The following is a 482276-nucleotide window of genomic DNA, read 5'->3' as shown; positions in this document are numbered from 1 at the left end:
CTCACCACCCAGCCTGTATTTGTGCTTGGGATTGCACCAACCCAGGTGCAGGACCTTACACTTGGCCTTGCTGAATTTCATGAAGTTTGCCTGGACCCACTTCTCCAGCCTCTCCAAGTCCCTCTGGATGGAAACCTGCCCTCTAGCAAGTCAACTGTGCCACACAGCTTGGTGTCATCTGCAAACTTGCTGAGGGTGCACTCGATTCCTCTGTCCATATCTCTGACAAAGATGTTAAACAGCACTGGCTCCAGCACTGACCCCTGAGGGATGCCACTTGTCACTGGTCTCCAGGTGGACATTGTGCCCTTTATCACCACTCTTTGTGTGCAACCATGCAGCCAGCTCCTTATCCAGCAGTGCTCCACCCATCCAGACTGTGTTTTTCCAGTTTGGTGACAGGATGTCATGTGAGAGAGAGTCAAATGCCTTACTCAGATCCAGGTAGATGACATCAGTTACCCTTCCCTTGTCCATTTAATCATAAAAAGCCACTAAATTTGTCAGGCATGATTTGCCCTTGGTGAAGACATTGCTTGTTACCACCAATCACCTCTGCTTTGTTTTCCATTTGCCTTAGCAGAGCCTGCAGGAGGATCTGCTCCATGGTCTTGCCAGGCACAGAGGTGAGGCTGACTGGTCTGTAGTTCCTCAAGTCATCCTTTTTTCCCTTCTTGAAGATAGGCACTATGTTTCTCCTTTCCAGTCACAGTATCACCAGTCAGGAGGAACTTCACCAGTCTGCTATGACCCTATGAATATGGTGGACAGTGCTCTAGCAACTTCATCAAATCACAGAATCAACCAGGTTGGAAGAGACCTCCAAGATCATCCAGTCCAACCTAGCACCCTAGCCAATCAACTAGACCATGGCACTAAGTGCCTCATCCAGTCTTTTCTTGAACACCTCCAGGGATGGTGACTCCACCACTTCCCTGGGCAGCCCATTCCAATGGCAAGCCGTACCAGTTCCCTCAGGACTCATGGGTAGACCTCATCAGGCCCCATGGACTTGTGCATGTTCAGATTCCTTAGGTGCTCATGAATGTGGTCTTCAATTATAGTGGGCAGATCTTCCTTTTCCCAGTCTCTACTTTTGCCCTCTGGGACTTGGTCATTGTGGTTGCCATCGAAGACTGAGGCAAAAAGTTATTGAGCACCTCAGCCTTATCTGTATCCTTTGCCATCATCTCTCCATTTCCCTTCTGGCAGGGTCCCACATTCCCCCTACTCCTGCTTTTCTCACTAATGTACCTGAAGGAGTTCTTCTTTTTCACTGTAATGTCCCTACTAAGATTAAATTCTAGCTGCCCTTTAGCTATCCTAATCTGAGCTCTGGTTGCATGAACATTTCTTTGTACTGGTCCCAGGTGACCTGTCCTTGCTTCCACTCTCTGTAGGCTTTCTTCTTGCATCTAAGTGTGTCCAGGAGCTCTCTATTCATCCATGTAGGCCTCCTGAGGTTCCTACCTGCCTTCCTCTTTTTTGGGATGCATTGCTTCTGGGCCTGAAGGAGGTGATCCTTGAACATTGACCAGCTTTCCTGGGCCCCCCTTCCTTCCAGAGGTTTTTTCCCCATGGCACCCTGCCAAGGAGGCCCCTGAAGAGGTTGAAGTCCAGAGCAGCGAGTTTTCTATGCACCCTCCTTGATGCCTTGAAGATCTTAAACTCTGATATTTCATGATCACTACAGCCAAGGCTACCCTTCAGCTTCACTTCACTCACCAGCCCCTCCTTGTTTGTGAGGACTAGCTCCAGCATAGCACCTTTTCTTGTGGGTTCCTCTACCATTTGGAGGAGGAAGTTATGATCAATGCATTCCAGGAACCTCTCAGATTGCTGTTGCTCTGCTGTGTTGTCCTTCCAACAGATGTCAGGGTGGTTGAAGTACACCCTGTGTAGTCTGCTGAGGGCTGACAGGAACAGACTTATCCCTCTGGAGTGATTTAACACCAAGATTAATTGCACAGAGGATGTTAGACACATGAAAGATGTAACCAAGAGCAGAAAGAACTTTTACATAGCTGAATAGAATCATAGAATCAACTAGGTTGGAAGAGACCTCCAAGATCATCCAGTCCAACCTATCATCCAAGCTTATCCAATCAACTAGACCATGGCACTAAGTGTCTCATCCAGTCTTTTCTTGAACACCTCCAGGGATGGTGACTCCACCACCTCCCTGGGCAGCCCATTCCAAAGGCAAATCACTCTCTCTGTCAAGAACTTCCTCCTTACATCCAGCCTATACTTCCCCCGGCACAACCTGAAACTGTGTCCTCTTGTTCTGTTTCTGGTTGTCTGGGAGAAGAGACCAACCCCCACCTGGCTACAACCTCCTTTCAGGTAGTTGTAGACAGCAATGAGGTCACCCCTGAGCCTCCTCTTCTCCAGGCTGCACACCCCCAGCTCCCTCAGCCTCTCCTCATAGCGTTTGTGTTCCAGGCCCCTCACCAGCTTCATCACCCTTCTCTGGACATGTTCCAGTATCTCAACATCTCTCTTGAATTGAGGGGCCCAGAACTGGACACAGCACTCAAGGTGTGGCCTGACCAGTGCTGAGTACAGGGGAAGAATAACCTCCCTCGTCCTACTGGCCACACTGTTCCTGATGCAGGCCAGGATGCCATTGGCTCTCTTGGCCACCTGAGCACACTGTTGGCTCATGTTCAGCTACTATCTACCAGTACCCCCAGGTCCCTTTCTTCCTGGCTGCTCTCCAGCCACTCTGTCCCCAGCCTGTAGCACAGCTTGGGTTGTTGAGGCCAAAGTGTAGAACCCTGCACTTAACCTTGTTAAATCTCTTCTCATTGGCTTCTGCCCACCCATCCAGCCTGTCAAGGTCCTTCTGCAGGGCTCTTCTACCTTCCAACAGATCCACACCTGCTCCTAGCTCGGTGTCATCTGCAAACTTACTGCTGCTGGACTCAATCCCCTTGTCCAGATCATCAGTAAAGATATTGAACAGGACCATGCCCAGCAGTGATCCCTGGGGGACACCACTAGTGACAGCTGCCAACTGGATGTGGCACCATTCACCACCATTCTCTGGGTTTGGCTCTCCAGAAGGTTCTTGACCCTCCAGCCAGTTCTTGACCCATATCAGAGTGAATCTGTTCAAGCCTCAGGCTGCCAGCTTTGCCAGGAGCTGCTTGAGGCAGACAATGTCAAAAGCTTTGCTGAAGTCCAGGTAGACTGTATTCACCAAGCAGGTAACCTGATCATAAAAGGAGATCAGGTTGGTCAGGTGGGACCTGCCCTTCCTAAACTCATGCTGACTGGTCCTGATCCCTTTGCCATCCTGTAAGTGCTTTGTGATGGCACTCAAAATGACCAGTTCCATGACCTTGCCTGGCACAGAGGTCAGGCCAGTTTGTCTTCTCTTAGATCTGCCCCTCCTGGGGAAAAATCCTTTCCTTCCTGAAAAATCATGAGTCTTCCTGCCCTGAAGACACAGCTGACACCCAGGAAAGTTGCTTTTTGGTTTGCTTTAGTCTTCAAGCAGTTTCCCGTAACTTTCTAGGAATTTAAAGCTGGGCTTGTCTAAGTCTTCTATTTTTCCTTTCACTTCCAGTATTTCACAGGAACCTTTCCCCTCCCCTGTTTTCTGCTAAAGAACAAACCACTTCCCCCTAAATCATCCAAGTTGCTTTCTGTTGAGCTGTCTTTGAGAAGCTATCAGAGACTGGAGGATTGGATGAAATCTTTTGAAGACTTTCCCCCCATATGTTGTTTTCAAGGCTTCCAGATTCACCTGCTTTTTAGCAAGCTAGAGCTGACACCAGTTTGCTTCTACGTTAATGGATGCTTTTCCCCTACAACTTGCTCTGTGAATGAACTGTTGGAACATGCTCTTGGCTGCAGCTGCTTAAGGCCCCAGTCTTTCTCTCTGGAGATGCATGAGTTCTGTTCAGTAAGTCCCTGAAGTCTATTATTGCTGTGAAAAAAGCTTAGTTCATTGCAGTAATGAATCAGATTTGGCTTCATTAGGACCCACAAGGAATCAATACCTGCACCATCTTGCCATGTAATGTGTGGGCTGGAGCTGCAAGTCTAGTGTCCCAGTTAGCTCCAGTACTGCATGAGTGTGGTGGTACTATTATTTAGGATAAATCCACCCTGCATCTTGAAAAGCCTAGTAACACACTCTCAGATGAGGAAAACATGCACTCTAAGCTGAGGTCATTTTCATACTCCTGTTACCCTTCTGACTGCAGGTTCTTGGAACTGATTTGGACTGCAGCATAGGAAGGGCCACAGAGGTGAAGGAGAGGCCCTCTCCCTCCCAGCACGGTCTGGCCATGAATGGAATTAACCTCTTTGCTCAGTGCAGAGGAAAAAAAATCAAAGCAAGTGAGGCTTGACCTATATTTGATCCCTGCAACATGCAAGTTCTGCTTCCTGTGCTTTTTCTTGCCGTGACTTTTTGTTCTAACTTTGAGGCATCACTGTATGTTTTGTACAGCAAAGCATTTCTTCCAAAAGGAAAGGATAATTTGAAGGTGGTTACTTCAGTTACAGGAAATCTCAAAGTCAAATTTAAAAAAGGAAACTTATTCTTAGGAATTCTTTAAATATCACACAACTGCATCTCTCTTTAGGTTCTGACATTATGGATGGGAAGATTGCCATTGATATCTTGTATGTGCTGCATATGAGAATCTCCCTTGCCACCAATCAAACCTCAGTGAGTGGAAAAGAAACATGGCTTGCTTCAAAACTGGCAGGGTGAGGGATGGGCCAGATTGTTGAGTTTTCAAGTATCACATGTTATGGCTGCAAAGAGTATGGATATCATCCTCTCCTAATTCAATCACTACATGTGAGAAAGCAGAGAACAGACATTTGCTGTTCAGAGGACAACAGAGGAGATTAAGTAGCATATGGCAGTCCAGGACAGAGATGTGCCAATGAATTATTTTTTCTGATCTCCTTTTCTTCTGTTTTTTTGGATGGATGAAGGCATGGAGGAGGGAGGGCTTGAGGAAAGATGTTTGGGATTGACCTGAAACAAACTATCTCCATTTATCAAACGAGGAACTGAGGCTTAAAGAAATTGGGAAAGCCACTCACAAGCCCTGAATAATAACCAGCTCCCCTGCACCTTCCCCACAATTTCCTTAGCTGCTACTTACCCCCAAGCTGCTTTGAGTCTTGAGTTGATGGATTTAAGGATCTGAAAAGACTTTTATTTAAAGAGAGCATAGACAGCTGCCTGAGGCCATGGGCCTCTTCCAACATCATTGTGGTGCTCTATTAGATCTACTCCAGCAGTTAGACAGCTAAGCTCTTGCTTAGCTCATACAAGAGGAGTCACTGGTACCACTTACAGGCAGTGCTAGGGCTTCTCAAGGGTGTGATCCACCAAACAATTATTAGGTCTCTTGGTGTTCATCTTCTGTGAGTCAGTGTGAGAGGGAGGTGTATTTCCATGTTGCTGTGTGATTACATGACAAAGGATATGATTTGGTTTACTTTCTTGGTGAAGAAGGAGACGGAGCAGGTGCAGGTGAAGATGGGCAGAAATAGCTATTCCTAGCAGCTTGTCTACTGCAAAGTCAGCTACCTCTGTGGTGGCACAGTGTATGTGCACTAGCTGACATGCCATGGTGTTTGCAAATGTTGTTTGTCACAGCTGAAGCACTGTAGAGGGAAGCAAAAATATCATGTGTAAAAACCAAGATGTCTGCAGGCAGCTACACTTTCAGTAGGTTCCATCTGTAGCAGGACCATAAAGCTGAGCTGACCTATTTTATCTTGCAAATTGATAGCCAGTCACAAATTATTTTCGCAAGGACACTCAGTGTCTTTCATCTGGGTTTTGTCAGCCAGCCCTTTTTCCCTCCTGCTGCACAGATTACCCAAGTGAACCTATCTGAGCAGCAGTAAATACCTCAGGGGCAGAGAGCAGGGTGACCTTATCAGAGGATCTGCCTCTTTTATCTAATGGATGCTAAGGTTACCAAGTCCAAGGTAGGAGACAGCAAGTGGCGTTTGCTGGAGTGAAGCATCTGCTCACTCCATATAGCTCCACCTGCACCACTAGATGGAATAGACAACCACACCCAAGACAAAGGTGCAGCTGTGCAACTCAAGGTTTTGTTATAATGTTTGAAGTGCTGAGTTAAGGTTACCTTGCTTCTGGCACATCCCAGCTGCTGAGATTTCCACCTCTTCAATGTGTGCAAGTAGAAATCAGTAAGCTTCATTGTCTGACATTGTATTTAACACCTCTGGGTGGCCGAGACCTTTTGATTACCTTTGATTGCTTTTGTGGACTAGCAGAAAAGTAAATTGTTGAATATCTTGGCCAGGGCAGAGTCTACCAATCAGTATTGTGGCCACAAGGTGATTTTAGCAAGCCTCTATTTCCACCCCAGGACCTAAGATGATCATACAATTAATTTCTCATATCTAATCCCTTGAATTAGCTGCATCACTGTTTGTTACAGGACTACTTCCTAGGCTTTCAGTCCTGCTGGTCCTATGAAGGTGGCCCTGAAAAGGCTCCTTTCATCTGCACTCTGGCCCTGTTTAGTTTTCTCCTCATAATTTCCCATATAACTTCACAGTTTCTCCTCATGCTTTTGAGCATCTATCTATGGATCTTGCACAGTACTCTTCCTGAGTCCACCTCGTGCCAGATCATGAACAGTCAGCACAATTTATTTTTTGTGGGATATAACTCATCAGCAGATATTTCTCCTTTAACATAAAAAGGCTGAATGTAATGCAGACACTGCCACTCAATTTTGTGCTATAGAGTCTCTCAAACAGTGATTTGTGCTTGTCAAGTATCTTGCATTGTCCCTCTCTAGTGGCCAGTACATGAGCAGAGTTTTACGAGCTATCACAGAAACAGTTTGCAGAGTAGTTGGCCTTGCTATCACATGTTGTGATTGTCCCTTGATGATGATAAACCCACGTGGAATATGAAGTTATGGCTGCAAAGAAACAGCAAGCCAGAGCCTCTGCTGATACCAGGCTCTGCAGTACCACTGAAGGTAACGCAGCTACACCACTTCAGACCACACGTGGTGTGCGCCAGTTTTTATCTGGCATCTCTGGCTCTAATAGGAACATACACTTTGCTAAATTAAGGAGGAATATTTTTGTGCTTTAGTATAAGCATGCTAACAATCCTGGCTTATTTTAAGGATTAATCTTAAAAGCATTAGAAGCAGCATAAAATAATAATGTATGTAATTTACCACTGTGGAGACCGTCAAGTGTTGTCATGCTACTGGCATTGTACTTAATACACAGGCTGCCAAGAGGCATCACGAATAGAATTTGCATTAATATACACAGCTTCTTTAAAAATTAATTAGCCAAAGTAGAGCATTGTGTGCTGAGACTCTCAAACAGGAGAGAAATGTTGAAGCAATAGTGAAATAAGATGTCTCAATGCTGCTTGGGAAGCCAAGGGCAGCTGGAAATGGTGCCCCAGCCATCTCTCCTGCCCACTTCACCATGGTGAGGATGTAAACATAAACTGACAGCACGAAGCACTGCCATAGAAAACTTTGAAGGAAATCATAGATTTAGACTGAGCCTGGGGGCTGTTGTGCTGCTGCTGAAGGCTGTTGTGTTGCAGTTGTAAGTTGGAAAAGCTGCAAAGAAATACAAGGAACCTGTTAAGTCACTACCAGAAAATGATCTTTTCTAACGTTTCCCTGGAGGCTGGAGGCATCAGCACTCTACAGCTTATGCAACACATGTAAGAGCAGGTCATGCATTTTTTTCCAAGCATGCACCAAAGACAAATATATTGCAGAAGATCTGCATTGGTCAAAGGGTCCAACGGCAGCAGTGAGGTATTGTGGAGCTTACCAAGGAAATGTGTGATAACCTCCACATCAAAGTCCATCTCCTCAATTTTGTATTCTTTAATCAGCCTCCACATACGATGACAGATCAACTTGATACGCTGTTTGCTTGGCTGATACATCGGCAGCAGATGTGCATCTTCAGTTTCTTCATGTGTTGGAAATGGCTGGAGGTACACGACACTCTATATTGACGAGAAGTCAACTGTTACTGGTCACTTGTATTGGATATCTTTTAATAGAATCTGAACAAAGTTAATGGTGTTAGTGCCAAAACTGACAGATTGTGACCTGCTCTTCCTTTGTACTGTACTGTCTTCCTTTGCCCTCTTGGGTTGTGAGTTGTGGTGTAGCCATGAGGGATCCAATCTCATTGTGCAAGGACTATCAGCTGAGTGAGAGGAAACAGGCCCAGTGGTGCATTGCTGTACCTGGGCTGGGCAGTGCACTGCCAGCAATGAGTTTCCCTCATTGCTGAACTCTTTCCAGCTTTACTCTTTTCTTGTCAAGGACTTCTCCCAGATATAGATAACTTCCTCCTTTACTACCTGTGAGTAAACTCTTTCTCTTCAACTGTCTGTTAAAATTATGGATAGTTACCAATCTTCTGATATACTGTCACCTTAAAGATATTTATAAGCTGTGATCCTGTCCCTTTTGAGTCAAGGCAGCGCCCGAATTTCTACTGCAGTCACATATACCTCATCATTCAATTTCAGTGTTTGTAACTCAGAAGTGAGGTTGGAATTTGGAAAGTGCAGTTTCAGAATTGGAGCAGTTAAAAAGCAACTAACTGTAATATTTTTGGAAAAAAAACAAGGGAGAAGAATTTTTTTTAGCAGCAGTCTGCCTGGGTTTGGTGAGTTAGTTTTTGCAAGTCAAATGAGTTTCAAGCAGTGCAACCTTTCTCTGTGTGCTTATCCCCTAAGCATCTCCATCTGCACAATGCACAAGTGCAGTCTGGGAAAGGGAGCTCACATTCAGACATTGCAGTATGCTTGGTGGGCTGTTAGCTCTGGGCCAGAATACTGAAGACCACATAAACTGCCCCTTTAAGGACAAATGTTACAGTTCTTCTCAAGCCAGCCCAAGGTAGTGCTTGTAGGCTCTTCTGCTCTCTATGATGAAGAGGAATGCTGGGCATGGATTCCAAGAGTGGTTGGTTGGTTTGTTCTGTTCTAACAAGATTGCTACTGGTGTATTTAATGAACATATGACTTTCTGATTCTTCATTTCAGATCTCTGTGCATTCATATAGTGGTCTCCTTTTTCCACTTCCCTGGAAATTGCATCAGTGATAGATGCTCAGCTTATCAGTAGTGGCTGAGGATTCACTGGGCAAAGTGAGCTCAGGGGACGCAAGCATCCCTTCAGGGGGGCTGAGGAGGTGGCTGGCGAAGAGAAAACACATACACTAAGTTCTGAAGCAAAATCAAATGCTTTCTCACTAAGTGGGGAAACTCAGAGCGTTCCTTTGCCAAACATGTGCTGAGTAGCAGAAGGGGAAGGCAGAATAAGTGGAGTATATTGTAAAAAAAAAAACATTAATTTCCCTCCAGTGAACTTGTAGCCTGGACATAATAAGAACAGCAGAAAATGAGGGATGTTGAAGGTGGGTTGAACTGGGCTCCATCTCTCAAAGACTGGCTGAAAGTGCTGGAGTGGGTCTGAGGAGTGTAATAAGTCAACAAGCTCAAACTGTAGGAAAGTTTTATTTTTACACTATAATAAAAATGGGTAATTTTTCTTTTCTCACTTTGCCTTACTGGTGGGAATGCCACTGTGGTAGCTGCCCTGAGGACCTCCCCTCACTGTGCTACTTCATCATGACCTTGCAGCCCTACTCACCTGGTAAAAGGGAATGGAGGGAAGAAGACTGGCCCTCTTAAGGTCTCAGCTCCACAGGTGGGAAATAGGGTTATAGCTAGTGTTCTGGGTTTGCTACTGTTTCGAGTTCTTAGTGAGGGACTCCCTGGGGTAGCCACTGAGAGTTCTCTGTGGGTCTTCTAAGACCAAGATTCAGAAAATGAAGACATAGTTCTGGCAACAATGGACAGCTTCTACCTAGAGGGCTGATGGACTTGTTGCAGAAAGAAGGATTTGGATGACTGCAGTGAAACAGGCAACTGGAAACAGCCACACATGTTGTAAGAGGGTGAAAGAGAGGGATGAGTCTGAGACACTGGGGAGGGCAGGATGTTTTCTTTGTAATAGAGAGATTAGACTCTTGGGACAGGATTGCACATCCTCAGTTGCTCAGTGCAGCTCACTGAGGATAAAAGGCGTTACGGAAAAGATGCTACACGCTAGGCAGCTGCTCTGTGATAGCACCAAGGATATGTATCTTGTTTGTCCCTCGCCATCTTTGATTTCCCTGGAAACAAAATGACTCCCAGAAGACATTTGTTTTTCTTGCCTTTCTCCTGTAATATGATTACTTGAAGGAGTTCAGGACTCACATAGTTAAAGAAAATCTTCCTAGGGAAAGCAGCTTGCATGGCTAGGTATGCCAGCTTCTGTCTGCTGTATCCTGCATCTTGAGACTGAGTCAGGAGCGCACTGGGAAATACTGATCTGATGTTGGGAGTTCCTGCAGCTCCATGCTAATCCACCAGGATTTAAGCCATCAGTGAGTCTGAAGCAACAGCAAAACATGGAGTCACAGAGGACTGAGGATGTAGATAGTAAGAGGTCAATCCTTGCCTTTCCTTCTGTTACCAGCAGTATCAATTTATCATCCTCATATTTTTTCCTGCTGACGCATTCTGTACTCAGGCAAGCTGTGGGACAGACCTGGGTTTTAGGCAGCAGGATGTATTGGAGGGCCCGTAGGCCTGAAAATAGGCTTACATATGTCTTGTCCTGCCTGGATATGTTTTTCTGCCTGCACCAGAGGTAAACATGAAAGCAAACACAAAGGGGCATAACAAACCTGGTGCCATAAAGTCTGGCCTGCCCAGGGCCCCTGATTGTGTAAACATGTTTGTGTAAGCCCATGCAACCAGCTCATGCTTACCGGGTGCTAGGCCCATGCTATCTCCATATGTGGGAGGTCCAAGCCTGTGGCTTTTGCTTATTATGGTATGTTTGGCTGACTGCCAAAGCCTGATTCTACTGTTCAAAGGGCCATTAATCCCAGCCCACATTTGATAAATAGAGGCACACCCACCTGAACATGAGCCAGCAGTGTGCCCAGGTGGCCAAGAGGGCCAATGGCATCCTGGCCTGCATAAAGAAAGGCATGGCCAGCAGGAGCAGGGAGGTCATTCTGCCCCTGTACTCTGCACTGGTTAGACCACACCTTGAGTACTGTGTTCAGTTCTGGGCCCCCCAGTTTAGGAGGGACATTGAGATGCTTGAGCATGTCCAGAGAAGGGCAACGAGGCTCGTGAGAAGCCTTGAGCACAGCCCTACGAGGAGAGGCTGAGGGAGCTGAGATTGTTGAGCCTGGAGAAGAGGAGGCTCAGGGGAGATCTTATTGCTGTCTACAACTACCTGAGGGGAGGTTGTGGCCAGGAGGAGGTTGTTCTCTTCTCTCAGGTGGCCAGCACCTGAATGAGAGGACACAGCCTCAAGCTACGCCAGGGGAAATTTAGGCTCGAGGTGAGGAGAAAGTTCTTCACTAACAGAGTCATTGGCTACTGGGATGAGCTGCCCAGGGAGGTGGTGGAGTCGCCGTCCCTGGGGCTGTTCAAGGCAGGATTGGTTGTGGCACTTGGTGCCATGGTGTAGCCTTGAGCTCTGTGGTAAAGGGTTGGACTTGATGATCTATGAGGTCTCTTCCAACCTTGGTGATATTGTGATACTGTGATACTGTAAACAAAGTACTCCCTCGCTTGCTCGCTTAGACTCACCCACACTGCTGTTTGTTTATGCCTGCCTGCATGCCCACCTGCAGTGCATCTACTCCACAGAGACAGAATCTCGCATGGGCTCCCAGTCGGCGGTGCACACTTGCACACCACTGTGGTGAGTTACCAGGACCAGATCCTGTATTGCCTGCCTTTATCTACGGAGCTCAGACTCCTGAGCAGCTGTGCACCCTATTGCCTTATCATTGCCTGGTGCGCAGCACTGCTGCTGAGTTACCAGGAGCAGACCCACTTGTCTGCACGCAACCAGCCTCTGTGGCCAGTGTGACACCATGCTGACACTGCACAGCATCATACTCCTCCTGCAGCTGAGGTCCTGCCTGGACAGAGCATCCAGGAAGAAGCCAGGAGACAAGGGCAGAGATTGCATCCTTCGCCAGGAGAACAAGGTTAGAGACTGTCATTTCCCCAGAGGCTGGGAAGACTGCATCCTTTCCCCTGAAACCAGGAGAATTCCAGCCTCAAAGTCCACAGGCAGGCTCCCCTGAAGTTTGGACACTTGTATAGGCTGTGATGTATCACTGGAGGGTGATTAATAATTAATAAGAATTTGTGAGTAAATGCTTTAATGCCTCTGTAATTCCCTATAGCCTTCTGCCGTAGAGCAGAAAAAGCATGGGCCCACCTGCTGGGCAAATAGCATATTGACCCCAAGCGGTATTGCGGTACATGCCGCAGGGAAAATCCTCTCTCTGTTCATTGTTTGAATGTATGCTAGTTATTGTAATAGTTACTGTTTGATATATTCCTAGAATGTCTTCCCTAACCGTGTAGATCCATATTAACATTAAACTACAGTGGTTGGGGGTGGTGAGAGTTCAGAATATTGAAGTTCATAAAGTATGTATTTTTAGAGAATATCATCTCACACCAGTTAATTTCTCCCCTCCACCACAATTGGTGTAGGTGGCAGAATACCCCTCCATGGCACAGGGGAAGAGTGAATTAGGATTGGACCTCACAGTGTGCCCAGAGTAAAGCTGCTGATGATCCATAGGAAATCCCTGTGCTGAGGTGGCCAGGCCTCGTACCTCAGGGCTGCTGTGGTGTGAAGGGGTTTGGTAGCATGACGAGTGGGAGAGAGATGGGGTTGATGTAGCAGCTATGTACCCCTGAGGTAAACCTACTCCTAAATTATATTAAGAAGGAAATGGGAATTGAGTATTTTTATCTTTTATTCCTTTCCCCAGATCTTAGTAATGTTCTGTTGCTTCTCATCTAGGTGGCCAGGGGCTGCAGAACGCTGTCTATGCCAGTCCCTCCTCTCCTCAGAAGATAGCAGGAGCCTTGGCAGCTGGGATTTAAATCCATGTGCTAGCTGAAGGCCCAATATCCCTTCCCTTTAGTCAGCATCTCTGTAGGAGCATTCTCCAATATAACTTGGGTACTGCAAATACTAAAGATATTTACCTTTCTGTTTCAGGGTTTCAGAGGAGTGAGGGCTTTGGTATTCCAGCATGATATTAATTTCACTAGCTTGCCTCAGCCGTTATTGGCACTGTGCTTTTGGACAGGAGGAGGGAGTGGTACTGGAGTTCTGCTCTTTTTCTCTGAGGTACATAAGGTATCTCCTGCACAGGTAGATGGATTTGGAGGAGACTGTCTCCGAGGAGCACTGCTGACATTGGATATGGCAGAAGTCACAGTGCAGCAATTTCTGAAGTCACTATCAATCTCCTCCCTCCAGAAAGGCCTCTCTGATTAATGCTTGTAGCATAACACAGACAGACTATAAGACACGGATCTCATAATCATAGAATTTGACAAATCCAAATACTGCCATTGATGCACACGCTACCCAGAGGCTTTGACAGCTGTTTGCAGAGTGGTGGTCCATGGGTCTCATGGGACAACCCAAAGTTGGAGGTGGTAAAGACAGCCAGGAGATTGTCCTCTGGAAGGGAGTAAGTGCCTCTCTAGATTTCTTGTGGCATTTTAAATCGATTTTTACAAGATACAGTCATCAATTTCCCACCATTTTTCTATAGCAACACATTTTCTGAGTTCACCAAACAGTATTTGGATCTCTGAAATTCACATACCTGAGTTTTGATAAAAACTTGTACCTCTGTCGTCTCCCCCCTTCCTAGTTTCCCATTATAAACCTGGAATAGAATCATAGAATCAACCAGGTTGGAAGAGACCTCCAAGATCATCCAGTCCAACCTAGCACCCAGCCCTATCCAGTCAACTAGACCATGGCACTAAGTGCCTCATCCAGTCTTTTCTTGAACACTTCCAGGGACAGTGACTCCACCACCTCCCTGGGCAGCCCATTCCAATGGCAAGAGAGACTGAAAATGCCAGTAGCTTTAATGTTTTGGTTGATAAGGCCATTTGTCTGTGTTGAAGAGTTGGTTTTAATTATTATTTAGAAATTGTTGCACAAAGCAAAGCACAAAGGTTAGGCTTTGTCTGCCCACACAACATTACCGTGTTGATCTTCTGTTGACTCTGCCCATCCCTTGCTTGTCACATGGCCACAGAGGGCGAGTGCAGGCACAGTGCCACACTGCAGCAAATATACACTGATTTTCTGATCCTGACCCACACTCTGAAAATTTCTCTTGAAACACGTGGTTGAAGCAAGAAGGGCTCATGGATTAGGCTGAGATGCTGTATGGACACTGGGTGCTTTACCCACTCATGCAGGGAGCCAGTGGTAGTGCCAGAAAGTGAGTCAGGTCTCCTCTGCTCCTTAAATTTAGAGTTGTCAGCCCTGATCTCTCTCTGCAGCTCTGTGAATCATAACAGGATCCAAGGTAGTTACAAAACAATGTCAAAGGTGTTAGAATGATTACCATAAAAATACATCTGTTTTCTGCAGTAATGCCTTGAAATGTTCCTGAGCTCTTGGAAACCAGAAGAGTGGCAACAGGATGCCAGAGCATGTCTTGTGTGGTCTTGGAGAAAAGAAGTCTGCCAAAATGGTAGGATTTACTTGTCTTTAAAAATCATTATTGGAGGCAACTAGAAAAAAGCAGTTCTATTTCCCATGTGATGCAGATCTCAATCTAGCTTCTAAATCCCTCTAACCTGATTAAGGCCTTAAGAATTTGAAAAATATTTGTTTTTTCCTATAAATATTTCAGATTAAGGTCCCCAGTGCAGTGAGCAAAATTAGATGCTTAAATGTTATATTGAGAAATTCAAATAGCTCAGCCTGTAGGGATCTAAGGATTGTCCAACCCTACCAAAGGCTTTAATATATACATGTCAATACAGGCTCCCTATATATAAAACCTACAAACATCTATGTAAATATAGTTAATCTATATGGCAGTTTACAGTGTCGAGAAGGGATTTTCCTTATACCTTTTTGTGACATGTAGTTGGGGAAACAGAGCCTGACCTGGGCCCCAGGTAGTTTTGAGAAGTCAGTTACCTTCATCAGCCTTTGGATCATGCTTTCGCTGAAGGGAGGTGAAGGTCGGGCATATGGATGGTGATTACAGAGCTGCATCTCCATCTGTGGTCACATTTCCTTTTGAACAAGTACTGGGAAAAATGTTAGCACAGAACAGTGCAGACATGCAGGACTCATGAGTGCATGTGGTGTATATTTTCCCTTGGAAGTGAATGTTGCACTTTTCAGCTGAAGTAACTGTGCCTTTGTGGCTTGCCAAGTCCTTGTGTGCAGTTTGCCATACTCAGCTTTCTTGGGCCATACCACAAAGGAATTTCTCTACCCCAGCTTCTCCCCTGCACCATGGCAGGCAAGGGGATCACAGAAGCTCACAGAACTGTGTGTCACTTCAGGGTGGGGACAGAGTGGAGACAGACCTTGGCAGTGCCACAAGGGGCCAAATATGGCCAGCTTTGATCCCTGTGATCATAGAATCAACCAGATTGAAAGAGACCTCCAAGATCATCCAGTCCAACCTATCCCCCAGCCCCATCCAATCAACTAGACCATGGCACTAAGTGCCTCATCCAGGCTTTTCTTGAACACCTCCAGGGACAGCCACTCCACCACCTCCTTGGGCAGCCCATTCCAATGCTAATCACTCCCTCTGTCAAGAACTTCCTCCTAACATCCAGCCTATACCTCCCCCAGCACAACTTGAGACTGTGGCCCCTTGTTCTGTTGCTGGTTGCCTGGGAGAAGAGACAAGCCCCACCTGGCTACAATCTCTCTTCAGGTGGCTTGGCTCTGGGAACCATGTCCCTTGGGGAGCTATGACTCCCATCATGGAGGAAAAACTGAACTTCCTTGCAAGTAGGAGTCCATGATCATTTAACTTCTCCTTTGCTGATTCCTTCATTACCCTGTGGGGTACAGCCCCAGGGTTCTGACCTTGCCACATGGTGCATCCAGCATGTCTGCAGAGCACAGTCAAACCCAGTTCAGAAGAAAGACGCTGCCCAAGGTAAAATGGATGTAGCACCAGCAGAAGCAGTTATGGGTGGTTTTGCTGCTTTCCCTTCCCTGCCTTCCAATGCTTTGTGGAGCTGTAAAGGTCAGAGCACTGAAGCTCACCAAAGGAAATGTGGTATGTAGTATTTGACTTTTCAGAAGTACAATGTGGTGGCAGTTGTTAAACCTGCTTCCTTTCATGCACCAACAGCCCCTGCAAAATAATGCGGTAACATAATAAATTTAGAAGCAGATGGTGAAGCAGAAAGTGAGCACTAGAAAGGGGCTGGATGCTGCAACCAGAATGATGTGGGCACTTCTCTGCAAAGCTGGAGAAGAGCAACCAGGGCTCTCCTACAACACTGGAGCAGGGTGTGTGGACAGGGCACAATGGAAGGGAAGAAGGGTGAGAAGAGGATGACAGCTGTGGTAGGGATATGTCTGCAGGGGTTCTTGCGCTTCTTGTCCTTACAGTACCTGTCCTTACATCCCCAGCAGAGCACGGCCTACCCAGGCAGTGCTCCCTGAAACCAGTCCAGTGAAATTAGGTTGTTTTGGGTTGGTTGGTGTTGACAGAACCTGCAGATACATCCTGCTGGTCTGATCTGAAGACGCAAGCCCCACAGACAATGGGTACAAAGTGGGCAACACTAGTCAATCACACATCTGGATTATCTAACAACTTGGAGTTACTGCTATGTTTTCAGCTGGTCCACTACGCCGTTCTGGCAGCACAAATGCAAACTGGAATCCTGCCAACAAGACTGATCTTTGTGCATGTCCTGGTACATTCAAAAGTATGCTTCCTCGAGACATTCCAGGTTGTCACTGTGAGGTAATCAATGATCATTTTTTGAAAGTCACAAGATTTTAGCTGATCTGTCTTTTCCCATGGAAAAATACTAGGATATATGATCTCGGTATGTGGTGGTAGCAGTGCAGGAACTATCAACAGAAATAGAGAATACTCCTGAGGATGCTTGCTAGCTGGCAGCTGAAAACTTGTCTGCTGACCTCCCTTTGGGTAACTGAAGGAGACTGGCTGTTAGCAATGGGAATTTGAAACCATACCCAAGAAGCGCACTGAGCACTCTTCCTCCAGTATGGGAGTTCTAAATGGATGCATGTTTTAGTTTAGTGAAAGGAGGGCTAAAAACCAGGAAACAGCCACGGGGGGAAGAGGCAGATGTAAGAGGCATGCTGGAAACATAGGGTGCAACCCAGGAGAGGAAGAGGGATGGATGCAGCACAGAAGTAAAAGAAGGCAGGCCCAAAGGGTTTCAGATGTTGTGATGAGGCAGGAGGGCATAAGGGACAGAGCAATGCCAAAAGGAGGATAACAGCAGGTATTGGAAATTGAGAAGGTCTGCTCATTGTCAGAAATTACAGCAAAAGTAGGCTGCTGTGCTTCTGCCATCCAGCTACACTAGAAAATTCAGAAAGAAATCCTCGTGGATGTAATTTAACAAGTTTCTGGTTGATCTGAAATCTCTGGATTATTCACAAGCATCTTGAAAAGCTGGGGCTGAGTGTGTGGGCTTGTTTTTGTTAACTCACCTTTTTTTTTTTCACTGTATTCACATCTGTGATATTTATGGGTAAAAATAATTCAGTACAAATACAGTTGTGTCTGTCTTTAAGAAGTCCAAGTCGTTGTAATGCCTGGGGCTGTGACAGAGTCTGTGTTAGGGAAATGCAGGCTGAGAGCTACTGCTGTAGGGAGGGAATGAAATCTGGAGTTAAATACAGAAACCAGCTTCAGCGTCACACTCCCATCCAGCCCCTTGTTGCTGGGCTCACAGTAAATCAGAGCGTGCTCCCAGCAGTTCCTTCTGACACATTAATTAGCAGGGCACCTTAACAAGGCGTGTAGACAACCATGTTTTGGTGATGATAAGCCGAGCCTTTCTGCTCGTTTCAAGGCAGACTGCCTCGTACTGAGCTTTCAGCCACTGTCACGATAAAGGATGTAAGTGTATGATGGAAAACCGGAGAAGCTCTGATCTCTCTGTGGAGAGATGGGAGGTTGTAAAGGTGCTCTCTGTGTGCTGGCAGAGCAGAGAGAGCCAAAATGTTGAGACATCCCCTAGCAGAGCAGCAACAGCTGCAGTGAGCTCTCTGGAGAATTCCTGCAGCAGGCTCCTGCTTCTTAAATCTGGTCAATAAACATTAGATGAAATGGATGTTTCTTTGTCAATACATATCTGAACTCCAGCTACGCTGGGCACTAGCTGGCAGTCATAAAATGTTTTGTGCCAGTTTATTAAGAGGACCTTCAATTATCTTATTAAGAATTGACCATTCTCTCCCAGTACATTAAAAGCAAAAGCTGTCAGTGTGGTTCAATGATGATTTCTTGCATCCTGAAGGTTAAAGAGCCCAGCAGTGCTGCTGAGATGTTCCAGTGTACATAAACTTCCATCATGGTGAGGACGTTTTCATGCCTTCTGCCATAATGTCTCCTGGCTGCAGACAGCATCTGTCTGGTCTCATTTTATGAATGGGATTAGGAGTAAAACTAATGTACTTGAAAGAAAAGCCAGGTTTTGCATGCAGTGGAGCACTGAGCTCCAGTTTGGAATCGGGTTTGAGTTTAAAAACTAGTGTAGAGTAGGATGATGTCTTTGGGAGCAGCTTGCCAGCTCTGATGGGGTTCAGACATGGAGAATCCTGCAGCATTGCCTCCCAGCCAAACCACCTTAATTCAGCCATGGAAGATCAGGGAGGCAAAGCACAGGCAGCGCTGTCCCTGAACTTAGGCTGTTTCATACCAGACCACGAACTGGCAGCTCAGCTGCTCGACGGGAGCCTCGGCTTTTATGACCGTGGCCAAATGACAGCTGCATAAACAAGGCAGAAATGCTGCTGAGTGGTTTGATGTTTAATCTAGGCTTCCTGATACCTTTCTCTTCAGTGACTTGGGCTCTCGTCCTTCTTTCACACACACAAAGGATGTTCAGCCAATCTGCTTATGGCAAATTTGCTTTTGATTTTTTATTGTTTGTTATTAATTCTCCTGAGCCAAATTGTATAGATTTTACTGAAGGGTAAAAATTGCTTGTTGCTATCCAAGTAACACAGCCAAATAAACTCAGAGTCAGGAGATGTGTTTACCAGGTATTAACCCACCTCCTCATCTGAAACTGAACACCATAACCTGAACAAGACCTCTCTTTACTCTGCAGCCCAGATGGTTAAAATGATTCCTTAAGTATCAAAATGTGCACCATCTTAGAGAAACCCTTCACTGTACAATCCATAATCCTTCCATGAGGACCACAGAGGGGAGAAGCACAGAACAGGAGTGCTTGGCAAGGGATTGAACTGGCTTCAGACAACAGGACTGATAAAGAATGGCCCTCTTTAGGGGCTACCATCACCTGTTCCTTTTCACAGAGCTCATTACCAGAGAATATTTCATCCTCTTAAGTACAGCATGAGTTAGATATGGCATTGATGGTTGTGTTTTTCCCTTGCTGCAAGCAGCATCCCAAGGGGATAGTACAAAGTGAAAGAAACAATCTTGTATTCAAGATCTGTGTGTGATCTAATTTAGAGTGCAAATCCTCTGGTCATCATGGCAGATGCTCCTCTCAGAGCACGTCTGAGTGCCAAGGTCCTTCTCCAGAAACATTATATCTAGAACCTGCTGAAGGGCTGGTGTCAGTTAATTGGTAATAGCAGAAGGACCCACAGAGTCTATAAAGCAAAATGAATGGAGCAGAATCTAAAAGCTGTACTAAATTTCTCAATAACCATAAATCTTGTTACCAACAGCTCTCAAGCTGCTTTACAGTGGAAATGATGCTTTCACTTTGTGAAGGCGGAGATTCAAGCATCAAGGAATGAAGCAATCATTCCTAGAGATGCAGGTGAGTAAGAAGGGTCTGGATTTCTGGGTTGGTGTGTTGTCCACAAGGCTACACTGCCTCCCTCAAATGACCAAGTGAGTCAGCACCGGAATAGCCTGCTGGCAATTTTCAGCTCTCTGAATTTAGGGAAGCATCTCCCTCTGGGCCCTGCTGAGCAGCACTGGGCTGTGGAGGCTGGTCAGGGTGATGCTGAGCAGCACCAAAGGAGCAGGCTTGACACAGGGCTCGTGATCTGCCTCTTCAGCCAAGAGCCTGCCTAATAGGTTTTGTCTCCTCTGTACTGGTCTCTCTGCATGCAGCAGTGGCAACACAGTCTACGTGTGGCTTAAAGATCTGTTTTGCAGCAGGTGACAGAAATGGCAGAACTTGGGAGAAAAGGATGCATTATACACATGCAGCAGTCAGACTCCATCCCTGGTCACTTGCCATGGTGTTTATCCCAACAAAATGGGCAGCTTTTGTCTTGATTTATTTTAAAAGCATATCGGGCAGGGATTAGGGAATATTCCCCTGCTTCAGTCTTCCCCTACAACCCTGCACAGCGTCTGGATTGACTTTGCAGGAGTCGGCCTTTTCCCTGGGTTGCTGGTGGTGAATAAGTGCCTGATATAAGCATGTGGTTCTACACAGCAGTGGATGGGTCAGGGTTGTTTCCCAGAATGACCTCTGCTCCAGGAAGAAATTAAAATGGAAAATCCTAAATGCCAAGAAGGGTCTTAGTTTCAAGCTGTTGACTGTCATATTGGTCATATTAGTTTTTCTCTCTCTCTCTGTTTTTTGTGGTTTTGGTTTTTTTTGGTGTTGAGGTGGGGGAGATGTGCTGTTGGTTTAAGGGGTTGGGGTGTTGGGTTTTGTTGTTGTTTTTTTTTTTAATTTTGAGGGGTTTGTTTGTTTGGATTTTGAGGTTCTTTGGTTGCTTGTTTGGGGTTTTTGGCTAATACTGACATCTGTAAATTGATTCAACCTGTATTTACCTGCTGTGAGATAATGAGGATGAATTAACCCCTTGAGATCATTGTGGTGTGATTAAGCAAGAAATCCTTTCCCGAGTGACACATCTTATGGCTTCAGAGTTTGTACTGGGGACAAAGAGGAGGAAACCGCAGGCTGAGACTACGCTGGTGTTTAAATGATGGTGAGGGGGAGCTTCTGCAGCAAAACATAAACCGAAGCTTCGGCTCCTTTAGCAAGGTTTTCTTCTGCCTCTCCTTTTCACCAGCAGAGGGCAGCAGAGATTGAGAGAAAAGGTTGCTATGAAAGCTGCTGCAGCAGTGGCCGATGTATTTCCATGGGCAACCTGCGTGCGCTACAGGGGGGCAGAGTTGGGTGTTCGTCCCTTCTGGCCTCCCGCCTCCACGGCTGATGCACTCTGAAGGAATGCAAGTCTATTTCTATCCCTCTGGCCTATGCATTGGACCAGGATCTCACTCCTGTCAGATGGGTGGCAGAAGGAAAATACAGTGGTTAAATATTTGCAAGGAAGTCGAAAGGCCATTCAGAATGTCATCTGAGCCCCAGATCTTGCTCTGGGCTGCAAAGAAAATAGAGCATGCAAAATGCTTAGTTCCTCTTGCCCAGCTAAGGTAAAAGTCTCGTGGGTGGACCTTTTCCCTGACAGTAACTTTTATTCACAGTCCATTGACAAGCTGCCCCTTTCCCTCCTTTGGTCACAGATGCTGGCAACCCCCTCAGCCTCCAGGAGCATCCCTTACACCAGCAGGCTTGTCTTTCTGCCTCTGACGTTACCGGTGGCTTTCTCTCCACACTTTTTGCTCTCTTCATGCCTTCTCTTACATGATTAAACCTGGTTATAAAACCAGCAAAGCAACAGTGTGAGCCCATTTAGACACCAGAATCCTACCACAACATGACCCTGTGCTCTCCTGCCCACCCAGAGAGTGAGATCAGCAGCAAAAGCCTGACTAACATGGTGCCAGGAAATCTTTACACTGCCTTCTTAGATCGATCTTGTGCAAATTTGCAATTGAGGGCCACATTTTCACAGCAGGGTTAAACATGTAGCACTAGTGAATGCCATGGCACATCACCATCATCCCATTTCTTGGGATGCCATAGAGAATTAGACTGCGCACTGTTTTCTGGGGCCCTGACCCAGCAAAACTACCCCATTTTATGAGAACCCGAAATGAAGGGGCTGGGCAGAGATCAGTCCCAGATTCATTTGCTTAGCTGTCTGCTGCTACCAACACAGGACATTTCTTCACACAGTAATTCAGCTTTAGGGATGGAGAAAGGTACTTGCTACACCATGGCTCCCCAAAAGAGGACTATTAGAGATATAACTATTTATGCTGTACTGCAATCACTACTGTTATAATGCATAAGTGTATACATTTACAACTATAAATAATTAGAACTTAGAAGCTTCAGCAGAAAGAAGGCAACAGCATTTGGTTTTCTTTGGAGCAAACCTTACTGAAGCAAAGCTGTCTGCTGAGGACTTGCAGGTAAACATTTGGCATGTATTTGAAGGATTAGAGTCTCAGATATCCAGTGAGCTGCTGACTGCTCTGGCACGTTATCATGCCTGCTCAGATGTGACTTTGAATTGTGCCTTTCACTTGTGCTGTATTTTCTTGACTTAGTTTATGGCTTCCAGGCAAACCTCTGATTGTTGACAGTACCCCAGGAAGAAAACCCAAGAGAAAATCACTGATGTCTCAGCTGCTGTAGCACAAGCCTTTTCAAACTATAAGGCATTTTTCACTACAGAAGGAAGAAGCAGGGTATTTCTTGCCTTCTTGTAGTGTGGTGGGGTGTACCAGAGTATCATAATTCCTCCTCGCTCAGCCATGCTTGCCAAGAGGTCTTTGAATTGGTCCAGCTGGCACTGGACAAGAAGATATTCTATGTGGGGAGACAAAGAGCAGTCCCTCGAAATGTGAAGGGAAGCTGGGTGATTAGAAGCGGAGTTAACACATGATGGCATAGTCCAAATCCTTACCTGCACGAATTTTATTTTCCACTAGTGCTTCTTCAATGCAAGAGTCACAAACAGTTCCCAGATACAGACTTCCACACAAGAAGTGGGCTCAGCACCACCCTTAACACAGCTTCTTGCTGTAGTTCTATTTCAGACTGAAACTGTAGGCAGCTGAAGGCATACTGAACACAGGGGTGCTGGATTGATTCTCAGGCATGTTCTGTACATTGTTTATCTTCCCTGACTAGATAAACATGCAAATAGAGTCAAGTGAACAGAACTGCCCGAAGCCCACGGGCTGTTTGTCATTTACTTTTGTGAAGGCGATTAATGGCAATTCTGAAAAGTCTGTTGGAACAGAAACATTACGGATCCAGTTGTTTGGGTTGCCTTTTCTTTGGCTTCTGCTTTTTTTTTTTTTTTTTTTTTTCCTCTTTTAAACTCTATCCCCCAGCAGCTCTTACTGCGAATGCCCAAGGCTCATTGAAAATGTGGTTTCTGTAAGCAGAGCAATATGCACCTCTGAAATTCACTTGTGTTGAGTGTTTTAGATAATCGGGACAAGTTCCCTCCCACAGTTGTTCACCAAAAGCACACTGCACAAGGGCAGGACCCCAGCCTCAACAAACTCAAAAGAATGCAAATCAGTGTTTCAAATGCAGAGGGTGCATCTCAGCACACGGACTCTCAGAAGGTGGATATTTCTTGTTAATTGAGAAATTCAAACCCGTTCCTCCAGGTAGGCTTTAAGAGTCACACAGTGATGAGGAGAAACCATTGAACTATCAGGCCGGTAAAAGAAAACCTTTGTGGTTGACAGCAGCCAATTCAATCAGCTGGGAGTGGGAGAACCTTGTACCTTTATAAATGTGATCCCATCAACTGAGACAGGTGGAAGTAGAAGGATAAGCAGTTCTAGCAAGCTGAATAGTGGAGTGCTCCTAGGAGGAACTGTAAAGAGAGGCTAAAATGCTCAAAGGGATGAAAGTCCTGGTGAAATGATTCTTTGGCTATTTCTCGTAATATTTTATTTCTTTTCTTTGTCTTTAGTAGATGCTAGGTCACTCTAGCCCATCAGATGATAACCACTGCCAGACATTTAGAATTAGCAGGCAATTTGAAGGTAGTTTTGGCTGGTATTAATGATTCTGCTTGTCTTCCCTCTGATGTTCAGGGCTTTGTCTTCTTCAGCCACTAGGTAGGAGTTGGATTGCACAAAATTAGTGGTTCCCATATTACATCCAGCTGGATGAAGACATCTTTGTCTTTCTACAGCTCTTCCATCCCTTTTGGAGTATTTGCCCTCTGTTTTTCCTGAAAGCAGTACATTATAGACTCTAATATTAAATTGGATAGCTGCAGCAGCTCTACAGTGTTTGATTTCCCTGCAAGCCCTGAGAAGAGCTGTTGAGTTATACACGCACTGCTGGTAGCAGGACAGGACTTACCTCCTCCTTTCAACAGAATCACGCTTAGTAGTTCTCCATTATTTTATTCCTTTCCAGAGGTTCTCTAAGGCCTATAATGGCAACATACCATGACTTAATCTTGACCCAGACAAGACCATTTTAGAGAGAGGAAGTCAGCCCTTAGTTGGGGATTAAGGAACAACTCCTTTCTCCAGTCATTTAAAGCAATCCATTTCTTCTCACTGGACTCTCCCGATTTGTTATTACAAGCAGGATGCTCCTTGGAACTATGGTAACACGTTTGTGCAGTATTAAACAATTGATGAGATGGGCTATTCAGGAGCCATTTGAAGGTCCTAAACTGTAACCAGATTTATTACCTCCACTGCACCCAACAGCAGCTCAAGAACTTCACTTCATATTTTCTACTTGGCATTAGCAAAAGAGCACAGATGCTGTGACTGAAATAATACTTGTGTTGCAATTTGCCTTCCAAAAAGCTGAGTTGTGAGTGGCAAAAGTATTAAAAATAAAGAATAAGTATGTTCTTATATTTCAATGATCAATATGTAATTCATTAAATATATGGTAAATCAGCAAAAAAAAATACATGCACTGGATATAAGAAGCCTGAAAGATAATCTGAGGATGGAGATGAGAGGACTTATTGTCTAATGCATATTATTTTGTGGCTTTTACTAAGGCAGTCATCGTATCAAAGTGACTATTTGCTTAGCATCATGTCTTCATCCTTGATTAGCAGTGACAGCAGAGGCAAGCTGGTGAAATGTGGTGGTTTAGAGAAGCCTCAGAGATAGAACTGCACAAATGGACACCTTGTGGATGCTTGCATTTTGGGTAGAAATGTGGGGGTTCCTGGGACAGGTGTGTGGATGAAATGCGGAATTATGTGTGCATGACTTCAGCTGTCTTCATACGAGAGAAGAAAGGAGCACAAATGTGAGGTGGTTTTTGCTTTGTTTTGTTTTTAAAATGAAAACAAAATCAGGCCTGGACCACTGGACCATAAGGCCTTGTCCATCAAATACCTCTTGGTGCACAGTTACTGTCATGTCCTGTAGCATCTGATGAATTTAGAGTCTACTATTCCACACTGGGCTTTCTACATAATGAGGAGCCTCTAAGAACACTCTGGAGTTAAAGAAATGCGATTTGAGCACATAAATGTGTGCCAGTGATATTACAACAGCAATACTCAACCCTGAGCAATTTCATGTCTTTTGCAATTGAACTAAAAATAGCATCTGCTAGAAACCAGGGGGTGGGGAAGGTAATGGCCTGTGCTCTGCAGTATGGAGTGCTACTGAGGCACTTCTGGGTGTCAAGAGCAGCTTAGTTTGAAAGAACACTAGAAGACTTCACAAGTGTCTTGAACTTTAAAGGCAAATCACAAAGGGTGGTTAAGATTAGACTACAGCCTGACTGTCAACCAAAGCTAGTGTACAACTTATCTAGTCTTGGAGTGTGTAGATGTGCAGAGTTCATTTTCCTTGTGCTTTCAGTGTTGTTCTGCTTAACTTTTCTGGACTGGTTTTGTGCTTTATTTTTCAATCGCCATAGAATTACAGAATCATAGAATGCTAGGGGTTGGAAGGGACCTCCAAGTCAAACCCCCCTGCAAAGTGGGACCACATAGAGCAGGTCACACAGGAATGTGTTCAGGTGGGTTTTGAAGATCTCTAGAAAAGGAAACTCCATAGTCTCTCTGGGCAGCCTGATCCAGTGTTCTGTCACCTTCACAGTGAAGTTTTTCTCGTGTTGAGATGGATTTTCCTGTGATTGAGGTTACATCCATTGCCCCTGTGCTAGTTTGAGGGAACCTGGAATATTTTAGTGAGAAAATTAGATTATAGGCTGTGAAAAGGAAACAGTGGTGATGTCTACTTCATTCATAGGCTTGCTGAAATGTATAAAAACAAGAACAAAAACATAGATAAGACAGAGTGTGTGCATCTCTGTTGCAGTTGGTGCCCTGGGCTGCTGCTGTGTAACTAATTCCTCTGCTTTCTAACTCCCCTTGCTAATCCTTCAAACTCACCTTGCACATAAGGCGTACTCTAGGATAAGGTAGAGAGGTGGAAATAAGATGGAAGGGTGGTTGGGAGCCCCTCCTGGGGACTCTGAATTATGGGAGGAATGTTGTGTTTCTGTCTTACTTTTAACTTGTATATTTCTGTATATAGCTGTAAATATTGTAAATACCCTTGCAGAGGTAATCATGCATAATGACGTCCTTCATGTACAAAATGAGCTGTCTTCACAACTGCTTATGACTGAGTGGCTAACCTTACATCAGGCATGACAACTGCTTGTCTGACCGCTTCTGTCAAATTGCACTGTGCTCCTGCAGGACAGTCCCAGGCTGAGAGCTGGATGAGAGACAGGGTGGTAACTCATGAGATAAGTCTGCCAACTCTTCGGGCAGCTGGCTACAGAGAAGACCAGGGAGCTATGGAGAAGGCAGCAGGCCAAAGGAGCACAAATATTTCTTTCTAGTCTGAGTACAGCTGAGGCACAACTCTTCCCTCTCTCTTTTTGGGACAATGTGTGAAGACTGTGAGAGTCTGCAGCCTGTTCTAACTAGGATGAAAGCACATAGATGATGCTCATAAGGATTTCCTATGGGAATGGAAAATAGTGCCCTTTAAGAACATTCTTTTCCAAGAAAAACAAAACAAACAAAACAAACCAAACAACAAAACACAGAACAGCAAAATCACCACAAAAAAAACCAAACCTCACAAAAAAATACCACCAAACCTGTTTCAAAGGTTACTCAGCAACTTTAACACTATTACTTTGTTATTTACAATCATCTGCAGCCAGCAAAAGTTTTTTGCTGTCAGCAGGCAAAGATGATGTGCTCATATTAAGAATTCCAAGACACCTGAAATTTGAAATGGTATCTTACTTGCCTCTGAAGTCTTCTTTATCCTGAACCATTAAAATGCTAAAAATACCAGGACATTTTCTCAGTGTAAGCAACTTGTCATAAAGTACTCATGCACAACCACAATCACACAAAAAATATGATCACAGAATCACAGTACTGGTATTTGCAAACAGTATCTCACTAGATATATCTGCTTGCTTTGCATTTCTCTTGGCTATCTACTAAGTATCACACTTCCATTTGGATGTGTATCTTGAGTTAAATAGGGATTGCTGCACGCAGCATCATGCAGGCAGAGACAGTGTCTTCAAGAACGTGAGCGCGCAGGTTTTCTCCAACAGCCGCTCTGCCTGTTCATACCCAGGCAAATCCAGGCATGGCAATGCTCTATCGCGCACATCAGCAAGGACAAAAGCTGGTTCTTATTACAAGAAATGATGAACCAGGAGGAAAGAACCCATTCTGGAGTTCAAGACTTACAGTTAGAAAGAGAAGAGTATGTTTGAAAAAAACCCCAAAGCTAGCAGTAGCTGTGCTCTTGAGCCAGACAGCTCTTAAATCTCACACAACATTAAAATGAATTTGAAGAATGGGTACTAGCAAACCAGAAGTTGATTCAATCAACAGTGTCTGTCTAAGTCAGTGTGTTCTCTTCTAAGGGACACACACATCACCACACCAGAGAATCAGGCTGTCCCAGGTTAGGGTGGATCCCTCCCCTGGGGAGAAATAAACTCACCACAGCACAGATTTTTTTTTTTAAACTCAGGGAAAGATGAAATTGTATTTCTTATCGTGTAAGTATAACAGTATAAAGAGAAATAAACTACTAGATTAAAAAATATAATAACTTTAAGGGAGATGGGGAAGGGGTCAAGTGGTGGTGAAGCAGCAAAAGCAGCAGCAGCCAAAACAGCAGCTGGGGAAGATAGCAGGCAGGCGCAGCTCAAGCAGCAGAAGCCAGCAAGGGGAAAGAACAAGCTGTGCTTCCAGACATAAAGCTCTTGACGCTTCAGTGAAATTGTATTAACTTATCTATTGTTGCCACTATATGGCCTACCCATGGAATGTTCACCTCTGCCCTATGTCTGAGCCAGAAAATCAGCTCAAACAGCCACACAGGCAGAGAACAGCATTGCTAGGAATCTCTATCCTATGCCAACAGTGATTAGCTGAGGTCCTGAAACACAAGGGATTTTAATCCCTTCTGCATTAGCTAACTAGACACTTCTCATAATCTATGTAAATATTTTTAAGTGTCCAAGGATAATGGGGCTGAGGGTTCCACAGGCTATTTACACCTTGTGCAGTACTTATGTGTCCTGTTTTCTCCTTTTTTCTGTAGTCTGTATGTTGTTGTATCCTGTGAAAGACAGCAAGTTTCAGCACACTTCCCTCTGCGTTTTGCTTCTTCAGATATATTTTATGGCATTCCCTCTCACTTCATGCCTCTCTCAGCTAAGTGTTGTTAGTATTTCCAGCCTCTGCTTACCCAAAAGTTATCACCTGTTACTGCCTTCTGGAAGCTCCAAATTAGACTCACCTTTGTGCTGCCAAGCAGAACCCATCTTAGGACCCACCCTGGTCCTAACACACAAATCTTCATATCTTTATACTTAATACCCTTTTAGTAGAAAGGGTAACACTTAGACCTCCCAGGAAGGAGCTCTATCTTGGGGTACAGAATAGCCTCAAAAGCTTTACCTTTACAATGCCAAAGGACATGTGTGTGTCACAACAGTGGCCATTCCCTGAAGTACACTTGAGCCCATTCCAAGACTTAGAATCACACAAGGAGGAACATTTCCCCATACTAAGCCCTTCACAAAAGACTCTGTGGAAGCAGCATAATCTAGAGGAAACACTTGATACAAATTTTTATCATCACAGAGATATATTGTTCCTGACAGAGAATCTGCCCTTTAAATCTGTGTCCCTTCAACGTATGTGCTCAATAGCTTCTGCCAGCTGGTGTGCTTATTCTGTACTTTTTCTATCAAAAGGCTTCACGGAGATTCCTGCATGGCCACCAAGAGTTAGGCGTTCATGCAGCAGCTCCTGCTTCCTTACGATCTCCTCTGTTGCGGCTTCAGGGCCCCAAACCTAGAAAATAAAGGTATCTGTAGTTAATTTGGATGCAAATTCTGCAACTGAAGGATTAAGGAGATATTATTAGCCAAACAGGTCTCTGTTCTAGCATCCCTTTATATACTGAGACACAGAATAAAACTAATAGGGCCTCCCAGCAATCTGTGTGTGTACAAACAGAGTATCTTCTTGTTGTCAGTTCAAATCTATAACATGCTGTGGGGTCAAATTAGGGATAATGTGGGAAAGAAGATCCTAAGATAATTATTTAGAATGACTGACTCGGGTTCAAGACCCTCAGAGTGTAAAACAGTAATTGGCTGTGGAGTCACAGGCAATGTAACCTTATTCTCCGAGATCATTGCAGAAACTAGTTTGGGGTTAGGGAAATGGTAAACAAACTCCAAACAAAACATATCAGTTAGCAATTGGATTCTTTTCCTTTGTAAGGAGGAAAAAAAAATTACTTCTCTGTGCTCATCTTTTTCTGTTTCTCTGTTATTTATGAATCAGTCTTAACAAGTCTCTAATAATAAAAAAAAGAAATCATCTATTTTCAATACTCTAACTCTAGGACATAAATATTTTGTGTACTTTGATCTATTTAGTTCAGTAACTCTGAGACGAATAATCATGTGACAACTAACTGAAAAGTCAAATTAGAAGTTGGTATTGGTCCCACACACAAGGGCTTCTATCCTTTGAGTGTAGGAATGTAAAAATCCACAGCATAAAACCAAGCCATGTTTGTTTTACTGCAGGTCAACTTTTAAAGCCTGTTAATAATTTGATTTTCATGATAATTTGTTTTGTATAAGTGTAAATATATAGATGAACTGTATACAAACTCACTAGTTTACCGTGGCTCTGTGGCAGTATCTCTAGCCTGTGTCACATTGTCTATAAGCTAGTTAGGTTGTGAGGTCATCCCATCAAATTATTCTGGTTTGTGATCTACAGCAAGGTCTACTTTTAAATCACCATGAAAACATGATTATGTTTTGCTGCCATACGTACTTTTCTGGGTTTGAATGTGATGTCATCCCTCTTGGTAGCACCACTGGTTATCAGAGAGTGCAGATAAATAACACTGTCCTTAAGAGAAGCTGTGGTCTTTTCAAGAATGAACTTCTCTACATCTGTCAGAAGAATCTTTGAAGGCTGAAAGAGAAGAAGTTACCAGTTACACAGAGGCATCTTCTGACACTTCTCTTGCTGTCTGTTTACTATGGGTGTATCTTTCTTAATCTTTTAGATTCTGTTTTTCTTAAAACTGATGTATTTTAATAACCAGAAACTTTTTAAAAAGTGGAGGATCAGTGACCTTCTTGGACACTAAAACATTAGCTGCAGTACAATCACTTAGTACCACTGGTGACCCCATTCTGAGCCAGGTGGTGAATAAATAAACGCTTAAAATTGTTGTCCTCCTGTATGCTAAAGTCCTAAACTATCCCTGACAATCAAAACACTTTTGAAAGGGGGAAAACAACATTTGACTACTGGGAAATATTTACTGTGCTGCCCAGGGCAAGGCTGCCAAAGGACACTTCCAGCCATGCACGTACAACTGCATTTTCTCTGTAAATAGTATCCTGGGTCTGAATAACAGGTACCACTGGTACACCAGCCCAAATAAGTAAAGCAGGATGTGGTCCCACAGGCTGAAGTTAGCTTGGGACCTGGGGCAATGAAGGTAGTCAAGGCTCCTGCGGGGTTCAGGAAAGGCATTCAGAAACACAATAGCCAAACACCAGTGTGGGATTTGAGAAACAGAGCTTGGGTCAACAGCAGAAGAGGAAGGATATGTTAAGAGGTGGGAAATGAGAAGTCAGCAAGCCTGCTGTCACCTCAATGAGTTCCTTTAGCAGAATAAAAAGACCTTTCTACTAATTCAAAAGGCCTTGGGTTTATCCTGTGAAGAACAGGTGCTCCCTTTAAGAAATTACAGTTAGCAGTCCTTCACTTGAGCTGCGTGGTCATAAATTTCAGGAGGATCAGGGAAAAGAAAAGGAAATATTTTTGTGTCCTGTAAATAATATAGGATATAATTCTTAAGTAGAACTGGGGAAGACATGAAGCTCATACAATTGGTAAGTCAAAATTTCAGCCGACAAACAAGGAGTCGCCATCCTGGAGGTGTTTAAGAAAAGACTGGATGAGGCACTTAGTGCCATAGTCTAGCTGATTGGATAGGGCTGGGTGCTAGGTTGGACTGGATGATCTTGGAGGTCTCTTCCAACCCGGTTGATTCTGTACTTCTATGATCTTGGAGGGTCTCTTCCAACCTGGTTGATTCTATGAGTCTATTCTATGATTCTAAGTATGAGTACTGGCAAGAACAAGTCCTAGGTTCTGAAAATACATGCAAAACTGTCTAATTTATCGCTTTAGAGAGACATGAATGGCAAGTAAAGAAGCACTCTACTAAATATTAACAACTCAATCCTGTGTTACCATCTCTCATACCTCTTTTACTTTCTCAGCATCTTTTTTCTCTGGTAATTGTGGCAAATTTTCCAGTTCATTTTGTAGCAGCTCAATTATTCTAGAATCTGCAAAGGCTTGAGCAATATCCAGGGCATTCTGTCCTGTATGTAAGAAAAAAAAAAGAAAAGGAAACAACAAACCCCATAACCTGTGTGAGCCATGAAAATGATCCTTGATAGTTGTTACTGCAACTGGATAATGACACAACACTCAACTGAATTTCATTTGGCCTCTGTTTCGTTAACCATTTGGTGTGCCAGCAGCATGCCTGACACCAGCATAAGGGCTGGCAGTTATCAGCACTACTTGCAGAAATAAGGGCTTGGAGAAACAAACACTGAAACCAAATGTTGCAGGAGTGCACGGAGTGGTTGCTTTGCTCTTAATGTCCTGACATTTGCAGCTTAATATACTGGTCCCGCTGGGTGTAATTCTGATTTTTAAGAGCTGACAGCATATAGCACTAGGAGATGGCTGGCACAGTACAAGGTTAGGAATGCAGACCGAGTTATTGTAAGTAGCTGCCTCTTACAGTGCTTGCTCTGTGCCTTGCAGGAAAGCCCAGTGGCTTAACCAATGCTGAACACCTTCAGTGCCTAAAAAGGAAAAATTCCCCTGGATCTTGAGATGAGACACTATAGCTGTAAACTAGTTGTGAGATAAAACTGCCATGTGAATTGGAACACCACATGATAACAGAAAAGCAAAACACATCACTCCTACAAGCAGGACTTCACCTACTAGGCATTTTGGGAAGGAAAGTCTTACTGCATAGCAATAATGTTTTCTATGTTTGAGCAAGGGCTTCAAATGTAATGTTACTGTTTACTCCAAATATAGAGGAAACAGAATTGAATGAGGGATCAGCTGTGAGGAGGTAACACCTCAGCATCAGTTTCTTTTCCTGTTAAGTTTTTTTCCTGTGTGCCAAGCAGCAAATTTTTTAACCAGTGCCTCCTGTGCACAAAACCAAGTGATTTAAGTGGATGGCAGTGTACACATCGGCCACAACTAAAATCTAATTTTTCATCAAATAATATTAATAACAAGATTTATATATATTTTTTAAGCCACTCACAATTCTGTATATATCTTGTGAGGAATGAGTCTCCTTAATCTTGTAATTAATCATGTTAGTTTCTTTTCTAGATGCATAAAACCCAAGAAAGCTGAATATTTACAATAGTTAACTCCATACGGTGTAAAACTAATTGCACCTAACTCACACTTTCATCCTGATTCTGATAGCAATCATAAGTTCAGAACAGTTTTTGAAGTATTCCAGCAACCTGGAGGGTTTTAATAAAACCAGTAGGAAAAAGGCCTTTTGGTAGACGTTGATACTTACCATTGCTGTTGACCACTTGGATGTCAGCACCTGCACTGATTAGAAAATAGACTATATCCAATCTGCAGATTTCGATGGCTCTCATTAGTGGGGTTGCATTGCCTGCTGCAGGTGCATCCACAGCTGCTCCAGCCTTTACTAACAGTTCAGCAATATCTAAGTGTCCATTGTAGCAAGCATGGTGGAGGGGAGTCCACATGAAATTGTCTGTTGCATTTACTTCAGCCCTACAAAAGAATAAGAGAAGTTATGCCAGATGCTAATAGATACTCTGCCATCCACATCTCTAAGTGCAACCAATGTTAGCTGCCCGCTGCAATGGCATATTCAGCGTGTTTTCATATGGCTACTGCTACTCTGAAACCATGATACATAGCTCATTGCAAATATTAGCTGTAAGAATGCGTCTCAGTGGTTATCATATCCCTCATGATGGCCTCACCTACAAGGTGTCTTCTATGTGGAGTGTGGGTCAGGTGAGAAGAACCCACCTCAAGTTGCACCAGGGAAGGTTTAGGTTGAATATTCCTGGAGGGATTTAAAAGATGTGCTGCTAAGAGACATTGTTTAATGGTGGTCTTGGCAGTGGTAGGTTAAGAGTTGGACTCGCTCTTAAAAGTCTTTTCCAACCTCTTAGAAGTCTTTTCCAACCTAAATGGTTCTGTGAAAAGTTTTCAAAGATATAGGGGGAAATGGACAATCAAACAGCTTATTCTTCCAGCAGGAACAGGGAGGTACTCAGCAGTGGTGAGGCCACACCTTTAGTATTGTGTTCAGTTCTGGGCCACTCACTCTAGGAAGGATATCAAGTTGGTGGAGCATCTCCAGAGAAGGTTAACAAGGCTCATGAAGGGCCTGGAGCACATGGCCTCTGAGGAGCATCTGAAAGAGCTGGAGTTGTTTAGTCTGGAGAAGGAGATGCTGAAAGGAGACTTTATCTCTCACATACAACTACCAGAATGGGGGTTGGAGTGAGGAGAGGGCCAGTCTCTTCCTCACGGCAAGCAACAGGACTAGAGGAAATGGTTACAAGCTGCATGTGGGGAGGTTTAGGCTGGATGTTAGGAAGTATTTCTTCACAGAAAGGGTTATCAAATATTGGAATGGTCTGCCCAGGGCAGTGGTGCAGGAGTTCAAGCAGTGTGCAGACCTGATGCTTAGGGACATGGTTTTGTGCTGGGAAAGGTTGGACTTGATGATCTTTGAGGTCTCTTCCAATCAGATATAGTCTGTGATTCTGTGGTGTTTGCACTCCAGCTTGACTAAGATGACAAAATGCAGACTTGGGAACAGAAAACAGAATGCTTCTGGGAAAAGAACAGATGCTCTGAAACACTTGGCAAAATTGCCTATTGTCCAATTTGCAAATGCATTAGAGAAGGTCTGCCTTAGAAACATCTAAGCAGCCACTGTGCCACTGAGGTAGACCTGTTTCTTCTCCCAGGTTAAAACTGGCATGTACTGGGGATGCAAGCCTCTGTTGGCAGGAGATATTTGCAATGTGCTGCCTCTGGATGAAACTTACAGAGAAAAGCATGATCAGCCCTTTAGCAGCTGGCTACCTTGTGAGCTTTTGGGCTGGGGTCATGCAAAAGCAAGGCTTGGGGAATGAAAGCCACTGACACACATTAATGGTGTTAAAGGGAAGAAATCAGGTACAAAGAAAGCACAGTCCATGAGCATGCCCAGATCTGCAACCTCCCACCAGTGCCATAAGTGGGTTCAGAAGGGATCAAAACCTTATGAGGAGAATCTTGAGTACCCAGAGTCAATTATCTGCATGCTATTTATGACAGCCTAAAGATCCTGCAATGTCTTGAAATTAGGGTTATTGTCCTATTTAATCTAGGGACAAAGGGCTGATGTTTTCCCAAAAAGACACGGAAAAGGAATTAAAATTATGAAGGAAGCTGCTTCCAGGGACAGTGTTTTTGCTCTTCAGGTCAGATGGCTAAAATTTAACTTGAGATCAAGAGAGAAGATTTATCTGTTCTTCTTGTTTAAATATTTGTGTTTGTTTGGTTTTTTTTTAAGAATTATACCTTTGGTTAAGATTTTATAACTGTAAATTCTCCTGACCTACCAGTTTTACCTTTGTTATCTTTCAGTTACTTAGCCATTATGGTTTATTCATACAGATTTAATTTTCTTTATATTTCTCATTAAAATAAGCTATTCCAGTTATTCCACTTTTGCTGTGAACCAAGCCTTCATGCCTGTCTGCCTCTGAATCCTTCTTGCTAATTACATTCTATCAGTAACAAATCAATCAAAGGGAACAGAGGGCACATTTAAAAAAACATTCATCATTTTCTCTTGAACAAGTATTGAATTTGCCTTTAGCCCCAAATTAATGTACTTCCGAGTCTTTCAAGAACAAGATTGAAAGTAGCTACCATCAAGTTATGTTTAAACTTCAGCATTTGCTATAGCTCTAGATAAATGCTTTGTTTTCTATTAAAAATGAATTTGTGTTACCACACTGAAAAGGTTATACTGTAACAGGTATTTGAACTCACAAGCCAAACTGAAAGCATTTCAAAGTTCACTCTGTTGAAAGATGCAAAGCCAAACACTGTACTAATAACTCCTCTCTACTTCCTGATTTCTGTCAATTTAAACATCTCAAAATTGGTACTATTTGTTAAAACTATACTTCTAGGTCCTAAATATAGTACATGACTCAAGTGCTGCCTAGTGAGACTTGATGAAAGCAGCAGAGATTAACTTGCTTTGCCAACTCTTGCATCCTTATCTCTGGACGACCTGAATATACACATTTACACAACTTCCCCTGTGCTCCAGGAACGTCAGTGTAATTACCAGGGTGTGTAAAGATTCATGTGTTGTTAAGTCTTTGCAGGAAGTGAAGCAATGGCTACAGCCAGTTATCCTGAGAAAGGGATGTTAAAACGAATTTTAGCTATAGGTAGAACAAAGCTAATCCAAAGGCTTTAGAAAAATCTTCATTTAAGTGCTTATGTTAATGAGTGGAGGACTACAGCAGTCAAAGAGAAAAGAAAAGACTGCTGTTACGTAAGTACGACTGAACCTTACATTGGTTTCATTTTTAAGCTGTCACTGAGATTTTCCACAAGTGTCTGCAAGCTATAAAATTGCTGAAGCAGTTCTAAAATGAGGAACAGACTACACAGTAGCACGTGCTTCTGTTGTAAATCCTGCTGCCTCAGCCAGCTGAGGCTGAGGAGGAAAGTCATTATAAGGCTTATCCCCCTAAATCATTTGAATGCAAAGGCCCTGGCATGTGGAACAGGGAAGTAAAGGATTGCCTTGATGATTTCATGCAAATCACTTGAGCCAGATTTCCCCAAAATCATTTATCTTGTTTTAAGAGTTATTTTTTTGAGACATTGGCACGAACTAACTGCAGGTCCAATAGACTAGTTTTGTAGGCACTCTGCTTCTGACCAGAATATTAATAGCCTAGGTACTAAAAATGTCAGGCCTAGAAAATTTACCTCCTGGATGTTTCCATTTTCCTGCTACTAAAACGTGAAAATAATAAACTAACCTTCTAATTCAGGAACTTATGGAACTAACTTTAATACCAAATATTATGCACATCATGGTCTGCTGCTTCCAAGTATTTAATGGGAATGTATGTTTTTGAAAGCCCTTCCAAAGCATCAATTAAAAAAATTCTCTAATTCTCTGAAAAGATCTTACCCCTTTTCCAGAAGATACTGCACAATTTCTCTGTTCCCACTTGCACATGCAGCCATCAAAGGTGTTTTGTAATATTTATCTTTTATGTCTACTGGCACACCCTCCTCAAATGCTTTCTGTAGAGACAGGATGTCTCCTGCTCTAACGAGGTAGTTAATATTCATGTACATTTTCCTTGGCTCATCTATGTACCACGCACGGTCATCATGCACAGGATGTACAGATGGGTGGTCTTGGTTAAAATGGTAGCTATCAGCAGTGTCCTGAACAGCCTCAATCATGTACACTGGGAAGCCATCTTCCCTACGTGGACATGTGCTTTCTGGAACAACACAAATGGGCAAGGCAGTGCCTTTTTTGCCTCTTTGTTTCTTCCCTTTCTTCTTCTTCTTCCCTTTGGGAGCAAAGGCCGTTATAAGACAGCTTTTCTGCAGGTAGACAGACCCTTTGAAGAATTTGTCAACTTCAATTCCCTCAGGGTGAGAACTTTCATGCATTTCAGCAACGGTTTCTATTTGTTCAACGTCCACAAAGGCACAATTCTTCTGGATAACTGCTATAAAATCCTCTTTAGTTACTGTCCCATCTCCCTGGTCGACAGCCTCAAATGCCTTGCGGAGGGCAGCCTGGTGCTCTAAGGACCAGTCATAGAGCCTCATTGCCCAGCGTGGGTTGTCCTCTTTAGCTTCAGGCTTGGACTGCTTTTTAAAGGCATTTTCAATTTTACGCAATTCTGCTGCTGCTGCTTTAAAACCACCTTCCTTGGCAACAGCTCTTGGCGTCTTTGTTAACAAGTTCTTCCATGTAGGATCACAGCCTAAAAATAGAAACACAATTATCATCAGCAGCATCATCAGCATCAAATCATCATAGTATTGTACACTGATAATGCAGTGGAACTCCCAGTTACATAACCTAAGACACTTGCAATATACATGCCAGTAATTGTCACAAGTTGACAGCTTTACACTGCCTTATCTATAAGCAGCAATAGGAAATGGAACTGAACCTTTGATCCTAGACTGGAAGGTTAGCCACATTGTCTATATTTGACTCTCAGAGGAAGGTTCATTGGGCAATCTATGCTCCTCTTATCTGTCCATTCATTAATATGTACAGACATGCAGAAGTTCAGTGAAAAGTTTTCATTTTTACTTAAAGCAGTGGGCAAAGTTAAGGAGAAACAGAGTAAGATTAAAATATCACTCCATTTTCTATACCCTAACTTTGCAATCTGGCAATGCACCACTAGCTACATGCTTGAATCATAAGCACAGAACACAGGATTTTGCATGGTCCTTTTGAATCAGAGGTTCAAGTGCCATAATCACTTGATTAAGGTAGTGATCATAGCTGCTTTGGAATAGGCTTCAGTGCCCAGGGGCTCCAAGTTTTCTTTACAGCTACACTGAGATAATCTGATCAAATCATAGAATGGTTTGTGCTGGAAGGAATCTTTTAAAATTCCAACCCCCCTGTAGCACGCAGGGACATCTTCACCTGGATCAGGTCACTCAGAGCCCCATCTAACCTGACCTTGAATGTTTCTAGGGATGGAGTTTCTACCTCTCTGGCCAATTTGTGCAAGTGTCTCACCAGCCTCATTGTAAAAAAAATGTCTTCCTTGTATCTACTGTGAATCTCCCTTCTTAGTTTAAATTCTTTAAAAATCATTAGCAAACAAATAAGTCACATATCAGTGCAACCTTCTACAAACAACTAACAACACAATCCCTTAATACAGCCAGATTGTAACTTACACAAACTCAACGATATTTCTGCTTCTCTCTTAGAAAAAAGTTTTATCTCATCTTAGCCAGTTCAGTAGAACTAAATCTTAATAGCTTCTGTTAGGCACTTCTTAATGAGCACTACATTTGTCATATGATATGTCATAGAGTCAAATCCTCTATAAATGCCAAGTGAAATCTTTCCTTCAGCAGAAGAAGGGCAAAGTAACTTATTTGTAACGTACCTCTTTGTCCTATAAACTTGCAGCAGTTTGCAAATCCTCCCTCTGCAGCATAATGAAGTGGCGTGTTACCATTCATAGCAATCAGTCCCAAGTCTCCATTATAAGCTGAAATTATCTGCAGAATCTAGAAAAACAAAGGCAGTACCACCCCAAATCTTCTCTTTCCTCAGATGGGGAAGTGTGAGAATGATTTACAAATAAACATCAATATCATATATTCTCAGTTTATATAGTGAATTTCTCCCCCATATTCAACTCACTGATGCATGCATAACATTCACATTTTCTGTAGTACCGTGCTTACTGAAGTCAGGAAAAAGAAACCTTGTTCAGTTGTAGACACCAAAGAAAGTCTTCATTCCTGTCAGCCTGCTGCATGCCACCAACTTGAAGTAGCTCTGACATTGTATGCACAATGAAAGCTGCATAATCTTATATGTATGTAGAAGATGGAAGATAAGGAAGCTGTTTGCATCTGCCCTTATTAGGGCAGTGTTCCATCCAAGTTACGCCACTGTGACATGCTGCACATTGACAAGTTCTCCAACAGAGCTGTTCACACCAGCCAGCCACACCAGCACATATGCTCAGAGGTACCTTGGCAAAAAAGGCTTTGCAATTGTGAGAGAATCTAGCACTGATAGATTCCCTTTGATATACCTAGAAAGCTGTTCTTGACTGCTATCATTATGCTTTGATGAGCTGAGGTAATGGACTCAAAAACTCAACCCAAACCACCCAACTCCAAACAAACAAAGAAAAAACACTCCAGGTTTGGCTGCAAACACCAATGCTTTAACCTCAACACTGAGATGATACCTCAAAAAAGCCTCCTTTGGCAGCAAAATGTGCAGCACTGTGTCTTTCAAGATCAAACAGATTAACATCAACTCCTCTCTCAAGCAGCCCACGCACCAGCTCAAGAACACCTTCTCTTGCAGCTTCCATTAGGGCTGTGCGGCCTGTAGCCTGCAAGGCAGCAAAAAAACTATTCAGAGTTTGATTTGAATGCTAATTCATCTTCAAACAGTATTATCTGAGTGTTGCCAGGTGGCATAAAACTGAAGGTCTTCTTTTTAGGTATTACCAAGAAAAAGGAGACAAGTTTAATGTTTCAAAGGCACTTGAAGATAAGCTTTAAGAATCTAGTCACAATGCTGCTAAAAGATGAGTAGCCAAATCCTCTCCACCCAAATACATTAGTAACTTGAGTCCCCTCAAACCAATTCCTTAGCTAAGGAATTATTTATTTGTGTGCATGCTGCCACGCACATTTACAAAATGTAACACAAAATGCCAATTCTTTCATGCAGGAGCATAAGGAGGAGTGCTAGGAGAAGGCAGAGCAACTGGGGAATTTCACTACCATTCTGTGAGGAAAATTCAGTCTAGTACATTAATGTTATGTCTTTTTCTGGGTAATAGTGTATCTTTGTGATTAGCAGTGCCTATTTTCTTTATAAAGGCTGACTTTGGTAGACCTATTCCCAAGAATAGAGCACATCTTGGGCTTGTTGGCCCACAGTATCACTTAAAGTACCCTTTTTCCTACTCCCCAAGAGGGCAGAGAGAACAATAAGCTGTGGATGTTGTTCTGCTGAACCATACTTTCTTGCTTGATACCTTTCTCTAGACCTAGCAAAAGATTTCCATTATGTGACCAGGTATGTACCCATTATAGTACCTCAAAAATGCAGTTTTCTCATATTGCAGGTGCAATGAGTGCATGAACAGACACACACACAAGAGGATGGGATTAGGATGTCCAAACGTGGAGTTTGCTATAGCTGCAAACTAGGAAGAATGCAGCAAAACTAGGACAAAAGCTGCAGGTAGCTTTAAGGGCAAAACATGAAGTCCTTGACTTGATTAACAGCACAGAGCTTCCATTCCTCAGGTCTTTGTTAAAGAAGTAAATAAATTATAAAGGCATTCAAAGAGAAAAATAATTTCTTATGCCTCACCCTTGCCTTGATTTTCCTTGCTGGACTCACCTTTTAGTGAATAGTATTTCAACCCTGAAAAAACTAGGATGCACCTAGGAAAAGTACAAATAAGCATTGCTCCACTGAACTGCACTCAACTGCAACTTCAAAGAGCTGGCCCAGTTACACCTGGCTTGTAAAATATGTGCACTTTAATCTACAAAAACCTGAATCATGATACCTGGTTCAAGCAGAAGGCTTTGCTCCTGCAAAAAAACCAGGTGGTACAGAAGAGGGGGAAAGGCATGGCCACAGAGTTAAGTACTTGTTCATGTGAAACATGTCATATACTCTAGTTGCCTAGTAACTATTCTATAGTCTCGTTTCTTAGTTACAGAAATATTCATACTGGGTTTCTCGCATTGGGATTTGCTCCTCTTTCCAAGAAATTCAGACATATTTCTTTAATTTCGTGAGCTTCTTCACAAGCTTGTAGAAACACAGGCTTCCCATCAGCAGCACAGTTGTTAGCATCTGCACCATTATCCAAAGCAATCTGTGTGCAGTGGTAGTGCCGCCTTGTAGGTAAAAGGCAGTAAAACAAAATACCTGCAAAGAAAACCAGCAGGAGTTATGGGCCAACACTCAATTATTAAAAAGATTACTTGTTAAGTTGCTTATGTGGAAAATAAGTTCACCATGAGCCAGCAGTGTGACCTTGCAGCCAAGAAGGCTAGTGGTGTATTGCGGGTGCATTAAGAAGAGTGTGGCCAGCAGGTTGAGGGAGGTTCTCCTCTTCCCCCTTTACTCTGCCCTAGTGAGGCCACATCTGGAGTACTGGGCTCAGTTCTGGGCTTCCCAGTTCAAGAGAAACAAGGAAATACTGGAGAGAGTCCACTGAAGTGCTACAAAGATGATGAGGAGACTAGAAAACCTCTCTTAAGAGGAAAGGCTGAAAGACTTGGGGCTAGCCTGGATAAGAGAAGACTGAGAATCTTATCAATACTTATAAATATATAAAAGGCAGGGATTCAGAGGATGGGGCCAGATTCTTTACTGTGGTGCCCACTGATGGGACTGGGACAATGGGCACAAACTGGAACACAGCATGTTCTGTCTGAACATCAGGGAAAACGTATTTCCTGCAAGGGTGAAAGCAGTGGAACAGGCTGCCCAGAGAAGTTGTAGGCTCTCCTTACCCAGAAAGATTCAAAACCTGCCTAGACACGATACAGGGCAAAATGCTCTGGGTAACCCTGCTTTAACAGTGGGAGTTGGACTATATGTTCTCCAGTAATACCTTCTAATCCTTTCCATTCTGTGATTAGGCTGTAAGCTTCACAGCTGAATGGGTAGAGACCAGTTAACTTCTCCTGGGGTATATACATGCAAAACAACTTCTAAGTTAGAGCTTTTGAACTCTGGGACCAAACCAGCATTTGATACGTGACAGGTCATGGGAGGAACATGGTTCTCAATTGCAATTTACCTTTCAGCTGTCTACTGGATGGACCTATGATTTAAAAGTTTAGACATTTCAGGGAGAGTCTTTTTCATCCAAACTCTTATGGCAAATAGCTTCTGTTGAGATATAAGGATCACACTCAAAAACTGTTGTTCTCTACAAATTGGACATAACTTAGGCAATAAGTGTGTAATACAATAAACAGGTCATTCTATAGCATTTCTGGTTTGATACAGTTCTTTTACTTACCTTTCCCTTCATTATCCACAGCAGTCATATCTGCTTTAGCTTCTGCTAGTATATCCAAAACCAACTCATGGCCTAGCTCAGCTGCCTTCATTGCTGGAGTACATCCCATTTTGTCCTGGACATTTGGATGAGCTCCCTGTTCCAGCAAGAACCTGCACATATCAGTGTCATTTTCAATGCAAGCCAAATGAAGGGCACTACATCCTTCCATGGGATCTGTGGCATTAATGAGATTGGGCAATCCATTCTGGACCAGCTTTTGTATTTGCTTCTTGTCTTTCTGATGAACGCACTGAAGAAGTTTGTAGATCTGTAAGTTTAGAAGTCTGTTATCTACCGGTAACATCCTGGAATGAGAAAAGAAGGCTTTTTTCAGGAAAGCAATTTCTGCATGCAGAGAAAAGAAAACACACAAGCTGAGAGATGAGATTGTAATTGCATGCCAGCAAGAACAGGAATCAAATTCTGGTCAAGGCATGAAAATATCCACTTCAACTTGTCAGCACACTAAACTTCGAATGAATGTGTCTAATTTGGTATGTACAACTCTACAGGCACTATACAAACACATCATATCACCCTGCAAAATTGTTCTTTCTAGTCTTCAAACTGTTCTGAAGGAGTCTCATTCAAGACAAAAATTCAGAAACTGTAAGGTAACTGCTATCTGTTCACAGAACTGTTGTAATCTACCTTTACTTGGAAGCCTAAGGGGAGGTGATCATCTGCCATTTTACTAACTCAAAGAGAAAAAAAAAATAATCACAAGTCACAGTGTCCCTGCACTTGCTGAAACATGAAATAAATAGTGCCATCAACTCGTCACTACCCAAGCACCTTCTGCATTTTGGTAGCAAATACATGAACTTCTCTCTGGGCTATGGACATAAAGGAATAAATCTCATTCCTCTGCAGCAAAACCCTTGGGGGAAAAAAGGTGCAGACAGCAGGGCACTGGCCTGGAAAAGCTTCCCTAGGTGATGTAATGTATGCTTCTGGAGAAAAGTTCAGTGCAGAAAACCAGCTTTGCCTCAAGCCCAAATTTTGTTTTTTTGTTTTTTTTTTTTGTTTTTTTTTTTAGCATTTGCAGCCTCTTTTAGTCTCAGCATTTCTGGATGGAGGGCCAAGCACAGGTCAGATGTTAATTAAGACTATTTCTGAAGCTTGCTTAAGTGGATGGGAAGCCTTCTATCAGCTTTAGCAAGCCTTGGGTCAGCCTGTCCTTCAACAGTAGTGTGCACATAGGACACAGCAGAAAATTGTGGAGGAACAGCATCCTGCTAGGGAATACTTGGGGTTTATGGGGTGCTTCTTTACTAGCAATATAGCCTGTAAATGGGACCACTCAGCAATCTGCCAGGCTTCTGCTGTGTGCTTTGTGGATGTCCAGGAAAAAGTGAGTTTTAAGAGAGAGATGTGGAAGGATGTACAATCCCAACAGACTTTTTAAGGCAACATCTCCCATTCTGGAAAAGGAATCTGAGATAAGACTGCAGGAAAAGTAGAGGAAAAAAAGGCATGAAGACTAATCCTGTTGGGAATTGATAGAGTGGTAATTCTTGTACCACAGGTACAACATTCCAGTTATTGTTTCTTCAACTACCATCTTTCATTTCTTTTGAAGTTCTGTGGCCTGCTCATTCCAGTGCCTGACCACTCTGTCCATGAAAAACTCTTTCCTAATGTCCAATTTAAACCTACCCAGCCTCAGCTTGAAGCCATTCCCTGTTGTTCTGTCTCCAATTGCCTGTGAGAAGAGACCAGCAGCAGCCCCTCCACACTGTCCCTTCAGGTAGTTGTAGCCAGCAATGAGGTCTCCTCTCAGCCTCCTCTTACTCAAACTAACCATCCCCAGCTCCCTCAGTCGATCCTCATAAGACTTATTCTCTAGGCCCTTCACCAGCTTTGTTGCCCTCCTCTGGACCTGCTCCAGCACCTCCACATCTCTCTTGTACTGCAGTGCCCAAAACTGAACACAATATTCGAGGTGTGGCCTCATCAAAGCCAAGTACAAGGGGACAATCACCTCCCTGCTCTTGCTGTCCATGGCATTTTTAATACAAGCCAGGATGCCATTGGCCTTCTTGGACACCTGGGCACACTACTGGCTCATATTCAGCTGCCTGTCTATTACAACCCCCAGATCCCTTTCTGCCAGGCAGCTCTCCAGCCACACTGCCCCAAGCCTGTGCCATTCCTTGGGGTTGTTGTGACCCAAGTGCGGGACCTGGCATTTGGCCTTGCTGAAACTCATCCCACCAATGTTGGCCCATTGATCTGGCCTAAGTCCCTCTGAAGAGCCTCTCTACCCTCATTCAAATCAACACTGCCACCTAACTTGGTATCATCTGCAAGCTTACTGATGACACTCTCTCTGTCTGAATCAGGGTCATCAATCAAGATGTTAAAAAGAAGTGGTCCCATCACAGATCCCACTAGTGGGGACTGTTCCTCCCATTAGGAGGAACACCACTAGTGACCAGCTGCCAACTGGATTTAACTCCATTGACTACTACTCCCTGGGTCCTCCTGTCCAGCCAGTGCTTTATCCAGGAGATATGTTGCAAAATGTTCATGCTTTACTAGTAAAGTTGTTACTGTAACAGTTTTTGCCAGCTCTAGATAATGTTTTATTGGAATAGTGTTGATACTAGAAGTTGCTCAGTTGCAGAAGTGTTTCAGAGAGCCTTTCTCTTTGCAGTGAAACCTGGTCAGAATAGTTCAGCTGCTCCCACAGTTTGAGGGTTTTCTCTCATTTCAACATGACATTCCTTAAATGCTAAATTCTTTTCTGTGCAGATCTTTCACAACCTTCATTCTGTTCATAAGCAAAGTATACTCTTATATTGAACAATTATTAAGTAGCAACAACTTAAATCTGTTGCCAGTGGTTTATTTTCAACCCTATTATGTTGTGCTTCTTGTGATATGTTGTCCTGTGAAAGGGCATAAATACAGGGATTTTTTCTCTACTGACAGGGATTACTACTATCGCAGCACTCTAGTTATAAAGTTTAGTGTTGAGAAATCAGGCTCCTTCTGGGTAATGCCATGGTAGAAGTGAAAACTAGAGTTCCCTGTGGAGTCCAGCTTTCAGAGTCTGAAACATTAGGAAGTAATTTCTGGGCAAATCCTCTGTAGAAGCAGTTTCTCCCACCTTTTGAATGCAGGGAAGAAATGGTGTAAGCTTCTCAGCAATTGTGATGAGGACCAGCAAGAAGCCACTCCAGGAAAGGCTCTTAGAGTACTTATATCACTAAAACTCAGCAAAAGAAATGTTTTTGAAGATATTTAGATGGATCTGACAAACTTAAATATTCTGTCATAGTCTTGTTCCATTTCTCATTACCTTGCAGCAGCAAGGAACTTGTGTTTGCTTCCAAAAACTGGATCCTTTCTTCCCATTGTTATTCATTACTTGCACCTGGATTTTGCACAGTGTTTTCTTGGGAACTCATGCAGGATCAAAACTTGCCTTCCCTTCTCCTCCCTGAAGCTGCGAACACTGAAGAAACTACATTCCTCATGGAAATAGATTAATGATGCTACAGAACATGAGCTGCATTGCAGTTAGTAAAAATCTGTTAGTAACGTTCAATGGAAGCAAAAAATGACTTAATATTCAATGCATATGGATTTGGACTTATTTTATGGATTATCTTTGAGATTCAAAACAGTGCTTGCGCTTCAGAACAGTCTGTGTGCTTCAGCAACAATGTCTGCACAAGAGCTTGAGCTCTCCCACGAACATTGTTGCTGAAGCACACGCATTTCAAGAATAAGTGCATCCCAGAATGCCATGTTTTTCAGTGGTTAAGACAACACACTTGCAAAACAAGTCTGAAATCGAAGTGAAGTAAGTATATGATCAGATATTATTTGCTCTCTACAACCTTTCTCCCGTTCAGGACCTGAGACTGACAGGACATCCTACTGTACGCTTACCTGTTTGCTCGCAGCATAAAGTATTACACTCCATTACAATTTCATCCCCAGTTCAGCCTGCTCATTTGTGATGCTTTTGAGGTGCTTATCATGGCATTCTTTTAATACTTCACATGCAGTAACAAAATTATTTCCATAAACAGTGAGTGAAATTATTTTCCTCACAATGTTGGTGCTGCTATCTCAATTCAACCACCAGTGAGGTCCTACCAAGTTTAAAGTCTTTGCTTCAAAGCACTAAGAACCAACAATTCATGGGAAAACAACCACATCTTATCTGCCACAGTTAGTATTTCTTTGCAGTATTCCTTGAAAGTGATTGGATCAAGTTTTATTAGAAGCTCCTACAGTAACAGAGTCAATGTAAAACAGAAAACTCTACCCAGATTTGGGTAAAGTTACAAACAACTGAAACAGGTTTCTATAATGAAAATGTAACGGCAGCATCCTGCAATTTTTCATTAAATAAATGCTATCAACTATACTTCACAGAGGATTTAACCTGCAAGGGATTTTTTAATGGAAAATAAGTTAATGTGGCTGTGAGGTAGCCATACCCTGGGGAGGTCTTCATGAAGCTATAGTCATAAATCCCAAGCTTGTAATATCTGCTTAGTACCATTTTTTTGTTGACAAACATCAACAGAATTGCTACCTTCATCCTGCCAGCTTGCACCATCATTTTGGTTGAGAGTATGAATTCATTTCAAATTCAGATCAATCCTTTCCCTGGTACACTTGGTATTAAGACAATTGTTTTAACCAGATTCTTGTTTTCTCACAAAGCTTTCCAAGGTGTGATTGAGGCACACTGGTAGAGAGAAAAGGTCTGGTGGCCAGCAGTCTCACTTGCTGACTCTTGGTTGAAGCCTGGCACCCACTGTTGCTAGAAGCACTTATTACTTCTTTCTGAAAGTTTTCAGCATGTCTCAGTTTCAGTATTTCAAGTTAAAAACATCCCTTTAATTATCACTATTCATGAAGCAGTAAACAAAATTTTCATGTGTTTTATCTTTAATGAGAGAAAATAGCTTAGCACCTTCTAAATTTAATCTGCTTGCATGCTGGCCATAGAGATAAGCATGATCCCTGTGTGCTGGTATAAAAGAAACCAATATGGCAACAGTGCCGCACTGTATTTACAGCCTTATAAAAATAATAGCACTGGATTTCAGGCTGTGACTGTTTCATACCCTCCCAAAGCTGAATCCCAGTATACTGAGTAGCCTATAATGCTGGATCATCTCTTTTTGAAGTTAATTCTCAAGAAATGTTTTGCCTTGGGCTGAGGCATAGCTCAGCACTGAACAATGGTTGTGTATCTGTACTCTGTGTCAGAATTGAGCAGGTTTCCATCTCATGTTGAGACAGCCCAAAGAAAATGGGTCCAGTCCTGAACATTGCAAAGAAAATTCTTTTGTCTTTAGCTTGCCTTGCAATTTCTAGTCACTTTAGTGTTCGTGCAAACTGGAATGGAATCCAAGTGGCCAGCAGCAGATAGCCCTAGGGACAGCCAGCACCTGGCCATCAGGTGTATGAGCAATAGCTGGTGGGGACAGGGGCTGGGAGGAGGCTGCTCCTCAGCTGGGAGGAGAGCTTGGGTTCCCTGCAAGCCCCTAGACTGTTGGGGAGTTGATGAAAGGTGAGCTACTGCATCCAGGAGCAAGGAACCATTTCCATTGCCTCTGAAGTGCTGAGAAGGCAGGTAAGGAATAAATCTGGTGTTCATAGAATGGTTTGGGTGGGAAGGGGCCTTTAAAGGTCACTTAGTCCAACCTGTCCTGCAGTGAGCAGGGACATCTTCAGCTGCATCGGGCTGCTCAGAGCCCCATCCACCCTGACCCGGGATGTTTCCAGAGATGGGGCTGCTACCAGTTCTCTGGGCAGCCTGGGCCAGTGCTTCTCCACTATCGCTATAAAAAATTTCTTCCTTGTATCTAATCCAAATCTTCCCTCTTTTATTTTAAATTCATCCTCTCTTGTCCCGTCGCTGTGTCAGTTGATTTTTCTTGGGCTGCACCTCAGAGGAACGGGTGGCCTGTACAGGAGACCAGTTTCAGTCGGAGCAAAACTGCTGGGAAAGGCACACGTTGAAGAACTGGTGCTGACCCGCCCTGCATTTACGTGGTAAGGACTTGCTCGTCCGACCGTGCAGAAAGGGAGGGTGGGGGGAGGGGGTGCTGATGTCTACCGTGCAGTATTTACGTTCGGAATCAGAAGCACAGCAGCTCTGCGGCGCCGCTCCTGCTGTGCCCCCTCCCCTCACCAACCGCCATCTCTACCCCGAAACCTCCGCAGCAGCTGGCGAGGGCCGCCTCTCCCGGCCTCCCTGGCACCGGCCGGCCCGGCGGGCTGCGGCTGCCCACCACGGCCACTAGGCACTCACCTGGCGAAGCACGGCCCCGGGAGAGCCCCGCTGCCGCAGCGCCGCCCGCAGCCGCGCCCGCCATTGTCGCCGCCGTCTCCTCGGCAACGGCGTCGCGCGGCCGGCGGTTGGGCCGCAGGCGGCAGCCAGGCGGAAGCAGCTCCCCTCAGCCGCTCCCCTCAGCCGCTCCCCTCAGCCGCTCCCCTCAGCCGCTCCCCTCAGCCGCTCCCCTCAGCCAGCCCCTTCGGCCGCCCCTACCCTCAGCACCGTGGGGGTTGCGACGTACGGGAGGGCCCCTTGCCGCCCTCGGAATGAGGGGTGAGGCAGGACACGCAGGCGGGATGCTGTTTTAGGGGTGGAGGGTGGTGATGAGTGTCGGGCGGGGAGGGAGACAGCGGCCGCAGGGCTCGGTACAGTGACCCCTAAGTAGATGCGAGGGTCCGGCCCGAACTGAGGGTCAGTGGGCTGTGGTGAAGCAGTTTGTGGCCAGCTGGTCGAGGGGATGATAATGCCGTTCTACTACGCTCTGGTGAGACCTCATCTGGAGTACTTTGTCTGGCTCTGGAGTCTTCAGCAGGAGAAGGACGTGGACCTGTTGGAGTGTGTCCAGAGGAGAGCACAGTAATGGTCTGGAGGCTGGAACTCCTCTGGTGTGAAGAAGGGCCGAGAGAATCGGGGTTGTTTGGCCCGCAGAAGAGAGAGCTGTGGGGAAACCTTACTGCAGCCTTTCAGTACTTAAAGAAAATCTATAAGAAAGATGTGAACATTCTTTTTAACAGGGCCTGTTGTGACAGGTCAAAGACTAATGGCTTTAAACTAAAAGAGAGTCAGATAGACATAAGAAAGACCTTTTTTTTCTGATGAAGATGGTGAAATACTGGCGCAGGTTGCCCAGAGAGGTGGTAGAAACCCCATCCCTAGAAACATTCAAGGTCAGGTTGAATGGGGCTCTGGGCAATCTCATCTAGCTGAAGATGTCCCCTGCTCACTACTGAGGGGTTGGACAAGGTGACCTTTAAAGGTTTCTACCAATTCAAAGTATTCTATGATTTCCCTGTGTCATCTCTATCCTTCATGGGGGAAAAAGTGTTTGGTGTCCTCATCTTATGTTGTGCTGCATGGAAGTGGTTAGTCATCACCTCTGACATTTTCTTACTGCAGGTTCTTTCCAGACCTCCTTTCCCTCTGCCAAAAAGCAGTGCAGTATAGTTGTTTCACCTTTAAATTTTACTAGAATCGCTGGCCACAAAAATTCAGATTAAAAGATTTGTATATAACCCAACTTCATAGCTATCTGCAGAGGGTTTGTGTAGCACTATAACACAAATTACGTGTGTTAGACTTTAATTGAAATGTAATTGTTCATAGACCTGACTGGAAGAATAAAACTATTTATTAATAGCAGGGAAAGTGTTGGCGCAAACAAATGGAGAAAACCACTCAAAACTGTTTAAGCAAGTTGAAGCTTAAGGAGTTCTAGAAGGCAAACACCACTAACACCGGACTTCCCAACTCTGTCCATTTCTGTCTATTTCCTTTAGCGCCTAAATTCAGCCTTCAAGTGCTACAAACCAGCTGGCCCTTGGTGTCTCTGCTTAGGTCAGTAATGGTGTATGAGATGATGGCTGGCTGCTGCAGTGAGACTGTTTGTCTTGTACGTGGCCAAAAACGGCTGCTGAATTACATGCAAAACATGTCTAGCATGAGGAAGTTCAAAGGCAAAGTTGTTTTTTGACATAAAGTATCTTTTGCCAGGGAAGCAGTGACACTCAGCTGGATGCATGTCCAACCGGATGGAAAGACAGGTGTTGCAAGGCATGGGACTGTGTGGTGAGTCACAGCAACACATAACATCATTTTAGCATAAAGCTTTTCATTATTTTCCTTATGAGGAATGTCATCTGCACAGTAGCTATTTTGTGGTAGCACTGTCTAGTGTGAGTTGGCTGGATTATTTGTCTTGTACTGTTATGCTTTGGTTGGTGGCTTTGCTTTTTGAAAAGTATGTTGTGCGTGCCCTTCTCTTTCTCCCTGGCTACACTTAATAGATGCTGCAGAGATGGCACAGCAGAAGATGCTTTGTGTAATGTTTTAAGATTTTTGGCTGTTGCTACATAGGAGGCATATGCGACTTACACTAAGGCCCAGGTGAATTCTCCCTTTTTCACTTTGTAGAGTAGCATACTTGCACATTAGAAAAGCTAACACATGTATTTTGAAATGTAGTGCAAAGCAGAAGTAATTGAAGATCCTGTCTGAAGCACTTGTGTGACTTCTGTAAGTTGTGGAAACTCTGGAACTAGGCCATAACAAGTGTAGGTACTTGGTATTTCCTTCTCAAGATGGGACATCTGTTTAATTGTGCATGTGTGTGGAGAGAATATTTAGATATTTATGCCTGACTTGTTTTCACATGGTGATTATCTTTCTGTGAGCTTTTTGAGAGTGGACTCATGCCAACAGCTAAACATTACACTGAGTGTTTCAAAGCACTGTGTCTTCGAGAGCACAGCATCTCTGCCTTGCTGGCAGCTGCTCTGCTATTAGGATCCTGAAGCAACTACAAAATAGAATCAATACCCTATTAGAGAAACTTAGAGGATTCCCTGTGTTTGGAAAAAAAATGAGGTCTGAAGCCTCAAGCTGTTGGAGGCTGTGTTTGGCTCACAGCTCAGTTTTGGAGGAGGACCAGGCTAATGCAGGAATACAAGTTGGGTGGTGATATTAAAAATGTAATTGCTTTAAGGAATGTGTGAACTGCCCAGAGCTTTGGATACACCCTAGAGCCTTCTATGTGGAGATTACAGCTCCCAGAGCTGAACCTGGGAAACACGTACAGCACAGAGACACAGTTTTCATGCAGTTTGGTATAGACAGGGTGATTGCACACCACCCGAGTCTTCATTTGAAGGCAGTGCTGTCCACAGTTTTGGCATGATGTGAATTAGGGTGACCTTGAGGCTGCTTTGTCTTGGATCTCCACAAACACACATGGCATCCATACAGGGGCATCTGTAGCAGCTGACAGGAAAGAGCAATGTCCACTCTTGGGACAATCCTAGAGGTGCTCTGCTGGCTGGCTTCATGAGAAGCCCATTTCAGGTAAGTCTTGCCTACTGTGTCAGCATCTGATAATGAGATAACCAGTAGTAAATAATTTCCTGATCAGGACTACTCAAAGAACATTTATTACCGAGGAAAATATATGGTTTTCCCTTGTTTTACACACTATTAAACATTAATCTCAACTGCTCCTACAACATAGGTTCTTCACCATGATAGGTAAAGCCCCCATTACTGTTATGCTCATTTTACAGCTGCAAAATGGTCTAATTGCACATGAAAAGATTCAGCTGCTGAACAGCTGCTTCAAAGTATTTGAAATACAGAGGTTGTGAAGTTTTCTTTGGTGTTAGCAGAAGGTACCAGACTGACTGCATTGCACAGTCCCTGTATAGAACAAGTGGAATAATGCAGCTGTCATCCTCAGTATCAATGCTCTTTTTGTATTGTGGTGGTTTTTATCTATTGATGTAAACACACAAGGATGCTACAAATGTCCCACAGCTGACTGCTGAAAGGAGGCTGTGCACTGATGTCAGTGAGAGCTGGGCTAGATGATAGCCTTGCTTCAGCTGGAAGGTGTGCTTGGAAATTGCATGGATTTTACTTACACTTGTTATTGCACAGTAATGTTTACTGTTAGTCATCTGTCTGTATTCTGCAAAAGTCTGCTTCATGGTACATTACACCCCAAATCCCTTTGTTCAGATTTGCCAGCTTTGGAAAATGACACAAACTTAGACATTGGGCTGTTTCAGCTGTCTGTGAGTTACACTTCAGAGAGCATGAGATAAACTAGGGTTTTAATATTGGTAAGCATTGTAAAAATCTCTGCCTAGCCTATCAAGTTCCATCTGCAGTGGGACCAAAGCACTGCAGCTGCTCAGGTTGCGTGTTACTTACGGTGACACTCACAGCAACACTGACAGTGAGAGTAGAGGTTCGGATTTTTCACATGCCGCAATAACCTCTGGCTTGGGCTGGGGAGTTCTTCGGGGAGGTGTTTCTCAAACTGTGCCCTCTCAAGTATCCTGAGAGGAACAGAGGATTTTTTTGAGACTATTTTTGTTTTGGGTAGCAGCACAACCACTTCAAAACTGTACTGGTGGTAACACTCTGCTACTCCTTGTGTGGTGTGTGTATTTCCTGGGAGCCGGTCTGTTCCTTTTTTGCTGAAGCTGTTAGAATCACTCAAATTAACGCACAACTTACTTAACTGACTTAGCTTAAGTTTTTGCTCTTCTTTATACTCTATGCCCTTGCATAGAAGAGAAAATGCATGAAATAATTGATGTAACTGCTGAGTAAAAGAGGCCCACAGTGTTAGGAAGTTACCTCCTGACCAAACCTCTGTAAAATCCATGAACATGTTTGCCCACCTGGGAGACTGCTCCATAACCCATGGTGGTCTGCTTATACTTTGGTCCCTGATAGCATGTCCCTGGAGAAGGGACTTGAGAAGAAGGCTGTGTCTCTTCTGTGGTAGTTGATTTTATAGGAACATTTGTGGTTTGATTTTTTTCCCCAAATTGCCAGCAGGGATTATAGAAGACAAGTAGTACCAAGAAGTTCTCTGCTGAATGCTGAGATGAAGGCTGTACAGAAAAAGTCCACGGAAAGCCTCTGCAGCAGGCTAGCTGGGTATCGACAGAGGAGCATTTCAGATTTAAAAGTAGTGCAAATAGAGTGTTTTTTTTCTTTCTGTCACTTATTTTTTTCCTAAAATAGTTAGTTATTAAGTACAGGCTTATGTATGCGTCTGCTCTTCAACTGCTCTTGAGGTAAAGATGATGTCCTGTTCTAGTCTGTGGCGGGGGGTTGGAACATGATGTTTGAGGTCCCTTCCAACCTAAACCATTCTACGATTCTGTGATGTCAGGGTTACAAAATAAGAGAGAGTCACTCCTCACCTAATAGTGTGACAGAGTAACAGAAGGGATGGTGGGGTAAGCCAGCAATTGTGTGCTCCCCAGGTACCACATGGGCCAGGATTTGAGCTGGAATCTCTAGAATCAAGTGAACTTTCCAGTGACACACAGGTGGACAGAAATTCAGCTGAAGAGCCAACAGCTCTGGGGACTCCTCAGAGTTTGTCACTGACTCAGCAATGTTTGTTCACTGAAAGATTCTGTTACTAATCTCACAAATTCTATAACCTATGAGACCTGTGGGAGAGGGAGTTTCAGTGCCATTTCTTATGAGGATCTCTTTTTGTTGAGCCCAGGGATTCTGAAATTGTTCTTGCTACATTTTGTAGGTTTTCTTGCCAAATACTGTGCCTTGGAGCCCATATAATTCAGTGGGAGGATACCAGATGACTTCCAGTGGGAGTGCATTAGGCCTCCTAGTAATTGGAGCTCTGACTCTCCCTTGATTAGTTCTTTATATGCAGATCATAATATTAAAAAGCCAGAGGGGAAGACAAAATATAATAATTTTGTAGCCACTTTTCAGTTAGCCTCCATGCAAACAGGTTAGACACCAATGAAAATATAAACTGTCTTCACTTGTCCCATCTGTTCTCATCCAGCTTGGCACTATATCCCATGTGAGATGCTACATACTGTGTGGTCTTAGTTTTCAAGACCAAGGAATACATGTTCTGGAGTGTTTCTCATGTGTTGTTACATGAAGCCATTAAAATATTGCTCACATGCCTCACCACATACATGGCAAATAAAGGAGGAATTTTCAGCTGAAAATATTTAATGTTGTCAATATCTGGGTAGCAGCTCTTTTGGTGGTCCTGGATCTCAGCAACAACTTAGTGTTGTAGCCTTCAGAAATGGAAATACAAGGAAGACCACATCGTGGGGAAAGCAGTATGGTCTGTGAGGCAGAGCAAATCATATCTCCTGGGCCTGATGAAAAAAAAATTTGAATTTCAAAGCTGCTTCTTGAGTTCAGTGCTTACTTAGTTGTAAGGAAGGGTAATCTGCACAAAGAATGGCTAAGGGCACAGAAGCAACTCTTCCAAAGCAGTGTAAGGCTGATGAAATCCCTGAGGTCAAGCAAGGGGAATTCCCATACAAGAAATCAATTGGTTCAGTTGGAATAAGCCTTGCTGCTATTCTCTTGCTTGGCCTTGCTTAGTTGTGGTTAAATGAGGAGAGTGGATGATAATCATCTGATAATCTTGCCGTTGATGGGCAGGGGAGCAGGTGGGAGGTCTGGCTTGTGCTCTAAACAACACCATCTCACTGAGTTTCTGATTCAGACTGCCCAGTTACCCACCACAAGAGAAAGTAACCTCTCCCACTAATTACTTATATATATTAGGAAAGACTTCCCGGGTACAGGATGCAATTCCTGGCTCAAGTTAGGTCGGTCATCTTGGAGCAGAGCCTTCAGTTTGATGTGGGAGATCTGGTATAGAGTAGCCTAATGCTCCATGCTGCTGCCCTGTATCTACCAACATTACTACAGCTGATCTCAGATATTCTGAGACCTTTTGGTTCCACAGTTCTTAGATTTCCTTCTATGCCACAAGCAAGCCAAATTTAAAACCATGGATGTGTAAATCAGCAATCTTTTCCACAACAGTTATTAGGAGACTGTGCTCAATTACTCTCATAGATACATTAGTAAAATTTTCTTGCTTATGTTAAGAGGTTTTTTTTTTCATCAGACCTTATCCCCTGTAACAGTAGCAAGAACAAGTTCCAGGCTGAGTGTGCTTTCTAACCTACAGGTTGCTACTGCATATGAATATCAGTCACTGTGGTGTTCAGCTGACTACACTTCAGGTTAACACACTGATTTGATAAAAGATAGAGTTTATTTAGGATTGAGATATTAATTTGTAAATGAAATATACTGCTAATTTTCCATGATATAGTGGCTTTGTAACAGCTGTTTCCATATTACAAATTTATTATTTGACTCTCCCTAATTTTTTACAGCCACCTAACTCCACTCAAAGTATATCAAGATCTATTGCTGATTCCTAACTTTGCCATTAACTCTTCCCATCATGCCTAATAAATGACTTCTCAGGGTCCTACAGATAAGGTATTTCCATCTCAGCTGTGATGATTTCAAATGTCCAGCTGCCTTTTGGGATAGGCTCCATTATGTCTCTATCATGCCTCTGACTCAGTAACCTGGTGTTCTGGAGGCATTAAACTCAGCCCTGGTTTTCACAGTTTAACAAACTCCCTAGCTTGAGTCACTGAACAGTACCAAGTTTTACATTACTCAGTGCATAAGACAGAACAGAATCCATCACAATAGTGGGGAACAAAGTACACACAAACACCAGTGCTTTCTCCTTCAGCTTTGCTACCATGTAACGTGCTTTGGGAGCAGGAGACATTAAAGCATCTACCATAGCATCTACAACCTCACTGCCGTTAGGGCTTCCTTCACTGAGTATGCTGTTGAAAAAGTTTGCCCGCTCTTGAACATACTCCTTATTATAAACTGCCTTTTCCTCTTCATTGAGTTCATTCCAAATCTCTTCGGCATTGACTGGTGGCTGAATCTGGGTAGAGCGTGCATAATTTCCTGGCTGAATAATACAGACCTAAAAGCAAGATGTAAAAATTAGCAAGAAGCAATCACTCTGAATTCAATTAAGCACTAGTCAGTAAAACAGATCAAAAGCTTACTGCAGATGGACCTTTTCCCAGAAAATGCTTTCTTGAATTTTTAACCTTGAAAACTTGACTGAAATCAAGTACATTCCTGTGAAACATGTAAGACTGCAGAGGTGCTTTATTCTGACTTTCTCATTTGGCTCTGATGTTAATGCTCTTGTTTTGACTACTCAGCATAGCTTCACAGAATGCAATGGTGCATCTTTGATTTTTGTAGAATGTTTAATGGCATAAATGTTTTGACAATACCGAGATAAAGCATTGCAGTATGACTTTGGTGTCTCCAAAGTGGAATACTTTGGATTTTTCACTTAGTGGCAAATCTTGCAATTGGTAGTTTTTTGTCTCAGTTTGGGACAAAGGGACATGTCAGAGAAAACTGGAAGGTCTTGGAGGAAGAGGTGCTGTTTTCCCCAAGCAGGTGTAATCAAAAGGTAAACGGTTGTTGTGAGCCAAGTACAGAGGGAAAGTGGTCAAATGTCTGTAGATTTCTGTGCACATAGATTTAAACTGAAAGCACACAGATCTTCTGCTGCTCTGTCTGGCTTTTTTTGCACCTGTTGTTGCTAAGTTCTGAGGCTCTGGGGGACTTTCAGAGCAGGCTGAGCGCTCACAGTATACATGCTTCTCCTCAGTTAGCAGCGGGCTCATTAAAACTATTTGTAGACATGCAACATTAAAAACTCCATGGCATTTAACTGACCTGATTTCTAAAGACAACACAAGGTGAGTAAAATGGTGATGAGCTCTGTAAGGGACCTGGGGATCTGACAAGATATTCTCTGAAAATGCTGTAGTAATATAAAATGTTAATGTCTCCAATCTGTCACCCAGCCCACCTATCTGAAGCAGAGGAATAGTGTGCATAGCTGGGGGCTTCTTATGCTTCCTCAGGTAGGTTTACAATAGGGCATCTTCAGGTGTTCTTCTCATAAGTGTTTAGTATTAGCCAAACTAATGTAGATAGTAAAATTCCTTTTTTTTTTTTTTTTGTTGTGGAGCTGTCTGGAGTTGTTTAGGAGGGAAGGGCAGATGACCTTTTTTCCCCTTCCTTTATTTTCCGTAGCATTTTTAATGGAAGACACATTCTTTGTTTCCTGTATGCAGCCAGCTTGCCTGGCTGTTCCGTGAGACAGAGCCATAGATCCATTTGTCTCCTGCCACCTCTGGGTGACTCTCTCCTGAAAGGACAAAGGGAACAACAGGGGAGCACAGGGAGAGAGGACTACGTATAATGTAGGCTCTCTTCAGGGTAGGTTCTGAGACAAATGCCAGACAGTGTCTTGCATGCAGTGAGAAACAGAAAAATAACTCTCTTGGATATTCTGAAATGTTTGTCAAGCTGGTTCACTGTACCATGGGCTGGGGCTGTGCCAGGGGTGGGGGAACAGTAAAAATCCTAAAGCAACCAGAGTAGCTAACCTGTTAAACTAAGCTCTTCCATGCATATGAGATTATCCTCAGCTAATAAGTTCAAATCCTCCTCATGCTGTGTGGTATTAGAATGTGTAGAATCACTTGCATTTTATATTTATCTGAGAGGAGTTAATAGATGCATAGCTGTAATTTCTCCCAACACACAGCTTAGGAACAAAGCTGTAACCACGTAGGCAAAGAATACACCATTGTAAATTCCCTAGAGAAGACTTCCAGTGTTTGAGAAGACTGTTAGGGCAGTGGAGTGACTGAGGGAAAAAGCCTAATGAAGCTACTTAGTGATCTAAGCTTCAGGTTCGACTATCAGTGTTGCTTAGTCAGGGCACTAAGAGTGCTCTTAAGAGCCTCTTAAGTGAATAAAAACATAATTATTTTGCACAATACTGCCTCTTGCAGCATAGCTTTGCCTATAAAAAAAGGAAGGAGTTTTTAATCACTCTTGTTGTGAGAGAAGCAAGAACCCCTCAGGTAGGTGATAATCCTTCTTTTTGGCTGCCAACACTCAACACCTAGGCTTTTTTGCTCCTGCAACCACTCCCGAGAAAGTTTTGGTTGCCTGGTACTCCTAAGAGCTCTTCACAGAGCTCAGGCAGGCCTGTCTCAGAAGGTTTCTCCACTGTAGAAGATGTGGAAAAGGGTGGAAATTGTAGTGTTTGCACAAAGAGAAGATGTCTTATCCCACAGCTTCTCTCAAGTGCAAACGTCATCCAGGTCCACTGTTCTCAGTGACTTCCAGCTGACTGATTCACCACTAAGAAACCACCTCTTTCCAAGGGGAAGCTTCACCCATGGATTCAGCTCTGATCTCTTTGTCATATGGGTGCATGGAGGTTACTTTGCAAAGATTAGGTATTATTTTGCATATGCTTGTTCTTGTCCTGTGGCCCCAAACTTCATCCCAACACCACTGTCTGGTATCTTTGTGCAAGGTGGTTGCTTCTTTACCCACAAAAAGATGAATTTCACTTCTTAAGTAACCTTCAAGAGTGAAACTTCTCTTTCACATGAAAATCAATGTTAGAGATAGCAGGCAGCTTCACACAACAGCTACTCATTACATCACTTACCTGGACACCAAACTTCTTCATTTCCAGTCTTAGAGCATCACAAAATTTTTCAATAGCTGCCTTAGTCATAGAATAAATGCCATTTCCCAGAGCAAAGTAGGCAATAACGCTGGACATGAAAACAATGCGTCCTGGGGGAATAAAAGTGTAAATAAAGTAACTTCACTCTCAGTCTTTAACAAAGATTTGGTTTACCTGGATCTTCTGAGTTGCCATTAAGGGGATGTTTAACAAGATGCTGTTTAGCTCCATAGTATGCCAAAGCTGGGCTGTGTAAGCGTGCAGTCCCAGCACAGGAAGGCACTCAGCTTTGTTAGGCAGAGAACGTCACACAAAAATTTTCCTTCCATCTAGTGACTGATGCTAGACTAAACAAAGTGTAACACATTCCAAATGTGCTAGAAGCAAAGCAGTCCCTTAAAAACTTCAAAGTAGTAATAAAAGACTATGCCAGTAATACGAGAAGGACTGCAGAGCAGAGGAGCAGATGATTTTCTGTGTGGTGGATAAATGATTACTAATTCCATTTTTTTCTGTGCTAATGATATCTCTGAACTGAGACCTGGCTTACAGCTGTGCATATAAGGTCAAAATGAGACTGTGGAGTGATAAGCATCATGAGGGAAATGTGACTTGACAAAATGTATGCAGTCTTACACTGCCTTGCTGTGACTTCTCTGATCCGTGCCCTGCTGCATTTCACCTTTGTAACTCTCACCAAGCACAGTATGCCTTAAACAGCAGAGATTTCCGACCTGAGGCACTGGGCTGTGGTTCATTTCCATTGCTTACTTGTAAACTTCTATCACACGGTCATACTACAGAGTAAGAAATATGTGAATGTGGATAAATACCAGAGGTGAAAGAGAAGGTGGCCTTGTTGCTAACAATACTGAGAACATGATTGGACTCCTATTGCTGCCACAGTTGCAGATAACATCTAGGGCCCAGATCTGACCAAATGGTATATGTGGGATATATGTGGGATATTGAAAGGGTATCATGAGACTGCAGTGAAATCTGTCATTCTGAATTAGGTTCTCTGCCTTCCTACACAGCGTCTGGAATAAGTCTTATATACAGGAGAACAACTGCCAGCTTGCTGATCAAGATGCTACATCAGCTGGCCTGGCCATCTGGAAACGTGACAGGGAAATGTTGCTCCTTTCAGAGTAGGATGCTTCAATTCTAGGCTGGAGGGCAATGCCTCCCTTTACAAGTATTAATAATCACAAGGTTTCTCTTGGAACAGGTGCTTATCCTAAAATGGCAGTAAGCCCCTTCCTTTGGAACACAGCTACTGGGTAAGTGATGGTAGATGATCTCTGTCTTCTTTATCCAGTAGCTAAGTGATTTGGGGCCCACAGCCAGGATGGGAGAGCTTGTTGCCTAAGGTAATTGGAACCCAGCTTTCCTATAAGAATGCTCTAGCACTCATGAATCAAGCTTTTAACTTGCAAAAGCCACTTGCTGCCCCTAAAAACAGAAGCTTTAGCCATCCTGACTCTTCCTGCAACGAAGGAGACTGGAAACCTAGGATTCATCATAGAAGTGCCTTCTACATAAACTGGACTTGAAAATGGAGTGTGGGCAGTAAATAAAGGCAGCATTGATAGCCAGGAGTGAGATGCAGAATGCTCTTTTGAGCTAAGGTACTATGTATGTGCAGCCATCCAGACCCAAATCCTCTAAAAGGTTACTCATATGTGTAACATCCCCCACACAGTTAGTCCATTCCACTTCAGAGCAAGCCCTTGCAATTTGCAAAGCCAGAAAAATGCCTCTAGCAGGTCAATATCACAGAGTTTTAGCAGCATGTCGGACAATACAGAGAAAAGTTGTCTCCCCATAGAGTGGCCACGTAACACATTCACTAGGTATATCCAATAGCACGTTCTTTTACAAAAATATCCATCTGGCACTATTTAAAGGCTTCTTTTTTCCTTGCATCAGAGTACCATCAACCAAAGGGAACCAAATAGAAAGCAGCAGAATAGCCAAAAAGGGGACACTTTTATCTTACCAACGTTTCATATCACAGTGACACCTGTGGCCTCCAGATGAAACCTTATTGTGTTTGATGCTGTGCGCACACAGAACAAACCCTCACCTTAACAAGCTTACAACTTAAATAGACAACCTAAGCAAATGGGGAGTATCTTTGCTTCTGAAATATAGATGGAGACAGGTAGGGAACAAACTGCAGAGCAATTGAGACATGCTGCCATGCTCTAAGAGGGCTATTTGAGCCACTTCTCAAAAGATAAGGCCCATATATAGAGGTCCATGCAAATGGGTACCCATTCATCTCCACAGGGCACTGCTTCACATACTTGATGTGTCCTGCCCAAGGTCACAGAGAGGATCTTGCTAGGCCTGGAACTGCAAGCTGGATATCTCTAGTTCACCTCTGTAGGGTCATCCTTTCTCTTCTAATTGCCAAGCAGTGGGATAGCATAGCCTAAATAAAGAAGTTAAGCAGGAGTTTATTGGATCTTCGAGTTTTCTGATTGTCAGTGCTTACAAACTCTTACTTGGGCTTAATGATCTACAGTAAGCATTTTTTTCTTTCTTTTTTGAATCAAACACTTGAGAAAATTCATTATTTGTAAATATGTTTTTCTGTGAATTGTAAAGATGGAGTCTTTAAGGGTATTTATTTCACTTACAGATTTACCCTCTTTCCAGGATCAAGTTGCATTTTCAGGCCACACTGAGGGAGCCTGTCATTTCAGTTCAATGAGAGACAATTAAGGCTTCTTTTATAGATGCTACATTACCCTGATTATAGTAAGCTAATTATTCTACAACTCTAAATAACAGTGGATTAGCATTACCCTTGTATTTCCTTAGAAGGGGAAGAAATGCCAGGGTTGTCCTGATGCTCCCAAGGAGATTCACATCTGCAAATTTTTCATACTTCTCCATAGACAGCCACCCTGTCTCACCAAATGTTGATATTCCTGCGTTGTTGACAAGTCCCCAGAAACCTAGAGAAGAGAAATGTCTCAACAAGTACCTTTCACTGCAAAACAAACACCATCGGACGGCAAAGGAACATTGGCGATTTGGGCCCTTGGAAACATTTTAGTTGTGTTTTCTTTTAGTCTTTCTATTTCTATGTGCAGGTGTGTTTGTTTAATGAAGGAATGTAATTGTGGCCATTAGCTGGACTATTGTATGGTTTAAGCCCCGCCAGCAGCTAAGTGCCAAGAAGCCACACACTCCTCCCCTCTCTTAGCGGACTGGAGAGGAGAATCACAAAAAAAATTAACACTCATGAGATAAGGACAGTTTAAGCACTAAAATAATAATAATAAAACATAATAATGATTGTAATAAAAAAGTATGTAACAAAAAAAGACAATAATACAATCCAACTAAAGGCAAATGATGCACAATGCAGTTGTTTACCACCTACACACCAATGCTTAAGCTGCCCCTATTGGCCAACCCCCCCAAGCCCTTCAGTTTATATGCTAAGTATGACATGCCATGGTATGGAATATCCTTTTGGCTTTGTACCTCCTTGCTGGCAGAGTAAGGGAAACTGAAAAAACTTTGACTTAGGATAAGCACTACTTAGCAACAGCTACAGTATCAGTGTGCTATCAACATTATTCTCCCACTGACCCCAAAACACGCCACTGTACAAGCTGCTAGGAAGAAAATTAACTCATTCCCAGCTGAAACCAGGAGAACCATGTAAGTCTCACTGCTATGTAATAATCACTCACTTTATAGTTGTCTTAAGATATTTATGAAAAACATGATCTGGGAGACTACATATAACTGCCACTGCAGTGTACTATGATATGCTATGTTAATTACTTAAATACCACTGTGAGAAGCTTTGTGAAAATTATATTAAGCAGTGTAATGGCTAAGGGGTAATCTTAGTGCTTGACTAATTTAGGAGCCCAAGTTCTGGCTCCTTTTCCCAGTATTTGTCCTTGAATTCCTTCTTGAAATCAGCCAGAATCAGGTACATGGGTGCAGCACTGGGTAAAATAACCACACAAGGTCACTGGCTACAGATGTTGTTGTCGCTTTTGATTTTGTACTCTTGGACAATTCCATTCCCACATAACTGGTTTTGGTGCTAAGCAGCCCACCTCCCTAAAATGCAGTAAGATTCCAGCTTTTACAATAGGAAATTTATCAGCATTAAAGCTTGTTGTGACACAGATTCCTGCCAGAAACTGCACACCCTTTAGCCCAGAATCACAGAATGTTTCATGTGAGCACTGCGCAATGCTAACAAACTCAACTGTTAGAAATGATTTTTGTTGAAGTATAGATGCTGGCAGTTTGGAGCTGATGTGGTGACTAAACACTGATGAAGCAATGCTGATGTGTTCTTGCCTTCAGAGCACAGATCTGTAAAGTATGGCAAAGCAGTGAGTGACACAGTGCTATCCTCAAATACTAAGAGCATTTCCAGGATGACCAGCAGTGTAACTAAGAAGTACACAGAGTAGCCTGACTTGTGCTGAAACAGCTCAAGATTCAGACAGGGTCTGCAACCTCGATAATTTTGCTTATATAATGTGTTTTTTTAAGAATTCTTGTATGAGCCTGAGGCAAGTGATTTTTGTTGTGCCTCCTGCAGTATCTCCAAGCCTAGGTTTCTGATGAGTCAGAGTGGGTAACAGTGCCTATCTTCCTTCTTCTGGACACAGTCTGTTGCATGGCTATGATACTGATGTGGCTGTAGCCTCCTGTACCTGTGATGGCAAAGATATTCTTAGGTGAAGGTGCTGCAGAAACACTTGGGCTTAACTGTTATTTTTTTCTGATCTTCTCTCACAAAGCCACTGTGATGATTTCATAGTCTGTTTAGCCTGGAGAAGACTGGGAGGGGATCTTATATCAATACCTAAAGGGTGAGTGTCAAGAGGATGGGGACAGGCTCTCTTCAGTGGTACCCAGTGACAGGTCAAGGGACAATGGGCACAAACTGGAACACAGGAGGGTGCCATCTGAACATAAGGAAAAACTCTTTTCCTGTGAGTGTGACAAAACACTGGAGTAGACTGCTCAGAAATGTTGTAGATTCTCCTTTTCTGGAGAGATTCGAAACCCACCTGGGCATCTTGCTGTGCAATCTGCTCTAGGTGACCCTGCTGTAGCCATGAGGGTTGGACTAGAAGATCTCCAGAAGTTCCTTCTAACCTCTGCCATTCCATGATTCTCTGAATCTGTATTTTGGTCATCCCAGAGCCCTGCTAAGAACTGCTCATAAAGGACTGCATTCACAACAACAGTTAAAGTTGAAGCAGACAATCGTTTGAATTAGTTTGTAAACCAGACCTCTTTTCTAAAATATATACACTACTTGTATTACATAATGCAACTGTGTTTATACAGAGGAAGAAACAAAGTTCTTCCAGAGATTGTCTCATGTGCAGAACAAAACACTCAATCAGGAATTTACCACACAAAACCTGGGTAACTGTCCTCCAAAGCAAATAAAGGCAGCAGTCTGTCACTCAGCAATCTTTGACACTAGGACCTCTCTGAATTGGAAACAGACTGACAGTAATACAGCAGTTGCCTATAATCTCACTCCTTTTCCCCAATGTTGGGAGACAGGGGAGAAGAAATAGACCATAAACCTGGACACTGGAATCAGGCATCCTAGACTTCCTTCTTCCTCCTGTTGTTCCAGGCCTTTCCATCATTCTGTAGGTCTGTTTCTACTTAAAACAGAAATAACCCTATGGGAGTGACCTCCCAGAAAAATGCTTCAAAATCAGTGGATTAGAGAGTCCTCTCTAAGAGCTAATTATCAATAGTTTTGTAATTGCATGTGATCTGATCTGGAGATGGACTGAGTAGCTGCACACTCCATCTGTTTCTACTTAAGACTGGTGGTCTCTGTACTCAGGCTTTCTTTTACATAATCTAACTCTAACGCAACATGAACTAAGCCTGGCATCACTGAAAAAGCTGTTTCCTGATCTTCTTGGCTTCACTTTTTCTAATTAAATAGTTTTGCTTCTGCTACTGCATCCTGCCCCACATATAGCAAGAACATTTGCTCCACATATCCCTGAATTCATTAGGACTTAATAATAAATTAATAATTATTAATAAATAAATAAAGCACCAGACAATTGATTTTCTTCCTCTTAACTGTGAAATAAAATTTAGCCTGCAAGGCTGAAGTTTTCTGTCCAGCCTCATGCACTTCAGACACCCTAGGTTGTTAATGGTGATGCTAGCCTGTGTGTGTAAACAGACTGAGTTCACAGAAAAATGGCTCACTCTTTATGTGCAGCGGCCAAGTCAAATATCAAGAGGAGAAAAACTGTCTTGAGTTAAACCGAAAGAGACTTTTATGAAGAGAAAACTAAGTAAAGCACAAAAAGAGATTTTGCTCAGGAGGATCAACTCAAAATATTTTATTTGCCCTCAAGCCAAACATATTGTTTCTCAGAACATTTTGCCATTCCTGGATGGGAAATGTTCTGTTATTTCCCACATATTTTCTTGCCACTTTGTTGCACGGAAATAATTCACAAAGTTCTAACCCAATAATGAACAGTTCATTATTCCCTTATCCTACTTATTCCAAAGACTTTCTACCTCCTGAGAAATAAGCTGCACAGTGATGTACTTGGGCTACTTGAATCTGCTGCTCTGGTTTTCCTTTCCTGAAAAGTCTGTGATAAAGATTAATTGCAATAAACCTGCATACGAAATATTTTGTATATTTGCTAAGACAAACGAAGCTCAGGTATGCTGAGAAAGACAGTCCTCAGATGGAAATCTAGAAGGACAAAGGCACAAGTAAGAATTGAATAGCTGAAAGGGAGAGACATTCATGTCCTCAGAGTGTCCCTGCACAGACATACCAGGAAAAAACACCTGAAGTCTGATCTGGGAGCAAAAAATTACTCACACTGTCCAAACAGAACTCAGTCCCAGCACAGTTTAAGAAGAGGGATGTTAAGACTACGCTACATCCAACATGGAATAAATAAACTGGAAAGCCAAACTAGGTGTCAAAGAGATTTTCACTGATCTGTGTCGGGAAAATGGATCTTGAGGACAAAGATTAAAAGATATAGCTGGGGATCTAAAGAATCACTTTAGGAACTCTAACCTAAGATTAGTGAGGCTCTCACATAATCTCCAGATAACTTCAAGACATGTTGCCCAAAAGGCACACATCCAAAGTCTTTACTTAGGCCCAAAAGATGCCTGATGTTTTTTTCCAGAAACTCTTAAAAATCCTCTTGCTATTCAAGTCCATCAAGCTGTGTGCTTGCACAGGCTCTTCCTTTGTAAGTGCCTACACCCAGATAAAGTCTGAATTTGGACAGCTTTTCTAAACTCAAGCTTGTATTCTTGGTATCACTAATCTTTGAAGTATCTCATCAAAGCCTGATTCCAGGCAAAACTGACAGGCTCTTTCCTGAAAGACTCCAATCCAATGTTAAAGGAACAAAGAAAGGAAACAAATCGAAATCTGAAAAATTATGACATTTGCTGTACAGCCTGAGAGCTGCAAATCAACATGCTCCAAAGTCCTGCTGTCCTTCATATTGTCTCTAATGTGCAAGAAGTTTCTTCTAAGTAACAAAGGACTCTGAAGTATTTCAGCAAGTCACCTTAATGGGCACACAAGCCATAAAAACAGATAATGCAAAGCATCAGAGCTAGCAGATTTTCATGGAGGGACAGTTAGTTAGCTCTAGAGAGTGAGCTACATTCCTGGAAGTGTTTTTAAAAAGAGACTGGATGTGGCACTTGGTGCCACAGTTTAGTTGATTAGGTGTTGGGTAATAGGTTGGACCTGAGGATCTCAAAGGTCTTTTCCAAGCTGATTAATTCTGTGATTCTGTGAAGTTGATTTGACATCCTTTTCAGATTTCAAAATCTAGAACAAATATTTACAGTGAAACAATCTATGAAGTGGCAGATCCAGCTAGGTGTGTTACCAGTTTAGATTTTTACTCTTGCATAAGAGCACACTATGCTCTCATAACTTCACTTGCCACCAGCAACTGCTGAGTGAGGTTTCCTGGATACATTCTCTACAAAACAGTGACATATCACGCCTTTCCATGCTTGCAGTGAGTTGAGTCAGTGTGAGAATGTGACCCTCATGTCCAGTGAAACCCACAATTATGTGGTTAGGTTTTTCACTGAGACTCTAGGGAAAAAAAATAAATAAAACCCCTCCAGGCTTTATAGTGTAGAACTGCAGCCACTTCAACTTGGACTGAGGTTTGAAACAACTAACATTTGGTAAAGAAAAAGATTCAGAAGGGACTTGAACTCAGCCCCTGTTCATTGCTGCTTTCTGGTTTCCAGAACTCTTCATTGCAAACTGTATATTCTTCAGGAGAAAAGCTCTCTTACTCTGCCTGTGTGTCAGGTCTAGCACAAGAATATGTGATGCTGATTAGGATCAACTGCCTTTATGGAAATGCAAGCAGAAACAACAGCATTTTGCAAGTCTGAAAAAAAAAACAGCCTACAGACATCATAAATGCAAGGAAACATAGATTCTCATCAACTACAAGAAAAGAATTAAGATAAAGGACAAAATCTTGGTTTATCACTCAGATTAAGATGACTTGGAAGACAGAGTATCTGTGCAAAAGCCATCCCTGAGATGCACAGTCCATGGAAAGGGTGATACTGTAATTTTAAAGAATACATGTTTAATTTTCACCAGGATTTATCTGAGCTGTTTAAACACAGCATCACAAAAGCAATCTGTTTTCTGTCTCTTGTGGTACATCTCCTCAGGATTCATTTGGAATCTAAAGCCTTTGCACACTTCCTGTTAAACCTGAAGTGGTCTCCTTGTGACCATTTTTTGAATGATAAAGGAGTGTTTCAATGATCGAAATTCCAGAGTCCAGTACTTACTTAGTCTTTGGTACCTAAGTTGAAAGTGATTAAAAACAACATAAAGTGCAGAGAGGGGACAATCCCAAAGCAAAGTCCCAGTGATTCTCTGGGAGATGCCTCTTCTCAGTTTCTACAGAGAGCTGCTGAATAGAACTGTCCCGTTCCAAGGCAGGGAGAGGCAGAACTGTCCAGCAGTATTCACAAGCTAAAAACCTCATGCAGAGTACTGCCAGCAGCTATTGTAAAGGTGAATGTTTTCAAGCTTTTAAGATGATCTATGAGCTACTTCAAATTTTCAACACCATCCACTGGATTCCTACATCAGGAAATCCTATTATTACCAAATTAATTAGTTAATATGAGAGCTAACCTTCAATTGAAGCATTAAAATAGCAAAGAAACCTACACACCTATTTTCAGGAGTGCCAAGAGGGTGCAATACCACTAATTTTTTTTGCTTAAAGACTCCATATCATGTAGAGTATCCTCACAGTTTCTCTACATTTGAGATAAAAAGATTTATGGCTCTGTAAGTTAGGAACTTGTGGCATTTATTTCATTAACATCAGACATTATAGTGACTCCTATGTTCTTTTTTACTTTATAAATTTAGGAATAAGATTACTTGATAATTGGAAGGTTTCCCAAATGGCATAGGTGCTATCTGTATCTGAAAAATTAGTTCTTTTCTTTTCTGTCTTTGCCCATGTGCTTCACAGTAGTCTATTTTCTTCATAGTAGCTAGTATGGGGCTGTGTTTGAGATTTGTGTTGGGAACAGTGCTGGTAATTCAGAGGTGTTTCTGTTAAACTCCTAAGCACTGCTTACAAAGTCGAGCCCTTTACTACTTCTCCACAGGAAAAAAAAAAGGAGGGAGGGGGAGGCACAAGAAGCTGGGAAGGGACACAGCTGGCACAGCTGGCCCCAGATGACTAAAGGGGTATTCTGTACCATATGCTCAGCATATAAAGGCAGGGGTAAAAGAAGGAAGTGGGGGACATTCAGAATGATGCCACTTGTCTCCCCAGGTACCCATTACGCATGAAGAAGTCCTGCTTCCCTGGGGATGGCTGAACACTTGCCTGCTGATAGGAGCAGGGAATTAATTCTTTGCTTTGCTTTGCTTGCACATGCAGCTTTTGCATTACCTATTAAATAATCTATATCTCAACCCATAACTTTCTCACTTTTGCACTCTCAATCCTCTCCTCAATCTCACTGAGGGAGGAGTGAGCAAACAGCTGCATGGGGCTTGATATGAAGGCATGTCCACATGCCTGTAATCAGCAAGCACAACCACCACTGAGTGCTCAACTGTGGACTCAAAGATTCCACATGACAGCATGAACATAACCATTCCTTAAGCTGCCAGAATTGCTGGACAAATTATCTGTAACCCTGAGTTCCACTTGACCTGGTCCTCAGAGTCTCTGAAGGATTTTTGTGAGTCATGTGCATTGTCTCTGCAGCTTGGGTAAGTGCATGAGAGAAGAGGCTCTGCCTCTTAATCAGATGAGGTCAAGATCAACCATAAATACATGTACTTTATGATCAGCATCTAGGCTTTTCTTACTTCTTGTTTCATCCTCTTCTCAACATGCTCATGAACCAGGCTGTCAGGGCCTTTGCATTTTGTTAGCATTCTACATGCTTTATTCTCTGCTTATATTCCCTATGTGAGCAGGAACTGGTTGTCAGTAACTCTGAGGAAATCTTGTGAGTCCAAGTAAGCCTAAGTGTATCTCTCAGTATTACACTGCGCGACTCACTCTACAGCCCAAGTGACAAAGGAGGTAACTGTCCTCATTGCCCGTGCCTGTCGTATGTTCTGAGGGGATAACCCAGGATTCAGGTTGTCTGCATTTACTCTGCAAGATAAAATCTGTGCATTCCCCTGGGTATATTCTCCCTACAAGATAATTGGTAGGTTTCCTTTTAGGCAATACTTCCAAGGACTGACAAGCCCCAAGTTGCACCAAGAAGCAGCTAGTTCGGTAGAGCACAGCAGCTGCCTTGGCTTTCATAACTCATGCCCAGAAACACATCAGCTTCCCACTGTGCATAGTTGTTCTTCCCTTTCCGTGCTGTTTCCTCCTTTGGGACACCTGAGAAAGGATCCCCGGGACACACACACCACGGATTTCCTCTTCTAGTAGAAGGTGACACTCTGAAAAGCACACCCACTCTCCGCCGTCAGCACCTTTCTATGTGCCCCAGTTTGTGTCTTGCTTGGCCGAGCCCTAAGGTGTTTTTTCGGATAAAATGTTACTCCCGATCGCAGCAACTGCAATTCGCAGCTAGCTCCCTTAGTGGCAGAGCTCGCCCGCCACGAGGCCCGAATGCCTAGACGACCCTCTCGGGTGGCTCCCTGCCTACAACCCCTCCAAGCCCCGGGCTCACAGAGGGGCCGTTTGCGGCGCTCCATGTCCGCCGGTTCTGCCAGCCGCGCTCGTCCCTCGCCCTGCCCGGAAGCTTATCTGTCTCAAAGTCTGCGGCCGGGGGGAAGGCGCTCTGCGGCGGGCGGGTCCGCTGGCGGCCGGTAGTCCAGAGTCGGGGCTCGCCCCGAGCCGCTCCGCCAGCCCCGGCGGCCGTGCCGCCCCGCCTCACCTCGCTCGGGCAGATGGCTGAGCACCAGCTCCTTGGCAGCTAGCACGTCGCAGTCGCGGGTGACATCGAGCCGCAGGACTTGCAGGTGGCCGGGGCCGACTGCCGCCTCCCGCTGCAGCCGCCGCGCACCCTCGCCGCTGGGGCAGAGGCAGCCTGCGAAGACAGTGAAGCCGAGGCGGTAGAGGCGCAGCGCCAGCAGGTGCCCGAAGCCGCTGTCGCAGCCGGTGATGAGCACAGCTCGGCCGACCGGTTCCAGGGGCAGCGCTGTGCGCTGCCGCAGCCGCACCAACAGCGGCAGCAACAGCAGCAGCAGGAGAGCAGCCGCCGCCCACATGGTGGCCGCCCGCCGCCGCACCGTCTGGCCGGGACGGAGTGAGTGGGGAGCGCCCAGCCCGCCCCCGGGCAGCGGCCGTCCGCAGGCACCGCCCTCGCTCCGACAGGTTGCGGAGCGGAGAGGGACGGGTTCTTGGCCCCGGCCCCTCCGAGCGACGGTGAGGAAAGGCATCCTGCTGAAGCCCGCGGCTTAGTAGGGCGCCTCTTGCTACCGGAGAGGGACATCCTCGTCCCCGCCACGTTTCCTGTGGCTTGTTTGGAAAAGAACAGCACAGACTGTAAGCATTCTGCGATCGCCTGTCAGACAGATCTGTGCGGGAGAAAGGGCCCAGATCCAGTACTGAAGTTACCATGGGCAGGTCAAACTGCTCGTTTGAGTTTTGCACAGTCCGGTCACTACGGACTAGCTATAGGGCATTAAAATGAAAACATCACGAGTGTTTCTAGATCGGTGAAATGGGTATCTCAAAGACACCTGCATTATTATCTTACAATTGTATGTAATGTTATAGTATTAAATTGATGTGGATTCCTTGTGACTCAGATCTGTATCAACTATGTTGTGTGGAAGGTGCCTATACATAACCTTGGAAGCAGAAAATGTCTACTTCTTGTATGCTAAAATGCCAGTTACACATTGCTGAACAAAGATCCCCGAGAGCTAAGATTACAGGGGAAATTTGATTAGGCAGTGTTTTCTCTGCCCATCCTTTCACCTAAGAAACTCTTCATGCAGCTATTGGAAGGGATAGTATGTCATATCTGCCTCCTCTGAGTAAAATGAAATGATATCTGGTTGGAACCAGATACCTTTATTAATTGCAATTTTAATTCATCTTGTGAAAAATACAAAGGAGCCAGAGGTCTTTCCAACATAAATGATTCTATGATTCATTGACATATACACTGCAGCAGAGGAAGCAGCAGGACTTAATGCACACAATCGCCAGAAAAGGCACCAGTCCCCGTAGTCAGCTGCATTTCATGTTTGCATAGGGATACCTTTCCACCAACATGAAGTGTTTGGAATTACACTCTGAGGAGAAAGGCAATAATTATTGTTTAAACCTCTTTACCACCGGCTGAGGCATTAATGTGTCTTTACTCTTGTTGGCTGCCCATATGCTTAGCTTTACACTGGTTAGTGTTCTCTCTTCTGCTCTCCTGTAGGTATTGTGTAATAGCCTTAAAGCCTGAAGTGGCTTGGAAAAGGTTAGGCTTTGCTGCCGGGAGACAAAGTAAGAAGGGAATGGTTAAACCCAAAATACCCAGATACCTCTCCTCAGTATGACTTATTTGCTCATGCTCCATCACACTGGAAAAGGCTGCCCTTTTTTAGCCTTCAAAAGATCATTCAGTCTTCTGCAACTACAAGAGTCACAAAGCTTTGTCTTTACATTTAAAAAATATTACGCAACCCTCAAAATCATGAGAGTTGATAACAGCCTGTCCTCTAGGCAGCTTCCCTGTCTGGTTCCCTCTGGCATAAAAAGATGGGAAATGCTTCCAGATTCACCTCCTCCATGCCTCCTACTCACCTCTCCCCTGCATCTGCCAGTCTCTACTCTCTCAGCTTTTGGATTCTGCTAATAATATGAAGATCACAGGCAGTGACAAAACCATTCTTCCAAAGAATAAAAGGTGACCAAGCTAACCTCTGAATCTTATGCTGTCTGTATTCCAAATAAGCTTCAAAAGATTTTAAAGATGAGGCACACAAATGTGGCACACTCCCATGTGAGAACAGGAGCAGCATGTTGTCAGAGCAACAGAATAATTTAGCCTGAAAGTTATGGATTAAAACAGCATCTTTCACAATTAGAAACAACTTTGTGGCCTAGTCTGTAAAATAAAGCTATTTGGGTCTACAGTGCAGACAATGTGCAGTAGAATTTCTCTAATTTTTTGAATTATTTTCCTTTGGATCTATATTAATCTGTTCCTGACTCACCTATATGTGCACACACACACACATTAATATTTGTATTGAATTTATCATAAACTCTGCATTTTAGCTAGTTCCTGAAATCTTTTAAATAAGAACTCTAAAAGTTTTTATCTCTGTCTTAATTTGTTCTACCTCATAAGTGATTCAAGTCAGTTGTGGCTTGCCTGCAACAAATTTAAGCAAAGGCCTGGATTTTGAGGAATTAGATGAGGAAATGAAAGATGCTTAGAGGCTGGTACTGATGAGGATCTGATCTACTCTGTACCTAGAACATGCTCAGGCATCTTCCACTCTTCCTGAGCCCCTTTTTGGGAATGGTAACCTGTGAATGAAGCTTGTGCTTAATTTTCTTCTAGGTCACTCAGGAAGTTTCACAGTATGAAATAACAAATTGCTACAGTTAAAATGAAAAAAAAAAACAAAGTTCCCATAAGCATCCCAGTGTCTTCTGAGGTGATTAGATAAGCAGTTCCTCAAAGGTGATGCATTCCTGAGGAGAATAGTAATTACAGTTCTTCCACACCTTGGAAAATCAGATGAACTATGGCTATAATTATTTAAGATAATGTTACTCTTGGAAAGTACTGCTTAGATCTTATTGACTCTTACTTTTTGCTCTGAAGCAAATTAGGTGGAAAAAAGTAATGCTATAATCTTTCATTGTGCAGGGAAACACTGCCATGTTGTCCCTACCTCAAAACAGAGTGTATTTCTAAAGGAATGCCAGATTGTTTTCAGGCAATGGCTGGAAAGGACCACGATAAGGAGAAGCTGGGCTGGACTTTGCTGAGATCTCTGGTGCATTCCAGGACTTTCCTATTGACTTCAGGGGAGAAAGATCTTCTTTTTGCTTAGTTGGTGAGCAGAGGGTCAGTGGCTTTGAGAAACAGAGCTTGCTATGGGACATTTAAATCACATGCAGAGGCAGCATAGTTTTCCTCTGATCTTAATCCTTCTTATCTTTTTGCCTCTTGTCATGTCTTCTCACTTCTGTTTTTTCACTCATTCTCTTGTTCCTATTTCCTCACTCCTCTACCCTTCTATCGCTCCTGCAAGTCTTACCACAAGTTGGAGCTGTCTTGAAATTTGTTCAGTAGTACCCACTGTACCCACTGTCAGTAACAGGTAGGAGGAATAATGATATTAGAGGTCTTTCTTACAGACTCAACTCTTCAGCATTGCACGGAAGTCATTATAATTTTTATTTTCTGAAGCTAAAATGAAAGTGGTATCTTTTCAGGTAACTGCAGAACCATCTTTAGCTTTACTGGAGTTACTTTTGGCACAAAGCTTCAGAAAATGCTAAGCATATGGAAGAGTGCTTTCTGAAAGCTCCATGTGACCAAACCTAGGAAATGACAAACACAGACCTCTCTTTCATTTAACATTCTTATACTTTTGAAACCAATCCTGATCCTGGAGTGCAGGATCACCATTGCTGAGCTTAGCAGGGACTTCTTGTTACTGGTACAGTGAAATTTATGCTTATCTTACAGAGAGAAACATGGAACTCATCTTAAACAGCCCATCTGGATACAAGTTTGGCAAAGTACCCTCCTGGCTTCTAACACAGAATCACAGAGGGGGAAACCCAGGAAGTGACCTCTGGAGATTGAGTCCAAAGCCACTACTAAATCAGGATCACCTAGAGTGGGTTGTGCAGGGACACATCCAGGTGGGTTTGAATCTTTCCAGAGGAGACACTACATCCTCCCTGGGCAGCCTGTTCCAGTGCTCTGTCATCACCACAGGAAAAAAAATTCTTCCTGATGTTTGGACAGAACCTCCTGTGTTCCAGTTCCTGAATGTCACTGGGCAATGCCAGTCCTGTCACTAGGCACTGCTGAAAATAATCTGGACCCAACCTCTGAACCCCTGCCCTTTAGATATTGATAAGCATTCTTCTCCAGGCTAAACAGCCCCAGGTCTCTCAGCCTTTCCTTATAAGAGAGATGTTCCAGTCTCATCATCATCTCTGTAGCCCTCCACTGAACTCTCTCTAGTAGTTCTTTGTCTCTCATCTCCAGAAGTATCCTCACTAGAGCAGAGCAGAGCAGGAAGAGGAGAACCTCCCTTGTCTTGCTGGTCACACCCTTCTTAATGCAGCCAGTGCCTTAATGCTAACGTACAAATGATGCTGCTTACTGCAACTGTCCAAAAAGCCAAAACCAACTCTGCTTTTTCAGGCAAGCATTTCAGGACTGGGAAAATGAGGCTTCCAGGAAGAAAATGAAAACTCTCTATTGTTGGTGCAGTTAGAGGGCCAAAGACATTCTGAACAGAAACTCAGGCACTTTTTAGAGCTGGCAAGCTGTGTCCCCCAGTGCAGGATCCAGACAGTGGGTGCAGTGCTGTGGTGTCAGAGGAAAGGAGACAGCTGAAGGCTGCCACTGCATGTAATTAGACAGGAGTAGTTGCATGTGGGCTGTGCACAGGGAGTAATGGATTTTACAGAATCATAGAATCAACCAGGTTGGAAGCAACCTCCAAGATCATCCAGTCCAACCTAGCACCCAGCCCTATCCAATCAACTAGACTGTAGCACTAAGTGTCTCATCCAGTCTTCTCTTGAACACCTCCAGGGATGTCGACTCCACCATCTCCCTGGGCAGCCCATTCCAATGGCAAATCACTCTCACTGGAAAGAACTTCCTCCTAACATCCAGCCTATACTTCCCCCGGCACAACTTAAGACTGTGTCCCCTTCTTCTATTGCTGGTTGCCTGGGAGAAGAGCCCAACCCCTACCTGGCTACAAACTCCCTTCTTTGAACACTAAGCAGGATATCTGGTTCTGTATAATGTGATGAGCTCTATTAAAACCGTACTGCACATTTTTAAGAACACTGGCTCAGTTGACAAAACAGATTTAGGATGCCACGTGTATTGCTCAGTGTGTCATAAAATGGAGATGGTTTCTTTTAAAGGGCAAGGTGGGAATACCTCTACCCATGAAATACTTTCAAGTACCTGTCAGTGTGAACAATGTCTAGCCTCTTCTAGACGTGAAGTCTTCCATTTCTGAGATTTTTTTTTCAATTAAGCCCTTATGATTAAGTCCTTCCTGGCAATATTGGAGTAGCAGCAAACATAGAAAGGAAGAGGAAAATTCACTTAGAGGCAGGAAAATCTGCCTTCTCCTCTAACCTGAAGTGACTGATCTTCTTTAAGCTGGAACACCCCTGGATCAGGGACAGATGTATCATAATTCAGCTGGTGTTTCCTTGTGTATGGATTGTGTGGAAAGTAAAAAGTCACCCTCAACCTTCCTATTTTTACATTCCATAAGCAAACAAACAAGCAAACAAAACAATCAAATGCTGCTTTGTCTTGTTTCTAACTTTCTGATTTGAAAATGCCAGTACCCAAAGGCAGTAAAATGCTAAGAACGCTTCTCCACACAGACAAATACCCATTTCTATTACGGGAAGATAGCACAGCTAACTGAGATCTTCAAGTAGAGGTGGAGGGTAAGGATGAGGGGAGATCAAGTTTCCTTCTCCTCCTCGGAACAGAGCTAGAAAGTGCTGAAATCAAAGTGGTTTCCACCAATACATATTTTCACCTTAGCCATGCTGTGTGGACGTAAACTCATCAGGTAAACTTCTTTGAACCTGGGGGTTACTGAAAAAGAGTCACAACGCACTGAGGTTAGCATTAATCTCTGGTTACAAGTTAATTCAGTTTGGGGAAGAACATATGTCTGAACACGATGGCTCTTCCTGAGCATCTCCATATGATGAAAAACCCTTACACTAACTCTTGGGAAATTCCAATGCTGTCAAGAGTAGATACAAAATCCTTTTGACAGCATAAGCATTAGCAAATTCTAGAAAAAAGTTACCCAAGCCCCAAAAGTCTACCCAGAATTACTGCTGTGTGCCTGAAAAAGCAGATGACACATTAATTTCACTACAGATTCTTATAATGCAAGCAGTAGAAATGTGCAGTCTGACGAAGGTTGCTGGATCACAGGATCACAGGATGTTAGGAGTTGGAAGGCACCGCTAGAGATCTTCAAGTCCAAACCTCCTGCCACAGCAAGACCCTATAATCTAGTCCAGGTTACCTGGAAACGCATCCAGACATGTCTTGAGAGTCTCCAGAGAAGAAGACTCCACAACCTCTCTGGAGAGCCTTTTCCATTGCTCTGTGACCCTTAAAGAAGTTCGTCCTCATGTTGAGGTGGGACTTCCTGTGCTGTAGTACTTCCATTGCCCCTTGTCACAGGGCCAAGTGACAAGAGACTGTGCCCTCCTTGACACCCAGCCCTCATATATTTATATACATTTATTAGATCCCCTCTCAGTCTTCTCCTCTCCAGACTAAACAGCCCCAGGTTTCTCAGCCTTTCCTCACAAGTCAGTGCTCCAGTCCCTTAATCATTCTTGTAGCTCTCTGTTGGACTCTCTCAGGTAGATCCCTGTCCCTCTTGAACTGGGGAGCCCAGAACTGGATGCAGTATTCCAGGTGAGGACTCACCTGGGCAGAGTTAGAGGGGCTGGAGAACCTCCCTAAAAGAACTTATTCTAAAAGAAAATACCAGAACCTTCTTTTTTTCCAAGAGCATATCTTACCTCTGTAAGGACAGGGTGCTCATGAAAGCACCAGAGACCATGAGCAATTTTAATCTCATTCTAATTAACTTTCTTCACTTCTGATTTCCCATCTGAAGTGAAGCCAAAACTTTCTGAGGTCAATACAAAGTTTTCCATTAGTTTTGGATGCCTGATTGTATTGATGCAGCGACGGAACAGCAGTAGCGTGGAGCTCATACGGTTACAGAGGCAGTGGAGTTTTAGCTTCTGTATAAGAAAAAATGCTGAGCTTGCTGTTTCCACCTTAGTATTCCACAGCAGCACCGCTAGATTTGCCAGTTGGATGTGTTCTTCTAATCGAAAATCTATCCCACCAATCATGATACAAGCTGAAAAACTCCATCATATCTACTCTTCTGCAGTCCTCCAAAGCCGGGGACACGAAGCTTTGCGTTTTGCTTGGATGAGCAGAGTATTGACAGCGCCGCGGTATAGGCACTGGACAGTTCGTACTTCCAGGGAGAGGTATGTGGCAGGCGATGGCCACCAGGTGGCAGGCTGTGCAGCAGAAAAACGGACCCTTTTGATACCTGCTGGAAAAGAGAATCGCGCTGTAAATGTGCCACCTTCTCTGCAGGCAAAAGTGTCCTTTGCTCTGCAGCCTTGGCCAGCATACCCTGCACAGGGTTTACGTCTTCAGATGATGCTGTGCAGATGTGCCAGCGCTCGCAGGAGAGCTGCATGGGAAACAAGTGACACGCTGACAAGCATGGAAATGCAACAGAGAAACCAGGCAAGGTAGGATGATGTTTTAGAGGAATAGCAGGAAGTTGCATCCCTGATAAACACAGCTTAGAGGAGGAGTGCAGGGAAAGAAACCTAGAAGACAGCAGAAAAATGCTTTGTGCTGATTAGAGGCCAAAAATGCTCCGAGCTTGCAGTGCAATAAATATACATGAGCACAGGAGGGTGCTGCTCTTTCTCTGACTTAGCATAAAACTGTATCTCTGTTCTCTGCTCCTTGGTGTCAGCAGTTTACAGACCTCAGAACAGCATGTATTCTGGACAAAGACCTAGTGAAGCTAGGAACTGAATAACCCTGCATCTGTGTATTTCTCGAGTAAAGTAACATTCACAGCAAGGGTAAGTTGTGCATCGATGTGATCACTTGCCATAGCCATCGGTCTGCTGGATAAGGACCCAAGTCTGTCAGCCTGCAAAAGGGTGTCCTAAGGACTTAATGCTGATGCAGGTGAAGATGTGGCTAATTTTACTTTCATCCCTCAGTAGCTAAGGACATAAATCAGAGGGCTGGTTGTTTAAGTTTTAAGATCTTATTTCCTTTGTGCTTTTTTGTTCAAGGACAAGCTATAATGTGGTACATAATTTGCAAGTTGATCTGAACAGGAGGAGTCTAGGTGCTGATTCCTACTAGAAATAGCTGTATGTGTTGAGTGTCACTTGCCTCTCCTTAGCACTGTGCCAGCTAGGGTGGCCTAAGGGAACAGAGAAAAGCAGAGATCAAATGTGACAGAGAAGCCTGGCTTCCTTACTTATAAGTCTGAGTTGCCACTTGTACAGGACAAGGTAAATACTTTCCCCTTAAAAACCTGTCACGGAGGAGGATTCCCAGTACCTATGCCTATTTGGTGGAGGGGAGAAATTAATTCATGCAAGAGGATATTTATTGAAATATATATATTTATTAAATTCCAATATTTTCAACTCTCACCACCTCCAACCACTGAACTTTAATATTAAACTGTTCTTTACATGATTATGAAGACATTATGGGAATATATATCTACAGAAACTTATTAATAACTAGCAAACATTCAAACTATTAACAGAGAGAGATTTTTTCCCACGCCTTAATGCCGCCTGGGGTCTTACACTATTTGCCCAGCAAAGCTGAGCTGAAAGCTGCTCTCTGCTTTATGGTAGAGGTAATAGAAATTACAGAGGCATCTACTCACACTTTTTATCAATCACCCTCTGGGGCTGTGTCCAATTCTTCAGAGTCTCTGCCTGTGGACTTTGAGGCTGGAATCCTCCGGCATCAGGGAAAATGGCAGACTCTGCTCCTTACTGCTGCTGGATTCTGTTGGCTGCTCTCTCCAGGGGTACACAGGCAGGATCTCCAGGTGCAGAGGCAGGATTCCGTGCAGTCTGAGCATGGGTCCAATGCTTGCTCCTCAGGCTGATTGAATGCAGACAAGTGGGTCTGCTCCCGGCTCCCCACGGCAGTGGTGCACAGCAGGCAATCATATAGAGGCAGACATAAAGCTGCAAGGAAGTATGCAGGCAGACAAGCAAGCATGTGGCAGAGCCACAAGTAATGTGGGCAAGGCCTAGCATGTGAACCTGTGCACTCCTATTTATTGAATGTGGGCCGAGAGTTAATGGTCTTATTGGCCACTCGAATGACCAGTCAGGTTGGCAGTGAGTCAAACCTTGCCATACTAGGTAAAACCCACAGGCCTGGACGCCACATATGGGAATCACATGGGCCCAGCACCAGGCAGGCACGAGCTGGGTGTGTGGGGACTTACACAATCAGGTGTCCTGGGCAACTGACTTTATGGCCCCAGTCTGTTGTGCCCCTTTGTGCTCGTTTACCCCTGGTGCAGGCAGAGAGACATGTCCAGGCAGAGCAGGCATAAATAAGCCTGATTTCAGGCCTACAGGCCCTCCACAACAAAACCCCAGACAAAAAGCACAGGATGATAGAAACACAGGAGAGTTCGTATTTTTTAAAATAGGAATCAAAAGTCAACTCCGTGGTAGAGCTGGAGAGGTGTGAGAGAAAAGGTATTGTAGTCATTGAAGACGCTTTTAATAGAAGAAACAGAGACACTGATACTTGCTGCTAAGCCCATGGATGAAATCTGTGCCTCACAGAGAATGATTCAGAACCTGGTCCAAAACCTGACTTACATTTTGCAGAAAGAATTAATCAATAGGTCTAGCTTTCTTCTGGAGTGTAAAATCTCACCAAAAAACCCCAATCAAACAAACAACCAAAACCTCACAGGCTTGGTTTCAATCTCCAGATGCAAGAAGCACTGTCAACCATGCTATCTCTGCACAGTTCACTTCTTGGCTCTTCAGTGGGACAGCACATGGGGCCAGTTTCTGAGCTCAGAGAGGAAGTACATGGTTGACAGGACCATGTCTTTGTAGATAACAGGATGTAAATGGTACTCTTTGGGACAGTTTCTAAGCCCTGTTTTTCAGAAGCTGTGTGTTTACCCATAGCCATTAGCTGAGCAGTTTCTCTGACTCAGGATCTTTGCAGTCTCTAACAGTTGCATCACTGGTAAGAAATTTTAACTGCCTTATTACAGAAATATGTGGGCTCATTTTTCCAGCTTAGGCCGTGTGTGAGAAATCATTTGGACTGGCACCCTCCCAAGCATAATGTACTGAAATGTCATTCTGCTCCTGGGTGAAGCTTGGATTCTTCCCAACTTATCTACTCCTTTGGCTTGCAGCATCTGTGTGTCTTGCCCTCATCTCTTGGCATGCAGATGCCCAAAGGCATAGAAGAACATGCACTTGTTAATGCTGGGAAAGTGAAAATAGCTATATTTTAAGTCCTAAAGTCTGACTCTTGTTTAGGTTAATCTACTTTGCTCTTGCCGTCATGTAAATGCCCAGTTATTGAATGGGCTTCCAAATGAAAGGAAGATGCTTTGGAGCCACAGACTGAATATTCATGGCCTACTAACGGGACTTTGGCTGCTCAGATTCACTCAAAATGGGGTCATTTTTAATGCTTCTCACAGTGGACTCAGAGCATAACTTTAAGCATTTGGATTTGGAAATTTGGATTTAAGATTTCATTGATAAACTTTGCATGTGGATTTTGGACAGTCCCTTCCTCTGGCATTTTGGTTTTGTGAGTTGCTTTTGTTGTTGTTGGTTTGTTTCTTTGTTTGTTTGTTTGTTTAATTATTGGTTTTGGTAGATTTCCAAGGGTGCCAGACAAACAGGAAACATAAATTTGACTCAACATGCCATAGGGCAGCTAAGTTCTGTGATGATGTTCCTACCTCTGAAGACAGCTTCCTTTGTGCCCACCAGTATTGGTCTGACAGTGCACAGGGGTGGATGTCCACAAAGTCATGTTTCTGATCAGTGAGAATCAAAGTCATTGCTCAGTTAGCAATGGGAACATTTTGAAGCTGTGTTCTTATCTGGATTGCTAAAGAATATCATGTTCTGAAAGCTGTATGTCACGTGGAGGCTGGTAAATAATGAGTGCCAGGATGCATAGCTAAGTGTTGACATACAAAAGAAGCTGTCTTCTGAGCACCAGCTTTTCTGCCTGGCACCAGCAGCAGAATACAGTTTACCTAAATCTGCTCAGCTACCTTTTTCCTTTATTAAATAGCTTCCTATATTAAATTATTTTCCTAAAGGAAATGGGAAGGACTTACATACTTATGAAGGAGAATAAAAATCCCTACTATGAAATCTAGTTGTGTGTCCTACTTTCCAGAGTATTGCATTTCCCCTTCTGAACTGTCATTTGACATCTAAAGGAAAGAGAGTAGCAAAACCTGATTAAACCAGGCTCAGGTTTGGGCAGTACAGCATCAGAACCAACATTTGTACCTAGTCCTGCAGGATTTTAATCCTAGGTGTGTCAAACAATAGGTCTTTATCCTGTTGTGCCCATACTACAAGGGAATTGCAGAGACTTGGCAGAGGTCAGCAGAGACCCAGATGGAGATTATTGAACCAGCTTTGTGCAGCCCTGTCCTGATTAAAGCCACTCAGGGAGCAGCTTTAAGTTACACCAGAGTTTTGTTAGTGTGGACGTAGGCAAAGCTGTACTGTTCTATGCCCAACCTACTCCCCCTATTCTCTCCTAATGTGCTAGTTTGAAGCTAGCTAGAATGTTTTGGTGACAATTAGATCACAGCTGTGAAAGAGAAACAATGGTGATGTCTACTTCACTCCTAGGCTTGCTGAGAGGTATAAGAACAAGACTGTAAATATAGATAAGACATTCAGTCACTGCCTGGGCTTTAAGCTGCGTTTCTCTCTCTCTAACCTAACCTGATTAATCCACCTGCTTCCTAACCCCCTGGCCAAACCTCCATTCTTCCTTGGGCGCCCCTCCTGAGGACTCAGGTTTCTGGGGGGGGTGCTGTGTTTCTGTATTTCCTTTTACCTTGTATATTTCTGTATATAAAAGTATATACTGTAAATATCTGCTTGTATATTGTGTTAAGCTGTAAATATAAAAGTTTCATTCAATTTCCAGAGCCGTCTGAGTCTAGTCTGGGTGATTTCTAAAGTGGGGGGGGGAGGCAGGTATCATCCAAGCCATCACACCTAACAGGCCCTTATCTCCCTTGCTGCACTGTTTGATTATAGGAAAAGTGATTCTGGCCCCTCTAGGGCCTGCCTGTCCCTCACCAGGAAAAATCAGTAGGCAGAATCAAAGAACTATTCAATGGTGTCCTTAGGCAAACACAGAGGAATTAAATACCAGCATGGAAGTCAGCATCTGCTTAAATACTCAGAGTTCAGAATGTAAGTAAATTCAAAAGTGCTAAATTTTGAAATCAGAAAGCATTCCTAATGTTCATGAAGGTAATCATGCATCTAGTGCTGTGTTGTGCAGGGAGCCAAATTAAAAAAAAAAACAACTTAATATTGCACAATAGGGTTTTTAGATTTGCTGGTCTTGATTCCCATCTTATTTTGTTGTTCCATGAAATCATGTGTTAGCAATAAGATTTATACTAGGAATTCCTTGGTATCTCTTACTGCCAGCTCATTTTCTCTCTCTTTAGTTTTTGTATTTTTTCTTAGGAAGTGAATCTATATACAAATGTAGCCATTTGTAAGCAACCTATCTGTTCAATAACATTTCCCTTTGTGGTACCTTTATGCTAGAAATCCAGAAATGAGACACTCTGAAATACCAGAGTCTGTAGAATACTCTTTCCAGTTGATTTCCTGCTAGCCTGAATTTTCACAACAGTTACATGTGGGTTTCAGTGACACAGCACGCTGGCTGATGAATATTAAACAAGGCCTACATACATTTCCTGGCTTTGCTTTTACAAGCTCTGTTTGTACTATGATTTTTTAGTTCTTTTTGACAGTGCCCTTCTTGGTGCCCTCTATTCCTTTCTTTTATTGTTCTCAGGTTGTTCTGAGAGACAAGTGATAGTGCAAGACAGGAAAAGAATGATTACATTTTGCAGGGAAATTATACAGAGGAGAAAATCAATAGTTCGATGCTCCCTAGGTCTGCCTCAAACTTCTTTGAAGAACAGTTAGCTTGTAAGAGAGCTCTGGTCGCTGGAATTCCTCCCCAGTTCTGCATGCAGAAGATAAATTTAGTCTAGGATAAGCAGTGTGCTTTGAGGTCTTTCTGCTGGTCTGGGGAGATGGTTTCTGTGGAGACAATGAATGAATTAGCTAGAAGAAGTATGGAAGAAAGCCTAGCTGGCCATGTCCATCCTGGGCTCAGAAGCAAACAAGAAATAGAGGAAACTGAGGAGAGTGAAGCATAGAGGGGAGTTAGGAGCTGGGCTTCAGCACCTGATTCTTCAGGTGACTCTGTTCAGATTGCAGTTAGCCACTGGACTAGCAGTCCCATGGAGCAGAGCTGAGTGACCCTCAGCATGAAGAATCAAATCTACAGGCAGTTCAACAGGTGTAAATGAGTCTTTTGATATAGCAGAGGGAGTCAGATCCAGGGCTGTGTCCAAGCTTAAATGCCTAACATGGAGATCAGCTCCCTGAAGATGGAGGATGAAGAAGCAAAGGACTCACATTGAGCCCTACCATTGTGTGCTGACCTAGTCTTACATTAGATGTTTTTAAATGTACTGCTTCTTCTGGAATGTTGCTACAGGTAGTGCTGAAGTTGGGAGATGAATTATAAGGTTTAATAGCTTTGTTGGCTTGAATTCATCTAGACATAGCTGACTTAGGAGTGAGATTAGTCTTGTGTGGATGGTTTTCTTGCTAACTGGACATAAGCTGATAAGCAATGAGCAACCTCGTGCTGCAAAGTGTCCTTGAATCCATCTCGGAGGCAGGAAACCAGGCGGTGGATAACACCTCTGTGATGGTTTGGGTGTTCCCTGCCCCCCCACACTTTAGAAATCACCCAGACTAGACTCAGATGGCTCTGGGAATATAAATGAAGCTATTTATTTACAGCAGCACAATATACAAGCAGATATTTACAATATATGCAGTTATATACAGAAATATACAAGGTAAAAGGTAATACAGAAACACAACTCCCCTGAGTCCCCAGGAGGGGCTCTCAACCACCCCTGCACCTTCCCCCTGCCCCTCTCAACCTTACCCCAGTCCTGAAGAAGAATAGAGGTTCGGCCAAGAGGTTAAGAAGCAAAGGTGCGTTAGGCCAAATGGAAGGTGAGGTGAGGGAGATGCAGCTCAGTCAGAGGCCCAAGGCAGAGTGCGAGACAAAATGGCGAGAGTGTTATCTAATGTTTTCCTTTCTTCTTCAGCAAGACTCTGAGGGAAGTAGACATCACCATTGTTTTCCTTTCACAGCCTATGATCTAGTTCTTCTCACCAAAACATTCTACCCTGCTTCAAACTAGCACAGCCTCCCACATGCAGCTGCATGTGGGCAGTCAGCCAGCCGCAGGGGGCTGACCCTACAGGTTGTTTAGATAAGTTAACCTGTCTGTACTTCACACATAACCTTAAGCCAGTCTGTACTTTCCACATGTACCAATCTTGAACTAAGTTAGCTGTGCACACCTCTTCCAAGTAAGCATATAACTCACTGTAACACGGAAATAAATGGAGAACGATTATCTAACCATATAGGTGGCCCAAAAGTCGTTACTCTAGGGTGCTACACCGGCAGTCTTGCTTTGTAAAGCTATTGGTGTTCTATTTTTCAGAAGCAGAAAAATGCATTTGGAATGTGCAGAAAGCTGCTACAAGTGGCATCAATAGCAGTTTGTGACAGTGATACCAAATCAGTTCATTAACTCTCTACAAGAAAGGACTAATGAGCCTGAAAAACTTGCTGGAGGCAAAATGTTCCAGGTATTAAGATAAGAGAGATTTTTAAAAGAATGAACAAAACTAGATAACAAAGCAACACAATCACAAAAGAAGTCACCATAGACAGAGATGATCCCAAATCAGTTCATTAACTCTCTACAAGAAAGGACTAATGAGCCTGAAAAACTTGCTGGAGGCAAAATGTTCCAGGTATTAAGATAAGAGAGATTTTTAAAAGAATGAACAAAACTAGATAACAAAGCAACACAATCACAAAAGAAGTCACCATAGACAGAGATGATCCCAGGGCAACAGAGAATGATTCCTAATTTCCATTCATCCATGGGGACTGATGTTTCATATTTGTTGGCATTTGCATCCTTAACATCTCAAGCACTATATAAAAACACATCTTTGTTTTGCTTAGGTTTGCAGTGTTGGGTTTTGGTTTGGCTTTTTTGCTATTTGGGTTTTTTTGTGGTTGGTTGGATTGGATTTTAATGTATCTGTTCTTAGGAACTAGTAAAAACATTGGAGCGCATGTGTACCATTAAGCATCTGATTCATCCCCTCTACAGCCACAGATGTCTCTCACTCTTGTAATTAAATATGTGCCAAAGTAGTCTGTTGGAGCAGAGCCCAGAAGTATTGTGTGCAGGCTTGAACTCAAGAGTACAAATGTGGTGCTAACAAGCAGGTTATAGACCTGTCAGCTCAGCTTCAGTGCCTGGGAAAACGCTGGAACAAACAACCAAACAATCTGTGAGCACCTAGAAGAAAATTAGGAGATGAGTGGCAACAGTAATTTTTTTTTTAGATGCAAAAGATTCAAACTAATCTAAGTTCCTACTAAAACAAGGCAAAACCCTGGCATAACTTTTGAAGCTATTTGACATGTACTTTTATAAGGATGGCATGGATGAAAATACTTCAGTCAAAACTGGTTAGAAAACCGAAAGAAGTGTGGGTTTGAGGAGGGTTCTGAGGGGCCTGGACTGTGTTTACATCTTGTCTTTCCATGTGCTATCTGGCTAATGGAAGAGAGGATATGCAATTTAAATTCACTTCTGACACCATGTTGGAAGAGGCTGTGAGCATGCTGAGCAGGATTAGGGTTCAGTGTGATCACTGCAAGCTAAAGGTGGTAAAAACACAAAACAAGCTTGTGATTTATCTGGGACAGTGCATTGTGCCTCTGCTGAACATAGGTTTATGTATTGCTATAAGTTCCTGTGATGGTTTGAGTGTTACTGACCCCCCCACACACTTTAGAAATCACCCAGACTAGACTCAGACGGCTCTGGAAATTGAATGAAGCTTTTGTATTTACAGCTTAACACAATATACAAGCAGATATATACAGTATATACTTTTATATACAGAAATATACAAGTTAAAAGGTAATATGGAAACACAGCACCCCTCCCAGAAACCTGAGTCCCCAGGAGGGGCTCCCAACCACCCTTCCACCTTCTCTCACCCCTCTCTACCTTACCCCAGACATTGCCTTGTGCCCAAGGAAGAATGGAGGTTTGGCCAGGGGGTTAGGAAGCAGGTGGATTAATCAGGTTAGATTAGAGAGAGAAGAATGCAGCCCACAGCCAGGACAGGACAATCTATGTTTGGATTCTTGCTCTTATACCTCTCAGCAAGCCTATGAGTGAAGTAGACATCACCATTGTTTCTCTTTCACAGCCTGTAATCTTGTCGCGGAGGGGTATTCTGCCACCTATGCTGATTGTGGAGGAGGGGAGAAATTAATTGGTGCGAGATAATATTCTATAAAAATATATATTGATTAACTTCAATATTCTGAACTCTTGCCACCCTCAACCACTGTATGTTAATATTAAAAGGATCTACATGGTCATGAAAGACATTCTAGGATTAATATCCAACCATAACTTATTAATATCTAGCAAACATTCAAACTATAAACAGAGAGAGGATTTTCCCTGCCACTTAATGCTGCTTGGGGTCTATATACTATTTGCCCAGCAGATGAGCTGAAAGCTCTTTCTGCTCTATGGCAGGAGGCAATAGAAATTACAGAGGCATTAAAGCATTTACTTACAAATTCTTATTAATTATCAATCACCCTCTGGGGCCATGTCACAGCCTATGCAAGTGTCCAAACTTCAGGGGAGTCTTTGCCTGTGGACTTCGAGGCTGGAATCTTCCCGGCTTCAAGGGAAAGGATGCAGTCTTCCCGGTTTCTGGGGAAATGACAGTCTCTGACCTTGTTCTCCTGGTGAAGGATGCAATCTCTGCCCTTGTCTCTGGCTTCTCCTGGATGCTCTGTCCAGGGACTGTTGGCAGGACCTCAGGAGCAGGAGTAGGATGCCGTGCTGTCTCAGCACGATGTAACACTGGCCAGACAGACCGATTGCGTGCAGACAATTCAGAGTCTGCTCCTGGCTAACTCAGCGGCAGTGGCGCTTACCAGGCAACGATAAGGCAGCGAGCGTGCAATAGTATACGTGGCTGCACGGGAGTCTGAGCTCCATAGGTAAAGGCAGGCAATACAGGATCTGGTCCTGATAACTCACCGCAGTGGCATGCAGGAGTGCACAGCTGGCTGGGAGAGTATGGGAGATTCTGTCTCCATAATAACAGCAAAGCAATTAGGCATGCAGGCATAAGCAAGAAGCAGTGCTGGCAAGTCTAATAATGAGCGAGAGAGCCTGAATGTGAGCAAGTGAGCGTGAGCAATGCAGGGGAGTCTGATCACGTTGTTTACCTGTGTGCCTCTACTTATCAAATGTGGGCTGAGATTAATGGCCCTTTGGCCACTAGAATGACCAATCAGGTTTCAGCAGTCAGCCAAACAATACCATAATAAGCAAAAGCCACAGGCCTGGACCTTCTAAATATGGCAATCATGGGCCTTACACTGGGCAGGCACGAGCTGGGTGTGTGGGCTTACACAAACACATTTACAACCACATTATACAATCAGGGGTCCTGGGCAGGCCAGACTTCCTGGCACCAGGCCTATTGTGTCCCTTTTATCCATTTAATGTGTTTACCTCTGGTTTGGGCAGAAAAACATGTCCAGGCAAGGCATAAATAAGCCTATTTTCGGGCCTACAGGCCCTCCACAACAAATCCATCTCTTCTCACCAAAACATTCTAGCTAGCTTCAAACTAGTACAGTTCCTAGTATAGGTTGTTATATAGGATAAAAGATTTTGATGACTCACAAATCGATTGTGAATAAACAATGCCATGCTGTTGCAGAAAAGGCACATCTAATTCTGAGCAGGACTATTGCCAGTACGCAAGTGTTGTAATCCTTGCAGCCAGCTCTGAGCCAGCAAGAAGGAGCCTAGCATCTGTTTTTCAATAGTGTTCTTCAAGACTGAGCTGGACAATGGTTGAGTATGAAAGGTAAACAGTAAAACTGATGACAGGTCTAGAAGACTTGATCTACTGGGAAAGATTGAGCTGAAGAGAGGGAGGCTAAATCTCCTCCAAAACATTTTCAGCACCTGCAAGAGAAAAGAGAATTGTTTGATCTTCCTCATCCCAGCAATTAACACAAGAAGCTGTGGACTAAACTGCTTCAAGGGGAAATCAAGATGCTTTATTTTTAGTAAATAATCTGATACTAAAGGAGTATGAAGGACTGGAGCAGATTCCCTGAGAGAGGTGAATCTCCGACACTTAGAAATTAAGCTAGACCTCTGTCTTGTAGGAAAGACTTATGCAAGTCTTTAGCTGCAGAGATGGGCGGACTAAACAACCTCTGGAAAACCCTTCTAGATTTCTGGTTCTGGATCATAAAGCTCCCCTTTAATATTTACTCAAAGACAACTTCTTCCTTACAGCTGTCTGCATATAATGGCTCCACTAAATGTGCAAGTAGGAAACCAGAACATGATGTTTCACTTCACACATGATACTGTTAATGATGGTGATTGTGTACTCTCTGAAATCTTCGGTCCTCTTACCTTCAGGAACCAAGAATTTTCTCCATCTAGTTACTTGCTCATTTCTAAGAAAAGAGGTACTGAAATCTACCAGGACATTTTAAGTCAGTTACTTTTTGCTTCATTCCTTTATTTATCACAGAACATTTACCAGTCTTTTCACTGAGAAAATGTAATTTTTGCATTCAAAAAAAAAGAGTACAAATTATGAAAGAACAAGGGTAACTGACTGCTCACTTTGCTTCTGCATTTGCTTTACTGACAAATTCCTGAGAGAGCACTTCTCTTGAATTCTCCTCATTAGGAGAACTAATTGATGGATTAACCCACATCTGATGGGCTCAGCCTCAGTTTCCTAAATCTAAACTGAGCCAAACTCTTGAAAAGGGTAAAATCTATATGTAAGCCTTGATAGAGATGTTAAATATTGGGAGATGATAAGTAGGCAGTTATCCAAAGCTTGCCTGGCACATATATGGCTCCCAGGATGCTGGAGATTTCCCTGGTACACTCTTGTGCTAGTTTGAAGCAGGGTAGAATGTTTTGGTGAGAAGAACTAGATTATACACTGTGAAAGGAAAACAATGGTGATGTCTACTTCCCTCAGAAATCTTGCTAAGGAGTTTGGGAAGAAGAAATGAAAACATTAGATAACACTCTCGCCATTTTGTCTCACTCTCGCTTGGGCTGCTGACTGAGCTGCATCTCCCTAACCTCACCTTCCATTTGGCCTGACCCACTTTGCTTCTTAACCTCTTGGCTGAACCTTTATTCTTCTTTAGGACTGGGGTAAGGTTAAGAGGGGCAGGGGGAAGGTGCAGGGGTGGTTGAGAGCCCCTCCTGGGGACTCAGGTTTCTGGGAGGGGAGTTGTGTTTCTGTATTACCTTTTACCTTGCATATTTCTGTAAATAACTGTATATATTGTAAATATCTACTTGTATGTTGTACTAGCTGTAAATAAATAGCTTCATTCATATTCCCAGAGCCATCTGAGTCTAGTCTGGGTAACTTCTAAAGTGTGGGGGGACGGGGGACACCCAAACCATCACAACTCTCTAAGTCTCCTACCAGTTTAACTGTGTGATCTATACAGGAGGAACAGGTTCTTGCATTGGCTGGAAAAGAAACCAAAGCAGTCAGAGACCTCTGCTCCTAATGCAACGATTCAGCCATGGCAGTGGGTAGTTAAGGTTTTAATCAGTGGTTAAAGTTTATTGCTCTAGTGTTGCCTTGGGCAGGATAGGATTGGTCTTACTACATTCCAGTTACAGGCATGTAACTTTTTTCTATGTTGCTCAGTTATCACTACTTGCATCTGTCCAAACATGTTTGTGTGGTGACAATCTTGAAGTTCCAAGGAGAAACAGCATTTCAGGCTTTGCCTTGGGTAGGAGTTGGCCTGTGATACTATGCAGTGCAAAGTGTATCCAAGTGGTGCGGTGGAAAGTTGGAGGTTGTTTCTAATTATTAAAAAAAAAAAAAAAGAAAAAAAAAAAGAAAAGAAAAGAAAAGAAAAGAAAAGAAAAGAAAAGAAAAGAAAAGAAAAGAAAAGAAAAGAAAAGAAAAGAAAAGAAAAGAAAAGAAAAGAAAAGAAAAGAAAAGAAAAGAAAAGAAAAGAAAAGAAAAGAAAAGAAAAGAAAAGAAAAAGAAAAAGAAAAAAAGGCCAAAAGTGTCCCCCACCCAAAGGACATGCTTCTTGTAGCTGTACTTTTCAGTGCTTCCCTGAGCTGATACAACAGCATTCATTGCCTGTAGCTGTTTTTTGTGGTTTGGGCTTTTTTGTCCTTAGGAAATGCCAAAATAAATTAGACACATTACAGCAAACTAATGTTGTGACTATGTGCTTCAGAGTTCCTGCACTCTGGAGCAGAGTATCTGGGCTCCTTGGGCAGATGCTGCCTGTGGCACTGGCTGTTACAGAGATGCAGACTCATAGGCTAGCATCTATAAATGGCATAACTTGTCCTGTTCTGAGATTGTGAGGACAGGCTTTTGGTGGCGGGGGAATGTTAGCCCACTCCTCTCAGGCTCTGCAATGGAGAAAGCTGTTCTGCAGGGAAATCTGCCTTTAGTAGGTTTTTACTCCACCTAAAGAATCTCAGTTTGGGCATTCAGTTTATTTCAAAGCCAGTTATAAGACTTTTCAGTTAGGCTTACATGGATAGAGCAGTAGGATGTTTTTATATGCTTTTAGGACTGTTTAGAGTGATGAAAGGAAAACAAGGCCTTCTTTCTCTCCCTCTAAGGTCAAGCTAAAGAACAAGGATTGTAACAAAAATCAGTGGTTCATTAGAACACATGCTACGTCCTGTAGTGTGACATCAATAATGTATTCACAAATGTCACAATATGAAATAGCAAATTCAACTGCTCTATGGCAAAACCCAGCAAAGCCACTGTGGCACCATGAACCTCACCATGGTGACTTCTGAGAGACTGATGCTGTCCTACCCTGCCACCACTTATGCCTTGTCTCTCTCTCTATATATATACATATATATCACTTTGTATCTTTTATGTATCTTTGCTATCTAATTTATGAACTCTCAGGGGCTGCAAATAAGTGATTCCTTCAAGGGAAGACTGTGTGAGAAGTGGAGGGTTGACCTGGGTATGATCTGCAGAGCTTTAGAAGCATTAGGCCATCTCTAGTGCTGGTGAGAAGCACATACGACTTCATTTGTGAGTCTGATGCAAGTGGTGCCTTGGAACACAGCACCTATGCAATAAAATTGCTCATATAGAGCAAGTGCACTGTATCCTGAGACTCATCATGTCCACATCACGTGTGGTGGAAACACACCACAGCATAGGGTTGAGGAGGTCACTTGTGCGTGGCTGGATTTTCAGGCATGTGAAATCTCAGCCCTGCTGTCTGTGTTGCAGAAGTAAGTGGCTAGTAGAGATGCAAACAATGCTAACTTTGGTTTATGAGTGTTAAGCTAAATATAAAGTCAAACACGTAAGAGGGTTCAGTAAATGTTTTTATTGATTAAGCTATTAACAATAGCAAATCCCATTGCATTAACCATTATATTACTTTCCTCCCCTCTGCTCCTTCTTGCCACTCATATGGATGTTTTTCCTAGAGTATAATAAAAAAATAACAGGGAAATTTCTCACCTCAGGAGCCCTGGCTGTCTGAAACCATTCTCAGTGTACAAGTGGAGGTGAAGTGGGTAGATGCTTTGCCAGTTTGAGAACTGAGTGGATGGCTGGGCCCAAAGAATGTTGCCGAATGGAGTTAAATCCATTTGGTAGCTGGTCACAAGTGTTCCCCAGGCCACAGTATTTAGGACAGTTCTCATTAATATTGGTTAGTGATCTGGATGAGGGAATTGACAGCACTCTCAGTAAGTTTGCAGATAATGTGAAGTTGTGAGGGAGGCTCTACAGAGTGACCTGGAGAGGGCAGTGTGCCTAGGTGGCCAAAAAGGCCAACATCATCCTGGCCTGGGTCATTGGCTGAGTTGAATCTGTTGCTGTTATTCATACCATGCTGCAGTCATGCCAGCTTCAAAAATGAAAGTGCTAACTGGAGCAAAGTATCACAGGGCTTGACGTTCAGATTGCAGCATGGGAGGCCTCCTGTTCTAGTTGCTGCTTCTGGGTTCCAGATTCTTGCATGTTAGTTCTTTCTGCAGGCGTAGCAGTGAGGCATGTGGGAATGGGGCCACACTGGCTTTGTTTTTCTGCTTTATGCTGGCTTTTTTCCTGTATTTCATTGTGCTGCTTCTGCAAATAGGCCAAGCTATGGTAATTACATATTGTATTATCACATTAATTAGATTATTAGCTAAGGTAATTATGCATTGTGGTTATGATACCTTCTGTTATATTAAACTTGTATGTTATCTCTTTATCACTGTTATAAATGGGACTAGTTGAAATCTGAGTTTGGGGTAAAATGCAGTGAGGCCAATTTAAAAGTTATTAAATGATTTATTAATATACACAAAATAATTCCCCCAAACTTATTTACTACTCTCCACACAAGTTCTTGGATGCAGTTAGCAGAACTATTTCACAGGATGTCTTTGCACAATGGAATTTTGAAAGGTTTCAGACAATGTCTTTAATAGAGAGTCTGGCAGCTTAATTCACTGCTTGTGAGGTTGATTAAAATCCTTTAGCAACTTGAGTAAAGAGTTCAGAATACTCACTAGTCCTAATGTCCGTGGCCCAAAAACATAGGCAGGAAAATATTCAACAGAAGTCCTGTGGCAAACTCCACGTGGGCTGCAACATGGAGTCAGCTGCTGGCTGAGGTGGCTTGAGGCAGCTGAGGCGGCTGAGGCGACTGGCGGGCGAGTGGCAGGTCAGTGAGGAATGAACGAGCACGCAAGCACCTTATTCCCCTGTTCACCCCCATTTATAGGGCAATGGCTGAGGCTAATGGTCTCATTGGCCACACAATCACCCAGTCACCTCTGGCAATCACCCAAGTAGACACAAAAATGGAAGAACCCACAGGCTGTTGTCTTCCATAAAAATGGGGGGCGCACACACCTTGCACGCGACAGGGACATGGGCCTTATGAAACCCCTCTCAGGCGACCAGACTAAACTGCCTAGGTTTCTTTTGTCCTGTTTTCCTGCCTCTGGCTGCAATGCAGACAGGCAGGTAAATAAGACAGGACGTGCTTAAGCCCATTTTATGTCCTTTAGGACTATTCACCACAATCACAACACTGAGTTTTGTGTCTTGCTTTTCCTTCGCTTTTGTGTTGAGGGAGCAGGCAGGTTAGCCCTTGCACTAAACCATTACAGCCTATATCAGGAATAGTGCAACCAGCAAAACTAGGGAAATGATTGTCCCTCTGCACTCAGCACTGGTGAGGCCACACCTTCAGTTTTGAGGCTCTCAGTACAAGAAAGACATTGAGATGCTAGAGTGGGCTCAGAGAAGGGCAATGAAGCTGATGAAGGGTCTGGAGAACAGGCTTTGGGCCTTGTGAAGAGCAGTTGAGGGAACTGGGGTTGTTCAGCCTTGAGAAAAGGAGGCTGAGGGGAGACCATCTGACTTTCTACAACTCTCTGAGAGGAGGTTGAAGCAAGGTGGGTGTTGGTTACTTCTCCCTAGTAACAAGTAATAGGATGCAAAGGAACAGCCTCCAGTAGTGCCAGGAGAGGTTTAGGTTGGATATTAGAAGAAAGTTTTTCACTGAAAGGGTTCTCAAACACTGGAAGAGGCTCTCTAGGGAAGGAGTTGAATCTACATCCCTGGAAGTGTTAAAAGAAGTAGAGATGTGGTTCTAAGGGACATGGTTTAGCACCAGACTTGGTTGAGTTAGATAATGTTTGGACTCAATGATCCTAAAGGCCTTTTCCAAGTGAAACAATTCCATGATTTTATTAATGGTACCTGCGTGCTGGGCTCTGGCTTCAGTGGAGCTGTGTGTGTGACTAACCTTTGCTCATGAGAGGAAAGCCTGGAGAAAAGTGCCCCCCAAAATGGAGTGTCTGCTAGTAAGAAACTGACAGTGCTGAAGAGTGTTTAACCTGGGGTGATGCTGTCTTACTACCTTTTGATAGGCATGCAAGCATCCAGGAAGGAACAGTACTGGCTTGTACATTCGTTTTAAACACATTTTCAAACAGTGAAAGGATGTGTTCATGTAAACCTCCTGTCTCTTCATCACCACTAACATTTTGGTTCTGTCAGGAAATTATTTCACGATATTGCCCAGGCAAAACTGGTGTCTGAAGTCCAATTTTGTGCTTTTTTTTAAAAGTTTTTAAAATTAAAGTATTGCAATTGGGAAGAAAGAACAGGTCTTGGGTGATAAATTGTTTCTATTCTGAGTTGTAAAATAGAGGCTCTGGTGCTAAAGTTTGTTTTCGTTAAATAGAATTACAGTGTTAAATAGAATTATTAAGTGCATCAAAATTATCTGTTGAAAAACATTTGGAATTGTTTTTACCTGAAGATTTTCATTACAACTTGGAATATTTTCAGGGATTTCTGCAAATAACCTAATTTTAATGGTAGTGTGGTTAGGAGCACATGTCTCAAAAGATGATGGCAAAATCTTTTGGCCTGGTTTTTAGGTTTTAAGAGCAAGTTACTTTAATTCTTTAAATATTTTATTAAATTATACATTAATGTTGAAACAGTCATGATTACTTAAAGAATTCAAATCCCTCGTTCCCACTTAAAAGCAACCAGGTCTTCAGATCCTTTAGTCAGCTTCAGCAGTCTGTAATTTCAGTGTTAGTTTGATATAGCTAATTTGCGTTAAACACACTTTTAAATGCAGTTATATTATAATCTATCTCATGGTGATACTGCCTTGCAGTCATAATTTTATGCTGGTACCAGTAGTTCTCTGTATCCCGGTGGGCCAAAAAGCTTTATAAACAAATGTAGGCCATCCCCAAGTCCTCAGGCAAGCAAAACTTCCACTAAAGTCTGCACAAACTTTGCTTATAATATGTCTCTAATTTCAGACCACGAGTACTGCTGTGTACACAAGTAAGTGTCATCTTCTGAGCAAAGGTCACTTTGTGGGAAAAGCAATAATCACATAGCAGCCCAGATGCATCCCTTGCAATAATCTGAAGAAAATAATGGGCATTAGCTGAAATTGGACAAGATTGTGTGCACAGAATGGGGTTACACAAAGAGAGAGTTTACAACTCTGAGTCAAACTAGGCTTCTGTCTAAAGGAAGCCTTTTCTAGGACATGCTGAAAAATATATGAGTTTGGCAATATTCATGTGACTCGTAACTTGCCAAATATAAAGACTAAAACTCAGAGCTTTTAATTCAGGAATTTTCTACTTCAGCATGTTCTCTCCCAGTGCTTTGATGTTCTGGAATTAAAATGTTTGATTTCAGTCTGACTTGATTTTAAGCAGGTTTAATATCTTACAGAAGCTGTTTTGTAAGCTTTCCTTTATCTCTCTGGATCCAGTTCTTTGGGTGGGTGACACCTCTTATCATCAGTCAGACAGTTCTGAGTTGTTGTTTTAGATAGTGAAAAGCAAGCCCTAGCATTCTTCTTCCCAGCGGAGTTCTTCCTTTGTTTCCCTTTTCTTCACTGGTTTTTTTTTCTGTGCATTTCACAGCTTTGTACTGTACAACTCAACACTTCGGTTGTTCTCTCAGTGTTCTCTCCCTCTCAGATTTGGAGACCTGTCTCATGGTTCAGGAGAACCTTTCTGTCCTTATCTGCTGTTTTCCATTGTCTTGTGATTGAAGTCATCACTCCTAATCCTCCCCTGACAAGAGTCTGTCACTTCTGAGCTCAGATATGCTGCTTTCCCTAGCACTTTTTCAATGTGGCATGACAGGATTAACATGTAGCACACTCTAAAGTTTCCTTCCCAGATGAAAGACATGGGAGAGTTTTAGCTCTCTAGTGCTGGTCAATCATTTCAGCTGACTCCATTCATACTGCCATTGTTTTCACAAGCAAAAAGGTTAAATGGTAGGAGTTTGTATTTGCCACAGATAAAATAGTGGCAACACCTGGAGATCCATCTCATTTACTGTTTTAATTGTTTTGGGGAGGAGGAGATGTGTGGATTTTTTCCATCTCCACTTTGTGCTAAAGCCTGGATCAATGAATTGCAGCAGGTTCTGAGTGCTTTGTCTCAAGCATGCTGGGGAATATGTTATTGCAATTGTCCTCCTAGCCATATGCTGGAGTAAATGTTAATTGGAGTGCCATCGTAGCCTGCAGCAGTGAGAATAAAGGAACTGGGGAGAAATAATCCATCAGTGAACAACCTACTGGATATCTCTGGATTTGCCCTTTAAAAGCAACTTCTGTACCTCTTAAATTCCAGCAAAATGCTGTAGAGCAGCTAAAGCTCTGCCTTGGTGAGCTGGCTGGTCCTGCTTTTGCTACTGATCTAAATCTACTGGCTGAAGAGATCAGATTTGCTTGCCTAGCAGCAGGTTCTAATGCATTGTCTGTGCCCTCTTGCTGGGAGATTCCATCTCTTTGCTCTCAGTGATTGTGGTGGCAGTGAGAACTGAGCTCTGGATAAACACTCACCATTGAAACCAGTGGCAGACCCCACTAAAGATTTTGTGTCAGTATTTGTTAGTCATTTAATGCACATTTCTATATACATAAACATGTACTAGGGTTAACAGTTTGTGGTTCTACAGTTCTTTAGGACAGTATAGGACAGCACTGACCAGTAAAGGGAACATAAGCCAGATATGTTTGGCTAGGTTGGTGCACAAAAGCAATGTCCTTCAGATGTGGAGAGTGCTGAACCTCTTCCTATTGTCTGGGTCATCCTTAATTATCACAATAGAGGTAAGAGCTGCCATTGTAGGAGATGCTGGTTAGCTCTGTCAGGTGTGTGTAGCTAAGCTGTGAGCGCACTGTCTCACCTCAGTTTCTGGACTTCAGCAGAGGCACACATTGAAGCAGGCTTCTCCTCTTCAGGGAAGTCAAGGCACAGTTCACTGGGCAAAAGAGAACTGCAACACAGAGACCTGGAAAAAAAAAAAAAAAAAAAAAAAAAAAAAAAAAAAAAAAAAAAAAAAAAAAAAGTAATGTTATGTTATTACAATCAGTAATTCAGTAACAAAAGAGAACAAACTGTCGAAAACCAAAACTTGCAAATCCAAGCAATGCAGAGGCACAGCTGCCTCATCCCACTCCTACACCAAGCACCCTTCTCTGGGACAGCCAGAGGACGACTTGAATGGGGCAAGAGACCACTTACATGCTGAGCAGAGTTCCTTCCACACTGTGCAAAGGAGGACTCTGCCCCTCAGATGAGAACCAAGAAAGAGTAGCCAGCAGCAGGTGGTTAGCAGGGTGACCAGGAGTGCTGAGTCACCCAAATGCTGGAAGGCTGTACGTTGGAGCAGGGGCTTGCAGAGAGCTTGTGATTCAGGGAGTTAGGTGACAGATTTCTTGGTTATATACCCATCTGCTATTGTAATATACTCCACATTTACTACATATCACCTGGAAGAGGAGAAGATACACACTCTTCCTGCTCTTTCATGAAGGAGAGCTTAGCTGACTGTTTTTATAGCTGGTTTTGTCATTCTTCTCTCTGCTAAGAAAGTGCCCTGGGACTCTGCAGCCAGAGTCATCGCTTTCCTGAGGCCAGAGTCTGCTTTCTGCATCAAGGCTCTCAACAAGCCTGAAGAGCACTGTCAAACAGTGAGAAGTGTTGCAGAGGAGACTTAGTGTGCAAGTAAATAATATCGTTTGTAATGCAAGCAAATGCAAATAAGTAACTGTAAATGAACATGACAACAAACCTCTCTCAGTGAATACTAAGGCAGCCAGAGCTTCTGTCTGAAGAGCTAACCAGAAGCAGAATTGCTTCTGTCTGATAAAGGCTCCGTGCTGCCAGCTACTGAACTGTATTTTACTGTTGGGAACTGTGCAGTTTTACTTTTTCCGTGCCAGCAGAGGGGGACCTAAGGTAGTCGCTGGGACAGTGGGGGCTTTCTAGAGCTGATTTTGCACATGTTGGTTCAGTACTACCCAGCTAGTCTAAATGACAAGCCCAGCCTGCGAGAGCAAGAGCTTTCCAGAATATTAGCCAACACCTCTGAACACGTTTTAAGCTGTCAGCCAGCCATGAGCAATGACTTTGGTTTAGAATTTTTGAAAAACATGTTAAAGAAAAAAACTACTTGAACATTTTAAAGGCATTTTCATCCCTGTCTAAACACTGTCCAATAAATTATTTCTATTCAGTTGTACTTGACTGCTGTGAGGAATTCCTACCTGGAGTGTTGAAAACCTTCCATTTATAAGAGGTTTTTCTCTCAGGTAACCTATATGTGTCTGATCCCTCTTCTTCCCATATCAAGACTGATGGCTTCCTCATTAATCCATACATGCCTGGAAAATTAACAGAGTGTGAACCATGTTAACTTGTAAAGCTCATTCTTACATTACATCATGATGCTTCTCTGAAGACATAACAAGCACAGATGAAATATTGCCATTAGAACTAATTCCAATTAAAAACCTGAAGGCACTGAGCTGGGGAGGAGGCAGGACCTAGTTTGCAAGACTGACAGCATTAGATATAGAACTGATCAAAAGACTGTTTTTCCTCCCTGCACCCATTGACATTTGCCATTACCTATTCCACTGGAATTTCAAACCATTTTTTTTAAAATCAATTGCTCAAAGTTATTTTTATGAAACCCTTGGAAACCTTTCAGTCAAAGAGGCCATACAGAATAATTAGGAGACAGCCCTGCTGTATGAACAACCTGATGCAGTTCAAAAGGCTCAGCAACACACCGTGATGTCGGATTATTTGCAGAAGATCAAATCAATTTTATGATCTGACAAACATTAGTAACTTACTTTTCTTAGAGGAAAAGCCTGCAAAGTATTTTCCAAGAAATACTCTTAAGGAAAAAAATAAATGGCATGTATTAGAAACCATCACTGGCTGGGACTTGTTCTGTTCAAGGCACTTACTCTTTTCATAATGGCAATCCACTGCAGCCAAATGTCGTACAGGAGCTAATTCAGGTTTAAAAGCTTTCTACTTAGTAGAGCAAATGGATCAGAACTGAGGCCTCTTTGTTGTGCAGTGAATATCTTAGACAGAGGAGTTTTATGTGTTTGCTTACTTAGCTTTGAAACAGGATGTCAAAGGGCTCTCACCCATAAAAATGTACCGTCTGCTTAAGGAGATGAATTTCCTTAAAACCTGGTGGCTGCTCCAGGTTTTCTCCAGACAGCACATGTGAGGGAGAGGGGAAATGATGGCTGACGGTTGAGGAGATGGTGGAAAGGATGATGGTAAGAGATGGCTATGAGGATGATTAAGGGAGTGGCACATCTGTCTTATAAGGAAAGGATGAATCCTGGGGCTGTTTAGTCTGGAGAAGAGAAGACTAAAAGGGGATCTTATTGTTTACAAATATCTGAAGGGCAGGTTGAAAGAATAAGGGGCCAGTCTCTTTTCAGTGGTGCTCTATGACAGGACAAGGGACAATGGACAGAAACTGGAACACGGGAAGTTCCACCTCAACATGTGAAAAACTTATTTACTGTGATGGTGACAGAGCACTGGATCAGGCTGCCCAGAGAGATTGTTGAGTCTCCTCTTCTGGAAACTTTCAAAACCCACCTGGATGTGTTCCTGTGTGACCTGCCCTAGGTGATCCTGCTTTGGCAGGAGGATTGAACTTGATGGTTTTCAGAAGTCCCTTCCAACCAAAACCATTCTGTGATTCTATGAAAGAAGTGATTTGCCTTGCTTTAGAGAAAGACCTGGAATAGGATGTTAAGGACAATATGCCCTTAGTGTCTAAATAGAGCCCCCCCAAAAAAAGATCTGGATTATTCTTTTCTGGCTGAAAATCATCCTTCTCTGTGCCATGTTGGCAAAGAGCTGTAAAGATGTTTGAAAGGCGTAACAAAAGGCACTATGGGTAGTCCTTGGCTCCTGTTATCTGTCTGTTCACATCTGTAATGCTGGCCTACAGAAAAGTGACTTGAACTGCACCTTTGATTCCTATTGATCCTAGATGTGAACAGACCAAACTGTCTGTTCCATGGATTAACTCATGTCATTCCCGTATATCAGATTTTTATCATATATATCATTTGTCATGTGTGATAAATCAAGTGCAGTGGCAGATGTATTGTAACTATGCTTGGGTAACCATGGCATGTGGCATGTCCCTCTAGGGGTGGGCAGAAAGGCTAGTCTTGTCCCCAGTCTTCCCTGCTTCAGCTCTTTGCCTCTCCATTTCTCAGGAAACAGTGATAAGTCCTAAATTCTCCTTTCACACGTTCCCGTGTTCTAATTGAAGACTTGATGCTTTGACCTGTTTTGCATTAGACAGCATGAATCCACACAATTGGCACAGACAGACATGACCTGTGCCTTGGAGGTAGTAGTATGAATTAAAAAATCTACGACAGACAAATGCACAACAGTAGCATTGCCCTTGTCACCTCTCTTTTTGGCATCCAAACATTTGAGGACTTTGCTTTTGTTGCGTCTTGCCTTCTTTTAAGGCTGTGATTTAGTCTCTTATTTCTGCCTATATTTCTGTTTTCTAGACTTTATATAAACATAACTGAAGTCTGCTTTTCTTGAATGGATGGATAAGCGGGGCACAGGTCCTTCCTTTATAGTTTGCTGCCTGTTAAATTAGTCAGCAGTCTGTGTATGGTTATTGAAACTGCTCTGGACCTTTTCATCAGTGTATTTAGTTTGGTCTCCACAAAACTGAAAACAAAATGGAAATCTGAATCTCTAATGAGGACTAAAACTTTCCACATTCTGCATGAGTTTTGAGCAAGGAAAGAGAGAAAATGCAGTTTTAATATATGTAAATATGAAACCACAAAGATAGCCAGAGGGAGGGAGTGGAAAGAAAGTAATCTGAAAGGAATTTTAGCCTTATACTGGTGACATCTCAATTAATTTAATTATTACCACTTAAAATGGGAGTGGAAAAAAGAAGACTCTAATGGAGGACAGGCACTTGGGCTTTTACAGTAAAAGGGCAGTTAAAATGCAGAATGGATTTGGAGAGGTTAGAGAAATCAAAACTTTCTGGGATTTCATATTTTGGAACAGCTCTACGGGTTGAATGACTTGTTTCCCCTTTTAGGACAAGGCAGAATGGAACTTAACAGCTCTTAGACTATTTGACCAAACCAGAGGAAACGAATACTTAAGAATAATAAGTGTACTCTCAGACAGTAGGGAAAACCACCCAAGAACAGAAGGAAGGCTCTGTTTTCTGGACAATATCCTCATAACAGATTGTTTGACTAGCTGCAACAAAGCATTAGGTGTAAGAGTTTTTTGCACCACGTGCATTTGTAATTCAATAGACCTGAAAAACTGGTTGACTTTTAAACCTCTGGCAGACTGTTGCCTGGTCTGAAATGGTACAATTTTTCTGAAGAAAATAGTAAGCCAGCCTACCATGGGGTGAAATGCATCTCTGTGCTGGAACTTTTTGAGTGCTTTGGTACCATAGGTTGTACATGTCAGACATTTCCTCCCAGAGCCTCCCTGGGGAACCAGAGGAACAATTTATTGCCCAATTGAAGCTCCTGGGCCTGAGCTGAACATGGGCCAGCCAAATCCTTTGTCCTGCAGCAAGAAGAACTCTTTGGAATAGAGTTTGTTCCTGCCCACCTTTCCCTACTGGAAATGCCACAGCAGTTGTTCATTGATACCTTGGAGTTCATATAATGGGTGTTGGGAAAACAGTTTGTCAGTTGGACAAAGAATTTCAAGATAATAGATTTTAAATAAATAAATAATCTACTCAGAAGTTCTGTAATAAAACAGATAACTTACTTATATCTGCAAAGGAAGTGTTTAATTATCATACATAGAAATATCCAACTTTTATGCATGTTCTGTCTTACTACCTAATTTAAATTAGGTTTCAAAGCATATTTCTTAGAACTGCTCAGAAGGTTTCTCTCTCCAAACACTGTAACAGAAACCTTTTCTTTCACTTGGTTCCCTTTCCCTGTCAAAACTGCCCTCTGAAAAACTTTCCTGAAGCTTTGAGGTGAGGCACAAAGTATAAAAAATACAAGTGCAGATGTGCTCCAGATACCCTGACAAAGTGCATTATTTTGAAAGGATAAATAAATCTGCAGAACTCTTCAAGCTGTAATCCTGTTTTTTTTTTTGTTTTTTTTTTTTTTTATTCTGTCCAACTCTGATTAGTGAAAGGGAATGTTTTTAAACTGGTACAAAGCTAAGCTCTAGTTTGGTACACTCTGAAACTGGTGTAAAGGTTGTGTGTATCTGTGGGTGTTTCACTGACTCACAGAACCAGAGGTTGTCTGAACATCACGCATGAGTGATAAATGGTTTCCCAGATACTTTGGGGTATATTCTGCCTTAATCCTTATTGCTTGAAAATGTGTTGATTGTTTATTTCAAGAATGACATGTCATAAATATAGATATCTTCCTGACGACCTCTACAAATACTCACCAGTCTTGTGTGGTTTAATGACTGATGAAGTTTGGAAATTAAACTTATGTGTGGGATTTGTAGTAAGATAACCTTACACCACAGGAGTAAAATTCGTATGAGCTAAGTGGGGACATGTGCTAGTTTGAAGCAAGCTGGAATGTTTTGGTAGAAGAACTAGATAACGGGCAGTGAAATGAAAAACAATTGTGTCTACTTCTCTCACAGTCACGCTGAGAACTCTGGGAAGAAGAAGAAAACATTCTCCATTTTGTCTCTCACTCTTGCTTTGGCCTTAGACCTGGTCACATCTCATTAACCCTGCTCCTACTAACCTTGCTCCCTAACCTCTTGGCTGCACCTCTTTTCTTCCTGAGAACTGGGGTAAGGTTGAGAGGGCCGGGGGGAGGTGTTGGGGTGGTTTGAGAGCCCCTCCTGGGGACTCAGGTTTCTGGGAGGGGAGTTGTGCTTTTGTATTGTTTGTCCTTTGTATATTTCTGTATATATTTGTATATAACTGTATATATTGTAAATAGCTGCTTGTAAATTCTGCTAGCTGTAAATAAATTGCTTCATCTATATTCCCAGGGTCCGTCTGAGTTAGCTGGGGCAAATTCAAAAGTGTGGGGGGGAGGGGTAACCCCCAAACCATCACATTTTTTAAATTGGCTTTCCCAACGTGGGGCTAGATATTTCAGTGAGTGGAAATTAGCTCTGGGAATTAAGATGAAGCTAATCAAGCAGCTATTGTACTTGGTGGGGATTGCTGTGTGGCCTGTTTTCTGGTTTTTTGTGTACAACTGGATCAAAGATCAAATTGGTTATTTCTTGCTTCATGTAGTTTTTAAGAAGGCTAAAGTTAAGCTTTCAAACATGTTCTGGAGCTGGGGTGATTTCATTCTTGGTTATACTGGTTTTAGTGTCACTGAGAATATTACTAGTGATATTACAAGAGTTTTTGTCAATAATGTGACGATCAGTCAAAATGCTGCTTTATCTACTGCTCTCATGAGGGTCATCCAGCCCCAAACTGAAATGCCAAGTCCATGCAAGGATTTTTACAGAAAAGAGATTGTGACGGGTTTGGTCTGCAGTAATCTGGCTCTTATGATTTTAATATTCATATTAATTTTGGCATTATTGGTGAAAAATTCAAAACCAGTTTCTGTAAGAGCTAGGAAGAATTCTGTGTCTCAGAAGCAGTCTCTTTCACAGCAAAACAAGGGAACACAGTTATCGGCTTCCCCCTTGCCAGCCTCTCCACCCTCCTCTATAGGTTCTGGGAACACAGCCAGTGTTCCCACCACTAACATAAACACTGATAACAAAAACAACAACAATCCACAGAGTTCAGCAGGAGCCTCAGGAGCACAGACAGGTACCCAAAATCAGAATGTTCCTAGCAACAATCAAAACACCTCAGGGTTGGCAGGCATCCCAGGAGGACAGGCAAACAATCCCACTAATAATAATACTACTAGTGCTAGTAATGCTAGCCCAGTCAGTCCAAATCCTAATGACACCAGCTCAGCCAATTCGAACCCCCAGCCAGCAGACCAGAACCAAAATCCTCCTGTTAAAAGCAAGGCAGATTTGAACTCACAAGCTCCAGGTCAGACCCCTAAGGATTCAAACCCACCAAGTCAGACTCCTAAAGATTCAAATCCTCCAGCAGACACATCCAAGTCTGTTGCTGCTCAGGCCCTTCTGGCACCTGCTAAGGCAAAAGCTAAGACAAAGAGTGGTTCACAGGAGGATGTAAGACAGGGGACATCTGGTGATCAGCAGCAAGAGGAGGAAGAGGAGGCAGTTAGTCTGCGAGACCTTGTAGATGTGCTGAGACAACAATACTCAAGTGAGAGGAGCGCTGTGAGGTTAGCTGCCAGGAGAGAGGATGGTTCCAATGAGTTTAGGAATGCTATGAGGAAGATTGTGTTAGGCCAGGCACCACCAGATCAACAGGAAGAGGAGGAGGAAGATGACATCCAAGGCTCCAAGGATCCACTCAGAGAGGTCAGGGAAGTTAGGAAGGAATACACAAGGGAATCAGGTGAGCCAATCCTAAGCTGGCTAGTGAGATGCCGTGGCATTGGTGCTAATGCTCTGCAGGTAGGAGACAAGTCTGCCAAGCAGCTGGGACCACTCACTAAGGAGAGTGGAGTGGACAAACACCTGGCAAGTCCTCTTGGTAGGGTTAGCTTGTGGACACGCCTTCTGTTGGCTGTGGCTATGAGATATCCTTCCCGAGATGATTTGCCATGGGCTGCCAAGAAGTGGAACACCGTTGAGCAGGGAATTAAGCTTCTGAAGGAGTTTGCTGTGAAGGAAGTGCTTTATGGAGATCATGGCACTCATGAGCCTGACGATATTCCTTTGGGAACAGGTCTCATGAAGAAGCTGATTAAGCTTGCTCCTTCATCCTATGCTAACATCTTGGCCAGTAAATTTCTAGCAAGGAGTGATAATGGAAGGTCTTTCACTGTTGGTGAATTCACTGATCAGCTCAGGCAGATTGAGGACAGCTTGTCACATTCTGGCCTAGTCTCTGCCATACAAACTATGACCACAGAGATTAAAGATACCATGAAAGAACTGAAGGAGGATCTCAAAAACATTACCAATCTGGTAAAGGATACCATTCCTGCATCGTCTGAATGGGTGCATGTTTCTGCAGTCAGGAACAGACGCCCACCTCCTGCAAGGCAATTCCAGCCTAGGAGGAGACAAATTCCACCCAGACAGCAGCAATCACGTGCGTCACTGTGGATACTTCTGCGTGACACATACGGTGAGAACATGAACAAATGGGATGGTAAACCCACTTCAGCTCTTTCAAAGAGGGTCAGGGATCTGCAGAGTGGCAGAAACAGAGGCAGTAATGCCAGGAAAGTAGCTGTCACTTCTTCAGCTCCCGAGAGCAACTGCAATTGTTCCAACAGTTGCAATTCCTCTCACAACAACACCAATCACTGTGTACACCCTACATGCCATGTTCAGCATTAGGGGTGCCCTGCCTCCAGCCAGGAGGAGGAAAGGGATAGTGGAGAGAACCGAATCTATTGGAATGTATTCATTAGGTGGCCTGGCAGTTCAAGAGTTCGGAAATACAGGGCTTTAGTTGACACAGGTGCTCAATGTACTTTATTGCCATCTAATTGCAAAGGGACAGAGTCCATTTCTATCTTTGGAATCACTGGTGGATCTCAAGAGTTAACTAAGATACAGGCTGAGATCAGTTTAACTGGTAAAGAGTGGAAGACACATACTATTGTAACTGGTCCTGATGCGCCTTGCATTTTGGGAATTGACTTTTTGAGACAAGGTTGTTTCAAAGATCCTAAGGGTCATAAATGGGCTTTTGGAATAGCATCTGTAGAGATTGAGGATGATAAATTGAAGTTGTCTGTTAGACCTGAACTTTCTGATGAATCTGCAGTTGTGGGACATCATGACATAGAGGACCTGGAAGTGCCAATTGCAACTCAAACTGTTCATCATAGGCAGTACAGAACTAACCGTGACTCTTTGTTGCCCATTCATCAGCTGATTCGTCAATTGGAGAGTCAGGCTGTCATCGAGAAAGCTCATTCACCTTTCAACAGTCCCATCTGGCCTGTGCGCAAACCTACGGGCGACTGGAGACTGACAGTTGACTTTCGTGCCCTCAATGAGGTGACGCCACCCATGAGTGCAGCTGTGCCGGACATGCTGGAACTCCAGTATGCGCTGGAATCGAAGGAGGCTAAATGGTATGCAACCATAGACATTGCTAATGCTTTCTTCTCTATTCCCATAGCAAAGGAGTGCAGGCCTCAGTTTGCATTCACCTGGAGAGGAATCCAGTACCAGTTCAATCGTTTGCCTCAGGGGTGGAAACACAGCTCAACCATCTGTCACTCAGTCATCCACAATGCACTGGAGAAAGGTAAAGCTCCAGAGCACATCCAGTACATCGACGACATCATTGTGTGGGGCCAAACTGCTGAGGAAGTCTTCGAGAAAGGTAACAAAATCATTGACATTCTGTTGCAAGCAGGTTTTGCCATTAAGAGAGACAAGGTCAAAGGACCTGCCAAAGAAATTCAGTTTCTGGGAGTGCGGTGGCAGGATGGTCGCCGTTACATTCCTCAGGATGTGATTGACAAAGTCTCTACCATGGCAGTTCCCACCAGTAAGAAGGACACACTTTCTTTTCTTGGTGTGGTGGGATTTTGGAGACTACACATTCCTGGTTTCAGTCAGATTGTCAAACCTCTGCATGATGTGACTCGTAAGAGAAACAATTTCGAGTGGGGACCTGAACAACAAGCAGCCTTTGATCAGATCAAGCGAGAAGTAGTCCATGCAGTGGGCTTAGGACCTGTGAGATCTGGTCCGGACATTAAGAACATTCTGTACACGGCTGCCAGTGACAATGGTCCAACTTGGAGTCTTTGGCAGAGAGCTCCAAATGAGACACGTGGTCGTCCACTTGGTTTCTGGGGACGTTGTTACAGAGGTTCAGAGACAAATTATACTGCAACTGAGAAAGAGATTCTAGCAGCCTATGAGGGAGTGAAAGCAGCTTCTGAAGTGATTGGAACTGAGTCACAATTGCTTTTAGCTCCTAGACTGCCAGTTCTAAACTGGATGTTCAAAGGCAAAGGTTCATCACCACATCATGCCACAGATGCAACCTGGTCTAAATGGATGGCTTTGATAACCCAACGAGCACGAATGGGTCATCTTGACCGACCTGGTCTGGTGGAGGTGATCACCAACTGGCCGGAAGGCACAGACTGTTCCAAACCTCCGGAGGAGAAAATAACTCGTGCTGAGGAAGCTCCTCCCTATGGTGATCTCTCTGATGAGGAAAAGAACTATGCTTTGTTCACAGACGGTTCCTGTCGTCTTGTTGGGAACAAGCGAAGATGGAAGTCAGCAGTTTGGAGTCCAACCAGGAGAGTTACCGAAACGAAAGATGGCGAAGGAGAATCCAGTCAGTTCGCTGAGGTAAAAGCTGTTCAACTTGCTCTTGATGTGGCTGAACGTGAGAATTGGCCTATCCTTTACCTCTACACCGACTCGTGGATGGTAGCCAATGCTCTATGGGGTTGGCTGAAGGACTGGAAGAAGAATGGTTGGCAGAGGAAAGGAAAGCCTATTTGGTGTGCTGATCTATGGCAGGACATTGATGCACGGCTGGAGAGAACTCCAGTGAAGGTGCGGCACGTAGATGCACACATGCCTAAGAGCAGAGCCACTGAGGAACATCAACATAACCAGAAGGCAGACCAAGCTGCTAAGATTGCTCAAGTTGATACCAACTCTGCACTTGACATTGACCTTGATTGGAAACACCGAGGTGAGCTGTTCTTAGCTCGGTGGGCCCATGACTCATCTGGACATCAAGGCAGAGATGGAACATACCGATGGGCTCGCGATAGGTCAATTGACTTGTCCATGGACGCTATCACCCAAGTCATCTATGACTGTGACATTTGTGCTGCTATTAAGCAGGCTAAGCGAATCAAGCCCTTATGGTATGGTGATAGATGGTCAAAGTACAAGTATGGTGAAGCCTGGCAGATTGACTACATCACTTTACCTCGATCTCGTTCTGGCAAGCAGTATGTGCTAACGATGGTAGAAGCCAGCACTGGATGGTTGGAAACCTATCCAGTTCCACATGCTACTGCACGTAACACCATTGTTGGTTTGGAGAGACAGATCTTGTGGAGACATGGAACTCCAGAGAGAATTGAGTCAGACAGTGGTACTCATTTCAAGAACAATCTTGTGAAAAACTGGGCCAAAGAGCATGGTATTGAATGGATCTATCACATACCCTACTATGCACCAGCTTCAGGGAAGATTGAACGCTACAATGGTTTGCTGAAAACCACCCTAAAAGCCATGGGGGGTGGAACTCTGAAAAACTGGGACAAACATTTAGCACAAGCTACCTGGTTGGTAAATAGTAGAGGTTCAGTAAATAGAGCAGGACCTGCACAATCAGATTTGGTCCAAACAGTAGACGGTGATAAAGTTCCTGTTGTACATGAAAAGAATCTGTTAGGGAAAACTGTTTGGGTATTTTCTCCTTCAGGCGAAGGGAAACCTGTCCGAGGGGTGGTTTCTGCTGAGGGTCCTGGTCATACCTACTGGGTAATGCAGGAGAATGGTGAAATCCAGTGTATTCCACAGAGAAATCTAACATTAGCTGAGAGAGTTTAAATTCAAGCTGTTAAGAGTTTTCTGTTCTAGGTAACATCGGCGCCCAACACTGAGAGAATCTACAATAGAATCTACAATACGTGAGCACGAACCCAACATCATCTGGGAGTCCCTGTTCTGAGCTTTTGAATCACCTACATCTGATTGAAGTGTGAACTGAACTTGTATATATTGGTTTATTGTAAATATTGGTTTAGATTAGATTGGATAATTCTCAGCGATACTCTGAGCGAAGTAGACAAGGGGTGGATTGTGCTAGTTTGAAGCAAGCTGGAATGTTTTGGTAGAAGAACTAGATAACGGGCAGTGAAATGAAAAACAATTGTGTCTACTTCTCTCACAGTCACGCTGAGAACTCTGGGAAGAAGAAGAAAACATTCTCCATTTTGTCTCTCACTCTTGCTTTGGCCTTAGACCTGGTCACATCTCATTAACCCTGCTCCTACTAACCTTGCTCCCTAACCTCTTGGCTGCACCTCTTTTCTTCCTGAGAACTGGGGTAAGGTTGAGAGGGCCGGGGGGAGGTGTTGGGGTGGTTTGAGAGCCCCTCCTGGGGACTCAGGTTTCTGGGAGGGGAGTTGTGCTTTTGTATTGTTTGTCCTTTGTATATTTCTGTATATATTTGTATATAACTGTATATATTGTAAATAGCTGCTTGTAAATTCTGCTAGCTGTAAATAAATTGCTTCATCTATATTCCCAGGGTCCGTCTGAGTTAGCTGGGGCAAATTCAAAAGTGTGGGGGGGAGGGGTAACCCCCAAACCATCACAGGACAGTTTGCTTTAGGATGCTAAAAAGGGCTTCCAGCAGAATTTAGGAGTCAGCATAAGTATCCAAATTCCTAGGCTTTGTTTGGTTTCTTTTTGAGAAACAATACATTTCTGTTTGTGCTGTCTGCAAACATAAGATTTGGAAGAAAGCTATAAGAAGTGATGGCAGCCTGTGACTCTTTCATCTGCCCCTCTTTCTGTAATATTCTATGTGTGGCTGGTATTAGTGGTGAGCATGGCAAAATCTCTTGGATGAATGCTAACAAAATAACCCACTTTTCAACATACAGCAGACCAATCTGTGGTTTTAATTATTGCTTAAAGAGATTGGTTTGCAAACAGAAACCCTCCAGCCAACACCAAGCTGATAAAGTAGTGAATGCACAGTGGAGCCCAGAGGTACCTGCCACATTTTACAACCAAGAGAATTTGCTGTTCACAGCTCAGCTCCTGCTTTCTCTGTCTGATGTGTTTCTGCACAGCTGGTTGCCTGCTTTGTTCTTTTGAAACCTTAATAAAGTTCTCTGTCATATAATGCACAGGTCAGGCTAGCTGACCGAACCGATCCCTATCAGGATTAAAACCACAGTCACACAGAGTCCTGAGGACTCTGCACAGGATCTGAAATGCCAGCCACTTCCAGCATGCAGCCTTCCCCTCAGTCTGTCAACAGCAGGCAAGAGTGTTAGCAGCAATGGTGTTATGTGAAGAATGGAAGTTTTGAATCCAAGCAGGCTTTGCCCGCTGGTGATGAGCAAATACAAGAATGGAGGGGGAGAAGTGTTGCTGTAGCTTTTCTGAGTCGTGTAATAACTCTTTAATCATGTGGGGTTATGTGTACATCCAGGCTCTTGGCAGAGAGGTTGTCTGTTGAAACGAGAATTACAAAAATGCTTCAGAGAAGTGAAAAGTGGCCTCCCATTAAATGCCCAGAGGTGCTAATGCATAGCTGGTTTTGGAAGAGGAAAAGAGCACATCGACTAGAGATGGTGCATAGATTCTTATTTGGAAAAAAAACTTTGAATGGGAAGCTTCTCTTCATCCTGGAATAACTTCTCCCAATCTATGGTTTCAGAATGAGATTCGTTTTGTCTCTGTGTATTGTTTCACAGCCCTGATGGCTACCGTATCAAAGTGCTTATCTAGTTTTGATAAATCCCCAGGAGATAGGAAGGCAACATAATTGCAAGTCCAAGCATGGCTATTTGCAGTCCGCAAAATGGCCTGATTTATCCAAGGTGGCTGGCAGTTTTTGGGCTGAGTGAAGTTAAATAATGCAGTACTCTTTAAAACTGCATGAGTGTATGATTTCATTTGCTTTATAGATTCATAATTCCTACTCCCTTGTAGTTTATTGCAGCCAGTGATTATTGCATCTGTCCAATCCCCCTCTGAAGTGAGTGTAAATGGCAGGTAGTTGTTACTCTTATTTGCTCTTACCATGCACAAAGCTATACTATTGCCAGAGAAGGCTAAACTTCCCATCTGTGGTGAGTTTAACAATGACTGCATGACCTGGGCTTTTATCTTAAGGTAAACATAGCATGGAAAAGTGAGTGAAGAAGGATTCTAATAAAATAACTTGACTGACCACACTGACATCCTTGGGAAGCAGAAGAATGTGTACAGTATGTCCACTGTGCAACAGTATGGTTCAAATGCCTTTTTCCTGTTCAAGCCCACCATAGGGTCTTGCTTTCTAGATCTTTGTCACAAGAGTGCCATGGACTAAAACTTTATGACTAAGCAAAGTGGATGGATGCTGAAAGAGATGTGCAAGGCAAGTGAAAGTACCTAGACTGTGTTACCAGTGCCACCTACTGCAAAATAGAACTGCAAAACCAGCCTGACCTTTAGAAGATGTGGAGTTTGTCCAAGAAGCCATGGGGCTGCTAGAAGCCTTGTGATACTTCAGCTCTCTGTATAGTGCCAGCATCTCACTACACAGCCTTGAGCAAGAAGCTGTAGCTGTGGACACCCTTCCTTGTCCAGGTTTAACACTACTTGTCACTGCTGGTGTGACTGCCCTCACAACTCTACTCAAAGAAGAGATTGTGTGAGCATCTCAGGATGTGCAGAAGAAAGCAATCATATGGATTAACTAAACCTACCCATTTAAATTGTTCAAATGATCCAGATGAACTTGCCTGAATTTAGGAAGAGGCTATGAAAGCCACCTCACCAGCAGCATCACCAAGATGAGAACAGATGGCCAAAGATGACAGTCCGTTGTTTCCCACTGTTCTAGCTGTTGGCATGGGAGCTTTCTCTAGGCACTTTGGAGGTCTGAGAACAAGGTTTGAGAATAAGTTCTTCCCACTGGTTTGAAATACCATAATGACGTGTATGATGAGAAAGTCTTTCAGACATGAGACCTAAGATTGTTTGGGAATTAATATTATTAATTTGCATCAGTTATTTCTCTACTTGTGAAAAAGGTATTGTCCTTCCTGTTTAACAGATAAGGACAGAGGGAAGCTGATAAAGTACCAGAGAATCCAGCAGTAGTCATGTCTTAGCTGAGATTTGGGTATAAGGAATTGAATCTGGACCCTACAAAACTCAGCAGGACTCTTGCAAGCAACTTCAACATGGCAGAGATCTGAATGAGCTGAGGGAAGCTGTGCTGTATAGCCAGAGGTGTTGCTCACTCTGATTATCTTCCCTGCAGAAACCTGAGGCAGCACAGATGGATAGAAGGAAAACAAGGAAAGACAGTGCAGGTAGAAACAACTGGAATGAATGATGACTAGTAGCACAGTACAAAATACTGCACAAGTCAGAGAGAAAGAATGTAGAAAAGCATGGCAGAGTAGTGGGAAACCAATTTTGGTCCCTGGAGTAAGCATAGGATGGAAGGGTGGTAGGTCTTCTGAAAGTACTCTGCTGCCATGGCTGCTCTATGCATTTCAGTGCTGTTCTATGGACCCACAGATGTGCTAAAACTTGGCCAAGCTCAGTTTGGAACACAGAAAGATCTGAGGGACACTAGAGACATCAAAAGGAGAAGACAGAATATCTCAAGACACTCAAAGTGTTTTGGGTGCAGCTAAAGAAAACAACCACACAGTTTGAATACTCTAACCCATAAAAAAGACTGAAAGTACATGTGAAACAGTGTTTTCTATGTTCTGTCTTGTCCTGGCAGTTTAATTGAGGGAGCTGACCTCTGTGCAGTCTGGCAGGGCAAGTTCACCTGTCAGCCTTGTGGGGCTTGCTCTTACTGTCAAAGCCGGAGGCAGCCTGTCTTTGGGCTTGATGCAGAAAATACTCTTTTCACTTCTCCTCATGGCTGTTGTCTTGCGTATGTGATTAGGTGAACTTCAAGGTACTACATCAGTGGAGGCTACAGCAGTTAATCAGAGTGCTCTGGTTGTCTGAACTCTTCTTGAGTCAGGTCACATTGCTGTCTGCTGGGTCTCACCTATCTTCGCTTTTTTCCCTCCTTACACTGCCCTACCCTCCCTGCAGTCAATCCTGAAAATCATGGAGCAGTTGCCACCATTTCCAGGCAGTGTGCCCAAAGAGCAACACAGCACAGCAGCTCAATCCCAGAACACTTGGACACAATGCCAACAGCTCTTGCAATATTTGATACTACAAGCTCAGCCACTGTGGGTAAGCAAGTATCATATCATAGCATATCATAGAATCAACCAGGTTGGAAGAAACCTCCAAGATCATCCAGTCCAACCTATCTCCCAGCCCTAGCCAGTCAACTAGACCATGGCACTAAGTGCCTCATCCAGTCTTTTCTTGAACACCTCCAGGGACGGTGCCTTCACCACCTCCCTGGGCAGCTCATTCCAATGCCAATCACCCTCTCTGTGAAGAACTTCCTCGTAACATCCAGCCTGTACTTCCCCTGGCAAAACCTGAGCCTGTGTCCTCTTGTTCTATCGGTGGTTGCCTGGGAGAAGAGGCCACCCCCCACCTGACTACAATGTCCCTTCAGGTAGTTGTAGACAGCAATGAGGTCACCCCTGAGCCTCCTCTTCTCCAGGCTAAACAACCCCAGCCCCCTCAGCCTCTCCTCATAGGGTTTGTGTTCCAGGCCTTTTACCAGCTTTGTCGCCCTGGACTCCTTCTCTCTCCTTTCCCCCTCCTCCATCTCTTTGACCTCCTGATCACATAGAAAATTCAAACATCTGACCTAAAGGCACCAGAAGCTAAAAGCCCAGATCTCACTGGCCAAGCTGTGTGTTGAATGTGGGGACTTACCAATGTAGTCTTTTGATTTGGTTTAAATTGTTTTGCTATCAGTCAGATGATGGCATATGTTCACCCCACCCATGCCAGAAATATTGCAATAAATCTCACAGAATAAATAACAGCACTTGATTGAAACTGTTAACAAGGAAATCCAAGAAACCATGAGGTTTATTTTATTCTCTTTCTTCCCCTCTCCTGACACAGTTCTTTGATCTACTATGCAACTGGGTCAGTGCTTGGGAAACACATTTTACCATCTGCATCTGTGATATGAATATTATGCAGGAGATCCTCGATGTAAAACTTCATGGATTCTGCAGTAGAGTAGCTCATCATAAGAGACCATCTTAGGGATACCTCAAAGGGAGCCTCAGAGAAACCAGAGAAAAGAGTAAGGAGAAGATGGAGAAGCTGGAGAAAGGAGACAGTGCAGAGGAGCAGTGAAAAAGCTTTGCTGCTCAGATGTGCCTTAGGTAGATTCCCAATGGAGGAAAGGCTTGGACTCTTTTCTCATAACCTTCTAGCCTGGTAGGTATTGAGAATGAGGCAGAATCTTCTGTCACTTGCAAGAGGTGTAAATGTGAGGACAGAGACTCCTGGATAGCAGAGCTAATTCAGCCAGGATGTAAGCCAGCCTGCCCAATGGCGCTTGCACCTAGAAAGAAGTGGGAAGTCTCCTCAGCAGAAGTGATTACAGCCATCCTCTCAGGAGGAACTTGCCTTATGCTGTCTCAGGTGTGTTCTGCAGGTTGCTTTCAGTTCCATATGCCCACAGAGGTGACAGCAGTGTGGTTTAGCGAGACAGTCCCAACCTGCCAGTCAAAGCTCTGACCTGAGTGTCCCTTATGAATCTCAAAGTGGTCAAGAAGCCAGGAAGGGCCTCAACTTTTTTAATCTAGAAGAGGTTAAAAATCAGACACATTCATTCATCTCAGGTTACTGCCCAAGTCTCTGCTCCCACTTGTTCATCCTTGTGCTTTTTCCCCCAGGGTAAGCCCAACCATCTGTGTCGTGATGGGACCTTCTTCCCCTCATTCCTTGGCCTATCTTGCCTTTCTGCAGAGACTGGGTTCTGCTGGGGCCTTTCACAGCCACCACAGCAGGCTCTTTCCCCTGGAAAAAGCAAAATGTTTGTTTTGCACAACAAAATGAACCCATCTCCCACAGCATTCTTGCTTCCCTCCTTTGCTGATGAACCACAACAATCTCACAATCCTGTGCATTTTGAGTTTTGCTGTATGCACCATGCGCAAGTTTGCCCTAAAAATTACCTTTCAGGGATAAATGGTTTTCTATGAAGGTTTTCATTGTCTTCTGACAATACTCATCTTCAGTCATGTGGAGCTGGACTACCTCCATACTTGAAGAGCACTCTTCTTCTGTAGCTGTCCCCTCCTCTTGAGGAGTCCAGTGTGCAGCAGACACCCTGAAACCGGCTTTGTCCAGGTTCCTCGCGAGCATCCTCCCAATGGAGCTGTTGGACACGAGAATTACAGTCGCTCTCCCTTTGACATCGATATTCCTCTCCACAGTGCTGAAGGAGAAGATGATAATGAAGCAGATCAAAAATGCAATGGAAACACATACAAAGGCATAAAAGAGGCAGGAAAGGGTCATCGCAAGGAATAAGTCTATGGCTGGCAAGAAGTGCTGCAAGAGGAAAGTCATCATTAGATGGATTAGCTGGTGCCTTCTCACTCGGAAGGAGGCTGAGAACTCTGCTAGTTATCCCCGTGTGTGACTGCAATGTTATAAAGCCAGGCAGTGTTGCAAAACATGTGGAGGCAAGTCAGAGCCCTGCAGAGAGGATGAGTCACTTCTGGGACTGAGCAACAATGGAGATTTTCAAACCACATAGGAGAGAGTAGTGCTGTGCTTGTCTTGGCTTTGCTGTGCACTTGGATGCTCCGCTAAGGCTGAAAAAGATTGATTTGTTTTGTCATGTGCCACCTCCAGGGCTACTGATGCATATAGGTTACTTTGAAGCAGACAGTTTATGGGATTTCTTGAAGTGGCGTGTGAATGGCTTTAGGAAGCCGCAGTAGAAATAATCCCCATATCTGCTGGGCCTGCTGTGCTTCTTAAATTCATCACTGCCGCCACTGCTGTAAAGGAGGTAGATTCAGTAAGTTTGGGAAAGGACCCAAATGACCACAGGACTGGGAACTCTGCCCTATGCAACCAGCTTTTGTTCTGCCCTAAAATGTGCCACCCAGAGTGCATTTTGCTGCGTGGCTGTAGGGACTGTGTCAATCCAGGAGGAGTTTTTTCACATCAGATATGAGAGAAACAGTGTGCTGGAGTGAGGGCAGTTTTGGGTGAGATTTTAGGGAGACTCCCACTGTTTCTTAGGCCAGCAGAGTGGCAGGTAGTGCAGTGCCAGGGGAATGAGTGTATAGATCCCTGACTGGAGCAATCCTCTTTGCACATGGAGCTCAGCAGGGCTCCACATTACAGCTGTAGCCTCTGCAGAGCTGGGAAGAGCTCAGCAGACTTGGGAAGAAGACTGGCAAGAGTAAGCACTGCAGCTTCAAAACTTAGCTAACCTCCAGTGGTGGGTCAGGAGGGAAACTCCCATATAAGCCCACAGCTGCCAATTATCTTACTGCTTTCTTTGCAGCAGCCATTGAGACTGAAGGAAGATCTTACCCTTTTTGGTCAGGATGGAGGTACTGCTGATCATCACCAAAACCTCCATGTTGGAATCTGCTGGTTAAACAGCATCTTCCTCTTTTTTTTTACCCCTTTGTAGTGCAGATCAATGGGTCTCCCTCCCCTCCCAAGAGGGCATATACTACAAGGTGTGTTATGTTGCAGGTGGGTGTTGTGTTTATTCCCCATTCTAACTGGAAAGGTACTGGGAGTATGGGACAGGCTGTCAGCACAATCCACACATGGTTTTTACTGGTCCTTCTTGTTCATCCTCCGTGTTAACCTGCAGGTCACATCTCACAGATTAGTAGCTATCACAACAATCCAGCTCTGGGTGCTTTTGGGCTGGAGTTGTGTTGGGGAGGGGGTTCTCTATGCCTACACTTATTTGGTGGAGGTGAGAAATTAATTTGAGGTGATATAAATTTTATATAAAAATATAATTTTAAAAAAATTAATATTTATGAACTCATGCCACCCCCAACCACTGTGTATTAAAACTTAGTCCTGTGCAAAGTTATGAAAACAATTTAGGATATAATATATACAGGGATTTGGTCAATAACTAGCAAAACATTCAAACTATAAACAAAGAGAGGAGTTTCCCTTCTGGCTTAGTGCCGCTTGGGAACTTATGCTATTAGCCCAGCAGAGGGGCTGAAACTCTTTCTGCTCTAAGGCAGAGCTAACTTATATTACAGAGGAATCTAAGCTTTACTCATAAGTGTAATTATTAATTATTAATCACCCTCTGGACTTGTGTCACAGCCTGTGCCCAGTGTCCAGACTGCAGGGGCTCTGCCTGTGGACTCTTGGATGCTGGAATCTTCCCGGCTTGAGGGGAAATGATAAATCTTCCCAGTCTCTGGGATAAACAGGTTTCTCTAACCTTTGTTCTCCTGGCATGAGATGATCTCTGCTTTGATGCTGCTGTCTTCGTCTGGATGCTGTGTCCAGGGATTATCAGCTGGCAGGATTCCAGGAACAGGAGAAGAATGTCCGTGCTGGCTCTTGACACGGTTCTCTTCACAGGTTCATGCCGTGGGAGTGTGTGTTAGCAGACAGTCCAGAAGTCTGCTTCCTGGTTCTCTTACCAGGCTTGGGAGTCTGAGCTCTGTAGATAAAGCAAGGTCAGGATCAGGTCCTGAGAGCAACAGAGCTTGCAGATATGCACAGCTGGTTTAGGAGGCTATCGGCTCCTTATATATATATGTGCATGCAGGCTTGAATGAGCTCTGCATCTAAGGTACGCAGTCAGGTTAGCTGCGATTAAGATCAATGCATGAGGTCTGAGCCTCAGAGAGCATCGGAGCTATGCAATGGCTTCCGAGCGTGTAAGTATGAGTGGCTGAGTGCTTCAGGTGAAGGTCAGAGCTGTGTCTGATCCTTGCAGGTGGGTCAGAGAGCTGAGCTGCGCTGAGCTGAGCTGAGGTGAACAGAACAGAACTGAACTGAACTGAACACGTGGTTATCTTGTGCACCCCTCTTTATGGACTGTGGGCCAAGATTAATGTGCCCTTTGGCCACCAGAGTGACCAATCAGGTTGGCAGTAAGCCAAACCATACTATAATAGGCAGAGGCTGTTTGCCTGGACTCTCCCAAATATGGGGATCACCTGGCTTTGCCCCAGGGGGACATGAGCTGGGTGTGTTTGTGTTACACAACCTGTTTACTACCAGGGGTCCTGGCAGAAAAACATGTCCAGGCATGTAGAGGCATAAAGAAGCCTCTCTTGGGGCCTACAGGCCCTCCACGACAAGTTGCTGTTAGCTGCACTGAAAATCATTCTGCACGTGACATCCCAGTGTCCGTACAAACATGAACTGAACAAAGGGATGCAAGCATCCAATTTGCCTTTAAGTGACTCATAAGCAATGAGAGGCAACAGGGCTCTGTCTGTAGGGGGACTCATCTGATTTGCACAGTGCTTTTGTAAATCAAGCCCCTCATGACAGAAGACCTGGTCAAGACATGGCCTGCAAACAGCGATTGGACAACCTGCCCAGTTTATTTAGCAGAAAGTGGTTGCCATCACTGTTCCTGGTACAGGACCTGTGCATATCTCACCAACTTGTGGCACAAATAGAACAAGCTCCTGTCTACAACTTAGTGGGGCAGTACCTGCCAGGCCTCAAGCTGGCAGTCTGAGCCTCCTGTATGCTTAAGGTCTCAACCAGAAAAAGTTTATTATCCTTTCTGCTGCCAAAAAAAAGAGGAAAACCCCAAAACATTACCTCTGCAAGAGATGAACTTTCTCTTCCCCTTGCCCCCTTGCTTAGGTGTGCTGATCACAAAAAGCCTCCATGCTCCTAAATATTGGAGCCTTAAGGTCAGCTTGAAAGGCAGGACAAAAGAGTGCTGTGCTGCTGGGGAGACGGGCTTCAATCATCCCTTGCTAGCCCTTGGGTACTTTGACATTCACCAGTTGGTGATGCCTGCTTGGGGATTTCCTTACTGTGCTTCAGGAGTGATTAATTTGGGGAAGGTCAGTGCTGTGCACGGGTGCAAGGAAGACTGACAGTCTCAAAGCAGAACTTTCCCAGACAGGGAAGGCAGGTTTTAGAGACAGACAAAATGTGCTGCATTTCATCTCCACTCTGGGGTACATTCCTTGTTGTTAAGAATACAATTACAGAATCATAAAATGGTTTGGCTTGGAAGGGACCTTTAAAGGTTATCAGCAGGGACATCTTCAACTACAACAGACTGCTCAGAGCTCTGTCCAACCTGACCTCATCTGACCTTGGGTCTTTCCAGGGATGGGGTTTGTCACCTCTCCAGACAGCCTGTACCAGTGTCTCACCATCTTCACTACAAACATTTTTTTTCCTGGCATCTAGTCTTAATCTCCCCTCTTGCAGTTTGAAACCGTCACCCCTTGTCCTGTCACAACAGCCCCTGCTTAAAAAGTGTCCCTGTCCTTCATACAGGCCCTTCAACTACTGAAAGGCCACAAGGGCTTCCTGGATCCTTCTCCTCTCCAGGCTGAACAACCCCAGCTCTCGGTGTGTCCTCCCAGCAAAGGTGTTTCAGCCCTTGGCTCATTCCTGTGGCCATTTGCATGTCTGGTATTTTGTTCCAAAGCAGGACATGGTTTTTAAGAGGCTTGGTTTGGTTCGGTTTTTTTCCTGATAACATTTTTAAGGGCTTCTCAAAGGACTGAAGGGGAAAACTCAAGTCTACTTCTTGGGGATGCGAGGAAGAGGAGACCATGCCTCCTCCGGAAGACGCAGAGTCAGACGGTGCCGGTGCCGCTGCCGCTGCCGCTGCCGCTGCCGCTGCCGCTGCCGCTGCCGCTGCCGCTGCCGCTGCCGCTGCCGCTGCCGCTGCCGCTGCCGCTGCCGCTGCCGCTGCCGCTGCCGACGCCTGTGCCCGTCGCCGCCCGCCTCGGCTTCGCTCGGCTGCGTCGGGAGAAGGCAGTGACGCCTCGGGCCGAGCCCGGGCCGCGGCGCAATGGCGCCACCTGTCGCCTGTTGAGCCGTGGCGCCTGTCGGGAAGGCCGGAGGGGAACACAGGATCATCACAGGATGTTAGGGGTTGGAAGGGACCCGAGGAGATCATCGAGTCCAACCCCTCCGCCAGAGCAGGACAATACTATCTAACACAGATCACGGAGGAGCACATCTGGACAGGCCTTGAAAGTCTCCATAGAAGGAGACCCCACAGCCTCTCTGGGGAGCCTGTTCCAGTGCTCTGTGACCCTTACAGTAAAGTTCCCCCTTGTGTTGAGGTGGAACCTCTTTTGCTGCAACTTACACCCATTGCTCCTTGTCCTATCACAGGGAGCAAGTGAGCAGAGCCTGTCCCCCCACTCCTGGCCAGCCCTCAGATACTTACAAACATTTATCAAATCCCCTTTAAGTCTTCTCTTTTCCAGACTAAAAAGTCTCAAGTCCCTCAGCCTCTCCTCATAAGCCTACCCTCCAGTCCCCTAATCATCCTCATAGCCCTCCACTGGACTCTCTCCAGCAGATCCCTGTCCCTCTTAAACTGGGGAGCCCAAAACGGAACACAGTATTCAAGATGAGATCTCACCAGGGCAGAGTAGAAGGGGAGGAGAACCTCCCTTGATCTGCTGGACGCAATCTTCCTAATACACCTGTGCTGTGGGAAACGGTGGTGGGCTGCAGGGTGCCAATGAAAGGAATATGCCCCTCTTGGCTGCACCCTCTGCTCGTTTGGGGTGACATGCAACCCTGGGTGGCCCTGCTGGGGCCAGTTGTGGCCACAGCAGAGCAAGAAGTCACTAGCTGCGTCCACCGCCAGACAGCAGCTCTTGAGATGGAATGTGACAGTGTTTCTGTCCCTCTTCTAGTTAACTCTTCTGATTTTAACTAGATCTTCAGTCATCAAGTTTTAAATGAGAATCCACTATGGTTTAAAATAAAAAAGGAAGCCATCAGCTACCGGGAACCACTACAAAGGAATTATTTCTCTTTCATCAGTGGTTAAACATTAAAATGAGAGGCTCTAGTGTGAGTCAAGAAAACACTCCAAAAGCAGTGATTTTTTTCTGCCTACAACTGTGATGTTTGGGAACAGCTAAGACCTCAGGTCTGCCCTGGACTTTATCTTATCATATTCATAAGCATAAAGATATTTTGCCAGTAGGTGATCCACAAGGCAGCAGTGACATGTCAGCTAGCTCCACTGCTGGCTGTCTCCCAGCTTGAGTTTTGCACTACATATACTAAGCTAACTCCTCCAAAGGTTTCTGCTGCATCTTTTCCTAAATAGCATTAACCACTGGGAAGCTAAATGTTTTGCTCATCAGATTGGTGTTTCCAGGTCTGCTAAGAAATCACTGATTGATGCTCTGCTTCTGCAGCGAGTTTCTTGTGTTAAGCAAGAGGACTAAAAGAATTTGTCTGCAGTGTGAGCTAAGCTACTGAGTCATTCCCTCAGGTTTGTTGTGCCTTTCAGAGAAGGCATCTGGTTGTTTTCAGCAGCATGATGTGGGATTTTCACTGGAGCAGAGGAAGTTGTGTGCTGGAGATCCCAGGGCAGGCTTGAGTCCTGATTACAACTTCCTTCACAAACTGGTGCATTAGAAGATACAAAAGGAAAGTCAACTAAAAGGTCTGTGTTTGGGCCATGTGAATTCAATAGCAGCTGCTTGAAAGACTCATGCAGAGAAGCAGTGATTTTGGGTCACTCCTCCCTGCTGCAAGTTTGACTTTTCTGATGGTGCTGGACAAGAGATTCCTGCCCGTGTCATGGCAGACAGAGCACCAGGAGAGCTGCAGAGAGAGACCAATTCTAATCCAAAATGGGCTCTTCAATTTGCAAAGATCTGAAGAAGAAAATAAAAATCTCACTCTTTTTGCATGGACATTGATGTTGTTTGTCAACAGACATCTGCTTTTGCCACTGGGCTTGATGCCTCTTTAAGATCTTTCACAACGGTTACATTAGCCTAAAGCTCTGCTTATTTTCTGATCAATATCACCATTGTGTTCCTGGTGCTACTAACCAAGCAATAATCATAGAATGTGTAAATAAAATTGGTGGCTTTCCTTAAAATATATTCTAAAGTCGTCTCTCCAGAAGGCTTGGTAACTTTGCAGAGTCACCATGGGGCTTTGAGGCAGTTGATGAGGACCAAGGTTTAAGGTCAATGAGGTCTCCTTTTGCGCTTCCTTTTTCTGCCCATATTACTGTTGGTAGAACGATGAACATCTCAAGGCAATACAGAATGGAGCTGAGAAACATGAGTCAGGTGTGAATCACACTGATAACTCAGTGTATGTGTTATTTAAATTACAGTCTCATAACTGTAGATTTATTCTGCTGCTGGCTGTGGGTGTTGGTTGAGCTGTGTTCCATGCTGGAATTGGCCTTTTTTTCTCTCTTTGAAAAGGGGACAATACCCAAGTAGGAAGAATACATTTCAATTTTACTAATCAAATTATTTCACTATAACTAAATTTTATGTTAGCTTTACAGTTGTTTCTGTACCTTTTAGGTTTATTCTGATGAGGAAATGGAGGAACAAATTTAGGTTTGTGGTTTGGACTGCACTCAGCAGAGTTTCAGAGACAGAAGAACTAAAATGCAACTTCAGTGAAAGCTGTCAGGGTCCTTTTGGTGGTCAGCAGCTTTTTGCAGGCAGCCCCTGGGAGCTGTCAGGAAACAACTCATTTTGAAACTGCTTGCTTCTTTTCCCTGCTCTTTGACTGAAATCCTTATTGCAAGGGATTATACCTGCATGAAAGATAAGCAGGAAATTATGTTTTCAGCAGGTTAAAATTTAATTCAGTTCTTCACTGAAGGAAAATTGTTGTTTAAAGCCACAAAGCACTGCTTTGTTCCCGAGAGCAAGAATAGAATTTAATGTTTGCGTTATTCCTTTCATGTTTGTTTGTCTGTCTTCCTTTCTTTTCTGGTATCAATGTGAGAAGAGGAAAAAATAGAATTGAAAAGAGAAAAAAATATGGAAATACTAAGATGAGGAGAGAATAAAAGTTGCAATTTCTTGAAATTCCTTTCTTGGAAGTTTTTTTTTCTAGAAAAGTTGAGATGCTGTTTTGATCTCAGTCCAGTTAGTCTGGAGAAACTGTACACTGAGTGTATCTCTTGCAGTGCTCTGATGTGATTTTTACCCCTTCTTTCAGACTTCCTGAAGTGAAAACAGTGACTAGCTAATGTATTTTCTTTTCACTTTGATACCAGAGGCAATTACTGGTAATAAGCCTTTTCCTTTTATCTGGCAGTTTGGTCTTACCTGATTCTTAAAGGTCCCAGTTGCTTATTAGTGGAGGCATCCAAATGCCTTGTGCTGTTTGATGCCACTTTATTATTCTGGTGGTGAATTTAAGAAAGAAAACTCTCAGCTTGAGCAGGTACTAATGCCCTAGATGTTCCATTGTGATTTTGAATACTGGCCTATTTATTTATATATCTCATTAGATTCTGTGGTGCTCTTCTCGTTTTTCTTCTCTAAAGGCAAATTTCTTGTTTTTTACTTGAAGCTTCTTGCTCGCTGTAAAATACTGTTCAGTCATAGCCTGTTAATTGAATAAGCAGGAGCAGAGAGAAGGAAATGAAAAAAAAAACCAACTAATACTGAGTGCTGCAGTATCAAGCTGTAATATATGTGAAGAATGTGTCTGTGTCACACAGCTGCACTAAGAGATCTGTAAGGCCACATAGACCTCAATGTCTGAAAAACATCACATGAGCACATAGTTATAGGGCACATGTAGCAAAAACCTTACAGACAACATTAAAATAGTAATTTCTTGACTTGCAAACTTTGACCTTTTCGGTTAAAGTATCTTAAATGTCAATCATGTCTTGTTTTAGACAAAATCTATAGAAATGTTGGGAATTGTCACAAACATTTGAATGAGCTGGGGCAGTTGAGTCAGGAATTATAAAAATATAGTTATTCTGTATTTTCTAAAAAGCCCCACGCTCAGACTATACACACACACTAGTTAAATTTTAGTTACAGGTTCTAATTCAGTCAGGAAATCTTCACAAGGATGCTTATGGGCAATTTTAGTAATTTAGGAATATGAGAAAATTGGAAAGGATTAAGCCACAAAATAGCTTTACCCCACTTATAGATAAGAGGCAGCACAGAGCCCTAGGGAAAGTCTGATCTACTCACAGTGGTGGAGTAGGAATTTAAAGATAATCCTTTGGCTCCTTTGTGGCAGTGTCTGGAACTGCAAATTATCCAGTCATAGATCCACGTGGTAAAGCCCAATGCAAATAAAAACCTGCCAAAGTCATAGAATCATAGAATCAACCAGGTTGGAAGAGACCTCCAAGATCATCTAGTCCGACCTAGCACCCAGCCCTATCCAGTCAACTAGACTGTAGCACTAAGTGCCTCATCCAGTCTTTTCTTGAACACCTCCAGGGACGGTGCCTCCACCACCTCCCTGGGCAGCCCATTCCAATGTCAATCACTCTCTCTGTGAAGAGCTTCCTCCTAACATCCAGCCTATACCTACCCCGGCACAACTTGAGACTGTGTCCCCTTGTTCTATTGCTGGTTGCCCGGGAGAAGAGGCCACCCCCCACCTGGCTACAATGTCCCTTCAGGTAGTCTCAGACGCTGCTTCCACAAGGCCAATCTCGTGAAGCCTCATGGAAGCCTTAGCAGCACAGGGAAAAACCAAACTGCTTGGTGTGCTCCTATGAACAGGAGCAATTTACAGCAGAGGCAAGTCCTTCCAGCAGGATGCCAGGATGCAGTGGTCTGAAAGCCGGAACTGCACACTTTCTTGTCACCCTGCTTCGAGATCTGCCTAGCCAATGTGTCGAGTAGCCAGATGTATATATGCTGGGTGTGATTTTCTCTTCCTCATTCAAGCCCACAGGGGTGGAAGAAGCAGATTCTCACCTCCTTCTTTCCCTATTCAAACCTCCGGAGACAGAGTGGGAAGGTAGTTTGGAGTGCCCTGCCACGACCAGTTTGGGATCCTTAAGTTAAAACAAAGCCCTGTATTAACTAACTTAACTAATAAATTGCCAGCAAAAGGAGATTTTTGTCTTGTCCCAGATTTTGGCAGCGGATTCCTAGCCACTGAAAAGTTGTAGTAATGCTTTAGTGGAAGAACTTGCACACCACTGCATTTCTTTAAATGTGTGTCTGAGCTGCATCTCAAACCCTTTAAAAGGTCAGCTACGCCAGGAAGTCCTGACAGAAGTGGTCTCTGTTGATTCCCAGCATTCTCACAACCTAACTGTAGCTCTGGTCTTTCTTACTGTCTCAACCATGAGCCATACCGTGACATGAATGCCCAGACAAGGTTTATGTTGGCCTCCAAGGCCCTCTCTAGACGGAGAACTCCTCAGGACACAGACACAGGCTGATCCATACTCTGGAGCACTCCCTCCACCTAGAGAATCAATATACCTCAGATGTTGTGGCATCCACTCCTGGCTTCCTCTAAAGCGCCCTGTACAGCCTCTTAATGATCGGCATTTTTCCCTTTCTTTGGACTCTGGCCCTAGGTTAATCTGTGGGCCCAGGGGCCAGTGTTCTAAGCATTCCCTTAGAGCCATGAGAACTCTTCTAAAACAGGAGACATTTTCACACTTTTAGTTACCCCTATCAGCTGTGTCCTGTTTTCAGAGTGGACAAAATGACCATCTTTATAAGGAAGAAAGGCACAAACTTAATCATATGAATGATTTATTTAACAGAATTATAAAATCGTTAATGGGCTTTAGGTTGGATGAATGGAAAAATAAAATGTATAGATAAAGTATAAATGAAAGAATAATTAATTAGCATAACTATTCACTGTTTAGAAACACAAGTGCTTCTTTCTGTCAGTAGCTCAGCCCCAGCTGACTGAACAGCAAGCTCCAAATGCTGCTGCCATGCATGCTGGGCCTTTAACTACAACTAGCATCTCTAAGTCATGTTTTATAAGATGGAATAAATCCTTTTCCCATCATAAATCCTATATTCCACTTCTGCAGCTGAGAAAAATTAGGTCAGACAGGAGAAATGACTTGATGGAGGCCACTAGGAAACTGTGTCAGAGTGACAGCCTGGGTGGAGGAACCCCAGGATAAACAATTGGGTCCTGATGTTTGCTACATCCTTCCCAAACTGGAAAAAGCTAGTAGCATTGCTTCTTTCTGTCCTTTGAAACTGGCAGGTACTTACAGTAACAGATTATCTCTTGGGTTAAGCACACCTTTATATACACTTCTTAAAACTGCCAAATAGTCAAACTCCCACATTCCTTTCTTGTTTGACATGAATATTAATGCAGATTTTCTGGCTTAAACACATACATTTTTTCTTGAGTGTACAGACCCCAAATTGACATAGCAGGAGAAGAAATCATACTTGGGATCCTGAAAACCTTCTTTAGTTAGGAGCCTATTAAAAGCAGAGCAGAAAGTACAAACAGCCAATTTTCAAAATGGACATGCTGTAGTTTTTTACTTTTTTTTGCCTCCCAGCACGATGACAGATGTGCTATCTGCACTCACTATACCCAAGCTTTTCTCAAAGGTCAGGGGCTGAGGAGCTAGAAAAGAAACTTGTCTGAAATTAAATTGCTTCTGCTCATCAATATATTCTCTAGTTATATATACCAGCATATATCAGAAATATGTAGTGGTCTCTGTTACATAAGTTTGTCTGTGCAGGAAAGCAGAGGAAGTACCCTGTGTAGTGAATCGAGCAAAGTAAAATAAGTGTTCTGCTTTGGATAAGCTGTTGCAGGGGGTCCTGCCATACAAAATCCCTTTCTAATAATAATAGAAAAGAAAAGAAAAGAAAAGAAAAGAAAAGAAAAGAAAAGAAAAGAAAAGAAAAGAAAAGAAAAGAAAAGAAAAGAAAAGAAAAGAAAAGAAAAGAAAAGAAAAGAAAAGAAAAGAAAAGAAAAGAAAAGAAAAGAAAAGAAAAGAAAAGAAAAGAAAAGAAAAGAAAAGAAAAGAAAAGAATCAACCAGGTTGGAAGATACCTCCAAGATCATCCAGTCCAACCTAGCACCCAGCCCTAACCAGTCAACTAGACCATGGCACTAAGTGCCTTATTCAGTCTTTTCTTGAACACCTCCAGGGATGTTGACTCCACCACCTCCCTGGGCAGCCCATTCCAATGCCAATCACTCTCTCTGGGAAGAACTTCCTCCTAACATCCAGCCTATACTTCCCCTGGCACAACCTGAGACTGTGTCTCCTTGTTCTGTTGCTGGTTGCCTGGGAGAAGAGACCAACCCCCACCTGGCTACAGCCTCCCTTCAGGTAGTTGTAGACAGCAATGAGGTCACCCCTGAGCCTCCTCTTCTCCAGGCTAAACAACCCCAGCTCCTCAGCCTCTCCTCATAGGGTTTGTGTTCCAGGCCTTTCACCAGCTTTGTCACCCTTCTCTGGACACATTCCAGCATCTCAACATCTCTCTTGAATTGAGGGGCCCAGAACTGGACACAGTACTCAAGGTGTGGCCTGACCAGTGCTGAGTACAGGGGAAGAATAACCTCCCTCGTCCTACTGGCCACACTGTTCCTGATACAGGCCAGGATGCCATTGGCTCTCTTGGCCACCTGGACACACTGCTGGCTCATCTTCAGCCTACTATCTACCAGTAGCCTCAGATCCCTCTCTGCCTGGCTGCTTTCCAGCCACTCTGTCCCCAGCCTGTAGCACTGCTTGGGGTTGTTGTGGCCAAAGTGCAGAACCCTGCACTTGACCTTGTTAAATCTCATCCCGTTGGCCTCTGCCCACCCATCCAGCCTGTCCAGGTCCCTCTGCAGGGCTCTCCTACCTTCCAACAGATCCACATCTGCTCCTAGCTTGGTGTCATATGCAAACTTACTGATGCTGGACTCAATCCCCTCGTCCAGATCAATAAAGATATTGAACAGGACTGGGCCCAGCACTGATCCTTGAGGAACACCACTAGTGCCAACAGCCTGCTGGATGTGGCACCATTCACCACCACTCTCTGGGCATGGCCCTCCAGCCAGTTCTTGACCCAGCACAGAGTAAATCTGTCCAAGCCATGAGCTGCCAGCTTGGATAGGAGCTTGTTGTGGCAGACAGTGTTAAAGGCTTTGCTGAAGTCTAGGTAGACTACATCTGCAGCTTTCCCCACATTCACCAGGTGGGTAACCTGATCATAAAAGGAGATCAGGTTGGTGAGGCAGGACCTGCCCTTCCTAAACCCATGCTGCCTGGGCCTGATCCATTGGCCATCCTGTAGGTGCTTTGTGATGGCACTCAAGATGACCTGTTCCATCACCTTGCCTGGCACTGAGGTCAGGCTGACAGGTCTGTAGTTTTCTGGCTCCTCCTTACAACCCTTCTTGTGGATGGGCATCACATTGGCCAGCTTCCAGTCTTCAGGAACCTCTCCAGTGAGCCAGGACTGATGATAAATGATGGAGTCTGGCTTGGCCAGCTCAGCTGCCAGCTCTCTCAGCACCCTAGGATGGATCCCATCCGGTCCCATGGACTTGTGAGGATCCAAGTGGCTCAGCAAGTCCCTTACTTCTTCCTCCTGGATTAGAGGGGGACTATACTGGACCTTGACTCCACCTGCCACTTCAGGAGTCCAGTTGTCCTGGAGACAACCTGTTCCACTATTGAAGACTGAGGCAAAGAAGGTGTTGAGCACCTCTGCCTTTTCCTCATCCTTTGTCACTATATTCCCCTCTCTATCTAACAAGGACTGGAGGTTGTCCTTGGCCCTTCTCTTGCCATTCATATATTTATAGAAACATTTTTTACTTTCCTTGACAGCCGTGGCCAGTCTAAATTCTAAGTGGGCTTTTGCCTCTCTATTTTTTTTTCTACAAGACCTAGCATGTATGTGTTAGGTGTCCTTTTCATTTGTGATGATCCAATATTTTACCAAAATTAATTTCATTCCTTGTCTCTCATACCAAAACATTCTGGGCAAGTTATTGAATAGCACCAAAGGTGTCATTGATGCTGTCAACTGTCAACATTGTTACAGGTTACATCTATAGTTGCTATATTTGTATAAGCTAAAACAACCTACACAGGGATAAATTTTGCTGATATGGTATTTGCCCAATAGCAAGGGGTGGATTTGTGGTGAAAGGTCCAAATTATACCTAGAATACATATCCAAGACATGTCTTAAACACCTACCTGAATACCCATCTTGTATGTCGTGGTCCCTTGACGCCTCTCACTCTACCACAGAGACAGCATATTTGGCCTTGTTTTGCAGCCCGCTTTGTCCTTGGTAAACACACAGGTCACAGGTGCTAGGCATGTGCACCTCCCTTTTTTGCTGAAATAACTTAGGATTGGTTCTAGGGGTGTTTTTATCTGTTGCTGTTGGTCAAAGAGACTTGTCAAAACGCTTAAAACCTAGCCAACTTGTTTGTGGGCTGCTGCTGCCTTTGTTTTGTCTGCTGCCCATTTGCCTTGTGTGCCTGTGCACTGCGTAGCTGGGGACTTACCTCCTCCACGAAGGGAAGACTTGACCCTGCCTGTCTTCCGCACTGAGCCAAGGGACTGAAACGGCTTGCCCCATGCTGGGATATAGTTGTCCACTTGAGCTCAGCCGAACCCAAGTCTGTTTAACTCTGGCCAAGTTTAGGTGATGACCTAGCAACAAGTTGCAACACCAGGACATGCCAGCCCACTGCTCCAGCCCGAGGGCTGACTCCTTTGCTATACACATCACCCGATTGGTCTGCTCCAACCCGTAAACCTGGATCCTGCTTTTGCCCAGGTGGCTGGCCACAGAGGATTTGCCTCACATCTGTGTATCTTCTCAGACAGCGTGCTCAATGTGAGCTACACAAGCAGCACAGCCCTGCCATATCATCACCACGTGGAAGGCCACCACATGGCTGGGACTATATTTTTTCTCATTTATACTTTTACATATACTTTCTGTATACAAATACTGAGATTGTGACCAGTGAGTAAACTAACTCTCTTTTATGAAGTTTGTGAAAAGTTTATGTTTAACCTTTAAGCAGCAATTTGTGCTGCAAGACTGTCCAATTGTTTAAATTTTCTAAAGTCTTCCTAAACCATTTAAATTTCATCTGACTGTATATATACATTCTGCAAAAATAGTTTTACCAACCACATAATAGAATCTGTGTCTGCTAATTGGAAATGAGTTTGGGGAAATTTTCTCTATAAATATTTAATAAATTATTTGATAACTTTTATATTGGCCTCAGTACAATTCACTTCTAACCCAGATTCAAACCCCTCCTTAACACCTAGTGTATCAGGTTGGTGCCCCAAACCATCCTGGTGGCCCTCCAATGGCCTTGCTCCAGCCTGTCTATGTCTTCCTTCTCCAGATGGCATCAGAGCACCCTATGCTTTCTATATGTATTTGGCTGAATTTAATTAAGCTGGCCAATGTGATTCCCATACACAAGAAGGGTCGTAAGGAGGAGCCAGAAAACTACAGACCTGTGAGCCTGACCTCAGTGCCAGGCAAGGTCATGGAACAGGTCATCTTGGGTGCCATCACAAAGCACCTACAGGATAGCCAAGGGATCAGGCCCAGCCAGCATGGGTTTAGGAAGGGCAGGTCCTGCCTCACCAACCTGATCTCCTTTTATGATCAGGTTACCCGCCTGGTGAATGTGGGGAAGGCTGTGGATGTAGTCTACTTGGACTTCAGCAAAGCCTTTGACACTGTCTGCCACAAGAAGCTCCTAGCCAAGCTGGCAGCTCATGGTTTGGACAGATTCACTCTGTGCTGGATCAAGAACTGGCTGGATGGCAGAGCTCAGAGAGTGGTGGTGAATGGTGCCACGTCCAGTTGGCAGCCAGTCACAAGTGGTGTTCCCCAAGGATCAGTGCTGGGCCCAGTCCTGTTCAATATCTTTATTGATGATCTGGACGAGGGCATTGAGTCCAGCATCAGTAAGTTTGCAGATGACACCAAGCTAGGAGCAGGTGTTGATCTGTTGGAAGGTAGGAGAGCCCTGCAGAGGGACCTGGACAGGCTGGATGGGTGGGCAGAGGCCAATGAGATGAGATTTAACAAGGCCAAGTGCAGGGTTCTGCACTTTGGCCACAATAACCCCAAGCAGCGCTATAGGCTGGGGACTGAGTGGCTGGAGAGCAGCCAGGAGGAAAGGGACCTGGGGGTACTGATAGATAGTAAGCTGAAGATGAGCCAGCAGTGTGCCCAGGTGGCCAAGAGAGCCAATGGCATCCTGGCCTGCATCAGGAACAGTGTGGCCAGTAGGACAAGGGAGGTTATTCTTCCCCTGTACTCAGCACTGGTCAGGCCACACCTTGAGTACTGTGTCCAGTTCTGGGCCCCTCAATTCAAGAAAGATGTTGAGGTACTGGAACATGTCCAGAGAAGGGCAACGAAGCTGGTGAGGGGCCTGGAACACAAATCCTATGAGGAGAGGTTGAGAGAACTGGGCCTGTTTAGCCTGGAGAAGAGGAGGCTCAGGGGTGATCTTATTACTGTCTACAACTACCTGAAGGGACATTGTAGCCAGGTGGGGGTTGGCCTCTTCTCCCAGGTAACCAGCAATAGAACAAGGGGACACAGTCTCAAGTTGTGCCAGGGTAGGTATAGGCTGGATGTTAGGAAGAAGTTTTTCACAGAGAGAGTGATTTCCCATTGGAATGGGCTGCCCAGGGAGGTGGTGGAGGCACCGTCCCTGGGGGTCTTCAAGAAAAGACTGGATGAGGCACTCAGTGCCATGGTCTGGTTGACTGGCTAGGGCTGGGTGATAGGTTGGACTGGATGATCTTGGAGGTATCTTCCAACCTGGTTGATTCTATGATTCTATGATTCTATGATTCTATGATTCTAATTATTTCACTTGGAAAATCCTAATTGTGCCTGTACGGATGAATAATGATCTTCCAGCAGTGTTTTCACAAGTGATGTTTTCTGGCCCAGCTCCCAGTCAAGGCTTTGTTCCTCCAGAGGGACTTAGCCAAGCTGCCTTCCTGAATCTACAAGATACAGCTCATAGCCTCAGATACAAATGCTTCTGTATTTTCATTTTGTTTTTATAATTTCTGTCTAAAAACATTGCTCCATTGCCCCTTCTTGCAGGAAGCATGAATCCCACTCCTGCCTGGCACATACTTCCTGAGCTGCTGCAAAGCCAGACTTTCGGGAGCCATTGTCAGAAATAAGGCCTCTTTATCTGCTTTTCTCTGTTGCTGGTATCTTTCAAGAGAAAGGATGAAGTGAAAAGCAGAACACACCAAGAAGCCTCTAATCGCACTGATGCTACCATCCCTTGCTCTTCTTTGGGTCTGCTGCCAAGCAAAGTGCTGCTGAAGACATCTCTAGCTGTCATCCACATTTTTATAAGGGCTCAAACCTCATCAGCCTTATATCTGCTCCATTCCCCCTCTTGACATGCTTTCAGAGTTCACATTGCTTCCTGGGAAGGTACAGTACACTCCCAGAGATGAATCTGCTTCCCACGGCGAATGGCTGACAGGCTGTGCTCAGCCAGCATCTCTGCCTAATGCTGTGTCAGGCTCCAGGCTGCGGATCTGTTCCTGCAACACCCCAAGCAAATGCATCTAGCTATCCTGCCTGGTTGTCCACCATGCTGCCTCACCTTATTAACCTCTCTATTGTGGCCTTTCAATACTCAAAGGGGACCTAGAAGAAGGATGGGACCAGTCTTCTTAGCAGTGCACATTGTGACAAGGCTAGAAGCGATGGTTTTCAACTAAAAGAAGGGCAATTCACACTAGATATAAGGAAGACATTTTTTACACTGAGGGTAGTGAAACACTGGAACACTGGCTCAGGTTGCCCAGAGAGGTAGTGGATGCCCTATCCAACCTGATCTAGTTGAAGATGTCCCTGCTTACTGCAGCAGGGTTGGACGAGATGACCTTTATAGGTCTTTTCCAGCCAAAAATACCCTATGAAGGTATGTGAAGCACATTCAAGAATGTTCAAGCATGTTCAAGAAATAAAAGTCTTGGTATCAGTAAGAGTGGAAAACACTCTCTTATCTTCAAAGAGGAGATAGGGACAGAAGGGCCTGAAACACAAACCCTATGAGGAGAGGCTGAGGGAGCGGGGGTTGTTAAGCCTAGAGAAGAGGAGGCTCAGGAGTCACCTCATTGCTGTCTACAACTATCTGAAGGAAGGTTGGTCTCTTCTCCCAGGCAAGCAGCAGCAGAACAAGGGGACACAGTCTCAAGTTGTGCTGGGGGAGGTATAGGCTGGATGTCAGGAGGAAGTCCTTGACAGAGAGAGTGATTTACCATTGGAATGGGCTGTCCAGGGGGGTGGTGGAGTCACCATCCCTGCAGGTGTTCAAGAAAAGACTGGATGAGGCACTTAGTGCCATGGTCTAGTTGACTGGCTAGGGCTGGGGGATAGGTTGGACTGGGTGATCTTGGAGGTCTCTTCCAACCTGGTTGATTCTATGATTCTATGACTCATTCCATCTGGGCTGTGAGGCTCTGCAGCACTTTGAGTTGTTGTGCATCAGGCTGGGACTTTCACACCATATGCCCAAGTGAGACTGACCTGGGTAGCTTCCAAAGTGTCTCTCATTGCACTGCAGCCAAAATGAGTGACTCAACTTCTCTCTGTTACCTGTCTTCCCTTCAGAGCAAACCTTCCCTGCCTGTTCAAATAGTTCCTGGTGTTATGCCCCAATACAATGCCTGTAACTGTAAACCACAGTAGCTGTCTCTGTGTTCTGCGGTTCAGCCCTTACCTGCTGCAAACACGCAGCTGTGGTACAATGGGTGTGGGCATTTTGAGTGCCCCCAGGATCAATCACAAACTGCTTTTCATGTGAACATGTGCATGGGCTGCCTGGGGAGGTGGTGGAGTCGCCGTCCCTGGGGCTGTTCAAGGCAAGATTGGACGTGGCACTTGGTGCCATGGTCTAGCCTTGAGCTCTGTGGTAAAGGGTTGGATTTGATGATCTGTGAGGTCTCTTCCAATCCTAATAATACTGTGATACTGTAATTCACAGGAGAATGATCCTAAAATATGTCCCCATGACCCTTTTCTTCACGGATAACTAAAGCTAACCCAGGATTGCCTTTAGATAGGAGAGCTTGGACATTGGTGTTTTACTTGCCTGGCAGCCCAAACTGGAGGGCATCTTGTGGAACACCACATATGATAGTAGACAGGACTGTGGCACATGTATCCCTCTGTTTCTGGATTCCTTTAACACAGCATATTTAAGCTAGGTCAGTTACAATACAGCTTGAAACAGAAAGATGAAAGAGCTGCAATTAACATGATCAAGACCATATTTTCTTACGAACAGCGAATGCAAATTTTAATGTAGACAAGCAGACAAAGACCTCTCCTAACCTTTCTATGTGCTGAAAATTTAGCAAGCACATCAATAAACTGTTCATGGAGATGCTCTTGAATATTTTTGTATTTTAGCCTTGTCATCAACAACTTTTCAAGATAATCATGTTGTGTGAAATTATTACTAGAGAATGAAAGAGCAAGCTCCAGGGTAGTTTGTTTCTGTGCCATTCATTTTTCAGTGATATGAATGATAGTTTTAATCAACAGGTCTATGTGATGGAATAAATTCCACTGTCTCACCATTGCTTTGAGGTGTGGGCTGTTTTCACCAACAACTGTTTTTTATGATGGGAAATGGCTTCTGCTACATCTGAGCAAAGAAATGGACACATACGTTGTATGTGAGTTTACATTGTGCTTTCTGGCTGACATTTCCAAAGCTACCCAAACAGTCCATATGCCCAAATCCCATCAGTGTTAATGAACGCAGAACACCCAAGACTTTAATTGCCCTGATTTAGAATTCTGTTTATGCAGTGGTTAATTCAAAGTATGTAGAATTCGGTGGGTGGATTCCTGATGATATCAAAAGTTATTAGATCAGGCCCAAATCAAGGATTTCAGAGAAAGCACCAGCCACCTCACATCCCCAGCAAAGAGAGGTTGAGGTAACATAGCTGACTTGGTACTATGGAACTTTTAAGAGAGGACCAACAGAGCCACGTTGGAAGCAAACAACTTCTAGTGCAGAGGGTCCCAAAGTGCTGCAGCCCATACAGGCTCCACTGGCTGCTCCAATATGACGCTTTAATGATAGCAATTTTGGGAGGAATATTTGCATTGTGGTAGCACAAGTTGTATCAAAACAGGGATAGGCATCAAGGCATTGAGAGAGATGGGGCTGTTGGCATGACAAAAATAGGAAAATATCAATCATTTCCCTACCCTCCTATTTAGCCCATTTGGCAACAAGGCTCTGTTTTAGCAAGGTGGTATGGTGCAGACCAGGTTGTGTCTGTGCTTTGTAACACTACAGAGGTGACAGCAAGGTAAGCTTCTCCACTAGTCAGTCTATCAGTCTGTGCTAGTTTGAAGCTAGCTAGAATGTTTTGGTGAGAAGAATTATATTACAGGCTGTGAAAAGAAAACAGTGGTGATGCTACTTCACTCATAGGCTTGCTGAGATGTATAAGAATGAGAATGTAAATATAGATAAGGCAGTCGCTCTCTGTCTGGGCTTTGGGCTGTATGTCTCTCTAACCTAACCTGCTGTCTGTGTGACTAAATCCACCTGCTTCCTAACCTCCCTGGCCAACCCTCCAATCTTCCTTGGACACAACCACACCTTGAGTACTGTGTTTAGTTCTGGGCCCCCCAGTTTAGAAAGGACATTGAGATGCTTAAGCGTGTCCAGAGAAGGGTGACGAGGCTGGGGAGAGGCCTTGAGCACAGCCCTATGAGGAGAGGCTGAGGGAGCTGGGATTGTTTAGCCTGGAGAAGAGGAGGCTCAGGGGTGACCTTATTGCTGTCTACAACCACCTGAGGGGTGGTTGTGGCCAGGGAGAGGTTGCTCTCTTCTCTCAGATGGCCAGCGCCAGAACAAGAGGACACAGCCTCAAGCTACGCCAGGGGAAATTAAGGCTCGAGGTGAGGAGAAAGTTCTTCACTGAGAGAGTCATTGGCTACTGGAATGGGCTGCCCGGGGAGGTGGTGGAGTCACCGTCCCTGAGGCTGTTCAAGGCAGGATTGGACGTGGCACTTGGTGCCATGGTCTAGCCTTGAGCTCTGTGGTAAAGGGTTGGACTTGATGATCTATGAGGTCTCTTCCAACCTTGATGATACTGTGATACTGTCTGGGGTAAGGTAGAGAGGGGTGGGGGAAGGTGGAAAGGTGATTGAGAGCCCTCCTGGGGACTCAGGTTTCTGGGAGGGGCGTTGTGTTTCTGTATTACTTTTTTTAGCTTGTATATTTCTGTATATAACTGTATATATATTGTAAATATCAGCTTGTATATTGTGCTAAGCTATAAATATAAAGCTTCATTCAATTTCCAAAGCCACTGAAGTCTACTCTGGATGATTTTCCCAAGTGTGGGGGAGGGGGATAACACCCAAACCATCACACAGTCCTTGTTGGCCTTGGTGAGCTTCTGCCGTCCAAAATCAATGCACCACCTATGCCAAATGAGGCATTCATCCAGAATTTGTCATCTTGGCTCTTACCTGCTGGCTGCTGGCTGGACTTGAGCAACACTGTGAATGGGAGATCTTGCTCCAGCTTAAAGCTGGTGTCCAGGATATATTGACTATCATTGCCAAGAAGAATAAATAGGGGAAGAAGATGCTTCTTGTTTAATGCTTTTCATACAGTTTATATAGAACTGGCCATGACAGACTATAAGTTGTAACTGATCCCATTTATTTTTTTGTATTGTTATGGTATTAGAGCATTGTCCAGTTTTAATAGTGTTTTACAGGCAGATCACCACTGTAGTATTTGCTCTAACTGCCTTCCTGATGAAAATTACCCAAAATTTGAGCTAGAAGCTCCCAAGAGCAAGGATTGCAGTCTGTGCATTCTTTATGTGCTGGCCTTCCTATGCATGAGCTTCTCAAGCACACCTACATGCAAAATCAGCAAAACTGTATCCATGTTACCCTGTGCTCTGGAGGGACAAGTCCTCCAGGTACTCTAGCCCTAATAAGTAATACCACGGGCATGCTTTTAAAGATGCATTTCAGGGTTGTCTTGAGCACTCTTTGGGGGCAGTGGGTGGCATTCGTGGTGGGAGCCTCAGTACTCAAACTTCTATGTAGTGCTTTTCACACTCCACCCCAGAACTATTGAGCTCCAGGTTGCTCTGCTAAATGCATGTGGCAGAGAAGTCCTTGCTGTAGAAGATGATAAGGTGTTTTCTGGCTTATTGTCATCACAGCAAGGAGGGGGAAGGGAAATTCTAACAGACAGTCATAGAATCATAGAATTCTTTTAGTCTTAATAGTTAGACAGTCTTTTAGTCTTAATAGTTAGAAATGTTTGAGCTCTCTGAAATTTAACCTTTTTAAGTCTGCAAACCCTACAAGGCTCCAGAAACTTTCTGTGCAAGCTGAGTAATGAGATCTGTCCTGCCTTGGCTCTTCACTGCTGACCAGAAGAGAAAATGTGTTAATTTTATGGTGCTGTTAAGACCTCCTAACCTAGGGTCCTGTGTCAGGGTGTGCAAATGATGCAGAATCACTGTGCCTGGGCAGCATCAGCTAGACAAAAATGTAATTCAGAGAAAAAAAAATCAACCCAAATGACCCAGCAGGTGTTAATTAGAATTATCCATAAGTGCAACATCACTCACCCTTTGCCTTGCCTTATGTCAGAACTAGCAAGCTACGGCTGTCCCCGTCTTTGCTTTGAGTGTGTGGTACATTGGAGATGCTCTATCCTAGAGATGCTCCTTGGGGAATGTGCCTCTCCTGTCATCTGCCTGCTTTTGTAGGCTGTTGGGATACAGCTATCTGCCCTCAGTGGGGCTAAATCACCCAAGACAAGCCACATTCTGCATCACTTTTCCAGCAGCAGTACCCTTATGAGGGGGGGATCTCTTGTTGCCATGACAATGAGTCTGTAAGGATGAAAAATTCTGTCTGTGGACAGCAATTCAAAGCTTAGAGCAATGCTGCTGCCTCCCAATGCTTATTTGTGCCATGTGCAAACAGATCTGGGCAAAGCCTTGGGAAAATAGAGGGACAGAGGGGGAAGCTGGCTGCTGCAGTGGTCTCTTCGCCGCTCAGGCTTCAAGCAGTGGAGGGAGTGACTGCTTTCTACCTCTTTGTTCCCAGCTCTGGCAGAAATCAAATCCTTCCCCCAGCAAGGCTTGCATTAAGGTGGAGAACAGCAGAGCAAAAATGGATTAAAAAGAAAAATCATGCACGTGGCAGCAGATGAAGAGGGTATAAATCAATGGCATGGAGAGTGCACTGCCTTGAGTGTCCTGCTTGCTGCTGCTAACGGCAGGCTTAAATGGGTTAGAGGGACCTGGGATATAGGCCAAGCCCTCCTCTGTCTTGACCCATCACACCAATGGGCCAAGAAGGCAGCGGCCAAATCTGCCGCGTCTGAGTCCCGGCGTGCAGGACAAGCGGCAGGTGCCTCTCACCACGCTGGAGGGAGCTCCTGAGACAGCAAAGTGCCCTGTCATGGTCCAGCCCTCCCAAGTCAGACCCCTCAATGACGAAATCAGGTTATATTTCAGGAAGGTTTTAACACATAAGTTGGAAGACAAATTGTTTCTTTTTAGGTTTTAGATCTATGAAAAGTTACGGATTTTCTCCCCTGTGTAAATAAGCCTCATGTAGATTCTAAACAGATCTCAAACTTTTAATTTTTTACCATTTTAGGTACAGAATCTGACCTTCTTGGAGATAGGTGAACCTTCGAGATGGGGCAGTGAAATCTAAGGTTGAGAGTGACACAGCTTTACACTGTTGATTGTCCCTTCCTTTATCAGCTGTCCCATAAACTATGGCTGGTACAGGGACAGCAAGGGGAAAGACTCTGTCAGCCAACCCAAAAATAGAGTGAAAAGTTGAGATGAGTGAGTGAGGGCCTGAGGATGAGCCAATTGTGGGGGACTGAGGACTGGGATGTGCTCAGAGTGTGGCTGGTGTCAGCACCTGCAGGTCATCTGGCTAAAGCACCCACAGAAAAAAGGGTGTTCTTGCAAGCGGGGGTGGAAAACACAAGGCACTGGAAAAGTGGAGGAGATTACAAACGCAGAAACATTCTTGCTTTCTGCTTTCTGTAGGGCTTGGTTTTCACTGAAACATGGGTTAAAACTGGTGAAAACCAGATTGCCATTCACCCAGAGGTGAATGCAGAATAAGAACAAGTAAGACCATATCTTTCATGTGCTGATTAAAGATTAACTGTTTTGGCACTTTTCCTCAGCTTTGGTTTCTATTTGCTTCAGCTATTGGGTGCTGAGCAGTGACAATAAGCGCAAAAGTTTCCATCCTTTGTGGATGGGTGTCCCCAGAGCTGAGAAGGGTTTATAGTGCTTGTACCCCGAGTGAGAGACCCAAGATAATGCCACAAGAGTGTTGAGTGGAGGATTGAGAGGAGCATTGGCTTAAGTTTTGATCTGTAACCAGTCTCTTAAACTGCAGACAGTTGGACATGGTGTTCCCAAAAGTCCTTGAATTACAAAGAGCCAGGACCACGTTCCTCAGAAAATGCTGTTTTGTCCCTGGCACCATTGCGCCAGCAGGAGTGGATTAAGGGAGGATTCCCTCATTTGGGACAGGGAGACTCCTTAATCTCCAAAGCCTGGATTTAAAAATCCTGGAGAGAGTAATCACAGACAGACGGATCAGCATCTGCTGAGGAGTCTAGCAGGAGAGGACAGCATGACACTGCCAGCCCTAAAGTTGGTCCTCACCCTTGTTTGCAGCTCTTTTTCCCAGGCCTGTGTTTTAAATGTGCTTGATCACTTAAAACCACAAAATCCACAGAAAACAGGACATTAAAAAGAACATTTCCTTTCTCAGGTCATGGGTGGTTTCCCACAAGTGAGAACTGTGTGAAAAACACCACTGGGGCAGGTGGCAACTGATGAGGGGGAGTTTTTGTTTGGGTTGTCTGTTTGTTTGTTTGTTTTTATGAGTGTCTTTAATATTGTTCTTGCAAGGCTCCTGCCATAACAAACTGAGTCATCCTTTAGCCAGGAGAAAAAAAGATGCTCATCATTTGACAAAAACTAGCTGGTATAAGGCCATTTCCATCCTGCCTGGAGGCATATTGGTCTTCATCCATGTGAGGAAACCTGTAGTTATGACTTCAGTTGTGCAGCAACCAGCGTTTGTGGCAGTGTTCCTTTATTTTTCACTTGCTTCATGCTGTCGGGAAGCAGGACAATGCTCTGCTTCCCAGAGTATGCCAGATTCAGCAAGGTACAAATTCTTTCTTATTTATTTGAAGCCACATCTCTGAACCATAGGGTCTCTGCACAAATAGAATACAGATAAGGCATATTCCTGCTGGAAGATCCCGCAGGAGAAACAGATCATAGAATCATGGAATCATACAATGGTCTAGGTAGGAAGGGACCTCAAGGATCATCCAGCTCCAACCCCCTGCCGTAGGCAGGGACACCTCCCACTAGGGCAGGTTGCTCAAGGCCTCATCCAACCTGGCCTTAAACACCTTCAGGGAGGAAGCACCCACAACCTCCCTGGGCAACTCATTCCAGTGTCTCACCACCCTCACTGTAAAGAACTTCCTCCTAACATCTAGTCTAAATCTCCCCTCTTTCAGTTTAAAGCCATTACCCCTCATCCTGTCATTACAAGACCTTGTAAATAGTCCCTCCCCAGCCTTCCTGTAGGCTCCTTTCAGACACTGGAACGCCACTATAAGGTCTCCTCGAATCCTTCTCTTCTCCAGACTGAAGTTCAGATTGGCTTTTCCAGATGGCCTAAGGTATTGCTGCAGCAGCACATGAACTCAGTGGTGTGTGTTTATCTGGCAGAAAGCAGTTCCCTTGAACCAGGTGAGGATCAGCTTGCTGTCTCATTCACCAATTCAAATTTAAAACTGCATTGTATATGCAGATAGGTTTTTCAGGCAGCAAACCTTGCATCCTTTTTTGCGTCCTCCATAGGTCAAAAAGAAGGATGGTGACATGTTCACTGCTCCTTAGAATGTGTCCTGTGCCCCGTGGTGATGGCCAGGCTCAGTCAAGCTGGATGTTGAGGTCAGCAGAGACAGACAAGTGCCAGCTGAACCACTTTGGGCTCAGGAACTGGAGCTTTGGCCCTGCTGCGCATTGTCTTCTTGGTTGCAATCTACAAAATTTCCCTTTGGGTTATAACAAATCTCCTCTCTGCATGCTGCCCTGTGACAGGGCTGGTACTGCTCTACCCCAGCCTTGCAAGTGCAGCTTGTCATCCACCTAGTTACCTTGGCTTTCCAGTCTAATACAATCATCTCCTATAGTCAATTCAGTCCCTGTTGTATAAACCTTTGCTTTCAGTTTTAAAACCCTCTGGATCCTCCTCTTGCTGGTCCTTGTCATCCCCGTGATGTTGTCCTTTCTGGGGATGGTTCAGTTTAAAGCCCTTTCTTACTTTTGCATAAATCCATCTTCTGAGAGAAGTACATATAAACAGTGTGGTGGGAAGGAAAGCTGTGTAATACCAGAGCTACCAACAGCCTGACGATCTTCTGAGTGACTGGCCAAAGCAGACTGCAGAAGGGTAGGGAGTTATCCTGATTTTATAATAATTCCTGGACAAACTGTTTTAGCCCAGATCCTCTTTAAGGCATTCCTTGCCTGATTTCAAAAGAAACTAAATAAATAGCTCTAAAGACATAATCCTTGACCTCTGCCTGTGCTCTTCTTTGTTGTGTATTCTCTTCTCCCTCCATAGCACCTGTTCATCCACAATGATGCAGAGAATGATTTCTTCTAGCCTGCCATGAATGATCAGTGTCAGGGAACTCTGCTGTGAAACAGTGTGGGCATGTCTACACACAGAGCACAGCAGAGGACACCCCAGGTACCATCTGCCAGAGGATGCTCTGTCAGCAGCTCCCATGCTCAAATGCTGCTGGGCTGGGAGCCCTCTGCATGGGCAGACCTGCATGACAGCAAGGCTGGCAGCCTATTTTCCCTCTGTCCTGGATTATGTTGAATTGAATTTGGATAGTGCCTTTTTTTGCTAGAAACCATGCCTGCTCCTACCACTTATCCTTTCAATTTAAAGGTTGCCAAGTCAACCCTAGCTTCTTCCTGTAGTTGCAGTCAACTGTGTGCACGGTCTGATGACCTGCACCACTTTGTGCCAGGAGCAGTGATCTCAGTCTGATTTCTAAATCGAGTCAGCTGATGTTACCAAGGCAAAACCAGCAAACATCTCCATCAGTGCTCAGGGGACACCTAGAATGGTTTCCAGACAAGGATAGGTGTCTTGGCAAACCTATACAGGTGTACACAACATCCAGGGGGACATCTCTGTTTGCAGCAGGTCGTTTTCCATCTCTTATGTGTAGCTGTCAGTGTGACTGTAGCATACAGGGATCTCAGAGGAGAGATAATGCCTGAGAATAAGAGCTAATGAGGAAGAGTGGGAGAGAGAAGATGAACAGTATTTTATTTTTAAAATTATTTGATCTCTCTATCCACAGTTATAGTGAGGAAATTTTTTACACTGGGAATTTTAGTGTTGCTTTGAAAGACTTGAATTAGCAATGCCAAGGAAGTAACTGCCTGCCCATCCCTTCAATATCTTCCTGCTTCTGCCTGCTCTCAAGATCCCATCAGTGCACATTGCTGACCTGTTTTTTTCCATCTTGATCAAATCAGTTTCTCTTCTCAGAGAGTGGACAATCCTTTGCTTCGAAAACAGACTGCCAAGGGGTGTTCATCAGGTCCCAGTCAATGCCTGATCTGCTGCAGAGCATGCCAGTGGGAGGGAGGGGGTGGGTCAAAACCCACGTTGGCAGATACCTCTGAACTTGCTCACTGGTTTAAGCATCCTGTAGTCCACCCACCCTGGTCAACACTGGCTGAAGCTGATTTTTAAGTCAGTGTGCTGTTGGGGGACGAAGCCATGATCCTGTTTGCTCTGATTGCTAAAGGTCAAAGGGCAGCTCTGACTGTCAGAGGAAGGAAATGAACACTGATATCTTCAGCAAACTAATTTCAAGCTTGTACAAATTCCCCTTTTAGTTTAATTTAATCATCTTTGGTGTCTGATTCTACAAACACGGATTTATACTGCTAAATCTTTGCTGCATATTAGTGGAGAGGCAGCTGGAATTTGAATTTGATTTTGACTACAGTGAGAAACCTTATATTTAGCACTTGGCAAATCTCCTGAATGCAGGAGCACATCAGTATATAAATGCAGGTTGCTTTGATCAGTATAATTTTGGAGGCTTAAGTATGAGAGAGAGAATATAGGCCGGGTACTGATACTCATAAAGGAAAAATATTCTACCAAGGTGACTGCAATTATATTACAATATTGGCCTACTTAGAATATGCTGGGAAGAATTGTTTGTAATTTAAAAATGCTTTGTGGAAGTACCTTCAATGCAGTCTTTTATAGCCTGACATATAAGGGTCAGGTACAGAATATGTTCTCTTAGATGAAGGGACAGTAAAGGCTAAATTAATCCAGAGAGATGACTGTGGCCAGAAAATGCAGGACACACCAAAATGGCAGTGGGATAAACTGCCTGCTTTCACCCCTGTTCTCCATTGGGCAAAACTCCTGATGGCTTCTTTACTGCATAGTGTGCCAAACTAATAGTCACTCTTGGCAATAAAGCACATGTAGGACTCAGGATTTGGCCATATGCTCTAATAAAATGAAGTACGTCAGTTTTCAGCCTGGGGCTGGAGCTGGAGGTGTTCCCAGCTATTGCCTCTTCTGACAGCTCATGTACCTTTGAAACCTGTCCAGCTTCAAAAAGAGCCACCTTGCTGAGTTCATGGCAGTTCCCCCCGGATGTACAAACCTGACTGGGTCATACAAGACTCTGGGTAACTTCCTGAACATCTCTGGGGGCTGGTTTTCCTTTGGAGTTGCTGTTGAGGGAGGAGTACTTTGTACCTGCTGAGTAGGGAGCAAGGGCTTCTGGCAGCTGAGAGGCTCACCTACAGGCTCATTGCTCCATCAGAAAGACCAATTTTTAGAGAGATAGTTCTCTTTACATTGCAAAAGTGATCAGTGTCAGGAGTATGTGGTTTTGACAACAAGCATCAGGTTCTGCTTTCAGTAGAAAGATAAAAAGTAGGGCAGTCATGGTGAATTTGCCCTTTGAATTTGCATGGGTAGAACAGAAATTGGAGCTTGGGTGAAAATCATAGAACCATAGAATGTCAAGGTGACAAAGGAGGGAGGGGCACAAGGTGACAAAGTGGGGAGGTGGCCACAAGGTGACAAGAGGCAGGGGCACAAAATGGTATCATCAATGTTGTGGGCATGATAAGCAAGCATTTGCTGCCTCTGGAAAAGCAGTAAGAGGCAATTCTTCCTTCCTGTCGCCTCTGCTGGCTTCTGACTTCCAAGAAATACACGAAGCACTTTGCGTTATTGACATGCTGGGGAAAGGCAGTTAAGTTTTACAGTCAACCAACCCTGTGAGTCCAGATCTTTTGAAGCAGAAGTGAAAAGGGAGCCTCCTTATCTCATGTGTGAGGAAGAACTGGTATTTTCAGTGTGCTGTTGTGTGATGGTGCTCTAGGACTTCAGGTCATTGCTCATCCTCCCCTCAGGGATTGTGGCTTCCTCTACCCAAAGGGCTGAAGCAGATGCAGCTCCTCAGAGGGCTTCACCAGGAGATTTCCACAATCTCAGGGTCTGGTCTGTGTTAGTCTCCAAATCCACCATTCCTGGACATAGCCGAGAAGACTCAATGTGGGAAGGCTTGAGCATGCAGCCCTCTTTTACAGGCATTGTGTCAAGAGGTTGCTTGTATCAGGGGCTGTAGCGCCTTCCACTCTGCAATGCCTTCTGCTCTCTAACCCACCACCCTCGGCAGGTGACTTAGTGAGCATTAGCAGTGCTGCTGAGACTGCTTTTGCGCTGCGGCTGCAGAGCGAGGACGCCTGAGGCTCGGCGCCTCGCAGCTCTCCGCTGGCGCGGCCGTGGCTCAGTGCGGCGGGAGCTGGCTTGTCTCAGGGTGAGGAGCTGAGCGTGGGCCAGCTGGCAGCCCCTGCGCAGGGAGGCTGTGCGCGCAGCAGAACTGGGGCTGCTGCACGGCCTCGCTGGAACGGATTGACAGATTCGCGGAGAGCAACTTTGATGCATCCCGTATGTTGCTTGGCTTCCTCTGGGTGACTTAAAAAGAGGTGAAAAAATATTTTGCTTGAAGAGAGAAGAGTGTTTGTATACTCGGCTATTTTTAAGCATCTCTTTTTGCCTCTCTAGCTTGGCCTGGTGTAGTCAGGAAAGAAAAAGGTTATCGATTAATCATTTCAGAAGCATGCACAGATGTATTAATAGTTTCTTGTAGCTCTAATGACAGGCACAGGAAAGTGCCCATAAAAATGGAGGTTCTGCTCTCTAAGAATCACAGCTGTGGATTGGATTGTCAAAGACAGAATGCTGCTAGCTCGCATGGTAACTGTCGGGGCACTCTGACTGACAGCTGAAAGATTTCGCTCATTGTCTGTACCAGAACTTTCCACGAAGGGTAAAATGTAACCTTGAAGTCAAACAAGAACTTTTTGGGAGCAATGGTATTTCTACGTCTCTCTGTTTCACTTAGGCGAACATGTGCAGTACAGACCTCCAGTCCTGATGAAGTGCCATTGTTTAATCCTGGAAAAATGCACATTTGAGCTAGTTTGCATTTCCCAAAATCTGTGTTATTGATTTGACAATATATTTTCAGTCAGAATAAGAAAATCTGCAGTTATTTATTCATTCTTGCCCCTTGGAGAGCTCGCTACCATCTGTTTTTCTTGGCTTCACATCACCTTTTTTTTTTCCACTTGTTCTTCTCCCACTGTGCACCAGTGAAGAACTATACTATACATTATCTCATAGCCAAATTATGCAGGGTATTGTAAACATGTTGTAAACTTTGCCAGCTGCAAAGTTAAAGGCTCTGAGAGACCTTGCTAAGTCCTGGAAATGCTTTTTGAAGAAATAAGGCAGCCTTTTGGAAGCATATTTGTAGGGCAGTGTGACACAAAGGTATAATTCTGATTTGCAAAATGCTGGGAGAAGAAAAGGAGCAAATGAATGTGTACTTAGATCTCTGTAGCTTCATCATAGATGCCACAAAGTCCCTGGAACAGTATCTGCCCAGAACTCACCAATAAGACACATCATATCTCCTCTGTGCAGATGCTGTGGGCTTTTTAACCCAGCGGCTGGTAACAGTGACTGGGGCCTTACATAGACCCAGCACTGCCATTATTTTGGGCAGGACAGCACTGAGCTCAGGACATGTTGCAGGGACTTTGGCCCTGCATCTCAGGGTTATCCCTGGAGTTGGAGCAGCAATGTCCTGCAACCAGCATCATGGGAGGATGAAATCTGCAGGGTGTCTTGTTCTGTGTGCTGTAATGTTAGGACCTATTTTTGCCCTTAGAAATATGCTCTGAAGAGTCAGAGGTGTGTGAGAATAAATCTGTGTAAATCTACAAGAAATATTCCTAGTTATAGATCTTCGTGTATCTTTGGCTGGTTGAACAATAAGGATATTTGCCGTAGCAAAACCAGGCATTCTAGATGCCATATGCCTTAGAAATATACAAGAACTTTAAATCTACCATTATGAGGTTTAATATCAGCTCTCTTCCTGTCTTCTCATGTGTGTTCTCAGTGTGGTTAAAGTCATGCCTTCAAGACTTCATCCTATGCTATACTTCCAGAAAGTGCAGAAATCTTCCTCTGGCAGAAACACACAGAGCTTGAGCCCAGAAGCTAGAAATGCAGGAAGAACATTGGACAGCATGGAGATGGAGGCTACTGCTACCTTCACAAACAGAGGGAGGCATTGGAGTTGCAGAGAGCAACTCCAAATTGCCTATAGTGAAAAGGAGTAGGAAGCACTGTGGATTATAAGTGCACTGGGAGTGTGGATGGTGGACATGTAAATGCCTGTACAGGCTGATGGTTCACATCTACCTCTCAGTGGGGTGCAGTTTTCTACATCTGCTGTGAATTCAATATGAATGCTTTTGTCCTTGTATTTTTACTGATAAGGAAAACAAAGATATCTTTGGTTTAGAGGAGATTTGAGGTGGAGCTATGATCTTAACTGCTCTGGTGCCAGAGACATGGCTCTTAAACAGCATTTAGGAAAGAGTCCAGGGGCTGGAGGGGAGCACGGTGGTACTTGGGGTGGCACAGGCCTAGTCCACCAAACATCCTTTGGGCATCCTGCTGCCGGCCACTGAGATGAATAGCTGGACAAGATACTTGTCTGCAGTGTTTAGGGAATTCAGAGACATCTTTTAAATTATTCCAGCAACACTTCCTTCTTCTTCTCTAACAATGAAAAAGATCACAGATCACAAATTCAGTTTTACTGACATAATGTGGCTGCATCCTGGGACTTACTGCCCTGCTCCTGCTGTTCTTACAGGGTTAAGAGCTTAGTGCAAAAGAATTGCATCTCTTTTTGCAAAAGAGGGATCATGTTCTTCCAGCCCTGGATGTATTGTTGTGAAAGCTATTTCTTCTCTGAAGAGCCTTTTATACTACTTTGGGTTTATGTTCATAGGCTTAACTCTCCTTAAGGGGTACTGATTTAAATGAGGGACTTTGACCAAAAAATGTCATCACGATTTACATCAGCTAGCAGAAGTCACAAAACTGATTATTTAAATTATTCTTGTTCTTCATTTGTACTCTTAAATTAATTTTCCTAAGGAACTACTGAAACTTACTGAAAGTTACTTAGCACTTTTCATTTTATGTGCTGAACTGATGGTTTATGCCTCTATGACATGGCTAATTTTAAGGTTAATTTGTGTTAGGGTCCACTGCAGAGCAGAACAAGAAACATACATTAGTTACTGTGCTCTGATTTAATTCACACGAGAATCTTAAATATGATGGACAGGTGGGGTCAGAGGAAAGGTACAATCAGCAAAACTTGGTCTGCATTTGGAGTGGACGTTTTGAACATGGAGAACACTTTCTCTTAACAGCTGTCTGGGCTATTTCTGATCACTGAATGCTTATGAAGACTCATGCAGGGGAAAGTGCAGTCCCTGTTATCTCCTCGGTTTCAATCTCCAACGTTTTGGAGTGAATGGAAGGGAAGGCCTTTCTGTGCATGCCAAGGAGAAGTAGATGAAACAGTCTCAGGAACCTCCTGATCCAGGTGGTTCAGCAGATACTTCAGTCACTTCATCAACATGACTTAATCTAAAATAGGGTGTCCCTGCCCATGGCAGAGGGGTTGGAACTAGATGGTCCTTGTGGTCCCTTCCAACCCTGACTGATTCTATGATTCTACAAAAATTTCTAGGGGTTTATTTCTACAGAGAAACATAGGCCATGATGTACAGTGCCATCAATTCCATTTTAATTTAAAATCATTGAACATTTAACAAATCATGTAGACAAAATTACAAAAATAATCATCCCAGACTCTGATTCTGATGGGGAAAGAACATTTTGCATTTTTTCTCTTGTTTTCATTTGCACCATTTCTCACTGACCACAGCTGCAGTGAGTCAAGGGGCCAGATTTCTGATTCAGACCATCATGTGGAAGAATAAGCCAAAAGCAAAATGAACCTCCTCTGAAAAGCTTTGGGGTGCGCATATGCAGATATACATCTATTTTTCAGTAAAGTTCATCCTTCAGGTAGTTCATTTGACTTTGTTGGAGAAACTAATGTCCAAATTAGATACCTATTTTCTTATCGGCTTTTACCATCATAACAGAGTCCAGAGCTCTCTCTAGATACACAGGATAGGATTTCCCAGTGCCAACAGATGTGTCCACCTCCCTCCAGTGGGAGTCCTAGCGGATTCACATGACAGAATCTCTGCCACCCCTTCTCACAGCACCATGTGGGATGCAGGGGGACTTGCTCCCTCCCTCCCTTGATGCTTTTACAATGATGCAGTGCCTCTCTCCCAGTGCTGCAGTTTGGCAGACGTCAGCCCATTTTGCCAATTCACTGGGACAATTTCCTCCAAATCACACTTGAGACAAAGCAGTAAACGTGTGATTTCTTTTCTTTCCCCTGCCAGAAGCCATCTGTGCCATGCCAAGATGTGACACACAACACCTTGCATTACAGACACACATCATTCATGCTGACTCAGAACAGGGACACCTTCACTGCCTCATCCCATTTTTTTTCTAGTCTGATGCACTAGGGAAGGGCTTCAGTTCTGTGCTGAGGTCTAATCCACCTGCATGGATGGTTTTGGGGGGAATTATCCTGTGCCAGTGTTTAATCATCCTCATTATACAAAAATATTTCCTTCTATCTAGTCTTAAGTGTCCCCTCTTTTAGTTTAAAACCTTCACCCCTTGCTGTCACAACAGCCCCTGCCAAAAAATCTGTTCCTATCTTTCTTATAGGTCCCCTTTCATAACTGATAGGCTGCAATAAGGTCTCCCCGAAGCCTTCTCCAAACTGAACAACCCCAACTCTCAGCTTGCTCTTGCCCTCTGGTCATTTTTCTGGCCCTTCTTTGGACTAGTTACAAGAGGTCCTTGTCTTTTTTGTGTTGAGGACTCCAGAGCTGGACACAGTAGTCCAGGCGAGGTCCCATCAGAGTGGAAAAGAGGCAGAATCACCTCACTTGACCTGCTGGCTACACTGCCTTTGATGCAGTTCAGGACATGGTTGGCCTTTTGAGCTGTGAGTGCACATTGTTGGCTCATTGTACTAGTATCCTCAAGCTCTTCTTTGCAGGGCTGCTTTCAATCCTATCACCTCCCAGCCTGCGTTGGTACCAGGGGATGCCCAGTATATGGAAATCTTTAGACCTCAGGTGAGTGGCCGAGTACCTTGAAAGCCTCATCCTTCACACCTTCTCCTACCCATCCCAGCATGGCAGCCAGTGAAAAAGAAACTAGAAATGAAGTTTAACTCAATGTCATTAAGTATGAGATCACTCCTCTCCCAAGCAGGGGTGTATCACTCATGCTGGCTTCAGATCTTTTCTTCTGGAGGATATGCTACAGGTGCCTTCAAAAAGCACTTTGCGGTCATCTGTGAGCATGTACCACCATATCCCTCCTGATTTAGTAAGTGGAAGGACAGAGTTAGAGCAGCTTTCCGAGGCAGGCACAACCTGCTGGTGTAAGACACCAAAATTACACAGGATGTAGGTTGCCTTAACGAGATTGGTCCCCAGCACCTGGTCATGGGTGGATGGTCTAGCCTTGAGCTCTGTGGTAAAGGGTTGGACTTGATGATCTGTGAGGTCTCTTCCAACCCTGATGATACTGTGATACTGTGTGTGCCTGGGTGGTGCATTCATGGGTGGGGGATATGTGGGTGTCTGAATGCACTGGGGAGTGCACAAACTGGTGCATGCATGGTTGGTGCATTCAGGGGTGGGGGATATGTGGGTGTTCGAGTGCATGGGTGGGTGGAGGCATTGGTTGGTGCAGGCAAGGGTGGGTGTGTGCCTTTCTTGGCGCAGGCACGGGTGGGAGCGCGGTTTGAAGGACGTGCTAGCGGATGGGCGACAAGCAGACAAAGCAGCAGGACAGAGGCGGAGGACAGGTGCTAGCCTTCTCTGCCCCTGACTGCCGGCTCCGTGCCCAGAGCCAGGCGCGGGGCGGGGCGGTGCTGCGGGGCGGAGCCGGGCCCCGCCTGGGTTCGGAGCGCTGGGGGCGGGCGGCGGCACCTGCGGGCCGGAGCGGAGCCGAGCGGTGCGGAGCGGCGGCCGGGTCCGGGCTCGGGCCCGGATGTAGCCGGCGCGGGAACATGGCGCTGAGGGCGGTGTGACGGCGGCGGCGGCCGAGGTAGGGGCGGCGGCACAGGAGCGCGGGGACTTGTGCAGGGCGCGGGGCGATGGCTGCCATCGGGCAGAGCGGTACAGGAGGTGCGACCTTGCCGGGTTGCGGGCACGGCGCGCCCCGGTGCTGCCCCTCTGGCAGCCAGTGCCCGGCTCGGCGAGGCCAGAGCGGACCGGCAGCGGCCGAGAGACAAAGGCACGGGGCGAGCATCGCCGTCCCCAGCGGTGCGGAGCGGGCAGAGCCGCGGGGGCTGCTGAGAGCGGCTGGCTCAGGGAGAGCCGAGGGCTCCCGGGCTCCGCTCCGAGAGATCGTCTCGGGGATCGGCATAAGTGATTTTGCTGTAAATACCTTGCCGGGGTTGCCACAAAGATAGGGCTTTTGTGTTTGTTTTAAAAGGCATTCTGATTTTTGTCAGGGGTGTTTTCAGAAGTTGCTTCCAACTTTGGGTGACTACCACCTTCCTTTGGGTTTCACCCAGACAGCAGGTGCCCAGAGCAGTCCAGCCGCTCCTGGCGATGCTCATGCGCCTGTCTACCTCTGCTCACCCGTTATTTTGCACGTAAAAATGCCTGCAGTCGACTCCGATCCCCTTTCTAGCTTCATTAGCCTCAGATTAGCGTAGCTGAAGAAAACGAGCCGCATAGTGACTGCCGTGCTCGAATAACGCTCCCGCTTCAGACCGGAGGAGAGCTGCTTTATTCTTGTTATCGATCAGACCTTGAGAATTGTTTCCCAAGCCGCCAGCAGCACGCAGGCTGCCGATCATCCTCTTTGTTACACACCAAACCTCTGTTAACAGAAAGAAACAATAGATATTTTTTCCCCTCCCAAATATTCAGTGTTAGAACAAATGGGCTGTCATTACCATTGAGGATCAAATTCCCACTGACTTGAGAGGGGCTGACAGTGAGACCACTCTGCTGGGAGCCTTTCCCTTCATTGTAGAATCAGTTTTTATATGCTTTAGCATTTCAAAATGAAGTGAGTTGGTACCTGTTTTGAGATGCATCTGTGTGGCTCTTGCTGCACTTAGGGAGTCATCGCTCCTAATTTCTTGCTTTCATTTGTACCATGAAACTTTAAATGACACTGCTTAGGACTGATACAGAAAGCCATGCTCCTCTGCCTTGCATGAAAGCTGGTGTGGATAGCTGTGAGCATTGCTGCTGCTGTTAGGGACAGACCTCATGTTGTATGGAGGATGAATCTGGAGGTATTGAGGAATCCCTGAGACTGTCCTCTGAGGATGATGCTTCCGATGTGGGGAGCAGATTTAGTGTGACTTATGGGGCTCCCTGGCCATCTGCGCTTCCGACAGCAACGCTGAGCAGAAGCTATGGAAGCTTCTCAATTTCAGTTTCAGGTTCACAAAATGGCCCTTCACATTGCTCATTTCTTCTAGCTCAAGTGTTGCTGTTTGTGCTGCATGGTAGTTAGGAATGTGATGATTGCTTCATTGCGAGCAGCTGCTCTCCCAGGTTGCAGGTGGGGATGGAGGGAGCTAGGCAGTTTGGGACTGGGCACTGTTTTTGAAGCTGCTGTGCTGGGTAAAGCTTTAGGAGTTACCCATTGTAGTTTGCCTTGCTAGCTGTTTCTGTGGTATAGTCATGGGATTTTTTGGATGTTACTCAAATAAGGTTGCTGAAAGGTCTTTGTTCATCAGGAAATTAATATTTTTATGCTATCAAACGTTTTAACTGAGTGAAAACATAGTTTGAATTGAGGGAAAAGGCTCAGGCTCATGTGGAGAGTGCTGAAGCTAAACTTTCTTTCTCCTGGTGCAAACATTTTTACAAATGGTTTTGATCCAGGTGAAATGCTGCTTTCTAGCAGAGGATCATTTCCATCAGAAGATTTTAGAACACTTTCATGCAGCAGCTCTAAGTGCTGTTACTCACTTGAGTAGTTTTTAACTTTTTTCTAATGAAATGAGAGCTACATGAGTTGTGTGTGTGTGCTATTCAGCTGTAGCAACTGTTGAACTGAACTTAACAGAAGGGTTCAGAGGAGTCATTTCTGTGGAGAAAAGTGGTGGCATGGGGAGGAGACCATGGCAGTTCGGTTGTGGAGAATCCCTTATAAAAGTCATTGGTGAATCACTTTTGCAACCCCCTGCAGGGCCAGACCTAGTAGATCCCGTTGCACATTCAGTTCCCTTATTGCTTTGATAGATAGCTCTATTTGCTTCCCAGTGGCACTTTGTTTTTCTGGACATCTTCATCCATTGTCAATACTCAGTGGGTGAATATTTGGCTTCAGTGAAATTTCAGCATCACGATGCCTGATTCTAGCATGGAAATGTGTAGCAAGCAAGTTTATAGCAAAGACAGCTTGCTTGCTACTGTCAATTCTTGCTGTCAGTCAGCTAGCCAAGAAGAAGCTTTTCTTGTTAACAGGAGCGGTGAATTTTGCCTTATCAGCATCACCCCTGAGTCCAGATTTGGTCCTGAAATGGGGGAGGCAGAGTGTTCTGGTTGACATCAGTTGGGCCATGTAAATTGGGTTTGAAGCAGAGTTCAAGGAGGATTCTGGCTTGTGGCCAAAGCCTAAGAAGTGACACTGGCACAGCTCTGTCACTGATACTGTGCTGTTTTGGGGAGGTATGGAAAACATAAAGAGAAAAACCGGAAGAGCACCTGCATCTCTGCTTCTCTGACCGTCCTCACATTTGACACTTCAATTCAGTTACTGCTTTGAAGCTGCTGCAGTTAAGAATGTGAAGTGTTTGGCATCTGCTTGTTCAAATACGTAAATTCACTCTGGTTTTACCGGTTTACTTTGTAAAAGCTGCAAACAGAAGCCTGGCTGATGGTATGTGTTGAAACTGCTAACAGGTGTTTGTGGGTACCAGCAGCTGAAGAGTTTCTGGCATATGCATAAGCCTCAAACAAAATAAGTCTTGTTAAATACCTCCTTGGGATATTCTGCTCCTGACGTTAGCGTCTCTGACTTGTGATGTGCTGTGTAGCCATTGAGGCATTTCTGGAGCCAGCTCTGCTTTGCTTCTAACTGAAATCAGTGCATTTGGTCTGTTGGGGGCTTTGGCCAGGTTTCAGTGAAAGTCAGGTGAATCCTCTGCCATTCACACTTGGTGTGGTTAGTGACTGCAGACAGGCAAAATCAGAAGTGCTGTCGTGGAAACTTTACGTGGCTGATATCCTCCACACCTGGAGGTCGTATGCTTTTTACCATCCTATAGTTCTATACTCTGTTTTTTGACCCATCAATTCTAACTATCAAACATTTATATACAGTCTTGTTGCTCTCAATAGCAATTTGAAGCATGAAAGTTGGTTTATACATCTGTTTGCTCAGAAGATGGATGTCTCAACCAACTGAGCTTCAGTTGCTATAGAGAATGGAATAGAATCAGCCAGGTTGGAAGAGTCCTCCAAGATCATCCAGTCCAACCTAGTACCCAGCCCTATTCACTCAACTAGACCATGGCACTAAGTGCCCCATCCAGTCTTTTCTTGAACACCTCCAGGGATGGTGACTCTACCACCTCCCTGGGCAGCCCATTCCAGTGGCAATCACTCTCTCTGTCAAGGACTTCCTCCTAACATCCAGCCTATACCTCCCTTGGCATAACTTGAGTCTGTGTCCTCTTGTTCTGTTGCTGGTTGCCTGGGAGAAGACACCAACCCCCACCTGGCTACAGCCTCCCTTTTAGGGAGTTGCAGACAGCAGTGAGGTCACCCCTGAGCCTCCTCTTTTCCAGGATAATCAACCCCAGCTTCCTCAGCCTCTCCTCATAGGGCTTGTGTTCTAGGGTTTTCACCAGCTTTGTTACCCTTCTCTGGACACGTTCCAGTACCTCAACATCTCTTTTGAATTGAGGGGCTCAGAACTAGACAGTACTTAAGGTGTGGCCTCACCAGTGCTGAGTACAGGGGCAGAATAAACTTCTTGGTCCTGCTGGCCACAGTGTTCTTGATACAGGCCAGGATGCCATTGACTCTCCTGGCCACCTGGGCACTCTGCTGGCTCATGTTCAGCCTATTTACCAGTATCTCCATGTCCCTTTCCTCCTGGCTGCTCTCCAGTGTCCTGTTTTGTAGCTTCTCAAGAGTCTCCTATAGGTTATTCGTTTGTTTTGTTGGTACTTCATATGGTAGCTCCCTTCAGATACAAAGCTTGATATTTTTTAGACAGCTTCTTCCATTAATTTCAGCTTCAGGTGATGATGAAGTGTGTTCGAGCATAACTGCAAGAGCTTTGTTCTCAAGAGAAGACAACTGAAAACTGCACAGCTTCAGAAACTTTATCAGCTCTGCACCAAAACCCAGTTAATTGTGAGGCCGTTTAAAGGAGAAATCCCAAACGTTTAGAGCATATTTCATGATATTCTAATGATAGTTAATGTTCAGGTAACTAGTTAAAGCACTTAATCCATTAGGCCACACAGATTCTTAAGGGACTTTCTGTTAGTGCTGGTGTTTCAGCCTGCCTTTCATCAAGTCCAGCAGGGCTCAGCATTGCATTTGGAGGGCTGTCTCCACAACCAACATAATAAATCTTTTTTTTTTTTTTCTTATCAAATTGAATGTTTAGCTTTTTTCTTTTTCTCTCTGGGTGTTTTGGTTTTGTTTTTTTCCCTCTGCTGGACAGAAACAACTCTGAGGGCAGGGCTGAGGCTTTTGGGTTTTGCATGGTTCAGCCATGCCTGTTGGAAGTACAGCTGTCTTGCAACCCTGCCACAAAACTTTGGCTATGAGTCAAGCCTTGTGCCTTAAAGGTTTAAGAATTATCCCTGTCCAAGTAGTGTGTCTTGGGTTCAAATGCAGGTTCCCAGAGACTAATAAATTTAATAGACCCAATGACAATTTAGAGAATTTATAGAGTGCCCTCCCCTCCTCCCCCTCCTTTTCCCAAAAATAGGGAGAGAGAAAGAGGTAAGCACACCCAAATAAATCAATCTCACTCGATTTGGAAGTTAAAAGTTTAACAATAACTTAGAAAAGGTATTGCAGGTAGGGGAGTTTACAAAGGATAAGGAAGGGAAAACAGCAAAATACAAAAAAGAGATGGATACAACCCGAGCAATGTGATGTGGATACAACCCGAGCAATGTGATGGTGTCTCTGCCTCGTGGCTGCCAGGTGGTGTGCTGGTATGCAGTATGAGTGTGTGTGTGTCCAGAGGGAGCGAAGGAAAAGAGCACAAGGAGCAGGAAGCTCCTCTGTTTTATAGGCCAGGAAGTGGGGGGAGGGGGCTAACCATCACCTGGAGTGTGGCCCACCCCTGGGGAGGGGCCAAGACCCCTAGGGTCAGGTTCAGGGTTACTCCCCCTGGAGTGTTAACTCTATACATAGTGCTTATGAAGTGACATGAGAAGTGCACGTTCCTGCTGTGTTGTGCAAAGCCAGCCATGACCTACAAAGTCAGATATTTTGTAAGTCTTCCAACTATTCTAGGAAGTATAAGAAAACTATGGGGTTTAAAATATGCATCTAGTGGTAGTACAAAGATAATGACATCTCAGAGCAGACAGAGGTTGAATATCTTTTAAATTCAAACCAACAAACTAAAACCATCTGAATTAAGCTTAGCTCTTCTCCTTTTATAGGCTCAGCTGTTGTTTACTATTTCTTACCTTTCTTGTCCCCTAAGCAGTTTTTGGTAAAACATTAGCTGTACACGCCAATTAATATCGATACATCGCAAGCCACCAAAATTGGGGTCCTGGTAGGACTGGAGGGTGTACAGAAGTGTAGTAAGATGTGTTTTCACCCTGGAGAGCTTACAGCATATGTTGTAGCCATCCTGTTTGTGTGTATGCCTTGTGCTGGGGTGAGGATAGCAAAAGTGCACAAATGAGGAGCAGTGTTACTTTCTCAGGGGCACAGAGTGATGGAGAGCAAAAGTGAAATCTCAGCTTCTATCGTTTTCCTTCTGGACCATCCTGGCTTTGCTCTGCAAACCAGCTCTGCTGTTAGAGTTTGCTGCTAGCAAATGTCTCCACCTGCAGCACGATACACTGCTTTTGTGTCACAGGGGTGGGAGCTTTGATTTTGCTGAACAAAGATACTCTTCCAAAAATAGGTTAAGCCAAAGAACTTGAATGCCAGAAATAGCACTAGAGATTTTGCTTTTTCCAACTTTGTTTTAGATTCATTGTTCCCTGCTGCAGGCAGCTGGCAGAGTAAAAGAGATTTTGTAGTTATAGGGAAGGGAATAGATGCAGACCTGTAGGTCACCTCCAATGGAGGAGAATCACATGTCAGGTATCACAGTAATGCAAAATAACAAGGTAAATAAAAATATGCAATGACACTCATCTCTTTTCTTTACAAAAGTTTTGTTGTTTTGCTGCTGACCTGTTAAGGTACCATAGAATGGGAATCATGGAGTGATCTGTGGTGATAAAGGAGATGACAAATGCCAACAAACAAAATCTGCAACAAATAAATGTCACAAGAATGATTCTGGTGATAGCCCCTATAAACCTTTAATTGCAACATGCTCTGATGCATGTGAATAATTTGCTCTTCCCAGACTGGCAGCAGTAACATCTGCAGCAGCTTTCCTCTCTGCCTTTGTACAGGTTGCTTGAGTGATAGTTGTTAAAACTTAAGATTTCTTTCCTGGGATTCTCCATAGAATTCTTCATACCATTAAGTTAAACTCCAGCTTTCCCATTTCCTGAGTCAGATGCATGTGCAGGGGACAGAGCTTATTACTTGCAATGCAGCTATTTAAGATGCAGGGCTGAACTACAAGTCAGGAGGCACTGTGGCTCTAATCTGGGCTGCGCTGCTCTCTGAGCCACCTCTGAGTAGTGATTTAACCTCCGTGTGCCACTGCTTCCCTCTGGGTAACAGGAGGGATTATGGTAATTGCTTTTGAAAAGCACTTTCAGGTGTTTAGATTTTTTTTTTTCCACTCTGAAGGCACGAAACTATCTGGTCCTGAGCTGAAGAGTCTCTGTTCCAGGAGGCTTTTTGGTAGGATTATGAGGACAATGCGTGTTGCCTCCTTGGGCTATTCAGGCCACAAACACATTTAAAAGATTTTCGATTAATCTTCTACATGCTACTCACAGAAGGGCTCTCAGATACAACTGACTGACAGAAAAGAGTTATGCTTCAAAAAGTGATTGAACTTTTCATGAAATGTAAGTAAAATATTAGAATGCTTAAATGGTTTATTGTTTCAACCAAAAATTGTCTTGACCACAGAAATCTGGACTTGCAACTATTAATCCTACCTCTACCTTAAGCGTAAAGATCTTGAAGACAACAAATTTGCTGCATTTGTCATAGACTTTGTAGGATATTTGTGGTTTATAATAGGGTAATTTTCTAGGCTGAAGAAGTAGGTAGGGTTTTCTGAGAGCAAAGTGAGCACAAAGCAGACATGTCCTGAGCTGTGTACCTCTTATCCCAGAATTTGGACCATGCAGGAAGGACTAATGGAACATGAGTTTATCTCTGTTGTGCGCACTGAACTCCTTTTCTCCAAATAGTAAAGCTTCCTATTTGTGCTTGGTGTCACAGGGGAAAACCAGTACAAGGGCAGACATCTCTGTGGCTGAACTGCAGCTGAGACGAAAGCATTAATGCAGAAGTTGTTTATGGATCACAGTGCTGTTAGTGGGGTGGCTGGTGGGGAGGCACCATCTGCACCATGAGATGTGCTGGCAAGGTGAGAGGAAGCAGCACTACTGAGGATTTCATGTTGGAAACATTTAGTGTGTTACTGGAAAACACTCTAGTGCCAAGGTTGCAGTCTAAGCCAGTGGCTGCTCTAGGAGTCTCTGGGTCCTCCTGTGTTTAATGCAGGGGCTTGAAATGATGCAGCCTAAAGACAGGAAATCCTCCCAGCACTAGGGATGTAGACCAGTATGCATGTGTTGAGAGAGGCCTGGCTGCCATAGCAGTTTCATGTTGCTGTGATGGTTGCAGGTGGTGTTTGCTTTTTAAGTTCTTCTCTGTTCTGACATTTTTAGGACAGTAAATGAAGGATGAGAAGTAGAGAAGCAGACAAATGACAAAACCCCTGTCTGTGTATGTCTGTAATTGCATTTGTGTGGCTTGATGGAAAGAGCTCTGTCCTACTAGAAGTCAGGGGGGTATTGGCAATGCATGAAAGTAGTTATTGCCAGTAGCTCTCATGCCAAGACTGGGTATTGATGATAGGGCTCAGCTTAAAGCAGATGGTGTAATGCATACTCTAAGGACTGCTCAGGGGAAACATGTGCAAAACTGCCTGCCTTGTATGCCACAAAGGATTTATTCCTAGGAGCGAGACGGAAGGAGCCTTCACTTGGGTGGAAGTCAAAGCCGAGTCCTGATTCTGGGAAGCAAGAAAAATGCTTTACTGAGAGGAAGACACAAGGGTGTCCCTCATTTTTCATTGTATTGGAGATAAAATACCAAAATTACTGAAAAGGCAACATCCATCCCATGTCTGTGCTTTCATTACCTAGTGTCTTTGAGCACCAGCTCCTAAGAGGACTTGGGGTATTGCCTGGGAAAATAAGTGAGGCTTTTCCAAGTACTTAGGAAGTACAAGGCACGAGGTAAATAATTCAAACATTGATGCACAGTGTTGGCAGCTGAAAAGTGACTTCCAATCTCTTAGCAGGCTAACAATAAGTGTATTTTTTTCTCTTTTGGATGAGAAGAATGTGGAGTGTAACACCAGGTGACAGGGTTGCTCCTTCCAAGGGACAGGTTTGCTGTAATGTACTCAAGGTAAAGCCAGAGCTTCTTTCTTCTTGGGCAATACAGTTGAAATTGGGACATCAGTAGTGCCACAGACATCTGGGATAGTTAACAGGGGAAGCCTATACCTCTGCAGCTCCCATTTATTATAAACTGCTTGAAAAGGTATTTTGACTTTTTTCTCAGCATCTGGTGAGACTTGATCCACGATATTTTGTTAAGCAATAACCTGATGCTGCTACTTGTGAGACCTTTGACTGCATATTAAAGTGTTTCTGGTTGGTTTTTTTCCCATTACTTTTGTCATTTTTACTCTAATGTAATTTCTCTTCCTGTTTTGTTGGTATCTTACCGATGTAACAGCATCTTGCTATTTCTCTTCAATTTCTAATTCTCTGTAAGAAAGGAATAGCCAACTGTCCTGATTTAGCTAGAAAAGAAACTGCAGGTATTTTTTGGATGGACTTCATGGGAAAATTTATAATAGTTGCTAACTAATGTATTTTAAAGGCCTTTTTTTAAAAGATATGTAAAAGATTGTCCAGCTGTCAATGAAGACAAAGATTGGGTAATGCAAAATTTCCCCAACAAATTTCTTTTATTATGGTAGGCATCTACTTACCTCTGTAAATTTGAGCTACTGAAAATCTGTGCTTTATTGTTTACTTTTCCCATCCTTTCTCAGTATTACTTTAATAGTATCAGTATACCTGTACAGCATAGCCAAAGAGATAATTTCTTCAAAGATTATTGTAAGGTGTGATTAGGTCTATGATACTACAGTGTGCTTTAACCTTTCTCCAATCTCTTGTCCTGTCACTCCATGATGCACCCACCTGCCCTTCCTGAAGCCAGTAACTAGCCTTGGGGTTGACTCCAAGTCTGACTTTGAGGAGTGTGCCAAAGCCAAGCAAGTGTGAAACTCTGGGTTGCCTGAACATTTGTGATCCTTATGGACTGTTTCTCAAGACTTTTGTCTGTAACACAGGGCGTTTAACTTAAGTCTTATTTTCTTTTAAAATTAATTTGAAGAGCAGATTGGGGATTTTTTTCCCCCAATTCCCTTTTTCCAGAGTCATGGAGTTTTCAGAGAAACCGTTAAAACAGTGAGATTTGTAATAAAAGCAGATACTGAGCCATGCTGAGAAGTGTCTCTCGGTGCTTTTTTCATGGTTCTGGATTTAAAGCACCATGAAACAGAATTCTATTTCAGTGTGTGACATGCTGTCACACAAAAAGAAACTCTACAAGGAGTGGAAGAAAGGACAGCTGGAATGGGGGGGATATAAAACGGCCTTCCTTCCCAGACCATTCCCCCACCTTCCAACCATATTTGCATCTTGAAAAGCATTGCCTTCTATGCCACCAAGAAAAGAGACCTGGGGCAGTTTAGAATTGTTTTGTTTGTAAAAGCGACCTCTAAGATCATGGAGTCCAACTGTTAACCTAGGATCAGCATGGCCATTACACCATGTCCCAGAGTGCCACATCTATGCATTTCTTGAACATCTCCAGGGAGGAGAGAAGACTGAGAAGGAATCTTAACAGTATCTAAAGGTCATGTGTCAAAGAGGATGGGAGCAGTCTCTTTTTCAGTGGTTCCAGGTGATGGTATGAGGGGCAGCAGGCAGAAACTGAAACACAGGAAGTTCCACCTAAACATAAGGAAAAAACTAATCTAAGGGTGATAAAGCACTGGCACAGGCTGCCCAGAGAGATTGTGGAGTCTCCTCTGGAAACTTCCCAAACCTGCATGGACATGTTTCTGTGCAACCTGCTCTAGGTGCACCTGCATTGACAGGGGAGTTGAACTAAATGATACCCAGGAGTGCCTTCCAATCCCTTCCATTCTTTGAGTTTGTGAGATGGAGTTAGTGTGTCTGTAGAAGGATTCACTGCTCAGGCTGGGCAGAGAATGGAAAACCACTCTGGCAGTGTTCCTGTCCTACTGTCAGAGGAAGTACCAGTGCCAGCACTGTGAAAGGACCAAGTGTGGTATTGATGTTGATGTAAATAATGCAAAAAGGTTGCCATGATGTCATAGCAAAGCATTGCAATCGTCCTGGCAAATGATGAGGGAAAATTACAATATAGAGACAACAATCTCCCTTGCCCCTCAGATGAATCAAAGCTTAGCTCTTGATCGTGCATTGCTCTCTAGCCCAGAACATAAATCCAAGGGTTTATCATTAAGCTTAACAGGTCATAAAATCTGGGCTATTTTTGAGGTAGTTGCAGAGATTTGCAGCCCAGGCAGGGAGCGGGCTGTAAGCTGCTGGCTCTTGTGTAACTAGTTAAATAGCAAGCTTCAAATAATGCTGTAAAGCTATCAAATGTAATAACTAATGGAGACAGGCCAGTGGTCAGGGGAGCCTCGCTGCTGACAAGCTTGCCGATAATGACCACAGGTGACCCCAGTTTAGAAAGGCCTTTTACTAACAAGTTGCAGTCCGTTTTGCTCCGGTGGACATCAGGTATGTGTGTCTGGGCTGGTGTGCCCAGAGCCCTTTCGTTTCTGCACAGCAGTGTTTCCTGCACCACGTGCCTGAGAGAGCAAGCGGCACAAACCAGAAAGGCAGCAGCGACCGACAGCTTGCTTACTTTGTCATTGCAGTTTAAATATTTATGACAGGGCTTCACAGCATGCTAGTAAATGCATGATAGCATATTATGTAAGAGTAATAAAATTGTAGGAGACTTCACTACTGCCCTTTGCTAGTAAATCTTTGCGGCAATCCATAGCAAGGCCATGGAAAGGCCATGCCTCAGTTACTCTGTGTGAAATAAGAATAAGCTGTGCACCAGCATGGGTAACTGCTTGGGGTTTAAAAGTGCCCTCTGTCTCTAGTTCAGGCAACGCTTTGTTTTGGGTCAGATTCATGTAAAAGTTCGTGGCTCTACATTTGCAAGTAGCAGGTTTTTGGTGGGTGTAAAAGGAATGGATGAGGAGCAACTCCCTCGGTGAGGGAGGAAACAGGAGGGGTTATGAACCGTGAATCTCTTGGGTTAGTTTACAGTTCAAAGGTTTTTTCTGTTTGTGTTGTTTTTTTAAGAGTTGTAGAGTATTGATTACCATTTGTACTGTACTGCTGCAGAGAGAGGGGAATCCTCAGGAGGTTGTGTAAAGTCAGTTGTGCCCGGACTGAGAATATCTGCATTGAACCATGGTTTGGGATGGATGGCATAGCTTCTGGGGGAATTTGTTGCAAACTGGTGACAAGGGAAGCAGAAACCTAATTTAGAGTTGACTTTGGGACAGGGAAAGTAGTTAATTTTAGGATAAATAAGAAAGTAGCCTGTCAGAGGAGGAACCTGTCTAGGAGATGTTATCTCCATTTGGTCATCAGGGGAATATGCTGCTTTTCCAGTTGTGTGGTCCTACGTTTCAGTCCAAGGCCTGACCAGGTCATCAGTTCCTAGGGCTACTTTAGCATAAGTAGTCAAATTGAATTAAACTGAGCTCCTTCACTTAAGTATCTTAGTGCCTTAATAAATATTTCCCTTACTCTGCCACCTCTTAAAGATAGACATTGGGAACCTGTAGTTTTACTTATTTCAAAACTGAAGAAAAACCCCTTAGTGATAAAGAAAACGATGATATGTACTTGGTATAAGAGTACTCTTACCTGTTGGGATGGCTTCCCTAGGAGTACTGTGTATGCTCGGGTAGGCACTTTGGAGATCTGTGCCAATAAAACCCAGCCATGGAAGCACATTGTGTGAATGGATGAGAAAAACCACTAGCACAAATGATGAGCCAATGTACAGCAGGCTGTAAGGGCAGGTGAAATGCAGATCAAAGTGCAGAGGCTGAGTGCTGTGCAGGACTTAGGGTAAATTCTTCACACAGTCATAGGGTGCACAGCAGGTACCAAATTAGTTATCTGAGGTACATGTGTGTTTACAAAAAAAAAGTTGCTCAGTGATGAAGCCTGCTGTCCCAGTGTTTACCAAAGACCTTGTATGAATGCCAGGTGGGAAAGTGAGACCTGCCAAAATTAAGAAGTAACAGTAGAAGTTGCTGACTTTTAATTTTAAACCTTTGCATATGCAGGGAGCTCTAATTGTGTATGCTGTTTCATACACAAGATTGAGTGTGGTGCAGCAGTTGTTTCCTCTTTTCCTGTGTTTCAGTACCCACTGGTGGAAAATTCCACCAGGAGTGAGGCAAGTGTCCCCAGACCTACAGGGCAGCACAGGTTCTTATAGGGTGATGGACACAGCTAGATGTGCTTTCAGGTCCATCAGCTCTCACAGTTCAGCCTTTCCATAACTTAACATTTCTGGAGGCTCAGCTGGAAGATCTGGAGATGTTTTAGTTCGTTTGATGTGGCTTGAGCAGAAGCTGTGGTGGGGGTTTTTTGCTTTGCTAGTGATGCCTGGTGTGTTACCTTCTTTTATTGACCCCAGTGCCTCTGCCCAGTAAAGCCTTGCTCTCAATGCAATAATTCTGCAAACATTTTCCTGGGATTTCTGAGCTCAAGAGGCTACCAGGCCTTATGGGCAGTCTGGGATCAGGCTCCGAAGGTATCCTTGTACATTTGAGGAAGATACCTGGATGGACATACCTTGGGTTTGAGTTTGTTCTGCAGGGTGAGTGTTACTGTAAGATGTGGCTGGGTCTCAGCTCACTTTTGTAACTTACCAAATAGTTCCAAACCTCCCTAAACTTTGCTTTGTCCCTGTTACGTTTCCCTTTTCTAAGGCATTGACTGTTTCAGAATCTTACTGCTTTATATAGGCTCCTTTTCCTTCTACTCCTCCGCCCCAGTTACTAAAATCTCTCCCCAATGCGTCATCTTTGTCAGCAGTGTTCTCTGTGGGCTGAAAGCAGAGCAGAGCACACTTGGGGAAGAAGGAACGACCTCAAGCCCTCCTTAAGACTTCAAGTGGCTGGAAGTTGTTTGCCGATCAAAGGCAGCTCGCCAGAGTCTCTTCTGCTCTTTGCTTCCTCCATCCTTTATCTGGCAGTGCTTTCTCCCTGCTCCCGGCTGGTGAGCTCACTCACGGGCTCTCTGCTGAAATGAGAGCGGCTTTGCGTTTCCAGATAAAAGGCACCATCAAGTACCCTGATGTATAAATACCAGCTGCAGAATTCCTGCAGTCAGGGTGCTAGGTGTCTTCAGGAATATGGCAAGCACTGAGGCACTTTGGTAGGGAGGAAGGAGAGGGGAGAGTAAGGAATTTTGGATTGATAGGTAAGACAGAAGAAAAATGAGTGATTACAAAGCTCAGTTGAATCACCTGGTAAGAAGTCATTTTGATTGCTCCAGTAACTGAGTAATGATTTTCAGGTGAGTTATTCATAACTCTTACATGTAAAAAGTTTGGAGATTGGGGATCAACTGATCCCATTTCTCCCAAGTTTTCACAGTATCACAGTATCACAGTATCACCAAGGTTGGAAGAGACCTCACAGATCATCAAGTCCAACCCTTTACCACAGTGCCCAAGGCTAGACCATGGCACCAAGTGCCACATCCAACCTTGCCTTGAACTGCCCCAGGGACGACGACTCCACCACCTCCCCAGGCAGCCCATTCCAGTGTCCAATGACTCTCTCAGTGAAGAACTTTCTCCTCACCTCGAGCCGAAATTTCCCCTGGCGCAGCCTGAGGCTGTGTCCTCTTGTTCTGGAGCTGGCCACCTGAGAGAAGAGAGCAACCTCCTCCTGGCCACAACCACCCTTCAGGTAGTTGTAGACAGCAATAAGGTCACCCCTGAGCCTCCTCTTCTCCAGGCTAAACAACCCCAGCTCCCTAAGCCTCTCCTCGTAGGGCTTGTGCTCGAGGCCTCTCACCAGCCTCGTCGCCCTTCTCTGGACACGCTCAAGCATCTCAGTGTCCTTCCTAAACTGGGGGGCCCAGAACTGAACGCAGTACTCGAGGTGTGGTCTGACCAGTGCAGAGTACAGGGGCAGAATGACCTCCCTGCTCCTGCTGACCACACCACTCCTGATGCAGGCCAGGATGCCACTGGCTCTCTTGGCCACCTGGGCACACTGCTGGCTCATGTTCAGGTGGGTATCAATCAGTACCCCCAGATCCCTCTCTGTCTGGCTGCTCTCCAGCCACTCCGACCCCAGCCTGTATCTCTGCATGGGGTTGTTGTGGCCAAAGTGCAGCACCCTGCACTTTGAGCTATTGAACCCCATCCCATTGGCCTCTGCCCATCTGTACAGGCGGTCAAGGTCCCGCTGCAGAGCCCTTCTGCCCTCCAGCTCAGTCACATCTGCCCCCAGCTTAGTGTCATCTGCAAACTTGCTGATGACTGACTCGATGCCCTCATCCAGATCATCTATGAAGATGTTAAAGAGGATGGGGCCCAGCACTGATCCCTGAGGGACACCACTAGTGACTGGCCGCCAGCTGGATGTGGCACCATTCACCACCAGTTTTCAAGCTGGACAAGCCACAGGTGACCTGCCTTGGTTCTGCTGTGGATGGGGGTCACAGGGACTCCTTCAGCTGGGGAAAGTCTGTGACACCAGTTGGTATTTGGAGGGAGGATAAAACCAAACAGGAATATTTGGCTCAGTGCCAAATAGGTATTAGGAGTGACATGGCAAATTTGTTTTAATGAAATCTGGACTCAATCACTGGTCTTGACTGTACTGAAGGCTTCCAGGTCCAGTCAAGGGATTGATGTAAATAAATGTATTTATTTTCCTGCTTTTCATTTCCTGTGGGCATATATACTAGTGTAGCTTAAAAGTGTGTGGCAAGAAAGAAACAAAAGAAAGGGGAAAAATTAATTGACTGCTGCCAAATAAATTATTCCATCACATTTCAGCTTGTTTTTTTGAACCTACAACTTTGGGGATGTTCAAAGTTATCTTTATAGTGGTCATCTTTCCATCTAAAGTCATTCAACTTTACAAGAACTAATTATGCTGCACACTAACAAATGAAAAGATGTGGCCACACAAGAAAAACTGATTCAAGCAGTCTTTCTTACATAAAATACCTAACTAATCTCCCCCCTTCAGTCCTTGGGTGCTGTTGACAGTGTCCTCCTGAAAGATAACTTCATTCTTTTTACACTGTTGGACTGCTTCTTCTCAGTAATTGCTCTCTATATGGTCACAGTGATGGTTTGGGGTTTAAGAAATTGTTTTCTCTTTTGTCTCTGTAGCTCTTCTTACACTCACTGCTGGTGTTTATCCACTTCTGCAACAAGTGAATGTTTTACACAAGGAATGGCATTTGTGTCCTGCTTGGAAACGTTAAAAAATCTCCAGATATACTGCTCTGCTGCTTCTCTGGCCGTTATCCTTGAGGCCATCAAGTCTTGAGGTTCTGAAGGAATGTAGATGTCAGTGGGCTTTGTTGCCAGAAGGGGTGGTCCATTTGCAGTCGTCTTGATTTATTTGTGTGGAGGTGTTTGGTGTATTCTGGTCCAAAAACTATGGAGGGGAGGGAATCTGCCAATGGGATGGCGTTCAGTAGCTCCAAGTGCTGGGTGCTGCACTTTGGCCACAACAACCCCATGCAGAGATACAGGCCGGGGTCGGAGTGGCTGGAGAGCAGCCAGACAGAGAGGGATCTGGGGGTGCTGATTGATACCTGCCTGAACATGAGCCAGCAGTGTGCCCAGGTGGCCAAGAGAGCCAGTGGCATCCTGGCCTGCATCAGGAATGGTGTGGTCAGCAGGAGCAGGGAGGTCATTCTGCCCCTGTACTCTGCACTGGTTAGACCACACCTTGAGTGCTGTGTTCAGTTCTGGGCCCCCCAGTTTAGGAGGGACATTGAGATGCTTGAGCGTGTCCAGAGAAGGGCGATGAGGCTGGGGAGAGGCCTTGAGCACAGCCCTAGGAGGAGAGGCTGAGGGAGCTGGGATTGTTTAGCCTGGAGAGGAGGAGGCTCAGGGGAGACCTTATTGCTGTCTACAACTACCTGAGGGGAGGTTGTGGCCAGGAGGAGGTTGCTCTCTTCTCTCAGGTGGCCAGCACCAGAACGAGAGGACACAGCCTGAAGCTATGCCAGGGGAAATTTAGGCTCGAGGTGAGGAGAAAGTTCTTCACTGAGAGAGTCATTGGACACTGGAGAGTCGCTGTCCCTGGGGCTGTTCAAGGCAGGATTGGATGTGGCACTTGGTGCTATGGTCTAGCCTTGAGCTCTGTGGTAAAGGGTTGGACTTGATGATCTATGAGATCTCTTCTGACCTTGGTGATACTGTGATACTCTGAAAATATAGGAACTTCTCTTAAAACCCAAAATGCTCCAAACCCCACAACAGAACGACACAAACCCAATTCTTAAACTTTGTATTTCTTTTTCACATTTTGCAAGTCACTGTAACTAGTGTAGTGCTGGACTTCAAATCTTGTAACAAGCAAAAGGAATGCTAAGCAAATGTATTGCTGCTGTATTGAAATCTTCATTCTCTAACAAAATATTTTTTTTATTAGTCCAACTCCACTTATTGCAGAAAAAGGTTAAAAAAAACACTACAGAGGAAGTCTGAATAATAAGTTAAATATTGCCAAGCATGTATGTGCCCTTCTCTGCTCCCCGTTCCACTGCACCCTGGGAAAAAGTGAAGTGGCATGGGTGAATGAGGGGTTTTTTATTTCCTCATTTTTTTGGCAGATGCATCTGTCTTTCTGTACTGCACATCAAAGCCTGTCCCAAAATGAAGATGAAAGCAGCAGAGGCAGCAGTTTAATTCAGACTCGACCAGTTAGACTGAGTTTTGCAGGTGGAAATTGCTGTTTTGTGAGGCCTATTATCCCCTATTGGCCTTAACCACATTTCTGCAAATTCTCAGTACCTTTTCTCCAATGCATTCTCCTGCTCTTAATTAACAAAACATCAAAAAAAAAAAAAAGGGGGGGGGGCGGGGAGAGGGGGGAGCAGGACATTCATGCATCCACTTGGGATAATATGCAGGTTGATGTTTTCCAGAGTCTGCATTCCCTTGTTACATCCATGTTTACTGTATGTATAGCGTCTTAACCACATTGGATTCTTGTTCATCATTCTCTTTGCGAGCCCAAAACGTCTTTTTGCCAAGATCTACATTTCTTTTGACTGTTAGGGAGATGTGAGGCTTATGCTGTGTTGCCTGTGGGGTATCATCCTGTGCTCTCTCTTATCTTCCCATGCCTGCATCCCTCAGTGCAGCATCCTGTGCCCATACTTAGAAGTCCTTCTGATAGATAGTACTGTGCCATAATTCCTCTGCACTGCCATCACCAATATTTCATTCCCTATGGAATGCTTGCCTGTTACCACTTTCTGTACAAGCATTACTGGTGTGTATAAAAATAAGCCACCTGGTCAATAGGAAAAATTGCTGCTACAGATAAACTACAGAAAACTCCAGGCCAGCGGCAGCTGGAGCCTGGTCTTCAGCAGAATTGGTGCCTACCAACTTGTCAGCTTTCAAGGTTTTTCTTCCCTAAGCTTTAAGTTAGTTGAGAGACTGTTGCTGTGCCCTTAAAGTGAAGATTGCTGTCCCTGTCTGCGAGTTGGTTCTTGTTTTCCAGTATTGAATTTAAATTGGTATTTTAGAAGTATTTTTAAGAGTAAAGCAGTCACTTCTGATGTCAGGAGGTTCAGCCTCTACAGCTGCAGGCCATCAAGATCATTGCCCAGTCAACGTGGAAGTAATTAGGATTTTTCCATTCTTATTGTCTTTGAAGGAGGAGTGGAAGAGCCAGAGAATCTGACTGCAGGAGCTGCACAGGCAGCTGTGCTGACACATCTCTGCCCTGCTATCTGGAATTGGGCATGACATTGCAACTCACTAGGGTTATGCTAATACCATTGGCTCATTTACCTCTGTAGTTTTGAGCTTGCTTTGGCATCCAGCGCTGCCCCTGCTCTGTCATTCCTGTATAATCTGCACCATGTTGTTAATCTTCTCTCTAAAAACTTGTGCAGTACCTATTTGTCCATAGCCTGTTACAGCAATAAGCTGCTTCTCAGAATTCCTGATCATCATTTAGGGTTAGAGGCTCTACCATTAGTATAAAAATATGCATATATTCAACTTTGCTTTTCTGTTGATGCACTCCCCTTTAGTGGGATTTGCTAAGGACTTTTTCTGTCTTTGTTAATGTTACAATTTCTGACATTTTTGGAAGATGGAGAATTTTATGGCATTCACTCCTAGAAAAATAATTACCCTGAGATATGATTTTCAGTTTTCCCCCATACCTTTTCTTAGCACTTTTCCTGTAGTCTTTAGCGTTTTCCACATTAGAAGCTTGCCCATGATTTGCTTAGTGGAGACTGCCCATTCTCAGCAAGACTTACAGAATCATAGAATCAGCCAGGTTGGAAGAGACCTCCAGGGTCATCCAGTCCAACCTAGCACCCAGCCCTAGCCAGTCAACTAGACCATGGCACTAAGTGCCTCATCCAGTCTTTTCTTGAACACCTCCAGGGATGGCAACTCTACCACCTCCCCTGGGCAGCCCATTCCAATGCCAATCACTCTCTCTGGCAAGAACTTCCTCCTAACATCCAGCCTATACCTCCCTCGGCACAACTTGAGACTGTGTCCCCTTGTTCTGTTGCTGGTTGCCTGGGAGAAGAGACCAACCAACACCTGGCTACAGCCTCCCTTTTAGGTAGTTGTAGACAGCAATGAGGTCACTCCTGAGCCTCCTCTTTTCCAGGATAATCAACCCCAGCTCCCTCAGCCTCTCCTCATAGGGTTTGTGTTCCAGGCCCCTCACCAGCTTCGTTGCCCTTCTCTGGACATGTTCCAGTATCTCAACATCTGTCTTGAATTGAGGAGCCCAGAACTGGACACAGTACTCAAGGTGTGGCCTGACCAGTGCTGAGTACAGGGGAAGAATAACCTCCCTTGTCCTACTGGCCACACTGTTCCTGATGCAGGCCAGGATGCCATTGGCTCTCTTGGACACCCGGGCACACTGCTGGCTCATCTTCAGCCTGCTGTCTATCAGTACCCCGAGGTCCCTTTCTTCCTGACTGCTCTCCTGCCACCCTGTCCCCAACCTGTAGTGCTGCTTGGGGTTGTTGTGGCCAAAGTGTCGAATGCTTGGCATGCTCCAGGAGCCTGCTTGAGTCCCTGTTGTTCAAGCCTCATCCAAAACTGTTCTTTCATCCATGTTTTTAGTGCTTTGGAGAATTTTACTGTGGTATTTCAACTAGAAACAGAGAAAACAGGCCAAATCACACATCAGCCCAAAATTCTGCCTGCATGCTCCTCTCCCTTCTTGTACTGCTGGTGCCTGAGTGGACTGCTACTGAATCCTCCCATGGTATTTCCCAAATGTGATGGATCCTGAAGGATGCAGAAGATTGTCCCAGAGTAAGATCGTGGTTTTCTGAGTCTCATCTGTTCAGGATATGTTTAAGGAAGTGTGGTATTCATAATTCTAGGTAAAATTAAAGGAGGAGGACCAAGTGCTTTCATGTTTTGAATGCAGACATTTTAAACAGATGCAGCCTGCTGGAAAGCATCACATTAAATTGCATGACTCTTTAAAAGAAAAGAACATCCATTTTACTCAAGTTCGCAATATAAAAGATTATGAGTTAAGAGACATTTTTTTGCCCACTTTGAAAGTAAATGTATTTTAAATTTAATTCTTTGGTGCAGCTGCTCCTTTCAGTCTCTGGAAAGCCTTCCTCATGCTTTGAGCAATAGAAAGATGTGGGCTGGGTGCTAATCCAGTTTAAGATGCCAGATTTCCTTTCCACTCATGGAACGTTTTCCCACCTCTACCTTCTAGATAAATGTGGGACTTGGAGGAATTGCTGAGAGCTTGCCACATCAAGTATCAGCACTAGAAGAGTTTGGCTGGAATAGCCACAGAAGTTTGCTGTCTGGTCACCCCTGTTGCCCTGATCTGATCTGCCTGTGAGACTTCCCTCTTCCAGTTCTTGCTGCTTTGAGGAAAGCTTTGGGTAGAGCCTCTTCCTTCCTTGTTCCTCTTTTCTTCCTTCATGAGAGCATGAGATGGAGCTTTCTGAGCTTGAGCTCATTATTGCTATCATACCATTTTGAGTACATCAGCCATGTCCATAATATGCAATCTTAGCTGTTATTCTCTAGAAGTGATCTTACTTTATTCATTAATTTTTTTTATATACAGCCAGCACTGCAGTCTGAGCACTTTTCTAATAGAAACTCATTTAGTGACTTAGTTTTATCCAAGTCACAGATTCTCAGCAGGTGCTCTGGGTTTGTTTCTTATTTAAAAACATCATCTAAATTCAAATCAGGAATTAACACAGTTCTGCGAATGATATTCGCCCCTCTGCAGAGGGACTAGCATTAATCCTATGCACTGCAGCAACAGCATTTCAAGCCCTCTTTGAGGGCTTTAGAGAGGCTTAAATGAGCCCTAGGTGAATCAGAGATGTCTGAAATAGTTAAAACTAGGAGCTCACTTTGGGCACCAAGCTTAATCATGTCAGAGGGGGTGCCATATTAGGATCTGGGTTTCCCTTGTAGCTGAGAAGATAGGGTGCTTCATAAAACCTTCCTACATTGCTTGGCGCTGGAGTTAGTGGCTGCAGACAAAATCTTAACACTATCCTGTTCTAAACCTTTCCCCCAATGTTGGAAGGGGCAGGGGCCTTCGCTGGGAGAGGCATTGCATTGCCGTTTCACAACACTGAGGGAACTGATATGCTACTGGCAGAAACAGATGGAACTTTCAGCTCCTCGTAAATTCTGTTCAGGTTGATCTGATTCCTGTAGGGCTTTCTGGAAATCCCCAGCTTAATTTTTTTGCCTCCTTACTGATTGTCATCAGCAGTGCACGTTGTTTGCCTTGCTGCAATTCCCACAAAACCCATTGTGCTGAGCGCAGGGAGCAGATTGGAAAGCATCCATCCCTTCCTCCCACGCCTCTGTAGGGTAGAGTGTGGCCTTGGCATAGAAATTGTGAAGTGAAGCTTGGAGTAGAAGAGGAAGCTGATATATTTGCTTCTCCAGCATCCCGCTGCTCAGAAAAATGTAAACCCAAAGCAGATGTGTCATTAAATCATTTTGAATCATTGCAAATGTTGCAGGAGTTCAGTACAAGCATAAGTAGTTTTAAGCCACCTCTGCAGAGTGCTCTGTTACCTCTGTCATAAAATTTGGATAAATGCACTGGGTAAACTGTTGTACGCTACCTGATAGCCACCTGCCTTTTAAAGCTGAGATGTACTGGGGGAAAGATAGAAATGCATTTCAGTGCATTGTAAGAGCTCACCAGAAATCTGGTGTGATTTCTTGGTCCTTGTAAAGCTGCTACTCAACATGAGAAAATTTCTCCCTTTGAATTCAGAGACCAGGAAAAGGAAGCTGTCTAGTATCTGAGACTAAAGTATGTGATTATTTAATCATCATTTAGTTAGTGATAATGAGCAAGTGTTTTGCAAAGTGAGCTCTTAAAATGAATCTCTAAACAGAGATCTTGGTAGCTGCAATGCTGAAATGGAGTGCAAAATGTAATCTTGCTGTTCTCAGGAAAGGCTCCCTGGGTCTCTTTCTGAGGGTTTGACCTCAGAAGGGAGTTGGGGGCAAATCTGCTGACTAAATCATGGAGTAACCTCTGCTGATATCAGGGGGGGGGATGTAGCTCTGAGGGCTTAACTCGTAACTATTCCTTCTTACTCTTCACCAAGGTTTTTCCAGCATGGATGTGTTTTCTTTTAATTGTTGTGTCTCCTTTAAAACTTGTGAGAATGGCTTGACAGAAGAGCAGCCAAACGATCTTGTTTTCCTTTGTTAGCTATTTTTATTTTACCTGGTTCATTACTCATCAAAGAATACTGCTGTCGCTTGAAATAAACATGTTTAAACATTAATAAGTAGCATTAAAGATGCTTGGTTTGATGCTGTGTGGGAAAACATTGGCTGATTCATAGAGGAGAAGAAAGGTAGCACAAATGTTTTTTTATCTTCTGTGTTTTTATATCCCTTGATAATTACTTTGCAAGTGGGAAAGCACAGAAGGGAAACAGCTGCCATCAACTGCACATAACATTGCCTTGACAAAAAGCCCAACTAAGCCAACATAGCTCCAGCTAATTCCCAGCAGCAGCAAAAAGGGGTTTGTGAGGGTGCATTTGAGTCTGCATCAGGTCTGCCCAAAGGTGTGTTGAAGGTTGCCAAGTTGAATGGCACTGGATGCAATGCCCTTGTCAGTGGTTAGTGCTATGTTAAGACAATTAAGAGCATATATTTCTTTAATAACTATTTATAATTTCAACTGCATTGAAATCCTCAAATAAAAGTGGAGTGTAAAAATGCTACTCATATTTCCATATTTCCTACAAAAACTGACTTTTGAAAGGAAGACTTACTCTATTTTTATGTTGCTGAGCATGTTACAGACCTGCTGCTCCCTATCCACATGAGATGCTGTATTCATCACTTCACATAGATTCAGAACGTCTTCAGCCCAGAAGTAGCTGTTGAATCATCTTTGTCCTTTCTTTAGCAATTCATGAGCCGCTGTGTTTCCACCCACTTGTCTCAGCACAGGTTGTGCTGTGTCTGACTCCACTTCCTCTGCAAGGAGATGTCCAAGCTTCATGTGGCATCTCCAAGAAATTAAGTTTGCTGGTGTATTTGATAGTCTGTTTCAGAGTTTAATGATTCATAGCATAAAAATACTTTTCTTGTTGGCTATTTCTTGCTTTCAGCTTCCAACTAGTGGTTCCTTTTATTCCTTATTGCAGAGATAACAAAGCCTTTTTTTTTTGCACCATCTTTTCCTTTGTGAAGGGAGTTTTATGCTGTAGTCCAGTTACCTCTGGGTTTTCTTTAGACAAGCTCCACATTTCTCATTATAAGACATTTTTCTTCCATCCAGTAACCTTAATGGCTGTCTCCCATATCATTTCCAGTTTTTCACCATCTTCTTGCTGAGGCTGACCTCAAAGCTGTTCCAGGATCCATCTCGCCAGCTGCAACATATAGGGGGTAAAATTGCCTCCCAGCTTGAGAGTGCTGCATTTCCATTTTATATGGATGTGTCTTAAGTAGAATATCCCCTGTAATGTGGGGTGGTTGTGCTCAGGTCTCCAGAATAATTCCAGAGACATTCTGTTAGTGGAGGCTGTGGCCACTTCTGTAGGTACGTCTGCAGTCTTTGCGGTACTAAATAATTTGCTCTCTTCATTTTATTTCAGCAATTAAGAGAAGAAAAAAGTATGTTAGTCCAGAGCTGTTTCTGGAGACAGATGAGTTGCTAATTTAACACAGGTATTTCCAGTGCTTTCTTATTTGCTGGTTTACTGGTTTGGCAGCTAAAGCTCAGTTAAGTGTTTCTGATGCTGCTGTGGGGAAGGCTGGGGAACCATGTGCTGGGGGGTTGTTTTTTTTTACTTTTCAGTTGTGAAATTCAATTAAGGGATGGTTTATGTTTTTCATTGGAAAAGGGTGGCAGCTATAGAAAAAGCCAGCAACCTGTGCTGTTCCAGGGTATGATGATGATTTCATGCTTTCAGTGCAGAGTCATCTTCAGAGGTTTTGGCAGTAACTGCAAATAGGTTTTCGCTTATTTTACCATATGGAGAGTTAGATGTGTGTGTTTTCATGCTTTGCTGCCAAGCTGCAGCCCTGGAGGACAGAGCTCAGCAACATCCACGTGAACAGTGCTGAAAACTTGCTTTTAGCCAATTTGGAGAAAGTTTAGTTTGCACAGACTGTGCCTTGCCTCAAAATCACCAAGAGCAGAAGTGGTGTTTTCAGGGAACCTAAATGTGTAGGGTTTGGGAGGTTGTTTTTGTTTGTTTTAATTTCACTGTGTCCCAGAAACAACACTTCCTCTCAGTATCTCATTTGTGATTATGCTGCTGTCTGGGAGAGGGAGGAAAAAAGACTTTTTGTGTATTCATACATAAGAACACATCAACTGTGAAGATTGAGGTGTCTTAGTCCTGTGGGTCTCCTAAGAGACAGGTATTGTCATGGGCTTTTGTAGACGTTGGTACAAAACCAAATGACAAATGTCATTTCAATTCACCTGAAGCTGCTTCCTAACCAGGAGCATGGGCATTTCCATTGACCTGCTGCATGTCCAATGCCTGGCCTGGGAGAAGGAGACATCTTGTATACAGTAGCTGTTCTGTAGCTGGGCCTCTTTACAGCCTTCTGCAGGAAACTTTGAGCTTTTCAGTAGTCTCAGAGCAGATGCTCTTTCTTCTCTTGCTGTCTCATTCCCTCTCCTCCACCAACTAATACTATGAAGTATTTTTCAAATATCGTTTCACATAAATCTGTGAGGCTAACTGACTTGGAAGCCAGCTGGGAGGATGAATTTGTCATCACTGGACTAAAAGATAGATTTGGGAAGTTTTTCTGTTGGTGGGGTTTTTATTTTTGTTTGGTGGGTTTTTTTTGGTTGTGTGGGTTTTCTTTGTTTGCTTTTTTTAATTTTGCCATTTCTGGTGGACAAGCAGATGGAACTGCCCACGAGGCTGTATTTATCCCTGCAAAACCTGCTGCTGCAAAATGCTGGCATGACAGTTGTGTGGATTCCTGTGTTTTGGAGAAGCTTGTTGTTATAATAATAATGCCTCTCTGGCTTAGCTGTGTTCTCCAAATTGGTATTTGTTCTTTGAAGTTCTGTGTAATTCCCACTTAATTAACTTAGGCCAAAGTGATTATGTAGGATAAGGATACTGCTGCAAGTTCATGTTTGTTCCCCTGAAAAAGAAAAAATGATCAGAACAATTTTTGGCCAACACATGATTTCTAAGATAACATTTTACTCTGAGACATCTGGTGGCATCCACTAGCATTCCAAGAATTAAAGATTGTTCTACACTGGTGTGGATGTGATGCCATACCCTGGATTCTGCATAAAAACACAGATGTGGCCACTGAAGTGAGTGGCAGTAGTCCTTTAGGTATCTGTCATTAGTCCTGAGAGGTCTTGGAAAGGCAACAGCAAAAAAAAAAACCACGGATAAAGAGCACCACAAACTGATTAACAGACTGTGATATTTGGGATAAAGAACTGCAAAATAGCATCACCAATGGGTACACTGTGCAAGTAGAAGAAGAAAAATGAGAATATTTTTTTGCAGCTGAGCAAGGCAGCAGCAAGCAGAGTAGAAAGCACTGGGTAAAGCCAAGTGCACATTTGGGAGCATCCTGCTCTGCACATGGTGGAGCGAATGGGAACACCTGCAGCAGTGCTGTGTGCTGGTGGTTGTGCAGTGGTTGCTTCACAGTGATCCTGTAAGTCCTGTGCATGCTGAGAGAACCTTTGGAAATGAATATTTAATACAGAAGTAAAATGATTATACTTATGTGTAAATGCTGCATTTATCTCCCTGCTGCCCTGTAAATGGCTGGTTGCTCCCAGCCCAGGAGGGCTGTAATAATTATGGCTTCACTGACCTGGCTGATAAAAAAAACAATTCTATCGAGATGATCTTAATGGGATGTGCTGGAAGTGTTATCCCCATTTTAAGTATTCACCTGCATGGAAAAAGGGCTCGCTTAGAGTTCAGCTTTTCCCAAAACTGGAAACTAAAGAACTTGCTGTTTCTATCTCTAAAGGCCTCCTCAGACAGTTCTTGACAGCCTGTGGCCATAGTGCTTATGGGCAGCAGCTGCTTTCCTTGTCATAGAATCATCTACCAGACTTTTCCACAACTAAACATCTTTGGTTTGCTTCTGAATTGGTTTGGGTTTGTTTGTTTTGGTTTGTATGTTTGCTTGCTTTTTTCATGTTGTTTTGAGCTTTTTCTCCCAGAAGAAAACTCCAAGACAGAAACTTTCTGCAGAATTTGCAATGGTTCTGTAACATTTCACAAGAAAAAAAGTTTCTCAATTCCTCTTCCCATGGCACTGCAAAGGAGACAATTAGAAACCAAGACCTAAGAGTGAGCCAGAGTGCAACATTACTTGGGGATGTATAGACCCGTTCCCAATTACTCTGTGGGAGGTGATACTGGGACTGAACTGGAGCTGGTAATGACTGAAGTCTTCATTAAATGTTTTTATATCAACTTTCTCTGTTACATGGAGCTATGTTGTCTTGTTTCCTAGAGGCAGTGTGTAGTTTGTTCACTAATAGACTGTCCTGTTTAGATAAATTAGACCTTTTAAACACCATTCTTATTAATTGCTTTTGACTGCATTGTGTTAATTACAGCAAGGATAGGGATGTTTTAATTGTAGAGGATTGTTCTTTAATTTGGGGAAAGCAGACAATGCTCAGAGCCCAGTTCCCAGTGTGAGTTTGTTATCTCTGTATTCAAACACACTATTTAAACCGTTAACATAATCTTGGGGTGGCTGTAATTGCATGAATAACTGAGTAGGAATAAGTCATAACACCGTGTAAAAATAGCACCAGAGCATGCAAATTTGTGTTTATAGACAAAATAAGAGCAGAAGGGGGATGGAGATGCCAGTGCTGCCACATCCTAGGGCCAGCATAGGTGGTTATATGGCTTATATTGAGCACAGATGGGACCAGGTCTTGACATTGCCAAGCACAGTGCAGCGGTCTCCATTCTGCCAGTGGAAATTTGGGATTTATTGCCTCTTTGGCTGAGAAATCATTTCTTTGAGACAAACTAGCCAAGGTTCACTAGGGAGCACCTCTGGGATGCATCTCCTAGGTTGCAGCTTTGGACATCAGCGGGAGCATCCTTCCTGTACATCAAGATCCTCTTCTTACCTTCATTAGGCAAAGAGCCTTCTTGCAGGCCCCTGACGAAGGTCAGGAGACCTAGAGCTACTGGAGAGAGTGGGAGCACTTGCAGTACACCTGATACTGGGCCTGGTAGAAGGAATTCTGCTGCCCATGTGCATGTGAACTGTGGTAAAAATGTACATCAGTTTTCCAGTGCTTGTCTGCTTTGTGTTTTAAAATCCCTCTGGTGCTGTTAGTATCTTCACCATGCATAGTGCTGGCAGGGCAACAGCACCTTTCTCTTTGGAGCACAATCTGGGCTCTCAGCATCAACATGTTCATGGTGTTTGAGCCTTCTCCCAACCCATAGGACCTTCTTGGCTACCAGGTCCCCTTTTAAATGTTTTTGATTGGCTGGATTTAAGCCTGCTTGATTTGGAGGAGGCAAGTTGTTGAGATCCCTCCAGCCAGACACCTTTCCCACAGACTATAATGTAGAATGTTTGTTCTCATGAAAGCTGTCTGCAGGATACCTATTACAAAGGGTTTGTTCATTGCTGCTCAAACAGAGCCAGTGATCCCCTTACCGCCCTATGTGCGTGTCTTGAAACCATCTTAGTGTACTGTATCATGGCACTTTAGAAAGTCAAATCTCTTTTTAGCCTGACTTCCTAAGGAGGCTTATGTGATCATGCTCTGTTTATATCTTCATTCCTCCCTTTAAGAACTTTTGAACCCATGGGCTCAGATCAGCCAAATTTATCAGTGAAGGGTGTTGATGGTAGTAAGGCTACAAGGTTTTTTTTGAAGCTAGATAAAGTGGTGATGCTGAAAGAAAGCAACCAACCCTACGCCAGGCATGAGAACTGCATTGTTTTGCAGAGCCTCAGTGGGGCCAACCCTGTGCTGCAGAGGGGCCTTGGTGGTGTTGGGATTCACAGAACTCCTCCATGTCTGCTTCCACGGAGATGGACCGTACCAAAGGTGTTGGGCTGTAACTAGCAAGCTCCAAGTCGCGGAGTAGACATCAGGACAGCAAACAGGCTTTCTGCAGTGTTACAAAAATCGGCAACATTTGGAAGGAGAGAACAAAGTTTTCATTCTGTTTTGATTGGAAGCATATAGGGAGATGGTGAGGGTTCCAGTAATTTGGAATGTTTCTGAAGCTCTCTGTCTTGAAGTAAAGTGATGGAGAATCTCTGATTTGGGGGTTTCACAATGATTTTCCTGTACTTTTGCCACTAGAAAGATGTTGAATGAACCCCAGCCTACAGGTTCTGACACAGGAAAACTGCTTAAAGCTGCCTCTAGCTATGAGTGTGTCTGTGCATGTATATGCATAGATGTGTTCATATCTGTGTGTGCAGACGTAGGCACGTGTTTATTCTGAGCCATTCGAACAGCAGAGTGAGCTTCAGTATTTTTAATGGCGAGCTCAAGAATGCAGTGATAGGAGAAACTCCAGTGGAGTTTCATTCTAGGGTCAGGCAGGTAAGTTTGAGGTACCTTGACAGCTGAACTAGACCTTACTGTCATCCATATGCCATGAGATCGTTTGGGCTTTGCACCTTTTTCTTGTGGACAGACATTCCCCACAGTCTTGGCTGAGTAGAACAAAGCCACACCCACTGAGTTATGCTTACAAGCAGAGAAAGAAACCTCAACAACAACTTCAATGAACTGAATCCTTCCTGGGGGGCAAAAGATAATCATGGATCTGCCAGTCAGCTGCCTGCAGGGAGAGGGGAAAAAGCAGCTCTGCTCCTGTGACTCCATGGAGAGAGACAGAGGACCAGATGGGTGGAGGATTACATCTGCTACAGCAAGAGGGGAATTGGAACAGCCATGCAGGCAGCTCTGTCGCCACTGGCACGTGTGCAGGTCTGGGGAGGTTCAGTCATGCAGTCACAGCCAGCTCTTTGACAGGAAGGTTTGAGAGACAGATAGCTACTTAGAGGAGGGGGTTGTGCTGTGTGCTGCTGAGGACACTGAATTATTTTTTTCACTCAGCAAATGATTGCATTTGAGACTGGAAAGTGGAGCTGAAAATGGCCATCTACTAATGTTAAATAGATTCCCCCTCCCCCCTTAAATTCATACCATTGCCTTATGATTTCAATGGGACTAAGACCTTTGTATGTTTCAAATCAGTGTCTGATGTGACAAAGATTGTCTGATATCAGTGTATAACTGTAAAGATTGTATAGAAAAGAATGCCAATTAACCTTTAATTAGTGGGGCCAAATCTTTTTCTTATTTCTAGGACACAGCTGTGAGCCCACTGTAAACACACTATTTTCTGACAACTTAAATCATTGCTTTTCTCAGAATTAAAATATCCTGAAATAAATGATGCATAACATCAGCAAAAAGGCAAGAAGCAAAACTCTCAAGTGACTTGGTTCTTAATCTCTTCTGTTATTTTTAGCCTCTTAGATCTTTTGGGATCTTTGAGCTAAGAGTTGAGGTTCTTTCCATGTTCATCTCTGATGCATTTTGACCAATGCCCTGACTTGTCTGAATGTGATTTAGGAGGAAGACCAGAGAAAAGGTTCTTCAGCCAAGTCTTAATTGTCTTTTTTAGCCTTTTATTACATGCACATCATATTGTTCCTTAACTTCTTGAATATTTTCTGCTTGGAACATCGTTGAGGCTTCAGTTTCTGCTGCCTTGATTTTCCTCATTTCCCGGTAGCCTTTTGCTTGGATGGACATGGGTCTTCCAATACTCTGTTTTCCTACTTGCATATATGCCAGATTTCACTAATTACCCTGTTACTGACTCTAGGACCTTTTGGACTGACTTTTTCATTCTTCTCAAGTGATTTACTATTTTTGGCCTATTAACTCAGGTGGTTAAATTTAATTATATGAAGCTGAACTTGATTATTTAACCTTAATTAATCCACTCTGGGTCTCCATTATTCAAATCTCTTGAGAAAGAATTACAATATTGTCTTTCCAGTATAACCTACATTAGGAGTATTGGCTAAAATTTGAAACTCTGATTAGGAGAGGTAGCTCTCATGGGTTTCTTGAAGTGAATGTTGTTAAGGCCTGATGCCTGAGTTTGATGTGATGGAGACATACCCCATCTTAAATAGCGGCCAGTGCTTTGTTGTAGTAAAAGGTTGTAAATAGGATTTCTTTATTTCATGTATTTTTTCTTCTTTTCCCCTTTCTGTTTTTTTATAAGAATAGCTTTCTGGGCTATGGATTAAGGAGTCTGCTTTTATCTTGAATCATCTCATACCAAGTGAGATGTTTGAGTCATCTCACACCAAGTTTCCTCAAGAGTGGTATAAATCACAGATTGATTAAGATGGGTGAGCTAAACCAATATTTTAAAATTACAATCCATCATATTTTAACCAGGGGCTTCAGAGATGATTGCTAATAAATATCAATTTGGGCATATTTAATTATGTTTAAAATACATTGTTGTCCTGGATTTATTCTGAAAGGATTGAACAGTTATGATAGTTTGATTTTCATCTATTTTTTATTTGATTTATGTACCTTCTTATGTGGCATATTGTAGGCAATTCTTAGGAGATACTTAGACTCTTTAGTACTGTAATTTAATTACTTGGAGTAATCCATCTTACTTGGTTGTAACATGTGACAGTTAACCTACCCCAATGAAAGAATTAACCTATGAATAAAGCTACAGGGCTTGGGCAGTTGGGACCCTTTGGCTTGGAAAGGCTGTGGTTTTATTTTTATCAGGGAAAAAAACATCTTTGAAGATTGTTCTGATAGAGGCCTGCTTTTTCTTAGTGCCTGTGCTCACTAAATGATCCTCCAGGTGCACTTTGGAAGATGAATGTGTATCCAAAACCCACAATCACCTGGATCAGTGGCCTCTGCACCTGGCCTGGGACAGCTTTATGTGACACTGGTGGGGGCTCTCACACTGCTAGCCCTGGCACCTGCAGTGCTGCCAACCACTGCTCATCTTGTGAGAGAGCTGGGCATCACACGACTGAATGTCTAGGGTGCTTTGAAGCAAGTTTGTCCATGGATATGTGTAGCATGAGCTTTCTCCATTTTGTACCACTTCTTGAGCTTATTCTGCTAAGTATTTCCCAGCTGTTTCCTCTGACATAAGATTCTCTGCCATAAAATCCACTGCTTTTCAGACACTGCAGCCATAAATTCCTGGGATGGTGCATCCAAAGGAAACAAATACAAGGAACATTTTGTACCTGGATATTACAGAGATCCTCCCTGATCTCATTCAGCCTGATTGTTAATCTGTTGTAACTCTCCAATTTCCCTCCTGTGTGAGATAGCAAAAGGCTGTGTCCCATCCCAGGTGATCCCAGTGGATCCATGTTAGTGTTGGGGTGTTTGTTAGAGAACTGTGTGTTGTCTGACTTAGACAAGCAGCACAGGAATGTTGTTCCTCAAATGATACATCACTTCTAGGAAAATGAGGAAGCGATGTAAATGCGTGGCCAGTTGGATTGCCAGTTGAATGAGAACTGGTTTCCAGAGGCTGTCAGTTATTCACTCAGTCATTTTTAATATTAATTTAATTGGTGTTTTTTAAAGTGGCTCTATAGCAGTGGCGTTCTGAAAAGATTCAGAATAGTCAGAACCCATGGCACAGAGCAGCTCCAAAAAAGACTACTATCTTCTTGAGAGAAACCAATGGCAAATAGGCACCTTTTTGCCTCAGAGAAGAAAATCAGGCCTTGGTCCCATGAGTTTTGATACTTGTGCTGCTTTGAGCACAGGAATACTCTCAATAACTTTATGCCCATGTGTGGATGATAGGATCATGGATTAAACCATTCTCAGCATCAGACTTGGTTTTTGCCTCTGACTTTGGGATTTCCCAGGGAAGCCCTCACATGAGAAGAAGGGGTAGAAACCAAACCCAGAATTCTGGGGTAGTGTAGGCAGATCGCTTCACTGTGTGGTCTGAAGGGGGTTATCCCACCTGGTTTTTTTGTTACCCTGCCTTTTAGGCAGCAAGCTCTGGAGGGTAGAGTGTGCATCAGATGTGCAGCAGGTGTGGCTCTTGCCCAGCAGTGGTATCTACAGTCTTTATAAAACCTGGAATTACTTCAGTTCTTTGACATCAATTAAACTAAGTTTGGACAAAGCTCCTCAGAAGAGTTAAATCAGCATAATTCCTTGGCAGAGATGGAAGTGTTGGTGCTAAATTGTGTGGTCTAGAAATGGAGTTTTAAAAAATCCCCCGCAGTGCCATCATGTAACCAAGTAAAAAGTGTTCTGGGCCAGAATTTGCAGTTACTTGTGCTTCAGTGATGTGCAAAGCCTTGTTTCAACTCAAGAGCTTTTCCTTGCCTCCATAGGCAGTGTTTTTACCCTGTATGTGGATGTACCATTTCTTGTTGAATTTGTTGTTGCTGCTCAGTGGCCGAGTTACTCTCTGAGACAGAATGCTGAAGTGTAAGCAGTGGGTCCTCATCCTGCAAAGTGCAGAGGGCTTCTAGTACCCAGCACAGCAGTGATGGCTGGTGCTGATGGATGTGTCTTGAACCTTCCATTGGCCAACAGCATAGTGCCCATTGGGTTTGATCCTGCCAGAGATACCTCTCACTCCCCTTTGTACTGGCTTTTTACTGTAGGAGCAGTGCTGTTGCCATTTCTCCTCTACAGTGGTTTTATGAGCAATGCCTGCATTTCTAATGCAGAAGATAGCTGAACCAGTGTGCTGTATTTAGCCCAAGTAACTTAGATCCTTCAAAACAGTATTATTAACAAGTACACCATGTCCATGTTTTGATAAAGGACCTACTTCAGTTTTCATCTGACACGTGGCTGATGTTTCCACTGTCCTCTCTCCACATCTTTTCCATAAACGCTTGTAATTGTTGCTAGCAGGAGGAGTGCTTTCCCTTCCCAGCAAGGCTGATTGAGTTCCCTCACAGAGGATGTTTCTCTAGTCTGCTGGGAGCCCTCGCATGTGAAGTCCTGGGAGTCTCATTATCATGGGATGAGACCTTGGTAGTCAGCTCAGACCCAAGGTGGGTCCACGCTGAGCCTTTCCTTTGTGAGCTCACTGGGGCTTTTGTCATGTGTTTCTCCTCCTTCACCCCTTCTGTCCTTGTTTGATGGGCACCTTCCTGCAAATCCCAGAGCAGTTCCTAATCTCTGGGTGTCTACTGCTGTACTGAAAGGATGTTTAGCAGCAAGTAAAATACTGGCTGGTGGAAAACTCCAACATCTGCAGTCCTTGGTTGTGTTTATGTTAGCAATTGCTGTATCTTTGCCATAATAACAGCAATTTAAACAGGTACTATTGACTGAAGGACAATTAGGGATTGCAGAATTTCGTGTTTCCCTAATACTCACCACAAGCTGCCATGAGCCCCGTTCTGGTGAATCAGAGCAGCACTGGGCCCAGCAGCCACTGTGGCTCCCTAGCAGTATGCTGTGATGCTGTAGATGGTTACAGCATTTTTTCCCAGAGATTCTTACACATCTGCTCTTCCTCACAGCCTGATTTATGCTCTGGGGTTTATGGAGCTGAACAAATTATTCTAGAATTGCTATGCCTTTTATTACACTTAGACCAGTTTTCCTAAGTTAGAGGGCAAATCCCTTCTTCCCTACCTGCACTCTGGTTGCACAGCTGCCATACATCCTCTTCGATAGACTGAAAGCTGGGGCTTAGAGGATTCAAGGGGCCAGAGGAGTAATTTTAACCTCCTTTGGAAGTTGGACCCAGGAATGGAGTAGGTGTTGCTGCAGTTGGCCACCAGCCATGATGTTCTTGGGGTATGTGGGAGGCTGACTCTAACAGCAGAAGTGGAAGCAAGCTTTTTGACATGCAAATTGGAGGAAATGTTTTTAAATTTAATTTAAATTTACTGGATGTTTGGTCTCAAAGCTCATTACAGGAGAGAAACGGAGCACTTATCTTCATCTCCATTAGCTACTTTGGTAGTCCAGGAACTGCATTAGTCCTGTGAGAGTTAATGAAGTGTATGAATTAAAAGCTTTATCTAGTCCCTCTACTTTCTCAAGCATCAGTGAGGCCCAACTCTGCCTTTTCCTCAGCAGTAGACTTGCACAGCTCTTGTCAAGGGTGAGATCTGACCCACAGGAACTTCACTGATGGTGCTGAACGAGCCAGAGCAGATCTGGCTGTGCTCTGGGATCCCAGATTCATGTTTTTATTGCCATAATTTTTTGTTTAAGAGCATGACAGACTGAAATGATTCTACTTTACTCTTTTTCTAAGGAAAAAGGGCAGTAAAATAATAATGCTCCTGCTGAATTGGAGATGAATACAGAAAGGTTGTATTTAAGGATGTGCAAGAAAAGATATGGCATACATGAATCTTTAATAGAGATACAGGAATTCCCCCAAAACCTTCCCCCCAAGCAAATCAAACACCACCAAAATACCGGTGCTCATTTTCTTCCATCCTCCGTTGTCTCCCAATTAGGCCCCAAGTGGGCTGGACCCACTGTGGCCCATGGCCTCAAAGGCCACGGCCTACAGGGTACTCCTACATAGTTATCTAGTTACCCAGATAAGGATCCCTCTGGAGAGCTGGAAAGGCAGGGAGAAAAGAAAGCAAACTGCCCTTGCTGCTCGCTTTTAAAGTACTTGCAGGATTTATGGGATTGACAGCAAAATGAGGATACCCGGGGCAGAGCAGCTTGTCCCGTGCTCTCTGTAGTCTTCTTGGGAAATCTGGGATAACCTGGAACCCCTTGTACCATAATGTTCATGAAATGCAGATTTCCATGCCTGAACCGAGCTTGCTGGAGCATTGCCAACACCACAGAGTTACTGTTTCCATGGAGGCAGCTGTGAAAGCAGATTTTTCCTATTAAAGAAGTGCAGAGCATGGGACAAAGCCCATGTACTCCAAAGGAGTAGAAGTTCTTTACCAGGCCCTGGCAGCAGTGCAGTGGTGCTGATCAGTCTGTGCAGAGCCCCTCCCTTTAGCCACTCCTGTATAAATTAATTTCCTAGAGACCAATTGTAAGGATTTTTTTGCAGAGAGCTGAGGATTGGTCATGTGTGCCACATGGCTTCTGACGTTCCTGGGGACATGGATGGAGATGGAGTGTTACTGATCTGTGGCCTCTAAAAGAGGCAGAGTGGTAAAGAGCTTGGCCCAAGGAATTCTATGGATTTGTGAAACCCTTCTTTTGGGGGAAGAAAGCTGCCATGGCTGGGTGTGTGTCTAACTCAGTTCTGAATGATCGGGGTGTTAAGAGAATCACACCGGGTGAGCCCAGCAGAGGAGACCCTCAGCAGCTGCCATGTGATGCCAGTTGTGCACTTCACTCTGTGTAAAAAGCATGGCTGATAAATCCTTCTCCCTGCTCTTTAAGAGCCACTCATCTGCCTTTTCCCTTCACTACTGGATCAAGTCAAAGCCACCTGATTGATCAAGTCATTCTTGCCTGGCCTCCATACTCAATTTTCAGTTATGTCTGTCCTGTCGGATGGCTGAGCCTTCCCCTCCTCTACCAGCTGTTCACATCGATACCTCTGTGCTGCTCCTGTCTCCTCAGGAAAACCCAGCATGATTCCCACCTTTCTGCTTGTTTCGCGTTGCAGACCTCTCTCTTCCCTGCCACTCTGTTGACCCGTGCATGGTTTCCCCATAAGGATTGTCTCTCTGTCCCCGGAAGCCTTGGTACAGGTACCTGCACCAGGGCTTTTCCCTAAATCATCCTTCACTGCTCCTGGTGTCACAGCAGATAAATAGGAAGTGCTTGGGGAATGTCACAGCACGGTGCTGACTCCCCACCTGCCTAATGAACTGTTGCACAGTGAATTCTTTTCTGCATTTTTTTTCCTAGTGTTTTTGTGTTGTGGAAAAGAGTTTGGTGCTTGTTACCACTGGAGAAAACTATACAGTGATGGCTTTGGTAAGGGATAATGCTGCTCTTCCTGCTTTCTAATTCAGCAGGAGAGATAGTCTTCACATGCAGAGAGCCTTGCCACAAAGATCATGCACACCACCAAGCAGGTGCAACGTGGAGTAGAGAGGAAGGTGTCAGTGGGTAGCAGATGGGCATCACAGTGTGCGGTTTGCCTGCCATTTGCTTCTCTGCTGTGGGAAGCTAAGAAATGATCTACAGTGGCAGCAAAGAGGAGGAAAAAAGCATTGAAACTCATCATACAATCGTGGAATGTTTTGGGTTGAAAGGGACCTTTAAAGGTCATCTAGTCCGGCCCCCTGCAGTGAGCATGGACATCCTCAATTATCAGTATTCAGAAGAGCAGAAGAAGCAAATATATTGACCTAAATGACCATTGGTGACTCAGAAGCTTAAAGGCAGTGTATGCAAATGGTGATGGTGCCACTAACAGCACAAAAGCATATAGGGAGAACCGACTGAGAAGGCAGAGATGGGCAGCTGCTGACTCCCGTGTTTTCATGGACGAAAGTGCAAACTCTTAGAAATAGTTTATTTCAGGGTCTGCTCTCTTCTGTCCTGACCACAGAGACTCTTTGCAAACCAGACTTGTAAGTTCAGATACTGACTTTTCCCAGAAGCCATCAAGTAGTGCTACCTTCCACTGAGCAGCGTGTTTTGTTAGGCTAATTGGGAGAATAATTTTGAGTCATCTCCACGTGATTCATGCATGTGAACTGCAGCCTGATTGCAGTTTCTGCCTGCGTTTCTCCCAGCTGAAAGCAAGCTGACCTGCAGGTTTTTGGTTTGGTGCATTCACAGGAAACATTTGCTTTGCTGACTTGTCATCGTTTTTATCTCATTTCCGATATTTTTTTAAATAAACAGAAGAGGTTAACTTGGGTGGAAGGCTAAATTGACCTCTTTCAAACAGATCTCTTCCCTAGAGAAGCTCGAATTAACCCCCTACTTCTGTTTCTGCAGTTTAACCGACTAATGGTATGTCATCTGTAAAACAGTGTGCTCTGATTCATTAAGCTTTAGTATCTTAGACTTTGGAAAGCTGATTTTGTAGAGGTACAGAATGTCTTAACACATCTCCTGAAGCATGCCAGCTTAATTTATTAATACTGTGTCCTGATTTTAGTTGTCTTTTCCATTTGTTTTTACTTTGTGTCCTTGTAACCATAATTGGTATATATTTCCTGCCTTGTCCCTGCAGTGCCTGAGTTTGTCTCTGTATTGCCTTGTGTGTTTAATAAATCCAGTGCATGATGACATTAAGAAGAGCCCTTTTATCTGCTCGCACAAGAAGCTCTTCTGCCAAGGGCAGTTCTTTTGTCTTGTGTTAGTTTTCAGCAAACATTGTGAGTCAAAAAGTGAGATGAGAGTAGCATTGCACTTTGTAACCTGATGTGACAGTAAAGGTAGCGACAAAGAAGTAACTGTCAATGGAGTTGAGTTTGGTGTAAAGTTTGGAGAGAATGTGGAAGATTATTTTGCATCTGTATGCTGCGCAGTGCAGGGAAGCATAGGTGCGAGCTGAAGGAGCCAGCTCTGTCTTGGCATGGGGAACAGGAGCATGGCAGAAGTGAGATCCCAGGAAAAACAGGTGACATGGAAGAGCTGCAGGGAGTCCTGGCTTTGCTCAGAAAGTGGAAATGGAGGAGGAAGCTACTACTGAGCTCCCTTCATGTGCTCTTCACATTTACATATGCCTTTAGCCAAGAGAAAAAAAACCATAGTTCCTCCTCCTTGCTCTGATTATTACCAAGTGTGGAAGCATTTGCCTCTGCACATGTGATGGATGCCAGTGACACTGGAAAGCTGTCATCAAGGGGGAAAAATTGAGAAAGAAGTATGTGATTCTGTCTCCTGGAGCAGAGTTCAGTGGAGCATTTCAGATGCTCACATTTGGATTATTGTTCTTCTGCTTTGCCCATAACTCGGACTTTCCTCTGTATTAGAAAACTACTTACTAATAAGCTGATAGGCAAGTAGTGATTTTACATGTTAGTGTGATGGCTTCGTCCCAGCAGGATAGCACTTTTTAAAAATTGGAGAGATGAAAAATACATATATTGATAATTAAATTTTAAATTAGGCTTTATTTACAAATACACAGAGATTTTTTTCCAAGTTGAAATTTTCTATCTTATGTTTTCCTTTCCTGGTGAATATAAAACTCTGCTGAGTTCAGAGCAGATAATGTGCAGGTCAGTCTTTGTCAGAAAACACTGATGAAGGAACATGGTTTAAGTTGCTGAGACTTTAGTTTCCGCTGAGACATGAGAGATAGTGGCAGTAAAATGGAGGGAGGCACAAAAGTGGTTTTTCCTTTAGCCTGTGTGACAAAGAAGAGGACTAGGAAATAAACTTGGTGGAAGCCAACTGTGCTTTCTTTCACCCTTACTTTTGGATGTGCCGACACCATAGGGAGTTATTTTTTTCCATCCTGCTATCAGTAGAGGGAAAGTGATAAGAAAGTGGCTATTTCTAGGGTCAGAGTCCTGTCACTGAAGCTAACAACAGTCAAATTGGGACTTAAATGAGGCTCCAGAAAGCCCAAGACCATAATTACACATGGGCAATAATAAATGGTTTTTGAAGACTTTCAGAGAGGTGTGAAACATGCAGTGGTGGAACCCAGCACTAATCTCATCAGGTATGCAGGAGTGAGGTTTGCCCTAACGAGTCTGATAGTGACACTTTGGATGAAGTCTGAATCCTTTGAATTTGAGTGTGTCCTTTAGGTTTTGACACTTCTTCTCAGTGAGTGTAACTCTGTAAAAGAAGCAGTCACACCACTCTAATAATTACGCCTTCCTTTTTTCTTCTTGACTAGCCAGCTGCATATTTGGCATTTAAAACAAAACCCAATCAATATACTGAATGAAAGGATGTTTGAAATGGCACCACAGGCTGCTGTATGGCAGATACAGCTTGAGCCTCTGCTAGCAAGAGAGAAGCAGCTCACATGGACTTTGTGCTGATTTATTCATATCACATCTCATATGTGGGCGAGCTGAACCTTCAGCTTTTGGCATCCTGAGCACTGGTTACTTTCAAGGACATACTGAAGTAAGAAACATGGGGGGACAAGATGATGCTATTTCAATTTAGAACATTCAGCCTATATGTAATAAGGAGAGAAGAATAGCTGTAATAACATGGTTGATTACCATCAGAATACTAAAAGGGAGTTTTAATGGAGAAAGTATTATGCAGCCCACTATGCTTTGCATAATTACTTTAAAAAACATTCAGGATATCTTCCTGCCTTTTATCTCAAAGAAGCCGAAATAATTTAGGAAACCAAGGCTGCCAGTGGGGCTGAACTCGAGGCTGTGGACTGCATGATCACACATGCCAGGCGGGTGCACAGCATGCAACTGAAAACTGGATCAGTAGCAAGTGTGGAGTGCAGAGACTGATTTACAGAGGTATATTTTAAGGAAGCTATGGTTATTTATTTGTAATGTCTCAAATTGTTTGAGTATCGTGGCTGCCTTAATTTATCTTTCTGAAATGTTTATTTTGCCCCGTGAAGCACACACAGCAATCTGGAAAAGGCTGCAAGGGGACCTTATCAATGTCTACAAATACCTGAAGGGTGGCTGTCAGGAGGATGGAACCAGCCTTTTTTCAGTGATAACTCAGTGGTAGGACAAAGGGCAACGGATGTAAACTCAGTCACCGGAAATTTCATCTCAACATGAGAAAGAATTTCTTTACTGTGAAAGTGACCGAGCACTGGGACAGGCTGCCTAGAGAGAGGTTGTGGAGTTTCCTCCTCTAGTGATCTTCAAAACTCATCTGGACATACTCCTATATGACCTGTCCTAGGTGATCCTGCTTTGCAGGGGCATTGGACTCAATCTCTGTAGGTCCTTTCCAACTGCTGTGATTCTGTGACAATAAGTAATCTCTGATGCTCACTAAGAGCACAAACCATTCAGATCAGCTGAAACAAAATACCTCAGAATTGTGTATGTCCAGTAATTTGAGGAAGACCCCACGTTGACGTTTGGAGGGTGTTCAACATAAGTAGCTTTAGAGTTTTGTGTTATTCTATATTTAAGAACAAAAGGAAAATGATGAAAGTTGAAGTGAAGAGTTTGGTGGGAAAATGTATTTCATTTGACCAGAAACAATAATTTTGTTCCAGTAAGAAAATACTTCCATTAGGATTTGAACTCCTACACACCTGATTCTTAGCCAGCAAATTCTGCAGTCCCATTTTTCAGTAACTGGTAGCTCTGGTCGCCACCACTTGCCATATCTGCACATGTTTCCTTAATGCTTTTTTTTCCCCCCCTCCTTCTTTTGCAATCACTTTCCCAGCTCTTTTGATTTCCCAGTTGTCTCAGCAGTTCTGTTGGACTCATTCCATAACAAAGTGGGGAGTGAATGAATTAACAAGCCTCTCTGCCTCTGGAAACAGCAGTAAACACAACCAGAGTCAGTATGCAGAGATATCCTGATCTTTCCAGTATTATTTTCTAACTGATGGTGTATTTTTGTTGTGAATACTTCCAGAAAGACCTGCAATCCTAGATGCAGAATTTCTGTTTTCCTGGGATATCAACAGAGAGCTCAGGGTCTTGCCATTTATTTCTGAGAGATGCTGGCCATGTTTTTCACCTCTACATAGGCTCAGCATCTCTCCTTCTGCAGTAAATGAGATATCTCAGAAAGTACCTGAAGAAGATCCTGCCTTCTCTCACAGACCACGTGTTCCAATGGTGTTTTCTCAGTGAAAGTCTTTCAGAGTTGCTTGCAAAATCCATCAGTCTGGGCTGTGGGCTGGGGAGGGATGGCATCCTGTTGTTCAAGCAGGAGCATTTTTTCTGTGACAGAAGTGGCATTTTGATGTAATGATATAATAGGTGAAAGCTGGACCAGTTCTTGAACACAGTCATATGGCAGCTTTGTTGTTGTTTTCAGACCAAGGTTTCTAGGAATCAGATGGTCTCTGGTAATCCCCTTTCCTAGGGTTTTTTTTTGAGAGAGAGACTGGGAGTGTCCTTTTGGACCATTTCAGATGAAACTTCTCATCCTGGAGAGGCGAAATGTGCCCTTCACATAAACAGTGTATTGGTGGGCCTAGCAAAATGCAGCAATTCATATGTGTGCATCCTTTCTCCAAAAAAAGGACTTGGAACCAATTTCTGTTGAAGAGTCATCTTGTCAAGGTGGTGTTCACAGCCATCTGAGATGCAGTAACCTCTCCAGTTGCTCTAACCCTTTGCAGTCAAAAAAAAAGTTTGTTTTCATTACTTAAAAGCTGTGAAATGATAAAAACCTCACAGCAGTGTTCATCTTTCTGCATTTGCACTGATTCCCAGGGATAAAAATGTGTATTATGACTTTTGTCTGCTTTTCTGAGGCTGCCCCCAAACCTTTCACATCTGTTTCAGAGAAACAGCAGAAAAGGTCTCCACTTCTCTCTACAACTTCTATTTCCATTTAAACAGAGAACACTGAGACCAAAGACTTCCAAATTGGTGTTTACTGATTGCAAAATACAAAGTCTGAAGGGCAGGGACCCTTAGCTCTGGAAAAGTCAGTGTTGAGGGATTGCCCCATTACAGTTATTGGTTGTTGGGGATGATCAGAAGGGAGGAGGGCTGAGTGAGCATCACTTACAAACATTCAGTGTTCTGTATTAAGAGTTTATGGTAATTTTTTGAAGAAGGTAATAAACAGTGAGCTCTAAGCAAACCCTTCAAGGGATCAATTCTCATTTTTAATATAGAAGCTGCATGTTGTATGACAGCCACTCAATAGAAAATAGTATAAGAATTGACTTTTAAACAGGTTTTTCAGCATAATACAGTGAGAAAAAGAAAATACATAAGGAGTACACATTTAATGTAGAATTTATACATTTGTGATTTATTGTATAGAAATACTTTTCCTTCAGTTATATGCTATATACAGAGCAAAACCTGGTATAAAAGTAGGAAACCCACAGTGATAGCAGTGAGAGACGTGGTCTTCATCTTCTGGTCACTGGTTGTGGCTACATTAACATCTAGTCAGGTTTGTTTGCATTTTGAAGATATTTTTGCATATTAAAACCCCTGATTGTTCCATTACTTGGTAAACACAGGTCAGAAAATGTGTTTCATCCTGAAGAATATTCCTATCAGAGGCTTGCCATTAATAATACATTAGGAAGCGTTTGTTGCTGTTGATCATTCACTGGAAAGCAATCTTTATTACAAGTGTTATGGTAATAGAGCAATTCCTGAGAGCCAGCAGAACCTGTACTGCTTTAGAAGTAAAATAAGAAATGAAATGAATACAATTGTGGAAAAAACATGAGCATGTTGAATGTGAGCACACCGGTGAGGGTATCTGGCAGCAGGTGAGCTCCAGAGCCTCGATACCATAGAATCAGCCAGGTTGGAAGAGACCTCCAAGGTCATCCAGTCCAACCTGTCCCCCAGCCCTAGCCAGTCAACTAAACCATGGCACTAAGTGCCTCATCCAGTCTTTTCTTGAACACCTCCAGGGATGGTGACTCCTCCACCTCCCTGGGCAGCCCCTTCCAATGCCAATCACTCTCTCTGTGAAGAACTTCCTCCTAACATCCAGCCTAGACTTCCCCCGGTACAACTTGAGACTGTGTCCCCTTGTTCTATCGGTGGTTGCCTGGGAGAAGAGGCCACCCCCCACCTGGCTACAGCCTCCCTTCAGGTAGTTGTAGACAGCAATGAGGTCACTCCTGAGCCTCCTCTTCTCCAGGCTAAACAACCCCAGCTCCCTCAGCCTCTCCTCATAGGGTATGCCGTTGCAGATATGTGTGCTGTTTCAGCCCTGCCAGTGTGCTTGTCACCACCTGCCATGTGGCACCCATTGAGTCCTGTAAAATAACCTGTGCTGGGGCGGGCACACCCCCTACTAGAGCCTCTTCTTGGTTTGGCTTTGGTATGCAGCATTAGATTGTTTAGTCTGGAGAAGAGGAGGCTCAGGGGTGACCTTTTTGCTGTCTACAACTACCTGAGGGGTGGTTGTGGCCAGGAGGAGGTTGCTCTCTTCTCTCAGGTGGCCAGCACCAGAACGAGAGGACACAGCCTCAGACTACACCAGGGGAGATTTAGGCTCGAGGTGAGGAGAAAGTTCTTCACTGAGAGAGTCATTGGACACTGGAATGGGCTGCCTGGGGAGGTGGTGGAGTCGCCGTCCCTGAGGCTGTTCAAGGCAGGATTGGACGTGGCACTTGGTGCCATGGTCTAGCCTTGAGCTCTGTAGTAAAGGGTTGGACTTGATGATCTATGAGGTCTCTTCCAGTCCTAATAATACTGTGATACTGTGATCAAAACATAGAAACAGAGTAGCTGTTGCAGATACAGAAAGAGAGTGCTTCATCTTTTATGATATAGAATTCTGTATTTTAAAATATTAACAAAAATATAATCTCAGGAAAAAAAATGCTACAGCTGCTTTGACGTATCAGAAGTAGCTTGAGATTTGGGGTGTCTCATTTAATGGGTGCCTTACTTAATACCCTCTCCTTGAGGATGTACAGCATTTCTTACTTAGTTAACACCATTAATTATCTCAAGCTGAGCACCTAAAGAACTACTAGCTTCTACAGATCTGAAACCTTTTAGATTGCTGGGAATAGAAATTTTTTGAGTGATCTCTAGGTGTTGGTGGGGTTTGTGGTTTGTTTTTGGTTTTTTTCTCTGTTTAACCTACCCAGAGCTATTTTAAACTAATTCACTGGAGGAACCTCTGACTGTACATTGCTATATATGTATGCATATGTATAAGATAATAGAAAGTGACTGACTACAATATGTGCATTTAAGATGCTTGGCTGCAAATTACTGAGCATTAAAATCCCCTGGGAATCACAAGACTTCAAAATTAGAAAAGCATACGTCAGTCAGTGTGTTGAAATGAGTCTTTGTACAAGAGTAGCTTTCAGTAAGAAGAATGGGTATTGTTCCCTGGAGTACATCAAGCCTAGTTTGGCCACTCTGTACCGGCTTTTACTATTTCTCTGGAAGCATGCATTGCCTTTTGTTACTAGTTGCCCCACCCCCCCATATTTTGTTCCATTGTGCACTTCTGTTAGGTATGTCTCGTGGGCCAGCTATCAAGAGACACCCTACTATGCTGTGACAAATTAAGGCGTTTTCAATCATAAACAAGGTATTGTGAGATTGAAAAGAAGCACAGACAATGACAGGTTCTGGACAGCTTGTAACTGTTGAAATGCATTTTTATTATATTGTGCAGTGGTACAGGGAGTTGGAAAAACTGGCTGACTGACCTAAGGCTGAACTGAGCAGTATGCTGTAGGGTAGGTGAGGGGCTTCTGGAAAGATGGCATTTTTATACTCTTCAGGGGTGGTCTAGTTGGTCAATACATATTTTTTCCATTAATAAGGCATGAATTTTAGTAGTCTTTAAATGACTATGAATCCTTCCTATCTCAAAAAAATATAATACACCTCAAACATCCATGGGAATAAGTTGAATTTAGTAATGACCATCAAATCTCTTTATTCCTAAAACTCTTGTGGAGGTGCATTGAAAATGGTATTTGAGGAGGTGGTTGAATTGCCACCCCTGGCCGTGTTTGAAAGCCATATAGATCTGGTGCTTGGGGACATGGTGTAGTGACAGACTTGGTGGAGTGGAAGAAATGACTGGACTTGATCTTGGAGGTGCCTTCTGGCCTGATGGTTCTATGATTTCTATAGTTTATTTGAATCCAAAATAGTTAGGCCAGAGACATTCTCTGGCCACAGGTGCATAAGTTTTCATCAGTGACACTGTGCCCAAGAGCTTAGCAGGATGGTAGAGACTCAAAGGTTGGGCTGTGTGTGCTGACTTAGTTAATTGAGGATTCGTAGATCACTTTTGTTTCTGACATGCAGTTGACATTTGAACTGATCATATTGATTCATTAGCAGTGTATGTCAGAATATTTTCTCAGAGTTTATTTTGTCATTCAGATATTGAAATTGCAGAATGTCAGGGGCTGGAAGTGACCTCGAAAGATCTTCTAATTCAGCCCCTCTGCCAGAGCAGGATCACCTGTACCAGCTCACACAGGAATGCATCCCTGTGGGTTTTGAGTATCTCCAGAGGGAGACTCCACATCCCCTATGGGCAGCCTGTTCCAGTGTTTTGTCACCCTCACATCGAAAAAATTCTTCCTTCTGTTAATGCAAAACTTCCTATGCCTCAGCTTCCACCCACTGCCCCTTGTCCTATCATCATACATCACAAGAAGAGCCTGGCTTTATCCTCCTGGCACGTATTTATAAATGTTAATGAGGTCACCACTCAGTCTTCTCCCAGCTTAAAGACCCCAAGCTCCCTCAGTCTCTCCTCATAGTAGAAATATTCCATTCCCATAATCATCTTTGTGGTTCTGCACTGGAAATGTTCAAACCCTGAGAAGAGCTGAGAGTGAAGCAGGGATCATGAGAAATGTGATGTTTCATTGGCCAGGTGAACCAACCTAATATTCTGCATTTGGTGTTGTCCTTCCACTTGAGAAAACAACAATTTCCTTTCACAGAGTCTGAAACTACCTTGTATCTAAAGAAGCAATGAGATCTCTTTCTAGATAAGACCAGCAAATGAATAAATAGAAAATATGACCACAGGACCTGTCTGCCTGTTATTTGAGTGCAGTTTTTTTAGGAGTCTGTCCATTAACTTTATTTTCTACTTAGTCAGTATGCTCTGCTTTCCCAGGTAGTGCTTCTTGCTTCATCTGCCAAAAAACAGGATCATATTGTCTGTATTTTCAGTTTAAAATAGAAAAATAGAAGTAAGCTCTTCTAAAAATTGTATGCCTGCCATTAAGGCACACTTAAACTTTCACAGAAGAACGATATGCCAGCATCAGTGGGTCACAAAATGGTAGGGATGGGAAGGGACCTCCAGAAATCATCGATTCCAGCTCTCCTGCTAAAGGAGGTTTGCCTAGAGCAGGTTGCACAGGAGCACCACGTCCAGATGGGTTTTGAAAATCTCCAGAGAAGGAGACTCCACAGCCTCCCTGGGCTGTCTTGCCCTCAAAGCAAAGAAGTTTTTCTTTGTGTTCAGATGAAACCTTTTATGTTCAAGCTTGTGCCAGTTTCCCCTTGTCCTATCACTGGGCACCAATGAAAAGAGTCTGGGCCCATCCTCTTGACCTTTAGATATTGATAAGCACTGCTAAATGTCCCTTCTTGGTCTTCTCCAGGCTAAGCAGCCCCAGGTCTGTCAGCCTCAACTTGTCAGACAGTTGATCCAGCTTCATCAGCATCTTTGTTGCCTCTGCTAGACTCCAGTGATTCCCTATCCCTCTTGAACTGTGGTGCCCAGAACTGAACACAGTTCTCCAGATGTGGCCTCACTAGGGCAGAGTGGAACCTCCTGTGACCCAGGATTACCCTCATTTTTATAGCCACACAGATGCAGAGATACCTGTGCGTCTTCTTCCACTTGCCTCAGCAGCAGGGAGTTGGACCAGTGTGAGCTGCAAGAGAACCAATCTCATTTAACCTCTCACTTGCAAAGGAAGAGAAGAGAAATCTCTATGATTTATGTTGTCATTGGTCCACCCCAGACATTTGCTTTCTCCTTGAGATGAAGTATCAGCCCAGCTCACATTTATCTGGAGTCCTGGCCATGTGGGCTGACTTGACACATTAATTTAATTTGCTCTTCCCGATTCATTGTCTTTCCTTTGCCATCAAATGTTGGGAAAGGTTGCAATTAATCAGAGCATGGGACAGAGGCCGGCAAAGCTAATGATGCATTGCTACGTTCTTTTTGTTTGGGAGGGGAACAATTGACGTCCTTGTGCTACAGAAAACTATTAGTAAGTAAAATATCCAAAGGAAGAGGCCTGCAGCACCCATCTCCCATTTTACAGTCTGTGTGTCTTGAAACGGGAACATTCTATTCAGTGTGAGCTGGCTGTAACCAGGCCTTTGGGGGGTGTGTGTGTGTGTGGTTGCTTGGGGGAAACCTTGCCTTTTCTAGGGGTTTTGGGGGATTTGAGCTCTTGTGCTGGCCCCTACTCTGGGCTCACAAATGGTACTCGGTGTGCATGAAGGCAGTTTGCAAATGCTGATAGCATGCCCATCCCTGAGGGAAAAGACTTCTGCTGCTGTTTGTTCAGCAGAGGAACCACAGGGAATCCCTGCAGAAAAATCCAGGCTGATGGACTTAACGCAGTGTGCACTTCCTAATTGAAAATCAACTAATTGCTGGTTGTTTAAACAGCAAATGTGTTGCTGAGCTGAGGCAGGCTATGAACACAGAGCCATTCCTGAGGGAATGTTCTCAGCCCAGCCTGTACTCCAGCAGCAGAAAGGTGTGCTTAAGAAATATTTGCAGGCTGCCCAGGGTCATTGACAGGTGCTGCTGCTGGGGAGAGACCATTTCCTTAGCTTAGTGGGACATGACATCTGGCTGCTGAAATACTATTGTAATAATACAGGATTTGTGCAGCTGTGGCATGCAGTCCTAAAAAGCACTGTTTTAAAATAGAAACCCCTCTCTCACTTTGTTGTTCTAGTTACTAACTTAAGTTTACTGTATGTTTTTATCTGTGGCAGAATGTCACAACCCTTTGCTCCGTGCTAGTCTGGGGGCTCATCTGGGATGGCAAGTGCCATTGTTGGTGCTTAGTGGATAGGCCTGGGACTCCAGTGGTTTACAAGATTACAAGGCAAAGTAAGTCCTTCCAAATTTCCCAATTTGTGGTCTAAAAGAGTAGCTACTGGGAGGGGAAGGAAAAAGTTGCTTTTAATTTTTTTTCCATTGGGAGCAGGATCTGGCACTCTAAATCAGGCAGGCTTAGGCAGACTTCTTTCTTACTTAGTGAGATGACTGGATTACTTTTATTTAGAGTATGATAAAATATACACAATACAATTTTCCTTGGGATTGAAGGTATCATGTTTAGTCTATCTGCCTCAGGTTTTGCATGCTATCAGTGCAAAAGTGTGTTCTTTGAGGCTATTTACATAAATCTGCACCCCCAGGATGGGGCCAAGTACGTGAGACTGATGAGACAGAGCAACCTGTCACCTCTGGACAAGGCTTTAACTTTTCATGGGAAGGCTGTTGCTGGAAATCCTGCCTTGAACCACAGACACCCTCATGGGAGAACCTGAATAGGCTCCCCAGCACTTAAAATCATACTGCAGCCCAAGGTAGGGCTGTAGGATTATTATTGCTGGAAAAATACCTTCTGCTGGGAGGCAGCCAAGGATGGTGCAGTAACTGTCAGCGGATTTGCTTTTCCGGTTGATATTTCACACCTTGCACAGGTAGTGTCTTGGACACAAAATACACTTCCTGGGAAACTTCTTTGTGTTTGGGGACCTGGTCTGTTGCTGAAGGTGAAATTTGGACCAGCCCAGGAGTTCATGGCCCTGTCATGCTCAATGAGTTATTTCTGTGCACAGAAAGGAGTGAAATGCAAAGGAGGCAAGTCTGGCATAATCTGAGGGGCAAGGTGTGGTGGTTATGTAATTCAGTTAGTTAGGCAATACAGTAAATAGCATTAAGTACAAAACACTGTGGTTGCTCCTGGTAGCAGCTTCTCAGCCTCGTCTCGGTTGCTGCAGCAGTTGGATGGAGCTGTGCCACAGCTGTTAAGCATGCACTAGTAGAGCTAGTGGTGGTCTTTTCTCGCCAGAAGCTTGAATAACACAACTACTGCCGTTATGAAAGGTTCTGGGTAGCTTTTCTACAGAGCACAGCTCTTGCAGTGCTACTGTTATCTCTACTCCTTCTCCATTCCCCAGTGATGTTGCTGAGGGCTACTTGGCCATTGTCAGCAGGAGAGGTAGTGTGGTAGTTTGATTCCCCCCCCCCCAGTATTGTGTTTTCCTTGGTAAATATCGTGGCCATGTATTTTCCATCGCAGCTTTGCTGAAGAAAGTTCCTCATTGTTATTCCTGGGCCACAGTTGCACCATGGTTTGGAGAAGCCCCTCAGCTTTGCAGCCCTGAGCTGAGCACAGGCTTACGTCCTGGTTTTCCTACTTAGGAACAAACTTGTTTTTCACAGTCACAAAATGGTAGGGATTAGAGAGGACCTCAGGAGATCATCTAGTCCAGCCCCCCTGCAAAAGACAACTTTGTCTAGAACAGGTTGTACAGAAACATGTCCAAGTACATTTTTAATCTCTCCAGAGGAGGCTCCCATCCTCTCTGGACAGCCTGATCCAGTGTGCTCTGTCACCCTCAATATGGAGAAGGTTTTGTTTATGTTTAGGTGGACTTTTTGATGTAGGTCATGCTCCTTGTCCTATCACTAGGCACCACTGAAAAGAGTCTGGCTCTATTCTCTTGAGCCTCACCCTTTAGATACTGATGAGATCCCTTCACTTTATCTTTGACAGGCTAAACAGCCCTGGGTCTCTTAGCTTTTCCTCAGAGATAACTCAGTTCTATCACCCTGGTAGCCCTCCATTGAACTCTCTCCAGTAGTTTCCTGTCCTTCTCAAACTGTGGAGCTCAGAACTGGACACAGTACTCCAAATGTGGCCTCACTATGGCAGAGTAGAGGGAGAGGAGAATCTCCCATGATCTGCTAGCCACACTGTTCTTAATGCACTGAGGTACCATTGGCTTTCTTGGCCGCAAGAGTACACTGCTAGCCCATGATGAACTTGTCTAATCACAGGTCCTTTTCTGTGCAACTGCCTTCCAGCATGTTAACCCTTAACCTATACTGGTGCACGGAGTTGTTTTGCCCTAGGTGCTGTACCCTACACATGTCTGTGTTGGACTTCATCAGTTTTGTCTCCACCCAGCTGTCTAGCTGTCACACTTAACTCTTTTTGTACTGTAACTGAAGGACTATGTGCTTCAAACCTCCCGCTTAAGAAACACAACATTCACCTGCCACATCGTGTCAAGCCCTTCTACAGCAATACCCCTTTGGAGACATGTAATGAGCCCTGGTTTTGATCTCCCCTCAAAGCTAGCTCAAGCCACCATTAATAGTAGCAGCTGTTAGGACAGGCTTCCTCAGCCCCCTCATGAAACACGCACTGTGGTGTTGAAATCAAGCGCTCTGCCTTGGCAAAGCACATGCATTAGAGGGCTGACATGCTGGCTGTTCTCATCCCCACAGAAATAGCAACACGTTCTAAGTATGATGCCTTTTCTTTCCTGGCATCCTGGGGCAGGGGGTAAGCACCTGAGGAGCTGGATGGAGAGTGCCATTTGCTGAGAGACCTGGCACGATCAGGAGTACCTTGGAGGCTGTCAAGAGGAGTTAAGATAAGGATGAGTGCTCTGGCATGGGGAGGACTAGATGTGGATGCCACGCAGGCAGTTCCACTGAGCTGCCCTGCAGCCACTTACCTTCCTTTGCTAAGTGCTGGCAATTGTCCTGTTATCTGTTTCCCTATCTAATGCCATTAAAAAATAGGCTTTCTTGGGACCGGTTTACTGTTTTGCATGACAGAGAGTGGATAGTTGCCTTGATGAACTTCAAGTTTGCATATTTTGTGGTCTTGATTGAAGTTTTGTAACATATGCTATACACACCTGATCCAGCATCCGTCAGTATTTCTCTTCAAAGCTCTTAGGAACCTTTTGCTCCTAGAAGAATTTCATAAGCATGGGAGAGTGGAGAACTTTCTCATTTGTTCACTTGTCCAGAACATTTTTTGCTTCCACACCCAATTAAAGGGGTAATTTTTTTGGTATCATTAATTAAGGGAGGCTGTAGCCAGGTGGAGGTTGGTCTCTTCTCCCAGGCAGCCAGCAACAGAACAAGGGGACACAGTCTCACGCTGTGCTGGGGGAGGTATAGGGTTGATAATAGGAGGAAGTTCTTCCCAGAGAGAGTGATTTGCTGTTGGAATGGGCTGCCCAGAGAGATGGTGGAGTTGCCATCCCTGGAGGTGTTTAAAAAAAGACTGGATGAGGCACTTAGTGCCATGGTCTAGTTGATTGGATAGGACTGGGTGCTAGGTTGGTCTGGATGATCTTGGAGGTCTCTTCCAACATGGTTGATTCTATGATTCTATAATTGCAGCTATGGCAAAATTTCAATCACCTCTCTGTCTTTGAGTCCTGAGTACCAAGCACATTAGTAGAGACTGGGTCAAGGCTCTTACAGTCCAGAAGCAAGAGATATCAGAGGTTTGGCTGCCCCAAATCCATCTAGGGAAAACATGTAGCATTATTCCCCCTCTTTGAGAGAAATCAGGGGAAATGAAGTTTTGCAATTGCTGTGTATGTTAATTACAGGTTTTTTAAGAAAGACCACAGTAAGAAGAGGTCAGCTTTGCTGTGCAGTGAAATGGAGAAACTTTGCTGGCTGAGGAAGCAAAGATAACAAGGGCCAGTCAGGGCTCTGCTCCTTTTGCTAACACCAAGCAGCCATTTGTGGAGCTGATGGAGAAGCAACATTGGACAAAGAGCGCCCACAGAACCAGGGCTACTGTCAGACAGGTTTCCTGGTCACCTTTCACAGGTATAGCCCCACAGGAGGTATTCTCTGGCCACCAATATGTGTTTGCCCAAATGGCTGAATCCATCCCTTGCTGTGTGAGGTGGCAATATCCCTGTGTCTCATGCTACTTCAGCTTCAGGTTTGATCTAAGCTGATCTATGCATGAACTGCAGTTGAAAGGGGTGCATAGCTCCGACTGCTTGGACCTGAGACACCATCCCTGTGAAAAAAATGTGGACTTGGTGTCAGGTTTTAGACTAAAATACTCTCCTGAGAAGGTAAAGGTCCTGCTTGGCCATATTTTACATTTGCTTCTTACTGCCATAGTACTAAATGAGGAGAGTATGACGTATCACAGAGGAGTTTAAAGCCAAGAATGCTGTCTTGTTGAATGAATCTGCTGTATCTTTTTTTTTAAAGCAGTATGCAGTGTATCAGATAAAAACACATCAGCTGATGTTCTTTGGGGCTTAGGATGACTCCAAGCATCCAACAAGCTGCATTAGGATGCAAGTCCAATGGGAAACTCTGCGAGTACTGTAACTGATCAGATGGAATAGTACATGTCTAGAACTGATGGCTTGAAATGTGACTCCAATAGGTCTCATAGATTCACATCCCAGAGGTGCAAAGAAATCAATCCAATGCCTTTGATCTGCTGCCAGCTGCAGTATGTGGAGCCCCATGAATGAGCAATGAATGAGCTGCTACCGAACCACTAACTGCTTCTGTTCAAGTCTTGAAAATAACCTTTGAAGAAGGACCAACCAGCAAGGCTCCAGTTTAGGCTGGAAACGTTTCTGCAGGTGCCACATGATACTTGACATACCACCAACAAGAAATAGAAAAAGATCATGATGCTGCAAGTGGAAAAAAGGCCTAGTGTCAAGGTGATAAGAGACTTCAGGAGAGGACCATGAGGAAGATACCAGAGTTAAGAGAGGTGGAGATACTGTCATAGTGACAGGAAGTTTGAAGCGAGTTCAGAGAAGGGGAGAAACTGGAAGGGAGGTGTGATAGATGAGACCAGTGAGGAAAGGCCAGCTTGAGCAAGTGTGCTTCATCTAAAGAAAATAGGTACAAGGGAGACAGTCACGTGCAGATGCACAGGAGGGAGTTAAAAAAAGGCAGCCAGCAATCAATTTTCAAATAGTGGAGCCAATCTTTAAATAAACTACTAAAAGGGAATGAAGGTAGAAGAAATACCTGATTTATCATCCACTGTTTTGTTGTGTTTCTTTTGCAGCAGCAATACAGCTTGATTTTCTTCCCTGAGCTTCTCTTCACTTCCTGAATTGCAAAGTCGGGGAAGTGGTTTTATAACTGAGTCTCTTCTGTGATACAAGAGGTTTTACAGAGCTGCTGGCCTCCTTACCCAGCTGCTGTGTGAGATAGATGCTCTTCAAGGTTTTTCTGAGCCGTGCTTGAAATGGCCATGTGATCAGAGTGGAGGACTACTTTCAGACAATAGAAAGAAGGCAGAGGACTTTTCCAGGGCTGAACAATATTTCACTGAAAAGCAACAGGAACTCTGCCTATTTTTCTGGTACCAGGAATTTCTCCTTGCCTTACACAGCAGGTTTTCAGAGCCCTTCAGAAAGTCAGTTGTGAACTTGCCTCAATATAACTATTAGGCTCTGCTTTGATGTAAGGTGGGACCCCCCCCAAAACCAAGGGTTAATCCAGATTGTGAGTGTATGGACTATTTCCTGTGCTGAGAGAGACCAAGTAGTTCCACCCCTTTCAGTTTGCAATTCATGCCTCTGAGACTTTTTACCCCAACGATCTGCTTGTGTACCCTGCAAACCCTCCTGCTGCCTTCCCTAGGCTCCTCAGAAGAGGCAAAGCAGACAGGAGGAAGGCATCTGAGCCCACTGTTTCTAGGAAATAACTAATATCGTTGACCAAAAAGCTCACTTTCTGTAGGGCAAGTGATGTGACAACTAGCTTTACTGGGCAGCCAGGTCAACCCAGGTCTCTCCAATGATGCACAAGCTGAGAGGGTCACATTTCTTGCAACACCTTCCTGTTGCTTGCTTGTATAGCATTGGAGGGACTCCTTTCTTCTCTGCACAACCCACACAAAGTGCAAAGGAACTGGTCCTTCCTCCTGGACCTTAGAAGTTTGAGCAGTGACATTGCTGTAATGGATGTCACCTGAATCTGCAGGGTGGGAGGTGACCTGCACTGGCCCAGGCATGAATCCAGGTGCTTTGAGCCTGTGGCTCTCACACAGCAAATTACTTTTCTGCTGGAGAAGTCAATGCCATGTTAATATGATGGTTATAGCATTTTGTACCTGATACTGTTTTAAGCAGGATGCTTTACCGATGCAGCTGAAGGACTCTTAGACCAGGCTGAAGTTAGATCTGAGTTCTTTGTCTGTTTGCCTTAGTGACATGTCAGAGAATTAAATCCCCCTTTCACTGCTGCTGGGTGACATCTAGATACGAGCATAGCAGGGTCAGGCTCTCAGCTGGGATAGGTTGTCTTTTCTCCAAGATCTGGTGTATAGCTTTAAGATGCAAAGCTGTGTCTCCATGTGCTCTCAGAGTGGCAGTGCACAGCTTGCCTCTTGCTGGTGCACATGCCGTTCTCCGACCAAAGCTGTGTGCTGTTGCTGGTATTGTTCAGGGCTGTGAGCTCTCAGGGAATGCGCCTTGCAGTATGAGCTGATCAACAGAGACAGGAGTAGAAGCATAGAACTACAGAATGGTTTTGTTTGGAAGAGACAAAGCTTTAAGATTGTCACAATGACTGTTCACTGAGCACTGCCAGGCCACCACTAAACCAAGCCCCTCAGCATCACACCTACATGTCTTTACCTCCAGGGATGATGACTTCACTACTTTCCTGGGCGTCTTGTTCTAGGGTTTGACAGCCCTTTCTGTGAAGAAACTTTTCCTACCCTGGCACAACTTCAGGCCATTTCCTTTCATCCTATTGCTGTCATTTGGGAGAAGAGACAAATGCTCACCTTGCTCCAACTTCCTTTCAGGTAGTTGAGAGAGCAAGGAGGTCTCCCCTGAATCTCCATTTCTCCAACCTAAGCAACCCCACTTCCCTCAGCCACTCCTCACAGGTTTATTTATTCTCTAGACCACTTTGCCGGCTTCATTGCTCTTCTCTGGGCCTGCTCCAGCCTCTAGAGTGAGGAGCTCAAAGCTGAACACAATATTCAAGCTGTGCAGCCTCACCAGTGCTGAGTACACGGAGACAATCTCTTCCCTGGTCTTACTGTCTACACTGTTGCTGATCCAGGCCAGGATGCTGTTGGTCTTCTTGGTCACCTGGGCACACTGATGGCTTATGTTCATCTGGCTGTCTACCAACACACCTATGTCTTCTGTGGCTGGGCAGTTGTCCAGCCATTCTCCCCCAGGCCTGTTGAAGTAGGACCTGACACTTTCTCTCCCAAGACTAGAAGCATGTCTTTGTTTCATAAGCTATTATGAACATACAGATTAAAGAGTGGGTTCATTTCTCTAAGGCTCATCTCCTGTGAGAGGAAGTTGGATAGGTGCTTTCCTTGTCTCAAAGACAGTATATGTTGAGTGAGATTTGTGCAGGTATTTGGCTAATGACTTCTAACCCTGCAGCAAAGACAATGGCTCCAGGTTGCAACGAAACATAAAATGATTTATTTTTTTCCTTTTCTTTCCTGTTTCCCTGTGGCTCCTCTAGATTTTTCCACCATGTTTGGGAAGAAGAAGAAAAGGATTGAAATTTCTGGCCCTTCCAACTTTGAACATCGGGTTCACACTGGCTTTGACCACCGTGAGCAGAAGTTCACAGGACTACCTCAGCAGTGGCACAGTTTGCTGGCAGACACGGCAAACAGGCCGAAGCCTATGGTGGATCCCTCATGCATCACTCCAATTCAGCTCGCGCCTATGAAGGTATCATGCAATATCACCTTTGAATTTCCTAACCTCCCTTCATCTGTGTCTAACCTTAATGAAGTCATGCCAACAGTCGCTGTCCTGGGAGGCAGGCACGGCTGAGTGAATGTGCAAGTACAGAGAGCTCTGCAAATCCAAATATTTGATACTAGGGCTGTGAGGGAAAAGTGTTATATGAGTTAAGGGTTATGGGTGTCTCAGAAGAGCATGAGTCACAGGTCTTGCAGGAACTGTGCCTTCATGCTTCTGGGCTGAAGGGAAAAAAAAAAGTCACAAGTCCCAGTGGACATCCAAAATGATGCTCCTCTGCAGCATTAAGCTCCATGATAATTAATTTAAGAATAATGCTTTAGGCAAAGGCAATTTGGAGCAAGGGAAAGAGGGAGAAGTACACCAAAGGAAAAAAATTGAATAGCTTGCTTAGCCAGGCAAGGAGCTCAGGGAGGGACCTCTCATTGCCACCTGACGCTGCCTGGAGGGGACAATGCAGCTGAGCTTCTCATTGGGTGGTAAAATGAGTAGAAACAGCCCCAGATTGTGGCTTGAGAGCTGCAAGCTGGACAGCTGGGGAAAAGCATGGCTGGAAAGGTAGCACTGGGCAGAGCAGCATCACAGCTCTGAGAGCATTGTCCTTAGAGGCTCAGGTTTATGGTAGACAAATATGCCCTGGTTCCTCAGCATTTCTGGGGTTGAACATCCTAACATCCCAGTCAATTGCACCTGTGCACGAATGGTCGCCTATACCCTTCTGGGCACATAGATCTCACTGTCAGGCAGCTGAAAAATAAGTGTAGGATTTAATCTTCACGTGAATTTTTTTTGCAGCAAGGGAAAATCACATAATCCTGAGAGCACGGGCCCTGTATTTATATTTGATAAGTGCACTTTGCTAAATTTACATTTGCTGCCTGCTCCTGAAGGACATTCATGACTTGCTGACCAGGACTGCTTGGTGTTGCTGCAGGATAAGGCTGGGTAAAACCAAAGTCTTAATCTTTATTGTAACAAAATACCTTACTGTGTAACAGAGGCCTAAAATACTGAGGGAAAAAAGGTAGGCAAGCCTTTTCCTGCCTGAGTAGGAGAGCAATTTTGTTCCACAGCCCTTCTTAACACCAAATTATCCTTGGGTGTTTTGACATGAATGTAAAAAGATGTTTTAAATTTAGAAAAAAAATCTCTGTACAGTCTTGCAGCACTACTACCTCTTTTTTTTTTTTCTTTTTCAGTTCTGGAGGCATAAATCCATAAGCTTACCAAGTTTTAAAATGCATTAGCTTTCTGGCACTGTACAGGCAGTGCAGCTCTGGGTCTCAGCCTGTGAAGGGGCATAGACATAGCTTGGCTCCTGTTGAAGCAGGATGGGAAAGATCAAGCCCCAAACTAGCAGTTACCACATGTTGAAGCAGAGCAAGTCTCTGTCAGTTGTTTCCAGAAAACTGTCAATTCTTGCTTCTCTGTCTGGGATGCACTTGTGGACTAAAGCATGTTATGCCGTAGAGGACTGGAGATGGGAGCCAAAGTGCAGCTTCCAAGCCAAGCTTGTTCCTCCATGATAGCCTTAGGGTGCAGTGGTCCTTAATGTAGCTGTGTATCCCACTGCGTATTCCCATTATGTGTGTCCCAGGGATAGGATACCTGCAACCTGGTCCTCTTCTCAGCCGTGACCATGAGGCTGAGCACAAACACATGCAAAGAGACTTGCAGGAAGGGTTTCTGCGTAGATGGAAGATGTAGATTTGGACAGAGATTACCCAGATTGCAGTTAATTGCATGCCACTGCTCCAAAGGGATAGTTAGACGGGAAATAGAGTGAAGACCCCATTGCAAATTGTTCAGGAAATCATGCTTTCACCCTCCAGTTACTTTCCTTATCTAAAGCTCAATTACAGCCTACTGAAATAGGCCTCCATAATAGTACTGGAAAAAACAGTTCAGTTTTAATAGCAGCTAAGAGGCATTGACTGACATCTGACAGTTTGCTTTTAATTCTATTGCAAGATGCCAGTTGTCTGTGTATTTATTTGTAATTAGCATGCCAAGTTTTAATATAACTTCACTTATGGAGAGAAACTGAGCTGTGGCCACTTTAAATCTAAGAATATTTCATGTTGCTAAAGCAGTTCAGCATAATCACTTAATTTTAGATGAATTTTTAATGTGTGCACACACACCAGCACTTTCAGTTCTGTTGAAAGGTTATTTAGGTACTGGGTATTTTGTGATGTCAGTGAGAACTGAAGATTTAAGATATGCCTGCAGCTCATGAAGATAGGAACTAAAAATTCTGAGATCCTTCAGTATTGTTTACAACTCTTTTCCACCCAGCAGCTGATATTTTAATTAGTGCACTGAGGTGTAGCAGAGGAAGAGTCATAACCATGTCCTAGTCACAGTATTAAGTCAGGCTGAGGCATTTTGCCAGTTAGTTCGTGCTGTGGTTTCAGGTCATCCAACACCTCTCTAACTCTGCTGTTTTGCACTCTTGTATTCATTTCCTTTTTAATGGCTTCAGTGCTGACTGCCTGTATGGTATGAGACAGAAGCAGTCCTGCTAACAGGTGATCTTTTGTGGCTGAAGAGTAGCACAGATCAAAGAGGTGGCTTTGAGAGCACAATTTCTTGATTTTAAGATGGAACTGGTGTTTCCTTGCATTGAGCTTCACTCCAAGCTGAAGCAGGGGCTGGCAGGAAACACTTTTTCTTGACTCCTGCAGGTTTTGCAGCTTTTCCAGTTAGTGATACTTGCTCGTTTCTCAGTCTGCAAAGCAGATAGGATCTGATGGTGCATAGTGTATCCCTTCAGGTAAAACCAATAAGTGATAAATATTCTTACCACTCCATCTACATTCAAAGGCAGCAGCAGCAATGCTGAAGAGGCAGCGCCCTGGGCTCCCAAATATCCTGGGGGATGTCATCGCCCTGCCTCTGCGCTTGCTGGGATGAAAGGCTTGCAGTGTATTTGTACACGCAGAGAGGCGGCCCGTCATGGTAATAGCAGCATTTGAATCCAAACCTGAGCTGACTGTACAAATTCATTCATTTCAAGTACAGGGAGAGACAATAATGGGATTTCCCTTCTCAGTGCGGGTGACCCAGATACCAGCAGAGTATTGTGCATTTCAGATGCCGGCAGCAGTCACTCAAACACAGCAGAAAATGTCATAGACAATGGAAATCGTCAGTGGTCTTGGTAGGTTTGGGGTGTCCAGACAGTGGGGTTTGAAAAAATGCTGAGTTTTCATTGCAAACAGCTCTGCATGAAAAATGTGAACCCACTGTGTCTTTCTGTACTTAAAATAGGCTTTATGAAATCTGAGATCCCGATGCCAGGTCTCTCAATCCACTTGCTTCAGTACTTTGTAGTTGTCTCGTGTGTAGCTGGAGCTTGTGGTTTGCGTGTTTGCCCTCAGCACGCAGTACACTGGGCCTGTCATCACTGTCACACTACACAGGAGTGCCAGTTTGTTGCCATCCTTAGATTTTTTTTTTTTTAATATTCAGAACCAATAACTAAGTAAATGCATTGTCCTTAGGCAGCAAAATTCACTCTTCATGAATTCTCTACTCTGCTCAGAATGTTGAGAAAACAACCTCTAGAACCCTCGTTTGGAGGATTTTTGCCAAAAGAGCTTAGCTTTGGCTTTGTAAAGATGCTCCATTAAGCTGCTTGAATGTCTGCTGTTGTCAGTAGGATCAGGACAGCACTGAAGACTTGTTAAAATCCCTACTCGTGTTTCCCAGTGCAGCATACTGCTAAGCTTTCTCACTTCTGACAGTACTGGAGAGGAAAATGCTATGATGATTTTTCTGAAAAAAAATCATACTGGGGTTATTTTTCAATTTACTGTGCTAGTACATGCACAAATCCTCCACTGCTTTGCTTTTGTTGACTTGGGTAGTCTTATCTATCCACTCTGTCAGCAGGTCAAGGTACCCAAATTGAGGATGGTATAGTAGAGGGATTGTCCTTGAGTAAGGAGGAAAGTGGCTATGAGTATTTGGGTGGCGAAAGAGGACTGAATCCTTCCTGCTGGGACCTCAGCCTGGCCACTTCCTGAATTTTCTTCCTCATTTTCTTCCCTTGACAGCACAGCTTATGGAGAGGATGAGGACTTTCACTGCCCTGCTGAGCACCGCAATGAGCGTTAGCACTGCTTGGCAATGCAGAGGGATCAGTGTTCAGTCAGAAAAGAGCAGAGGGAGATCCTCAGCTTGACGTTGGTGCTGCATTGTTGGCAAAACAAAAAGAGCTTCTTCTGTGTCATGTGGGTTGAGCTGCCTTCAAAGTAGAGGAAATGTGATCCTTTCCATCACTTTACCAAAATGCCCTTGGATGCCTCATAGCTGGGCTGAGATGCATATTAATTTGAGATGCACATTAATTGCGCTACTGATCTGCAGCATTTCATTTACCTACTGTCCTGCAACATGTGGCTGTTGCAGGGCAGAGAATTTCTGTAGAGGACATACTACAGGTTCACTGGCTTTTTTCTCTTTCAGCACCATGTTGCAATGATCTAATCTGTATGTTTTGTCTTACTGGTTTTAGTTTTTCTCACTTCTGCCTCTCAAACCTTGACCCTAGTCCTGGTGAGTTAACTGTAATTTTTAAAACTTTACAAAGCTTCTACTTCTACATTTCAGCCTCTCTACTACACAGTGTAAAAATAATCAGAAAATGAGTTACTAATCATGCCCCTTTTAATAGCTTGCACATGAAAACCAAGGCTTCTCTTTACTGTGCATGTTGACAGAAGGCAAAGCAGATTATTTCCCTTCCCCATCCTATGTGGTCTCTTAAGGTACTTCCAGCAATGAAATTCAAGCCTCATATAAAGTGACTTTTTTCTCCTTCATTTACATGCTTAACTTGCTTAGATAGAGGACACCGAGATTTGGACTAGGCTGTGCACAGCAGTGCTGAGTGGTCAAAGACCTCAAACAGGGCAGCTCAGAAGAGGTTCTTGTGTGGGCTTCAGATGTCAGAAATGTCCAGGTCTCATTAGATAACCCTCAGCTCTCCTCCCACATGGAGCTGCACAGAGTAAATGCCTGACCAGAAAAGGAAGGATTTAGAGAAAGAGCTGCTCAAAGGCTTTGCTGCTGTTTGGAGGCAGGTGGACAAAGCAGTGGTTGTGTTGATGTCTCTTCTTCTCTCTCCCAGATTTTGATCTATCCTTCTCTATGGCTCCTTCCTTTTACTTTTTTCTCCCATGGTGCCTCTGTAGATGGGGCAGTCAGAAGTTTTGCTTGAAGAAGTTTGGCTCCAATTCCACTAGGATGCTGTAGACACACGGCTCTTGTTTTTGACAGGACAGGACCTGGCAGGCTGCTGACATCTCGTGGGCCTTTCATGTAACCACATCATAAAAATTTGTGCTTAGTAACTTATTTCCTAATAACACAATTTGCAGTTACGCTTTGGGCCTGGTGCATGCTTAGCCAAGAGGAGAGAAGTTGGGATGAGGAGTCTTCTAAATGGGCAGCAGCCAACACCTTGCAGCACAGCAAATTCAGAGTGGAAGGAAAATGTTTTCCCAACAAGCGTGGTTGAGCAGTGGGACAGCAGCTGGAGGGACTGTAGGTTCTCAGCTGTTAAAGAGGGCAAAATTTGATGGACAACAGCCTGAGCAGCCTAACTGGACCTTGACATTAGTTGATGTCTGCAAAAATCTGAGGGGTGGGTGTCAAGTGGATGAAGCCAATCTCTTGTCAGTGGTTTACAGAAATAAGGCAAGGAGCAACGAGTACAAACTTGAACATAGAAGGTTTCATCTCAACATGAAGAGAAACTTCTTTACATTGAGAGTGACAGAGCACTGGAACAAGCTGCCCAGAGAAGTTGTGGAGTCTCCTTCTCTGGAGACTTTCAAAACCCACCTGGGTGCATTCCTGTGCAAACTAGCCTAGGTGATCCTGCTTTGGCAGGGGAGTTGGACTTGATGATCTCTGGAGGTCCCTTCCAACCTCTAAGGTTCTGTGATTCTGTGCTCTGAACAGAAGGTCAAACTGGATTACCTGCAGTGGTTCCTTCCAGCTTCAGTTTTTCTTTATCTTCATCTGCAAGTGATTGTGATCAGGTTTGTAATTTTCCTGTAAGTCAGCCCCACTTTCAATCTATTTTGATCACTGAACAGGAATATGTTTGATGCTCCATTGTCAGTGGAGCGCTATGGGTACAATGACTCTTTGTTCACCAATATGGTTAGGTGGTCATAATCCGCTTTATTTCCGTGATACAGTGACTTAGATGCATTCTAGCAAGAGGCGTGCTCCACCAAGATTGGTTACAGTCAGAGGGTATGGGGTTACTGGTGAGGCATAGATAGGTCAGCATACCATAACAATCTAAGGGTCAGCCCTCCAGACCACCTACTCCAGCCCCCTTGGCTATCTAACTCTGCCCACTGCAGTTTGATTTCCTGGGCTAGCAGTGTCCCAAGGCCGTTTCTCAGCACAGTTGCTCATGTTTATCATTTCTGTGTCCTCTGCTAACAAGAATTCTCCAACACTTCACAGTGCCAGAAGAAACTACAGCAACAAATCTAGGTAGAAGTTATTTATTTCAAAGAGGTAGCACCTCACTCCTGAGGGCTGCTTGATCTACTGTTTTTCAAATTGACAATACTACTTCAGTTAATCTCCTTGTACAGATCTGATACAAATGTGCCATCTAGTGTCCACAGATGTGTCTTACTGTGACATTCCCTCAGTATGAGAAAAGCCAAGTTGCCAGTTTTGCGTGGTCTAGCAGGAAATCTGTCATTGCACGAAAAGAATCAATGAACAAAGTACACAGCTCGGAAGGTTTTTATTGTTTATAACACTAGGTTAATATGTTCTCGTACAGGGGAAACTTGTGGTGCTGTTTCTGATTGTTTGAAAATTACAGGGTTTATATAAGTCCTTTAGAAGAGTATCCTGCCTGTGAAGTGGGGCTTGATGAGAGAGAAATGCCTGAATAGAAGAATAGGAAGAATTTTTTTCAGATGAGTAGTTCATGTAAGGGAAAATACAGTTTCAATGTAAAGAGTGTCAGCTGGAAGAGGCTGTCTTTTGGAGTTCAGAAATTGTTTGTTTCAGGGTTTTCTGTCAAAGTATTTAAATATTTTGGGTTTAAAGATTTAAACAGTCTTGAATGTGAAGTGTCTTGAGAAGGAGCCCAGAGCAGGGCTGTTATGGTAGCTTGTTTTCTAACACCACTGTGACAGGAGCTGCTTGTCCCTTTCCATCCATGTTCCCTGGGCAAGGGAGGTCTAGTGAGGTGAAAAACTGATTGAGGACATAAGTTAAGGGAGAGAAGTGTCATTGCTCCAGTAATAGTAGATTCCCTTTTGCTTGTACCCTTCTCAGGTCTTCTCTATGCCCATATCTGTTCAGTGCCATTAATACATCTTATTCTCTGTCAAAAGTATATTAACTGGTGCATGGACATTTTTACTACAGTGTCCCAGTGGCAACCCAGAGTCATCATCAAATGAAGTCAAGCCAATGTTTAAGGGACATTTCTATAGTGCTCTTAATGACATGGTTTAGCTTGGTCAGACGGTTGGTTAAGATGATGGTCGTAGATCCCCTTCAACTGAAATATTCTATATTCTATCCTGACTTCCTCATCACCTTTTTAGCAGCATTTTCATACCATTGCATTTAACACTGTTGGAGAACTTCATGCAGCTTGACTTGAAATTGTTTTCCCAGAACCTCACTGTAGTATCAGGAGGATTATCATTTCAGATTGACTTAAAACACAAAACGTTTAACAATTTTTCAGTTCAACTGATGAGCCAGAAAAGAAATTATTTGCATATTTTTTTCTGACCAAGATATTGGTCCTTCGTAGCAAACGTCTCAGGTTTGGCCAGGTATGTTTGGAGGGTATGTCTGCTGCTGAGCTTAGAGGGTGACAATCAGCTATCTGCTTGTCATATCCTTCATTTAAAAGGTCCCTGACATCCCCAAGGGAACTTGTTATTAGTACCCTACTCCTGCAGATACTTGGAGGCAAGCTTGTACCTACACCTAAGTGGTCACACTAAGCTTGTTGAGCTTTTTCCTAGAGTAGTGTCAATTTGCTGTCTGCAGGATGGAGATCTAGGGATGTTGTGTAGAACTCCTGAGTAAGCTTTGTTCATGCAACAGTTGGTGTTGATTTGAAATGGTCTGCTCACATGAGAGAGGAGTTACTTTACCTGGGTCTGTGGCAATAACAGACAATAATACAGATCAGAGACTTCAGTGTATCAATGTAGTTTGATGTAATTAGCAAAAGAATACTTTCAAATGCCATTTGCATCAGAATTTTTACTTTAAAATAAGGTTGGCATTGGACAAACTTTGCAAGACAACTTTTTAGATGAGAATTTATGCAGGCAAGCAGAACTCTGGGATATGTTAAGTAAAGATTGAAAAGAAATTCAGAGTTGGTGGTTTACATCTGCCATGGCAGACCAGTTTGCAGGTATGTTAACCTGGAGGTCTACTCAGTGTCAGCATTTCAGAAATTGAATCTGGCCTCCTCTGGGAATACCAGACTGGGAATATTCTCCTGGTATTGCCATGTAACCTGAAACAAGCCAGGAATTAGATCCTGAGCAAGGACAGTTGTAATCAGGTTCTTTTTTTAACATGGAAGTTAGTCGCTGAAGAGAAATTTATAGGAAGCTGTTCCACTAACTACTCTCACAGACTTGCCTGTCCTGATAAGTGAGTCGCATTCTCAGCTTACTGCCTGGAGGTGAAGGGCTTTGGTGCTAACATGGTTGTTGTTTCCTTCTCGTTCCTTTGGCCAGGCATTTTTCCTCCAAAACATCCTCTGCCCTGACCCACACAATCACGGGGGCCAGAAGGCAGGATTTTAGGTAAGCAGAGGCAATGCTTTGGGGTGGCTTCTTCAGAATTAGGGTCCTTATGGTTTTTGTACAGTAGCAGTAATCTTCCAGAGTAAAGTATGGAAAATAAATAGTAAAGCATAAGCAGTAAGCGCTTTCCCCAGTAAATGTGGAAAAGCTGAATGTGTTTTACCCAGCTTCAGTTAAATAATTCAGCCAGCTCTCATTTACCTTAGCTGAGGAAGCCACTGGAATAAAACACTCATGGAATTTTCATGGAGTCACAGAATGGCTTGAGGTGGAAGGGACCTCTAAAGGTCCTCTAGTCCCACTTCCCTGCAGAGAGCAGGGACATCTTCACAGAATGTCAGGGGCTGGAAGGGACCTTGAAAGATCATCTAGTCCAACCCCCCTGCCAGAGCAGGATCACCTATACCAGATCACCCAGGAACACGTCCAGGCGGGTTTTGATTCTCTCCAGAGAGGGAGACTTCACAATCCCCCTGGGCAGCCTGTTCCAGTCTTCTGTCACCCTCACGAGGAAAAAAAATCCTCCTCGTGTTTACATGGAACGTAGAACTGGTTGCTCAGAGCCCTATTTAACCTGACCTGGCATGTTTCTACTTCTGTGGGAAACCTGTGCCAGTATTCCACCATCGTCATGCTAATAATAAGAAGTCTTCCTGACATCTAATCTACATCTCACCTCTTTTAGTGTGAAACCATTGCCCCTTGTTTTGTCACATAGGCTCTGCTAAAAACAATGTTCCCATCAGTCCTCTTTTAGGTTTTATTTCCATGGACTGTCTGAACGTCCAGTAGTGCTGCTGAAGTCACTTGGAGAGTTGTTATTAGACATTCTGATCAGCGGTGGGCAACACTAGATGGCAGCAAAGAATCTCTGGGAGTGCGTCGTCATGCGTGTCAGACAGACCTGGGCAGAAATGATGAGGAAATCTGCTTGGACATCCTGATGGCGTTCGTTCAAGGTGGACGTTTGAGTTCACTTCATAACGGGTCTGGGGAATTGCATATAAAATTGAGCACGCAGCATTTTCACTCCATGTTGGCACTAAGGCAGTGTTTGCTACTTCCATTTCCATTTAACCATGCAATGTTGAGAATCATTTAGGAGCTACACAGTTTGCACCTTTCCAAGATGTATTGATTCCTAGATCTGCTAGTGAACTTGTTTCCATCTACTCTAGTCCAGAATAGAACTCTACTGATTATAGTCCCATTAAATTATATTCTGTATTATAACCAAACAGCCAGGTTTAGTCAATGACAGCTCAAAAAAAGTAGTAGTAGGATCAGGGGGAAAATAATGTTGCTAAGCTTCACATGCTTGTGGACACGAAGCTTCTGGTGTAAATGTGGGTTTTTTTCATGTCTTCTGCTCTGACATGATTAGATCTGGGCTTTGGTGGCTCTCAAACAATTTGAAAGTGCTTCACTGCTGTTTCTTTTTTGTCTTCTCCTTCGTGCAGGATCCAATTACACTAGACAAGTGCTGTCTAGAGACTTTTAAATGCTTTCTCCTTCTTCGTGATTTTCCCGTGCTGTCCAGGGGGGTCGGAGGAAGGGGAGGGAGCAGCACTTTGTCAGGCAGATTAATTTATTAAGCATGTCAGGACTAATCTGCTGCTGGGGACAGAGTGCACTTGGCAGTGGCACAGCCCAGCAAATCGAATCAAATCGAGATTACTCTCGAAATGTTTCGGCAGTTTCTTGTAGATGAGCTGCGGTGCCGTGCCGGGCATCACCTCTGCCAGCTATGCTGCCACCAAGTAGCCTCCCCAAATTCTGTCACTATTTCTTCCTGTTGAGAGCTGTTTGATTTGCATTTCTCATCTACAAGAGCAAATAATTAAAACACCAGCTCAGGAAGCTCCTCGTGTCTTTCCTCTCACCTACCTTGTGCATTTGACCTAAGGGTTAGGTTTGGCACAGGGGCACTCTTTGCTCTTTGTGCAAGTGAAAGACTCGGTGGGAGTTAGTATCGCTTTATTTAGGGCATTCCTAGCGCTGCGCTTCTCGTTTAACAGCTGTTCTTGAAAAGGAAAACCACTATATTTGGAACAAGTCATGGTGTGATTTTACAACATGTGTGACATCCTTTTGTGGGTTTATTTTGCTAGCACAAATCCCTGAATTCCATGAATGTGGAGTGAGCTTTCGGGAGAAGATGTACACCTCCCGTGTGCATGGTCAGGAATGCACCATTTTATTGAAATACCTTGAAATTGATTCAGTGTTTTTAAGGGACTAAAGCATTTTTTTTGTTACTGCATGGGCTGTAGACTCATTTCTCCTGCTGTATCTTGACAACCCCTTCCCTGCCAGACTGGCCAGCGTGTTGCACACATCATCCCATCCTTCCTCGGTGCATTAATCCCAAATGCGCCGGGCTCTGATTGCAGTGGCTGCCCTGACCCCATGTGGTACGTGGCTCAGCTCCTGGGAGATGAGCCCCATCTATCTGCCAAACACTGGCTGCTCGGTGCTTGAAACTGAGACACTCATCAGCATCTTCTTCTGCTCACTGCTTTCACCTGATGATTTATGGAGTGGGAAGGTAATTCACAACCCTACACCACATCTTACAGAGCACAAGGAGATTCTCAAGCTGGCCTCCATATGCTCTGAAACAGAAATGTTGACTTTGTCTTCAAATATCTTCTGAATGTAAAGCCTCCTTTGCTATGGTGGCAGTAAAAAGTAGTGCAGTTTAAACTGTTTCTTCTAAATTATCAGATTGTCAAAATCCTCATTTTAATTAAAAGCAGGGAGATGACCCTGACTACAGTTGGGTGACCTGAGAGCCTCTACCCTCCTAAGCAAGCTTCCCACTGCCATAGCTGTCAGATTAAGGTAATTACTTCCCCGGTGTTAATTTTTATCACACTGAAATTTGCTTAAATATTTCAGAAACTCAATCAAGCCACAGCCAGAAATCTTTCACTGAGAAAAAAAGTGCCAGGATCTTTAATTGGGTTAATGCTCCATCAACCTTTCATTTCTTAATGGGCATGTTTAGGGCATGAGGGGAACCTCATCCAGGGACATGTCATCTGAGCTGCAAAGACAGTTTATGCCGCAGAGTGACTTCAGAAATGACAAACTGCCCCTCTCTTAAGGGTGTTTTAATTGGCACTGTTGGTCAAGAGCAAACTGCATTCCTTTTTTCATAATGCATGTCAGTACGGGGAATAGAATCAGAGAATTGCAGGAAGAGACTTTTATGATCACCAAATCCAATCATTAACCCAGCACTACCAGGTCACCACTAAACCATGTCCCTCAGCACCACATGAAACATTTCTTAAATCCCTTCAGAGATGGTGACTCTGCCATTTTGCTGGGCAGCCTATTGCCGGTCTTGACAGCTCTTTTGGGGAAGAAATTTTTCCTAATGGCCAACCTAAACCTCCCCTGGCACAAGTTTCTTGTTTCCTCTTCTCCAAAGACTGACACAATGTTATACCCCCCCAGTTCCCAGTGCTAATCATGTGTAGATGTGACATGCTGAGTCTGTGCAATAGAAGCAGTGCTGGTGGGTGCCTCAGCATCGGCACTGTGTGGGAGAGCCACGGCTTCTGTGGAGCTTAGCAGTAGCTTATCAATGCTGAAGTATCTGCGTAGGTGGTGGTGAAGTGTTTAGTTCTTGCAATTTCTCTTGCCTTTAAGAAAAGTGAGGTTTTACTTTCCTCATGCTTTTACCATATAAAACCACAAAAGGTGCTGATACAACATTAGGTTTGGTGATGATTGTTGTGCCACTGCAGAGTGAGCTTCATAAAATTCTGTAGCTATTTGGGCTAGCCCCAAGCCACTGTAGGGTTCTTTTCTTATTGCACCTCCCTGCAGTTTCTCTGCACCAAGTTCAAAATACCGAGTAGCAGTCAGTCACCTGGTTTTGGGATGCATTTTTGCCCTGCATTTTGTTTAGAAGATGGTTATGTCAGAATTGAAAGAGGCATCAGGATTGTTGCCATCACTTAATTCATTTCCTGTTACCTGCACCGACAGGGAAGAAGAGCTCTAACGCAGAGGGTATCATTCCCACATCTCTGCTGTAGTGTATTAGTAATCAGGTCACAAGCCAGATTCTAAGACCAAATTTCTGAAGTACCAGTTAGAGACACTGGAGCTCCATTGTTTTATGTTAATTGTCCTTAATTCTGTCATTTTGATTTGGACATAAACCTATTCAAGTCACACACAGCCCTGCCTGCTGCAAACTTTGATCCTGGAGTGGTGATGTATCTCAAGTTTGCATTCTGCTCCCATCTCAATATTATGAGACTAAGAAAGAGTAGTGTTTCTTGGAGGAAAGGATTTCTGTTATTTGGGCCAAAAGCCCTAAACTTAGCTTTTTTTTTTTTATTATTTTTGACTGACTCTCAGTTGAGCCTAGTTGGAAAGCTCCAGGGTGCCACCTCTGCAGGGTTCCCCCATAACCACCTTGGGATGCTGTGTGGTGCAGAAATCACACTAGCAGTCGCTGGGCCACAGCTGTACCTCTGTAAATCTTACTGAACTTGTTTCACAGCTTCCTTGTGGAGGGAAAAAATCTGTTAGTATAGAGGGACTGGGAAATGATGAGACTTTGAAAGGGAGAGAGTAAGATACCTGGTCTTGCTGGTGTTCTTCAACAGAGTTGGCCACAGGCTTTCTGAGGCAGTAGTCTTTGCCTGCCAGAAAATGTTAATTTGACAAAACAGGAAGGTTTGATACTGACAGGTTTTATTCATAATGTGACCAAAAAAACCCAACAGTCTTTGCTTCAGTTTGATAGGGTTTTTTGGCTTAGTAGGTTGCTCTCTGTTGCTGAACTGATTGCCATCAGCTTTAGGAAAGTGCAGCAATACCAAAAGGGCAGGTAAAACTCTTGCAGTTAATGTTTTAGAGGAATTTCATTTGTAGGACACTTTGCTTTTTCATTCTGTCTTGGAATAAAAGAAAACTGATGAATTCTGAGTCCTATGAAATAACAGTTATGTGGTTTTGAGACGTCTCCATTCCTCCCTCTGTGAAGTGCTTATGTAAGTCAGCAGAAATAAGTACAGCAACTTTCTCACTCAAACTAAAACTTGTCAGTCATGTTTCACTGTCATAGAATCATAGAATGAACCAGGCTGGAAGAGACCTCCAAGATCATCCAGTCCAACCTATCCCCCAGCCCTATCCAGTCAACTAGACCATGGCACTAAGTGCCTCATCCAGGCTTATCTTGAACACCTGCAGGGACAGTGACTCCACCACCTCCCTGGGCAGCCCATTCCAATGGGAAATCACTCTCTCTGTCAAGAATTTCCTCCTAACATCCAGCCTATACTTCCCCTGGCACAACTTTAGACTGTGTCCCCTTGTTCTATTGGTGGTTGCCTGGGAGAAGAGGCCACCCCCCACCTGGCTACAACCTCCCTTGCTCAGCTGAGGCATCCCATACCAGTGAACTCTGCAGAACTCTTTTCCCCAGGAGAGAGCTGTGGGGTACCAGACATGATCACATATTTAAAATTACTTTTATGAGGAGAATGAGGCTGTATAGCATTGGGAAGGAGTTCCTATCAGAAACAGTATAAACACACTTTCCTGTCTGTGGTATATTCCTTGTAGTAAATACTCAGAGTAATAACTGTTTTGTAGACAGGCTGCAGATCAAAACTGGAGCAGATCTTGTAGGATGCTACTGGAGGGTGCAGCGTGATGAAGGACATCTCTTCCCACCCAGCACCATTCCTCACCAGGTGTCTGATGAGTTTCTGTGGCAAGTGCAGCTCTTCTTTTTGACTTGCACAACTCTCAGCATCCCTGATTCTTACTAAACCATAGGTAGGTTTTGGTGCAGTCCATTTCTCCAGAGTTCAGAGCAGCAACTGTATTCATTTACTTCCCACACAGTGCAACCCTACAGACATATAATGCAGACCTAGTTATAAAGAGGATCCAGTGCAGACTGGTGGTGAGAGTAGATGGCACCCAAAGGGAGAGAGCCCTGGGATGGCCACTGGTGAGGAGTGCATCTGCGGAGGTCGCCCAATGCTAAGGCCACTGTGCCAAGACCTAGGGGACAAAGCACTAACTTCTTAACCCTGGGACTTTTGGGAAGCATGATATACAAATAGTTCCCCAAGATACTTGCCCCTACATTAAGTAGGAGGAAATACAGAGGAGAGGGATGTGACTCCAGCATGGACCCAGTTCTCTGTCCCCAAAAGCCTATTGTCCAAAAGCTAGGCAGGACTCATGCTTTCTTTTAAAGGTGATCTGTTACCTAATGGCCAAGGCTGATGCACAAGCTTGTGTCCTGCAAAAAACAATGCACATTGGTTGGTCACTTCTGCCAGGAGCAGGGAAGCACAACCTGCCATAGGGTAGGGGAAGGAGAGAATATAGGTACAGAAATGTTTTTCAGTGCTTTGTCATGAAGCTTCCCCATAATTAAGCATGCACTGGAACACAGGAGGATTGCAAGGATGGGCCTGACACCATCATTTGGAAAGGCAGCTCAGAGATTAGAGTCTTTCCTCAAGTGAATATTTAATGGAGAGAAACCTGAACTCAAACAGTAGGCCTACTTCCTTGAAAAAAGCTGTCTTGGATCAGAGCTGAAGTCTCAGTCACTGGGCTTTAGGCTGCCATCAGTTTTTATCTCTGGAAGCATATTTACTTACCTCTGTAAAGTCAGCCATTGGAGACCATGGTGAGGTCTTTTCCTCTCATCTCCCATCTTCCTCTTTGAATCTGGTCCTTGTGCCAACCTTCCACATGGCATCCCAGACTTAAATTCAGCCTCACAAACAAGGGAAGGGAACCCACCTTTTACTGACCTTAGGCTGATGAAGAAATCAGGTTTTTGCTGCATGCTTGTGACTGTCTCCAGGAGCTGGAGGCTCTCTGGGCATTTTGAGCTACTCTAAGGACTTTGTTTGGTCTGAGGTCTTAAAGTCTCTTCTCTTGATCTGAAGAGATCAACTACAGACTCTTGACACCTCCTACACCATGGGTTGCAGCTCTAAAACTTCCAGGAAAAGCTGAAGTTTCCCCCCTGATCTGATGAGAAGGACTGTTGCTTCTCCTCAGTGTTGTGCTGTTCACATTTCTTATGCCGAGTAAGATGTGGTGTCATGAACACAGCTTCAAATACATTGAATGTCTTTCAACATAAAAAGATAAATTACTGACATCACTTCAGATTGTTTTAACCAGCTGTGTTTTATGCACCTTTCTTAAGAAACTGATTTTCAGATAATGCACAGGCTGTGTTTTCAGTTTGTGTCTAATGGAGATGAGGGGATATGCTAGCTAGAAACTGGCTGGGTTTAAGGGTGACATTTCCTTAAGTGATCTTTTTTTTAAACCCTGCACATCAGAGATTCTAAATCCTCATCAGTTTCCAAAAACACAGCTCCAGGAGGACAAAGGATGATATATGCTTAATGAGTGTGCAAAGTATAGTAGTTTTAAAGACAGTAAGTGCAAGGTCATATTAGAGCAAAACAGTTAATTACCCACTTCATTATTGTCAAGGTTAATACAGTATTTGAGTGCAGAAGCTGTTTTTCATCTCCTTTTAGAAACAAGGCAAGACAGCATTTCTTAAAGACAGATCCATTATAGCTTATCACTGGAGGACAGACTGCTGCTGAAGCACCATGAAGGATGTCTACTGTCACTGGGCTCCAGAGCAAACGCCAAACCTGTCCAAAGAGCAACGGAAATGAAATGAGAGCTACAGCTTCAGAGTACTGCGCTTTAATTCATGGAGATTGTGCCCTATTGACTTTAATGTATGATGGGAATAGCAGCATAAAATTCACCAGCACTCCTTCATCTGTTGTAACACTGATCCCTCCAGAACGGCACAAGGCACTGAAAAACGTCCTTTGATAAATGTGGGGCATCGACTACAGCAAATCCCATCTTGCTGTGCTGAACCCAGGGACACCTGCACCTGTGCTGGGGCTTCAGCTCTGCTTCTCATCTGTGCTGGGGTGTTAGCCAGGTTTTCCTTGCACCATCTCAATGGACAGAAACAAAGGCCTCATAAATCTTAGCCCATCAGTCTTTGTGACCAATGCTTTGCTTTTAATTAGACTCTTTTAAAACTAGAATTGCATGAACAATACTTTGCTTTTAACTAAAATCTTTTTAAAGTAGAATTAACTGGTCTCCAAAATCTTAAGGATTTTTTGGCATTACTGCAGATAGTTATATTCCTTGAGCCTAAAACTGGGAGAGCTGTGGGGTTTTTTTTTATTAGAAAAAAATCTATATAAGTAGAGAATGTGTGTAAAAATAGAATTCCCTCCTTATGTGGAAATATGAGTTGGGTTTTTCAGTTTACAAAGCTTTTTAGATTGCAAACAAATCTAGTTCCTATGTAAGTATTTTCCAGGATAACAGTTTATCTCACTTTTGATGTAACCTTCCTTAGTTACCTTTTATTTCAAGATTTTTAGTTTGCTTTTTGAGTTTGAGCTAGAATTTTCTGTCTTTTAGGATTCCTGACATTGTATTTCAGTCTCCAGAGGTTTTCCCTTTGCTTGCCGTTGCAATACACAGGCAGGCAGCCAGGTGATGAGGTGCTGTTACGGAGGGGGTTTCTCTAGTCTCCCTTATTTGGGGGAGGTGAGAAATCAATTTGAGGTGGTATTAATTTTTACAGAAATATATTTATTAAAATTAACATTTACAAGCTCTTGCCGCCCTCCTGCAGGTCCCCTTCAGATACTGGAAGGCCACTACAAGGTCTCCTCAAAGCCTTCTCTTCTCCAGGCTGAAGAGCCCCAGCTCTCGTAGCCTGTCCTCATAGCAGAGGTACTCCAACAGTTCAATGTCCTTCTTGTGTTGAGGGCTCAAGAACTGTACACTGTCTTCCAAGAGGGATCTGATGAGAGCAAAATAAATAGGGAGAATAACTTCTGTTGCCCTGCTGGCCACACTTCTCTTGATGCAGCCCAGGACACATCTCCAGTTCTATTCAGGTGGCTTATTTCATAGCATCTTGGTGAAACACTTCCTAAATTATCTGCTCTCTAGACACTGCTGTTCTTTCATAGCAATAATGCTGGATGCTTTCTTGGGCAACGTCAAGCTCCTATAGTCTGTCTGATACAGCCACAGGGGAATCTCAACAAGATGTATGTCCTTCCACACAAGGGAAATGCTGCATTTAAAAACAACCCAAAGCAAATAGTAATACTGTTGTTGTTATTAATAAATAATTTGAAAGTTTTGTTATTAATAGTACCAAAGCACTGACTAATCTGTAGGAAAACATGCCTCTGGGATAGGTAAATTTTATCCTCTGCACTGACCCTTTTAATTTACTCAAAGAGTAAATTAACTTGAAGTAAATGGGACTTGCAGCCCTCAGCCTTGCAAGTTGGTTTGAGGTTGTCCTCGAAGTGCTGGGAGGAAAGAAAACAGCTTTATCAGTTGGGGGATGGGGCAGTACTGAGGCCCCAGAGTTAACCAAGACTGCTTCATCAGACTGATACTTATGTGGCAAGTGCTATTTTTTAATTACTTTGCTACAGAACAATTTTACTATTAGTACTTTTAAAAAAATCCTCATAATTACAAAGATGGCTCCCAAGCCTGCACCTGTCTGGAGAAAATCCCTCAACCGCAGCGTTTGGTCCTCAGTAAATTCCCTCGGCTGTATTCCTCTGTATCACTTCTCTGAAGTATTGAAAGTTCCTGCTTTCACAGAGCATCTGCGTGGAGGAGCAGAAGGAATACTCCATTCCCTGTAACTGCTCTGCTCCCGGGGACTGCCTCTGGCACTGAGGTTCTTTTGGGCAGGTGTATAACGCAGGTCTTCTTTGTGAAGGCCATTCCCATGGAGAGTATTAAATTAGCCTTTCTTTCTTTGGTATGCCTTTGCACAGGGGACACGGGGTGGCAGATGGGTATTCCAATCTTGTTTTCAATTATAAGCATTTCATTGTTGAATGTTGCTGGTTTATTACGTGATAATTAAATATGAATAATCACGCAGTCATCCTGCCAAGAGACTACAGCCAAATGAAACCAGTTCCTCTCTTCTTGCTGAATGGCTTGGGAGGCGAAGGGAGTGATCTATTTGCTGTCCCTTATTTTTGTTGTCCCATTGTTTTGGTATCACTAGCTTCAAAGTAGCAAACTAGGCAAGTAATTACAGACATAAATCAGAGCAGGGATCAGCCCAAGGGCAAGATGGCTTTGCTTGTAGCCCAGCTTTTCGCAGCTGTGTTTTCCTGAATAGCTGAGAAGTACATTGCTGTTGATTTTGTGAAAATGTGGGGTTTTTTGTGTGTGTGCTGAAAGCATATTTTTATAATGTTTGAGCCCCTGCATGCTTTTTAAGCAGGGATCGAGCAGTATGGAGCAGAGCCTCCTCTGTCAGTGTTGCAATGAATGAGGGGCAAGTGGCCAGGATGGAGTTGACACAGTCAGCACCTTGCTATGCCTTGCTTGGTGTCTGGTATATATCCCAGTGTCAGATACTCCATGGCTGGCATCTCATACGCCATGGTGCAACATTAGCAGGCTGCGGCTTGCAGAGGAACATCTCCCTGGCTTGACCGCAGTGACTCTGCTTTAAAACTCAGTGAGTTAAGTAAGGTGCAGCCGTAGGTACTTAGCCAAAGTGATCAGCAAAGCAGATGTGCTTTCAGTGAGCTGTGCTGATTTATGGCCTGGCCCTTAATCTGTACATCGCATTCTTGCCTGCTGCCTATAAACGTGAAGCGATGCTCAGTGGGAGTCAGCTGCTGACAAATGGATGCAGCCATGTGTTACAGTCTTCAGACAGTACTAGCTAAAAAATAGTCAGTCTTTCTCAAAGGAGGACTTGCCTCCCATCCAGGGCACCAGTGTTTTGGACAGAAAGGAGCAGGGATGGGCAGGGGTTTGTGGACAGTCAGGGAGAGGCAGGTTCGTGGTTGCAGTGCTCCCTCGTGCTCATCATCTGGGGCATCTACAGAAGAATTTCCAGTATTAGGACACAAACAAGGCCATCACTGGTACCACTGCACAGCAGCCATGATGTGGATGTCCCACAGCCATGGCTGTGCACAGTGCTGGATGCTGTGTAGTGCAAGAAAGAGACGTAGTTAAGTGTCTTTCTCTCCTCACCGGGTGCCTTCTTCTGCTAAATTAGCTGAGCAGCAACCCCAGTGGTAATTCTGCTACCCAGGAAAATACCATTTTGTAAAAATTCCAAACCCAGTGCCTTCTAAACTATCCTGCACCTGGGGAGAAATAATAAACTGCACCAGTACAGGCTGGGAGGTGATCTGCTGGAGAGGGCTATGGGGATGATTAGGGGAATGCAACACTGCCTTATGAGGAGAGGCTGAGAGACCTGGGGCTTTTTAGTCAGGAGAAGAGAAGACTTACAGGGGATTTAATAAATGTTTATAAATATCTGAGGGCTGAGTGTCAAGAGAGGAGGCACAGGCTCTTCCCACTTGCTCCCTGTACTAGGACAAGAAACAATGGATATAGGCTGCTGCAGCACAGGAGGTTCCACCTCAACACAAGGGGAAGCTTCTTTTACTGTGAGTGTTGGAGAGCCCTGGAGCAGGCTCCCCAGAGAGGTTGTGCAGTGTCCTTCTCTGTGACTGGATGCATTCCTCTGTGACCTGAGCTAGATTGTATGGTCCTGCTCTAGCAGGGGGTTTGGACTCGATGATCTCTTTGGGTCCCTTCCAACCCCTGACACCCTGTGATCCTGTGATTTGCTACTTTTTGTTCCAGCAGTCTGTTAAAAGAGCATGTGGCAGTGGCCACCACGTGCTGCTTGTTTAGCTTGCCCATACTCTGTAAAATGGATTCAGGCTGCCAGTTTGGCTTGATGTAGAAAACTGAATAATAATAAAGGAGTTTTATACGTCTCTGCTGCTGACTGCTCAGCACCCACCTCTTGAACTGGGCTTTTTAAGAGTGTCTTAGGGTTGCATGCCAAGTCCCAGTTTATGGTGTACACCGACTTGAACCCCTCTTTGTTTGTTCACCTCTGCATGCCCTATTGTAAGTATTCTTGTTTTGTTGTTTCTAGCAATGGATTATTGTGAGGTAGGTGACTGAAGGAAAAAGCACATCGCTATGGGTGAATCAGGCTTCTTTCTTTTCAGTGGCTTTCTTGGTCAGATATTAAGTGAAAATCAGTATTTAATCAAAGTAATTTTTTATTCCCAGACTATTGTTAGAGGAAATAAGCCTCGAAAGGATACTTCAATCAACGGACTACTGGAAGATTTTGACAATATCTCGGTCACACGATCCAATTCCCTGCGGAAGGAGAGCCCTCCTACCCACCACCAAGGAAATGCAAACCACGTGCCAAGGCATCAGGAGGAAAATGGTTATATCACCTATTCCCAGTACTCCAGTGAGTCAGACGCTACAACAGACTATGTCATGGAAAAGTACCGAGACAAGACTCTTTATGGGGAAGAGTTAGACAGGTACTACAAAGGGAGCTATGCTGCTAAGCAAAATGGGCACATGATGAAAGTGACTTCCCGGGACATCTATTATTCAGAAGTGGCACCCCTGCAGTCAGACCTCTCCAGGTTCCTCCCAGAATACCACACACACCTGGAGGCAAAGCCTAAACCACTGGAATATGGCGGCCTAAAGCTGGAATATCAGCGGATTCCCAGCGGATCCTCCCTGGACTATAGGGATCCCTTTCCTTACACTCCATCCCGAGCATCAGTGCAGAGCGAATGCCCCAGGGAGAGGCTGGAGTACAGTGACAGTGACCGGGGACGTGGCCTGGGTAAGGATGACTACGACAAGAGGCCAAAGTCATCCTACGTGGACCCAGCAAGCCCTCAGCCAGCAATGAGGCAAAGGTCCAGGTCAGGCTCTGGTCTGGAGGAGCCAGCCATGCCCTATGGAGCAAGCGCTTTTAAAGCACACCAGCAAGGACATTCCTACAGCTCCTACACCTACCCCCGCTTGTCTGAAACTGCAGCAGGCATCCCCAAGGTAACGTGACATCCCTGGTGACAATGCTGTCAGGGCAGGGATCAACCTCTCCAGAAAGAGAGTGCAAAAAATTAAGCATATGCAAAAAAATGCTGGGCAGAGATTTGGGCATACCATGAGAGCCATGTTTGGGCATACCATGCCAGACACAGCCAGTGTGGGAGCTTGGCAGATGTGAAAACCCATACACTTTACTTGAGTATCTGAAAATAGATGTCAGGGGCCAGTGGGTGTAAGGCATTCATTATGAGGCAGATTTGGAGATGCCCAGTTCCCAGGGGGTTTGCTGGGGTTTCTAATAACCCCAAAATCTTTGCCAGTTGTAGCAGCACTAGAAGTTCGCCCACCCATGCAGATCTCCACAGGAGGAGAGAAGCTGGTCTGATTTGCATGTCAGATACCTTTGTATTTGAATTGTTGCTGTGCAAGGCTGAAAGCTCTGTATTTTAATATTTATGTTGTATTTATGAGTAAGTTTATCTTACAAGGTTTATCATTGTTTTGCCACTGATGGAAGCAGGGATTTACCCCTCTCCACTTTGTTTTTTAAGCAGTGAAATTAAATCAGAACAGCTTATTTCAACCAAGATATTTTAGATGTAGTTTTAAAAAAAGGGGAAAAAATAGTTCCAGCTCAAAGCAGCATTCAGCCATGGTATCTACAAGCAGCTCCACTGCACAAGTTTGAGACCTGCCCTGCCTCTTCTAAATCACAGTCCATATATAAGTTCTCCTACTCTACTTGCTGTGACTGTTCATTTCTGAGAACACCTTTCTTACACATCAAGTCACACCGTGGTGATGATGACCTTCTTAAACATCTAATATTCTGCAAAAGATGTGTTTTTCTTCTGTGTAGATTGCATTGAACATTACCAAATTTCTCTAGCAATCAGTGCCAAGATTATAGCTTTTTTCCAGGGCTGAAACAGTCTCGGGTTGCTGTGACCTACCCAATGTGCTGAGGTGAGTAGCTTGTTAGGTGATGACATCCATTCTCCTGGTTAATGATGATCTGAATGGTGCATTTTCTTACTGGTTCTGTGCACTGAGAATATGGTCCTGTCCAGCTGCAGACTCAGAAAAGGTCCCAGGGTACTACAAATCCATGTTAGCCGTGTGCTGGAGTCGTGCCTGTGTCTTGCTTGCTCAGGTCTGGCTGCTTTGCTGAACCTGGGGTTCAGTTACAATCAGTGCCCCAAGGCAAAGGGAGAATGATGCATTTTTATTCCACTCTGCAATAGAGCACATAGCTGAGATTTGGGGGTTGAGGATACATCATGGCATGAATAGAAGAGTTGCCAGGTCTCTTTGCCTTCCTTTCCCAAGCTTGAGATGCTGTGGGAGGGATGAATCTGCTTAGTACAATGTGCACCAGTGTGTGGCATTCAGTATGGATTCTGGAACTTGTGAGGATAGCCTGAGGTGGGCTATCTGCCATTTCCTTCATTGAAAGCAATCATTTTGTCAAGAGTTTAGAAAGGAGAAGGGCAAACCCAGTAATTCAGAGCTGCTGCTACTAGATTTACAGTATTTAACAAGGGCAAAAGACAGAATCACAGAACTTGAGAGGTTGGAAAGGACCCCCAGAGATCAAGTCCAATCTCTCTGCTAAGGCAGGATCCCCTAGGGTAGTTCGCACAGGACCACATCCAGGTGGGTTTTGAAAGTGTCCAGAGAAGGAGACTCCACAACCTTTCTGTTCCAGTGCTCCGTCACCCTCACTGTAAAGAGGTTTCTCCTCATGTTGAGGTGAAACCTTCCGTTTCAGTTTGTAGCTGTTGTTCCTTGACTTATTGCTGCTGACCACTGAGAAGAGATTGGCCCCAGCCACTTGACACCCACCCCTTAGATATTTGTATACATCGATCAGATCTTGTCTCAGTCTTCCCCAGACTAAGTAGCCCCAGATTTCTCAGTCTTTCTTTGTAGGGGAGATGCTCAAGTGCCCCAGTCATCATCATGGTTCTCTGCTGGAGTCTTTCCAGCAGGTCCCTGCTTTTCTTGAACTGGGGAGCCCAAAATTGGACACAGTATTCCAGGTGTGATCTCACCAGGGCAGAGTAGAGGGGGAGAAACTCCCTAGACCTGCTGGCCACACTTCTGTTGCACGCCAGGATGGCACTGGCTTTCTTGGCCACAAGGGCACATTACTGGCCAAGCAGAACTTGCTGTCCACCAGGAGTCCAAGGTCTTTCTCACAGAGCTGCCTTCCAGCAGGGCAGCCCCCAACCTGTACTGGTGCCTATTGTTATTCCTCCCTACATGCAGGACTCTGCAGTTGTCCTTATTGAACCTCATACAGTTAGTCTTTGTCCAGCTCTCTAGCCTGTCCAGATCTCATTGGATGACAGCACAGCCTGACAGGCTGTTGACCACCCTCCCTCAGTTTAGTATCATCAGCGAGCTTGCTGAGGGTACACTCAATGCCCTCATCTAGGTTGTTGATAAAGATATTGAACAAAACTGGACCCACTACTAAACCCTGGGGAACACCACTGGCTGCAGGCCTCCAATTTGATTCCGTGCAACTCATGACAACTCCCGGAACTCTGTTGTAGAGACAGTTTTCAATCCATCTCACAGACCAGCCATCTATGCCACATCTCCTGAGTTTATCTATGAGGATGTTGTGGGAGGCTATTAAAAACCTTGCTGAAGTCAAGGTATATGACATCCACAGCTCTTCATTCGTCTACCCATTTGGTCTTGGTATCATAGAAGGCTATCAGGTTAGTCGAGCAAGATCTCCCCTTGGTAAATCCTTGTTGGTTACTCCTGATAACCCTCTTTTCTTACATGTGGTTAGAGGTGGCCTCCAGAATGAGCTGCTCCATCACCTTTCTAGGGATGGAGGTGAAGCCGACTGGTCTGTAGTTGCCTGAGTTTTCCTTCTTACCTTTTTTGAAGCCTGGAGTGACATTTGCTTGCTTCCATTTACCAGGCACCTCTCCTGTTTTTCATGACTTCTCAAAAATGATGGAGAGAGGCTCAGCAACAATGTCAGCCAGTTTTCTTAGCACTCGTGGGTGCAGCCCATCAGGGCCCATGGATTCATGTGTTTTAAGTTGGTACAAGTGATCTCTAACCCAGTCCTGACTGATTAGTGGAGTGTCCTCCTCTTTCCAGTTCTGCTTCATTACTTCCAGAGGCCTGTTTTGCAGGGCTCAACACACTCTAGACACGTTGGAAAACATGCCATTAAAATGCAGTAACTACTCTGATTACTTAAAAAAAAAAAGCCTTTGTCCGAGCTGTTTCTCAGAGCATCGAAACATCAAAAACACTCCTACAGCCTCAGTGAATTGAAACTTGATGATTCACTGTTAAATGCTTCAGTGTTTCAAATCCCAAACCCATCCCTAGTTCCTGGAAGGGAATATCAGTTTCTTGTCTTGGATGATTGCTGAAGAGTCTTCTTTTCAAGGAAGCATTAGTAAGATAATGGTTCATCAAATGGGCTTATTAAATGCGAATCAAATCTTAAATCAGATATTTTACAAATGAGATTTGCATTAAAGTATAATTAAAAGGGCAGGGGGGAAGTAGGCAGTAGGAAAGTCTGCAGGCACAAATGCATGGCTTCAAAATGCATTTAACAAAGATGTTCCTTTTGGCTTGTAAATGTGAAGAGCAGACTTGAGTATTATTTTCAGGTGATAGGTGTCAGACAAATCAAATATCTGCTTTCTTTCATCATCAGTGATTTTAGACTTCCACTGCTCTGGGCTTGGCCACTGCTGTGTGGTGGGAGCATGGAGGAGTGCGAAGCCAGAGGCTTGTTGCAGAGGGGGGTTCTCAGTACCTACACCTATTTGGCAGAGGAGAGAAATTAATTGAGGCAAGATAATTTTGTATAAAAATAAATATTTATTAATCTCAATATTCTGAACTCTCACCACCCCCAACCACTGTATATTAATATTAAATTTCAGTACACGGTTATGAAAACAATCTAGGATAAAATATGTACAGGAATTTGTTATTTAACTAGCAAACATTCAGACTATAAACAGAGAGAGGAGATTTCCCCGCGGCTTAATGCTGTTTGGGGTCACATGCTATTTGCTTAGCAGAGCAGGCTGAAACTCTTTCTGCTCTAGGCAGAGGTAACAGATATTTACAGAGGTATTGAAACTTTTACTCACAATTCCTATCAATTATTAATCACCCTCCGGGGCTGCGTCACAGCCTGTGTCTAATGTCCAGACTTCTGGGGATCTCTGCCTGTGGACATTGAGGCTGGAATCCTCCCAGCTTGAGGGGAAAGGATAAATCTTCCCAGTTTGCAGGCAAATAGGTTTCTGACCCTTTTCTCCTGGTGAAGAGGTGATCTCTGCCTTTGGTGCTGCTGGCTTCTTCTGGATGCTTCTGTCCAGGACTTCTCAGCTGGCAGGATCTGAGGAGAATATTGTGCTGTCTCTGACACGGTTGTCACGACTAGCAGGCTGTGTGGGTGTGCAGACAATCCACAATCTTCTTCCTGGTTAGCTCAGCGGAAACAGCACTTACCAGGCAATGATAGGCAGCGGGCATGCAAAGCGTGCGCGGCTGCTGGGAGTCTGAGCTCCGTAGGTAAAGGCAATGCAGGATCTGGTCCTGATAATGCAGTAGCGTGCAGATGTGCACAGCTGGCTTAGGAGGCTATAGGCTCCTCATATATATATATGTATATGTGCAGGCTTAAATGAGCTCTGCAAGAAAGATACACAGGCAGGTGAGCTGCAGATAAGTCAAAGCATGAGGTCTGGGCCTCTGAGCATCCGAGTGGCTGAGCTATGTAGGGTCTGTGCCTGAGGGTCTGAGCTGAGCTGCGAGTAGGGTCAGAACACGTGTCTGAGCTGCAAGTGAGGGTCAGAGCACATATCTGAGCTGAGCACGTTGTTTACCTGTGCACCCCTATTTATTGAATGTGAGCCGAGATGAATGGCCTCTTTGGCCACTAGAATGACCAATCAGGTTGGCAGTCAGCCAGACCTTACCATAATAGGCAGAAGCTCTTGCCTGGACTTTCCCAAATATGGGGATCACATGGGCTTACACCAGGGAGACACCAGCTGGATGTGTGGGGGCTTACACAACCTGGGTCCTGGCAGGAAAACATGTCCAGGCAAGGCACAGGCATAAGCAAGCCTGCTTTCGGGCCTACAGGCCCTCCACGACAAGGCTTAGATTTGATTTTCTCCTGTCCACCCCATGTTACTCCCTCTGCTCTTGTGTTGCTTCAGACTCACTCAAGTAACACTTGTATGAGGTCACAGTGTCTGCTGTTATCCTCACGATACAGAGACTACATCCCATTCTGTTCAGTGGAGTCTGCTCACTGTTGTCACATTCTGCTAGGTCTACTTCATTTTGGACACGCTACTGCATCTTTTGTTTTTAGACTCCTCTGCATCACACGCAGCCCTCTTAAAGTTTTGCTTCTTCCACTGTCATTTTCTGGTAGCAGCTCTCCATGATCATCTTCTGGCCTTCATCTGAGGGGCTGTGATTTCTGCTCTCCACTACTTGTTCTGCTGTAACATAGCAGAGATCTCTAACTTGGCTGCTGCTCAGCACTGCAGTTTCCTGCTATGTGTTATGCTGGCACTTGGCACAAGGAGGACATTTCCAGCCTGCATGCAGCACAAAATGGGCATCACCACCATCAGAGCAGGAGCTGAAACGAGTCTGAACATGATGCTACCTCACCTTTGAACAAGGCAAAGACCTGACTGACAATGCAGCCACGTGTGGGTGTGGGGATGCTGTGAGCAGGTGAAGTGACCCAGCCCTAGCAGCAGCAGAGCATCACCTCGCACTGCGGTGCTGTGATGGATGATATCACGTCGGAGCTTCAGCTGCTCTCATCTTGAATGAGCACAGGACTGTCCTCTTCTTTCCTTTGTAGTGTTTAACCAATTTCCTTTCAGTAGGCAACCACACTCAGTGGCAGAAACAGAACTATTAGTGGAATAAAGTGTGTTCAGTTCTGCCATGATGCAAAGCTCTGCCTCCCGGCACAGCCTTGGAGGAGACGTTCAGTTGATTCATTTGTTGTAGCTTCTCTTTTTTTATAAGGTTTTATGGGATTGAGGATGCAAATAGGTTTCACATTGTACTGCAATGCAAACCTTGAAAAGCTGTTAAAAATTCTCTGCAACACCACCAAGCCCCTGAATTTTCATCCTAAAATTTCACTACAGAATTTACTTTTGCCAATACGTGAGCTTACGACATGCTCATAAACATCAGGAGGCATGGGTGAAGCCTCAAATAATTCCTTAGGGGGAATTTATCCAGCTTGAAATTCTAGAAAAGGCTTTCCCCATCTCAGTAGTTAAAATAAAATGCTGTATTTATGTGTCACTATGTCCACAGATACACAGGAGAGGGCTAGATTGAGCTCCCCTCCCTCTACCAAACCATCTGAGCATTTTGCCTGTTAATTGGGTTGGCAGATGTAATGTCCTTCATGAAATTTGTGGTGTCTCTGACCCCCTTCTACGACTACCCCTGCGTCATGGAGTAAGTGAAATTATGACTGCAATCACGTGGGTATTTTGCTTAGACAAAGGCAGCATCCAAGGAGGTGGCCAGACAGCGCAGTGACACGCTTATTGGGTGCACCATATGCCTGCTAGCTGTCAGTGTGCACGTCTCTAACAGAAGCAGGCTTCAGCTTCAGGTTTCCAAGGGAACTCTCTGAGCAGCCCCTCTGGAGAGGCATTCCCTCTTGCCTGCTAAGCCTCACATGAAATGACAAGATGGGCATGCCCAGCTCACTCCCCAGGAAGGCAGGCACTGGTAGAATACTGCACTCAGAGGCTTTTCTTCCTGCACCGCGGCGACTCCAGCTAGAAGCCCCTCCTCGTGGTGCTGCAGCTACACTGATAAATTGATGCTGCGGCAGAGGAGGTTTCTTTTTTTTTGCAGTCTTGGCATAAAACGGTCAAATGATGTTCCACCGCAGAATTCAATTTCACAGTTCAGTTGGGTCCTTGATTACGCTGCCAAATTCAGATTAATGTGCATTTAACTAACATGGATCAGGGACTCCTGGCCAGCAGCCAGCAGCAGTACTAGCGACTGCGAGCAGTGTCGAGTTTGCTGCTCAGTCCACCCCCATGCACCACCACTGAAATTGATTGATTAAATGAACTCATTGCCATAATTATTTGTAATTGTGCTACATCATGAGCCTGTGTCAAACCACCCCCCTAACCCGAGATGCTCCACACAGCGCCAGGAGTCACATACATTGTACCATAAACGTGGAGATGCTCTTTTCCAAATCTACTTCTGGTTGAGGTGAATTTTTTTTCCTTACATTTGATTTGATTTAGTTTTGTTAGCTGCAGGCTGTGGTGTTCGTGAACGTGACATGTTCATCTGCTTGCAGCGTGAGAAGCTTAGAAAAGCCTCGGAAATAAAAAGAAAGGAAGGAACCTGCAAATGAACACAGCCTCCTGCTGGGATAATTTCCTCTGTGATTGTCTTTGGATTCAGATAAAACTTCGTGACACTGCAGTTAAATAGTGGGTCACTCTGGAAAATTATTTAAGAAATGGTAAATTGAATTAGGCTCCTCATCGTGCTCTGGTGTGCTGTCATTCAAACGGCATCCACTAGTGGGGCAAGACAGGGGATACCAGGGATTTTAGAGTCCCATCACCTCTGCAAAAAGAGCTTGGGTCATCTCTGACTTGGTGGAGAAAAGCATAAGAAAAGGCTTAAGGGCTAAGAGTCAAATCTTGGGAACTGATATTTGAAAGGAGAGACACAAATTTGCCAGTGGGCTGCTGGTAGTGAAAGGGCTGAATTCTTGAAGCAAATGGCCCAGAGAGCCTGCAGGGCACTGCAGATAGGCTTTTTGGAGCATACATTTTCATTAAACAAAGATTATTGTATCCACAGAAAGGCACCTGGACAGAAAAATGGACCCAAGCTGCACGAAAGACCTCGTGGTCTTCCCTGGCTGATGAGAGCACAGCAGCCCAATGGTATAAAGGTCTCTTTCCAGATACAGGGCAGTGGTGCCATGTTGAGAAGAATGAGTACATGTGGGATGCCAAAGCCAGGCAGAGTGGATGGACAGCAAGCAAGCTGTCTGTTCTCCCACAGTCACTGCTCTGCTTTTTGTGTTCCAGGTGGATTACGATCGGGCACAGCTGGTTGTTAGCCCACCGCTCTCTGGATCAGACACCTACCCCAGGGGCCCAGTAAAGCTACCTCAGAGTCAGAGCAAAGTCAGCTATTCAAGCAGCAGCTACCAGTACCCTCTGGTCTACCACAAAGCACCCCACTATCACCAGCCATCTCTCCAGCCCAGTTCTCCTTATATTTCCACTGCCTCCTACCCCAGCTCCCCAAGTATCACATCAAGTGCTTATCCTCCACCCAGCTGGGGATCCTCCTCAGAACAGCAGCCCTCCAGGGTGTCCCATGAACAATTCAGAGCTGCCCTGCAGCTTGTGGTCAGCCCTGGTGACCCCCGGGAGTACTTGGACAATTTCATCAAGATTGGGGAGGGCTCCACGGGGATTGTCTGCATTGCCACTGAGAAGCACACTGGAAAGCAAGTTGCTGTGAAGAAGATGGATCTCAGGAAACAGCAGAGAAGGGAGCTTCTCTTTAACGAGGTAAGTCATTTTGGGTGGTGCAGTGGGGTTTGCAGGTGGTATGTTCAACGGGAGACGTGGGCTGAACAGCAACCTCAAGAGCCAAATTAGTAGCTTTCTGAAAGAGGTGGTGAGGCCCACACACATCGATGCTGTATAAACATTATGTAACCAGAGCAACTTCAAATGAGCTCCATCTCAGCCAGGCTTTAAACCTGGAATGCGGTTGGAAGCCACAGTAAACAGCTAAGAAATCTATCAGCTCATGCAGCATGTCAGGTGCAGAGTCACATTCCAGCTGCCTCTTTTTGTCCATTTGGTGGAACTGTTTCTTACTCTGAGATGGAGGTTGCTCAAGAAGCACATGCATTGTATTCTGGCATATACCTGCCTTTTATTTCTTCCCTCCTAACCATGGTCAGTCCTTCTGCTTCCCTAAAGGGTACTACACAAATCAATGACAGCCCTGTTTTTGTGGAAGCATGCCTGTTAATTCCCTTCTGCAGCTCGAAGAGTCTCTCCCCTTAATGCCTTACAGCTAGCTGTGCACCTTCTCCACCCTTGTCCCAAGATCACTCCCGAAGGAGCTGATCAACCCTGAAACCACTGCAGCTACCCAGGGAAACTCCTTGTGGGAACTAAGCTTTTGATCTAATGATCTGCTTCCTGTGTTTTAACTGTAAGAGGATCTTCCCCACACACATAACAGACTGCCTTCTTTAGAACCTTCTCATTTTTCAATTAAAAACACTCTTTTGCACAGCCCACAACTGTGCTGACTATTTTGGCTTTCATTGCCTCTGCTGGAAGACTGCACTGAATTGCATTGTGGTAGCTCCAACCAAGCATCTCTTGAATGGTAACATCTTGAAAGCAGGTCCTACATGCTGTGCAGAACCAAGCTGCTTCCCTGACACGCTCCAGTCACTTGTATCATCTGACAATTTCTTTTTAGCAGTGCTGAAATTCCTCTGTCCATAACAAAGCCTTCCCTGGCTGTAATTTTCTTTCCTGTTGACCTTTCTGACATCGCTCAGTATCATGTGGTCCTGGTCTCTACCTTTGCTGGGCTGCTTTTACAGTGGAACCAATTCTGGACAGTCCTTTTAAGATGTGAGGTTTCAGTAATCTGATGAGTATCTCCTCTATTAAAATTCTCTGCAACACACCATTTTATACATGATGAAGGCAGCATCAAAACCTTCTTGAGCAAACCAAAAAAATCTCTGTTGTGTTGTAAGCAACTGGTAATTAAAAACCCAACGAAACAAACAGTCTTCTTGCTGCAATTTGAAAAGAAAACAAACCAACAAAACAACCCAATTATCTACCATGTAAATTTTAGCAACTAAGGATTCTTCCTTCTTCCTAATGCATTTATGATGAGTGCTATTTTTATGTAAATATATTGGTTTTGTTTATGTGTTGACATAAGGGTCAGAGAGGATGTGATTCATCGCAGAACCTTCACTGAGCACAAGGAGGAAAGTACAGTGAAAAGGAAGGTCAGAACAAGTGCCAGATAATGCTTGTAGCAGTTCACAGATCGTCTTTTTCTTTCTCACAGGTTGTAATCATGAGAGATTACCATCATGAAAACGTGGTTGACATGTACAACAGTTACCTCGTTGGCGATGAGCTGTGGGTCGTGATGGAGTTTCTGGAGGGCGGTGCTTTGACAGACATCGTGACTCACACCAGGTGGGTTGACTCTGCTGCACTGGGGCCAGCAGTATGAAGCCCACAGTGTGAGCTGGGCAGGAGGGTGACGCCCTGGCTTTCTTTCCTGGATGCCTCCAGGCTATGCCCTCCAGGCTTCACCTCCTGTTTAGGGGAGCTGGGTACCTCCTGTCTCTCTAGGTGTATTTTTATATGTATATTTGTGTATAGATACAAAACATCCACAAACATGTATGTATGCATGCATGCATGTAGCTATATCTATGTGTGTATGCACATATACCCACACATACTGCAACCTGCCCACTTTACTGGCATAAATAAGCCTCTACAGATCAATTTCTGTCAGTACCAGCACTTTTCAAATGAAAGGGAAAGAAATACCCAAAAGGGCTTGCTGGTAGATGAGAATTTGCTCATGCTTTAGGAGATAATTTAGCACCCACATGACTTTTGTCCATTATTTCCTAAACCAGAACAAAATCACCCCAGCAACCTTCTTTTCCCTGTTTGTTTTTGTTGTCATAACTGTGCAGTTCTAAAGGTGATTTCTCTCCAAGCTGATAGAACCCACTTAACCACACCTGTCAGAAATGTTAACTGCAAACTAAGCCTAAAATATAGTGGGACTTTTGGGTTGTTTGTATCAGAATATTTGTGCTTACAGTAGAGCTTATTCCCATATTTAAGTTATTATTATCGTTTTGTAGAAGATGATTTGCCAGCACAAAAGCTGCAGTCTGTGGAACCACTCTTCCTCTTTGGAAGGGAGACAGTAGATTTTAAAGCCCCCTTTACGTGTGCTCCTCACTCATGTTCTCCTGATGAGCAGGATAAAATGAGAGAGGGAGGAGAATTTCCTTAGTTAAGTTCTTCCTCTTGAATGAAAAAATGAAAACTTCCACACCAAACCAATGGGAGAGTATTTAAGTGAGCAAGAGGAAAAGCAAGGAATAGTAAATTAGAAAATTTGTCTTCTGTCATAGTTTAATGATGCTTTTAGATCCTACCAGAATGGGAGTTGTCTATTTTATTTTTTAGTGGTGCCTTAGCAGCTGTGCTGAAATAAATCATAATATTGCAAGTCATTTGTTAACTACTGTTCCCCAAAACATTAAAACTCTATCTTAGACATTTCTGACAGCAGTTTAATGGCAAACAGATGTTCCCAGGACACCACTTCATAAGAGCTGTCATCTGTTTTTTTACTCAAAATAGTCTTTCCTTAATCTTCAGGGGGTTTTGACTCTGCATGACCTTCCCTCAAAGAGTTTGCTAAAACACTTCAAGTAGCACACACAGTTAAAGCAGAAATCCCCACTGCTGTTTCTCTACTCATGTAGTAGAGATGCTGGGGCCATCCCTTGATGGGGCAGTGGTGCTAGGGCACACAACTCATCCTGAATGTCACCATCATGCCATAGCAGATGGCTTCTTCCAGAAAGGGGTTTTGCACACATGCACATAAACAGGGACTCCTCCTGTTCATTTTTGTACTGAAATGCTCTCAGTATTTTTATAGAAAGCAAGGAAGTGCTCTCAAACTTCCACACCCAGGGCCTGATGTTTGCCTGCACAATTAGGAGTGTTCTTTCTGATATTTATTCTGTGCTTGTTTCCATCCCAGTAGTGATTTGCCCTCCTTGGCAAGCAGCAAGCTTAGCGTAAACAAGGCATTTCCGTTATTTCCCAGAGGGAAACAGGCTCCGTCACCTAGAGAGCTCTGCTTTTAGTACTGCAGGGGGACTTGGATCCAAGACTTGCTGCAGAGTTGTTCTTCACCCATCTCTTCTGACAGAAATAGGACCAGAGAGTCACCCTACAAGATCTCCTGGCTGGCTGTGTGCTGGCATGAAGACAGACATGGCCCTCTTCAGTCCAGCTCCCCGTTCCCACTGCCTTCATTAATGCTTAGCTTTTCGTCTTACTGTTTCAGGATGAACGAGGAGCAGATAGCAACTGTCTGCCTGTCCGTCCTGAGAGCCCTGTCCTACCTGCACAACCAAGGTGTCATCCACCGCGACATCAAAAGTGACTCCATCCTTCTCACGAGTGACGGGAGGGTGAGTGCCCAGCATTTCCCCTGCCACCTCTCAGGGCTGTCTTGGAAAGAGCTGTGCCTGTCCAAAGTGGCACTAACGTTACAAAATAAGCCAGGCATATGAGACCAGAGGCTGTGACCTGTAAACTGACTCTCAGAGCTGAATCAGAAAAACACAAACCTGGCTGATGTGTGGCATCTGCACCACAGTGCATTGCCTAGTGGGGATTGAAGCCATCAAAAAGCAGTGACAGAAGAAACCATGCCACGTGGGCAATGGTTAGGTGCCAGGAGACTGTCTTTTATGCTGTACCACTTCTGATGCCTTTGAAAAATACTTTCTTTTTACTACATTTAGTTAGCCTTTCCTTACCAAGCTGCTATACATTTGCTTAGTTTTCCCAGGCTAGTTGAGAGGCTAACGTGAATATGCTACATTACTGCTGCGGCACTCCCCGATGGTATGCTACAGGTACACCTGCACAATGCTTGATGATACCAGTCCCACAGCCTGGGTGGGAAGCTGCTATCAGTGAGACAGGCTCTCTCTGCAGTGAGAAAGGGAAACAAAATGCTGCACCCAGCCTTCTCAGTAAGGAAAATAAAGTTTGCTGACAAGTATTACTCCAGCAGTGTTTGGTGGGTTTGAACAGTAGTATTTCTGGGCATACACAGTGAAAACTTGAGGCACCTAAAACCTGGGGCCTTAGGTGGAGGAGTTAAATAACTCTGACATAGATGACCCCAATCTCTGTTTGAGTTAGGCCCTGCTTTGCATCTCACCTTGTGGTCCAAATGGGTTAATTTGAGTAGAAACTAATGTACCTGGGGCTAGCAAGTCCTTTCAGCAGGGCTCTAAGGGTTGCTTCACTGCCACTGCACACCTGGTGCCTAAATAAGACCAAAGCTGGACTGAGCCTGTGCCCCTGGTCAGTCTGGAACCAAACCTAGAACTTCGTCAGAAGGCAAAACTCTTGGCTTCCCTGGCCTAATCTCTCTCCCTTATCAAAGGTTTGCCTTCATAATTCCCACTTCACGGGAGAGGGATTTTCTTCCTGCAGCAGTAACAGGCTGCTCCTGTTAATCCTGTCAGAGGAGGAAAATTCCGTGTGTGTCGCAGTTTTTCAGTTGCGGTTTTCATCCACGTTGCCGAAATAGCATCTGATCTGCTCTCAGGATCTGCATACAGTGCCTCATTATACTCATTACTCCTGTACTTATTATCTGCATTGCAGATTTCTTCATGGCTGTGTTGGGCAATTATCTTTTTTTAGAAAATCATCTTTTATGTACTCGAGTGAGCAATAGATATGCAAAACCTCTTGTGCTCCTACAAAGGAAGATTGGGCCTTGCTTCCAAAATAAGTACTATTCCTTCCATTCTTCATTCTGTAAACTGAAAAATACATTTAGCACAGAGAACTTGGCTGTTATTGGCTGTTTTAGAAATGCCAACAGACGTTTTCTAATTCTGTTTAAAATAACAGCCTGCGGGTTTAGAAAAATAGTGTCCATGCTGAATCCAAAACAACACAAATCAGTGCTGGTAGTAAAATGTTGGGATTTGTACAACTTCCCACTTCAACTGTTCTGGGGCTGTTTGGGATCATTTCATATCCCCAGGCACCGAGTATGTGATTGGATGCATGGCTTATAGACCCTGGACATGGGTCAATATTGTACTGTTCCATGTGTGGCTGGGGGTGATGGCAGTTATGCTAATGCCTAGGAGAATCCTTGTCATAGCTTCTAGGCCTCCAAATAAAGACTTGGGGACAAAAAAATAGTTTAGCCTTAAACAACAAGCCGTTTCTGGAAGGGATGATGCTACAGACACACAGGCCAGCTTGTTTTGGTTGGGGGCTGGAGGAGTTTTCACCTTGGTGTTGTACAAGAAGGAAGAAGGGGAAGGCAATAATTTTCCATAATTTTTGTTGTAAAAAAAGCTTGGCATAAAAGTATGAGCAGGCACATGATGCAGCAGGAACAGTTCTCAGGAGGGCTTGTGAATCCCAATATTGCTATTTCAGGTCACTGCCACAGCTACTCAAGGACAGCACCGGCTTCAGTTCCCAAGCAAAGAGACCAGGTTCCCTTACCTCTCACAGCCATTTGGGAGCACTCTTACGCCCTTCCCTGCCATCCCCACAGTAGCTCCTCTACTACATAAAGAAGACCATTTCTTTAGTAGTACTCCACAGTGTGAGCTTATGGTCCTGAAAAGTCATTGGCAGGGGTACTACTCTCAGTGAATCTTAGCTCTGTGGTGAAAGAAATGAGGTAAATGCCAGTTGGCTATCTCTTTTCTGGCAACCTCCCAGGTCAGATACCTGGTACAAGTGATAGGAGTGGCGTGCATCACTTGAAAAATGTGTATCACTTAGAGCTGACACTCAAAGACTGCAGGCTGGGGGATTAGACATTCATTACAAATCACTGTTGCTTCAGGATTTTCTGTTTTTTTAAACTATTATAAGCCATTTATCATCTCCCCATCTTTTTCTGGTGGAGAGGCAATGAACAATGACAGGGAATCTTGGTAATGAGCACCACTGCCGCTCAGTCGCTTCTTTCCTTTCCCTTCGTATGAAGGAGCCATGTGTTCCCCAGGCTCTCTTCTAAAAACTGTGTGGCTTTCTGTCCCAGGCAAACACTGCAGCTGGAGACTTGTGTCTTGGAGGTATGCACATATTGGAGGAATCATCCTTGTTCTTCGAGAGTGGCTTTTTTTCTCTTTCCTCATTTTTCAGATAAAATTGTCTGACTTTGGCTTCTGTGCCCAAGTGTCCAAGGAGGTCCCCAGGAGGAAGTCACTGGTTGGGACGCCGTACTGGATGGCTCCGGAGGTGATATCCCGCCTGCCCTACGGCACAGAGGTGAGCGCCCAGAGCAGCTGTTTTCCCCACCCAGCCCCTTCAGAACTGTGCAATCCAAATGCATTTACAAAGATAGGCTTAAATAGCAGCAATTAGGTTTGCCCCAGAGTGCTACATCACGCCTTGTTTTAAAGCGCTTCAAGACAAAGTCGTTAAGTAACAGCTCCACTTAGCACACTAAACAATGCAGTGCTTTTATGTATTTTAGCTTAGGGTGTTGTGTTAAAGGAACACATCATTTTCACATCACAAAAGGCCCTTTGATGATCCAAACGTCAAGCCTGCAGGCCGGAACTGCAGTTACAGGTATCTACGGATGGGCAGGCCAAACCAGCAGCCAAATCACATGCCCATACTGCACAGCCATGTCACAGCAGTATTTGCACAGACCTGCAGCAGAGATCTGCTCTGCTTTCATCCAGCTGAAGTCTGCGATCCTCTTTCTCCGTGGTGCAGACATGGTCCTGTAGAGTCCCAAACATAAGAACCAGCTGGATAGGCTGGATCAACACCCTCTGCTGTAGCATTTTCGTCTCTACATTGGCTCATTCCTCCTTGTCACTACTCTCATTAGTTGAGGAGAAGCAGCCTGTCTACAGGAACTGTTTTAAGCACTGCCAAATGGTCTGAAAAAGGCAATTCACACGTTTTTATTGGAGTCCAGCAGATAAGGTGGGGTCCAGGCAGCTCTGCAGTGCCGTACCCGAAACATTAGGAAGCTCTGAGTCACAGCACTGCTGCTCTGACAGCCTGGGAAGAGCAGTCCCACTGCCGTGCTCAGTCGTGACAGCGCATCTCACCTCCTCCGCCAGAGACGCAGCTGCAGCTTCTCCTCTGCATGGTGCAGGCAATCATTTCTGCCTGATAGTACTACAGTAACAGCTGCAGAGAGAGGCCTGCAAGACAAATATAGATAGATACAGGTAAAGCTGTATTTACACACACGTACACATGCATCCACAAGCACATAAGAGATCTTCATCTCTCTTTGCAGAAAGGGAAATGAGCCGAGGCCCGAGATGGGAGAAGCTGCATCTCCCCATCTGGCACAGGCAGGAAGCTTGCCTGCTCGAGGGCGAGAGCACCCTGCAGGCACCAAGGCTCACCCAGGATGTGTGGCATCGTGGGAGGTCTTTCAGGGATAATAACATCAGCTATTATTAGCCCATTAATAACACTGAAGGGATTATAAGGTGACTGAATTTACAGCTACATTAGATTTCCACACCAGAAGGGAGGACAAAAAAATGGAAGAGGATTTAAGCCTTAGGATAGTGTTAGCAAAAGAGCAAAGGCAGAATGAATTTGCTTTGGCTGGCAAATGACAGGAATTAGAGTCAAGGGAAGACAGGGATTCCGGAGCAGCTCTGCAGCAGACCACCACAAAAAAAAGAGAACAAGTTGCAGGTTGTTATTTTTAACCTGGAGCTGAATCATTTTCCAAAGGGGTTGTACTGTGTGTTACCTGCACTCACTGGAGCTGGGCCTTGTAGTAAGTGCTTGCATTTGCCTTGGGGTCTCAGAGCTCCTAGTCTTTGAGGGTCAGGGAAAAGAGAGTGACCTGTTTCACAGCAGCCGAGTTGTGCTTTGCGCTCCCACCAGCTGCACCTTTCTGCAGCACTGCAGAACCAGCCTGTGGTAAACACTCCGTAGGTTCAAACCAGTGCAGCTGAAATGCAGGGCGGTAGGGTGCAGCAGCAGTGCTTCTGTGGACAGCACCTAAACTGCCTGCAGACCTGGGTTCCTAACATTTCTTTCTCCAATGCACTTAGTGCTCTGAAGGAAAAACTATCGTTGGCTTGTTCAAAAAGCGGTACTGAGAGGATAGCTCACCAGACTCTTGTCTTGGATTGGACACAGCTAAGTGCTGAGCCTGTCAGCTCTCCTTGCTGCACTCTAAGCAGTGTTTATGAACAGCCTGTGTGTTACAGGTGGATATCTGGTCCCTGGGCATCATGGTGATAGAGATGATAGATGGTGAACCTCCTTACTTCAATGAGCCACCACTGCAGGCCATGCGCCGAATCCGGGACAACTTGCCACCCCGGGTGAAGGACATGCACAAGGTCAGACTTCCCAGAGCTGATGAGGATCTTGCCCCACCAATGTTTGTTAAAGCCATAGCCCCACAATTCCATTGCCTCTGGAAGGTACCACCAGGAGCAGTGGGTCCTACATAGGACTCCTATGTGCAAGATGCAAGGCCAAAGCCTTCAGCAGACCCCAGCCTTTTTGTAGCTTTGCTTTTGCAGTGATGGCAAAGGGCAGAACGTTGGTGCTTCCCACCCTGTCCAACGACCAGAGTGAGACAGCATATCAGCCAGCTGTGAATGGGTTGGTACATTCATGCCCAGTGCCAGAGGCTTTGAGTACCTCTCATTTTGGGTGTGCTAGAATGCAGAGATGAGCCCTCAGTGTAGGTGAATGCTTTTCTGCCTCACCACATGCAAAGCTGTGGAGCGTGTGCCATTCTCCACCCATCGCCCAGTGCTGTCAACGTTAACACCAGGGAGAAGCCACATGGCCCTTCCCTGCTGCCCTAGGCAAGCCCAGTGTGTTAGTTGTCTTTCCAAGAAAAGCAGGAGGCACTGACTGAGCATAGGCTGGAAACTGGTGTCTTCGTCTCTAATGCTGGTGTAATGTTGCAGGTCTCCTCAGTCCTCCGGGGCTTCTTGGACTCGATGCTGGTGCGGGAGCCCTTGCAGCGAGCCACAGCACAGGAACTGTTGAGACACCCATTTCTCAAACTGGCTGGGCCCCCTTCTTGCGTTGTGCCCCTCATGAGGCAGCACAGGCATCGCTGAAGCTGACAACGCTTGAGGAGTCTGGATAACAGCTGTGTAGGAATCCCAGCAGTTGCAGGGGAACCACAGGCAGGGATGAGAGCTACGGAGGAAAACCAGCCCTGCAGAAATAGCGCAGCATGTAAAAACCCAAGGAGGTGCTCTTGGGCTGTGAGGAAGCGGGGAGCAATCGTGGCCACCAATCAGGTGGCCACGCTCTGCTGCGGACCATTGCTCCCCAGCACTGTTGTCATCTTGGCCATCCAGAGAAAAGGCAACAACTGCAAACAAGGCTGGAAGGGTAATGAGTAGAGAATAGCACAAGCAGAGTGAAACACCAGTATTTTATTGCAGGCTAGGGCACTTCTATTTCAGAAGACCACTTTTCTGCCCAGAAGCAAAAGCACTTTTTATCTCAGTCATAGCAGCGTAATGTATTTTGCAACGAGTTTGTAACTTTCTGTACAGTACATTTTGATAACTTGCAGTACTTTGTCACGTAACTGTTGTGTTAGTTGAAGTAATCCATGTAACTTAGCAAGAGTTTGAGAGACTAAAGTTTCCTACTTTTTTAACCCTTTTGAAACCAGAAAAAGCACCACCACACACTGTTAGGAAGTTGGGTTTTTCAGATTTTCCACTGGGGAGAGGAGAGCTCTCATACCGCCGTCACGGCAGCCTGTAGAGCCGATGGTGACCGATGCCTGTGGGAGCACTGGCAGGCTGGCTGTGAGCACAGCACTGGCACAGCAGCCATGGGAGCTGCTGCTTGAATGTTAGCAGTCGCCAGGGTCTCTCTCCCCATGTGCCCAGCCAACGCCTCTGGCATAGCTTTGCTCAAGGATCACCTCCCCACGCTGTGGCAGTCTCTTTGCTTTATGGCACCACAAGGCCAGTTTTGTTACCACAAAAAAGCTCTGTTATTTCTGTCACACTCTGGCAGTGGAGAGGGATGTCAGGAGCTGCTGCCCGCGCAGCAGGTCTGCTCCAAAGTGCAGGGTGTTGGGATGCATCACAAGCTGTCTGCCATACAGAAGTCGTGCTGCTGTCTAGACCTTTTTGAATGTTGATGCAATAGTTGACTGCTGCAGTACAATTTTTGTGTTATCTGTTGGATGACTTTGCATGTTAACTGTAGGCCTGAATAGATTTGCCTTTGAAATTTTTAAAAGTGCTTCATAATTATTTCAAGGATAAATGAATTTTATTTATTAATTAGGGTTTTTTTAATTCTGCATAATGCAAAAGCCATGTTTTTCAGGGTGTTTGGGTTTTTTTTCTTACCTCATTTTGCAGTACCATTAAGAAACACAAAGCAAGTTTTGCAAAAACAGAGTTTCTTTCTTAGGGAGTTTCATACTGAATGAATTAATTGTTATTTATTGTAGTAAGAGATAACCAAACATCTAAACCTGACAGGAGATGTTTCTTAAAGAGCTTCCTCTGACACAGCAGTGCTGCCAACAGCAAAGCAGCTCCTGTAGTCGTGCCCTTTGAGGGGAGAGAAACAAAGATCTCAGACATGGAATAACTTGCTTACAGCTGTGTGGCTTACTCCCCACTGCTTCCTCCTCTTTACCCTGTTTGCACATTTTAAAACAACACTACAGCAATGGTGTTTGGCACCTACCCCCCCCCCCACCCCCCGAAACCTGGCAGAGTGCAACACCCATGGCGTTCCAAGGGGGTTCTGTTCCATAGGCCTGACAACTCAGGAAACCAGGCTGCACGAGTAAAGGCAGTGACAAACAGGTGAAACTCTTACTGGCCACCAAGTAAACTTTTTTAACCATCTTTGACTAAAAAGGGGGTGGTGGGGGTTTTCTTCTTCAATAGTCAGCACATTTTAGGGTGTGCAAGCGAAGGAATTTTCAGCAACTTTTTACCATTAGATACTTTAAACAGTAGTCATCAAGTTTACTGGAAGTTTTGTCAATTTCAAAGGGTTTTTTTGGGTGAACACCAACTGCTGGTGAGACAAATGCACATGCCAAGTTAAATAAATTAATAAATGCTTTAATTTTCAGTGTGGTTTTTCTCCTTATGCCTTGTTTCTGTTTGCTAAATTGGACTCAGGCACACAGTACCAGACCAAGCAAATAGCAAGAAAAAAAGAGGGTCCTTGTATATATGTATCAAATATACAGAGAGAGCTACACATACACATTGTAAAACTGCCCCTGGTGCTTTTGAAGTGTCAGTGGCTGTGTCGAAAGACAGCTGCTCAGCCCAGCTCCCTTGGTGCATCCTGACACCTGGGTGGTTGTTGCTGGGAAACTCCAGCCTCAATGAAGGTCACAGGAGTTACGTACCAGTACCACGAAGGCTTAGGGTTAGGAGAGCCACTGGATCCCACATAAAACCTGTACCTACTTCTCCACCACAGGAAGATGATGGTAAAGTGTCAGTGGTTGTATGGGTGCAAGAAAAGAGGTTGTATTGTACTTAATGACTGTATTTACAATACTTAATTGTATTTATCAGTTTAAGACATGAAGCATCATAATGCCCAGCTATAATTTGCCAAATTAACAAGGCAGGCAAGAATAAGACCCCCCCTAAAAAAAGGAGACCGTCTCAGTATTAACATATTTTTCTCCTGGTTGATAGCACTGCATAAACACTTATGATGAACTAAGGGACACAAGTAAGAATAAGCTTGAGATTCTGACCATGGTTCTACCTGACATTGTCCCAAGCACAACAGGCGCAAACAAGGACCAGCAGGTCTGGCTGAAAGTATCATCCTTTAGTTGCCACTAGGGTTTGAAGCGCAATGGGCGCCTGACAAAACCAGGCAGGCTGTGAGCTAAATAACCTAAATCATCACCAACAAAAGAAAACCAAACCAAACAAACAAAAACCCCACCCAATAAAACCTCAAAGGGAAATAATGGAAGCAGATAAGAATTCAAAAGTGTATCATCGGCAGTCACAAAAACCTTGATGTGTAAGACTGACAGTTTTCCCCTGGGAGCTTCCTACAATAACAGAGCCAAGTCCTGCTCAGGCCTGGAGCACCTATTTTTCAAGCCTCAGCCTCTCCTCTCACAAACCACAACTTCCCTGTGACAGAAACCACCGGTGTGGGTTGAGCTGCTGAAAAAAAAAAATGCTGTAGTTAAATATTCATTTCAACCCAAAATCCCATTCTGAGCACCACCCGCTGGAACACACCCCCACACAAATTAGCCAAACCACACAACTCCTCCTTCACACACAAAGGAAGAAGTTAAAACAACAAAGAAGCTTTTCCTGGCTCAGCATCAGTCGGCACATGAAACCCCCAGACCTCTTGTTGAGGTCATACAATGGAGAAAACCTGCCAAGTGATTAGCACATCCAGACAGCCTCACGTATGAAGTCTGCTAGACAGCAGCTGCTGAACCACTTCCAGCTTCCTTTCCTTGTCCCCTAAGTTAATTCCTGCACACAGCACCTACCCCACAGCAGCAGTAAGCTAAGGAAGCTGAACTATTTGCCCTCTTGAGCGTCTTCAAGTCTTGTGAGGGTTTGTATTACTTCTGGTTGCTGCCATCAGCAAATGGTTCAACATACATTAGCCACATCACTCAAAAAAACCAATTAAAAACAAGTTTAACGTTGCCTGTTTCACCCACAGCACTGCAAATAAAGCCAGAGGCATGAAAAACAAAACAGCAAATAATCATGGTCTGTAGCCTTAGGCTACACAGCTGAGCTGTGTTCATCATCTTCTCTGAAAATTAATTCATTGGGCAGCCGCTGCAGGATCTTCCCAGGTCCCACCTCCTGTAACCCAATGCCTCCCCAGCCCTCATCCTGGTCCCCGCAGCATTCCACATCATCACTGTCCCCTTGAAGGCTGCGTAGTTTTGCCCTCCTTGGGCAGCTCATTAAAACAAACAAACAAACACCAAACATACAAACAAAAAAACCCCCACCTTCTTCTGGGATTTTTAGCTAGCACATGTTGGGAGCATCCATTCACCCAGGAGATGCATTCATTGGCTGCATGGGCTGAGGCTGAGCTGTGCACACGGCCAGTTTCTCCAGTGCACTTATTCCTGCCAGGGAGGAATGATGGCACCTTCTGATGTCACCAGTTCTAGAAGCGTTTGCGAATGCTCAAAAATGTAGTAGCCAATAAATACTCCAGCCTCTGCTATCTAACTCCCCTCCTGAGCACTGCAACAATAACTTATAATTAAAAGTTCTAATCATAAGTACTTTGTAAGCAGAAGTACTTTGTACATTAAGAGCTGCTTTAGTAAGTGTTTAATTATTGCAGGTCCTTGCAGAGCTCAGCAGAGTGGTAAGTTTTTTACATTTATCCACCTTCTACTAGCACATTCCTAAACATCTATGAAGAGAAGTCACCAATGAATGAAAGCTGAATTTAAAACATCATCACAAAACTGCTGCCACCCTCATGACACTGCTGTAGTTTGATGGGCAGGAGGGAAGTGCGATGGCTTTTTTTGACCTCACTCCTAAATAGCGTCTTAAAAATAGGCTTGGAAAGCTGAACTTGACATCAGTAAATGGTTCAAAGTGTGTTAGCCATCCACATCAATGGATCCAGGAAAATCCAGATCAAAGTTAGTAAGTAATTGTTAGTGGAAGAATGGAAATAACGATTCAGGAGAGTTTACTTTCAACATCTTAACTTTAAACAAGATACCTCGGGTGGGGTTTGAGGAGTATCTGCCAACCCTTTTTCAGCTAGGGGTGATCCTTCCTGGGAACCCATTCTGCAGAGCAAGTATCATTTCTCCAGGGTGTAGGAAACCATAGTGCAAACAGACTTAACCACTGATGTCTTGTGCCATCACACCAAGTAAAAGCAGGAAGCCAAGAGAAAGAAACATTAAGACTTAGTTGTGCATTTAGGAGTCTGTTGCATCTACCCTGCACATGCCATCAGCTATGCAACACTCACAGTGCAAGGCTGGATGCACCCAGGGATCACAGAAAGAAGCTGAGACAGGCCAAGTCCACTGCTGCTACGGTCATCCCTTCACTGGGTTAGAAATTTGGGGTTAATCAGAAGCAAAACCACATACAACTGCTGTGATGTGCATTTCCTTATCTCTGTAAAGCTTCTACTAAAGGCAAATCAGAAGAGAAGTAGCTGTCTTTTATGTCACCTAAAGGTTTGATACCCACACTGGTATGAGGGAGGAAAGAGGGAGAAACAGAAGCCCTTCTAGAGAAGCATGGTACAGGGGAAAAATCAGGATCTCCCTCTTTGTTTACAGCCACAAAGTATTTCTCTTCCTGTGTTTTTCACAGACAGCACTCAACAATTCCTTTATATTTAATCATACTCAGAAATGGCTTCTACTCACTCCAAAGACTGGGATGTCTCCAGTTGGTGCACTTTCCATCCTGCCACTGTGTGCTGCCCTGCACAACCATGCCATCCCAACAGCTCGTTCCAGTAGCTGCCTTGCCCAAGCATGCTATGCAGAAAATAAGTGACTATGGAGAGGCTCCCTTGGCATCTTGAGTTCATTTGTTTTTTTGGGGGGATATCAGTTACAGAAGCTGGCAGTACCAGGCTGACAGGAGCAAGGCTAACTTGCAAAGCTGCTAACTACTGCCCCTCTCTATTAAGAATGACTCTTTCATCCTGCTATTAACTCTCCTCCTACCTACAGCTTTCTCTGGCTGCCTCTAAAAGAACCCTCTTTTTTTTTTTTTTAATAACAATGAGATCATTGTAAGCAGTGGCAGCCCAAAGTCTGCCCAGAACACTTTCAGTGAAGTTTTAAAAGAAAAGGGCAAAGCCACAAGCCTCATTAGTGATTACAGTGATTAATTTTGCTTCCTACATCCAAATGAGAAAATAAGAAATAGAGCCTGACTCCCATCTCCATTCTGTGTAAGACAGAACTAAAGAAGGCTCTTGCTGCATCCACCTTCATGCAAAAAAGCAAACACAAACCACAGATTTTGGAGGAGGCTGCAGTGTTACAAAGCAGTTTGTTTTCTCTTGCATTTCTCAACATCAAAAATCACTATTTTCCTTTGCTTATTACCATGTTTTAAGCTGAAAGGGGACAGTCTGCATGACTCCCTGTTTGGATCGAATCAGTTCAAGAAGGTGTTTTCCATAACCTAAACTAACCGGTCTGGACTACCTCTTGTTGCAGTCACACTAGAATCAGAGGTTTCAGTGGGAACTAGGGGGGAACCAGAATAATGCAAGTCATTGCACACAAAATATGTAAGGAAAAAAGCAGCCAAGAGCTTGAACATTAGAAATAACTAACGAACTGCAGAATACTAAGCAACCACCACATCTTGACCAAACCATCTGCACCAAAAGCACTGCTAGAATAAATCCTAGATTTAACATCCATCCAGACAATGTGTTTTTGCACCAACACCATGAAGTTAGTAAAAAGCATTCCATCATTTCAAAATAAGGCAGCAAATCAAGTACTATATATGGATGTTTTAATTAATCTTAAAAATTGTCTACATTTAAGGACAGATTTTGAAGGTTCCCTTCTATTTGTTTCTGTTACATTAGATTATACCTGAATAATCTGCATAGTAACTTCAACATTTCTGGGTGTTTTTTTTGTTCCATTGTGAAAACATCAGCTGCAGGTAGCAATGTAACATCTCAACGACAACCACAATATGTGCAAGATGTCCAGCCAGAAGCATTTCTCAGTTGACTTGCAATAGCATGGCACTTCAGAATCTCTGCAACAATACTCTTTTTTTCCCCCTCACTTTTTAAAGTTAAGTTCAGATGTGGCTCAAGAAGCAAAACCAAATTTTCTTCAGTCTCAACTGTTACTCCAGTTTATACCACGTTGAGGTTCTACCCTTCTTCTCCCCACCCCTCCCAAACCACACCTGCAGTGCCTTTATCCTTCCCTTAGCATGAGCGCAAACGTCAGGAATGCGGTTTGAGTCCCTTCACTGGGGGCCTTACATGCAATGGCTCTGTCCCCCAGCCCTGATCCCTGAATGGGACAGAATGGAGAGCGCTGAATGCTGCCAGGAGCAGCACATGGGGAAGAGTCACTTGAGAGGGGAAGAAAAGAAAACAACAAACAAACAAACGAGCTAATTTTGCCCCCCGGGTTAAACTTTGACATGTGAAGCATTTCCATTTCCAGATGATCAGTGCAGCAGCTTAAGAAGGTATTCACACCACCTATCGCCAAAGGCAGTCCTCAAATCAGACGCTCTGAGAGCCTCCTTACAGAGACAGCTCTGTCTCTCTATTACCTACACTGAAGCCTAACTTGCATGTCTCTATGAAATACCCAAGGTTAGGTGCTGTGAATACCATCTCTTGCCCCACCCCAAACCTTTCCTTACCTTTAGAAAAAAAGTGCTTTTGCTTTTTCTACCTGGTAAATGTTTGGGCTGCTCGATCCTGTCCCCTATCCCATGTGTTTGTACTGAGATCTGTCCCGAGGAATTTGCACTTGGTTGGCTGTCAGCTTGTGGTGGATATGGTAAACGCAGAGGGTTATCACGATAACCAGCCCCAGTATCAGGCCCAAAATCAGAGGCAAGGTTTCTTCTAACTGCTCCCTCTGGTCCACTGGGCACTTGTGTTCTGCAGGGAAAGAAAAAACCAAAACAAACACAAAACGAACAGACAAAAAAAACCAACCAACCAAAAATCCAAAAAACACACACATAAAACCCAACCCAACCAACAAAAGCAAAAAAAAGATAAAAAAAACCCAAGGAAAACAAAACAAAAAAACCCAACGCAAACCAAACCCACACAACAACAACAACAAAGAAACCCCACCAGGAACAAAACCCAAAGAAACCACCAAAACCCGAAAAAAAAGTTAACAAAAAAATAAAGGAAACAACAAGGAAAGAGAGAGACAAATTAGCCACTTCGGATCTGAACTGCTTCAATAGCAATCTGACCTCCCTGGGGCCACAGCTCAGTGCCAGGGGTCCCTGGCTAGCAAAAAGAGCCACAGCAGCAAGGAGAGCCAGCAACTGTCACTGCAGTCCCAGGGAGAAAATCACCTGCTTTGGAGGAAGTAAAATCATAGTCACAATGCAGGGTTTGGAGGGCATGGTAACATCTGTTGAACCAGGCAACTTGACAGGATAGAATGCTTTAATGCCCCAAGTCCTTTTTCAGGCCTTTGCCACATCTGTACAGCAACAGCCTTGCTGGGAACGGCACAGCAAAAGTTGAAGTTTCCTGACTGTGGCTAAAAATCTGCTTTATTTGGTACAGAGTCCATAAATATTCCATCATGAGCCCTCAAGTCTTCCTCAAGTTATCCTGCATCAGGCTTACACAGCTCACTGCTAAAAGATTTCCCCTCTACCCTCCACCTGCAGGTTGACCAAGATCAAGCACCCTTTGAGAGATGACCGATGTCTAACAGGGACTCCTGCATCTCTGTGAGCTCCTCCTGAGGACTGTAGGAGCACTGGTGGAGCAGATGCGTGTTTGTGGTCGACAAGCATGTTGGCACCCTGTATTTGTTTCTCAGCTACGGCAAAGGATAAGCAGAAGGAACAGTAGAAGGGACACAAGTATTTTTCCTCTCTGGCCTGCAAGTCCCCATCACAGTGCCATAAACCACTAGAAAATAATAGTAATAATAGCCACAGCTACAATGGGGAAATACTTCTCTATTTAGCTTGCAAAGGCCACCAAGATCACAAAACACTTTAACAGCAATGATCCCTATTCAGCTCCCTTATATTTCCAGAGTCTACCGCAGGCCTGAATGACTCCCCCCACAGGAGTGGTGCTGTTAGAAAGGCAGAGCCAATGCTGCCAAGATGGGGCTACCAGACCAAAACGAATTAAAATGCCAACTCCGGGAAAAAAGAGTTACAGGGTGCAGGAGGGACAGTGCTCTCGTCTCTGTTTTCTTCACAATTCGAGTATGATGAAGGTGGTCCAATGAAAAAAACAATTACTTTTAAAAACAGGGAGGGCAAAAAAAAAGCCTGCATGAATAGATAAAAAGGACACCGCTAATTCCTCCCATCACCAAAGACAATCCAGATGGGTTCCCTAGGCAGCTAACTGCAAGATGCAGTGACAGCCATTAATGGCAAATGCTCCACAAACTGAGAGGCATGTTTACAGAGAGCACGAAAAAAACAGAGACGCCCCAGGCCCAGGCAAGAGGTGACAGCAGGGACATATCTCCAGTGGTGCCAGCATCTCTGGGAGCTGCGGTATCCCCCTGAGAGCTCCAGCACTTCCCAGCACCAAGCTTAGAGCGATGCCATCAGGAAACGTTGTAAGCTGTGAATGAAGTGCAACAAAAAAGCCAAACAGAGAAAATGTCCTTTTCTGTTCCAGTTGCTCACTGTTTCACCAGAGGAGTGATTAATCACCAGGACTGTGTTAAAGGCAATTCAGCAACTGCTGCAATGCAGGGGTTTTGTTTGTTCATAATAAAGAGAAGGAAAAAAAACCCTCTGATTATTACTTAGTTCCTAAAACTGGGTTTACAGAGCTTTATGAAATTCTTCCCCATTTAGGATGCCAAGGCCTGACCAGGCTCATAATGCCAAGGCAAACAGACAGGTTGGCATCTCTAGATCAGACTGCGGGAGAAGCCATGCACAAGGCAGTGCCCTGGGGCCAGGGGTGCTCTGAGCCCCCGGATCCACACGGTTCTGGCTAGAGGAGCTCCTGTGCATTCACCATACAGCTGCAGTCTGACAGGCTGGGGTGTGCTGATGTGCCAATTGCACGTGCTCGAAGTGCTTGTATTCCCAGCCTTCCCTGCAGGAAAGCAGACACACAGCGTGGAGTGTGCCAGAGGACACACCAAAACTCTCGTGTCCACAGAAAACTATGCCTGGATTTAAGTATCTGCGTCACAACTCAAAAAGATAGCAATTCCTGCAAGCAGACAAGGAAAACAGTTACTTATCCTGACACTTTTTAGAGAGGATTAAAAGCCAAAAAACACCCCAAAAAAAGCAGCAGGCTTCAGCAGCAGCACATCCACCAACCCAGCTGCACCACCCTAGCCAGAAAGGGCTCTGCTTCAGCAGCAAAGGCAGCCTCAGAGAGCAGCCTTACGAACACCTCCCCCTCAGACACATCCACTTTCTTGGAGCAGATCGCCAAAGTCTGGTCTCTTCAGAGACCACAGTGGGAATGGAAGGGACCCAGCACAGAGGCACAAATGCTAAACACAAACACATTTGCAGCTACAGGCTAGGAGGATGAGCTTCACATTTTCGAGATTAACATAATGTTAAAATATAGCCTTTTAAAATAACACCAAAAATACCTCCACCTTTATAACAAGGTACTGAAACATTTACACAGCACTTTTCGCCTCAAGAGTTGAAGGCATCACGCAGGCACTGCGGTCCACCACACTGTGGGGAGGTAGGTAGCAAGTATCATTCCTATCTGTCAGCAAAGCGAAAGGCAAAGGGGGAGCAAAGAGTGGAGAAGGATTTGCATGAAGTCCACAGCAGACCCAAATTCAGATGCTTAACTCCATTAAGCACAGCACAGGCAGATGTGCAGATTGATCAAACACTGCCACACTGAGAACTGCTGCGTGTTTTAAATCTGTGCCTTCTGCAGGAAAAAAAGCCCTTTCCATCAAATTTCCCTGCGTATTTTGCTTTGGGTCATGGGGATCCCAGCATTTCCTGAACGCTGGAGTTTTACCACCAGTTCAGGAGAGCAAAAAGGTCCCTTGCAAATTTTAACTATGTGACAAGTTCAGGTGATGTTGGGAGTTCTGCTGCATTGCTCAAGCCAGTGTGTTCTCCCCTTTGCTGAAGGGATGCCACCCCGCAGCCCACTTCAGAGGATACAAAGGAGGCATTTAAGTACGTTCCTCATTGTTCTTTTTGCTGCGCTTCCTCCAACACCTCACAGCACCTAAGCTCACATACTGCCATGGTTTCTATGGTGAGTGCTCGTCCAATTTCAGCACTAGGCTATGAAACCACCCAACAGGCCCATTTTCTTGTTTCAGCATCCCTCTGCAGAACAAATAGCAGTGCGGCAGAAAAATAGCAGCTGTTTCCTGCAGTCACGACTGTAAGCCTGAGGATCAGTGCAGAGATGGAAAAATAGCCCAGCTGTGGCTGCTAAGATGGAACGAAGTTTCAAGTTATGAGATGAGGGTGTATAAGCAATTAGCTTAAACAAAAACAAACAAACAAAAAAAGGGTGCTTTTTAAAAACGTGGCCTCACACTTTACAAAGAGGAGCTACTTTTTATCCCAGGAACCCTCGAGAAAGCATGGTCCTCGTTGGAGTGGGAGTTTCAGAGGGACATGAGCCCTCCTAGCACCCTGGACCTTAATTCTTTTCATCAGCACTTTGCATTATTTTTATTAAAATCAAGAGAACTGACTATTTCTGGGAGGTTTTTTTGGCAACTGAGAGGTACTCCTCACACCCCCTGGATCCAGCTCTTTTTCCTGATCTTTTAAGCTGGAAAATGTGCACACCTTTTCCCCGTTAAAACCAGTAACATCTCCCAAGCTCTACTGCTTTTGCATTGAAAACTGTACTTTCAGATGTATTTGCGAGATTTGCCTTACAAACAAACACACCAAACAAACAAAAAACCCCAAATGAACAAAATCCCCAAGTGTTGTAGTACAAATTCAAGCACTGAAAAACCAAACCCAACATGATTGCTCCCTACAAGGTTTCAAGTGTATCCCCGACAGGACAGTGTCCTTACGGTGAAAGGGTCCTGACCTTCCCACGGCCCAGCGGTTCTGCTCCTCCAGCAGGTCTCCTTCTCTAGTCTAAAATATTTTAAAATGTTCTGTAGCTTGTTCATGATTAATAGGAATTTTACCTAATGGGAAATTAATGAACCAAAAAGGAGAAGGGTAATTACTGTAATTTAAGATTGGCAGCCATTCTCAGACCCCACAAAGGATCATGTTTTGCCATGCGTGTGTCGATGACAAGCCGGTCTACAGGACTGGTGGGGAAATGCTGTGGAGTGAAGCAGTGAAGCTTCCCTGATAAACTGACCTCTTAGCTATTTCTGACCATCCCCTCCAGGTGCCCTTTGCTATCTAATTTCAGTGGAATTCAACAAAAAGAAGTGTAACTGAATAATGAGAGCAGCAATAAAAAACCAGAAATCTTGACAAAGGAAAGATGATTTTCCTTAGGATACAGAATTTCTCATGTGCATATAAAAGACTGACAAACCAATGGAGGTCTCCTCACTTCCTGAATTAAAAACAAACAAAACAAACCCAGAAACTACAACATCAAAGTGTGGGGGGGGAAATAAAAAAAAAATACTGCCTGATATAAATGTGGTCACAACAAAGGCAGGCAATGAGCCCTGAGTTTAGTTTTTTTAACTGTGGGCTCCCAGACTTCACAAGACACAGAAGCTAAAATGGAGTCCAGACTTGCACATTTTAAATACACTTTACTTCAAGGTCTGCCCAGTCAAACCCTGAGTGCAGGAGCCCTGAACTCATAGGAAGAGAAAGATGAAGATGTGCCAACCAGAAGTGATAAAGAACTACTACATTCTACGTTTTCCTCCCTGTAACCTATGCAATATGTGTAACTACTTCGACAGGAAAAGAACAAAGATTTATTTGTGTCCACACATAAAACCTACTTGGTACTACACTGGCCTTGCCATGAGTAATTCAGCCAGGCAGAGCTCTGCCAGAGCCAGCATACATAATAGCACGTATTTACTACATTAGCTAGAGGAATGTGAGTCACAAGCGTGAGTGCTCAGCTCCTTAGTCAAGGCTGGTTTTTTATTGTGTTCTAAAATATTTTCCACATGCAAAATAATAAAGCCCCAGGGTTCCAATACTAAGCTTGAAAATAACACCACCATTTTCTAGCTTGTTATTCAAAGATTTCCCTATTACAAATTTTATTTGCATCTTGTTACAATAATGGAGTTAACTGATTTGCAAAGATTGTAAAAAGGAAACTAGTCTCAAAGCCGTAATTCAGGTGAGAATGTTTACACTCCCTCATTCAACCTGATGGGCTAAGGCAGGTATGCGTTGGGGAGGAGACACACTGCAGGTTCCTCAGGACAAAGGCAGACAGAATCTGCAGGAATTCTGCCCCACAGCAGTATTGCTGTTGACTTCAGTACAACCCTTTGAGATGAACAGCATGTGCTGACTCACGTTTTCTTTTACCAACAATTAACATTAATTCCTCCTACTGCAGCCCCAAGCTTTCCTCAGGGTGCAGTGGCCCTAACAAACCCCTGGAACTGTACTGAAGCACCTTCCATGCTGCAGTGGAGCCTTGTAAGGTTCCTCAGGGACCAGGCAGTTCTGCGGACTGCTGGCAACCCAACTAGATGAGTCTTTACCCAAGTCAACATACATGCAACAACAGTCCATGTTCTGACTAAATTTAAAGGGCTTTGACCACAGGCTATGGGTTGGAGGAACTGCAGAGAGCACTGAAAACCTGCTGGAGGGCAGAGAGGGTGCTTGGATAAAGGCGGGACCCAAATGCCAAAACTGCAACATTCCCAAAGGCCACAGCAGCAGCAGCATCTCACGGATGCAGGACATGCCTTTGCCCTACACCTTACCTTCACCGAAAACAAAATCCGCGGTGATATCAAAGGGTTGGATGCGAACTTCTGACAGCAAGAGCTGAACAGACTTCTGGTGGTCGCTGGAGATGAGGGAGATGGTTTGCTGCGCCTGGCACTCATAGGATTTTCCAGCTGGGGTGACCAGGGCAGAGAGCCGGTGTGAGCTGGCTGTGTGCTTCCCGGCTGACCAAGGGGCAGAAACAGCAAAGGTCAGGTCCTGTCTCTGGGGGCCCGCTCTAACTTTATGAACAAAGCTAATGATCGAACACAAGGGTAATCAGGCTGTGTGCAATGCGGCGGCTGCATGCTCCGCTGCTCTTAAAGCAGCATTTTCTCCTGAGGTGGGAACTGTGCTTTCGGCCGAACGCCTCCATGTAGCCACGGTAGGTCCTGCACTGGGATTGCCTCCCCACAAGCAGGAATGGACAGCTTCAGTGCATGTTCCTGCCAGCACAAAGCGGAGATCTGGCTCTGCCATTGCCAGCCGCATTCATGTCACAGGATCTGGAGTCCGTATAAAGATGGAGGAATGGCTTCTACTGATGCACATGCAGGTTTCAGCTACAAACTCTACTAACACTCCCTGCATTCAGGAACCTGCAATTCTTGTGGCTGTACTTGAACTCTGAGCTCAGGTGAGAAGGAGCAATGCAATTTGGGGACCTCATGACAAAGCAAAACGGGCCCTAACACCTCTCCTGAGAATACAACATGATCATTTCTACCAAGTATAGATCACGAGAAAATATTTTCCCATGACGTGAACCTTGTTTTATACGTGAAGGCCAAATGTAGCTCAGCAAGGTGGAATGAGAGATGCCTTCCACCTCCCACTCTGCAGCCCTTTGTTCCCCTTCCAGCACACAGAAAGGCAATTGTTGTTTAGCATTTGGAGAGGGGGTGAGGCATGGGCACCACTGTGTTTCAGGGACACAAACAATATAAACATCAGTGGGAAAAATATCTCCACGTCCAGCGTGTCGTATGCCACAAATTGTTGGTGCACCAAATGGTGGGTTCTGAAATTCCGAGGAAGAACGACTTGCAAATGACAATATTTAAATTTTCAATACAAGTCATTCCTGAGCAGAAACTAAATAAAAACAAAATGAAAACCAGAAGAAAGGGAATCAAGTGAGAAAAGGGAGGGTGCTGGGTGTGGAGGCGTGTAGGAGAGTGGATATTGACGTGGATCTTGTCATTATCTTGGAAAATCATTGCTTTCCCACCAATTGAACATTTATCAAAACAGAGGAGATTAAAATTAATCTTAAAAAACATCTCCCACAAGAAAGGTCATTTTTTCCAGACCAGGGGGACCCCTGCCCACCCCGAGGCCCAGGCAGTGCAGCAAACAGGCAAAGCTTGGGCTCTCCTTCCCACGGCAACCACTGTGTTTCAAAACAAGAACAGAAAAGGCAGAAAAAAATAGGCTGTTTAAAACTGGCACTTGGATCTGGCTCTGCTGGGCAGGCTGGGTTTATTTTTCCCATTAAACTGCATTTAGGTGAGTAGCCCATGGGGTGTCCATGTCCCTTGCCCCAGCGCCAGGCTCCAAGATCCTATCTTTAAACCCCAGGGATCCTCTTTAAACCCCAGAGACCCTCATCGCTTACGGCTGACAGCGTCCTTGAAGTAGGTGCGCTCGGAGGTGTCGTAGGTGAACTGGATTCGGCTGAGTCGCCAGAAAGCCTCCGGACCCCGGGACGTGTTGTGTCCCTCCTGCTGGAACAGGGCCGATCAGGACCTCAGCAAACGCGCCGTGCCCCCCCCGTCCCACCTCCCGGGCATGCAGGGTGGGGAGCCCGTACCTTCAGGAAGGAGAGTTTGAGAGTGTAGGCTTGCTCCAGCCAAGAGATCTCCAGCTCCGACTCGTTGGTGCCGCACTTGCCCTTCATCTCGGCGCCCCGCGCCAGCGGGATATCAGCTTGTTCCGTCAGCAGCTGCGAACGGACAGAGGCTCAAGGGGGCGGCCCCGAGGTCCCCCGGACGCCCACAGCACTCCCGCCCCCCGAGCCCCAGCTGAACCTCTTCGAGGGCGATAAAGGACTTTCCCAAAGTACGGGCGGATTTCCCCCTCCTCCCGGCATCGCCGGTCCTGCCGTGACAAGGTGCAGCGGCTCCGCGCCTGCAGCACTGCAAGCCCGAGCCCCGCAGCGGCCCCGGGCACCAGTCCTCCGGGCCCCACTTACATCCACGTAGTTGCTTGCCCACACGTCGTAGGGGACGATGAACTTGGCGGCAAACTCCGCCATGAGACACGTCGTCCGGTTTTCTCGCACCACAAAAATGTCCTTTTCAGGGTTAGGGGAGAGCCCGGAAAGATTTTCAACTTCTTGTTCGGCAGCCAGGCGAGCCACGGCGTCTGCGGGCAGAGACGCGCTGAGTGCCGGAGCCCCCAGCGCCTTAGCGCCCCTCTCGCCCCCCCGAGCCCACTGGAGTAAGCACCACTGTCGCGACGGGGCGTCCCTGTCGCGATAGAGCGGGCGGTGGAGATGGGACAGCCGGCGGCGATGAGGCAGGAGCTAGATGGGGGCTGCCTCAACGCGACAAGGCTCCAGGTCGCGACTCGCCGCTACGATACTCACGCAAAAGAAAGAGCAGCCCCGGAAAGCGCCCTCCGGCCATCCTGCAGCCTGGCCCCGGCGTGTCCGTGGCTGGTGCTCCTTCGAAAGGGTCCGCTCCAGAGAAAAGAAAGAAAGAGTAGGGGAAAAAAACCCAAACAAACCTAAACAACTAACACCCCAAAGCAGCAGGTAAACCCCCCAAACCTGAACCACCTTCCGTCTCTGAAGCTGCTGCAAAAGCACTGTGCTGCGGAGTGCCGGGGAGGAGGGACGGGCAAGAGTGCGTGGGTGTGTGGGGAGGAGGAGGGGAACTGCCGGCGGAGCTGATGGAGGCACCCACGCCGAGAGACGGCGCGTACGCGGAGGCAGGGCCGGGAGGAGGGATTCCCCTCACACCCCTGCTTCGCCGGCATTAGGGGTGGAGGGCCCGCCGACCCCGGCAGAAGGGCTCTCGGGGATCCCCTGGGTATCCCGATGGGCCGCCCCGACATGCTGCCGAGGCGGAGCTAAACTCTCCTGAGCCCCCCCGTGCAAGGGCCGGGAGCGGGGCCGTAGTCCGGGTAAGCCCTGCACAGAGCCGGGACATGGCCAAGTCCCCGCCACCCACACAGACGGCTACTCCCGACAGAGAAGCAGAGAACCGGCTAAACCGGGACAGCGGAGGGGGTGGAGGAGGGGTTATCTAGTCCAGCACTGGCTGCTCGCGGAGCCTCAGTAATTTCGGTAAAGGCGCACAGCTGCTCCCTGGGTTAATTTAGAAGGAAACGTGCAGCTATTTTTGCGTGGCAAGGTCAGAAACAACTCGGCACCCTTTTGTCAACGGACATTAACACACCTGAGCTCTTCAGAGGTCGTGACATACCGTAATACAAAATGTACCACCGCGCAGCAAAGGGAGCGCTCCTACGGCACCGAGAAGGTGCAGTAACACAACCCTAGCCGTGCCTCTGCCGAGCAGTCCCGGGGCGGGAGGTGCAGGCGCCTCCGGCAAGAGCATGCTGAGATGCCGGTTTCCTCGGGGTTCCGAAGCGCTGCCAGTGGCAGACGGCATTGAGCTGGACACACCCCGGCCCCCGGCAAGCCCGACCCAGCCGCCCCGGGGACAGCGCCGACCCCACCAACACCCCAAGCCGCGGATTCCCGCCTCGCACTCTGCAGCTTCGCTTTTTCCTTTCGCCGCGTGAGACGGCGTTAAAATAATTTTTTCGCCTCTTACCAGGAGTTTCTACGGCCTGTTAGTGAGCTGCCACCTTCGCCCCGGTACCAAGAGCGCATCCGAGTATCTACCATTTGCAAAGCCCACTATCCTGCGGGGAGCAAGAGCCCTGGCCCACGGATCTGCACTTTTAAAAGCCGAAGGGACAGCAGGAGCGGATTCAGTCGACAATTCACATTTCTAGCTCAGGAAAAGGAGTCTGAAGGAAACGGTCTCGGGCCGTGTGAAGCAAGGTGGAAGGTGAGTTTTGATTGTGGGCACATGCTTCTAGGCACACCTGCAGTGAGTGATTTTCCTGCCGGGCAACAATTCTTACAAAAGCAGGTGCTGAAAGAACATACTGATTTTTGTAACTATCATGTTGAAATTCCTCATCTGCTTGCTGTATGTATTAAATATGCTCCAGACATCTCCTCTGTCCTGTTTCATGATAATCATTACTGCTCCCCAAAATACAGCCAGACTTGTCTCAGTTGTGATACAGAATTAACTTGCAGATAATAGTTTCAAGGGACTATATATAAAGGGGAAAAAACCCCTCAAAACCTTCTATATGAGGCTCTGTGACTGCAACAGACTATTTTGGTGACAATTTCAATGCCTGGCTTCCTCGGGACTTTTACTGATAACCTCAGTATTTAACTACCCTTTATTTCCTCCTCTAGCCCTCAATTCAATTTCTGATTTGGTTGAGGTTTCCAGGTAGCTCCAGAAAAATATATGATCCTGAGCACCCACCCCTGCATCCAGCCTGTGTAGCGCGATTCCACAGGGAGTAGCTGTGTTATGAGACACAGGCAAGCCTGACTCCACAGCCTCTGAGCACAGAAGCGTGTTCTCTTCGTATCCACTAGCTGCACAGCACAACAAAAAATGTCTTCAGTGACAACCCCTACTTCCAGCCTATGGAGCTGTGTTTATCCTGCTTTCTGTTAAAAAAAAAAAGGGAAGGTCTAAGATTACCTAATGCCAAGAAAGCCCCCAAAAGTGGGTCTCACCTGAGTCAGCCAGCACAGCATTAACTGACCTGAAATGCTGTGACCAAGGCAAATTTATTGCCACAAATGAGATTATCTGGAGCTAGCCCTGTAACCTGTCCTTTAACTCCAGCTGTGGAGACTGCCTGTGGATCTCTGAAGGCTGAACTATCTCCTGCTAGCCCCTGACTCACCGGACAGCAATTGCTCTTAACAGCCTCCTCACAGGGATCACTGAGTGCAGTGACAGTGGGGCTGCAGCGCTGGGACCACTGCTGGTGCTGCATCTCTAGGAATGGTTTTCCAGCCAAGTGACTCTGGGATGCATCTGCCACTGGCATCCAGTTTCACAGACAGCCCATGAGCAACTAAGTCTGCAAAGAAATCAGCTCCTGAAGGGGATTTTTGGTCTCCAGCAATGCAGTTTGCACTGAAGTGGGACAGGAGTTAAACAACCCCACCTGCAAACAGTCAAATTAATGACCTCCAAATTACTGGGAGTGACAGAATACCTGCTTATGAGATGAGGGTGGCAATGACCTTCCCCACCATAGATGCACTGAATTTATGTGAAGAGATTCAGAGAGGGAAAATCTACTACTTCTCTCATTGAAATTTCACTGAAGTGGAATCCATCACCCCAACAGGGAATTATATTTTAAACTGCTTTAACGCAGTATCCATGTTCAAATTGATTAGCCTATTTCATCTCAATGGAAATTCTCACCTCATTACATTAGTGACCAAACTTCAAATAATTTTGAAATCAAATACTACGTAACCAGTATTTCAAAATACTTGGCTGACAAAATGAATCACTTAATTTCGAATTACTGTCTGTGTTTTCATGCTATGTCGCCAATAGATGAAATACCTAACAGTTCTAGGAGCTAAGCCTGTAAGATGAGGCTGCTCAGCTCTGCGGTTCCACAGAAGCACATTTTCTCTTTGATTTGATAAATGTCTCACTCCTGGATGAGTAGTGAGTGCAGACTTGGAAGACTGTGGACCACATTTTCTAGTGTTCCAAACCCAGTGTATGCCCTGATGCATAGGATACTCGGAATTAAGACAGGCAGGTTTGATTTTCTTCAGAGAAGAACCCCAGTCCTCTATAATAATTTATTTCTTTAACAGCTAAGGCAGGGGCTTCTGGCCAGGCTGTGCGTCTAAGAAAACTAGTAACGTTCAGTGCTTCACTAGCTGGCTCTTGCTATACCTGGCCTGTCATCTGCTTCTCCTTACTGGCTAGAAATCACTGCAGTAGGCAACAGTGTAAATTCCTGCTCATAGCACTGCACTGTCTTCAGCAGCCATGTTTCAAAAGGTATTTTCAAAAAACATTTTCAATTCAAAAACATATTAAAAATCAGTGCCTTGTTTCAGATGCCACATCCTGTCCAGCATGCTCTGAAAACATTGCTGCCCCCAGCTCCCTCCAGCACTCAAGCTGAGCTTAGAGAGTAGGAAGAGCTGCTCCCAGTACACAACTTGTCTTTAAAGCATTACGGACTTCAGGGAGCAGGAGGTGCCTCCATATGTGAAGTGACATCAGAATGGCAATTTTGAATAGGTATCAGAAGTTGAAATGCTGTCTTAAACACCTAAAGACTTCAGTGACCTCTTACCTTGCTTGCAATCTCAAGTTAGTGCTGCTACACTGTACTCAGGTTGCTGCATCTCACTGTAGTGATGCTATGCTGTACTCAGGTTCCTGCATTTCACGGTAGTGATGTTACGCTGCACTCAGGTTGCTGCATCTCACTGTAGTGATGCTACGCTGCACTCAGGTTGCTGCATCTCACTGTAGTGATGCTACGCTGCACTCAGGTTGCTGCATCTCAGGGTAGTGTTGCTACACTGTACTCAGTTCTGCAATGCTGTGAGGACCAACGCTGTCCGATTCTTCTATCATTTAAAAGAAATAAGACTCCTTTGACTACATAAGCTGTGATAGAAATATATTTACACTATGCACATTTTTACAGGAAATACAACTTGCTAAAAATTTATAGGTTACTAACACCACCACACTGTAATTCACTACAGTCAAAACTGAAGCTTTTGAATTTTTTGAGGTTTTTATTAGAGAAGTTGAAAGTTTCATCTCAGGACTGACAATAACATAATTATCTCTTTTAATTTATTTTGTTTATAGGAATATGTAGAATTTGTTTGTACAAGCATATACAACAAAGTAATTGGTGCTTAGTACATTGAAATCAGGAATCTGATTTGTTCTAAACTACCAGTTTTCCATGCAGTCATCTTAGAATTGGCAGCATGGACAAATTCCAAGCGGAATGCTTACATGCACTGTTTTGCAATATAACTACAGCAAGCTCTGAAATCATGCAAATCGACACATTAGCAAATTGATTTTATATCTAATGGACATAAAAAGGTTATTCCTGATATGAAATTCTGAAAATCTGCATAAATACTTCTGTGTAAAATTAATTTAGTTATGTACTTTCCTTTTACTACAAGTATCAAGAATGCCCACATAGTTAATATACACACATATAGAGACCTTGTTATGCTAAAAGTCTTTGCAATTAATCAAACAATATTTTGTGCCACACATTTACTCAGTATTTACCAGCTAGTAGAATGATTGTGGTCATAGAGAAGGCATTAAAGTCTTTGTAGCATTTGTATCACATGCAAACGTACTCTTAGCATTTCTGTTTACTAATTTTATCAATGTGGCAACCATGTATGTGATTTTCTACAATGTTGTGATTCTGAAGTGTATAAATACTTTTTACATTTTCACAGTTGCAAACTCTTTGCCAAAAGCCATTTAAACAATCATTAAGTTACAATGAACTGTAGTATCTGGGGTCTGCTGCAACAGGATCAAAATGCAGTTTCTATACAAGCAACATGGGATGTAAACTTTTCTTAAAGTGCCTAACATATAATCCCTTAGAGCACTGATAGTTTTGGCACAAACACAGTGTATTTCCATCACACTAACCATTGCAGTAACCTACGGGATATCAGCTTCTTTCAGACATGATAGAGTTGATTATGGCACTTGTAAATGACATCACTGGACTGCAGAAATACCCTGCCAAGTTACCATTACAGCCAATGAGCGTAGCTGGTCACTTTGTACACACTGTACTTTTGAGTATATGCAGTTAACTTTCAGCTGCCTACTGCCTGAAAAATACCTTGAAAAATGTAAGTTCACATTACCCAAAATCAGCTCCATACTATACTGATTATTATGGTGACTTAGCAGAAGATCCAGTTCAGTGGGCTTGATGACATCAGGTGCTGAGCATCTGAGGAGGGTTTTTCTGTCACGGTCTGGCAGCTTGGGGTTTCTACATAATGTATCACACATGAGAACAAAACCAGTAAATAACATGACATGACTACAGTTTTGTGACCATTTGAGATGATGTTTAAAGTATTTGTTGTGTTTCAAGGCTCTGATTGTGTACCTGTGGTGCAGGCTGCCTGGTGAGATACATAAAGGAATACAGGACTGGGTTTAAGAAAATGCCTTCATCTTCTGAGTGTTCTCTCAAAAGAAATTCTTATGGAAATCCAACAAAAGAAATTCAGTGCCCAGTGTTAAATCAGAAATAATTAAAAGCTTAAGAGACTTGGTGGTTCATTGCTACAGTTTATATATTAAAACCAAAAGAACCAAACCAAACCCCTGCCCTAACCCCCCTGAAACCAGCCCACAATAAAAAAGCACCCGCTTTTCAACCTCAGCAATGTTATTTTGAATGTTGCTGTCATTTTAAGGATGCTGTGTTCTCCAACTTCAATTTGCTTGTTGAGGCTTCAGACCACTGTTGCTGGCCTGCGATCCATCTCTGCTTCCAGCTTCACCATCTGCTGCATCTCCTTTGCCTGCAATCCAAAACAACCGCAAGAAGCACTGCATTAGATCTTTTGTTCAAAGTGAAGCACGTGTTTTTTTTTTGTGATAGTGTCTGAGCCAAATATAGGCAAAACACACTGAAAGTACACGTAACAACATTATGTTTCCTCCCCCCAGTGTCATTCTGTTTTCAAAATCAGATGTAGTTCTTATGTCTACAGGTTCTTGGGAAATATTTTTGATCATATTCCCAGACTCATGTGTTGAAGGATATGGTAACATGGAGAAGCTCCAATTTTTGGGAATAAAACCAGGCACATGCCAATCAGACTGTCCTGGTAGGAAATGTCTGTGAGAATGTATGCTTCACAGCTGTTGTGCGAGTACTGTGAAGCGTCGCTGTATGATCTGGGCTCATTTCTTTCATAAAGACAATGAATGACTAAATTCCATCAGTGTAACATCTGCCTTGCACTAGGCAAGATTTTAAATTATTTATTTGAAAACAATAATTTTTAAAAATCCCCATCTGGTCTGGATATCCTTATGAGTTCAAACATGGTGTTTTCCACCTCCGGATCAGAATACTACTGTGTGCTCCACGGGATGAAACACATTCAATCCACCAGAAACTATACCCAAATATACAGCAATGAATGTATGCCAGATAAACTCTGCATGCCTTGGGCTTTGCTGACAGAATTAAAGCACTGTATATAAATGGGAACTGGCTTGGGAATCCCCTGCTTCAAGAGAGCTTTTTTAATTCCCTGCTTTTGTCTCCTTTTGTGTCTCTTACAGATGTATGCATGTGCACACACAAACTTACCAAAGTTGCAGTTTGATTTTGAACTCTGCAGTTTAAAGAACTGGGAGTCAGCATCCCTACATTTTTTTTCCTGAGGGCTCTGAACTGCAAAGTTTTTGAAATCTGTAACTCAAAGGACTCACAGTAAGTTGATCCAGAGGGCAAGCTACCTCCATCTATCTTTACAATCAAGCTTCTGAGGATTAGGACAGGTTTTGGGAGAGGCAAACCAAGCTAGTATTTTCTTTGGTGTAACCACTCTGCATCTTGTCACACAGTGAAGAATGGCTACAGGCTTTGATTTACTTGAAGTACACTTCCCTAAAAGATGTCAATCTTGATTTGAAAGGACACTTTGCTATAGAAGCTTCTACTTAAGGAGTCACCTATCCTAGATGTGCAAACATATTTGCGTATGTGAAAATAGGCAGATATAGATCTAAAGTAAATGAGATGCACAGCTGTTCATTTTGCAAGGTAAATGTGCATTTGTGCAGATGTGATATACAGGCCTTCTTGAACAACCTACCCCTGTACTTTCATCATCATCATAATCATCTTGGGGAAAAAAAGTAATTATGATAATAGCAAAGCAACTGTCATAAATATGATTAAAAATTAATCAACACTCTAATTTAAATGAGTTAAAAGCTTGAAAGTAATGAAGAAATAATTTTAACATGAAAATATGGAAACATAATAAATGAATCAGTATGTACAACCTCTTCTGAAATGTTGGCTGGAGTTTGCCTGTGTGTGAAATGAAATTCCAGATAAAACAAAACCCTGTCATTGTTTTGTAGTGACTCACCCATTTCACGTTTAAGGCTTATGGCTTAACTACTGGGACAGTGTCCTATAAATATTCTGCATGCCGACGTATGGCATACGAAATTATTAGAGAGAGAACCTGGCTTCAAAGAACACATTAGCATAGGAACAGGATGCCCCTCTGCTAGTCTGAGACTGTTTCAGACAGTGCATTCTGATGTGAATACACAAGCACCACATTTGAAGACAAGCCTTCTGGAAGGCAGTGTGGAAGATACAGTGAATCCATTAAATAAGATGCTTGCTTTCTAGTGAGACTTAAGACAGGCTAAGAATCGCTTACAGTAAAAGAATACTTTTTTAAAAATCACTTACCCTAAATAATGTTTTGTGTGTTTGTTTCCCCTCCCCTCCCCCCCCACTCATTCTGTATCTATAAATAAATGTTAAAGTGTGTGCTGTCAGACTCGGTGTAAAATGTTATCTATCTAGTCGAGAAAGTAATCCAGGCCATGTAACACTGTACAACTGGATGTTCAATCCTAATATAACTATTTTCCTCGGTAAGACAGGGGTTAATAGAGATTTCTTGCAAGTAACAACTACTGAGGTAGCCACAGCAGTACAGCCACATGGTTAAGTATAACTGCCATACTTTGTCACATGTTGGGATTTTCTTTAGGCACTGAAAAGCTATTTCTAGCCAGCTACTCTAGAGTTTGCTATTCTTAGCGTGGAATTACTTATTTTATTACCATTCTTATACATGTGGATACCCTTTGTGTGACTGTCAGTATTAGCAGTTAATCATACATATGTTAACACTAAAATAGTTTTCCTAGCTCGAAATACACTTCTGGCAGACACAGTTTAGAACTCTTATCTTTCAGACAGCAGCTAATGTACAATACAAGTTAATCTCCAAATATTTCCTCTGTGCATCACTGTTCATCTGCATCTGAATTTGAGATGCTGAAGCACAAAATACTGTTAATACTATGTCAGGCTCAAATACCTGTGTGCAAACAAGATTAATGCTGTGTTCACTATATCAATGGCACTTCCCAATGGTTGCATTAGAAGAGGGCTCCAATGATAATGATTTGATTTAGAAGGAAAGCACACTGAAATAATAGTTTGCTTATTATACATCCATCCTACCTTGTGATTGAGACACTGCATGACAGGATTTCAAAAGCTGTTTGTACAAAAATAATAATGTCAAAATTGAGTAATACAACAAGAAGCAAATTAAATGAATGAAAACTGAAGTGAGATTGAAAAATTAATGCAAGAAAAACATACATAAACAAAACCAAATTTAAGTTCATAACAGTTTGTATTGAAGGCTGTTTCAACCCATAATTGTACTTTTCTATGCTGTATATTTACATGAAAAATATATTCTCTTATCAGGAAAAAAGAATCATGTTTTGAAATTCTCATTAAACAAATACCACCTTCATCTTGATCCAACTAGCTTTCATGTGTCGGTGTATGGTGGTGAAACCAGACCCAGCTGGGGGTTTGCACTGGTGCACTTTCGAGGCTAAAGGAAGTGGTCAAAACAGCAGGTATGGAATACATGCTCTGATGGATCAAATTAGAGTGAGTTAAAAAGCTGTTAAGTACTACCCCTGTGGTGTAGGCCACCACATGCCCCCACAAAACTGAGAACCAGCACATGAATGATCTTAACTCCATTTCACCACTGAATTTAAATTGACCTCATCTCAGTACTGAAATGAAGTATAGCAAGTTCATGTAGGCTGTTAACATCTCATAGCAATGGAAGATGTAAGTCCAGGTGAGGGAAGTATCTAATTGCTAAAAGAGATGACTCCTGTAGTGACTCCAGCTTATTTCCCAGCAACCTCCCTCACTTATACATAGGGTGTTTATCACAGTGTAGATAAAAGCACAACTGTAATCATTCCCTCTTGTCCTTAGGTTTTAAGTGGATCCAAAACATTCTGAAGCCACTGGAAAGAAACCATGAATAACACCTATATCTGGATCAAGCTCATAATTTTTCATTAGGCAGCACAATTGACATGGAGTTCTGAGTCATGCTTTCTACAATGGCACTACAGATGCCCTGTAGCCCAATTGCCTCTCCTGCCTTTTGATTGCATGCAGATATTGCTCAGGAGCAGACTTGACTGATCTATTTATACTGGAAGCTAGATATGGCATCTATAGAAACCCTGAGGCAGAAGAGACTAGGAATTCTGGTTATTGTTCAAAAGGGAGCTGGAGCCATGGTCACTGGGACTAGGTAGGAGTTGCCAGTGATCTTACATGCTGTCAACCCCTAGAACGTAATCAGGCTGCAGCTTTGGGTGGTGTAGGATTGTCCCTTGATAGTGGAAAGACTTGACTGGCGCGTATTTTTCCCTCCACGGCTTATACTCATCTTACGATATCTGCCAGAGAGTTCAAGTTCTGGACATTTAATAAACAAACAATTACATGACCCTTGAAAACAGTGAGTATGAAGTGCACCCTTTCTCTCGCCTCTCACTAAACTTGCAAGTTTACATGTGTAAGTGCAGCACTGCAAGTCCATGCAATTATCACAGGTCTGTGGTTTCAACCTTTCAGCAAGGGAACTGCTCAGAACTTAGTGTTGCTTCTACCAGAAAGCAGATTAGAATTCTTTCCTTGCCATGTAGTTTTTCCAGTTAGAAGCAATTAGTTTATAAACTAACAAAATATAATGCAGCACTTTAATTAGGAAAGAGTGTACTAGTACAGATAAAACTCCCCATGCTACTATAGATCTCTAGAATTCAGTACAAACTATCTCAGAGTTCAGAGATGCTCTGTGTGTGTTTCACCTCTTTCCAATCAGCACTAGAAATTTAAGTTACAAAATGAAAGAAGCAATTTTACTTGAAGTACTTTTTAAGACTAATTAAAATTATGCTGGCTTTTTTATGGGTGTCTTATTTAGCTAATGAGTATCAACATGGCTGTACAGCTGAAAGGACAGACTCTGGCTAAGCAGTCTTTCACATGCTGATCTGAAACAAATCAGCAAATCTGCTTCTAAATGATTATTTCAATCACCTCACCTCTTCACCTGAGCTCCCCAGATAGGTGAATGACCATGGATAAGGAAATTTTCCCAAATTCAGTAGTGACTTACACTTTTCACTAGTTTGCTTTTCTTTAAAGCCTTTAAAGCAATATACCTGCTCATTTTGCTTCTCCAACACTTCTAAATGTTCAAGTTGAACTTTTTTCAATTGATCCATTTCCTTGGACTGTTTCATTGCCAGCTGTAAGCAAGAGAAAATAATTGGGGGAAATGTAGTACATTGTTAACAAGCAAAGCAAAAACTTACTTGAAAAATGTGCATATCTAGACTGTCTTGGCCACAAAACATCACAGGAGGACTATTAAATCACTCATACTTAAGAAAACTATTACTATAAATCATATCACATCTTATACATATAGTACATATTACATAAAAGTAGCAAATCACAGACCATTAGAGGTTGAAGGGACCTCCAGAGGTCATCAAAAGCAGGATCACCTAGGGTAGTCTGCCCAGGAATGCATCCAGGTGGGTTTTGAAAGTCTCCAGAGAAGGAGACTCCACAACCTCTCTGGGCAGCCTGTTCCAGTGCTCCATCACCTTTACTGTCAAGAAGTTTCTCCTCATGTTGAGGTGAAACCTTCTGTGTTCAAGCTTGTTCCCATTGCTCCTTGTCTTACTGCTGTGCACAACTGAAAAGAGAATGGACCCCTCCACTTGACACCTGCCCCTCAGATATTTGTAGACATTGATGAGATCTCCTCTTAGTCTGTCTCCATAGGGGAGATTCTCAAGTCTCCAGTCATCCTCATGGCTCTCAGTTGGACTCTCACCAGCAGGTCTCTGTCTCTCTTAAACTGAGGAGCCCAAAACTGGACACAGTACTCCAGGTGTGGCCTTACTAGGGTAGAGTAGAGGAGAAGAAGAACCTCCCTAGACCTGCTGAACACACTTTTCCTGATGCACCCTAGGATGCCATTGGCTCTCTTGGCCACAAAGGCACACAACAAGAAGTAATTTTCCTAACTTTAAATAGTTTCCTCTTACATAGACAATAGATCTTTTACACAACAAGTATGTGGAATAAAGCTAGGGCCAACAGCTGCTAATTTACTAGAACTGGATTCTCAACACACAGAAATAAAAAATAATATCCAGAAATAATGCCTGTGACTTAGTCAAGGTTATAGTTACCCTTTTTCTCTCTTCCAGGAACTTTTTTGTGTTGCTGCTGTTCAGTTCTCTCACTCGCCTAAAAAAATGTAAATGTTGTCCATGAAGATTCATTGGCAGAAGAAACTCAAAAGCAACAACAGAATCATAAACTCATCATATATATTCTGGTTTTTTTATTATCTCTACTATGTGGGACTACTGGCAAATTGTACACCACTCTGGCTCTGTACCTTTACACTTAAAGGTTTCCAAGTACATTGACAGTATGATCGAAGGCTTGAAAAAAGAAGAAGAAGAAAAAAAGACCAATGCTGGTATGAATGAAGCTTTTCCCCCTTACTCAAGAGTGATAGACAGAACGTAAAAAAACACTTTAATTCATTTGTGTATCACTTACTGCACCCTCCTCTCAACTTATTTTGGTATATAAGAAGCGTTAGTTCTCTCAACAGTGGCAATGGAAAATCATCTCATGATAATAAGTGAAGTTACAGCTCACTAATGCTGTAAAGTTCTTAGAGCTGTTATTTAAGCAAAAAGTATAAAATCAATATTTATATGAAACTTAGGGAGTGTCTCTTCCCAAGATCTTTTTCATGAAATACACCAGAAATAGTTCAAAGAGCTGGATCAGACTAATTTCAAAGCCTGAAAACCAGAACTGCATTCAGCCTTCTTTTAGATCTGGAGACAGATTTACCTCAGTCACTAGTAGAGGTCTTGTATTAACTAAGTATAGTTACCAAGGGCTCAGAAAACATCATCCTGTTGGGCTAGGTCTGTGTAACACTCAAGGCACGTAGTTTAGTGGGAACCAGAGCAAGCCTTATGACGAAAACAGCCCAGTGTCGAGGAGTGAATGTAAAAGAGGAAAGAATCTGCCAGATGGCAAGCCCAATGTGAAGGGGAAACCCTGAAGGCTTATGAGACATCATCATGTATGCTCTGTTTTTATCTATTTATTTGGAAACATTTAGGATAAATAGAAGAAGCTTAAAATAGCTATAATGTGGATCAATCCCCCAGCTGGTACAGGCAACTGTCTCTCTGGTCTCTCAAGTCAATTAAGGCTGTCATCTCTAAACGTGCTATGAATAACCCACTTTTGCAAGAGCAGCAGTGCCCTTGGTTTGCTGCGCCTGGATGCTGACCAAGTCTTTAGTAGCAACACATAAAGAGGGAGAGAGCTCCAGTTCAGGAATGGAGAAGCAACATGTGGGCTGTTGTGGAGTACATCTGCTTCTTCCATCACCCTCTTCACTGACTACCATCACTTTTAGCATTCTATTCTTCTGTTCCACCTCTCTATTATCAATAGATGAGGGAGAATGTCCTTCACTGGCACCACCTCCTCTGGTTTTAGTGACGTTGCCCCTCTAGTTATTCTAACTCCAACTAAAACCAAAACTCAGACTCCCTTTTCAGTTTAGCCCTCACTTCATTTTAAAAGGAACAGCAAAACAGAATAATGCACCTCATTAAAACTTACACATACGTTTCAGTTCAATAGTATAATCAGACCTAGAGCAGTCAATCACAACTGAAGAATACAAAGAACCTTTTTGTTTCCCTCATCAGGGCAGTACATTTATTAGATAAATACAAGAAAAGCAGTACATTTTCTAAAATGGTCATCTGTCTTTGACAGCATTCTCCCCTTCTCAGAAAGGGACATCTGATACATACCTCTCTCTTTCAGCTTTATTTTTGATAGATTTATCTTGACTTATGGCTTTGCTGTTCTCCATAGATATTTTAGCCTGGTTGGCCCGCATTTCCTTGCTTTCCCTAAGCAAAACCAAATGAAGTCATTAATGCCTAAGATGCAACCGTTGTTGAGGTTGGTTTCCTGCTATTACTCTATGCTGTATTTGATTTTGTCCTTAAAGCACTAAGAGGAAATAATAAATAAGAAAAATCCCTTTTTTTGATAGATGTCACCTGATTTAAGCAAGCATTCAGAAATCTCCATTTGTTACAGACAACATAATCTGAAAGATCAGTTTTAAGCCTTTTTACAATTTGAATATTATAAAAGGGTATAAAATACCCTCTTCTCCCTATTATGTAACAGCTGAGTATGAGCTACTATCAGTCAGTTAGAAACTGCACTTTGTTAAAACTGCCTAAACAAAAAATCACAAATTCTGTGACAACAACATGACTGCAATAGGAATAGTAATAATATGTGCTAGTTGTGTTATAAGATGACAAACTTCCTTTTATGACTTCCACTTTGGGCCTTGTGATTTAGACAATGGTCAGATTTATGTTTGCTTTCTCTTCCTGGCTCTGGGAACCTTGTAGTCATTTGTGTAAGACAAGATAGCCTTAACAGGAGGGTGGCACAGAACAGAGTGCTTTGTTTAAAGAGGTGTTGTCAATCTTTTTTAGCTTTCTTTCACCTCTAAAAGACTTCAATCATTAACTTGAAACTTTGTTCTATAGCTTACATTTTCCACAGTTTAATTTTTTTTAATTAAAGGAACACAGTGTAGGTTTTTTTTCCAGGAGTTTATAAAGTGAAACACTTCCTAAATGCAGACTTGAAAGCAGTGGTATCACAGCAAAAGTCTGGGTAGGTTCTACGAAATACTGTGTTAAGAGTACATTTCATTCTAATAGTCCTTTGTTCAAATAAAAGCTTTTATTTTCTGTGCTGAATTTGAAGCAATTTTCAAGCACACCATCTTAAAAGAAGTACTGAAGTAATCCATATTTATTACCGTGCTCAAGGATATGGAAAAAAGTGTAGGTGTTCAAACTGCCTAAGCCTATTTGCATCAGATATAATTTTAGAGTGAAAGAAGTTAAAAGGATTAGAGTACTACTGTACATCACTGATGATTTCAAAAAGAAGGTATGGCCATGGCTATTGCTAAAAGAGACAACACATCTACATGCAGCTGTCTCTATAACCTCACTCTGAACTGCACTGCTCATGGAGCTTTTTGGGTCTGTTGGGTTTTCACCACTTGCAAGAAATAAAAGGTATTATTAACAGAAGTAATGAAAAAAAACTTATCTTCCTCTTAAAATCACCAAGAAGCACTTGTTGGGACCACTCCTTGTTTCTAAAACAGTGCTTATCAAAGTTGTAGTGCAAGTTCACTGCTCAACTGCCCATTATGTGGCTTCCTGTTTAGTCTTGAGTTTGGGCAGTACCTGCCTGGCTGGCACCGTTAAGGAACACTCTCCCGATATCACCTAGTGGTGATGTCTATAAGCAGAGTTGACTGGCAGAAGGAGGTAAGCCAGCATGATGAAGAAACAATGGATTCTGACAAGCAGGCATGTGAACTGCAATATTTAACTGCTGACCTCCTAGAGTATCACACAGACTGCAAGTTTGAGATACACATCTTTTAAAGGAGTACTTAAAGCATGTAAGTGTATTCTTAGAATTTACACACATATCTATGTGACATTAAAAGGCATCAACGTGCTACTGTTAGAAGTACTGTCTGAATGATTGTTTGAATGACTAGAAATCTCTTCTTGTATTAAAAAAAATACATTTTTTCTTTCTTTCTCATGTTATTTTATCTGGAGTACAAAAGGCTTGTGAATAACTTCATGTCTCCAGTTTCTGAAATGCTGCAAGCTCACTACATTCAAGTCAGTGACAATGACCCAGTCTGGAAAGGCAAGGGGCATGACATCCTGGAGGGCAATAAGCCTCAGATTTTTAGTAGTAATCTGCTGTCTTCTGCCTTATTACAAAATGAGCTCAAATCACAAACTGTAATTGCTTTTTGTACTGCACATGGAGGGCAAGTATCACCCCTACAGCAGATAACTAAATCATTTGAGATTAGTGATCTTTCCAACTAGCCCTGTGTCTTCTGTTGTGATAGCTAACCCATTACCTCAGCTCACAGAGAGGGAAGGAGCAAGAACAACATGCTGAGAGTGTGGTCCACCTCCCACACTGCTCTCAGAACCCTTTTTTGCTCTGGTTACCTGGTTTGTCTCTTGACTATTACATACAGATCAATGCACGTGTATTCCTACAGGCAAATACATGAAAAAGTTAAAAAAATTATTAAGAGTGGAGTCTCTTTGGGGCATAATTACTCGTGTTTCAATACTTCACATTCCAAATTCTCCTGAAATGCATAGAGGCAGACACAGTGTTAAATTTGTTTTAAGCAGTAAAGTCCTCTGTCTGCACCTGCAGGAGTTATACATCAATTCCCAAATAAGCAGAAACACAATAAATTGCAATGGATAAAGCAGAAAAGAATTTTGACAGTTGTTATTCCTGGGATAGCTGAGAAGAGTTCTCAGTATTTATCAGGATGGAGATATTCAGGTCTGGTTCTTAGTTGCTCTGAAAATAGAACAATACATGGACTAAACACAAATTATTTCTTTAGTAGAGCAAGATCCATCACTAAAAATATAAAAAACTATTTACAAGAAATGGTATAGGGTTGATTAAACAACAGTGATACAGAAATTCCAACCCTTAAGACAAAAAAATTATAAGAAAAAATATTTGGGAAAAAAAAAGGTAACTGAACTTTGCCCCAGTGTAGATATAATAATTGCCTACAATGACAGCTTTTAGCAAAGTTAAAAGAATAAGGATATATGTATGGAAAAGAAAAAGATTACTTTCACAAGCTATGTATTAGTAAATAATCTTCTAAGCATTAGTAACTTTCAAATAGGACAGACCAAAAAAAAGGGATATTGATGTATTTGGTACTGCTCAGTTTTCAGCCTCTGAAATTCCTGGATAAAGACTAAGCACACCCATAGCTGAAGCAAACTACCACTGCTGCCTTCAATGAAGTTCAAAAATTCTACACCAGCAAAGCAGCCCATTCCTGCACCTATCTCCTAAACTTTGTGTGATCACTCCTTTTACTTCTTCTATGCATACAGTGTTTTTGACAGCAGTACAGGAGTTACCACCACAAGAATCTAGAACATCATTCAAAGCAGATATAAACCACATCTTCATTATCAGGTAGCATCGCCCTGCTCACCTGTCATGTGAAAATTTCAGCTGCTGAGTTTGTTGTTCATGAGCATTAATCAGAAGTTTCTTCAGTAGCTCACACTGTTGGTTCAAGTGTAAATCACGGATTTCTTGCTCTTCGGCACTGTGCGTATTGATCATCTCAGACCACTCCTTAGTGTGCTGTGCCACAATCTCTTTGACCTGTGGAGAAGTAACAGCAGCTTTGCTAGAGGCCCTCAGATAGGCTAGAATGTCAGCTATTACTGCTGCTGTGGATGATGTAAACACAGTTGTAAAAAAGATTATAAAGAATGCAGCTAAACTGTGAACAATTAAGTTATTGTGCTAGTTTGAAGCAGGGTAGAATGTTTTGGTGAGAAGAACTAGATCATAGGCTGTGAAAGGAAGACAATGGTGATGTCTACTCCCCTCAGAGTCTTGCTGAAGAAGAGACGAAAACATTAGATAACACTCTTGCCATTTTCGCTCATTCTGCCTTGGGCTGCTGGCTGAGCAACATCTCTCTAACACACCCTCCACTCACCTTTGCTTCTTAACCTCTTGGCTGAACCTCTGTACCTCTATTCTTCCTTAGAACTGGGGTAAGGTTGAGAGGGGTAGGGGGAAGGTGCAGGAGTGGTTGAGAGCCCCTCCTGGGGACTCAGGTTTCTGGGAGGGGAGTTGTGTTTCTGTATTACCTTTTACCTTGTGTATTTCTGTCTATAACTGTATATACTGTAAATATCTGCTTGTATGTTGTGCTAGCTATAAATATATAGCTTCATTTATATTCCCAGCGCTGGCTGAGACTAGTCTGGGTAACTTCTAAAGTGTGGGGGAGCGGGGAACACCCAAACCATCACAGTTACACAACTGAAGTTGCTTCACAGAGTAGCAAAGCCACTGAGGACACTATCGTGTATGATAAAACCAGATGTAAACCAACCTCTACTATCAGTGCTCTATTATCTAAAGTGCTCTGAATAAATCTGCTGCACTTAAGCTCTTGACTGTACTCCTGTTATTTTAAAACCACTGCTGACACCGAGTTCATAATGAAATGGTTTCACGTTTTTGGTTGCCAATGAAAATGTATATATTAAAAGTAGTGAAATTAACAGTGGAAAAAAACTAGTGAGCAGGATTTCTCTGAGAGCTTAAATAGAGTCTTTGCTTTTGTGGAGACAGTTTTACACACACAGTCAATTTACAGAGAAATCTAGTATTTAATGCAGCCTGAATCTGGGCTATGTATCTTGGGTTTCATTCAGCAGGGGAACCTAACAAGTATTCTTCTATTGCTTATCTCCCAACACTCACAATTATTCAAGTTTTGTAAAGTTCCCAAAAAGCACTACTGTATACAAATTGTCTCCAAAGAAACCTATTTCTGGGTAGTCATTTCAACTACTACCATGACATCTGGGTCATCTTCTATGAAATCTAAACCTTTCTCTACAAATAAAAAAATGGCATCACACTGGTCAGAAAGTGAAGAGACCAGTGGTAATATTTGAGGTGTGGGCCCACACGTGGGCTCTATATACTGTGGAACACATTCTCACACACATACTGATGATCATGAAAGAAGGGACCTTAACAGCCCCAGTTTCCATTCTGCCCTGGAGAGACTCCTCTGAACACCTTCCTACACAAAGATAAAGGTTGTGTAATAAAGCTGGACTCCTAATGAAAAAAGTGAGCAATTCTGTAACAGATCAAAGTGATGACATGAAAGGCAGACTTGGATTTAACTGTGGTTAAATTAGTGGTCCCATCTCAAACCAGATAGGATTAGAAGCAGAAGCAACTGACTAAGAGCTGTTCAGAGTTTTCTGCAGCTGTCAGAAAACAATCAAAGCATTTTGGGGCAGAGTGTTGGTACAACTAATACAGGCCTAATTCATCAGGGTGTTTAAGAGTGAATGTACTTTCAGCAAAAAGAGCCCTACTTATTATAGGGCGTGTGGGTAAGCCAGAGTCTATCAACTAAGATGTAATATATACACTGAAGGATGTGGAGAAGTTAGTGGGAGTAGTTATCTTTAAAAAGATGTTAAAAATGCAGTACAGCCTTCAGAGCCAGAAAAAAACATGTGGATTCAGACTTAAAATGGGTTGAAATAAGTGTCTGGATGTCAGTAAGAAGAGAAACTAAATTTTCAGATATTTTTAAAGCATTGAGGGCACACAGGCCAGTTGCCCTCTGGCACCCACCTAAGGCATTTAAGTTAGGACCAAGTTTACTGCAAGCTCCTTGTGCTGCTGATGCAAAAAGGTGGGCAGTTATGAAGCAAGATTTATCACACCAAATGCTGGAGATGCATCTCATGTGTACAGGACTTTAAACAACTGGACACTTCAACTAGGCTGCATGAATCTCCTCTCAGTAGTGACCTCATTTGGCTTACCATCCCTTGGAGAGATCTACAGTGGACTTCAGGGGAGATAAAAGTCATGTTTAGAATTCCTGGGTAAGTGCACTTTTATTTCAGTGCAGAGTTTCCAGATGAAGCCAGCTCTATCCACAATTTGGAGACAAAAAGCACAGGTAGATTCAAAGTCCCAGGTAAGTGGACCACAGCAGAAGAGGGACCACATACTCAGAAAATTGCTACAGTCACAGTGTCATAAAGCATTAATAAGCACTTAAAAAGACAAAAGAAGCAGACCACAGCTGTATACCAACACATTTTGTCACAGAAGCCAACACCTTACACAGGTCTGTAACTCAAAATGCCTTCCTGCAGAGAACGCTCTGACTGGGCTCTGTCTTCTTTCAAACATCAATAAAATTGGAACCATGACAGACCTGCCCAAATATTCTCCTCCACATGTTGCTGCTGTGTGACTCTACCATATAGTCTGCCACTTAGGACTGGGTTTCAGACTAATTTGGAGTAATTAATTGGAAGTGCAGGAGATACTATCATATGAATTCTGATTCCTAGTCACAGTAAAAGTATTTTACATTGCCCTAAAAAGACAGGCAGGCATTGCAGTAAACAAGGGTCCTTATGCTTCAGAAGAATCACGAAACAGTGCAGGGTTCTGCACTTGGGCCACAACAACCCCAAGCAGCTCTACAGACTGGGGACAGAGTGGCTGGAGAGCAGCCAGGAAGAAAGGGACCTGGGGGTACTGGTAGATAATAGGCTGAAGATGAGGAAGCAGTGTGTCCAGGTAGCCAAGAAAGCCAGTGACATCCTGGCCTGTATCAGGAACAGTGTGGCCAGTAGGACAAGGGAGGTTATTCTTGCCCTGTACTCAGCACTGGTCAGGCCACACCTTGAGTACTGTGTCCAGTTCTGGGCTCCTCAATTCAAGAGAGATGTTGAGATACTGGAGTGTGTCCAGAGAAGGGCAACAAAGCCGGTGAGGGGCCTGGAACACAAACCCTATGAGGAGAGACTGAGGGAGCTGGGGTTGTTTAGCCTGGAGAAGAGGAGCCTCAGGGGTGACCTCATTGCTGTCTACAACTACCAGAAGGGACATTGTAGCCAGGTGGGGCTCTTCTCCCAGGCAACCAGCAACAGAACAAGGGGACACAGTCTCAAGCTGTGCTGGGGGAGGTATAGGCTGGATGTTAGGAGGAAGTTCTTCCCAGAGAGAGTGATTGGCATTGGAGTGGGCTGCCCAGGGAGGTGGTGGAGGCACCGTCCCTGGAGGTGTTCAAGACAAGCCTGGATGAGGCACTTAGTGCCATTGTCTAGTTGACTGGCTAGGGCTGGGGAATAGGTTGGACTGGATGATCTTGGAGGTCTCTTCCAACCTGGTTGATTCTATGATTCTATAACCATGACTACTGAAACAAACATTTAGCTAGTGGAAGCCATGGTGAAAGCAAGTACTTTGTGACTTGACTGCAAAGAGTGTTTACACAGCCCAAACGCAGGCCCTTGAGATTTTGTTTCTTTGCATACTGCAAAACACCTGCCTGTGTTCACGGACAGATGTGCTGGTGATGTGCTCCTAACTTTAAAATCAGCACACAGTCTAAGAAGGCGATTACAGCTCCTCATAAAACAAACTTTTCTTGTTTGCGGGGGAGAAAATGGTTTTCTTTTCTTAAATATCCTGCAAGCTAGAAGTGTCCTTTCAGGCAGAGCAAGATACAGCCCAAAGAGGAGGTGGTGAGGGATTTGGAAAACACCAGTTATAACACTTGAAATACTCAATTGCACGTACAGACAACCTTAGAGCTCATGACCATTAAATCACCTGAAGGCTAATTTTACTGCACATCTGTGATACACTATGAAGTTCTGATGTAGTAAATTCAGTGTACATCACTGCTTTCCTTCAGTTTATTAGCCTCATAGGACTATTTCATTTGCACTAGGCTGTGCTCTTGTCCTACTTTCCACTATTATGCCAGTGTTGCTTATCCAAAGGGATAACAAAAATAAACATTAGCTAACTTCTCTCTTTCCTGTTCTACAGACTGTGTTTGCAATTTTGTCCTTTCATCTGTTCCTACACTGGGCCCAAGACACTAATTAAAATCTCGATAACAAATTTTCTTTTGAGCAGCATGTATGCAAGATGTTTGTTTAGTCACTAAGTTCAAGGAGGAAAAATCTTTGAAGTAATCTTTCCTGTTTTTTTTTTTCTTCTGGACCTACTTTTCAAATGTAGGACAGTAATTTGCATCTGCAAGGTTAATTGCATGCAATGTACACATTGGAACATTCAGATCCAGTTTAAATATTATATGCCAAATTTGGGTTGGATGTTTCCTCATGACAGAAGACTTCTGTAGATGGAAAGGTCTCTGGTGCTAGAAGTGTACAAGCACATTGTGACACAGAGCTGCACTGGAAGACATGAGCTGTAATTAAAGCTGAATTATGGTACAATCCCATGTCAAAATTAGTGGGACAAATGCTGAAAAATGTTGAACAACTGTTAATTAATCAAACTCCCACTATATCAGTGTAATGCATTCAGAATCTCAGAATTTAATATCATTTAATTGCACCTACCTTCATCTAAGATAAAAGTTAATTTCCCTATGGTCTTAAACAATGTTATCCAACTGTGGCTTGCAAACCTTTAAATGATCTCCAGGAATAATCAAAGGCTCCACACACCACAGTTGAAACAAAAGAAGTCTGTAAGAATACTACAACAGGTACACAATCTGTACAATTTTGATGGCATCACAGTGAGCAAGACACTGAAAATCTAGGAAGAAGACACAGCAGGAGATGACTTGCAGAGGAGTTGTTCAGGACTTATCCAGCACACAGAGGCTTGGCATTTCAAAGGAGCTTACATTTAAGTCTCCCTTGAAAATGTCATCCTAAAACCTAACATAGGAGTGGCCAAAAATCAATCTTTTTTTTTTTCCAGGTATGGATTAAATTGAAGGGAATCATTTTGAAAAGGAACAGAGCTCAGAAACTGCACACATCTGAAGACAGGGAAAATGTGAGTCACATTTACTGGATTTGTAAGATTAATTAATGCCTGGGTGTCCCTTGTGCACAAATTACATTTCTTAACTGCAGACAATGGATGACACAGGTGAGAAGCAAAGAACACAGAAAAGAGTATTCTATGCAATATAACTTAAAATGAGTTTTGGAGCTTATGTCTGGATGATAGGGATCTAGTGCTCCTCAGAGAGTTTATTTCTCTAGGAAACAAATGAATTATTCACTTAAATTGTCATCAAATTTGCTTTTCTTTAAGGAAATGGTTTTGGATTTTTCATATGGGAAGGAAACTGGGAGACCAGAGAAAACAACAGCTTTTCCTACATCTTTGGCTGAACAAGCAGCAACAAGAAAGAAACCTTCTTTCGAATACCAAGATCTTCTTCACATGAAATAACAAAACCACAGAACAACTATGGAGAAGATGAAAATTGAGTGATTCTAGTCTTAAAGATGTGGATGCTTTTGTTTGTATTTTCTATACTTGCCTGACTGTTTCCACAGCTTTCAGCTTTTACAGTAACTCTCCTGTACTTTTCTCCCTTTAGATACTTTGCTACATGAATATGCCCTCTAGTTTTGGTATCTTTCAGAGACTTGAAACCATGTCAACAGGTGGTAGATAAAACTTCCACAGGAAAAACAAAGTCAGTGAGCATAGCAGTGATACAGAAGTATAGAGGAAGCTGATTTAAGCAACTCAATGTGAGCCATGAATCACAGCTTGAGACCACCTTCTTAAGGAGAACTGTGGCTGAGCCATGGAACACTTTTGTTCTCCAGCATCTTGGAGCAAACAATATAAGTGATAGACAGGGGAGAAAAATAGAAATAAGGCATTTGTTTCAAGAGCAATTTGGTCAACTCTCTTTGTAAGTGGCAGATTAGCAAGTATTATCCATGGTGAGAATGACGAGAAATGAGAAACAAAACTTATTTATGTATGTATTTTGGGAAAGTATTTAACACCCAAATTTCATAAAGCACAAATTCTCTGTTTAGCTAGAAGTGATCCAAATGACCAGTTCCATTCATGAGGCACTTTCTTTAAAAATTTCCAAAGGGCAGCAAATTGATGCTGTTTTCAATTTTTTTTTTGTAAGAAACACTTTTAGACACTCAATTACTCCTATTCTTTTCAGTGTGTTATCATTGCTGAAAATCATTCATGTGCTTCCAAGAAAACTACCACTTGAATCTCAAAAATTTCTCTTTGAGATGTTGTGTATGTTTAAAATTGGCTGTTTGCTTACCTTAGACTTGTGATCTGATGTTAGTGTCTGAATTTTAATTTCCGTTTCTTTCTTCAATTCAAGACAATTACTTCCCCTAAAAAAAAAGGAAAATGAAAAACGTGTGCCACAAGTTAAACATCTTCTCATTCAGTCAGCTCTTACTAATTAAAATGTTAATCAAAGTTGAAGTGCTGCAGCATATTGGAATGAAATTATTTCTTCTGGCAATTTAGTCACAACTTACAAAATATTGTTGGATTAATGATCATTCAATTCAAACACTACATGATTAATCCTAGATTGGCCCAGCAATTATTCTGTTGCTCAGGATGTCAAGCATCTGTTTACAGTGCTTGGTTCCTTTTCCAGGCTTAAAATACCTTGACCGGAGAAACCAGTTTCTGTCTGAAAACTTACAGGCATATTCACTGCCTTGCCATGATTGTATCCTGTCTGAAAAGTATTTTCTGTTGCCTGCATTTTTTTTCTTAGCTTGCATCAGAGAAAAAGAAGTAATTTGAATAACTCATAGGGCAATTTGGGCATATTAAATCTGAATGACTGCTCAAAGTGTTAAGTGTCCCTCTGTGAAAAAACAGAAGTGAATGAGTGGCAAAGAAGGGGGCCTTGAAAACAGCTTCGACTGATGTGGATGAATCCAAGCCATCAGATATATGACTGGGAAAGGAGAAAATCTTGTAGATAGGCCTCATTCTTGCAATAAGATGAATTACCTATGCTTTTTGGGTCAAGTTACTAGGGTTGAATGCACATTGTAAAGCTTGTTTAATGCAGGAGGCACACACAATTCTAAGAAATGGGCTGATAAATTGCTTGCAGAAGGGCCCTGTTGAAGCTGCCATAATGTGCCTAGGGGTTAGGAGATGGATGACTTCTGCCTCTTAATCATGGAACTTTCTTATCTAAGCCAAATTACTTGGGGCATGCATTGGGTGTGAGAGATGTACAGAAAAACTATTCCCTTGCCACTGTAACAGGAATCTCATTTGCAGTCTCATCAAAGCCAATATATTTTTGAAGGCTTTACCAATCCCTTTTTTTCAGTGAAGGCCTTTTATAAGAGAATACAAACTCATACATTGGAAGTATCTTTTTTCTCCTTGGTCTGAGATTACACAACATATGGAGCAGTCTAGTTTAACATCACTGTAATATTTCTGTTGGATCATTCACTGCTGTAAAATGGTGTAACTCCACTGAGCAGATGGAGCCGCACTCATTTTATCACCTGAAGTTAGTCCTAGTAAGAATGGTTACCGCTTGACTGCAGTAACACTAATCCACACTTGCTCTAGAAAAGAAGATTCATGAAACTCTTAACTAGTTTTAATCCTATTTTAATATCAAAGTACTGCTGAACTTGTGTAAATTAGCAGAAAATGTTATCATCAAGCAGTACCACAAGAGCCCTTACTGAAAACTGTAGTTTGATGTGCCTTGTGTTCCCAAGGGCCACTAGAAGGCCTAGTAATTTCTCTTCTAGTCACAGCAAAAAAGGTTTTGTAGAGATTTAATAACACACATTTGACACTTTGGAAGTAATATAAGGATATAGAAACAGGTTCTGATTACTGTTACCTCTACCTGAAGAAATTCAAGCATCTGGAAAGGCACTGTCTTTCATTATCCATGTGGGGAGCTGTGATCAGAGGCTGACTATAATTTATGTATGACTTGTCATGCACTACAAAGGCATTGCTTCTTAGATGAATCAAATATTTTATCCCAAATTAGTCTAAACTGTTCAGTCATTGGAGTTTCCAGAATCCCAGACTGCCACACCATCAGCTGATCCCTTCTCTGGAAATGTAGCTTTCATTGTTATCTCAAGGCAACTTCCAGTTAGGCAGGATATTATGAGAATTACTCCCAACAGCAGTGGCATAGCCCCTGGTTAAATCATCAAGTCACAGCTGGGAACAAATACTCAGGGATAGCCCAATGAAGTGTCACATATCCATGTTCACACATACTTATACATTTGAACTTCTAGACAGTCCTGATAAATTAGAAGGATCTTTATGTACCCTCACTCCATTTCAGAGTGGCAACATGAATGTACACATCCACATCAGCCTCTGAGATTTGTTAAGTATTTGAAGTGTACAACAGAAATAGCACAGAGAGAAAAATCCTATGAGTGAATCAGCATATGATTAAAAAAGTTCTACTTTGCTGAACAATGTGCAGTTGATGTGTCACAAACAGATTATGAAAAACTGCACAAAATCATAAGAGAAAGTCTTCTATACACCTATCAAAAAGCCTTTTTTTCAGGAAGTATCCAACAGTATCAATCTGAATTCCCTGAAAACATTTTCTTTTACAACTTCGGTTGCTTGTAAGAGTTCCAAAATGACAGCCAAGGAAATGGGGGATGCCCTGTACTCACTGAACCCAGGATCCCTTATTAGATTGTTTCACCTCAATAAAGTCTATGTCTCAACCAATATGTTCAGTTTTAAGCATGTCCTTAAGCATACTGCATAGTTGGTATGAAGAGAAGTGTGTGACTAAGTACCATGATGAATGGGCTTTCAGGATAGAAAGCCTGTGCTGACACTGGATTTGATTTGGCTGTTAATTGGACACCTGTAGTTCTTTTTGTAGCACTGAAGAGCCATAAGATGGCTCAGAGTTCTGGAGTACACAGAAAGTATGGAGTCATGGCAAAGAACACTCTTCAGCTGTGTTTTGGTCTATGTCTGGAATAGTTTTTTCACCTCTCTTTCCTCCCCCCCACCCCTTTTCTTTTTTTCCTTTTTGAAAACATTTTATGGTAACTTAAAACTATCTTAAAGGCTTAAGATGATGCAAGTAGCAAATGAAACTGTCTCAGAGAATCAAATTGTCAAGTAGTCTTATATTTGTCCCATTTAGAGTTACTCTGGAAAGCACTGTTGCCCAGTGCCTTCCGCTACTGACTGCAAAGAGACAGCAGCCATCATCACCTTTGATTTTCTGATTTGCCTTCATTTGCTGTTTTGCCTAGACAGGTAAAGGCACTGTCATCTTCTTAGGCCAACAAGGCTCTTTTATATTAGAAAGTTTCAAGGCCCAGCTTGACAGGGTGCTGTGCTTAAACTATATTCTTACACTGAAAGGTTGGACTAGATGATTCTTGAGGTCCCTTCCAACCTGGTATCCTATCAATCTATGCCTGAAAGGTTGGACTAGGTGATCCTTGAGGTCCCTTCCAACCTGGTATTCTATCAATCTATGACTCTTCTGATATGAGACTCTTAAATATCAGAATACAAGGAAGTATCTCTCACCCTACAACAATTAGTTCAATGTCCAGGGCTCAGTTCATTGCCACTGTAGTAGCAAATACCCTGACTGTAATTGCAAATCCAGCTGCATCAATAACCCTCTGTTACGGTATATCCAATGGAAATTGAACCAAAGCCACATTAATTAGTCATGCAATTGATCCCTCTCACTTTGCAGTAATAGTAACTTTCTGGAAGGAACTACTTGGGTTATAAATACTCGGGTTCTTATAGTTCTCCTTTCTTGAACAAAAAAAACCCAACCCAAACCAAAAACATGAGCTTTTTGAAACGTGTGATAATTCTCCTTACCTTGTTTACTTCTGACAGTTCTATTTCTGTTCTACTGCAAGTTTATACAAGCATATTCAAAACCTACTGCCAAGTAATTTATAGAATGAGAAGTGTTTGTGGAAGAATCCAATGCCAAAAAGGCAACTATGATCAGTATTCAGTTGGTTGCCAGCTGTTGTTGCCAACTGACAACAATATAGAATTAAGGCCAACTATTGGCATAGCTTGATGTAAAATGAATAAAGTAATACCTGCTTTGGGCCACAGTATTACAGTCTAAACACCGTCTCAGTGAAATGCCAGTGATGGGTGAAAGGTGGAAGGGAGACACTGCTGCTAGATAACACAACAGCAGCAAGCCAACAGCAGGTCCTGATACTTAATTTCAAGTGGGACTGTTAAGAGGTACATTTTCCTGAAGTCACTAGCATCTACCACGAACTTTTCTGGGACAATTAAGAGATTCACGCAGATAATGCCCCAGGCCATTAGCTAGTGCAAACAATTTGCTGAAGTCAAAGGAGCAATGCTAATTTATTCTAGAGGATGATCTGAAGTGCTTTATATTAAAAAGAAACTTCAGCTTGACAGCTTGGCAAAACTATTTAAAAGCATTTAGAAGCCATCTTTTTCCCCAGAATGAAATTATTGCTACTTTCTTGTCATTAGAGCTATTGATAACATTAGTTTGCTCTCACTGAACAGGGAATTCCAGGAATACAGTGAGACAAGATCAGACCACAGAAATAAAAGTTTGAGGCAGCTCCTTTGCTTTTACTTTTTAAACTCTGACAGTACTAGGGAAGGGCAAAATGAGTACAACATTTATGACCCATTGAAGAGTCTTCACTGAGCTCATACTCAATTTTATGTAGGATGCTGGTTCAAGGTGCAATTCATTAAAAAGGTCGTTCAGATGGATGAATGTTTTATTCCAGAACACAAATCCATAAAAATCCACTTTAAATCTAAAACCAGAGAAAATTAAAATAGTATCTTACCCTTTCTTCTTGATTGCCTTCTCTAACATTTTTTCATATGATACCTTTTCTTTATCATATTGTGCCACTATTTTGTCAATTTGTGTGCAGTGCAACTTCTGCATAGCGCTGTGTTCCTGCAAAACAGTAGGACATTACAATTAGGTTGCTGGATTTTTAATGTCAAGTTTTCTTACACTGTAAAAATATCAGTGTACCAACAACTTCATACAGATAACTTTGACAGTGGAAGGTAATGTTTGTCAACAGGATAACATTGAAAATGGATTTTAATCTGGCTTAGCCATATGGCATTAAAGGTTCCAGAAACTCCACCATAAATGCTAAAATATTTCTTCTTTGTTTGAAGAATTAAAATCCACATCAGCCATTAAAATATGGTATACCTTAAAACAAAAGAATGATGGGGAAAAATTCCATCTTTGTGAATAAATGTCCATGTAAGTGCAATGTAAGAAGTAAGACTTACAAGCTCGGATCATACTGTTCGCAGCCTCTGAATGCAGAGAACAAAACCCAATTTCCCCTTTCCTTTACATGTCTCATACTGGATACAGCGCTAGGCCCTTGGTTACTGCAAATCAAGTAGCTCTAAGTCCAAATATTCACTAAAACCAAAATCATTAACACCTGACATCCTGAAGATCTGTCCCATAACTCCTAGTGACAGCAGTAATCTTATCATTAAGAAATTCCAATTTGCTGCAGAGCAACTCCTTTTGCAAGCAACAGTAAGGTCTGCAATACATGTGCAGACTGCAAATGACCCTTACCTTGTTTTGCCTGTCCCCTCAACAAGGCAGCATGAACTGACCATAGAGGGCTACCTGTGGAGTATTACACATTAAATCTAACCCACTGTCACTACTATAGTTATGTGACTTACATAGCTGGAGTGACAGAGGAGGTTATCTATGGAAAGGAAGGAAAAAAACTATTGCTCTGATGAAAAGATGTTTAGCATCATTATGCATGTTATACATTTGGATCTAGCATGCAGCCAGCTCCCCTGTCCATTACAAGACTGTACCAGAAACAACACACTTCACTTAGTACTTACATGTAGACTTGATTACTGACTTCATGTTCTCCCTTATGAGAACAGCTTCTTACAATGATGCAAATATTTAACCACAGAAAGCACTCACTACTGAATTACATTACAATAGATAAAACTGTTGTTTGTTAGTTTATGTTACTTTATTAGTATCCAATTGCTCCACATATTGTCTAATGGTGACAAAATCATGGAATCATAGAATCCTTAAGGTTGGAAAAGATCTTCAAGATCATCTTGAAGCACCACATCTAGGCATTTCTTGAACACCTCCATGGATGGTAACTCCACCACCAACCTGTGCAGACTGTTCCAATGTCTGACCTCTCCTTTAGTAAAGAAATTCTTCCTAATATCCAACCTAAGCCCGCCCTGGCACAACATAAGCCATATCCATCTTAGAAGCATTTCCCTCCCTCAGATGAGCTTTGAAGGTACTGGATTTGCAGTGGAGAACCTCCAGCAGACTAATACAGACTCTTGCCTTCCTTTCCTAGCCCCCACCAAGCAATTCCACCACCAGCTCCTCAAGGACTTCCTCTGAGGATGTCTTCTGGCTTCCCTTGGGCCAGCTCTAGAAGCAGACCCAGGAGGATGCTCCATTCTACCGTGCCCTGGCTGCTGTCACTGTTGCTAGGTGACAGCCCTGTGACACCATGGTTGACAAACCCCCTACATGCAGCTCTGCCTTCTCCAGGCCCCCAGCTGTCCCTCTGCCCAGCATCCCTTGAAGGAAGGCCTTTGGGGTGCTGGCCCGAAGGCAGTTCCTCTGGCCCAGAAAGATATCTGCTAAGCACAGCTTTGAGTGTCCCTGCACATTCATCAGGACATCAGGAAGATGTGAAGAAGAATATTTAATACTACATTCCTTTGGCTGTGGGGATGCCTCAGGTGAAAGAGGGTTTTTCATCAACTCTGCAGAGACGTAGAGAGCATGCAGGATTTCCTCACCACTTCTCACCAATGCTCCAAACCTTACATTAATTAATATGGCCTCTTCCAGGACGCGAATTTGTTTTATAGTTAATTTTACATTTCTTCTACCCTCTCTAGTCTACTGCTCTTTACTACTACTTTCTATACACCTGTGTTTGCCTTACCACTGTTTCTTCCTCTAAAATGCTATTTAAAGACATTTACCAAAACATTAACACAATGTTGTGATGCTTTAAAAATATCTAGTCCTGGACTGAAGCTGAGCGTTCCAACATCTGCCAAGCACATTCCTAGGGAATGCATACAGCTTCCAGATTTTTTAATTTAGAGTGGGGAACTGCATTTTCTGTTCTGCAGAGAATATAACAGAAAACAAATAGCCTCCATCAACATTAAAACATGCCATCTTCACCAGGGAGTATTTATGCTGACTAACCAGGCAAGAAAAAATACGAGCAATGAAAAGAACATCACAAGCTTGACAGCAGCCCAGCACAGGTGATGTGACTGAGAGCACCCTTCAAACTACCAACTGTGGTAGTTTGGCCTGGCTAGGGACCAGACGCCCAGCAAAGCTGCTCTATCACTTGCTTTCTTGGACAGACACAGGAGAAGGAAAATATAATGAAAGCACCAGAGTCAAGACAGAAGAAATTTAATAAGATGCAAAGGTTGCACACAGAAGCAAAACCAAACAAAGATGTTATTCTCTACTTCCCATCAGCTTTTAAATAGGGATGGTGATTCAACCACTCCTCTGAGCAGCCTGTTCATGGAAGATGCATTTGTTTGTGCACAATATAAACAGAGCTGAAAGAGGAAAATGAGCTATGAACAACCTTCACATGAAAGGCACAAGGAGCACCATGACTTAACTCCCTACTAGAGGTCACTTGAGTAACATGACCTTCAATGCCTGGAACACTATATAAAATGAGCTGATGCAAGTTGGATTTTAAGTCAACACTCAAAGGAAAATTGATCAGAGCAATGCTGAGTCCCATGATTTCTAAGAAATGTGTGTAATTTTGTAGCATCTTAAAACACACTCAGAACATTTTGTATTCAGATGCAAACAAAGTTTCAGGTGGTAAGGCTTTCTAGACTGATTCAGAAAATGCTTGCAGATAAAAGCTCTGTGAAGAAGGCCCTGGGGGTCCCTGTGGACAAGAAGTTCACCATGAGCCAGCAGTGTGCCCTTGTGACCAAAAAGGCCAATGCTTTTTTTGGGATGCCTTAAGAAGGGTGTGGCCAGCAGGTCAAATGATGTTCTTCTCCCCCTCTACTCTGCCCTGTACCCTTGGGTATTGTGTTCAGTTCTATGCTCCCCAGAGAGGGAACTACTGGAGAGTGTCCAACAAAGAGACACAAATATGATTAGAAGACTGGAGCACCACTCTCAAGAGTGAGACTGAGAGACCTGGGGTTGTTTAATCTGGAGAAGACAGAGGGAATCTGAGCAATGTTTATCAATATTGAAAGGGTGGGTGTCAAGAGGATGGGGCCATTCTATTTTCAGTGGTGCCCAGTGATAGGACAAGGAACAATGGGCACAAACTAGAACACAGGAAGTTCCACCTAAGCACATGCAAAAAAATTCTTTACTTTGAGGGTGATGGAGCAGTGGACAGGCTGTCCAAAGAGACTGTGGAGTCTCCTTCTCTAGAGACTTCAAAACAACCTGCATGTGTCCCTGTGCTACCTGATCTAGGTGTGCCTGCTTTACTAGGGAGGTTGGACTAGATGACTTCCAGAGGTCCCTTCCAAACCCTACTGTACTCTATGACAAGACTTCTCAGGTAGGTCTCTGATGATTCCCTCAAACCTTCTGAATCTGCAATTTGAATTCACACAGCTTTTGCATGGCTGTGTTCACAAACTACATTTAATAATTGTATCACAAACTGAAGCCACAGTTTAGCAAGAGAGGCCACTTGACTGACATAAAAAGACTCAAATCTCAGCAAGAGTATCCATGGGAAAAAAGTAAAGAATCACATATAGTTTCATCAAGGGGAGCCTGAAGCAGAAATCACAACTCAGTCTGCTGAAGAGGAGCTAAGTTCCTATGATACAAACTGTTACATCTGACTGGATTCTCCTTAAAGTAATGCAAATACTCCTGTGGAAAAGTGTAAACTGAAGTCTGGAGGATTCTCATTAGAGAATACAAAACCCCAAGGAAAAAAAGAAAAATGAACTGTCATTTCAAAATCAACAATCCATTTTGCAGAATTTCATTAATCTGAGAGTGCCAGGGTCTTTTGTATTGTTGTTTTGCATTGTTCCTTTTTTTCCCTAGGCTGTTGTCTTCCTTATCTAGCTGTGCTCAGCACTACTAGATTAGCTTCTACACCGCTTAGATCAGAACTCTTTCCTCTCAACCCACTCTCTCTTCCACACTTGCATACATAAGTTTCCCATAATGCATTTTCCCAGGACAATTTTAGATGGAAAAGTATCAAAGCTTTCTTTCATAAAAGAACTTGAACAATTCACTTCTGCTTACTTATCTTTCCAGATCTCTGCAGTGTCAATAGTTAAATAAGAGCAAATCTGTTTCTGGAACTGTCTGCCTAATACAGAGGCCTCCCTCAAGCCTATCACAGATAACTAACTGCATAGCTCTCCTGCTCCATCCCAGCTGCTAAAATTCATTAAACACAGTGATTAATATACCATGCACTTCGCTAAGATCATCTGTGAGCTAACTACCACATTTTTCTGCTCAGGCTTTCCAAATTCAAGAAGGTGCCCTTACCAAAGCAGGCTCTAAAGAGGCACTTCCTTGTTAGGACTTGCACTCCGTACTTAAAACCAGTAGGACACAGGCTGGCTCAGATCTTAAATAGCTGTGCTTGAGCTAATGTTGAAAGCCCATGTGAGTGTACAGCATTTTCAGATCATCACTGGCAACTTTTTGCTCACATGAGAGGAAGCAAGTGCAAGCCTGAACAGATGGATCCAATTTTTTAACATTAGCAAATGGAGTCTTGACTGAGATATCCTTACACTACTGTAGGTCACATATATCAGAGACATAGATCATTGAGCATGTCTGTTTTCTACATAACCATTTTCATTTGCCAAAGGCTGCTACAGCAAACTGCTGAATGCTATCCAGTGAATGATGAAGTAGTGTTTAAAAATAAGAAGCCCTCCAAAAACTCAACTTTGTGAAGGTCTAAGAAACTGTCCGTGTCTGGAAGTGCATATGACAGACACTTTGCTGAGCATGGGCTTTGCACACAAAGCTGATTTTCCTTCTGCACGAAATCATTAAGGAGGCTGAAATGTTACTATTGAATTTTCTTACACTACTTTTAATAGTTAGATCTCCAAAGTGCCAATTATTGAAAGCAATTTTTTCATACTTCATTCCACACAGTCCTACATCCAAACAGCCAGGAAAAAAAGCCACAAAGATGAAAATAAACAAACCAACCAAACAAAAATGTCCAGACAACTACATTATGTCAAATCTGCAATGAAATCTGCACAAACTGCAAAGGACTAACTGCTGTGAAAGCCCAGAATGGGTTGTATGCGTTACCAAAATTCCAAAGTTACAATAATTTCTTCACTTATTATGCCTCTTTCTGTAACAAGAATAATGGTGTACTAATGGTAAAGGGCAGAAGAAAACTGGTTATGATATTGGTGACAGTGTTGTATGTATTTGGAGCATCAAGCAAAAAGCTGACAATAAAGTAGATTAACGGATTAACAGATGTGTGAGGAGGAATAAGACATATGATTTTTCAGTTACACATTCCAGTTTTCTCTGGTGGTTTGGCAGCTTCTCTCGTGCCTGCCCTCAATGCAGCACATTCTAACATTGCACCTTTTTTTTTTGCAAGCTGCCTGTCAATAGGTCAGGCAGGAGGCAGCCAGACAAAATCATTACCTGAAAAAGATGAGCTTTGGATGCTTATATGGGTCAAATGTACATTTACTGGAACTCAGTAAGACACACAAAGAATTGCTAAAGGAAAAAAAAATGCTCACTGGAGCATACTTCAGTATATTTAAGACACATAAGCCTTTCTCGGTGGTCCAACTACTGTTCCTTTTCCACCACAATTTAATTAGTAGCATGTGTGCCTCAGAAAGCTCTTAATGATCATACCTTTGCATGTTTCTTCTTTAAGGCATTCAACTCTTTCTGCTGTTTCTTTAAATGTTTTATATAAGCCTACAAAAAGAGAAGTTGGATCAATTTTTCTGTTGTCATATTGACTTTAACTAGATAAAATCCTAGTTATATAATTAGGAACACATCTTGAAAAGCTTGTGTCCATACATACCTTCATTTGCTTCAAATCTTCTATCTTCACTTGAGGAATAAGATCTATACCTAGGAAGGTATTGATATGGTTTATATAAAACTTCATAAGTACTAGCATACATCATTCTTTTAAAATTGAGCTTTACCACAGAAACTTACATTTAAGTTAGTCAATAATGGTTTTCACCATATAAAAATACAGATTAATGAGAAAATTATTCACCAAGAGATAACTAAGATACAGTTAATTTTCTTTTCAAACACACTGCTCAATCAACTGCCTCATGAAAAAAGAAACACATCAATGAGTGTATTTTAATCTCTTACAGTTCTTAAGTGTCAAAACACAGCAATTTAAGAATTGAAAAAGAACCTTTTCTGAAAGCACAGCAAACCATTTCTGTATGTTGAAAATGAGCCGTGCAAACTTTAGGCTTTTGGTCCACAGCTGGAGGCTGCTCTGGCATCACTCATTACAAAGGAGAGGCTTCTCAGGTAAGGTTCTATATGACTACACAAGGGGTTAACCCAGGTTAGGTATACTTCTCAGTTTAAAAGAAACATCATAGGAGTCAAAATTTACAAACAGCTTGCATGCTAATGAGGTAAAATTTGCACTTTTCATAGTACAGGCTACAAGGAAAGGAGCAACAGTACATTCCAAAACTAAAGGTGAATTAAAAATAGAAGAGAAACACAAAAGCATGTGAAGTGAAAATCCTAATGAAAATTCAATACAAGACTATCAGTATTATCTGGATAGATGAAAACAGATTTTGATCACTGTAAGTGGAATGCAAGCAAAAGCCCATCTCATTTAATATTTTTGCTTCAATAAGTATTTTTTGATGTATTACAACTTCTTTAAACTACTAAGCACACCCTACCTGTAATCATTAATAATGTCAATATAATGCCATGAGAGTTGTAATGCACAAGCTTTTCTCCTCAGGGTTTTACACAAAAATATTTGCCTGTAGATAAATAGACTAGAAACACATTTAGTTAACAGCTTTCAATAGTTTCTGTGGACTATAAGATTCCTCCTGTCTTGAAAAGGTCTTTCTGCCTTCTAAGGTAAATTCAACTGGAGAAAATTAAATTAAAAAAAAAAGGTGGGGCAAGATAGGCAATCTCCTTCAGGAATACAAGTTTTGTATTATCTTAGAAGCATAAGATTCTGCTCAATTATACGAATTAAAATCAGTTTAGCAAGTGAGACTGTAGCAGATTTAGATCCAGAGAGACTTATGTTTTCAAAACCACAAATCTCTTAACTATTCCTTAGAGTCAGAGAACAAAGAAACCCAAGATTCTCATGCATTTGAAAGCCTTTTCAACACCCTGTCTTGCTGGACACTTAATTTCTAATGGTGAGGCAAGTTGTCTTAGAAGATCATAGAGGTAAGTAATACAAAATAGGGATCGTTATGTGGGATATAAAAATGAATAGCTCTGTTTTAATGTGTGAGAACATGGATAAAAACCGTTGCAGACAAGAATGGATGAGTATCTAAATCTCAGTTTAAGACCACGTCTGCGTCAGGCAGGCTGAGTTCTAAACAAATTTCCTCAGGATTTTATTTTAAAATGCAGACTTCCTTACTTTGTTCACCAGGTCTGACTCCATGGCAACCTGGAATTAATTGCCAACCCCAGCAAATATCATACTTAATTAATGCTCGATAACACTAATATTTATCTTGGTGATGATACATGAAATACGAAAACACAGCACTGTGTAATTATTATCTGGATTTTACACCTGGGAAGAACTCTGAAAGTATTCAGGTGCCAGAGGCATCCTGTTTTATTGCCAAAAGTGACTCCAGAGAAATGAGATCTTGTTCTCAAGAGATCCCTTTACACGTGTGCATTCAGCCCTGCTTGCCTGCGTTTAAGAACAATAGCAGTCAATGCTCCTGTTCACTCCTACTCCTTTAGGCCAAGGTGGATGAAAGGAGTGAACAAGATTCCAATTCTTGTGGTAACGTACCAGAAATATTTATTATGTTTCATTCAGCTGTAAAAAGTCGTTTTTCTCACTTCATTACTTGTGACAACATATGAGCAAAAAGTAATCCCATTTGCTTCTATAAGGTGATTTTATAGAGTAAACATTGAACAGTGAGGAAAAATTGTGCTTGAATAGTGAGGAAAAAATGTGCTTATATATGAGCACATTTAATATGGATTCATTTTACAATAAATAAGCCATTTCCATAATCACTACTCAGAGCAGAAGTGCACACTGAAAACATTTATAATCATTGGTAAATCTCTACAGAATCCAATGAATTCTAAGTATCTTTAATTACTTAAATCTGTGACTCTGCCAAGGGATTTGTGAAGGGAAAATAGAAAATTTAAAAAAGGAAAGAAAAAGAAAAAAAGAGAAGTTTCTGTGGAGTATACCAGAAAACAGTGATTCCTATAGGCATTCCTTTAGGAGATCTTTAGTAAACTACTCTGAGAGTTCTGCAGTACTAATACCAACAGGTACCAATACCTACTATTGGTAGTAGGTATACAGCTACACAAAGAAGTCACTTGGTTAAATGTATCTGTACAGGTTTTATACACCCATTTTAGTAATTTATGTACAATTACATGAAAACCACTGTTGATGGCTAATGAAGTTACCTCCTAAAAGGAAGGTAAAAATGCAAAACTAAAATAATGTGCACTTGTCTATGACATTCTGAATTACTGCAGAACTGAGGGAGTGGTATGTGACTTTGATCTACCTTTCTTAGTTTCGGTTCCAGATCCTGCAGTAGTACTTGGTCGAAGTTCAGAGCTACTCTGAGGTGTTACATTGGCTTTGGCATTATTGGCTTTCCCTTTTCTATCATTCTTTGAAGTGTCATTTGGTACATCAGCTATATCACTCTGAAAGAAGCATTCACAAAATAATAAATTAATTGTTTTATCTGCAGCATAAAAGTTGGAGCATAGGAAATTTCTGAACTTACTTTAAAGGTAATTTAGAAAACTGTAACATACTGTCCATCAACACTGTACTCAGTAAAACATTCATAACCTATTTTAAATGACTACCTAACAAAATATGGCTCCTTTCTCATTTCTTCAAAGTTCTGCTTCTAAGGGATACATTAGTCAATTAGAGAACAGTACTTCAGTACTTGTTAACTAACAAAAGCCAGTGCATCAGATCAGGAGAGAGAGAGGCTTATATCTGAAAATGAGAAATGGTAAGGTAACATGCACCAATTGAAGAGGGGGCAGTTTGAAAAAAAAGAACCCAGTGTGAATATAAATGGGTTGTGTTTGCCATTAAGTTCTACTTACAGTTTCAATACCCATAGCTCTCATTTGGTCTGCTCTTTTTTCTGTGATAGACAAAAATTTCTTTGGATCTGATAATGCATCTACGATGTCTGTAAGAAAAAAACAACATCTTTTTTGTTAAATCTTCAGAGACATTTGGAAATTATTTACAAGAGCTTTGTTCTATCCTTGTTATAAACCATGTCTTGTAACAAATGATTCAGCTTTTCATAGTGAACTTGTCAAGAACAAGTGTTGGTGAACACACTAGGAACACAAATCAGTTTATAATGCACCAAGTGAGCAGTATTAGCCCAGGTAGCTTATTTAGGACAAACACACTGACTCCATCAGACCAAAGTTACCCTAATATACTCCTAGTTGATGATAATAGAATTTGAGACCGAAATAGGATCTCCTGCATCACAAAGCACTAACAACTTTGTCTCTTGGTTACTCAAGGGAGTGCTGAGCTGAGACTTCAGGGAATCATAGAAAATGCTGCTGCATTTCCTAGGTAAATAGCAGTTCCAGACGGATGGTTAAAACAATTGGAGAAATCTGTTCTCATTCACCTTTGTGATGCTCCAAGTCTGGAACACGATATGCTGTGAAAATGTCTTTTCAATGAACCACAGCGACCAGTATTTGATTCTTGTACCACTAGTGGTATCATAGCTCTACTCAGCACTGGCTACCATAGAGATTATTGAATATGTTTTCCATACGCAGTGATAAAGGTGCAAGGAAAACAAAACACATGAATCTTTACCTACATATTGAATAATCTCTTTCCACCCTTAATTTCAACAGGCAAATTATTCACAAACAGCAAATCAGTACCTCCACAGCAAGTAAAGCTTTTGCAAAGGAAACCAATTCAGCACTTACAACAGTAACACAGAGACCATAGCAGTGATCCGTTTTGATGACGCCTCTGAAACCTGAACTTACACTATTAGAGAGCAAAGGGTTACTGGTAATCAGCCTTTCTTGCCAGAGCAGTTACTCTGCAAGGAGGTTTGAATGCTGCAGCCCAAATGACTCAGCATTCACTACAAAATTTGTCATTTATTAACTCAGGGGTTTTGTCAAAACTGTGAGGAGGCCCATGGATGGCACTTCACTTGAAAGGAAGCTGTTTCTTTGTGGAATGCTGCAAAGCCCTATTTTTAGCTGTTTATGAGTAAAAGACAAAAAATTTGCACCCTGACATTCTAGATTATCTCACTTGCATAACAGGCCATTGTTTCTGAAATGACATTTATGATATGGTTTTCACCATCATTTTAATTTTGCCCACATTTCTTGTCATCTCTTCAGCCAAATTCCAAGTGAGCTTGCAATGGTACAAGACAAAGAAGCTGGTCCACTGACCAGGTTTAAAAAATATCCAACCCACCAAAAGCTTTCACAAGAAACTTGGTACCCTTCTTGTGTAAATTATCATCTCGCTTCCAAAATAAACTGTTTTCCAAAATGTTCCTCTGAAGTCACCTGATGGTTTTCTAAAGTGAAAAGGACATTAGAGAGAGCTCCCAATCCACTAAAGGTCGTATTAAACACATAGCATTACTCTTTGGAGCTCTGTTTATCTACACAAATAGGTTCTCTCAAATTAACTGTAGTGACTCAGTGACATCTTCTGAAACTTACTTCATATGCATAAAAACACGTAGAATTTATTTTCAGCCATAACAAAGGTCTTGTAGCTCAGCAGCAACTGTTTTCTTCTTCCCTAACTTAGTCAGCATGTCTTTTTGTCCTTGGAATGCATTCTTCAATGAAAATCCAGGACTACCCTGCTAGCATGATGCGTCATTTAAAATGGAACCTGATTATCACGAGCTTCAAGGGAAAAATGACTAACATGTTTGGGAGAGTGAGACCTTCATAAATTGTATTACTAACCATACAAACACATCACCAAAGGCTCAGCACTTCCACATGAGTGATGTGACTCATCAGTGCTTCTTACATTGTCATTTGTCCTCGGCTAACATTGTCCTTTCTCCCCAGTGAGGTAAGGTGGAGGTGGGGAACAGCACTTTGTAGAATGTAAAACTAGGAAAATCACTGGAAGAGTACATTACAGAGACATTTAACCACTAACCTAAGTAGCCATGCTTACTTACACACAGACCTCTTATAGAAGCTTGTCTTTGGAGAATGCTACTCTGTATGCATTAATTTGTGCCAGCATTGTGTTTTATTTGGAACAGAGTAGCTGATGCAAATAAAACACAGGGAATTACTAAGTTATATGAAAAATAAAAGCATGCATCTTTTAAAGCTTACAATGGCATTAGCCATTCTAGCTATTATCTGGAGTAACTTTTCAATCCTTACTCATGCAGGTTATATAAGAGAAATAAAAGAGAAGTAGGCAGCTATTGAATTGAGCTATACCTTCCTACAGGTCTGCTAAAACAACCATGAAGATCCTAGTGATAGCTCATGAAACAATGAGAGGATCACTTCAGATGATAAGCAATTACAAAACACATGCCAACAGTGTCAAAAGTTGATCCTCAATTGTCCAGCATGCTGCTGTTACCTATTAATGGGAAAAACCAAAACCATCTGGGAAGAGAGAGAAGAACTAGGAACAGAACTCATTTAGTTCATGCTAACATGAAGTTTGCTTTTCCCAACATTGATAGGAAGCTATGCCAACCAGTTCTCTCATTCTAGTAGCCTTCTACTGTAATGATACTGATACTTAAGGGTTAGGGTTAGGTAAGGTTTTCCTACATCCTACTTCTACCAGATAAACCATCTCTAGAAGTGCTGACAACCAGTACTGAACTACACATAATTTGCAAATATTAACCCTGTGTCCAAATTCTCTTTGAAAAGCAAATATTTCACTACTGAATTTGTATAATTCAGTTTAAAAAATAATATTCCCCCCCTAAGGTACTAGCAGACTCAGCAGCTTGAGCCATGTTAAACATTACTCTTAGAAAAAGTGAGGTATTATTCAGGAAACTGTCAATCCCAAATGAGAAGCATGTCCAGTCCCTAGTTTAGAAAATATTTTAACTGAGTGATTTGCTGCTGAAATCTTAAGTTCAGTAAAGAATTAAAGCACACATTTGAATGTGCCACTTAGATTTATGGTTCAATTATTACCTTGAGAACCTCAAGCTTAAGCAGAAGCTTACATTTGGTCTTGAGACAAAACCTCTGAAGTTCAATACTGTAGATGAAACATGCTGCATATCATTACTGAAATCTATGCCTGTTCATGTTTTTTAAAGCCTGGATAGACATCAGCAGAGACATGAAGTGGCACTATCTAATATGTTGGGTAAGCCTTACCATTCTCCAGTTTGTCTTTGGAAATGGCACTCAGAGCAGAGGCAGATTTTTTTTGTTTAGACAGCAGGTTTGAAATTAATTTTGTAAAGAGCAGAACTTCATTTTTACCAACAATGTTTCACCAGTCAACTATGAAGTGAACTTCATTTTGGTGCAGAGTCAGAGCACTAATATCTAGCACAATTTCTATAGTTTTATATGGTTTACATATTGTCTAATGTACAAGCAAATTTCACCTGCAGTGAAGAAAACAATTCCCAATGGAGCTCCTTTCAGGGTGAACTTACCCATTACACCAATTTAAGTGGTGTAATCATTATTCTCAGTTGTTTCTTCTTACAGTATGTGGCAATTTGCCACCAGTCAGTATATATTACCACATCCCTGTCAAACTAATCATATAACTGGCTCATACTGAATGTTACTTCCCTGAAAACCCAAAAATTGTTAAACCACACTAAAACTGAGTAAAACCAGGAGAGAAAAATGCAGGAAGATTTTGGATGCTAAATTACTTCATTGTCCATTTTTAACAACATGCCAACATTCTCAAGAATTCAGAAGTGATTTTGTTTGGAAAAAACACATCTAGATTCTGCACTAATTGTTTATATCTACAGCCTACAGTGCGTGTTAACTTTACAATTATTTGCCAGAAAAAAATATAATTAAAAAAACAAATAGAAAAGTCTTCCTAAAATGTCAACAGAGAAAATCAAGTTGGGATAACTAGTATTAACTTGCTTCCCACATTATTTTGTCATTTAACAAACACATGTCATCAGATGCAAAACCTGATTTTTAACTGAATATGGAGAGTTTCCAAGGAGTTAAAATACTGAATCTTTTAAATCCCTCAGCACTGCGTGTCTGCCTCTGCCTGGAATACTGACACCACACTGCTGCAATACTTCCACATACACACTCCAACAAATCAACAGCACACTGGGAGCAAGTTGTCTCACCTCCAAAACCGTCAGGCACGTATGTTTTAAGCACAATGTTGCAGAAAACTGTTGGAAGAGAGAGTGGTTTGTTGCCTTCATTACGAAGGGAAATGTGTCTGTAACCTGCTTGCAGACCATCCAAAGGCAGGATCCTCTGTCCAATCAATTTATTATTGTCATCATACACTGCTATTCTCAGGACAGCAAGATCAGGGAGAATAACCTGGAAAGCCATAAAATGAAGACATTCAATGACACTAGCATGGCAGCATCCTGCCCACCTCTCATGTTTGAGCCATTCACTTTGTATGGCAGACAGATTATCATCACTGCAAGATAGCAGCATTCCCTGCAAACTGAGAACTTTTAACACTAGTCTTTCCTAGAAAAACTTTTTTCATCCTGAAATCTACCCTACTTCAGAACATGCAAATTCTGTAGCTTACAGTTACACTAAACATTTTGCCTATTTATTTTTCATTACTGAAGAGTGGTGACATTGGCAAATAAATACTACCTAGGAAATGACAGATACAGTGGCCAAAGAAGGGTATATAATGCTGAATCAGGAGGAATTATGACAGAAAGATCATGGATGCATCCAAGAGGGCAGTGAAGAACAGAAAGAGTGCACGCACAAGCTGATGGGATTTTATGCTTAACTATAGGTCCAGCAAAGGTGAGAAGCTGACCGGGGAGGGAAGGACAGGGTATAGACCTGCTGAAATGGTATGGTGCAAGCAGAAGCAGGTGTGCTGTACTCACAACATTTAAGGTATATGGCATGCATGGTGAGTAGGGACACTGCCAGCTACCTGCATCTGTCAGTCTTCACCTACAAAAAACAGTCACCGAAAATCCCCCAAATTCTGCCTTCTCTAGAACAATGATGCTGCTTGGGTACATGCAGCAGTAAGAAGAAGACAGGCTAACTGGGAAGTGCAGCTTCTCTGCCAGCCTGCCTCAACTACATGCTGCAAAACATCTTCCCACTCCTTCCCTATCTGTCTTTATTCATCAATGTTTATGGGACAAAAGGGAAAGTTTAACTAAACTAAGTCTACTATCTCCCTTAGACTTTCCCCCTGTCATGTTTGTATTCAGTCTTGGAGAACACAGAATAAAGTATGCTTTTGGACTCTGAAGCCACCTATTCATGGATACTCTGCTGCATTTGACTAGAATTTAGCATTCCGATCAGAGACTGCCACCAGCAACTCAGCCTATCTTCCTTACACAACAGAGTGACAACACAGAACTTGGATTAGAATGACTGAAGCTTGAATTTACTTAAAATAAACCCAAGAAAACATAACAGAAGAACAATCAAACATGTTACCTGAGAGTAACTGTACAGGATTAAACATCAGTTTGAGGAGAACACTGTAACCCAAACAGGGTAGGTAAAACTCTCCTCTACAGGCCCCAGATGAGCGCATCTCTTTTTACTTGATGAACTCAGACATGTATTTTTTAGGAAGCAGGAGTAAGGACTAGTAAGTTTATTGTTACCTCTCCATGAATTTTTTTCTATGGCATAGTGGGAGGCACTTCCACCTTCATGGCATTTTAGCACTGTGCACCTGCTATGTCTTCATGTCCTCCAAAGAGAGAAATCATTCCTGCTATGTTTATGGCACTTCATCTCTGATGTAAAACTTGATTACAATCCTAAGCCTGATATACTAAGAGCCTGAGATGAAGTAAAATGATCTCTTGGCTGACTTACAGCATGGATTATACAAGAAATTGTGTGACCATGTGTTGCAGGTTATTGTTCATTGCAGAGTGGAGCTGAAAGTCCAAGGAATGCTGCCATCAGCCACTGTACCCATGCCATGATACATGGGTAGCCCCCTTGGAGACAGAAGCTGCATGCACCCTGCAGTTTATGGGCCTTTTGATGTAAGAAATCAGAAAGCAGCAGATGCTGGCCATATGGCCAGCAAACCATTGGCAGCATGGCTGCCTGTCATTGTACCTAAGCATCTTCCCTTTGCCTCCACTTCAAGAGAAAAACACTTGAACTCGCATTCATTACAGAATATATTTTGAGTCCAGAAAAATCTCTAGCATTAACAACATTTCTATTACAAATGGACTAAACTGTTAAGAAGGGAGATTATGTGTGTAATATACTCAAAGTGTGAAGTGTTATCACCTCTCAGCAAAGTCTGTCCCTTTAGAGTAAAAGACCAACAATTTGGCATGACAACAAAACAGGTGTAAGCAAAACAGATGTTACTCGAAGACAGCACTGCTAACACATGCAGACTGGATGAAACTCCAGCCGACAGGAAAAAAAATATATATAGACGTGTATCATATATATAAAGACTGAGAGAGAAAAAATGAACATGGATGACTGATCTCCCTCTTTAAATCCCCCATCCCAAGAAAAAAAGGGTTGCTTTTCTTCAGTTATTAAAAAAAATTAAAAAAAGAAAGAAAAAGGTACATGATGCACATGGACTACTGAAGGAGGGAGCTGGCAACGCATGTAAGGAACACAGCACCCTTCCAACTTTTCCATGTAATAACATTGACCTTAGCTTTGGATGCAGCATCTCACCTGCCCTCTGGGCTGAAGGAACAGTGCAAGATAGCAGCCACTGCCAGGGCAGGAAAGAAGAAATCTCCAAGGAATGATGGTGTCCATCAGCGGGGGCTCATTCTGAGCAGACTGCATACCTTGAGCACAGGCATGGCCATGGAGGAGGTGGCTACCTCCAAGTGGGAGGAGGAAGCAAAGGGGAGGGAAAAGCCAAACAGAAACAAACAAACAAACAAAAAAAAATAAAATCATGTGATAGCTACAGAGGTTATCCATTAGAAAAATAAAGCAAAATTAAAGAAAAAAACAAAACCAAAAAAATCCCAAACCAACTAATAAAAAACAAACAACCTCTTGACAGCTTAAATCAGCTTTGGATTGTTTACTGCAGTAAAAAGGAGCCCTACGAACCCTTTTTCAGGACAGCAGTACTTGTTCACGTGGGCAGCCAGACTGAAGAAGGAAGGAGTGGCTCAACTGAGCAAGTATGCTCATGTGCAAAAGGGCTAGCAAGCACAAACTCTGCATTCCAAATATCCTACCTTTCTAAATACAAACGATTCTTCATTGTAAACAGGGTTCAGACCATTGTTCATCACCATGCGTGTCCGAAACTCTTTCCGTATCGTGTCTGTGGGTAAGCCATACATATCCACTTCTACATACGTACCGATTTTCTTGTCTGATAAGAACTGACCAGATATTACCTGCAACATAATGACAGAGCAGTAAGAAAAAGCAGTACAAGGAACAGAAGCACCATGAAGTACACAGCATTTTATGGCTACTGGAAATAGTTACCTTTTTTTATTGATGACAGTCTGAAAAATACTTGATACAGAACAGATTATTTAATCAGATGAAAAAGTGTATTTAGTGCTAAAATTATACTTCTTTAGAAAAAGCTTTTGTGGTAACACCTTAAATATATCCTTGAAACAATTGTGCTCATTGTGCTATGGTATTAACAGTTAAGCCAATTGGCTCAGTTAACCAATGCCTCACAGATGAGTTCACAGTATTAACGAAAAACACCGCATAAAACAACCAGGCTGAACACTGCTATTCCACAGCTTGAAACTTCCTGTTCAGAAGCACTGTTATCTGCTACATGGTCTGGACTATGAAGAGGTGAAAGGAAGCTACTGCTCTGCTTTCACTTGGGTAAAGTTTTTAATAATAATAGAATGAAAGTCTAATTCTGCATTATGTGCCTGCAAAATGTAGGCTGCTTAAAAAGCAAACAAATGAAAACCCCACACGACTCCTCTATATTGTTATGTATATGCAGATGTGTAGGTGATTAGTCAAGGGAAAAAAATCTATTTCATAAAGATCTATTACTTAAAAATACAGGTAATGTTTTCATTACCATGATGAGGAAGGGAATTTAAAACCTGAAACAATTTCACAGACCTCAACTCATTTTGAGTCCTTTTCAACACTCTTCCAGGGAACACCCTGGAGAACAAATCTGAAGTGGTGGAGCACCATGACTGGCTTCAGTCCACTCAACGCTTTTGTGACAGAATGTAATTTCAAACTCGTTTTAGTCACACAAGAAAATCAAGAAGCAATATACGTGATCTAAGAACTATCTCTAATGATAATTAGGCAATTATATTCTCACAACCAGATACTACTTCCATCCTGAAGGGATTTTACTGTCATCAACATCAAAGAAAAACAACGTTAATAAAAAGTTTTTGTTCTGAAGGTGTCAATCAAATGTAGTTAAACATCTAGAATGCACAATGAACCCTTGGTCAGATAGGGTTTGAAACGTCCAGGCTGCACACTGCAATAGCTGAAAGCTTAGGTTTTTTGTTATGCTGCACATAGAGTACTTCAGTAAAGAGAGTAGAAATGTCATGTCACAAAACAAGTTTTATAATTGTCAGCTTTGTTACAAGCAAACTATGCTTTAGAACTGCAATAGAAATTTTATGGACTTGGTTACTTGGAGACTGCCAAGGTAAAGACCTCCCAACAAAAGAATCACTTTTCTCTACCTCTTCTGAAAATCTCCTGTCCGTGTGTGCACATATTCCTTGTTCTACAGTGAGAAGTGATGTTTATATAATTTCAAACTGTCCATAGAAATAAACTTAACTCCTTTATTCATTTGTGAGAGCTGATGTAATTCAAAAAGAACACGAGGGTGGTTAATATTCAGTGACAATAATGAACCATTTCTAATTCTATCATGTCCTGTTCAATATCTTTATTGGTGATTTGGACAAGGGGATTGAGCCCACCATCAGTAAGTTTGCAGATGACACCAAGCTAGGAGCAGGTGTTGATCTGTTGGAAGGTAGGAGAGCCCTGCAGAGGGACATGGACAGGCTGGATAGGTGGGCAGAGGCCAATGGGATGACATTTAACAAGGCCAAGTGAAGGGTTCTGCACTTGGGCCACAACAACCCCAAGCAGTGCTACAGGATGGGGACAAAGTGGCTGGAGAGCAGCCAGGAAAAAAGGGACCTGGGGGTACTGATAGATAATAGGCTGAAGATGAGGCAGCAGTGTGCCCAGGAGGCCAAGAGAGCCAATGGCATCCTGGCCTGCATCAGCAACAATGTGGCCAGTAGGACAAGGGAGGTTATTCTTCCCCTGTACTCAGCACTGGTCAGGCCACACCTTGAGTACTGTGTCCAGTTCTGGGCCCCTCAATTCAAGAGAGATGTTGAGGTGCTGGAACATGTCCAGAGAAGGGCGACAAAGCTGGTGAGGGGCCTGGAACACAAACCCTATGAGGAGAGGCTGAGGGAGCTGGGGTTGTTTAGCCTGGAGAAGAGAAGGCTCAGGGGTGACCTCATTGCTGTCTACAACTGCCTGAAGGGACATTGTAGCCAGGTGGGGGTTGGCCTCTTCTCCCAGGCAACCAGCAACAGAACAAGGGGACACAGTCTCAAGTTGTGACAGGGAAAGTATAGGCTGGATGTTAGGAGGAAGTTCTTGCCAGAGAGTGTGATTGGCATTGGAATGGGCTGCCCAGGGAGGTGGTGGAGGCACCATCCCTGGAGATGTTCAAGAGAAGACTGGATGAGGCACTTAGTGCCATGGTCTAGTTGACTGGCTAGGGCTGGGGGATAGGTTGGACTGGATGATGTCGGAGGTCTCTTCCAACCTGGTTGATTCTATGATTCATCCAGATCAAGAAAAGACACAGATGTCCCAGCCAGCTATTAAAAAACAACAACCAAACAGCCACAAAAAACCCAGCACAGAAACTATTTGATGAAATCCATGCAATCCAAACTCATTTTCTGCAAATATCCTATTTTGGTTGATTTTAAAGTGGTTTTGGATGTGATGAGAAGACAGAAGTTTGTCTATTGCTCTATTACCTGTACAGAACATGTTGCAGCAATTACACCATCTACAGGAGTTTCAGAGAAAGGGTCAAATGTTCGGTCTGGTCGTCGCATGAAATCTGGTTTCAGTAGATACCTTATTTAAAGAAAATGAATAAAATTATTATTGCATGTAAAAAGAAATAATACATATGCTCTACTTTAAACAACGAACTTTCCTAAAGCTCTGTAGAACATTATCTTTCTAGCTGCAGGCGTGAGGAACTAAACTATGATTGTCTAGAATACAGATAAAAATCTTAATTTTTAATGACCAGCTACCAAGAGATGAAATCAACCCTAAATTTCAAGATGTAAATAATATAAAATAATCAAGGACATTTCAAAATAATTAAATAATAAATGTTAAAAAATACAGAAAGTTATCATTTAATAAAAAGTATATGCTCTCATTGTTTTATTTAACACTTTGGAAAAACAGAGGGTTTATTCAGTATTGTTTTGTTTTTAATAAAGGAGTTCCATAGAATTAATGTAATAGATTTCAGCTTGAAGATAATTTTTTCATCTCAGTTATGAAATCTTGAGGGAAACAGCTGATAATGTCAGTGCTGACAGATTGTTAATTATAGTAGCATAAAAGTTACTACCATAATAACAGTTATACATCCCTGAGGACTACACACACAGGCTCAACATACCAATGAAGCCAATACATGCTCTGATGAATCAGAACACAAGGATTCTGCTCCAAAAGGCAGTAACAGCTGATCACAGAAATGCTGTGCTACATGTGACAGAGCTTCTCGTCCACGGATGGCAGAAAACACATAACTGGAGTCATCCTGCTAATTCTGCAGCTAATTTGGATACTAGAAACTATTTTGCTATTCATCCTTAGTCTACCTTCTGTCTAGTGAATCACTCATATGCCTAGATGGAATTCACAACTAAAAAATACTGGAAAAATTCCAATGGAAAGAATGTCACTGTTCTCTCCCACTTTTCCCTAAATGTGCTTTCTGTTCAGGAAAATAATATCCCCCATTTTTCTTGCATGATAAATGTTTGATTTAATAATACTGTATTAATTTGCAGTAGGTTACAGGCAGAAATGAATTATCAGATGCATCCCTGGCCTCTGCTTCCAGTCCACTGAAATAAAAATGTGGAAGCCAGAGTGACTCTGTCTTGTTTCACCAGCAAAAACTGTAAATCCAAGAAAACAGGAGTACAGAAGGAAATGTCTATTTTTTTCCATTGCCCTGTGTGTTTCCTGTGACTACAACATCACCACTTTATTAAAGCATATCAAAATATTGCCACTATATTACAGTGCATTACCACAATATTACTGTACTATTGGAAGACTGACAATAAGAGTCAAGTAATTTAGTTAGTAAAGCAGCCCGTTCTTCAGAGAATTTGACAGGAGTAAATTAGAGGATCCTTTATTAGGCTTATGCATGAAATGAGAAAGGAACCATATTCTGACATAAAAAACCCCTTAGTTTTTCACCTGGTTTTGTTATTCTCATTTAAATGACCAGAGACTGCAACTCTGACAAACACAAGAGCCTCTCTCCAGAGAGTTCATAGCTAAACAAAGACATGGAATGGAAAACCATTATACTGCTTGTTCTGCATATGAAGATTTTTACCAAGCTTCATATGCTCTGACCTTTTTTCTGAATAAGATTTGCATCAGTTAAAGAGTCGTTTCTTCCTAGGATGATGTTCAAGTTTTAATGTGTTTCTGGACTATCATTTCCTATTAATTCATCAAACTTCTTTCTCTTGATGTTAATGATCAGTCTATCCTATCAAAGCACAAACTCAACACATGAGAAAAACCTATAACTTAAGCATCCTTTTTCAAGCAGAAGTCACGAGCAAGACCTTAGAGAGATGAAATGCTTCAGTATTCTCTGAGAAATCTGCTCTCCAACTCAGGTACACAGATTAAAAAAAAAAATCCCCTGTATACTAAGACCAAACTTGTTCAAGAAAATTTGGCAATTCTTCCAACTGTGCAATGAATCTCCTTTCTGAGGCATATCTTGAAAGAAAGACTGAGAAGAAAAGCTGAAGATTTAAGTAACTATGTATGGTATTCATGATCTCACTTTGCACACAAAGCCTCTTCTATCTTGTCTTTAAAAACTGTGCATAATTAAAAAGCATATTCATCAGAATATCTCCTTGCAGGAGATTATTCTCCCTGAATTCTACTAATTCCCACTCTTCACCTAGCATCCCATTTTTCTTTTGTAGCACATAATTAACAGAGACAACATTTTATTAAAACCACAGTAAAGGATTCTGATACACATCGACCACAGTTTAAAACATTTCACTCACCCGCATGATCCATTATATTCAAATTTTCCTTGATTCAACTGCATTGCTAAATCTGTCAAAAGACAAAAAAAATATATACTCTTTCCTTCTGAAAATTCAGCCAATGAACAATCCTTCTTAGGGAAGAAAATATGAGTGTTTGTCTGAGTAATCTGTTTAAATAAAAATTAAAGGCATATAAACCACACATCTAAGAAATAATAGGAAAAAAATACCCTTCAAATTTCTTCACAGAAGTAACAGTTTTGTCAGTGAGGTTTTGTTGCATGAACAGTTTTATTCATGAACAGTTTTATTCATGCTGTGCTTAGGAAACGTCTCTCCCTGAATTCAAATACATCTGTTAGGTAGAGAGGCATCAGTTTGTGGTCATGCCAAGTGCCTGGGCTGGGACTTCCAACACTTAACTTTCTGTATCTGTAGTATCAATGTCTGCAATTCTGCTAATGCTCTAGTATCACTGAATAACACAGGGATACAAACATGCTAACAGTGCGATTAATCTGAGTCTAAGGCAGATAAATTTACTAGATGAGACATCTTAGAAGTAAGTATTTCTGTCTGGTGGAGCTGCCTGAATCCTGATGTGTTAAAGAAGGTGAGATGAATATCCTATGGGCTGAAAAAAAAAAAATATAACAAAAGTAAGCCAGAAAGACCTCAGCAGCATTGCTTAGTTTCAACATTCAGAAAGTTGGGAGTTTTCTTCAATGCATTATTACAGTACTTGAATATAAAGACAGAGGGAGTAAACTCATAATAATCTCCCTTGTCATGGAGGATGGCAAAGCCCCTGAAAGGTCCCCATGTCATGTAGGTTACAGTGTCTCACATTTTAAGCCAGAAGCATCGTAAAACCAAAACAATCTTCTGGTCCCATGAGAAGTTTCTTCCCTAGGGAAGATAAAAGGTAAACATCGGCCTTGTTTTCCAGCTTTCGGCCTTGGTTCTCATGCACACTGACCACCTGCTGATGGGCCGAGCTTTGGGTGGTCCTACAGGTTGTTTTGGTAAGAATTGCCCAATTATACAGGTTGATTGTAACTTTGTACCAATCTGTAATAATATGGTAAAAATTGTCAGGACTGGTGAGCACAGCTCTTTGGAACGTTATAAATGGTGTGTCTGCCTGCATCGGGGTGTGCTGTATGCTGTTGTCGCTGCTGCTACCAACCACAGTATCACAGTATCACAGTACCATCAGGGTTGGAAGAGACCTCACAGATCATCAAGTCCAACCCTTTACCACAGGGCTCAAGGCCAGACCATGGCACCAAGTGCCACATCCAATCCTGCTTTGAACAGCCCCAGGGATGACGACTCCACCACCTCCCCGGGCAGCCCATTCCAGTGTCCAATGACTCTCTCAGCGAAGAACTTTCTCCTCACCTCAAGCCTAAATCTCCCCTGGCGCAGCCTGGGGCTGCTTGAGGCTGTGTCCTCTTGTTCTGGCGCTGGCCACCTGAGAGAAGAGAGCAACCTCCTCCTGGCCACAACCACCCCTCACAACCCAACCTACCAGCTACCAAGCCAGCCACCTGCCTGCGGCCCGTTCCGACCCATCAGCCTGCTCCAACACGCTCGCCTGCTTCGGCCTCGGCCCGGCGTCAGGCTGCTGACGCCTGATCCTCAGAGGCCGAGGGCCTGCTTGGGCCCGATCCTGGCCGGGGAAAGGGACAACGCCCCAGTGGTGCTCCGAAACCCTGCTGAGCTGCTGACTGTGAGCAGACTGATGAACTCTAAAAATCAAGACTGAACAACTTCAAAGACTCAAAGAACTCTTTAAAGAATCATAGACTCTCTTTTATTTACCATTTTCTGAACTGTTACTGTAGCCTCATCAAAGAGTTCAGGTGGGTAACTCGGTGCTCGGGAGGGGATCTTGGCACTTTAGCAATCAATCACTTGTCCTTTACAAGCCAGCCTCGTGTGTTTTCCCCACGAATTTCCCGTGAAACTGCGTTCCACGACCTCCCTCCCAACCAACCTTCTTCCAAACACTGTTGTAAATACACTGTTTTCCTGCAGGCTCCCAAATACACTGGAATATTTGCACTTTCACCGAACAGCAACAAGACATCTCCTCTCAGTTAATGCTGTGGAGGGGCATTTACATTCCCTGGCATCACACTCTCAATGGAGACCTCAGACTGCATTCTCCAGTGATGAACACATAACTAACACTTCACAACAACAGGTCTAGGTAAGTGTTTGGCAGAGTCATTGCTTTTTACCATCTTAATTTGTACATTCCTTATTCTTTACTTTGCAGACATGCACCCAACCAGGCCAAAGCTGTGTTTTGTGAAAATAGCTGAAACTGGTAAAATATCAGCAGTTATGCGAGAAGTTACAACGCTCTATTAAAGGGCACTGAATTTCCCTTCTATGTATAGCTTTTTTTTATTACCATATTGTCTTACGCTTCCATAATTCCACCCACTATGTTATTCAGCCATATGTCTGTTTCCTCAAGTAATGCCAGAAGCAAATCCATCGCATCTGTCTGAGAGCTACTGCCCAAGCCATTATTTAGGATTGAGGTTCATTGGTTGTTGCTGCCTACCTGGAGTCTGATAGTTCAGTGAGACCATCTGGCAGCCAGCGTTCCAGAAAATTTGAGGCATGTAATTACTGGAATCCACTCGGCCTCCCTTTGGGTATATCCGACTCATTTGTCGTTTATTGTAACTGTACAATTCATCAAGGAAAATGAAATTAAATGTATACATTGTACCCTGGTATCTCCAATATTTCTTACATTGATCTTATTGTTTCTCATCCTATAAGCTACTTTATAGGCATGGAACACTGTAAATGTAGAAAGCTACACTTGTTTATTTGGAGCATTAGTAGGGAAGTGGTATGAGAAATTCAAAGGATACTTCACAAACTCAATGGCATGTGTCTTCAAATATCCTAGTCCAACTGATTCATTGAAAGAGGACATATTATGATGAATATTTCGTTCTAGAAAAAAAGCAGACAAGGTATTTTAAAAGGCTTCTGTAACAGTGATTCAAAATTCAAAATCATGCTCTATATATAATAGTAAGATATAGCAAATTTGTGTCTGTTTCCCCATGATCTGTCACTCAGAGAATCAAATTATAGTGAAGGGAAATTCAGTAATATTTCTGACTTTTAAAATTTCACTTCTATTTTTTGTTAAGGACAAAACTGTTTATCAGAGCCTATGCTGTGTGGCCAAATAAGGCAAAACATCACGATAAATGGTCCAGTGTGCAATATGACTAACTGCTAACCACTGTGACAACCATCCTCACCTTACTTCACAGGAGAATAAACCAAAGAATGCAGTTTAGCTGGAAAGGCTTGTAGAATACCATCAACTTCAACATCTTTCTATTTTCCCAGTAATTTAGTGACTCCATGTGGAAGACCAATGCAATAACACACTACCTCAACATTCAGGATACAGATCTAAAAATATATCAATATTGTTCATTAAACTATAGAAGTCTTATGCTATTTCTAAACTCTGGGAATGTAGAGATTAAAAAATATCTAGGATAAGCAAATACTTTGATTTCATTCAACCTTTTATGTTACCTTCTGCTACATCGAAACCTTGAAATTTTACAGGTTGAGCATAGTTGACCATTGTTGATAAATATGGATGTATATTGGTTGTGGCACCTACATATTTGTAAGATGCCATCCATGCTTGTTCATCTTCAACAGTTACTAAACCCTGAAAACATATCAGAAAGAATAATCACTATTTGTGTGTGAAAACATTTTTGTTGGATTTTTCATGTGCTACAAAATCTTACCCAAATCTGCAGAAAGATAAAGAAATTGCAAATTAATACTAATTTAATGTCATAAATTAAGATTTATTTTCTTACTGACATATTCACCAAACGCTCTCAATGTTGCAGGATGCATGCAAGAGGACTGATGATAGAAGAAATCCTAAGCAGTGATTAAATATTACATGATGTTAGTAGGGTAATTTTGGGATAAAAGATAACTATTACAACAGGCTGGATAATGGTGGGAGGTAATGATCTGTTTCTGTTCCTAAGAACAGTGCTTTAATATGAAGTTTCTGACAGCAGCTGTGGTGGGGTAATGCATACTCGGTAGTGAGTAGAACTTTCTCAACATCAAAACAGAGACAGGTCCAATCACTATTCTTTACTAATAAAAGTAAACCAAAATATAGGGATAACCTTCGTTGGACAATCAGATGTCACAAGACCTACCAGAGACACAGTCCCAAGCTCATTCCTAGCCACTTAAATTGCTAAGTCTGAATCCAAACGCATGAAGATACACTGTATTTATAACAGAACTTCCAATGTTTTCTATAAGCATCTCATATGCTGGAAACCTGCAATAGGAAGCACTTCTTATAAGGATCTACCAGTCCAACTTTTTCCTTTCCCTAAACCAGCATGAAACATATTCTTTTCATTACAAGAAAGAAAAAAATATCTGTCAGTCTAGGTAAAGTCCACAAGCCTTGCTGTTTAATAGCAACATTTTTGTTTGTTCTCCTACCAGTGAACCAGTTACTAAAAAATCTAACCTGCTGTGGGTTGGCAGGGAACTTCTGCAAGAATATACTAAGTATATTCAAAAATTCTTACAGTACAGCATTCCATTTCCAGAACACAACTCATGTTTGTCATAAAGTTCTTGTTCACAACTCTTTCAGGGAATAGTCAATAACAGGATGCACTGCAAAGTACAGGATGCACTTTTCTCAAGGAAAAGAATGCAAAATCTTCATTATTGCAACTCATTTAACTCAGGAGTGGGGAAAGTAAAGGAAATGTGAAGCTACGGACCAGCAGAACAGGCACATACCTCTACACACTATAGAGTGCAGACATACTTCAGAAAGTGAATTCTATGTGACATGAAGCAATTTATATCTTGACATGATAAGACTATTATAGTCCCAAGGAACATCATTTTCCGTCTGCATAGAATAGCCAAATTATCAGAAGGATTCCAGGTACACATTGTTTTATGTTCATTTTAGACCAAATTAAACTTCCAGTGGGCCATGAAATCAAATTGATACCACATTTTAATACTACTCACAGAACAGTCAGCTCAATCCAACTACTCTTCAGGAGTCTGCAAGGTTTACAGGGAGGGTTTTTACAGATCTGTTCCCTAAATATTCCAAGTGGTACATGCCTTGATCACCAGAATACAGGCATATTTTTTTTGCTAGGTCAATACTTGTTAATAGTTCAGAACAAATTAAGACCAAATTTCTTTAAAGAAACTATTCCTTCTCAGTGTCTTGATTTTTGACAGCCAGTAATTCAGGGAAACCTGACCACTTGTCTTCTATAAATCAGGCTCCTTCCATGTATTTCTTGATGAATGCTCAAAACTGCTAATCATAATTTACTGTCTTGATCCATAAACATCTAAATAAATCATAGTGGAAAAGAAATCTAAACGGATAGGGCTGCTTTAGTGCCAAAGCAGTAGTAACTTGAAGACTATACCTGTATGACTGCATTACACAGTAACTCTGAGACAGTGTTCTCAATCTACAGATCATTAACTTTATCTTATTTACTTGCAGACTTTTTTTTTTTTTTTTTGAGTAAATGGGCTACATTCTTTGCAGAATTTTAAAACTGTGAATTAGAAGGGGGTAAAGATGGAATGTTTCTCAAAGCCTACGAAAACAGAAGAATTGTTACAAGGCACATGACCCTTTTTTGAAGATAGAGTAAACAACTCAAGGTGGGAGGAGAAGTTATTGCTATACATCATTTACACCTCCTTACCCCTCAAAAAAAAAGAAGTAGAACCCACTTAGAAAGCAGCACAGATTTAAACTAAGTGTGGTTAGGAGCAGCTTTAATGAGAGAAGAAGGAAGAGAGCAGACGAGGTGGGAAGAGTCTTAAAAGAAGGAATTCCTGGGATAAGATAAATGCAGAAGTTCCAAGGGAAAGAAAAAGGAAAAGAAAGAGAGAGAGGAAAAGAGTAAGGGGAAAGGAAATAAAAAGAAGCAGGGATGATACATCTCAATACCATTCAAAGAACTGCTGTTTCCCAATGCATGACATTAGAAACTGAGATCAGGCACTTATAAACAGGAGGAAGTCATACAGTCCTGTCTGTCTTGAAATTTTCTGATGGCCCTAAACCCTGTGTAGAAGTACAGGAGATGACACCCTAGAGGACAAAAGGAGGTAGAGTGAAATTGAGAATAAAACTGTTAATCTACTAAGAATGCATGGTAAGTAAAATGTATGTTATAAATAAAGCAATAAAATAAACTACATAACATCCTATGTGTCACCTTTTTGTTTTCTTGCTCAGAATCTTCAACAGCCTAAAGGAAAAAAATATATATACATTAACCAAAGAAAAAGCAATAAGAAACACTCACAGTAAGGGGAAAAAAAAATCCTCAATAAGTTAATGCATTTAGCTAAAGTACACCAAATTCCACCTGTTTTGGTGGCTCTTCTGTCCCATATGCTTGCAAGAATTTGCAGTTTCTTTCAGATTTCAGTACACAAGATCCGAAGCTCAACATCTGGCTAGCAATGGGAACAGGAGAGAGGATGCCAGAGTTAAGCCCAAACCACCGCTACATCTAGATGCTGGGGAAAAGAAGTTTCAGACAAGAATGAAAGAATGATGTACTCAGAAAACACAAAAGATCATCCAATCTGGATATGTAACCAGCTCAGGCTCTGAAAGCTTAAGGGTTCAGACTGATGTAGACTGTGCTTTAATGTCCACATTTGGAAAAGGCCTATATCATGACACTATCTGCAATGGGACAGTCTGTTACATGCTGCACTACTGAGAATCTCAGATAAATGCTGACTTGGCACTGAATGTGCATTCATAAAGAATAAAGATTGTCACTGATAAGAAAGAAGCAGACAAGTTACCCAAGGACATATACTAAGGCTGAGTGAGTAATCTGAAGAAAAACAAACCAAACCAAACAAACCCCAAAACAACAACAAAAAACCCCACCAAAAATCCCCAAACCAAAACAAAATACACAAAAAGACAACTAACAAAAACATCAAACAAAACCCCCAAAACACTGAGGACCAGTTGAGGACCTTAGTAAGGGAAACCAGCTCTAGAGTGAGGAAGTTAAATGATACTTTAATGGGTGGCTTTCATATTAACTCTTGAAGAAGCAAAGATATTGACTTCAAGATGTAACCAGAAGGTAGGTTTGATGCCTGAGGCTAGGAACGTACTGCCAAATACAACGCTTACGAAAGACTTTCCATATCTATATTTCTGGAGTAAGATCCAAAGATAGCCAGGAGGAGAGAAGTGGCCAATAACATCTTCAGTAACGGGCAGGCTTAGTTTGAATCCCAATATTCTGTGTCTAACTACTTGTCAATTAATATTCAAGTTACTAAGCACAGATCAACAACCTGTACTACATCCAGTATGAGTGGAATGAAAGGGACTCTTACCCTGCCTGCCACCTGGCTGTCTGGTATAGTCTCACTGCCATACCCACCCCACTTGGCAATGATTGTCCTATTTTGTCTTCATTTCTGTAGGTGGAAGAAGAATCTGCTCTAAGACTCAATAAGAAATGACTCAGGGAAGCCCTGTAAAGAAGACACAGACACACAGCCTTGCAAAAAGTACCACTGAGTGCAGAAGCCGATATTCCATCCCCTATTAGGGCTCTGCAACTGAGATGTAAAATATCAAGAGGTAGGATCAGGCTTGTTATCTTCACTTAGTACTTTTAATCAAATTCTCCACTTTTATACTGTTTCCCTACATAGGGTTTCCTCAATCAGTATTTTACCTGAGTGAGAGATTTTCAGCTACAAAATTTTGTCTTGTCATGTACTTAAAGTTTAAGGGATCTAGGGAAGACCTTGAGTTTGACTCTTCTGACAACATGTGCTGTGATGCTTCCACAAAACAGGGTCTTTTACACTCACATCTGTGGAAAGCTTCCAAAGAAATACTTGTACGAAGCAAACTCACCTTTTTGACACTAATAGCAACAGCTTCTTTTTGACTGTAATCGTCTACAAGGTCACTTCCAAATTTGTACTCTGGATGGGCTTCCTCTTCCTGGTCAGCTGCACAGAAAAGAAAAAGGAGCAGTTCAAAAACCACAGCAACTGCTAGGTATGTGCAAGAAATAATACAAACATCAGTCAACTACACAGGTTTGGTTTTTCCATTATTTCAAAGACATAAATAAGAGTATTAAGTTTCCAAGCATTAGTAGGAAATTACAGCTAAGGCCTGAGATTCTCACATACTTTTGACAGGGTTAGTAAGAAAAAATGTATTTACTGAGGGAATTAGTAATTTGCTTTGGCTTGGGGTAATAAAAAGAAATGAAGACAGAGTTATTTAAACATGTTAAAAGTTGCTGGTATCCAGGCTTTTTGTGCATTGTACAACACTCTCTATGTGCTTCTAATATAAAAAACTACTTTAGTTTACTTTTAGGATGGTTTTCCATTGGAACCTACTGTACTCTATCTAAAAAGGCTTTTTGCAAACACAAAATCATTAATCTCATTATTCATATGTATTTCAACAATATATATAATTTTAGAATACACTTATTTGAGCTTCTTGGTAGTTTAGCACATAATGAAAAGCACAGCACAATAAGAACACTGTTAGAAATAAGCATTCCAATGGAAATCAGCCTGCAGGCAATGTGTGAATTACTTCTTCTAAAGGTGGACATTTAAAACAGACAAAGTGAATTTTGCACTAGGTATGTCTGTTTGTCATGAACACGTTCCACATCAATGGCTCAGATCTTGATGTTTACACTGAAGATACCTGAAGTTTGGAAAGAAAATCCTATTCCTCATTCTATCCATATAAAATATAATGCAATATTGACACAAGATAAAATGACACAACACAATAAATCTGTTTTCAAAGCAAAGACCACAGCTTCCCAGTCTCCCACAGACATACACACATAGTGAAAATTTGACTTGGGTGCAGCTCCAATATAACTTCTGAACAGTAAGTAGAAGTCAAATTTACCACCATTGCCACCAACTGAGTTCACATTCCTTCCACAGCCTGCCACAAAGTCAGAAGCTGTGGCATGTATCCAAGATGAGATGGTAATAGTCCTGTACTGAGCCCAGACTTGTTGCCTTAGACTGGCCATGTGGGTAATGTACATACTAGCTGCTTATGCCAGCCTACTGATGGACCACAGGCAATGTTTGAGAAGCCTCTCTATGGAATCCTCACCACTTTCTATTTCTTCCTCATTATCATCCTCTAGGATATTTACAGGAGCAGCAGTTTCCCCAGCCTCCATCATTTTTTTCAGAGCGTCAAGCTGCTCTGTTAATAAGAAAAAACAAAAAGAAATCTGTCATGACATGAACAGTTTGTAGCACAAGTAAATACATGAGAACAATCATATATGATTTTCTGATCCCAAGAGCTACTTTCATTTAAAGGATCCTTTAAGTTTTCAGTCATCAAAATTTCACAGAGTGAGAGCATCATTAAAAATACACTATTGTTAGATATGAGAAGTGGTCAGTGAGGGCAGCATCCAAAGCTCACAGAAGTTAAGAAAAATATTTGTAGACTTCAAAGGTCTTTGGATCAAGCATATTACTACTTCAAAGCATAAATAGATATCCATCTCTTTGGTGCTTGATCTGTGCAAGTGGAAGCAAAGTACTTGGATTTTCAATTGTGTTCCCGCCTGCACTTTGGTTAGACAGTATGAACGCAATCACCTGTGATTTAAATCAGTGGAAGGTCTGTGTGCTTATCTTTGAATGGAAAAGGATCAGGGTTTACCATCATAGCCATACTGAAAACTAATACAGCAACATTGCTATTACTGGAAGAAGATAAATATCAGAACTGGCAATAATAGCAAGAAGAGCAATTTGAAATTCCATTTCTTTTTATGCTTATCCTGGAAAAACACAGCAAGGCAAACATACCCGTGCAGGCAGAATTTACTAGAGATTCTATCTGCGTTGTATTTCAGCTTAAGCTGCAATCTGATAAGTCTCAGGATTACATTTTTAGGTCTATCTGTGCTACATGCTGATATGAAGGCTTAGACTCTGGCACTCATATGAAACACAAGGGCAAACACAGCATTATTTACATATAGTTTGTATTCTTCCAACACTAAAGTACAAGCAATTTGGAAACTCTAGTAACAACATCTGGATTTTAATACTTGACAAACTTTACTTACTTTTTTCTACTTCAGGTTTCAGTCTTTTATTCTTTATGAGAATCTTTCTTTTGAGGTCATTAGGTGAAGGTAAGGCTTTACCTGGATCGAGCTGTAAAATATTTTAAAGAAAAGGCTTAATGAAAGCTATTTGGTCTCTCTGTGTTCCTATCTGGGATTTGGCTTTAGGACAACAATGGTAAATGGCAATGAACAAGCAGTGCCACCTCAGGCACAATCCTGGAAGGTAGTGTGACTGCAGTTATACTGTCTCCTCTGCTTCTTCCCTATCCCATGGGAATGCTGTGCTCAGGTAAGTGTTGTTGGCTGAAGCCAGCACAGTGGTCTCCAGCCTATGCCATCCTCAATTGCACCAATCAAAACATATCCCTCTTTCTCTTGCCTAGCAGCTGGCATGGATGAGATCTGCAACTCTTCATCAGAAGACATCCTACTTTCCCTCTCTCCCTGAAAGGTTCACATCAGCATGTGGCTCACACACAGCCCAAGTCACATTTTTGTCCATTATCATATGATGTTTAAATAAGTCACCATTTATGGTCTCTCAAGGTATACTCATGCAAGTGAGGCAGGCCACACATACTTACAGAGCAGGAATGGTCTGACACTGGTAAAGAGAAAACTACTCAGTCCTTAGCTAAGAAATGAGGATTGTTTTTGCCAGTAGGGTTACAGGGACACATCTTCAGTTTGTGAAAACTGAATGGCGACTTTCACATACACAAGGAAGTACTACTAAAATGTTGGTTCCAGTTTGGGGAAGGAATGAAAAAAGCTCTTGAGAAAAAAAAATACAAAATCCTTTGATTTAAAGACACATCACATTACAGAGGCAAAGAATAGAAATTTGGGTACAGTAACTAGCAGCTTCTCTTCATCAGGCTTGCTAAGTATTGCAATCTGGTGGTATAATAGACTGTGGTTTCCAGTGTACTATAAGTTATATAGGAGTAGAATGCATTTCATAACTAGTAAAATTCTTAGAATATCCAGATATTCTTATCCTTAAATGTAACTCTAAGCTATGCAGAAACAGCACTCTAGATGAAGAAACAAAAGAATGAGGCACCACAACTTTAAACCAAATAAAAGCAGCAGAGGTGACAAATGACAACCCAGCATTAATAACATAATAAATAAACAACCCAGCCCAAATTAATTAACCCAACTTCACAAGAATGGATGCAAACCTCCTTGCAGGAGGGCAATCAAGAATCACCAGGTGAGCTCAGTCAAGGGAGTTTCAGCATGCTGGATAGAAAGATATTGTTCCTGAGAGTGCTTTGGTTGTAATTCCACTAGATGTCAGTGCCACAGAGATCATTTGTCCCCAGGCTTCCAGGATGCCAGTCTGCATCCCCAAGCAAGTGTATAATCACTGGATGCTTGGACAAATATTTACTTTAAACCAAATCTGCTTCAGCCTATGCCATGTTGCTGTTAAGTGAGCTCTCCTCAGTCGACCAGTCAAGGTATCAGAATCCACACATTTGTAAAACACACATTTCAAGCTCCTTCTGCCATCTCTAAAACACTTTGTGAGTAGGTGAGGACTGAATTCACCCATGAGGAGGAATGGACACAAAATGCAGAAGACTCAGTTGTACTAGAGCACAGGCAGCTAAGGTGAAATATTTGGCCCCAAGTTAGTTGCATAGAAGCCTTTGTCCAGCTCTGTTTTAGGATTCCCTGAAAGCTGGTGGAAGCTGCCATTTGTGAGGAATGCGGCAGCCTGTTAATTCACCAAGCCCTGTGCTTTGCTGTCCCTGCAACATGCAAGCAAAGCCAAGAAAAGAACAGCTCTAGAGATGATAATGGCAAGAGTCCCCTTTGCTGACAGGAGCTGAAAGGTAAAGCAGAGCCTTCTTTGCTGTGATCCCCCACAACATTAGAAAGCATCTGCAAGTTTTGGGTGACTGCTGGCAGACAGTGAACACAACAGCTCAGGACAGTAAGGAAGGCCTAGAGGAATAGCTGCAAGCACTGGATAACAAGCTATTAAAGTCTCAAATACTGTGTTTGTGAAGGTCTGTTATTATCTCCTGCCATGCAGGAGAGTGAAGTGCATGCAGATCACTGTGCACTTGATTGTCCAAATGAGACTGAAGGAAAACGCCCTGTGCTTAATTTAAACCTTAATGCATTAGTGGGGGGAATCTAGACTGCAGAATCTGATCTGAAGCATGCAAAGTGCAGCTGAAAGAAGAGAATTCCTCAGCTTAGATCATGCAATTTACTTGTTTTTCAACAGTGATTGGTAATTTCAGAGTTATGTATGACCTGAAAATACAATATAAGTGGTATATTTTATGTAGGTGCTGATATTACGCCACACATCAAGGGGATGGATTTCCCCAGGCTGCTTGCCAAAGCCCTGTACAGAAGAGATTAAACAAATCAGATAAAGACAAGTTTGTACGAAAAAGCACAGACACAAAAAACCCCTAGGCATTTTTGAAAGCACAGGACTGGCAGTGAACAGTACTATAGCTGATATGATCCCACTTTATCATCTCTTTTAAATACGACTAACATATGTATTTTAAAAAAAAAGTCAAAGACTGTCAGAACATAACATACTGGATGTGTTTCAAGAGGCTGCTTCAACAGGAGATCTCCAAAAAGATCTTCACAGTATTTTGACATCTTGTACTGCTGATATTTGCTGGAAAAAAACGATGCTGGTTAATTTTTAAATCTAAAAAAGAAGTCACTACTCCTCAGCAAAAGAGAATAATACTAAGTAATTTAGGTATCTCAAATTATATACTGCCCACTTACTCTCAACTGAGAAGTATTTCTTTAGTGTAATTATACTGTCAATAAAAATCTCTCACCTGACATAGATACATTGAATCAGACCAATAAAAGCACACTAACTGAATCCCATACAGCTAATATGAGGACAGTAGGTGCAAGTATATTTCACAGCTTTATCACAGATAAAAATATTGCTATTATGCTAAAGAAAGATTGACTATTATATTACAGTTTCTTCTATGTGACATTCAATACTCTTGCATATCCTCACAAAGTTTTCAAGTACACTGACACTGCTGCACCACCTCACACATTGCATTATTAAAAAACCCCAACAAAACCCAAACAAACAAACCCCACAAACCAAACAAGACACTACATACCTGCAGTGATTTTCAAATGAAAGAATGACAGGATACTCTGATGTAACAAATGCTGTTTCCTTAATGGCTTGAATTACATCCTATAAAATGCAATAATAGGATTTCAATTAGAACAGATCAAATTACAATAGTAATGAAAGAGATTTCTTTGTTCGCCACCCCACTCTGAGAAACCACAGAGCTGAGTCTTAGGTGTGCCAAGTAAAAAAGTAGAACAAATTGTATGCTCACACTTGTATGTTGCACCACAACAACCTAGACCCAGTACTCAGAAAGTGCCTCACTGCACCTGCAGTAATGATGGCCAGCTTTACCTAGAACCCATCAACACTAGTGCAGGACCTGCTGCCATCCTCTCTTGCCATGGAAAACAGCTCCGAGTAACTCCTGCATCAGCAGGCTTTTTCTGCAGGTAAGGAACTTCTCAGACAACATAAAAAAATAGTTATTCTGGGGTGCAAAGTGTCACAGGAGGTGTAAATACAGGGCAAAAGAAATAAGCCTGCTTTCTGCATTTCCTGTGTAGAGGCAGATGTAACACATGGGTTGTATGATGCAAGTCAGAAATAAGCTCTTAGATCTGAGCACAAGGAATTGTGCTTATGCAATGCATCACACTGTCACAAGAGAATAGGAGCAGGCTGCTGAGGAGGCAAAGGTATGCTCTATAGATTCTTGTCCAAGGGTTCTACTGAGGCTTGCTGTCAGGTGGTAGAGGTCAGGGATTTACCTTGAAAAGAATATCTGTACACATTGCTTTTCCATGAGTTATTATTGGTTCTTGGTCTTCACCTTTGCCATCCCAACAGTCCAGCTCAACACACCTAACACCCAAGAAAAATGATGTCAGCTTTCTTAGTGTTTCATGACAGGAAAGCTACTCTAGGCGTGTTCTAAGCAGTTATCTTCCGAGCAGCAAATTACACAGCCATTTTAGGCATTACACAACTCCTTTTAAGCCGTATGTGTAATTTCAGATTGCTTTTATTACTTTGGATATACTACTTAGAATATAGTGTATATGTGGGTCAATAATTTTTTTAGTTGTGTAACACTTTTTTAAATTTATTCACTTAGTTAACTGACACATTCCAGCATGTTAAGAAAATAAACAGGAAATCATAATCTGAATCTTGTTTTCATTATAAACTTCTTAATTACAAAGCAGTAAGTCCTCTGAAATTCAGTTGTCAATCTGAGATCAAAATTCTAAGTTTCTCACAAGCATTCTCCTTACACCAATTTCTGTATTTCACTGCCTTTCAATGCTTTTGTGAGAAAACCAGTTTTAAATAAGTCTATTTTTTTTATATATAAATTATATACACAAATCAACACATTCATACTTTCAATTACGCAATACATCATGTCGGCTTCAAGTACTAAATTCACAAATATTAAAAGCTGTTATCTGCTTCCAACCTGCATCCAGCCAAAAGCACTTGTCTGTACATCTCCACCGAAGACTTGCCACCAAACTGCCGGCCTGTTAAATAGGTATTGTGAGAGGAACTGATGAAATAATGAGCTAAAGGGTGGTCCATTTCTTGATATAATTCTAAACGGTCCAGGAAAACTGGTGCATTTTCATCTGACATCAAGTATCTGCAAAATCCATCACTTGATATGACACCTAGAAGGAAGAAGAAAGTGTGGTTAAATTAGCGGGCAGGAATCAAACTGCATCATGAGCATGAACCCTAATACCACAGCTATGCTTGCACAGGCTTCTTTCTGCAAGCAAACAGAAGCATGCTCCCTCCACTGCTCCAAGCCGACCAGCAGTTGCTGGTGCAAAACTTGTCACTCCTCACACGTTGTCATAAGGCACCAAGAGGATGTGAAAGTAGCAAGTAAGTAGTGATGTGTCAGAATACTCTGAATAATTTTGGCTCTGGAACTTTGAATCAGAAATTGTGAGCTTGCATCTACCAGTCTTACAGGGTACATTTTCCCCCTCTTCCTTAGCTAGTCCTGTGCTCTGACTGTGCTACATTGCTGTTAATCATCTCGCAGCAGACTGCTCTACACTGACAAAAACAAGTGAAGGTGTACCTGAAAATATCTGCATGTGTTCATCTGCAAAAGCATTAGGAAAATCTCAGATACCTTCAGGTTTACTGTTTGAACTACAGGCTTATTCCTCTATAACAAAAAGTGAGCCGTTTTTGGCAAAGAGCACAGGACATAGTAATCTGGAGGACAGAATTCCTAGGACCTTTTATTTCTCTGCTGTTATGTGCTTCACAAAGTATAAAAAAATGTAAGCGAAGGCATAGGTTTTAATGAAAATTCAGAAGAGTAATAATTACTGCAATATTATTTTTTAAAGTGGCTAAGAGAGTGGAAAAAAAATTATCTGGGGTAAGGAAGACGAGACTGCTCACAGTCACTGCAGAGAATAGTTATCTGGCACTAATTTGGAGATAGCTTTCCCCAAAGTCATGTACAAACACTCAGCTATTGCTAATAAACATGTTGCAGTAGTTGTATTTTTATTCTGTTTACAGACAGAATAAAGACAACTTTACTCTTGCAGAGGCAACTCCAGTAATCCTGCTTTTCATTCTGCTCCTCACTTTCTGAAAAAATCCTCTACTGCAGCTTACATTTTTCCATGCTTGGTGTCAGCCAGAGGTGAACTGTTTTGGCAGATCCTACTGAAATCCTCTCAGATGACTTGGAGTTTTGGAAGAAGGGGGAAGAAGGAGGTGAAATGGAATTTTCGACTTTAAGAATGCTTTTGTTTTGTTGAGCACTGACAACTCAAAAGCAGCAGCACTAAATATTTCACATGATACTTTTAGTGCATCATCTAGTGGAAGAAAGTGACAGCTGAGCAGGAGCTCTAGACAAGCAATGGCTGCGGCTTCAGTAACTTAGCAGAGCTCTGTGTGTTCAACAGATCATATCACTTCAGGACACAAACAGTTCAAGAATGGCTGGGAGACACTTCTCACAATCTTCTTGCTCAAAGAGCATTTCTCAATGTACCCATCCAAAATAGCTTGTTCTAAGCTAGCCTGCTGCCCTGAAGCACCACACAGATTATATGCTAAGAAGAGAGATGCATATCCAATGCTGCACATAGTAGGTTTTTTGGATTGTTTTTTAATTTTCACACAGTATCTGCACAGCTTTGCAGTCTGCAACCTTGGCCATTGCCATGTGCATGCCACCTTGTTGCTAGGAGCCTCTGTGTTGGTCTCTATTTACTCAGTTCTAGTCTCTTCCAGTTTCTGTCAGGATGGCTGTCTTTGTAGCCACGCAATAACCTGCACAGGAGATGACATCATTCTGAAAAAAAACCACCTATTTTGAGGAGGAGGTATTTTTCAGCAGATTAGTCCTGATCTAGGTCACCAGACTGCCACATGAGCGCATGCCCCCTGAGAAGAACAACTGTAAACTCTCTTTAAAACGTTTGGATGCTCTGGAACAAATACCTACATCCAGTGAATACTGAATTCCCTCCCACATTTACCTTTACTCTTCAAGTCTTCATCTGGCTCATATGTCTCAATTATCTGCATTGCTCTTTTTGTATCATAAAAGGGAAATAAAATTTCATTGAGCCGAGGATCTCGTTGATGCTAAGGTTAGAAAACAGTGGAATTCAGTAAAACAATACAGTGCATGGCTATTATCCAAGAGCGTTTCATTACTGCAGATGAGAAAGGAAGGAGTGGACACTTAACAAAAAAAAAGAAAAAAAAGAAGGGGGTGAGGAAGCCCTAAAACTTACAGACTATTCAACAGTAACTTCAGCTTTAGACAAAAAAAAGAACTTTATGTTTCATAAGAATCCTAAGCAGTTTGATTATAAAACTATCTGAAAGAACCTGGTCCAGTGCAATCGCATAACTTGTCTTACTATGGCTTATTTGTGCAAATAGTGATTGCATGTGGCATATGTGTAAATGAAATGTTGAAAATTAATAACTAAATCTCTTATATCTGTAAATTCTCTTTTCCTCATCCTACAGACTTGACTGATGGCAGTCTAATCCCCTCTGCAAAAATACATGTCTCTAGTATTTGCTATAGCTAAAGTAAAACTGAAAAGTAAATTCAACCCATAATACAAATACAGAATTTGGACCCCAAAATTAGAAATATGCATCTACTGTTGATTATTTCTGAATTGTGGCAATATTGTGTTATTAACTGTTCAAAAAATAGTGTAAGTTCTCAAAAGAAATAGGTACAACTTAAAGAGCTTCACAGTATCATCTCTTCAATTCACAGCAATTGACAACAGTAGGATTCCATAATTTATGTAATATTTAGATACAATTTAGCAGTGATTTCTAATACACTACTAAAACTCCACAAGTTTTTGAGTTTTCACTCAACAGTGTGCTACATGACTTTTGGGTCTTCACCATGTTGGATTAGAGCTGCAGACTGTGTGCCTGATTCTCCATTAAAAGAAAGTCAAAATCGGAATTGAAAATAGTTTACATTGCATGTAAGCAGATGCAATAAAACAAAGAAGTAAATACGAATGTGAAAACACTTTTTAATCCAGTAGGTGCAGTTTCAAGCTTCAGTTTAAGCAGAATTCAGAGATGTAACAAGCCACCCTCATATTGGTGATGAATAATTTGGAGTGGACAGGATGGTGTTTACATAGCTTGGCACAGTACTGTCAGCATTTGCTGTAATTCCTCATGCATAAAATTAATGACATTTTTCCACAGGAAAAAAGCAATATCCAATAAAAAAATAAGCATTTGAGCTCTTTTCTCACAATGAATCCATTGGCATGTCTCCTTGATTAATTCCAAGAAATTACAACCAATGCCAATTTAATTGTGCAATTAAAGAGAGGTCTCTCAAGTAATGCTATTGACAGTCTGCAGCACCTAAAATACAGCAGTTTCATTCACTACACATCAGCTGTTTGGATATCTAATAAAACTTGGATGAAATATGGTATGACAGCAGATGGATGCAGGACATAACTTGCTAAGCAGTACACACAGCAGCACAACAGTGGCATGCAACAGTACAGCCTACTGTGACAAACAGCAAGCTTCACACCATTAGTGACAATATACCACTTTGAAAATTGTAAGAAATAGTAGGGAAGGTTCTTAACTCAAGAAAAGTGTTGTTCCCTACCCTTTTCCTTCTACAGTTAGTCATAAGCAAACAGTAAAAAATAAATGAGATAAAGTAAGTTTCCTCTTGAGAGAGTCCCATAGTTACTGGAAGGAGCTAAGAGTAAATTATTCTTTTTGTAGTAACATTCATAACTCACTATGTATTTTGTATTTTAATAAAAGCTAGTCTTCATGTTTAATTGGTTTAAAAAAGTAAAGCAAAACTGACAACTGATTCAGTTTTCCTTAAGAAAATGAATAATGCTTGCCAGCGTCTTTTGGGGAAACCTGCAGAAAACAGTTTTGCACTACTGAGCTTGTTGCCACAGGAAAAGTTGTGACACCAAAGCTGACCAAGACTAAAAGTCTGAAGTTTCATCCAGAAAGACAACAAACCCTAGATCTAATTGTTCATCCAAAGTCACTGCATTTGATTGTTCTAGTTATCTTATTGTACAGGTTATCTCCATTCCTATGAGGGTGAATCGTCTAAAAGAATGCCTGTACGGTTCAGCAACAGAGAGAGAGGCCACCCAGGCTCCCCAGGCAGACCTCCAGTCTCTGATAGGAACTGAGGTGCACAGCAGTTAACAACGTGACAAAACCAATTCTGCCTCTTGAATTCGTCCTGTGGAGTGCTAAGAAGGATTGCTTTTGTGGGTATGAAAAATAGAGGGACACAGAAAGAGCAAGCAAGAGGGAGGGAGAAAGGGAGAGAGGGAGAGCAAGAGGGGAAAAGAGGAGGCAGTGTGGAAAAAAGGGGATAGAAAAGGATTTCCTCACACCTCCTTCCCAGATGAAAGGATGAGAACTGCTCAGATTACTGAATTTCCATTTTGACAGTTACTTGGCTTATTAATGCATTGCTGCAAACCAAGGGCAGGAACCAATCTCAATAGTAGTGACATTCATCGTTTTCCTACTACTTTTCCGAAATTTGACTTTAAAAAATTAAGACCTAAACAAAATACTCAGTATCTGACAACAATTGAATTTCTGAAAACTTCCCAGAAGCTTTAACACTGATGTACAGCTGTCAGCCAGCAGCACTAAATCACAGACAGCAGTTTGGAGAAACTCCAGGAAAGCAGCTCACTCTCCACTCATATGGAACAACTTCCTCATGCTCTCTCTTAAAAACCCATAACACTTACAGCTTCTGCAGCATGCCTTGGAGGTTACTGAATTTGAAATAACTTAGGTTAAAGACTCCTGAAGAACTGCTCTGCCCATGTTGTCCCCTCCTATATAATGATAATAATCATTTTATATCTTCCAGCATTAAATAGCACTGCTAATTGAAGGGCTCGGCAGCTGTCAAGAGGACAGAAATGACCAATTCAGGAGGGAGATGCTAGGTCATTTAGTACCTTTTAAATCGTGACCAAAGCTTTAAGTTCTATTTGGAGACCTCCAGCACAGAGACAATACCATTCGTTTCAGTCATCAGAATGAATGTCCTACTCCATAAAACTAGATTAATTTTTCCCACCTCTGGCCACAAACTAAATGTCCATCTGCAAGATTCACAGAATCATGGAATGTCAGGGGCTGGAAAGGACCTCACAAGATCATCTAGTCCAACTATCCTGCCAGAGGAGGATCATCTATACCAGATCACACAGGAATGCATCCAGGTGGGTCTTGAATGTTTCAACAGAGGGATACTCCACAACCCCCCCTGGGGCAATCTGTTCCAGTGCTCTGTCACCCTCACAGTGAAAAAAACTTTTCCTCATGTTTACATGGAACTTCCTATGCCTCAACTTCCACTCATTGCCCCTTGTCCTGTCACTGGGTATGACTGAGAAAGATGTGCATTGCTAAGGACACAGCAAGAAGACACATCTTTCTGCAATAATGCCTATAAAATAAGGCTTCCAATTCTGTAAAAAAACCTGCTAAAACAATGTAAAACTGTGTGCTAGTTTGAAGCAGGGTAGAACGTTTTGGTGAGAAGAACTAGATCATAGGCTGTGAAAGGAAGACAATGGTGATGTCTACTCCCCTCAGAGTCCTGCTGAAGAAGAAACGAAAACATTAGATAACACTCTGGCCATTTTGTCTCACTTTCTGGCTGGGCTGCTGACTGAGCAACATCTCTAACACACCTTCCACTCACCTTTGCTTCTTAACCTCTTGGCTGAACCTCCATCCTTCTTTAGGACTGGGGTAAGGTTGAGAGGGGCAGGGGGAAGGTGCAGGGGTGGTTGAGAGCCCTCCTGGGGACTCAGGTTTCTGGGAGGGGAGTTGTGTTTCTGTATTAATTTTTTACCTTGTATATTTCTGTCTATAACTGTAGATATTGTAAACAGCTGCTTGTATATTGTGCTAGCTGTAAATATAAGCTTCATTTATATTCCCAGAGCTGACTGAGTCCAGTCTGGGTGATTTCAAAAGTGTGTGTGTGGGGGGGGGTAACACCCAAACCATCACAAACTGAGAGCATAACAATTCCAATTTAGTCCGTTACTGAGCTAGCCAGCCAGTTCTTACAATTTGTGACAGTTCTTCAGAAGCCTGGGCTCCAAGGAAACACACTTTATACTGAAACAATGACTGCAACTTTAAAATAAAGAAAAGACAGTCATTTACTGGAAAAGGATGATTAACACTAAAAACAAACAAACAAAAAAAAACCCAGAAGCTGTGCTGGTTTGGGGTCCCAGGTTCCATTAAGACAACCACAAAGTACTCCAAAAAGAGTGTGCCAAGGGACAAACCCGGTTGTGCCAGCACACTGTAACACTGTCATTCTATTCCGCTTTCCAGTGTCATAGCTTATAAAGCAGTGTCTAGCTGATATTGCTCTCTTCTCCTCCCTGCCTCTCCTCTCTTCACTTCTCTCCCTAAGAAAAGCCTGCGTCCCTACTAGTCTCATGGGGTGTGTGAGGCACACAGCTCCTAGCTGGAAGAGATGCCTCTTACGGCCTGAGGTGGGGAAGGCAATTTTGGCTTACTCTCAAAGCCTGCAGAGGGTGGAAGGGGTGTAGGGTTCTATTAAGTTTTAGTCCAACACACCTGGCCTAGTTTGTGAATGTATTCATTTCACCTGATTGCCTTCTGTACATATGTACACCTGTGAATAGAATCTCCCTTTAAACTTCCAATCGGTATAGAGAATTTTCATTTTTACTCCCCAAAAGGGATTAAATATAATTTCTGTCCTCCAGGCCCAGGGAGCTTCTGTCCCTAAATTGGGACAGAAGCTAATATGCTTCAAGATGGGGACAGGGTTGTGTGCTCCAAGCAGTTAAGCTTATCTGAGAGTGATTTGCCATTGGAATGGGCTGCCCAGGGAGGTGGTGGAGTCACCGTCCCTGGAGGTGTTCAAGAAAAGCCTGGATGAGGCACTTAGTGCCATGGTCTAGTTGACTGGATAGGGCTGGGCGCTAGGTTGGACTGGATGATCTTGGAGGTCTCTTCCAACCTGGTTGATTCTATGATCACTAGAAGTGAATTGAGGGGGCTGAGGTGCTTTAAGGGGATAATTTATCATTTCAATCACAATGTTATCTTGTTTCTCTTCAATGCAGAAGCAAAAAAAAAACACATGTCTTAGCTATGACTTCAGTCCCGAAAACATTTAGACAATGAAATCTGTAAATACCTGTAACAAAAGAACACCTCACAGTAGTAAGATTAAGCATGTGCCCTTATTTCCTAATGGAAAGGACTAAGTGGATACAAACTAAGGCCCCCAGGTATGTAACAATTACTCCTGAAGCCCTTAACCTTTCCACTATCTTTTCTATTGGAGTACTCTTTCCACACGTCATTCAGGTTTGGTGAAGAGCAAGCAATGCATTCCATACGAAAAAGAAAACTGTACTCTAAATTTGCTATAGGAGGATCTTAACCACTTGAATCTTCACACAGCTGTATCAGATACATAAATATATAAAACAGATTTATAACTAGTAAAATAATTGTGGATGGAGATTTTTTTGGTAATGAACCCAGTCCCTAAAGATCACACAGACAGGTAAAGCAGCAAGCCATGTTCCAGATGACAAGAATCTACTGGTACAAAACCAAACAGAATGTGCCTATTTTCCATGTGTATGTTCCTGTCACATCTACACAGTGCATTTATTATTGCAGTTCTGAATGAGTGAGTCTTCTGTGACTTATTGTACTTCAGTAATAGATAAAAAACTCAGCCCTGCACTGTTTATTGAACTACTTCACACACTTAGGATGTTTTTAAGAAATACCAAATATTCCTGCCAATAGCAGTATTCTGGAAACACAGAAATAAAAATATTTCTTGTTCTGCACATGTAGTATTTAAAAAAATAATAAACAAACTCTTAAAATATCCTCTTAGCTCTTCAGTTTGTAAAAATCTCAAATAATACTGTCAAGAAGAATCAAAGCCATGTTTATAAAAGCCTACCTCATTTTTCCTATTCGTAGAAGGATTAGCAGATATATTTAGCTGCAGCCTACAGGTAAAATAATTGCTTGTAATAAAATACTAGGTGTATTTTAGCTGAAACTGCTTTGAATGTAACGGTATAAAATGTATAGAACAGACATAACACACAACATAACACAACAGCAAGTAATCAACAGATGTGATCCACAAAGCCAACATGTACAAAGCACAACAGCATACAAAGTTTGAGCTGATTTTTGCACTTGGATGTTACCATAATGGAAAGATCAGCAGATCAAAAGCAGAGCAAATAATGGCATGATTCATGCAATGGAAAGGTTGGAAGAAGCAAGCCACTGCAGACAGACTTGAATGGTAGTTAATGTATGAAAAAGCTTACTTCATTTAGAAAGCTCACTAATTGGTCTACCGTTAAATAATCAGTTTTGTCTCCATTGCTGAAAAGAAATTTATTAGAGAATGTAAGTTTTCACATATGATGCTACAGTAGGTATGATTTACATGTTGACATTGTTGATACTTTTCAAACTACAAACTTTTCTACCTGAAGTAGCTCTATAATCTCAAAATGAACAGAAAACATACTAACTGTCTATGGTTCCTACAATTTGGCAAACATTACATCATAATACAACATGTAAGTCCTCCAGCTGAGAATAAATTGAGGGAAGAAACTGTTTAAACTTCAAATGTCTTATTTTATTAGTTCACATACTGTGTTAATCACCCAAAAGAGCAAGTTAAAATTACAGTAGTTAGTAAAGCAAACACAAAAAAAAGTTCCAGATGTATCCTCTAATTCATGTAAAAGTTGCTCAAAAACACAGAGTGAACTTTTACATTAACAACCTGAGAGGGAAGGACGGGGAAAACCAGAGCTGAGTTTATCTCAAAATACTGCTGATACTACTAGAATTCAAGGTAAGGTAATCTTTATAGTGTTCTGTCACTATTAGATACGGCCTAAAAAGACAACAAAATGAATTTAAAGCAAGATTATATTAAATTTGAACTTACATCTTCTTAAAGAGGTCCTCTATGTCAGTTCGGGGACATATCTTTTGGGTGAGCTCATAGAACTTCTCATAAGTAAATGCTGCAGGCTCAATTTCATCATTCTGCAACAAAATGCAAAGGTACATTTACCCAGCAAAAGAGAGCTATGTTACCTTCCCAAGAGCATTTCTTGTATCAGTAAAAGCAACCAAGAACTGCTTTAGTACTTTACCTAGCATACATCTACCCAGCTTCTTCTAAATTTTCTGAAGACAGTTCTTAATTCATCTTTATCATTATAGATTTATTTGATGTGCTTATATTCTCACCCCACAGTAATACTAATTCTACACAAACAGAGAATTGGAAAATAGTCTTAATTTTTCTTCTGAAGCTTAAAATAAAACCCAGAAGTTCAAAATAGTGACAAATTTCAGATAATTTGAGGCCAAGGAACACCGAGAAAGAGTTTGGTGCAATGGTTTTAAAAAGCAAAGCAGCTCTTATACAGAGGCATGCAACACATGAAGGAGGGAACACACAGCTAATGCATTCAGTTGTGTCCTTCTCTGAACAAGGTGAGAACTGCAGCAGTGAAGAAAAGTTTCATCTTGCATGTCAGGCAGTAGGCCTGGGGATTCAAGTTTTCCTAAACCCCTCTTCCCTGGTTGGAGACAGTGAGCTGCTGCATCTGCAGGGTCACCACTCACCACTCACTTGCTGCACCCAAGCTAAGAACCAAAATGAAAGAAACTCGGCAGGGCGTAAAACATTCTGTACACATTCTGTGCTCATGTAGTTTGTATGAATGAAGAGTAATCTGTTACAGAAAAGAAACCTCATTTAAGACTGAGAGAGTCATTAGATACTGGAATGGGCTGCCCGGGGAGGTGGTGGAGTCGCCGTCCCTGGGGCTGTTCAAGGCAAGATTGGATGCGGCACTTGGTGCCATGGTCTAGCCTTGAGCTCTGTGGGAAAGGGTTGGACTTGATGATCTGTGAGGTCTCTTCCAACACTGATAATACTGTGATACTGTTTGAGGATCACTATGTCACACAAACGTAATTATATTTTGAGTTTAGTAAACAACCTAACAGTGATTAAGTAGTTACTCATGAACAAGAGGTGTTTTTTTAATGCAAATGACTCAGATAACAGTTACAAATGTGAATGATTCATCAATTTGATTTTTAGAAAAGTCATTCAAGACCACATAAATACCTTTCCACTGGGAAGACCTAGTTCCTTGAGTGCTTGAAAGATCACTTTTTCTGTTTTACCTGATGCAAAGGTTCTGGTAATGCTAAAGCAAACAAACAAAAAAAAAGTGGAGGGGAAAAAAAAAAAGGAGAAATATTAGTAATTTTTTTAACAACCACATCTTTCTGTCTTGCTTTTACTGCCAACATTTTCCTCTGGCTTCAAGTGATGAATGTAAGCATCTTCAAAGTAATAGTGTAGTAGAAAAAGTGCTCTAAGCTTCATAGAGCAGCAGTACTCAGCCTGCAAGCTATCCATTAGAAAATGTATCAAAATAATGAACTGCAAAAAGAACTAAATATTTTTTTTCCTTTGTATTATCATACAGAGCCATGCAAGGCATTATTCTGTTTGCTATTTAAAACTCTATGCACAGAGAAGTGACTGTGTTTTAAAAGTACCAGATTGTGCAAGGTGATTTCCCTATCTTTCCAAGCATTAATCTATGCTTCCCGGGTCAGTTGTAAGGTAGGCACACACCATTCCTCCAGGCAGCTTCCTTTCTCTTTTTCAAGTTGTTGCAGCTAGTGAGAGACAGACATGACAAATCTCGTTCCCTGATCCCTTATCAACTGTACTGCTCACTCCTTCCTTGGAATTCTTCCTCACCTTACATCCATTACGGATTTCCTTGTCCTAGACATACTATTCACAATTTATTTAGCATGGTCTCAGCTGTCACTGAAACATTTTCATCAAGCTGATTAACATTCTTTTCCTTCTGTGAAACAGAGCAATTTCACTATGCATGCAACTGAAAAATTGTTTTTGTTTGAAATTTAATAAATTTATATTAAAGCTTGACTATTTGGTATGATTAACGTGAAAGCATTTGGTCTATTTTTATTTCCATTTGAGATGAAATTGAATAACCTCTGACTCTGGAAAATCTGATCCAAACTTGATAGTTTCTCCTTCTGCTTAAGAGTTAAGCTAAAACAATGTGTCCCACTGCTCCTCGAATTTTGGTGTCTCAGTCTAGATAGAAAATATGAAGCCTGTATCCAATATCTATTTCTAATGCTAACAAAAGCTGTACGTTTAGAAAGACTCCATAGCTCCCTGAAAGCAAATTTTTCTCTTTATCATCAAATGAGGCAAGTATTTGCTGAGACTTTTCATTAATCTCATGCATACAAAATAATTTCACATGGTGAAAGACATGAAACAAACTGTTGCTGTTATTTGTTGCCATGGCAATTCACAGTTGATTTACTCTTCAAAACACTTTAGACTGCCTATGTAAATATTTTCATAATATTCCAATTAAGGAAGCAAAAGATCTAAATGATAAAATACTTTCACAAATCTTGGCCTTTTCTTTTTCTGTGCTCTTATAACAGCTACATTTCTATGTCCCTATTTAGACACCTAAATAAGTTATTTGATTTTCCAAGGCTGATAGACAGTTTTACTTTAGGCACTCATTTCTTACAAAAATCTGAACACGGGAGTAATGTCAGCTCTACAATTTAATACCTGTCTCCACCCCTGTAAAAAAATCCTGTGTGTTTTGATGAATTGGGCCCAAATAGTAAATGTCATGTAAAATATGTAATATGGGTGTAATAACTAATAAAAAACTGTGAGCCACAATTCCATGGCTGCAGAGAATTTATTTTTGATGCCAAACTATTTATTATTTCACCAAGAATGACAGCAAAGACAGTAGCAACTTGTAATGAAAGCAGCAGCCTAGAAAAGATTGCATGAATCAAAAAATATGGTAAAAATACAGCAGGACATTTTCAGTTTGCTAAGGATATTGTAAATAAAATGATTTTTCCTTCTCTTGGAAGAGACTTCATCCTAGCAGATTCGCATTGTTGCATGCCTTGGAAGAAAATTAGGCTATTTCAGCTCAACAGGTACCTACAGGTATTTGCTCTTCATGTTCTGCAGTAGTTTGGGGCTTTTTATGGTTACATGCAAATGCACTGCCTCATAAATACTTAAAATACTTTCAATACACTTTCAGTATAGTTTGGGGACTGACCTGATGGAGAGCAGTGAAGGGGTCCTAGTGGATGGGAGGCTGACCATGAGCCAGCAGTGTGCTCTTGGGGACCAGGAGAGCCAATGCCATTCTGGAGTGTACAAGAAGGGGTGTGGCTAGTAGGTGGAGAGAGGTTCTCCTCCCCATCTACATTGCCCTAGTGAAGCCACATCTGGAGTACTGTGTCCAGTTCTGGGTCCCTCAGTTCAAGAGGGACATAGAACTGCTTGAGAGAGTCTAGTGCAGAGCCACAAAGATGATGAAAGGAATGGAACATCTCTCTTACAAGGAGAGTCTGAGAGAGCTGAGGCTCTTTAGCTTGGAGAAAAAGAGACTGAGAGGTGACCTCACCAGTGTTTATAAATATGTAAAGGGTGAGTGCCAAGAAGATGGAGCCAGGCTCTTCTTGGTGATGCCCGATGACAGGACAAGGGGCAATGGGTGGAAGCTGAGGTATAGGCAGTTTCATGTAAACATGAGGAGGACTTTTTTCACTGTGAGGGGTGACAAAACACTGGAACAGGCTGCCTAGGGCAGTTGTGAAGTTTCTCTCTCTGGAAATATTCCAAACCTGCCTGGATGCGTTCCTGTGCATTCCTGTGCAATCTGGTATAGGTGATCCTGCTCTGACAGGGGAGTTGGGACTAGATCACCTTTTGCAGTCCTTTCCAGCCCCTGATATTCTGTGATTGCCAGATCTGGGACTGAGGGGTTTGAATCTATGGCATTTGTTAAAAGACTAAATAACTTAGTTACTTCAGACCTTCATCACTTTTCAACCGTCACCCCAAAAAACAACTCAACACTTAAGCTGTTCAAATAAATCTTTTACCATGGCTCCACTGAGTTTATCACTTTTACTAGAGCTGGAAGTATCACTGCCTACACTGTACAAGAAATTATCTAAAACTATGACTTCCAACCATGATCTAAATATTGAAATAGATTTCTTCCATGTGCTCTGGAGTAATCGATACAAAACTTATTTGTTAGAAACATGTAATTTCAAATTAACTTCATTAAACTACTGCAAAAGAGATCTAAGCCTCATTTTTCATCATTTAGGCTTTTTAAAAAATATTTTTATAGTTAGAAGTGAAAGTAGCTTTGAAATGTAATTATACATGGGATAAGCATAGATTGAGCACAGCTAATTTCTAAGTGGGCTCTAGAAAACCAGGTACAATTTGCACATACAGAAAATCCAGTTTCTGCCACCAAAAACCTGCAGAAGACATAGATTTTTCTTTTAGCCATTATTTACAGTAGTGCTAAAACTCTGAGAATACTGAATACTGTACTAAATGCCCCAGTCTTTCTAAAATCCACAGAAGTAGTTCTAGATTCTCACTGTTAAATTTTATTGCAGTCTAAAAGATTAAACTGGTGCTCTCCCCAGGCTTTTGCATTACTAACTGCCAGAATTTCTTCTTTCCCAGACACAGTAGGTTGATAGTAATAGATATATATCCCAGAATATGTTAAAATCCAAAAGCAATTGAGATGAATCCTCTTAACTTTGCAATCCCCAACTGTACTACCAAAAAGTCAGGAATATTTGTGCCCTTTACCACTAATCAGTCTAAGGAGGCAATTCACCTTTTCAAGGCTGCTCATTCCCTATGGTCATGTGCAAGATGCAAAAATCAGTCTTAAATCTGGAAACAAATACAAGAACTTCCCAAGTGATATTATTTTTTTCCTTAGTGTTTTACTGCACTTCTATGTAAACATTAAATATAGATGACATTGTGATACATATTCCTGTATCTTAAGAGGTCTGTTGGGTATTCTGTTTCTGAGAGAGTAACCTTGCTATCTGCACTTCCAGAATCACAGCAATTGCTACAGGAATTCATGAGCAGCAGGAGGAGGTGATGGTTTGACAAAGCAGCGCTACTTAGACAACACTGTATTTAAAATCAGGTATATGTTAACCAAAACAATCTGGAGCTCAGCTGAAGGGAAATCATCAGTGGTTTAAACCAATGGAAAGAGGTACTGCAGGGATGCAGGATGCTTTGGTAAACAATATGAAACTTGGTGCACTTTGTATAGCCAAGCCATTTTTGTATTGGCCAAGCACATTTCTCAGTGCTTCCTGGCTTGCCCTCCTCATACTCATTATCCTCCTGATGCATTTAATTCCCTATTGTTTCCTCTTATCAATCCATGTTCCATCTCTGCACAAAGTGTTTGCAGGAAAAGGAGAGAAGCAATGAAGTCCCCACATCCTAGGCTACCCAGTGCTGAGACACCCAAGTACTTGTGTCCCACTTCATGATAAGTAGCTCTTACTCATCCTTCATCAGGGCTCTGATTCACCACTTTCCAATGTAGGTCTACAAAGCAGACTGATTTCCGCCCTCCTCCCCCACCGCCTTTCATTTACATTCCTCTTCTGTTACTTTCCCCTGGCCTCTCGCTGACATCTCCCCATGCCATTTCAATGGGTGATACAGTGCTTCCTGGATGAGCACCAAACAGCTGCCACATTTCACCCGCAGTAACACAGTGCATTCCTTGGAGCACCTAGATGTAAAGTTCAGCTTCCCTCTGCACAGTATGGAATAGCAGATCCCTTGCAAATTTATATGCAAACTACTCTTGCAATAAATTAAGCTGCCAGAGACTAATTTACATCAACCTGAAAACAGTGCAAATTTGAATGTAAAGATTCAATACACTGGAACCAATGGACTGGACTCTCTTCAGCAATACACAGGCCTGTCTGCATACACAGATGACCCTGCTGCAGCACAACAGAGAGAATTCATGTCTTGCTAAATGCAAAGTGAATATTTTCTGGCAGAAACAGTTTCAGACAAGCACTATAAATCCATACTGAGGAATAAAGCTTTATATCCAAACACTGGCAAAAATCCTGAAAACTAATTTACCTCTGTAGTATTGTTCTCTCAGCATTACCCATTAGTTGATATTCCTCACTGGACTTCTGCACAGAAGGTGCCTCATGGCAATTTAGTTTGAGAAATTAGCAGGGGCTTGGCAATGTCAAAGCTGAAAGATTAATACACCAAAGCAGGTCTAACACCATCAAGGTGTTTGAGTTATGAAACTAAAGAAACCTTGGTATGCAGCATGCCAGGTCCTTTGTGTTTTTGCAGATTATTCTATATATGCAAAATTATCTCTTACTCCCTTGAAAAAAAGGTGCTGTAGAGGCTTATCTTACAAAGTCCTCCCTCCTGCTTCCTTCTATGATTTTCTATTTGTGAAAAAACAGCATGCCACAAAAATGGTTTTCACATACTGCATGAAGAGGAAAGAAAGTCAGTTAATTTTTAGAGCAGGGTGGGGGGAGAGTTATTACCTAGCCAGAGAGGAGTGAAAAGCAGTAACTTGTAATAATTAATGAATGTACAGAAAGAATAAACTGTTCTAGCTTTTCTGTTACTGACAACGAATGTAACAATTTGTTTACCACGTGAAGATAACACATGGTTTCCTAGGGCTCCTATAAAAGCAAAAGTATTTTTGGCACATCTGTATCTGTCTCTTTTACAAAGAACCACATTTTAACATGTACATTTTTTGTCCTTTACTTAACCAGCCTGCAAGATTTTACAGTTCCTTTAGTAATATTTAATGAAGGTTTACAACTGAAATCCCACCTCAGAGTTTGAGGAGTTTCAAACTGAGACAACAGATGCACTCAGATTTAAGTGACTTGGAAAACAATTACAAGCATTTGTATCTTCATTAATAGGTTGATAAGAAGTCTTGCCTAGTTTAACAAGGAGGTATGGAATTCAGAGAAGTATGACTAGTTATGTACTTATTTTTACATATATATTGGTAATAAATTGATTATTATATTTCATCATTAAGCCACAGAATTTTATTCATACTATACGACTAGTACCTCATAAAAACTGAAGTTCCCAATTGTGCTTACCTCCGAACTGGAATTTTCCCATTTGTGTTTGTTAGAAAGGCCAGTTTCATCCAGCTGAAATCAGGAAAAAAAATTAAATGTTAATTATTAAAACTGGTATCTAAACACTTACATTCACCTTCAGATTATTGCCATGTCTGTGAGATGAGAACAAAGAAATAAATGTTCTGTAATAAAATCATTTTTCTACAACCTCTCAGGGCTTAAGGCACAACAGTTCTTAAACTGTAAAGACAAGAGCATCCCAGAAGAATCGGCACAACAGTTAACACAACTGTGAAGATAAGACTCATGGGGTCTTGTTTGCATATGAATCAATGAAATATCAAACCAGACAATATATCAATAAATCAAATGAACAGTTATAAATTCTTTTGTAATCTTTCCTGGGTAAGTGCTGGATATAGACTTTTCTAGTCACAGTGAAAGACAAAACTCAAACTAATATAACATCATTTTCTTAATTAAACTTTTCTGTGGTTGCAAATGTTGGAAGTACAAAAAGCTTTAAAAAAATATATTCTTTTATTTTGATTTTAAAAAATCCAAAAAGGAGGACAGAAGGACAGGAAAATAAAGAAGAAAGAGTAAGAATGAAAGTAACTTACTGTTTCTTAAGACATGTCATTGGACTGACATTGTTAGCTCTAAAGTTATGTATGATGGATCCAAGCCCTTCTACCCATTGCTGAAAAAAAAAAATAGAAACACCACATTAGGAAAACTGAAGATAGGAAAAAGTAGGGAAGTCTGTCTTGGGGGAAAGCTGCTCTTCCTCACAGCTATGGATAATGTAAATAACCTAAATTAGGAAAAAACATACCTACTTCACAGCATGTAACAGCATGGAAAATGCCAGACACATTTTGCCCATTACTATTTCAACCTTCACTAGCCAAAGTGATAATGCTTTCCCTTTTTCCAAGTGTTACATGTATCAGCAGAAGCACTACTAAAACAGTTTATTGCCAGCAAAGGCAAGTGGTCCATTGATTGATTATTAAGCTTTCTATATATAGGCTGAAGAAACATGTCACCCTTCCAGTTGTGGCTGGCAATGCCAGCTATCACTTAGCAACATTACGTGATGATATATTTACCTGGTCCAGTTTTTTAAAAGGAATGAAACAAAATATTAATAAGCTAGAGCAAACCATGGAGAGTCACAACAATGTTTGTGACATTGACCTGTTCTAACACTCTGTGACATATTCAACACCTGCTTACTTTCTTGCTTTAATTCCTCCAAAAAATGCAATGTTCCAGTCATCATCAGGATGACTTTCAGACAGCAGCAGCATAACAACACTTAATTATTTAATTCCTTTTTATAGATCCATTTTTCTACCACAGCTTGCACATAGGCTTTGCAGTACCACACAGAAAAAACTTAAGGATTATTTCCTCACATGAACACTCCTTGATTTCAGTAAGAATCGTGGCAGGATAAAGCTGTAGAAAGAGAAAAAAAATGACAGCCCTACAAGTCAAGTTTGATCTCAATTATGCCATTGTAATGCTAGGATTACTCAACAGATAATTTACACTGCTGGAACTGAGACAGGATTTGGTCCACTGCTTAACCTTATGAATAAAGCTCCTTGCTTCCAGCCAAATTCTATGCATGCAGCTTGAACTGACTTGGCCAGGATCCAGAATTTATTTGACACTTATAAACAGATGAAGATGAGTGTATTTTTCTTTTCAAGAATGAACACTGTACATCCACAAAACAGATGAAAAAAAAATCACCATTCATATGGGAGGAATAACAGTATCTTTGGTAAATGGCCTAATGTGAACTGCAAGCAGTAAATGCCTATGGGCACATATCACACAAAATAACAGAATGTTAAGGGCTGGAAGGCACCACCAGAGATCAAAGTCTAAGGCATTAATACAGCTGATAAACATACTTAAGTGGACTGTGGTACCCATGACATTACAAGCACATTACAGACTCCTTTTTGAACATGAAATTGTTAATCAGATCCCATTAAAAATTGACCTTATAAATCTACATTGCTTTAGGAAAAGAACCCATTTGTTAAGGTATTTATTAATATTTAAATATTTCTTTCCAAATTACTTTTTTTAAGGACTGCTGCATAAAAAGTACAATACAGTAAGCATGGATCTAAGTACTGCTTGAAAACAGAAGTCTGATTATGAGAAAAGCTAGCATTTGGGGTTTTCTTAGCTGTGTTTTTGGGCTTGAAAACAACCCACCAGTAACAGTTTGCTTTCTCATTTGTCTTTTCCCAAGTGCATGAATAAGATGACTCAACAGTCATAGTAAGGATGTACTACCTAGGAATATACAGAAAACAAGGTTCATGGGGAGAGATAATATTATTTATTAGAACTTATATAACTGGGAGTCGCTGACAAAATTGGTAAACACTTAGATAAATCAACATTTGTTGGAAAAGATAAGGTGATACATAAACAGTGTTGGTGATAATTTCAGGACAATTGCCTGAAGCAGTCTTACATACAGCTCAATCTCTCCAAACTGTCAAAATTCAACTATCATCGCTCATCTATCATTGTGGCTGTTTGAGCTAGATTTCTAGCTCAGACATAGGGCAGAGGTGAACATTCTAGAGATAGGCCATATACTGGCAACAATGGATAAATTAATATAATCTCATTGGAGCACCAAGAGCTTTATGTCTAGAAGCACAGTTTGTACCCTCCCTTTGCTGCTTCTGCCGCTTCAGCTGCGCCTGCTGATATCTTCCCCCACTGCTGTTTTCGCTGCTGTTACTTTTCTTGCTTTGCCACCACTTGACTCCTTCCCCATCCTCGTTAAGGTTATTGTATTTCTCTAGCAGCTTATTTTCTCCTTATACTGTTATCCATGGAGATGTGGGGCTGAAGGACATGGTTTAGTGGTGAACTGGCAGTGCTGGGTTAATGGTTGGGCTTGATGATCTGAAAGGTCTTTTCCAGCCTAGAAATTCTATGATTTCATAAGTGGATCAGGGTCTGAAGCAGACAACAGATGTGCTAGAAGACACAGTTCACCTTTTCCCCTGGACTATGCTAACACATCACCCCCTGATGTTTCTATTAGCTGCACAGGCTCAGGGGTGACCTTATTGCTGTCTACAACTACCTGAAGGGTGGTTGTGGCCAGGAGGAGGTTGCTCTCTTCTCTCAGGTGGCCAGCACCAGAACAAGAGGACACAGCCTCAGGCTACGCCAGGGGAAATTTAGGCTCGAGGTGAGAAGAAAGTTCTTCACTGAGAGAGTCATTGGACACTGGAATGGGCTGCCCGGGGAGGTGGTGGAGTCGCCGTCCCTGGGGCTGTTCAAGGCAGGATTGGACGTGGCACTTGGTGCCATGGTCTAGCCTTGAGCTCTGTGGTAAAGGGTTGGACTTGATGATCTGTGAGGTCTCTTCCAACCCTGATGATACTGTGATACTGATACTGTGATATTTAAACTGTAAGAAATACAATTTCATTTTTCCCTGATTTTCCAAAAAAAGTCTGTGTTGTAGTGAGTTTATTCCACCGGAGGAGGGATCCATCCTAACCTGGGACAATTATCAACTACATTTGACATTCTGTGATTTGTTTGGTTTTGTGGGGGTTTTTTTGGGTTTGGGTTTTTTTGTTTGGGTGTTGGGGTTTTTTTTGTTTGTGTTTTTGGTTTTGGGGTTGTGGGGTTTTTTTTGTGGTGTTGGGTGGTTTTGTTCACAGGATCATAGGATGTCAGGGACTGGAAGGGACCCAAAGAGATCATAGAGTCCAACCTCTCTGCCACAGCAGGACCATAATCGAGTTCAGGTCACAGAGGAATGCATCCAGCTGGGCCTTGAAAGTCTCCAGAGAAGGAAACTCCACAACCTCTCTGGGGAGTGTTGTTTCAGTACTCTGTGAGCCTTACAATAAAGAAGTTCCCCCTTGTGTTGAGGTGGAACCTCCTGTGCTGCAGCTTACATCTATTGCTTCTTGTCCTATCACAGGGAGCAAGTGAGAAGAGCCTGTCCCCCCTCTCCTGACAGCTGATGCTCAGATACTTACAGACATTTACTAAATCCCTTCTCAGTCTTCTCCAGACTAAAAAGCTCCAGGTCCCTCAGCCTCTCCTAGTAAGGCAGGCGCTCCAGTCCCCTAAACATCCTCAATGTTTTGTTCTTGTTTTTAAAAACAGTAAAATGTATATTACTGCTGCATTATTAGTGTCATAAAATATTTCTCCTCATATGACACACATTAGACTGTAGCTCCTTATAAGTTCTTCAGTACCGACCCAGGCAATAAAATGGCATATGCACTGCAAACAAAATACCCGTGCAAAATTAAATCCCACAAAATGCATGCTGTCAATGAGATTCAGTCCTTCATAACTCTCAATTTTTTCCTGCTAAAAACATCATTAATGTAGCATTGGCAATGTCACCACTTCAACAGAAAATAAACATAACGGGATCCACTCTGATTTGAAAGCAATGGATTCCAAGTATATTAGACATAACAAAATCTAATGTTTAAAAGTAAAGTTACCCAACGCTCAGTTCTGAAGTTACTTCTGCAGAAGAAGAACAACTGTCAAACAGGAACTTTGCTAGGAAATAACAAACAAAAAACCCTACTGCATAAAATATATAGAGAAATCAACACACTAACCACCTACCAGTAAGTTATTTGAAGGAGTTGTCCTGGTGGTTCCCACTTTAGAGGGCTCCCTATTATTTTTCCAATGAAAATTCCCCTTCCTGGTAGATATGCCAAATCCGAAACTGCATTGTCTTACATTAAAAGAGCACAGACCTGCAGCCAAACACTAAGTCCCCAAAGCATCACATCTCTGTTGGCAACAAGCAAGAGTTTCTGTCCATTTATGAATCATCTTTACGCTCACAAGACAATCCCTGGTCAAGACATAGCAGTATGAGGAGCACATTTGTCTATCTGTTCCACACCACACTGCTGCACTACAATGTAGCATTTGGCTGCTTTTAGTTTGGGTCTAAAGCAGTCTCTGGAGCATTTAATCAGATATTCCCTATGGTTAACCATCTGGCCCCAAATTAATCAGGAATCAGGAGTAAGAGATCTCAAGAGGAAAAAAAAAAGGAGAGAGAGAGAGAGAGAAGGAAAGAGAGAGAAAGAGAGCACGTGAGACAGTGGGAGAGAGAGAGCAAACGAGAAAGACTGAACATGTCCAAATCACTACCTCTCCAAAGAAGTAAAATCCGATAACAAGATGAAATTTTGAGATAAGGTAGATGGGAAACACTTCACTTGGGTCTTACAGAAAGTAGCTAAAAAATGTTTTTGATAGAAATACAGGATACATTTGATTCTTACTGATGATGCTATGACTTTTAGTCTGCCAATGTAACTCTGAATAGTTCTCTAAATACTAGGAATTATTCCATATTCACTTGAAAGATGAACCTAGGCTCTGCTATCTAATCCTAGAGATGCACTACCATGAAAAGGAAACAAACAAAACAAAACACACCCCAAAAAACCCCGAACAAAACAAACCAAACAGAAACCCCCAAACTAACAAACCACACCATAAACATAGACCCTTAGGCTGACAGGCACCAGAATCTATGTACACTGCCAAATGAACTAAGCAGACAGTGTTGTTTTTCTCAAACAAGATCCAACATTGTCAAATATCTCTAAGAGGAGAAAGTGCAAGAAAAGATGATCAAAGAGACTCTCATCTTTTGCTTAGTGACCTTGTGTTCTCTGAGGTTCATCTATGAAACACAGGCAGCAGCTGCAGGGCACATGCTAAGTTTGACCTCTCAGCTGTCTCTTTCAGCCATCAGCCTTTCATTTGTGAGGGTTAAAAAGGGCAAAAATTATGAAAGGCTAAAAATGATGACAATCTCCAGCTTATGAAATCCCAGACAAGGTCTTATGTGCAGATGAGGTCAGCATTCTCCAGGTCTGGAGACTTTCGTATTTTCAGTGCAGTCTCTCCACGGTTGCTTGAATTAAGTAGTGTGCATTAGGAAACCTGAGGAGGCAAGGAGACATGGCCTTCTGGTTCAGGTATTCAGTGCCTGTGACTGACTGTCAGAGTCAAGGGCTTGACAGCCAAAAAGTTTAGGAAACCCACAGAGAATATTATGCTTCCTAGATCTTACCAAGGCAGGTCTGGCCTGAAAGGACTTCCTTGTTCTTTGCCCTCATTCAACAGTGCAGTAACCAGTAGATGTCCCTCTTCTCCCAATGCAGATCTCTCAGAAGTAATTTCCATGCTATGAAAATTAAAATACCTCTAGTGTAGGACAGTGCAAAAAATATTCCCTACCTGAAAAACTGCTTGGAAGATATTGCTGTGAAATTCTGTTACAACAATAAAAAGGACTTCCAACTTCAAAACTGAGGCTTTCACAAACATCCTGGTATTAGGAGTTGCCTGATGCATCCAGACTGCTGCACCTTTCCACAAAGTTTTCTGCTCCAGAATTACTTTTCCAGAACTGGAGGGGTCCACTCTGAAAGTGTCTGGAAAACTCACACTGGCTGCTATCATATACAAACTGGCCTGCAGAGAACAAGGGCTGAAGTTTTCAATTCACTGTGGCATAGCCAAGAAAGAACACAGGAAGGCAAGCACACTGGAATCCCAGACACTTCTCTGCAAGCTGGCTAGGGTGTGAAGATTTCTCAAGAGAACATGGTATTGCCTACTTGGCACAGCTGTACCTGACCATGTAAGCAGTGGTCTTATCTTTAAGACAGTCATAGCTTATAAATATTATTCACACAGGTTATGAGACATATGGCATATGCTAATGTAGTGAGACACAAAACAGCAGTAGACTTCCAGCATTCTCTCCAAGTATGTTCTGTAGGTTTCTTAGAAAGTTTTGCTTTGAAGTATCAAAGTAAACCAAAGCTATGGGAAAACAGAACTTGTCTGTAATGTGACCAGCACATTCCCATGGGAATCTTCTGTTACTTTCTAGTTGCCCTCCAAGGAACACAATTTGGGGAAATATTTAATAGTTTGTTTTGCTTTAAAAAAAGGTAATTTTAAGCAAAAAGAGCCATAGAGTAGAAACAATAACAAAACAATGAGCCTTAAGTGCTTCACCTTACTGAAACCATTTAAAAAAATCAAAAATACTCCTTGAGTTGAAAAGCTGAGATATTTAAGATTCTCAAAATCAAGTACTTCTAACGGCAGTTGTTTCAACACCATGGTATTATTAGCTGTATGTTAAAGCTTCCATTTCACCTGTATATTTATCAGTGTTTGAGTAATAAAGCATATCAGCATGTGCTATGCAACCTTGGTGCCTTCCCAGGTTAGCCATTCATGGTCTCAGTAAGGAACACACCTGTAGAAAACACCTATTTTCTATAAAATCCAGTTATTTCCATATTAAAGGTTACTCCACTCTCCTTCCCACCCTGTTTCACCTGTAGCTGCTCCCATTTCTACCTACTACCAGAAGAACGGTGTGCATCAGCACTGTACAGAACCAGGTTATCTTAAACACTGATAGAAGTTTCACCCTTAAGCAGGCAACATGAGCTTAATACATGGCTCTTCCTTTAAGTGAATTAGAAGTGTTCACATAAAGTCCTCTGCCATTAGGGCAACAGGAGCATTCTAGTAGAGGTGGAGAGATGGTCCTTCGAAGCAGCACAAGTATCATAGATTCGACCAGGTTGGAAGAGACCTCCAAGATCATCCAGTCCAACCTATCACCCAGCCCTATCCAGTCAACTAGACCATGGCACTAAGTGCCTCATCCAGGCTTTTCTTGAACACTTCCAGGGACAGCGACTCCACCTCCCTGGGCAGCCCATTCCAATGGGAAATTACTCTCTCTGTGAAGAACTTCCTCCTAACATCCAGCCTAGACCTCCCCCAGCACAACTTGAGACTGTGTCCCCTTGTTCTGTTGCTGGTTGACTGGAAGAAGAGACCAACTCCACGTGGCTACAGCCTCCCTTCAGGTAGTTGTAGACAGCAATGAGGTCACTCCTGAGCCTTCTCTTCTCCAGGCTAAACAACCCCAGCTCCCTCAGCCTCTCCTCATAGGGTTTGTGTTCCAGGCCCCTCACCAGCCTTGTTGCCCTTCTCTGGACACACTCCAGTACCTCAACATCTCTCCTGAATTGAGGAGCCCAGAACTGGACACAGTACTCAAGGTGTGGTCTGACCAGTGCTGAGTACAGGGGAAGAATAACCTCCCTTGTCCTGCTGGCCACACTGTTCCTGATGCAGGCCAGGATGCCATTGGCTCTCCTGGCCACCTGGACACACTGCTGCCTCATGTTCAGCTACTATCTATCAGTACCCCCAGGTCCCTCTCTGCCTGGCTGCTTTCTAGCCACTCTGTCCCCAGCCTATAGCACTGCTTGGGGCTGTTGTAGCCAAAGCGTAGAGCCCTGCAATTAGCCTTGTTAAATCTCATCCCATTGGCCTCTGCCCACCTATCCAGCCTGTCAAGGTCCCTCTGAAGATGTCTCCGACCCTCCAACAGATCAACACCTGCTCCTGGCTCGGTGTCATCTGCAAACTTACTGACGATGGACTCAATTCCCTGCTCCAGATCATCGATAAAGATATTGAACAGGACTGAGCCCAGCACTGATCCCCAGGGGACACCACTAGTGACAGCTGCCAACTGGATGTGGCATCATTCACCACCACTCTCTGGGCCGAGCCCTCCAGCCAGTTCTTGACCCATATCAGAGTGAATCTGTCTAAGCCACAAGGTGCTAGCTTTGTCAGGAGCTGCTTGCGGCAGACAGTGTCAAAGCAGAACTGGAAAAGAACAACTGACAGGACACATTTACTACTGATATGCAGTAGTGATAAAGAATGTAAAGAGAGCTTATTTGACTCAGTTTACTAAGTCCTTAACACATTGCCAAAGGGGATAAGGTACGACAAGAAGTCCAGATTTTGAGTTGCTGAACCACAACAGTTTTATTGGACCAACTTTAGACAAGCAGCCTACATAACACATCTGCTAAGGCCTCACAACAGCACTTCTAATGTGTGTGTGTTTTAGCTTTCAGCTCACAGTAATTTATATAACCTGATTTAATCAGGATTCTAAACACTACATTTTAAATTCCGCCTTCTACAGTCACTCCCTACTACAACAATGGAGTTGCTTTAGGACTGGACCATGACAGCTGCTTGCAATCAGAGATAGAGTACACCCTAATTTGTGGCTGTTTTAGGAGTGGAAATGAAAACCGATTTCTCAGCAAAAACACCAATAAAATTTAAGTAGATAGAATGTAAATATCAGAGATGGAGCTTGGAGAGATAATAAACACACTCTTGTTGTTGGAACAGCTATACTTGGAACTCAGTAATGACTTGGCCAGAACTTCAGAGTACACCACCATAAGAGGCAAAGGAGCATAGGGCTTGTCCCAGTGCAGAGATGATAACAGATCACAATGGACAGCCTGCAATGAGCCCAACAGAGTTTGAGATCTAAGGTAGCTAAGAAACAGGCAAACCAGCTAATACACCCGAAGTACATAGACTCAGAAAAGGACAAAGCTATGTATTTTCAAAATCCCTTGAACGTCTGTATCCAAGTCAGTAGCATACACTCTCAGTACTTTGAATCCAGTTTATCAGAGTACTCAGCAGATTGAGCACTAGAACTTGGTGGTGCCGCAGAAGTCACATTCTAAACTGCAAACTTTGGGTGTAATGAAAGATGATGTGCAAAACAGCACCACTGTTCCCTTAAGATTGTTCCATGTCAACGGGAAGCAGAAAAGAAGCTGGGTATGCTGGAGTCCCCTAATCCCCTTAACTGCAGAGAATTTTCGTTCCTGCTTTTATCTTTTTAAATAATACAAACCACACAATACAATTAGGTTATCACTGAACAAAATTTTGCAGAGTTGAGCTCCACCTACCTGGACAATGAAAGTAATTGCACTTCCCTTCAGCCCTCCTGTATGTTACAGATCCACAGCACAATTGTTGGCCTGCTGTACAAGCCCCACACTGAGACTCTACCAGCTGAGGGAATGCTGTGTGCTATACTTGATGGTCTAAGTGTCCACTTCCAATACATCACTACGCATGCAAAGGCTGATAAGAGTCACCATTTCCTTTCACCATGGAACACAGTTATGTTACAGAATGCTCCAGACAGATGTTTTCTGCCCTTTTGCAAAGTGAGGCAGCAGGCATTAGAACAAGTATTTCAGTCAGCCAGGCAGAAAAACAACTGACTACTACTGAGGAGCTCTTACTCATTTACTTTTTTAATCCCCCCAGAGTGTTTAATTGTGAAATACCTTGGCTATTTCTGTGTTTTCTGCTACCATGAAAGTGAAGCTGATGTTCACCAGATCTGTGCCACTGCAAACACAAACTATTCGGCCTTCCAACTCATTCTCTGACTTTCCAACAGCCTCAAGTGCAGTCAGTATTTTGGGATCCTGTTAAACAGAATAAGTAAATTGTTACATTTACAATACTTTTGTTACATAATGCACTATGGTAAAGATGCACTTCCATCACCACATACATTAACATCTTTAAACCTTTGCCGGTCATCTTAAGTTAATGCTTTCCCTTTGAATTATTATTTGTAAACAAGGAAAACAATGTGTTCTAATAATTAGGATCACAATTTTGAGAACTCAGAAGTCAATGAAGCATTTAAAATGTACTTTAGAGTGTTAAGTTAGAAATTACATATGTTTTCATGGGGAAAAAGAAACAATAATCACAACAATAATCACTCCGAGGACTGGGAAATGGAGGAATGGTGTTAATATCAAGCAAATTATTCCAGTCTAGGCAAGTCCACAGTTACTGAGAGTTATGATGTGTGTGACTTCTTGTTGGCTGTTAATCAATACACAAACCAGTATTTCTGCAGAGGACCAAGTGCTATAGATTTAATAGGCATAAAGAGCAAATTACCTACTTAAAGACAGAGGTGAAGTTTGAAGCATATTGGTATGGTTGTCAGCACATGAAGCATGGGGTTGTCTGCACCACCACTTCTCATGCCCCTTCTCTATGGGGGAAAGATTTTAGACTATGGATTCATAAGAGAGCTACTAAGAGATAGTTATCTACACTTAAAGAAATACTTCACATATGAAAGTGGAAACACAAAGGTGCTATCAGATATCATGCTTCACAACAAATCTTCTAAATTGAAGGCTTGGTGGAGAGGCACAAAATTCCCTTCACTAAATCTTAAGTGTTTCTTCTGAAGAATGCCACTGAAAATATTTCCAGTTTTGAGCCTCTCTGGACCTAGCCAGTCCTTCTGTTGACACTTTTCAAAACAGTAGACAGCTGCCCTCTCTGATCACTGAACTGTATAAAGAGGGATGCAAATAAAACTTACTAGTTTTCACATCAGTGGAGAAAGATACAAAAAATTCTACAAACAGGAACAAAATTTGGAATATGAAACATTTCTGCCAGATTCCTAAAAGAAGTACCATAACACACTGTTAAAAACAACTAAAATGTCCCAATACATGCTCTTAATCTCTGCTGTTCAGCATTCACTGCATCTAGAAAGCTGAGCACTGAAGTACATCAGAAAGACCAGGTGACGGAACTTTCCTACTGCAATCATATGGAATTACTTGACTTAAGAGGTTAAAATTTTAAGACCACGATAGCAAAATAGAAGTTGCATTGCTGAGACTTTTTAGACAATAACTGCATCCGGCATTTCATCTTCAGTTTAAACAGTCTTTGTTTAAACAAAAAGTATAACTACAGAGTACCTTTGGTACAGCTCCAAAACGAACACTGTTGATCAGGGAGCATTCTAATACCTGTCCTTCCTGAAATGGCAAAAAAGGTACAAGTTCAAAGGTCTGTTGACACACAGATCCATTAGAAATTGCAGTAAAAATAAATGATCTTATTTGCAAACACTGGTAATGTAACACTAAACAGTGTATTTCCCTTTCATATCACTTCATTCCCTCTGAAATACTATCCTGTCAAGTCTAAAGGAACAGGGCTAAGGCTACCCTAGTAAACAAACTAACAGTATTTAATTTTTCTAGGAACTAGTCAAAATATAACCCAAATACAGTAATATCTAATATATATTCTTGACAAAATTGTAATATACCTTTCCTTCACTTTTCCAGCTCAGAAAAAAGCCAAATTCATCCACTTGGAAGAGGCAGTTACTTTCAAAGACAAAAGATTCCTTTAGAAAAGAAAATACAGACCATTAGTTTAATCAGTTTGACAAATATTGCACATTTGTTTATTGTTCAGAAATCGAAGACTTTTATTCCCAAATACCTTTCTGAAGAATATACTCCTCCCACAGCAATCAGGTAGGAGGGAGTTTGGTTTAAAAAAAAAAAATTATTTGTAATGTTTTGTCTTTTTTATGCCATTTGAGATATTGGGATGCACTTAATATTTTCCTACTCCTTTGCAACAATGAAGATTTGTTTAATGAAAGTAGTGATTCTTATCCAATTAAAAAACATTAATGAAAGTGGAATGTCACAAAATTATTGCAACTTAAATGTTTCAAACCACATAAAGATGAAATGTAAGTCATTTGAAAATGCTACCTTAGGGATTAAACAATCACATTTCATTTTAACTTCCAGAATTTGTGAAGCACTATTCTAGTAAGACTATGCAGTAGGCACATTGTGAGCATTTTGGAGCCAGAGTATCTGGCAAGCAGGGATTGAAGGATATTGATTTGTAAAGAAATCAAGAAAGAACTGCAGACCAAGGAGACTAGACAAGGCAAAGAAATCTCATCAGCTGAATTAAAAAACAAATTTTCACAACACACCTCCAGCCTCAAATAATGTATTATAAATTAAGCTAAAATGCAGGCTAACACTGCAGAATCAATCGTCTTTGAAAGAAAAAAAAGGATCCAGGACTTCCTGACTTCCTTAATTGAACCCCAAAAAGCATGTGTGCAGGCTGCAGCACTGCTTATGCTTTCAGAGATCAGTGCTTTGTTCTCTCCAAAATGCCACATGCTCTCCTGAGCATATACCATATATATGAACATGTGACACTTGCCTACAGGACAATCTGAATTTTGGTAACAAAACCAGATAAGAACTCCAACACCTTTACTCCATGCAGCATGCTTTTCACAATGGTTTGTTCTCACTCAGTTACTCTGAGGGAGCTCTCCAGTATGACTTAAGATGCAAGAGGTGTCCTTAGACTTGGGATCAGGAGGCAGCCACAGGTAATTTTAGGGATAATTGCTCCTTTTCCCTGGACATACTAATTACTGAATGGTGTCTAACACTTCTGAACAACATTTTAGGTCCTCAACCCAGATGTACAGGTTTTAAGGACTGACATGCATTCCATCCAAGTAGCAAACAACAATGTTAATTTTATAGGCAGGGGAACTGAGAAAGCATAAAGTTGCTGCAGCTCAGTCTGAGTCAACAATGCTATGTATGAGTTTCCAGCACGCAATGCTCTGCCCATCTATCTTCACCAGAATGTCTGTCTCCCTGGCTTCACTCTAGCACTCATCCCTTATGAAACCTACTTCTTGTCAGACACCTCAGATTTACCAGTTCTGCTGCCCTTGGAATCTTGTTTCATATAAAATGCAGCTAACACGTAAGTGTCTCTTGTATTTCCCACACTACTCGCACAAAAGGTGGGCAATTTTTTGTCATTTCTTGTGTCCTCATGTATCAGAAAGCTCTTCATGTACCAAAAATGTTGTTTTCACAAAGGTCTCCATATAATTTGTACTCATGCTGATGTTCTACCCCAGTCTTTATTCTATTCATGAAATTGCTTTTTCTGCAACTTGTGTTCTTGTGCAGTAAAAGAAGCACCTACAATCAGATCACGTGGATGCAACATGACCAGCAAGATTCCTATCATGTCTGATTTTTATTTCCTATATTCTGCTGAGATAACTGTTCTAGACTCAGACTTTTCAGCAGTCAAATGTGATAATGCATGACTCAAAATATACTTCCATAATTTTGTAATCTTCTGCTTAATGAACTCATCTATCAGCAAAAGATGGATCCATCACCTGTTGCATGTGATAATGACCCAGATTTTTCCAGTCACACAAACCTGGGCACATAAAAGACATCTCATCCTGTACTAGAGTTGCTCTGTCACCAAGACTCTGTACTAGGATTCCTGAGCCACTGTTCTGCACTGACCTTCATTCACCTATCACTTCTCTTTTCCCCATTGTGACCTCCTTTGAGTGGGGAATTAAGCACTGATGTTCCTTGAAAATTCTAAGGCTAGATCTCAAACATTTTTCTTGAAAAACGCAAGCCCTGCAGCACAGAAATTGGATCTTGCTATGTTTGCATAGCCTTTCTAAAACAGTAGTGTCTCTTTCTAGTAGGGTATCTAGTTACTACCACAACACAATTAAATATTAGCCTACACATATGATAAATCTCTTAATATCAAACAGCCACACCATCAATTGCTCATTGTTTACAGACTACAGAACTTCTGAGTCACTAGTTTTTTTTATGGCACTCGATGATCCCTGTAAAATTGCAGATAAAACATACATTTAGTTACCTAACTTGAAGCCTTTTAGTGTTTCCAGAAGAGTCCTCTCCAATAAAACAAATCAGGCTTACAGCTGTGCTGTAGCAAAGCTGGAGGAAACCATCACAAAACTTGCAGCAAACAAAGCAGCTAGAGAATATCTCTTGGATGGCTGAACATTTTGCTCCACAGGTCTCAAGTAAAACCTTCTGTCCACAGGGTTTTGGAAGAAAGTAAATTCAGCTTCAAAGAGCGAGACTTCTGGTGCTACAATCTCATCCTATCTATGTCTGCTCAGCATTACTTAGACTCCCATAGGTGCCTGCTGGGCCACCAACCTACAATGAAAGATGTTACTTTCTGAGAATATTTCATTCTCCTTTCACTGCTGAGGTGCCTGACTGAGCATTCTTCATCTCTCACCTAAATCTGAGCTTACTCTTTTCTCTGTCTTCCCATTTTCTGTTTTTCATATAAGGTGCAAGAGAACGACCATGGCCCATACATCCCCCCTTCACATGTATCCTCACAGCTTGATTTTTCTGGAGCAATATTTGTTAAACAAAATAAAGCTTTTATGAATCTTCTCTCTACAGAATTCAATGTCCACTTCTATGTTCTTAGCTTATCTATACCCAAACTTGAAAACAGATGATAAAAAACCCCACTCCTATCTTGGCACGCCTTGTGATACAAAATACCTTTTACTTACATTTCAAAAGATAAGGAGAAAATACTAATATCCTGGAGGCACTTACCAAGATACCTTCAACTTTCAGAGGTTTCCTGTCCAAACAAGATTAAAACCGGACCCTGATAAAATTATTCGCACAGGTTGAATATAAGGTAAACGTCTCAGCACTTTATTTTGGCTGTATAAAATGTCCTAGTTTGCATTCCTTTAATAAATTTGGATTAAAGCAAAGCTGAAAGCAGGATCATAGTAATCATATTTCAGATACAGGTTGATTTTCTGAAGCATATTAACTCCAAATCTCAAATGCTGCATTTGAATCAGAATATAAATGTTTTGTGTTCTTACTTTCCCTTATAAGATGCAGGTTCTCAACTAATATATTAAAAAGACACATTCACACACATGTATTTGACAGATGCATAAAAAAAATGGAAGGATTCACTTTGTTCAGTAATGTGCTTTATGGACCTGCAAAGATGAAAGCTTTATGCAGGTTACAGATATTTTGATACAAATCTCCCTTTTTCTTCCTCGGGGATTATTTCAAATCACAGGAATTACACAGATTTTACATCTATTTGTTCTAATAGCAAAAATCTCTATAGCAATAATGTGTGTTGGTATCCTCTCCCTGTACACATTTCTGGAGTTATCTGGAAGTTTATTTGTGTACAACGAAAGCAAATATGGAATATTAACATCTACATATTAAAAGAGAACAGTAAATGAACAGCAACTAGCCTCTTACCTCTTCATATCTGTCAAACACAGCTCCATCTTGCATAAAAGAGGGAACTGGCTTTTGCCAGTTAAATTCGTAAGGTTTTGCCATGATTGTAGAAGAAAAACCTGAAATGGAATAAGAAACTGAGATTCAATTACAGTCTTTTAAAAGGAATATTCTTAAATCTAAACAGGAACAAAAGGTGTTTTTTAGCTTTTCCTTTCATGCCTAAGAGTACTTTTGATTCACAACTTCACAACAGAAAATACTGTAATGTGTGTCTGAACTGAATTATTTGAAAAAAGATTTGCACTGTAATCTCCCTTTAGCTTGAACACCTGCCACCTCACTTCTAGAGTACGAGGCTAGGATTAACACAGCCCTAAGAGAAGAATACCGCAACCTGCAATGTATGACTCAGGTTTTTTTAACAGGAAAACATCAGACCAAATATATCCAGGTTTATTTCTTTTTAAAACATGCTGAACTGTTTACTACATAGACTAAACACAGTTTTCTTCTGTGTTTCTCATTTCAAAAGCCACTTATAGTAAATAGTCATGTGCATTTTCAGTGATACTTCACATACAGCTCAAGATATGGATAACATATAGGTTCAAATTCACAGGGACAAAAGAGTTTAGGTGTACAGAGCACTAAATAAAAGTATCTAGTAGCATTGTGCATGACTGCAAGTTGGGTAATGTGAAAAAGTCATAACATACAAACTTTACAATAAAGACAATCAAATGATTCAGGATCCTTTGAACACTTCGATGCTTTCTAGGTTACAGTGCTTTACATCAGAAAATGTCCCAGTTACATACTCTGAAATACTGAACTTCATTTTACATGAAATGAAGTGCATCTGCATTGTTCCTGCTTACTTATGCCATCTAGGAAAAAGGGTATCTTGGTTATCTCTTTTATACAATGGACCAGAAAGTCTTGCATGAGAGGGAACACGCTTGGCAGCAGCAAGATAAGACTGACTCTCAGATGTCAGCAAATCATTCTGCAAAATGGTGTATTGAGGAGAAATGCAGCACACAGTCACAATAATCTGACCTCACATGCTGCTGTCTCTCTCACAGCAAACACCACCTCATTCTGTTCTCCTCTGCTCAGTCCAGCACCCCTCTGACAACTGACAATATTCGTCTACTATCTCCATGACCATCTCCAGCAAAATGATACAGAGCTAAGGCTAACTGGTACAGTTCTTACTGTTACAATGCAGACACCAACCTAAGCAGAGTTTCTGAGTTGGAAGGATAGAAAATATACCTAAAACTCATGGGAAAGCATGACAGTTTGTGTAATCTATGCTACGCAAACCATCTTTGTAATGTTTGCGTATGCCAAACCTCTGATTTGTACCGTATTACCCATTATGTAACAATCCTTCCACAATGTTCTTAGACAGAAATATCTGCTTTGACTGAACTTTATACCCAGAATAGATGCAACTGTTTAAAAAAGGAGTAGTAAAAATTTTGTAAAAAGCCTTCTGTCCTGTTTTCATTAGTCTCACCAATGTTCAAACAAGAAAAAAAGAACAAAATAACTCAGGAGATACTGTTAAAAGACTGTACAAATCAGCCTTAAGAACAGTTACTTATAATATTTTTCTACCAAAAAAAAAACCCCAACAAAACAAAATAAAAAAACAACATTGTCACTCCTTAAAAAAGAAAAGGCATCTTACATTTAAATGCTGTCCATCTCTATCACCTGCCTCTTTTTTTGGTAACTAACACAGAAATAACAAAAATATACTTGATGTTTCCAAAGCCTTTGTAATAACACAAACAAATTAATTCTCTCTCCATAGCTATGAAAAAAATGTCATTAGTTATAATATATATGATCATTAAGTGCTCACTTTTGTTAAAAACAGGGTGAAAACTCAAAAAAAAAGCTACACAGTATTTAAGACCACTCATCTGTATTTCTCTCTTCCCCACATCTCAATGAAAAGATGTTTTGAAAAAAGTAGAAAACAAGAAACTAGGGCCAAAAAGTGAACCACTGCGTTTAGTATCTTATCAAAAGTTTCCTTTTCTTTTTGCTGGCTCTGTGCATTTGGCTTTTACTGTTCTGTAAAAGAGTAACAATAGTCCCTTCATGAGAATCATGAGATGTTTTGAGATCCTTTCAGGAAATGTGTCAAATTTATGAATTTTTATTATTTTTTTAAAAATACACTTAGAATTTTAGAGTCTCTTCCAGTTTAGGTCAGCAGAGAGCTGATTTTCTCTCGCTCCATGGAGGAAGCGGCATAATAGGACATCTGTCCTTTTGCAGGAAAATGACAGTGGCTCGATCCTATACAGCTCACAGATTTCACACAACAGCTCTACATAATCACAAAACCTTGAAAATGTTTAGAGGAATGCAGCTTCAGAATTCTGTTTTCTGACTACACAGGTTTTGTTAACAAAGCTGAAACCAGAACTAACAAAAATCCAAACTATACAACAAATCCTCAAAGGCCCTGGAAAAATACACCTTAGATTTAAAGAAAACTTGAAATACACACACCTGAACTGCCAAACACTATATTCTATTGCATATTCCCTGATTCTATGATACTGAACTTTCCCTTATCTGTTTAAATTACTTTTACTATCAGAATGTCCTCAAGAAGAAAAGTTACTTTAAATAAAAGTAGTTCATGCAGCCCTTCTGGGAAAAGCAGATGCATTCTGTGATAAAACACAAGAAATTTGATGACACTTTTAAGACTGTGAAGAACACTCTTCCACAGTCCTCAATCAATATACATGGCTTTTTTTTACTGACAGTGAAGCCTATGCAGACACATTATTTTAAAATCTATGAGCTCTGCAGCTGTTCTGAACTCCTGTATAAGACACACCACAAAATTCCATCCAGCAACCGGCACTCCGAATCCTGGATGTAAAGTCTTAACAGACACCTTTCACCTAACAGCCAACAGAGAGGTTAATTATCTTAGCACTACGAACATGCACTTTGTTACCAATTTGAACTGCGAGTTCATCACAGAAACGTAGCTCTGTAAAATCCTTCCTTTACAGATATCTTCTCATTGTCTGGGTACCCACATAGTATGAAGAAGTTGTCTCCTTCTAAGTTGTCTCATTACTTCATTGATGATAAATCAATAACACTCATCAGTTTCTGCTCCAATACACAGTTTTCGAATTAATAGTCAGTTTGAGTCCTCTCCACTTTTCCAAGTGCCTTTCTGCAGTCAGGGGGCTGGAATAGAACACCGAAGCCCTGCACAGTCCTCTGTCATACAAGCCTAAATAAGCCTTTCTTCTTACTCGAATGACTTTGCTTTTAGCTGCAAGAAAACACACTTGATTGCTCATAATTTATCATGCAATCAAGTTCTGTTTCACAGACTTGAGCTCATTACTATGTACCATCTTCTCAACCTCTTCTCTAGATCTGCTCTCGCACAAGTCAATACAGTTTACAGATGAACTGAGACAGATGAAGTGTGAGGGAAAGACGGCTTGAGCACATGTAGCAAGGAGTGTCAGATGTGTTGTAACAAACAGGAATTTTAAGCCATACGCTTTGGCAGCTGTGCAGAAGGTGAAGAAAACTCTCTCTGCCCTTCGAAGAGCTCTTTTCAGTCTCTCGCGTATCTTACACTCCTTTCAAATATCATTTTTCCCATAACCTTGCTAGCTTTTAAGATCACTAAAATGAAATACAAGGTATTCCCCTGTCACTCTCTGGACCTCCTGACAATCTTCATGAATTTTAGAACAGTTCAGAGAATGTAAAATGCAAAACCAAACTTATCCGCCCACCAAACTCAAACAAACCTGACATATTAACGTTCACAGGGTTGCAAATACACGCATGCATATACTCTCACTGTGATGAGAATCAAGAATTGTGCTCTCTAAAGAAATTTAGTAACAATGTATGAAGATACAAACAGTAAAAGGCTTAGAAGCTAAATTTAAGGACTGTAAAATCTGTATTTAAAAATTTTACAGTCTTCAAAAATTAAAATCAAAATAATTTTACTCATTTAGGGTTCTTGACAGTATTAAAACGACCTTCTATCATTTAGAAAAGCAGGAAAAAACACCGCATAAAATACACCTTAAGACTTAATCAATGACTACAAGTGGAAAGCAAGTGGAGTTTCTCAAGTGCAGTACTTAAATGCCTTTTGAACTGTTTCCCTTTCTTTCAACACTGCTTTATGGCTTAAGATATGATTTAGATAATAATTTTGAAAAAACACATTTTGGTTCTCCTGGAGTATCCAAAGAGTAAGAGCACACAATTAACCATATCCAGATTAACTTTACTTAACTCAGAAGTCTTCTTCTTCTCCTGTATGCTTGGCTGTACTGTACTAAATCTGGGGTATGGGGAGTGGAAGGATAATAAATCCTGAGGGAGTGTTTGGTTTTTTTGGGGTTTTTTTTTTTGGTCATTCTTTGACCAAAAGAAGGACAAGGTGTGGCTGAACAGGAGGAGGAAAAGATTCTGTTAATACAAAGCAGACATGTTTGGGGAAAGAGGTGATATTCTAAACTAATCCACAGGGCTGGCTAGCATGATGGATAGGATACTACTTGGATCCCATAAACATCCTGTCAATGTTGAGACACTGTTGGAAAGGAGAGCAGTATTCCTTAGAGCTGATCCCCTCCGGTCTAAAACACAGCAACTCACCACTTCCGTGGTTTGCTTAGCCTTGAATATTATAAGAAAACTTGTAATTTTTTTTAATAATGATTACTTTTGCCCCTGGAAAGAATCACTATTCTCAGAGTTAAAAGTGAGGAGGTTCCACTCTTTGTTTGCCATTGCACCAATGACTTCTTTGAATCATACCATGTAAAAACACCTAAACATCTAAATCACCCCAGTGAGATGTGGGTGTTAAGGGCAAAGCCTACACATCCACAGAACACTACGATGAGTTTAGTAATCTTGCCCAGGCATATATGTTTTTCTTACAAATACAAGAAAGCAATTTAAAAACAAGCAAAGAAATAAACAAACAAAACCATATGAATATGAAACACCACAACAACAAAACAACAAACCCCAAGAAAATCCAATGCATTTCCCACCCTTTCCTCCCTTGATGTTCATATATCCTTCAGCACTGAAGGCAAGAGCCACACTGCTGAATTTCTGCAGTATGCAGACTACACTGTAAAGCAATTACAAGATTTCACAGTTCTCCAGGCTCTTCCATGGTCACATTTTCTTTTGCAATTTTTTTTTTCTTTTGTAAAAAGTGTGCTTTTTCAGCAGGTTATTTTTAAAAACATTATTCCCACAGTTAATGCAAGCAACTTAAAACAGTTCTCCCAAAAACAAGGTCCAGAAACAACAAAAGACATACAACAGAGCTCAGGCGCCTGAACGTGTATTGTCTACTAACAGTTTCAATTTCCATTTTGTCTCATTTTCCATTTTGATTTAATTGCTGGAATGCATTGGCATGCAGGGGCAGCTAAGAGGTTACACCAAAACAAGAAGTGGCCTGGTCTTAACTACGGTCTTCAGCATTTCACACAAGTTCAGTGAGGCCAATCACTGCAGAGCTCTGCTTCAGGCTAGGAAAGGAGTGCATCTTGCTGACAGAAGAAAACAACAGTTGCTTATGACACAGTGCTGAATATCAGGTAGTCTTGCTTTAACTTAGAATCCAAACTGTGATTCAAGAACCAACTCTGATGACAGCCATTATCTCTAACAAGCAGAATTCCTAGGAGAGACCACAGGTCGCAGACATGATCCCCTGCTCCCTTAGATGCCCTTCTTTTTTCTCCTAGGGTCTTCCCACTTTCCTGGTAGCTACAGTTTTCCCCAGCCTTTCCATTCATTCTAAAACTCTCTTTTTTTTCCCTTTTCTTTTTTTTTGAAAGTATTTCCTTCTCTGAAAAATTAATAACATGTACATATATAGTGATTGTGTAAATAAACTCATTCTGTTCCATTTGCAACAATATAACAAGACTACATTCTGACAGTTAGGAGTATATTCAAATGAAGGCATTATGGACAGCTTCTCAGTTAGATGGTTTACTCAGGTCTAATTTCTCACAGACTTTTACAGTAATTGATTTAGTGGTGCATGCCTGACGGGGATGAAGGCAAAAAACTAGCAGTGCTATCAGGTTAGATTACACAGTGTAGATAAACAACCCTGCAAACATACACAAACCTCATTTAAAAAGATATTTTCAAAAGTGTTTACAGTAGCATCAGTGATAGTTCAGGAAAAAAAACCAAAATCTCAAATTCTCCAACAGAATGGACTTGCATAGAAGTTACTATAAACCCAAAGTTCATTATTTTTCAAAAATAGACAGGATAAGGACATTGCTCATTCAATAAACTTGATGCAAGACATAGACTAAGTCTTATAAACCCAAAATTTTTAATGTTGCATAGAAAATAAAGAAAGATATTGATTATGGTCATAGTATTAGAAGGCAGCTTAATCAAACTAATACTAACACAGAATCAGCAGGGAATTCCAGCATAAGAAATGCTTGTATGTAATGGAGTAACTACCAAATTCATAGAATAGAATCATAGAATCAACCAGGTTGGAAGAGACCTCCAAGAAAGCAAAACCAGTATCAAGATCTAATTTTGTCACCTGCTCAAATGCTAATTCTACTGATTGTGGTTGCCTCTTTCATCAATGGAGGTGATTATTCTAAACCTAAAGTAGAGGCCTTCCTTTCTTTAAGCAGCATAAATTTGATGGCATGACTATCACTCCACTGACAAACAGAAAGGTAATTAAAGCATCTTTAGGTAATTGCAGTCCCAAGAAAGAAAATTATTTTTATGCTCGGCAGCAACAGAATCTGTGGAGTAGATCTTTCCTTTAGAACTCGGCCAAACTGATCCCTGAAAGCATCTTAGCCTTCACATATCTAGAACTAGGATTGGTCCTTGTGTGCCACCAATTCTAAACTCAAGTTATTAGCTTCACTTGCAGATCAAAAAGAGCCTTTAGAGACAGGTGTGCCACATAAAATGCTTGAAATGACAAAATCAACTTGGCAATTTCAACAGCAAAGTGTTAAAAGGTACTTTTTACTCTAGTGCACAAGGCAACTCCTACAGCAATAACTGAAACTTAGTTATACACATTCTTAGGACAAGTATAATCTGGCAGAGCCCTTCATAACTGAAAGTTAGTACAATCTTATGTGTTACAAAACAATGAATCCTACATACAAAACTATAAGCTTTACTGAATAAGTTACGTTTATTGTTGTTCTTTTCTTCTGGCAATCAGAAATTTGGTGTTCAAATTCTCAATTTTGACCCAGTAAAGGTGAAAAGCAATGGGAAAGGCATGGATCTTTGATTTTAGGAGGGGAATGTTCATAATACCATCAACTGTACAGAGAATTAAGCAATCTGACCCACCAAAGATACAATAAACGATGATTTCTTTTCATGCACTCTTATTACTCAGTATCCATCTAGCAGTAAATTTTTGCTTTCAACCTGTCAAGGGAACATCATTTCATAAAGTGAGCATATGACGAAAGTTTTTTTCTATAATTTTCCTTTTCATCTAATTCCAATAATAAACATTACCCATATATAAAATGATCTAAAATCGTGGAAGATGCTAATTCAAAGCGCTCAGGGTTTATTTTCAGTATACTGTCAAACACACCATTTCCTGGAAGCCACTTCCTCCCCAGGTAGTAACAGAGAATGAATTAGGCTTTGATGAAAGCAATGCTTTGTGTAACAGTTGTCAAGATCTTTTCCAAGCTGCTATAGTATGCCATGTATGTATACAATCCATCTTGATCTAACCAGCAAGTGACTTAAAAGTTTAAATATCTCACTCTGTGGCTTTCAGCTGAAGACGGTATTAAAACAAAAACACAAACATGTAGCACTTGCAAAACACCTCCAGTATTTTCTGAATTATTTATCCCTGAACTTCTTTTGGTTTTAATAGTTTTACAGAATCTGACACCTTGTATAATGACAGCAGTAAGCCCTTTAAATCATAGGCTTTTCATATTCAGAAAATCAGGGCTTTCAATAAGCTCTATGGGCAATTAATATCATACTTAATTTCTACTGTTGTTTTATCTGTACCTGACAGATAACGTATCTTTTATGCCTGTAAGTAGCACTTCTGCATTTTTGGTACACCTATATGAAGTATTTGTTTCAATTAATTAATATCATGAGCAATTTTGATATTTAGAACTTCTTTTTAACCTCCTTACGGAGCTTAGTGCTCCAAAAGATCTCAAGCAAAAGTGAACCCTACACTTAAATGCAATAGTAAATGTCTGAAACTAAAATCCTAAAGAGATTTCAGGTGAGAGTGCAGATAAACACCAAATAAGCTCAGCTGAGCAGCATTCCTGTTATGAATGCAAGAATTCAGGGACCCCAGGACATAAAACAAGAGCAAAAGCCTATGATCAAATTATTAACTGCAAATATTATAAAAAGGGCTAAATAATCTTCCAAACTAGAAGAATCCTGGCAGTCTCACATTTTTAACTGCAAAGGAAAGCCTTGGAAAAAGAAGCAGCAATAAAAAAAAATAATACAGAACTACAAATATCATCTGCCTTATCACCAGGTCCTGATGATGCAGTTGTTTTTTCCAAACAACGACACAGACTCTTAATATAAGATCTGAACTTTATAATAAGAAAATTTAATGAAAGGTCAAGATCACATTTTGTTATAATTTCTAAATCTCTTTGTGTTTGAAATAATCCTTTCTATGGTCAGGTTCTTCAAATCAAACTTTATTAAACTTCTGACATGACTTAATGAATTTGTTCAAAATATACAAATATTTTAAAAACTAATAAGTTATGAGAACATATATGTTACTTTAATATTTAAAATTAGGAAAGCAACATTATTATCTGACCAGTTTTCTGCAATACTTCTGAGGAAACAGGCATGAGATACATTGACCTTGTCAATGTTTACAAATATGTAAAGGGTGAGTGGCAGGAGAATGGAGCCAGGCTCTTCTTGGTGATGCCTGATGACAGGACAAGAGGCAATGGGTGGAAGTTTAGGAATAGGAAGTTTCATGTAAATATAAGGAGGATTTTTTTCCCTGTGAGGGTGACAGAACACTGGAACAGGCTGCCCAGGAAGGTTGTGGAGTCTCTCTCTCTGAAGATATTCAAAACCCGCCTGGACGCATTCCTGTGTGATCTGGTACAGGTGATCCTGCTCTGGCAGAGGGGTTGGACTAGATGATCTTTTGGGGTCCCTTCCAGCCCCTGAAATTCTGTGATTATGTGATTGCTAGCTTAAAATGCCAGACAAATCTAAAGTGATCAATATAAAAAAGCTGTATTCATTATTTTGCATTTGGCAGTGTGTCAAATGCAGATTTCTTGAAAGCTTACATTACTTACAAGCTTCTTAGAAACCTGAATGAAGTATGTGAAGTACATTCACCATGAAAATACAGGGGCTTTCACACTTTATAGGTGAGACTGTCATCATGCAATTTAACTCATGGCATTAGTCAGAAAATGTTTGTATCTACCTTAGAAGTTGCAATGCTGCTTCCATTTCAGATCAGCGTGCATCCTAGAGATAGCAGGTTTTCTACCCTCCTCTTTAAACAAGAGAATCAACCATAGAACGGTAAGAGTTGGAAAGGACTTCTGGAGATCATGTAGTCTGACCCCTCCCATGCCAAAGCAGGATCATCTATAGGGCAGGCCACGCAGAGGAGACAACTCCACAGTCTCTGTTTCACTGTTCTGTCACCCTCACAGTAAAGAAGTTTTTCCTCATGTTGACGTGGAACTTCTTGTGCTCCAGTTTGCACCTATTGCCTCTCGTCCTACCACTGCGCACCACTGGAAAGAGACTGTCCTCTTCTTGACACCCACTCTTCATATATTTATAAATATTACCAAGATCCCCTCTCAGTCCTCTCTGCCAGGCCAAAAAGCCCTAGGTCTCTCTGCCTTTCCTCAGGAGACAGCTACAGTTCCTTCATCAACCTTGTAGCCCTCCGCTCGACTTTATCTAGCACAAAACTGGAGACAGAATGGGGAAGTTAATATGGAATTAAAAGCAAAAAATTATTCATTACAACTAAAACCTGGGTAGCAGAGATTTGTAAGTGCAGTCTTTCTTCCTTCCTTAGTTCTATGCCACAATTTGAGATCACATAAGGGCAGCAGCAAGGCAGCTGTAACTAGTCCCAGTTAATGCCTGGCTAAAGTAGACCACAGCTCCTTCAGAGCTTTAGTGTCAATAGTTAATTAGATTAATTTTATTCTTCTGCCAAGATTTCAGGTTCAAGGCACAAAACAAAAACAAAACAAAATGCCAAACCACACCAAAAAAAATTCCCAACCAACACTAAACCACCACAACAAAAAAACACCAAACCAAATCAGAAAGAAACAGAATGTACTGTCTTTACACAAAGGTTCCTTGTCTGATTCCTCCTAGTCAGTGCATTTCAACATTACTGAGCAAAAAGCAGATTTTTTTAATTGGTAGCACATTTAAAGGATAGGAAAATAAATAATCATAAAGTATCTGGTCTAAACACTGTTGTATAAGCTCAACTTCTCTCTCTGCCTTGCTCACTAGCACTCTGCCTGTTGTATACAGAAACATCATTCACCTCCAATTGTCCAGGAAATTCACAGCTCTCTTGTACTAACTGCAAGTCTGGGGATCTAGGTTAGAGTTGCCAGGCTCCTCGAGAGTCCTGAATGGACACTTCACCATTCCCCATTTCTTCTCTAATGAATTAGGCTAGCAAGACTGTCTTAATTACATATTACTGATGCTAATTATTTATCTACATAGAGTTTGTAAACACTGACAGCAAGACATCCCATTGCTAAAAGTCATGTTATACACCTCTAATCTGCAATAACATCCAAAATTAACTTATTACTAAGCAAATGAGCATTTTGCTGAAGACAAGACCATCACAGTTAGAAACACAATTAGGCAAGACTAAATATAACACGCTGCCTCTAATTTTGAAATATAGAAGCCCCCTTACCAGCATGACAGCTGTCCAAATATGGACAGTCATGTTTGAGAGCTAACAGGTTATCAGCTATGTATAATTTTAATTTCCTAGAGAGTCAAGAGGAAAAGCAACTGGCTCTAAATGTTAAATTGGTGTTACTATTATTACGTCATTAGCCTATGTAGGTGGCAAAGCAAGCATTTATTCTGAAGTTGTTTCAGCCAGATTTCTTTTTAGATGGCTGTTATGCCACTGCCCAGAAGTTCTAAAAGCAATGTACACAGCAAGATTCTACAGGTAATGAGACCAAAGACAAAAAATAAATGTTGCCAATCCTTTATCTGGTAAATTAATAGTTAACCATGAAGAGAAAATGGGCAGGTACAGTCTCACTAATTGCTGCCTTACAGAACAGTGCAATCTGCATATACATTTCTACTAATCAAATACTGAAATGGCTCTCCTAACACTGCAACGCTTCCTGTCACATCAGTCATTCCCCAATTGACAGGTGTTGTCTTGAGGGCAAAATGAGTCTGCATGAGATACAGGAGATAAGTTTATCCGATAAAACAGTTCAGAGTAGTTAATAGACTCACTATTGATGTATTCAGTTGTTTACAGTATTTGAGAATGACTCTAAAATGTCTTTCTGAATATTAATATATCACTTGCTTGAAAAATGGAGCGAAACTAGAAATTTCAGCTACTGAAGAAAGGGGTGGGAGAGCATTCCAAGTCAGTAGCCTCATCAAATCTTCTTGTTGGAAGCATTTTGGCTTGTTCAGCTGTTCATAACATATAGAAATGTTCATAACATAGGAAAATTTCTAGAAGAAGGGCATCTCAATTTTTGTACTGCTCCAGGTGGAAGGTTTGACACAGTAATCCAAAAGGGATAAAAATAAGTGTTGCTATGTAACCTATTTGTCCAGTACAGAGACAAAAAGGGGAGCCTGTTATGAGTAGTGGTATGGCATCCTGGAGTACACAGCCCATTTTGAACACTTATTTGACATCTCATAACAAACAGCAGGCTTTACAGCATGTCAGGAGGTCAAATTTATTCAGATTTTTCTGAACCAACTGGAGACAGGGGCCTGTCTCTGAATTCCTAATATTAACGTGCAATCCTGTGTCAAACAGCAAGAAATAAAGGGGCAGCTGTGACTTTTTCATGCCTTATCCTCACTATTCTTTACTAGCCACTGGGACTTTCACTTCTGCTGAAGTGGAAAGGCACATATAGTAATGAGCAGAGGATACCCCTTCCTTCACGATGATGCAGGCACATAATTGAACATGCTTACACAGGCAAGATAAAGTGTGCTTTCTCTTCTCTCCCTGGAGAGGTGACACTATGCACATCATGCTGAAATACGAAGATATTTTTTAATCTGGACAACTGCTAGAGGATAAAGAAATGAAACACACGTAGGGAACTGCATAAAAATTGAAAAGGAGGAGGGAACTAACAACAGGAAAAAAAGAGCAGAAAGCAAGGATGGGATGTCTGACAATTTTCTCAACAAAATGATCAAGTGTCAAGCAAGTCAACACATCCAAAATGAAAAGGGAAGATAACAGAACTTTCACAATGCTCAAAGAGAACAACAGTAGGTAGTTTGGAATAGCTGAAATTGAAATAGTCTGGGACAGCACAAGCAAGGCTATTTTTAGAGATTATTCCAACTATGAAGTTGTGTTTCTGCAACAAGGCTGGAAAGGAAGGAAGAGTGGAATATATACTAAGATGAACAAAACAAAATGCTGGTGTCTGTGTCAGGGGTAAAGATGAAAGACGTGTCAAGAACAGTGCCAGCATTCCAGGCAAGAGCAGTGGGGTTATTGATTGTAACAGCTCAGGAGTGGGGATGGCAGGGCTCTGAGAGATGAGGAGTTCAGCACTCCCCCATACTGCAGACAAACCAATGGGACACATGGGCAAAATGCCTGGGAAAGTGAAAGAACTGACTGCAGATGGCGACCAAAAGCACAGGAATCTGATAGCCATCACATGCAACTGCAGTCAGCAGATGCAAGTTGTTAACCACTAAAACTGATAAAGGTATGCTGGCAAAACCAGGAAATATTTTGCTATTTGCACTAGCTGCATGCAGTGAAACATTCAGTGGTGCTTAACTGATGCTGCCACTATACACTCTGGCCTCCTACAACGTGGTACAAGTGGCATACACCCACCAAGTACAACATCCATTAAAATCAAGAGCAGTGGCACATGCGAAGCACAGCAGACACCACAGAAAGTGAAAAGAACATTATTACATGTCTAAAAACAGCTTTGCATCATGTCACCTTTAAGCCTTTCCAGCATAACTACTAAGCATTGCAAAGAACAAAAGCTTGGGATCAGTAGCCTTTTCCCACAAGAAAACTGGTCAGCTTGTTCAGACTGCTTTTCTTCCTGTCACATACCTATTAAATGCTCCAGACTGTTTAATGTGATAAAAACGTCTAGACTGTTTTTTTGACTGAAAGCTTAAAGAAGTGAGTTTTTTGCCCTTGGCTAACAAACGCCTTTGCTCCTTTCTTGGTAAGCACAGTACTGTGTATGCTGTACTTCAGCAGACCACACTTTCTGCATACATAGAATAAATGCATTTCTGGTAGCTTTACAAGACTCTGAGATTTTAGAGATGAATCCAGGGAAGCGTGAAGAATCTACACACAGTATACACTCAATATTGTACAGTGTTGCTTTGCAAGGAAAAATCCTGAAGCTTATAATCGGAGTGCAAGTGATATTGAGGAACATAGGATGACAGAGCACCTCTCTCAGTCCAGTGATCAAAATAAAACCCAGAAGATCAACCAAAGAAGCTCTGTCAGGATTCATAAAGAGCAAGATCACTTGCTGAAACAGGAAAGGTTTCAGCAAGAAATCTCAAGGGCACATAAGAAGTACTACCACATGTAAATCAGTGCATTCAATGCTTTGCACTCCCTACCTGCCCTCAGCCTTTATCAATCGCTAATTTTTGTATAGCAAAACTTCTGACATCATCACAATGAATCCAAGCTTAGATGCAAGCAAACAATTTATACTCAATCTCTGGCAGTTAAAATACTCAGCACAACTGGTACACACCCTTCAGCCCTTTCTTCTTAGGCTCTCTAAATCTGCATCTGTGGAGTGGGTGGTGGTCAAGGAACAGGTGCATCTGATTCTTGTCAGCATGTGCAGCTTGTATGTTGGAAACTAAGCTGCGTACCATGGAAAAAGATTAAGAAGAAACACTATCCCTGGGTGTCACTCATCCTAGTTGACTCCCATAGGAAATACAACTTGCCAAAAGAATTAATGGACAGTGTGATGTGACAGAAACATCACTTTGGCTAAGTCAAAAGTGAATTGTTAAATCATATATCAAAATCCCTTTCCATCTTCCTGTACTCTGTTTGTTCCCAGAGCAATCTTAACATCCTGAGGATCAGTTTGTTTAAAACACTCTTTATCCTCTCTCAAGACCCTAACTAACTTTTGTTCTCTGTGATTAGGCCTTTAAGTGTGTTGTCAGTCAGAGGCATTGCAGAAGAAACAAATGACACCTCCACAGAAAAACATCTACAGAAAGGTTGTGTCAAAGGAAGAAAATGGAAGCCTTTCCACAATAAAATCTGTGGACATAAAGACCAAATTTTCATTCTTCTTAAGACAGTACTTTTTCTGAGCAAGTCACAATGTTCCACCCTCTGTTAAAATCTAGAATGAGGGTTTTGAGCATCTCCAGGGTAAAGTGATTTTAGTGTTTTTTGCAGCACTCAGCACACAATTACACAGTACAATGGACAACAGACTGAGCAATGTGTCAACATCTGAAATGAGTCTTCTGGGAAATAACTTTGCATACAGGTTGAAAGCTTGGATCAGGAAGGTTGCATGTTGGGATTTTGGTTTCTTTTTTTTCAGTAAATATGAATATAGGTTGATATAGGGTTTAGATCCTTTTGTCATCACACTCTGTTGCAATCACTGATTCTGTACATTCCTATCCATATCAAAGGGTGCTTTGCATGATCACAGCACTACTGAATTCAACCCCTTCTTTGCTCCCTATAAGCAGAGTTCCTTTGGGCATTAAGGGAAATGACACATGTAGGGAAAAGGTAATAGACTCAGGTGGTGTTTCTCTGGAGGGCTCTATGCCATGCAGAGTACTGCTGAGCATGGTCTGTAAGGTTTTTTTATGCTGAGCAGCTGGCAGAAGCCCCCTGAAGGCAGGCACCCAGGCTGTGCCTACTGAGATACCAGGTTGTTGGCACCTTTTTTTTTTGGATGGGAGACAAAAGCAGCACAGGGAATGGAAAGGTTACTGCTTCTCCTGAAACAGAATTAGCTGGCACAGGAGCATTAAAAACAGGTTACAGCTTTCAATCGCAAAGTTGTATCTCTACTGCAGAGGCTAGTTAAAAGTTAATAACATTGTTTACTGCAGTATGCAAACTAACACACACACAAATGTACAAGAATGTACGAACTGTGCCAGCCACAGAATATCCTTGACTAGCCACATTAAAGGCACAAATACCCTTTAGCCTTGTAAACAGAGCAGTGAACACCACTGTCTCCAAGTTAATTCTTAGCAGTGTGTGCTGGAGACAACCACTTAGAGGTAACCAGAGTAACCTAAGTGTAGGAGAACCAGGAAAACACAACACAGCTGCTTGTTCAGAGTGCCAGCAGAAAATTAGCTCTTTGGGAGTTATCATGGATGATAACATGAGCTGATCCAATTCTCACTGAAAACAGCAATCCTAATGCCTCATTCCTGCTTCCTTTTGGATGATCCCATTCCCGCTAACCCAACTGATCTGAACTTATCCAGTTCACTTTTGTATGGTAGTGGGAAGCTATTTACTCATTTTCTGCTCACTTCATTAACTGTATCTCGGTTATACAGGAGTCACGACCAGGGCCAGTAAAACGGGAAGGGTGGCAGTGAGTGGTTGGGAGAAGCAAGAGCACCACCTTACTCAGTGGCAGCAAACTTCTATACTGAGCCAGTCAAGCTGCTCTCACACACACTAGTGGGAAGAACTATTATGATTTTGACAACTGGTTGACTTTGAGTGTGCTTTCTCCCAGTACTGATTCTCTGCAGTTCATTTTGCTAGGTCTGTAGGCCAATTATCACAAGCTTGCTGTTTCTGTAAATTTCACAACAGACTGCAAATTCTGCTTTAAGCTGAAATACACTTTCAAGTGCTACTTAAAAAAAAATTCTCTGAGAGCATAAAGAACAACATAAAGTTGGACAAAAACAATTCCTGTATTGGAATCCATATTTGAAGAATCATTTGATTTTACAGTTCATGGGGACAATACTTGAAAATCAGCCTGAATATAAGGTTATACAGGTGCTGGATGCAATAAGCACAGAAACTGCACCTCCCACTATATCTCCAAATTCACACACAAGATAAGGAGGAGTAAGTTACTCAGGCAAACCCATCACTGTAGCAGAACTATCAGATCCAGGAAACAAAGGCCACTCTTTTCAAGCTTCTGTAATGGACGGCACTCTGTTACAACTAAAGAAATGAGACTTCCTGTTGCTTTCAGATTGGATTCCAATAAGCACAAGGTAGTATGACTTCTATCCAAACTGCTCTTTCTTAGGTGTGGCTTTGCTTTGGAGCAGAAGTATGAAACCAGGATATAAACCAGGTGGATACATCATGATAAAAACTGCCAGAAGACCCAAAGCTAACAAAAAAGCACAAATAAGAGCTCTAGCCATGCTACCTGAATCCCTCTGACTATGGTCTCTGGCACATGTCAAAAATTCAACTCAAGGAACACCAAACCTTACCAGCAACAGTACAGTGCAGAGCAAAGAAAGCCACCCACTCTGTGATTGTACCTGTGGCTGAAATGAAGATATGTTCCCACAGATCTATTTTAGAGATGATACACTATAATAGCAGCTTCCTAAACACTGTTAATAAACAACTAGCCTTAACAATTGTATGCATTAAAATTTCATTGTTAAATGAGGGAAAAAAAAAACAACAAACCAACAAAAAAAGGTGTGCATTTATTAAAAGGAATTATAAACATTTTTTTTTGCACCTGAGTATGAAGAGCTACCTCTCTTTTCCTGCATCGAGTACAAGGGATTCATGAAGAATGTGATGCCTCAATCCACCATTTTGTTCACATATATTTCAGCAGGAATTTAGTGATGTTTCCAATTGTAACTAGGTGGTCCTAGTAACAGTGGTCAAAGATAAGCTGTACCTAACATATAATCTGGTAACAGAATAAAATCAGCTCAGGCTACAATAGTACACGAATGTTTTATTCAAGTTTTCAGTGGGCACATTTATGCTGTGTGGTGCAACACGCAGATGTGCAAAGCAGCTTTGAGCTAGGAGTGCTGCGCCTGTGCAGGTTAATTCAGCCTGCTCTCAGCCATGCAGGACTCCATGCTAGTACTGGTAAGCTACTCCCACTACATCTAGTGCTTGACCTGGGATCTTGGGGATTTCTACCCATTGTGGTATGTAGGGCACACATACTTCACGCTGCAACACTCTGGTGTGAAAGCTATTTCACAGTACATTTACAGTCACTCAAAACAGGCTGGCTGAAAGTCTTACTATATCACAAAGCAATCTTCAAAGCAATCAGAGATTATTTTAGACTACAGTAATATTCTCAAAGACTCTTTAGTGACACTTGTCTTTGTTCAGAATAATAGCCCATAGTTACCAAACCCTCCACCAATTATTCTGTGCCATCAGCACTGCTTGGAACTCATTTTCACAACATACAAACTGTACCTGCCTCCTATGCAACAGATCAAGACAGTGAAAATGCAGGTCACTAACAGATTGCTGCAGGTGCACTACAAGGCAAGATCACTTCAACAAAGCACAGGTTAAATCCAAACTCTTGGTATGCACTCCAGCTTTTGAAATTAAAAGTTTACCTCAATAAAACTATTATTAAAGGATTAAGTTGAAACTGAAACTCAGGAAACAAGCACATTCAACTGTGTAATAGCAGTAAGCATTTTTTCCCACTGATTACAACCTGTGTTCAGCTTATATACCACTTTGTAGAAAGGACCAAAGAGAGCTCAGTGAGAATTTTTAAGTAATGTTTCTATGTAACTGTGCTAGTTTGAAGCTAGCTAGAATGTTCTGGTGAGAAGAACCAGAGTACAACTGTGAAAGGAAAACAAGGGTGATGTCTTCTTCACTCATAGGCTTGCTGAGAGGTATAAGAACAAGAATCCAAACATAGATAAGGCACTTCTTCTGCTTGGGGCATTGCCTGAGCTGCACTTCTCTATAGCCTCTCTGCCATCTCTCTGAATAATCCACTTTGCTTCCTAACCCCCTGGCCAAACCTCCATTCTTCCTTGGGACTGGGGTAAGGTTGAGAGGGGTGGGAGAAGGAGGAAGGGTGGTTGGGAGTACCTCCTGGGGACTCAGGTTTCTGGGAGGGCTGTTGTATTTCTGTATATAACTGTATATACTGTAAATACCTGCTTGTATATTGTGTTAAGCTGTAACTATAAGCTTCAATCAAATTTCCAGAGCCGTCTGAGTCTAGTCTGGGTGATTTCCAAAGTGTGGCGGGGCAGGTAATGTCCAAACCACTACAGTAACCAACCTACTTGCTAGATTCAAGTGATGCATCTCAAGAACATTTTAAATGACTTGTCAAACAAATTCTTTTTTCCTGCTGTTCTGTGAAATGCATAAGTAAACATCTACAAATGGTAACAGTCAACATAAAGAGATGAAACAAAACTGCTCATTCAGCTTCAAGGAAATGGCTCTGTTATAAACAACTGAACAAAGAAGTGGGATGGTGAGGCACCTGGGAGATACAAAGGATGGAAGTCCCCATCACTGGGGAACAAAGCTGGTGCAGGGTCTAGAGAACAACTCTTATGAGGTATGGCTGAGGGAAATGGGATTGTTTAGCCTGGAGAAAAGGAGGTGGAGGGGTGACCTCACTGCTCCCTATAACTATCTGAAGAGAGGTTGTAGTGAGGTGGGTATCGGTCTCTTCTCCCTAGTGTCAAGTGACAGAATAGTTGGAAATGGCCTCAATTTTTGCCAGGGAGGTTTAGATTGGATACTAGAGAAAAAAAATTCATTACTGAGAAGGTGGTCAAGCATTGGAACAGGCTGACCAGGGAGACAGTGTTGAACACCCTGGAAATGTTCAAAAAATGTGCAGACATGGCACTTCTGGATATGGAAGTGCCAGTAGACAGTAGGCAGTTGGACTTGATCTTGAAGGTCTTTTCCAACAGAAACAATTCTATAATTCCCTGATTCTATATATCTACTGGCTGAGGATCAATCACTATCACCCTGTGTAAGACGCTTATTTTCATCACAATTTTCACAGCATCAACTGGCTTCTCACAATGCCCCTGAGAGCACATAATTAAACAAGAATCCTTGCAACCATTTTCCACAGGCTGCAGATAAAGGTTGGAAATCTAACTCCATTGTCTCTGAAATACCATTTAGGTTAGAGTGGAATGAATGCAAACACACACAAAAACTGTAGTTATTCCTTGTGAGTACTGCATGAGCAGGTGTTTGCAGGGTCCCATCCAGCTCTGGCTGCATGAAAAGTTTGAAGCTTTAGCAGTGATTCAGTATAAAGCATGTCACTAATACATTATTAGAATGACACCTCTGATGGAAAAGTAAAGAAAAAAGTTGCCTGTGAAATATTTGAGATCAGTACAGAACTAATCTCACAGAAGGATTTTAAAACCAATTTTCTTTTTGCTCAGCTCTTAATTCCATGCCATTTATAAACACCTTTGCACAGTTTCAATGCAAATGTAATCAAGCAATATTATTTTAAATAGTGGTCTTATGCTGATCTAAAGTACAGTAAGAAAATAATTGTAAATGCAGAGACACTGGAAGGGCAGTGGACGTATATCTTGATGAAGAACCAGATGATCTGCCCTAATTTTTTATTTTCCTCTTACAGCAGCCTCACCCACTTGATAAAATGGAATTGTTGCCTTAGTGGTAAGTCTTATTAAATTGTACTGTCTGCTTTGTTTAAGATTAATGAAATAGGATGTAGCTCGAAACATGCAGAACTCAGAGATTCAATTTATGCTGAACCAAGTAACGTGGACTATCTTCTTGTATGTAACCATTAATAAAGAATAAATGACAGGTACAGATACTGCACAGTAAGCAGAAAAGCAGGACAGTGAGGAATAACGGTGGAATGAACTGAAAGCAAGAGCAGTTAAGGGAGACTTCTAACCATTGTGGAAAATGGCAGGACAAATCGGACTGCAGATATTTAACTATTACTAGAGTCTTGGGTCCACTACACATCACAAAATCTTGCAACAGAAAAATGTTTCGAGATTAGAGAATGTAGTTTAGTTCACAGGCAGTGAGAAATAAAACAGTAGTTTTTTTTTAATTAGCATGGTGATCTCTGTTTCATCTTGGTTTTCTTCCTGGTGATAAATTCTTGCTGTACACACCTGGTATGCTCTTATCATACAACACTAAATTTAAGAACACTTCTCAGAAAGAAGGGAGAAAAACTCAAGCCAACTTGTTTCACTTATTCACTTGATGTAACAAAATTCTCCTACTCCACAGCAATATAGCAATAAGAATCTGTGCTTTAAGTTCACTATTTATTGAAAACCACTGAAACAGATTTCTGACAAGCACACAAGAGCAATAAATAGTAAAGATATTTTTGAAAAATCAAATTCAAAAAGAAAAATTAAGAGAAAACATTAGACAATGCCAGTGAAATAGACAACATTTTCTCCACCCAAGTATCTCAATAAATAATGTGGTTTTACCTTTTTCACAGACTGCTAATCTCACTTTTATGAACGTGTAATGAATGTATAATGCAAAGAAAAACAGCAGACGCCACCTCATAATTCTGTTAGGTACTTATGGTAAGGGGCTGCAGTGAATTTTGTTATCTGTGGGGTTTTTTTGCAGAGTGCTGGCACCTTATCAGAGCTTCACATTCAAAAATGAATGACCCTTTGAAGGCCCAGATATAGGCCAGATCTTTGCTGCAGACAAACAAATAGGCAACCAGAAAGCAGCATGCTGAAGATACCTCTGCTTCTATGATCAGTGTGCAAGTGTGTTTTTACCCATCTCATGCAATTCACCAAGTCTGCCTACAAGAGCTCCAGATGGCTGATGGAAAACATTCCCATGGGATATTTGTTCATGCCTCTGCAGGGGAGACTTACAGATCCCACTGGCATTGGCCCCATGCACAGTAGATATCTGGAAAAGCCTAGCAGCCTGCAACCTCAGAGGTGGTCAATGGCACCCTCAGGTGTATTACAGGGGAGATTCTCCTCCTTCTCAGCTCTGCTCTGGTGAAGCAACATCTGGGATATTCCATCCAGCTCTGGGCCCCTCAGTTCAAGAAGGACAGGGAACTGTTTGAATGAGTCCAGCACAGAGCCACAAAAAGATGAAGGGAGTGAACATTTCCCTTATGAGGAAAGGCTAAGGGAGCTGGGTCTCTTTGCCTAGGAGAAGAGTTCACTAAGAGATGACTCATTAATGCTTACAAATACATCCAGGGTGAGCATCATAAGGATGGAGTTAGGCTCTTCTCAGTGATGTTTAATGATAGGACAAGAGACAATGGGTGCAAGGTAGACCAAAGTGGGTTCTGCATGAACATAAAGAAAAACTTTTTCACTGTAAGGGTAACAGAACACTGGAACATGCTGCCAAGAGAGGTTGTGGAGTCTCCTCCTCTGAAGATATTCAAAACCTGCCTGGAGGCATTCTTGTGTGACCTACTCCAGGTGATTCTGCTCTGGCAGGGGTGATTGGACTAGATCATCTTTCGAGGTCACTTCCAACCCCTAATGTTCTGTGATTTTATGAATCAGCAGACTTCAATTAATAGATTTAGCTGGGTAATACTTGTCAGTGCTTATGCCTGTATTTAGACTTATTTGATAGCTACAGTTAAATTAATGAGTTAACACACTGAGAGTGTTTCTAGGATTTAGACCCAACTAGTGAGGAGAAACAGAACCTCTTGACCAAATTCCTTTCCCCATTAGCTTAAACTTGGCCATATCCCAGAACTTTTTGTCATTGAAATAACTTACACACAATTAGTCAAAATGTTCCTCTACTCTACATGCAAACTCATTCACAAGAGTTCAGTGAGAAATTAAATACACTATGCCTGTCTGAAAGCAATGCAAAACTGAAAACCACAATGGAAGTACACTCATTTGTTAATGGAATGGAGAATTCTTACATAATTGTCTTTCTTTTTTAAACAGTGTAATGAATTTGCAAAAATTGAGATTCATAGGATCACTTCACCTCAGTTTAATTACTCTCCCAAGAGAATTACACATGCATAACCAGTACCAGTTACACTCCCCAATTCACAATTTAAATACTTAGATAGGATCAGCTCTTTATTTCTGTGAGAGAAGAGGAAAGCCTGCATTGCAGACAGTAAAATTATATGATGCAGAGAAGGTGACAAATGTAGGTTTACCAACTCCTGAATTACGCTGAATGGTTTCTAATATGAACTCCTGGAACACTGCCAAGGACATAGTACCAAGGGATACTTTAGAGCAACATATTCTGCATGCAAAAGTGCCAAGAGAATATGTTAGAAAAATTAAATCATTCTGTCCTACTATTCAGCACTCATGGAAGCCAGAGCATAGGCTGGTAATTAGCTAATTTGCATGAAGTCTGTGCAGAGCAGTATTTAAAAGAATTCCAGCAGTATCATATTGCAGGGGCAAGATAGTCTGCCCCAACTGGCTGGCTAGCTTGCATATCTTCTCATCCCTCTCTTAGACAAGCCAAGCCATTTTTAGCACAAGGATGGGTAGATTTCTGAGAATAGCTACATCTGCAGTTTTACAGTTAAATACGTAATTTCCTCACAAAGAGTCTAATCAGACTCCCATTTGAGCAGACTACAAAAGCTAGAACAAGAAAAGCAATGAATCCAACCATCACTCCAATTTCCCTGTGGGAAAACAGTCATTGCTCTTGGGTTTATGCAACTCTTTAGAGTCATAGAATCTGTCAGGGTTGGAAGGGACCACAAGGATCATCTAGTTCCAATCCTCTTGCCACAGGCAGGAACACCCTACCCTAGATCAAGCTGGCCAGAACCCCAACCAGCCTGGCCTTAAACACCTCCAGGAACGAGACCTCAACCACCTCCCTGGGCAACCCATTCCAGGCTCTCACCACGCTCATGCTCGACAACTTCTTCCTCACGTTCAGCCTGAACCTACCCATCTCCAGCTTTGCTACATTCCCTCTAGTCCTGTCACTCCCTGATAGCCTGAAAAGTACTTCCCCAGCTTTTTTGTAGGCCCCCTTCAGATACTGAAAGGCCACAATAAGGTCACCTCATAGCCTCCTCTTCTCCAGACTGAACAGCCCAAACTTTCAGTCTGTCCTCATAGCAGAGGTGCTCCAGCCCTCTGAGCATCCCAGTGGCCCTTCTCTGGACACGCTCCAGCATGTCCCCATCCTTCATGTAATGGGGGCTCCAGAACTGGACACAGTGCTCCAGGTTGGGTCTCAGCAGAGCTGAGTAGAGGGGAAGAATCACCTCCCTCAACCTGCTGGCCACACTTCTCCTGATGCAGCCCAGGATCTGGTTTCTGCAATTATGTCCAGGAAAAGTACCAGGGCAGTCAAAGTTAAACTTAGAACTGCTCTAAGTGCTACAGAACAGCACAATGGTTCTTTGGATGCTGTGACAGGCCTTAGAAATACCACAGACTTCACTACCTATTAAGAAACACTAACTCCTAGCCCAATAATTCAGAATTACCGGTGCTCGGAAGGAACATGTCCACTATGCATGCAGACCTGGGCTTGGGTGCGAGCAGCAGAGCTTCTAGCTTGCATTGCTGGCAGCTGAATCTCACACCAAATCAGAGGCTTGCTAAAATCTGATCCTCATTTCTCCATCACTGTACAAGCCTCTGAATTTTTAAACTAGAAAATCCTGGGTATTGTTTGGGTTTGCATTTGAGAAGTAATACTCCTGGTGATACAGCTTCATATCCTACTTATGAAACACCCATCTGAAAGCTGTTTTCAAGGTTACACAAATATTATACCTAATCTATTACACAAACAACTATTTTGGAACCCTGACAAGGAGCTAACTATTAATGCTTCCATAACATTCTCAAATTGGGAAAAAGAAAAACAAAACAAGCTCTGCGTCAACAGGATCCTCCTCTTCATGGAAATAAAATGCCAAAAATAAATATGGAATTCCCTCATGTGGCTCTGTTTTCTTCACTGTTTTCCCATAGACTTGAAAAAGAGAGAAGCTTACACATGGATTAAAAAAAAAAACAAAAAAAAAACAAGTAACAAATCTACACTGCAGGGGAAAAAAAAAGGCAGCTCTATATTTCTATGAGTTTTTAAAGTTTTAAATCATCTGCATGAGGTACACTGATAAAGCTAGTAGAGCACATTAGGTGAAATGAAGCTTACAGTTATTACTCAGTAACTTCAACTGAGAACAGCAGAAGAGAAAACAGATGAGCTTTAGACAAATAAGCCATATTTTTAGGACTGACACAGAAATAGCAAAGTAAAGGTAAATGCAGGTTATATTTGAGCTTGTTTTGCCCTTGATTTTCTGCTGATCTTTATGACATCTGCAGCCATATCCCTGGAATGACAAAGGCAATTCTCTAGATCAAGAATAAGACAGAAGAATATCCTTCTTTAACTGAGACTCTTCTATAATAAATCACAATTCTGAATTGATGGAAACTATTTTCACTCATTATCATCAAACATCAGTAAGACAGACAGCTTTCCTCTCTTATTCCCAAGTTCTGTATGTGTAACACCCTGGTGCCCTATCTGCATGTCATACACTCACCTCAAAACACATCCCTCTTCCACTTGTTTTCTCCCCAGCTCTTCACAGACTTCCTTGTTTTGCTGAATTAATGAGCTCCTCTGCTGTTACTGAAGTCACTTTTTCTCCTCTCTGAACTCTCATACCCATCTCAATTCTTTGTCATACTTTCTTCATCCTTTGTCTCCTTTCTCAAAGTACAAGGTGTTCATCTCCTTCAAATTCTGCCTCCACCAGATATTCCAATTTCTGCCTCTCCCCTCTTTCATCTTTCTTTGTGATACGTTTATAACTTGTTTCTCATGTACCAGGGTCCACTCACAAACCACGACTACCAAGTTTCAGTTCAAATCCTTGTTCAATTTCCAGTTTGATTGCAGGTTCTGTGCCACCACAGGCAACTCTGCTTATGTTGCAGTTCTGTAGCAGAAAGACAGAGCTAGCACTTCCCTACCTTAGTATTGGCTCTACAAGGAGGAAGAAAGATAGGGAGAGGCCACAGCAAACTAACTGCTAGCCAATTCAAAGTCTTTTGAGAATTCAAGTGTAAAACTCTTGGCTGTACAAGGCACTGTCTTTTAAAGTAAAAAACTTTGTCAGAATTGGACAGTTTTCTATGCTGAATGGACACCACTGACTCTTCTGACCATTTTATTGAGTACAAACTGTAAGAGCCAGAAACTTAGTTCTACATACTTCACCTTCAAGGTTCTTAATACAGAACAAATTCTAGAAGGTTAACTTTTTTTACAAACTTCAGGGTTGTTTTTTTTACCCATGCAGAAGCAACACACTCATTTTATAAACTGAAGAACATACAGATACATCAGGGGGTTTTATGCTAGATCAAAATCCAAATTAAAAAAGGCTTAATTAAAAATGCTTCTTTCTTAAGAGTAAGTAAAGAACTGGTATCCTTTTCATTTTGAGTATTCTTTTTGATGTAGGAAATACAAAAATCTTGGATTAAGTGAATTACTTGATCCTAAAAGTGCAAACTCCTGCAGCAAGCAAACAGCATTAAGTTGGCATAACAAATTGATTTTTAAAAATTGATTAAAAAAAAAACCAAACAAACCAACCTCCAAACTCAAGAGTATCAGAAATCAACTCACAGGGCCCTGTTCTAAAATGATGAGATGGCTGAAGAGCGTGGGAAAAATGTTAGTGTGTTGGCCGCACCTGCAAAACTGCATGCAGGCATTCATGCTGTGGGTAAACAAATAGTCAGCCACACAGCTATTTGCAGTGTGCACTTACAAACATCTACTTCCACGTATAAATGCCGGACTTGAAGCTCACAATATTCATGTCTCTGAAGTGAAAAAACTGAAAACAATGAGCTTCATATTGTAGACTTGCCACATGAAACATCCAACACTCATACAGTCAGAGCCCCTCCTACTACTGCTAACCAAGGTCTGACACAGCCACAGTTTAAGGCAGATGGTCTGATGTTTCTTTTTAGTTTGTGCTTTATGCACCTGCCTTTCCAGTAGCAGTTTTGTGAGGTTATTGCACAAAAACTCTCCCTTTTCCTGGAAGAAAGAGAAATAAGTTTTTCAAAAATGACAGCAACAAGCATTGAAGGTTTTGCTAAATGTGGCCTAAGCTGAGGGTTCCTCCTCACCTTTTTTTCCTGTTCAAGGTAACAGGATGACAGGATGATAGAGGTTGGAAGGGACCTCTGGATACCATTGAGTCCAATCCCCCTGCCAGAGCATGACTACAGAATCTAGAGCAGGGTGCACAGGGACACATTTAGACAAGTCTTTAAAGTCTCCAGAGAAGGAGATTCCACAACCTCTCTGGAAAGCCTATTCCAGTGCTCCAGGATCCTTACAGTAAAGTTCTTCCTCATGTAGAGGTGTGACTTCCTGTGCTGTAGTTTACAGCCATTGTCCCTTGACCTACCACAAGGCATGAGTGAGCAGAGGCTCTCCTTTCCTTCTTGACACCCAGCCCTCATACACTTATAAACATTAAATGCCCTCTCAGCCTTCTCTTCTACAGATCAAAAAGCCCTGGGCCTCTCAGCCTTTCCTCACAAGGAAAGGCTCCAGTCCCTTAATCATCCTTATAGTCCTCTGCTGGAATCTCTCAAGAAGATCCCTGTCCCTCTTGAACTAGGGAGCCCAGAACAGGATGCAACATCCCTTGTGAGGTCTCACTTGGGCAGAGTAAAAGGGGAGGAGAATCTCCCTCGATCTGTTGGACACACTCTTCTTGATGCACCCCTGGATATCATTTGCCTTCTTGGCCATGTGGCCAAGATGAGTTGTTCACAGCAGGTGTGGTGTCTCCTGTGACCAAACAGTTCACTAGATAAGGGCTGGAGGTCAGTGCCTACAAAAGTCCATCACTGCCAAAGCTGCTGATTAAGAGAAGAGAAAAAGTGACAGGTCAGGAGAAATTAAAGAGGTTTATATAGACATCTGACTACTCATGTTTTTAAAACAAAATACCAAAAACTCCAGCAATATTAAAAGAAGATGCTATGCTCTGCTGCAAGCTTAGTGATTTCTATCTCTGTCAGGCCATTACTTTATATTTGGTGAAGTAAACATTGTATTTGGTCAAGTAAATGCAGCACATCATAACATTGCCAAGTATGGTATGCTAGTAACAGAACTGAGTCAAAAGGCATTGTTTGAAGGGTGCTATTTGGATGGATGGGAGGATACTTGCATAAATGTCAATCAATTATGCAACCACTGTATGACTAAATATACACGAAAAACTATTCTCCTTAAGGAATGTGCTTGAAAATATACAGAGCAATATCATTGCTCAGTATCTTTGCCCTACTGTGCACTTTGTCCATTTAACAAACACAAAGGTGTTTCAACACTTGTTATGGACTACAGACCATTTCATTAAACCTCAGACTCTCACAGGAAATAGCAAGATTGCAGCCTGGAGCTGTTTCACTCAGGCTTCACTTCCCACAATGAGATAACTTCTGCTACCCAAGTATGAAACTTGCTAACCTCAGACTTTCCAAGAGTGTACTGACTCATAGGACCTAATCCCATAATACATTTCCCCCTTTTCTGAAGTAAAGCAAACCACAAAAGTTTCAGCCCTCCAGGTAATAGTCAGATACTTAAGTGCATTACTGTAAAACAGTCCTATAGGACATGTTCCATTACACAGGCAGATTTTCAAAATGGCTCCAAATTCAAGGCTTCAAAAGCCTTTTCAGGCTCACGAGTGAAGTGTGTGAATTTAAGTGCTCAGCACTCAGTGAGAACAAACAGTACTGTTCGTATCACTTGTATAGCAATTGGACATTTCTCAGAGGACATTATCAAAAGCTGTTCCAGCTTTGTTCTTTTCAATAGCATTGCTGCTTAATGGCACCAAACATTTCCTGCAAAATAAAGATAGGCTAACTTAGCTTTTCAAAATAATCAATTTGAAAAACTGGGACAGAGAACATGTGGAATGTATTAACTTGTCCTGATTTTCAGGAGGATCTGTCAGTGGGTTTGTACAAGAGTAGACCATTCTCTCACTGTGTAAGCTTTGCATTTCAGGAATTTAGAAACTGGCCTGGGGGAAAAACATAATTCCTTTTCTGCTGAACTCAGATATAACAGGATCTGAGCTCAGAGGTACTTTGTCACTCTGCTCTCTAAAAAATAAATTCTCTAAACCACAAGTATATTTTGATAAATTGTGCAAGTCATAAAAGCAAGTTTACAGTCTGGTGTTTCCCTTTCTACAAAAGATGTTTCTGTTACAATTAAGAAACAAGAGCCAAGCATGGCAACTGAAGCATAGTAGATGATGCAGAAAAGATTGTTCTCCTTTTAGTAATCTCAGAAAAACAGACAAAGCACAGACCCAAGATTCTTTAGTATCTTAGTCTGTTTTTCAGTACATGTGCATGTATGCACAAGCACCTTTCTATAGGCAGTGTTACAGAAGCAGCAAGTGCCTTAATAATAAAACTGAATTAAATTTAAGCAGAAAGTCTCAAATATTTTTTCCCAACTCATTTTTCTTACTTTGAACAAGTCTTCCCTGCCCCCCTCCCCTCATTTTCTGCACAAACCTGAACATTTTGCCATATTTAAGTACTGCTTCTTGATTTTTTTAAATTTTGGTAAACTTAACAAGAATCCCTCAAATAACGTGCAGTAAATCATCAGTTGTGGAACTGGAAAAAAAAAAAAAACAACAAACTTGAATAGGGAGAAATTGCTAAAAAAATACACAATTTCAGTGGAATTGAGGCACCTTCAGACCTCCTAATCCTTCCCCTTTGCAGAAATCTCATGTAAAAATGCTGCACCTTCACTACTGATTCTAACACATCCAGTTCCTTGCTTGGTAATATGCCCACAGTGGAGCAGCATTTTAATCTTTATAAATCTGGTTATGGCTTTTATTTCTTAAAGGTCAAATTCTAACTTTAAATGATGCTTCTGTTAAAATTTTACATTTTCTTCTGACTTTGCCACTTCTCCCTTCTTTTACACCTACCATTCTTCATGGCAGCTCCCAAGTTGCAGAACACTCAGTAGAACTGTAAATAAACTCTAATTCTGATGCTTATTCATTGCAAATATAGTCACAGGGAAACCGTGGCATCACCCTTAAAACAGGGCAATCCAGTGCAGACAGAAAATGCCAGAATGCTTAAGCAGGTAATATATTAATATACAAATCACACAAACAGAGGAATAACAATCAAAGCTAAAACAGATGGTATGAGATTGTACCGAAATCATCACTTAGAGCAGTGAGGTAAACTGCATCACCACACTGCAAAAGCACTAATTTAGCTCACATTCTGCACAAATCGAAAGCAAACTGCAATCCACCAAGAAAATGTGCTTCACTCTTCCGTGAGTCTACAAAAATCCAGAGACTTCCCTTCTCCACTCTAACATTACAGCCTTGTTTTCTAGCAAACTGCACTCAGATGTTGCTCCTCTGACATTATTAATCTGCCTGGAGACCTTAAAACGACTGTTGGCCTGAAATAGGTTCTGTCATCCCAGATCAACTCAAAAGTAGTCCAGCAAAAGATCTGATGTCTCATATTTTTGGGCTGTACATTTTTACCAGTAAGCACAGATGAAGAGTTACAGTTCCTGCAGGCATTACGAAACAGAGCTTTCAATCCTAACAATCAGAACATACATAAGGTGAACTATTTTTCCAACTGAGCCTAAGATCCTGAAATTCAAAGATCACCTAGTTCTAGAGTAGGGTGTAGACTTTAAAGTCTCAACAATATGTCTGTATTCAATGTTAAAAGATGATCAAAGTTAGGAGACAGTTCCTAAAAATCATCTCTCTGTACAACATTATCCCCTTACAAGAAGTAAGACAAAGAAAAAAGACCTTTCTAAATATATTTATTAAAATTTACTTTTGGGGTTATTAGGGGAATGCCTGTTTTTAAGTCAAATGCAATCAAGAGTCATGTTGGGTTTTTCTTTCTCCTCGGTATCAAAGCAGCCACTCTTAGTGACTAAGCCCCCCCAGCACAGGTGTGAGGCAGTTATTTAGACATATTTTACCTAGCAAAGAGGTCCTCTGTAAATGAGCTTTTTAACTGCCAAATTCAACTGACAGAGACCTAGAGATATACTAAATGTCAGGAAGGCTGTTTTCTAGGCAAGAAGCCACATAGATAAATTGTTTCTACAAGGAAAATACACTGCCTGGGTGTACACAAATGTGTAATACATACATATAAATAATTTGACATCTCATAGATCAAAATTGAGAAACTAAGATGTAAAAAGAAAATTTGAGACTTGCATATTTGCAGGTGTCAGTCTGTGCTGAAGCTTGCTTTCTTGAATGTCAATCACTGTCACCAATTTCCAGAAATAATTAACATAAATTGCCATACAATTTTTTTTCTGAGACATTCAAAGGAAAAATAACTAAGACAGTCGAAAGAAGACCAAGTAAAAAGATAGTATATAAGGATTTCTACTTATTTCATTCATTTTCAGCAGTCCTCAAAAGAGTTACCTCCACTTACAGCTACAAGTACTTACACATTTCTAGAGAAAACCTACCCCATTTTTTTTGTCTGATCTTCCCCACTTTAACATACAAAAGTCACTCTCTGCTCACACTTCATTTCATCTCTGGGCAGAAAACTTCTTTTGTAGTATAGTTGTCCGTTTTCAAACCTAAGCAAGTTCTATAGCTCTCTCTCTTTTATATACAGGCTGAGGGTTTTTTTTGGATACCATGGTAATACGGTCCAATGGAAATATCTTAATATTGGGTTGTTAAGATGCTCACTAACTTAAGGAATACTACTGATTGCTAATAACATCAAGGTACATCATCTAGTCTTGGGTTTTGTTTTTTTTAAATTGCTTGTTTTACCTCAGCAGCACGTAAATGTGCACTAAGCAGAGCTGGATGAACTTAGTAAATTATTTACCTTCAACATTTATGTTGCATCTACGAGTTCGCTTTTTAATGAGCAGGCTGCTAAGTGAAACGCTAGAGACATGCTTCACACTACTCTCTGTGCAAAGAAGTCAACATCAGTTCCTAAGGGCATACAACCATGCACCTGAATGGGAACTTTGCTGCATTTTACAGCAAAACAGAGATCACAGCCTTTGGCATAGTGTCTTGGAATGGTAGGACATAGTCTTTGCTAGCCATGGTCTCCAGACAAGTCTCTGTTAATCATCAACAAGCCCTATGCAGATTTTGTTAAGTGTCAGGCCCCTTGTATGCCTGCTCTTTCAGGAGGGAAAAATGACGACGTGAAGTATACACCTGATGAGTAAGATGCTGGACTGGGACCTTCACCCATAAGCAAGGTGTTCAAACTCACATATGCTCTAGTTTTGTCCCTTCTCCAACTAAGAAGCAGAAATAAGAAGGCAGATGCCATTTTTATGAGTGTGCATCTTCAAGGAGCACAGCCAGCTCTCACCTTTTTCTCACGGGAGAGGAGCCAAATACACTCTCCTGTTTTGTGCTCACTACTAGTTACAGGAGTAGAGACTACAGGATGACAAGAAACAGAGCTTGTCCACTATGAGGACAGGAAAGCAAACAACAGACAGCAATATCTTTTTGCGCTGAGAGTTCCTTGCAGTTTGGCATATGTTGGGTTTGCGATATGCAAGGTTTGGGGAATGCACACTACATTGTTAACAACATGCCACCTATGCAGTTTTCAGTTTTGCCTGGAAAGGAATCAACAAAATACTGGATTTTAACTCAAAGAAGCATCCATCCAATAACACAGTGATCCTACAGTGCCCAATCAAAGATTCTAACACTAATTGTGGACATTAAGTGATACCTAGGGAAGTGTCTCTGATCAAATCAAGCATAGGAGAAAGTTCTTCCCAGAGAGAGTGATTTCCCATTGGAATGGGCTGCCCAGGGAGGTGGTGGAGGCACCGTCCCTGGAGGTCTTCAAGAGAGGACTGGCTGAGGCACTTAGTGCCATGGTCTAGTTGACTGGATAGGTCTGGGTGCTAGGTTGGACTGGATGATCTTTGACGTCTCTTCCAACCTGGTTGATTCTGTGATTCTATAACTAGGCTTCTCTCAGAATATGCTTCTGCATTTTGGGGGACTGAGCTGTAAGTAGTATTTTTGCATTAAACAGCTCTCTTTATGAGTTCTCGTTCAATGGGTTTGTACAACTTAATTTATTAAATTCATAAGAACAAGCTCTAAATGACAAACAATAAAAAAACAAAAGTTGTTACATACATAATCTAATCTTCTAATGCTGACTACAGTTCCACCCTTGGAACTCATGTGTGATCATCCAAGGAGACACAGCAATGGGAATTGTGTCTATTCCTGTCTCTCTACCTTTTCCTTCAAGTCTCCATTTTTACAATGGCCTTAAAACTACAGAACCACAGCGTAACATGACACTACAAAACCTTTCAACAAGAAGAATAAGTCTATAAAACAGAAGTAGAGCAATAAATTGCTGCTTGTGGTTTTACCTCCCCCTAATTCTGCAAGTCTGGCCCACCTTCCTTTTCTCATACTCCTGTCTCAGAGTAAGAAGTTATGAAACCTTAATAACCCTGCTGTTAGCATGGAGAAGAAATTGCTTGGTTCCTTCTCCCAGAAGTTGTTATGAAACATTCAGACTTCACCAGCTCAAACAGAATGGAAAACACTGCCTGTAGCAGACAACATCAAGGTATGACATATTTGAAATACAAACAGAAAGAACAAATTATTTTTTTAGCAACAACTGATGTTAAGTTTCACAAAGAGGGATACTGAAGTTTCTGTTACAAACAACATGTCCTGGCTGCTTTTGTTAGTCATCCTCACCACAATTAAATGGATCATTCTGGTCTCATAATTAACTGTAACAAACAGAGGCAGCAGGAAGGAAAACAAAGAAAGAAATCCAGAAAATAGATTGAGAAACAAAAGATGTGACATACTTATCCTTGTCAGGCAACAGCTCTCTATGACCTGAAATTGCTAGGCAACTTCCACCCAAAGGTGTATCAGAACAAGCAGTTTCTTAATTGCTGTAAAGTCGCTGTGTCATTTTAGTGTACCTAAGGCACCAGACAACAACAGGTGAAATGCTTTAAACGAGCTATGCAATTTTAAACAATTGCTTATTGAATACTGTCTCTCATTCCTATTATTTCCAGAAAGCTCTGGTGCTGAACCAGATCTCATCCACAGTGCAATCTCGTGTACTTAACGTTTATTAGAGAGCTTTCTTTTAGTTATTTCAAGGATCTTGTGTGCAGCTTTTTACTTTAAAGGCTGTTATGAAAAATCTATTTGATTCTGAGAAAGGTTCAAACAGGCTTCTAAGCTACACTTAAAATGCTCAAAGTCAGCAAGGCCATTATAAAACTTGAACTACAGAATGCAAATGTAATTCATTAAGATGAGCCTTCAAGGGTCACAGAATCTTGTTAGAGAGGTTTAGCACTGCACTCCTATGCTGAAGCTTATTTCGGTTTTAACTAATACTTCTTTATACTTCTTAAACATCACTTTAATTTAAAATTAAGTCCAAATGTAACGTAATCACTTTCAGTATTTTGATTTTGAAATCATTGGAGATACATTACTTTAGGACACACACCACCATCACCCCACATCCATCCATATGCACCAAATAACACTGCTGATCAGGAACAATATAGATTCTTCTCAGCTCCAGGACAGTCTGGATTTTGTTGTTCTGCCATAGCCAAATACTTCATTATCCACTTGATTTCTGCACAGCATGTATTCTTTTTGACCACACATGAAAGCCAAAAAATACTTCTGTTGATGTTTGTCAATTGTCAACTACTTCATATCTTGAGCATACAACAGCCACCCACAATTTCTGAAGCTTATACTAGTACGCCTTAGTTAGCACTAGCTGTGTTTTCCAGGAAAACACTAACAGTTTTCAACTGTTTTAATCACTGATTTAAGTTTTAATAGTAATAAACAGATTAGGTTAGACTTTACCAGTGACACTTTAATCACATGCTATGGCAAAGAGGAAAACCAAAACAGAGCAATACTCCAGTACATGCATGGAGAGTGTGGAACTGGAAACACGAGACAAGAGAACGCTAAGTTGTTTGGCCAGCAGCTGAAGTTTTTTAACATGTTAAAGAGGTAATGTCTGTAGTGGGTAGAAGTACTGATTGCACAGAAAGATTGAAACATTCTGTATTGCTCACTATGACATTCGCTTGGGAGATCTGCAGCCCCACGTGACTCTGGTTGCCCAGACTGGCCATTCTGTAGTGACTGCCATACAGTACAACCACTGAAACTCATCCCAGTTTCTCCAGGAAAATTTAATAAATGGGAGACTATAAACAACAGGCTCCCAAAGCACAGATCTTATGCACTAAGAAGCAAGACACTCAGATGCACCACAAAGAATTGTTTGGAGCAACAGTTACTTTCCTCTGTACTGGAAATCATGGTTTTCTGGATGAAAAAAAATTCTTGTTAGTCTGCCGGCTTTGCACCTCAGCAGTTTCATCTGTTGCTGTGCTGTGTGACACTCATCCATGGCAACAGAGTTCAAAATTCAATCATGAAGATGTGTCTCATTTAGCAAGAGCAAAAACTAGACAGCACATTTTGCCTGATCTTGCCTGATCTGGCTTGGTTTTGTCACAACAATTACTGAGGCTAACATGAACCATACAAGGGTTAGGCCAGTGCAAAAGCTAGGTTACAGTTTTGTTAAACTGCAGTTTGGAAGTGTTTCTGGAACAGCTGCTTAGGCAGCCCTGATGTACAGAACTGTGTTTCTGTCTGCTACCTCATGAAGTTCCTCTTCGCAAGCAGAACATCCACGTATCATGAACCCTGGATATTCCTTTACAAACTGAATAGGCTCTAATTGTGGAAATAAGGATACTAATAACTATCTCAGAAATTTATCATAACCAGTTTTCCAGTGGCAACAACCTGCACTCCATGTGCTACAGTTGTTCCCCATTATTACCCAAGCAGCCTCCTCAATTTTATAAGGCTGGCCAGGTCATGGCTCTCTTAAGTTATTGGATGAGGTTACAGTAAGACTTCAGTGACACCACCAGCTCCCTGCCTTCCAGCATCGATGAGTTTTGTTCCTCTGTAATACACATACAGCAATTACACAACATCAACAAGTCTGTGTGTATTTTCCCCTGTTTTTTGAGAACAAAACTGACTCTTGATGAGATTCACAGTATGACATCCCCACTGAAACCAGTAAAAGATGGTGGCAGGAAAAGATTTTAAAGTATTATAAACCAATACTGCTGTGAAACATGTAAGATGTAAGAATTAAGTGCCAAAGTAGACTGTTCTCTAGTACCATTCATTAGTTTACCAGTTACATGACACCAAGTCATGTATCCATCTACCTCTCTCTCTATATATATGCACACACACACAACTAATTCAGAGCAAGACAACAGTGAACCAAAAGTTTAAACTGATATACTAAGAGACTGAGAAAATCCATTAGCACCACATCTGCAAATTCTAATTGTAATTTCCAGTTTATGAGCAAGTAACTTACAAAGCAGTTCTGGACTGGGTGGATAAACAGTGGTCTATAATTAGATTGATGTGCTGGGAACTCTTCCTTCTGTGAAGCAACAAAACAAGATGATCAGTATAAAACCTGTTGATATTTGCTAGAACTCACTATTGGCAGACACCACTCCCATAATCTACAGAAGTACAGTATCAAGACAAACACTTCAGAACAGGATTTGGTTACATCAGTTAAATCCTTCATGGGAAACATTTTGCTATGTTAACACTGCAGAGAAAGAGACAAAATGTGGCAGGTAATGTTGAAAAATCTAGATGAAGCATGCCATTCCCCACTGCACCATGTCTGGACAGTTTTTAACATTTATAAAGCATTCTGAAAAATTAATAATCATCACAAAGGCAGCTAAACAGTGATGCCACATTTATTATCATCCTAGAATAAATGAAGGCTGATTTTGTTTGTCTTGTCCTAATTCATGAGTTACTTAGATGAGCAACGATGTTGAGAAGATTTCACTTCAAAATGAGTTAACAGACAAGCTCCAGTAACTTTCAGTGCAGGAATAAAGCATAAGCATTACAAAATACAAGGACTATGATCCATTCCTAAGGTTTCCAAGCATCCTGCCTGACATGTGGTAAGTTTTCCCCCACAAGTTATTGCAACTATAGCATCTGTCAAGGGCATGTTAGTATTAACCATATTTCCAGTTCATCTCAGAGCTGAAGTCATACACATGCTATTTTATCTGGCATTGCACCAAGAAAGAACCAAAGTAGTTCTGTGTCCTAAACAGCTCATGGGAAAAGTTGCCAGAGAAACACAGCTAAAACTGGAGAGGTATGAGGGGCCTTGGAAATATAATACTTTACACAACAGTCTCAAAACAGTGGTGTGTTTATACAAAAAAGATTTTGTATGAGGAACTGAGTAAGGATAACAAGGCAGCTTATCCAATGCTATGGTGGGATCTTCAGTTGCAAGAGGCTACAAAAATTAGAGTATAAAGAACTTGAGTTGAGAATGGAAAAATTAACACCAGAGCATGGATGCTGGACTTAGCAGGGTAAGAATATGTTTCTTATTATTAAGAAAAACAGAGCAGAGGTGACAGCCACTGGGAAACACAGTAAAGACCCTCAAAGTAGAAAAGGGCAGTTGAATGTTTGATGTACAAGAAGCCAGGAGAGGGAAAAACAGTCAGTCAATGATATTGTTAAAGAAGTAGGCCAAAACCTGTGAGATCATTTCAAATCTGTGGAGTGAAGGAAGACTGCATTTATCAAGGTATGTTTGTTACAGTGACAGGAACATGACACGGTAAGAATCCATGTATGCACAGATAGAAAGCTTTTTCCAACAGGTGTTAAGCATCTGGCTTGCGATTCCCACGTGCAAGAGTCTTGAGTCTATGACCCAAAGAACATCTGGAGTTGCTAGTCAGAAGTGTCATGGTGGTGCTTGCGACACTAAGTAAACCAGGGAAAGAGTGAAATAGCAGAGAAATTTGGAGGTGACCAAAGAGGATGAAGTAGGTACTGAACAGCATGAAAGGTAGAAAACAGCTTTTTGCACTGTGTGAGTTTAAAAGAAAACTGAAGGTGAAGGAGGAGACTGAACATAAGGAAGTGTAACAACAGTAGATGGAGCTGCGAGACAAAAGACCCAAACAAAAAATAAAATCCCAAACCAAAAATCCCAAACACGCTAAGGGGAATAGTTAAAACAAGACTTCTGAAAATAAAGGCATGTTAAGTCATGAAACAAAATTCTGAGCTGAGTTTCATGCGACTATGACAGCCATAGCATGTTAGCAGTCAGAATTGAAATGACCTGTCACTTCTTTTTGCTGCCCTTAGATAAGTTCACATTGCTCATGCCTAATGCAGGTTAAATCCCTGCTAGCTTTCTGTCAACCAAGTGCCAAGATCAGCCAAGCACTAGGCAAACACAAACTCGACCTGATTTAGCAACCATATTGCAGGGTAATTCACATTGTCCATACTCTTCAGGTTACACTACATGCTAACAGCATTTGAATTTTTTACAGAAGCACAGAAAAATGTTCACCTGCTCTTAGAACTCTAGTTCTCTTAGAGATAAAGAAATTTATGAGAAGTCAATTGACTTTTGGAAAGGAGTAATACTTCGAGGTAAAGCCTAATGAACGCTAATAATATATAAGAAGACCTGGAGAGACAACTGGTATCACTCTCACTACAAATCTATAAATGGACTTTAACACAGGTTCAAAAGAAAGCTGGACAGCTCCAATAACTCCAGGTGGGACTATGAATTTTACTTGAAAGTCTTCTGTAAACAAGGGGGAAAAAAAACAAATCTTGCTCCTGCATAAAACAGATTGCTGTATTAGCAACATACAGTGAGCCTGGCAAGTTTACGGATAGCTTTTTACTTGTCAGGGATCTCTACCAACCATTCCTAGCAAGGATTTTGACATCTGATTCTTCTGTGACTGTTTTCTGAAAGAAACAAGTTCACTGCTGTCTACAACTACCTGAAGGGAGGTTGTAGCCAGGTGGGGTTGGTCTCTTCTCCCAGGCAACCAGCAACAGAACAGGTGGGGACAGTCTCAAGTTGTGCCAGGGGAGGTATAGGCTGGATGTTAGGAGGAAGCTCTTGCCAGAGAGAGTGATTGGCATTGGAATGGGCTGCCCAGGGAGGTGGTGGAGTCGCCGTCCCTGGAGGTGTTCAAGAAAAGCCTGGCTGAGGCACTTAGTGCCATGGTCTAGTTGACTACCCAGTCAACTGGGTGCTAGGTTGGATTGGATGATCTTGGAGGTTGCTTCCAACTTGACTAATTCTGTGATTCTACACTTACATGAAACTAAAACACACAAATGGACTTGCTTCTAGCCTTCTTCACTGAGTAACAAAAAATGCATTTTATGCAATCTTGAAATCCTATTTCCATGCTAATCCAAATTCTCCCCCAGCTTTACAGGTGATCTCCATACACCTTTCTCAAGCAAAGAAATACTACAGCCACCATTATGGCAAATCTTTTTGGAAGACAGAAACACAAACTATCAAATTGGCCTTACCAGTGCTATTTTTCAGAAACCTGGGAAACTGTCTGCATCCAAAAGTTTGTTTGCTGGTCTCACTAGTTAGCTTGATTAAAGATATTATCTGCTCCTACAAATCTTGCATCTCTCAAGGTAAAAACCAGTATTTGCTAACAGTTCATAAGAGGTGACACTGAGACCTAACTATATCACATGGTGCTAACTGCAGTTTGGGGCCTACTTAGGGTATCAAATGAATTGCCAAATGGGAATTAGGTGCATAGCAGGAGGATAGTGAAGTATATGATTGCTTTTGTCAACAATTCAAATAAAGCATGGGATAAATTTCAGATTGTAGTTACAGAAACCGGTCCACAATCACACAGTTCACCTACTGTACATCAAGCAATCCATTTATCTTTTTTGTTGTGAACTTGCACTTCAAATTATGTTGCATAATTTACAAATCACCATATCAAAACCTTTGATTATACTACAGATGCCAGTACTCACCTAAGTAATCTCCAGATCTAGTGGAAACCATAGAACTATTCTAGGCTACTTCAAACTTACTGACATACCTACCAATTATTTTTCACTTAGTAGTAACTTATAGCTAGATGTAAATTACATTCTGCAGTTGGTTAAGCTGTCTGGTATTTAAATTACTTTCTTCAAATCAGCATCGAAGGCACAATTGGCACTAATGATCTAGTTCAACACAAAAGAAAACTGCCATGGCCATTCCTTGCTGCTATCTGTGCAGAGGCTGAGTAAAAAAAGGTTACCTCACTTCAACTTGAGCATGGACTGCTGCTGCAGCTACCAATCACACTGACAGTTCTATAAAACCCTTTTCACTACTGTTGTAACAAGGTCAACAGATATATACAGACCACTTCACTTCTGCTTGTCTATCTCTAATCTAAAGCTGAGGCCACAAAAAAAAAAATCTATGACAAGCAAATGCACAGCTGCTGCTGAGAGGTCCCACTTCCCACTTACACACCCTCTACATCTCTCCCTGTACTCAGTGAAATCTTGCTCCTGCAGACTTGATTAATAAAGAGACAACCAACAAAAGGGGTTAGAGACACAGCTAACAATTTATCCAAATGTGAATGACACTGGTAGCACATGATCAGAAAAGTAACCCAAAAAGGAGGGAATAGCAAACACTTCCTATTTGTTTCCAGAATTCGAAGATTCAATTGCTGTAAGCACACACACACACAAAGAATAATAATAAATGGAGTAATGTTTAGAATTAACAACTGCCAAAGCAAACAGTACAAAATCTTCCTGGTTCCCAGTGCAGGTAGTTAGCTGTACAGTATGCTATAAGTAAACATATTTTATTGTTGCTGATGTAAAAAAAATATGACTGGAAGCAATGCAGTAGAATTCCAGGCAAGGCAGTAGTTTCAGCCTTAATGCAAGGCCTGCTAGACCATTTAGAAGATTAGTAAGAAAGGCAGCATTTAAGACATTACTGGATGGGGACACAGGAAGAAAGGAAAAGGGAACAGTAGCACTGTTTTCTTTTCAAGAGTGGTCTTGATACCTTTTATGACAGCAAAATACTTCTGGCTAGATTAAGTTAATCAAATCTGCCTGATTCTGGCGCCTAGAAGCAGCCATGGTCTTTGAGAAACTCCTAAAAATTCCGTAGCAGGCAAGGAGGGAAAGTGTGGGGAGACTGTTTACAAAGGCCTGTAGCAATAGGATGAGGGGCAGTGGCTTCAGACTAGAGAAGATCAGATTTTGATTGGGTATTAGGAATAAGTTCTTTTCCAGGAAGGTAGTGGAACACTGGACCAGGTTTGCCCAGGGAGGTGGTTGGGGGCCCATCCCTGAAGATATTCAAAGTGAGGCGCAACAGGGCTCTGGACAACCCGATCCAGTTGAAGATGTCCCTGCTTACTGCAGAGAAGATTGGACTGGATGACCTTTGGAGGTCTCTTCCAACCCAGACCATTCTGTGTTTCTGTGTGTTTGTCCTGACCTAAGTTCAGACACCTGCATTTTAGGCAGATGTGAGTTGCCTCTGAAGCCCCTCCAAAACACATACATGAATTATACAAGGACCACAGGAATTTCATAAGTAACACTGATACTTTCTTTAGGGAGACCACTTCACCATGTGCAGTCTAAGCTGACCACTACGGTTTCCCAGTGGCAAAGACATTTTACAAGGTTACTACCAGCTTCTGAGCATAAGTGAGCCAACTGACAGTTTGATGCTATCCTACAGTTGTATCTGTGCACCTATTTGTGAAAATAAAATTATTTTAGGATGGAGAAAGCCCAAGCAAACCTTAGTTCATTCCTTCTCTATTCAGTACACTGAGGTGGGTTAAGGTTTGAATTCACAAATACATAAGCACAGCCGAGGGAATAGTAAAGTACAGTTAAATAAGGAGAAAATGCAAATTGTATTGGGACAGAAACTGCTAATAAAACTTTATATGCATGGCAACACAACGTGGACCTGCAGCCTCACACTTATTTCATGCAGGCCAGACACACGTCTTTTTCTTCAGCACTGCCTTATATGCACTTTAATGGCAGCATGCTGAGAGCAGCTGGCATTTTATAGAACACTGGAGCTAGGGATTAATGTCTTAAAGGATTTAAAGGCTGCAGTTTCAAGCTGCTTTACAATTGTAAGGAGCGTTTCCTTGTACAGTGTTGTAACATGAGGAGTAAAAATTATGTCCACATGGATAAGGGGAAGACTCTATTCAACACTGTTTTAACAATCAGCATGCAGTAGTCTGCCACATCTAGAGCAACACATAAAAAATGAACTAAAAACTCCTTAAGTATTTGCTGAACTTTGCACATGTTGCTTCTCTTTTGGCTTGGGCATCTTTCTGTTACTTCTGGTGTACAGATATTGCAACCACTGTGACCTGTCCACCATTATATCCCTAGTGTGAAAACCTGGATTCACATTTATCAACAAGGACACTTGCAGCAATACCAGTAAACGAGAGCAAAAGTTCTACAGCTGGGATAAAGGAAATTATTTTTAAAGGGTACAGACAGATGGCTCCTACTGAACAGCGGAAATGCTCGGCTTTTAGCTTCATCTCTGGTCACACTTATTTTAGCTGCAGCCTCAGGACTTTTCACCTGAAATCAGTGAGCACCTTTGTGTACAGTTGTTGCTATGAGTTCCAGGAATCACTTGCCCAACCATCTGCCATCAGTATTATCTGAGCAAGCCCAGTTTGAAGATCAGTGCTTCACTGCAGGAATTTGAGCGGCTTAAGCCTGCAGCAGTTAAAGAGTTGCCTGTGTCTTTCTCCTACAGCTACCAGCGAAATTAAAACAATTTTAAAAGATGTATTTATATTTGCTGATGATCTGGGTGCTCCAAGCAGCACTATTCTGTGAATGACTGAAAAGGCAAAAACAATCCAGGAATACTAAGTGATGATTCCCAAAACTCTCACTTCGTGTTCTAAGGATTAAGTTTGAAAATGAAAAAAGTGGCCCCAGCATGGCTGCAAAATAATTTATGACTTTAAGATGGTGGTATTTTCACTTATGGCAATGTAACATCATAGCAAAATAATAAAATCTTAATAAAATAAGCAGCATAATTTACAATCAGTACTGGTATTATTTCATTTTCTTCATAAATTCAGAGTCAAGGTTTTCTCCAATATATCCTTTTTCCACTGCTGATTTGAATAATAATTTCAAAAATCTGACCTTCGTTATAACTTACTTGAAGTATAATAAAGTATTTTGGAGAGCTGTAACTGTCCATTCTTGGCTCATAGTGATGAAGATAGAGACTCTACCATGACTTCTATATATACACACTACTTAGTGTTGTTTCTTATTTTCCTAAGGAAATAAAGGAAGATTTTCTTAGAGAAGAAACATGGAAATAAACACTACTCTTCCTTATGCCAAAAAGTAAGTATTTTTATTTTTGCAATCGAACACTATTTTCAATTATTTTCTTCACTATTTGCTTTTGGTTTGTTTCCAGGTGATTAAATAATATGTCTATGTTAATTTCACACATATCATTTAAGGAAGATTTTATTTAATTTTTTTTATATCTCAATCATGGTGGTTTTGAGTCTACTTTCATATCTACAGAATGTTAGTCACTCATTTTTAAATACTATCTGTAGAGTCACAGAATCAATTGGGTTGGAAGAGACCTCCAAGATCATCCAGTCCAACCTATCACCCAGCCCTAGCCAGTCAACCAGACCACGGCACTAAGTGCCTCAGCCAGGCTTTTCTTGAACACCTCCAGGGACGATGACTCCACCACCTCCCTGGGCAGCCCATTCCAATACCAGTCACTCTCTCTGTGAAGAACTTCCTCATAACATCCAGCCTATACCTCCCCTGGCACAACTTGAGACTGTCCCCACCTGTTCTGTTGCTGGTTGCCTGGGAGAAGAGACCAACCCCACCTGGCTACAACCTCCCTTCAGGAAGTTGTAGACAGCAATGAGGTCCCCCCTGAGCCTCCTCTTCTGCAGGCTAAACAACCCCAGCTCCCTCAGTCTCTCCTCATAGAGTTTGTATTCCAGGCCTTTCACCAGCTTTGTCGCCCTTCTCTGGACACATTCCAGCACCTCAACATCTCTACTGAATTGAGGAGCCCACAACTGGACATAGTACTCAAGGTGTGGCCTGACCAGAGATGAGTACAGAGGAAGAATAACCTCCCTTGTCCTACTGGCCACACTGTTCTTGATCCAGACCTGGATGCTCTCTTGGCCACCTGAGCACACTGCTGGCTCATCTTCAGCCTACTGTCTCCCAGCACCCCCAGATCCCTCTCTGCCTGGCTGCTCTCCAGCCACTCTGTCCCCAGCCTAGCACGCTGCTTGGGGTTGATGTGGCCACAGTGTAGAACCCTGCAATTAGCCTTGTTAAATCTCATCCTACTGGCCTCTGCCCACCCATCAAGCCCATCTAGGTCCCTCTGCAGGGCTCTCCTACCTTCCAACAGATCAACATCTGCTCCTAGCTTGGTGTCATCTGCAAACTTACTGATGCTGGATTCAATCCCCTCATCCAGATCATCAATAAAGATGTTGAACACAACAGTCCAGCAACAAGAGTTGTGTACAACAAAATGAGAAAAAAATCCCAACCAACAAGACCCACCCGTTAGATTAATATTTATAACAGCTATATATACACTCTCACCAGAACACTGCCTTTGCTCTTTGTTTCACAAATCATGCAGATTTCTTCACTACAGAATCATCTGTTAGCATTTGTTCAATAGCAACTAAACTGTTGTGACCTCAAATAACGTGGAACATGTGAAGCTTGGCCTTCTCAGCACAGTTATATCCCAATTTTTATTCCCCCATAGCACCTAACTAAGGTAGGTAAGGCCTGATACTGACTTTCTTGTAGCTAGCCCTGACAAATGAGCAAGACATACTCTTTAGTTAGTAGTCCATACAAGACCTGGTTTCTCAGGGCAAATTGCAAGTGTGCCACAACAATGCAACCTATGATCAGCTGTGGAGTTACCTGCAGGGAAGCTGCAATACAGTCTCAAGTAACTCAAGTTAAGATCAGTAAATGATCATACAAAAGGTACAGAAGCATTCTCTAAACCAAGATGTTAGGTTTAAACTGTTTGCTACACCATTTAAGTCAGTAAGTTACTCTGCAAACTTTTATTTTACCACCTAATACTGAAGCCTATCAGCACCTTATTTTTTCCTTTCTGTAATTCTCTCTTAATGTGAACAAACTGAATTCTGCATGTTACATACTCTATGGCTTAATCCAGTCTATCACTTAGCTTCCATAAACAAGTAGTGCAATGTATATTTAGTTTTCAAATGGCATCTGCAGTAATCACATATGCATTACCATTTCAATCAGAAATAACAGAAGATCTACTATTTTGATTAGTAGCAGCAAGAAGCAGTATATGAAAATTTATTTCATTTACACACAGTTGTTACTCCTTTTGAGATGAGAGTGGGGCATTGACATTGCCTGGGCAATCAGTGAGAGTCTGTCATGGAAGATACAACTACCTGAAGGGACATTGTAGTCAGGTTGGGGGTGGCCTCTTCTCCCAGGCAACCAGCAACAGAACAAGGGGACACAGTCTCAGGTTGTGCTGGGGGAGGTATAGGCTGGATGTTAGGAGGAAGTTCTTGACAGAGTGATTTGCCATTGGAATGGGCTTCCCAGGGAGGTGGTGGAGGCACCATCCCTGGAGGTCTTCAAGAAAAGCCTGTATGAGGCACTTAGTGCCATGGTCTAGTTGACTGGATAGGTCTGGTTGATAGGTTGGACTGGATGATCTTGGAGGTCTCTTCCAACCTGGCTGATTCTATGTCATGGCTTGCCCAGGCATGATCCCATGGTCCCACTCCATCTGCTGGGGAGGGGAGGGAAGGCAGTGTGCAGGGAGAAGACAAAAGGCTTGGAGGACACCCACTTTGAGGGTACAAGACTTGCCCACGCTTGTTCTTCCCCAATAAGGGAAAGCAAGCTCCTGACTTCACCTAATATGGTCAGGTTTGGCCAAGTGCCATGCTGACTGGTGAATCTCTGGTCAAAGAGGCATCGCATTTGGGCAATCAATAAATCGGCTTTTGCCACATGGCTTTGTCGCTTTTGCTTTGCCTGCTCTGCCCTGCCGCATTGTGCTCTGCGTCACCTGCAACGACTTTCAAGACACTGGCAGAACTCCCTTCACGTGTTTGAGTACTGTCTGATGCTGTTTTGTGAGTAAATACTCAAAGCCTCTCTGCAAGAAATTCTGTGACTAGGTTCTATTGCTCCTTCTGCCTCAGCAGCAGAAAGGAGCGTCTTGCGTGCCCTGGTGGGCAAGCAGTAGAATTGAAACTAAGAACTTCTTTCCAGGTTTAAGTTTGATGTTTGTACTTGCTAGTTATTTCTTGAAGTGTTTTACTTTGCCTGTTCCATGTGAGTGTAAGTATCCAAACCATGTGTTTCAAACATTGTACATCAATTTTCTGACGAGATTTAATGTTAATAAACATTTTTTACAGATATCAACAATCTTTGCCTGGGTATCAAAATTAATATTGATTATTAATTTTGCTTAATTCATAACAGGGGCACTTAGAAATTTATCTCAATGTCATTCCTTGTGCTCTGCAGCAGGACTTCTCTCTCAATGAGGACTATGCCATTTCTTTTCACCACAGCCCACCTCATAAATAAGCAAACCTGTTACAGGTCACCTCTGGCAAAAAAAAACACACAGAATTACATGAGGCCTCTTGGAAATATCATGCCAAATGCAAACAGTTGTGACAAAGCCTGTTTTCAATTCCTGAGCCTTGGTTGGCAGCTCTGAATTAAAGAGCTCAAGACCACACAGAAATATACATGATCTGACTACTGTCAAATTATCCTGTTTAGAATTGAAGAAAAACATGCACAGACATTTAATATTCTTACAGAGTTAAAAAAAATCCATTGTTAAACATTTCCAGTATCAACAACAGAAACTAAACTGTAATGACTTTTTCATTTTGATGTATTTAGAGATATGAATACATAATACTAAAGAAATAAATAAGTATCATTTACAATGGAAATCTGCAAACTTGCAGGGAATCAAACATAAAACCACCTTTATCCAAGTGGTTTGACTCTCTTATTAAATGAAATGCAAATTTCAACCATCACACAGTTTTGGTAAAGATTTTAATTCAAAGTTCACTACTTAAATGATGAACTGTCATTTATTACCTTCAGGCTCTAATCAATCTCAATGCGTGAATAAGATCTCCCTTGAACTGATGAAAACATCACTACTGCAGTTCCCATGTAAGATCCTCCAACATAGTTTAAAAATAATTAGCAGTAGATTGTCAAGCGCTTCTAACTGTAACCTTATAAAACAAAACACCAGTTCAAAGCATACTGTACTGAAATTATGAGAGCACACTGAATAGATGACATAAAAACAAGAATTTCACTTAGGACTTCTAGGAATACAAGCTGGAAGTTGTATACGTTGCACTCCAATACAGAAGGGCCTTGACCTTTTAATCTTGCATATATTTAAGCTGTGATTGAACTCAATTCTCTAAGGCTTGTCATGGAAAAATAGTAAAAAAATAATTACTTGTGAAGGAGAACAATATCATAATTCAATCCTTTCTGTAGGAAAAAATAATAAAAGTAAGATCTAGAAATAGAGGAGAATGCAATAGAGTTCTTTCATAAACAAAATTCAAACCTGTTTGCTTTTCTGGAGTGCTGCAAAAAATAAGCCAAGCTAAAAGTGATAAAAGAGAAAATGCAAATGATCTAACGGAAACCTCCAAAACTTTAAAAATCTTATAAGGGGAAAATATATTTCTACATCTATATACTTATATACTTTTCAAAGTAAATTTGTCATCATTTTGATGAGAGAAATTCTCCACTTGAACACAAAATTGCTTCACAGTAACATTTTTGGGAGTTGAGTTTACTGATAAAAGGCAATAGCCTGCATAGAGTATATAGGATTTCCTTGCAACCTGAATCTCTTAAAGCTACAAATAAATTCTTTCCAAAAGAAAGATGCTTTTCTTTAAGCATTCTTAGAATTCCCCATGATCATTATTGAACAGGGGGACTATTCATTATGATCTTACCACATACTCCCACGTATTATATGCAGTCCAAAGTTCTGCTTCATTGCAGGCAGGTGGAATGCAAGTGACTTCATTTGGACTGCATTTGGCCCTTACAGACCTGATTACAAAGCTGTATGGAATGAGCTTAGAGAACGCAAGAAATAATTTACAATACAGATACTTTGTGGTTTAAGGGGATCACAAATTAAGCTGCATCAGCTTTCTTTTTTAAAGCCAAACATCCCTCTTATCTTTCATATTTACTAAACATAAAGAATACAGAATCAAACCAATTAATTCCTATTTGTTAGTGTTTTAAAAATTTGTATCATGCTGAGTTGTAAATCCACAGCTGAGCTGCAGAACTACAACCAGCTTTAGAACTGTTCTGTGAACTCTTACCAGCCACGATAAAACTGCCTAGTATAAGACAGTTGCAATACTTGTTTGCTACCCCCTTCTCCCTAGACACCCCAGGAACAGTAACAAACTGCATTCCTGGCTTCTGCAGGCTAAAATTTCTCTCAAAGATAGTGTTTCTAGAAAAAAGAAAAATTAGACAATGTCTATGATTTTTGAAATCAATGTCAGTCAGTCACTGGCTTAAAAGAGCTAGGATTTAATCCAAAGAATGTTACCATATGCTATTTAACACTGTAATGTAAACTGTGAAGAACAGCCTGCCAAAAGATCCAGAAAACCATCTAGCAATTTCCAAGTTCTTCACTTTGCCACAATTTGTCTGTTATAAATTCAAGCTTCTTTTATTTTGCCAGTTTCTACAGAAAGTGCTTTGTTTTATTATTAAAACAAAATAAAATTAGGAGGCAAAAATAGCTAAGAAGTTGTTTCAGCATACAAACCAGGGAATATTCCTAAGTACAGATTTTCTTCAGTACTGCAGACAGCTGGTTTCACATTATCAAAATGACTGACTTGATGAGGAATGACAGAAAATTATACAAAGAACAAGATTCTTAACACTAAGATGACAGAACTTCTTGACTCAAAGCATCTGATCATGAATAAACTGACCCTTACATGAGAGAGGCAGAGTGACTCTTTCAGCTATATATATGTTTGCTGAGGTAAAAAATTGCCGTGTTTAAAAAAAAAACAAACTTAAAAATCTTCAGAAGTATATCCAGATTTTTATCAAAAAGTTTGTTATTGTAAGGAAACAGGGCATGACAAGCATTGCACGTCAAAACAAGGCAACTTTGCTTTTGAGCTGTCAGAATCCCTAATCAAATGCTATACTACAAAAACTCCAGAGTAACTGCAACTGGCCTGCAGAGACACTGAACCCATGCTGTTACAGAGAGCAAGGTATGCACCCCAGCAACACCTCAGCATCCCATCCCAGGCATACACGGTCGCATTGTCTGGCAAGTCAAATGGGTCACTGAAGGCTCCAAGCACAGCATCAGATCTCATGTAGGTAGCTTAGACCAGCAACATGTTTAGGCTCAGCTGCAGATTTAAGCCTAGAGTTATCATCATTTACAGATGCAGCCTGAGTTTACAAATTATGTGGGAGAGTCTTCAATACATCACAGCCAAAAATGGCAATTTACAATGATAATCCTTCATGCAGGTAACTTCCTCCTATGTATAGTTAGGACATCTGTCCCCACCTATGCAGAATTCCCTCAGAACTGTGCAGGCAAGATGAACAGTGAATTTTCAAGGGGTGGATGCATTACAACAGTTTGTTGCAAATCCTGCTTCATACTTCACAAGTAAGAATTCTGCAAAAACATTTACATAAATGTTAATAACAATGTGTTACAAATTATGCAAAATTAACAATCAATATTAACTTTGATACCCAGGCAAAGATTGTTACTATCTATGAAAATTGCTTATTAACATTAAATCTTGCCAGAAAACTTATTTATATTGTTCAAAATGTACGGTTTGGATATTTACAGACACATGGAACAGGCAAAGTAAAACACTTCAAGAAATAACTAGCAAGTACAAACATCAAACTTAAACCTGGAAAGAAGTTCTTAGTTTCAATTCTACTGCTTGCCCACCAGGGCACGCAAGACGCTCCTTTCTGCTGCTGAGGCAGAAGGAGCAATAGAACCTAGTCACAGAATTTCTTGCAGAGAGGCTTTGAGTATTTACTCACAAAACAGCATCAGACAGTACCCAAACACTTGAAGGGAGTTCTGCCAGTGTCTTGAAAGTCGTTGCAGGTGACGCAGAGCACAATGCGGCAGGGCAGAGCAGGCAAAGCAAAAGCGACAAAGCCATGTGGCAAAAGCTGATTTATTGATTGCCCAAATGCGATGCCTCTTTGACCAGAGATTCACCAATCAGCATGGCACTTGGCCAAACCTGACCATATTAGGTGAAGTCAGGAGCTTGCTTTCCCTTATTGGGGAAGAACAAGCGCGGGCAAGTCTTGTACCCTCAAAGTGGGTGTCCTCCAAGCCTTTTGTCTTCTCCCTGCACACTGTCTCCCCCCCCTCCCCAGTAGATGGACTGGGACCATGGGATCATGCCTGGGCAAGCCAGGACATGTATCTTCCACAACACAATGTTTCATAATTTTGCTATAGGTATTTAAACTATGCTGTTTATTTTAAGAGGACTACATTACTTATGTAATTTCATAGGCTATATTATTTCATTATATATTGTAACATTTTTCTAGGATTTCTGACAGTCTCTACAAAGTTTTATAATTTTTTTCCCCAATAAGGAACAGTAAGAATTTAGAGCAAAAAACCTTGGGATTTCAAATTGCTCACTTCTTTATACTCTAGTAGGCACATGTCTACAGCAAAACCAAACAATTCCTCTGCCAGAAAGTTGGAATAAGTTATCTACACAATCAATTCAAACAAAAGCAGAAGCAGTTATCTGGCATGTCAGATGTCTTCTAATTGCAAGTTAGAATGAAAATAGTACTTTAAATGAATCACTGTGTATTCGTTTTGCCTTTATTTGTGTACATATGCCTGTCTTATTTGCAGTTCTGTACAATGAAACTCAATAAACAAATGGTTCACAACTGACCCAACTCAACAGAACATATTCAATTTATTTTTAAAAAGGAAAATGTCTTACATGTGCCCTAACTGCACTCCCTATAATTTAACAGTAATGCATCCAGGCAGCCTCAAAGTTGATGCGTCTTTGCTTTTCATCGGTTTCCAATCTAGCACTGTTCCTTGTCAGCAGCTCCATGCCATTCATTCCTGTCACCTATTTTGCATATGGTCTTCCATTCAGCCACAAACCACTCTGACTTCAAGTCACTTAGAGATTACTATTCAACATTTCTCCCTTACTGAGAAGGACAATTAATTTAGGAAGATATTGACTTAATGTGAAGCATTTCAAATTAACCAATAATAGTATCCTCATTAGATCTTCAATCTATTGGATTGCTGTCTCATTATGACTTGATAGCAATATATTTCACTGTCTTTACCTTTATCTTATATGCTGCTGTGCAAGTGAAAAGAAAAAAGGCTACTCAATTCAAGTGAGATGTTGAGATACTGAACTGTGCCCAGAGAAGGGCGAGGAAGCTGGTGAGGGGCCTGCAACACAAGCCCTGTGAGGAGAGGCTGAGGAAGGTGAGGTTGTTTAGCCTGGAGAAGAGGAGGCTCAGGGGGGACCTCATTGCTGTCTACAGCTATCTGAAGGGAGGCTGTAGCCAGGTGGGGGTTGGTCTCTTCTCCCAGGCAACCAGCAACAGAACAAGGGGACACAGTCTCAAGTTGTGCCGGGGGACGTATAGGCTGGATGTTAGGAGGAAGTTCTTCACAGAGAGAGTGATTGGCACTGGAATGGGCTGCCCAGGGAGGTGGAGTCACCATCCCTGGAGGTGTTCAAGAAAAGCCTGCAAGAGGCACTTAGTGCCATAGTCTAGTTGACTGGATAGGTCTGGGTGATAGGTTGGGCTGGATGATCTTGGAAGTCTTTTCCAACCTGGCTGATTCTATGATTCTGTGATTCTCTACCACTCCCATCAATGTTCTCCAGTTAAAAATTAATCAGACAAATAAGTAAAATAAAAATAAAAAGGCAAGTGACCAAGTGTGCAACTTTAACACAGTGGAACTGCTCATGAAGGTTGTATTTATAGACCGTAATTAACTGAATGCATAAAGAAAACATTAAAATAATATTAACTTCTGTCAAGAGAAAAATATTCTGTATGTTACAGGGAGATTTCCTTTCTGCTCTCTTTGAATTACAGCATACCAATACTGCTTCAGAAGTACGTAAAGCAGACCTGTAAACTTTAAAATACCTCAAATATTCTGAAGGATACGAAAAGCATCTGACAACAAAGAAAGCATTATAAGAAAAGTTGTCATGAAAGTTACAATATTTAGCAAATTAATATTGTAACTTTTTTTGAATGATTCTATTTCTCAAATGTGATAGTTCTTTCCGCTGAGTGAGGCTCAATGCAGACTGGAAGATCAATTTATCTTACCTCTATCAGTTTTGCATCATTACAATACAAAGTACATACCTTTTTCAAGGGTGGCTAATGTACTCAATGTCCTCACATTGAGAAAGACACTGAAGTGCTGGAGCAGGTCCAGAGAAGGGTAATGAAGCTTGTGAAGGGTCTGAAGAAGATGTCTTATGAGTAGTTGAGAGAACTACAATCATAGAATTGTTTGGGTTGGAAGGGACTAGGGTGTTAGGTCTGGAGAAAAGGAAGTTGAGAGAAAACCATCTTGGTCTCTACAACTACCTGAAAGGAGGCTGACGCGAGGTGGCCTCTTCTCCCTAGTAACAAGTGATGGGACAAAATGAAATGGCCTCAAGTTGGGCCAAGAGAGATTTAAGGTAGAGAATGGAAGAAACTTCTTCCCTGAAGGGGTTGTCAAACACAGGAATAGGCTCCCAGGGGAGGTTACTGAATCACCTTCCATGAAGATGTTTAAAAGGTGGGTAGATGTGGTGCTAAGGGGTATGATTTAGCACCAGGGAGACAACAGTTGGATTTGACCTTAAAAGATCTTTTCCAACTAAACCAATTCTATAAATCAGTTTTCACAAAGATGCCTACTTTCACCCTTGGTCTTGTATTGTTCAATTATACTAGCCAGTAAAACAAATATAGAAAAACTTTGCAGTATTAACCAGAACAATCATGATCAATACAATTTAAATTCAGGTGAGACTTGAATTGTATCAACCAACTAGAAACCAATTAAAAAAATCTGAATTTGAAGTCTGAATTGCACAAAACAACTGTGTAGGGCTACTAGGCATATATTTTTTTCTTACATAAGTGAAACTTGGTTGGTTTGAAAATAGCAATCTAACCATCCCTTTGTACGTGAGTTCTACAAAGAACAAACGGCGCAAGAAAACTTGTCAGCATTCAAACTGTCAACCTGTAACACTGGACAGAGATAGCTCTGGTGCGGGAGGGGGGATGGCTGCATGTGCAGACACACTCAGCTGGCATTCAGCCTGCCAGCATTAGTGAAGCCCATCAGCTTGACACTGCAGGGAGCTGCCTCAGCCCCGGTACCTAGACAGCGCAGCTTCTCCAGTGATGCTGAAACTTTCCTTAGCTTTGCTGAATCACTAGTAGCACCCACACGAGCAAGGCAGAAAAGAATCACTTCAGACTCAACTGCTAGTGCTGCACTCCCAGCTAGCTAGCACAGAGTGCAACCACAGTAAGAACTGACACTCTGACAGTGCTATTCTATCAGTCCTCCCGGTGAGAAACCAATTCCTCCTCTGAAGTACTGAATTGTCTCACCCTGAGCTGCAGGGCAAAACAAAGTCATTACGCAAGAATGACTTGTACAGAGCATAGATATAGAAAAGGAAAGAAACACAAGAACGGAAATTAATTACACTTTGCCTCCCCAAAGGCAGGTACTTTCACCCACACACAACTGCAACCCTCTTGCCATAGGATCTTAGCTTCTATTAACAAGAAACATTACCAGCTGATGACTACTTTGGCTGAGGCTGACCCTCAGAAACAGAGAGCACTCCTTATCTGTCATCTCTGCCATACTGGCACACAACTACAAACCTGGTTTTACATATAAAAATATACTATACTTTTTTTAATTTGCTAGCATATGCTATTCATACCATGCTAGCTCTCTTCCTTTCACATCTCTATTGATTTTAAACAAGTCAACAGCGTTTTAAGTTTCTGCATTAAAGACAGACTAAGCAGTGTCTGAAGTCTGCAAGGAGAGTGCTATATTCAGGACAGAGATGTCATGCTTCAAGTACTCTGTGACAAACACTGTCATAAATCACAGCATAATGCAAGTAAATACCTGTGTCTGCATGATCACATCATCATGCAACACTAGACCATTACTGCCTGTTGCTTCAAAACATCATCTAACCTTGAAATAAAATTATCCAGTGGTGCCTCCACATTTTTTTAAATATTTTGCTGATTTTAAAAAACCCTCAAAACAGAAAAAAGCCCAAATAAGGCAGAGATCAGTTACTTGCCCTCTAATTTCACCAAAATAATCTTCTAGTAAATAACAATTCCCTTATGTTGTATTGCAAATGGAAATTACGTGCTACAAGAAAGTTAAATTAATGATATCCTGCAGCTGGACAATATAAGCCCCGTGACAAATAGCATATATAGTGGGGCACTGAAATAAATTTTCCAGTTGTGAATAAAAGCACAGACAAGACTAAAAGGAACTATAATATTGATTCTGCTTGTCATACATTTCCTGCCAGGCAGCAAACTACTGTGAAAGAATGTCTGGTAGCAGATTTTATAGTCAAATACAAAGCAGACCCAGCCAGCCGACCACCCAGACCATGAAATACAACTCAGTTACGCATTCCCTGAATATACTTGCAGATCAGATCCATCTCATAAGCAACATTTTTATGGTATAAATTACAGAAACTAAGGAAATAATCTTTACAAGAGTCAGCAACTATTGGCTCAGACCTATAAAACTGAACTTGTCGAGAGCAGGAGCTGGCCCTTGTGCTGTTGTTTAACTAAGTGTGTGTGTAACCAGTATCTTGCCATCTCTGACAAACATTCAGTACTCAGTGTGCTCAGTAGGGTGGTGGCACTGCACCCACTACTTGTTTACTTGTCCTGTTTGGTGGGGCTTGTTTTGCAACTCTAGCACACAAGGACCTTTCGGTACACCACAAGCCTGCCACAACATCTTGCCAGTACAGATCATGCAGCCTTCCTGATGCTAATTTAGGTCCAGTCACTCCTATGTTTGCCATATAAATGGAGTAAGCAAAACTGCCTTAAAGGGTATTAATAGTTCCATCTCTCCTTTTGGTAGTAGCAATACTTGCACGTGCCAAATACAGAGGATAAAAATGCACAGGAAAAGGCAGTGAAGCATAAATTTAGTGCATTTTTTTGTCTTTGGAAAATTCAGAAAAGAACTTTAAAACACTCATATGCTTTTTGGAGAAATGGGAAAGTACATGCAGACAGAGTCCAACCATTTTTTTCCCTTACATGGATATAGCCTAGAGCAATGCACACACTCCCAAAACTTCAGATCCCTAACAATACAGCATGTGAATCAATATGTACACAGAAAAATCTCTCAGTACAAGAAAAGAAACATTTATTTGTACTAATCTTAACATATTATATCTACAAATGATGTTTTTTAAAGATGGGATATAGTAAAAAGCTGCCAAAAAAATCATTCAGGTTTCTATTTATTAAAGCTGTAAAGCTCTGCTAATAAACGCCTGCTAATGATAATGTTTTCTGTGTGTGCCTTTCATCTGTGGTTCTAGAATTGCTTGGAACATCTTAATTAGGTCTTAAAACACTACTGTGAAGAAGTCATATTCTCTTTGCAAAGAAGGCAAGGTGCAGACAGCTTACATGTTGTAGCAAAGGTCACTTAAAGGCTCCAGTCCTAAATGGCCTGGACAGGGAGCGGCAGCACTGTTCTCTCCCACACCCTCAACCCTAATCACATCTCTTAACTACCACATCACACCCTGGGGTCCTTCACATAAATATCTTATTTCTTCCCTGATTTGCAGTCACAGACTGAGCTGCAGTCTGCAGAGACATGATTTTTTTCCATGGAAGGCATAGTTCCAGTCTGGGGCAGTTGTATAATTTTTTCTTCTTTCACCTGAACCAGTCTACACAGATAAAAATGTTCATTAAACATGGCTGGTATAAGTAAACGTTGTACCTGGAAGGCTGGAATATCTCAGAGCATCAAAGGTTTAAAATCTCATTCTCAACGCTGGCTGATTCCTTAAACCATTAGTATAAAACAACAATGGATAAAAATCTCACCTGAAGCTGATTAAAATCTTTACTGACGTAATAGCAGAATGGCAAGCAATCAATATATACTTTTCTATGGGTATTTACCTCTGCTACAGCTTTCATTTCTTCAATGAAACATATTGTCTTCCAACTCCCTTTAACAGACATTCACAACTTTGCTGCCAATCACCTGCTCCAATAAATCATACTCATAAGTTTTAACCCATGCTTTGATTTATCAGGACAGTAAGTCAATTTGAAATGACGTATGGTAGTTATTGTACAAAAGTGAGGTGAGGCAATGGGATAACCAAGTTGTAAAAAAAACCAAAACCAAAACCAACTTTAAACTCTTATCTCATTAAAAAAAACAAACAGAAACGATAAGGCCAAACACAAGCAATTAATTTAATTACTACCTAAAATGACTCAACTTCCAACACAGGCTTGTATCAATGTGTCTAACATGGTATTTTATGAATACATATTGTGTACTTATAACTAGAACCAGATCCACTCAAGAGATCTCAAAAATCTCCACTTCTCGGGGTAACAAGCACACACAGTACATAACCATCATGCATACCAATATTTTTTCAGAAGAGAAGGTTCTAGCAACAACAAACTTGAAATGAAACTATTGCTCTCCGGAAAAACCTCAAATTTACCACAGAATCTGACAGCTCAGCTTTGATGGGGTGATGGTTGGGGTGAAAAAAAATATCAAGTTTCACACTTCAATATCTTTAAACATTACCTAAACCAAAGCAAATCATAAGCAATCCATGTTTATCAGTGAAGTGAAGCTATTGAAGCCAGTATATCCAAGATATTACTCATTCATTAGGTTGAGATGTTTCATTTTTGAACAGACCGTTAAAATTATCCCCTTCCACATTTGGCCACAGTTTGAGCAACTTATTTCATCACTCTCTGGCAATACAAGACAGAATTGAATTCATATTAGAAATCATTCTGCTGCTTCACACTGTTCATTAACATGAAACTCTTATATTTTGAACTATCATTTACCATTCAAACAGCACTTGGTGACACAAAGACTGAAGACTTGTCAAACAGAATAACAGGTGGGTTTTAAGTGCAAACAAAGTGATAAAAACTTAAAATGTTTCTCTCACAGGTCCCATTGAGGAAAATCCTGATGGGGAAACTGAAGAACTGGTCCTAAACTACAAATAAATAACAATGTGGTCACCTCAGTACTTTCACATAGCAAGAAAAGTGGAGTCTTAACACCACCCCAACACCATTATCTCATCCCACTAGTCTCCTCATGCCAAACCAATCAACCAAACAACAACAAAAAAAAAAAAAGCAAAACCAAACCACCAAAATCCAGAAACAAAACCAAAACATCCAGCTCTATTCTTATAACACTCAGGCATAGGAACAGCTCTTGTGAGAGTATATGAATAACATAATCCAAAACAAATCAGTTGATATTGGAAGACACACAGAACATGCCAATTCTGTGAACCCACTCATACAGCCAGCCAGAACCCCATGTTTGTAGCTATTCAGATTGCTATGTTAATTTTGTACCATGATTTTTAATTAAATCTTTCTGGCTACTCAGAACCCAATTTTCTTTTCATAATAAGAATCTTTACTGAATGTCTGTAGATAGATTTGCTCCCATATAAAGAGATCTAAATATACTACCCTTCACTAGCAGGAAAAAATCAGAAAATCTCACATTAACTAACAACCCATCTAACCCTTCACAAACTTTATGTACAGACATCCACAGAAATCACTAATATGGCTCAAGCTGCTATAAGCCAGTTTCTCTTAACAACATACAGGCAGCAGTAATAAATATCACTGACATTTCAGTTCAGCTATTCATGTCTTAAGAAACACTTCATTAAACTGAATGAAAAGAGGGAGTATCAGGCTGGAAAACAATGGGGTTTGAATTCCTGGCTTTACTTATACTAGACTGGCATTTTGCCACAGATTTTAGCAGAAGGTGAAATCACAAGTAGTTCTGGAGAGTAGCAGGGAAAGCAGCAGAATTTCCCACCATGCCTACACGAAACAAACATAAATTTTAACAGAACAATGTGCTGGTAGCAGTTCTAAAAGCAACACCCTCAGAAAGGAAACCCTCCTGCTCTCTGACCATGAAGGAGTCCAGGGCAAAACAAAAGAACTGACTGGTAAAACAATATTCAATACAAGTGAAGAGGTTTTGGGGGTTGACGTGGTTGGTTTTTGTTGGTTTTACAGTGGATTTGAAGCTTCATAACAGCTTCATGGTTTCACTTCAGTTATAATTGCAGTAACAAGGTGTTCATAACTAATTCAAGTTGCACATTGGGATTTGCAGATGTGTGTCAATAGACTAAGGGTTATGCCTACCCCTGGGCAACATTAGGTAGACAATTCAGTAGGTTGCCTGTACTCCAGTTACTCCTCCTGTCACATGCAAGTTATTGCAATTTCTAATACACTGGTCACAATGCAATAAACACTTTGCATTTATGCTGTAGCGTAACAAAATTAAGAGTTGTGGTATGTTAGAAAGTATGCATATTTTGAACATGTAATAAAATAAGTCAAACATCACCATGAAGGAAAAAAAAATCTCTTCAGATATATAAAAATGTTCATTACTGCTGATATTATTTAATAAAAATATGTATTCTAGCAATAAATTGAAAAAGCTATGAAAAAACTATCAGCTTCAGAAGGTTAACCAATTATATTTACCCTTCATAACTTATACAATTAGGCTAAAAAGCATATACTGTTTAAAAAAATAATTCTAGGCAATAAAAAAGGGAAGGCTGGTTTCATTTCCAGGCATTGTTTGTTAATAGCTTGAGAGCCTATTGTGGAATTTTAGCAACTACCTGACTCAATTATTAAAATGAACGCAAATCATCATTTAGTGATTTGACTGTATCAAGAGCTGTTGTTACAGTTCTGAAAAATATAAGGTTTGTTTACTAGGATCTGATAGCTCCTCAAAAATCTCACCAGTTATTTCAGAGAAATGTTAAGTTTTAAGAGTTTTAGGAATATCTAATGTCGTAATTTCTAAAGCCTGAGCCACAAAAGAATTAGGTTGTGACTTTGAGGCCAAGCCATGCTAGCAAAAAGCATGGCAACCAAGTAAAATCCAGAGAGTCCCAGATAGGTATGTTTTCTTGTGTGGGAACTCACTGTAAGCAGTTAACTTCTACAAAACATAAATGGCATGTGTAACACTACTTGGACTCCAAATGTGTCTGAGTATTCATTAGCAGCTCTGGAAGATGAACATACTGACCCAACAGTCTTACTCCTTGTGTCAGGCTGCTATGTCAGTGCTTTGCATCAGCAATTTGAAACACATGCCAATAATTTTACTCCTTCATGAAAACCAAACCCACTCACTTAAAAGAGAGAGAAAGGATTATGATCAATTTGAAATCTGATAGTTCTGCTACTCATTTAAAACAAGTTTATGGAAATTATTAAGATCATCAAACTATGCTTTAGTAAAGGAAAACCTCCTTTAAATGGCATGTTGATAATGTTATTGAATCTTATGTTTCTTACATATACAAACTTTTGTAGGGAATTGCAAAGCACATCTTGCATGTGGCTAGATTCTGCACATAAGCAGAAGTTTGGAGCTGCTGCTGTTCTTACTACAATCTCATGACAAAATGGAAGTTGACAGATGCAACCCCATGAAGCCAGTTACCTTCACTTCCATTGTAACAGTCTGAAGCAGGAATGATGCAACCATAGAGTAGGAAAATTTGAGATTATGGCTATAAACTCCTAAACAAACCATGGGAAGGTGTTTAGCATGAAGGTGAAGGAGGTAGAGAGCATGAAGAGAAGGGTATACCTCAAGTTGGAGCAGAGAGATCGCATAGGATGGGAAGATAAAGAACAAAGTTAAGGAAGCACAGTGGGAAAGTGAAAGTCAGAGAAAGCAGGGGAGATGTAGCTCATCGCAGAAGTCAGATGACATACATACAATCTGAGAAGCTGAAGCTCCTGCTGACATGAATGGTACTTACTGAGCAAGTTATGACAGAGAACTGCTGCTGTAAGATTACGTTAGCTTCACAACAAATACAGCTTTTTCTAGCTTCTCCCTAAACTCCACTGTTTCCAGCAGACATGCTCTCTTTGCACAATCAAGACTCCCTAAAAATAAATCAGTAATAAGGAAAGAGAACCCAGCTTTGAGACAGAGGGAAGGATACAATGTCTAGCTTCTGGAGTAAGAAATGATAGGTGACAAGCAGTTAGGACCATTAGGATTCTCAAGTAGCCAGTAGTAGAGGTCCTCATTCCTCACATACCTTAACTTTTGTCCTATAATAGGAAAATCCTCCTGCTTTTTCTGGAAAGTAAGCTGTGACAAAGAATCTGGAGAGATAACTCAGTGGAGAATGGGAATGTGCAACTGAGCAGAATGATTCGAGAGCTAAGGCCCCAGACAGAAAAACTCCTCCTGTTCCCAGCTCTTCACCCTGTTTCAGCATAAGGAAAGAGTTACTTGATGAGAGAAGTATTGTAACAAGGGAAGAAAGAGTGGGAAGCAACTAACACTACAAAGCAAGGGCAAACATGTGCCATTTACCTCATGCTTCTATTAACATGCAAAATGCCCTGCCAACCTCTCCCTGCCTTATTTCTGCATTTGATTCCATTAAATTTTGCCTGACCTCCAATTCTTTTCAGTGATTCAGCTTGGGGCTGCTGCCATCATACCGATATTACTGCCTAATCTTCTCTGAAGAGAAGACAAGTTGTGATCAGCTCTAGTTTCACACATTTCTGGGTGAGACTCTGCATCTTGCTTTTCACATGCTGCATTCAGCCATATGAAAGCTTTTGTCAAGTCTGTCACCACGGCAGTTTTCATATCCATTTAATTGAGACACTCTGCAAAAACTAATGAGCATGAAATTACATGAATATAGAAGGTACCAGCTTCACTAGTCAGGTTATTACCTAACAATAAAAGTAAAATGCTTAAAGAAAAATTGTGACGTTTCTTTTACTTCCAGATTTAATCAAAATTTGCTTATATCCAGTGGAATTCTCAGGAGTGATGTTAAGTTTTGTAGATACACTAAACTAAAAGCTGTCAGCAAGTTCAGCAATGTCAGAAAAGCTTTATACTGCAAGTATACTTTAGCCCATCACAGACTACTGCAAAGGCAAGGTTTTTAGAAAGGGTTCTAAAACAAGCACCAAACCAAATAAGGATTTGTCAATGAGTTTACTACGCAGTACTTTGTTACTGAAAATCTTTCTTCCCTCCACAAAGATCCTTGACAGAAAGCAGATGATTTCATTCACTGTGACTTGCAAAGAAACTCTGAGGGCAGCATTCCAGATTGCCTTCCGGACACAACATGACATCCCCATCACCCCCAGAGGAAACACATGCCAAGGTTGAAATTCCTGCTGGAACATTTGCTCCCTCTTCACTTGGAAACATATCACACACCAAAGAGCCTCAGCTGCTGTGTGACACCACATGCCAAACCAGAGAGTCTTTCACATCCTTCACCCACAAACAGGAGAAACTCTTATATAACCATGAGTAGTAGTTTTAAGTAGCAAAATTTCTTAAAATGACAGTTACATGAACAGCTCTTGAACTGCCCCAAACTCCTCCTCTTCCCTCCTTCCCCCATTAATGCTGTCTTTATGTGAGTATCAGAAATACCCACTCTCTCCCTCTCCATGCCAGCTGCAATAATTAAAAATATCATAAATAGTACTGTAGTCTTTTTCTTAGTATCTACAGGCAAAATAACAGCATAAACCCACAGGATCACGGAAAGGTAAGGGACCACAAAATATCATGTTCTGAAAAAAAATCTATGCTTCCATCTTGAGTTAGCCTGGACAGGAGCAGAATTTATTACCTACTCCCTTGTGGAGACTTAAGATACCAGAAGACTGGTGGAATGCCATGTTTTTCCCAAGGATCATCTCATACAAGGACCAAATGAGATTAAAAAGTTGCCTTACAGGGAAAGCGTCAGCAAATTTGAAAGCACTAGAAACACCAAGTAGATTAGGACACGACCCTGTGAAAATGAGGTCTGGGTTTTCATCTCTGATCTGACAATGCTCAGCTACCTATCCTCGAACAACACACTGAGCCTTTGTGTTCTCTGTCTGCAAACCAGGGGGTAATGCCATCTCATGGGATTGTTTTGAGCTTTAATTAATTATTGCTCACAAAGGACTTCAACTTCCTCAGCCGTAAGGCAGTATAAAGTATTAGTATCATCCATAATGTAGATACTTGTAATTTATGGCCCATAGCAGCCAATTCTAGCAAATAAAGGCAGACTATATTATGTATATAAAGCCTGCATGCAAACATATTAAACACTGTGCAAATTATTTAAATGAAACCTCAGGCTCTGTGACAAAGAAATGCAGGTAAAGTGTCCTTATCTAGCTGCTGCAATAAAGCTCCAGACAGAATTTAAAGAGCTTCCATGACTACTGACAAGCCCTTGCCTAAAAAATATTATTGGTAAAGTTGTGTAAATAGAAGCAGAAGACTCAAAACAGTTTAGACCCTGAAAGAAAGGGTCTAACAGCTCTAATGTTACCTGGAAATTCAATTCCGTGCAGAAGGCTCAGTTGGTTGTGTAATAATGCTCTTTTGTTTGGGGGCTGCCATCTTCCTCCTCCTGTTTCTGGCAACAGATGGGAGAGGTGGCTCCAGTAGTGCTTCTAATCAACCTATGGAACTCTGTTTTCACATGGAAATGATGTAGTCCTGTTGTGGTAGGCCTGAATAGGCCAAAATAGGCTTAAACAGGCACTGGCTTGCCCAGACATGTTTTTCTGCTCTCCCTCCTTCTGTTGTGGGGAGAAGCAACCACAGCAAAGAGGGCAAAGAACCTGGAGCCACTCAGTCTAAGGACTCTGGCTTGCCCAAACTTGTTTTACTTCTGCTTACATCATGTGGTAAACAAGGTACATACACTTGGCTTGTGCCTGCCTCATGCAAGGCCTATGTTTTTCCCAAGTTTGGGTAAAGCAAGCCTATGGCTTCAGCTAATATGATCAAGCTTTGCTAAGTGCCATTCTGATTGGCTATTCTGTGTCCAAAGGCGCATTAGTCTTATGTTATATTGATAAAAAGAGATGAGCAGGTAACACAATGTGCTCTGCTGTCATATTCATGCTTGCCTGCCTGCTGCTGTTGCTCTCTGCTTCTCGCAGTGTTATGCCTCACTGCCTTATTGCATCCTGAATTGCCTGGAAACTGCCTGCCTCCAATTTACCAGGAACAGGCTCTAAATGCCTCCACATGATAGGCCTGAATAGGCAGTGTGACATCTGTACTGAAAGTCTCCTTCCAAGATGGGAAGTCCTGGAGGTACACAGATCATCCAGAGGAGCCAGGATAAGGTCAGAGATCATCTGTCTCCTTTCCCCAGAACCCTCTGGACCATGGGAAGAATCAGAACCCTCAGTGGCTGACAAGACACCAACAGAACCCTCTGAAAGCATTTGGGTACTGTCTGAAGCTGTAGCTAGCCTCGAGAGTCAGGAGACAATTTTGTGAGTAAATACTTAAAGCCTCTTGTAATTCACCAACTGCCTTCTGCCATAAGCAGAACGGAGCTCCTTGAGTCCATCTAGTGGACAAGCAGTATAATTAACTGCAGTGTGTTGACCATAGGAACATTCTCTTCCAGTTCAATTGAGTTCAATTAATGTTACATTATTGCTAGTTATCTGTTCTAGATCCTGTTATCATCTGTGTAATGTTTCCATGACTGTTGCGGGAGAACCTGACTATTATTAAAATAAGTGGTAGGGGGTGGCCAGAATTCTGAATATCAAAATTAATAAACAATGTTCGTTTTGGGAAAATCATCTTGCATTAACTAATTATCCCTCCAATACAAGCCCTCATTCTGGTTTCACAAAAATAATGTCTTTGGTCTGAGATACTGTAATTATATAATCAGAAAATCTCACATGGATATTCCCCTTTCAGTGTAATTTATTATACTTAGTGTTACTTTTATGTGCATCAGTTTTGGCAGTTTCTCAATGAGGTGGACTGGAAAACAGCTGTAGTGAGAGACTTGACAAAATCCCTCACACACAGTGTTTGATATGCCAGGCACACAAACACACACATAAGATGCAGAGTCCTTGCCAAGAAATGTGTGGAGCTACAGCTCATCACTTGCAATACGGATGTTCAAGCTGTCAAGGCAATCCTCAAAACAGGAGAGTGCTTTCTCCCTTTTGAGGTAAGACTGCAGCAAAGCATGGACATAATTCAACTCAGACTCCTAGGGCTCCACTAAATCTCATTGTTGCACAGTGCACACTGTTTTGCTTCCTCATTTGACTCTTTATGTAATTTGAACATCTGAAGTATCATTACTCCACAGTTCAAAATGTGGTGCCAGAAGTGAATCCCTCACACAATTCAGGTACTGCTCTGCCTACTTACAAGAGATGAGTATGATACAGCATGGACTAAACAATTAATATTCAATGCAGCAAGAAACCTCAGTACAAAATGCTCTATTCTCTCTATGCTAAATTCTCACAGTTCTGATAGTGTCTCTCAAATTTCAGAAAGCTGGATATTAGACTAAAAAAGAAAAAAATGATTTTATGATATAGCATTGTATCTCAGGGGAAAGTGAACTACTTTCAGTTCTGCTTTTTTGTTATGAGCATAGTCAAGACAAAAATACAACTGAAAATGCTGCCTACACTCAGCAATTAATTTCTTTCTGTAGGCATTTATAGTAAATGCTGCACCCTATCAATATGCAAGCAACTGCTTTTCCATTTCAAATTGCAGATACAAAAGAATGAAAGCCTAGTTAATTTTAAAACTGCTTTTAAAGAAACCACTGAGAATCATCAAAACTGGTATGGGTTCTTATTGATTTTGCTTTGCTCTTGCCCAGGACTATGATGATCAGCAAACACTAAGCTTCCTGCTGTAAGAAAGGTTTTTCGACCAGTCCTTGGTAGAGGAGCAGGAGAAGCTCCTATCTCTGCAGCAGCCTGTAGATGTGGGCATAGAAGGGACAGACACACATACCAGTATTCCCACAGTAATGAAGAGGCTGTATGAACACCAACAAATCACCTGTAACTCAGGTTTACGTCCTTCATTTGTTATGTAGTGGTGAGGAACCAAGAACAAGGTTACACTTTTAAATTAATGTGTGCCTTGTCTAATGTTAGTATGCGAAAACAAAGGAAAATATATTAGCTAATAAATAGACTGCCCTACTTCTTGCATCCCAGTGGAGATGTTACAGTCTGAAAAGGTGGACAACTAAATAGGTAAACAACAGCTCAACAGAAAAGACCTGCAACTCCTGACAGCAGACAGCAAACAGCAAGCAGAGAACAAGCCAGTAATGTTTTCCAGTGGGAGAGAGATAAACAGCATCCTGGGCACAGTTAAGATGTCAAGGAAGTTATTATCTTCTTCAACTCAGTCTTTGTTAGGCCACATCTGAAACAGCATCCAGTTTTGAGATCGCTAACACAAGAAAGACTTTGACAAACTGCATCAAGTCCAGCAGAGGTCATGAGACCAACAAGGACTAAAGCACTTGCCCTGTGAGAAGAGATTGCAGGACTAGGGCTTGTTTGTCCTGAAGAAAGTATGGCTTTAGGGGATACACAACAGCTGCTCATAATGTTCATTATTGAGGAAGTGGACCAGGCTTTTCAGAGCAGTGCAAGATGGGAGGAGAGACAATAAATATTAACTGAAAAAAGACAATCTACCTTTTCTGTTCCTAGTTCTGAACCTAAATTGGAGGGAGAAGTTAGGACAGGTCACAGAAGGGTGTGGAAGATAGGGACTATTTAGACTGAATAGAGAACATTGCCCAGAGCAAAGCAGAACTCCCCCCTTAGCTCCCACAGATGCCTAAGAAAGGTTTCAGCAGACCCACCACAGTAAACTAACAGCTGCCTGGAAACTAGCAGGATGAAGTGAAAAGAAAACTTCCATTAGTGGCACCAAAGAGTGTCAGAGACATAATATTTGTGCCATCTTCCATTTATTAAAATTTTATATAATAAAAGGGGATTAATTTTTGAAGCTTAAAAAAAAAAAACAACAAAACAGCAAAGGACAAAAAGCAATGTATGATTTCAAACCACGTAAAGGTCAAAGAGAATGTTGTGTCAGTGCTGAAAGTTGGTGGTTGTTCTGCAACCTTTACAATCACAACCTCTCTCATCAAAAAAGTGGTATCGAAATCTTAATCCATTATAAAAACACATCTGAGAGATCTCTTCCCCTTTTATTTTTACAGCATTTATGTAGGCCATATGCAAGTGAAGAGTTTCAGATGATATTTTGTTGTGTGAGGATAAAGACCAAAGAGATGCTTTTATGGATACTGTCATTAAGGAACAAAGCTGTGTTACTGTGTACCTTCAGTTTAGTTTTAGGTGAAAGAAACACAAATACAGCCCTTTCCAGCTGTTCTAAAGTTAAAATAAATGCCTACTGTTTCCAATTGTTAAACATCCAAGCCACAAAGAGTTAATTTTTTCTAGCACACTTGACAACTGGGAAAGCAACTACTTGAACGAAAACAGTAACACAAGGGGAAAAATGATTCTGAGTAAACCTGACAACAGTACATGTGGTAACTGTAAAAATGAAGGACTACAAATCACCTTAACTGCAGAGGTAGCTTTACAGAGAAAGTAAGAGGCTGGAACATGACTTTAACACAGCTGAAATCTCTCTCCTTTGTATCAAAAGCCTAAAAGCTTTGTGCCCAAGTAAAGTTACCTGTCTAAAGCTCTCTATCTAATCAATGCAAAATGTTAGACACCTCCAGGTATCATCACAGAATATTTGTCTAGAACAAGACAGATGAATCATTATTCCAAAGGTGTCTTGTTCTCTCCTACAACTTTAGAAGGAACCAAACCACTAACTTAAAAACATGCTTAGTTTTAGACAGCCAAAGTTAGGCAAGATAAATATTGCCTGTAGAGCTAGACCATGTATCTCCTAATATTATAATTACCTTTCTCTCTGCCACAAAACTGCCATTTATGTGCCCTTTATTCTGTACAGCAACTTCATAATTTTTTTTTATGCTTAACTCACAACCATCTAATTTTATGCCTTCTCCTGCAAACATCCTTTGCCCAAATTCACTCATAGCTCCTGTTGCTCTGGGCTTTTAAATTGTGAAAATCTTAGTTTATCTGACACTACTTTAACTGAAAGGAATTTTTAAAACATCTGGAAACATCCAGTGCATTGCAAGTTCACTTCATGCAATGAAGTAACTTTTGAACTCCCTTAGCAACCAGGAAAAAAAATTGTGAAATTTGTCTTCATGGATGCTAATTAACTTACTCTACCTCATTCCTGCAAATGTAGTAAGTTACAGAATCACTAGAAATACTATGCTTTCCAAAGCATCAACACACTAAATGATGTAACAAGTGTAGCAATGCATACTCGAGAATGTTACTCATTTCAAAAAGCTTAGTATTAGTCACAGCTCTTTTCCAAAGATTCAGTATGAAAATGTGAGAGGAGAAATACAGAAGGCTCAGGAGAGTACAAGACCAGGGCTTTTAAACAGTTATGACTACACTCACCACTGGGATAAGGTGCTAGTCTTCAATTCAACCAAAAGAACTAGAGATGAAAATATAATTTCTGAAGTCAAATGAAAACAAAACTTGCAAACAGTCTTACAACTACTTCAAAATCGCTATCTAAGATAATAACAGAAATTAACTCACCTGCAACATTTTGACTATAAACAGTCAGAACATTGGTAGATGTTGTTATCCAGTGAATACCAGGAAAAAGTCATTATATGAGAGCACACTTAGAACAAATATTTTCCCTGGTAGGTATGAAAAAGGGAAGGAATAGATGCACATCTGGTGAAGACTAGAGATTTTACTGAACTTACTGGCATCTGAAGACGTGGGCTAACATTTTTGGGTTTAAGGCAAAAAAAAGTACACACAGAGATATTTGATTTTAAAGCAAGAGGGCCGTAATTGTGTGTAACATCAAGCTATGTGTTTGGATCCTAAAAAATCTGTGTAAGAAGCGGCCTACTTTAAAATGACAGCAGCCTGATATGAGCATCCACGGACTTGCAACTCTGTTAGAAATAAGTAAGAGAAAAATAGTGTTCTCATGCTACAACCTGTCTGATGTCACAGTATTTCTTTTCAGTATTCCTGCCGTTGAACAAGCACAAACCAGCTGAATTTACCTTCCTTTTCACAGTACTGAGATTCCTGAAGAAAGCATTTTAAAAATGCCTTCTGCTGGTCCTACCGCACAGCTGCTGTCCTGACACCAAGGACAGTTTGATCAACAAAAAAGGAAATCTGCCTGGGCCTTGCACAGAGCTTCCTTCTCATAAGCAGACATAAATACATCCCATGTATAAGAATAAGCAGAACCTGGAAAATTATGTTAGAAGTCAGATGTGCAGAAGAACACATTTTCATTAGAAAAAAGTAAAACCCAACCCAAACAACAACAACAAAAATCCCCTGAAGTTCAGAATTGAATGAGAAAGGCAATTTCTGGCTTTCTTCTCCATTTTGAGGAAGGTATCGGGAAGTACTGATTTCAGAAGATCTGAATTTTCAGCAGAGAGTCTACTCTAGACTCTGGATTTTAGCTGGAGAGGGAAACAAAAAGGAAAAAAGGTGCTATTTTAAGTGAAGAAATGGAACAAGATGGTTTTGTGTTCTCCAAAACGTTCTAGGTGTAGCGCTCTCATAATACCCTGCTTTTGTACATAGGCACACAAAGGTAATACATATACTACATACTATCAATATATGCTATGTTACCAAGTTATCACTCAGTTTCCATCTTAAACTAGGGCCATTTTTAAAACATAGGGTGGAACTTTAATGGTAAAAACCATCTATGGCTTCACTCTCAGAAATGGAGAGGGAGATTCACCACATATTCAATTGTAGATTGAAAAAGAAAAGAAAAAAAATGCACGGACCCAGTGGAGAAAAGGTGGGAGAAGATGGACTGGCTTCTGGAGCTCAAGTCTCAGAGCGCTCAGGTGAACAAACCCTACCCCTGAGGTACGCTGTCATCACCAAGGGCTTTCCAGAGAAAACAGTTTAATAGTCTATGCTATGGAAAACAACAGGGAAAACAAGTCTACAATAAAGGATGAAGTGGGACAAGAATTCAGTCACATCTGAATGAGGAAACAGAAGGAATACATAAGCCACTCTGAGGTGGTCCTTTGACAAGGACCCTTTAAAAGCTATTCTACTGATTAGCTCATGGTTAAAAGAAGAGGTGAAAATTGCTACATAGTCAATGAAGAGCATTTGGGAAAAAGAGGAACAGAAAATCCTTTAAAGCCTGTGGAAGGCACAAAAATGAGTCAGCAGTTTTCTACACTTAATTCTGATCCACCAAAAACAAACATTGAGAAATAAATTCTGGAAAGCAGTTATTCACTCTGCCTTTAATAAAAACAGTCCCACAAATAAAACTGCATGACATTTGACACATTCAATTGTCTCCCTCTAAAATCACCAATTTAATAGAACATATTTAAAGGTCTATTCTAAAACCTCCGAGTAGAACAAAATAGTTTCCGTTTTTTCTGGAAAGCAAATTTTTTAATGGAGCAAAACTAGAGATGGGGAGATTCAGAATGGACATGAGGAGGAAGCTCTTCACCATGAGAGTAGGGAGAGCTTGGAATGGGTTGCCAAGAACGGTGGTTGAGGCCCCATCTATGGAGGTGTTTAAGGCCAGGCTGGATGAGGCTCTGGCCAGCCTGATCTAGGGTAGGGTGCCCCTGCCCATGGCAAGGGGGTTGGAATTAGACGTTCCTTGTGGTCCTTTCCAATCCTGACTGATCCTATGTTTCCAACACTGAAATTAAGTAATATTTTCATGTTTCTCTTAAAACCCCAAACATTTACTAAGAAAGAATAATCCTGCTTCCAGAAAAGATGCAACACAAGCAGAGTTTAGCAAAAGTTTACCTGCCTAACTCAAAACCTATTCTACATTAAACATCTGCTCTCAATTTGGGGTCAAATGTGTACATGACTGTATTTAACCAATCAAGAAGTAAAGCAATTATCAGTGTGCTACCAAAAATAATTTAAAAAAATTTGTCAGCAAGTATGTAAAGAGCTGATGGGTCTAAGAGAAACAACTTGATATAAGGAAACCTAACGCACATAATTAAGGTCACAAACAAGTATGCCAAACTGGATCTTCTTGTCCAACACATGTTAAACAAGTCTGAAACCTATAAATTGGTACCAAAAAAAGAAATAAGTACAAGTAGCATTTTCCTCCTTATAAATTTATGGAAGAATATTTCTACTACTTGAGTACTTATGAAAGCTGCACAGTATGAAGCAATAATTAAACAGGTACTATTCATACTTTCCAAACAAATTTTCCATGAATTGCCTTTGCTAAGTTCCCAAACTAAGAAAACTACTTAGTGAACACCGGCAAACCTCCATGCCCTCCCACTTCACAGAACTAATAACGAAGAAAGAAAAAAATGCAGCAAAACAAGATATAACATGAGCAAAACATTACATTAGCAAACTGAAAGCAAGTACTTTAACCAAATAGTCAAGAAACTTCAATGTACTGTGCTCTCCCTAGTTTCTCTCAATATTTTTTCATTTTCATATATATGTACTCCCCCCCCCCCAAAAAAAAAAAGAGAACCACAATACTTTTGTCTCCTAGGACTGAGTAACCTTTAAATGGATCTCCAGCACAAGTGAAATGGGAACACGCCTGACTGACTACTCAAGAGAAAAAGTGGAACTATAATTTACAGAGCACTGTCTAATGCACAAAGTAAACAGCCTGGGGAAAGAATGAAAAAAACTCACTATTTATTTTGTGGTCACCTGCTGATAAATATAAAGGGGAAAGCTGAAATCTACCACTTGGAAGGTGACTTCCAAGTGGATGAATATTACTAAGGTGAAACAAAATGTTTCAACAGTTTAGTTTGAAACATTACTGCGCCTCTAGCTTTCGCAGTTTTCCAGAAGGCAAGTAAACCTCTCACCAGATCACGCCTTGCTTGGCCAAACCACCCAGCAAAACTACAAACTGGAAGTCAAGCAGAATGTTTTGGTGAGGCCATTTCTCCTGTGACAACTCCTGAAAATAATCACAGAATCAACCAGGTTGGAAGAGACCTCGAAGATCATCCAGTCCAACCTATCCCCCAGCCCTATCCAGTCAACTAGACCATGGTACAGCACAGGTTCCACCTCAACATGAGGAAAAACTTCTTCACTGTAAGGGTCACAGATCACAGGAACAGGCTCCCCAGAGATACTGTGGAGTCTCCTTCTATGGAGACTTCCAAGACCCATCTGTATGCGTTCCTGTGTCACCTGCACTAGGCTCTGTTCCTGCTCTGGCAAGGGGGTTGGACTTGATCTGCAGAGGTTGCTTCCCACCCCTAACATCCCGTGAAAAATCAGAATGCTTCATAGAGAACAAAGTTAGCATTAGCAAGGAAATGAGGAGGTTGATACCAGAGATCTAAAAGTAATCAAAAGGGACTTCAAGGCGTTGGGAAAAATAGTTGTGGGATCAGGGACACAGGTAATCTTTTCATCTATACTCTTAGTCGTAGGCTGGAATGCTGAGAGGAACAGGAAATTGTACCTGATTAATAAGTGACTCAGAGGCTGATGCCACCAACAAAATTTTGGATTCTGTGATCTTGGGGAACTCTACATGGCCATGAGTCTGCTAGCAACAGATGGTGTGCTAGGTTGAGCCTAGCTAGAATGTTTTGGTCAGATGGATTAGATCACAGGCTGTGAAAAAGAAAAAAAACAATGGTGATGTCTACTTCACTCATAGGCTTGCTGAGAGGTATAAGAACAAGAATCCAAACATAGATAAGGCACTTCTGCTTGGGGCATTGCCTGAGCTGCACTTCTCTCAAGCCTCTCTGCCGTCTCTCTGATTAATCCACTTTGCTTCCTAACCCCCTGGCCAAACCTCCATTCTTCCTTAGGGCTGGGGTAAGATAGAGGAGCAGGAGAAGGCAAAAGGGCAGTTGGGAGCCCCTCCTGGGGACTCAGGTTTCTGCGGGGAGTTGTGTTTCTGTATTACCTTTTACCTTGTATATTTCTGTATATAACTGTATATACTGTTAATATCTGCTTGTATATTGTGCTAGCTGTAAATATAAGCTTCATTCAAATTTCCAGAGCCAGCTGAGTCTAGTCTGGGTGATTTCCAAAGTGTGGGGGACAGGTAACATCCAAACTATCACAGATGAGGTGCAACTGACTCAGAGGAGGAGAAAGATCCTGGCTGGGCTTGCTGAAAGGGCTTTAAACTAGACTGGAAGGGGGAGTGGGTTAAATACAACAGCACTGGAGACAAATCAAAGGAGGCTGAGGGTGGTAGGCCAGAGATAGGGGAAAAACCAGAGCCCAACTGAAGTGTATGTACACCAATGCATGCAGTATGGGTAACAAACAAGAGGAGCTGGAAGCCTTGGTACGAGAGGAAAACTATGATATTGTCGCCGTCACTGAAACGTGGTGGGATTACTCACACAATTGGAGTGCTGAAATCAATGGCTACAGACTCCTTAAGAGAGACAAACAAGGGAGAAAGGGTGGAGGAGTGGCCCTATTATATTAGGGATGCTCTGGATGTCATGGAGGTAGACATTAAGGATGATCCAGTTGAGTCCCTATGGGTGAGAATTAGGGGAATGCCAACAAGGCTGACATCCTTGGATGGAGCCTGTTATAGATCACTCAACCAAGAAGAAGAGGTTCTTTAAGCAACTGAAGACTGCCTCAAGATCACCTGCCCTTGTTCTTGTGGGTGACTTTAACCTGCCAGACATCTGCTGGGACTTTAATACTGCAGAGAAGAACAATCTAGAAGGGTTCCTAGAGTGTGTGGAGGGTTAACTTCTTATTTCAGCTGTTACATAAGCCTACCAGGGGTGCTGCCCTGCTTGACCTGCTGTTCACAAATAGAGAGGGGCTGGTGGGAGATGCGGTGGTCGGAGGCTGCCTGGGGTCCAGTGACCATGGAATTGCAGAGTTTTCAATATATGGTGAAACCAGGAGCAGCATCAACAGAACCTCCATACAGGACTTCTGAAGAGCAGACTTCAGCCTATTTAAGGAACTAACTCAGAAAGTTCCATGGGAAACAGTTCTTAAAAAGAAAGGGGTCCAGGAAGGTTGGACCTACATCAAGAAAGAACTCCTGAAAGAGCAGGAGCAGGCTACTCCATTATCCCGGAAGATGAGCTGACGAGGGAGACAGCGAGACTAGATGGGCAAGGAACTTCTGAAGGAATTAAGGGAAAAAAAAAGAGGATCTACTACCTTGGGAAAAAAGGGGAGGAATCCCAGGAAGACGTCAAGAATGTTGCTAGGTCTTGTAGGAAAAAAAATAAGAGAGGCAAAAGCCTACTTAGAACTTAGGTTGCCACTGCTGTTAAGGAGAATAAAAAAAAAATTCTGTTAAGTATATTAATGGCAAAAGAAGGGCCAAGAACAACCTCCACTCCTTATTAGATGGAGAGGGGAATACAGTAACAAAGGATGAGGATAAGGCAGAGGTGCTTAACACCTTCTTTGCCTCAATCTTCAATAGTGGGACAGGTTGTCTCCAGGATAGCTGGCCTCCTCAGCTGGCAGATGGAGTCAGGGACCAGTATAGTCCCCCTCTAATCCAGGAGGAAGAAGTAAGGGACCTGCTGAGCTACTTGGATCCTCACAAGTCCATGGGACCAGATAAGATCCATCCTTGGGTGCTCAGAGAGCTGGCAGCTGAGCTGGCCAAGCCACTCACCATCATTTATCAGCAGTCCTGGCTCACTGGAGAGGTCCCCAGAGACTGGAAGCTGGCCAATGTGATGCCCATCCACAAGAAGGGTCAAGAACTGGCTGGAGGGCCATGCTCAGAGAGTGGTGGTGAATGGTGCCACATCCAGTTGGCAGCCAGCCACTAGTGGTGTTCCTCAAGGATCAGTGCTGGGCCCAGTCCTGTTCAGTACCTTTACTGATGTTCTAGATGAGACGATTGAGTCCTGCATCAGTACGTTTGCAGATGACACCAAGCTAGGAGCAGGTGTTGATCTGTTTGAGTGTAGGAGAGCCCTGCGAGGGGACCCTGACAGGATGGATGGGTGGGCAGAGGCCAATGGGATGAGATTTAACAAGGCCAAGTGCAGGGTTCTACACTTTAGCCACAACAACCCCAAGCAGCAGTACCGGCTGGAGACAGAGCAGCTGGAGAGCAGCTAGGCAGAGAGGGACCTGAAGGTACTGACAGATAGTAGCTGAAGCTGAGCCAGCAGTGTGCCCAGGTGTCCAGGACAGCAAATGGCCTCCTGTCCTGTATCAGGAAATGTGGCCAATAGGAGAAGGGAGGTTACTCTTCCCCTGTACTCAGCACTGGTCAGGCTCCTCCATTCAAGAGAGATGCAGAGATACCAGAAAAGGGTGACAAAGCTGGTGAGGGACCTGGAATGCAAGCCCTGTGAGGAGAGGCTGAGGGAGCTGGGGTTGTTTAGCCTGGAGAAGAGGAGGCTCAGGGGGGACCTCATTACTGTCTGAAGGGAGGCTGTAGCCAGGTGGAGGGGTTGGTCTCTTCTCCCAGGCAACCAGCAACAGAACAAGGGGACACAGTCTCAAGTTGTGCCAGGGAAGGTATCGGCTAGACACTAGGAGAAAATTCTTCACAGAGCGAGTGATTAGCATTGGAATGGATTGCCCAAGGAGGTGGTGGTGTTGCCATCTGTGGAAATGTTCAAGAAAAGCCTGGATGAGGCATTTAGTGCCATAGTCTAGTTGATCGGACAGGGCTGGGTGATAGATTGCATTGGATGATCTTGGAGGTCTCTTCCAACCTGGTTGATTCTATGATTCTAAGCTTCCCACAAGCACAGTGTTCTTGTGCCTAAGAACCTGCCACGGACGCAAACATGCTCAATATCCTTCAGCACCCACACAGTGCTCCCACCAGCCCCAGTCAGGCTAGTTTTGTTATAAAACATAACTACTTATTTTCTATTGGGTGCTGAGGTCGAGTTTTTTTGTTTCCTCCCCTGCAAAAAGTTTGGGTTTTTTTTCATGTATTCTAGAGGCATCCCTCTATATAAGTATGGATGTAACATATATGTAACCCATCCTCTATCTGTAATACATAATTTCTGTTATCTATCATTTTATATAAGCAGATGGATAGACATATTTATAGGTAAGATACAGAAAGATATAAAACTCCTTTTTGTTTCCTCTCCCTCCTAGAATTAAACATTTGTAGCCCTGCAGGACAAAACACCACATATATAAATTAGGGGGTTCGGGCACAAAATCAAACCAACATTTATTCTATGAGGTTCAGTGACGCAAAGGATAAACAAACTGCATCAGCAAACCCCACGGACTCTTTTATTAAAGTACTGCAAACACTTTTTGATTGAATACACATAGCACAGAAGTGAATGTCAGTCCAACAGATATTTACTTAACAATAAAGTAAATGGCAGGAACAGAAGACTTCTATCTCACTGACTAGCCTTTACTGTGCACACAGTATTAATCTGAAGCATATTTGTATGGTTAGAAATTTTATTTTCCTTAAATCATAAGTGAAGAAACGGCATAAGAAAGGATTTCTAGGCAAAGTCTAAGTGCTTGCAGAACAGCAGTCACATAGGAAGCAGCAAGAAGAGCGCTCAGCTCCCAGGTTTCATCAGGTGCTCACCCATATATACAGGTGACTACATGAAGCTGTGATACTGTCATGGAAGGCCAATATAGGCCTAAAACATGTCCTGGCTTGCCCAGGCATAGTCCTGTGATTCCTTTCTCTCTGTTGGGTAGGAAGCAGAGTGTGAGAGAAAAGACAAAAGGCTTGGGGACACCCAGTCTGAGGGTCCAAGACTTGCTCAGACTTGTTCTGCTTTGCAGTGGTGCATACACTTGTTTATGTATGGCCTGTGTCTTACCAAATAGAGGCAAAGCAAGCCCTGGATTCACCTAATATGGTCAGTTTTGGCAAAGTGCCATTCTGATTGGTGAATCTGTGGTTAAATGAGCCACATACTCTCGGGCAGTTGATAATAGATATGAGCTAAGTTGCAAGCATGCTTTTGCTGCTCTCTGCTCTGCCTTGTGCTCTGTCTCATGGCTCTCTGCCATTGTGCTTTTGCCTCATGCCCCAGACCAGCTTTGCTGTATTGCAAGCTTTGACGTACAAGCTTGTTCACCTGGAAGCTTTGCTGTGCCACAAGTTCACCAGAGGGCATTAAGTACCTGCACGTCATGGCAAGAATTAGATACCAGCAAGACATCGTGTATGCCTGCACACTGTCCGTCCTGGAAGGAATCAAGACCAGGTCAGAGACTGTCAAATCCCATCATCCTGAGTGAAGAGCCCTGGGGAAAACTCCAACATGCTCTAACAACTTTTAAACTGACAGCAACCCCTCCAAGTATTTGGGTACTGTCTAAGACTGTAATGCAGCCCTGGAAATCCAGACATACTATTCTGTGAGTAAATAACTCTAAAAGCCTCTTTGTAATCAAAAGTTCTGATTCTGTAACTGTAAACTCTATTGTGTCTTTGCCTTAGCAGAAAGGAGCCTCCCGAGTCCCTCTACAGGGAAAAAGGTTTATCAACCGTAAGATTCTCTTTCCAACTGTTTAAATTGTTTGCACTTACGGTTTTCCTTACCTGTTCTAAATTGCCTGTTCTCCCCATGTGCAAATACCCAACTGTGCATTTGAACCTTAAGTTCCTCATAGTTAATTTTGCCTGGATAGCAAAACTAATAAATGCAAAATTAACATTGATACTGATAAATTGTAACAGATACACATTGCAGGAAGAGTTGGCAACTAACTAAAAAAAGAAAAAACAGGATTTCTAACTTGAAATAAAAAAAAAAAAAAAGAAACTGAGACTTCTAAAATAGCTCAGTTTTATTTCTACAGTCAGTATTATGTTCCTTGTCACTACCACCTGACTGTCCTTTTACACCTCCAAAAAACAAAACCGGGTCTACATGGGAGCTATTAAGGCACAGCTGTAGAAAATCATCCACTGGCACTGAGCTAAACAGCCTCCCTAACTTCATTCTGTAAGCTTGCCTCTGGGTACATTGTGCGGTTGGCTGGCTGTCCGCTTGCAAGTTCTCTAGTCAAGAAGCATTCTCTCTGTAGAAACAGCAATCCACTATTTTACTGTACTTCAACTCCCTCTGAACCAAGGATATGGCATTCGTGTGTATCTATCTTTGAAAATATGTTCTTCTAAAACATTAACAAAATTATGGTCCAATTAGGGGCTCTGTAACCCTTAGCACACAGATACTTGTTGCTATTTTGGAGTACACAACACCCTGTCTTCTTGGTACACCAGTACACGGCTTGCATTTTGGCTCTACCAATTACCTGGTTCGTTTGATCAGTCACTGTCAACTGACCACCTAAATTTCCAAATGGTAACTGGATGTTTTGACTTATGCATCACAGGTTTCTAAATACAACATGTAAAGTAGTAAATACAAGCTAAGTAGAGACAAACAGGCTAGTAAATTTTTAATGGTCAATACACAATTCATTTAGCATCTACCAAAGTGTTTTTTATAACTGCCAGTTACAGCTTTTGTTTTGTTTTTATAACTGAACAATCAATCATAGAATCATAGAATCAACCAGGTTGGAAGAGACCTCCAAGATCATCCAGTCCAACCTATCACCCAGCCCTAGCCAGTCAACTAGACCATGGCACTGAGTGCCTCATCCAGTCTTTTCTTGAAGACCCCCAGGGACGGTGCCTCCACCACCTCCCTGGGCAGCCCATTCCAATGGGAAATCACTCTCTCTGTGAAAAACTTCTTCCTAACATCCAGCCTATACCTACCCTGGCACAACTTGAGACTGTGTCCCCTTGTTCTATTGCTGGTTACCTGGGAGAAGAGGCCAACCCCCACCTGGCTACAATGTCCCTTCAGGTAGTTGTAGACAGTAATAAGATCACCCCTGAGCCTCCTCTTCTCCAGGCTAAACAGGCCCAGTTCTCTCAACCTCTCCTCATAGGATTTGTGTTCCAGGCCCCTCACCAGCTTCGTTGCCCTTCTCTGGACATGTTCCAGTACCTCAACATCTTTCTTGAATTGAGGGGCCCAGAACTGGACACAGTACTCAAGGTGTGGCCTGACCAGTGCTGAGTACAGGGGAAGAATAACCTCCCTTGTCCTGCTGGCCACACTGTTCCTGATGCAGGCCAGGATGCCATTGGCTCTCTTGGCCACCTGGGCACACTGCTGGCTCATCTTCAGCTTACTATCTATCAGTACCCCCAGGTCCCTTTCCTCCTGGCTGCTCTCCAGCCACTCAGTCCCCAGCCTATAGCGCTGCTTGGGGTTATTGTGGCCAAAGTGCAGAACCCTGCACTTGGCCTTGTTAAATCTCATCTCATTGGCCTCTGCCCACCCATCCAGCCTGTCCAGGTCCCTCTGCAGGGCTCTCCTACCTTCCAACAGATCAACACCTGCTCCTAGCTTGGTGTCATCTGCAAACTTACTGATGCTGGACTCAATGCCCTCGTCCAGATCATCAATAAAGATATTGAACAGGACTGGGCCCAGCACTGATCCTTGGGGAACACCACTTGTGACTGGCTGCCAACTGGACGTGGCACCATTCACCACCACTCTCTGAGCTCTGCCATCCAGCCAGTTCTTGATCCAGCACAGAGTGAATCTGTCCAAACCATGAGCTGCCAGCTTGGCTAGGAGCTTCTTGTGGCAGACAGTGTCAAAGGCTTTGCTGAAGTCCAAGTAGACTACATCCACAGCCTTCCCCACATTCACCAGGCGGGTAACCTGATCATAAAAGGAGATCAGGTTGGTGAGGCAGGACCTGCCCTTCCTAAACCCATGCTGGCTGGGCCTGATCCCTTGGCTATCCTGTAGGTGCTTTGTGATGGCACCCAAGATGACCTGTTCCATGACCTTGCCTGGCACTGAGGTCAGGCTCACAGGTCTGTAGTTTTCTGGCTCCTCCTTACGACCCTTCTTGTGTATGGGAATCACATTGGCCAGCTTCCAGTCTTCAGGGACCTCTCCAGTGAGCCAGGACTGCTGATAAATGATGGAGAGTGGCTTGGCCAGCTCAGCTGCCAGCTCTCTCAGCACCCTAGGGTGGATCCCATCCGGTCCCATGGACTTGTGAGGATCCAAGTGACTTAGCAGATCCCTTACTGCTTCCTCATGGATTAGAGGGGGACTGTACTGGTCCCTGACTCCATCCACCACTTCAGGAGTCCAGCTGTCCTGGAGACAACCTGTCCCACTAGTGAAGATTGAGGCAAAGAAGGTGTTAAGCACCTCTGCCTTTTCCTCATCCTTTGTCACTCTATTCCCCTCTCTATCTAACAAGGACTGGAGGTTGTCCTTGGCCCTTCTCTTGCTATTCATATATTTAAAGAAACACTTTTTATTTTCCTTGGCAGCTGTGGCCAGCCTGAGCTCCAAGTGGGCTTTTGCCTCTCTAATTTTTCCTCTACAAGACCTAGCAACCTCCTTGAACTTCTCCTGGGACACCTCCCCTCTTTTCCAAAGGTGATACACTCTCTTTTTAATCTTTAATTCCTTCAGCAGCTCCCTGCCCATCCAGCCTGGCTGCCTCCCTCGTCGGCTCATCTTCCGGCTCAGTGGCACTGCCTGCTCCTGTGCCTTCAGGAGTTCTTTCTTGAAGCAGGTCCAACCTTCCTGGACCCCTTTGTTTCTAAGGGCTATTTCCCAAGGAACTTTCTGAATTAGTTCCTTAAATAGGCTGAAGTCTGCCCTTCGGAAGTCCAGTGTGGAGGTTCTGTTGATGCCCCTCCTGCTTTCTCCACGTATTGAAAACTCTATAATTTCATGGTCACTGGACCCCAGGCAGCCTCCAACCACCACATCCCCTACCAGCCCCTCTCTATTTGTGAGCAGCAGGTCAAGCAGGGCTGCCCCCCTGGTAGGCTCACGTAACAGCTGGGATAGGAAGTTGTCTTCCACACATTGCAGAAACCTTCTAGACTGCTTCTTCTCTGCAGTGTTTAAGTCCCAGCAGATGTCTGGTAGGTTAAAGTCGCCCACCAGAACAAGGGCAGGTGATCTTGAGGCAGCCTCCAGTTGCTTAAAGAGTAATAAATCAACCTCTTCTTCCTGGTTGGGTGGTCTGTAACAGACTCCAACCAGGATATCAGCCTTGTTGGCCTTTCTCTTGCACTCACAAGCTTGTTCAAAATGTAGCCCCTCAGTAATCCAGGCAATTTGACACAGCTGCCATCCTCCCCCGTCTCTACACTACAGCTCTGCCAGACTTTTATCTCTTCCCTGCCTACTGTCACAAGTGCCTTCACTTTGCCTTTGTTCCTCCTTCTGACTCCTATGTTGCCATTTCCAAGTGATCCTTCAGCACATACTTGTCTTTTCTTCAAAAGAGCACCTGGCAACATTAGATACCTGCAGGCTGATGGAAAAGGGACAGAGATCTACAGCTTTTTGTATTCATGTCTTAGTTTTCCAGCTCCAGAAGTGAAAGGGAGAAGCACTTGTGTTGTTAAAAATTATCATGTCACAACCTAGGGAAATCAAAATCACCTTTGCTGACAGGAATACAACTTTAGGCACATGGAAAGGAAAAACAATTCTAAAGTAAAATTACTGTTTTGTATCATGATACTAATGTTATCTACTTTAGGATAAAGAACTAAGGATGAACTGTGCATAATACCGTTAAACTAAATACCGCTCTTTCCAACCAGAGAAATCTGTTTCTCACCCCAAGTGACTGCAGCCTCTGACCCACGAGCTGACTGCTGGCCTTAGTGCCGCTACTGTCCTGCTGTCCAGTGTAAGTACAGCACCGTAACTCAGTAATCTCACTCTGTATCATGTCCCTAATAACAGTGTGATAATCAGCAATAAAAATCTATGGGTTCAATGATTATAAATATAATCTAAGTTTCCAAGGGTTTACTTCCATATTGTTTTTACAAAACTAATGGAAAAGTGCTTCCAAGGGGAAGTTAATAGCTTGGATGCCCTTGCACATATTCACAAATTCAGGTGAGTTCAGTTTCACTCTTCTACACTGTACTAGGACAGCCACAGATAAAGGAACACAACCAAGCTAACGTGCCTTCGATACTTGCTATCCACACTAAAACTGCCCTAAAATTACTTGAATTTATACAATCGAAATAATTCAGCAGTTCCACTCAATATTAGTGTTTGACATATCACCGCTCTCACTCTCTCGTTTGCAAAGCAAATGCAAACTACTTTTCCCTGAAGATGTCTTGCTCAAGAGAGGATTTTATTATGTAGTCTGTAAGTGCCCTAGAATTGATACGTATATGTTAATGGAACAGTATATAAAGTCACCTCAAAGGCAATTGGTTTAAAATTGCAACCCCCTACAGATGGGATGTAGGGTGACAAGTTAATTTAAAATTAGATTCCTAGATATAGTGCACACCTGATAATTGAGAGAAGTGGGAGGATGGAGAAGGTTACTGCTCTATATTTGAAAAGGTGAACCCCTCCTTCACTAGAGGAGGAAATCCAGAACCATACTGCAGTGCAGATTGAGTTGCAAGACTTTCCAAACAGCTGCAGGGCTTGGAGATGAATGTGTTTATGTCTTTTCACTATGGGTGAAATCCATCCAAATTTAGGTAAGCTGTCAAGCAGTTTTGGGGGAGTAGATCAGGACCAAGCCCCAAACAGAACAGCTCATGCTTTTCACTATCTTCTTTCTCTCCCATCAAGAGACATTAGCAGGAATCCATATGCAGTATTGCTTTAATCCCTACTACAGCTCACCACTGCCCCAAACCCACTCTGTAAGAATGGTCCCTCCATGCCTTCCCACAACAGTGAGACACCACAGCAATTCTGGTTCTCAGTTCATTGCCAGTTTCTGCTCTGACACTGAGTTTCTCACCTGGAGCCCACACAAGAAACCTCAGCCCCTTCCCAATGTTGCATACTAGCAGCATCTACTACAAAAGTGATAGTGAGTAAAAGCTGTGTGTGCACTGGGGAACAGGCCCTCTACAAAGCCTTTCTTCCCTGCACCCAAATATTTTGCCATTCCCACTCCTGCAAGGCCAGATGGTTTGGTGGTGAGAGTACTACAGCATTGCTGCAGACTATGTTTCTACCTATGGTAATTATCATTTGTGGAATGTCCCTACTGTGGCATCAAACACGCAAGATAAAATAGAACTCCAAAGGAAGCAAGAACTATTTAAGTTGGCAGGCAAGCATACCGCTTATAGGAAGAACAGATGCAACTGAGACAATGAGCAGAAAATACAGTCACAGTAGCTTCCTATTTTAATAGCAGTTGTAATTAGTGACATTCAATTATTCATCCAAAACTACATGTTCCTATTGTGTCAGAAGCACTGCAGGGGCTTTGAAGATAAGAGTTGTCCCCCTTCCACTTAGAAGTACTATGTCTTTACAACTACTTTGGCAAATACTTGTCTATGAAATATCTAGAAACACACACAGCAATGTGAGCATTAGTCACAGCAGGAAACAAGTTAACTCTGTAAATTAAAGCAATATGCCCTGTTCCTAGCTCTGGAGTCTTTGTCATTTTGTTTTGTAATTTACAGGACTCAGGTCGATTTTCACAACTGAGTTTAGGACTGCAACTGCAGCTAAGCATATATACACATTCACACACAACCACCACCAAAGTAAACGAGCAAGCTGGACAAAACCATCTCTAGAGATGCTTCATGACTAAAAGAAAGCAGAGGCAGCAGTTTACTTCAATTCTGGAAACAATAAAAAAAAAATGAAAGTATGAAAATAGAATAAAAACTACACAGAGCTCACAGAAAATAAGCAGCTCAAACAAAATATAAATCAACTCTTTATCTCCCTTTTTCCACTCTAAGAGACAGCCTAAAAACACAAGGATGTAAAAATGTACTAGTTTGGTAAAATAAAAAGCAAACAAACAAACAAACATTCCCTAAAAGACCTATTAGTCTTATCACTGCCCTATCTATCTTCAATGCCTTCACTAATAAAACCTAGCAGAATGCAGGGCAGTAATTATTTCTCTCTCTCTATGTAAACAGAAAGAGCTGTCCCTGGGTTTTGTTTAGTACAGAACTAAACACCATATTGATATTAAATAATTTAGGCAGAGGTCTGTGTTTATCTTGACCTTATATTCCACTGATCAAGAATCTTCCATATACACCAAATACAATATGGCTTATAGGAGACAAAGATGATTTTAAGGCAAGACAAAATTTGCTTTTCTTTCTCTACTAAATTTGTGTAACAAACCTTATGGACAGCCTCCAAGAGGCTTTTGTCTTCTCATGAATTACAAGGGGATATTTTAAGTAATGCCAAATTAATTTTTTTACAATACATTCCTGGAATCCACTGCAATACTATAGAATCACAGAATCATAGAATCGACCAGGTTGGAAGAGACCTCCAAGATCATCCACTCCAACCTAGCACCCAGCCCTATCCAGTCAACTAGACCATGGCACTAAGTGCCCCATCCAGTCTTTTCTTCAACACCTCCAGCGATGGTGCCTCCACCACCTCCCTGGGCAGCCCATTCCAATGGCAAATCACTCTCTCTGTGAAGAAATTCCTCCTAACATCCAGCCTATACTTCCCCATGGCACAATTTGAGACTGTGTCCCCTTGTTCGGTTGCTGGTTGCCTGGGAGAAGAGACCAACCCCCACCTGGCTACAGCTGCCTCCAGGTAGTTGTAGACAGCAATGAGGTCACCCCTGAGCCTCTTCTTCTCCAGGCTAAACAACCTCAGCTCCCTCAGCCTCTCCTCATAGGGTTTGTGTTCCAGGCCCCTCACCAGCTTTGTTGCCTTTCTCTGGACATGTTCCAGCACCTCAACATCTCTTGAATTGAGGAGCCCAGAACTGGACAAAGTCACTTCCTCAAACTCGCTTTATGCTAACAATTGACTAACCACAACTTCTGTTAGCTAAGCTTGCATTGTATTTTTCTTGTGTATTAGTCAACAATTATTTGAATTAACTTCTCAGCTTTTTCTCATCAATCATGAAATGCTCCTCTACAGGAGCTCCCATGAAAGAAAGTACATTCTATTCTTTGTTGGTGCTGTAGAAAAAAGGAAAACTGAGGAAAGAAAAAACAGCTGACATTCTCTACCTTGTGTCTGCAACTCTCAGCAAAGACAAAGGGAGGGCAAAGAAGATGGCAAGAGCATCACAACAATCCCCAGGGCCTTCATTCACACCCAATAGTACACATGCAACTCTGTGATACTGTGGAACTGAGAAGAAAACATCAGTCACAAGGCACACCTGGGGATCAAAGAGCAGATGCTCACAATTTTAAGATAATTTCTGCCTCCTACTAAACCACTTGGTTTCTATTCCAGTGAAGTGGAAGACTTAAGTATCATACTCTGCCCTCTACCCTCAGCATCTGTCACAGACTCTCTAACCTTTTCACTCAGCAAGTCATCCAGTGGATTGCCTGTGGTCAGTAAAAACAAAAAGAACCCATTTGTGATGAACGTTATCCATAACAAGGCCAAGAATTAGTTGGTAATCCAGAATCAGCAGTTAATTAAATTTCTGTAGCCAGTATGTCTAAGACAGGCACAAATGTTAAAATCTTGCCAAACTAGAAGAGCCATGCTCCAATCCATGTTAAAAAGATCAGGACTTCCAATCCATTGCCACATTAGCCAGTAAATATGGTAGTTGCTTCTTCACTCTGAATTTGGTCTCAGTAACAGCAGAACATAGATAAAAGAAGTGGCTACATAATTTTCTTATTTCAAAATCATGTAGCAACTTTTAACTGGCTTAGCTTTTGTACTGTAATTCAGAGAAGCCACAGAACATAAACTTCTGTCCTTCACAAGTATGGAAAGCAATAAAATCTCACCTCATACAGCTTCCTTAATTTTTAATGTTTTCTCTTACAGGGCAGATCCAGGGTTCTGTTACACAAAAGCTCACATGGAGAAAACAGTAAGACTAGCTGCAACCACACAAATTCAGAGTAAGATTCACTTGTTAGAAGATAGGAGAGAATCTAAGTAGTCATCTGGCACACTAAATTTACACAAGCCCTTGACTCTTCTGCCAGTGACTGTGTTCTGGCATTATTTTCTCTTTCTGTATTAGCTTACTGACTGATAAATAAAATGTTGCCACTTTTTGAAATTGGTCAGTGCAGTTACAGTGAGAACATCAGCTCCTGTCCACCTAAAAAATTGTTCAGTCAACAATCATTGCTGTGATTAACAAATTGTCCAACCCAGGGTACTGACGTGATGCTGTTTTCCTAGCTTACTTCACCTTAATGCAGCTAGGATGCAAAAAGGAAAGCTGAGCAACACTACTTAAAACAGGACAATTCCTGCAATGAGAAATACAAGAAATGCAGAAGTACATCACAGTATCAGCAGAGATCCTAATTTTACTCTAAAAGCTTTGCTGACAGATAGAGACACATTTCTTGAAAGAGTTCTTAAACAGTGGAAAAATTGCTTAAGAAAGCAATGTAACCAATACAGTCACTGAACAAAGGTAATCTATTCCTGCATTGCAGATCAATGCTTTCTCCTTTGGACTTGTCAGACAGATTTACAGGGGACTACAAGCTACAATAACAGCATAAGTGCAAGAGACAAACATGCTTATAGAGACATGTGCACATGAGATACTTAAGCTCTAAAATAAAGTATTACTTGTCAAATAGCAAGTAAAACACTGATGCTGCCTACAGCTGTGCAGATTACAGTCTGCCACAGGACACTTCTGTGCAAAGACCCCATCGTATTCGTGGTTTTCCAACCAAATTTTTAAAAAGTAGTGAAACACAGAATCATAGAATGGTTTGGGTAAGGAAAGGAACCTGAAAGATCATCTAGTTTCATGCCCCCTGCCATAGGGACACCTTCTACTAGACAATTTGCTCAAGGGTCTCTGCAACCTGTCCTTGAACACTTCCAGGAAGGGGACAACCGCAACTTTCTTGGGCAACTTGTTCCAGTGTCTCACCATCCTCACTGTAAAGCATTTCTTGCTAACAGCTGGTCTAAATCTACCTTACTGTACCAGCTTAAAGCCATTCCTTCTTTCCTATCATTACAAACCCTCATAAAAAGTCTCTCCCCAGATTTCTCATAGGTGTCTTTCAGGTACTGAAAAGCTACTCTAAGGCCTCCCCAGATCCTTCTCTTCTCCAGGCTGAATGCTCGCACTCTTATCTGCATTGGGCAGGTGCTCCAAATCAGGTTACTGGACCTCCTCTGGAACCTCCCCAACAGATCCATATCCTTCTTGTATTGGGATTCCAAGAACTGGACACAGGACTCCAGGTGGGTTCTCATGAAAGCAGAGTGGGAGGACCATCTCCCTCATCTTGCTGGTCACGTTTCTTTTGATACAGCCTAGGAAACAGTTTGCTTTCAGGGCTACAAGTGCACATTGCCAGCACAGGTTGAATTTTTCCCATCAACTAACACCCCCAAGTCCTTCTCCTCAAGACTGCTCTCAAGCCATTCTCCACCCAGTCTATATTTGTGCTTGAGATTGCCTCAGCCCAGGTGCAAGACATTACACTTAGCCTTGCTGAACTTCATGAAGCTGTCCTGGGCCCGCTTCTCAAGCCTGACCAAGTCCCTCTGGATGATATCCCTTCCCACCGACATGTCAACCAAACCACACAGCTGTGTGTCACTTGCAAACCCTTGCTGAGGGTACACTCAATCCCACTCTTCACACTGTTGACAAAGATGTTAAACAGCACTGATCCCAGCACTAACCTGAGGTATGCCACTAGTCTCCATTTGGACACTGAGCCACTAACTGCAACTCCCAAGTGTGACCATCCAGTCATTTCCTTATCCAGTGAGTGGTCCACCCCTCAAACTCATGTTTTTCCAAAGAGGTGATCAAGGTGTCATGCAGGACAGCACCACATGTTTTACACAAGTCCCAGTAGATGGCAGTTGCTTGGGAAGAGGGAAGGTGGAAAGGGTTAAAAACACAACATAAAACAAGTATTTTACATAAGGGGAGAAATGGCCAATACAAAAATGTAATGCCTACAAAGTGTCCTGGCTAGAAAGCTGTTCAGGGACTGACACAATTAAAAGACTATTCAGGCTGTGCCCCTTAAATCTTATTCTATTCCAAGAGAACTCCTGGATTTTTTTCCTTCACATGTGAAAAGAATTTGGCCTTAATTGACCATAGTCTGACAGCTACATTTACAGAACTAGCAATACCCTGAAAACACAGAACCTCAAAGAGAAAAAAAGAGCTCATGAAAAAATAAACCTCATAGGATTATCAATTAAGATATTTTAGCTTCTGAACTTAAAATAAATGGAAAATATGCCATATGAACCTCTGTAGATATTCAATCATTTTATTTTTATTATATTGAGACCCATAATTGTACCTGGAAGGAAGGAAAAACTGGATCACTTTGTCCCCATTGGTCTAAAAGCACAAGTACCATCAAGAGACATATCTGATTCACTGGCAGAGTGAGCAAGCTTCACATGGAAAAAAAATAATTAGGACAGTTGGAAAGATTTTAGAGGATTTAATTGTTCACACAGCTACAAAATAAAACCACATCATTTTGAAAGTTTAACGAAGCTATGCTCAAGTAAGTAGTGCTGCATCTAGCAAACTCCAAATACTATCATATAGTTCATTACTTACGCTAAGTAAAACTATTTTTGGACCCTGTTGTCCATTGTGTGCCCGATATTAAAAATATAGGATGTGTTTTAGAATCACAGGATGGTTTAGGTTGGAAGAGACCTCAAAGATCATCTAGGTCCAACCCCCCCACCATAGGCAGGGATGCCTACCACTAGAACAAGTCCCTCAAGGCCTCATCCAACCTAGCCTTGAACATCTCCAGGAAGGGAGCATCCACAACCTCCCTGGGCAACCTGTTCCAGTGTTTCACCACCCTTACTTGTTACAGGTTGAGCCTTTAGAGGACTGAGAAGTGGTCTGGAACCTGACTCCAGGTCCCCTTTAGCCTCTCCTGGGATGTGGTCTGGAACCTGACCACCCCAGGTGCAAAAAATGTTAGCCCACATTCACTTCCTGTCTGCAGCACTATAAAAGCCATCAAACGTCCTGTGTCGCTCTCTGCAGAGCGACACCCTCGCTGCTCCAGCTCTGCCACGTGGTGGACCAGCTACCTTTTGAATCTACCTCCATCCATCCTGCTTTGTATATATTTTTGTACCTGTTTTTCCTTCCCTTATTCTTCTCTAAGCTCCCTTACCTTAAACACCCTTTACTTATTGCTAAAGTTATTTTTAACTTCCAAAATCGGTGCTAGACTGCTTTCTGTGGGTGTTTTACCCCCCTCCACTCTTTCTACCCAATTCTCTTTTTTTTTTTCAAAGAGGGAAGAGGGAGGGCATCCTATAATTAAATTTGTTCTGTTGGGCTTTGGGAAGCTCACTGTAAAGAACTTCTTCCTAACATCTAGTTTAAATCTCCCCTCTTCCAGTTTAAACCCAATTCTTGTAGCCTGTCCTCATAGAAGAGGTGCTCCAGCCCTCTGATAATCTTAACAGCCCTCCTCTGGACTCACTCCAACACTTCAATGTCCTTCTTGTGTCAGGGGCTCCAGAACTATACACAGTACTCCAGATGGGGTCTCACAAGAGCAGAGTAAACAGGGAAAATCACCTCCCTTGCCCTGTTGGCAGCACTTGTCTTGATGCAGCCCAGGACACGGTTGCTGTCTGGGCTGCATGCACATATTGCCAGCTCACGTTCAGCTTTTCATCAGTGAACACCCCCAGGGACTTTTTTTTTTTGTGGGGGACATTCATTTTGGACAGTACAGGTTAGTTTGTAGGTAGGCTAAAGAAAACACAATCCTTCCTTCATTAAATCATGTGTATATTCATTTTCCCAGATAAGTCTGACAAATTTGTCTTTATCCCTTCCATACCAGATTACATGTATTTGCATAGAAATAATCTTACACATAAAACCAGGACTGGCTTGACTGGAGTTAAAAACATCCTCTCTGAGAACTCAGGCATTTATGCTGAAGAAGAGTAATATGCCTACAGAGAGAACTTTAGCATAAGAGCAAGCAGAGACTAAGGGTATCTGTACTAACTACCAATGTATCACAAGGGACAATCTAAAAATAAAGCCATGCCAAAACAGAAAAAATATTTACAAGACGACATAATCAAGACTCAAGTTTAGGCCTATCAACTCCTTGCTCCCATCCCATTCTTTATTTACCCATGTGGTTAATTGCACCAGAATGCAGTTAACAGAAACGTTTGCATGAGAAAGGCCTTACTAGCACTGCTTTCAGAAAAATTATCATCGGGGAATGCTCCTGTAACAGACATTTTATGAAGGTAGACTGGCTATAATCCTAATGGCTGCAAGAAGAAAAACAATACCTTCAGAAAAGCAGAAGTCAGCAGCTTTCTTAATGCAGCTCATAAAATCAGTGTATGCAAATTTCTAAGCACCTCTCTATTTCAATACATGTCAATATTCCTCATTTACAGCTCATCTAAAAAGACTAATAAATCATCTGCATCTCTTTTGAAGTAAAGCTTAGAGAACACACTAAAAAAGGAGACTATTTTAAATTAAACCATGCATATTTAAATATCTTCTACCCTTAAAAACATGAGACAAGTACATCTGAGCTGTTTATTTCATTGTCTTTTCTATCTATTTCAAGTTCATTACAAAGCATGCCTACCTGATACAGCCAGATCTCTAAATGGAACTGACATAATGCAGCAAACATTTTGTTTACCAGACGTTTATAATTCAATTTGTAGACATTTGCAAATGTTAGATTTCAGACTGCCTTCTTAATGGATTCTTTAACAACTCAGTAGATGCACAGTAGCTGTGGGTATATTAGGATAATCAGTCTCAGGAGTAAATTATTCCGTCTAGCCTTTCACTCAAGTTTTAACCTCAAAATTACAAAAAGGAAGAGTCATTTCACAGACCTTGTTCAAAAGAAATGTGTCTGGTGGATGCTGGTGAGAAAACCCAGCAGCAAATAATTTCCAAGTACTTATGTCCTGAAGATTTGTTCAGATGCTTGGAAAACATTGAGATGGTTTATTTACAGTGCAGATGTGTAATATCCCCCAAAGGACACAAGGGAAATCTTGACAAGTAAAGAGCAAAATTAAAATTTAGTTTACTTTAAGATTCTAGGTGTTTGGATGTTTGAGTAACTTCAATTTGTATTTTTAATAGGTTATTATTATTTTTTAATTACTTCAGCTCATTCTATTTAGAAAAAGGATCAAAGTTTATTAAACTACACTGTCAAATTTCAAATAAAATTTATTGTCAAAACATGACATCTCTTGCAACCCTAGGCTACTTAAAAAAACAAAAGATACTGACTTCACAGTCAAATGAAACAAAAGGCTGCTGAAGATAATTGAGACTAATGTCAACATAAAAAAAACCCACACTAAAACAAAACAACCATTGAACATTTCAAGATTCTCAAGTCACTATGAGACTCAGATACAAACTTGAAAAGCTGGAGACAAGGGTGATTTCTTTTTTTACCATTCTGTTAAGTCTTCCTGTTCTAAGAAAATCTAAAAAGGACTACCAAGCTATTAAACCTTTCAGTAGATCATTTGTGGGATGAGTTATTAGCATAATTGGGGGCACACTTTATTCTAACCTTTGCAAAACTTTCATTTCCCAGACGTGATAGATACAAAGTGCTTTTATAATACCAATAATGATTATTTCCTAGGGGAAACTGCCAATTATAAGTTGGTGAAAATATGCTATACCAGATGTACATCGAGAAAATGAATACACTCACCAACAGTCAGACTCATTAAAGCCATTCTTCAAATATTAATAAAACTTTTCACTTCCATGAAATACACCCTGTACATTTCGACTGCATCTTCTCAACTCATTCATTCAACAATAATAAATGTCCAATTGATGTTTAAATACAGCATTTATGCTGAATGTTCCCCTTTCCCTGGCAGTAAACCAACATATCTGGGAAACTGTTTTAACATTTAACCACTTTAATTCATACTGTTTCTATGAAGTCACATCAAGTGTCAGCAAAAATACTCAGATACAGAAACATATCCCTTGTGTTCTGGACACAAAGATCACATGAAAGGATAAGCAATAAACTGTCAAACAGTGTGGATTTTTGTTTTATAATATTGACTCCCTTTCATTCTGCTGAGGTCACAAGTACAAGAGGTAGTAGATTCAATAGCATAATTTCCTGCTCCTCTATCACCTGCTGCCTCATAACCTGTTGCCAAGGTTCAGTAGTTGATGTGCACCACCAAGAAAGGGAGGGTACAGCCAGCCAAGATTCCTCAACACATTAACTAGACCGAGGACGAGACAACTGCCTTTTCACCAAAACACCCTCAACTACTCAGTGTGCTCAGCTCTACATATATGCACTAAGAGTACATTTCATTCCTGCACTTTTGCACCAGTCTCAGGCGTCTTGCTTGCAAAGCATCTTTTACACATACTCCACAGAAACAGGGAGGTCTTCCCCAAAAAAAGAAGTCTTAGGGGATATGGCTAATTCAGTTTCTTCACAGGTAACCCTGGCTTTTTAAAGCTATCCCTGGAACCCAGTGGATGAATGCGTAGAATTGGAAGGCTGCAGAATCGTACCAGAATGTAAAAGAAAGTTCACTAAAGAGTAGTCAGGACACAACCACACTACAGAACAGGTTCCAGCTCTTACTGATTAGCCATTCTATATGGTGTTGCTTTAGCTATATTACCTCGTATTTTAAAAGGCATTTGCTGTAATGTCTTCACTTAGATCATAATTTTTGAAGTAGGCTCTCACTATCTGATTCCTATTTATGCTCTTGCTAATTTACAAACCTGCAAAGGAGTCTAGTGCCCATTTCATTTTAGAGTCATGAAGTGACTACACAAGCCTTTATTAAACTTTCACAGCACTTCTAGAGTAACACTGATAAGTAGAATATTAATAATAACAAACCTCATTCCAAATTTTATATGAGAACAGAAAATAGTCCATGCTGATATATCAACGAAGAAGAGACTAAAACTTTTGATTTCATTAAGAATATTCACCCAAAATCTATCTCATCTGTTTAACATTTTTAAAAGTTAAAATCCCCAGTTCACCATTTGTGTATACACACAATTTACTAAGGAAAAGAAATACATTCTATAGAGGCCAGACAACAATTTGCTCAACTGAGACACAGAAAAATCCCATTTAAACCAAATCACAGAAGTGTTTTTTAAGCTTTTCACAGTATCTTCCTGGCTATTTTCCTATATCCTTAAGACCAAATGCATTACACAAAAGCAAGCCATAAAAGCAGACATACCAAGATGACTTGTAGATAGGCTTGCACATCCAAACATTTTCCTGCTTTTCCCTCCACAAGATACAACTGTACTATTGCATCTGATGAAAAAGACTGTCTAATTAAAGAAATCACCTTGCTTAGTTCCAACACCAAAGCCAAACACCATGCAAATGTTTGATATGAACACTTCAGAGTTAAGGTAGGCAAAATTATTTTTTTCAAGAAAAAAAATGGGCACCAGCTTCAAATTCAACTAACATAAGTTCTGACTCACATGATCCAAAAACTTACCTCATTATAATTCAAATAGTAAAGAATATTTGATGTATCTTTCTGAAAGGGGATTTAATTGCATAGTGGCCTAGATGTATGGCTCAACATGCAAAGCACACCTTACTTGGCAACATTTTAAAAAGTTACATTTGAAAGAGAAAGATTCAGAAACAACTTGAGCAGACTATCCACAGAATAACATGGGGCAGGCACACCTAACCATCTTGCTGGAAAGGTCCTGCTGAATTCATGGAGTCATCATCTGCTTAGCCTAGGTGAACTCAAACCAAATACAAGCCACAAATATTTTAATAGCTGGGTTAAGTGACTTTTGTCCTCGCATAACTCTTCTACGGAAGGAAAGATGAGGTTGCTTTTTCATATATAGCTCAGCAAGAAGAAAACAAAAATACTGCATGAATTTGTCAGACTGAGCATCTGACTTGCTCATAAATAAGAATGGGATGTACACACCTGAAGATCTAGAGCTAATTTAATGAGCTAAGTGAAGAATTGCATCCTTTGTATCGTAACAGTCTGATCATCAGGCCATTTACAAAAACATTCACTGTAAAACAAGCATAAATTGTCACAGTTTACCATATTTATAAATGTCTGAGAAAAGAGAAGTAACTCTGGTGCTAAGTCCATATACAGCAGCTCCAGAGAGGTGCTTCAGACTGCTAACCAAGACTGCAAACAATCTTGTAATGATCTTGTTTACGATCCAACTTTTCAGTCTGGTACAGATCAAAGAGCGAAGAGCAATTATGAAATCTAAGTAGATTTATTCACTACTTTTCCTTGTAATGTTTAACAAGTCTTATTAATGTTGAAAATAAGAAACAACAATTAAAAGTATAAACAACTGAAAAGTGGAATGTGTGTTGTTAAGCAATAAACATTCCATGAATCTCTGTCTTCCTGCTCCCCCCCTTCTTTTTTTATGGAAAATAACCAGACAGCAGTCTCACCACTCCATGTATTCTAACTTCCAAAAATTGGGAAAGTAACTCTTATACACTGTGTTTCAGATCCAGTAACTCAATATGTCCTTCAAAGATTTGGCAGCAGTTCTTTGGGAGTTACTTCCTACTTTTCTGGCTTATGCAACCTGTCGACTTTGGCAAATTTACACTTAGTAGACTAAGAGGATGTACACAGAGAAAAAGGAAATCATAACCACCACAACAGTTATAAATAAAGTTTTGAAAGCAAATTTAATTTGCCACAGATATTTCCATTGTCTGCAAGAATGTATTTGGATGTGGAATAGCACAGGCTATGCTCTCTGATTCAAGTTTTCATGGGCTAAAAAATCATTTATATAAACAGTTGTTAGTAGGCTCGATTCCACACTATCTCACATGTGTCCGCATTCCCTCTTCTCTAACACAACACTCCTTTTGAGAGCGCCAAAACTAGAACAGATGATGTAAACACTAGAACAAAAGGGGGCTCTGGGAAAGCCATAGGTTGATACAGAGTTATGCCTTTAGCTAGCATATCTTTACTTAAAACACCAAACCAAGCACTGCTCCTCTAAAACAGACAACTAATGTAATGAGAGAAAGCATCCCTCTAAATTTTTCCATAGTTTTGAGGTTTAGAGAAGTTGAAAATAACAGAAGAAAACCAACTTTCCTAAACCCAATGCATTTTCTGGCATCAATTGTGTAGTTTTCATTTTGGCCGCAGCAGAAGGTAGTAAAAACCAAGGAAGAATGCACTGTTCCTGTGGTGTAACATGGAACAACAGTTTAAGAGAAAGTATCTACTAGGCAAATGATCTTAGTGTATTAATAGTAGGACTTGGCACACAGTTTCAACAGGAAGAGAGTCAGAAATTAATATGACATTTTGTCTAAACTCAGCTGTGCACATGACCTCTTGCTTTCTTCTCCACCATAGATGTGTTTCCTGTATCTGACAGCATTATAACATTTCATAGAATCAACCAGATCGGAAGAGACCTTCAAGGTCATCCAGTCCAACCTAGCACCCAGCCCTGTTCAATCAACTAGACCATGGCACTAAGTGCCTCATCCAGTCTTTTCTTGAACACCTCCAGGGACAGCGACTCCACCACCTCCCTGGGCAGCCCATTCCAATGGCAAATGACTCCCTCTGTCAAGAACTTCCTCCTAACATCCAGCCTATACCTACCCCAACACAACTTGAGACTGTGTCCCCTTGTTCTGTTGCTGGTTGCCTGGGAGAAGAGACCAACCCCCACCTGGCTACAGCCTCCCTTCAGGTAGTTGTAGACAGCAATGAGGTCACCCCTGAGCCTCCTCTTCTCCAGGCTAAACAACCCCAGCTCCCTCAGCCTCTCCTCATAAGGTTTGTGTTCCAGGCCCCTCACCAGCTTTGTCGCTCTTCTCTGGACACGTTCCAGCACCTCAACATCTCTCTTGAATTGAGGAGCCCAGAACTGGACACAGTACTCAAGGTGTGGCCTGACCAGTGCTGAGTACAGGGGAAGAATAACCTCCCTTGTCCTACTGGCCACACTGTTCCTGATGCAGGCCAGGATGCCATTGGCTCTCTTGGCCACCCAGGCACACTGCTGGCTCATCTTCAACCTACTATCTATCAGTACCCCCAGGTCCCTTTCTTCCTGGCTGCTCTCCAGCCACTCTGTCCCCAGCCTGTAGCACTGCTTGGGGTTGTTGTGGCCGAAGTGCCGAACCCTGCACTTGGCCTTGTTAAATCTCATCCCATTGGTCTCTGCCCACCCATCCAGCCTGTCAAAGTCCCTTTGCAGGGCTCTCCTACCCTCCAACAGATCAACACCTGCTCCTAGCTTGGTGTCACCTGCAAATATACTGATGCTGGACTCAATCCCCCTCAGTTTCACACTTTACCGTCATTCATCCATTCTGTAGCTGTCTCCATATCTTCCAGATCGTTCTGCTTATTCTTTCACTCTCTTTTTCTCTTTCTTTCACTTGGCTTCAGCTGAAGTCAGCCACAAAAATCTCACTGACCTGTGTGCAAAAGAATCCCTTGGGAACATGGGAATGTCACTCACCCTCTCTGCCTCTACCACCTTTCAGCTTTTGTACTGTCATGCTACCCAAGTCTGAGTTGAGAATCCAGAATGGGAATAGTTTCCTCTGGTTTCTTCCTGGGGCCAGTGTAATTCATTACTACTGAGGAAAGCAACCAGGCAGACAGGTAAACAAAGCAGATGAGAGAGCCAAAGGAACCCAATATGTCTTACTGAGCTGAGCCTGCACAGAAAATTTCTAAAAACTCCACTCTCCTCAGGTTTTATCGAGGCCTGGCAATATGAGCTGCCATTCTGTGTCTCACTTTTTTGGAGACACAGTGTCCATCTTTGCACATGAAACCAGCTCTCTGCACACGGTAAAAGAACAAGGTTCTAACTTTGGGTACTGATTAAATATTTTCAATAAAATAACACCATAGCTCATTTCTTTACACAACATTCCCTTACCTTTAAAAAAAAAAACCAACAAATAGTCTTTCCTTCCTGGGGAGTGACAAATAAATCTTAAGGAAAAATCTTTATTAAGGCAGTCATCTCAAAAAATACCCAGGCAAAAAGACAACAACTTCTCTCAGCCCAAGAAAACTCACATCATAAACCACTAAAATATATGGAAGCCAAGATTTGTTTCCTCCCTCTTCCTGCATTAGAATGTTTGAAGATTCTGGCATCATTTAAGACAGACCTACCATGACACAATTTGTGGTGGCAGCAGCCTGGTCTGCTTCAAGAGTTCTCTCCAAAAGTCCACCACTCGTGCATTCTTTCCCCACTAACCTTTGCTCTGCCAGCACAAATGAAACTGATTCAGCTGAGAAATCACAGGATAGTTTGAGCTGGAAGACAATTCTGAAAGTCATCCACACCTCTCTACAGTGAGCAGTAACATCTTCAATTAGATCAAGTTGCTCAGAGCTCTCTCCAACCTGACCTTAAATGTTTCCAAGGATGGGGCATCTACCACCTCTCTGGGCAACCTATGCCAGTGTTTCATCAACCTCATGATAATAATAATAAAATCTGATTTATTTCTAGTTTAAATCTCCCTGCTTTCAATTTAAAGCCAATCACCCCTCATCCTGTTGCAATATTCACTACTGAAAAGTCTCTTTCAATTTTTCACACAAGTCCCCCTTAAGTACTGCAGTAAGGTCTCCCCAGAGCCCTCTCCAGGTTAGAAAAAATAATTGTCATTTAGAATTTTATTTAGCAGGTCTACTTCTCAGTCAGATTAGTTACCTAATTCACTAGTGACTTAAGCTTTTGGTGTGAACAAGCATCCAGGGACAAGAAATTAGATGCTGGGAGTGAGATAGGGGACTAGTTTCTTTACCAGAAGTGTCAGTTTAAATGCGTGTGAAACTACAGGGAAGCCAACAAGTGAGACAGTACCTGCTGCCATAAATTATCTGTACGTTTTGCCATCACTCATTTTTTTTCCCTCCCAGAGCTTTACCTCTCCCTCTGAACCTCCAACCTTTCTCAGTTTGAGACCCTTGCCAGTATATACTTTCTGCATGCTTACCTTCCCTACCAAAAAGGTCCATCCATTCTTGAGTTTTGCTCTAATTGTTAGACAGATCAGTCCTTCAAAGGAAAGTGTAAAGACTACATTATCACAAACAGAAGGGAATGTTTGGAAAACAATGCTTTATCTGGACACCGTAAGCTTCATTTATTTTGCCTCTCTATTTTTGTTTTATACTCTTGACTCCAGGTTTTAATGACAGAAGATATTTTAAGCATTCCTGACCTAGTAATGTGCTAAGAGAGCTTTTATAAAGAAAACATTGTCCATTTGAAGGGAAACACAGTGTATACTCCACCTAAGTAAGCTATGCATGTTGCTTACAAACAGCAGATAACTTTTCAGACATAAAAGAACTCAGTTTCCAGAAGCCAGACATAACATATAAAAAAAATCAGATAAGACGTAGAATTCAACAGACCTTATTAGAAGAACAGCAGTAGGATTCATGGGCAAAAGAGATGCTGTAGAGCAAAATTCAGCTCAGGTTGAAAATACCCCACAAAATATCTTAATTGCTGTGCTTATCAAGATATCCAGTGGAGACACTGTCTAAAAGTAGGATTAAAAGCCTCTTTTTTTTGAGAATTGCCTGGGTCTCTAACAAGAAAGCAGTTAGTCTTTATTTTTTCCCTACAAAGTGTGACTTCCATTTTGGAATCATTAAAACATCCCATGTAACGACCAGGAAGAAGCAAATACTTCAGGACTAAAACTCATTCTCATTTATCACAGTATCACCAAGGTTGGAAGAGACCTCATAGATGATCAAGTCCAACCCTTTACCACAGAGCTCAAGGCTAGACCATGGCACCAAGTGCCACATCCAATCCTGCCTTGAACAGCCCCAGGGACGGCGACTCCACCACCTCCCCGGGCAGCCCATTCCAGTGTCCAATGACTCTCTCAGTGAAGAACTTTCTCCTCACCTCGAGCCTAAATTTCCCCTGGTGCAGCCTGAGGCTGTGTCCTCTCGTTCTGGTGCTGGCCACCTGAGAGAAGAGAGCAACCTCCTCCTGGCCACAACCACCCCTCAGGTAGTTGTAGACAGCAATGAGGTCACCCCTGAGCCTCCTCTTCTCCAGGCTAAACAATCCCAGCTCCCTCAGCCTCTCCTCGTAGGGCTGTGCTCAAGGCCTCTCACCAGCCTCGTCGCCCTTCTCTGGACATGCTCAAGCATCTCAATGTCCCTCCTAAACTGCCAGCACTTACAAAGCTGAAGCTGTTTAGTTTGAAGAGGAAGATGAAGAGAGATCTCATTGGTCTCTACTACTACCTCAAAAGGTTGTTGATGGTATCTTCTTACAGTTAATTAGCAATAGAATAAGAGAGAGTGGCCTCAAAGTGCAGAGTAGGTTTACAGTGGACATTGGGATATTTTTTTTCCACGAAAATAGCAAGACATTGGAATAGGCTGCTCAGGAAGGTGGCTGAGTCACGATCCCTGGTTGTGTTTAAATGTTTGGGATGTGGTTTAGGTATGAAATTTTGTAGAGCTGAGTCAACGGTTGGACTTGATAATCCTGGGGTTTTTTTTTTCAAACCTGAATGATTCTAGGATTCTGTGAATATGCTCAGCAGGTGTGACAATGGAGGTAATGCAGATCTACACTGGCATAAAGAAGACACACACAAAATGTTCCTCTGATTGCAGTAAATAGATTACATAAAGCAAGTAAGTTTGTTAGTGTGAGCAGCACCATACTAACAGTGTGTGTATTGGTGCTTACACTTTCTTTCACAGGTACAAGATGTCATCTGTGGCTACATGGCACTACTTTGGAAGCAAGTTAGTCATGCAGATCTACCAGGTATTCCCTCAACTGTTTAAGTAAAAACAGCAGTTGGTCCAGCTATAAAGATCATAGCAGACATACTCTCTTAAACTTCAACACTCTTAAGAACTTAGGTTGTAGAACAGCTTATAGCCAGTCTCCTAATTTGCAATCACAAAGGGAAAGGAAAACTTGAACAACAATCTAACTGGCTAATTCTCTCTCCAAATAAACAGTCTTTCAGAGCACAAAAGGGGTCAAGTTTTCTGTCGCTCCTGATGGCATTAAAGGGAGAATGATTATAGGTAACCATGTGTTCCAGTAAAGGCAGCTTCCCCCATTTGCACAGCCCTGTCCTGCTACCACTATATGAACCTGCAAGGACACACTGCTGGACCTCACATTCAGAGTAAGGACTGCCTAGAACCACCATAATGAAATGGACAATAATGCATGATGGTCTCAGACTTCACCGATACAATGTTTCAGCATGCTAGCTGCTCAAAAACAACTCTCCCAGGTTTCTTAAATGTAACTATTACCAACTACAGTATGCTGCTTACTGACCCTAAAACTGACTGTATAAATTGTGACTGCCTGGGGCTATTTTTGTATTGTTTTTGTTTTGTCATTATGCCAAATTCTCTTCATATTTACTTGATGTCAATCCAGAAGTTCTGGAATTTGCTTGAAGAGGTTTTCAAGTCTTTGACTTTCAAGATGGTGAGCAAAATCTATGCTATATTCTTTTATGTATGCTATGTGAAAATTGTTAAAAATTAGTCCAAATGGAAAACAAAAAGCAGCATCCTCGACTTCCTTCACTAAACTACATAGGTAGTAGTTTTTCCCTCTTGAGTTTTATTTTGAAAGCTTGCAAGATGTTCAAATGTGACAACTACTCAACGTAAACTGATTTATTCCCTACTTCTTCATGAACTCGAACAAATGAGCCAATTATCCCAGCACTTCTGTCACTGGTGTGATGTCATTTTGAATTCCTAGTAAAAGTTCTACAGCTATTACTGGCCAATGTAGGTTTGTTTTGATTATTGTAGCTGACTGCACTTGTGGCCACAGAAAAATTATTTTTATCAGTTACAAATAAACAAACCAATTGTGACAGAACAGCAGCTTCAGTACAACAAATTCCCAAACCCTTATGGCATGCAGAAGTGAAAAATAAAGAAAACAGAAGTGTATTCTAATGGCCAATGCCAAGGATATGTATGCATAAAGTACTGCCTACAACCACTGTACTGTTACTTTTAAAGTTCTATAAGACCAAAGCAATCACACCTCCTGGTGTTGGCAGCTTCCTCTGAACTTCATTTTTTTCTGCAAAGAACCCTCTAAAGCAACCTATCTGCAACAGGAATGCAAAAGCAGCTCAGACTGTATCAGAAAATTCTGATGTGAATTTAGATACATTTGATATGAAAAACAAAAAATACACTATCTCATCACGGCCACTTAAAAAAAAATCAGCAGTAATAGTGCATGAAGTTCTACGTTCTTACTTGCATGTGCAGTGGTCTGCTCCTATGCAGGGAATACAGGCATAAACAGACCCAGGGCAAGACCCAGGCGTGGCTTAGGATGAGAAACTAGCATTTGCTTCAACAACCCTTTTGGGCTTGCTCAAGGCCTGGATGCTAAAATCAGCTGAGCATTTGGCAAAGTGGTTCTTCTGGACAACAAGAGCCAATGAAGAAAGAAATCTTTGAAATCATTGCAATACCCAGAACTACACTCAGAGTGGGAGCATGTATGACGAATGTAAGCTAGAGTGCAAGCAACCCAACCCTGAGTGTGAAAGAATAAAATTTGTTCTCCACGAGTTGTAGGTGCTAAGAATTTGCTTCAATCACAGAGATTGGAGCACTTAAAACTGCCTTTGAAACCGTTTTAAAATGGCTCCACATAATCACTGTAGTTGTCAGGGATGAAGGGGGAGGAAACAAAAGATCAGTTTATTTCTCACCTGTACTTCTTAGAATGTTAGCCTCTACGAAAAGATGAGGCCACTGAGGACTCAGAATACCCCCATCTGTCACTGATCATCCTCACAGACACACCTTTCCTAATGTAAGGGTATCTGGTTTTCTGGAGAGAACACAATACTCTGAATTTGCAGAGTTATGACAAATTCCTAAGAGCTTCTCTCACAAACCCCAACCTCTGTTTTTTTCAGAATATCCTTCTCATCCTGCTAATATGGACAATGGAGCACTGAAACACTGAACTGTATTTTGAACTTGAAAAATATTAAAATAACCACCAAATCCACAAAAATCCATACCTTCTGAAAATCAGGAATTACTCTGTAGACGTTTCCATTGTAGAGAATATCTTTCTTCCCCTAAAAAAAAAAACAAACAACAGCCTTAAATGTAAATACTAAGAATTCATTACTTAAACCCACTTCATCTTTCTCCCCTGAAGTAGTTTCTCCCTATGGATCAGAAATGCACACTGTGACAAGAATAAACATTACACACTGTGAGGTTTTGTCTGAAGTTCATCTCATTTTGAAATTCCTTTCTTTGTTTTCTAAGCAAAAGCATGGTAGCTGCAGGTAAAACCAACACAAGGTATACATTGTTACAAGCATTTAAAACTAGAAAGTAATCCCGCACAGCAGAGACCAAGTATGAGATAGCACTTCAGGAACAGAGTAAAAACAATTTTATTTTATTCTGAGTTATATAACCAAGTCTCTCCCTCTCCCCCCAGCTTTAAACAGTAAATTATGCCAGACTTCCTCCATTGTTTTTGCCAACATTTTAGGATGAAAACACCAACTAATTCACTGATGTCCGCTTCTGTCTTTCCTTTTTATATCTGTGGGGAGGGTTGCTGCACGCAGGCATTCAACACTTCCATGCTTCTCAGCAGTGCAAGTGGGTAAAGGGACTGACATTGTTCCCTCATCTCCAGATACCAGGACAGCAACAGTCAGAGCAGAGTCCAAGCAACATTCTAGTATCTTCATCTTCTGCAATACATCCTGTGTGTCATAAGATCAAGCACTTCAAGGAAAAACTGACCTCTTCCCAAGCTTCCTCTGAGGAAGTACTTGTACAGATCCTGTGGTCATCACACCTATACCAGTAGCAGCAACTCTTTTGCCATTGTTACTTCCCCACAACACTTTAAAATGCACAAAAATGAAGTTATTTCTGTATCTTAAATCATTTGTGTGAAAGCTTAAAATGGACATGAGCACAACAGCCACACACAGCAAGTAACACAACAACTTACAGAAGTCTGAAAAGGACACAAGTGTTAAAAAATTAAGTCAAATCCAAATGTAGATTAAAAATTATTTATTACAAGAGAAGACGCCTTTAAAAACTGTTCATCACTGAAAATAACATGAACATAACCACAGCTTTATCAAAGTAAACTCTATCAAGAGCTGTTCAAGAGCTGTTGCACACATTAGACTGGAAGCTATATTTTATTCTCTTTCATTAATCTTCATCTTTTTTCCTTTGAAGTAAAATAAATTGAAGCCTAACACTGAGAGCATCCACTAGATGCGTACTATGCGTTAAATCTCACTTTACACCTTTCAATTTTTGAAGTGTAGAAGAAAAAAAAAACAAGCCTCAGAAGCAGACCAGAAGACAAGTGTCTCAGCCAAGCACGGTTAGAGTGTAGGTCTAGCATTTGCCTTGGAAACTCAACGGTGCATAAACCACCCCAAACAGTATACCAGAGGGACTGAGAACCAGAGAACCACAGTAATCCCAAGAATGAAAGCAGTTAAAAGTTTCCTGCTCTGTTGAATCCTCTCAAAGTTGCCAAAAACTTTCATTAAACCAATTTTTTTCCAAAACAAACAGCAGCTCTGAGAGGATGTTAGCTAGGTTATTTGTTCTCAATAAATATTGACAGCACATTCTGTAAAAAGCTATACAATGCTTTTGTTTGAGATGTGTGATTGTTCTTTCATTTGTTTGTTGCTTGTTTTGTTTAATGCCTCAAACTTGTTTTCCTAGTGCACTCTTATGGTGGCCTCAGTAGCTCAGAGTTACATGACAAGATGTCACTGGGTCTGCACTACATCACAGTTGCATGCAACGACATCCTTACACTTTGGAGGTCAGTAAAGCCAGCTAAGTGTTAAAATCAAGTCACTGTTTGAAACATGTTTTGGCCTGAAAAACAAACACATTACAAAAACGGTTTCAAACCTACAAGCTACTCTATCCGTCTGCAAAGAGAGATACACCTCAGATACTTTTGCTCTCTCGTAGCATGCAGTCAAATTTCAACACATTTACATCATCATAAACACCAGCACAGCTCCGCAATAGCATCATACCATACCTAATGCATATAACAGAAACAGACTCTGTTTCAGCTGGTTTTAATCATTTACAGCTTTCTGGCTAAAACTGCCTTTGGGCTCTGAAATGTCTCATATTCTGCGTAAACAGATGAGTATGATACCAATTTAATGAAAAAAGTTTCTTTAGTTATGCAAACACCAAACCTATTTTTCTTTTCACCAGTTAAAGTTTTATTTCTTCAGAAGCTTGTTTGTGTTCAAAATCTCCCATGGCCCCTTTAGTAAGGCCACAAATTCTGAGAGAAGTACTTAGAGCCAGAGTCCAGTCTCAGCTGACTAGAGGCAGAAACACTGAGCAATCAGTAAGTCACAGGAGCCTGACTGCTGACAGAATAACAGACAGCACCTACATCCTCAGGTTTAGCCTTTGTTCCACAGCTGGTTGTAAAGGCCAAAATAGAAAAAGAGATATTCATTTCTCTCCTGTTCCAAAGAAATAAAAATAAGCCATTTTTAAGAAGAGGTGAACAAGCTAGTCTTAAGTACCTTGATACCTACTTTTATGATCATTCATGTTCCTCACATCTTAAACACCTAACCAAGTAATAACCTAGTTAGGCATTCAGTAGGAATCAAGATCCTGTGGTATCTCAGACATCAAATTCTCAAGTGTTGAATATTCATCACTGGCCCCAACACAGATTTCTTAACTACTGTTCAGTAAAGAAAGATTTGTTTCTTGACTAGTCACCTGAACTTTCCTACCACCTTAAATATACCATATGGGCCTGCCTGCCACTTTTCATGCAACTTAACCCCATAGTAATGAACTTCAGTTTTCAGTTGTATTATGGAATCCTTCAAAAAGACAGACAGACTTCCTCAAGCAGAAGACAACTTTTCATCAGAGACCAAACATTAAAAAATTCTTTTTCACCTGCCATACTCGCAGATGATCAGAGAGAAACGCACTTGCAGAAGTGCGTAACTGTTTCCCATCTGTGGACACTTGGCTGTGAAGTCACCCACTGGAAGACCTTAGAATTCCAATAAGAACCTTTTGCCTAGCTCTAAAAGCAAAGTGTATGTACCTAATTAGAAAGGACCACTAGAATCTAAATGTAAACAGTTTTAGTCCATCTATATATAGTGGAACAACTATTAGCTACCAAATCTTCACTCATTTTGTGTCAGAAAGGAATATCATCTGTAACTTATCTGTTTATCCTTTTCAGACATACAATTTTTACCATATTTCAGACCTAAATTTACTACATAGCAATCTGGATATGTAGTTTCTAGAAAGGTCCTTTCCTACTTTCTGATTTATTTTCTCTTTCAGGATCTGGATTAAAACCAAAATCAACAAACCCCACACCCACCAACAGACAAACACAAAAAACTGGGCAGGGGAAATCACATCACTCACACTCTAACACTGGAGTTTTGCTAAGATGGTGCCACCTGGTACACATTTTTGGGCAGGAAACCACTCTTACCAAAACAATGTCATGTCAGAGCTCTGCCTCCTTACAGCATACAGCTAGGCTAAGCAGTGCCAGCTCCTGCCTTCAACAGGGCAAGCTGTTCTAGCAAGGGCTGTGCTGTCAAATCATTCATTCTCATGTGGAGCCTTTGAGAAACCTCAGCTCCTTCCTCAAGTGGAGACTTGCCAGGGACATCAGTCTGTTGCTAGTGACACACTGCACACAATTCAGTAAGCTTCCTGCTCTAAGTGTTACATAATTTGAGCCTCTGGCATATCTTTCTGGAACATTTCACATCCTAATCCACAAGATGCACAGCCTCTTTAGTAACTAGATAAATTCTGCACCTTTTCTTCACTGATATTTACCTAGATGGCACTGACTATGGGCCATATGGCTGCCCATTCCCAAATGAATAAAACCTGGACAGTGCAATTCACAGTTACACACAGAAGTCACCAAATACACAGTTAAACACAATTATTGGTAAACAACTTCAGAAACAGTGAAGAAGCCCTACCACACAGCATTTCATCCATTTCTGCCAAAGGAGTATCATTATGCAAATCCCATTCATAAACTACATACGTTTTTATTGAGGGCTTTTGCATTTAGCTTCACTGAATTAAGTCAGTGTGCTAGTTTGAAGCAAGCTAGAGTGTTTTGGTGAGAAAAACTGGACCATAGGCTGTGAAAAGGAAAACAATGGTGATGTCTCCTTCCCTCAGAGTCTCGCTGAAGAAGAATGTAAACATCAGATAACACTCTCGCCATTTTTTTCTCTTCACTCTCGGGCTGGGCTTTGACTGAGCTGCATCTCTCTATCCTCACCTGCCACTCACCTTTGCTTCTTAACCTCTTGGCTGAACCTCCATTCTTCCTTAGGACTGGGGTAAGGTTGAGAGGGGCAGGGGGAAGGTGCAGGGGTGGTTGAGAGCCCCTCCTGGGGACTCAGGTTTCTGGGAGGGGAGTTGTGTTTCTGTATTACCTTTTACCTTGGATATTTCTGTATATATTGTAAATAGCTGCTTGTATATTGTGCTAGCTGTAAATAAATAGCTTCATTTATATTCCCAGAGCTGGCTGAGTCTAGTTGGGTACCTTCTAAAGTGTGTGTGGGGGGCGGGGTACACCCAAACCACCACAGTCAGAAACTTCCAAAACGAAAAGTATACTACCTGCTGCTAGTGCCACACACAGTAACTTGAGTACTAGAGCTACACCTGGACCCAGACACAGTCACGAGTTAGGAGAGTTCCAAACTCGGAATCAGAGTGCATACTGCTAAATCGAAGTAAACACTTTTTTGGTGTTCCTTAAGCAAGACCTAGCACAGAGAGCGCCTGAAACAGGCAGAGTATTTCCACATAGACACCAAAAAAAAAAAAAATCTACTATATGAAAAGCATATCAATTGATAATAGTTAAACACATGCTCCAAAATTATTTAAAGTCTTTTAGACTTTGCTACAGTGAACAAATTATGTTTAGATGATAAAACTATAATTTAATCTAAGCAGGCAGCAGCATTTGCACAATACAAAACAGTTTCCACAAGCTTTCATCATATGCAAATATAACAGGCCTAAGAAACCAAACCTGCAATTTAAGTCACAAACTTTCAAGTATCTTGGATGTAAGAACTATATACTATCTTAAAGTTCCTGCACATAGTTTTGTCTGTTTCAGGTTGCTCATATGAAGGTTTTAGGGGAAAAAAAGTACTCCTACAGTCACCAATAGTGACTCCAGAACCAAAATTACTATCCTGCACTTTAAAAGGTTTTCAATCTATGAAATTACTCATTTTCAATAAAAGCATTAAAAATCCAAGACTTCACTTACAGCACTACGGAGAATCCAGGTCAATTACAGGCAAATGCTTTCACTCTGCTTGGGCCAATTAAGTTATTTTCATTAAAAACTGCATTCCAACTAAGAGTGGAGTGTCTCACCACATCCAAAGGAAACAGAAATGCAGGGGCAATCCCAGGCTTCAACACGCAGTCAGGACATGCAATGGAACATGCTGGAGGTAAGAAGACAGAAGACAGCTACTCCTTTCAGGCCAGCAAGCCCCCAGCTGCCATCACTTGGTATCAGTAAGATAAAATGCAGTCACCTAAGTTCTCCAGGGAAATCTCACTGCCATCACAAGAATACTACTGCAGGTCAAACTACTTTTAGGACATGCCCTATGTTACAGAAACTGGGAACTTGTTTCCTGTCATTCATGTTTTGAAATGCGTGCCAGCAACTCCACCACAGCATGCTGAGAACTATGCTTTTACTATCCTAATCTTCCACAAAGGCAAGAGAAATGATTAAGCAGCATTATTTTTCCCTATTTACTTGGGAAATTATCTATTGGTTATAAACCAAGATTCACTATCCAGTGAAAAACAACATAGGGTGAGCATGCCATTTTATCTAAACCTCTGTCTCATAACACATGGAAAAGTACACAGCTCATCATATTAAGTATGTTCCTGCAGGAAAGTTTAATGATGGCAAACTCTTCTAAAAGTGACAAATACATGCACTCAGCTTTTTCATATACTTTCTATTTTAGCAATCACATTAAACTTTTTTAAAGCTATTTTACAAAACATTATTAATTACTAAAGCCATCTGTGCTTCTGAGAACACTGCTTTCCATTCTTTCTTTCCTTCCTAGTGGGCTGCACAGAGAAGATGCAACAGTATATTTACAACCCATTTTTATGCTAGCAGATGTTACACTACACAAAACTGCTTTGCTGGAAGTTTCAGAAGAAAGTGGTGGGAAGACATTTACATAACCACACATTATCGACAAAAGCAACAGAGAATGACAAACCACAGGCCATAGACACTGAAATCATACAAATACCTCTTCCTATTTCTCACTCTGATTTCCAATTTCTTTTAATTCCATAGGAGAATCTGACTAGTAGTCACTTCATAATGAACTACAAGGCCTAAATGCAAGCAGCATTTCTTGTCTCAACATGTACAGACCTGAAATTAAATTGCCACTGGTTTAAACACTGACTTTGCTTCTACCCACCTATAACACATACCCCCTTCAAAGTAAACATGTTTAGCTACTGAATAGTATGAAGTATAAAAGAAACAACTACACAGGAAAAAAAAAAAAGACACTTTAAAACAATTTTGATTACAGCTTACGAACCTAGCTGCAAACAGCTAAGTCAAAGTGTCATTACCATGATGGGAATAACATAGTATTTCAATCCAAGAAAGTAAATATATTTTACCAGATACTAGCACAGGAGTTGATATCCACCCAAGAAACCCATACGCATCATTCTGCCATAAGGTTTTGACACTAGTTTAAATATTAAGCAGCAAGTACAATGTCTCTGGTTTCAAACTGATGCAATTTCTTGGGGTGAAATCTGATATGGCAAGCCAGATTTCCTGTCCACTAGTTTCTCCCAAAGAAAAAAAATTACATACACAGGTTTAATTTTTTATTTGGCCAGTAAATAGATGAGTGTATTACAGATCTGCAACAGAAGGTTACAGAGCCTCATTGTGCAAACATCCTGGGCCTGATGCCACAGGCTTTACTGAAGCAAATCTCTTATGACAGCAGCCAGTACTAGACTGTGCTGGGTTGTCCAAGGTAAAAGTTTACACTTTAAAGAGAAGTCAGTAACTCTGAAGTCTCACTTGATTGAAAAGTCTAAAAACAGCTTGAATTTTAAGGCTATGTTCACCATGTGTAATTAGAATTGTATTACGCTCACGTTCCACCAACTATATACTAGAAATAGTGCTCAGCTCCAGGCTCTTCCTGTATTGGTGTTCTAAATACTCCATGAGAGAGAATTTTTTACAAGTATATAAAGCATCTAAAAAAACTTTCAGCAACCACAATTAGTGCATTGATTGTTGTATGACTGTAGTGTCAATTTTTAGCATAGCTAAGACATCCTGCTAGATCTGTGCTTTTAATTTAGATTGCAACTCCTGCCCTGCCTATTTCTTCTCTTATCCAACCGTGCAGTTGAGGTGGTGCACGGTTTGTTGTCGGTTGCCTTTCAAAGAACGAAGAAAGAGGACACAGAAACAATGGTTGAGTATCCATATAAGCAATCTTTGATGATTCAGACTATCTCCAGAAAAATTAAAAAAAGTAAAAAATACTCTCCTGAATTATGCTCTGATTTACAGGTTTACACAGGGAATCCTCAAACTTAGAAATAGCACTAAGAAGCACTTGGTGGAAGACTGGTGTCAAAGACTGTATGCAAAAAGACTGCTTGATGAATATTCCATATCAGACCATACTTTGAGTGGAAAAGAACAAAATTTTCCTACTGCTGGCTATAAATCAAACCTGGATGTATTCCATAACAAAGTATTCAAGAGAATGGCATCTAATACTGTATGACACAACAATCCAAGCCATATGAGCGATACCTTGCTCCATACATTAAAGTTGCCTTCCTAGGAGCTTGCCCTAGTATAGTATGTCCCTGTCACTGACATGTTGCATTTCAATTCACAAGTCAAGGTCAAGAAGTAACCTATCATAACCCCTGCTGCTAACACATAAGGTTGCAGGCTTCTGTAAGGTCCTCTCACCACCCTGAAAAAATCTCAGTAATTGGAGTATGAAGATATAAAATTGTCTGAAAGCTGTTTTATACCTTTAGACACTTCAGCATCCGATCAACATGGATGCCATTTCTTTTTACTTTGCATAATATAGCATTGTACACATCCTGTAATTAAAAACATTGCATTGCAGTGCATTCTCTCATCTGAGATACTAGTGAGCAGATAATCAGGTTAAAAAACAAAGGCTGCATTGCAATAAATGCCTCAAAGTAAATAATGCAAGGATAGTTTGTGCCCTAGAAATCTTACAATTTAGGACATGAAGAAAGAATTCTTAAGGGATCACACCAAACTTACCTATTGTTCCTGAACTGACATTTACATTGTGCTGTACTTGAGTTCATACTTCAGGGATAAGCTAGAAATATTGCACACTGATCTTATGTGCACTGTTGAAGGCTATGATGTGTCTCACTGTTCATAAGGCAATGAACCTTTGTATCGGGCACGGTCATGTCATTTAAGATAGATACTGAAAAAATACCAAAACTGGAATGCTGGAGCTGATGGAAGGCACACATCTTACTGTATTTACTCCAAGTCCTGGTTTAAAACAAAAAAATCTTATTTTAGAAGTTCACTAAAGCAAGATATGCCTATGTTTAAAAGAGGAGGGAGGGGAGACAGGGGAGAGGGGACCACATGGTAGAATTACCACAGTGATATCATACAGAAAAGATGAAGATTTCAGACTGGGTTCCTATCTCTGCTATGTCACATAAGGTTACATATTCTAACTCAGTAATATTACCACACTGACTACAACATCAAAAATATCCAAAGAACTACTCCTTGTCCTGGTTAAGTGTGCTTAACCAAGTTGCTGAAGTATAAACCTCAACACAACCAGTTACAATTCTGCCAGTTTCACCCTATCATGAGAAAGTGCAGCCTTTGACAATTGATCTTACAAACTAGAAGGCTGCTTTTTCTGGAAACAAACAAACAAACAAACCAAAAGAAAAACCACAACATTTTTAGTAAATATGTATCAGTCTAGTGCTAGTCAGAGCACCTGCATCTTGCAACAACTTCACGGATATATACTTTACTTAGAAATGAGTAATTGGACCCCCACTGGACATATAACTTACGAGACACTATCAAGTGAATTCTGAAGTCAAATAAAGTATCTCTCCTGCAAAAAACTGCTGGCTGATTTAATCCAAGCTCAAGTGGTGAAGGGCTGGGTTTGTGCATAGAATACTGTACTCAGGTCAATTTTACTTCTCATAGATGGCATACCTCCCCAACCAAGTAACTCTGGAAACCCTAGGTTCTCCTTATTTTCCTTTTGTCAGGTCAGATTTCAACATTAGAAAAACTCAAACAACCAACACTAGAACCAGAAGCTGTTCAGTTATCTATCAGGACAGGCAGGTGGTTTCATTTGTTCATATGAATTTTTTTTATCCTGTTTGTTTTTTGCTGGTGGTGAGTTTCTAGATTTTTGTTGTTTTGGGTTTTTTTTGTCATCCCTTGCACTTTGTTTTTCTAAAGGTGGGAAATGACAAGGAAGGGAAAAAAAGTCACATGCTTCTGCTTTTGCAACTCAAACAGTAAAGCAATACTAACAGCACAGAGCTAGACATGATCTACAGAGCCATATAAAGCCCAAAGTGAAAGATGTAAGAGTGAAATGAACAGTACAGTTTGCATAACCTGCTTCACTTCAATCTTCTTCTCATGAGCTTCTTTCAGAATGAGCTGCACAGATAGAACAAATCACACACACTCACACTGTATTGTTTTTAGTATTATTCTCTCCTGATCAGTCAAGTCAGTGGTCACAATTTTGTCATATGAATCTTCCTTGATGAAAATGCAAATGCATAAACCCAGTCAAAACAGGATTAAGTGAGATAGAATAGATAAACTGCAACAATCTTCCAAAAGCACCGTAGCTGAGGCTAAGTGGTCCTCAGTTGAATAGAAGGCTCAAATTGACTCAGGTTACACACTTGTAATACCCACACTTTGGCATCAGATGAACATGAAGGGACAATATTTGTTAAAATTCTTTCAGTCATTAAGAGATATATTAATTACCAGCTCAGCTAAAGACCACTCTGCTAAGCAAAACATGCCCTGACAAAAATATTGTCTAAATTTCTAGAATCCAAGATACGTTCATGATAAGGTGGAAGGGAAAAGCAATTCATCCATTTTCAGCCTTTGTAAAAAGATGATTCCTTTACATGCTTTAAAATCAACTGTGAAGTATTATTTTTTCCACTTTCTTCAAAAAGAAAAGATATCATAAATTTATTTGTACTTCACAGATACAGAAGCATCTACTTTTTAGCTGAAGGCATGAGTGAGCTTCTTCATAACTTAATGATTCATAATGGTTTCTGAAATTAAGCAATACTACCAGCAAAAAAATTACTGATTACTTTTTAACGAAGAGATGTACCTCACCTAACTAATACTATGGATCTGCAACTTCAGAGCTTTTAGGTATACAGCTTTATGACTGATAATTACTACCTCTAATGCTGTGAAGAAATGCTTTCACAGATCTTTCAGATGAGCCAGGCAAAGCAATACCTTCATAATCTCAGTTTTGGTTAAAATTTCAAATTACTCATGACCATCATCATGAGTATTTAAATAGCGCTAAAGCTAGGGATTATTCTTTTAGATCTCATCAGCTTTTACTAGGGAATAAAAAAAAAAAGAAAAAAAAATAACCCTGCAAAAAGGCTAACAATTTTACACATTGAAAAAAAACTATAAGTTTTCCTTCAAAGAAAACCATTCCATTAAAAAGAATTAAAATCACATGAAAAAACAGCAGACATGCTCACACTGAATTACAGACAACTTCTTGAAACAGTATAATTTAACAGTTAAGAGTCATGCAATTTCCTTTGCCATTCCTACCTGTGAATTTTCAAAATCTGTTTAGCAGCTGTAAGAAGCCTCAAAGCAATCCCCACATTGCTCAGCACCTGAGTCACAGAAAACTACTCACTGTATCAATCATTTGATGATTCAAACCTAAGAACTGCCTGTGTATCTTTCCACATAATTTCAAATAAATTCAACAGATATTTTTAACATATCAAATATCTGAGAGCTCCAATCATGACTTTGTTTTCCAATCTTCTATTGTTTCACTGTGGGTAGGGGAGGTGGTTATACTAGATTCAAGTGAGCAATGTCTTTTCAAGGATAAATCAGAAATGAAAGTGGGATGAGATCAGTGAAGACTTTGGAGCACTGTTTATTTAACTAAGCATAACTAAATCACAGGTACATAAATCAGACCATATATTTCCTGACATAGTGATTTTAGTTGATTTAGATTTGAAAATGGAAGTGTCACAAAGATCATAAAAACACCCCCAGCAATAAAGCTCATGGGTTTTTTTGGAAGCAATCTAGTTCTTACATGAGTAGCTGTGAATTGGTATGTCTTGCTTTCACCTGAAGTGTTTCAAAATACAGGAAGCATTTACAAAATAAATCTGTTTGTATAACAAAGAATTACTGCAAACATCTGCTTCTGGTTTCCCCACATCTAGAAATACATTTAGATTAGAAACACCTGTTAGAAACTAATACACAGGCATCTGCACAAAACCTGCAGAGCATCATTTATCTACCTTTGAAAAAAAAGAAAAAAAGGAAAACACCATGCCCTTCCCCACCCTCCATAAAAGGCAAACCCTGAACACATCAACTGGTAGACTGTCACTCTAGCCAAAACCCAACATATTTTCTTTTCTCTGAGACTAATTCAGTGAAAGGATCAAGAATGAAAAAGATGATGCAGCAGAGGAATGGTGATTATTTTTTTAGACCTGTACCTGGTATTTCAGATCGCATATAAGTGAGCTGTGATTCCTCTACCTACACAAGAACCACAATTTTGCAGTATAGACTTTGTTAATAAGAATTCTTCTAAATGAACTCAACCAGACTAGCAGAAATTAAGATTTATACCTTCCATACAAACCAAAATAGGAACAACACTCACCAGTTCTCCAGAATAATTATACATCTCTGTACAAAATGTGAAAGACTAGCACTGCTGAGGTTTTTTCCTATCCATGTAACCACCTGTAACCTCTACTACCAGCTCAATCCAGAAAACTAAATGACCATCAGAGGTCTTTTTTTCAATGCAAAGGTAATTAACATCTAGGTCACAAAAGAGACATATGGGGTAATCTCTCCTAGCATGTAATCCATACATCTGTGCTGGTTTGAGACTAATTGGAATATTTTACTGAGAGAAATTAAATCCATAGCTGTGAGAAGAAAACAGCATGTACCCTATATCACCCATTCTTCCACTGAGAAACACAACTAGTCAAAACATAGATAAGGCAGTTACTTCTCACACACTGCTCAGCTCTCACTTCTGGCTGTGCCTTCCTTCCAGCAGTCTGGTCTCTGTGGCTGCCTCTGCCTTAACTCTAATACAATCTAACCCTTTTTTCCTCTAACTGCCTTGTCGTCGTTTTTTTGACATCTCACCTCAGATCTCCAGATTTATCATGTGAGATATACATAGACTGACCTGCTTATTTCTGAAGAAAGGGAAAGAGGTAGGGGGCGGGGGGGGGGGGGGAATTTGGTTTGGAGCCTTCCTTGTCACTGTGATTGTTTCTGGGAGAGGTACTGTGTTTCTGTATTACTTTTAACTTGTATATAACCATATATATTTGTGTATATATGCATGTATATTGTGCTAAGCTGTAAATACAGCTTCATTCTTTAACTTCCAACTGTCTGAGTCTCGTCTGGGTGATTTTTCTTAAGTGGGGGGGCATGGATAACTCCCAAACCATCACAACATCTCTTCATGAGACTATCAATACAGATTAACAACTTTACCAACTTTTAAACTATCTGGGGCAATTCCAGTTAAGTATCACAGGCTTTTTCAAGGTGTCAGTCGTCACCAACTGAAGCAAGGGATGAGAAGGCAACCCCTCCCATAACAGCAGCACAAATACTTTCATTAGCTGGTGCAAAGACTAAACTGCAAGACATTTGCTTGTACAAAGACACATGTGAAATGGCACATAGTTACAAACTTCCCCAAGATAATCATATGATCTCACTAGGATATCCCAAAGGAAGCTATTTTATCAGTACCTGTTGGCCAAGCTAGGAGTATGTGCCAATTCCAGTATTTTATCAGTCTGGGAAGAATATAAATAATGCATGAATGGTTTATAATACATTCAAGCAGACAAAAGTCTACTTGAGTTTAACAAAATTATACCAGTGGTATCTGAATGCAGCAGTAACCTCTGCAATTGAAAAACTGTTTGTTTTGTCCTGATCTGGGCCAAGGTCTCCTCAGAAGTTATTTCTCTTCCCTGTCATCAGCTGCAACAATGGGCCAATGAAAAGCCACTATATTTCCTAGCAGAAAACCAGAGCATCAGCAAAACTAACAGCCAGGCTCTAGTAGATATTGCCAGACTTGTAAAATTTGGAAATAATCACTGCATTGGTTCATCTGCAAAAGAGATATCACAGGACCACCAGTCCTCTCCACATGGTAAACATAGAAGTACGGCAGGAGCTACTTCACCTAGCTTTAAATCAAGGAAAAGAGCCTGCCAGATTCTCAAAGATCCATCTGCTGTCAGGGGAACAGGACACGACAAGTACGACAGCAGAATCTCCTCCCTGCTCAGACTGCCCTGTCTGAGCCTGCAATTATTCTCTCAGGTCACATTTCTCCACTCCTCCACCTCCCCGCCCCCCGCGAAATCCCCACCTTCTGCCTCAGCACCGGAATTCACCAATCAAAACAGATAAGCATATCATGTGAGGGATGGCAGACACGCTGAGGGGAATTTCCAAGAGCTTCCCTGCACCTGCAGCATACATGGATACAGATTTCCAATGTGAAAATCAGAAGCTAGCAGTGATGCCGAAGTGTTCACATTACCTGCACAGTTCTTATGCCAGACTGCAGCATCTAATTTGCAATCTGCTCTGATATACCTGCAATCACATTCCACCTTTTCTTGTCATTCCCTTGTACAACAATTATTCCTAAACACATTTTGCTAGGAAAGTGGCACACTGAAAGAGCAGAAAGCAATAATTTATTCTCTGTCAATGCCAGACATGCTGTATAGCTCTCCAAATCCAGCAGAGAGCCTACTTAATCTGCACCAATCTTCAAGAACTACATCTGGGGAAAAAAAAATCATCCCAACAGTCCCTGGCTGCCCTGCAGCCAAGATTTAGGAACAATACACACATGGTCCACTCCACTACCACACTCTGTCACCCAGCCGCCCCCCCCCCCCCCAACAGACTTACACTTCATTGCCATCTCTCCTCCTCCTTCAGAACTGCTTTCTACCCTGATCAGGGTCCTTTGTTGAAAAAAAAAAATGACACCAAATCTGTTTGGTTCAACAGATCCTGTTAGCCCAGCCCAAGTAACAACCCTATGGCTCTGCTTCCTTAAGGCATTCATCTTCCACCTCCACTCTATTCTGAGAGGAATTCTGTTACGATTAGAGTAACGCATAGTAATTATGGCTCTGTAAAAACCAACTTGTGTCCAGATATCAATATCAAAAATTGTTTGGTGTTTGGTTTGTTTTTAAAAAAAACTTCTACTGGAATTTGTGTATTTCTAAACAAAGAGGCTCTTACCACAACTACCAATTCCTTTCCTCCCTATGTTTCCTTTTAGCAGCTGAAACAGGAGCACAGATGTCCAACAGCTGAGGGGGAGGCAAGCATCCTGGATCAACAATAACAAGGGGAGAATAAAGATCTGTACATGCAACAAGTATAGAACATACAGCAACATCAGTAATGAACATCTCCACAAGCTTAGGAAGAAAAGGCAAAAAGCAAATGTGACAGACATTGCAGTTTCAGGGATGTAAAGATGTTCAAGAAGGATAAAAATGGTAACAAAACCAGCCCAGAATGGTCTAAGAGATTAAGAAATAAAAATTACCACTTGGTCATGAGAAGCTCTTTCATTCAACCCATCTTGTTCAGAACCACAGCTCAGATCTCACAGAATTTCCTTATTACTTATTTTCTGCACCACACTGTTCACAGGATCACAGAAATTCTAGGTACTTGGAATCCAAGAAATACTTCTTATTAACCTTTCAAGTCCTTACTGGTTTTGCCCCTTATATTAGTCACTGACCTCCAGACCAATTGGCTTCCCATCTGCAGTTGCCAAATATAGAAGTTGCAATAAAACCTGTAACTTCAAAAACAAATAGCTTGCTCTTTCATACCTTTTTCATACCCATGTCCACCTTAGCAAAGTGTAGGCAAACTCTTCTTGAATATATAAGTTTCTCTCTTTGATGGCATATTGCTAGACCAACTGCAGATGATAAAATATTTTTGTATAGCTATTTGATAGGAGGATGACATATGTAATTTTTCTCTCTTCATATTTTCGATTACTATTACACTGTTTATAAACAGAATACAAATACCAAGCCTAGATTAAAACTTTTCAATTAAATGAGCTATCAGCATACATCTGAAAAGGAACAACGTATTCAATCTGAATGCATTCAATTCATTCTTGAACCCAGTATCTGTAACAGAACACCTCTTCTCAGTCTTCCAAAATTGCAAGGTTAGCTCACAAAGGAGGTTACAATTTGAGAGTCCCAAATTCAATGGAACAGACCCAGCTTCTTCAGAAGGGAGAGGACAGAAACACAGTTACTACAGTAATACTAATTTCAAGAACTCCACAAACAGACCTTGCAACAGGCCACGTTCCAAATAGGCTGTCTCACCTCATTTGTCTAAAGCTCCAAGTTATAGTTACTGGATTAAGAAATAAGCTGTTGTTTTAAGATCAAGCAAGTGACCCTTAACTTTACAAGTGCAAGGCCTCACAGTGATAGTCATGGCTTCCATACAAAATGGAAAGCAAGGCCCTAACTTTAGCTATGTGACAGCTTCCAATCACCTACTTAAGTTTCGACCATTTGCCATTATAATAAGAAAGGCGAGAAATGCAACGTCAAGAGCTAGGAGCACCTCCTGGTTATGAAAGAGACTTCCCATCAGATAGCATGCAGTAATCGCACAAAGTCAGATGATGTACACATCTACTTATAAAACAAGTTGGTCACAGAAAGATCAAAGTCCCACCTACCACAGAAATCTAAACCATGAAAAAGACAAGTGGGTGCAAATCTGGAGACCGTGTACTTCTCCTTTTCTCATGAGCACACCCATTCAGGCAATATAACCTTTCAGTAGTACTTCAGCTGCTGCCCAGGATCAGGTTACCCCACATAGAAAGACCGAGGCTGCTTCCTTGCAACTCCAAAGGTGAACTGAAACAATACAACTACACACAAGTATCATTTGTCCCAACCTACCAACAAGGCAAAGAGGACCGCACATCCTTGTAACAGCCTGCCTAAGGGCTAGGCTCTTTAGTAAAAAGAAAGAGGTTTGTTTCATTTTTCTTCAAAAATCCAAATTATTTTGCTGTTATGCTGGTATAGCTTTACCAAATTCATCATTCAGTGGATGATAACCAGGAATGATTCATATAGCCAAACTGATAAAAAAAACAACACACACAACCACACACACAGTACTTTGCTACCTAATATAACCTAATGTAGGTCTGCAAAGGGAAGGGATGCAAGAATTTATTTTCCTGCAAGATCCCAGCAAAGACAAACTTACAGGGACGAGATCAACAACTTAACATCCAGAAGTCTGATGGAGAGGAATCTCTAAAGTCAGTTCTGCAGCACTATTTCTGTGCCTCACATCAGAGACTTGGGAGTATCCTGCTCTGAAAACAGTCCCACCATAAGCACTGTAAGGATGGCTGCAAAAGGGATGTTTTGATACTCTTCCCCATGTTATGGCATCCAATTCCAGGCACTCACACTGGCATATCTTCCTGGAACATGGAAAATACTACTACACATAATCAATTATTTCGGAACAGTTGGGAAGCTACCATCTTCTGCAGTTTCACAAGTGTTTTTATCCACATTTACAAAACCTCCAAAAGAAGATGGGCAAGGACCAACTAGATATATTTTCACAACTGGGTGCTTACACGGTGAGAACACAGGCAAAGAAGGCCAGTTAATACCGAAGCACAATAATTTTGGTATCTATACTACTGCCATTCCATATATTCAAATCCTCTATGGGACAGATCTCTCTGAATGCAAAGTCCAAAAATCACAAGACACAGTTAAGTCAACACACTCTTTTCCTGCAACAGCAAGATCACAAAGCCTGCTCTCAGAAAGTCCCACCAAATATTATCTGAGCCTTTCATGGCTGCACTTAGGTAATTCTGATGTGATAAATGTTACACATACATTATTCTTAAGATTAAGATGTCCTAAACACTACAATTAAAAAAATTCTGAAGGGTTAACAGTCTGGATCACAAACATCTCCACTATGTACAACTTCTGCACAAAAAGTCTTCCCAAAAATGGATGTATTATGTATCTTACAAAACTAGTTAAATGAACTCAAGCCACCAGTTTTGCAATTTCTGAAGTAGCACAATGCATCTATTTATTAGAGAATGGAACTGAGCCCAAGCAATCGAGTAGCCATCTTGCAAATAATGCTTATGCAACCTTTAATAATAACTTCCACTAACAACCAACCAGAGTTTTTATTATTTGGAAAAATTCACTTCTAAACTAATTTGCAACAACTCCCCAAATGTAATGTGACAGATAACTAAACGTACAGAGGAAACCAGCCTTCTCTGAAATCACTGAGGTATCGATTTTCACAAGTAGCCACTCTTAGGTAAGATGCCTGCATTAAGTTTTTGTTCTCATTTTTAAAATGCCAGTAAGTATTCCTCTATCCCTTTCTCCCTTTCCCCTGGAAAAAGTGTTAATTTCATTTTAAGGAAAATATTAAAACAGCCATTTCAGCACACTACCAACAGGAAGGAACAGCAATTGAGCTGTTAAAACCAACAAGTAAAGCACTGAACAACACAAGACCACAAATAATAACATGTTAAAAAATGAAAAAGAAACACATGTTCAATTTCCATGCTTTGTATATGTAAACCTGGTGAAAAAAAATACCATCAGTTCCTACAAAGCTGTAACAAATACTTGACCAACTCAAGGCATAGCTCCAAGCTCATCAGCACAGCCAGGCACTACTGGAAGAAACAGCCCAATTCTGCAACAGAAGTCAGAAGCGAGTATCAAGCCCAAATAACTCACCATTACTCTAGAAAAGGTGAAAGCAGAACACAATTAATGATTTGATGTGATATGTAACACAGATGTATTTCCTCTGTCAGTAAAAGAAATCCATATGAATTCTCTATCCTCCCCAGTTTGGTCTTACTCTTTTCTCCCTCAAGGTGCTTTATCCCTGCATGCCAAGAAAAGGCAGAGAGTGGAGGTTATGCATAAATTCATGACAGAAAATAGTGTTTTAGAACAAAGCTGCGGTGCGTGGGCGCATGTCTGTAAAATAAAAGGCATTGTTACTCTATCCAAGTACACATCCACATCCAGCAATCAAGTCAGATCTTAAAATTTTGTTTTGACAGCTAAACGCAGTTATATTTTCACTAGAGGTTTGCCTTTTGCATTAATACCTGGTTTTTAGTGATATCATCAAGACATGAATCAAAACTGACATTTGAAGGCAGAGCTGTATTAACAGTTTTGGAAGAGAATTCTCACCCCTGAAATAATAATTTATCTTTAATTACTTTACAAAGTTATCAGTTGCAGAGAAATAAGTGCTTCCACCACACATTTAGAAACTGCCTCTCTAATACAAAATTGCTCAGTACTATGTAGTAATAACTGTTTTGTGGTACAGAGGAATATCAAGCACCCTTGATCTGGAGAAAGCCTGCAAGTACTGTCAACACGATACTTTCAGAAGTTACAGAAAATAACCTCAAGTGAGTAATATCATTAGCTTGCTAAAAGAGCTCAAATAAACTACAGAATACAACCACCAACACCAGCGTGTTACGAAAGGATCCGCTCCATCCTTTTCTGGAATCAAAAATGCGACATTTTCTCTAGCATCCTCATTAACTCCAGTTATTAAACTGAAAATTCCACGGTGCAACATCAAGTGAAGTTTGGAAAACATGAATATTATTCACACATGAAGTGAATGTGATGTACACTCTACCAGATTTACACTGTGAAAAGCTTCGATTTTTCATAGCCCCTACTGCCCTCGCCTTTCTTACAGATGCATCTCCACGGTCACTTTGGCATTATATAAACTCCTCCAGAGATGAAGATTATTCTATAACTTACCAAAATCATATCCTTTTAAGAAGGTTTTACCTAATAGACGCACATTATGCACCTCACAAATGCATTCATTTCCCGGGTTTACACCAAATATCATAATAAAACACTAGCCATTTATTTTCAGGTATTAAAACAAAAAATAAGCAGACCATGGCTAGATAACTGTAACTGCAAAGGATAAACAAGATTAAGTAACAGGTGTCTGAATGCACATAATTCAAAGTCATGCATCCAATACAGTGCATAGCCTTACTGGCAGAGGGGGAAAGAGTGGGTTTGAGTCTTGCTTTGAAAATTAACACCAAGTGATTTAAAAACACCTGTGTATATTACTGGCATACACAGAGAGATGCAACACAAGCACTTGTGTCACCAGAGACCTTTCAATGCACCCGAAAGAAAAAAACCCAACCTTCTAAGGTAAGCCTCGCTTTGTCACAAGGGAAAAAAAAAAGAAAAGAAGAAAATAAACACCACAAGAAAGTTATACTTAACTATAGAGAAACATTTGTCACGCCGCCCAGCAGTGACAAAATCCGGATACACTCAGAAACTACCTAAGCTGCACAGCTGGCAGCGAAAATGAGGAGAATAATTCACCCGCCGCTCACCCGCGAGCACACACACACAGGACAAACAAACCTCACACACACACGTACGGACATACATGTGTGCCTACGTCCATCTCCGGCGAGGCGGCGGGCCGGCGCGCTGAGGCCGGGGAGCGGAGCCGGCAGAGCCGCCCGGCGGCTGCCCCGGGCGGCGCGGGGAGCCCAAGGTGACGGCCCGAGAGAGAGCCTGGCGGAGCCGCTGCCCGTGAAGGACGCGATGCTGCCCCCGCACCCGCCGGCCCCGGACGGGCGCCTCGCGCCGCCACCGCCTCGCGCCCGCAGCCCCTCAGCTGCCGCCTTACCTCAGCCGCTGCCGGGGCGGGAGGCAGGGCAGCCGCCGCCGGCGGTCCCGCCGCCCAGCGCAGGGTGCCGGGGCTGTGCCGAGGCGGCGACCTCCTCCTCCTTCCTCCTCCTCCGCACGCTGTGCCTGTGCCTCTGGGTGCGTGTGTGCGTGTGAGTGAACGCGAGTGTGCAACCCGCCAGCCCGCCCGCCCGCCCCACAGCGGCGGCGGCGGCGGCCCCTCCTTCCCCCTCCCTCCTCCTCCGCCGCCTCGGTGGCCCCGCCGCCGCACCCGCCTCAACCCCCGCAGCGAGGAGAAACGCGGCAGAGAAGGGGAAAACCCCACAGCCTAGGCTGGGCGGGCCGCGCTGTTCTCTCCTCCTCCTCACCGGGCCGCGGCCACCCGCCCCCGCCGCACAGGGCCGCGGGCAGCGCATGGCAAGTGGGCGGCGGGGCCGCGGGTGCGGAGCTCCGCCTGCGAGGCCGACAGCGCGGACCCCACGCAGCGACCCCTTCGTCTTTTGTAGCTCGTGTATGTCTGCGTGTACGAGGGTGCTGCGCGGGAAGTGTTCTGCGAAGATGCCTCACCGGCGTGCCTTTGTTTACTACACGTATTTAAAGGGCGGCTGAATGGGCGAGAAGGAAATCCCTTGTGTGCCCGTGCCTGGCCTGCTGTCTTCAACGCAGAAACAGAGCCGAAGAGGAAAAGGGGTGTTTGAGAGTCGCTGGAGGGGTCCCAAGCTCTCACAATTTTTATGTCAGTATTACGGCCGGACTCCTTGAGGTTTATTTGAAGTGAGCTGTAGAGGAGGAGGCTCAGTGCAGGGCAAACAAGATAAGCGAAGAGCACAGACAGACAGAAGCATGGGATTCCCTCTGTGAATATCCTCTGGCCAGCCCTGTCACAGCTCCTGGCTGACTGCAAACCACTGTCATGGACTGCCCATGTAGCATCCTGTGCCTTCTCTGTGCTTCTCCATTTGTTGTCGTGACCTGCTTAGCCTCAATTTTCTCTCTCCCCTTATGATTTTACAAGAAGTGTTTTCCTCCGTGTTACCAAAAAACCCCAAACATATAAAACACCCACAAAACCAAACAGGGCTGAGTTTTATAGCCAAAGCATGT

General features: G+C 42.3%; 6 protein-coding genes and 1 long non-coding RNA gene across 16 annotated transcripts; 3 read left to right on the top strand and 4 right to left on the bottom strand.

The window, feature by feature from the left end:
• Positions 1–27011: 27011 nt before the first annotated feature.
• On the bottom strand, positions 27012–48826 carry ANKEF1 (ankyrin repeat and EF-hand domain containing 1). Of its 3 annotated transcripts, none has more exons than XM_064146117.1 (10): positions 48756–48826; positions 42425–42771; positions 41120–41319; positions 39605–39754; positions 38786–38909; positions 36811–37627; positions 33124–33350; positions 31755–31876; positions 30303–30446; positions 27012–29300 (listed from the first exon to the last, which is right to left on the bottom strand). In XM_064146117.1, exons 2-10 carry the CDS (start codon positions 42768–42770, stop codon positions 29175–29177), a joined length of 2256 nt encoding a protein of 751 aa, XP_064002187.1. In that variant the 5' UTR covers position 42771; positions 48756–48826; the 3' UTR covers positions 27012–29174. The 3 variants fall into 3 exon arrangements, with proteins under 3 accessions (XP_064002187.1, XP_064002189.1, XP_064002190.1); XM_064146119.1 differs by having other exon boundaries at positions 37255–37627; XM_064146120.1 differs by lacking the exons at positions 41120–41319; positions 48756–48826 and having other exon boundaries at positions 42425–42509.
• Positions 48827–48928: 102 nt separating this feature from the next.
• LOC135176781 (uncharacterized) lies at positions 48929–62897 on the top strand. The gene is made up of 3 exons (XR_010302821.1): positions 48929–49052; positions 50490–50564; positions 61830–62897. It is a non-coding gene; the product is annotated as an uncharacterized LOC135176781 (long non-coding RNA).
• Positions 55557–71007, bottom strand: LOC135176780 (D-beta-hydroxybutyrate dehydrogenase, mitochondrial-like). Its single transcript, XM_064146121.1, has 4 exons — positions 70378–71007; positions 61737–61889; positions 58900–59030; positions 55557–56322 (listed from the first exon to the last, which is right to left on the bottom strand). Exons 1-4 carry the CDS (start codon positions 70880–70882, stop codon positions 55966–55968), a joined length of 1146 nt encoding a protein of 381 aa, XP_064002191.1. The 5' UTR covers positions 70883–71007; the 3' UTR covers positions 55557–55965.
• Positions 71008–150811: 79804 nt separating this feature from the next.
• Positions 150812–248385, top strand: PAK5 (p21 (RAC1) activated kinase 5). Of its 2 annotated transcripts, none has more exons than XM_064146115.1 (9): positions 150812–151095; positions 206335–206549; positions 227585–228382; positions 236515–237006; positions 238553–238686; positions 240602–240728; positions 243457–243582; positions 245514–245648; positions 246231–248385. In XM_064146115.1, exons 2-9 carry the CDS (start codon positions 206346–206348, stop codon positions 246384–246386), a joined length of 2172 nt encoding a protein of 723 aa, XP_064002185.1. In that variant the 5' UTR covers positions 150812–151095; positions 206335–206345; the 3' UTR covers positions 246387–248385. The 2 variants fall into 2 exon arrangements, with proteins under 2 accessions (XP_064002185.1, XP_064002184.1); XM_064146114.1 differs by lacking the exon at positions 150812–151095 and adding an exon at positions 202651–202671.
• Positions 248386–252792: 4407 nt separating this feature from the next.
• LAMP5 (lysosomal associated membrane protein family member 5) lies at positions 252793–262904 on the bottom strand. Its single transcript, XM_064146116.1, has 6 exons — positions 262507–262904; positions 262111–262283; positions 261730–261861; positions 261535–261640; positions 259913–260101; positions 252793–253935 (listed from the first exon to the last, which is right to left on the bottom strand). The coding sequence occupies exons 1-6, from the start codon at positions 262544–262546 to the stop codon at positions 253757–253759; spliced, it is 819 nt and encodes a 272-aa protein (XP_064002186.1). The 5' UTR covers positions 262547–262904; the 3' UTR covers positions 252793–253756.
• LOC135177085 (uncharacterized) lies at positions 262812–266077 on the top strand. The gene is made up of 3 exons (XM_064146751.1): positions 262812–262850; positions 262902–263045; positions 263705–266077. The coding sequence occupies exons 1-3, from the start codon at positions 262812–262814 to the stop codon at positions 264200–264202; spliced, it is 681 nt and encodes a 226-aa protein (XP_064002821.1). The 3' UTR covers positions 264203–266077.
• A 545-nt stretch (positions 266078–266622) lies between these two features.
• On the bottom strand, positions 266623–481384 carry PLCB4 (phospholipase C beta 4). Of its 7 annotated transcripts, XM_064146107.1 has the most exons (40): positions 481174–481384; positions 460862–460921; positions 395576–395644; positions 359639–359739; positions 355783–355863; positions 355427–355486; positions 353966–354109; positions 344297–344376; positions 343689–343742; positions 337735–337816; positions 336535–336635; positions 335897–335954; positions 329492–329600; positions 327430–327640; positions 326738–326831; positions 326008–326087; positions 325445–325529; positions 322865–322955; positions 321886–321981; positions 320635–320732; positions 318947–318979; positions 316215–316356; positions 315527–315611; positions 315208–315332; positions 312642–312693; positions 310314–310416; positions 307506–307670; positions 304428–304632; positions 300160–300248; positions 299595–299739; positions 296867–296916; positions 296689–296754; positions 290567–290682; positions 285997–286072; positions 279328–279503; positions 276017–276118; positions 274349–274406; positions 273305–273391; positions 271269–271305; positions 266623–268557 (listed from the first exon to the last, which is right to left on the bottom strand). In XM_064146107.1, the coding sequence occupies exons 4-40, from the start codon at positions 359720–359722 to the stop codon at positions 268469–268471; spliced, it is 3609 nt and encodes a 1202-aa protein (XP_064002177.1). In that variant the 5' UTR covers positions 359723–359739; positions 395576–395644; positions 460862–460921; positions 481174–481384; the 3' UTR covers positions 266623–268468. The 7 variants fall into 7 exon arrangements, with proteins under 7 accessions (XP_064002177.1, XP_064002181.1, XP_064002180.1 ...); XM_064146111.1 differs by lacking the exon at positions 271269–271305; XM_064146110.1 differs by lacking the exon at positions 318947–318979.
• Between the last annotated feature and the right edge of the window lie 892 nt (positions 481385–482276).

This window comes from Pogoniulus pusillus, chromosome 7 (assembly GCF_015220805.1).
Source record: "Pogoniulus pusillus isolate bPogPus1 chromosome 7, bPogPus1.pri, whole genome shotgun sequence".
In the NCBI taxonomy this organism is placed as follows: domain Eukaryota; kingdom Metazoa; phylum Chordata; class Aves; order Piciformes; family Lybiidae; genus Pogoniulus; species Pogoniulus pusillus.
This window is presented reverse-complemented; position numbering and strand designations above follow the sequence as displayed.

Coding starts and splice junctions, on each gene's coding strand:
- PLCB4 (XM_064146107.1), bottom strand. CDS start 359,722: ATGGCAAAACCTTACGAATTTAACTGGCAAAAGCCAGTTCCCTCTTTT. Junction 321,982..322,864: donor GAAACCTGAAGTAGAAAAAA/GTAAGTAAAGTT, acceptor TCTTATTAACAG/AGCAGCTTGACGCTCTGAAA. Junction 318,980..320,634: donor TTGCTATTAGTGTCAAAAAG/GTGAGTTTGCTT, acceptor TTTTTCCTTTAG/GCTGTTGAAGATTCTGAGCA.
- LOC135176780 (XM_064146121.1), bottom strand. CDS start 70,882: ATGCCTTTCCTCACCGTCGCTCGGAGGGGCCGGGGCCAAGAACCCGTC. Junction 61,890..70,377: donor CAGCCATCTGCCCGAGCGAG/GTGAGGCGGGGC, acceptor TCTCTTCTCTAG/GTTTCTGGGGACTTGTCAAC. Junction 56,323..58,899: donor TGAAGAAGTTTGGTGTCCAG/GTAAGTGATGTA, acceptor TCTTGCTTTTAG/GTCTGTATTATTCAGCCAGG.
- LOC135177085 (XM_064146751.1), top strand. CDS start 262,812: ATGGAGGCACCCACGCCGAGAGACGGCGCGTACGCGGAG. Junction 262,851..262,901: donor GAGACGGCGCGTACGCGGAG/GCAGGGCCGGGA, acceptor CGCCGGCATTAG/GGGTGGAGGGCCCGCCGACC. Junction 263,046..263,704: donor GGAGCGGGGCCGTAGTCCGG/GTAAGCCCTGCA, acceptor GCCTCTTACCAG/GAGTTTCTACGGCCTGTTAG.
- PAK5 (XM_064146115.1), top strand. CDS start 206,346: ATGTTTGGGAAGAAGAAGAAAAGGATTGAAATTTCTGGCCCTTCCAAC. Junction 206,550..227,584: donor TTCAGCTCGCGCCTATGAAG/GTATCATGCAAT, acceptor TTTTATTCCCAG/ACTATTGTTAGAGGAAATAA. Junction 228,383..236,514: donor CTGCAGCAGGCATCCCCAAG/GTAACGTGACAT, acceptor TTTGTGTTCCAG/GTGGATTACGATCGGGCACA.
- LAMP5 (XM_064146116.1), bottom strand. CDS start 262,546: ATGGCCGGAGGGCGCTTTCCGGGGCTGCTCTTTCTTTTGC. Junction 261,862..262,110: donor GGGCAAGCAACTACGTGGAT/GTAAGTGGGGCC, acceptor GTCCGTTCGCAG/CTGCTGACGGAACAAGCTGA. Junction 260,102..261,534: donor CTTCAAGGACGCTGTCAGCC/GTAAGCGATGAG, acceptor CCCCTTGGTCAG/CCGGGAAGCACACAGCCAGC.
- ANKEF1 (XM_064146117.1), bottom strand. CDS start 42,770: ATGTTACCGGTAGATAACAGACTTCTAAACTTACAGATCTACAAACTT. Junction 39,755..41,119: donor ATCCCAATGCGAGAAACCCA/GTATGAATATTT, acceptor GCTGCCTTGCAG/GCTACAGGCCGCACAGCCCT. Junction 30,447..31,754: donor ATGCTGAGAAAGTAAAAGAG/GTATGAGAGATG, acceptor CTTCTCTTTCAG/CCTTCAAAGATTCTTCTGAC.